The sequence below is a fragment of the Choloepus didactylus genome, chromosome 1 (genome assembly GCF_015220235.1).
Source record: "Choloepus didactylus isolate mChoDid1 chromosome 1, mChoDid1.pri, whole genome shotgun sequence".
NCBI classification, from domain to species: Eukaryota; Metazoa; Chordata; class Mammalia; order Pilosa; family Megalonychidae; genus Choloepus; species Choloepus didactylus.
Genome location: NC_051307.1, coordinates 102006759 through 102583474, shown reverse-complemented (window position 1 = coordinate 102583474; position 576716 = coordinate 102006759). Strand labels below are relative to the sequence as shown.

General features: G+C 37.4%; 1 protein-coding gene, 2 long non-coding RNA genes and 2 pseudogenes across 6 annotated transcripts; 1 reads left to right on the top strand and 4 right to left on the bottom strand.

The window, feature by feature from the left end:
- Nucleotides 1–84827: 84827 nt before the first annotated feature.
- Nucleotides 84828–159017, bottom strand: LOC119519361 (annotated as a pseudogene).
- Nucleotides 159018–257572: 98555 nt separating this feature from the next.
- TP63 (tumor protein p63) lies at nucleotides 257573–500092 on the top strand. Of its 3 annotated transcripts, XM_037838321.1 has the most exons (14): nucleotides 257573–257634; nucleotides 366521–366649; nucleotides 367432–367564; nucleotides 423355–423609; nucleotides 471440–471626; nucleotides 473103–473218; nucleotides 474898–475007; nucleotides 475677–475813; nucleotides 478619–478701; nucleotides 480366–480502; nucleotides 492847–493004; nucleotides 495136–495280; nucleotides 496599–496692; nucleotides 499698–500092. In XM_037838321.1, exons 1-14 carry the CDS (start codon nucleotides 257573–257575, stop codon nucleotides 499992–499994), a joined length of 2043 nt encoding a protein of 680 aa, XP_037694249.1. In that variant the 3' UTR covers nucleotides 499995–500092. The 3 variants fall into 3 exon arrangements, with proteins under 3 accessions (XP_037694249.1, XP_037694258.1, XP_037694266.1); XM_037838330.1 differs by lacking the exons at nucleotides 495136–495280; nucleotides 496599–496692 and having other exon boundaries at nucleotides 499698–499836; XM_037838338.1 differs by lacking the exons at nucleotides 492847–493004; nucleotides 495136–495280; nucleotides 496599–496692; nucleotides 499698–500092 and adding an exon at nucleotides 486528–486642.
- Nucleotides 321877–338662, bottom strand: LOC119535958. Its single transcript, XR_005217322.1, has 3 exons — nucleotides 338579–338662; nucleotides 331204–331267; nucleotides 321877–322015 (listed from the first exon to the last, which is right to left on the bottom strand). It is a non-coding gene; the product is annotated as an uncharacterized LOC119535958 (long non-coding RNA).
- Nucleotides 491141–507990, bottom strand: LOC119535955. Of its 2 annotated transcripts, XR_005217321.1 has the most exons (6): nucleotides 507656–507990; nucleotides 498457–498542; nucleotides 497917–498364; nucleotides 495937–496111; nucleotides 494182–494424; nucleotides 491141–492892 (listed from the first exon to the last, which is right to left on the bottom strand). It is a non-coding gene; the product is annotated as an uncharacterized LOC119535955 (long non-coding RNA). The 2 variants fall into 2 exon arrangements; XR_005217320.1 differs by having other exon boundaries at nucleotides 495937–498364.
- A 42373-nt stretch (nucleotides 507991–550363) lies between these two features.
- Nucleotides 550364–550693, bottom strand: LOC119540380 (annotated as a pseudogene).
- Nucleotides 550694–576716: the final 26023 nt, after the last annotated feature.

Sequence of the window (576716 nt, the reverse complement as noted above, 5' to 3'; positions counted from 1 at the left end):
GGGGGAGTTACAGGGTGGAGCTTTCTCTAAGTCCCTTCTGAGGTAGATGAAATTGGGGCTGGCTTCACTGGCAACATGAGTTTAAGATTTGAATTCAACTAGAGATCAGATTGGGACTAAGAAGATTCTGGCTACTGTAGCAAATTAATTATAAGTGGTTTAAAATAGTTTTAAATAAAACTATTTGCCTGTAAGAGCTTCCAGGCTTTATAAAGGCCTGAAATAATTCACAAGTTTGCATTTTCACAATGATAGTAGCAGCTGACATGATCAACTATGATTTTTCTCCTGAAGGCTTACTTTAACACTGTCTTCCTTTCACAGCATACGAGGTTCAGCTTTTCTTAATAAAAACCAATAATCAATTCTTAAAAATGACAATAAGTTCTACAGGTTTTAGGGTATTTGCCAGTTCCCATCTATCTTGCCTTTGCTTTTGTACCTTGATGGTACTTATAAATAACCATTGTCCCTGGGGAATCACTTATGCCAAGAAAATAGAAAAATAAATTAAATCTGTGTTCCTTTCTATGATAGTGGTTGATTTTGTAAAAATGGTTTCTATATGTATTGCTGGAAATAGTACGTAAGTCTTTAAGAATTATGGCTCTGAGATCCAAGGCCTGGATTTTGATTCCACTTCTTCTACTTCCTAGCTTTGAGAACATGGCAAACTTTTACGTTCTGTGCCCCTTAACTCCTTAACTATGAAGATAATAATAACTGTCTCATAGAATTATTTTAAGGTTTAGGTGAATTTTCCTTTATAAGACATGTAGTACCAGGCCTGGCACATGTTCAGCATCATAAAAGTTTTAGCTATTATTATCATTTGTTATTGTTATTATTAATTTATTTAGTTGCATCAATCATTGTTCTCACTCTGCCCTTCTTCTCCATTTGCACTGGACTAACTGTTCTTCACAACCAAACCAGATATGTTCCCATCTCTTTGCTTCTGCTGACATAATTCTTTCTGTAAGAAACAACCTTCCTTCATTGAATGTCTCTCATTCTTTAAAGTCTAAATGCTGTGGCATTTTATTTGTGAAGTCTTCTCTTACCAACCCTTACTGGAATTAACCACTCTTCTGTGCACCCATAACATTTTCTACATTGCACTGTCATTATTTTTGTTCGGAACATTAGTCCATGAGCTGCTTGAATGCACAGATTCTCACTGTTTTAGTTTCCTTGACTAATCAAGCAAATGCCATGAAATGGTTCAGCTTAAACAATGGGAATTTATTTGTTGATAGTTTTGATGCTGGGAAAATGTCCAAATCAAGGCATCATTAAGGCAATGTTTATGCCCCAAAGTCTGTGGTATTCTGAGGCTGGTTGTCGGCAATGCTAGGTCCTTAGTTTGTCACATGGCAAGGCACATGGTGGCATTTTCTGGTCCCTCCCTTCTCTTACGAGTTCCGTGGATTTCAACTTCTGGCTTTTCTGTCTGTGGCTTTCTCTCCTTCTGCCTGAATTTCATTCTCTTATAAAGGACTCCAGTAATAGGATTAAGACCCATCCTGAATTAGGTGGGACACACCTTAACTGAAGCAATCTCATCAAAAGGTCCTGCTTACAATGGGTCCACACCCACAGGAATGGATTAAATCTAAGAACTTGTTTTTCTGGGGTACATACAGCTTCAAACCATCATACTCATCCTTTCATCTCTGTCTACCTGGAGCCTACTAAATATGCAAAGAATGCTCATTGAATTAATTAGATGGTCATTGTGCATATTGATGCTGGAAAAAGTGAAATCATGAAAAATAATGAGATTTCCAACAAAAATATCTCTGATTTTTGCCCTTCAATTATCTAGAAATAAGAATTTAAATAAATTAATATCATATACAGGATTTTAAAGGAAGGTTTTGCTTGGATAAGGAAAGGGTTTTCCAAAAATATTAAATGTTACTTCTAGCAATAGGAATGAATTTTTACTGAGTATGAAAACAATACCATGATTTCCCCTACAACTATCACAACTAAATTTTTCTAAAATAGTGAAGTTCTATAGCCTAGCATCCTCATCATAATTCAAAAGTTTTTAGGTCCACCAACTTTTATTTATTTAGTCCAAAAGCCGTTAAATTATATCATATTTACAGACATAAACAATGGGTGCACAAACACACCATCAGCACCACCTCTGCCACCATCCTGTCAGTGTGGAATGAGTTTCTATGTTGTGGGAACACAGTTTAGGCACAAAAGAGAGTCCCAGCAAATGACTGCTTCATTGCTTGCACATCAAAAAGGGTTCAAAAAGACAGGGAAAATATCCCATCTTGACCAGCCCCCTGGAGAGGCCACCTGCTCAGGTGAGGGTAGGCAGATGGCAGCTCTGCAGGCCTCTTTTCATGTGGGAGATGAGGGACTCCTGCACTGAGTAAATGATGAACTTTTATACACTCCAGGGAGTGGAGAGGGCTCTGCTAATGAGTAATCTTTGTGCCCTGGCAAGCAACTGAGACTGGCAAAGGTTTCACATCTCCCCTGGCTCCCTGTGGTCTCTCACAAAATACCACACAAAATACCTGCACACAAACAAACAAGAGGGGAAAATGTAGGGGATATGTGAGGGCTGAGCAATGGCTGCTAAGCGTGTCCTGGATTTCCCAAAGAGCTGTTCCAATACAATCTCACAAAAATTCCCCCAGATAATTATTTCCATGGATTCTGGATTGCTGGGAAACATGAAACCCATTTTTATCACCCCTTGGAATTCATGAAATAAGAATAATTTTAATACAGGTAAGTCTGCAAACTAAAATATATTAGTAATTTAATAGATATTTGCTGCAAGACAAAATGTTCATTATTAATTATTTTTGTTTCAGTGGGATCAATAAAGGCAAAACAACAGCATAATAATAATTATAATGATAAATACAGCAATCTACCAAGAACAGATGGCAGTCATAAATTTGTAGTTGCTAAACAGCATTGCGTCTCTGTATATATAATTGACAAGGTGAATTGACAAGTTCGTAACCACTGTGGGAGATTTTTATTATGCGTGTATCAGAAACTGACCTGTCAGAGAAAATTAGCTCTGGATAGAGAAGATTTGAAGGCAAAATTAACTAGTTTGATGTAAACATTCTTTGCAACTAAACAAGGAATTGGTCACAAAGCACATTGCAGCAAGCTTCAAAGAATTAATGTCATATAGGGCATATTCTTGAGCCAAAGTGAAATTAAATTGGAAATCATCTACATAAGACAATGCTTAGCCCCATAACAAAGAATAATATATATTTGTAAATGATGAAACACATTCTGAAATATGCCATGAATTAATAAGCAGATCACATTCAACTTAAGAGACTACAAAAGAGCTCTGTAAAACTAAAGAAATTCGAGGAAGAAAATACAACTAGTAAGAGCACAAAATCCATGAAACAAGAAAGTAAACAACAAAATGGAAATCCAATTCTTTTAAAAAAACTTAATCAATAAAATAGACAAATATGTATACCAACTAATCAAGAAAAAAAGAGCAAAGGCAATGAGTAAAGATACCAATTATTCAAAAAATATTAAATACTTAATAAATAATATTAAATTGTCCATAAGTACTATTAGGAATAAAACTGAGATGACTGTTTTCAATAAAAACATTAATTACAAAATTCAATTCAAGAAAAATTTCACAATAAACATGAATTAAATGAATAGCAATTGTAAAAGTTGAATTGGTGATCAAATGTTCCCTCCAGAATTTACAGGGCCCAGCTATTTTTATGAGCAATTTCATCAAATCTTCAAGGCATATATTTTTCATATGTTAGGCCAAATATATTGGGAAACTAGCTATGCAACTAATTTTATGAGGTTATTACCTTGATACCAATAACAGTAAAATCTATATTGTGTTTTGCCATATGCCATATGCCACACACTGTTTTAACAGTAAGTAGTGAAATGGGAACCCTTTTACACTGCTGATAAGAGAATAAGATTGTACAATGAGTATGGAGCTTTCTAATAAAGCTGAAGATAATACATTCTTTTTCATCAGTTCCACCCTCAGAGAAGCTCTTGAATTTTTGCTCTGAGAGACACGTACTGGAATGCTCATTGCAACACTAGTCAGTGAAGATTGTAAACAATTTAATATGCATCAAAAGAACAGTCTAATATGCAAGAGATAATGCTTATTATAAATATATATAAATATGGATAAATCTAAAAAAATATAATGTGGTTGTATTAGTCAAGGTTCTCTGGGGAAACAGAATCAACAAGAGATATCTAAATATAAGATTTTATAAAAGTGTCTCATGCAATTGTGGGGACGCACGAGTTCAAATTCTATAAGGCAGGCAGCAAACTGGCAATTTCAATGAAGGTGTTCAATGAACTCCTTAGAAAATGCTTTGCTGACTAGTCAAAGAAGTGAAGGTCCTCTATCTGTCTTGCTTAAAAGTCTTCAATTGATTGGATTAAATCCATCTGTTTGAATTCTCTCATTGTGGAAGACATGCCCTTCGTTGATGCAATCAGTCACAGATGCAATCAACTGACTGACGATTTAATAAACCAGCCTTCTGATTTATTAACCAGCCACAAATGTCTTTGCAGTAACAGGCCAGTGCTTGCTTGACCAGACACCTGGTCACCATCACCTGGCCAAGTTGACACATGAACCTAACCGTCACAGTGGTATAAAATAAGCAAATTACAAAACAAAACAAAACAAAACAAAACATATGCTCTACTCTGCAAAAAATTAAGAAATATGAAAAATATTACTGCATCATTTGCAGATGCAGATTTGTGCAGTAAAAGTACAGCAGCATGCAGAGAATTGTCAAACACAAAGTCATAATAGAGGTTCTGTGGAGGTGGGAGTAGAATTACGAAGGAAATCATAAGCAACTTGAATTACCTCTACAATGTTTTATCACTATTATAGAAGGAAGCAGAAAAGATCTGAAGATTAATAAAAGGATTGCTACAACTTCCAGTTAGAGAAAGAAAAATTTTAAGGGAAAAAAATTCTAGTTCAAATCAAACTTATCTCCAGTAACACTCAATTCTGGATTACAACAGAGGAATGTCTTCAAAGTTTCTGAAGAAAGAAACTGTGACAAAAGAATGTTATACTTGCCAAGGTACCATTCATGTGTAAAGTCAGCAAAAGGCAGACATTCCCACACATGAAAGAATACAGGGTATACACCATATGTGAACCCTTTCGGAAAACATTTTTAACAAAATCAAGACCATTAAAAGGTGAATGGAAATAATGAACTCAGAAATGAAGAAAGCATGTGTGGTAGTTAATTTCATGTGTCATTTCTGAAACAGTAAAAAAAAAAAAATGAAGATTTTTGTGTTCCATGTGGATGCTCATCAGAGGGTGACCTCAGCAGAGGAGGACTTGACTTAATAATCAAGTAGATAGGATGATCCAATCTGTGGATACCAGTAGGCCTTTTCCCCTAGCCACCCCTGCCAATGCCCAATGGGCTCATGATCAAAGTGGTCTTGGTGGTGAGAATGGAGGTTATGCATAATCTCAGCAACTTAGACTTCATTCACCAAGGCCAACCTGGCTACAGCTATTGCTGAGTACCTGAACTGCAAACAGCAGAGTCCAACATTCAGTCCCTGATATGGCACCATTCTTCTAGGTGATCAACCTTCTATCCTGTGACAAGTTGATTACATTAGATCACTTCCATCATGGACAGGGCAGCATTTTGTTCTAACTGGAATAGATACTTAACTCTGGATATGGATTTGCCTTCCCTGCATGCAATGCTTCTGCCAAAACTACCATCTGTGGACTTAACAGAATGCTGGAATTAATTCATTTTTCCTCATATTTATATACTAGTTTAATTGGTTATTGAGTTATAAGATCAAAATAACATTTCCTCAGACTGTGAAGATATTGCTTGACCATATTCTAGTGTCTAGGGCTGCTGATTAATTCTTTTTTCTAGGTTTTCTGGTTCTTCTCTCTGGAAGCTTTTAAGATAGTTTTTCCTACTCTTGCTGTTGGGATGTCTAGGTGGGGGACTTCTTTCTTCAACCTCTTGATAATTGGTTGACTTTTCATTATAAAAAATTATGTCTTTTGTTTTGGGGATTTTACATTACCATTGGTGGTAGCAGCAGCAGTATTGCTATTAAGTTATTACCTCCCTTACATTCTCTTCCTTCTCTCTAAATCTCCTTAGAGATGATTATTAAGACTTTGGATCTATCCTCTTTGTCTTTTAACTTTTCTTATATACTTTTAATATCTTTGGGCTTTTGCCTTATATTTTGGAAGAATACCTTGGATTCGTTTTAAGCTCTAGCCATTCTATTATTCAACTTATTTTGTGGTGATTTTGGCAATCAAATTTTCATTTTCAGGATCTCTATTTGCTACTTTTTCATAACAGAGTTCTTGATTCACAGATACAGTAACTTTTATTACTCTAAAGTTACTAACTGTATTTTTCAACCTCAGTTTTGCACAAGAACTCTATCTCTTTGGCTGTCATTCTTAGGTTTATTGAAGTTGGTGACTTTCTCTCTTGGTTTTGGTTTTCTTCAAATATTTGATGATTCTAGCTTTCCTCTTTATCTTTGTATTTAAGAATGATTAGCCTGTTTGAGAATATGATTTCTTTGTTCCTCAGCCTGTCTTCAAAATTGTAAGAAATGTGCTGTGTGCCAGATAATGCCAATAGGTGGCATTGCAAATATAAGGGTTTCCTCTTCTTTTTTGATGTTCCTCTACCTTCACTTACCCAAGATCCTACACTCTGTCTCCATTCCAAGCATTCATATTTACTGTTCTTGTTTGGAGCAGAATCCTGTTTTCCTCTATCCTTTATTGCCTGAGGAAGGAGGAATGTAGGGAGGTCGCTTTACATATTACCCTGAAGTTTTTCCAGGACATGTCCTTGTTTAAAGGTCTATTCCCTTCAAACTTGGTACACACACCTGCAGAGCCATTTCTGCCTCTTGTAGTGGTGCTCCCTTTCCTGTGTGTGTGTTTGATTTTTGTCAGCAATCAAGTCCTGTTCAACAGAGGTGATCCCTCCTTGCTTTCCATCATTGTAACTTTTATATTGAATCAAATTTTATACATTTATAATCGATGTAAATATATATAATATATAATTACATATTTATAACTTTGCATTAGATACATACATACTTGCCCTATACACATGCAGTGGTTTATAAAGGTGGAGGAAGTGAGAAGGAGTTAAATACATGTACTTAGTTTATCATTTGATTGAAACCATAATTAAAAAAAAAAAGGTTACATTTAATAGAAAAAAGGATTGCTATACATGGCTGCTATTCCAGGAATTCAAAATGGCATATGTCAAGCTCATGTGTTAATGTGGGTTAAGGGTTTAAAATACATCTTATAGAATAAACTTTGCTAATTAATAATCTATTAATCAATAAAGTTCTGAAATGTACTCTTCCTATCTCTTTATCAATACTAGAATAATTGAAATTGGATTTACTTAAATTTTATTTGGTAGAAGTCCAATGCTTAATTTTGGAAAAGTAGAGTTATGGCATTTCATAAATATTTTGTGACCTGTATATTAATAAAAATATAAACTGATATCTTAACATAATAGTTACATTTTACCATTAAAAATATTAACTTATTACCTAAGATAAACCACACTGTTGACCATTTCCTGTTAACTTCACTCCTGGTTCTCTCTTTAATGGGAGTGTTTTCATTGGCATGAGGTATGGCTTTACCCCAGAGACCTGCAAGAATTCCCTGGAACTACTGACCTCAGATTTTCTATAAGGAGACCCCTTATTTTTAAATTACCTTTCATGAGTTTCTTATCATGTGCAGACAACAGCATTTTAACAAGAAAAAATAATTTTTTAAAAATTACTGATAAAACTACAATTTCCCTTTTTAGTTTAGGGAGCTATAAAGTTTTTTACGAAAGCTAAATTTCATTTGCAAATATTGTTTATTTTGTCTTTTACTGCTGCCCAATGATTATTAAAAATGAGCTCTGCAGAGCTATTCTGGTTTCCATGAATCTGAGATGACGTTCCAAAATGGAGTTAATTGTTGACCTTGACAGAACACAACCTAGCCTAGCTACTGCTCATAATAGCTGTGGGCATCTTATTTTGAATTTAACTATGACATACAACATCAACAAGATTTTTTTCAGGTTAATGGCAATAGGTTGCTAGCAAACACTTCATGTGAACCCAGAAGGATAAATCTGCTCTGTGAGCTTTTATTTATTACCCGTTCCTGCCCAGAGAAATATTGGCTTAGGCAAATGAAAATAAATCTACCTGCTTGGAGCCAGAAAAAAAAATTATTCTCTGACTGGTAGAAACCTATCAGTCACTAAAGCAGGTTAGGTATGGACTTGTTTAAATCAAACATAATTTAACAAATGTTTACACTGACCAAGTGCAAGGGAATAAAAAAAAATTAAAGAAGGATACAAAATATTTTACAGTTTTAAAGAAAATAGTTTTTCTATCCATCTCTCTTTTTAAAATCTTTTTCATCCATCTCTCTTTTTTTAATCTTTACTGTCTTGTGGAATATACACAATTTTTTACATTTTAACTTTTTCGATATAGTTTAGATGTTTATCCAAGCTAATTAAACAGAAAATTAGCTGGAAAGTTGTATTTAAACGGTGAATACTTATGAATGCATTTTGAAAACCAATTTCCAGTGGTAATATTTAGCAAAATCTTCCATTATATATACAGTACATAAGAGTCTATGATGTCACAGCTGACCTAGAAGCAAACTGACATTCAAATATACAAGTCTTATGCAGGACTGGGTTTGCCAAAATGTGCTTCTCCATGAGACTGAAGTAAATACAAGAAGGATTTACCTACTGGATTTAGAATGAGAAAATATAGGGTTATACTATTATTTATTATCTGTGAGATTTTGGGCAAGGGGTTTTACCTCTCTAGGTTTCAATTCCTCATCTCTGGAGAGAGAATGATAACGGTAACGACAATAATAACAATAGCATCAACAGTTTGTTCCAAGAAAGGATCTAACAAAATGAGTTTAATGTATGTGAGCGTGGTTTTTTTTTCCTTATGAAAAAATTTATGGAAATCCAGATTATATTTAGGACTTCTGGTGACATGATCCAAAATTAATAAAAAATTAGGTAAACATTATGATGTCACAGTTCCACATATAAGGCAGAGGGAATAATTTCTACCTTGGCTCAGAGGCCATGCATCCTGTCTAAGGAGGCCTAAATTTTAAAGTGTTCTGAATTGCTATGTGATGGGCCATGGATAATATTATCTATTTAAAGGAATAAAAGCAGATGACTCATTTAACATTCATTCTGAGAAGAGTTCTGTTTACAGTTTTGACTTTGGGGGCTTTTCTTTGGCTCTCTGGGATTACCCAAAAGAGAAATTTTCTGCAGTGGTCATTTATTTTTAGGTTTTCAACTTATTCCATGGGTCAAATATTTGGGGGGAAACCCCACAAGGCCATCTTCACATAATCTGATAAGCATTGTAATTGGAAGCTAAGCAATTTGGGGTCTGTTTACAGTTGCCACATTAGCTATGTGGCTTTAGGCAAATCACTTTAACCAAACTCAAGCTTCCAGAGTTCTGTGAATAACAGATGAGATAACAAATATGAAAGCGGTTTGTTGACTGTAAAGTTTAGTGGAACTATGAAGTGTCAGAAAGGCTGTGGGTGCAAGCAGGCTAAGGGTTCTGGTTCTGAATGTACATCTGGCCACTTTTTCAAACCTGAACAAATCAAATTCTTTCTGTGTGCCTTAGTTTACTCATCTGTAGATTGATTGGGTTGGACTACATTAGCTCTGAGATTTTTTCCAGTATTTATATTGAATTAATCCATAATTCATATTTAAAGATCTGGCTTTCAAAATTTTAAAAAAGTGTTTAAATATCTTTGGGAAATGCTGAAGCACTAGATACACACACACACACACACACACACACACACACACATGTTGTTATTGTTGGAGCAGGAAGATAAAATTGGTGAAAAATGGACAGGATCTGCCATATTTTCTTATGCTTTCTCCACCTTACCTCCCTTTTCTGTTCCTGAGAATCCAGGAATCTGGAGAAAGGACTTCATAATGCAGACAGCTGAGAAACACCTATATATTGAGTTTCTCTCTATTTCTTATTTTGGTAAGTTCCAGGTAAAGCTGAGACAAACCCTATGGAACATCTTTGCACTGGGCACTAAATTTAGACTGGACCAAGATCCTTAGCCAAAGAATTCGTGGCCTCCTTATAAAAAGAAATGTGGTGGTTAAGGTCATGTGTCAACTTGGCTAGGTTATGGTGTCCAGTTGTTTGGTCAAGCAAGCATGCTGATTGTTACTGTGAGGGTATTTTTTGTAGATTTGAATCATTAATTAGTTGATTGTACCTATGGCTGATTCCATCTACAATCAACAAAGAACATTGCCTTCAGCAATGTGAGAAGTTTCATACAATCATTTGAAGGCTTTAAGGGAGAAATGATGATTTCAACAGTCAGAAAGAAGAACCTCTATCTCTCCCTCAGCCAGCCAGCTTCTCCAGGGGGATTCATGGAAACCTTCATCAGGGTTCCCAACTTGTGACCTGCCCTACAGGATTTGAACTTTCCAGTACCCATGGTTGCATGAACCAGTTCCTATAATAAATATATCTGCTGGTTCTATTTCTCTGGAGAATCCTGACTAATACAAGGTGGATGTCATTTCAGACTTCTGACTACTAGAAAAGCAAAAATGTGAGGGACATCAGAGGTGTTTTTATTCCCTGATTTTTCGTAGTTTGTAGCAACAAAAACCCTCTATCAAACTTCCAAATTTTGGATTGCCCATTTCAGGAGGGAAGGGAAAGATCTATGGTATATCAGAGAGGAGAAAAATCAGTTCATACACCTCAGGAGGCATTGTGGAAGGGTTTTCTGGAGAAAATAAGGGATAGGATGACTGTTAACTGCAGGGCAGAGAAATGTCCCTGGGGAATTTGTTCTGGAAAAAGTGCTGTGCACCTCACAGTTCCTGAGTCCCCAGTGCCCTGTGGCCATATTCTTCCTTCTGTATTCTCACACCCAGTTCTCCGAGGCCCTGTCTACTAGTATCTCAAAGTTCGCATCTTCCCCTTCAGGAGAGTAAGGGTGAGATTTTCCAAGCATTCCAGATTGAAGCACGTTGTCCCACACATACGTGGCTACATTTGGCCTCGAGCACTCCATTTTGGTATGGTACTATAGGTGTATTATGGATTATGTTTTGTGGGATAAACTTGGGTCCTTAACCAGCATACATTCCATGGTTTCCATAAGAAAATTCCAAACTACTTCTCTGTTTCTAAATTGAGGAAGGCTTAGGGATAATTTTCATCAAATATGCCCTTCAGAGTCTGGGATAGAAGGCACCTGAAAGATGAAAATCTGGTCTAATCATGGTTTGGTGATTGGAATCTTCTCAGTCCTGAGAAAATGGCTTAATCTCCTTGAGCCTCAGTTTGCTCAAAGCAAAGTGGGGTGTAACATTTCTACATAGGGTTAATAGTGGCACGCCAAGCGTCTTCTAATAATTTTTTATCTCTGATTCTGTGCTTCAGACATATTGAATTACTTATTAGCTGGAAGAGCCATGCTTTCTCATACCTCTAATATTATATTCTCTCTGCATCCTTAAAGATTCAGTTGAAACATTATTTCCAGGAAAACATTCCTGAATATATACACATACACTTACAAACACACTCATACACAGTTTGGTCTGGAGCTTCCACAACACCTTGCATTCACCACTGTTACAGCATATATCACACTGTATGACATTTGGCACTTTACTTTCCATCTCTCACATTACTGTCAATTTTTTAGAACAGAGGTCGTTATTTGCCTTTGTATAACTGAACATTTGCATACCACCTAGAATGTCATAGATGTCTCTTGCATAAACGAACAAATGCATGAACAACTATAAAACTCCTTCACTGCAAAAGCAAAGACCTTTTCCCATTCTTTCTATGCTGACTGATGGCCCTCTGGTTCACTGCTCTGTTTATCTGGGCCAAGCATATCCTGAATTGGGTGAGTAATCAAAGCCGCTCCATGCCACAGAACTTATTAGCAGGAGCCTTGCAGGATGAGACAGTGCTCCTTCCCCCTTACCCACCCAGTCATGCTGACAAAACTTGGGAGATGTGGGGAAGTGCCCAGAGCCCACACCCTTCTTTCAGACTGTGCCTTGGCCCCTTAGGCACAAAGTGTTCTGAAGTCTGAGTCAGTCATCCCTGCCCATCCACATGCCTCGGTGCCGACCAAGACTCAGATAAGAAACCACCCAGGTGTTCAGCCTCAGAAAGCCAACTACAAGGTGGTCTTCGCCAACAGAGACTAAATTTATCAAGTGCAGAATAGAGGAAGAAGCAAGCCTTAGGCTGGGAACTCGTGATCCGGCATGGTTTTTGCCACCAATAAGCTGTGCAGCTTTTGGCAAGTCATTTCTCCCTGGGCTTAGTCTCATCATCTGTGTGATAAGTGGGTTGCACCAAATAATTTCTAAGGTCCTGTCCAATTCTCAAGACGCAGGAAGTGAAATCAAAGACAGGCTGAGAAATTCCCATTCCTGAAGGAGTCATGATAATTACCTGCCTGTAGCAACCAAGTACCCAGCAGGAGGGCCAGCAGGGACATTGCCAGCCCAATGCCAGCAATGGTTCAAAATGTACACAAGATATTATCTTGGACTTCACTTCATGGAGGCCAGAATTCTAAGAGAGCTTAGACTTAGTTTCATCAAGCCTTATTTATTAGCAGGTAATACTTTACTAATACCAAGTAAGGGCCATGGTCTGAGCTGTATCTACCACTTAAATTGACAAAACACTACCATGTCATCCCATCCACAGTGAGTGATTGCACCATTCTGTCTGTATAGTCCATCTGCCGAGTCTTCAGTGACCAGTGCATTTGTACTCTGTAGGTAGGCTAGGCTCAAACACCAATTGTTTTGGAATATATAAATAATGAAAACAGTAATAATAATATTTCTACCAAGCTGTACTCAGTATTTGATGCTTCCAAGCCTTGTGCAAAATGTTCTACATATATACTCATTTTGTTCTTATACCATGCTGTTAAGACTTTTTATCCTCATAATATAAAAGAGCAAACTGAAGGTTGCTGTTCATACAACTCAGACAAAATGTACAAACTGGCTGAGAGGGTTAGATGACAATTATAATCCCTTGCATTTGTATAGCAAATGCAAAGAACATTTTTCATGATTCCATTTGGTTTTCACCATGTTGTGGTTAGCTGAGTAATGACTGTTTCCACTTTAAGGAATGGAAATGTGAGATGAGGTGAGAAGTGATAAGAGTCAGATAGCTAGATCTTTAGTCCTGGGCCTTCCCACCAAACCAACAATCTGAGCTGAGCTTCTTCCGAGGTAAAGAGTGGCCTAGCTATAGGACTCTTCCTGAAAAAAAATGATCTGTGGTCAAACATGGTGTATAATGCTGAATGTCTGGAGCTTGCTTGAGATTGTGGGTTAAATGGCAGATAGTACATGGTATGAACAAAGGTGGAGATGGAAGGAGGACAAGTAAGGAAAGTCACTTTGCTAATAGCATCCTGGTAATATACAAATAATGCCCATAGAGTCTAGTCATATTTGTGCTTTTCTCATTTTCAGCAGCACAAAGCAAGATCCCAGAGTGCAGTAAGAGGAGAGATCATTCTGGGTGGAGATATTTCTGTTTGGCAGGGGCTTTTGTGCTCATTCAACTCGAAACTTTTAAAATAACTCATTATGCATGGAATAGCAGGTGTTCACATTACACATATTTGCTTGACCTCACCTTCATCTGTTCTGTGGCAATTTCCCCTCTTTTTCTCTTTTACCTAATGTCAGGTCATTAGTCAGACAAAGTGAATCATTTACAATGTTTAGAAAGGAATTAAATGTTGTATCTTTAAGACAAGGGAAGGCTCTGGTTAAAACTAAGATTACCCCCACACGGTTGGTAGTAGTCATTCTGTCATTTATGAATGCCAAAGTTGCAAAATTCATGGTTGCTCTTAAGTTGTCAAAGTTTAATTCACAAAACTGTGGACCAAATTCCCATGAAGAAACTAGGAATTTTATGCTCTTAACTTAGGCTTTGGCCTCTTTCAATTAAGTTTTAGAAGTCTACAATTTGAGGTGTGATCAAATCAAAGTCATCTTTTAGCAATGCTTATTTAGATCCCATCGCCTGGGCCAAAAGTCCCTGAATCAACCTTGACTTTCTCGTTTTCATCAGCCCCAGCACATTCAACCATTTCCTAATTTCCATTGATTCTGTTTCCTCAAATTCACTTCACTTTTCAATCCTACTTCTATAACCTTAGATTGGGCCCACATTATCTTTACTGTGAACTATTGCAAAGCCTCTTAGTTACCATCCTTACTCCAGCCTAGGCCAGATTACCGATGCACTACAAATCTGATAATATTACCCTAACATGTAAAACTTTCCATCATTCCATAATTTCAGGGTAAAATCCAAAATCTTGTACCTCCTAACCATGTTTTCAGCCTTATCACCTACCCATCTACCATACTTTTCTTTAGCTCTATAGAATTACTTGCAGGTCTCTGAACGTGCTATGCTCTTCTAAGCTATCTTGTCTCTGATTACAGCGGTCCCTTATCCAGAATGCTTCCCTTCTCTTTGTACCATGACTGAGTTAGCACCCTTCCTTAACAACTTTCTTCTCTTTGCATCCATCTCTGACTTCCTCCTTCCTCAGGCCTTGACAATCCAATTATCCCTTGGCAATTTGCACAATCTTCTCTTAATTTTGGTTTCACTGTAATTTCAATTATCGGCATATACAACTGTTCACTCACTAAACTGTGAATTCCTCAACATAAGAGCTGTGCTTTTAGAACTTTCTATCCCCATAGGATGACTAATATACTATTAGTATTTAATGAATAATTATGAATAATTTGTGCCAGCAGAAAAGTTATACTATTCTTTTCTTTCTTAATAAAATGATCCAGGAAAAACTGCTTATTGATTTCTCATTTTCTGGGTTAATCCCCGTATAGTAATAAAATTTGGTTCTTTAAAAATTTTTAATTCAGAGTCTCACATTGCTGGAATGAATGGAAGTCTGAGATTGCCCATGTCTATCATATTGACCATATTTGCTGGGAATAATCATTTGGGATTTAGCCTAGCCCTAGCATCATTTAAAATTTATTTTTTGCTCTTTTGATAATTTTTAAATGTACAATTCAATAGCATTGATTAGATTTACAGTATTGTGCTACCATAGCCACCATCTATTAAAAAGGCTTTTTCATCACCCAAAACAGAATCCCTATATCTAAGAAGCAATAATTCTCCATTCTACCTCTCCCAAGTCCCTGGCAACTTTAATTTATTTTTGTATCTTTGAATTTTCTTATTCTAAATATTTCATAGAAGTGAAATCTTACAGTATGTTTCGTTTTGTATCTGCCTTACTTTACTCAACGTAATGCTTTCAAGGTTCATTCATGTTGTAGCATGTATCCAAACTTCATCCATTATTATGACTAAAAAACATTGCATTGCATGATATATCACTTTATTTATTCATTCATCTGTTGATGAACAATTGGGCGGCTTCTACCTTTTGGCTGTTGTGACTAAGGTTGCTATGAACATTGATGTATGTGGAGCAAATTGCTATATAGTGCTATATGGTTTCAGGCACAACAGATGCTTTCAGCAAATGACCACTTTATTAGTTACAGAGCCCAAAGTGTCCATAAGAGAAGGGGAAGAGATCCCATAGTGGCCCATCTCCATGGGAAGCCACCTGCTCAGATCAGGGTGGGTGGGTGGCAGCTCTGCAGGCCCCACTTAGCAGTCAGAGAAAAGAGACCCTGTGCTGTTTGAGTATCAAGTATTTACATAACCCCAGGGGGAGGGGGTGCTGCCAGGGAGAGTTTTGCCTTGATAAGCAGCTGGGGCTGCTTGTTCCTGGCTCCTCTTCAAGATATGGGCAGGCCTGTTCTCTCCCAGGAATGTGGATAGAAACATATTGAAACATATATGCACAAATACAAGGAGGAAGGTTGCAAGGGCTGGGAGGTGGCTGCTGAGTGTGTCCCTGTCTGTGACTTTCCCAGCAGTGTACAGGTATCTGTTTGAGTCCCGGCTTTCAATTCTTTTGGGTTTATTCCTAGGGCCTAGGAATGGAATTTGCAGGTCATATGTTAAATCTATACTTAATTTTTCAAGGGACCACCAAACTGTTTTCCATAATGGCTGCACCATTTTATATTCTCACCAGTACCAATTTCTCTACATTCTCTCCAACACTGGTTATTTTCCTTTTTTTTTTTTTTTTTTTTTTTAATAATAGCTACATTAGTGGGTATAAAGTAGTATCTCTTTTGGTTTTTATTTGCATTTCTATACTGATTAATGATGTTGAGCATCTTTTAATGTGTTTATTGGCCATTTGTATATCTCCTTTGGAGAAACATCTATTCAAGTCCTTGTCCATTTTTTAACTTCATGTATATGATTTCCAATATTTTCTCCCATTCACTTTTCACTTTCTTGATAATGTCCTTTGATACACATTTTTTTTTTTTATTTTGTTGAAGTCCAGTTTATCTAGTTTTTCTGTTTTGCTCAGGCTTTTGTGCCAATCTAAGAATCCATTGCCACAGGCGAAGTCCTGAATATTTTTCTTTATAGTTTCTTCTAAGAATGCTTTGGTTTTGGCTCTTATATTTAGTCTATTGATCCATTTAGAGTTAACTTTTGTATATAATGTTAAGTAGGATTCCCCAGCATTTCTTTATATTATTCCTACTTTAAAATTACCATTCAGTCTTCATATCAAAATGTTGTTTGTTCATCATTTTGGAAGATTTTAGAAAGAAATAGTTTAGCTATACTATGAAAAACAAGGAATCACTTGTTCTGGTTTCCTAATACTGCCGTTATGCAAAATACCAGAAATGGATTGACTTTTATAAAAGGGGGTTTATGGCCTTATTTCCTAAGGCCATAAAAGTGTCCAAACTAAGGCATCAGCAAGATGATACCTTCACTGAAGAGCAGTCAATGGCACCTGGAACACCTCTGTCTGCTGGGAAGGCTTGTGGCTGGCATCTGTTTTCATTTGCTCCCGGGTTGCATTTCAAAATGGCTTTCTCCAAAAGGTCTCTGGACTTCATCTCTTAGCTTAACATCTCCAAATGTCCTTCTGTCTGCATCTTTAAGCGCCTCCAAGCATCAGCAAACATCTGGGTCTCCTGGCTTAGCATATCTCAGGGCATGTTCATATTTAAGCTCTCTGTGTGAGATCCTTTTAAAGGACTCCAGCAAACTAATCAAGACCTACCCTGACTGGGTGGGTCAAATCTCCATGGAAACATTCAATCAAGAGGTCACACCCTAATCAAAAGATTAATAACTCTGCCCCAACAAGATTGCATTAAAGAATATGGCTTTTTCCGGGGGACATAATATATCCAAACTGGCACATTCCAACCCCCTGGACCCTCAAAAGACATATTTTTTCCAAATACAAAATACATTCATCCCATCACAATATCACAAAACTTAAATCATTTCAGTAACAATAGGTGAGTACGAGATCTTATCAAAATCAGTTACAGGCGTGGTCTGTCTTAAGGCAAAATTATCCTCTGGCTGTGGACCTGTCAAACTCTGAGCAAGTTATCTGCTTCCAATATACAAAGGAGGGACAGCCATAGGATAAACGTTCCCATTGCTATAGGGAGAAACTGAAAGGAAAACAGGGTTCATGGGACCCAAACAATTCTGAAAAACAGCAGGGCATACTTCATTAGATTTCAAAGTCTGAGAACCATTTATCGTCTGATGTTTTAACCTTGAGGCTTGAGAGAGCAGGAGTCCAACACTTTCCAAGGGCCTTAGCAGCAGTTGTTTGCTCTCCAAATGCTAGGTTGAGTGCTCCAACACATCCACACATTGGGGAGACCACCCTCTTCTCAGCACCACTTTCCTCAAGCATTGGGGTGCCACCTGGAATCTGCTTCTCTGAGGCACAGGTTCTCCCCTCTTCAAACAGTGGGGTGGTGGCTAGGCTTTCTCCAATCCCTGGAGAAAGTGCTCCACCCTCTTCGAGGCCTGGAACAGCAGCACTCTTCCTGAGTATCAAGGCAGAAGGCCCACGTCTGCCTCCGGGGCAAACTCACCCTTTCGGAGTGCATGGATTGCTCTGCTATCCTTGCCCAAGATTTCTTGACTCCAGAACTCAATTTCCATGCGTCTGTCTTTGAAGAAATTTTTCCTTCAATTTTTTCCTTCTCCATCCCCTCCAGTCCACTGGTAGTGGTTCCATTTACACAGATCTTGTGAAAAATTTGTTGGCTTGGCATGAAGCCATAGGAGGGTCAAAACTGTCAGACAATAGGACTTTTTACACATCCTTTCTGGATAATTCCATCTCCAATCCTGGCATGTACTGAAATGGCTGGCTGGTTCCAGGTTTCATTAAATCCTCATGTAGGGCTTTAGCCTTTTGTGTTTCACTTTCTGGAAGTTCAGAATTTTCCAAACTATCAGTTTCTGGTTTCTTTGAACCCAAGAGTCCAATTCTAAGCTTGTCTCGTTCTTCTCACATTTGACTATAAGCTATAGGAGAAGCCAGGATGCATTTTCAACTTTTAGCTTGGAGATCTCTTCAGCTAAGTATCCCTGCTCATCAGTTTCAAATTCTGCCTTCTATCTGACACCAAGACTCAGTTTTGCTAAATTCTCTGCCACTTTAAAATAAGGATCGCCCTTCTTCAATGACACAGTCATCATTTCTATTTAAGTCCTCATCAGAGCTATCTTTAGAGTCTATATTTCTACCAATAGTCTCTTCAAAGCAGTCTAGGCTTTTTCTATCAAGGTCCTCACAATTCTTCCAGAATCTTCCCCTTATCCATTTAAAGAGCCATTCCAACATGGTTGGTATTTGCAAACTCAGCAGTACCCCACTCCTGGTACCAAAATCTGTTCCAGTTTGCTAATGCTGCTATTATGCAACTTACCAGAAATGGATTGGCTCTTATAAAGGAGGTTTATTTGGTTACAAATTTACAGTCCTAAGGCCATAGAAGTGTCCAAACTAAGGAATTAACAAGATGACACCTTCACTGTAGAACAGCAATGGCATCTGGAACACCTCTGTCTGCTGGGAAGGCATGCGGCTGGCATCTGTGTTCCTTTGCTCCTGGGTTGCATTTCAAAATGGCTTTCTCCAAAATGTCTCTGGGCTTCATCTTTTAGCTTAGCATCTCCAAACATCTTTCTGTCTGCATCTCCAAGTGTCTTCAAGCATCAGCAAGCATCTGGGTCTCCTGGCCTAGCATATCCTGGGGCATGTTCATCTTTCTGCTCTCTGTGTGAGAAACTTTTAAAGGACTCCAGTAAAACAATCAAGACCTACCCTGAATGGGTGGGTCAAATCTCCATGGAAACATTCAATCAAGAGGTCACACCCTAATCAAAAGATTAATAACTCTGCCCCCACAAGATTGCACTAAAGAATATGGCTTTTTTTCTGGGGGATATAATATATCCAAACCAGCACACTGCTCTATATTGAAACATTAGCTCTTATTTAGAGATATTGATAATTAGGGTAAGGTAAACATGTTTCAGCCTCTTCATATTGGATATGGAATTTAAATCCCATTTTTATGTATTTCGTTGTCATTTATGGATTGTGTCTGCAATCTGGAATCCCTTACTTTGTATTCTGGTTCTGACAGCTATAGATTTATGGCTTCACACAAGTTACTTAACTCACTATCCCCACCTATAAAGTAGGTTCCATACTTATATCTACTTCACAGGGTTATTGTGAGGACTAAGAGATAAGATTCATATCAAGTGCCTACAAATGTCTTGAATTCCTCTTCTTGGCCTTCCTTATATTGGGTTACTCTGTCATTGTGACAAAGATAATTTTCAGGTTATAGGATATACAAACACTAAAGAATACTGTGCCAGTTTGTATATATCATGTCCCCCAGAAAACACCATGTTCTTTAACGCAATCTTGTGGGGGCAGAGTTATTAATCTTTTGATTAGGGTGTGACCTCTTGATTGAATGTTTAGTATTGATTAGGTTGAAATATTTGGATTAGGCTCTTTCTATGGAGATGTGACCCACCCAACTGTGGGCAACACCTTTGATTAGATTATTTCCACGCCCATTCAGCATGGATCTTGATTAGCTTACTGGAGCTCACAAGCAGGAAGACCTCAAAGCAGCTGCAGCCAAGAGAGACACTTTGAAGAAAGCACAGGAGCTGAAAGTGGAGCTGGAACACAACCTGGATCGGCAGACACCAGCCACATGCCTTCCCAGCTAACAGGGGTTTTTTGGATGCCACTGGCCTTCCTTAGGTGAATGTATACTTGTGTCAATGCCTTCATTTGGACATTTTCATGGCCTTCAGACCGTAACTTTGTAACATACCAGATCTTTTATACTCCTGTATCAATTTTAGAATCTTGTCAGTTTCTTCAAAGATTCTGCTTGGATTTTAACTGTAATTACATTGAATCTAGAGATCAATTTGGGGAAAATGGACATCTTAATAAAATGAAGAGATGGATATCATAACAATGAAGAAATTGAAAGTTTGATGAGTCATGTAAAGTGTAAACTTTAAAACAAAGTAGAATATGCTGAGGCATGCAATGGAAGTACAAATCAAATGCTCTGGAAGATCCACATGTGTCAGGAGATAAGCAGGAACTTTAAAACAATGCAGGGCAAGGCTGTAAAGCATGTTCGGGGCCCATAGAAATTACCCCAAAAGGAGAAGACTGCCATCTGCTAGAACTTATTGGATTTTCGTAGTGATAATTCCCTATGCTTTTGTCTCTCTGTTGTCTTGGTTATTTTCTGGCACATTCTCCTTAACTCAAGTTCTCTCCTGCATAAGCTCCTTCTCCTGCTTATCTCACAGAATCTACCAATGACCTCTTCCGAGTGATTGGTCTTACCTCCTACCACCATTAACAACCTTCCTTCTCTGGATCACAGACTAAATGCGCAGACAAGATTTATTCATTTCTTATTTGACTCTGCTAATTTCTCTTTTTAATGGGAATGGCAGGGAAGGGGGAAAAGTAATCAATACTATGATGGTCTGTTAAGGCCTCATAAAGAAGATAAAATTTGGAGAAGGCTCCCTCAAATTAGCAGGTATATTTTCCCTCCACATAGAAATATATATTTTTAGTTTTTAGTCTTTATTCAACATGTTAATTATTAAAAATAAAGCAGTACAGAAAAGATCAAAGAAAATTTTAAAAAAATAAATCCTTACAACCAAGAAATAGCTATTGTTTCCATATTATTTACACATAATTTCAGTCATCTCTCTCTCTCTCTCCATATATATGTACAAGATGTGATTACAACAAATAGTTATGTATGTGGACAGAATGATAAAATTCATTTAAAATGACATTATAACAATTTTTATGAAAGTTTTAAAATATAATATTATTTGAATGTAATGGAAATTAAATCCAAAACATTTAAAATGACATTATAACAATTTTTATGAAAGTTTTAAAATATAATATTATTTGAATATAATGGAAGTTAAATCCAAAACAAGTAAAATTCAGTATTTTGCTGATACATTCTTCTTCACCACAAGAGACATTAGTATATATATTTACAAGTTAAAATTTTAAAAAATAACTGTGTGTTTCTTTTAGATATGTATGTGTTTTCCTGGTCAATTTTAATATGTTTAAGCTTCCTATTTTAGAAAGCACCAGTGCTGGATATTCTGTGTGCGCCTCCAAATCCGTTCTCCAACCTGCACTGTTACTGAGGAGGCTGACCTCTAGATTTCACTATGTGGGCTCCCATGCCTTCTGGCTTCCTAATTTGGCCATGGGAAGCATCATTCCAAGATCAGGGGGAAGGTATTCATCTCCCTGGCTACCTCTCTGTTGGTTATATGTGGGCAGTGGCTCCCACCTATGGCCACCGCTCCTTTCAGCCACAGCTCCTGTCAGTGGTCCTCTCCTATAGCTCTAGATCTTGGAAGATCTTGGTAATTAATTGCTTCTTCCCCTTGGTAGAATCTGTGTACTTCATCAATCCTTATTGTTTTATCTAAACATTGTCCACAGCTCTGTAAATTGTTTTTCATTAAACTCTCCTCAACAACAGTGTACCATCTGTTTTCTGCTCAGATTCCAACTGATACAGTACCTAATGACTCCCTTCTATGAAAATTACACATTCTCCCAACATCCGCTTGTAGTGCTATAGATCTTAAATTCATATTGGTCTGCTAGATACCTCTATAATTCTAAATAATAGACTGAAATTTCTATTTCTTCACTTATACATTGTAAATAGATAGTGACTTCCCAATAGGAATGATGAATAATTTAGTACTCCTACAGTTCCAAAGGGAAGAAATTTGTCAGCCAGAGAGAAGGAGCTGTGCATGCTTACAGTTATGAATAGAAAACTATAATGTAAAAACTTTATCCCCTCGTCCTTCAATCACTGTGTCCTCCATCCCAGTTGGAATTTTATTTCCTGATTATGTCTAAAAGTCTATTACATTTTTAAAATGTAGTATTTTGGGTATAACTTCTAACACATATCTTAGATATTTCTCCACAAACATAATGTGTATACAGTAATAAAATAATCAAGAAACACAACTATGACCCAACTTTCTGCAGGTAGTCTTACTGAGAGGTAAATAATTAACAATAGGTTCTTTCCATGTTGAAATATCTCTAATGGCCATATGTAGAGATATGCTGCCTATGAATCCACCAAACCATAGTCCATGCCCACTAGGCCTGAACTAAATAGTGGGTTGGACAGAACTTGAACTCCTTCCAATTCCTAGATTTTGCTCTTAAATGTGCTCAGGCAGCTGAGGTTCTATCTGTTGGAGGAGAATCCCAGACCTGCTTCCTCCATGGTCTTCCCCAACTCAACTAATAGCACTCCATCCTCCCAGACCCTCAGGCTAAATGTATTGAAGTTATTGCTGATCCCTCTCTCACTTCTACATCCTATCCATTAAGAAATTCTGTTGGATCTTTCTTCAAAATTTACTTAAATGAGAGGTGATAAATATATATACGGTTTCATTTTTTAGGCTGGGGAGACTCAAAAATGTTAACTAATAAGACCAAATTCACAGAGCAAAAATGTATTATGAAAGTTAAGAGAGGCAAACAGGAAAATAATCAGTCACACAAACTCCTCCCTGCCCTGCAAATTCTCTAATATGCTATGATATCAAAAACACTTGTTACAATAATGTTTGCCCTTCATGTTGATGAAGTACATTCTTGCTTATGAAAAATGCTCTTTTCCTAACTATGGGACTCAGGTCTTAAATCTCAAGAACTGAGATTACAGTGTTCAGACCTGTTTGTGAATTTCACTGTTGGCATCTTCACTTGTTCTTTTACTATATTTTTACCAGGATACTGATGGTGTGCATTTTGTGTTTTTTCTTCAAGTCTGTTTACACAGATTATTAATGGGTGAGGTTTCAATGAATAAAAATCTTTATAAAATATTCTCTAGTATCAACTTACATTAGTTATTGTTAAAGTGAACATGACTTGTTTGAAAAGTACATTTCAGCTCTATTTATGATAAAGGCAGTTCTCATTGGCCTTTATGTTGTCCTACATGTTTAACTAGTATTTCTGTGTCTTTGTGATTGGGATTAATTAAGTAAAATTCTGTTGTTATCCCTGAATCATCCTTGGGTTTGTTTGCATTTATCTTTTCCACTTGTTTAAGTAAAGGAAGCAATCAGAACATTAGTCCTTCTTTATTTTAGGAATGGGTTGATATTCTCTGTGGTAAAACAACCAGTTTTCTCTTTAATTGATGAGCTAGACAAACAGAAATGAGCAAAATCCAACAACTTAGAATTATGAGAATTCATTTAAGCAAACGATATCTTTAAAAATTTTAAAATAAAGTGTCAACAATCAGATAGTTTTAGAAGGCAACAAATACACTGAAAGTAAGAAAAGCTTATATTTTATTGAAATAAGGGATCCATTGACAGGAAGTTTGGGGCAATCAGATCTGTCTCATGCAGTCTATGTTTAGTCAGTGTGAAGTGGGACTAAAGAGTTATACACTAAGATTTATAAGAGTCTTATACATGAGTAAGGTATAAGGTAATTTTTTAGAGTTCATCCATTGGTTGGTATAAGATATAATATGAAGGCAGAGGAAAAGCCTGGATAACTTGTAGGTTTGGAGTTTTTATCTCCCAAATCTTAGGTTACAAATGAGACAGAGAGGGCAAAGCGATCCAATTTAGAGATCTGGATGTTGGGATTTTAAGTCTTGCTCTTCAGGTACTAGCTCCTTCACTTTGGGAAAGGCATTTCTCCTTTCTAGGGTTTAGTTTGATTAGGAGAAAAAAAGATGTTGGATATTTTATCCATCTTTCATATCCTACCCATTTGCAACTGGCAAATATTCTGAGCAGCTGAACTGTCCTATCTAAAAATGATAATCGTATTTGTAAACTTTTCAATGCTACTAACTTAAGACATATTTTTTGAAAGAAGTGAATAATAGAGGTTCAGAAGTATTTTGGTTTAGGCTTGCCTCTCTAGGGACATTCTAGCTTTCAAAATAGCATATTGTTGTTTATTTAAACATCTATTATCTTTCTTCTACAAATTCATTTGACAATTACAAGAAAACATATAATATAAAGTTACCAGCATCATATCAAGAATCTTTGCTACTAATTGGTGAATATCTACTATGTGTTAAGTATTATTCAGGTATTTCACATATAGTTTCATTATAAAAAGTTTATAATTTGTGTAATATTACATATAGAGATCACCCTTAGAGACCTTTAGCAGTTATCTGAGGTCCCCCAGCTAGTCAATGGCAGAACTTATTAACTTCAAATTAACTTTAAAAATCCCTTTCAAATAGGGATTTCAAATATTTCAAATTCAAACATGGGTTTGACTAGTACTAAAGTCTGTACTATATTCTCTAAATTAAATTGATAAGCCTATAGGTCTAGAATCCAATTTTCTGCAATATTTTACACTGTGAAATTGAGCAAGATACTTCCTTTGGATCTTGGTTATCCCCACTATAAATGGAAGAATTAAACCAGGTGATCTCTATTAGTCATTATAGTCTTAAAACTACAAGCTACTAATAAACACACAGCTTTGAGTCTGTATTCCTTTTTTCTCTCTTCAGTGCATTTTTATATATAATATTTTTGAGGTATAATTTAATGATACGGTATTTGATGATATAACATTTTTGAGGCATTAATGATATGATTTTTACTCCTGATGTTTTCTCTTTGACTCCTTCTCTACTCAGCCAGGTAGACATTCTTTGTATTGCTCAAAGAAAAGATGATAGCAGACAAATAGAAATAGAGGCAGTCCTTGATTTTTGAGTTTTGAAGTCTTCAATTTCAGGTGGCTGGATAGGATTCATGTACTTAATTGACAGATTTGGGCAAATACAGGAAGGAAGGAAAAGAGAAAAGCTCCCCATTCTGGAGACTTAAAAGGATCCCTTGGGCTGTGGAGAAAAAGACCAATGATGTGCTGAGGAGGTTGCTGGGTCCTGGGAAAAGTGCATTGACCTTGAGTGCCACAGAGGGGAGGAGAGTCAGCATCTGAAGAACCTCAGCCCTCACTTGAGCACACCCAAGAAAAGGATGTTGCTAGCTGGGGCTTAGAAGTCATTTGGGAGTGGAATCAGGGCCATAGTTACTCACTCAATCTTGAGTGTAGTGAGAAATGTACATAGCCAAGGTCAAAGGGTTTTATTACCTGCCTTTCTTGTTGGCATCATGACAGTAAGCAAATTGTCCCTCTGACTGTCCAACAGATGTGGCATTCATCCTGCCTGGCACTTTGCTCACTCCCCATCTGACTTGCCCCATGAGGCAACAACACTCATTTCAATGTCTCTGGATATTTATAAGCACTCTATGTGGAGAGTTATGCCAGGAAAACTAGAAGGATAGAACCAGTATGGGAGATAAAGTCCCTCTTGTCCTCCACCTAATGTCTATATTTGTATGTGGATCTTGACCTTCTCAATGCACCAGCTTAATGATAAAGCACACCTTGTAAAAAAAATAGGTTCTGCATTTTAAACTAGAACATACTAGAACATCCCCTTATAGAATAAAACAGAATATTTTAAGCATATTCTCTGATCAAGAAAAATTATTTTGGACAGTGACAAAACTCCCATGGCACTGTTGACTGGTCACCCTGGTAGAAACCCCCAAAGTTGAAGTTGTTTTTTATACTTTTATAGTACTAACTCACCTCCAACCCCACCCGGAATAATGTGTAGCAAAAAGGCAGGGTTCATTAACTCCTCTTCCCAAAAGAATATGGGACCAGATGGAAATAAGGTCATAAGTCTCATTAATCAACCATGGATTTAAAAAGAGACATCACCTAGGTAGCCAGTTCTCACTGCTTTTGCCAAGCACATTTATGAAACAATTTTTGTCCTGTGGTTTTCTCAGAAACTCTCTCATAATGCATTGTCCCAGATGGTATTTGTTAACAGCTTGATATCCCAGATGACTTAAATATATGTAATTCCAAATATAAAGTAAAACCAGCACCAGCAAGTATCAGAAAGCCCACTGTAATCATATATATCTCTTATTTAATAGGTGTGTCCCAATGTTGAGGGCTAGATTACATGAGTAATACATTGCATCCTGAAAGGAGCAAGCTGAGATATTTGCTGAGGGGAAAACCCTTTCTCTTCAGCGACACTGAGATCAGGATATTGGCATCTGAAGTTATTTGGATAACAGGCTCCTGGTACAATCTATTAACCACATAATGCATTTTCACTACAGATCACAATTCAAAGTGGCTAAGTTGAGGGTCAAAACTCTGGCAATAGCCCAAATTAATTTTATTTTCCAACCAATAAATAGTACCATTGCATTCTTGTTTCAGCAACCTATAAACAAGTGAAGTCTCTACCTTCATCCAAATTATTACCTACTGCTCCATTATTGAATCTAAATTCATCAAACCTTTATTAAATATCTGTGAGAGCTCTCTTGCTGTGTGAGAATTAGAAGAGGTGCTGTGGGATTTCAGGATGAATAAAACATGGTCTTTGTGTTTCAATTACTCTGAGCCAGTGAGGACAGACAGGACTCTGAGTCTTATCAAGCAAATTACCCAATTTGACCATTATTTTTATAAACGTGTTCTTTTCCTAACGATATTCACTATCTCCAAATAACTACATCTTGTATCAGAAGATAAATATTGTCAAATTTTATTAAAAAGTGTTTATGATGACCTACTATGTGTCCCAGACTATGTTAAATGCTGGAGATACAGGTGAAATTAAACACAGATTAAGCACTTAAGGAACTATAGTCTAGCAGCTAAGGAAATCACTAATGATGTGCCATAAACTAATTTTAATGCTCAAAGTGGAATTCTAAATAATTTTGTAAAATAGCCACATTATTGAAATAGTTGTATCCTTCTAAGAGGATCATCTTAAATGGAGAAAAAATAAATCTACATTTATTTGCATGTGTGATCGCTTGCCTATTTTGAAAAAAAAATATTAAAAAAAGACAATATGAACTGTTGTAAAGGATACTTTCTTTAGAATCTTGAGATCTGACTTCTAGTCTTGCCATTTCTGTGTGATTTGGGGAATTCGCCTACCTGCACTGGGCTTAGTTTTCTCGGCTGTAAAATGAAGGAGTTTGACAGATTAATCTGTAATGGAAGGGGAACTCCAATATTTTGCAACAATCTAGAAACCACAAACTTGAATTCTTCACCTGTCCATCTGCAAGGTCAGGGATGAAAAAAAATTGACAATGTTGGTCCAAAATGACAGATCCAGCTGTACTAAGAGCTCTATAAAATGAACTGATAAACGGAAATCAGAAAGCAGAGGTACTTCTCAATAAGTGAAAATCCCTTCTTCCCCAGAACTTAGTTCCTTGCTTTTATCTCAGATACATCAATTTTAAATCAAAAAGAAGTCTGATGAAATGAAGCACTTTTTGGTGGCTGTAAGTAGTTTTTAAGGTCCAGAGCACCCTAATCCCTTGACTTAAAGTTGTACTGAATAGAGAGGGTTAGGGTATTTGATGTGAAAGATGAGCTGTCCCGAGGTTAGATTCAAGAGGTGATATCACTGGCTTGACCCTTATATATGAAACCTAGAGCAAGTGCTATGCCAATACAGGAGAAATTTTCTCCTTATTTTCTTTGTGATAAAATAGTCACAAATATAAGAAAAACAAAAGTTTGCCTTATATTTTCCCTTGAACCACACTGGACTGCCAAAAAGAAAGGGATGGTGCAAGTACAAATGGTTCCATTTATACTAGCTTTCTTGGGCAAGCGATAGTCTAAAAGATGAATATCTTCTCTGTCCTATCTTAATTCTCCAAGCATTGATTTTTGAGCTGCTTTTGGAAAACCATTATTATTAATTTCTCTTAAGTATGTAGATTATGGTGATGACAAATTATATTTCTGCTATTTTTCTTTCCTTATAAGAAAATAGTTATGGTAATTTCCACCAGAACCAGTTTTGTGGACCATTATACATAGGATGAATATAGTAGGGATTATTATTTTTCATATTTTCACTGGAGATTATCCTATTCATGTTGATGTAAGAATTGGGGAGATGGTTGGTCTGATGCATCATATTAATGGGGCAGACTACTGACTACTGGTTTTCAGATATACCCAAAAAAATGCCACTTGAGCTTTAGTTTTCTTAAATGCAAAGTGGAATATATGATGAATTTTTCTCTTTCTGTACAGCAATGGTGACAAAGTGTCCCTTCAACTATCAAAGAGATAATATATTTTATCTCCATATTTCTAGTCAAATTTTCATTTTCATGTGCCACAGGAGATGTTGCACTACTTGAAGGCTTTAATCACTAGAGGGAGATGTAATCACAAGCTCCCTTTAGCAGTTTGGTGTCCAGAGGGCAGATAGAAAGGCAAACTAGTCAGGAAATGACATGGTCATATATCCTGCCAGAAATTTGGTGGTAAGAGAGCTCCAGTGGGTATCTTATGCTAAGCTCACTCTCTGGTATTCGGATGGCCAGTTACCAGAAAACAGCTCATCCATCCAAACCTGCAAGAACATCTCTACTGAGAAATTGGCAGTCTGGAAAGACCACAGTTTCCATCTGTGTCTAAGTAAACACCTGTTAGAGTTAGATATCATAGGCTGTTGAAAGATTGGGCTATTTGATAGTATCATGAAATATAAATATTTTAAAGAATATTTATGGAATCTATTAAATGCCTTTTTTTTAAGAATAAGGGAGTCTAGAATGTCAGAAGGAGTAGGAAATTTATAGATTGTCTAGTCCCCTTCTCCCAGCTTGCATATGACAGCTAGCTCTTTCCTGGACCAGAAACTAGGCCTTCTGACTCCTAGTTAACCTTCACTTCAACACATCCTCTACATTTCTTGAATGCCTACTATTTGCTTGGTCCAATCAGTTGTACAAAGATGAGAGAAATTTGCCACTAGCCTCAATCAGCTCATGGTTTCATGGAAGAGGAAAATACATAAATAAAAAGAACTGGGAAGATTATATAATTATCTACAGTAGAGAGGCACAAAAGGATTGTGCAAAACAAGAGAGCTCATTGGTGTCTTTGACTTGAGTCACATCTATCCTGAATATATGTTGTAAAGGAGAATTTTTATTCAAGTCTTGTCTCCAAATCTTGTGTCTCTTAATTCTCTAGACTCAACCACTTTTTCTGTGGATTTTTTCTTAATATTATTAAGTGTTGTTCAATGAAAACAATAGATAAAACTAAGTAATGTCATCTCAGGTAACAAAGGGACATATATGTATAGAAATGAAACTATAAGTAAATAGAAGAAAATGTTAATGGCGTTTAGTTGATAGAAATGTATTAATGTTGGTTTCTTAGTTTTGGCAAATATATGTAGTGATTTAAGATATTAACATTTGGGGAAAGTAAGGGGCAAAAGGGAACTCTCTTTACTATCTTTGCAACTTTTCTCTAAAACCAAAATTACTCCAAAATAAAAAGTTTTCTAAAACACACATGCACAAACACACACAAACATAGAATTCTCTTTGTTTGTTTCATTTCTGATCATTTTATAAGGATTGTCAAGACATCAACTGCTTTATCAAATAGATTATAAAGCACCTACTATGTGCCAGACATGTCTTTTAGGATATAAAGATGAATATAATATTTCAATTTAAGTATAGAGTCAGTCACATTAAAAAGAAAAGGAAAGAGATGAAAACTATTTATAATTTCTCATTTGCATTTCCTAAGCTGGTAGCCTCTTCTCAGAATAATGGAATAAGTTAAAGGACCTACCTTCTAGGTGAAGAACTAAAACTCATCTCCTATCTTTAAAATCTGAACTATTTAAGCAGTTTCTTCTCATAGCAGATGCACACAATAGATGAAAATCATACTATTTTTTTGTGTGAGGGTAATGATAGTCTGTGATTGTGTCTAGTAAAGTGCCTTATATATAGTAGGTCCTTGAAAGTGCTGAAAAAAATAAAAGAGGTGTTCATTTATTCCACAAATGTATTGCACATTTGCAACATTCTGGGCATACTTTTCACATTTGGAAAAAAAGAAAATGCCTCAATATCAAAGAGGAGAGGTGATCTATCCAAGGTAAATGCTGAAAGTAAATGGGTGACAAATGTGGCAGTGTAGAAAAAGCCTGGGATCTAGAGTCAGTAAACTTAGGTTTTGAAACTGGCTCTGCCACTTACTATTTGAGCCTCATGTCTATCTTGTATCGAATGGGATCTATGATATTTATTTCACAGATGTTTATATAAAACAATATATCCTGAGTCATTTTGTACATAAGAAATCTAATCAAAATAGGAATTTTGATATGCATAGATTCAAAATTAAGTGAATCCACATTTTTCCAATTTTATTCTCTTTGGAACACATTTTAATTTTTTTTAAGAAAAGTTGGAAGACAACTTTCAAATTTTTCCAACACTTTCTAAAACAGTGAATCTAAATATCCAATTTTATATTTAAAAAAAGTGTTGAAAAATAATGGCTTCCTTTCAAGGTAAAAGCTGCTCAAAGCTCAATGATAGCATTTCATTGCTATCAAACCTGGCATGCATTATTCCTCAGTTTCCTAGCTGCCACAGATTATATGTCACAGTGTATAATTTACATTGCTACATGGCCCCAAAGTATGGTGGTCTTTGACAGCTCCCCTCTCACAAGGAATTGGGAAGCAAAGTAATCAATGGCCCCTTCTAGTTCAGAAGGTTCAAAGATGAAATTCCCAACTACCTCTTTTAGGAAGTGAATATTCTTGGATAAGTCCTTTTTGGGTAACTCAGTTTCTTCCTTCCCTTGGACAAGTCATTTACCCTTTTTTAGGGCATTCTCTTTCCCCTGAGTATTGAGTAGAGGTCTGAAACCTGATAAAGTAAGACTGTAACCAAATCATTTGTTGAGAATCTACTATGTTCAAGGGCCCAAATATACATTTATACTGCTTTACAAGGCAGCTTAGCAAATATTATCTCAATGCATTCTCCAAAAACCTTGAATTTCCTGATTGATGGAGGTTGTTGGTATTGCACAGAAGAGGGCTTATAAAGCTTTATAAGTTAAGTTGGAAAATCAGGATTTGAACTCACTTCTCTTGAGGGAAGGTCCCAATATTCTTGGACTATATCACAGCTGATTCTCAAGCTGGTTACTATGATTGATGCAGAGATAATGGGACCCAGGTCCTATACTTGAGATGTTTACAGTCTCTAGGAGATAGGATCTTTACTTAAACTATGCTCACGTGAAGTAGAAATTGAAAACCAAAGTAGGATGTGTTTAATAAAAAATATAAAGAACATTCATAAGAGGAAAGTATAACATCAGTGAGATCAGGAGAGACTTTTTGCCTCTCTTTTATTTTACCACAGATATATACACATATATATGTATATATGTATGTATGTATGTATATATATATATATATATATCCCTAATCAATGCATTGTTTAGCTTCGACCTTCATATAAATGAAACCATATTACATGTGGTCTTCTGTGGCATGCTTTTTTTTTAAATTCAACATCATTAGATTTTTGAAATACATTAATATTGATCCATGCAGATGTCATTCATTCACATGTATGTTTCAATGGATTCTGATTGATTCTTTTCTATTACACACCAGGCAGCTATGAACATGCTTGAATGTGACTGCTAGTTGCATAAGTGTCATCTAGATGTGGAAATTCTGGGTCCTGAAATATGCAATGCACACCTTTAAATGTAACAATTAATCAAACTGGGTGGGCCAGTTTATTCCCCCACTGGCAGTATATGATAATTCCCCTTACTTCATGCCCTTGCAAGCAGAGGGCATTTGTGTGTCCTGCATTACACAACACCACAGTGGATGCACTCTAGTGCCTGTTGGTCAGGTGAATGAATGAGATCTGATGCTCAAGCAAAGCCAGAGAAAGATGTAGATTCCTTAAGCAGTTGTTATAGAACAAACATATTTTTTTTTCCCAACTGGAGAAGAAAAATGGCGTTCTTGATAAAGAATGTACCACTAGGCAAAATTACATTTTTCCTCCTGTGAAACATGAAAAATGCTGAGTCAATTTCCATCTTATGCTCTGACTCTTGCTAACATCATTCCTTCCTTTCCTCGAGGCTTGGACAACACTCCCTCTTTTTTATTATTTTATTATATGAGGAATGCATCTTCATGAGAGATGAATAAGAAACTATAGTCAAGAATAATTTTGAAAAGTTATCATCTGAAATTGTGCCATTAAGAAATAACCACTATTAGCACTGTATAGATGAAATATAATCTATCATGGTTACTAGAGTCATTTTGATGTTAATGACATCAAGTCTGGAGGAAGTGGCTTTTGGGAGTGTGCTTTATATGCACAGAATGTAAGTGGAATGACAGAACATTTTGGCTTTAAAGGTAATCAGACATTCACGGGAAGGGAATTTATGAACACTCAGTATATCAGAGCAAGGAGGGCACTTAGAGACCTTCTATATAAACCCCTCATTTTCCATAAGAGGAAACAGAGAGCCAGGACTAATCACTGTAACTCTGATGATTGCACTCCCCTGCTCTGAAACTTCAGACCTTTCCTAACTGCCCAAAGAGGTGAAAGGTGAAAGGCTTCAGTCTGGCACACAAGGGCTTTTAAGTCCAGTGCTCTTACCAGCACACAAGATTCAGAGTCAATTAAAGAATTTTAATACCCACTATGTAGTAAGGTCTGTTACAGATCTTTTTTGGTCAAAGCCTTATGAAACAGTGATTGCCACCACCACTTAAGACTTCATTTTATAAATGAAGAAACTGACGCTGAACATTCAGTGGTTTTTGTTGAAGTCTCAGAACAAATCAGTACATTGCCTATGTAAGCCAAGTACCCTGACCCCCAGAACACTACATTAAAATGATTCTATTCTGGTGAATACTAATCACACAACACATTCGACTTTTACTGAACCAAAGACAAATGTCTCCTAGATTTTCCACCTGGCATTATTCTAACCCATTATGCCTATCTCTCTCTCCTCTGTCATCACTCATGGGCGGCTTTGATTTCCTACCTTCAGGTTGACTCCAGCCTGGAATGTGGCTGTGACACACAGGGCAGAGAAGAGTGGAGACAGGGGTGGGTAGGCAGTGTGGGGTGAGGTTGCAAGAGTGAAGAATAGATGACTGGGTGCTGTTTTTGCCCTGATATTATTGTCTAGTTAAGCTCCAAGATGCTATCCCTCACTTGTTGCTATGTACGCTTTGCTTTGTAACTCAGAAGTGTTTATATGACAAGCTGTAAGCAGATGGACTGGAGAGAGGAGAGAAATTTGACCCAAGAAGATGTCACTTAAACAGCTGAGGCTAGTATTTCACCAGATGTCCAAGTATTTAACCCATTAAGAGCTTTATAAAGATCAGTAGCAATTCTTTTACTTGCTGAAATAATAGTTATTATGAATTAACTTTTTTTTCTAATTAATGGTAGTAAATATTTTCCTATTATAAGTATATTTTCTATTTGGACACGTTTGCATTTAACATCCTCTTTTTTTGCATTTAACATCCTCTTTGACACATTCATCGATCTAGACAGATAATCAGGACAAATATTTTTAATCGTACTTTACGGATGAGGAAACTGAGGCAACAATTTGTCCAAAATCATATGGAAAGACAGAGCAAGAGCTCAGACTGCTAAAGATGTTGGGAAGTTGGGAAGAACTTCAGCAATTATCTAGTCCAAGACTCTTACTAGACAGATGAGAAAAGTGAGGCCTAAAAGGGTAAGCCTTTTGCTGAGGCACCCTCAGTAAGTAGTGAGCTCATATTGGAATTGAACGCAGGTCCTCTTCTTGTACCTCCAGGATTTCCTCTACCAGATCTTTTGACTCCTGTCTATACAATGTCCCAACATGCCTGCTCCACTAGCTGGCAAAGGAGCAATCCAATGTGCTGGCTGAAGATGAAGGGCAAAAAAGGACTGCCATGTTCTACCCAGTCATCCCGTACAATTGTGTTGTGCTTCAAAAGCCCTTGCAACTCTTAATAAGTAAATAGGTTACCTGAAAAGATTGAAATCAAACATTTCTAGCCATTTTGAGAATTGCTTAACTTTCTGGGTAGAAAAAGTTAAAAAGTTCATCTCTTTGATTTAATCACTCTGCCAACATTGGAGGGAATGGAAAAAGAAAATTCTTATTTTAAGTTCTCCTTTAAGAGAGATTAGAGAAAAAAAATGAGAAGAATATGAGAGCATTAGTCTAACAACCAGGACACGTGTTTCAGCTATGTGTTCCTCTAACTGTTAACTGTGATTCTATGAGCATCAATTTCTTCTTATGTAAAACAAAAATTAACAGCAGTCTTATTTGCCTCCTGAGATTCTGGTAAGCATATGTGGTTAATCACTGGGACTGCTCTATGTAAATTTAAAATCAGTCAATGTTAATATAAAGCAGTATTTAAAATAACATTAATGGGCATCACTTCCTTGGCATGGTGAGACAGAAGGCAGAGCTTAATGTTTCAGAGAAAAGACTGGGAAGTCATATTGGCTGGGTTTGAATTCTGGTTTTATCGCTTACTACTTGTGTGAGTTTGGGCAACTACCTAATGTTGTTGGTAAAATGTGGGTAATAGCAGAACATCCCACACTGGTTTGTTATGAGTATTAAATGGGTTTATGTTTATATAGAGTTCTTAGAAAAATGTCTTTTGCATAGTAAGTGCTGTATAAGTGGTTGTTACATAAACAAATATTGGTTATTTGTAAACAATTACATGCCCAGGAAAATGCCATGTTTTCTTGAGGTTCTTGTCTTAGCTGTTTTCCTATCTCAATTTCTAGCCACAGGACTGTTCTTACATAACTCACAGCTCACCTTCAGGGACCTTACATAGATTTACACCCAAACTCTCTAGAAAACTACATTCATATGACTCTTCATTTGGTTTCCTGGGGGGATCAGGGTGACTGGCCTTCCCAAGTCCACGATGATCAAATAGCCTTGAGAAGATCTGCTGGATTATAGCACAGGTTCCACGTCATTCAGAGCACTGTCTAATGAGCTCAACATGTCTGTCAGGACTTTTCAGGAGCAGGACATGCCTTGGGTAGTCTGACTCTCCCTGAATTTGGGACCCATGCCCTTTCCCTTTGGACCAGGGCAAACAACCTCTTCTCAGGAATGAAACCCTATGTTGGCATTCTGAATGGATTTGGTGATGCTTATAGTTCTCTGAACTGGTCTCCTAGAACTGGTCTAAGAGTTTAAAATGCAATAACTCACTTTTAACTCAGTGAAGTAGAACTAGTATAAAACTCATCTTACAAATGAAGAAACTGAACACAAAGTGTCAGGTAACTTGCTCAAGATTATGCTGATGGTAACAGCAAAACTAAGCTTTGAACCTAGACAGTTTGGCTGGTCCTGGGAGTGGTTTCCATGAATTCTGCCCATAATCTTTTGGCTAGAATTTGGTCATATAGATCCATTTAAAAATAAAAATGGATGGGCAGTTACTCCCTAGTAACAACTCTACTCTATGGAAGGGAGGCATAAATCTTTGGTGCTCAGCTGGGTTTCTTTTCATAAATCCACATTTAGAGTAAATTTCCCAAAATGTTAAGAGCTACAAATGAATATTAATATACATAATGGACAAACTGATTTCCATAAGAGTGTAAGCACTAATGCATGAGAGTGCCTATTTCACTGCGAACTGGGTGATATTATTACAATTTTTAATTTGGTAGTTGACTGTTGTGTCTCATTGTTTTAATTTGTCTCTTTTAATTACTACTGATGGTTAACGTATTTCCATGTTTGTGAACTAAATTTATTTGTTTCCTCTTTCCTTATAAGTTTATTTTCTTCCCATTTGTTTTATGCCAACTTTATTTTTTTCTTATTGATATTTTCACAGGTCTCTATGGAGGACAGGTATGTGTTCCTGTCAAATTTTCAGAAACTGTGTTTCCTAGGTTATTTTATTCTTTCTTTATTGATTTTTTATTTTAACTATCTAAAAGTGGTCTATCCATCATGTATTTATAATCTCTCTCTCCAAATAAATTCAGGAAATTAAAACAACATATTTTATATTTTAATCTATTTGATCTTTTGATCTTTTTCTTTGAGTCTTCTTCTATCACTTCTAAGTTTGGAACATGCTCCCATGTCCATATATTTGATTACATTCTAGTCTTCAGAAAATTATTACAATTTGTTTGAGTCCACAAATAAGGAATGTACAGTGTGAGAATCTAAATTATTTTTATCCAAAGGCAACCAGTATTCACTACCTTCTGCATTAATTAATACCTTCCCTACCTTTGATTTTTAATGCCTCTCTTTTTTCACAAAATGTTTCTGTCTATAATGAGGTCTATATTTGGTCAGCCTCTCCTGTTTCACTGAAATATTTATTCTTGTGCTAATATCTCACTGCATTTATAATATGCCCTAATAACTAGTGGGATTTTTCCCTCTCTCATTAATCTAATTTGTCATAGTTTTAAAAAACTATTCTTGACTTTTTTATATTCTAAATAAAATTTAGGGAAAGTTTTCCAAACTAAGATATAGGTCTTCATTTTCCATAAGATATAAATAAATACATGAAATAAAATATTTGCAATAGAGCATAAATGAGTATTCAACTAAAAGTAAGAACTAGTAGAGGCTTACAAAAGAGGAAACGTGCAATCTGATGCTTTAAGAATTATCAAGAATTTTCCAGGCAGAACAAGACACAGTTGTAATGGGAGACTTCAATATTACATTGCAAGTCTATAATAGAGCAAGGTGTCAAAAATAATCACACAATGTAATTAATTAGGTAGCATTATTAGATATACATTCAACTGTGCATGATAGAAAAAATATGCTTTCTGAAGACTCCAGGGACCATTTATTATAACATAATAAATTTTTTAAGTAGACATTATATTATATTAAACAAATATTAAATTATAGGATGTAGAAATGTTAAAAACTCTCACCTAATTAAATATTGAGTAAAGAAGGCAGAAGCTTCATAGAAAAAAATTTATTCACCCTAGCAATATTTGTGATGTAGCCATTGATAGATAGACTTAACAGACACACCACATGCCCATGTGAACCTCTGTGTGTGCATGTGTGTATGAGTCTGAGAGAGAGGAAAAGAGAGAGAGAGAAAGAGAAACGGGGTTTTTCTTCTAAGTCCTCAGAATAAGGCTCTCTTTTCTCTTTCATTGAAGAATACTTTCATACATCTTGAGGTAAATTATTTTTGTATATGATTTAAAATGAAGGGAAATCTTCATACCTTCATATTTACTATGTGAGCAAATAATTATCGTTCTGAGTACATTTGATACAAGTATCAGTAATTGGTCAGTTAATTAAAAATATATGAATTAGAGAAGAATATAAAAAATGGTAATGCAAAACATTTCATTTTAATTTAATGTGTATAAATACACAATGAATTGATGATATTTTGATGTAGTAACAAGCCCTTTTCCAAATTTAATATCTTTAAAGAAGAGCAAAGAAATTATAAAATCCCTTTAAAGCCACTTGAATGCGTAAGTTAAAAGAGTTTTATGATTCTTCTCCTCCCTAATCTTTCAGTCTTCTCACCTGACAGGCAACTAACTTGACAGCACTGTATTTTGTTTTGTTTTAAAGGGACACTCTTTACAGAGTATTTTCAAAGTGTTCTATTTAGCTTTCAGAGAAAAACAAAACAAGCTCGTTTCTTCTCCTGTGCATTTCATAGGTTATCCAATATTTAATTTAACTATACTCTAAAGAAGAAAGTCATAAACAGGTTTGAGGAAAAATATATCCAATTCTTGAAAATCCAGTTGGAGGGAATTCCACTATGCAAGTGCCGTAAGACAGCAGTTCTCAACATGTGGTCTCCAGACAGCAGCATCAGCATCACCTGGTGTGCTGGCTTAGATATATTATGTCCCCCAAATGCCATTATCTTTGATGCAATCTTGTGGGGGCAGACATATTAGTGGGGATTAAGTTGGAACATTCAATTAGGTTGTTTCCATGGAAATGCATCCCACCCAACTGTGGGTGATAACTGGATAATTTCCATGGAGGTGTGCCCCGCCCACTCAGCATGGGCCTTGATTAGTTTATTGGAGCACTGTATAAGCTCAGACAGATGGAATGAAATTGCCACAGCCAAGAGGGACACTTTGAAGAATGCACAGAAGCTAAGAGAGTAGCTGCACATGAGAGACAGTTTGAAGATGGCCATTGAAAGCAGACTCTTGCTCTGGAGAGGCTAAGAGAGGACAAACACCCCAAGAGCAAGTGAGAGTGATATTTGGAAGAGGAGCTGTGGCCTAGAGAGGAATGTCTTGGGAGAAAGCCATTTTGAAACCAGAACTTGGAGTAGCTGCCAGTCACGTGCCTTCCCAGCTAACAGAGGTTTTCCAGATGCCATTGGCCTTTCTCCAGTGAAGGTACCCTTTGTGGACGGACACTTTATGGCCTTAAGACTATAACTTTGTAACCAAATAAACCCCATTTATAAAAGCCAGTCCATTTCTGGTGTTTTGCATTTCGGAAGCATTAGCAAACTAGAACACCTGGGAACCGGCTGGAAATGCAAATCACAGGGTCCAAATCAGAACTACAGAAGCAGAAGTTCTGAGTGTGAAACCCAGAGGTCTATATTTAGTTAGGTAAGATTTTTTATACTTCTATGTGTTTGTATTTTATATTTGCTTCTCATTATCTATACAGTTTCTTTTTAAAATTACTAAAGTCATCTTTGTGGCCTTGTATATGGTCAGTTAATAAACTCCCTATATCTGACGCATGCTAACATTGGAGAACCACTAGGCCTCTGAGTGAGAGATTTCAGAGTGTAGTGGCAGGAATATTTATGCTGACAGTCATTAGAGGAGGTTCTACTTTATCTTCGCATCTTCTCAGTCCCATTGGTACCTGGATGAGTTCCCTTCGTAGACAGACATTGGAGGGCAGGATGCTAAAACATGGTGTGATCGAATTCTGAACTCCAAAAACATTCACAAAATGTCAGTTCTGGTTCTTTTTATGAGATGCTTTTCTAGGCTTCCAAGGCAAGAGGAAAAGCCTCTTGCCAGAGGTCATTGTTTGCAGAAGGAAGAGGAAAGGTTTCAAAAGGAGGGGTTCTGTGGCTTCTGTCTGCTGATCACTGAGTTCTACCCCCCACATATGGATTTAAAGGGATCAGCCTCCATCCTTACTCTTCTCGGGTGGCATTAATAAAGCATGGCTAGTCTGAAGTGCTCACCTCTCCTGCTACTCTTTTTCCCCTGCTGCTGTTGCATTCTAATGCTAAGAAGAGATGGAGATCCTCTAACCTGCCTCCACCATCTCTTCATGAGGTCAGTATGAGGAGCAGCACAGTGAGGCCTGATGCCCATTTTATTCTGCACGTGTTCCTTGGTGTGTAGCTGAGCTAACCTGGGCTGAGATAGTGCTTGAGCACTTTGGTTGTACATTAGACTCACTTGAAGAGCTTTCAGAAATACTAATGCCCATTAAATCAGAATATCTGAGGGTGAGGCCTTGGCACAGGTCTTCATATAAATCTTTTCCAGATGAAACTGATGTATGGCTTGGGCTGAGAACCACTTGCTAAAGAAGGGACATAGTAAGAGAATTTCATCAGAGACCTTGTGTCTCTAGTTCACAGATAAGGAAATAGACCCAGGCCACAAGCAAGTATCCAGGTTATAATTCACACCCGTAGACTGTAAATTTCTTGTTTCTTGCAACTCACAGGAAAGTATCATGGATTGGCATTTCATAATCCTGTGAGTTAAGATAGGCACAAGATCAGTTGTGAAAAAGTATTACATGAGCACAGAGAAAGGAGCAATTAATGATATATATATTTATATCTAGAGAGAGAGAGAGAGAGAGAGCCCAAAGGGAAGCTGGCTCATTTGAAGGACATACTCAATGAAACAAAGTTTCTAATGCATCCTAGGCTTTAAATCTGAAATCCCAAAGGAAAAGAGAAAGTATTGTTCACGGTCTATTATTCCTATATGGTACTGGAAAATGGAGTAGCTTTTAACAGATGGCAGATAAGCAAATCCATGGTAGAGATCTCCACCCCCAAACCCAGAGGACTTTCTTAACAGAGCTGCTCTTGATTACGATAATTCTGTAGAACATAAACCCAGTGTTCCAGCTCAAGAGGATTTTCTCGTCGTTTTTCTTGTTTTTTTCCTTAATGGAAATTTGGTTTTTAAAACAACTCATTGTTGAAGTAATTATGTCCTCTGCCTCTGTAATCAGAGCCTGATTTTCCAAATATCTAAAATTGTCTCTTCCCCCAACTCCCAAAGCGAAAAAAACACTCACAAAAGTGAAGTATTTTCTCTCCCCTTCCCTCCCTCTCTCTCCCCACCTCTCTCAAGAACAGACAGTCCTGAACTTAGTGCATTACCCTGGAATTTTTCCAGAAGTCTATTATTCTTTTGAAGATATGGGTTTGTTGTCAAAAGAAGGGCTTTTCTTTTCCAAATGGGGTGAGGACAAGGTTTGCAATGATGGGTGTTCTCAGTTCAATTTGCTTAGTGCACATCCTCTCACCTTATTCTCTTGATTTAAACTCTTTGATGACTTCCTATTGCTTCCAGGCATCCTGGGCTTTATAAGGCTCCTGCTTTGTCTTCTTCTTACCTCTGTAGCCTTACCTTCTAGCAATTCCTTTCCCTCTAAAACTCCTTCGCACTTCCTGAAATCTGTACATCTCTTTGTCTTCACACTTGCTATTCCTTCTGCCAGAATGATTTTCACTTCCACATCTACGTTATTAACTGTTTTCCTTCCTTCAAAACATCCAGTTCAATCGTCAACTGTCTTTGGAATTCTTTCCTGCCTTTTCTAATTCTCTTTCAAACCTTACCTCCATTCCTGCCCACTAAAAATAATAATAATAATAATAATAAAAATCTCTTTGGCATAGGATCCTTTTTTCTGTGCTTTCATAATACATGGTAATATTGTTATTATTAATATTTTAATTTTGCCGCTACTCTGTCAATTAATGTACACTGTGAGAAATGATATCTTCTTTGTCTATCATTTCTTTCAAACAGCTCTTGTCTGACACTAAAGACGATCTCAAAACCTGCAGAGACTGAAGTTGTAGAGACATAAAGTAAAAATTCTCCAAGTGAGTAACCAGGAGTCAAGGTAAGCAAGACTACTCCTACCTCTATTCCTTGGTTTTCTGCAACTTTATTCTACCTTTTGGGGGACAGCACCACATAATGGTCATCCAGTCAGGTGTATGCTATTTCCTAGAGGATGACATTCCATTCTCACAGAGTATCATCTCTAAGCTGGTGCCTCAGCTGACCTTCAGAAGGTCATATCTTTACTCTATCATGCCAGCAGTGTTTGAGCCGAGAAGCAAGTCATAGGACCAGAGTTCCTGTGCTCATTACTGTACCTTATTTGCTACAAATATAGATCCTTGGTCCCAGGTGACATTATGTGGGACCCCATCAGTCCAGCAAGTGCTCTGAAAGCCCTTAGTAAGTGGTTCTGGTTAGCCTGCTGCAAGCAGGAAAGGCAAACACACACCTGGAACATGTGTCAATTCCATGTAAGATGAATTGCTGCCTCTTCTAAGATGGAAGGGGTACAATGTAATGAAGTCACCACCAAGTGGTGACTTGGTATCCTCAAAGGATAATGTTGTATTTGAGGTTTGCCCTTTTTCTCCCTTTTTGGAAGGTTGGGCCTTGGTGAGTGAGAGCCCTTACTTTTGGGTCCATCTATTGCTTTCCAGTCTCCTTTCATGGCTTTTATTTATTTGTTTGTTTATTTTTGTGTGAATCCATCGTGTCAATAGGTAGAATTGGGAAGGGGTGACGAATAACACTGGCTGACATCACCTAGCTAGGGGATTTTACCTAATTGGTTGTTTACAGATTCTTTTTTAGTTAGGTGCTGTCTGGTGGGCACTCACATGGAGTATAAAGAGCTTTAAATTTCTTGTCCTTTCCCATATATGCATCCACATGCTTCTTCTTCAGACCTCCTTGTCCTGATCTTCCAATATTTCTCTCTCCAGTGTTCTGGCCAGTCAGCCAAACCATTTTCTTGTTGATCACAAAACTGTACATATCCTTAACTCAGACCACTTTCTTTACACAGAAAGTTGATGATTATGTGTACTAACCATAAGATTTGTGTGTTAGAAAGATTTCTTTTTACAACTATCTTTCAGGGCCGTCCCTGAGTGGAGATTAAGTGCAGCTCTTTCCATTTTCAGCTTACACCCACATATCCATGAACTAAGCTCAGTCTTTTTCCCTTTTCTATCAAACTGTCATGAGTCTTCCATGAAACCATAGGTATAGCTAGAGGGAGAAACATTGGTGCAATAGCGGTGGATGACATGGTGTCTAAGCTACCTGCTCGTGCAGCTTACTCATGCCCTCTGGCCCTGCTTGTGCCTAATCACTTGTGTAACATCTCCATTTTGCAAGGGAGTGCTTCTGAGTTGAACCAGACAATATGATTTGGTGAGTCTTATAAACCCAGCTCATAATGGGCAGTTCTGTCTGCATGGTTACGTGATATCTCAGAATCAGGCATTCTATTGCTACTAGGGCCCTGAAGTGTGGAGGGATGAGTCCTGAGGAAAACAAATTTTCATATAGTTAGAAAAGAAAAGGACAATTAAATCACTAAAATAATAACATATACATCAAGAGTGTGGTGAATGAATTATTTCAAGGTCCTTATATTGTTCAGTAAGAGAGTAAGTTTATTAATTAAACATAGATTCTGATATGTTAATCATGTTTTAATTTTTTGAAAGCACTAAAGAAATAGAAAAAGAATGCATTACTTCCCAACAACTAAATAGAAAAAATAATTTTAATGATCATTCTAAAAGAAAGTCAAAAAAGAGCAATTATATAGAAGAGTGTGCAAAGAAGATATTAAATGTAACCAAAGTGTATTGTTTAAAACATTAAATGTAAATGGAGTAAATTATCCAATAAAAACAAACATTGTCATTTTAGTTTTTTTAATTAAATAATATTATATAAAGAGCAAACATATAATATAAAAATAAAGGTTGAAACTAAAACTATAGAAAAGATACAATATGAAATACCAACTGAAATACAAAGATATTAACAAAGGACAAATAAAGTATAAGGCAAAGATCATTAGGAGAGCCATTTTATAATGATAAATATTTTATCATGATGTTGTATTTAAATGCAGCTGATAACACAGCTTTAAAATATGTAAAGCAAAATCTCAACAGATCTGGCAAGGAGAAATTTTTTTAAAATCCACAATCACATTGGGAGATTTTAACATACGTCTTTCAGTAATTGGTAAAGCAAGCAGACCAAAAATCAGCAAGGTTAGAGTATATTTAAGCAATATTACTACAACATTTCATCTAACCACCACATGATATTCATTCTTTTTGAGTACATGCAGCCATTCATAAAAATTGACCTTAATTTGTATAGCCAGTTTTAACAATTTGCCAAGGATTAAAACCATAAAGAGCATGTTATCTGAATACAATGCAATCAAGTGCCATGAAGATAACAAGAAAATATCCATGTTTGGAAAGAATCGTGCATTTTTATATAACTCAAAGGAGAAATTATAATGGAAATTAGAAAATATTTTGAACCAAGCAAAATGAAAACTCAATACTACATATCAAAACATGTGGGACACAGCTAAAGCAGCATTAAAAAATTATAGGCTGAAATACATATATTAGAAGGGAATAATGACTAAAAATTAATGAACCAAATGTGTGTAAATAAGATGATGCCAGCTGATTCAATAGATAAAATAGGAAGGCTTGGTGACTTAATTCGTTTCATTTTTTTTATTTGAGAAGCTGTGGGTTTATAGAACAATCATTCATAAAATACAGGATCCCCAAATACCACCTCACCAGCAATATTTTGCATTGTTGTGGAACATTTGTTACAATTGATGCTATCACATTCTTATAATTGTACTATTAATTAAACTCCATGGTTTAAATTAGGGTTCAATGTTTGTGCACTATAAGATGACAGATTTTTTGAAAATTTTTATTCTGTTACTATATATACAATCTAATATTTCCTCTATTAATCAATTCAGATATATATTTCAGTGTTGTTCATTGCATTTACAGTGTTGTGCTACCACCAGCACCACCATCAATTACCAAAACATTCTCATCATTCCAAATAAGAACTCTGTACATTTTCAGCTTTAACTTCCCATTCTCTATCATCACCCCATCCCCTAGTAAACTATACCCTAGATTCTGACTCAGTGAATTTGCCTATTCTAATTGTTTTAAAGCAGTGAAATCATATGATATCTGTCATTTTGTGTCTGGCTTATTTAAATCAACATGATATTTTCAAGGTACATCCATGTTGTTGCATGTATCAGGAAGTCATTCCATTTCATGGCTAAATAATATTCTGTTATATGTATATACCATATTTTATTTATCCATTCATCCACTGATGACACTTGGGTTACTTCCATCTTTTGTCAATTGTGAATAATGCCATTATGAACACTGGTGCACAAAATATCTGAGTCCCAGCTTTCAGTTCTTTTGGGTATATACCTAGTTGTGGGACTGCTGGGTCATATGTAGTGCTATACTTAGCTTTCTGAGGAACTGCCAAATTGTATTCCACAGAAGCTGCACCATTTTACATTACCACCAGCAATAAATGAGTGTTCTTATTTCTCCGCATCCTCTCCAACACTTGTTATTTTCCATTTTTTAAAAATAGTAACCATTTTAATGGGTGTGAAATGGTATCTCACTGTGGTTTTGATTATCATTTCTCTGATGGCTAAAGATGTTGAGCTTCTCTTCATGTACTTTCTTACCATTTGTACATCTATGATGAAGAGAGATCTGGTCAAGTCTTTTGCCCATTTTTTAATTGGGTTCTTTGCCGTTTTGTTGTTAAGTTGAAGGATTTCTTTATATATTCTAACCCTTTATCAGAAACTTGGTTTCCAAATATTTTATCCTGTTGTGTAAGGTGTTGCTTCCCTTGCACAACAAAGTCCTTTGAGGAACAGAAGTTTTTAATTTTGATGAGGTCCCATTTATCTATTTTTTTTCTTTTGTTGCTTGTGCTTTGGGTGTAAAGTCTCAGAAACCATCGCTTAACAAAATGTCCTTAAGATGCTTTCCTACATTTTCTTCTAGGAGTTTGATACCTTTAGGTCTTTGATCCATTTTGAGTTGATTTTTATATATGGTGGGAGATAGGAGTCCTCCTCCTCTCTTTTGTAAATGGAGATACAGTTTTCCCATCACCTTTTGTTGAAGAGAGTACTATTTCCCAATTGAGTGGTCTTTGCCACCCTGTCAAAAATCAGTTGGCCATAAATGTGAAGGTTTATTTCTGAGCCCTCAATTCCATTCTGTTTGTCTATATGTCTGTCCTTGTGCCAGTACCATGCTGTTTTGATTACTGTGGCTTTGTTATAAGTTTTAAGATTGGGAAGCATGAGTCTCCCAACTTGATTCTGCTTTTTAAAGATTGTTTTCACTATTTGGGGCCCCTTAACCTTCCCTAAAAATTTGATGATTGACTTTTCCCTTTCTGCAAAGAGGGTTGGTGGAATTTTCATCAGGGTTGCATTGAATCTATGAATTGCTTTGGATAGTATTGACATCTTAACAATATTTAAGTCTTCCAATCCATGAAACTCAGAATACCTTCCATTTATTTAGGTCTTATTTATTATATTTTAACATTGTTTTGCAGTTTCCTGTGTATAAGTCCTTTATATCCTTAGTTAGATTTATTCCTACGTATTTGATTCTTTTGGCTGCTATTGTGAATGGATTTGTTTTTCTTGATTTCTTCTCCCAAGTGTTCATTGCTTGTGTGTAGTAACACTACTGATAATGGGTGTTGATCTTGTACTCCACCAATTTGAATGTACTTCTTTCATTTATTAGCTCTAGGAGCTTTGGTGTGGATTTTTCAGGATTTTCTGTATATAGGATCATATCATCTGCAAATAGGGAAAGTTTTACTTCTTCCTTTCCAATTTAGAAGTATTTTATTTCTTTATACTGCCTGATTTCTCTGGCAAGAACTTCCACTACAATGTTGAATACCAGTGGTGACACTGAGCATCCTTGTCTCATTTCTAAACTTAGAGGGAAAGCTTTCAGTCTTTCATCATTAAGAAGGATGTTCACTGTGGGTTTCTCCTCTATGCCCTTTATCTTGTTGAGGAAGTTTCCTTCTATTCCTAGTGTTCTAAGTGTTTTTATTGAGAAACACTTGTATTTTGTCAAATGCTTTTTCTGCATCAACTGGGATGATCATGTGTTTTTTTTCTTCATTTTGTTAATGTGGTGTATTACATTATTTTATTTTTTTATGTTGAACAAACCTTGCATGCCAAAGATAAAACCCACTTTTAATATCCTGTTGGATTCAGTTTGCTAATATTTTGTTGAGGATTTCATAAGAGGTATTGGCCTGTAGTTTTCTTTTCCTGTTGGATCTTTATCCAGCTTTAGTAGGAGTGTGATGTTGGGCTTATAGAATGAGTTAAGGAGCCCTCCCTCCTCTTCAATTTTTGGAAGAATTTAAGCAGCATTGGAGTTAATTCTTCTTGGACCATTTGGTAGAACTCCTCTGTGAAGCCATGTGATCCTGGGCTTTTATTTTTGGGAGGCTTTTGATTACCAATTCAATCTCTTTACTAGTTATTGGCTTGTTGAGATCTCCTGTTTCTTCTTGAGTCAATATATGTAGCTTTTATGTTTCTAAGAATTTTTCCATTTCATCTGTTTGTATGATTGTTTATAATATCCTCTTATAGTTCTTTTTATTTCAGCAGATTTGGTAGTAAAGTCTCCCTTTTCATTTCTGACTTTCATTATTTGTATTCTCTCTCTTTTCTTTGTCAGTCTAAGTAAAGGTTTGTCAATTTTATTGATCTTTTCAAAGAACCAACTATTGTTTTTTTTTAATTCTCTCTTTTGTTTTTTGTTTTATTTTGTTGCTGTTGTTTGTTTTCTATTTCATTTATCTCTACTGTAATCTTTTTTATTTCCTTCCTTCTGCTCATTTGGGGTTTGGTTTGCTCTTCTTTTACTAGTTCTTCCAGTTTTGAGGTTAGGTATCTTATTTGAAGTCTTTCCTAATTTTGAATGTAAGCATTTAGTGCTATAAATTTCCCTCTCAGTGTTTTCATAGCTGCATCCCATAAATTTTGTTATGTTGTATTTTTCTTTTCATCTGCCTCAAGATATTTTCCCTAAGCTGAGGTTTTCTGGCCCAGAAAATACAGCCCTTTATCTAACTGTCTTCTGCAGTCCTGAAGAAGTGCTGCATCTTTAAATCTCCACCACTTCTTCCCTTGTCCAGGGAGGGTTGAAACAATGACTGCCACTGCTCTTGTCCAGCTGGGAAGGAAATAATGGCAGCCCCCAGAGCCGGGTCCCAGTGATTTGATTTTGCTAATCAAAAGCTGTGAACAGTGATTGACTGCACCCACCACTGTTGTTTGGGAAGAGGATTTTTACATCCCTTTCTGTCACCATCAGCTATCCAGAGACTAGACCCTGTGGCAGTCTGCTGCAACAATGGGGGTTGAGTACTGGTAGCCACCATATGGAGGTGGCAATGTATAGTCCTTTATTGTATTTTGTCTGCCTCTTACTCCTGCTCTTCCCTGGATTCTTTATGGTGTTCTTCTGGCCTCTGGCGTTTCTAAATAATTGGTGCAGACAGTTTCTGGCTGTTTAATTCTCACTTATGTAAAAATGCAGTTTTGGTATTGTGGACCAGGTGGCTTTCATACAGCATTAATGTGCCTAAGCTCTTCTTCCATCTTGTTGGTTACTGTCTTCCAGTTTCTCAAAGTCTTCTTCATTCATTTAGCAGATAGAGAAAGAGAGGGAGGTGAAGGATCACATGTAAGTTTTTCATAAGTCATGCCTGGAAGTAGCAAGGTATATTTCCATCCATATTCCATTGGTAAGTATTTAGTCACATTAGTTTAACTGTAATTTCAAAAAGAAGCTTCCAAGTAGAGTCTAACATAAGACCAGTGTAATTCTGGCTTCTACAATTTCTATTCAAAATTGTGCTAGAGGCTCTAGCCAGTGCAATAAGGCAAGATAAAAATAAAAGTTAAAAGGATGGGAAAGGAAGAAACAAAACAGATTACATTATTGTGTATCTAACAAATCTAAAGATATATATTGATAAATAACTAAAAAGAGTAAGGAAATTTAGCAATGTTTCTAGATACAAAATCAACATACAAAAATCAATTGCTGTAATTTCTGCTAAAAAACAAACAGTTAGGAAATAAATACACCATTTATAATAATATAATGTACCCAGGAATAAAGCTATCAAAGGAAGTACAAGACCATTATGGAGGAAATTCTAAAATTGTATTGCAAGTCATGAAGGAAGACCTCAATGCATAAAGAGATAAATCATATTCTTGAATTAGAAAACTCAATATTGTAGAGATGCTAATTCTCTATAAATTGATCTGGAGTTTCAATAAAATACAAACAAAATACAGTTTGTTTGTGTAGGTATAACTTGATAAGCAGTTTTCAGAAGTTTCTATCCATCAAAGTATTACTTTCTCCACTCTTAAAGAAAAAAGAATAAAATGGGAGAATTGTTCTACCAGACAGTACTATTCATTATGGAGTTTTAGTAATTAACAAAGTATGACATTGGTGCCTGTTTAAACAGACAATGAAACTGATATTTTTTAAAGTCTCCACAAACTTCACAGAAGACTGATTACTTTGTAGCCATGGTAAAAAGTAGTCAGCTGAACCAGTTTTAAATGTATTCAATCAGTCCATAGTAACTTGTCTTAATGAACACATTTCTGCAAGCCCATCAGCAATGTCACCCTTTGCTTGTGAAAGACAGTCAGTTAGGGATGAATTCACCTCTCAGTGCCATCCTATAACAGCCTTATCTGAGGAACCACACATCTGCACATGCAAATTCACTGGAAGTCTACCAATCACTGGACTCCGTGCTTCCCAAAAACTCTAAATAAGATCGTCTGTCTGCTCTTCTCAGAGAGGCTGGTTTTAACCAGCATCACACTTTCTTACCCTAGGAAACAAAAAGATTCAACTTCATCTTTTTATTTCATATTGAGTGGTACTCTCATCAACCTTTGAATGGATTTGAATGGATATATGAGGAGCTTAGAAACAGACATCCACATAAAGGGAAACTTGATTTATGAAAGAGGTAGCATTGCAAGTAAGTGGGGAATGGGTGATGCTGCCAATTAGGGGAAAACATTAAAACACAACATGTAAAAAATGAATTCAAGGTGGATTAAAATACTAAATGTGAAAGTGAAAACTTTAAAGATTTTCTGAACTCAGAAAAGATTTCTTAATGCAGTCCCAAGTAGTAAACATAAAGGAAAAATTGATAAATTTCACTGCATTAAAATTTTGAACTTGTCATCTAGACACCTTAAAGAAAGTAAAAGAAAACCAAAGAGGATGAAAACAATATTTTGGCATTACAGACCCCAGAACTTGTATCCTAAAAATAAATTAGAAAAAGCAGAAAAAATCACAATAGAACATAGCTAAATGGCCTATAAACTTATGAAAAGATGTTCAATTTAATTAGCAACCAGAAGAATGAAAATTAAAAACAATGAGATTAGCTTCTCAATTCTTTAGAAAACTTAAAAAGTTCGACAATACTTAGTGTTGCAGAGAATGTGGTACAATGGGGAATCTCATATACATTTGGTGGGAACATAAATTGGTGTGCCACTGTTAAGTTTTGAAATGTGTCCCCAAAAAGAAATGTTCAGGTCCTAACCCCCAGTCATGTGTATGTGAATGTATTTGTAAATAGGGTATTTGAAGGTAGTATTAGTTAAGAGTAGGCCAGAGTGGCCAAGCGTGGGCCATAATATGACTGGTGTTTCTATAAGGAAAGGGAATTTGGACACAGATGAGAGAGACAGACACAGACAGGTGACCAGAAATGGAGGCAGAGATTGAGTTATGCTGGCACAAGCCAAGGAAGTCCTGGATTGTTGACTGCCCACCAGAAGCCAGGGGCAAGCCATTGAACTGATTGCCCCCTTCAAGAAAGCATGACCCTGCTAACACCTCAATTTCAGGCTTCCAGCTTCCAAAACTGAGAGATCATAAATTTCTGTTGTTTAAATCAACTAGTGTTTGATACTCTGTTACAGAAACCCAGGAAAACTAAGGCATCTGCTTTGTAAAAATGTTTGACATTATCTAGTAAAATCGGAAATATATATATCCTATGACTCAGAAATTCTACTCCTTGGTATCTAACCTAGAAAATCTCCTGGTGATAAGATCAGAATACCTTTACAAGAATGTGGATATCAGAATTTTTAGTAATTGTCCCAAATGGGAAACAAACCAAAGACCCACTCAACAGTAGAATGGATCAATAAATGGTGCTGTATTCATACACTGGAATACCTTGCAACAATGCAAATGGAAAAAAGGAAGTTTTACACAACGACATTATAAATATCACATAAACTTATCTTTGATAAGCAAAGAAGGTTGACACAAAATAACACATACAGTATGATTCAAATTATAGGAGGCTGAAAAGCTAAAGTGTATTGATTAGGCATGCATGCTTGGAGGTTAAATGTATATAGAAAAGCAAAGAAATAATTATAAAATTCTGAATAGTGGTTATCTTTTGGGGGATAGAGAGGGGTTGTGTTTGTGAAGAGACACACAGAGGGGCTTCGGAATGCTGTCATTATTTTTTTTCTTAACATGGATGGTGATTTGGGTTTTCATTTTATTATTAATTTTTAAATTGTACTTACATGTTATATATACTCTTTTCTATGTATATCATAATAAAAAATAAAATAAAATCAGTAATTGGTGACCTTAGAGCTGTTTCAGTACAGCATTGGAAACATAAATCTAATTGTAGTTGGTTGAAAAGGGAATATGCAGTAAGTCATTAGACATATTGACTATAGGTTATCATATCAGCAGGGTGCATTTGGACAAAAGTAAACAGAAAAACCTGAATAAAATTACCCTAAACAGCAAGGAAAAATGATAAGGAAATATGTTATTCCCCGTAGTAATAGTTGGGTGGCTGAAGTCTCCTTAAGTCAGGGTTCTGGTTCATTTTCTTTGTACAGACATACCTTGGATTTACTGTGGGTTCAGTTCCAGACTACTTCATTAAAGTGAATATTGCAGTAAAGTGAGTCACATGAATGTTTTCATTTCCCCATTGTGCCAGTTTGAATGTCTTATGTCCGCCAAAATGCCATTATCTTTGATGCAATCTTGTGTGGGCAGATGTATTAGTGTTAATTAGATTGTAATTCTTTCAGTGTTTCCATGGAGATGTGCTCCACACAACTGTGGGTGATAAATCTGATTGGAAAATTTCCAATATATAGCAACCAACTATATATGGTGTGGCCCTGCCCATTCAGTGTGGGCCTTGGTTAGTTTCTTAGAGCACTATATAAGCTCAAACAGAAAGAGTGAGCTCGCCACAGCCAAGAGGGACACTTTGAAGAATACACAGGAGCTGAGAGAGGAGCTGAGGCTTACAGAGACATTTTGCAGATGGCCTTTGAAAGTAGTGTTTTGCTCTTGAGAAGCTAAGGGAAAACAAATGACCTAAGAGCAACTCAGAGTGACATTTTGAAGAGGGGCTGCAGCCTAGAGAGGAACATCCTAGAAGAAAGCAATTTTGAGACCAAAACTCCAGAGCAGATACCAGCCATGTGCTTTCCCAGCTAACAGAAGTTTTTGGATGCTATCGGCCATCCTTCAGTGAAGGTACCCTGTGCTGATGGCCTTACCTTGGGCATTTGATGGCCTTAAAACTGTAACTTTGTAACCAAATAAACCCCCTTTATAAAAGCCAATCCATTTCTGGTGTTTTGCATCCCGGCAGCATTAGCAAACCAGAACACCCATGCATAAAGAAGTTATGTTTACACTATACTGTAGTCTAAGTGGGCAATAGCATTATGTCTAAAGACAATGTACATACCTCAATTAAAAATACTTTATTACAAAAAAAATGATAACCATCATCTAAGCCATCAAAGTGTCATAATCATTTGCAGTGGAGGATCTTGCCTTGATGTTGATGGCTCCTGACTGATCAGGCTGGTGGTTGCTGAAGATTGTGGTGAGTATAGCAATTTCTTAAAACAAGGCAACAGTGAAGTTTGTTGCCTCAATTGACTTTTCCTTTCGTGAAATAGTTTTCCTGCAGCATGTGACGCTGTTAGATAGCATTTTACCCACAGTGGCACTTCTTTCAAAATTGGAGTCAGTCCTCTCCAAACCCTGTTGCTGCTTTAAAAACTAATTTTATGCAATCATCTAAATCCTTTGTTGTCATTTCAACAATGATCGTAGCATCTTCACCAGGAGCAGATTCTATTTTAAGACACCACTTTCGTTGCTCATCTGTAAGAAGCAACACCTCATGTGTTCAAGATTTTTTCATGAAATTGCAGCAATTCAGCCACATCTTCAGGCACCCACTTCTAATTCTAGTTCTCTGGCTATTTCTACCACATCAGCAGTAACTTCCTTACTGAAGTCTTAAAACCCTCAAAGTTGTCAATGATTATTGGAATCAACTTCTTCAAAATTCCTGTTAATGTTGATATTTTGACATCCTCCCATGAGTCACAAATGTTCTTAATGACATCTAGAATGGTGAGTCCTTTCCAGAAGGTTTTCAATTTGCTTTGCCCAGATCCATTAGAGGAATCACTATCTATGGCAGCTATAGTGTTGCATAGTGTATTTCTTCAATAATGGGACTTGAAAGTCATAATTATCCCTTGACCCATGGGCTGCAGAATGGATGTTGTGTTAGCAGGCATGAAATTAGCATTAAACTCATTGTACATCTCCATCAGAGCCCTTGCGTAATGAGGCACATTGTCAATGAGCAGTAATATTTGAAATGAATCTCTTTTTCTGAGCAATAAGTCTCAACAGTGGGCTTAAAATGTTCAGTAAACTATGTTGTAAACATATGTGCTGTCAGCCAGGCTTTGTTATTCAATTAATACAACACACGTACAGTAGATTTAGCACAATTCTTGAGGGCCCTAGGGTTTTCTGAATGGCAAATGAGCATTGGCTTCAAAGTAAGCTCACCAATTGCATTAGTCTGTAACAGGAGAGTTAGCCTGACTTTTGAAGCTTTGAAACCAGGTATTGACTTCTCCTCTCTAGCTATGAAAGACCTAGATGGCATCTTCTTCAGCTTCATTGAAAATCCATTGTTTAGTGTAACCACTTTCATCAATGATCTTAGCTAGATTTTCTGGATAACCTGTTGCAGCTTCTACGTCAGCACTTGCTACTCCACCTTACACTTTAATATTATGGAGATGGTTTCTTTCCTTAAACTTCATGAACCAATCTCTGCTAGCTTCAAATATTTCTTCTGAAGTTTCCTCACTTCTCTCAGCTTTCATAGAACTGAAGAGAGTTAGGGCCTTGCTCTGAATTAGACTTTGGCTTAAGGGAATGTTGTGGCTGGTTTGATCTATCCAGCCCACTAAATCTTTCTCCATATATGCAATAATGCTGTTTCACTTCATTATCATTTGTGTGTTCACTGGAGTAGCACTTTTTATTTCCTTCAAGAACATTTCCATTACAATGACAACTTAGCTAATTGTTTGGCACAAGAAGCCTAGCTTTCAGCGTACCTTGGCTTTTGACATGCTCCTCAGTAAGTGTAATAATTTCTAATTTTTTATTTAAATTTCTAGTTTTCTATGACTGTTCCTTTCCTTTGAATGCTTAGAGGTCATTGCAGGATTATTAATTAGCCTACTTTCAATATTGTTGTGTCTCAGGGAATAGGGAAGCCTGAGGAGGGAGAGAGAGATGGGAGAATTACTCAGTGAAATGGCTGGTAGATACAGCAATCAGAATACACATGATATTTATCAATTAAGTTAGTATGGGTTGTTGCTCTCCAAGACAATTACAATAGTAACATCAAAGATCACTGATCACAGATCACCATAACAGATATAATAATAATGAAAATACTTGAAATATTGCTAGAATTATCAAAATATGACACAGAGACACTAAGTGAGCACATGCTATTGGAAAAAAAATGGCACTGATTGACTTGCTCAATGCAGGTTCGCCACAAACCTTCAATTTGTAAAAAACACAGTATCTGCAAAGTGCAATAAGGTGAATCACAATAAAATGAGGTATACCTGTAATTCTTAAGGTCCTGTAATTCTCCACATGTGTTTTAGCAAGATTACTGATATGTTTCCAAAGTATCAATTTGGATGTCACCACAACACTCTTTTTCAGAAGGAAAAGAGTCTTCTCTTCCTCTTTGATTTATAAAGATCTAGGAAAACTTCTCCCATAATTCCCCTGACTTTGACCAGTTTGGCATCAAACTGTACCAACATTGTACCAATATTTGGCAAGGGAGAATGGGAATGAAATTTTCTGAGATAGAAGGGACATTGGTCAATCAGCCATCATAACTACTGTCAAGAACTGGGGAGGGTCTGAGATTTCACTTGCAAGTGTATATGTTAGCCTGTTACAGTTTTATGGATGCTGGTAGAAGACACAAAATTATTGGGTAAGAGACAAAGGACTATTTCTTACTCACAGAATAGAAGCAGCCAGAGTATTAACATTTTTGTACCAGTCCCATGAGGTTCCATTCCCATATTCACACATAGTAGGTATATTACTGGAAAAGAACCCTAAGATTAGAAAACCTGGATATTTTATAATGGACTCTAAGCCTGCCTGACTTTTGCTCAGAGGGAGACATTATCTCTCTCTTCTAAAGATGTTCACTAAAAGAAATCCTTGATATGATAGTCTGGAACAAAGGGCTATCATTTCTTCTGCTTAGAGGAAGTGCAGAAATGCTAGAGACTAGAATTGTCTCCCCAAAACTAATGCAATTTTTCTTTCTTTAAATTGGCCATGAACGGCTAGTTGAATAGAATGAGTAAGGACACATTGGAAATGCCAGACTTGTTTAGAGAATGGTTTTCTCCCTAAAGAGTGTCAAGATATCAACCCACCCAGAGTAAAAGCTTGAAAGAATCACTGAAGGAAATCTGTAGTCATTAGAATTCAGAGGCCTGGCTATTTCTAAAACAAATAATTACAGATTTATAGTTTCTATTTTTTTGTTGTTTTTTATGCCTTATTGCCCTGAGAGTTGGATTACCTTGGGTGAGTATTCTTTTAAAGCAGAAAACAAAATCTAAAAAGGAATTGCCAGGGAGGGCAGGGCAAGATGGCTGATTGGTGAGTTGTATGTTTTAGTTACTCCTCCAGGAAAGTAGGTGGAAAGCCAGGAACTGCGTGGACTGGACACCACAGAGCAATTTGACTTTGGGCATACTTCATACAACACTCATGAACATGTCGAACTGCTGAGATCAGCAAAATCTGTAAGTTTTTGTGGCCAGGAGGCCTGCGCCCCTCCCTGCCAGGCTCAGTCCTGTGGGAGGAGGGGCCATCAGCGCTGGGAAGGAGAAGGGAGAACTGCAGTGGCAGCTCTTATCGGAAACTCATTCTACTGATCCAAACTCCAACCATAGATAGACTGAGACCAGACACCAGAGAATCTGAGAGCAGCCAACCCAGCAGAGAGGAGATAGGAATAGCAAAAAACAGCAAGAAAAACTCAAAAATAAAAGCGGAGGATTTTTGAAGTTCTGGTGAACATAGAAAGGGGAAGGGCAGAGCTCAGGCCCTGAAGCTCATATGCAAATCCCGAAGAAAAACTGATCTCTCTGCCCCCTGGATCTTTCCTTAATGGCCCTAATTGCTTTGTCTCTTAGCATTTCAATAACCCATTAGATCTGTGAGGAGGGCTTTTTTTTTTTTTTTTTTCATCTTTTTTTCCTCTGTTTCTAAAACAATTACTCTAAGAAGCCCAATACAGAAAGCCCCAAAGACTTGCAATTTGGGCAGGTCAAGACAAGAGCAGAACTAAGAGAGCTCTGGGACAAAAGGCAATAATCCAGTGGCTGCGAAAATTCACTAAACACCACAACTTCCCAAGAAAAGGGGGTGACCGCTCACAGCCATCATCCTGGTGGACAGGAAACACTCCTGCCCATCACCAGCCCCATAGCCCAGAGCTGACCCAGACAACCCAGTGTGACGGAAGTGCTTCAAATAACATGCACGCACCACAAAACTGGGTGTGGACATTAGACTTCCCTGCACCCTCAGCTGGTTGTCCCAGAGTTGGGAAGATGGAGCAGTGTGAATTAACAAAGCCCCATTCAGCCATCATTTCAGCAGACTGGGAGCCTTCTTACACAGCCCAGCAGCCCAGAACTGCCCTGGGGGGACGTCACTCACCTGTGACATAGACAGTCATCCCTCAACAGAGGACCAGGGGGTGCACGGCCTGGAAGAGGGACCCACTTGCAAGTCTCAGGCGCCATAAGCCAATACCAAGGACTTGTGGTTCAGTGGCAGAGACAGACTGTGGCAGGACTGACCTGAAGGATTAGACTATTACAGCAGCTTTAAAACTCCAGGAACACCAGGGAGATTTGATTGTTAGAGCCACTCCCCTTCCCTGACCACCCAGACGCACGCCCCATATACAGGGTGGGCAACACCAACTACACACGCAAGTTTGGTATACTAATTGAACCCCACAAGACTCACTCCCTCACTCACCACAAAGGCAAAGCAGGGGAGAACTGGCTTGTGGAGAACAGGTGGCTCGTTGATGCCACCTGCTGGTTAGTTAGAGAAAGTGTACACCATGAAGCTGTAGATCTGATGAATTAGAGATAAGGACTTCAATTGGTCTACAAATCCTAAAAGAACCCTATCAAGTTAAGCAAATGCCAAGAGGCCAAAAACAACAGAAAATTCTAAAGCATATGAAAAAACCAGACGGTACGGATAACCCAAGCCCAAACACCCAAATCAAAAGATCAGAAGAGACACAGTCCCTAGAGCAACTAATCAAAGAACTAAAGATGAACAATTAGACCATAGTATGGGATACAAAGGATATCAAGAAGACTCTAGAAGAGCATAAAGAAGACATTGCAAGACTAAATTAAAAAAAGATGATCTTATGGAAATTAAAGAAACTGTTGACCAAATTAAAAAGATTCTGGATACTCATAGTACAAGACTAGAGGAAGTTGAACAATGAATCAGTGACCTGGAAGATGACAGAATGGAAAATGAAAGCATAAAAGAAAGAATTGGGAAAAAAATAAAAAAAATCGAAATGGACCTCAGGGATATGATAGATAATATGAAACGTCCGAATATAAGACTCACTGGTGTTCCAGAAGGGGAAGAAAAGGGTAAAGGTCTAGGAAGAGTATTCAAAGAAATTGTTGGGGGAAACTTCCCAAATCTTCTAAACAACATAAATACACAAATCATAAATAATCAGCGAACTCCAAATAGAATAAATCCAAATAAACCCACTCCAAGACATATTCTGATCACACTGTCAAACATGGAACAGAAGGAGCAAGTTCTGAAAGCAGCAAGAGAAAAGCGATTCACCACATACAAAGGAAACAGCATAAGACTAAGTAGTGACTACTCAGCAGCCACCATGGAGGTGAGAAGGCAGTGGCACGATATATTTAAAATTCTGAGTGAGAAAAAATTCCAACCAAGAATTCTTTATCCAGCAAAGCTCTCCTTCAAATTTGAGGGAGAGCTTAAATTTTTCACAGACAAACAAATGCTGAGAGAATTTACTAACAAGAGACCTGCCCTACTGGAGATATTAAAGGGAGCCCTACAGACAGAGAAACAAAGAACACAGAGAGAGACTTGGAAAAAGGTTCAGTACTAAAGAGATTCTATATGGGTACATTAAAGGATATTAATAGAGAGAGGGAAAAATATATATAACAAACATAAACCAAAGGATAAGATGGCTGATTCAAGAAATGCCTTCATGGTTATGACGTTGAATGTAAACGGATTAAACTCCCCAATTAAAAGATATAGATTTGCAGAAAGGATTAAAAAAAATGAACCATCAATATGTTGTATACAAGAGACTCATCTTAGACACTGGATGGAAAGTGAAAGGATGGAAAACAATATTTCATGCAAACTACAGCCAAAAGAAAGCAGGTGTAGCAATATTAATCTCAGATAAAATAGACTTTAAATGCAGGGATGTTTTGAGAGACAAAGAAGGCCACTACATTCTAATAAAAGGGGCAATTCAACAAGAAGAAATAACAATCATAAATGTTTATGCACCCAATCAAGTTGCCACAAAATACATGAGAGAAACACGGGCAAAACTAAAGGAAGCAATTGATGTTTCCACAATAATTGCGGGAGACTTCAACACATCATTCTCTCCTATAGATAGATCAACCAGACAGAAGACTAATAAGGAAATTGAAAATCTAAACAATCTGATAAATGAATTAGATTTAACAGACATATATAGAACATTACATCCCAAATCACCAGGATACACATATTTCTCTAGTGCTCACAGAACTTTCTGCAGAATAGATCATATGCTGGGACATAAAACAAGGCTCAATAAATTTAAAAAGATTGAAATTATTCAAAGCACATTCTCTGACCATAATGGAATACAATTAGAAGTCAGTAACCATCAGAGACTTAGAAAATTCGCAAATACCTGGAGGTTAAACAACACACTACTAAACAATCAGTGGGTTAAAGAAGAAATAGCAAGAGAAATTGCTAAATGTATAGAGATGAATGAAATTGAGAACACAACATACCAAAACCTATGGGATACAGCAAAAGCCGTACTGAGGGGAAAATTTATAGCACTAAACACATATATTAAAAAGGAGGAAGGAGCCAAAATCAAAGAACTACTGGATCAACTGAAGAAGCTAGAAAATGAACAGCAAACCAATCCTAAACCAAGTACAAGAAAAGAAATAACAAGGATTAAAGCAGAAATAAATGACATAGAGAACAAAAAAACAATAGAGAGGATAAATGTCACCAAAAGTTGGTTCTTTGAGAAGTTCAACAAGATTGACAAGCCCCTAGCTAGACTGACAAAGTCAAAAAGAGAGAAGACCCATATAAACAAAATAATGAATGAAAAAGGTGACATAACTGCAGATCCTGAAGAAATTAAAAAAAAATATAAGAGGATACTATGAACAACTGTATGGCAACAAACTGGATAATGTAGAGGAAATGGACAATTTCCTGGAAACATATGAACAACCTAGACTGACCAGAGAAGAAATAGAAGACCTCAACCAACCCATCACAAGCAAAGAGATCCAATCAGTCATCAAAAATCTTCCCACAAATAAATGCCCAGGGCCAGATGGCTTCACAGGGGAATTCTACCAAACTTTCCAAAAAGAAGTGACACCAATCTTACTTAAACTCTTTCAAAACATTGAAGAAAATGGAACACTACCTAACTCATTTTATGAAGCTAACATTAATCTAATACCAAAATCAGTCAAAGATGCTACAAGGAAGGAAAACTACTAGCTAAGCTCCCTAATGAATACAGGTGCAAAAATCCTCAACAAAATACTTGCAAATCGAATCCAAAGACACATTAAAAAAATCATACACCATGACCAAGTGGGGTTCATTCCAGGCATGCAAGGATGGTTCAACATAAGAAAATCAAACAATGTATTACAACACATTAACAATTCAAAAGGGAAAAATCAAATTATCATGCCAATAGATGCTGAAAAAGCATTTGACAAAATCCAACATCCATTTTTTTTTTAATCTTCATTTTATTGAGATATATTCATATACCACGCAGTCATACAAAACAAATCGTACTTTCGATTGTTCACAGTACCATTACATAGTTGTACATTCATCGCCCAAATCAATCCCTGACACCTTCATTAGCACACACACAAGAATAACAAGAATAATAATTAGAGTGAAAAAGAGCAATTGAAGTAAAAAAGAACACTGGGTACCTTTGTCTGTTTGTTTCCTTCCCCTATTTTTCTACTCATCCATCCATAAACTAGACAAAGTGGAGTGTGGTCCTTATGGCTTTCCCAATCCCATTGTCACCCCTCATAAGCTACATTTTTATACAACTGTCTTCGAGAATCATGGGTTCTGGGTTGTAGTTTGATAGTTTCAGGTATCCACCACCAGCTACCCCAATTCTTTAGAACCTAAAAAGGGTTGTCTAAAGTGTGCGTAAGAGTGCCCACCAGAGTGACCTCTCGGCTCCTTTTGGATTCTCTCTGCCACTGAAGCTTATTTCATTTCGTTTCACATCCCCCTTTTGGTCAAGAAGATGTTCTCTGTCCCACGATGCCAGGTCTACATTCCTCCCCGGGAGTCATATTCCACGTTGCCAGGGAGATTCACTCCCCTGGGTGTCTGATCCCATGTAGGGGGGAGGGCAGTGATTTCACCTTTCAAGTTGGCTTAGCTAGAGAGACAGGGCCACATCTGAGCAACAAAGAGGCATTCAGGAGGAGGCTCTTAGGCACAACCATAGGGAGGCCTAGCCTCTCCTTTGCAGCAACCGTCTTCCCAAGGGTAAAACTTATGGTAGAGGGCTCAACCCATCAAACCACGAGTCCCCTATGTCTGTGGTCATGTTAGCAACCATGGAGGTGGGGTAGGCGAATACCCCTGCATTCTCCACAGGCTCCTCAAGGGGGCATTGCATCTTTTTTTTTTCCTTGTTTTTTTTTTTTTTTTTTTAACTTTCCCTTCTTTTTTAAATCAACTGTAGAAAAAAAAGTAAAAAAGAAAACAAACATACAATAAAAGAACATTTTAAAGAGACCATAACAAGGGAGTAAGAAAAAGACAACTAACCTAAGATAACTGCTTAACTTCCAACCTGTTCCTACTTTACCCCAAGAAAGTTACATAATATAGCAACATTTCTGTGAACTTGCTCCTACTATATCCATCAGAAATTAACAGACCATAGTCATTCCTGGGCATCCCCAGAACGTTAAATAGCTTATCTGTTCTTCTTGGATTATTGTTCCCCCTTCCTTAATTGCTCTCTACTGCTAGTTCCCCTACATTCTACATTATAAGCCATTTGTTTTATATTTTTCAAAGTTCACATTAGTGGTAGCATATAATATTTCTCTTTTTGTGCCTGGCTTATTTCGCTCAGCATTATGTCTTCAAGGTTCATCCATGTTGTCATATGTTTCATGAGATCGTTCCTTCTTACTGCCGCGTAGTATTCCATCGTGTGTATATACCACATTTTATTTATCCACTCATCTGTTGAAGGACATTTGGGTTGTTTCCATCTTTTGGCAATTGTGAATAATGCTGCTATGAACATTGGCGTGCAGATATCTGTTCGTGTCACTGCTTTCCGATCTTCCGGGTATATACCGAGAAGTGCAATCGCTGGGTCGAATGGTAACTCTATATCTAGTTTTCTAAGGAACTGCCAGACTGACTTCCAGAGTGGCTGAACCATTATACAGTCCCACCAACAATGAATAAGAGTTCCAATTTCTCCACATCCCCTCCAGCATTTGTAGTTTCCTGTTTGTTTAATGGCAGCCATTCTAACCGGTGTTAGATGGTATCTCATTGTGGTCTTAATTTGCATCTCTCTAATAGCTAGTGAAGCTGAACATTTTTTCATGTGTTTCTTGGCCATTTGTATTTCTTTTTCAGAGAACTGTCTTTTCATATCTTTTGCCCATTTTATAATTGGGCTGTCTGTACTATTGTCATTGAGTTGTAGGATTTCTTTATATATGCAAGATATCAGTCTTTTGTCAGATACATGGTTTCCAAAAATTTTTCCCATTGAGTTGGCTGCCTCTTTACCTTTTTGAGAAATTCCTTTGAGGTGCAGAAACTTCTAAGCTTGAGGAGTTCCCATTTATCTATTTTTTCTTTTGTTGCTTGTGCTTTGGGTGTAAAGTCTAGGAAGTGGCCGCCTAATACAAGGTCTTGAAGATGTTTTCCTACATTATCTTCTAGGAGTTTTATGGTACTTTCTTTTATATTGAGATCTTTGCTCCATTCTGAGTTAATTTTTGTGTAGGGGGTGAGGTAGGGGTCCTCTTTCATTCTTTTGGATATGGATATCCAACTCTCCCAGCCCCATTTGTTGAAAAGACCATTATGACTCAGTTCAGTGACTTTGGGGGCCTTATCAAAGATCAGTCGGCCATAGATCTGAGGGTCTATCTCCGAATTCTCAATTCGATTCCATTGATCTATATGTCTATCTTTGTGCCAGTACCATGCTGTTTTGGTAACTGTGGCTTTATAATAAGCTTCAAAGTCAGCGAGTGTAAGTCCTCCCACTTCGTTTTTCTTTTTTAGAGTGTCTTTAGCAATTCGAGGCATCTTCCCTTTCCAAATATATTTGATAACTAGCTTTTCCAAGTCTGCAAAGTAGGTTGTTGGAATTTTGATTGGGATTGCATTGAATCTGTAGATGAGTTTGGGTAGAATTGACATCTTAATGACATTTAGTCTTCCTATCCATGAACATGGAATATTTTTCCATCTTTTAAGGTCCCCTTCTATTTCTTTTAGTAGAGTTATGTAGTTTTCTTTGTATAGGTCTTTTACATCTTTGGTTAAGTTTATTCCTAGGTACTTGATTTTTTTAGTTGCTATTGAAAATGGTATCTTTTTCTTGAGTGTCTCTTCAGTTTGTTCATTTCTAGCATATAGAAACATTACTGACTTATGTGCATTAACCTTGTATCCCGCTACTTTGCTAAATTTGTTTATTAGCTCTAGTAGGTGTATCGTTGATTTCTCAGGGTTTTCTAGATATAAGATCATATCATCTGCAAACAATGACAGTTTTACTTCTTCTTTTCCAATTTGGATGCCTTTTATTCCTTTGTCTTGCCGAATTGCCCTGGCTAGCACTTCCAGCACAATGTTGAATAACAGTGGTGATAGCGGGCATCCTTGTCTTGTTCCTGATCTTAGAGGGAAGGCTTTCAGTCTCTCTCCATTGAGTACTATGCTGGCTGTGGGTTTTTCATATATGCTCTTTATCATGTTGAGGAAGTTTCCTTCAATTCCTACCTTTTGAAGTGTTTTTATCAAAAAGGGATGTTGGATTTTGTCAAATGCTTTTTCAGCATCTATTGAGATGATCAATTGATTTTTCCCTTTTGACTTGTTAATGTGTTGTAATACATTGATTGATTTTCTTATGTTGAACCATCATTGCATGCCTGGAATAAACCCCACTTGGTCATGGTGTATGATTTTTTTAATGTGTCTTTGGATTTGATTTGCAAGTATTTTGTTGAGGATTTTTGCATCTATATTCATTAGGGAGATTGGCCGGTAGTTTTCCTTTTTTGTAACATCTTTGCCTGGTTTTGGTATTAGATTGATGTTAGCTTCATAAAATGAGTTAGGTAGTGTTCCATTTTCTTCAATGTTTTGAAAGAGTTTGAGTAAGATTGGTGTCAGTTCTTTCTGGAAAGTTTGGTAGAATTCCCCTGTGAAGCCATCTGGCCCTGGGCATTTATTTGTGGGAAGATTTTTGATGACTGATTGGATTTCTTCACTTGTGATGGGTTGGTTGAGGTCTTCTATTTCTTCTCTGGTCAGTCTAGGTTGTTCATATGTTTCCAGGAAATTGTCCATTTCCTCTACATTATCCAGTTTGTTGCCATACAGTTGTTCATAGTATCCTCTTATAATTTTTTTAATTTCTTCAGGATCTGCAGTTATGTCACCTTTTTCATTCATTATTTTGTTTATATGGGCCTTCTGTCTTTTTGATTTTGTCAGTCTAGCTAGGGGCTTGTCAATCTTGTTGATCTTCTCAAAGAACCAACTTTTGGTGATATTTATCCTCTCTATTGTTTTTTTGTTCTCTATGTCATTTATTTCTGCTTTAATCCTTGTTATTTCTTTTCTTGTACTTGGTTTAGGATTGGTTTGCTGTTCATTTTCTAGCTTCTTCAGTTGATCCATTAGTTCTTTGATTTTGGCTCTTTCTTCCTTTTTAATGTATGCGTTTGGTGCTATAAATTTCCCCCTTAGCACTGCTTTTGCTGCATCACATAGGTTTTGGTATGTTGTGTTCTCATTTTCATTCGTCTCTATATATTTAGCAATTTCTCTTGCTATTTCTTCTTTAACCCACTGATTGTTTAGGAGTGTGTTGTTTAACCTCCAGGTATTTGTGAATTTTCTAAGTCTCTGATGGTTATTGACTTCTAATTGTGTTCCATTGTGGTCAGAGAATGTGCTTTGAATAATTTCAATCTTTTTAAATTTATTGAAGCTTCTTTTATGTCCCAGCATATGATCTATTCTGGAGAAAGTTCCATGAGCACTAGAAAAGTATGTGTATCCTGGTGATTTGGGATGTAATGTCCTGTATATGTCTGTTAAATCTAATTCATTTATCAGATTGTTTAGGTTTTCAATTTCCTTATTGGTCTTCCGTCTGGTTGATCTATCTATAGGAGAGAGTGATGTGTTGAAGTCTCCCACAATTATTGTGGAAACATCGATTGCTTCCTTTAGTTTTGCCAGTGTTTCTCTCATGTATTTTGTGGCACCTTGGTTGGGTGCATAGACATTTACGATTGTTATTTCTTCTTGCTGAATTGCCCCTTTTATTAGTACGTAGTGGCCTTCTTTGTCTCTCAAAACATCCCTGCATTTGAAGTCTATTTTATCTGAGATTAATATTGCTACACCTGCTTTCTTTTGGCTGTAGCTTGCATGAAATATTTTTTTCCATCCTTTCACTTTCAGTTTCTTTGTGTCCCTGTGTCTAAGATGAGTCTCTTGTATGTAACATATTGATGGTTCATTTTTTTTGATCCATTCTGCGAATCTATATCTTTTAATTGGGGAATTTAATCCATTTACATTCAACGTTATAACCGTGAAGGCATTTCTTGAATCAGCCATCTTATCCTTTGGTTTATGTTTGTCATATTTTTCCCCTCTGTCTATTAATATCCTTTATTGTACCCATACCGAATCTCTTTAGTGCTGAACCTTTCTCCAAGTCTCTCTGTCCTTTCTTTGTTTCTCTGTCTGTAGGGCTCCCTTGAGTATCTCCAGTAGGGCAGGTCTCTTGTTAGCAAATTCTCTCAGCATTTGTTTGTCTGTGAAAAATTTAAGCTGTCCCTCAAATTTGAAGGGGAGCTTTGCTGGATAAAGTATTCTTGGCTGGAAATTTTTCTCACTCAGAATTTTAAATATATCGTGCCACTGCCTTCTCGCCTCCATGGTGGCTGCTGAGTAGTCACTACTTAGTCTTATGCTGTTTCCTTTGTATGTGGTGAATTGCTTTTCTCTTGCTGCTTTCAGAACTTGCTCCTTCTCTTCTGTGTTTGACAGTGTGATCAGTATATGTCTCGGAGTGGGTTTATTGGATTTATTCCATTTGGAGTTCGCTGAGCATTTATGATTTGTGTATTTATGTTGTTTAGAAGATTTGGGAAGTTTTCCCCAACAATTTCTTTGAATACTCTTCCTAGACCTTTACCCTTTTCTTCCCCTTCTGGGACACCAATGAGTCTTATATTTGGACGTTTCATATTATCTATCATATCCCTGAGGTCCATTTCGATTTTTTCAATTTTTTTCCCCATTCTTTCTTTTATGCTTTCATTTTCCATTCTGTCATCTTCGAGGTCACTGATTCGTTGGTCAACTTCCTCTACTCTTGTACTATGAGTGTCCAGAATCTTTTTAATTTGGTCAACAGTTTCTTTAATTTCCATAAGATCATCCATTTTTTTATTTAGTCTTGCAATGTCTTCTTTATGCTCTTCTAGGGTCTTCTTGATTTCCTTTATCTCCCGTACTATGGTCTCATTGTTCATCTTTAGTTCTTTGAGTAGCTGCTCTAGGTGCTGTGTCTCTTCTGGTCTTTTGATTTGGGTGCTTGGGCTTGGGTTATCCATATCGTCTGGTTTTTTCATATGCTTTATAATTTTCTGTTGTTTTTGGCCTCGTGGCATTTGCTGAACTTGATAGGGTTCTTTTAGGATTTGTAGACCAATTGAAGTCCTTATCTCTAATTTATCAGATCTACAGCTTCGTGGAGTACACTTTCTCTAACTAAGTAGCAGGTGGCGTCCACGATCCACCTGTTCTCCACAAGCCAGTTCTCCCCTGCTTAGCCTTTTTGGTGAGTGGGGGAGTGAGTCTTGTGGGGTCCAATTGGTGTACCAAGCTTGCGTGTGTAGTTGGTGTTGTCTGCCCTGTATATGGGGCGTGTTTCTGGGCAGTCAGGGAGAGGGGGGTGGCTCTAACAATCAAATCTCCCTGGTGATCCTAGAGTTTTAAAGCTGCTGCAATAGTCTAATCCTTCAGTTCAGTCCTGCCACAGTTTGTCTCTGCCACTGACCCACAAGTCCTTGGTATTGGCGTATGGCTCCTGAGACTTGCAAGTGGGCCCCTCTTCCAGGCCGTGCACCCCGGGTCCTCTGTTGAGGGATGACCGTGCTATGTCACAGGTGAGTGCCGTGCCCCCAGGGCAGTTCTGGGCTTCTGGGCTGTGTAGGGAGGCTCCCAGTCTGCTGAAATGATGGCTGAATGGGGCTTTGTTAATTCACACTGCTCTACCTTCCCAACTCTGGGACAATCAGCTGAGGTTGCAGGGAAGGCTAATGTCCACGCCCAGTTTTGTGGTGTGTGCCTGTTATTTGAAGCACTTCTGTCACACTGGGTTGTCTGGGGCAGTTCTGGGCTATGGGGCTGGCGATGGGCAGGAGTGTTTCCTGTCCACCAGGATGATGGCTGTGAGCGGACACCCCCCTTTTCTTGGGAAGTTGTGGTGTTTAGTGAATTTTCTCAGCCACTGGATTATTGCGTTTTGTCTCAGAGCTCTCTTAGCTCTGCTCTTGACTTGACCTGCCCAAATAGCAAGTCTTTGGGGCTTTCTGTATTGAGGTTCTTAGAGTAATTGTTTTAGAAAAAGAAAAAAGGATTAAAAAAAAAAAAAAAAAAAAACGGGCCCTCCTCAGAGATCTAATCGGTTATTGAAATGCTAAGAGACAAAGCAACCAGGGCCATTAAGGAAAGGTCCACAGGGCAGAGAGATCAGCTTTTCTTCAGGATTTGCATATGCGCCTCAGGGCCCTTCCCCTTTCTATGTTCACCAGAACTCCAAAAATCCTCCGCTTTTATTTTGGAGTTTTTCATGTTGTTTTTTTTCTATGCCTGTCTCCTCTCTGCTGGGCTGGGTGCTCTGATTCTCTGGTGTCTGGTCTCAGTCTATCTATGGTTGGAGTTTGAATCAGTAGAATGAGTTTCCGATAAGGGCAGCCACTGCAGTTCTCCCTTCTCCTTCCCGGAGCTGACAGCCCCTCCTCCCCCAGGACTGAGCCTGGCAGGGAGGGGCGCGGGTCCCCTGGCCGCAAAAACTTACAGATTTCGCTGATCTCAGCAGTTCCACGTTTTCATGAGTGTTGTATGAAGTATGCCCAAAGTCAGATTGCTCTGTGGTGTACAGTCCCCGCAGTTCCTGGCTTTCTACCTACTTTCCTGGAGGAGTAACTAAAACATACAGCTCACCAGTCTGCCATCTTGCCAACATCCATTTTTGATAAAAGCACTTCAAAAGGTAGGAATTGAAGGAAACTTCCTCAACATGATAAAGAGCATATATGAAAAACCCACAGCCAGCATAGTACTCAATGGTGAGAGACTGAAAGCCTTCCCTCTAAGATCAGGAACAAGATAAGGATGCCCACTATCACCCCTGTTATTCAACATTTGTGCTGGAAGTGCCAGCCAGGGCAATCCGGGAAGACAAAGAAATAAAAGGCATCCAAATTGGAAAGGAAGAAGTAAAGCTGTCATTGTTTGCAGATGATATGATCTTATATCTGGAAAACCCTGAGAAATCGACGATACAGCTCCTAGAGCTAATAAACAAATTTAGCAAAGTAGCGGGATACAAGATTAATGCACATAAGTCAGTAATGTTTCTATATGCTAGAAATGAACAAACTGAAGAGACACTCAAGAAAAAGATACCATTTTCAATAGCAACTAAAAAAATCAAGTACCTAGGAATAAACTTAACCAAAGATGTAAAAGACCTATACAAAGGAAACTACATCACTCTACTAAAAGAAATAGAAGGGGACCTTAAAAGATGGAAAAATATTCCATGTTCATGGATAGGAAGGCTAAATGTCATTAAGATGTCAATTCTACCCAAACTCATCTACAGATTCAATGCAATCCCAATCAAAATTCCAACAACCTACTTTGCAGACTTGGAAAAGCTAGTTATCAAATTTATTTGGAAAGGGAAGATGCCTCGAATTGCTAAAGACACTCTAAAAAAGTAAAACAAAGTGGGAGGTCTTACACTCCCTGACTTTGAAGCTTATTATAAAGCCACAGTTGTCAAAACAGCATGGTAGTGGCACAAAGATAGACATATAGATCAATGGAATCGAATTGAGAATTCAGAGATAGACCCCCAGATCTGTGGCCAACTGATCTTTGATAAGGCCCCCAAAGTCACTGAACTGAGTCATAATGGTCTTTTCAACAAATGGGGCTGTGAGAGTTGGATATCCATATCCAAAAGAATGAAAGAGGATCCCTACCTCGTACCCTACACAAAAATTAACTCAAAATGGACCAAAGATCTCAATATAAAAGAAAGTACCATAAAACTCCTAGAAGATAATGTAGGAAAACATCTTCAAGACCTTGTGTTAGGCAGCCACCTCCTAGACTTTACACCCAAAGCACAAGCAACAAAAGGAAAAATAGATAAATGGGAACTCCTCAAGCTTAGAAGTTTCTGTACCTCAAAGGAATTTGTCAAAAAGGTAAAGAGGCAGGCAACTCAATGGGAAAAAATTTTTGGAAACCATGTATCTGACAAAAGACTGATATCTTGCATATATAAAGAAATCCTACAACTCAATGACAATAGTACAGACAGCCCAATTATAAAATGGGCAAAAGATATGAAAAGATAGTTCTCTGAAGAGGAAATACAAATGGCCAAGAAACACATGAAAAAATGTTCAGCTTCACTAGCTATTAGAGAGATGCAAATCAAGACCACAATGAGATACCACCTTACACCGATTAGAATGGCTGCCATTAAACAAACAGGAAACTACAAATGCTGGATGGGATGTGGAGAAATTGGAACTCTTATTCATTGTTGGTGGGACTGTATAATGGTTCAGCCACTCTGGAAGTCAGTCTGGCAGTACCTTAGAAAACTAGATATACAGTTACCCTTCAATCCAGCGATTGGACTTCTTGGTATATACCCAGAAGATCAGAAAGCAGTGACATGAACAGATATCTGCACTCCAATGTTCATAGCAACATTATTCACAATTGCTAAGGGATGGAAACAACCCAAATGTCCTTCAACAGATGAGTGGATAAATAAAATGTGGTGTATACACACGATGGAATACTACACGGCAGTAAGAAGGAACGATCTCATGAAACATATGACAACATGGATGAAACTTGAAGATATAATACTGAGCAAAATAAGCCAGGAACAAAAAGAGAAATATTATATGCTACCACTAATGTGTACTTTGAAAAATGTAAAACAAATGGTTTATAACATAGAATGTAAGGGAACTAGCAATAGAGAGCAATTAAGGAAGGGGGAACAATAATCCAAGAAGAACAGATAAGCTATTGTGGGTAAATTTAACATTCTGGGAATGCCCAGGAATGACTATGGTCTGTTAATTTCTGATGTGTATAGTAGGAACAAGTTCACAGAAATGTTGCTATATTAGGTAACTTTCTTGGGGTAGAGTAGGAACATGTTGGAAGTAAAGTAGTTATCGTAGGTTAGTTGTCTTTTTCTCACTCCCTTGCTATGGTCTCTTTGAAATGTTCTTTTATTGTATGTTTTTTTAAAAATTATTATTTTTTTTTTATTTTTCATACAGTTGATTTAAAAAAAAAAGTTAAAAAAAAAAAAAAAAAGCAAGGAAAAAAATATGTAGAGCCCCCTGGAGGAGCCTGTGGGGAATGCAGGGGTATTGGCCTACCCCACCTCGATGGTTGTTAACATGACCACAGACATAGGGGACTGGTGGTTTGATGGGTTGAGTCCTCTACCACAGGATTTAACCTTGGGAAGGCGGTTGCCGCAAAGGAGAGGCTAGGCCTCCCTATAATTGTGCCTAAGAGCCTCCTCCCGAATGCCTGTTTGTTGCTCAGATGTGGCCCTCTCTCTCTACCTGAGCCAACTTGAAAGGTGAAATCACTGCCCTCCCCACTACGTGGGATCAGACACCCAGGGAAGTGAATCTCCCTGGCAACGTGGAATATGACTCCCGGGGAGGAATGTAGACCCGGCATCGTGGGATGGAGAACATCTTGACCAAAAGGGGGATGTGAAAGGAAATGAAATAAGCTTCAGTGGCAGAGAGATTCCAAAAGGAGCCAAGAGGTCACTCTGGTGGGCACTCTTATGCACAGTTTAGACAACCCTTTTTAGGTTCTAATGAATTGGGGTAGCTGATGGTAGATACTAGAAGCTATCAAACTACAACCCAGAACCTATGAATCTCGAAGACAATTGTATAAAAATGTAGCTTATGAGGGGTGACAATGGGATTGGGAAAGCCATAAGGACCACACTCCCCTTTATCTAGTTTATGGATGGATGAGTAGAAAAATAGGGGAAGGAAACAAACAAACAAACAAACAGACAAAGGCATCCAGTGTTGTTTTTTACTTTAATTGCTCTATTTCACTTTAATTATTATTCTAGTTATTTTTGTGTGTGTGCTAATGAAGGTGTCAGGGATTGGTTTAGGTGATGAATGTACAACTATGTAATGGTACTGTGAACAATTGAATGTACGATTTGTTTTGTATGACTGCGTGGTATGTGAATATATCTCAATAAAATGAAGATTTGAAAAAAAAAAAAGGAATTGCCAAGTGAGTTAGTAGAGTGTATTTGTGTTCGTTGCAGAAATATATATATAAAAAAATGTAAAACAAAAATCTTTGAAACATTCACTGTCCTAAACAATCATTGTCCTAAACTTTCCAGAACCGAAGCAAAAACTGTATGAATAATTGCTACCCTAGTTCTTAGTGCTTGGCAAGGACACTACAGTATAATTCTTAACTTAGTATTTTACCCCAATGGGCCTTTATTTCTTCATTTGTAAAATAAGATGAATCTGTGTTATCTCCAAGGCCCCTATAGTTCTGAAGTGATATAACTATGTTATTTATCAAAACTCCCATTTCCAACACTTAGCACTCTTGTCAATTTTACTTCTACCTAACATGTGTGTACCTCTTTAAAGACTGCAACCCGTTTGAAAGTAGTATTATATTTGAATTTCCAAACCCTCCTGTGAGGTATACAGGACAAAGATCAACATTTTTTTTTTTTATTAATGAAACTGTTTCCAGAGAGATCAAGTGACATGCCTAGAGTTGTTTCTAAGATCAGACATTTTAGTACATTGCAGGGGCAGGTCTTGTTTTAGAGCTTGAGTCTGAATCCTGGGACTTGATATCATCCTATGTAATTGTTCTCAGTGAATCCTCAAATTTCCTTCCTGCACACCAGTAAAATAATCAAGGAAAGTCATCTCCTGGCAGTGGTGATGGTAGGAGCCCTTCCAGAACAGAGCACTGAATGAGAATCCAGTTGATTTCAAAAAGGCCTAATAACATTTCCAAGTGAATATAACATCAACTCCAAGCATATGACTTGGCATATGGTAGGTTCCAACAAATGATTGTTAAATAGGAAAATGCATAGATTATTTAATTCAACCTTCTCATTTTATAGACAAGGAAAATGAGACCCAGGAAGGTTACAAGCCTAAGTTCATGATAGCAAAGCCATATTTAGAATTTAGGTTTTGACTTTTAAAGTGCCCTTTCTATTGGTTCCAATAACCTTACATTTTCAAATTATACAAGAAGTGTCTCCCTAAACACTGTCTCATATTAGGGTGTGGTTAACTGTACATAGTTAATTGAAGATATGGAGAACAGTGGGCACCTTTAGTTTGGAATAATAGATTCACCTCATTCAAGATGAGCCACTGTGAGTGGGATGGAACATGTTTGTAAGACACAAAGTCAGAGACTGATTGTGCCTTGCTGTTTACTCTGAAAACAAGCTTGAATTTGAATTGTAGCCCCAATGTTGCTTGGCAAGTTGGATGCTTATATCAAAGAAATATAAAGCTCCTACTCATCAGAAAATATGTTGTAAGGTAGATGCATTAGACTGACGCAAAAATTATATTTCAGTACTGTTTTATCCTTTGATTTTTTAGCATCCTATGGAGTAGATAGGGCAATGAACAGTATTCTTTTAAAGGTGAGGCATCTGAAATTTGGAAAAATTAAGCAATAGTATGAAGGTCTTATAGATAGTGAGTAGTTGGCAATCTTTAGAATAAGATCCTGCATCTGATTCTACCACTAACCAGTTGTATGACCTTGGGCGAGTTAATTATCAATTCATACTATCTTCAGTTTCCTTTTTTTGTTGGTAATATAATGCCCAAATGTGAAGATTAAATGAGAAGTTGCCTGTAATATATGGGAGATACTGAATAAATGGTAGACATCATGACAAGTTTATGTCCTAATTACAGGGTAAGGTTGTATTATTATTAATAATGATGTTTGCAACAATCTTTTACATTCATCAGAAGAAAGGTATCACTTTTTCAGGTTTGTGACAGTATAATTTGAGATGGAATTCTCTCTATTACCTTCTGTTAGGGCAATTATTTTTCTTGGAAATAAATACATTGTGGAATTGGAAATCAGGAAGGGTAAAAAGCGAGGATTACTTATGGTCCAGATGATGAGGACACATATTTTCATAAGAACTTAAATCAGTTGCAAATTTAAGGCAAATCCAAAATAAAAGAAAAATGAAGTATGCAATAGTAACAACTGACTGCTTTTTTCATAGGGCAAATCCAAAACCTAGCTCTGTAATTAAATAGGGAAAAAGGACAATGGGATTTGTCAATATTTCATTCTAAATGCACAGATTGATCTTAGTGATCAATTTCTTCAACACAGAAAATACCAGCATGAACACCTCCTTTTCCTGCTTCCAAATTGTGAGGTAGAAGCTATTCATTTGGAAATGTCCTCCTTCTTCCACTTGCCATATACATTGTCTGTGATCAGATATAAATTTTTCTGAGATCATTTCCTCATTGTAAAATTGGGACTAGTACTTCAACATAAGAACATTGTTTTGAGAATTAAATGCAGCAACATGTGTAAAATGCTCAGTACAAGGTACAATATAGAATGATTTCTCCAAAATTGTTTCCTGAAAGTGATGTGGCAGCCTGTCCTTAAATTTTATAGCAATTTCCTGATTATTGGATATCATGGATCTTATTCAGTTTTTAATATAAATGTTGAAAACATATTTATAGTTATGTAGTTTCTATCAGGCATTAATAATAATGGATTTATAAAATAAAATGGCTCAATAAATTATATATTATAACAAATAGGCTATAGGAGATTAAAACTTATATGCAGATATGAAATGGTGAAGAAAATTAAAATGAATGTTTCAATACAAAATCTAATGAAAATACATAGAAAATAATACACAGCTGAATGAGCTAAACCAGGTCCTTGGCTCTTAGTAAATGCCATAGAAAGCAGAAAATTTATTCCCAGATGCTGGGATCTATGAAACCTATTTGTTAGAGTAATGAACTTCTAAAATAAGCAAGAGACAAATATCTAAGAAATTTACTATGAAAATTAACAGTGTAATTATTAAACTAAGTAATGAATCATGGATGATCAAAGAACTGAAGTTTATTTCATTTTTACAAAGCATTCTGTGGCAATAGCTATAGTATAGAGTAAATAAAATGGTTTGAAACCCTGTGAAATCTAGGTCAAGTAACAAACCCTGACTCAGCTTTTTCTTCTCTTTTGTTTTGTTTTATGGATAAGACAAAGATAGTAGAACCAACCCTACTAATATTTTTTGCACTTAAAATAACATGTGTGAATAAGTTTTGTAAACTGCAAAGTATACTACAAATATGGCAGTCTTTCTCTCATAGTAACTTGAGTGCACCTCTAGGAGTAATGAATCTTCATATTCCAGAATTGTCATGTTGTCTATTTCATAGTTAGATACTCACCAACCATTTGTAAAATAAGGAGTCCAATTAGAGTCCAAGCTCAGATTTTTAAGTAGTTACCTCAAGATTATACATATATTGCCTCTCCAATTCTATCCCTCATATCAACTCTACTTGAATTGCAAGGCAGAACACATTCTTCTAAGTTTGTTGGGAGCCTTTGGCAGGCCCCAGTAGGAGAATCACAGTGCAGACCCTTGGGATTTTGGAGCAAAGCCTTGCCATCCTCCACAGGTAAATACTTTCCTTTACAGAAAAAAAATTTGGCCTGTTACTGGGCCTTAGTAGAGATGGAATGCTTAACCATGGGTCACCAAGTAACTGTGAGGTCTAAATTGCCATCATGAACTGGGTGATGTTTGACCCATCAAGCCATAAAGTTGGGAGTGGACCGCAATACTCCATATCAAATGAAAGTGGTGTATGTGCAATTGGGCTTGAGCTGGTCCTAAAGGCACAACTAAGTTATATGAGGAAATGGCCCAAATGCCCATGACCTCCACTCCTGCCATATGACTTTCTTTTCCACATATCATGGATATGGCATCTTGGGGTGTTTCTTATGATCAATTGACTGAGGAAGAGAAAATTTGGGCCAGGTTTACTGACAGGTCTGCATGATCTACCAGAACCACTTGAAAGTGGACAGCTTTAACATTAGAACCCCTTTCTGAGATATTCCTGATGGAAAATGTGAAGAAAAATCTTCCCAGTGGGCTGAACTTTGAGTTTTGCACCTGGTTGTTCATTTTGCTTGGAAGAAGAAATGGCTGGAGGTGCATTTATATACTGATTCATGGGCTGCAGCCAAGGTTTGGATGGTCAGGGATTTAAAAGGAACAAGATTGTAAAATTGGTGACAGAGATGTCTTGGGAGGAGGTTTGTGGCTAGACCTTTCTGAATGGGCAAAAAGCAGGTACAAGATATTTGTGTCCCATGTGAGTGCTCACCAGAGGGTGACTTCAGCAGAGGAAGATTCTAAAAGAGTGATAGGATGACCCATTCTGTGGATACCCCCAGCCACACCTGTCAATGCCCAATGAACCAAGTGGCATTGTGGCAGGGATGGAGGTCATGCATGGGATCAGCAACATGGACTTCCACTCACCTAGGCTGACCTGGCTACAACCTGTCAGCAGCAGAGACCAACATTCAGTCTGTGATATGGCACCATTCCCTAAAGTGATCAGCCTGCTGCCTTGTGGGAGGTTGATTATTGAACCACTTCCATCGTATAAGAAGCAACATTTTGTTCTTATTGGAATAGACACTCTCTGGATGTGGATTTGCCTTTCTTTCTTTAACATAATACTTCTGATACAACAACTTCTGTGGACTTACAGAATGTCTTATCCACCAACATAATACTCCACATAACATGACTTCTGATCAAGAAACCCACTTCACAGCCAATGAAGTACAGGGATGAGCACATGCTCATGTAATTCACTGGGCTTACCATGTTCCCCATAGTCCTGAAGCAGCTGGATTAATAGAATGGTGGAATGGTCTTTTGAAGACTCAACTACAGCACCATGCAAGGCAATACTCTTGCAGGATTGTGACAATGTTCTCTAGGAGGCTATATATTGTCTAAATCAGTGTGAACTCTGTGGTGTTGTTTCTCCCATAGCCAGGATTAATAAGTCCAGGAATCATGGGGTGGAAATGAAAGTGACATGACTCACTGTTACCCTTAGAGATCCTCTAGAAAATTTTTTGCTTACTGTCCCTGTTCTCTTAAGCTCTGCTGGCCTACAGGTCTTAGTTACAGAAGGAGGAATGTTTCCACCAGGAGACACAATAATGATGCCATTGAACTGAAAGTTAAGACTGCCACTTGGCCACTTTGGGCTCCTTACACCTCTGAATCAACAGGAAAAGAAGGGGATTACTGTACAGGCTGGGCTGATTGATCTTGATCACCAAGGGGAAACAGGACTGCAACTACACAATGGAGGTAAAGAAGAATTTGCCTGGAATAGAGGAGACCACTTAGTGCACCTCTTAGTGCTATCATGCCCTGTGATTAAAGTCAATGGGAAAAAACTGCAACAATGCAATCCAGGCAGGACTATCAATGGCCCAGAAACTTCAGGAATAAAGTTTTGGGTCACCCCACCAGGCAAAGAACCATGAAAAGCTGAGGTGCTTCCTGAGGGAAAAAGGAATATGGAATAGGCAGTGGAATAAGGTAGTTATTTATATGAGCAATATCCATGTGGCTAGTTTTAGAAATGAGTAGTATAATGGTTATAGATATTCATCTTTGTTTTGTTATGAATGTATATATGCATAAAACAAATATCTTTGTTTTCTTTCATATCTTATCCCATTATCATATAACATAAGTTGTATTAAATTTATGTCCCAGTATTTAAGTTAAGGATATCAAGTTTAAGAGTGAATATCACCAAGGACTTCCATCCTCTTCTGGGTAAAGAGTTAGTGCATTTCTGGTTGTACACAGGACAGCTGAATTATGTTAGGTAAATGTATGACTGTTCTTGTCTTTATCTGGATATTAAATATGGTCTAAGGTGATGCATATGGATGCCAAGTTGACAGAGGTTGGACTGTGATAGTTAGGGGTCCATATGTCGACTTCAATAGTTATAGTATCCACCTGTTTGTTCAAACAAGCACTGATGTAACTGTTATTCTGAGGGTATTTCATGGGTTTAAATCATTAGACAGTTGATTACATCCATGGCTGGTTACATCTACAATCAATAAAGGAGATTGCCTTAAGCAATGAAAGAAGTCTTATTCAATCATTTGGAGGCCTTAAATGGATAACTGGTGATTTCAGCTGTCAAAAGAACTTTTATCTCTACTTCAGACAGCCAGCTTCTCCTGGGGAAGTCACTGAAACCTTTATTGGGGCACCCAGCCTGTGATCTGCCCTATGGAACTCAGACTTGTCAATTCCCATGGTCACATTAGCCAATTCCTATGATGATGTTTTTTTAATTTTTTTTTATTTTTTCCCTCTCTCTCCCTCTTTCTCTCCTGTTGGTTCTGTTTGCCTAGAAAATCCTGACTAATACATCTTCCCAAAACCTTTCTGACAAGCCCCATTAGAAGTGTTATCTTTATATTTCAAAACTTACTCCTCTTCACCATTTCATATACAAATCTGTTATTTGATTAACAACTGTAAATTTTGGGATCAGGTGTCAAATGTGTTTGCATTCTCCACAGTGTATCCCTTGCCCATAATTGTTCAATGAATTGATGTTTATGATATTAAAGTTCTGGTACTGCCCTCCCCCCTCTTTGAACCAACAGGGCACTAGTCACCAAACCTTCCTTTCCTGTGATGGAAAACCAATCCTCTCTAGATACGTCACCATTTGTTGCCTCCTCAACTAGCTTGCAACCTTCTTAGTAGAGAATTTCTTCTTTAATTCATGTTCCCTATGGGAATTAGCACTGTTTCTTGCTTGTTTAGTCCCAGTAAATATTTGAGGAAAGATTATATGACAGGACAAACATGACTAACATTAGGTTCTTTGCTCTAGCCCACCAAACAAAATCCTGTATTGTCCCTTCCCATTTTTTCTGCCTTTTATTAAGGAAAGATTCTTTCTTACAAAGAAGAAAACTAAGTTGATCTATATAATACTGGCCCTCAGAGAATGGTATTACAGTAGTTGCAAAGTTAATGAGAGTGGCTAAAATTCTGCAAGTGTTGCTTTGTGGATTGATTTCTTGGGTCCCTTTTAAAGTCCATCTAGTAAAAGAATGAAGAATGAAATTCCTTTAATTACTTTCACCTGTTGAATTGTGCGCACTAAAAGTAACATGCCGCATGTGCTGATCTAGAGAAGCTTTGGATGTTTTGGGACTGTGATTAAAGTGATGAGTGAATTAAAGGAAATATGGATCAATTAAAGCCTGAGAGAATCTTGGTGCAGCTTGTTTAAAAAGCAAGAATTTTGGCAATGGTAAACTGTGAGCTGGAATGAGCAGAGAGAACTGTCAGTTGGAATTTCAGTTCTTTATGTTTTATTCCTCATTCTCTCTTAGCTCCCCAAATCCCTACATTCTAATTCTGGATCTATTGGCAAAGTTGGGAGTTCTCAGTTGTATAATATCTCATAAAATAGAATGAGAACTCTTATTGTAATAAAATTAATATGAACAGGTATAACAAAAATTATTTTGTTCAAGATATATATCATAGTGCTATATATAGTAATAAATAAACAGACCCTAAATATCCAACAGCACGGAACTAAATACGTTTTGTTATAGTCATATAATGTAGTACTATGTGGCCAAATATTCATGCCATGAAAGAAAATTTGCTAATGTGTAAAAATGTTTTCAATAAATAGTTAAATAAAAAGTTATGAATAATTTATATCATATGATCCATTAAATACATGTATATATGTAGATAATAAAATTTATGATATTTCTACAATCAGTTTATTACTTTTGTGTCCAAAGGGAAATGCACAATCATTTTTTTAAAGTGAGAGGGGGGTGACATATTGTATACTTATTTCTGAAGCTCTGCTGTTGAGACTTAGCATTGAAGAAAAGTGTATATTTATTGAAATTAAAGTCATAGATCTTCAGACAGTTAATATCTGATTCATTAAAAAGAAAAGAAAAAACTCTTGCTGGGGGCAGAAGGAAAAGGAGAGGTGAAGAGAGTAAAGGAGGATACTGAAGACCGCTCAAATGCCCTGTTAAATGGAATCTGCCTGAGCATGCTCTGCTTAAGCTGCCAAACATCTTTTTCTCAAAGAAATATCAGGGAGCTGCTGTTATGGGTGATGAAATCAACCTGACCAGTTCTTTTTGTCTCCCTTCATCCTCCACCTCCAGAGCATTGTGCAAGAGAAAGCTTAAACCATCTTCCTGTCAGGTGGACAAAGAGGATAAGCACCAGGTGGCCATGCTCCTGATTCACATGCCCAGGGTGCAACTGCTGGGGTAGACAGCCACGAGTTGGCCTGGGGCACACATTGTCCCTGCATAGAGGGCTGGTTAGGCACAGTCTGCTCACATGATATCCAAAAATATGGATTTTTTGGGTTGAAGAGTCAGATGCTTTTACAGTTGAATGACATTTATGAATGCTTGATAAAACTAAGGAGCAAGTCAACTCTTTTACAAGAGGAATTTAACCTGGCAAGTTCAAGTCAGAGACCTTTTGGTGACTATAGTGAAAGCTGGGACTTGGAGAAGAGCTGTGGGATAGCAGAAGATTATATTCAATTCAGCTGATCATTGAGTATTTAATGAGACAAAACATCTGCTAAGTGCTATCAGAGATAAAGAGGTGTTAGGGCTACTCTGTCCTCCAGGACCTTGTAGTTCCTGCATGTGAGACAGACATGCCAACTCAATCTCATAAGACTTGATGATGGTAAATCGAGACCCTGGAGTGAGCTTTGTAATTGAATCTGTTATGCATTGCTTCAAGAGCTATACTATTCAAATGAAGACACCGTGGCTCTAGGAATTCTTGTGTGACCAAGTCAGTAAAAAGATGGCTAGAAGTATAATCATAGATTTGAGGATAACTTAGCTACTGGGGTAAATGGTCCCAATCGTGTTTCAGCAGCTGATTGAAATTTTGGTTTGGGGTAAGCTACTTCCTGTTTCCGAATTTCATTTTTTCTAAAGATTCACCCAACTCTGGCATTTTCTGTTTGTCATAAAAACAGCATATCTTTGAAACCCAGTGATGGGTAGCCATGTTGTAACTGTCATTCTTCCAGCTGAAATCATAGAATAAAGTACACATAAAAGACTATGACAGCCTTTTATTTCCTCTCTCTCTTTTTCTTACTCCTTTTCTTTCTGATTGCCCACCGCAACTTAACTCATTCTACACTGCACAGAGCCCTTTGCTGTGTCAAGTTCCCCAGTTTTGCACAATGAGATGCAACCTGAGGTACGAATTCAGTTCTGGAAGTATGCTTCCACAAGTCAACCAGGAACTCAGGAGTTGGCTTGACAAAGCTATTTGACTGTCATTTCCTGTCCAGTTTTGTTTCAATTTGACAGAGCACCACTTTTGTAGTTCCGCTTCTGGCCCAGGCCAATTCATTCTTATCAAACATGGAGCATATTGACAAGAAAAGTAAAAACCTTTCCTTCTTGTAACTGAGAGTCTAGCAGAAGGGAAATGACAAATAAATACACAACTGACCAAAATACAAGGCAGAGTAAGATAAATGTTGTTAAAAGGAGAAAGGCAAAGAGCTGCAGGGTTCAGAAGAGGAAGGATACACATCTTACCTAGGAAAGACATAATGGCAGGAGGCTATTTAAGCTGTACCTCGGAGAAGAGAATTATGTTTGATAAGAACAGTTTGGAGAAATGGGGCAGAGCGTGCTAAACAAGTTAATGTTACAAAGGAAAATGCATGTTTGGAGAATAATGCACAGTTCACTCAGTGGCAGGACAAATGGCTGGAACGGCAGAGTGTGGTAGATAATGGAAGGCATCAGGAACCACTGTTTAAAAAGTGGACTGTGTGGTAGGCAATAGAGAGGGGTGGCATGATTAGAAAGGACTGTGCGTGTGGTTTATTTTTTTAAAATTCAGTTTTATTGAGATATATTCACATACCATGCGGTCATACAAAGCATACATTCAATTGTTCACAGTACCATTATATAGTTGTGTGTTCATCACCAAAATCAATTTTTGAACATTTTCATCACCACACATACAAAAATAATAAGAATAAAAATTAAAGTGAAAAAGAACAATTAAAGTAAAAAAGAACACTGCGTGCCTTTTTTTTTTTTTTTTGCCCCCATTTTTCTTCTCATCCATCCATACACAGGACAAAGCGGAGTGTGATCCATATGGCTTTCCCAATGTGTGTGGTTTATTAGGACAGGAAAGATAGTTTATAATTTAAGGTTTTTGTCTGGGAAAGAAATGAAAAGATCAAAGTATTACAAAGGTAGATAGAATAAGGAGAGAATCTGCTGGACTTGGCTATTGATTAGCAATGGACAACCAAGAGAAGGAGTTAGAGATGAACTGGAAGTTCTAAGCCAAGTTAACTAGGAAAATGTTTGCACAGTTGAAAGTATCAGGGAGGTTAGGAGAAGGCACTGTTATGATGGAAGACAATAAATGCAGCATGGATTGCATCAAGTTTTAGGACATAAGGGACACATACTAGAGATGTCAGATTAGTTAGTTAGAAAGTTAGGTTACCAGCTGAAATCCCAGTTTGGGGTTAAAATACCTGATTTGGTAATCATCGCCATTAGGTGGTGATTGAAGACATCAGCATGCATGAGAGACAGACAGTGAAGACTGAGTGAAGAATAAAGAAAAGGGGAGATTCTTCTGTCTGAAGCCTGCCTTGAGTTCAAGTTGGTGGGTCTGACCAGTTCATATGGAAGCACAAATAGGTGGATTTCCCAGATCCATTCACACCAGCGACTAGTCCATTCCAAAGCTCCAACAGTTGGTTTGGATCTGAGTGTGATCACAGGGATTGAATCTAGACCAAAGTAAGTCTTAGAGGTCATGTCTGTTTCAGAGAGGGCCAGAGTAAAGCTTCACCTGGGCCCCTCTTCAAGACAGTCAAGTCCTAATCAAAGAATTATGTTGAAAGCACGGTTTCATACATATTTTTATAGCACAATGCATTTATTAATGCTTTGTAAACTATAAATGATTATACTATTATTGTTGTTGCAGATAGTGTAAAGAATAACCATAATGATAATGACAGATCACTCAAAATAAAAAAAGTTTTGGCAACAAATCTATTCAGCCCTCATGTTTAACATTTGAGGAGTCTGAGCCTCAAAGAGGAGAACAAATTTTCTGAGATCACACAGAGCCAGGCATAGAGCTCAGACTTCTGGGTATACGGTCAAGTCCTCTGTTCTTTTTTTAACCACAGTTAATTCCTCTCCCCACCCTTGCTTTTTTTTTCTTTTTTTTTTTTTTTCTTCCCAATCTATTTAGTATGAGACAATATTTAGTAGCAAAGTTCTCATTTCTTCCTTTACAGTTACAGCTCTAAGGTTGAGGTCACTTTGGAAAAGCTTCTAGCAAGTCAGGAAATGAGGGAGATTTTATGGAATAACAGAAAGTTAAATTCAATTCAGTTGTACCTGGTCAAGTATTTGATGCAAGAAATTTTCTGCTAGGTGCTTTGGGATACTAATAGGAGAGTCAGAGGGGCTCTGGCCTCTAGCATCTCACAATTACTTTCGTGGAGACACATGCAAGCTGCTGAGGCAAAGCTGAATGAGAGAACTACTCATAAAAAAACAAACTAAACATTTTTTTTTTGTTCACTTTCTGAGTGAATGTAAAACCAGGGGCTCTGATTGGCACCTGTCATGACATGCTGGGACAGAAGAGAAGAAATCTTTAAGGCCATTTTCCATAGTGCCAAGGCATTCTCCAGATAATTTTTTTTTGAAAAGTGGAATAAATGTCTTCCTCCATCTGTCTTTATACAGTCTCAGACCGCAACAGCCTCAACAGAAGATTGCTAGAGAGGCAGATGGAAGCATCCTATGACCCAGCACACCCAGGACAAGAAGCTACAGGGTTTGTTGGACCATTGCCAAGCTGCAAGATGAACCTGATAGGGTTCCTAAATAACAGCATGGCCTCAGCCTCAGGCCTGACTTCATGCTATTCCAGTCGTGTGACCTGTCTCCTCCACTGATCTAAGATAACACTTATCACAGTCTGCTGTGGAATTGAGTTACTTGTGTATGTGCGCCTGCTTCCGCCACTAGATTAGAGAGCAATGTCCATGCCTTACTTAACTCTACACCTGAGAGCACTTGGCACAGTCCCTGGCACTTAGTAGATGCCCAATAAATGTGTAGGGTTGGACAGAATTTTGGCAGGACTCCTGCTTTCTCGTTGGTAAAACCTATGGTTCTTCTTGCCCAATTTGAAAAGGATAAAACGCACACCATGTTGAAAGCCCTGGGTCTGATTTCAGAGATCAGGGTTCTAAGGGAAATGCAGAATTGCAGTTTACTCCCTGTGGAACTCTGGGCTGGTTCTTTCACTTTCCACACCTTCTGCCAGTGGTTATAGAGATTACTGTGTATTGTATTGCTCCTACAGTTCTTGCTTTTTATGGTCCTATTATTTTTGAAATGTAAATTCAAATGTAAAATCACTTTTGGTTAAATTTCTTTTTTTTAATCTCTGTTGATCCTTGACAGAACAAGGTGTAAAACAGTAAATCGTTGTTCTAATTTTAAACAGATTTATTTAAAAGGAGAAAACAAAACAAACAGTGGACTAAAGGAAAGAGCACTAGACTGTTATTCAGTGGGAATAATCATTAATTGACTGGTGGTTACCTTCCAAAAGTCCTTTATAAGTATTGAGATATTTATTCCTTATTACAACTCTGATGTGAACTTTACTAATTTCGATTGGTAGCTAAGGAGACAGCATGGGGAAGTTAAGAAATTGTTCAAAATCACAGAGCCAGTAAGTGGTAGGAGCAAAATTCCAATCCAGACCGATCAACTACACCACTTTCACCTTTCAATCTACTTCAGTCAAATCACTTAACCTCTATGGGTTTCAATTTGGCTATAAAATGGAATTAATAATACTTCACAGTATTCATGGAAAATTCAAATCATATATAAAGATGAAAAGAACAACTTTGGAAACCTGAAGAGCTAAATAAATCTGATAGATTATCACATTACTAAATATCAAGGCAGTGGCCCAGGTAACCAAATCCTGCTTTGAAATAAAAGTGCAATTAGAAAGCTGTTGACTTTAGAAATAAAAACCTGAGTCGTGGTTTTGTTCAGTGCCTTAGTGCCTTGCCATTTTATATCAAAATTATAAAATTTTATCCTTTTTTTTTGAAAGCCATGTTTTATATTTGTTCATTTCTTGCATTTGAAATATTCTTCAATGATATCTTTGGCCTGAGATTCTTAGCCATTGTCCTTAACAATGACACAACTGCAGCCAACCACTTCATGGAAGTTCCCCTCTCTGTAGATTTTACAGTGGCCTATCCATTCCCCTAGTTTCTTGGTGTCATCAACCTTGATTAGCTTGATTTGGTGCTCAGTGCAAACGGCCTCCACCAACTTGACACGCATACGTTCATCATCAAAGACGGGCTTGGCACTTGACTAATAGCCTTGCGGCTACCATGTGCTAGGCCGCCATGGATGAGGGCGGTCTTCAGCATCTGTTGTAGAGCAGTGTTAATGTCCATTACACCTCTAGCAACAATGCCTTCCTTGTCCAGGGCCGTGGGTTACCAGAGCAGAATCTTGAAAGCACCCGAGCCCCTGCCTCCCCACAACCCGGTGGCAGCAGGGAAAGAGCTGGTATCTCTCTTTAGTTCAAGTTTAACTGCCTGTGTAATTAGAGAAACTAGAATAAAAATAATAATAAGAAGAAGACTAAGAAAACCTAAAGATGATTCTTTATTTATTCCTTATTATTAATTTAACAAAAATTTGGAAATTTATGATTCTCACAAGCATAGAGTGAAGCCAGTACTCTGATACTGCTTATAGCAATGGGAAATTTTTTTAAAATTCTATTTAGTACTATCAATTGACAATGTTCATACGTACATACTTTTGACTCAGTAATTATTTCTTAGTAATTTACTGTTAGAGGGGTAATATTTTTGGGAATGTATGAATATGCTTGTCTCTTTTGCATTTTCATATACCTGAATTTCTCCTTAGTTGGTCTCAAACATCCATTTACATTTTGTAAGGATGGAGAGTTGGAGAGTAGGGAGGGTAATTAGGATTATTATAATAGGAATGGAAAGAGAAAAAAAAAACCACTCAGTTTCTGGCAACTAAAATAGGAATTTTAGGTCCATAGGAAGATGAATGACTTTAAATCAAGGCTTATTAAGAGAGAAAATTTTTTTTTCTCAATTCTCCCAATTCCTACCTTAACTTTCAGGCCTGAAAGACCTGTTCACAGTTTTTTATTTAGGGAAGATCCTGGTCATATAGGCAGAGAAAGAGGAGCTGTCCACTTCTATCTGTCCCTTTGATGCCAAGAAAAAGAGAGAGAAAACGGGAAAGTCAAACACCAGGCTTCTCTTCCCCATCTTTGGAACAAAATTTTGATATGGGCAAAAAGGAGGCATGGGGTTGCTTTAGAAGTATCTGACTAAGCATGGGGAGACCCCAAAACAATTGGGCTGGTGGCTTGCTTTCATATTCATAGCATTCTGGAACCTAAGGCACCAAAGAGCTCTACCTTCAGGAGCAAGGAAGATGAGATGGTCAAGGAAGGTAGCTGAGCCAGAGGCCACACAGACATGTTCATTACATTGTTGTTTATGATGACCATAAGGCACACACAGCATACAAGTTAATAACAAAGGAAAGTTTAGATAAATTGTTGTATTTCCTTCTGTCACAAAATATTGTGAAGAAACTGACATTGAATATAAAACATACTTTAGCATGGTAATGTGAGTTCTTTCTCTTTGGTCTGCTTGTCATCTATGGAGTTTTGAAACATTTGAATTTTTGAGAATTATTTTGTAAATTAACCTAAGTGCCCTGCAATGGCATTGAACTTTTTGTAAATGTGTCTTATACATTTTGCTTGCATTTTATTCAAAATCAGTTGGAAACCTTTAATCCAAGTATTCACTGAACAGAGCACCAAAAACTTTCAGCTTGGAAACATTTAGAGATCGTAATTATTAAAAATAAAGCTTAAAAATGAGGAGATTGAAATTTATCCTTACAAAAGCAAGAGAGGAACAAATCAAATTAAATGATAAAAATTCAAACTGAATATAGGGTTTGATTTTTTAAATTATTTAACTGTGCTTTGAAATATGTTAATTTGTGGAATGAGACTTTTAATGGAGCTCCTATTTACATTGGATACATTTATATTCTATTTTATAAATAAAAATAAAATAGAGATGGCTTTTTATTTTGTAATATCTAAGTTTGGTAAACTTGCAAAAGAATAAAGAAATGACAACTTATTTGATGAGTTTTGACTTTTAATATATTTGGGGAAGAAAGTTACTCTAAAAAGAGGCAAAAACACAGTACCTGTGAAAATATTTGGGTTGCATTTTCATATACCTGAAATTTTATATGAAAAAGACTAGAATTGACAATGTCCTTCATTTAGCAAATTTTGCTCTGAGCTTATCAAGCATTTCAGTGGCTTTGAAGAAAATATTTTCTCAATAAAAATATGCCTGTAGACAGAAAGCAGATTAATTATATGCTACAAGGGGATGGAGAAGGGGGAGTTTTGCTTGGTGGGTATGGAGTGTTTGTAAATAAAAACTTTTAAAGTATTTTTTAAAAAAACACTTCATGTTTTACCATAATAAATACAATTTGTGAATGAGGATGTGGGAGGGGGGAATGAGGATAAATGGAAATACGTAAATTACAGAAGAGAGGAGACTTACATGAACAGATGAGCTCAAAGCTCTGTAACTATGATTCAAAACGAAAAACAAAAAAAACAAAACCAGATGCTGGAGAAGTGAGACAACGCATTTTAGGGGAAGATTAACTAGATAACTCAGAAGTTAGTTGTTCCTAAGAAATTGCCTATAGAGAAAATTCCGTTGAAAGTGGCGACAATTTCAAATTTATGAATTGTAAAATGCAACTCTGAAGAAAGATTTCTCACAATTGTCTGGAAAAAATGAAAATAATATATAACGAAAACACATTCTTGATAAACACAAGTGGAGATAGATACAACTGAAAAAAATGAGTTGTTTGTGAACATATACAAAAATAATTATTCGGTTAGGTGGTTGAGTTCAGATAATTAATATAAAGATTATGTACACAAATACATGTTAAAATTTTTTAGTGGTGAGATTTATTTTTGAAAACAGTTTTTTAATTGTACTGTTTTTAGGTACATAGATATCATAAAATCAATTTATTGATCAATAAAGATTTCAAAAACTTTAAAATTAATTTCACCTTCCCATTTTATTCCCCAAATTGTCCTGGCTTGGAGAAAACTCAGTGTAATCACTCTAGGTATATTAAAAATATTTTTTCCAAATTGCAGTTTTATATCCAAACAAAGCTTAGAAACAAAACACAATTCGATTTTTTAAAGCATAAGGAAAAGACCATAAAGAAAAAGTTTTGAAGTGCTAAAATGGTTTTGTTGGGGGGTAGAGACTGTAAATTCCTTTTTCTTCCCCAGTTTCCCTTTTAAGCAATGAGCTCATGTAACTTTTACAAGGAACAACTATGCCAGAGAGAGGAAAAAAAAAGACAGTGTTTGGAATTTCCTGGAGAAAGATGCCGTATGTGCCATGGCCTCCTCTGTCAGTGGGGCTCTGAGGGTGGCAAAGGTAAAGGATGTGCGTGGGGCCTGCCAGCTTCCTCCAAGTCTCTTGAACACATGTGCCTCTTCCGTGTCTGTCAAAGCATTAGCTGGTCAAGACGTTCTTTCCTTTCCCTTCAGACCCAGCCAAGGCAGCAATGACAAATGAGGTCAGATTTGGGGGCCAAGGTGAGTGAAGCATTTTATATTTATATCCATAGACACACACTCCTGTGTATGTTCCGGTGACTTCAGGGGACTTTCCGCAGCCACGGGTGTCCTGTGTCTTGTATGAGGTAACTCTTCCTGCCCCAGGGAGCTCTCTAGACACAAGTCACTGGATAAAGGGTAGGTTCCAGGGCTTATGCATAGAGTGCAGAGCATATCTTTGTTAATTATACTTTTCCCTCTTTACAAATCTGTTCAATATGATTATGGTAATGTGTGTAGGATTTGGGAGTAGGGCTTTTAGTTTTGTTTTGTTTTGTTTTCCTTTCTCTGTCATTGCTAGCTCCAAGTTTGAGGATGCACTGAATATAATGACTTCATGACTTCCAGCTTGAACTTGGCTGGGACTTTTATGGATAATTCTGATTTATTTAACTTGGGAGGATAAATAGAGTAATGAAAAGGTATTCCTTACAAACATATAAAGTGCTCAAGACCTTGTGCTAATACCTTCCATAGGAGGAGGTGTTAGTCTGAAGCTGTTATGTACCCCAGAAAAGCTGTATTCTATTAATCCATTCCTGTGTGTGCAGACCTATTGTGGGTAGGACCTTTTGATTAAGTTATTTTGATTGCAATGTGACCCACCCAATTCAAGGTGAGTCTTGATTCCCTTACTGGAGTCCTTTATATGGGGATAAAGGGCATGCAAAAAAGGCCCAGAGAGCTTAGAGAAGAGTCCCAGAGAAGCTAAGAGAGGACCCACAGAAAACACAGAAGAAGTTACTGAAGCCAGAAGCTGAAAGCAGCAGAATCTTGGAGAGAAGGACCAGCATACCCTGACCATATGCGTTCCCATGTGATAGAGGAGTCCTGGATGCCAGAAGCCTGTCTTCAGAGTTGACGTATCATCATGCTGATGCCTTAATTGGGACATTTTCATGGTCTAAGAACTGTAATTTGTAAGCTAATAAATCTCCATTGTTAGAAGCCAGTCTATTTCTGGTATGTTACATTCTGGCCATTTTAGCAAACCAAATCAGGAGAGTAAATAGGGGTAGAATGCAGATTAAGGTTTCATTTCTGTTTTTATGAATTTAAATGATGGTGGAACAAATTGAACAAATAAACAATTAACCAAAATATAATACAGAACTTAAAAAGTGCCATAATGATGAATAAACAGAGTCTATAAGATAGAAAGACGTTATTTCTAAGTAGTAGGAAATATTTGTGGAAGAGAAAAGATATGAGTTGAACCTTAAAGAACAACTAGACTTTGAGGAAGCAATATAGCATAATTGTGTTCCAACCTACTCTACCTGAGTTGAAACCTCAGCTCCATCATTTACTTGCTATGTGACTCAGCAATTTTCTCATACTAGCCATTAATAAAATTGGAATAATATTAAGAGTACCCACCTCAGAAGGCTTTTGTAAAGATCAAATAAGTTATTATAGATAAAGCACTTAGAACAATGTCTAGCCCATAATCAATATTATGTAAGTATTGGCTATTACTTTGACACTTTATGGAGGAACAAAGCTTTCAGTCAAGAGGGGAGAGTTTCAGTGGACACAGGGTGAGATAGCTAATAGATATAGCAAGTGGTATGAAATAACAAGATTTAGTAATTCCAGGAGACATGCATAGAATATATATTATGTGCAAAGCACTGCCTTAGGCTCCCAAAATAAAACAGTGAAGAAAATAGGTTAGATCCCTACCTTCAAATAATGTACAGTCAGGAGGATGAAGTGTAAGCTAAATGAGTGTAAAGCTACACATTTTTTTATGTAAAATCCTAACTACACAATTATTTATCTTATACATGCCTGCACCAGATGGTTAAAGAAAGTCGAACAAAAAAAGAACAGGTAAGAGAACTTAGACATTCTCATCCCCTCTCATTAATATATTAGAGGACAGCATCTGCCTCTAGGACTTTTTTTTTTCTGCTTTACATCATCTAGCACAGAGAGCTGCAAGGAAATAAAAGTACAATATGGTTGTTGTGGAGGATACTGCTAGATTGCAAACCCAGCAGCCAATTCCATTTCTTTTTTGTTAACGTAATTTGTTTTTGTTTGCATTTGTGGTAGCAATGTGCTCAGGAAGGATGGCTCCCCCACTCTCTATAAACCCAGAGCTCAATTAGTTTAAGGCTAATGGCAATCATTTTAGTGAACTATATGAATTATTTGACTTTTTTTAAAGATTTTTTACTTTGTAGGTGTTATTACTGATAAATGAGATCTTAGCCTGAAGCTGTTGCCTATCATTATTTCCCACAAGGACATAGTTTCCTGAGAATGAAGCCAACACATAACTGAAAAATGGAGAAAGAAGAAGGTTGAATTATATTAGCCTGAGAATTGAACTATTCCTAATGTCTTACTTGGATTCCCCAGTTACATTAGTCTATTATTGTCTTACTTTGCCAGGTTGCTAAGACAAATCCCATATTATGGGTTGGCTTAAACAATGGGAATTTATTGGCTCATGTTTTTGAGGCCTGAAGTCCAAAACTGAGGCATTAGCAACATGATGCTTTCTCCCCAAAGTCTGTAACATTCCAGTGCTGGCTGTCAGCCATCCTTGGGGCTTCCTGGCTTATATACCTGCCTAGGGTCACACAGCAATTTGCCCTCCTTTCTCTTCGGGGTTCCATTGACTTCCTGCTTCCAGTTCCTCTCTGTGGCTTTCCCTGACTATATCTGCACTTCATCTGCTAATAAAGGACTCTGGTAATGTGGATTAAGACCCTCTCTCATTCAGTACCCCCCCCCCCCCTTAACTAAAATAACATCTTCCAGAGATCCTATTTATAACAGGTTCATACCCACAGGATTGCAGATTAAGAACATGTCTAAATTGGGGTACACAATTCAATCTACCACAATTATTTTCTCTTTTTGTCTCAAATCAGCATGAGTTGGGATTTTTTGTGTGTGCAACCTGATATAAAAAAACATGATGATTTCATTTTTGGGACTTTTGAGTTTTAGGTGACTGAATACAACCAGGTGGAGATGCTCGACAAGAAGATGCAAATTCAGGACAGAAAATTTGGGGGCCAAAATGACTGGGGGCTTGTCAGCGATGACCATGTATAGTAAACTAGCACTACCGATAAAGGTCTTTACCCTCCAAAGTCACAAACCTCTCTTTCTTTCTTTCTCTTTCTTTCTTTCTCTTTCTTTCTTTCTTTCTTTCTTTCTTTCTTTCTTTCTTTCTTTCTTTCTTTCTTTCTTTCTTTCTCTCTCTCTCTCTCTCTCTCTCTCTCTCTCTCTCTCTCTCTCTCTTTCTTTCTCTTTCTTTCTTTCTTTCTTTTCTTTCTTTCTTTCTCTTCCTTCCTTCCTTCCTTCCTTCCTTCCTTCCTTCCTTCCTTCCTTCCTTCCTTCCATCCTTCCTTCCTTCCTTCCAGTTGTAAATTATGTACTATCATGTCTGTGTCTTCATCACCTGGACCTTTTGCTCCAACCGAAATCTTACTTAAAACATATCTCTTGGCCACTGCTCATATTCTGAGGACAATGATATGTTGTTTGTTGCTTGATATCACCAAAGAAAGAGATAAAACTCTGGGTTCGGAGACTGTTCTCCTTCAATTCCCTTGCCAGTGCCAATATTTAGCAAACAGAAATTGGCTGTGCCCTACTTACCACGGACGTAGTGCCTTTGCACATCCATTTTAGGATGAGTGCTCTGTACCTGGGCATGCATATACCCAAAGATGCATTGGTGTTTGCAACCTACATCGTTTACTAAAACAGCTACATCATGTAAGTTCATTTTAAATTGTTCCCTAAATTACTTCAAGAGAAAACCAGAGAAAGAAAGCCTCTCTTCCAGAATCCTTTTTTTTTCCTAGAAGAATTTAAACAGAATAAACCCCTGAGCAAGAAACTTCAGAGTAGTTTAAACAGACCAACCTGCCTCTGCACTGGGTTTTCTGCACACCATCTCTTTTACATTCCATAGCTGCTGTGCTTAGCTCAGTCCCTCATTTCTGCTTAGTTCTACTCTTAGCTACTGATCTTTATATTGTTGTTTATGGTTTTCATAAAAATTATATCAATTAGTATTTTCAACAACCCTCTAGTACAGGTGATTTTCCCCCATTGTGTCACTGACAAAACTACAGATAAAAAGGATTAAGTTGTTTTATCTAAGTTATATAGCTAATTGGTTTCAGAGCTCAGTCTTCCCACTAAAGCACTTGATATGCTTATGGTTACATAGCATTTTTACTCTTTGACACTGCTGTTTGAATTCGGCTAAACTGGTCATTTAGGCTAACTGCTGTAATGACAACCTCAAAATCTCAATGGATTAACAGAATGGAAATTTGTTTCTCCATTGTATAAAAAAAAATTCAATGCCAAGTTTCTATGTAATCCTTTAAGAACTCTTCCTCCTTCCATCTTGTGGCTCCTCCTGGCTTTAGGTCCCTCAAATCGTCTACTTTCAGCTGAATAAGGGAAAACAAGAAACAAGGAATTATCCATTGATGGTTTATGGGCCAGCCTGGAGGTGGTACATATCACTTCTGCCCACTTTCCATCAGTCAAAACTCAGTCACGTGGCCATGTTAATTGCACAGGAAGCTGAAAAATATGGTCGAGCTGAGTGGCTAGCAAAAAAAAAGGACAGAAATTTTTCAAGCACCTATATTTTCAAGGGCCACTTTGATCCCTTTAATTTATCTACTTGAAGAAGAGACATTCTGACTAGCTTAAAAATATGATGCTTTTAAAAAAGTGGCAAAGTATATTTTGAAATAGATATGCTTAGCCTGCATATGAGTCTTAGTCCACTCCTGTGTCAGTTGGAATGTATTATGTCTCCCAAAATGCCCTTACGGTTGATGCAATCTTGTGTGGGCAGAGGTATTAGTGTTGATTAGATTGTAATTCTTTGACTGAATGTTTCCATGGAGATGCGGCCCACCCAACTGTAGGTGATGACTCTGATTAGATAATTTCCATGGAGGTGTGGCCCTGCCCATTTGGCATAGGCCTTGATTAGTTTAATAGAGCACTATATAGGCTCAGACAGAAGGAGTGAGCTTGCTACCACCAAGAGGAACACTTTGAAGAACACACAGGAGCTGAGAGAGGAGCTGCAGCTTACAGAGACATTTTAGAGACAGCCGTTGGAAGCTGACACTGACATTTTGGAGAATGCCATTTTGAAACCAGAACTCTGGAGCAGTCACCAGCCACTTCCCCTCCTAGCTAACAGAGGTTTTCCGGATGCCATTGGCCATCCTCCAGTGAAGGTACCCTATTGTTGATGACTTACCTTGGACACTTTATGGCCTTAAGACTATAACTTTGTAAAAAATAAACCCCCTTTGTAAAAGCTGATCCATTTCTGGTGTTTTGTGAAAAGGCAGCATTATCAAACCAGAACAACTCCAAAGTCTTACATTATGTCAGTTAGAATTAGATAACTTTATTGACCAACAACCACAAAGTAACACTGGCTTACACAAAGCAGAAATTTATTTCACTCCCTCTTTTGAATAAAAAAAAATTTGGGATTAAGCTTGGAATTAAGTTCAACATTTGTATGGTATTTCCACCATCATTAGGAATCCAGAGTCTATTTTAATGTCTTCCATACTCAAGGTCATTTCATGGCCCAAAATTGCCTCTAAAGAGTTCTAACCTTCCATCCATATTGCAGGCTAGAAAAAGGAAAGATAAAACAAAGGCTTTTCCTAGCTATCTGTTCTGCCCTTTTTATGAAAACTTTCCAGAAATCTCTCCAAACAATTTCAACTTATATCTCACTGACTAAAACTTACTCACATAGCCGATCTAGCTGTAATGGAAATTGGAACATTCAGTCTTTTGACAGAGCAAACTACTAGTCCCAGTGATATAGAATAAATATCAGAAATGGTATGGAGGTCAGCAGGAAAAGAAAGATCTGGACTACAGTAAAGTAAGGAGCTGTGCATATTATTCAATAATAAAAACTAGGACTTTAACTTTGATTAACTTTGCTTCCCAAGGCAGGTTGAATTCTAAATATGTTCTACCAAACAATTCAGACTACTACAGATAAATCCCTTTTCCTTCTATTTGTCCTTCTTTCCTTCCTTTCTTGAATATGTATTTGTTGAAAATACATTTTTACCACACATTGTGCTCTGCAGGAGTCAGTGGTGGGCAACACTTTCATGTTTTGTGCCTTCATGGAATTCAAAGCCCAATGCCACTTTTACACCTTTGCAAGACTAATCATCCTAAAGGGTGAAACTGAGTGACTCTCATGAATAAATGTAAGTGGCTCTCCATTATGGGAGAATAAAATTTAAAGAGGCAGTATGCACAATGGTTGAGAACAGACAGATCTGGATTTGGTTTAAAATGTCATCACTTACTAATTAAATAATCTTGGGAAAATTATTTAATTTCTTCGTACATCAATTTCTTCAGCCTTAAAATAAGGATAATAATATTTGATTAATGGATGTATTGTGAGAAGACCTATAAGTAGGACAAAATACCAACACTTTATCCCAGATATCACACTGCAGAGAAACTAGACCACACATGTACTTCTTCACTGGCATGGAAATTGTTTAGCATCAAATCAATCAAATTAGCAAGAATAGTAGTTAAAAATACAAGCTATAGTGTGTCATATTATGGATAACCATCCATGAGACACATCATAAATGAATTGATTTTTGTATGCAATTCTCACTTCTTCCTTGTGAGGATTGGTTGAAATAACATGTTTAAGATTATTACAGGGTGCTTGAGTGACAGACTTTAAGCTACCCCTCCCATGATTCCTGATCCTGGTGTTAATGGTCTTAACTATTCCCCTCTCCTTGAATGTGGGTAGGACCAGTGACTTGCTTCTAACCAACAGAATATAGCAAAGGTAAAGGGAGAAGTGACATGATTATATTACATTATATAAGACATCATCTGGTTAGCCTACTAACTCTAGAGACTCTCCTTGTTGGTTTCATAAAGTAAGCAGCTGTATTGAAGCTGTGGGCGACTCTGTGAGGCTCAATTTCATATTTCTTGACTATTCTTATGGTTGATTTATTTCTCTGAAATACTGCTCTATTTAAGAAAAGAGAGAGAGAAATATCACTTTCATTATTTAAGCTCCATTTCAGGCACTATCCACTTTATGGAATGAGTGTACTAGTCAGAACGAATTCATATTTCTTCTGTCTCTATAGCCTCTGCTTTCCATTGCTATCAAAAGTCTTATTACATTGTCATATCATGCCTTGAATTGCATTAACTATATTTGTTTATACTTAACTACTTTTAAAAATAAAATAACATTTTAATTCCAATCAGATAATCTTAGGCAAATTTAATAATTTAAGTGTTTTCTTGTGGTAACTCAGTCTCCACTTGAAGAAATAAAGTACATGCTCAGTTTTTCAGATTTACAGTCTGACACACTTAACCTGGTTTTTCTCAAAAATATCATCTGGATGGATGATGGGGGAAAAAAGTAGCTAAGTTATCTCATGGACACAAAAATGACAAAACTTCAAGTAGCATCTTCTGTTTTCTTGCTCATGTGGTCACTGCAGTCGCTGGTCTGTGCTGTGACTTGGGCTGGTGAAAACTGAAGTTTGACTGGTCCTCTTTTTTCCAATAGAGATACATGCTAGGGTCTGAAGATCAACTCTCAAGGCATTCACTTCCTCCTGGTACCTCTCTGTCTTTCCACTAGGTAAGCAGATTCTTCCCACAAAAGCTCTGATCAGCATCTTTTTTTTATTAGCAATTGTGGACAACATCTGTATGTCATTGCTTCTCTACTTATGTGCCATACTGAAGGTGGTGCTTAGCTGAAAGCTTGAATTCTTATAGAGGATTTAACCTCCGTCATGCTATTCCCATATATCAGAAATTCCTGTTTTTTGGTTACTCCTCCTAGAGGGATTTTTCTAAAATATTTACTAATTGTTACTAGATTGTGGGCTCTGATAGTGGAGGGCAAAAACAAGAACCTTGTTACCTGACTTCATACTTCTATGTCAATCTCCCTTCTTTTCAAGATCACTTTGAAGGATTTTCTCCTTCCTGTACTTCATAACTTTCTTCTAAATACTTACCAATGATCATTGCATAGGCAAAAAGTTAACTTCTCAATACTATGGAAAAAATCCTCTGAGCCTAGTCCTGCTTGTCATGGGATTTAAAAGACTTTTGTGAATTTGGACCTTTATTTAAAATAACTGAATCTATGACTACTGTCTTTCTTTGAAATTCTATTTTGAAGACTTTTGCTTCTAGCCCCAAAAAAGTGACTATTATCATATTTTCCCTTCCTCCATAAACAATTATAAAACTAGACAAAATACATGAAACAGCTATATCCAAACAGTAGACCTGAGGCAGCATATGAGTGTGAAACTGAGAGAAAGGAAACAAATGATGGTGAGGGTCATAATATGCACCAGATTTCTGCCTGGAGGCACCTTCAGCACCATGGTGCAGGGGAGGAAAACCCAAGCAGAGAATAGCCTGGCTGAGTTGAGGAAATGGAAATTGGAAACATGGGAAATTGAAGTGTCTAGAACTGGTAGGACAGATTAATAGAGAGTTTGAATCTATGTAGAAAAGCACTCTAAAAATATTTGTAAGGTTCCCCTTGAGTAAGAGTCTTATATTTGTAGAGTGAAACCCCATGAAGCTGGGAAAAGAAGTAAAACAATAATTCCCACAGTGCCGAGAGATGTTCAACTTCCAACCAGCCAGAGTAGAGCAGCATTGTGATCTACCTGGGTTGCACAGTAGTGCAAGGTTTATGTCATAAAGTTGAACTACCACTGGAGTAAAGGTTACTATAGAATCACCTAAAACATCTTTGAAAAAAGGTAAAAATCAAGTTGATTCACTAGTAATTTAACTGCATGTCAAAAACAATTTTAATACCCTTTAAAGAAAGATGATAAAATTCAAATATTGAGAAACATAATATTTGCAATGTTTGGAATTCTTGCAGAAATTACAAGACCTAAAATGAAGCATAAAATGTGAGCCGTTACCAAGGAATAGTTATTCTGTATAAAAAGACCAAAAATGATAGAGATGATGGAATTAGAATATGAGTATTCTAAAAGATCTGTTATAAATGTGCTCAAGGATTTAAAAATATATATATATGAGAATAATGAGGAGAGAATTGGGAGAACAAAAGAGCAAATGGGAATTATATAGCTGAAAAATACAATACTTGAAATAAAGAAATTCAGTTTTTGAACTGAACAGCTGATTAGATACTGCAGTAGAAAACATCAATGAAATTGAAGACATAACAATAGAAACTATCTAAGCTGAAGCACAAAGACAAATAGATTTTTTAAAAGTAAAGCCTCTGCAATCTGTGAAACACCATAAAGTAGAATAAAATACATGTAATTGGAGTTACAAGGGGTTGAGGGAAACGAAGAAAAATTATTTCAAGAAATTATGGCTGAGACCAAAGGAAAAAAATGAAAATGCAAACAAACAGCAACTACAAAATGGCTCAGACTTCCAGTCAACAATGCTGGCAATGCTCAAGGGCATTGTTTCTCCACAGAATCTTTTGAACAACTAGTGAAAAACTGGAAGTGCTATCTTCCTCAAAATCCTGGAAAATAGTTAAAGGGTTGAAATAATTGGGAAAATGCCATATCAAGAAAGCACTATTTTAAAAATGGTAGGATTATATTCTTGCAAATATTGGGGACTACCAATTAAATAGACCAAACCTTTGATCTTGGGGTTTGCCTTTATGAAGCTTGTTAACAGCAAATGAGAGGCTAAGCCTACTAATAGCCATGCCTAGGAGTAAACCGTAGAGAAACTCTTTTGTTTCTCAGATGTGACCTCTGTCTCTAACCCCACCCAGCAGGCTGACTTGCTGTCCTCCCCCTATGTGGGACATGACCCCAGGGGTTTAAATCTCCATGGCAATGTGGGACATGACTCCTTGGGAGGAGCCTGGACCTGGCATTGTGGGATTGAGAAAGCCTTCTTGACCAAAAAGGGAAAGAGAAATGAAACAAAGTCAAATTTTAGGGGCTGAGAGATTTCAAATGGAGTCAAGAGGTCATTCTGGAGGTTACTCTTATTCATTATATAGACATCCCTTTTTTAGTTTTTAGCATTTTAGAATAGCTAGAAGGAAATATGTGAAACTGTTGCACTGCAACCCAGTAGACTTGATTCTTGAAGACAACTGTGTAGCTACATAGCTTATATGGTATGACCATGTGATTGTAGAAAACCTTGTGGCTTACTCTCCCTTTATCCAGTGTATGGAAAGATGAGTAGAAAAATGGGGACAAAAGAAAATGAATAATAAGGATGGAAGAGGTTGTGGGTTGTTTGGGGTGTTCCTTTTTACTTTTATTTTTATTATTATTTTTATTTTCATCATTTTTTTGAAAGTAATGAAAATGTTCAAAAATTGTCTGTGGTGATGAATGCACATTATGTTGATACTCTGAACAATTGATTATACATGTTGGATGAATGTATGGTATGTGACTATATCTCAATAAAATTGCAAGGAAAAAATATGTAGGAGAAGCTCATGGCACCTTACTGGCTGCCCCATGCCTTCCCTGGTGCAGTGTTTAGCCAGCCTGTTATCCCTTTGTGGGTACCTTGCTCTATTCCAGAGGGAGCAGAGTAAACCCTATTCACATGCTTGGGTGCCTGCAGAGATTAGCAGAATGAATAAAAAACATGACCCAACTATATGCTGTTAACATGAGAGTCACCTTAAATTCACGGAAGAAGTATGTTGAAAGTGAAAGGATGGAAAATATACATGCCATGCAAATAATAACCAAAAGAAAGCTGGAGTATCTATACTAATATCAAATAAAATTGACTTTAAGTGAAAAATTGTTATAAGGGACAAAAAAGACCACTACATACTGGTATAGAGGACAATTCAACAAGAAGATATAGCAATTATATATGCATTTAATGGTAGAGACTCAAAATATAGGAAGCATATATAGACATATTTGAAGGGAGAAATAGTTCTACATTAATAGTAGGAGACTTCAATACACCACTTTCAATAATGGATAGAACATTTAGACAGAAGGTCAGTAAGGAAACAGAAGAGTTGAAAGATACTACAAACCAACTAGACCTAACAGGCATACACAGTACAATTCACCCAGCAGTAGGATACAAATTCTTAACTAGTGCATATGCTTCATTCTCCAGGATAGGCTATATGTTAGGTCACAAAGCAAGTCTCAATAAATTTTAAAATACTGAAACCATAAAAAGTAACCACAATGCATTCTCTGACCATGATAGAATGAAGCTAGAAATCATTAACAGAGGGAGAGCTGGAAATTTTACAAAATAAGTGGAAATTAAACAATACACTCTTAAATAGCCAAGGAGTCAAAGAAGAAATCAGAAGGGAAATGAGGAAATTTCTTGAGGTGAATGAAAATGAAAACATAACATACCAAAACTTATGAGATGCATCAAAGGCAGTGCTGATGGAGAAATTTATAGCTCTAAATGCTTACATTAAAAAATAAGAAAGTTCTTAAATCAGAGACCTAACTTTACAACTGGAAGATCTAGAAAAAGAAGAGCAAGTTAAAGTCAAAGCTCCTTTTTTGTTTCTAGTGTAATATAATTGTCATAAGGAAATACCTGAATCTGTTGAATGGTAATCCAAAAGACTTGGTTCTTGATGATAACTGCATAACTATATAGCTTTTATTGTGTGACTGTGTGATAGTGAAAACCTGGTGGCTGACACTTCCTTTAACCAGTATATGGCAGATAAGTAACAAAATAATGATAAAAATACATAAATAATACAGGAGGATAAGGGGTATGGGATGGTTTGGGTGTTCTTTTTTATTTCTATTTTTTAATTTTTTTTCTTATTTTGGAGTAATGAAAATGTTTGAAAATTGATTGTGGTGATGAACACACAACTATAAAATAATATTGTGAGGCATCGATTACATACCATACTTTGGATGAATTATATGGTGTCTGACTATATCTCAATAAAATTGCCTTAAAAAAACTAATCCCAAAGTGAGGAGAAGAATCAAATAAAGATTAGAATTGAGATAAATGAAATAAAAATTTTAGAAAAAAACAGAAAATCAATGAAACTAAAATTTGATTCTTTGGAAAAAAAATGATAAAGTTGACAAACTTTAATTAGATTGACAAAGAAAAAAGAGAGGACACAAATAATTACAACCAGAAGTGAAAGGGAGGACATAACTACCAACTGCACAGAAATACAAAACATTGTAAGAGGATATTATGAACAACTTAACACCAACAAGTTAAATAATGTAGATAAAATGGACAAATTCCTTGAAACACACCAACTACGTATACTCACTCAAAAGGAAACAGGTCTCAACACACCAATAACAAGTAAAGAGATTAAATCAATAATCAAAATCCTCCCCCAAAAAGAAAAAAAAAACAGAATCAGATGTTTTCACTGGTGAATTTTACCAAACATCCCAAAAGAATTAACACTAATCTTGCTCAGACTCTTTCAAAAATAGAAGAGGAGAGAACACTTCCTAATTCATTAAATGAGACCAACATTAACCCTAATACCAAAATCAGGTAGAGATACCACAAGAAAAGAAAATTACACACCAATATCCCTTATATATGGATGCAAAAATCCTCAACAAAATACTAGCTGCTAAAACAAATACCATATAATGGATTAACTTAAATAATAGGAATTATTGGCTCATGGTTTTGAGGCTGGGAGAAATCCAAAGTTGAGGTATCAGCAAGGCCATGTTTTTTCTCAAAACACTGTGGCATTCTTTGGCTGCTGGTAATCCTTAGTTCTTGTTTTTCCTGTCGTATGGCAATACACATAGCAGGGACTTCCCTTCTGACTTTCTCTCATGGTTTCCTCTCAGTGTCCTATTTTCTCTACTTTTATGGACTTCAACCATATTGGATTAAGGCCCACTGCCATAAAGTTTGGGCACTCCACCACTAATTACCTGTTTACAAATGGGTTCACACCCACATGACAAGAAGTTGGGACCTGAACGTGTTTTCTGTGGGGGAAAGGATTCAATCCACAACATTCCACTCTCTGTACCACAAAATGATATGTTCTTTGCCATGTAGAATACATTGATTACATCACAACATCCCAAAACCTTAAAGTCAATTCAGTAACAATGCTAAGTACAAAGTCTCATGAAAATTGGTTAAGGGTGTAGTCAATCCTAGGGCAAAATTCCTCTCCAATGGACCTGTGAAACCTAGAAAACAAGTTATGTGCTTCCAATATTCAATGATGAAACAAGCATAGCATAAATATTGCCATTTCAGAAAGTTTTCTTTCTGGAAAACAGGGATCACAGACCTCAAACAAGTCTGAAATCCAGCAGGGAAAATTCCATTAGATTTCAAGGTCTGAGAGTAATCCACGGATAGTGTTTTGTCCTGAGGCCTGATGGAATAGTAGCTGCATCCCTTCCAAGGGCTTGCACAGAGGCCATGCTCTCCCTGAAAACTTGGCTGAAAGTCCTACTTTCTCCCAGCATCAGGATGGCAGCCAGGCTCTCTGTGAATACTGGGGCCCAGGTCCCACTATCTCCAAACATTGGGGTGGCAGCACTCTCTGAAAAACAGGACAGAAAGCCCACCCCCTCCAAGTACTGGGGAAGATGCTCTTCCCCTTCCAAGTGCAGGGACAAACTCACCCTTTCTACACATGTAGGTGGGTCCTGTTTCTTGGCTCAAGGACATCTTTTCATTCCATACCTATGCTTCCATGGTTCTGCACTTGAAGTCATTCTTCTTTCAATTTGACCTTTTTCTGTTTCTTTTTAGTCCAGAATGACAGTGGTTCTGTTAATACAAATTTTGCAAAAACCTTGTTAGCTTTGCATGCAGTTCAAACAAGTCCAAATCATCAGGTAATAGAACTTTCCACAAATCCTTCCTGGAAAACTGAATTTCTAATCCTGATTTTCTCTGAAATGGCTGAGTTGATCCATTTTCAGATACATTCTCTTTAGCAAAGGATTATTCAGTTAAACCCAAATGTGTAGCCCAGTCCTCTGGGGTTTCACTTCCTGAAAGCTCAGCGAGGTCCCTAATAGAAACACTTCTGGTCTCAAAGAATGCTACCTGGATGGCTAAAAATTTTCAAAATCATTAATTTCTAGTTCCTTTCTGCATAGGTGTTTAATTCTAAGCATATCCCTTTACTTTTGTGTTTACTATAATCTGCGAGGAGAACCCAAGCTACACCTTCCACACTTAGCTTGGAAATCTCCTCATCTAAGTATCCAAGTTCATAGCTTTCAAATTCTGCATCCACCCAAAATCAGAACACAATTTAACCAATTCTCTGCCACTTTATAAGAAGGTTCACTTTTCTCCAGTTGTCAATAACACATTTATTGCTTCCTTCTAGGGCCTCATTGGAAGTAACATTAATGCCCGTGTTTCCACTGACAGACTCTTCAATGCAATCGAGGCTTTTCTATCAAGCATCTTACAATTCTACCGGACTCTATCCATTACCCAATTCTAAAGCCATTTCCACATCTTTAGGTATTTGTCATAGAAGTATGCCACTTTCTGGTACCAAAAACTGTTTCAGACCCTTAGCTGCTAAAACAAATATAGTTAGCTGCTAAAACAAATATAGTTAGCTTAAACAATGGGAATTTATTGGCTTAGGGTTTTGAAGTTAGGAGAATTCCAAAATCAAGATGTAAAGCAATGCTTTCTCCCAGAATACTGTGTCATTCTGGCACTGGCTGTCAGTGATCCTTGGTCCTTGGTTTTCCATCACATGACAGCACCTATAGTGGCATCTTCTCCTTTATCTTCCAGATTCTCTACAAGATTCAGGCTGTTCCCCATGACTTCCTCTCCATGGCCAATGTCCTTTGATTATGTGGACTTCAGCCACATTGGGCTGAGGTCCACTTTCAATCAGTTTGGGCACACCTTAACTAAAAACATCTTCAAAGGCCTTATTTTCAAATGTGTTCACAACCACAAGATCAAGGGTTGGGACCTGAACATGCCTTTTTGGGGGACATGGCTCAATCCCCAACAACCAAAGCCAACAGCACATAAAAAGACTTTATATCATATGGGAAGGATTTATCCCAAGGGTGAGTCAACATAAGAAAATCAAATAATGTAATACAACACATTAATAGAATGAAGGAAAAAACCATATGATCATCTCAATTGAATCAGAAATAGTCTTCAACAAATGGTGCTGGGAACACTGGATAGCCATACACAAAACAATGCAGGTAGAACCCTATCTTACACCATACACAAAAATCAACTCAAAGTAAATCAAAGATCTAAATAAAAGAACCAGAACTATAAAACTCCTAGAAGAAAACACAGGAAAGCATCTTTAGGAACTTGTGTTAGGCAACGGTTTCTTAGACTTTACACCCAAAGCATGAGCAGAAAAAGAAAAAAATAGATGAATGGGACTTCATCAAAATTAGAATTTTTATGCCCAAAGAACTTCATCATGAAAATAAAAAGACAATCTACAGAGTAGGAGAAAACATTTGGAAACCATATATCCAATAAGGGTTTAATACCCAGAATACATAAAGAAATCCTGCAACTCAACAACAAAAAGACAAGCAAACCAATTAAATGATGGACAAAACACATTTCTCCAAAGGATACATACAAGTGGTCAATAAGCACATGAAAAACCACTCAGCAGCATTAGTCATTAGGGAAAAGCAAATCAAAACCACAATGGGATACCATTTCACACTCATGAAAATGGCTACTATCAAAAAATCAGAAAAAAAGCAAGTATTGGAGAGGATGTGGAGAAATAGGAACCTTCATTAATTTTTAGTGGGGCTGTAAAATGGTGCAGCTGCTGTGGAAAATGGCTTGGCAATTTCTCAGAAAGTTAAGTAAAGAATTACCATATGACCCAGCAATCCCACTTCTACTTATATATCCAAAAGAATTAAAATCAGTGACTCAAACAAATATTTGTTCACTGATGTTCATAGCAACATTATTTGCAATTGCCCAAATGTCCATCAATGGGTGAATGGATAAACAAAATGTAGTATATTCATACAATGTGTTATTATTCGGTTGCAAAAAGGAATGAAGTTCTGATACATGCAACCACAAAAATGAACCTTGAAGAGATCACTTTGAGTGAAATAAGGCAGACACAAAAGGAAAAAATTGTACAGTTTCACTGATATGAAATAATTAGATTAAGCAAATTCACTGAGTCAGAAATTAGATCATAGGCTACTAGGGGCTGGGGTGCAAGCAGAAAATGGAGAGTTAATGCTTAATCGGTAAAGAGTTTCTGTTTGCAAATGTTTTGGTAATGCATGGTGGTGATGGTAGCACAACATTGTAAATGTAATTAACACCACTGAATTGTTTTTCTGAAAGTGGTTAAAATGGGAAATTCAAATTGTATATATATTACTAGAATAGAAGTAAACATAGGACTGTATAACAGAAACAGTGACTCCTAATGTAAACTATGGATTATAGTTAATAGTATAAAGTAGGAGGTTCCTAAGTTCACATAGCATTATATTATGACCAGGATAATCCATCCATATCTCACATTATCATCACTTATTGTACAAACCTCATCAGTCTCCATTTTAAACAGTTCTCATGACCCAAAACACCTCATAGCTCTTTTCAGCCCTTAATTACTTGTCCCTAGGATTTGTGTGGTACTAGTATGGCATTTCTATTAATTATGGTCCCTAGTATGTTATAGGTAGATTTTTCCCATATACAATTCTGTTGTCAACTCTCTGTGCCAGTGTTGTATCTTACAAGTATATCATGCTAACACCTATCTATATTTGTAATGCTGATCTGTGGGATATATGCCTTTAAACAACTCCTTTCAGTTCTATTCACCTTCAATACAGCTCTGATACTTATAATCACATTAACAAACAACCATCATTTCTATACATTCCCACATCTTTGAATTCACCATCATTAATGTATCAGAACATATTAGATTATCATTCCTCCTCACTAGCTTCTGTCTATCACTAGGTCCCCAATATCCTACATTATAAGACATTGATTTTACATTGTTCAGGGAATTCATAGAAGTGGTAACATACAATATCTCTTCTTTTGTGTCTGACTTATTTCACTCAGATTTATGTCTTCAAGGTTCATTCATGTGCCATATGTTTCAGGACCTTATTCCTTCTTACTGCATAGTATTCCATTGTATGTATATACCACATTTTGTTTATCTACTCATCTTTTGAAGGACACTTGGATTGTTTCCATTTCTTGGCAATTGTGAACAATGCTGCTATGAACATCTATGTACAAATGTCTGTTCATGTCACTGTTTTCAAATCTTCTGGGTATATACCAAGAAGTGGAATTACCAGATCATAGGGTATTCAATATCTAGTTTTCTGAGAAACTGCCAAACTGTCTTCCACAGTGGCTGTACCATTATACATTCCCACCAGCCATGAATAATAGCTCCAATTTCTCTGCATCCTCTCCAGAATTTATTGTTTCTTATTTGTTTGATGGCAGTCATTCTTACTGTTGTGAGATGGTGTCTCGTTGTGGTTTCGATCACGAGGCTTACACTTGTAAAAGGAGAAACTGAACCCTCCTATAGTTACGCCTAAAAGTCACATCCAGAGAACCTCTTTTGTTGCTCAAATGTGGATTTTCTCTCTATAAGCTAACTCTGGAAAAAAATTTCATCACCCTCTCCCTGACATGCTACAGGACCCCAGAAGAATGAGTCTCCCTGGTGATATGGGGCACAGATTTCAGGAATGAACCTGACCCTGGCATCAAGGGATTGAAAATGCTTCTTTGACCAAAAGGGGGAAAAGAAAGGCAACAAAATAAAGTTTCAGTGGCTAAAAGAATTCAAATAGAGTCAAGAGGTTGGAGGTTAGTGCTATGCAAGCTTCACCTAAATATGCCAAATGACCACAGTATGATAAGCCCAAGTCAACAGTAGTCCCCAAAACCCTAAAGAATACCTGGATCCCTATCAGAGACTCTACAAAAGTTTCACTTACTAACTTTATCCTTCAGAAACTTAAATCCTTCAGAGAACTCCTATGCAAGCTAAATCCCCTAACTCAGAGGCAATAGCCTCTTCAAGAACATTAACTAGATGTGTCATCTTTCTGCATAAAGTTGACAGCCCTTTTCACATGAACAAGTTAGGGTGGTCATTGCCTAGACCTCCTCAAAGTTTGCGGGTGACTGAGCTTGTACCTCAGCTTGCCAGGCCTGGGCCAGGGGACCTGATCACCCCCTGGGGAGGGTAGTAGGTACGGGCGTGAGTGCCCTCTGCAGCCCCCCCGAGCCTGAGGAGCGAGGTCAAGGCAGCTCCCTTTTCCTCACCCAAAATGCCACTGGCAGGGGAGGCTTGCCGGAGGAAACCGCCTTTCTCCCAACTGCCCTTTCCCCACTTCCTTATCTTACCCACTCACTCCCTGGTGCCAAGGCCACTCCTGCCACCGCCAGCGCGCATGCACCGTGGCCAGAACAACCCCCGCCCGCTGCAACGGCTCCTGCGTCCTCTCAGAACCAATCCTAGCCCCTCTCCCTTCAGTATTGCCATTTAAGGCTACTTCACCTCCTTTCCAGCCCTGCCCTTCCTACCAACCTATATAACCTGTGATCACCCCTGAATAAAGCCTCTTTGGCGCATACTCCTACTGGATGAAGAGTGTCTTGTCCTTATCGCCGCCCTCCACACCTTGCACGCCTCTCGCCGAGGACCCGGCCACGTCCTCCGCCTCGCCCTCGCCTCCGGGAAAGAGCCCCCGCCGCCGGTACCCTTTAAGCAGCCCCGAGAGCTGAGGGCTCGGCTACCGGCCGCCACTCCCCCTAGAAGCAGTAACCCCGACCGCAAAAGTTCAGAAAAGTGATTAAACTAGAGGAAGGTGTGTCAACCAACAAGATGGAATTCAACAAAGGATTATGAATACTAAATCTCCATATAATTTTGTTTTTCTTAGTTGTTAGGGTATTAGAATAGCTTGAAAGAAAGAATTGAAATGGTGGAACTGTAACCCATAGCATCGTTTGAAATTTGTTCTATAGCTATTGTTAAATTGTAATTTGAAAGTCATCACCTTTTTGTATATGTGTTATATTTCACAATAAAGAAACAACTGAAACTATGGTGCTGTAACTCATAACATTTTTGGAAATTTTCTGTATAACTACTTGTTAAATCATACTTTGAAAGATATTATCTTTTTGTATATATACTGTATTTCACAATAAAGAAATAACTGAAACTGTGGAACTGTAACCCATACATTCTTTGAAATTTGCTCTCTAACTTCTTCTTAAATTGCCCTTGGAAAGTTATCACTTCTATGTGTATGTGTTATATTCTACAATTAATAAATGATTATGATTACTGAATTTTTATATAGATATTTTTTCTTTCTATATTGTAGAATAGGCAGAAGTTAATACCTGATATTACTGAAATTAAACTAGTCTCACCCTTGTTTATACTTACCATTATAATGGTTATTAGACAGATTTTTGGACCAAAAGGCCATCTGATCTCCTGCTTCATGTGTAGCAATAAATTATTTCTTTCTTTGAAAAAAAATAGTATAATTATAAAATACTGTTTCAGTAATTGTAACAAAGTTACCACACAAATGCAAACTGTTAATTGTAAGGAAAACTGTGTGTGAGGGGGATATTTTGGAACTCTGTAATTTCTGAATGATTTTTCTGGAACCCCATAACCTCTCTAATAAAAGTAAAGAAAAAAGAAATAATGGCTGAACGTTTCCAAATTCAATGTAATCTTCAAACCTGCAGGTTCAATAATACCAATAAACCATGATGCGTTATAAACATAGAAAGTTACACCAATATACATCAAAATCAAATTGCTAAACACTAAAAATAAAGAGAAAAATTTTAAGCAGTCAGAAAAAGAAAAACATTACACACAAAATAACAAAGATAAAAATGAGAGCAGACTGATCTTCATAAATATTGGAGCTAAAAGAAAATGAAAGGACACTAATAAATTGCTGAGTGGAAGAAGGAAAACAAAGGGTCAACAAAGAATTGTATATCCACTGAACATATTGTTCAAAAATAAACATGAAATAAAGATTTCTTTTTACAGAAACAAAAGCGGAAAGAGTTCATTGCTAATGGACCTGCACTAAAAGAGGTTAATAGAAGTTCTTCAGGCCAAATAAAGATGTTATCAGTTGGGTACATATCTACACAAAGGATTAAAAGGCCCAGAAATGATAACTAAGATGGTATATAATTTTTTTCTAATTTTTAATTGGTTTAAAGAAAAGTGTTTATTTGAAGAAAAAATAATTGCAATGTATTGAAGAGTTTATAAAATATGTAGTTGTAAAATGTCTGAGAGCAATAGCAGAAAAATAAATCATGAAGGTTGAAATGGAAGCAATATTGTGAGGTTCTTCTAAATATATGTGTAGGCATATTATTGATTCAATATATACTGTATTAAATCAAACATACGTATTTCCTAGAGCAACTATTGCAATAAACAACAAAAAATAAGCATATGTGATAAATCAATAATGCAGATAAAAATGAATTCAATTAATCCAAAAGAAGGCAGACAATATTAACAAAAAAAAAAAGAGGAAAATTAGATCACAGGTACCAAGATAATGGACTTAAATTTAACTTTATCAATAACTATATTAACACAACTGGTTTAAACAGTCCAGTTAAAGGGAAGAGATTGTCTGACTGAATATAAAAGGGAGAAATAAATATATGCTGTCAATAAAATACACACTTTAAATATAAAAACACACACAGATTAAAAATAAATGGATGAGTCATAAATAATTATAGATGTGTGAGTTTGCACACATATATTTCCTAGCTCTATCCATTGAGAGCACCTAAAAGTAGTGACACCCAAATAGCAAAGAGCACAGCCAGCACAAACGTCTTGGCTTCTAAATAACTTTCTCAGATTTCTGTTTCAGATCCAACATGTAAAGCACTTCGAAGCCATCACTCTTGCCCTTAGAAGAAAAAGCTGGAAAAAGTGAAACTCAATAACTTTACTTGGACTCATTAGAGAGCTGAGAACATCAGGTCAAGCCTCCACTGTGATATCTTCCATAGCGGATGCATCCAGGAAAACAGGAAAACCACTTGGAGTCATAAATAGGTAGTAACATGTAAGTGGTAATTTTGATGAATTGTTGGAAGTTGAGTGTAGACCAGCATTAGAATGAGAAATCTCTGTGGGCTGCAATCTTAAGAGGAGCTCACAGAATTTCATGAAGTATACATCTAAGAAATCCACAAGGTCCTCACAGTGGAAGTCCAAGAAATATTCCCTCATGTCTTTGGTAATGGAAAGGGGAGAGTAATCACTGTGAAAAATACACTCAGAGCCTTTATAACAAAGGCCTACCTTCCAGGCGTAAAGACTTTTTCAGAGCTTTATTGCAACTATGGGTGGAGAATTCCTCTCATCCCAACCTCTCTAAGTCTTCTTGTTTCACATAATAGAGAAGGAGAGAGAGAGAGAGACATAGTCAACAGTGGTAAGGGTCCCAATGGAATATACAGGAAATGCTGCAGCCAAGGTTGGAAGTAGTGGTAGATGGAAAAAAGTTATACCACTGGAGAAATACTTAAAAAAGTTATAGCCTTTAGATAAAGGTCAACTAACAGACTAAATTTAATGACCTTTTACCATTTCAACAGGGCTCCAGAATAACAATAGTGTATTTTAGCTAAGAAAGTTGCAAGACAGACTTTTTTGGTGAAGAGTACTTAGGGTAACCCAAAGTCAAAAGGCAGACAATTACAAGAACACTAAAGGGATTTGAATCCTCTGGAACCTATAGCTACAGCAAACATTAAACACAGCCCACCTTCTAGCCAGATTAAAAAATCCCCATTCTAAAGGCCTATTTATCTCAATCCCTGTTACCCAATGAAACATGTTTAGTTTTCACTAAAAAATTACAAGACATTTCAAAAGGCAAAAGAAAATGTCTAAAGTGACGAAACAATCATCAACCAGAATCAGATATGACACAGATATTGGAATTTTCACACTGGGAATTTAAAATAACTATGATTGATATGTAGGGGCTCTAATTTAAAAAGTATACAACATGCAAGAACAGATGGCTAATGTAACTAGAGAGATTAAAACTCTGAGATAGAATCAAAAGGAAATTTCAGAAATCAAAAACATTGGAGCAGAAATGAAGAATGCTTCTGCTGGGCTTATGAGTAGAAGTAACATGTCTCAAGAAACCCTGAGCTTGAAGATAGGTCAAACTGAATTTCAAACTGAGAAAAAAGAATAATAATAAAAAAAGGACAGAACATCCAAGCATTGTGAGACAATATCGTAGATGGACCAAAAGTGTAATTGTAATACCAGAAGGAGAAGAAAGGGAGAACAGAGCAGAAAAAATATTTGATATAAAATTAACTGAGAACTTTCCAAAATTAATGACAGACACCAAACGACAGATCCAGGAATTTCAGGGAACACTAAGCAAGATAAACTCCAAATGAACAAACACACACATTTATACCCCTTAGCATATTATATTCAAATTGCAGAAAACAAAACATAAAGAAAATTTTAAAAGAAGCCAGAATCAGTGAACACTTTACCTGTAGAGGAACAAGGTAAGAGTTGCAGCAGACTTCTCATCAAAAACCATGCAAGCAAGAAGAAAGTGGAATGAAATATTTAAAGCATTGAAAGAAAAGAAACAAAACAAAACAGTAATCTAGAATTCTGTATCCAGAGAAATTATCCTTCAAATATGAAGAGGAAATATTTTCTCAGGCAAACAAAACCTAAGGGAATTCCTCATCAGCAGATCTTACCTGGAAGGACAGTTAAATAAAATTCTTCAGATCAAAGGAAAATGATACAGCTAAGAAATTTGGATCTACGTAATAAAAGGAACCAGAGCTCCTACAGAAATTCTTGATCCTAGATCTGAAGCAGGGATAATGCAAAATGATCCCTGGAGCATCTTCATCATGCCATAAAGTAAGGAGTGCTCAAAAACTAAAGGCTGTGGCCATATCAGAGGAACACAGGCCCCAACCTGAAAGAGCACACAATGGTCAAAGCTGGAATAATTTGAGAAGCAAAATAAGTAACACAGCATTGGATTATAATCAAATGTATAAAATAAAGATGCCCAGTCCATATGGATATGAATGAATGATCAAATAAATAAATAAATAAATAAATAAATAAATGGGGTAAGGAAAAATCTTCCTTACAGAAGAATACCAAGTAATATATACATATGTGTGTGTATGTGCGTTTGTGTGTGTGTACTCCTACTTCTAGGAGGTAGAACTTAATTCCTCTCCTTTCACATGTGGACTGAACTTAGGAATTTGCCTCCAAATAATAGACTGTAGAAGGCCGAGAAACCTGGCAGACACTCACTTAGCCAAGTGGTCAAGGTTAACATCATCAATGTTACCTACACTCTGATATAATGCTATGAGAAGCACACTTCACTCTGTGGTATTCTTCCCCCAAATCTATAACTCTATTATTCATAAAAAATAATAATAAACAGAAGACAAACCCAAACTGTGGGACATTCTAACAAATACCTGATCAGTATTCTTCAAAATTATCAATGTCATGAAAAACGAACATGATTGAGAAATTTACATAAGTGGAGAAGACTAAGGACATAATCGTAAAGGCAATATGATATCTTGGATTGGATCCTGGAACAGAAAAAAGGACAGTAGTGGAAAAACTGTGAAATCCTAATAAAGTTTGAAGTTCAGTTAATAGTACTCTAATGGTGTTGCTTTCTTAGTTTTGAAAAACGTATATGTTTATTTGAAATGTTAACATTAAGAAAAACTGGGTGAAGATTATACAGGAACCACTTCTACAATTTTTGTAAATTCAGTTTTATTGAGATATATTCACATACCATATACTCATCCACAGTGTACAATCAACTGTTCATAGTACCATCATTTTGTTGTGCATTCATCCCGCCAATCAATTTTTGAACATTTTCCTTACTCCAAAAAGAATAAAAATAAGAACACAAACAAAAGTAAAAAAGAACACCTAAAACATTCCATCCCCCATCCCACCCTATTTTTCATTTAGTTTTTGTCCTCATTTTTCTACTCATCTGTCCAGACACTGGATAAAGGGAGTGTGAGCCACAAGGTTTTCACAGTCACATGGTCACACCATGTGAGCTACATAGTTATGCAGTCGTCTTCAAGAATCAAGGCTACTGGGTTACAGTTCAACAGTTTCAGGTATTTCCTTCTACTATTCCAATACACCAAAAACTAAAAACGGATATCTATATAGCACATAAGAATGCCTCCAGAGTGACCTCTCAAATCCATTTGAAATCTAGCCACTGAAACTATTTTGTTTCATTTCACTTCCCTCTTTGGTCAAGAAGATTTTCTCAATCCCATGATGCTGGATCCAGGGAGATATACACTCCTAGGAGTCATTTCCCATGTAGGGGGGAGGGCAGTGAGTCCACCTGCTGAATGGGCTTACAGAGAGAGAGAGGGCCACATCTGAGCAACAAAGAGGCTTTCTGGGGGAGACTCTTAGGCACAATTATAAGTAGGTTTAGCCTCTCCTTTGCAGTAATCAGCTTCATAAGGGCAAGCCCCAAGATCAAGTGCTTGCCCTACTAAATTATTAGTCCTCAATGTTTGTGAGAATATCAGTAATAACCAAGGTGGGTAAGTCCAACATTTCCACATTTTTCCCTAGTTCCTAAGGGGTACCCTGCAAATATATTTTTATTCTCTGCCCAAATTACTTTAGGATGAATCAGGATTTCACACTAATCTGTAAAAACCTACGAGATCTCACTTCTTATTCAAAGTTTCATGTAATTATGTTGTTTGAATAAACAGACCATACAAGTTAAATTATTTAGGATGCTGCAGAAAATATAGATCATGCAGCAAATAAACATCTTTTCCCTTGGCCTCACACAGAAGTTGAAGTTTTAAAACACAGTCAATATCATCCATTACTCTTTGGCTTGATTTGCCTTGGTCCTAACCAGATCTGCTTCATTCATATCTCTCATTGAAGTATGAACTTTTTTTCAGCTTTTTAACAATTGCTGAATGAGGTAATACTGACATTCGTAGCTGCCAAGCTCAAGCTGAGTTTCAGTGGTCACACAGATAGCCAAAGTTCCAGAGACCAACCAGGTTATACACAGAGAGCTCAGCACTTCAGAATTTGGAGATGACGATTGCAACTCAGGAATAGATGTGACTGCTGTTAAGAGCATACACTCTAGGGACCAATATAATAAGCATTCCCTTGATAAGCTGTGCTCTAAGAATCAAATCTCAGAGTTTACACATTATAGTTAGTCCATATTAGTGAAGCATTGTAATATTTGTCTTTTCATTTCTGGCATACTTCACTCAAAATGCTGTCCTCAAGATCCATTCACCTAGGTGCATGTCTCACAGCTTCATTCCTTCTTGCAGCTGCTCAATATTCTTTTGAATGCATAGATCACAGTTCACCATTCTATTCACCAATCAATATACCCTTAGGCCACCTCCATCCATTGCAAATTGTGAATACTGCAGCCATAAACACAAGTGTACAAATATCCATTAGTGTCCCTGCTCTCAGATCTTCCAAGTACGTACCCCATAATGAGATTGCAGAACCTTACGGCACCTACATATTTAGCTTCTTGTGGAATCACCACACCGTCCTCCAGATAGGATACACCATTCTGTTTCCCCACGAACAGTTAATAGCTCCATCCCTCTCTCCAAGTTTTCTCCAGCATTTGTATCCTTCTGTTTATATTTTTCCCTGAATTTTATAGAGATATATTCACATGCCATACAATCATCCACAGTGAACAATCAGTTCTTCATAGTATCATCATGATGAATAGTTGTGTATTCATCATCACAATTAGTACTTAAACATATTCATTACTCCAAAAAATGTTTAAAGAGCATAATAAAAAAGATAAAAAATTAAAATACTTCACAATAAAATATAATAAAAAGGTCATTCAACAACACCACTATCAAGAATCCCATATCCCTCCCTTAAACCCTCCTCTCATAGACATTTCGCTTTGGTATATTGCATTTGTTATATTTAATGGAAGCATATTACAATGTTACTGTTAACCATAGACTCCAGTTTGCTTTGATTATGTTTTTTCCCCAATACCATCCCTTTTCAACACCTTGCAAGATTGACATTAATTTGTTCTCCCACATGCAAAAACATTTTTATATTTGTTTACTTAATCACCATCATTGATCACTCCAGATTTGCCCCTAGCCCTCCTCTTTCAGCTTTACTCACAGACATCTTTGTTCAGTGTATTTACAATGTTGTGATACCATCACACCGTATTATGCTATCCATTTCTGGATCTATACAAATGATCCTGTTGAACATTCTATACTCCTTCAGCATCAAATGCTTGGTCTCTACCCTCTTTCTATCTTTTGATAGCCTGTGTTCTCAGCTTTTAACTCTCCAAGTTTGCTCATTAATGTTAGTTCATATTAGTGAGACCATAGAGTATTTGATCTTTTGTTTCTGGCTAACTTCACTCAGCATAATGCCCTTCGGGTTCATCCACATTATTATATGTTCCATGACTTTGTTCTCTCTTATAGCTGCATGATATTCCATCATGTGTATATGCCACAGTTTGTTTATCCGCTAATCTGTTGATTGACATTTGGGCTGTTTTCATCTCTTGGCAATAATGAATAATGCTGGTATAAACATCAGTTCACAAATGTCCATTCATCTAAGTTTTCAGTTCCTCTGAGTATATACCTGGTAGTGGAATTGGGGGATCAAAAGGCATTTCTATACTTAGCTTCCTGAGGGCTCATCACACTGCCTTTCAGAGTGGCTGCACCATTCTACATTCCCACCAACAGTTAATAAGTGTGCTTCCCTCTCCACATCCTCTCCACTTGTAATTTTCTGTTTTTTTTTTTTTTTTTCTTTATAATGGTCAAACTAGTAGGGGTGAAATGATATATCTTATGGTTTTGATTTGCATTTCCCTAATAGCCAGTGAAGTTGAGCACCTTTTCTTATGTTTTTGATCCATTTGTATTTCCTCTTGAGAAAAGTGTCTGTCCATGTCTTTTGCCCATTTTTTAATTGGGTGTTTGCCTTTTGTTGTTGAACTGTAGGATCCCTTTATAAATTCTGGATACTACACCCTTATCTGATATATGGTTTCCAAATATTTTCTCCCATTGCATAGGCTGCATTTTTACTTTTCTTACAGAGTCCTTTGATGTACAAAAGTGTTTAATTTTGAGGAGATCCCATTTATGTATTTATTCTTTGATTGCTCATGCGTTGGGTGTAAGGTCTAGGAAACCACCACCTATCACAAGATCTTTAAGATATTTCCCTACATTTTCTTCTAAAAGTCTTTATGAGCTTAGCACTAATGTTTAAGTCTCTGATCCATCTCAAGTTAATTTTTTGTATAACATGTGAGAAAGGAGTCCTCTTTCATTCTTCTGGATATGGATATCCAGTTCTCCAAACACCATTTATTGAAGAGGATGCTCTGTCCCATTTGTATTGGCTTGACTGCCATATCAGAGATCAGTTGCCCATAGATGAGAGGGCCTATTTCAGAACACTCAATTTGATTCCATTGGTCAATATATCTATCTTTATGCCAGTACCATGTTGTTTTGACCACTGAAGCTTTGTAGTATGCTTTAGAGTCAGGTAGTGTGAGACTTCCCACTTCATTACTCTTTTTCAAGATATTTTTGGCTATTCAGGGGACCCTGCCCTTCCAAATAAATTTAGTTACTGGTTTGTCTACTTCTGCAAAATAAGTTGTTGGGATTTTAATTTGTATTGCATTGAATCTGTAAATCACTTTCGGCAGAATTGACATCTTAACAATATTTAGTCTTCCAATCCATGAACACAGTATGTTCTTCTATTTTTTTAGGTCCTGTTTGATTTCTTTTAGCAGTTTCTTGTAGTTTTCTCAGTCTAGGACTTTTGTGGCCTTGGTTAAGTTTATTCCTGAATACTCGATTTTTGGTTGCTACTGTAAATGGAAATTTTTTTCCAGATTTCCTCCTCCTGTTGCTCATTACTTCTGTATGGGAACACTACTGAGTTTTGAACATTGATCTTATAGCCTGCCACTTTGCTGTGTTCATTGATTAACTCTAGTAGCTTTGCTGTAGATTTTTCTGAATTTTCTACATATAGGATCATGTCCTGCAAACAGTGAAAGTTTTACTTCTTGCTCTCCAATTTGGATTCCTTTTATGTCATTTTCTTGCCTAATTACTCTAGCTAGAAGTTCCAGAACAATGTTGAATAACAGTGGTAACAGTGGGCATCCCTGTCTTGTTCCTGATCTTAGAGGGAAAGCTTTCAGACTTTACCCATTGAGTATGATGTTAGCTTATATTGCCTTTATCATATTGAGAAAGTTCCCTTTTATTCCTATCCTTTGAAGTGTTTTCATCAAGAAAGGATGTTGAATTTTGTCAAATGCCTTTTCTGCATCAGTAAAGACGACTATGTGGTTCTTCTGATTTGGTTTATTGATGTGGTGTATAACATTAATTGATTTTCTTTGTTGAACCAGCCTTGTATACATGGAATAAATTCCACCTAGACAAGGTGTATAATTCTTCTAATGTGAGCTGGATTTGATTTGCAAGTATTTGTTTTGAGGATTTTTGCATCTATATTCACTGAAGAGTTTGGTCTATAATTTTCTTTTTTTATAGTATCTTTGTCTGACTTTGGTATTAGGATGATGTTGGCTTCATAGAATGAGTTAGGTAGCTTTCCCACCTCTTTGATCTTTTTGAAGAGTTTGAGCAGGATTGATACTAATTCTTTCATAGATGCTTGGTAGAATTCACATGTGAAGCCATCTGGTTCTCAGCTTTTTTTTGGGGGGGGAGCTTTTTGATGACTGACTCAATCTCTTTACTTGTGATTGGTTTGTTGTGGTCATCTATTTCTTCTCAAGTCAATGTTGGTTGTTCATGCTTTTCTAAGAAGCTGTCCATTTCATCTAAGTTGTCTAGTTTATTAGCATATAGTTGCTCATAGTATCTTCTCATTATCTCCTTTATTTCTGCAGAGTCAGTAGTTATGCCCCCTTTCCCATTTCTAGTTGTATTTATTTGCATCTCTCTCTCTCTCTCTCTCTCTCTCTCTCTCTCTTTCTCTCTCTCTCTCTCTCTCTCTCTTTCTGTTAGCTTAGCTATGGGTGCCTCAATTTTATTGATTTTCTCAAAGAATCAACTTCTGGTTTTACTGATTCTATTGTTTTCCTGTTCTCAATTTCATTTATTTCTGCTCTGATCTTTGTTATTTCTTTACTTCTGTTTGCTTGGGGGTTAGGTTGCTGTTCTTTCTCTAGTTCCTTGAGGTGAACAGTTAATTCCACCATTTTTGCTCTCTCTTCTCTTTTAATATAGGCATTTAGGGCAATAAATTTCCCTCTCAGCACTGCCTTTGCTGCATTCCATGTTTTTTTTTTTTTTTAATTCATTTTATTGAGTTATATTCACATACCATGTAGTCATACAAACAAAGTGTACATTCAGGTGTTTACAGCACCATTATACAGTTGTGCATTCATCACCAAAATTAATTTTTGACATTTTCATTACCACACACATGAAAATAATAAGAATAAAAATTAAAGTGAAAAAGAGCAATTAAAGTAAAAAAGAACACTGGGTGCCTTTTTGTTTTTTTTTGTTTGTTTGTTTTTCCTTCCCCCATTTTTCTACTCATCCATCCATAAACTAGGCAAAGGGGAGTGTGGTCCATATGGCTTTCCCAATCACCTTGTCACCCCTCATAAGCTACATTTTTATACAATCATCTTCAAGATTCATGGGTTCTGGGTTGTAGTTTGATAGTTTCAGGTATTTACTGCTAGCTATTCCAATTCATTAGAACCTAAAAAGTATTGTCTATATTGTGCATCAGAGTGCCCACCAGAGTGACCTCTCGGCTCCTTTTGGAATCTCTCTGCCACTGAAGCTTATTTAATTTCCTTTCACTTCCCCCTTTTGGTCAAGAAGATGTTCTCCATCCCACGATGCTGGGTCTAGATTCCTCCCCAAGAGTCATGTTCCACATTTCCAGGGAGAGTCACTCCCCTGGGTGTCAGATCCCACGTAGTGGGGAGGGCAGTGATTTTACCTTTCAAGTTGGCTTAGCTAGAGAGAGAGGGCCACATCTGAGCAACAAAGAGGCATTCGGGAGGAGGCTCTTAGGCACAATTATAGGGAGGCCTAGTCTCTCCTTTGCAGCAACAGTCTTCCCAAGGGCAAGTTCTGTGATAGAGGGCTCAGCCCATCAAACCACCAGTCCCCTATGTCTGTGAGAACATCAGCAACCATCAAGGTGGGGAAGGACAATACCCTTGCATTCCCCACCAGCTCCTCAAGGGGGCTCTGCATATTTTTTTGTTGTTTTTTTTTAATTAACTTTTTTTTAATCAACTATATCAAAAAAAATTAAAAAGAAAAACATACAATAAAAAAAAAACATTTCAAACAAACCATACCAAGGGAGTAAGAAAAAGACAACTAACCTAAGATAACTACTTTACTTCCAACATGTTCCTACTCTACCCCAAGAAAATAACCTAATATAGCAACATTTCTGTGAACTTGTTCCTACCATACCCATCAGAAATTAACAGACCATAGTCATTCCTGGGCATTCCCAGAACATTAAATTTACCCACGGTAGCTTATCTGTTCTTATTGGGTTATCATTCCCCCTTCCTTAATTGCTCTCTATTGCTAGTTCCCCTACATTCTACATTATAAACCATTTGTTTTACATTTTTCAATGTTCACATTAGTGGTAGCATATAATATTTCTCTCTTTGTGCCTGGCTTATTTTGCTCAGCATTATGTCTTCAAGGTTCATCCATATTGTCATATGTTTCACAAAATCATTCCTTCTTACAGCCACATAGTATTCCATCATGTGTATATACCACATTTTATTTATCCACTCCAAATGAAGGACATTCGAGTTGTTCCCATCTCTTGGCAATTGTGAATAATGCTGCTATGAACACTGACGTGCAGGTATCTGTTTGTGTCACTGCTTTCAGATCTTCCGGGTATATACTGAGAAGTGCAATCACTGGATCGAAGGGTAACTCTATATCTGGTTTTCTAAGGAACTGCCACACTGTCTTCCAGAGTGGCTGAACCATTATACAGTCCCACCAACAATGAATAAGAGATCCAATTTCTCCACATCCTCTCCAGCATTTGTAGCTTCCTGTTTGTTTAATGGCAGCCATTCTAATTGGTGTGAGATGGTATCTTATTGTGGTCTTAATTTGCATCTCTCTAATAGCTAGTGAAGCTGAACATTTTTTCATGTGTTTCTTGTTCACTTGTATTTCCTCTTCAGAGAACTGTCTTTTCATATCTTTTGCCCATTTTATAATTGGGTTGTCTATACTATTGTCATTGAGTTGTAGGATTTCTTTATAAATGCAAGATATCAGTCTTTTGTCAGATATATGGTTTCCAAAATTTTTTCCCCATTGAGTTGGCTGCCTCTTCAGCTTTTTGACAAATTCCTTTGAGGTACAGAAAGTTCTAAGCTTGAGGAGTTCCCATTTATCTAGTTTTTCTTTTGTTGCTTGTGCTTTGGGTGTAAAGTCTAGGAAATGGCCACCTAATACAAGGTCTTGAAGATGTTTCTCTACATTATCTTCTAGGAGTTTTATGGTACTGTCTTTTATATTGAGATCTTTGATCCACTTTGAGTTAATTTTTGTGTAGGGTGTGAGGTAGGGGTCCTCTCATTTTTTTTGGATATGGATATCCAACTCTCCCAGCCCCATTTGTTGAAAAAACTGTTATGTCCCAGTTCAGTGACTTTGGGGGCCTTATAAAAGACCAGTTAGCCATAGATCTGAGGGTCTATCTCTGAATTCTCAATTTGATTCCATAGATCAATAAGTCTATCTTTGTGCCAGTGCCATGTTGTTTTGACAAGTGTGGCTTTATAATAAGCTTCAAAGTCAGGGAGTGTAAGTCCTCCCACTTCATTTTTCTTTTTTAGAGTGTCTTTAGCAATTCAAGACATCTTCCCTTTCCAAATAAATTTGATTACTAGCTTTTCCAAGTCTGCAAAGTTGGTTGTTGGAATTTTGATTGGGATTGCATTGAATCTGTACATGGGTTTGGGTATAATTGACATCTTAATGACATTTAGCCTTCCCATCCATGAACATGGAATATTTTTCCATTTTTTAAGGTCCCCTTCTACTTCTTTTAGTAGTTATGTAGTTTTCTTTGTATAGGTCTTTTACATCTTTGGTTAAGTTTATTCCTAGGTACTTATTTTGTTAGTTGCTATTGAAAATGGTATCTTTTTCTGAGTGTCTCTTCAATTTGCTCATTTCTAGCATATAGAAACATTACTGACTTATGTGCATTAATCTTGTATCCCGCTAATTGCTAAATTTATTAGCTCTAGTAGCTGTCTCATCACTTTCTCAGGGTTTCCTAGATATAAGATCATATCAGCTGCAAACAATGACAGTTCTACTTCTTCCTTTCCAATTTGGATGCCTTTTATTTCTTTGTCTTGCTGGATTGCCCTGGCTAGCACTTCTAGCACAATGTTGAATAACAGTGGTGACAGCAGGCATCCTTGTTTTGTTCCTGATCATAGAGGGAAGGCTTTCAGTCTCTCACCATTGAGTACTATGCTGGCTGTAGGTTTTTCATACATGTTCTTTATCATATTGAGGAAGTTTCCTTCAATTCCTACATTTTGAAGTGTTTTTATCAAAAATGGATGTTGGATTTTGTTGAATGCTTTTTTAGCATCTATTGAGATGATCAGTTGATTTTTCTCTTTTGATTTGTTAATGTGTTGTAATACATTGATTGATTTTCTTGTTTTTAACCATCCTTGCATGCCTGGAATAAACCCCACTTGGTCACAGTGTCTGATTTTTTTAAAGGTTTCTTTGGATTCAATTTGCAAGTACTTTGTTGAGAATTTTTGCATCTATATTCATTAGGGAGATGGGCCTGTAGTTTTTCTTTTTTGTAGCATCTTTGCCTGGTTTTGGTATTAGATTGATGTTAGCTTCATAAAATGAATTAGGTAGTGTTCCATTTTCTTCAATGTTTTGAAAGAGTTTAAATAAGATTGGTGTCAGTTCTTTTTGGAAAGTTTGGTGGAATTCCCCTGTGAAGCCATCTGGCCCTGGGCATTTATTTGTGGGAAGCTTTTTGATGACTGATTGGATCTCTTTGCTTATGATTGGATGGTTGAGGTCTTTTGTTTCTTCTCTGGTCAGTCTAGGTTGTTCATATGTTTCCAGGAAATTGTCCATTTCCTCTATATTATCCAGTTTGTTGGCATACAGCTGTTCACAGTATCCTCTTATAATTTTTTAAATTTCTTGGGGATCTGCAGTAATGTCACCTTTCTCATTCATTATTTTATTTATGTGGGTCTTCTCTCTTTTTTATTTGACAGTCTAGTAGGGGCTTGTCAATCATGGTGATTTTCTCAAAGAACCAAGTTTTGGTGTTATTTATCCTCTCTATTGTCTATTTTTTCTCTACGTCATTTATTTCTGCTTTAATCCTTGTTATTTCCTTTCTTCTAGTTGGTTTAGGATTGGTTTGTTGTTCATTTTCTAGCTTCTTCAGTGGATCCATTAGTTTTTTTGATTTTGGCTCTTTCTTCCTTTTTAATGTACGTGTTTAGTGCTATAAATTTCCCCCTCAGTACCACTTTTGCTGCATCCCATAGGTTTTGGTATGTTGTGTTCTCATTTTCATTTGTCTCTATATATTTAGCAATTTCTCTTGCTATTTCTTCTTTAACCCACTGATTGCTTAGGAGTGTGTTGTTTAACCTCCAGGTATTTGTGAATTTTCTAAGTCTCTGATGGTTATTGACTTCTAATTGTATTCCATTGTGGTCACAGAATGTGCTTTGAATAATTTCATTTTTTTTTTTTAATTTATTGAGGCTTGTTTTATGTCCCAGCATATGATCGATTCTGGAAAAGTTCCGTGATCCCTAGAGAAGAATGTGTATCCTGGTGATTTGGGATGTAATGTTCTATATATGTCTGTTAAATCTAATTCATTTATCAGATTGTTTAGGTTTTCAATTTCCTTATTGGTCTTCTGTCTGGTTGATCTATCTATAGGAGAGAGTGATGTGTTGAAGTCTCTCACAATTATTGTGGAAACATCAATTGCTTCCTTTAGTTTTGCCAGTGTTTGTCTCATGTATTTCGTGCCACCTTGATTGGGTGCATAAACATTTATGATTGATATTTCTTCTTGTTGAATTGCCCCTTTTATTAGTATGTAGTCACCTTCTTTGTCTCTCATGACATCCTTGCCTTTAAAGTCTATTTTGTCTGAGGTTAATATTGCTACTCCTATTTTCTTTTGGCTGTAGCTTGTATGAAATATTTTTTTCCATCCTTTCCCTTTCAATTTCTTTGTGTCCCTGTGTCTAAGATGAGTCTCTTGTATGCAACATATTGATGGTTCATTTTTTTCAATCCCTTCTGCCAATCTACATCTTTTGATTGGGGAGTTTAATCCATTTACATTCAACATTATTACTGTGAAGGCATTTCTCGAATCAGCCGTCTTAAACTTTTTTTTTCCATCTTTCTCTTAATGTCCTTTAACATACCCATACTGAATCTCTTTAGTACTGAACCTTTCTCCATATCTCTCTCTCCTTTCTTTGTTTCTCTGTCAATAGGGCTCCCTTTAGTATGTCAAATAGGGCAGGTTTCTTGTTAGTAAATTCTCTCAGCATTTGTTTGTGAAAAATTTAATTTTTCAAATTTGAAGGAGAGCTTTGCTGGATAAAGAATTCTTGGTTGGCAATTTTTCTCTCAGAATTTTAAATATGTCATGCCACTGCCTTCTCACCTCCATGGTGGCCACTGAGTAGTCACTAATTAGTCTTATGCTGTTTCCATTGTAAGTGGTGAATTGCTTTTCTCTTGCTGCTTTTGGAACTTGCTCCTTCTCTTCCATATTTGTCAGTGCAATCAGAATATGTCTCAGAGTGAGTTTATTCAGATTTATTCTATTTGGAGTTTGCTGGGAATTTACAATTTGTGTATTTACGGTGTTTAGAAGATTTGGGAAGTTTTCCCAACAATTTCTTTGAATACTCTTCCTAGACCTTTACCCTTTTCTTCCCCTTCTGGAACACCAATGAGTCTTATATTTGGATGTTTTATATTATCTTTCATATACCTGAGGTCCATTTTGATTTTTTAAATTTTTTTCCCCATTCTTTCTTTTGTTCTTTCATTTTCCGTTCTGTCATCCTCCAGGTCACTGATTCACTGTTCAGCTTCCTCTAGTCTTGTACTATGAGTATCCAGAATCTTTTTAATTTGGTCAACAGTTTCTTTTATTTCCATAAGATCGTCTATTTTTTTATTTACTCTTGCAATTTCTTCTTTATGCTCTTCTAGGGTCTTCTTCATGTTCTTTATATCCTGTGTCATGCTCTTGTTGTTCATCTTAAGTTCTTTGATTAATTCCTCCAAGAACTGTGTCTTCTCTGATCTTTTGATTTGGGTGCTTGGGCTTGGGTTATCCATATCATCTGTTTTTTTCATAGGCTTTAAAATTTTCTGTTGTTTTTAGCCTCCTGGCATTTGCTTAACTTGATAGGGTTCTTTTAGTATATGTAGACCATTTCAAACCCTTATCTCTAATTTGCCAGATCTACAGCTTTGTGGAGTACACTTTAACTAACCAGCAGGTGGTGTCCGTGAGCCACCTATTCTCCTCAAGCCAGTTCTCCTCCACTTTGTCTTTGTGGTGAGTGGGGGTGTGAGACCTGTGGGGTCCAACTGATGCACCAAGCTTGTGTGTGTAGTTGGTGTTGCCTGCCCTTTATATGGGGCATGTGTCTGAGTGGTTAAGGAGGGGGGTGGCTTTAATAATCAAATCTCCCAGGTGTTCCTGGAGATTTAAAGCTGTTGCAATAGTCTAATCCTTCAGTTCAGTCTTGCCACAGTTTGTCTCTGCCTCTGACCCACAAGTCCCTGTTATTGGCATATGGTCCCTGGGACTTGCAAGTGGGTCCCTCTTCCAAGCCATGCTCTCCTATGTCCTCTGCTGAGGGACAACTGTGCTAAGTCACAGGTGTGTGCCATCCCCCAAGGGTGGTTCTGGGCTGCAGGGCTGTGTGGGGGCATTCCCAGTCTGCTGAAAGGAGGGCTGAATGGGTTGTATTAATTTCCCCCTTTTCACACAGTTCTGCCTTCCCAACTCTGGGTCAATTAGCTGAGGGTGCAGGAAAGGCTAATGTCCATGCCCAATATTGTGGTTTGTGTGTGTGTTGTTGGAAACACTTCCTGTCACACTGGGTTGTTTGGGGCACCTCTGGACTATGGAGCTGGTGCCAGGCAGGAGTGTTCCCTGCCTACAGGGAAGATGGTTATAAGGGGATGTCTGCCTTTTCTTGGGAAGTTGTGGTGGTTAGTGAATTTTCTCAGCCACTGGACTTATTGCCTTGTGTCTCTGAGCTCTCTTAGCTCTGCTCTTATATGGGCCCAAATTGCAAGTCTTTGAGGCTTTCCGTAATGGGCTTTTTAGAGTAATTGTTTTAGAAAAAGAGAAAAAGATGAAGAAGAAGAAGGAGGAGGAGGAGGAGGAGGAGGAGGAGGAGAAAAAGAAGAAGAAGGGCCCTCCTTGCAGATCTATTGGGCTATTGAAATGCTAAGAGACAAGGAGATTAGCACCATTAAGGAAAAATCAAGAAAGCAGAGAAACCAGCTCTTCAGACAAAGAAACTTGCCTTCTGGATTTGCATATGTACCTGACTCTGCCTGAGCCCTGCCCTTCCCCATTCTATGTTCACCAGATCTCCAAAAAGTCTCTGCTTTTATTTTTTGGTTTTTCTTGCTGTTTTTGCTAGCCCTATCTCGTCTCTGCTGGTCTGACTGCTCCCAGATTCTCTGGTGTCTGGTCTTATATCTGTGTTTGGAGTTTGGATCAGCTGTCTGAGGTTTCAATAAAAGCTGCAACTGCAGTTCTCCCTCCTCATTCCCAGCACCTATGGCCCGTCCTCCCATGGGACTGAGCCTGGCAGGGAGGGGCATGGGTCCCCTGGTCATGAGAACTTAGAGATTTCGCTGATCTCAGCTGTTCCACGCATTCATAAGTGTTGTATGAAGTATGTCAAAAGTCAAATTGCTCTCCAGTGTCCAGTCCACACAGTTCCTGGCTTTCTACCTACTGCCCTGGAGGAGTAACTAAAACCTACACCTCACCACTCTGCCATCTTGCCCCATCTCTCCATAAATTTTTATATGTTGTGTTTTCATTGTCATTTGCCTTGAGGTATTTACTAATTTCTCTTGTAATTTCTTCCTTTACCCATTGGTTGTCTAAGAGTGTGTTGCTTAGCCTCCACATACTCGTGAATTTTCTGACCTTCTGCCTGCTATTGATTTCCAACTTCATTCCATTATGATCCAAGAAAGTGTTTTGTATAATATCAATATTTTTAAATTTGTTGAGACTTGCTTTTTGACTCAATATGTGATCTATCCTAGAGAATGTTACATGAGCACTTGAGAAAAATGTGTATCCTGCTGTTGTGGGGTGTAGTGTTCCATAAATGTCTGTCAAGTCTTGTTCATTTATCATACAATTAAACATCTCTATTTCCATATCAATGCTCTGTCTAGATGTTCTATACATTGATGAGAGTTGTGCATTGAAGTCTCCTACTATTATTGTAGAGGTATATACTTCTCCTTTCTGTGTTCTCAGTGTTTGCCTCATGTATTTTGGGGCTGTCTGTCTTGATGTATAAATATTTATGATTGTTATGTTTTCTGGATGAATTGATCCTTTTATTAATATATAGTGTCCTTCTTTGTCTCTTTTAATTGTTTTACTTTTGAAGTCTAATTTGTCTGATATTAATATAGTACTCTCACTTTTTTCTGGTTGTAGTTTGTGTGAGATATCATTTTGCAACCTTTTACTTTCAGCCCATTTTTGTCCTTGTGTCTAAAGTGAGTTTCTTATAGAGAGCATATAGATGGGTCTCATTTTTAAATAAATTCTGCCAGTCCATGTCTTTTTATTGGTGAGTTTAATCCATTAACATTTAGTGTTATTACTGTGAAGGCAGTATTTTCTTCTACCATTTTGTCTTTGGATTTTTTATGTCATATCTTATTTTTTCTCACTCTCTCTCCTTTTATCCTTTCTGGTAGTCTTCATTACTACACTCTTCTCCAAACCTCTCTCTCCAGTCTTTTCCTATCAGCCTGTAGCACTCTCTTTAGTATTTCTCATAGCGCTTGTCTCTTATTCACAAACTCTGTCGGTGTCTGTTTGTCTGAAAATGTTTTAATCTCTCCATCATTTTTGAAGGACAGTTTTTTGGGATACAGAATTCTTGGCTGGCAGTTTTTCTCTTTCAGTATCTTAAATATATCATACCACTACCTTTCTTGCCTACACAGAAATCTGTACACAGTCTTATCAAGCTTCCCTTGTATGTGATGGATTGCTTTTCTCTTGCTACTTTCAGGGTCCTCTCTTTGTCTTTGACATTAGACAATCTGATCAGTAGGTGTCTTGGAGTAGGTCTATTGGGAACTATTCTATTTGTGGTCTGCTGCATTTCTTGAATTGGTAATTTTATGTCTTTCGTAAGAGCTGGGAAATTTTTAGTGATTATTTCTTCTATTATAGTTTCTGTCCCTTTTCCCTTCTCTTTTTCTTCCAGGATGCCTATGACATGTATATTCATGTGCTTCATGTTGTCCTTCAGCTCACTAAGACCCTGCTCTTATTTTTCCATTCTCTTCCCTATCTTTTCCTTCATGTGTATTATTTCAAATGTCCTGTCTTTCAGTTCACTGATCATTTCTTCTGTCTCTTTAAATCTACTGTTGTATGTCTCCATTGTATTTTTCATCTCTTCTAATGTGCCTTTCACTCCTGTAAGTTCTGCCATTTGTTTTTTCAAGCTCACAAATTCTTTATCATCATCCAGTGTCTTCTTTATATCCTTCATCTCTTTTGCCACATTTTCCTTCAGTTTGTTGCTTTGATTTAGGAGATTTGTTTGAACATCTTTCATTAGTTGTTTCAATTCCTGTATCCCAGTTGAAGTGTTAGATTATTTGTTCATCTGGTCCATATTTTTGTTTTTTCTAGTATGGCTCATTATTTTCAGCTGTCTTGGCATCTGATTTTCTTTATTAGTTTATTCTGGAGCTTGTTTTCACGCTTTTGCCTAGGGTTTTCTTGTTGGCTGGCTTTGTTCTATGTATGTTCTTTGGAATTTTGTTCAACTTATTATAGATCTTTAACCTAGCTTCTGTTTAGTTGCTCAGAATTTTTCACCTTTTATTTTTCTGGTCCTTGCCCTGACTTTTTGTAACCTTTCTGTGAGAGGGACTCATCAGATATGGTTGACCCCAATCAGACTTTCCCAGTCCAGACAGGCCCAGGTCTCATAAAGAGGGTATGAAGTTTCCCCAAGAATGAGAACCCACAGGTTGTCAGACCTTCCTGTGAAAGCTCTAAACTCTGTGCTTTTTCTATCCTGTCCAGCAGGTGGTGCTTGTCAGCCTGTAGCTCCCCACCAGTGTAAAGAGGTGCCACAGATGCATTTAAATTCACCACAGACCTTGTCCCTGTCAAGAGCATGGCTGACTCAAGCTGGTTTCTGTTTTCCAGCCCCTGGGGTCTGAGTTTTTTGAAGGAGGGCTGCCACTTGAGCTGGTCCTGCTTCCCCCTTTTCCTTGGGGAAATTATGCCCTTAGGGAATTGTCTTCCCCACTACACTCATTGCTTTGTCTCTCAGACCTATCTTAGCTCTACGCTTGCTTGGGTCCAGCAGCCAACTAAAATATCTGAGGCTTTCTGTAAAGAGCTACTTTGAACTGTTATTTTAAAAAAAAAGAAAAAAGTAATCCATTTACAAGTCCTTTCCCCAGCCCCCGAGTTTTGTCAGTCTCAATATAGAGTATTTAAGGTATGCCATTTAAGCTATTATCCCTTTCACCTGAATAGTTACTCTCAGAGAGCTTTAATTCCTCCTTTTCCTGGGCATTGCTGAAGTAGGAGCTCTAATGGGGTATTGAAGGGTACCAAGATAAAGAGTTGGAGAACAGGAAAAGAAAAGAAAAAAAAAAACCTTTTGAGAGCGGGACCCCAGTTCCCCAGGTTTGCAAACAAAAGCCCCTTTTTTTCTTGGAGACCAGCCCTTTTCCAGTTTTCTGAAAAACTCCACCTCCAAAACTCTCTGGTTGTTGTTGTTTTGTTTTGTTTTGTATTATTTTTGTTTTTGTTTTTTGCTGTTGTTGTTAATCTCACCTCTCTGTGTTTGGAAATTTATTCAGCAGTCTGAATTTGTTACTTTGTTAATTAATTATGCAGTTGGGGCTGGGTTGAGTCCCCTTCCTTGTTCCCAGCATAGATTGCTTCTTTTTCCCTCAGGGAATCAGCTCCAAGACAGGCTGCCAGGCCTGTGGGGGAAGGGCACCAGCCCCCTGGCTGAGGAAACTAATAGGTCTTTGCTTCAATCTCAGCTGTTCCATCCATTCTAGACTGGTGTATGATGTGTGACTGCTCACAGAAGACCCTCAAACAGTTGTTCCACACAGTTCCTAGCTATTTACCAGTTGCCTAGAGGAGTAACTAAATTCCACACCTCACCACTCTGCCATCTTGCCTCGCCCTCTCCATTCTACAATTTTTGCAACTTTTCTCTATATCTAAAAATCATTCCAAAATTAAAAGTTCATTTTAAAAAATAGAGGATGGAATGAGATATGCCATGTAAGCATGAATCATAAGAAATTTGAAGTGGCTAAATTAATTTCATACAAATTAGAGCTCAGGAAAATCTCATTTTACCTGGGATAAAGTGGTACATTTCATAATGATAAAGTTTACTACCCCAAGAAGAAATAAAAATCTAACTGTGTATTTACCCAATAACAGAGCTGTAAAATACAAGAAGCAAAAACCACTAATACTAGTTATTATGTAAGTTCAATTTCCTTCATTTATAGTAAGTGATTTCAACATTCCTGTTTCAGTGATTGGTAAATAAGTATACAAGAGAATTGAGCAACAACTCTAAAAATCAACTTGACCTCATTGATATTATTAAGCTTTTTCCCCAAAATAAACAGAATATTTCATTTTTCAGTACACTTCTAATATTCACCAAGATGTGCTGGATCATAAACCCAGTCTCAATAAATATAATAGGATTGAAACCATACAAAGTATATCTCTGATGACAAAATAATTCAATTATAAAACAATCACAAAAAAGATATCTTGATTATCCCCCCAAAATGTTTAGAAATTAAATAACACACTCATAAATACACAAATGATCAAAAAGAAAAATCCAAGGAGATTTAGAAAATACTTTAAATGGAATGAAAATAAAAATACATAATACCAATTCAAATGTTTAAATAAGAAAGAAGATCTAAAGTCAATGTCTAAATTTCCATAAGAAGTTGGTAAAATAAAAATAATGAAACAAAAAATAAGTAGAAAAATAATAAAAAGTGGAAAGCAGTGACATAGAAGAAAATAACAGGAAAACAATGAAAACATGAGCTTATCTTCAAAAAGATCACTAAAATTGATCAACCTCTAGGAAAACTAATCAAGAAAAGAAAGAAAAGACAAAGCTTACAATTGTGTGAAATGGGGTATTACTAAGAACAAAACAAAAGAAAGGATAATAAGGGAATATCATGAACAATTTGAGGGCAATGCATTTAGCAATTCATATAAAATGAACAAGCTTCAGTTAAAAAGTCTGACAATACCAAGTGTTGATGGGGATATGAAATAACTAGAATTCTTTTATATTGCTACTGAGAATGCAAACTGATATTACCACTTGAAAAATACTATGGTAATACCTTATAAAGTTAAACACATAATTATCACATGACCCAATAATTCTACTCCTATGAATTTGCCAAAGAGATATGAAAACATATGTCCACACAAATACATGAATGAAAATATCCATAGTAGTATCCATAGTGGTATTATTCATAATAGCTGAAAACTGAAATATAATGGTGAATGGAAAAACAATTTATGGTATATCTATACTATGGAATACTACTCAGCAATTTGAGAAAAAAGACAAAATATTATTACATACAACAGCAGGGAGAATCTCAAAAATATTATGTTAAGTGAAAGAAGTCAAACAAAAAGATTCTGTACTATATGATTTCAATTATATGAAATTCTAGAAAAGGCAAATCTATAGGCACAGAAAGCAACCCGAGGCCAGGTTGGAGTGAGAGTGATTGACTTGGCACAAGGGCTTAGCACAATTGTCTTTACATAACTATCTGTTATGTTGAAAATATTCTGTATCTTGATGGTATCCTGCTGGGAATGTCACCTACAAGGATAGCAAAGAGGCAGTCAAGGTCATTACGGAACCTGGCCTAGGTTTGGCATGCATTTCTAATAGAGGTTCAGATATTTCAGATGATGGAGCCATTTGTGAAAGAATACTTTGGAGAAAATGACCACATTTCTTCACATATGAAAGTTAAAGATTTTCAGAGATGTTGTGATGTACCATACTGAACTCAATTGCCACCCTTCAGGATTAAAGTATACTTTCCCCTGGGTGCTGAGAGTATTAGCAGCTAACTGCTCTTAGCTACGTTCTTCTCCTAGGATTGCTTGCTAGTTAAAGAGAACTGACTTGCCCAAGGTCCCTCCATCTAGAAGCAGCCCCCATCAGAGGACTAGTCCAATGGAAGTATAAATGTCCCTCCAATTTTGAACACCTCTGAAGGGTCTACCCAGGTCTGTAACATCTACTGAAGCCTTTGGTATGACTACATTGCAATTCAATTCCTCCTTCTGCCCAATCTCATTTTCTTTGCTCCCATACAGGTCTTGTTCCCAAGAGCACTTACCAATTAGCTTTATGATGTAAATCTCCATTTCAGACTCTACTTCACAGAGAACGAGACCTATGAAAAAGTCCCACACATTTATTTTAAACTCTTCTTTAGTTGAAGGTCTCCTCCATCCTGCCAGTCACAATGCTAGCTTCATGTCTGGCCACAGTTCTCCTACATCTAGTACTTAATTTCTAGGAGCAGTTATGTTTCCTTAATTTTGGATGGTTCATATTCATCATTTATAAATTTTGGCCATGTTGGTGGGTATGTAACGGCATCCCATTAGGGTTTGAATGTACATTTCCCTGATGACTAATGCTGCTGAATGTGTTTTTATATGTTTATTGGCCTTTCAGATATTATCTTTTTGAAGTGTGTGTTCTAATATTTTGCTAATATTTCTATAGGGTTTTCTGTCTTTTTCTTCTTGATTTGCAGGAGTTTTTTTTTTTATGTCTTTTGGAAATAAATCCTTTTTCAAATATATGTACTTGTGATATTTTCTCATCCTTGTGAGTTGCATTTTCATTTTCCAGGTGGTGACTTTCATGAACAAATATTCTTAATTTGAATATAGTCAAACTTATCAAAATTTTGGAGGGAGCATACATAGCTATATCTTTGGAAAACTTTTTGGCAATATCTACTAAATCTAAACATATAAATAAACATAAACCTCTAGGAATATATACAATTAAAATATATCCATATGTCCATAAAAGACTTGTAGTAAGATGCTCGTAGAAGTACTATTTGAGAAAGGCAAAAACTGAAAGCTACCCACGTGCCCATCATCAGTAGGATTTATAAATAAATAATGGCATATTAATACATGGGAATATTATACATCATTGAGAAAGAATGATCTAAAATTACATGCAAAAAAATGAATGAAACTCACAAACAAGTTGGTGAGCAAAAAAAAAGTCAGATGCAGTGGGCCTATGTTTTATTCCTATTAAACATAGCATGAAAGCATCCAACATTCATCTTTGCTGTTAAATACCTGGATAGTAGTTATCCTTGGGGTAAGGGGATAGGGACTAAGAGGGAACACAAGAAAACTCCTGAGATTCTGGTGACATTCTGATTTTCAGCCTGGACGCTGAGTGTTCATTTTGTGAAAATCATTTAGTACAGATATGATATATATACTTCTTTGTATATGTATTTGTATGTACATTACATATAATAAATATAATAAAGAATATAAAGCTGTATAAAATTAAGTTCAAAACAGTGCTCCCAAACAAAAGATTTCATCACAGTGTCATAGCAACCTCATGAGACTGGTGATGCAAGAACCATTATCATCATTTTAAAGATAAGGAAAATGAGGCTTTGAAAATCCAGTTCAATTCAGTCGAACTACTATTTTGTTAGTATCCTAATGTATATTAGGAAGAGAGAACATGCTGTATACTAAGATATAAATAGTTCTTACAGTTCAAAAAAACAGGATTTATTTCCAGAGTACATTACTTAATAGGATCATAACTTTTAGAGATAGAAGGGGCCTGTAGACGTCACCACTGATCTCATTTTCTGGATGAAGACACTGAGGGGAAGATCATGGACTTTGTAGTGGCTGGGATTTGCGTTGGAGTTCTATTTCAACTTTTTCACTTGGCAAGTTATTTAATTGCTGTAATCTCAGCTCCCTCATCTGAAATGCAGTGATAAAAAATAACTACCTCGAAGCACACCTTTAAGGATGAATTTCAAAAATTTGGTAACATGCCCTAGCACACCATCCAGCAAATAGTATTTACTACATAAGTTAATTTCCCTTCACCTTAGGTGATTTGAGGTGAGTGACTCAAGGTCCAGCACCCTTTCTAGCATGCCTTTCTGCTCCCCTGAGTACGTACAAACAAGATTTAAAATGTGCTGGGTACACTGAGGGTGTGATGGACGTGCTGTACAAGCCCTGACCTCTTTCCAGGGAATCTGCCTGTGGAGCTTCTGTGTTTCATAACCTGTTGGGCATCAAGATCTTCTGACCCAGTAGGGAGGCAGACGCTCTCCCTGGTGTTGATAGCATGGCTAAGACAGCACAAGTGAGTAATCCTTTCTGGGAGGAAAGCAGATACAGCCACCTGGAAAGCACACATTCAGTGGGGGCTGAAAAGGGGATGAGCTTAGATGAGCAAGAACACCATCCTGGGAGTGTGATGCAAGGCCTCAGGAATGTATCTAAACCGAATCCGGTGACCGTCCTCATTCTCTGCAGCCCTCTGAGCTCTGGCAGTTGTCACTGTGAGTGATGGGTGACGCTCAGACCCTCACTGACACTGTCCTTCTCATCTTTCACCCACGGCTGTCCCTGATTCCCTCATGCACGCTGATGTCATAAAGATCTATGGAACTGCTTGTAGGACAATCTCATCCTCCAACATCCTTGTCCTAGGACTATAATCACCCACTTGTTAAGGTGATTGTTTAGGATCTTTCAACTCAGTAAAATACTGCCCACTTCTCTGCAGTAGTCTCTTCCTACACCTGCCGTTCTCCTTGTGCCTTTAAACAAGGGCCAGACCCTTCAGAGTTTATTCCTCACCAATGAGAAAGCTCCTTTATATTTTATAAAGCACCTTCATATCCAGTACTCATTTGTTCTGCATGACAGCCCTCTGAGGAAACAGGGAAGGGAATTATGTCCTTTTCACTACGAGGGAAAGGAGGTTCAGACTGGTCTCTTGAATTGCCTAAGATTGCATGGCAAAGTAAGTGGTTGTCAGAATTAGAACTGAGTCTACTGAAAACCAGCCCATTGCCTTTAACCACCTGGCTCTCTACTCCACAGATAAATTTCTATGTCTACTATTGTTTAATAATCTGTTAATAATTATTATTATTGCTTAATAATCTGTTCTTCCGTAACTTGTATCTGTGCCTTTCCTGCAGGAGGAACAAGGCGAGGTCTCAACTGTATTTGCCATATAATGTGAAATTAAAGAGGGTGTATGAACCAAATGAGGTCCCAATCTGAGGCAACTTTGGGAATCAGTTCATGTGTCTTCTCTTTGAAACTATCCTCAATCTAAGTTAGCACCCTTGCTCTCTTTATATTTCCATAGGATCCTGTGCACACATTTACACTATATTCAAATTATCTATTTATGCATCTGTCCATCTCCCTCAAAGATCCTGGAGTTTGGGGATCATGTCTTATTTATACTTATATTTCCTGGTGCCTAACACATGGCACACCCTCAAATGTTTGATTGCATGGTTGATTAAAGGGAGACTAATGTAATGAACAATATTGAGAGTCAAAAGATATCTAGCGGCAGTATACCTTGACCCTCATTTTACTGGGGAGAAATCTGAGGCCTAGAGAGTGAAGAGGACATATTCAAGGTCAGAAAGAGAAGATACAGGAATGGGGCAACTTCTCCAAAGGTCAGTCTATACTGCTCAATTCTGGGTTTCCATAACATAGCAAGTTCTCCTTCCTTCCAAATTGCACTGACCTGTAAAATCCAAACACAATAAAGCATGCCCTTGTCTACAATATTGCAGGAAGTCTGCTCCTACAGAAGTACCTCTGATCATTCCTTGGAAATGTTTGCATGTTCTAATTATTGAGACTATGGCTTCAGCTGGCTCTTTAGCTCACCTTCTGCAGCCTCATACCACATTGATAGGCTACATATCCTTTCTGCCAACTGATTCTCCTGACCATGGATACACCTCTTTTGCCATTTCCCAAGCATGGAACATGAGGTTCAAAAACTTTTACCAAAGACAAGAAAGTAGCACGAGAGAACTGAAAATCCAGAATGGGAAAACTAAATATTGGGTATCAAAAAATGACACTTCCTAGAGTCTACCTGCCAAGTTACCCCAGAAGGGGTCTACAGCTCCCTGTGCCCCTTTGTACCTCCTAACCCTAACCTCTACCTCCTGCTAGGGCCTACTTTTCAAATCACAATTGCTTCTATCAGATCTTTTTCCTGAGTACCAGAACTTTGCCCCCAACTCTTCAGTTCTGCTAGAAGAAATCTAAAAGAAACTTTTAGTATAGGAATGAAAAATCTTTTGAGGAGATATATATATCTCAATATCAGATTTTTTTCATTATTAAGCAGAATTCATCAGAAAAGGTCTTGGGCATTTACGTTTGTATCTCTTCATTAGCATTGGCTACCCAAAGGCCAAAGAGAAAGTGCATATGTATGTATAACCCAAAAGTTCCACAGGCTGAACTCTCTCAGGAGACAGGGAAGTATGCCTTACAAAAGGTCTTATTTTCTTATTTAACTACAGGAGGAAAATTAATGGTGCACTTAAAATACTGATTTTGCGCACTTTCCTCACTCAAAGGTTCAGATGTCCAGCCCCAGAGGATTTTTCCCAAACCTCTGGAGCTATCTGATGAGACGCAAATTGCTGATGGCAAATATTTGTGATCCACGTGTATTATTAACAATAATTAACATTTATTGAGTGGGTACTATATGCCAGGGACTGTGCTTAGCACTTTACCTGCATTCTTTTATTTAATCCTCCCCAAATCCTGTGAAAAGGAACATTGACACATGCTGGGTGCGGTTTAAGGTGTGGCTGATTCAATGCCCAAATCCTACTACTCATCCCTTCTCTTCTCTAGAGTTCCCAGCCAAAGAGCATACTCACCAAAGAATCAGCAGCCAAATGGGAAAGTGCTGATATTAATAAGGTCTGGGAAAGCCTACAGGGGAAAACTCGTATGAAATTGGATTGGAGAACACGGCTTAGGCCTGAGGTTTAGGAGAGTGAAGAAGGTTTGGTAGGAAGAACAGACATAGGGTCCACTCATCTACAGTCAGCTTGGATCGAGTCCAGAAGAAAGCACAAAATGTGATCAACTTCCTAAAAGGAGACCAGAAATAGAAAAGAGGGTCAAGGAATCTGACTTTAAGGTACCACTACCATGCACAATGTACTTCCCAAGTTCTAACCAATTAGATTAATGAGTCTTGTTCCTTAAAAAGGCTCCAATGACTCCTTGGTCGTTCCCAGAAATAATGGGGAGAACTTGGGGAAATACTGAGTCAATGAAACAGGTGTTATCAATTAGCAACTGTTATGAATCCGGGATTTGGAGCCAGAGAGCCTGACTTTGAATACCACTTTCTGACCAGGTTGGCCATCCAGGAGTATCACTCATTTGTGTTTAAACTTGGCTTGTGTTCATTACATGACACCTATCACTGCTATCTTTTGTCCTGCTCTGCATCTTTGGAGTTCTTGTTACCTGCGAAGCTGCTAAAATTTTATTTCCAGTTTCTGAAGACCTATTGGACTTCCCTGGGATCCATCTTTACCTCTGCTATAATCTATACACCATAGGCCTCAAGAGGCCTGAGCAATATCATATTAGAGTCCAGAGTCCTCTTGTACTGAATTCATGTTGGCATCTATGCATAGGTAGGGAGAATACCCTCCTTTACTATTTCTTTTGCATAGGCTACAAGGAAGTGTCACAGTGTCTCCAAGAGTTTTAGAGAAATTTATTCCTTCCGTTTCTGTTTGCAGACTCAGACACTGCCTGTGGGGCTGGACAGGGTGTCTGTTACAGAGACTATGTGCTACTCAGTCATCCCCTTCCATTTGTGTATGATATTTTGAAACAAATGCCCTTGTAAATTTAATTTTAGTGCCTACCCCAAAGTTTTCAAGATTGTATAAGACATTTCTGATTTGCAAGGACAGACCAGCTTTAATTCAATCTGGGAGCCTTAATAAACACTGAAAACTGATGCACCGATCTTAAGAAAGAGCTAACATGTCCCTTGTTATTAATACACGAGAAGGGAAAAATAAATGTGACGGAACCGTGCTGTCTCTGGCCAGACACTTACTGGCAGTTCTCCTACACATCTTGCAATGGGAGCATGTAAAAGATAGTTATGGGCAATAGCAATTTTCTTAGGTGTTTGGTGAAGCCTGTACTTCCTACATACCAGATTCCCCTATGGTACATTTCTCTCTTGTCTCTAATCTCCTACCTCTGTCCTACATTCTTATAATGGTGACCTGCTCAGATTCCTACCCCCCACATCCCTGGCCCTCCATCTAAGCACAAACAATCAATTCTTACCTCTGTGGTTCCCTGTACCTCTGAATTAGAGACCCCTTCTATCAGTTTGGTTTCAGAGAATGGACCCAACCCCCCTACACAGGCCTCAACCAGGGAAAGGAGTATTATACTCTTCTGTTGTTTGAACATTTCAATTTGTAACTTCTTGCTGATCTAAAAATGCCGAGAGCTCTGGGATATCAGAGCAACGTGATTTAAAATACGAAAGGTTTATTTAATCATTCTTTTCAACTCTCTCTTGCTAAGCACCTATTATGTGCAAGCTCTCAGCAGCTTGTGATAGTGAGCCTATGGAGCTGGATAAGACACAGTACTTCAAACGTACCAACAAGGAAATACGCAATATATTTACTGAATTATATTCAAAATCATTATTTGGATACTTAATATGTACCATTAACATGAATATCTATAATGAAGGCAGTATTATGTAAGGACCACATAATGGTATAAGAAAATTCTTTTTCTAGCTGAGGCAATCAAGAAGGATCTGGATTTAAAGAAGTGTTTTGATGCGTGATGGAAGCAAATGGTGTTATTTTGGAAGGAAAAATGGCAGGATTCAAATCCAGGATTGGGAAGGAGAAAATAGATGAAAAATAGGTGAAAAATGAAACTAGCAATAACAATGGTCTTCAAACTTGGACTGTGTGGATTCTTCTTCCTGCTCCATTGACACTAACTATCCTTGTGAACATACCTAGTCTGGCCTAATCCTTGGCCTCCCTTACCTCACTTCATCTCAGTGACTTTTTTTTTTAAGAGTTCATAAACATGCAATTGATTTAATGGAGAATGAATAAATATAATGGGTTTTTTGCAAAATTAAAAAGTTGCTATTTCAACTTGAAAAAAGTATTTTAGCCTATAATTAAAATGTATCACCAGATAAGACAGACCTCACTTATATGAAAGATATGTTTCATAATTCCAAGAATAGGTTCCAGAATTATAGACCCTTGCCCAGACTTTAAGTGTGTGTGTGTGTGTGGAGGGGTGGGTGGGTGTCTAAAGTCTCTGTCTTAGATTATTCCTGTGAGGAGCAAAGAAAACATATCAAGAGCCATGTTTCACAGAGGAGACAGCTGAAAGAGTGGCTGAGTCAAGGCATCACAGTAGGAGTCAACGTCACATGCCAATGTGAAACTCCTCCTTTCATATTCCTTCTCCACTACTTACTACCCTGTGGACCTGGGTAAATTAATCTCTCTATACCTCAGTATTTTTCAATAGTACCATGAAACACTGAAAATGCTGTGCTTCTAAAAGTCTCTGAGAGACAGGAAAGAAAGTACCAGTTTGAAAAACATTCACTAGCAACCACTTTTCATGGTCATCTTGACTTCAAATCTGTCGTTTTTTCCTTTTTTCTTCTTCCTATCATTGCAAGGCTACCTGCTGCATTTTTTAAATCTATTTTTGGACAGAACATGAAGAACCAGCAGGGTACAAAGAGACATTTGGAAACATTAAGTAGTCGATTGCTATGATGTGATATTTTAATAACTGCAGTTTCATGATCTTTCTCAACAACCCGACTTGAATCTTCCTCATTGAGATCAGGAAATTTCAATGAGGAAAAGCACTCATGCCTAAATCTATTTTATATTTACTTACAAGAAATTCATTTGTTCTTCAGGCATTGGTTCAGTAAACATAAAAACTTGCTTGGCTAGACAGTTCATTAGATGCTTTGCAAGATATGAAGATAAATAAGACGTGGTCTCTGCCTTTGGGGCATTTATAATTTATGAGCAAGAAATTCAAGACGAAGCACAGGAAAAAAAATATCGTTATTCAGAGAAAGGATTTCTTTGAATTGGGTCTGGGATGCTTCTTTGGAACCATAATAATTGAGCTGTATCTTGAAGAATGTAGTTTTATGGGGTGGGGGAGGGCATTCCTGCTCCAAGTGAGGTCAGCCTTGAAAGGCTTGACTCATTATCCTGTGCAGTTGAGGGTGCTTCAGATTCATGTGAAAACTTGTAACATGATACAACCTGTGTTTTAGGAATATTATTCTGGTCCTGAAGTCAAAGAGAGTTGAAAGACAAGAAGCAAGAAGGTTATGGTTGCAGTGCCTTCTCCACCAAGGCAGAGAAGGGAAAACAGAGAGAGGAGTGACACTGTAGAGGGGAATCGGGACGACTGTGAGTCTGTGTGTGCTTAACAATCACGACCGAAAGAAAGCTTTCCTTTTCATTAATGTCATTTCAGAGACATGAAATGCATTTGCTTGCATTAATTCGCCTTTATTTGCTTTCTAAAATAACTAGCAGGTTCTTCTTGGCATGTTTGATTGCTCAGACATTTTCTTCCCTCGATGGGTAAATAGGCACGTCTGACTAAATCTGGAAAGTCTCCTTGCGTGACTGCAGTAATGCTTTCCACAAAAGCTTTAGACTGAGCCATGTGCTTGTATCTTTGTAATTGTCATCGTTGTTGTAATAAACTAAAAATGTGGCACTCTCTCTGGAACACACCCAACCCTCCGCTTAGCTGCGAGTTCATGTGGGAAAACATCACCACCTATCCCCACAGAGAGACTGGAAGTTTATTTTGCTCCAAGATTGGAAGCAGATTAATGTTTCAGCAATTTAGGAAAAAAAAAAAAGGCTATTTTTAAAGACTGTATCAGTAGAAAGTTTTTTTGAGCCATTTACAGAAAAATGGCTGCAGTTCATTTTAGGAATAATCAGTTTTATCATGAGTAGGATAACATTTCTGAGTACAAATAAGTTATTTTTGAAGTTTGAGCTATGTTCTTTTGTAAGTTTTTCTCTGTGCTCCCAAGTGCTGCTAAGTATTTAGTGTGATTTATTTTTGCTGTATCTCTATGAGCTCTAAATTTAGAAATAAGCATAAAATGGCAATACACAATAATAATTTATTTACTTTTTGTAGGCATTCATCCCAGAAGACTATGTTACAGGCATTGTGGTCCTTGCCTGTCAAGAACCTGCATTTTCATAGGAATCCAAGGCATGTGACTGGGTATCCCTAATATTATTGGTGTCTATAAGTAAAGTGCTGGAGAGAGGAGAACAATTAATTCCATTAGTAGAATACAAAAAAAAAAATTTCCCAGAGGATGTGGCATTTTAGGTGGGTCTAAGGAATGAGGGGGGAGGTGTTCAAACAAGTAGAAATGTATATGACATTCCAGAAAGAAGAGAGTATGTGCAAATAAGCAAAAGTGTGGTGTTTGGGGAAGAAGGCAGCATGCCCAGGGAGAAGGAAGAGAGAGGCATAGACCTGTTTTGAGCCCTGATCAGCCTCTTACAGCTGAATAACCTCAGACAAGTAACCCACCTCTCTTTAAAACTGAGATAATAATATTATCTTGAAATGTTAGTCTGATAAAATGAGGTAATGCATGTAAAAGTACCTGGCCCCTTGAGAGTGCTCAATAAATATCATCTAATGATATTCTAGAGAGGCAGATGTTCCCTAGAGGCTGAGTAAAGAGTTTATGGTTGAGAGTGGAAAGAGAGATGAGATTTGAAAGATAGATTCGGGTCAAATCATGTGTTAGGAAAGTTATGTAGTTTAGATTTTATTCTGAACCAGTCAGGAGCCATCAGCATTTTAAGAAGGCCCTGAGTTGTGGTCAGATTTATGTTCTAGGGAGATCAACCTGGGACAGTGAGAAGGATAGATTGAGTAAGAGTGAAGGTAAGAATGTATGGGGAAACCTGTAGTGATGCAGGAAGAGAGGCTAAAGATTTGAACTCTGCACTGGCTGTGGGCTAGAATGAGGGGATGGGCACACAAATGCAACGTATATACAAAGATCAGATTGGTAGGCTTTGGGGATTATTAGGATGTGGGAGTGAAAAGTCCCAAATTATCTCTCAGTCAACTTGAGAAGACATTGCTCCCTGAAATGCAAGGCAATTTTGTGTTTTCTCCTGCAGTAGCACAAATGCATCTGCTTATTTGTCCAGCTGCTTGGAGTTGGAGATAGCTAAATCCGCATTGAGGGGAACACGGCTATTTTCTGCTGCTAAGTCATTCATAAGCACGTGGGACTGTAGGAGGAATTTAATTGTGCCATCTCCTAAACCTTTTCGTGTTTATTGACAGATCCTTGACTTCTCGGGATAGAAAGATTTGAATTGTACAGTAGATCCTACCCTCATTTTACAGATCAAGAAACTGAACCTCTGAAACGGGGGGTGACCTATCTAACAATTAGAGTGCGTGCAAAGCACCAGAGCTGGAACTCAAACAGAGGTTGTTGTTTTTGTTTGTTTGTTTGTTTTGTTTTGTTTTGTTTTTGGTTTACTTTATTTTTTTTTAATTCAGTTTTATTGAGATATATTCGTATACCATACAATCATCCATGGTGTACAATCAGCTGTTCACAGTACCATCACATAGTTGTGCATTCATCACCTCAATCTATTTTTGAACATTTTCCTTACACCAGAAAGAATCAGAATCAGAATAAAAAACAAAAATAAAAAAAGAACACCCAAACCACCACCACCACCACCACACCACCCTATTTTTCATTTAGGTTTTGTCCCCATTTTTCTGCTCATCCATCCATACACTAGATAAAGGGAATGCAAGCCACAGGATTTTCACAATCACACTGTCACCCCTTGTAAGCTACGTTGTTATACAATCATCTTCAAGAGTCAAGGCCACTGGGTTGGCGTTTGGTAGTTTCAGGTATTTACTTCTAGCTATTCCACTATATTGAAACCTAAAAAGTGTTATCTATATAGTGCATAAGAATGTCCACCAGAGTGACCTCTCAACTCCATTTGAAATCTCTCAGTCACTGAAGCTTTATTTTGTTTCATTTTGCATCCCCTTTTTGGCCAAGAAGATGTTCTCAATCCCACAATGCCAGGTCCAGATTCATCCCCGGAAGTCATATCCTGTGTTGCCAGGGAGATTTAAACCCCTGGGAGCCAGGTCCCTCATGGGGGGAGGGCAGCGAGATCACCCGCCAAGGAGGCTCAGTTAGAGAGAGAGGGCCACATCTGAGCAACAAAGAGGCACTCAGGGTCAAACCCAGGTTTTTACAGTCTCTTCTTTTTACCCCCGTTGATACAATAAATTGTGACAATTGCAAGAGGGCATCCCTAGTAGCCAAGTGGTTAGCATAAATTTTGTCCACCTCTGTCTACACAGAGATGAAGTGAATTGTTTAGCTTTCCTTTAAAAACTAAAATATCATTTGAAGGTCAGTCAAGAGGAGATAAAACATCCTGAAGTTTATATGCAAAACAATACTAAAAAATAGCTGATCTAGGGGGAAAAATGTACAAAACTATGGGGGTACAGTGGGGGAATAAACTCAGGAAAAATGATTGATGTTCAGGTTTCTTAATCTTGAATACAAGTTCATGAGGACTTGTTCACAAAATGATGAACCACAGGCCACCATTTAGAATTAGCCCAGGGATCATTTTCCGTGAATAGTATTAGTTCCCAAAATTTGAGATATCATAAGCAACAGAACTACGTTTAAAACAACTTTTAGATTAAAAGCCTCTGCCCTTTACAGTAACTCATCATGTATCTTCTTTTTTTTCTGCTTGGGAACAAAATGCTGTGCAGAACATAATACTAAATTATTAATACTTATCTTTTAAAGGGCCATTTAAAAATCATTTTGGATGTCAATCTTTGTACATATTTGCCTGCCATCTTAAACATTTATTTTGGAACCATTGCAGAACAACTGGATTGACATCATCATTAAGAATATAGAACCACAGAATTTTAGTCCTGAAAGTATCCTTACATATGATCTGTTCTTTGTGATCCCCCATGTAATGAAATATAGTGTGGTCATGAGGACTTCCAGCAGGAGGGAGAAAGTGAATCCAAACCTACTGGGGCCCCTAATCTAAAGATGGAACTATATGTCTTATCTTCAGGTGGCTGAGTGTTTTAAGAGAATAGAACATTTTAAAAATAGGACAAATGAAAAGGATGATAAACATTGCTGCCTGGATACGAGAAGAAAGAAATGGACTGGGGAAAGAGATCTTAATTCTAATCCCATTTCTGCCACTGCTCTTAGTTAAGTCTCTCTGCCTGTTTTTCATTTGGTAGTTTGTTTGTCTTTGTTTTTGTTGTTTGGCTTCACTTACCTGAAATGTAGCAAATGATAGCTACAATGTCCCTTTCAAGTCTGACCTATGATTATATGATTTTTCCATAGAGACTGTCTTACAGCAGAGGTTGGGTCAGGCTTAGTGGTGAGCAGTCCAATTTTACTCAGAAAATCAAATGTTCAAATTCACTCCCATTTCAACCCATTCTTTAGTTTTAAAAAGTGACATTTAGTGAGCACTTACTAAGTGCCAGAGAGTGTGCAAAGCACTTTAAATGCATTTGGTCATTAAATCTTTCAACTCTATTAAGTAGGTACTATTTGGTCTTAGCAACTTCTTCACATCATAGGATATTTTTGTCATGTGTCTAATAGGAAATTTAAGCAGCCTTGCTAGTGTTACTGTAAGCAGGATGTGAATCCAAGACAGCCATCTGAAAGCATTAGCAGAGCATCTCTCCTGACTATAGAAAGCTCATTGGCCATGCACGTCCATGTCCTGACCAATGAGGCACACTCCTGCCCAGAGTTACCAATATCACTAGGCTGGCAAGAAGTCTTAGGAAGTTTACATCATCTCTATATTTTTGAAGTTACTAAATGTGAAAAATATCATGACCTCAGTGTTCCCCTGCTGAGCCAGATTCATAGCATTACAACCACCTGCTCTTCCAAAGCTTTCCATTTAATGTAGGCTTAAAAATAAGGACTCTGAATTCTGTCTTGCTTTCTTTAGAGAAAAGGTATAAGTCTTGTTGGAGTGTTTAAGGAATTCCAGGGTGATGCAGTGGAAAGAACTTCTCTCAGCTCTGCCACATGACCTTGGACAAGTCAACCTCACTGGCTTTCTGTTTCTCCATCTATAAAGCAGAGTGGTTGAATCAAACTATTTGGTCAGATAAGAAGGAAATAAATTAGATTATGTGTCAGTTTAATGATCTTTAAATTCCACACAAAATCTTTTAAAATTAAAGTATTGTACATACTTGGTAAAACATGTATGGGCTAACAAAATGCTCAAAACAGATAGATTGAACCTTTTAGCTCTTTGCATCTTCCTCTCCTCTTCCTCCTTCCCTCGTTCCTTCTCTCTCCTCTTCTCCCCTTCCTCCATTCCTCCTTCCCTTCCTTCCTTTCTTCCCTTTCCTACGCCTTCTCCTTTCCCCCTCCCGTCCTTCCTTCCTTCCTTCCTTCTTTCCTTCTTTCCTTCCTTCCTTCTTTCCTTCCTTCCTTCTTTCCTTCCTTCCTTCCTTCTTTCCTTCCTTCCTTTCTTCTTTCCTTCCTTCCTTCCTTCCTTCCTTCCTTCCTTCCTTCCTTCCTTCCCTCCTTCCTTCCTTTACCAGGTTCTATTCTAGGTGGTAGAAATGCAGCCCTGAACAAAACAGACAAAATTTCTCTTCTCAGAGGGCACATTTCTAGTGGGAAAAAGAGAGTAACAAGTAACCTGATACATAAAGTAATCTAAAGTAGATAGGAGCTATAAAGGGAATTCAATGAGAAAATGGGTTAAATGGTGGCTGATTGTGAGTAAGGGCTTTTTTATTTTAGATAGTGTTTAGGATGGGTCTTTCTGAAAAGGAAACATTTTACTAAGATCTGGATGATGAAATGGAACCAGCATTGCCCAGAGAGGAGAGCACCATGGACAGAAGGTATGGCAAGTGCAAAAGGGTTGAGGAAAACAGGAGAATGCTCTCTTCACAGAACAAAAAGAAGGCCTAAGTGTCTGGAGCATGGGGAACATAGAGGAGAATGGAAGGAATAAGATCAGAGAGGTGAGTACAAGCCAGGCCATGCAGGCATGTTAAGGAGTTTGGGTTTAATGCCAAGTGTATTTGAAAGTTATTGAAGTGTTTTAAGTAGAGGTCTGATACGTTTCACATTTTTAAATTATTACTCAAACTGCAATGGATTGTAAGAGGCTGAGTAGAAGCAGAAAGACCAGGTAGAAAGCGAATACCAAGATTCAGAGAATGGGAGTAACCACAAGGCTTATTGGAGGAAGTGGAACTTGAACATTTATATGATTTGAGTGCCTCTAGTAACAGGTAGCTCATTATTTTTTAAGATAGCCTCTTCTACTTTTAGACAACTGTCTCTCACAAACTATATGCTACAATATATTACAATATGCAGTAGGTACTTGATACTGTTTCTTTCAGTTTTGTCCTGTAGTTCCATTCATTAGTCCTAGATTTAACTTCTGGGACCACACAAGATGAATCAAACACTTTAATTAAAAACTCCAACTCACTAGACTTGACTCTTGAAGACGACTGTATAACAATGTAGATTATAAGGGGTGACAGTGTGATTGTGAAAACCTTATGGTTCTCACTCCCTCTATCCAGGCATGGATGGATGAGTAGATAAATGGGGACAAAAACTAAATGAAAAATAGGGTGGGACGGGGAGGATGATTTGGGTTTTCTTTTTTCTTTTTACTTTTTATTCTTTTTCTGATTCTTTCATGTATAAGGAAAATGTTCAAAAATAGATTGGGGTGATGAATGCACAACTATATGATGGTACTATGAACAGCTGGTTATACAACATGGATGATTGTATGGTATGTGAACATATCTCAATAAAACTGAATTTAAAAAAAACTGAGTGCAGATAGAAAGGTGATTATAAAAAAATAAAACAAAACTCAAGTGCTGGAGAGGATGTGGAGAAGTAGCTACACTCATTCACTGTTGGTGAGAATGTAACATGGTGTAACCACTCTGGAAGGCCATTTGATGTTTCCTCAGGAAGTTAAGTAAAGACTTGCCATATGATCCAGCAATCCCATTACTGGAGGAACTGAAAGCAGGTACATGAATAGACATTTGCATACCAATGTTTATAGCAGCATTATTACAATTTCCAAGAGTCAGAAACAGCCCAAATGTCTGTCAATGGAGGAATGGATAAACAAACTGTGATCTGTCTATATATACAATGGAATATTATGCAGCGTAAGACAGAATAAAGTCATGAAGCATGTAATAACAGGGATGAACCTTGAGGACATTATGTTGAGCAAAATAAACCAGAAAAAAAGGACAAATACTGTATGTTCTCACTAATTTGACCCAAATATAGTGAGCAAACTCTGAGGGTTAAAGTTGAGAACACAGGTTATCAGGAGACAGAAAGAGAATAGAGTTTGGGCACTTGATGCTGAGGGAGTACAGAATGTTCAACAGGATTGGTTTTAAAGATCCAGAAATGGATAGCACCATACTATGTGATTGTGATGCACAATATTGTTAGTAAAATGAACAAAGCTGAATGTGAATGTGGTTGAAATAGGAAAGCTAGGGGCATGTATGACACTAGAAGGAAAGATAGAGGATAAAAACTAGGATTATATAACATAGAAAAAACTAGAGTGGGCAAGGATGGTACAAATATAAGGTAGTTTTTATTTGAGGGAGAACAATTGAAAGTAACCATTGCAAGATGTTAAAAATGGGATGGTTAGAACCTAAGATGGCGGCTAGGTGAGATAGGACAAAAAAAATCTCCTTGAAAAATACTAGGAAAAAACCAGAAGGAGACCCAGAGTACCAGTTTCAGTGATGCGCCAGTTGGATGAGGCCTCCTAGCACCACAGGGGCCGTATACTTGGTGTAACCAGGAGTCTGCGTTCCGAAACGAGTGAGTAAGCCAGCTGGAAGACCTGCAGCCATGCTGCGGTGTGGGGAAGCCAGGGGTTGGTGGCTGGAGACAAACTGGCTCTTTAAAAAAAAAGGGGGGAAAAACCCAGGAGTGGCTGCAGTTGCCGATGGTGGAAACTGCACAGTGAAACATGACAGGAGCGAGCTGAGCCGGCCTCTCAGTGTCGGCTGTAGCTCGAGGCAGACACACTCGGGACTAGGGGAGTGCAGGGGAGAGCTGGAGGGAGGGAGAAGCCCCGCGGCTTTTAGCTGGATCCCCGGAGGGCTGGATAAACTCCTGCCTGGGGCCGTGCCCACAGCCCAGAGCCCCGCCAGTTGTCCTGGAGCTGTGAAGGAGGAACTGTGCAAAGAGAGGGGGTTGTGGAGACACCCCGTTCAACCATTTTTGCATCAGGCTGAGAGTGCCCCAGCACAGCAGGGCAGCCTGGGGCTTCTCTTGAGGGATGATGCACACTTGTGACGTAGCACAGCCCTCCCTCAGCAGAGGTCCTGGAAGATCACAGCTGAGAAAGAGGGCCTGCTCGGAAAACCCAGGGACGCTGTACTAAGTCCGGTGGTTTGTGGGTCAGCGAGAGAGAGGGTCTGGGATGGATATGAAATGAAGGCTTAGACTCTCGTGATGGCCTTGAATCTCCAGGATTAAAACTGCCCTGCCTCCCTGGCCACCCGGACACATGCCCCACATTCAGGGCAGACGGCTCTAGCAACACACCCAAACTGAGTTCACCAACTGAACCCAAGTATCATTTCCCCACATACCACAGGGACAAGGTTGGGGAGAGCTGACTTGACGGGTATAGGTGACTCACAGATGCCACCTGCTGGTTAGCTAGAGAAAGTGTACGCCACCAACCTGTGCTTCTGAAAAATTAGATTGGCATTTTTTTTTTAACAACTCAAAAGAACCCTATCAAGCAAAGCAAATGCCAAGAGGCCAAAAAAAAACAGAAAATCTCAATGCATATGATAAAACCAGACGATATGGAGAACCCAAGTCCAAACACCCATATCAAAATATCAGAAGACACCCAGTTCTTGGCTCAATTAATCAAAGAACTACAATCAAGGTATGAAAATATGGCAAAGGATTTAAAGGACATCAAGAAGACCATGGCCCAGGATATAGGCAACATAAATAAGACCCTAGAAGAGCATAAAGAAGACATTGCAAGAGTAAATAAAAAAATAGAAGATCTTATGGAAGTAAAAGAAACTGTTGGCCAAATTAAAAAGATTCTGGATATTCACAATACAAGATTAGAGGAAGTTGAACAAAGACTCAAAGTCCTAGAAGTCCACAGAACAGAAAATGAAAAAACAAAAGAAAGAATGGAGACAAAAATCGAAAAAAATCACAATGGATCTCAGGGATATGATAGATAAAATAAAACATCCAAAGTTAAGACTCATTGGTGTCCCAGAAAGGGAAGAGAAGGGTAAAGGTCCAGAAAGAGTATTCAAAGAAATTGTTGGGGAAAACTTCCCCAACCTTCTACACAATATAAATACACAAAGCATAAATGCCCAGCGAACTCCAAATAGAATAAATCCAAATAAACCCATTCTGAGACATATTCTGATCAGACTGTCAAATACTGAAGAGAAGGAGCAAGTTCTGAAAGCAGCAAGAGAAAAGCAATTCACCACATACAAAGGAAACAACATAAGACTAAGTTGTGACTACTCAGCGGCCACCATGGAGGCAAGAAGGCAGTGCCATGACATATTTAAAATCCTGAGAGAGAAAAACTTCCAGCCAAGAATACTTTATCCAGCAAAACTCTCTTTCAAATTTGAGGGAGAGCTTAAATTTTTCACAGACAAACAAATGCTGAGAGAGTTTGCCAATAAAAGACCTGCCGTACTCCAGATACTAAAGAGAGCCCTACCGACAGAGAAACAAAGAAAGGAGAAAGAGATACAGATAATTTTAACAGACGTATATAGAACCTTACATCCCAAATCACCAGGACGCCCATTTTTCTCTAGGAATCACGGATCTTTCTCCAGAAGGGACCATAGGTTGGGACATAAAACAAGCCTCAATAAATTTAAAAAGAAAAAAAGAAAATTGAATATATTCAAAGCACATACTCCAACCACAATGGAATACAAATAGAAGTCAATAATTTTTGAATTGTAACTCCACTGTTTACTTCCTACATGATATAAAATATACAAACTCTAAGGACAAATCAGTGGTTTTGAACTCAATGTAAAATACATAATTTTTGACAAGAACTATATAAAGGTGGGGAATGGAGGAGTATAGGAACATAGTCTATGTGTCCTATAGAAGTTAAGCTGGTATCAAAGAGAAATGGGGGAAGTGGCAATGGGGAGTTAAGAAATGAGTGTAAGGTTGCTGTTTGAGGTGAAGGGAAATTTCTAGCAATGGAGGGTGGGAAGGTGATAGCATTACAACATTCTAAATGTGATTAATCCCACTAATGGAATGCTAGGGAGGGGGTGGAATGGGAAGATTTAGGCTGTATATATGTTTCCACAGTTGAGGAAAAAAAAAACCGAAACAGTCTAAATAGACAACAACTGAATGCCAAGGATGACCCTGGATAGAATCGGATGATGGAGGACAGGAGGCTCAAAGGGACATAGTTGAGACATAAGGAAAAGGAAATATAGAATGTAAGCTTTGTATCATTGTTGAATCTCTTGTACTTCTTAGCTGCACTTAATGGGATTGCATAAAAGAATGTTCTTGTTCATGGGAAGTGTATATGAGAATTATAGTGTTTGTTCAAGATGGTGTGCAGCTAGCTCTCATATGTTCAGAAGACAGAGCAATAGATGATGGATGATAGATAGGGAGAGAGAGAGGGAGGAAGGGAGGGAAAGAAATAGCAGTGGGACAACAGTTAAAGTTTGTGGATCGGGGGGATCGGGGGGTATCAGGGAATGCTGGAGTTCTGTGTATGGGGTTTGTATGGTTTTTGCAACTGTTCCTATAACTTTGAATTTATTCCAAAATAAAATGTTAAGAAAAAATGGGATGGTATATGGAAAAAATACATTCATTTAAAGCAAACTAGGGTCTACAGTTAGCAGAACATTGTGGTGTTCTTTCAGTAATTGAAACAAAGACAATTTACCAAAGCTAAGTTTCAGTAAGAGGAGGATGTAAGGGAGGGGTGTGGGATTCTTTTGTTGTTGTTTCTCCTTTTTATTTTTTTAATTATTTTTTCCTATTCTTTCTTTGCAGAAGAAATGGAAATGTTCTCATAGAGATTGTGGTGCTGAATGAATAACTAGGTGATTATACCAGGAACCATTGCTTGTACACTTAAGATGGATTGCATGGTGTGGGAATAAAACTGTTTAAAAAATGAACAGCGGGATACAAGTTCTGGAGAAGAGATGAAGAGAGAGATATCCCAATTCACTATTGATGGGGAAGTGAAATGGTGCAGCCCCGCTAGAGGGTAGTGTGATGGTCCACAGGAGGCTAAGAATGGAGTTGCCATAGGGTCCTGCAACCCCACTGTTTGGTATATATTTGGAAGAACTGAAAGCAGGGACATGAACAGGCATTTGAACATCAGTGTTTAAGGTGGCATTATTCACAATTTGCAATAGATGGAAGTGGTCTAAGGGTACATCAACTGATGAACAAAAGGGTGAATTGTGGTATGTATATACCACACACACACACAAACACACACACAGACACTGGAATATTGAGCAACAGCAGAAAAGAATGAAGTCATGAGGTATGCAAATATGTGAATGAACTTTGAGGACATTATGTTGAGTGAAATAAGCCAAAGACAACAGGACAAATAATATAAGTCCTCACTAAGACAAACTAACTATAATAAGCAAACTCTGAGAAATGAATTCAAGTGCACAGGTTATCCAGGGATAGAAAGTGGGCAGAGAATGAACAATCAGTGATTAAGGAGTACAGAATGTTCAAATAATGCTCATTGTAAATTTTCCTAGATTTTAAGCTCTTACAGCAGTCACATCTATTCCTGAGTTTTAGCTTATTTCTAAATTCTCAGATGCTGTGCTCTTTGTGTATAACCTTGTTGTCCCCCAGAACATTGGGTATCTATGTGACACCTGAGATTCAGAGTTAGAATTCTGCAGCTCAGAACATCAGCATTACTCTATACAGCAACTTTTTAAGAAGCTGAATAAGAGATCAGACTCTAATTAGAAATATGAATGAAACAGACCTGGTTATGACTAAGGTAAATTAGAATACAGGATAAAGGATTATATTGTCTGTATTTTAAAACCTCAACTTCTGTGTGAGACCAAAGGAAGAGATGTTTATTTGGTCCAAAATTTAAATTTACTGTAGCACACTATCTAATTTAACTTGTCTAGCCAGTTTATTTAAACAATCCAAATACATGGAACCTAAAGTAGGGAATGAGATCCCATTATTCTGTAGAGGTTAATGTAATACCTGGATACATTCCAGAGTATTTTGGGCAGAAAATAAAAAAGTATTTGCAAAGTCTACTTGAGGGACTGGGGTAAAATGAGGAACTATTAAACTTCCCCACCTGGGGAATTCCTGATATTCTCTCAGGCACTAAAGATTCACAGTTTATTAAGCCAAGCCCTCGATCTTGAGGCTTGACTTTATGAAACTTACTTTTGTAATGGTGAAGCTAAGCCTACTATAACTACGCCTAAGAACCACTCCCAGAGAACCTCTTTTGTTGCTCAGATGTGGCCTCTCTCTTTAAGCCAACTCTGCAAATAAACTCACTACACTCTCCCCTATGTTAGGACATGTTTCACAGAACTGTAAGTCTCCCTGGCAATGTGGGACATGACTCCCAGGGTGAGCCTGGCCCTCACATCATGGGATTGAAAATGCCTTCTGGACTAAAGCGGATAAAGAAATGGAGCAAAATAAAGTTTCAGTGGCCAAGTGATTTTAAATAGATTCAAGAGGTCATTCCGGAGGTTACTCTTACTCAAGTTTTAGCCAGACATGGCAAAGTACCACAGTGTGCCAAACCCCAACCAACCATATTCCTGAAAACCTTAGGGTGTGCACTGGCTCTATCTAAGTCTCTATATAAGTTTTTCTTAGTAAGATTATTTTTTCAGAAACTTAAAACCTCCAGATTGATCCTATGCCAGATAAACCCTGAAACCCAGAGGTACCAGTCTCTTGAAGACCCTCAATCAGTTTCATGCCTCTACCCCAGAAGTTCAACACCCCTTTAAAGCATGAAGAAGTTAAAATGGTCATTGCCCAGATAATCCCTGAAGATTGAGAGAAAAATCAAATGAGAGAGAGAAAGTATAACTGAGAAATTTGGATTTAACAAAGGACTGCCAATACTGGCTCATTATATAGATATTTATTTTTAGTGCCTAGTGTTTTAGAACCCCAGAAGTTCAACACCCCTTTAAAGCATGAAGAAGTTAAAATGGTCATTGCCCAGATAATCCCTGAAGATTGAGAGAAAAATCAAATGAGAGAGAGAAAGTATAACTGAGAAATTTGGATTTAACAAAGGACTGCCAATACTGGCTCATTATATAGATATTTATTTTTAGTGCCTAGTGTTTTAGAATAGTCAGACAGAAATATCTGAAGCTGTTGAATTATAATCCAGTACCCTTGATCTTTGATAATGATTGTGTAACTACATAGCAAAAAGAAAGAAAGAAAAAAAAACAAAACAACAAAAACAAGTCAGTTGCCTGTGTTCATATGGATCTACTTTTGGGTGTTTTTTTCTGTTCCACTGGTCTATATATCTGCCTCTGACAATACTACACTGTCTTAGTTAACCTACCTCTATTGTAAGTCTTAAAACTCATTAGAGTGCAATACTAGTGATCAATAAGAGGGAGGGGTAGGGGGTATGGGATGTTTGGGATCTTCTTTTTTCTTTTTTTTTCTTTTTCTGGAGTAATGCAAATGTTATAAAAATGATCATGGTGATGAATACACAAATATGTGATGATACTGTGAACCATTGATTGTATACTTTGGATGGGTGGTATGATGTGTGAATATATCTCAATAAAATTACATTTAAAAAACTGAGTGTAGGAGACATAACATTTCAATTTCCTTTAATCAGTTGAATTGTGCACAGTTTCATATCCACTTAGTGACAGAGAAAGTCATTACTCTTCCCTGCAGTCTAATTACTGTAGGTGTACAACTCTTGTTACACATATGCTAGAATTGTGCTATGATTATTGTGTTACTCCTCTGTACCTATCTATACATATATGGGGTGAAGGGGCTGGGTCTTGGGTGACTTCATCTGGATCAACCCTTTGTCAATCACCAAAGTCCTGCTAGTTGCCTTAGCAAGAGAAAAGATCAAGCTAGACCAATTATATTGGCCTTAAATAGTCTACATCCCAGAGTGACCAGGAGACAAGTCCCCACAAGGTTCCTGCCATATGGAGACAGACCAGGGTCCAGAAAGCAAGGGAGCCAAGCAAGAAGCCTAAAAAATTGTCCCTGGATGAGCAATGCGATCCAGCTATCTTGGGAGACTGTGTTTGCAAAGGCTCTGATCTACAATTCTTCAGAGCCCATTAATTAATAGAATCATCAGATACTTGTACTATGTAAACTGGACTTTTTCTGCTTCTTGTTTGTTCTCTTCCTATTCAATTTTAGTGTTAGTGGTAGTATTTAGCAATACTATCTCATCTCTTCAAGGGAACCAAGGGATGGATTATTGAACAACATTTGCCTCAATATTAAAGGGGAAGCAACTCATCCGTGGGATGTGACATTGTTGGGGAAGTGATCAGCAGGAACCCTTAAGGACATGGTTGGACTAAAGGGAACAGAATCAGTGATTTTTTTTTCTCCCTTCTTTTCCAGGTCATGGTTCTGTCTTGATTTTTAAATAAGTGAGGGCATTTCCCTTGCATCCTCACCATGCTGGTACCTCTTCATAACAGATGCTGTAGTTCAGTTACTTTCAAATTGTGGACCCCAGACCAGCTGCATCAGCAATATCTGGGAATTTGTTAGAAATGCACATTCTCAGATCCCAGCCCAACCTTCTGAATCTGAAACTCTTGGGGTAGGGCCCAGCAATTGCAGTTTTAACAAGTCCTCCAGATGATTCTGGTGCACACTAAAGCTCAAAAATCCCCATTCAAATTAATCCAAAAATGAGTGACTTAGAAGAGTCCCACATTCACCTGGGGTAAGGTAGGTTTAGAAATCAGTTCTCTTGGGCCCCAGGTCATGAGTTTTTCCATCATATCCTTGTAAATAACCATAATACTAAAAGTAACTTGTAACATTATCCTTCTTTTAGTTTTGTAGGTTTAGAAAACTTAAAAGAAATAGTAGCGATTTCACATCTAGAGACTTAAAAGAATAAACAGAGATGTGCAGAGTATACAGATATTCCTTGAAGTACCATTTATGACAGAAGTGGAAAATGTAGGAACAACTTAAAGGCTCAACTCAGTGAGGAAAATGGATAAATAATTTTATGCTACATCCAGACATTCAAATACTATATAGTCATTAAAAATCACATTTTCAAATAATGTAAAATGATATATAAAAATATACATACTACAAATGCAAAAGCAGAAAATTGTGTAATTGTAATAATCCTGATGTTGTTTTAAACAAATATGAATATTTCATTAATAGAATGCATGTGTATAGAAAAACTGGAAGGGGACTTATCGACATTTAAAGATATTTATCACTAAGTAAGAGTTTAATGGTGACTTTTCTGTTTGCTTTTCTTTATTGCTCAATATTTCAACTAATTGATATTTTAAAACCTCACCATGACAAAAAAAAAATCTAGTGAATGGCTATTATATCACACACACTCGTGCCAGTTTCTTTTTTCAATATAAGCACTAAACTGTTGGATAAGCTCAGGCACCCCAACCCCTCTGTGACCTTGTGTCCTCCATCCATGTGTAAAGTGATTTATAAGTGTAAAGAAATCTGATAGTACCAAGAAGCATTATTAAATATGATTATCAACTACAAATTTCCTCATTTCCAGTCATATGTCTCAGCAATATTAAGTCCCATAAGTGATGGAAGTTGTAACTCTATGTTTCACCAAATAAATCCCACGTTGCTGTGCTTTTTCATATTTATGTTTCATTTATAGAACATTGACAGACAACTGTTATAGAGATTATCAAGGGTTTTCCTTTCATGAAACCCTAATCAAGTCTTTTACTCAATCTGACTTAGCCTAAGTTAAGACGAAAGATTGTTTCCCTAACTTTTAAGAAATACTATCTAAAAACTGTCATACAACATCAAATAATAATAATAACAGTAATAATAAGTATTGTCATCAAGAGAAATGCTAATGTTTCCAGGTAAACTGCATCTATGTACTTATAATACCTATTATAGGGAGAGAGAGAGAAGGAGGTTAAAAAAAAATTAAAAAAAAAAAAAAACACTGGGCTACTGGGAATAACATTATCCATTCATTACTTCCAACAATATTTATTGAGTGCCTGCTATTGTACCAAGAATTTGTCTGACACTATGAAAGCACATCATGAAATCTACAGTCTAATAGTGCTGATCATACACATTAGAACTCAAATGGAAGGAAAAAAGATACTAGACCATAAGAGAGCTATAGATCAATAATTCTTGGCATTCAGAAGAGAAATTTACATTTTCAATGAGACATGAAATTTTGCTTAGAATTCTGAGTTAGGGAGATGATGAAGAGGAGGTCTTTCCAAAAGAAGGACAAGTTAAGGATTTGGAGGTGGGAAATGATACCACACCAAATCATTTTCTTTTGCTAGAGAATATATCCTAAATCATTTTCTTGTGCTAGAGAATATATCCTCCCTTAGTTTTATTTCAAGGTTTACCAGCCTACAGCAGCATATAGTAAAGCCCAGTAAATGGTACCTCTTATTACTACTAGACTTGGAATAGATCTATTTGGGGAGGAAGAGGAATGCAGCTTTGCTTCCTTGACAACTGCTTCTGCCCATCCACACATCCTCAAAAACCCTCAATCAATAAACCAATTAAACAAAAACCCAACTGCAGGAATCTTGAAAAATAATATATATATATTTTTTGAAATAAATTCAAAGTTATATGAATAGTTGCAAAAACAATACTAGCCCCATACACAGAATTCCATCATACCCTGACCCCCCTCCCCTGATAGCTCAATCCACCAACTTCAACATGCTGTCACATCACTATTTCTTTCTCTCCCTCCCTCCCTATCTATCATCCATCATATATTTCTCTGTCTTCTGAACATATGAGGGTTAGCTGCACACATCCTTGAATATAAACTATAATTCATGTATGTACTTCCCATGAACAAGACATTCTTTTATGCAATTCCATTAAGCAAAGCTAAGAAGTATAAGAGATTCAACAATGCTACAATGTTTACATTCTATATTTCCTTTTTCTTATGTCTCAACTGTGTCCCTTCGAGCCGCCTGTCCTCCACCCTCCAATCCCATCCAAGTTCATCCTTAGCTCAATTGTTGTCTAGTTAGACTGCCTTTTTTTTTTTTTCAATTGTGGAAACATATATACAGCCTAAATCTTCCCATTCCACCCCCTCCCTAGCCTTCCATTAGTGGGATTAATCACATTTAGAATGATGTTATGCTCTTTCCCACTTTCCCACCATCCATTACTAGAAATTTCCCTTCACCTCAAACAGCAACCCTACACTCCTTTCTTAACTCCCCATTGCCCCTTCCCCCATTTCTCTTAACCCAAACTCTACTTTACATCTCTATGGTTATATTCTCTGATAATTCCTTTGTGTTTACTGTGGGGCTTAAAATTAACCTCTTAAATCCCTATCAGTCTTGTTTTTCTTTGATACCACCTTCACTTCAATAGGACACATAAACTATGTTCCTATACTTCTTCATTCCCCCACCTTTATATAGTTGTCTAAAATTACATATTTTACATTGAGTTCAAAACCACTGATTTGTCCTTAGAGTTTGTGTATTTTATATCATGTAGGAAGTAAATAGTGGAGTTATAGTTCAAAAATTATTGACTTCTGTTTGTATTCCATTGTGTTTGGAGCATGTTCTTTGAGTATATTCAATTTTTTTTTTTTTTTTTTTTTTTTTTTTAATTTCTTGAGGCTTGTTTTATGTCCCAGCTTATGGTCCCTTCTGGAGAAAGATCTGTGATCACTAGAGAAAAATGAGTGTCCTGGTGATTTGGGATGTAAGGTACTATATATGTCTGTTAAAACTCTCTATATCTCTTTCTCCTTTCTTTGTCTCTCGGTTGGTAGGGCTTCCTTTAGAATCTGAAGTAGGGCAGGTCTTTTATTGGCAAAGTCTCTCAGCATTTGTTTGTCTGTGAAAAATTTAAGCTCTCCCTCAAATTTGAAGGAGAGTTTTGCTGGATAAAGTATTCTTGGCTGGAAGTTTTTCTCTCTCAGAATTTTAAACATGTCATGCCACTGCTTTCTCGCCTCCATAGTGGCCACTGAGTAGTCACTACTTAGTCTTATATTGTTTCCTTTGTATGTGGTGAATTGCTTTTCTCTTGCTGCTTTCAGAACTTGCTCCTTCTCTTCAGTATTTGACAGTCTGATCAGAATATGTCTTGGAGTGGGTTCATTTGGATTTATTCTATTTGGAGTTCACTGGGCATTTATGCTTTGTGTGTTTATATTGTGTAGAAGGTTGGGGAAGTTCTCCCCAACAATTTCTTTGAATACTCTTTCTAGACCTTTACCCTTCTCTTCCCCTTCTGGGACACCAATGAGTCTTAAGTTTGGACATTTTATTTTATCTATCATATCCCTGAGATCCATTGCGATTTTTTCAACTTTTTTCTCCATTCTTTCTTTTGTTCTTTCATTTTCTGTTCTGAGGATTTCTAGGACACTGAGATGTTCAGCTTCCTCTAGTCTTGTATTGTGAATATCCAGAGTCTTTTTAATTTGGCCAACAGTTTCTTTTATTTCCATAAGATCTTCTATTTTTTTATTTACTCTTGCAATGTCTTCTTTATGCTCTTCTAGGGTCTTCTTTATGGCACTTATATCCTGGGCCATGGTCCTCTTGATGTCCTTTAAATCCTTTGCCATGTTTTCATTCTTTGACTGTAGTTCTTTAATTAATTTTGCAAGGTATAACATTTCCTTCGAAATCTTGATTTGTGTGTTTGGACTTGGGTTCTCCATATCGTCTGGTTTTATCATACGCATTAAGATTTTCTGTTGTTTTTCGCCTCTTGGCATTTGTTTTGCTTGATAGGGTTCTTTCAAGTTGTATCAAAAAAAAAAAGGATATCGATCTAATTTTTCAGAGGCACAGTTTGGTGACATACACTTTCTCTAACTAACCAGCAGACGGCATCTGTGAGTCACCTATATCCCTCAAGTCAGTTCTGAACCTTTTTTCCATGGAGTGTGGGGAAACGATTCCTGTGTGTTCAGTTGGAGAACTCAGCCTGGGTGTGCCGCTGGAGCCGTCTGCCCTGGATGTGGGGCACGTGCACGGGTGGCAAGGGAGGAAGGGCAGTTCTCTTTCGGTGTCCCACAAACCATCGGACTCGGTGCAGCGCCTCCGGGCTCTCCGAGCGGATCCCCCCTCCCAGCCATGATCCCTCAGCCAAGAGAAAATGTCGTGCTACGTCATCAGTGTGCGCCATCCCCCAAGGGAAGTCCCGGGCCGCCAGGCCGTGCTGCGGGGCTCTCAGCTTGTTTCAGAATGCAGAATGTGTGAGGCTGTCTTTACTGCAATGCCTTGTGGGCTGAGAACAGCTGAGGTTTTCTCCACAGAGAGACAGTGAGAGACAGAAAATCTCCCAGGTTCACCCGTCAGCCAGATATAGCACCTGATCCTCTGGGCTCCCTATCCTGCAATTCTGCCAAGGTCAGTTGTCACCAAAAGCCTCTGTCTGCTTGTTGAGGATTCGCTGTCTGTATTGAGCAGTTAATATTAAAACCTCACTTGGAGCTGGGCTGAGAAAGTGCACAGCGCGGCTTCTGTGAGGGAGGGGCTCCCGGCTCTAGGTTCTCGGCTCTCAATGCGGGTCCGCAGTTTTACTTACAGATTTTATGCTGTGATCTCGGGCATTCCTCCCAGTTCATGTCGGTGGAAGTTGAGTGTACAGTCACGTTTGTCTCCCCGCTGTTATTCCAGGTTATTTACCGGTTTTTTGTTCATTTATGAATTGTTCTGGGGGAGACTAAGTCTTCCACTTCTTTCTATGCTGACATCATCCCAGAATCCCCCAAAATAATATATTTTTAGAATAAGTTCTCTTGGAGGGGCTATAAATGCATTTCCATAGCCCATCATACAGTGGAATTGTCAGAAATTGTCTGACTCTTGCCCTTTCCTCCATTTCTCCCTTCTTTTTGTGATGTGGCTCCCTTTCCCCACAAGGGTGAGCGGGGAGTGTAGTCTGCCTTCTCCTCCAGTGAAGGAATTTCTCCCCAGGAAGCATTCCCATGGCACTCTAGTGAATCAAAATATCTGTCTTTGGTAGGAAAGAAGAAGGAGTGGTAGAAGAAGGAAATGGGGAAGAGACATTTCCAGAGCTCCTTAGATGTTCAAGGCAGTCCCCATGGGCTTCATATTGTGTAAGTCATTAAATAATCCTCCCATCTGGAGCTGAGACCAGAACACTCATCATTATGATTCCAGATGCTCTTTTTTTTTTTTTTTTTTTTTTTTTGGCACGACATCAATCTGCCTAGAAGATCCAGAGAGGGCAGTGTTAAAGAAACTGAATGAGGAATGAGAGTTTGGGTATGGAGAACTTAACAGGAAAATGCCATAAAGGAAGCAAAAGAATTTAAAGAATGATTTTTTTTTTTTCAGTCGTGGATGTCACTGATGGGTGATAATCTGTGGACTTGCAAAGAACAGCGATATAGGAGGAATGATTCCATAGGAGGCCAGCACAGGAGCAGAGGCCTCTAGTGTCCAGGTTTCCTCAGGAGCTTTGAGGCAAAGGAGAGATTGGTTTGACAGGCCAGCAGGGATTAGGAAAGGTTTGTTGCCCTTGTTTTGAGATAGAGAAGATTGGTTTCCTTTGTGAGTAGAGGGGAGAATTCAGTCCCTCTGAAGCAGTGATTCTCAACTTGGCTGTAGGTTAGAATCATCTGGGGAGATTTAAAAACCACCAATGCCAATTTCTACCCCCGAGTGGCAGTTTTTTAACTAAAGCTTCCCAGGTGATAGTAAGGTACAGTCAGGGTTGAAAGCTCTGCTCTGAGGGTGTTGAATAATCAAAGGAAAGTAGAAATGAAATAAAAGAGCCAAACATTAATGAACAGAATCAAGAATTTTCTTATATTTGCCAGAAATTTCATATATGCCAAGTACACCTATATAAACTGAAAATACTTTTTATACTTATTTCAGTAGTATTCCTGATGTTAAAAACTGTTTAAGAGAATGTGACAAAATAACAGATGCCTCTGGATAATCATACAAAGGCAAGGTTTTTTTTCTATTCCTTTATAATTTTTGGATCTTTTAAAAATAAATTTAGAACATGCTAATTTTATAATCAGAAGGAAAAAAGACAAAGCAAAAATCTGCATATTGAAATATTTTTATCTACATGATATAGAAATATATGAATAATTATATTATAATTTGAGAGATATTCATAGAAAAATCATCATAATATAATAAAATTCAAACAAAAATGAAAATCCATTCACATGATCACCAAATAATAGTGACCACTGAGTACTTGTATGCACTCTTTTCACTAACTACAACTCCTCAAGGTAGTTACTTTCATTAACCTCATCTTACACTGGAGGAAACAAAGACACAGGTTAATTAACTTGCCCAAGATTAAGAAGATAGAAAACAAAAGAGTAAGATTTGATCTCAGTCTTGCTTCAGGACATAATACTATGTTATACTACCTGGTGCTAATGTGCCCACTTTATATTTTGTAAGCTTTCAAAGAACATGTATATCATGGGGTCAATTCTCGTTTCATGAGGAATTCTTGCCAACTTATTTAAAATGCTAAGCAGGCAACTAAGTTATGCTTGTTTTCAGGTACACAGCAAGGCTCTGTACCTGAAAGAATTATTTGAAGAACCTCAACATTGTAAGATTCTACAACAGTTAATGAATCTTAAGCCAATCATGAATTGGATATTCAGTGTAGAAAGTTAAGGGTTATTTTCCACTTAAATAATAACAATCCCAGGAGGTAGTGGTTATCAGTCCTCATTAGCCCTCACTTTAGTTTAATAGCCATTAGTGACAGCAGAGATAAATTTTATAGGTGCTAATTGTCCCTGCAGGAAGTGTTTGAAGCTCTCCCAGGAGCCTAGAACTCTTTCTTTGAAGTTTTCTTTTAGCAAAAGTGCCAGGGCAAGGACCTGGGAAAAATGCACGTTAGAGAATTAAAGGCAGGTCCCAAATCTTTGCACTAAATGATTAGTAGTGAAACTGTGGTTTAGTGACTGTGACCAAAGCAAATCTGACCTGTACTTGACAGTAAAGAATTCCTCAAACTGCTCTAAATTTTTTATGAGGAAGTACTGAAGATTTTGTATGCATTACCACTGTTCTCAAAACATTAGAAAGGGAGGAGAAAACAACCTACACATTTATATTGCTATACAGCTTTCATAACTCATTTGATCCACAAAATTCTCCAGAGTAATCTGAACCTCAGAGAAGTAAACTAACTTGCCCAAGGTCATCCCACCAATGAGTAGAGAAACTGGAACTCATTTAACCATCTGGTACAGGATTCCTCTCACAACACCATAGCTGCCTCCTTGCACATTTATTCTGTCGTCAAGTTGGAAAAGTCAAATATAGTAGGGAAAAGATATGTAAGTCTTGACTTGGATGATAGGAGGAGAAAGTAAAGAGTTTTTGTTTGTTTGTTTGTTTGTTTTTGTTTTTGTTTTTTTTAAAAAAGCACTGCTCCTAAGAATTTGAGGGCCATGTCGACAAATACCTAATCAAAAGACAGGCACCATGAGAAGAGAATAAAAGCATATGCAACAGTCTGCAATTTGAACCAAGAATTATTCTACACTTGTTTCCCATCCATGTGCTTCCTTTCTCCTTGATAGCTGTTTCTGTATGGTGTCCACCTTATTTAGAAGGTATTGAATTTGGGAGATGGCAAAAAAAAAAAAAGCGTTTGTAGGGAGGTTAGTATGCTAAGCAAGTTACAAATAAGTAACTTAGACACAAGGAATCTGACGGGGACTCAGGGTACAGGGTGACCTAGTATCAAGGACAGGGCAGAAACCAAGTTACGGACATGAGGGCACAATGTCAGAATTAGACTGGTAATGAGAGCTCCTTGAGGTAGTACTCTTGGGTATTGAACTAGATCTGTCCTTTTGGGTATTGAACTAGATCCGAGTCAACCACATGGCTAGAGTCAGGAGTGATCCCAAAGCTCTGAGCAGGATTGAGTCTATACATTGCAGTGGAGGTAAGTATTGCAGAAGCTAGTGACAGAAGGGTCAAACATATGAATGAAATGCCATCCAGGCAGCCTTCACATTGTATGTTCCACCTGCAAATGTCCTCGTATTTTATACAAAAAAGTAACATTTCATAAAATGGCAAAATGGGATTCTTTTCTAAAGCTTTTCTTGTGTTTGTTTCTTTTATGGGTTATATAGTTTTCAGATTTAATCTTACATTCCAATTTAGCCTTCTTAAAACAAAAGAAGTGAGACTGCCTGAGGTAAACGCATGGAGACAAATGGTGTCTATTAAGCCTGTTCTAGCTGGGGAGGATAACTAGTTGTCCCTTGTTTCTAGAGACAGCAGAGCAAACATGCATGGGCTTAAACACTGGTGTCAGGAATACAGCATAGGAATTATACATAACTTAGTAACTTTTAACTATCAAGGTTGAAAGACAGATCTCTAAGGAAAATAAAACACTGTTGCTACAGACAAAGGAGTTCACTTTTTATTGGTGGGATGGCCATTCATGCTAAAAGAGAAAATCAAGAGGGTGGGAAATAGGAAAAGAGGTAGTTAGTTTAACAGTGGTTAACCTGCTCAAGTTCCCACACTGGTACTGCAGTGTTATGATAAGAGAAATTGCTTTGGTATACTGTTCCAGTAGAATGATCACTGGTAAAGATTCTCCCAGAGAAAAATTAAGTGGGCTGGGTAGAGCTAAGTCCCTGGAGTGGTGCAGAAGTGACTTTTTCAAGAGAAAGAAGGAAAATGGTCTAGTTTCATTGTAACTGTGCTTTACAAGAAGGAGAATGGAGTAGATGACTTCTTACAGTCACATCCGCTTGCCTGGTTTTATATGCGGAATCCCTCCTCTTTTATCCTTCAGAACATTGGAAAGCTTTCAAAAGGCAAGTAATCTTAGCACATTCTGTGTCTTTTGAGAACTGTGGATGAAAGAGGCACATAAATTTTGGTTATTATTACTTACGTGCAGTAATTTTAGTTGGATTTCCCTGACACACCTTCTCCTTTGTAATATTTTTCAGGAGTATGTGTATGTGTGAATGCGTGTGTGTGTCTAAGTGGCTTTGACCCTAGGGCTCTCTTTGATTTATAGGCAGCTCTATAAATTATGCTGGGGTGGTTTCAGAGCCTGTTTGTTCTGGCATCCCAATAAAGTCTTGCTTCCCATGGCAACTCCAGCCTACGAAGCAGAGCCTGAGGGGTAACAGAGTTTTCTTTGCCAGAATGAGGCAATAGCACTTTTTAGATACTATTTTTCTCAGTGGTGTATTCCTTCTCAAGCAACCTCACTCATGGAAGGCTGAAAAAGCTTAAGGATCTGAATATTACAACAGGAGGCATAAATCTCCCTTTTCCTCTAACAGTTGAGTGATCTTTTAAGAATTCATTTAATTTTCAGGTTTTTTCAGTTTGCCATCTGCACAATGGCAAAATTAAGGAGCATTGCCCTAACACATAAGGTTAACATGTGCAGGTTCCCTTCAAAACATCCTACCTACTCATATTCAAGAACTCAATGTTTAACTCTAAATTCAGATCTCAACTGTTACAGATGCTTTCTGTGCTGTGCTTCGGAATCCCCTGGAGAACTTTTGAAAATTACCAATGCCCAGACCTCATTGCCAGAGATTCTGATTAATGGTGGTGGAGGGCAGATCCTGGGTATCAATGTTTTCAAAAATCCCAGAGGGCTTTTAATGTGCAGTCAATGTTGATTGCCACTGATCTGGCGCAATCCCTTTGAGCTTCTGAGAGGAGAATAACTTCGTTAAGGTCATTAAGAAAAAGGTTGTCTTTCCACTACACATGTTGAGTTGTGGTTGATTAAAATGTCTATGCAAAATTAATTGTGTTCTCTTTTCTGAACAATTTTCAGGCTATTCACATAGTAAATCATGGAATTTAGGGAATTTGGGGCCTTAAATATAGGGTGCTGACTTACATTGCTCTTTGCACCAAACCAGAATCTGCCAGTTTGCCACAGGAGCTTGTCTATAGCTGGGGGAGGAGGAAAAATAGTGTGGAGGTTGCCTATACTGCCACACCCTTCAGCCTTAAGTGGCTCTCCTGATGACATGCATCTTCTATACTGGAAAAGTGAGCTACCTATTCACCTTTACTCAAATATTCAGGAAGAATATTCCTGGGTATTTTAATCAGTTTATAGTTAATTTGGCCTGGTGATGAAAATTCTGTTGTGTGCTCTATATTTCTGCCCTGACTTTTTGGTGGTTCAGGTAGGTATATATATCACAAAGAGTGAGGCTATGGTAACTTTCTTAGCAAATCGGTTTATGATGATTATGACTTCATGCCAAGAGCTCTCAGCTTATAGTATGTGTTTGTTTATGAAGCTGAGAGACCAGGACATATTTTACTTTTTGTTGTTGCTTTTGTGTGATATTCACTAAGAAATAGTATCAAAATTAGTAATGATTTCTTCTTCTTTTTAAATGTATTTTAATGATTTTGTCTTAAAATATTTCTTTCAATACTTTAAAACCATAACTTAGTGTCTAGAAGGAAGTTCATATATGTTTTCATTTGCATTTCCCTTGATTAAAATTCAATAAATTATTTAGTTAACCTTATTGTTATTGTAATATGAATGCATCTTGTTTAAGTTAATAAGAGTTTATAAAGTTGATTTATATATATATAAATTATATATATATGCCAGGTATCCTAAGAATGTGGCTTTCTAGGAATATATCTGTGTTCCTATGAAGCATACCAGCTATGGCTTTTTAGGAGCTCTTTGCTTCTAAAAGAAACTGATTCAGATACAGGAAGGGTGAGGTAGAAGTCTAAAAATGAAAGAATTTACATTAATATTTGGTTTTTGTTCCCTCTATCCATGCTACCTGTTTTAGTTTCCTAAGCAGCTCAAAGAAGATACCATGAAATGGACTGACTTTAAACAATGGGGTTTATTAACCTACAGTTTAAGGCCATGAGAATGTCCAAATCAAGGCACCATTAAGGTGATTCTATCTTCCCAAAGACTGGAAGACTGGCTGCTGGCAATCCTCAGCTCTTCTGCCACATGGCAAGACACCTTGTGGCATCTGCTGGTCTCTCCCTTCTCTCCTGGGTTTTGTTGATTTCAGCTTCTTACTTCCATGGCACGCTCTCTCTCTCTCTCTCTCTCTCTCTCTCTCTCTCTCTCTCTCTCTCTCCATTCCATTTATAAAGGACTTCAGAAAAAAGATTAAGATCCATCCTGAATGAGGTGGATAACACCTAAACTGAAGTAGCCTCATCAATAGGCCCTACTTACAGTGGGTTTACACCTACAGGAATGGATCAGATGTAAAAACATGTTTTTCTGGGGTGCATACAACTTCAGATCACCACACTGCCCCTTCGCTCTCAACAAACATACATCTTCAGCAACAAAAGAGGGAGCTACCTGGAGCTTCTGCTCTCATAACCATTGTCTCCTCCTTTAGCCAAATATTTTACCTTTTATGTCCAAATAACCTTGATATTTCCATTGATAAAGATGTGAATATTTAGAAACTTATGCCAGATCCCTGTCTCACTGAATGGTAGAGGTAGAAAATGTAGTATAACATTTCCCCTCTTTCCCTACCCTACCACCTGCTCCCATTTCATAGATGAAGTGGGGGAGGCTCAGTGAAGTGAAGTCACTTGCCACTGTCATGCTGTAAAAATAAATTGTAAAGCTGGGGCAAAAAATCAGTACTCATAAATTCCCAGTTCAGAATTTCTATTCATTTCCCCCTATAAAATGGAATAAACTATAATCACATAAATTAATTAAATGTTAAGGAATAGAGCCAATATGCTCTTACAGATTGTCTTATGTGCTTAGCACATGCATACTAACCTTACATGCATAAATGCACTTGTTTAACTCTTGATTATCCACACCAATAGAGCACAATAATTTACCTCAGTAATCATCAGTCATCAAGAATATAACAAAAGGAGCTATTAGAACTTGAGGGCAGGGCAAATCAAATATCAGCACGCCAACTCTTCTGTTAACAGGGACACAGACATAGAGAGACAAGTGAAATCGTAAGACCACTCATATGGTAAGGAAAGTTTATACAGTACCATGAACAATTAATCATGCTTTATAATAGGCCTAATATTTTTAGAATTCCATTATAGATATGGTTAATATCATGAACACCAAGTATGATGAATCAGAATAAAAAAGAAACTAACACAATTTGAGTAAGTATGATGAGCTTTCTTATTGACTTCAGATAAATTTCTTCCACTCTCCACCTGTCAACTTTATCAAATGTCAAATGGGGGCATTACAGCAGAGACCCTTTAAGGCTCTGTCTTGTTCCAAAGGACTTTCTTTTCTGTGAAACTAGCAGCTTTGAAGACCAATCAGTTGACTGTGATTTGTTGAATAGAGGGAGAGGGTACTCCAAATTAAGCTATGCTCTACCTCAGAGGAGTTTTTTTGCCAGATTGCAAAGGGTTATGAGTGAAGACAATCAAAAAACAGAGATTTAATTCCTGTGGAAGTGTGGTGGCTTTTGTTCCCCTTTTCTTCTCTAGATAGGGGATATGTAAATCTCAAAATTACAGGACAGGGAAATAAAGAACAAAAGAAGTTACTGATGTTAAAAAAAAAATGTCCACATTCATTTTATGATGAAAATTTTGTTTCCCTAAAAGGAAAGGATCTGTATGAATAGCCTTCTTTGGAGAAAAAGGGCTACAGTTTTGTGCAAAGTCTCCAAGGGATAAATAACTGGATACTATGTTCTCACAAGCTCAGCTTATCAGTACAATGAGGAAATACTTCCAAATCTTCATTCTAGGCATGAGTTGGACCCACAGCTCTTGAGAAAAGAAGGTAGGTGTAGCCTAGTCTGGGATGACTGGTTCTTGGTGGAGTTTTAAATGGCTCTAGGAGAGAAAGTGCAGATGGTGGCAGCCCCACCCATAGTGCCTGATCTAGCCTCAGAGCTCACACTTCCTGAGGTATACTCCATAAGGAAAGGCCTTCCAGGTTGCCTGCTTACCAGCTTTGGGGGTCAAAATATCCCTAACATGTCACTGGCTCTTTTCTGCACAGATGGAAATGTACTTGTAAGATTGAATCCATTTCAAATAACCCTGCATCAGGTGTTCATCCATTAGTGCCAGTTATCCTATCAATACAAGTTATCGCATTTTTTTGGTATCTGGAATATTGAATATAGGAAAAATAGGTGCTTTTTCCTCCCAGGGTATGGAAGAGTTTTCGAGTCAGGAAGCCAAATTCGTCTTCCTAATGTAGACAGGAGGGTGAGTGTAGGTGTTTGCTTTATGTTAGGATGACAAGCGGTGCATACCTTTCTTAGGCGAGGTTCGAGTATACTGGGGTGTGTCCCAGAGGAAGTCAGTGTTCAGAGCTTTATTTTTTGTGTGTGAGCCATTCAGCTTAATTATACCCATGCTGCTAACTTGCTTTTTATTATTTTTATCCACTTTAATATCCCCTTCCCTTGGCTAAGCATAGAGAAAATATTCATTTATAATTTGAACCACCCCAAATTTATGATGCCCTCTTCGTTTGCAAAGCTGGAGACTCCACTGTGAACATGCTTTAATAATACTCAGGGAAGGTAAGCTCTAATCCAGCTTCTAGCTTGGGGCAGAGGAGTTCAGAAGTGCCCCAAATTTAAAGGCACTTCACTGACATGTGGGAGGAAAAAGATAAAATAGGGCAGACAGGGAGATCTGGGGACCAGGAGCCAGATCAGAGGAATGAGACTGACAGTACATATGTCTCTGTTCAGTTTTAAATTGGTAAGTAGAATAACAGATTATACATTGACATCCCGAGAACAGCAGCTGTCAAAACTGTCAGTCAGAGGAAGATTGATTCCTTTCAATTACTTGTTGAACCAAGAAGTTAAGACACAGAAAAACCTATGAAGCCATCCAACTCACTTCAAGTCCCTCTGCTTCAGCAAATGTATTTGTTAAAATCAGTGTCTGAGGGCAAAGTAAAAGCTTATTATTATTTTGTGTTGACATAATGGAAAGCATGAAGAGGAACAACATCTGTTCATTCATTCCATGATTGAATCCATTTATTCAACAATCTACCCTCCCACCCTCACCCTAGCACTTACTCTGTGCCAGCCCAGGTGCTACACAGATGTGCTAAGTGCTGAGGTGTTAAGTGTTGACAATTCAAAGTGGTAAGACTCAGTCCCTGTTCTCAAGGTGTTCACAGTCTTCCATGGGAGTCAGATAAGAGAACCAACAATGCATCTCCAGTGTGATGGGTGCACTCTAAAGGTGTGTACCAGATAATGAAGTGAAACAAGAGAGAACAAAGTGATCACATCTCCTTACATTATTCAGAGAAGCCACCCATCTCCAAAGGTAAAGCTGCTGAACTGGACCTGGGAGGAAGACATGGAAAATGTATCCTGTTCCTTTCTCAGGCTGGGTCAGAGCCCTCTCATTACCGTTAGCCAATAGACACAAAATAAATAACATATTGCTTTCTCATGATCTCAGAGTTGGAAAGATCTTGAAGAAGCAGTTCCAGGTTCATTGTAATCATCTGAGAAAGTTTTAAAAATACACATTCCAAAGTTCCCATCTTTCAGGTTCTGTTTCAGAAGATCCAGAGTGGATTCCAGTAATCTGTACTTTATATATTTCAGAGAGTGACTCTTATGTGTGACCACACTCAGAAATCATTATGAGGAAGTTATTCTCACAGTGTGGTTCCCGGGTCAGTAGCATATCATCGCCTGGGAACGTGTTAGAAGCGCAGATTCTTCGTCTCCACCCAGGCCTATTGAATCAGATATTCTGGGTTTAGAGGAGTCCAGTGGTCTGTGTTTTAACAAGTCGCCCAGGTGATTCTGAAGATGGTTAGAGATTGAGAACCACTGCCCTGAGGCAACCATCCTGTCCAGATGGCACACCAACAGGTCAACTTAAGAGCATATTGTTTGAACAGGTGTGAGCAGTTTTTGGCAAACCAACCAGGGATCAAGCAGCCCAGGATAAGCAACATTTGAAGCAGTCACCAGCTCAAGCCCCTATGGGTACAGGGAGGGAATGATGTTATGGGGTTGGTGTTTGGAAGAGGGGCCATGTTACAGCAACTGTCACTGTTAGACCTTCATAGACGTAGGGAGACAATGCTAGGACTGGGCTAAATACACAAGATGTTCTCTTCTCCACCCTCCAACCATTTACCTGTGTATTCCATGTTGCACACCCCACCAGAAGCTGAAGGACAAGGGTTTCCAGATGATAACATCAGAAGAGATCAACATCCAAGGCACAGAATAGAGCAGAGAACTACAGAAAACTGATTAGGCATTGGAGCAGCAGACATAACCCAATCTCCCTGATTCTTCTCTCCTTCAACTCAACGTCCAACAATTCTTTTCAATGTTTTGAGTAACTTCTACTGTGTCTCTCTCCTGAATCTGCTCTGCCTATATACACTTTGGTGACAGAAAATTCACTGTGGCTAGAGGAAGAGCCAAAAATCTTCCTGCCTGCTTTTACCCATTGTTCATGTTCTTCAAGACAAAAGTCCTCCTACTTCACAGCTATTTAAAGATACCTATGTTATTTCTCAATATCATTTATTCTTTGGATTAAACATCTCTACTTTCTTTTACTGTTCCTGCCCTGATGAGGTTTACAGTATATTCAATATGGTTACTTGGCCCTGTTCACAGTCCAATTTGCCATGTTCCTCTCAAAATTGAACACTATTCATCTTTATATCTCCTACAGAAATTGGATTTAATAAGCAATTGCTCTTCATCTACTATGTGTTAGGCTATGCACTTAAAAGAGAATGTTTCAAAGGTCCTGCCTTCCGGGATCTCACTATAAGACCTAAATGCATGAAATGTTTATATCTGGCTTCTGAGAAACTATGAAAACTTTGGTTTGCATTATTTCATGCATACTTCTAACATTGGAGGGAAGTGAAAACAGTAACTAATATTATGCCCATATTTTACCTGGGGACTTCAGGGCACATTGGGTTCTGTCTTGTCAAGGTAATTAAGTAAATGAGAGAACAGAACTTGGTTCCATGTCTGCTGATTTTCCATTTTGACCTGAGTTGCAGAAAGATAGGATAACTGCCTTTTGTTTCAAGGAAGAGAAAAATTACACTGTATTGCCTCTGATCTTTATTCCTATAGTTTCTGTAAGCTCAATTTCTCTGTTGCCAAAATGGAGAATATTAATAATCGTCTTCACAGAGCATGTAAAGGAACTAATATGTGTTTGGAAGAAACCAAAATATCTTTTAAATTATTTGAAAGGTACATTTCATCATGTCAACAGCATGATAGATGCAATCAAAATCTTAATCCCGCAAGGTCTTTAGTTTAGTGGTCCTCAGCTTTTGCCATGCATTAGAATCCCCTGTAGGTCTTCTTAAAATACAATTTTGAGGCCCCACCCTCAGCATTTCTGATTCAGTAATCTAGGCAAGTGCCTGAGAACTTGAATTTCTAACAAGTTTCCAGGGAATGCTGGTACTGCTGCCTTCAGGACCACGCTTTGAGAACTGCTGCTTTAGTCCATCACCTTTAATTTAAAGATGAGGTCACTGAAGTTCAGAATGTAAAGGAAACTCGCCTTTACACAGCCATGACTGGTAGCCAAGCATTTCTTTTCTCATTTCAGGGCTTCCTTAATTAGAAAGTGGTTTCACTCTTCCAAATGGCTACTTTATCCAGGTATTGATAGCAGTTTTATGTCACTGGCAGTACTTAGGCACTCTCTCCCCCATAAACTTACCCCAAACAAATATATAACTTGACAGTGTTTTTACTATAATATACGGATTTAAGACAATTCCTTGGTCTTCCCTTTTAACCAAATCACAGTCACCCAGCCCCCTTTATAGAGAAAACCTGGAGCAAATAAGATTTTTCTCTATTAATTTTCTTTCAGCTTTAATAAAGGACCATTGTGGCTTACTTAGTTCACTCCTGCCCAATGACAGATGTCTTAAAATTGATTGGAAACTTTGAGAATTCATTTATCTCTCCATGTTTCTATTCTCTCCATCTGTAAAACGGGGTCAGCTGTATTGTACTTCGTGTGCAAATCTGTGTGCTGAGAGGTTTAGCGGGTAAGTGACTGTAAAACATGTTGCAGATGGATGTGTTACGTAGGAACGCTTAATATCAAAGCGAGATGTCATTTTCTTTCACTCTGCATCTGTAGTTTGTAAAACAAATGCTTCTAAATTCACAGTATTTTTCTCACATGTACTATTTTTTCCAGAGTGATATTTTTCCAAAGACTCATGCTGACTTAAGCTTCTGGAACCTTGTGGGTGGATCTGCTAAATTAAAGACTTGTATTTTAATTTTCTGCATAACACTGGTGGGCTGAATGCATCACAGTGACTGTGGAAAGTAGGGAAGATTTCTAGTCCTGAAGAGAATAAGTAGAACTCTGCGGGTCAGGGAGCTTTGAACTCAATCAAATTTAAAGCCATTTCTTTACCAAAATAGATAAACAGGAGCATAAATGGTACTCTGAAAAAAACACCAAATGTGGTCAAATATAAAGCTAGGTAGCTTGATTATAGATAGACAGACAAACTGATGGACAGTATACAAATATGAGTACATAAATATCCAGTCCATAGTACCTTTGTGAGAGAAAAGATTTCTGTTGTTTAAGCCATCCAACTTGTGGTAATTTTTGCAACAGCCTCAGCATACTAAAATAATAGATATCAGCCCATTTCCTCAAGGTGGGCTCAGTCATTTGTTTAAACCCAGCCTTGGGTATGGCTTAATCTATCTCTGTGTTATATGTTGTTTATTCTAGATATTTCACTGCCTGCCTGAACATACACTCACATAGAAATATATAATGCTATACAAATGTGGAATTACATTAAAACAACCAAAAATAATAGGAGACACTGGGCTCTGGTGGTTGAGAAATTGCTGATGATTTGGTCATATTTATATTTACTTATGTCTGACTATTGTCCCTCACCTCCAATTTTAGGGAATGGGTGATAAAGGCCCAAATAAATGCAATGATCTAGTGGGAAGAGCAGACCTACCCTGAATCGATAAATTCTCTTAGCCTCAAATTCCTCACCTATAAACTGAAGGTGGTAATGCCCAACTCAAGTGTTATCAAGAGAGTTCAAAGACCAAAGCACATGTAAGGCAGCTGGCAAAACCACACACTCAATTATATTATTCCTTCCAAACAAATTCTGGTAAGGGCTCAGAAAGAAGTGAGGAGAACTGTAGATAAAGCTTCTACCGTCTTAGAGAATACGCATATCATCATGACCAGAATGTTGTTAGAAATATGGACATTAAAGATTATTCAGTTGAGGGCTCAGAAAGAAGTAAAGAGAATTGGGGATGAGTTTGATCAGAAACATTTCATTTAGATTTAAGATTCTTCTTATTCAAACCCAGTGAGATGTAGGGGAGGCTAGATAGAAAACAAGTGATTCATAACATACAGATGAACCAAAATAGTCAAGATAGCTGAAAGGAAACCACAAAGAAACAAAGGCTTTATTTTCTGCAAAGAGGATAGTGGTGATGTGGTCTCTTTTGTGCTCTTGGTTTTCTTCTTAGGAAGACCCGAGAGACAAGAAAGAAAATCAAAAGTCTTTTATCAATGGACCTAGTATTCACAACTGTCAAATCTGCTTGAAGTATGGAGATTTTCTGAGGACAGTGAGACATAAGTATAAGAACTCCTCTTCAACAGTTTAGGATGTTTAATCTATTCTTCTTTTATCTCTCCATATAAATTCCCTTACATTTTCCCTTCCAAAGTTAGAAATAAGTACTTTTTTTGCACTATTTTCTTTCCTTCCCTCCTACCCCCTCCTTCCCTCCCTCCCTCCCTCCCTTCCTTTCTTCCTTCCTTCCTACCTACCTATAGTTATTTACAGTCCACTAATATCACATATTATGCATTAGATTCTATAGTACTTATTCTTTATTGCAATTAACTATTTCTACTTTGTCAGACCTAGCCTAGAGCATAACATCCATGTCTTATTCATTATGGAATCGTCCCCCCATTTACTATCCCTACCCAATCCAGCAATTTCCTGTGTGTTCTAGATGTTAGCTGAATCAAGTTTTCCTTCTTGATTTCTTTTCTTTCCTTTTCCTTTCTGCTCAGGCAGGGAGCCCCTATTGTATTTGTCCAAAGTAGATTTGACCACATTTACCACAGTGGGCACCTATCCATCACAGTTTCCTTCCTTCCCTCTGCTAACTAGAGGCCCCAGATGTCCCATTTCAGCTGTGTAAACTAAGAATCAGATCACACAGCCGCCAGGATATTTGTGGTTAAACCACCCGACCACCTTGGGATTGTGTTCACTCTGTATTATGGTTTGAGGGAGTGTGCGTGTGGGTTGGAGATGGATTTGACTTAGGCTGCATTTTTTTAAAGAGTTGTAACAGGATAGCCTGCTTCAGGCTCACTTTTGTAAAATGATGCCAGCAGTTCTGAGAATTGATTTTGTTTGCTTTCCACCAATGTTTGATATAAAACTGCTGCTCAAGCAAGGTGAGGGGGCTTGGAAACATTCTACTTGAAGATGAGACAGGTTCCTTCCTGGAATTCAGGTTGAATATAATCTTAAGAGTCCTTGAAATATTTAATAGAGTGGAGAGGGGTTAACTGACATCTTTTAGATTCCATGTTTTCCCTATGGAATGAAAATTTTCTGTTAGAAGCAACCCTGGTGGAAAGAGTATAGTGTCCATGTAAAAGGTTTATTTGGAATTCAGCTGCAGTCAATAGCTTCTGATTCTCAATAGTGCCTTTAGTTTCTTGGGCTTAAACCTGTTCACTCAGTCTTATTATGAAATTGCATTCCCCATCCCTTGCTATCTTTGACATTTCCTTCTTTAAATTGAAGTTAAAGATATGTTTGTGCTACCCTTTAAATGTGAGGCTGCTGATCTGCCATTGGTGGTACCTCCTGGCAGTATAAATAGATGCACATTTTACCATCTATAAGCTTTTATTTTGCAAGATGAATGACTGAATTTAGGCATGAAATCAGCCTTTTTGAAAAATTAAGTTTATGGCAGACTCTAGACATTTGAAAGCTGGAAAGGGCTTTGAAGTTCCTGGTGTGCAACCCCCTTGCAAGTAGAGGAAATGCCATCCCAAATAAGTTACCCTACCAAGACAATGCAATTATTGTTCAATAACAAAGCCAAGAACCATGGATTGAACCCAAGTCTTTTTCAAAAGTGTTGAGGTTAGGAGAGTTAAGGAAAGACTGAGGAACTGTTTTAGGCTGCAAGAAACTAAAGAAACATGATGACTAAATGCAACATAGACCTAGATCAGGTGTTTTTGCAATAAAGAACATTATTGGAACAATTGGTGAAAGTCATAGGATGGGTCTGAGGATTAGATTGTATTAATGTTCATCTCTTGATTTTGATAACTGTATTATCAAAATAAAAGAATGACTTGTTTAGAATTATGCACTAAGGTATTCAATGTTGGTGTTCCATTTTGTGATCATCTTATTCTATGATGATTCTGGGGGAAAAAATGCACCATCATCCAACTTTTCTGTGAGTTTGATATTATCTCAATAAAGAAAAGAAAAAAAAAATTGATGAGTTTCTCAGAACCATCTCTTTGAGCAATAAAGAAAAATGACAACAGGCATCTGGGGTTACTCAACACCGTATCCTGGCCCTTTGGTATTCCCTTACTTGCAATTTTCCATCAACAGCAGCTAGATATTCAAAGATCTTTCCTCAAAATAATCTTGGACTGCGACCTTTCTCCTTTGCTACTTTTTGGTGTCCTTCATACACAATGGGAAAATAGCATATTAAAATATGCCTTTATACATTACATTGGTGTAAAAAGCTATTAAATTACAGTGTGACAACGCTTTTGGATGTTATGTCCTTTATTCCTTTATGTATCTTTTCATATCTTCCCTACTCTTTGTTTTTTATATTATTTCTTTGGCATAAAGAAGGTCAATTCTCCTATAAAAAAGTGACTCTAGATTTTTCTTTCTGGTTCCACATGTTATTTAGCTTTTTCCTCAATCCTTCATGTTCCCTGTGAAGGCATGAGCTGTGTAATATTCATCTGTTACAGGTGTAAGGCTTATTCAGTAACTCGAGCTTGGTTTAGTAATCCAGTGACCAGGCATTAGATAAACCAGTATGTTCTATCCTGGTTCCAGCACAGGACAGCTGGTTACCACAATATATTTTGGGGAAGGGGGTAGGAATATTTCTTGAGAATTCTTTAAATCCCTTAAGTCACTTAAAATCAATGCCTCAGTGGGAAGATGTTTTTTCAATCTCTTGAGTACCCACTGTGGTAGTTTGAAGCTGTATGTACCCCAGAAAAACATGTTCTTAAACTTAATCCATTCCTATGGGAGTGAACTTATTGTTATTAAGACCTTTTGATGAAGCTGCTTCACTTAAGGTATGGCCCAGCCCAATCAGGATAGATCCTAATCCTATTGCTATGGTTCCTGTAAGTGGAATGAAATTCAGAGAGAGTGAGAGAATGCCACAGGGATCAGCCAGAAGCTGAAATTCAGTGGAACCTAGAAGAGAATGGAGAGGTCAGGAGAGGCTTTCATGTGCCTTGCCGTATGACAGAGGAGACAAGGACCGAGGATCACTGGCAGCCAGCCTCAGAATGCCAGTCTTTGGTGAGAGAGTGTCACCTTGATGATGCCTAGATTTGACCATTTTCTGCATTCAAAACCATGAACTAATAAATTCCCATTGTTTAACCTGACCCATTTCATGGCATTTGCTTGAGCAGCCTAGGAAATTAAAACACCCACTTAAAAACAGAGGAACTAGAAGGTAAAATTAAAATCAAGCAAAGAAACCAACAAAAAACTCATGAGTAGCATTTAAAATTAAAATTGGTGATAAGGAAACCCTGTAAACTCCCAAATGGATGAAGAATGAGCAGGGTATCAATCTCTGTGTGAAAACAGACGGAATCTACAGGATATCTGCCAGGCCTGAAAACAGAACCAAAATAGACAATAGGTATTTACTATAAATCATAGCAGTCCAAATGGAGAACAGCACTGACTGGAGGGAGTTTGCTTGTCCAGTATCAAGAGTGGAAGGGGACTGTGGAATATTAGAAAGGATTGGAGAAGTCTATTCCCTATTAATTTGCAAAATTGATCAACCTGGATTCCTTTCCAGGACAGAGCCTTACATACAGGAGAAACTGCAATAAAATTTAGAAAGATGGGGACAGTAGACACAAAGAAAAGAGGCAGATCAATGTGGGGAAGGAATCAAAGCCAGGAAATCACAGAAAGCAAGCCACAATGTTTTTGATCACTACAAGGAAACAACAGAAGAGAGGGTTCTGTGAATTTAGAAAAGCTACCTGAAGTAAGCGTCCCGAAGTTCAGAAAAATTAATTTCACATAAAAATAGACAAAAGAAAAGTGTTGAGGTCAAATTCTATACTACTATTATTAAAAAAAAGATAAGCAGCAGAATAATATCTCTATAAACAATTTTAATATGTTGAAATGACAAGCCCACAGATAAGCTCAAAACTACAACCCTCTGTTTCAAGAAAAGCTAAAAGACATTGACAAAAATGATGCAAGTCATGAGAAAACAATGAAAGGAAGAATTAGGAAAACTCATGAATGTGGCAAGAATTAGAAATTCTAAGAATAAAAAATTCATTTCACAAGTGAAAAATGGGAGAAAAAGGAGAAATTGATTTTAAATAATAAAGAAACTAAGAGATGAGATTTTATTAAAAGGGATAAATATTGAAGATTCACAAAGAAAATCCAGAATACAGATACTAGGATATCCTGAAAAACAAAACAAAACAAAAAAACAAAACAAAACAAAAAAACAGATTAGAACAAATATGAAAACTAAAAGCTAAACTTCAAGAAAACTTTCTTGAAATAAAAAAAAAGATTTGAAATTATATTTTGAAAGAGCACATCGTGTCTCTGAGAATATCAAACCAAAATGATCAACACCAAGACAAATTCTAAGAAATTATTTGATTTTAAAAAAAGAGAAATAAAATTCTTTGTTCTACTAGGCAAAAATAGGGAGTGATTTGTAAGGAAAACAAGATTCAATCAACATCAGATCAATGCTTTTTGCTAAAAGAAAATGGAGCAGTATGTTTAAGATACTAAAGAAAATGTGAGATGGGGATTTTGTATATAACAAGACTTACTTTCAAGTAGAAAATGAAAACAAAAAGTTATCAATATTAAAGAACTCCGGAAATATCTATCCCATGAACCCATTCTGAGGAATTAATAGAGAACAAGCTTCAGACAATCAAAATGATTAAAGGGACATCAACATAAGGTCTAGTGTTGACTATTAAATATGTAGTTACTTGAAAAACTAAGTCTAAACAAGAGTTAAAAGGGAGACAATATAGTACGTAATGGCCTTAGTTCAGACCTAGTAGATATAGCACAACCATTAAAAATGGGAAGAGAATGAGAACAGCATAGTAGAAATATATTTACTTGTTCTCTGTTTTTATATTGATGGTGGTGGTATATGATATTGTTATTCTGAGACTACGTGTGTAAAATGGGATAAAGAAAATGAATAACTGTGAGATAATCTAATTCTGTCATCCCCTCTGTCCTTGAGAAACAGGATTCTCTTTTGGAAGAAAGACATTACAGATATAACACAGAAAAGGGTAAGTAAAAACCTCTATAGTCCTTAATTTGAACCAGGAAGGTCAGTATGAACTCATAATGTATTTTGTTTTGAATACATATTATTTCCTAGTTCTTTCCATTGAAGAGGACTAGAAGCAATGCCCAAAGTAACTTTGAATATTGCTAGTACATAGATTTGTCATTTCCTGCTAAAGAAACCAGGGATTTTGGGAATAATGGATTATTCCAGGTCTGGGGCAGAAAATGTAGATGAGCCTAGAACATTTTGTCATGATTAAGAAACCATGTCATGCCAGAGTCAGGGTTAGAAGTTGTAATAATTCCAGTCTTCTAAGAATCTTCAATACACTCTATTTAGCCACTATATTGAGATTATGAACTTCCTCCATAGGACTTGTTCAGGTTGTATGCAAGTAGTTGTTTAGTGGTTCATTCAATCCCTAACCTCGCTGGTTCATAGTTATGACTGATTTTTTGACTAGGACACCTGTTTCTTGTCCTAGTAATAAACCCAAATCCATTGCCAGCTTTCTTAATATTGGCAGCAGTAACTTTCACCCCCTATCTACTTGGGATAGATTCAAACAGGTGTCTTAGAGGCAAAAATCCCCTTATCATATTACAAAATGCTTTGCCATGTGGTAATGTCCATTAATAAAATCCTTCTTGAATTGGTGCTTAGGAGATGCCAAGGGAAGATATCTTTCAATATGATTTGAAAAGTCACTTGCGTTTCTTTTTGCTTCATGCATAGTCAGCTAATTTATCAAACTTGATATAGCACCTACAGTGAGCCAGGCACTATGCTAGGCTCTGAAGAGAGAGGAAAAAACAAGAAATATTTGGGTCCTACCCTGATAACTTGACAATCTCTTCATCCCTGACCATAGGAATCTCTTGAGGTGAGAAGAACTTGTCTAGGCTGAAGATATGCAATACAGGACAAGATCTGACCTGAGTCTGATGGCAATTATAGCCCCCAAATTGGAACGGCAAACCAGCCATCATCTCACTGAGAGGGGTAGAAAGATTTTTTTTCCTAAAAGATTATGACATCTCCCTCCTCCCAAAAAAGTTATGGAGTAAACAACATGGTATTGGGCCAGTTGCTTTTTGAACACATTTTTAAAATACTTTCACTGTGTTTAAAGGTACAGAAGAAAAAAATAAATGTTTGTCACAATGCATGGATGTCAAATCCTTAAAAATTGAGTCATGTTTTAATAGGATGTTGAACAGCTGCCAGCTCAACCCACAGCCTTTATTCCTGCTAGAGACCTAATCTGTGGTCGTTGAAACTCCTCCTTAATCTATCCCAAACACAGAGACCTCACTGAGGAAGCCCTAACAGTTTTTAACACTCCACTTAGATCTAATGTTTCACATATTTTAATTTTTTCTATTAAATTAAAGGTGATTTTTTGTATATATGTTATATTTCACAATACAGAAATAACTGAAACTGTGGAGCTATAACCCATAATATTATTTGAAATTTGCTCTCTAACTACTTGTTAAAGTGCATTTGGAAAGTTATCACTCTTATATGTGTGTGTGTGTGTGTGTGTGTGTGTATCCTATATGCTACAATAAAAAAATATGATTTAAAAAAAATTAAAGGTGAGGACAAGGAGTATGCATATGTCCATGGAGTTCAAAGATAATAAATGACCAATAAATAATGTCTTAAATAATGTTCAAAGCACTAAGGAAACCTTTAAAAAATAATCTTACTTTGGATCTTTCAATAGTACAAATTTCTCATATATTAACTAAATATTTTATTTCATGCTATCTTTGCCTAAAACAAGGAGCAAGAATTGCTCTGTGCAAATTGTAAACACAAGACTTGTCATCCACTTATCCTGCCCCTAGGTTTTGTTCAACCATGTAAAAGATGTAGAATTATCATTCACAGGTAAGCCTCCTTCCTGTTTCCCTTTGTTTCCTTTCGTGATAAAGTAAGCACTTTGTTTTCTCTCTCTCGGCAGACAGCTTTTGTTTTCGTTTTTGTTTAATCTGAGGGCTACATCTTTTCTTATGTTTACCTGGCTCCAGATCTTTTGACAAAGAAAGCTTGTCTCTATTCTTTAGGAATTAATGACTGAGTGTCTCATTTTTTGTTGTTTCAAGAGATTACTGATTATTTTAACATCTTGTCAACAAACCAGCCTTTATTTCAATATAGAGTATATTACTCTGTATAAAAGAAAAAAAAAAGAACTTCTTTGTTGAATAAGAAGTATAACTGTATCAGTGAGAGTTTATGAGTTTATAAAATTTTAAAGCCAGGTAAGACAGTGTTATGCTGCTCCATAACTGTGCTGAATTTAAGAAAACATGGCAGCTTGCAGAAAATGAATGATGACTTAAATATAGTGGACTTCTAGTGTTTGTCTGACCAACCCTCCTCTCCACTACTTCTGAAAATGCTACTAGGTATGGTATGGTTTCTTTTAAGAAATACAATTATGTTTCCTTTTTTCCCCTCTACAGTACAAATATTATGGCTTGAGCTTTGGCTTGACTAAATATTGTTTTTGTAGGTTTTTCAGATCTCTCTCTCTTCCCTGTTCTCTCTGTCTCTCTCTTACCCCCCTCTTTCCTTTCAGTCCTTCCTTTCTTCCTTTATTTCTAACTAAAACCTTAGAGATGCATTTAGAGTTCTTTCTCCATCCTCTTTATCTCCTTCCCAGATATTAGTATGTCATGTATATATTTTACACTTTTACAACATACATATGTGCATATGTGCATAAATAATAGAGAAGTATTATTTTGTGTCTTTAAAAATTATGCAATTAGTATCATGTTTGGTGTGTCCTTTTGCAGCTTGCTCCTTCACCCAACATTATGATTGTTTGAACTTTCATAGTGGGTGACCTCAAGTCAAATTCTCAAGTTTGGCGAGGAAGGTGCAATCCCTGAGCTGAAACAGTAATGAAATCCTAGCTTTCCTTCCCTCAACTGGAAGTGGAAATGACAAGTCAGAATCAGATGTTTCAATCTACGATCAGGGGAATAGGGTCAGTCCTTTATGGGGGCAAAAACATGGAGACATGGGATTTGCCAGCAGCCACATTTCTGACAAGACGAAAGGCAACATGATCTGAGTAAATGGGGCAACAATCAGAAAGAATCAGAGAGGAGAGATGGTGAGAATCCTGTAAGAGCTCAAGTCCAGTTCTGATTATCCCTGGGGTTGCCTACCCTTCCAACAGTTTGATTATGTAAGCATTCAATGCTTCTTTTCACCCTCCTTTGTTTGGGTTGGGTTTCTGTCACTAGCAACAAAGTATCTTAACTAACACATTGAACAATATATGTATATATGCATTTTTTTTCTTTTATTAGAAAAAGAGAAAACTAGCATTTGTTGAGGGCCTACCCTGTGTCCTTCTACAAATCATAAGCATAATCTCATTTAATCTTTACAGCAGTGCTATGAGGTAAATATTACTCACAATTAAGGAATTTATAGCTAAGAAAGTGAGACACAGAGAATGTAAGTACCTTGCTTAAGCCAAATAGGTAATAAGTATTAGAGCCAGGATTCAAATCTTGTTTTTTCTGACTTTGAAACTGATGCTGTTTTGTTGTTCCCCACTATGTTATGCTACTCTGTAGGTGTGCTTGTTTTGAAATAATATGTCCCCCCAAAAGCCATGTTCTTTAATTCAATCTTGTGGGGGCAGATTGATCAATCTGTTGACTAGGGTGGAACCTCTGAATTATTTCCATGGAAGTGTGGGTCCAACCCATTCAGGGTGGGTCTTGATTAGTTCATTGAAGTATTTGAGAAGCTAAGGGTTGACACAGACCCAGACACTGACTCTGAAACTTGGAGATGCTTGGAGATGTGGACAGAAGGACATTTGGAGATGCTAAGCTAAGAGATGAAGCCCAGAGTTTGTCCCGGAGAAGCTAAGCGAGGACTCTCAGATGGTTAAAGAGAAATCCACTGGAATCAAAAGCTGAAAGCAAGGTCCAGGAACAAGGATCTGCAGACACCAGTCACGTGCCTTCCCAGCTGACAGAGGTGTTCCAGACGCCATTGGCCATTCTTCAGTGAAAGTATCCTCTTGTTTGATGACTTAGTTTGGGCACTTTTATGGCCTTAGGACTGTAAATTTGTAACTTAATAAATCCCCTTTATAAAAACCAATCCATTTTTGGTATATTGCGTAACGGCAGCTCTAGCAAACTGGAACAGTAGGTAAGCCAGTATCACATGATAATCACTGAGCAAAGCCATGTAATGTAGGGGAAACCTGTCACTTGATCAGGGAGTTAGGGATCCCAACTCTCTCTCTCTCTCTCTCTCACTGGCTGTCTGACACTGGACAAGCCAAAACTCTTTTTTTGGTTATCTTTCTTCATTTCTAGAACTTGATCTTATGTAAAGAAGATATTATATATTCACCATATATGAATATAAATGTATTTTTTTCCCAAAAATGGCATGGATTTCTAGAAAGCCTTGCACAATCCCTGGTTCAATCCAAGGCCAAGTATCTGCAAAACGATGAGGCAGGATTAACAGTTATATTTGCCTGTAGCCGAGAACAAAGATAAGCTAAATGGCCTATTTCCAGATCCAGCCCCCAAAATTGAATTCACAATTGACAGAAGGAACAATGCCTAATAAATAAAAATCTACCTAACCTATTAGCCAACCAGTCAGCAGTGGGTTTTCAAGCCTCATTGTTTTCCACTGTTGTCAAAACTTCTTTTGGTGTTAATAGAATACTATAATAATCCTTTATTTCAACACATATGAAAAATAATATGGTAGGGCTCCATTTTGACATTATATGGTACTATTTGTTTCATATGTTAAGGGTTAAAATAGACTTATCTTCTATTATAGATTCTGAGGCATAATCAGTTCAGGGTTGGTCCCAGTCAAACAACATAAGAAATATGTCACCCAGTATTTTTAACTATGAAGAAGAAAAAAAAATTAAAAAACATGTACTAACTGGAAAAAAAATGTTTTTCACAGAATTGCTGTTTATCTGAGTACTTTGTAGGTGTAGTCAGGTTTTTCACACATCCCACTTTCACCTAGAAATTAAGAGTGAATATTAATATTTCTTCTTTTTTTTTTTGCTATAAATACTGTGTTTTGAGATTTTGGATTGGTTGAGTTTTTATACTTTCTTTTTTAATCCATACGACTATTTTGATTGTGTCAGGTTTTCTTCTACTGACATGACTATGTTAACACGTATAAGCCTATATGAAGAACAGAAGCATAAAGGTGGTTAAATTCATTCAAACAACTGGCTAGTTTCTTCTTATGAAAACTGATGTTTTGGTTGAGCTTCAAAATTTAATTTTTCTCTGTTTTTGTAACAAAAAGCCAAGAGTAAGTTCTTCAATGACTTTCACTTTCCTATGGGAAAAGAAAGCTTTAGGTCACAGTTGTTACTGCCCACTTCTTTAAGCTTAAAAAATTAACAGAACCTCACAGCCTAGGAAGCATCACTTTCATCCTCTAAAGCCACACAGAAAAATCAACCCTTATTATTTTTAATTTATAAGACATTTTCTTCCAAACCTATGTAAATTTTCAAAGGTTTTCCTTGATTTTTATTCTCTCCCAGATTCCTTCTCCTTGGTTAGAGAACCTCACCAATTCTTTCTATAAAATATTTCACTCCATAATCTCTCTATCAATGACTTTTACTTTGTTTTGACCTTCCATTATGACTGTCAAAAACCAAATCCAGAAGGAATGATATGGGAATGGATATCACTGAGTGGGACCTGAGATGTCAGAAAAAATTAAAACCTGGATTTTCTATTGTGCTTATTCTTTGGACCTGAGAATGAAATTTCCAAGACTGTTCTTTGGATACAAATTTCCTGGAAAATAGATAGAGATTTATTCACCTGAAATATTTATTTTGCTATGAAAAAGGTTGCATTTCTGGAAGATGAAATTATTGGGTCACTGTTGCATTTCTGTAAGTAATCTAGCCCTCGTTTTCTCTTCTCAGATTGTTCTTTGTCTCCCTGGGCATCTTCTTCTATTTCTTCTTTCTATTTCTCAAAGTGTTCTCAAGGACTGTCTGCAGTTTTTTTTTTTGGCTTTTTTTTTTTTTTTTTTTTTCAGTCAGCACACAAGTCCATCCTTCCGCATGGTTTCTATATATTGTTTACTCCAGTGACTCTTTTTGGCACTGATTTTTCCTGAATTCCAGGCCTTTGTATGCAAATGCCCACTATATCTCCCTGATTGAGACCTCAAACTTAGCACATCTGAAAACTGAATTATCTCCCTCTTGAAGTAAATTGGGACGACTGCTTAGCCCATGATATTTATTTCTGCCTAAATAACCGAAGTTGACAGGCTCAACCTGGGCCAATCAAATTCTCTTTTTCAGGGAATTGGAAGAAACTAGAAAATGTAAATCATCAGTACTTGTTCACTTTGATGACAGCTCCAAGATAAAAGTTCTCCAAATTCCTGTCATCAGGTGGAGTCCCTGAGGGTCCTAGTTCCTGCCAGAGTCTATCTATTTTTGTTTCTTATTAATACATCATTGATTACTTTTCTCCTCTTCATGTGTTCCTTATGTTTAGTAACTGCACCATAATTTACCCAGTTACCCAAGCCACACATGGCAATCCCAAGACTCATCTTTCTGTTTGCATTCACTCAACTACTCAGGACAGAAATAAGACATTTTAGGCAGAGATTATATTCTTAAATCTGAAATCTTCCATTATCAAAATATATCGTTTAAAGTCCTACTGGACTGAAGACTAGCATAACATCTCTCAATAAATCCAGTGCATCCATTGTCTTATCCAGAGCTGGAACAGATTTTTCAACCTTTAATTGAGCAACAGATGAAGTAGTTCATTTGCATTTAGACACCAAATGTCTGCAAACTTTACACATGAGTCCCACAATAAGCCCAGGGAGATAATCATAGAAACCCAGGTACTGAGGCTGACCAAGGAAATAGCAGGTGCATGTCTGTTATTGCATAAAAATATGCTAACCTAACTTGGGAAGTCACAGAGGGAGAGAAAGAGAAAGAATTAGAAAGGAGGAGCCTCTAAATCTTTGGGTTTCCAGTAATAGAAGTGACTTCTGTTATTCATCCTCAGCCAGGGACCACACCTGATAGTTCATATGCCAAGCAGATGACTCAGGGTGGGAACAGCCATACTAGAAGTCTTAGGGTAGGGGCTGACCACATCAGATAAACCAACTCTGTGATTAGGGGGCTGGGGCTTTGAGTCAGGTCTTATCATCCCAAACTTCTACAAAGGGAAGGGGGACTAGCGATTGAGTTCAACCATGTGGGCATTTATTCTGTCAATCAAACCTATGTAATGAAACTGTAATAAAACATCTTGAACACTGAAGTTCCAGAGAGCTTCCATGATTGATAACACACTTCCATGTGCCAAGAGTTTTGATTCCACAGGGAAAGGACCTGGAAGCTTTGTGTGTGAGACCCTCCCAGATCTCATACCATATGATTTAATACCTGCTTTTGAAAGACTATATGCAGTACTATGGGGTAGAGGGAAAAACAAATTTAATCCATGATTTCAAGCACTTATAACTTAGGAAATAATACATATGCATAAATAATTATAATTGAAAGGCAAATGAGAAGAGTTCTGGAAGAAAAGTGCAAACAAATGCTAGCTAGTGAGGAAAGAAGGAAGCTAGTGAGGAAGGAAAGAAGGAATAGGAAAGAAAAAATGAATTCATGCATTCAAGAATATAGAAATGATTGCCTATTATGTCCTGGGCAATATTTGGCAGTATAGAGAAAGACTGTATATATTAGATTATGTATAATCTATACACTATATATAATCTTTCAATATACTGCCAGATATTTTGGTAACCATATGGTTTTAGTCTAATTAGAATGGCCAATCCCTATGTGTCTCATCTTCCCTGGTCAAAATAAGATTTTCATGGTTCCTGGTCTTACTCAGTCCTTCTGGAAGTAGAACTCAGCTTTTCCCCAGAAGAGAAAAATGGCCCTATTCTGCTTCTTGGCCCAGGAATGAGAAGAAGGTTAGAGATAACCCAGGCTTTGCTGCACATCTGTCCTTACATCCAGCAAGATGAAGATTGGCCCTGAAAGGGGGAACAAGCATTTACCACTTGGAATTCTTCTTGCCAACCACTGCCAGTGGATGATCCCATGTTTTATGCCATTACAACCTCCAGATGATTCCCAGGATGGTGGGAGATTAGGGCTGCTAGACAGAGGGATCGACTGAAGGAATCACATGGGGTAACAATCCAGGGGGCTAGAGCTGTGGAGCTTTACGCACACATAGTAGATGTTAGTGGGTGACACCTACCCCTGGTTGGTCCACCAGTCCCCTGGGGAATGGTCACGGGACACTTTGAGTCAGTCTGGAAACTCCTATCTGTCAGGAAAGGGTGGAAGTAGGCCAGAAGATATGCATGAGGCACTCAGATCAATGGGAAAGGGGTGAGGTTATAACTCAGGGAAAAAGGCAGACAGACTGGGTGGCTTTAGAAGGAAAAAATAAATTATTAAAAATAGGCTGAAAGAAGTGTCTCCCATGGGAAGTGGTTGCACTACCACCCTGACAGGACTAGTTCCCTTTTTTCCCTACACATTTGACCCAGCAGCAATCTAGAAGGAAGATACCTTTGTCCAGGTGATCTGGGCCACCATGGAAGCAAGGAATCTGACAGTGGTTGGAAAGAAGTGTCCTGGTTTAATCCACTTGCCATGAGTGATCTAGTGTGTCCCCTCTGGGAATAGCTTCTAAATGCCCTTTCAGGCTCTGGCTTGTAGTTGACATCTTTTACTTTGGTAAATGGCAGATTGGGCATCTATTAATAGAAGAGGTGCTCCATAATCCTGGGCCAAAATTCAAAACTTCCATGTTCAGTGTTAAATCCACACAGGAGTGGAAGCACCCATGGGAAATTCAGCTATTTCACAGATATTGTCATGGGTAAGTTCATTGTCCTCACTGGGTGCAGCCTCTTTGGGTACAGAAAGCAACTTGGTGCACCCTTTATTGGCTAAGTCATTCCAGTGATGTTTATTATGATACAGACCCTTGCCATGTGCATCAACATGGGTAGCATAGATGGTGAATTTCCATTCCACCAATTGTTTCCAAAGGACCCTTCCCCACACTGAGGAAACTTTGGTTCTCCAATTGTATTCTCTCCATGAACCTGACCAGACTCTTAAGCCACTAGCAACAGCCCATGGGTCATTAAAGGAGTACATGGAAGTGCTTGGATCTGAGTGTTCCAGGACTAAGAGTAGCACTCTCAGTTTAGTCCACTGGGCATTTTTTTAGTGCTAGCCATTATATACTATTGCCTGAGGTTAGTGAAACAGCAGCTCCTGCCCAATGTATTTCAGATAGCTTCTATTTGGCTGATCCTTCAGTGACGAAGTGCTAAGCATTTGGTGGAGTATCCTTTAGTTGGGGTCCTCAGGATGCCAGCGCAGGGAGGGAAGGGCCCTTATCTGGTATTGCAACGGGATCATCATTGAGGGTGACCTCCACCATCTGCTCATGCAAGTATGTCTCTCCTTGGGAGCCCAGATGGGCAGGATCCCAAATATACCAGTTCTATTCAATGATGCTGTGTTGTTGAGCACTACTTGGTTGAATGTTCTGATTACCCAGGACCCAGGACATGATTCTGGCCTCAGGAGGACCCAAGAGCTCTCAGTAATCCCATCTGTTTCCACCAAGGCCCTACAGCAAACCAGAATCTTCCTCAGGAAGGAGGAAGCAGCACTGACTGCATCTGGAAACCTTTTGGCCCCCAAAACCCAGGTGTCTGTGAATTCCCATTGTTGTTTCCCTCTACCAGAGGGAGCAGTTGGCATTGTTCTTGGTGACAGAAACCTGTAACTGAAATGGAGAGCCAGGATCTAAAGGTTCTAGAGGCAGGACAGCTGAAACCACCACCTTTACTTTCTGTAAGTTCTGTTCTTCATCTGTTCCCCAGTGGAAAGTGCCTACTTTCTGTGTCATCTGATATAGGGATGCCAGGAGGATACCAAGATGAGCAATATCCTGGCACCAATATGCAAATAGCCCAATCAACTGCTGGGCCTTGTTTTTGGAGGTGGGTGATTTTAGGGACAGTAATTTGTTCTATGATGGATCATGGTCCAGCACTGGGCTCCAGCTCACATGCTACCCAAGAAAGTGACCTGCTGGACTGGACCTTGTATCTTGTCAGAATTTATGGACCAATTGGATTGTTGAAGTCCAGTTAGCAATCTGTGAAATCCATTTGTTCCTTGCTCTGGCCCATGAATATGATGTCATCAGTACAATGGAAAACTTGGAGTCCCTTGGGCAAGGGTAGCTTACTCAAGTCCTGATCCAACCACTGGTGGCAGATGGTGAGGCGGTTTAAATACCCATACATCAGTACAGTGAGTGTATGCTTTAGTGTTTGCTACTGGAAAGCAAGTTTATCGTGGTTCTGCTCCCAGGGTGAAATCATGAAAAGGCATTTGCCAAGTCAACAACTGCATACCAAACACTCATAGAGGTCCTAACGGCTTCTGTGAAAGTCACAATGCCTGGAATACTGTGGGTGCCAAAGAGGCACTTCTGCATTCAAACATCAGTAATCTATAGTCAGCCATCACACCCCAATTGCCTTTTCACTGGCCACACCAGGCTATTATAGGCAGAGGTAGCAGTGTGGAAGACATCTACATATAGAAGGTTCTTTATGAGATCAGTAATATCCTTTTCCCCACCAGGAAGGTAATATCACCACTGCTGGAAAATGTAGCAAGGATATGGGAGCATTGTGCATGCACAGTCTCTCACTTGCCCATCTGTGACAACCAGAATTTGTTGGGATAGGGGAGCACATCCTCACATTCATGACTATGATGTACAGGGATACAGGATATAAATCCCTAGCCATGTATTTCCCAGAAGGGAATACAGCTACAGAGACAATAATAGGGTTATAGGAGCTGCCCCACAGGGTAGCAGTAACCTGTCCCCATACTAGTGCAGGTTACCCAAAACCACCCCATGCTATTCACCATCCCCTCCCCTCTGCATATCCTAGAATAATGGTAGCCTTGGGTGCCTGTATACAAAACTGCCATAAAGATTTATTTATTGGCCCCAAATTGCACACATAGTGGGTCTTAAGGGCTTCAGTTCTCAGGTGGGCAGGGCCCTTGGCCTTACCCCTGAATTCTTCATTGAGTCAAGTATGGGCAGAATGGGCACTTCCATGGGCTAGACCCCTCAATTGAGGCCAAAAGGAGAGGTAGGGGATCTGTGAACTCCACCTCCTTTTCTACTGTCTGAATATGGGGATTATGGGAAGTAAGCTGGGCTGGGCAGATGGTTCTTGTCCATCTATGACTCTCCTTCTAGTTTATATTTTTCCCAGTCTTCCAATAGAGATCGTGTGTATGGTGTCCTTGGGAGCCCGTTGCTCTAATAATCATAAGTATATTGTTCAGTGAGTGGAGATCCAAGAGGAATGGGTGGCTGTCAACCAACCTATGGGTCCTAGAACCCATTGGGTTAGTAGGCATGTGCCTACAGCCTGCTGGACTGGCTCCCCTTACTAGTCACCATGGTGGCCACTCCCTTATCATGGGAGCCCCTCCCCCAAATGGAGAGGGATGATAAACCTGCTCAATTGCATCTCCCAGGAGAAGTCCTGGGGTGAGGAACAAAATCAGCTTATTGTCCTACTCAGGGGGGCCCTTTCTAATAAAATCCTCAATGTCCCTTCATAACATGGTAATCTGGTGAGGGGCAAAATCTCTCAGGTGGGGGTAGACTATCCATGAGCCAACACCAAGCTGTCACAGCGTGACCACAGCTTCCTCCTCATTATGCCAAGGCTTAGCTAGAGTTCAGAGGAGATCACTTAAAGTGGAATATGCTAACTCACTTTTGGGTCTAGTCAACAAAAGTTGTGGCCATGCTGTGCCTGGCCTTGGCACAACTGCAGAGGTAGTCACCACTCCCTTTCCACCCTCCCCACCCTCTGCTTCCTCCTCTCTGGGCTCTAATTGACTGAGTCTGTTGTAGGTCAGGGTTGAACACAAAGCAACCAAGAATTTTCTACTCACCTTGTTGTTCAGGGCAGTTGTCACACCCTGATTGTAAAGTTGAGACAGCCACAAGAGGAAATCTCCTGGCTTCTGCCCATATCTATCTTTCATATCCCGTATCTCCTTTTCCATAAAACCTCACACATTTGTTTTCACCTCTGGCTCCCCAACTGTGCCAGTTTGAATGTATTGTGTCCCCCAAACACCATTATCTTTGATGTAATCTTGTGTAGACAGATGTAATCAGTGTTGATTAGATTGTAATTATTTGAGTGTTTCTTTGGAATGTGCCCCACTCAGCTGTGGGTGATAACTCTAATTGGATAATTTCCATGGAGTGTCGGCCTGCCCATTGGGTGGGCCCTGATCAGTGGAGCCATATAAATGAGCTGAGGGGCAGAGGGAACTCAGTGCAACTGAGAGGAACACTTTGAAGAGGAGCTACAGCCAAGAGGGACACTTTGAAGAAAGCACAGGAGCTGCAGATGAGACACAATTTGAAGGTGGCCATTGAAAGCAGACTCTTGCTCTGGAGAAGCTGAGAGAGGACAAATATCCCAAGTGCAACTAACAGTGATATTTTTGAGGAACTGCAGCCTAGAGAGGAACGTCCTGGGAGAAAGCCATTTTGAAACCAGAACTTTGAAACAGATGCCAGCCACGTGCCTTCCCAGCTAACAGAGGTTTTCCGGATACCATGGCCACCTTCCAGTGAAGGTACCCAATTGCTGATGTGTTACCTTGGACACTTTATGGCCTTAAGACTGTAACTGTGTAACCAAATAAACCCCCTTGTATAAAAGCCAATCCATCTCTGGCGTTTTGCATTCCGGCAGCATTGGCAAACTACGACACCATCTTCAGCTCTAGTAGTCTCCTGAATAATGACTGGAGTCATAGTTACCTGAAGATCAGTCTGGTTAGCTTGAGTGCACTGAGTGACCCTGATTCCAGAATGACAGCACGTATAAGAAGCTATGAGCCAGGGAACTATGCCAGGCAGTGGAAGTCCCAACATCATTGATCTCAGCATGGAACCAGCTCACCAACTCCCTGGCACTCATGGGGGGACGGATTTTCCAAGTACCATTTATTGCCCCCTCTCCCCCGGGATGTGGAAAGAGTACCCCCTAGATCCTCCAGCTGTGGGAAGGTGCCTCTACGTAAGCTGGTAAGGCAGGATGACCCCTTAATTTAGCCCACAAAGCCATGAATCTTATGTTGCTCAAAACATTCCTGTTCAAAAGGAATGCAAAAGCAATAAAAGAACCAGCAAAAAATCAAACCACTCTATAGTTCCCTGTGCACCCTGTTTGCTGTACCAAAATCTGTGAAGCAAGTTGCTACACAGCACATCATGGGAACACAGGCTCAGGACACAATGGAAACTTTCAGCAAGTGACTGCTTTATAACTTACAAAGCACAAAGTGTCCAAAAGAGCAGAGGAACAAAATCCACTGTGGCTGGTCTCCTGTGGAGGTCAAAACTGCTTGGGTCAGGATGGATAAATGATAGCTCCATACACTCCATTTCATGTCAGAGAAGAGAGACAATCTATACTGTTTGAGTGTGGCATTTATCCTGCCTGGGAGAAGGGGCCCTGCCACTGACAATTCTTGCCTTGATTAGCATCTGGGATTTCTTGTTCCTCATTTCCAGGTTTAAGGTCTGGTCAGACCTTTTCATTAGACTTAACATCTCCCCCAGGTTGTGGAAGGGAATCAATGCACAACAGAAGGGGAGGCAGTGGTGTGGGAGGAGGCAGGGGTGCGGTAGGTGTGGGCTGGGCCATGGCCACTGAGCATGTGCCCATGACTTACCCAGAAATTCAGTGCAAAAACCAAGTGACAGAACAATTCATACAATAGGATACAGTCTATAAAAATTTTAAACACATAAAACACCACTAAAATGACTATGGATGCTTCTATGTAGTAAGATAGAAGGTGCAGACTAAAATGATACATATCAATTTCAGTACAGTGATTTTCTCTGAAAGTGGAAGGAGAGAAAAACTGGTTTTAAGTGGATTCATAATACTTCATTTTTAAATAAAAATAAGACAGTTATCTGAAACAAATATGGCAAAACCTTGACAGTTATGAATTCTGGGTAATAGGTACATGGGTATGTCTTATATTACGCTCTGTACTTTTCTGTGTGCTTAAAATAGAAATTAAGATAAGCCACTAATTTATTCTCCTGAAAAAGGAAGGAAGGGCATAAAAGACATTCATGGCAGAAAATTGGACTGTTAATGTAGGGTAGAGCAAGATCAACAACTTCAAAATTTGGAGATGTATGGAAGACTTTGGTAATTGAGAAGAATGATGGGTCTCTTGGTCTTTATTGAGAGATATTGGAACCCTAGCTGATAGGAAAAGTTAGAGATAATTAACTAAGGGAGAGATCAACAGACATCTCCCATATTCTTCTCTTAAGAGTCTTTTTTGGAAGGAGAAATGAACTCAAGACTTTCAGGAACAAATTCCCAAGGAGGATGTACATTCTATGCAGATGATTAAAAATAGGACAACACTAACTATATTATCCTCCTTTAGATTTTAAACTTAAATTTTTATTACATATAAAAGAATATCAATATTAAAAAAATATACCAATAGAGCACCATAAAAGTCTCCCAAATATTTGTATATATAAAAAAATGACCAAAACTTCATGTACGACAGAGCTGGCTTTGCTGATCCATGATGAAATTAGTCTCTATTCAATAATGATAAAGGAAAAACAATTTAACTATGAAAGAAACAAATTAATTTTATTCTCTACTGCACATACTATACATAAATCTTTTACATAAGTCTTTATATATATAAATACATGCATATATATCAACATAGAAAAAACTTATGTGTGTATGTGTGTGTATATATATATATATATATATAAACACAAAACTTGTAGAAGATAATGATGAAAAATATTGATATATTTCATGGCATTAAAGTTCGTATTTTCTGGGTTTTTGCTTCTGGTCAAAATGGAGTAACAGAGTCTGGATTTACCATCTGACCTGACCTAAAATGATAAACAATAGACAAAATATATAAAGCAGTGGCGCTCGAGACACTGGACATTAGGCAAAGAAGGACAGTGTTCCCTGAGAGATGAGAAACACATACAGTGAGCCCTATGCTCGCCCCAGCTTACTGCCTTGAGAGAATTTTCAAGCTAGAGTGCAGGAAAAGGAGTTCAAGTAGAATTCAGATGTCTCCCTTGGTGTGTAGATATGGAGCTCAGAATCTAGGCAAGCAAAGAAGGCTAGTGTTCACAGGACAGAGTGTAAAAAGGAGAGGGCTGCATGGAGAGAGACTTTGGAACTCTGCAGAATAATCTTGTATTCTTAGTGTATTGATTAGCACATGCATGTAAGAAAGCTTCTTGAAGTCAGGAGGAAGAAAAATCTGAAAGTATTAGAAGAAAAAGTAATTGGAGCTCAAAAAGTCAGCAGCAGGAATGCTCCCAACAGCCAGAGTAAACGAGTTTCATAAATCAGGGAGGTATCAGAGTACTAAAAAGTGTCTTGCCTCAGTAGTGGAGAAAATTAGCCCTAGATCCTACTTGACAAATATTAAAAGTAAGATCCAAGAGGATGGAACTATTTCCCAGCAAATTAACTGTGTACCAGAACAAACTTCATGAATACTTATAAGAATGCAAATGTATCTATACCCAAGAAGGCAAAATTCACAATATGTTACCAGGCAAGCAAAGAAGCAGGAAAATGCAACCAATAATGAGAAGAAAAAAAATCATTCCATTGAAATCTATTTAGAATGCCACAGATAATAGTATTATCAGGCAAAATACTAAAGCAATTATTGTGATGATATTCCATATATTTTAGAAGCTACAGAAAAAGTGGAATATCTTAACCAGAGATGCTAGCTGATATACAAATGATCCACTGAGATGAAAATGCATCCTTAATGAAAACTGAACTAGATGGGACTAAGAGTTGATTAGAAATTAGACAAACCTATTAAAGTAGAAAAATATATAATTGTATCTAAATTATGAAATGTTTAGGGATAAATCTGAGAAAAGATGTGCGAGATCTGTACACTGGAAATTACTTCACAATGTTGAGAGAAATTAAAGAAATCTAAGTATATGGAGAAATATTTTATGTTAATAGATGGGAAATGCAATATTGTTAAAATGTCAATTCTCCCCAAATTGATCTATAGATCCCAATAAAAATCCCAGCAGGATTTCTTGTAGAAATTGAAAAACTGATTCTAAAATTTAGGTGGAAATGCATAGGTTCTCTAATATCCAAAACAACTTTGCAAAAGACGAACAAAGTTGTAGGACTAACCCTACCTGACTTAAAACTTATTATAATGTTATAGTAATAAAAATAGTGTTTAGTGGCATAAAGATGGGCAAATAGTTCAACAGAACAGAATAGAGATGCCAGAAATAGATCCATACTTACATAGGCAACTGATTCTCAACAAAAATGCAAAAGCAATTTAGTGGTGAAAGGATAGATTTTTCAAGAAAGGGTGCTGGAATGATTGACTATCCATATGCAAAATATGAACATGGATCTATATCTTATACCATATATAAAAATTAACTCAAGATGGACAATGGACTTAAATATAAACCTTAATCTGCAAAACTTTTGGAAGAAAGCATAGGAGAAAATCTTTGTGACATTGGGTTAGGCAATGATTTCACAGTTATGACATCAAAAGCACAATCGATAAAAGAAACAATTGATAACTTGAATGTAATAAGAATTAGGAAGTTCTACTCTCTGAAAAACACTGGTAAGAGGATAAAAAGACAAGATACGGACCGGGAAAAAATATTTTTGAATCCCATGTTTGATAATAAATTATCTAGAATATATACATTTAAAAATAAAATTTATCTAAGCAAATAACACACACCAAATATGGTAAAAATATTTGAAGAAGATATTGGATAGAAAATAAGCATGGAGAAAGATGCTCAACCTCATTAGATTAAGGAAAATGCAGGTCAAACCTAAAAAGCTACATCACCACACACCTATAAGAATGGTTAAAATTTAAGAAACAACGATCATACTAAGGGTTGGCGAGGATGTAGAGCGACTGGAACTCTCCTGCACAGCTAATGGGAATGTAAAATTGTAAAGTCTCTTTTGAAAATAGATTAGCCATTTCATAAATGTTAAATATATATCTATAATGTAAACCAACCATTTTATACTAGATATTTATTCATCTAAGGGAAATATAAACATTAAGCATATGTTCATACCAACACTTATACACCAATCTTCAAATCAGCTTTATTTGCAATAGCCAAAAAGTGAAACAATCTACACGCTCATCAATGGGTGAATTGGAAAAAAAAAAAAAAAAGTTTAAACCATAAAATGGAATACTACTCACCAAAAAAAAGCTGCTGAGACATGTGAAAACATGGATGAATCTCAAAATAATTATGCTGAGGGAAAGAAGCCAGACCCAGAAGAGTACATATGCTATGACTCCATTTACATAAAAGTCTGGAAAATGCAAAGTAATAAATATTATCAGAAAGCAGATAGTGGTTTCCTGGAGATGGGATGTGGCCTGGGGAAGAGGATGAGGGAGAGATTAAAAATGGGCATGAAGAAACTTCTGAAGGTGATGAATTTTTCATTGTATTAATCATCTGATACTTTCATGAGTGCATACATATGGCAAAACCTATCAAATTGTACACTTTAAACATGTGCAGTTTATATGTCAAATATTCTTCAATAAGACTGTTTTAAAATTAATAGCTCCTATCCATGAAAATACCTATTTCTTTCCTACAGACAAATTATTAAGGGAAGACCCCTGAGCTTCATATGCTGTCAAATATCAGGGAAATCAAGCTCTTAACAGAGTATTCTGGGAATTTCCTGTAATGTTTACATGGTCTATAAATCTGATCTTCACCCTCTCATGAGGTCTTGCTGAAGACTACTGCTTCTTCTGCATGTCACTTATTGATGTCTCAAAACCAGTAATTTCTGGGAATTGTTGCTCACACTTTACTTCTTAACTCCAAGCTTGGCTCTAAGTTCAACTTCTGTAACTAACAATAAGGCTTTTCTGAAGGTTTCTCTAGACAACTGATAAATCGTGAAACGAAGAAATTGAAATCAAACATTGATTACTACCAGTGGAGTACTGGAGCTGACTTCTACTGGTCCTTGAGAGTAAACGGTTAAATTTCAGCAGTATTGCAAGCTAGTAGTTAAACACAATTATTATTAAAAATTATATTATATAAATTACAATTACATTTATTTCCTATTTTACTATATTTTAGTATCAGCTTTGTTCCTGAAATTTGCATCTCTTTCCTACTTCACCTTCAACAACATGTTGGTAGCTTGAAATCAGCCATAGTGGGAGAATTTATACCACAGAAATCTGCAAAAGCAAATCAGCTTGTTAAAGCTTGACTTACTGTTTTATTGATGGTTAAGGAAGTTAGGGAGAAAATGTTAATAATGCACATTAAATTAAAACTGTATCATATCAGCAATTGTTAACACTATGAATAGCACAAAACATTGAGGATATGTTCCACTATATGAAAATGTTTATCTGATTCAGCAAATAAGTTGCTTAAGTCCTTGACAAACTGAAGTTCTGTGGTGTGATTTCGTTGTTCCACTTTTGTCTTGCTTGTTAATATAAATAAAAATATCAGCCTACATTCGTATTGAAATTATATTAACTCATAACTGCAGTCATGGATTGGCTAAGGACACAAGACTTTAGGAAACATCCGTGAAAGTACTCTATGAAAATCAACTGGCTATATGAAGTTTTCAATAAAGAACATTGTATATTTTATTATTATTTGTAAATTGCATGTAACAAAAATATTATATCATTAAAATTTATAATAAACATATACATATAAATACACACACATTTTTCCCTAGAAGCCAGCAGTGAAACATTTAATGATCACTGTGCTAGTTTCACAATTCAAAAATGCAGGCCCGTTTCAGGGGGTTTCCTCCTGGGCACCTTGATCTTGGCCCCTTCCTGTCACTTGTAGGTATCAGTTCACTTTTCTCCAAGGGTGTTTCCTGTCCATGAACCATGAACCATGGACAGGGGTATCTTATTTACATTTCCATAACTAATCAGCCCACTGGAGCAATTTTCTCAAAACAGGCAATACTTAATTTTAAAATGACAGTTTTCCTAGCTTGTTTTTCAGCTCCAACTGTTACCTGGTACTCAAACACCCAAGGCAAAACCACATGAGCAAGACTGATAGCTTTACCACATTAAAAAGTAATGCTTGATAGTACAAGAAACACCAACAAAAAGCTAATGAAAAACTAGGAAAATACACACAATATATATTTCAAGGGGTTAAAAGTTTTAATGTAAATAGCTTCTACCCACTTATAAGAACAAAAATGATACCTCAGTGAAAAAAAGACAAAGGCCCTGAACAGAAAGTTCACCAAGAAATTCAAATGGCCAATAAAATAAAATAATAATCTCCCCAGTAATGAAAACAATTAAAATTAAAATAGGATATATTACTTTTTAAATTTGAAGATCTTTAAATGATAATCTTGGTGTAGATGATATGGGGAAATACAGAGGTTCTCAAATACTCTTGATGGGAATAAATTGGCACACACTTCCCAGTGGGCACTTTGCCAGTGACCTCCATGTCCCTTGATCTCACAGTTTGACTTCTAGTAATTCATCTTAACATAGCTCCCAAGGACAAGTGAAAAATGTAGCTAAGAGGATGTTTGGCATAGCTTTGTTACAATAATGGGATAATTTAAAAAATTTGTGTGTCTAATAAGAATGAATTGGTTAAATAAATAATTTACATATAGTACATAATATTAAGCAACCTTACAATTATATAATTAAACAGTATAAATTGTCATGGAATGAATTTAATAATATATAATTGTGATATGAAAAATACATCTCACTTTTGACAAACATACATATATATGTATATGTGTACATACATATATAATTGATTAGATATGAAGGATATATTTCAAAATGTTAACTAAGGTTTTATTTCAGATGGTTCCTTCTTCTTCTCCTCGTCCTCCTCCTTTATCTTTCCCCCTCCTCCTCCTCCTCTTTCTTCTTCAATTGTATAATTTTTTTTTTTTGCATTAAGCAAGCATTACTTGTATAGTCGACAAAAAACCCATCCCTACAGTATTTCAGCATTTCGAGTTTCATAATCAGGTGATTCAAGGTCTGGTTAGTACTCAGATTCTTTGGAGTTGCAGCTGTTTTGCTTAGCGATGCATTTGGAAGCAATTGCAGCTCAGTAGGGTAAGTATGACCTAAGGGGACACTCCTGGAGAGAAGAGAATTCCTTGTGTTGGCATTTTTTTCTGACTACAAACGCTGTGCAGGCTTGAGCAGTCTGCAGCTAGCTGCTCTCTTCTGCAGTTTGGTGTGAAGAGTAAAGACAGAGTGACTCATTTTACTGAATCATTTTACTGGTGATGTGACTCTTGGTTTGGTTACCCACAGGCATTTCAGCTGTGACTGTGTACCCTGGGGGAAGTTTTATTTTAACATGTTAAGAGAGGCTTTTCCAGCCCAAGCGAAAGGTTGTGAATGACAGTGAGGGAGACCACATCCTCCCATTTATACCAGTTTGCAAGACGGGACTGAGGCAGCCTGACATCTTGGGCTTGTACCCTTCTTTGGCAAGCTCAAAAAAGTCTCTGGGCAAAAAGCCTCAGGCTTCAGACTTCAAAGGACAATGTCTCATGAAAAGGCCAAACATAAAAATTACTTCTGGAGACCAGACTGTGGACTTGGCTACCTAAGACATGGGGAAGGCTTCTCTTGCCTTCTTATATTTACCTATAAATGGTAGGATCTGTGTTCTATACTGTGAGCAGTTTTTCCATGATTTGTTCATGGGAATATATTGACAAAGGCATCAAGCAACCAACTTACATTTCAATTTGACAACCTACGCTAAACATCAAAGATATACCAGAAACTGTGCCAGATGCTGAGAAAAGAAAAATTAATTAGACAAAACCCTGGCCTCAGGTAACATAGAGTCCACAGGGTGCTTCTGTGAACAAATATGGGGTGTCCATAAACCTGGAAACATGGGCATATATGCATAATGTCAAGGACATCTTTGATCTATAAAACCAACAATGTTATGTTGTCTATGTTTCCAGACTTTATAGACACCATCTTTAATATCATATAATTAAGAACAGCACTGTGGTAACTATCTAGATTCTAGAACCTAGATTCCAGGGAATAATTAATTCTGCTCATTTTAAATGAGCCAGGGAATGAGACACAGAAAAGTGAACATTAAATAGAGCCTTGGAGAATGAGTAGATGTTCATAAGGTAAAAAAAAGTTTAGGAAGGATGTTCCAAGTAACGGGAACAGCACTCAAAGGGGTCCTATTTGGGGATCGAGGTATCAAGAACTTTCACAGAAGTGGAGATGTGGAGTATTGTTCATTGGGTCTTTGGAGACTGGGATATTGAAAACTGATTGGAAAGTTAGAGGCACCAGTTCCCTTCCATTCCTGACCCTTTTCCTGGCAGACAGAGGTTTGACAATCATTAGATTGTTAGGAAACTCAACCAACAGATGCTCAGGGAGTAGGTTGGGTAAATAATAGTTTGGATGACAGGGGATGGCAGCTTGTATTCAAAAAGCATTTGGGCTGAACAGAGATGTGCCTGCTTGATAATCTACAGTGGCTTTCAATGCTACCAAATAAATCATAAAATTCTCAGACTATAGAGTTTAATCTAATGCTTGTTATAGTCCTGTGCAGGTTTAGGGTCCATTGGAGGATTCCTATCACTGAAATTTTTGAGCCTGAGCTCTGGAGGCTTTGTGCAACCAAAGTCCACAAGGAGCATGGAGATTGAACAGGATCGAAGCTCAACTTCAGGGACCAGGGGAAGAAACTCAGGGGGAGTCTCTGGGACTCATCTGGCATCACATGGAAACTTGTTAGAAATGCAGATTGCTCACTTACCCAAGATCAAATGAATCCAAAACTGCATTTTAACAGAATCCCAAGATGATTCGTGTGCTCCTTGTCTGCAGACTGCACTCAGTAAGGGTCTAAACTATTAGATCTCTAAAATTGACTTTACCTTGGATTACATGTAGAGTTTTTTAAAAGGCTGCTCTCTGGGACCCACCTGCAGATACTCTGATTTAATTAGTGTGAACTGAACATCAAAATCCAGAGGAAAAAATGTCATCAAGAAACAGGTTTATCAGTGTCAGAACATAATGGAAGTATAAGTGGGATGGATGGATGGATGGGTAAAAAAAGATTAGATCACTGTGAGATGTCTACAGTTTTGATAAGTTACTTTTGGAGGTTGCTCCCTCTTGAAAAGTTTGGGTCAAGGTATAGGGACAATCTAAATTGAAGAGTTTAGATTAAACACTCTCATTGAGGGGGCTTTTGGTATTTTTTGAACAGAAAAATTTTTCATTGGGCATTATTAACCTACACGTTGGAAATGTTTAGAATTCCTAGCTCCAGCCACTAAATGCTATTAGCAGGTCCCAGGAATTGTGGCAGCCAAAATGCCTTCTCTCACATTTTTAAATTGCGCTTCAAAGCTGAGAACTGCTAGCCCAAATTCACTAAGTTCCCTGCCAGGATCATGTGAAGTACTGATAAAATATACAGAGCATTGCCATTGTGTACACTTTATATCAGGGATTCAGTTCAAGCAGGTCAAATCACACCTCTTGAAGCTGTGAAAATGTCCATGGAAGGAGGCATGAAGTAGAGTGGAAAGGACAATGAACTTGTCATCAGAAGACTTCAATTAGAGGCCACTCTCTAGCAATATGATGCCAGGTTACCACTTCTTTTACCTCAGCCTATTTTCCACTCTATAAAATAATAATAAAAATACCTGCTTCCATTGTCTCACAGGACCCTTGGGAGATGTTAATTTTTTTAAACATTATTTATAGAATAAAAATATTTACAAATAAGATCAAGCAAAGCAATGGGAAAAAAAAATATCCCTAAATAACTTAATTCCTTCCAATATAGATGTTGAATTTAGAAACACTTTAGATAACGTAAAATTTTGTTTAAATGAAATTCAGTGTATTCTAAATAATTCCTTTTCTCTCTATGATATGAGAAGCCTGGAAGGTGAGAGTCAAACCCTGAGTGCACCACAATATAGTGGGTTTTAAAAGTACTTCTGCAGAACTGTCTGCAGCAGCCCCCAAGAGCTCCCACTGGTTGTAAATGTGTATCAAGTTATTCAAATAAAAATAAACTGCAGCTGCAATTTTAAAAGTTGTTTTTGACTCTAGCCCCTATATTCTAAAGCCTCTTACAATTTCCCCACACTCATTTGAAAGAAGTTGGTCAATGGGAAATTCCCATAAGTCCCCCCACACAGCTTTCTTTTTCAGTCTTGCTTAGCTCTATTCTGTGCTCTCACTCTTTTTAGTTGCTATGTCTTCCTGTGTGTCTCTTTCTTGTTCTCATACATATTGATAAATGATTACGTATGTTTCTGTTCCAGCTATCATCCATTTCCCCTTCCATATCCATTTTCCACCTGGTCTTTGAACCTGGAGATTGACTCACAGACCACATCAATATTCCCTCCTCCTTATAGCTGGGTTCAGCTGGTGAGTAGTCCCAGTAGAAGGTCAGAAGGGGAAAGGAGAGTGAAATCAGGCTTTCCTTTGAAATCTCATGTTGGTTGTGACCCGTCACAAAAAGTCCCCTGCTCTTTTCAAGGCAGCTGCCCTGCAGGGCTCTCTTTTTTCCCAGTTAACTTCTCCCATACCATGACTCTTTGAGCCTTGGGATGGGACAATGATTGCCACTGCTACCAGCTAGTCTCAGCTTTAGCACTATCCCTTGTGTTGTCCCTCTACTCCACCTACTTCTTTGTAATTATTCTTTTTGTAGATAAACTCACCTTGAATTATCTTAATTTGAGTGGGCCATTTGTGTCCAGCTGGGACATTGACTGGAGTAGTGACACAACAAAAACAACCTTAGTCTTTGAGAATGGGATTTTCCCAATAAAGCTTCAGCCTTGTCCACTTATAATGAAATGAATGTTTTGAACTGTGTGATCTGGAAAGTACCTTCCCCAGTCACTAACTATAGTAGTTTTCAGTAGGATAAAGAAAGAGGGATTATGGTACTGAGGTGTAGTTTTGCTATGATTATCATTAGCTAGAATTTGCATACCTGTGTTCTCTACTGTCATTTCATCAACTGGGACTCGTGGCATCTGTGCAGGTGGAAAAGGAGGTTTCTGATGTTTGAATTACTTTGACACTTATTAATGCATGTGGTTCCTGGTGGGCGGTGGTTTAGATTGTTGTTTGTATATTTGGAAATGGTATGCACATTAAATTTAGAAATGTCTGATTGTTGGCCTATGTTGTCCAAATTTGAATGGTTTCTAAAATGAAACACAGCTTTCTGTTTTTTTCGACAACATTCATCATCGTCCATCAATCAATCAGCAAGCTGTCTTGGAACACTTTCTGTCACTCATGCTGATGCCAGCTTCTCAGTTACCATTGTTTTGACTCTTGGGTGGCAAAGAAAAGCATCCTAAGAAAAAGAAATGACAAGGCATGCTTGGCCATGGCAGCCATTCATTTGGAGCCAGCAGTGATGCTGTCAGCTTCCTTCAAAGCAATGTTGCTATTTTATCATGTTACGATTCCTAAGTAAACCTCCCATGAAGGAACCTAAACCAGAAAACTTGTAGTTTACAGTTGTTGGCTATGTAGGTTCTATTGAGCTGACAGGATGACCTGCCAAGGCTCATTCACAACTGAGAACCACTTTAATTTCAATCATTTCTAGTAAATCCAAACCAAGTACTATATTGTTCATTTTTTCTATCAAAGTATTCATATTGCTTTCTAAATAAAAATTAAATAAAACAATAAAGGATTATAAAGATTAGCAATATTTTACAGTACATGACAGCTTACCATTGTTTTATTCTCCATTAACTTATTTCACTCTCACCGTTATCATATGAACTTTGGTTGTAGTGACATTTAGTTAAACAGTGGCACCAAGATGCAAAGACAAGTTTTCCAAATACAACACCTGAGCTGCAGTCCATTGTGCTGCAGGCATATTTCTATCCTCGGGGGAGTGTTACGTATTTAGAGTATAAGCTTTTTACTATTCTTTCCAGCATTCTAGGACAGGAAGAACACACAGAGCTGCCTGCATTAGATAGAAGACAGATTATGGCCAGAGTCACCTCAAGATAGCATCTTCAAGTCTAATTAAAACTTCAAATTCAATTCAGTTATCTTCTATACACATCCTTCATATGGTACTATCCCACAGCCTAACAATAAGTAAGGCCCTCAGATTCTAACTGCACAGTGTCATCTGCATTCAGTCCCTTTTTCCCATGCTTGCAACATCTTCCATCACTTAAGTCCTCATCATCTCTCTCCTAGATTTTGCAATAATCTCAGTCCTAAATGCTGCCCGTGTCTTTTCTTCACTCTGCCATTGGTTTTCATCTTCCTGTGGGCATAACAGATGCATCCCAAATATTGATGTTTCAATGTTTGTTTGAAGGAATCTCTGCTGGAGAGACTAAAGAATATCAGAAAGACAGCAAAGAAAATTACAGAGTTCTGGACATATCTAAGGAAGCTCTTCAAATAAATTTCACATCTTGATGGTTTGGGTTAATGCAATGTGCCCACCCTATACTCAATTTTTTCAAGTACAGAAGTTTTGTTATTTTGGGGAGTGGGACATAATTTAAAATTCCTATTGTCAAAACCTAACTACTGGTATGATAATCTTACCATGAATCCTCAACAGCTCATCCCTGTGACACACTGCTGCTTCAAGGGAAGGTAAGAATGTCTATCTCATGAGATTTTAGAAATAATCCCCAAAGGATGGGATGGGAAGCTCTTCCCTAGGGATGATGGAAAGCAGTAAGGGAATTGACTCTGCTCTGTCTCAAGAGGCTGCTCTTCAGCCGCCTGTTTGCTTCACGTGTTCTTTCCCAGGTTTAGCTGTTCTTCATTAGCTGACACTCAAGACCTTTACCTTGAAAATCCAAGCATCTACTGTTCTTGAATAAGGAAGAGAACTTTGCAGTATTCAATCCTGTCATCTGCAAAAGGAGCCCTGCCTCTGGTGTAATGCAACAGAAAATTATTGGAATGAGGCACTGGTCCCTGATTTAAAACCAGGCTCTATTACTTACTCGGTGTGTGGCACTGGGCAATTCATTTCTTCTCCTGGAACTTCTTCCTTTGCTTGTTCAATAAGGGCAATATGTCTGCTTTGCCTCTGTCTCCACCCACAGGCTTTTGGTGAGGATAAATTGAGGTAATATATATTAAAATGACATAAATTGAAAAGTGATGTACAAATATTTGGTGTGACCCCTATAATGAAAAAAGAGAAAGAAAAAACTGGTGATTATTTCAAAATAATATATAGTCCAACATCAATGAGTAGCAGAAAGTGAAAACTGACAACTCCCTTAGAGCAGCAGGATTCAAACTGGGGTTCCAGTAGACAAAGCAATATAAAGGGCACCAGGGACTGAAGAGTTTTAAAGAAATCAGTTTGTACAGGCTTAAGATCCACATGCTGTCTTTCTTGCTAAGAAAAGGCCAGGAGTTGAGAACTTCAGGCAGTTTCTCATTTCCCTCTGTCCCTTTCACTGATATCTTTCAACAACAACTCTAAGAACAAAAAAGCATTCTCTCCCCACCCTACACCTCTTTCCTTTGGTGCATTATCCTGAGGTATAAAAACCTCAGAGATCCAAACAAAGGAACAATTTAAAATATCAATGTCTAGACGTTTACTTCAGTCAATTGCTTTGATTGGTTTTATTAATTTTTGTGATGACAATCAAGAAATAATGTTTTAGCACCTGGGTCTTATGGTCATAGGACATGAAAAAAATAAGTTTAAATTTACATACATGTAAATTAACACCACTGAATTATATATATATTGAATATGGATAAAAGGGAAATTTTAGGTTGTATACATATATTACTACAATAAAAAATAAAAAACAAAATAAAACAAAATACAGGAGAGTACAGCACAGTGAACTCTAATGTAAACTATTGTTGACAGTGCAATTATGATAATATTCTTTCATCAATTGTAATAAAGATACCACACTAATGCAAAATGTTAATGGGAGGTATATGGGATATTTTCTGTATGATTTTCATGTTACCTAAAATTTCTCTAATTAAAAAATGAAAGAATGAAACTCTGTACTTCAAAAGAACATATAGGTATGTATTTTGTTGAGAGAAACAGGACTGGGTGATTATATAAGAGACTTTCAAGGCTAAAAATATATTATAGGAAGATAAAATTCTACTGAGGTGGTAAAATTAATCAAAAGGAGAAAACAGAGTTATATAAAATTTCCAAATATTAAGGAAGAGCTTGCTTGTGACTTTTTAAAAAGATTATGTCAAGTTACTATGGTATTTATATTCCATTGGAATTATTTAAAAATTTTACTTAAAATGTCATAGTTTTATTTTAAATGTTAATATTTACAGTACACTGAATTTAATACTACATTTGTGACTATCAACCTATGATGAAAAATTTATTTTAAATGTCAATTTAGAAAGGTGAAGGAAAATTTTCAAAATTTTCAAAATTATATTGAGACATATTAACAAAAATCTTTGAGGACTTATGCTTTAGAGCAGTAGTCTCAAAAGTATGTACATTAGCATCACCAGGGAACTCATTAGAAATACAAATTATGGGGTCTCATCCCAGACTTACTGAATCGGAAACTCTGGAGATGGGTCCCAAGAATCTGCATTTTAATAAGCCCTCCAGGGGATTTTTATGCATGCTAAATTTTGAGAACTCTTTTTAAAGTCTTAGAGAACTCTTTGGATATTTTCCGTTGCTTTCTCTATTCAATTTCTGCTTCCCATTAGGAAATAACAAAATTAATGAGCAATGAGCACTTCAGAAACCTGTGCAATTGATAAAGTATCTTGCTGGTGAAATTGGATTTAAGATCAGTCAGAGCTGTGGACTGAAGAGTGAAGATGAAGTGAGAAAGAGGCTAGACTCTAGTCTAAAGAGCAAGTGGTTCAGCAATCCTTTGATTCTCATTTTATTGTTGAAAGGTGGTTGAAAAGGCCTAGTGTTTACACATTTAGTTCCTTGGATAACTTTACTGCCTGAAATAATTTTCCCACTGTCCATTTGAATCATGACTGGGCTTTAACTACTACCTCAAACATTTGATAAGAGACCAGACCAGACTCCCTGGCATATGTTAATATAGATGTCAGCTGATAGGAGAAGTAAGAAGCTATTCTGAAGGGAGAGAAAGCTGATTGGGCCAAGAAAAAGTGAGGAGAAGCCCACGTCTCCTGATAGTCAACATTTCATGGCTTCATCAGTTTTTCTTGGGCCATTCTTGGGGGACGAATTTCCGTGGATTTACTACACTGCTTTTACTGATCCTACCAACTTCCAGAGCTCTTGCAACAACTCCAGTGATTAGATTTAAAAAAAAGAAAAGAAAAGAAAAACTAGTCTCTGCTGAGCAGATTTGCATTGCCTTTGTCATCATCAAACATAATTATCACCATCATCATCAATTCCATCTTTCACAGTTAATGATCTGTTACTATATAATAGGCACTGTACTAAAGTGCCATATATATCAACTCAGTTAATTTTCAAAGTAATCCTATGAATTATTTACTTTTATTATCCCCATTTTATGGGATAAGGAATCGGAGACAGAGTAGTTAAATATCTGGCCCAAGTTCACACAATAAAATGTTGAAGGTAGAATATACACCCAGGCAGGCTTATTTGTGTGTTCACCTCATATGTGCTAGAAAATACATTAACATATATGCATTATATAATTTCAACTTCAGAGATTTCTAGAATTTGTGTTTTAACTTCATGCCCATTTTACAGGTAAGGAAAGCAAGTGAAGTCAGAATTGCACCATTTGTATTCGGTAGAGGTAGGACTTAAACTTACTGGGTGTGTCCAATACCTAGACCTCTATGATTTCTCCATATGTTTACAGATTCACATATTCTATGTCTGTCCTTAGCCAGAAGACTATAAAAAGATCAATACAGGGCCACAAATGGTGCCAACTGCTCTCTATGTACATGTACTCTATGTTGAATTTGGCCATGGTCAAATTTGTACCGTTTGGGATTTTTCAGACTCTGACTCTTCTCATATTTCACCAAGAGGCTCTTCTGACAAAGGCCTGATTTGTATAAGCCAGATTATGTTACAGTTTCTGAAGATTTGACTTCATTCTTTCTAGAGGAAAACAAAAGAAAACAAATGAAGAACTACAGTCTGTCCAATCTCAGCTGCCAAGATTCCTTCCTTTCTCTTCCTGCAGTCTAGATACAAGTCATACAGAACTTTTAGCCTTCCCTGACATGACATGCGTCCACACCGCTAGATCTCTGTACATGCACGCCTCAAATACTCTCTACCCTCTTCTCCACAGTGAAAATCTTGATTATCCTTCAAGACCCAGTTCAAGTTTTACCTACCTGTAAAGCTCCCTTTCTCTGTGGCAGTTCCACAGCATATCATATCCACCCCTGTTATGGCACTTAATCAAGTACATCTTGACCCCTTATCTTAGGTTCCAATTCTAGACTGGGAGTTTCTCAAAAAAAAGGATCATATGACATTTATTCAGGAAAATATGAAATAAACCTTTCTGTCAAAAGGTGCAGAGACATTTGAGGTCGGTTTATTAAGCCTCCTGTGATGACATAATTCAAGAGCTTTCTGAAAAAGATTAATATTTATCTGATGGATTAAGTACTTGTCTCTATATCATAACTCCTCTATAGTCCAATCATTCAGCACAATGACCAAACTTTATATTGTAGTAAGGAGGAAGTACTTGCATATCCGAGAATATTCCAAGGGTCCAACTAAAGCAAATTACAGCAAAAGTTTCTAGTGTTAATTTTAAGTGAATTAGTATTAACTTGTATACTATGTTCCCTACTTTGTGCTAGACACTGTACTTTAATTTAATCCTCACAGCAGCTCTGCGAGGTAGATATTATTATCCCAGTAGTCAGATGATATCACTCTTGTTCAAAACCTACCTATGGCTCCTGTTCTAACTCAGAGGGGAAGAAAAACTCCTTGCAGTGGCTTATAAGACATGGCACAATCCCATTCCTTAAACTATCACTTCTCTGACTTCTGGTCCTACTTCACATTTTCTTGCCTGACTGGGTTCAGCCACTCTTGCTCTTCTTCCAAGTTGCCTGGCAGCATTAGCCTCCAGGTCCTTGCACATACTGTTCTTTACGCCTGGAGCACTCTTCCCATAGATATCTACATGGCTTACCCTCTCATCTCTTCAGTCCTGGCTCAAATTAAGCCCATACCAACCATACTATTTAAAACTGCCCCCTACCACTACCCCAGAAACTCCCATATATTTTCACTGCTTTATTTTTTCCATAGCACTTATTACCTTCTAAGGGAGTATAAAATTTACTTACGCATTTACTGGATTGTATTTTTGACTGTTAGTTAATTGCTCTGCTCTTTCCCTGCCTTTCCATGTTTCTCCAAATGGCAGAAGGCTGGAAGCTTACATATTACAAGTGACATTTTCCAAATTTCCTTACCATTTAGCTTCTGGATAGTTTCTGTCATTGAGAGGCCCTGTAAGGAGATGGGGAGACAGAAGGAAAAGAGAAGCCATTTTATTCTGTGTCTAACCATAACTTGATCAGCAATAGCAGTTGTGGCAGTGATTATGGGCTCCTGTGCACCTGCCTGGCCAGGGTGATTCCAAGAGAAGCAACAGAAGCAGGAGTAGGGTCTCTAGAAGCCTTGGTGGCATAAGGCTCTTGGAATTTTTTAGAGGCAACAATGATAGGAGACTTTGGGCACTGAGGCATCTACAATGTCAGTTAGGGAAGAGGCTCTTAGCTTCCTGCAAAGCTGCAGTGGTAGAGATTCCAAAGGAGCAGTAGCAACAGTGGGAATTCCCACAGCCCAGTGATACCCCAAATGTAGGTTGCACATTTGCTCTGAGTTAGCAACATTTTCCTTTTGGCTCGTCCAGTCCTTTGGATGATAGTTTCTGACCTCTGGATAAATTCCCTCTTCCTCTTTTTATCTTTTGGCCATTTCAACATTTTATAGCCCAATCTTTTATAATCAATGTTCTCTGTTAGAAATATCTACAGTGGCTTCTATATTCCTTAATGGACTCTTGCTGATATAGTACATTAGAGACTTCCTGAGCATGAATCTAGAAACACATACAAGTTGCCACAGGTGCTACCACTGCCTGAGCCACTCCCACAGACAGGGTCAAAAGGGCCTTTTTCTCTTTTTTGCTTTCCAATATTCTACCAATGCCCCTTCCCATTCACAGAACCTAGCAAGATATCAGCCAATAATGCATGAATGAATTCCATGAGTGAAGTGATTTTGACTGTTTTGTTCACTATTACGTTTTCAGCACTAGAGTAGAGTCTGGTGACAAACACTCACTCAGTACTCAGCAAATCTTTAACAAGTTATCACCATTTTTATATGAGGAAATTAATTCATTGAGACATTAAACAATTATCTGAGTGTTCCAGTTTGCTAATGCTGTCTTTATGCAAAATATCAGCAATGGATTGACTTTTATAAAGGGAGTTTATTTGTTACAAAGTTACAGACTTAAGGCCATAAAGTGTCCAAGCTAAGGCATCAACAGTAGGGTACCATCTCTGAAGGATGGCCATTGGTGTCCGAAAAACCTCCGTTAGCTTGGAAGGCACGTGGCTGCTGTGGGCTTGCTCCTAGGTTGCATTTCAAAATGCCGTTCTCCAAAATGTTGCTCTTGGGGTGTTTTGGCTTCCCTTAGCTGCAGCTCCTCTTCAAATTGTCACTCACAGCTGCACTGAGTTCCTTTTGTTTGTCAGCTCATTTACATGGCTCCAGTGATTTAATTCAGACCTACCCTGAATGGTGGGGTAACACCTCCATGGAAATTATCCAATCAAAGTCTTGCCCACAGATGATTGTGTCACATCTCCATGAAAACACTCAATCAATAGGTTCCAACCTAATCAACAATAATATGTCTGCCCCTACAAGATTGTGTCAAAGGAAATGGCGTTTGGGGTGACAAAATACAGCCAAACTGGCACACTGAGTAACACACCAAGAGGACAGAATTCAAACTCAGGTTTAGCTGATGTCAAATTGCACAACTTTTCATTTGTATAGGAGGACCAAAATGTAACAACTCTACTGCTGTTAAGGAAGAGGAGAGGAATAGTGAATTGGAAATAGCCATTGATTGAGAGTTAAGAGTCCTAGGTTATATACTGAGGGCTGATTTTCCTTAATCATGGGACCTTAAGTGTTTGTTTTAAACTTTCTTGGTCTTAGTCATTGAGTCAACAAATATTAACTAATCAACATCTTTGTGTCATATTAGATAGCTATCATAGCATATAGAATAAGTCATATTTCCAATTATTAACCTAGCCCTGTTGATTTAAAATATATCCCAAATCTCTCCATGACTCCATATTCTCTACCATGACCCAGTCCATGCCACCATCGTTTCTGCCTTGGATAACTGCAATCGCCTCCTAACTCATCACCCTGCTTTTAATCTTGCCTCTTTAGTAGACTGTCCACAAAGTAGCTAGAGTAAGAGATGATTTTTAATGTAAATTAGATCATAGTATTCTCATGCTAAAAACCCTTATTTGAAATTACATCTTTAACATGATTTTCAAATCTCACATGCTCTGGACCCAGTCTAACTCACTAACTTCATTTTATACTACTTTCTTCCTCACCTTGGCACACCGAACTTGGTTACTAGAAGGTGACCAATTCCCTTTTCTTCTCAGGAGCTTCCCTTATGCTGTTATCTCTTCTGCTTCCTGTTCACCTACCCACAGCCTTTGCCTAGGATTCCTCTACTCATCCTTTATATTGTAGCTTAAATAAAATTTCCTCCCTGTCCCACAATCTGAATCATAGCCCATTTTGTTTTTTACAACACTTTTCCTTCCCTTTATAGAATTTCTTAGGCTTATAATTATATTTAAAAATTATTTTGAATGCCTATCTTCCCCCATCAAATGAAAGATCAATAAGGGGAGTATGTTTTATGCAACACTAAATCTTAAATGTACAGTCCAGTTGCTAGATGAATATCTGTTGAGTGAATGAGTTATTGAGAATCAATCAAAGGATTTTAATAGAGAAGCTATTTGATCTGAAGAATATTTTTATAGAAGGTCACTCTGTGGTTTCCCAAGGTCAAATGAGGACTAGATGCTATATAAAGTTCCTACAATTCTCACATTCAATGATTTTGCTTTCCTCAGTCTGCAGCAGAATTCTTAAAATTCATCTAGCATCTTGCTTTTTTTGCCATTGCCTAATACTAGTTTTAGAGCTCTCTTCTTATATAGGAGCAAAACATAGGTGGATTTTCTTAGTAACTCAGGGCAAGCAGGTAAAGTGTGTCACCAAATACAGGATTATGGATGCATTAATAATGTCTTGCTGATTTCTAAGCTGCACTTTTTGCTTTTCCTTTTGGGATTCTTTTGAGTCATAATGATAGGTAAGCTTAGAGAGACATGCAAAACTCTTCAACAATGCCCTTGAATGTGGGCCCACACATGCTTGATTTAGATGACTGGAACTCTTTACATTTTTGTTTAATCTCATTAGCATTGGTATATGCAGAATCCATGATTTGTGGAGGTCTGGATATAAATTTAACTCCCTGTAATAGCTGACATTTTCAGAGAATATTAAAGTTGGAAGAAAATTAGCAGCCATCCAGCCAAAGTCTATGAAGTGTTCAAGCATTTGTTGAGTTAGCAAACATTGTAGTTTACCATGCAATAGACACAGTGCTAGGTGTTGTGAACACAAGGATGGGCTACAGAAGGGAAAACTATAAAACAAATTAACCTTTCCAGAGAGACATGTGGTTGATTAAAAGACATGTGGTTGTTAAGAACAGAATTCGTGAGCCTCAACTTCCGGTCCCTTTCCACTATAACCTGGGTTTGCAAACTATGGACCATGAACAAACTCCAGTCAGCCTCCTATTTTTTGTAAATCAAATGTCTTTGAAATATACCCATGCCCATTTGTGATATATTACCTAAAGCTGTTTTTATGCTACCATGGCAGAGTTGAGTAGATACAACAGAGACCATATGGCCTGCAAAGCTGAAAATATTCACTATCTGATCCTTTATAGAAAAAGTTTGCTGACTTCTGCACTCTAGCACAAACTCTGTTTGTGGGCTGCTTCTAGAAATGACTTTCAGGCAATAAATCTGGACGTAGGTAGAAATATCACCTTTCTTTTTCAGATAGAAATTTCTATAAGGTATTTCCTTTACTTGTCTGCCAGCAATGAAACAAACTTCTGGAGTTGAACAGGGTGTAGGAATTGGTTGAAAAAGTATGGGGGATTTAGAAGATCCCCTACACAAATACAGGAATAGTTACTGCTTGAGTAGTTGTTTGCAGTCATAGTGTGCTTAAGTGACTTGGTATCTGTTTCTGAATTCAATTCAATTTGAATCAATTTAACAACCAGAAACAACTTTTGTCTCTGATTTCAGACTGTATGAAGCATAATTGATCTAGGCCTCAGCAGTTGCCTCTGACATCACAGCATTTACATTAGGGCATGCCCAGTCCTGGAAGGCAAGGACTCTTCTGACAAGATACTTTTGCTCAACGATTACTAGCAGCCTTGTTGCACTTTCCTTATATCTGCACATTTTCACCCAAAATTCCTTCTTTCTTTTCCTCCCTCCTTCACTTTGAGCTAGAGTCATGTTGGGATATCTCTTCAAACAGAAAAATTGCTGCATCTCACACACTCTACCACAAAGAAAGAAGCATAGCACCTGGTAGGCCTCTTTGGGTTCTAGAGACAAATGTTACACAGCTATTCAGCAGACTCTCTGGTGTAGGAGGTATCAGTGGTGGGAAAAGATACAGTATGGAGCATATGGCAAGCTCTAGTTAGAGTGTTACTGCACAAGTCCCTGGGATTCTGGAGCAAGGCTATTCTATCAGCAGTAAAGAATTATATATCCTTGGAAAAATTAGTCTTGGCATGCCACTGGGCTTTGGTAGAGATAGAATATTTGACCAATGGGAAACCAAGTGACAATGAGTTTGAAGTTCCCATTATAAGGTGGTTTCTGAGAGACCCTTCAAGTCATAAAGTTCGTTGGGTCCAGCAGTAGTCTATTGTAAGATGGTACATCAAGGATGGCCAGAGGACATAATAAATTGCATGCGTGTGTATTCTAGCCCTATATCACCCACCACAGTTGTACCAGTGACCCTCCTTTGGGTTGCACCTATGACCATATGGGGGATCTGAAAGAGGACGAAAAGAAACATGCTCAGATTAGAGATAATTGCTTGGTATGTGGGTGCAAGACCAAATGGATGGTGCTGCCTTGCAACCACATTCAGGGATGGTCCTGAAAGACAATTGAGAAAGAAAATTTTCCCAAAGCGTGGCTCTGTGGACATTTTTTGTGGAAGCAGATGGTACCCAAAGAGTGAATTATGTACAGATTCTTGGGTAGTGGCCAATGGCCCAACTGTCTGGTCAGGGGCTTCATAGGTAAAGAACAAGAATATTGGAGAAAAGAAGATCTGGGGTTCTGGTATATGAATGGACATCTGGAGTAGGCACAACGTGTAAATATTTTTGTATCATATGTTAATGCCTGCCAAAAAACAGTCATCACAGAAGAAGCACTAAACAACTAAGTGGACAAAATAACTTGGCCAATTGAAGTTAGCCAGCCTTTGTCATTGACCACTCCAGGACTGGCACAATGGGCACATGAACAGAGTGGCTGTGGTGGCAGAGATGAAGTACATGCATAGGCTCAACAGTATGGACTCCCATTTACCAAGATGGTTTATCTACTGTTGTGCCTCTGAATGGCCAACATGTCAGCAAGAGAACAATAGTGACCCCTTAATAAGGCACTATTCTTTCAGGAAACCAACTGGCTACTTGTGGCAAGTTGACTACATTGGGCCCCTTCCATGCTAGAAGGCCCAGCAGTTTGTCCTAAAAGGATAGATAACTATTCCAAGAATGTGTTTGCTTTTTCTGTCTACAGAACATCAACTAGCTCCACCACCCCTGAATCCCGTGAGAAGTCACTTGCCTTCAGCTTGGTTAGGTGTCCCACTGCTTCCTTTTGCATATTACAACTATGTATAGAGTATGTTGTAATTATTCACATGAATAATTATTTACAGTTAATAATATTAAGCATTATGATATGATAGGCACTGCACTAAGTGCTTTATATGTCTTACCTGATTTAATCCTTAAAATAAGTCTTTAAGACAGTCCCTGATAGTATCCCTATTTCAGGGCTGAGAAAAGTAAGATAATAGGAGACTAAAAACTTACTCAAGTTCATCTAGCTAGAATGTACTGTAGCAATAATTTCAATCCAGTAGTCTGACTCCATACTTAATTATTGTGGCATGTGCTTAACAATTGTGGCAATTATCTCTATTGTAATTAGAAATTTATATTAATTTATACATTATTCTCCCATAATAGGCTATAAACTAATTGTTACCAGCTAGTACAGTGTCTGGCCCATGGTAGGTACTCCCAGCAGGTATACTGCATTTATAAAAAGAGAGGAAAACAGGGTCTGGATTGAGATGTAGCAGTTGATTTCTGGACATCTTGGAAAGAGGAATTTGTTAAGGGGCCATGACTTGAAAATTTTAGCTTCTAATTTTGCTGAAGAAACAAACAGTATATTGCAAGGTATTATAGTTACCCCTTTTCCAAGTTCTTTATAACTTGATGTTACCTTTATCTATTGTTGCATAACAAATTGTTCCAAAGTTAAGTGGTTAAGACAACAACCTTTTCATTGTATCTCATGATTTTGCAAGTCAGGTATTCTGGCCAACCTCTGCTGAGTAATTCTTCTGTTCCACATGGCATTGATTGAGTTATTTGACATTATTTCACTGGCAGATAGGCTCTTTCAGAGTCTCTTAGAGAGCTTCCTTCAATGTCTGGTGCCTTGACAGTGATAGCCAGAAGGCTGGGGTTAGCTGACGCTGTCAACAAGTGCATCTATCCATGGCTTTTCCAGCATAGCTACCGTAGGATATTGATCGTCTTGCATGAGAGCTCAGTGCTGCCAGAGAAAATGTTCTAGGAGGCCCAGTTGCAAGACTTATGACCTAGCCTTGTAAGTCCTGGAATGTCACTTCTGCTACATTCTTTTGGCCAGGAAAGTCACTAAGGGCACACAGCCCAGGTTCAAAGGGAGGGGAATTAGTCTCCACCCTCTCAATGCAAAAGTAGCAAACGTTTTATGGCCATTTTTATTCTACCACATTTGGTTTTATCTAGGGAAAAAGCTTGTTTTTATTCCTTATTGGCTGTTTCTTTCAAGTCTCACCATTAGGCAATCATTGACTCTTTGTATGGAGAGACTAAAAAAAAAAAAAAAATCTTCCTTATATAGCCCTAAAGTTCTGTGCTTCCTGAGAGGCTTATCTTTGGAAGGGAGTCTACAATTTCCCATATTTTCAATTTGACAATTAATGAGCTCCTACTATGTGCAGCATATTGTCTAGAGTCAGGCAGAGAGGGGCTATGATTACAGATCTCTGGACTCTCAAGGCATCCACCTTGTATGTTAGGCAAACCACTTAAACTCCTTGAGTTTCAATTTTCTTGTCTGTAATAAAGGAACAATAATATCTGCCCAAACTTCAAAAGTTCTTATGAGGCTCAAAAGTATAATGTATGAGAAGGCCACATTTAATATAAACTACTTTTTAAAAATCAGCCTTTATTAATACAATTATTATGTCATTCTAAGTGGATATAATATAGTTACACAAAAACTAAAATGTAATGTATGGGATATGGTGACTGCCTTAAACTAGCATAAACAAAAATCATGTTATTTCAAGGGAAAGATTGCATTTGGTTGCAAAAGCAGAGAAAGCTTTATTACTATCATTTAATGATTTCACTGTCTTAACTAGGCTGAATTCTAATGGGTGATATCACACTAAAGTCCAAGGAAGTCAAAAAGTCTCTTCAGTTCAACCAGAGCTAGAGATTTCTAGAAGAATGTTCCGCTAGGCAAACATGATTTGGCTTTTGGAAATACATCTGGAAAACTCAGCACTGTTATTAGATTTCTTTCTGCGTCTTTAATGCAAATAATAGGACCTGCAAAATAATCTGATGAAGAAAGCTAAGGTATGCAAGATTTCATCAGAGCAGGCTGCACCCATGGCCTCTGGGAATTTTCATCTTGTGGTTCGGAGCCCTCGATGCCCATCTTCAAATCAGGGGAACCAGTTCCTCAGTTATCAACCCAGCTCCACATGGCAAAGGAGCATGTTTCCTGTATTAACTACACCTTGTTGCAGTGAATTTACTCAGATGTGGTATTTTAATTGGCATTAAACAGGATTATTATTTAATTAAAGCCAAGGCCAATTAATTTTCTGAGTCATTGTTAGTGCAGAAGATGCTATATTCCAGTCAAAACCAATTTAAATTAGTAATATCAAATACTCAATTTAATGCCTTCAGGAGGTCTATTTTGTTTCTTTTATTTTATCTGAATTGATACTTTTACTGGGAATAATTTAAGATGGAATATTTAGGTTCATTAAATGTCAGAGTGTAGAGGTTCTTTAGAAAACTATCCCAGTGTGTTAATTTTATAAATGGGAAAACCGAAATACAGCGTGGGAAAAGCAGTTACCCAAGATCACATATGCAGCTAGGGCTGGGCCAGTAGTAGGATCAATGGCTCCTGACTCCCATTCTGATGCTCATTCCAGTAGAATTAGAAACTGTGAGAGAGGGCCTACAGCATACTAGCACTAGAAGCTGCCTCATAGATTATTCTTCCAATACCCCATTCTATTGTAGGGGAAATTGAGACTCAGGGAAAGAAATGACTTTCCAGTATCACACAGTTTAGCCCGAATTAGAGCTCCAGTTTACATTCTAGTAATCTGTTACCATAGTATGGTCTATAAGGTAAGTACTAGAAAGCAGATGTGGCTGTTCTGTTGAAAAGTTTGGTTGTGCCCTGAAGTAGCATTTCTGTGATACCTGGCCTTTCATAAAAAAAAAAAAAGAAACTTTAGAAGGAAATCTTCCTCTACTAGGGGGAAAAAAGTAATCTTGTGGTGAACTGCCAATCTTCCCTAGCCCTAGTGCTCTATACCAAAAAGGCCTCACTCTGCAAAAGACCAATTCTTACATCAAGTCTTCCCAGAGCTGATGGTCATCTTTCCCTTTCTGAGTGTCTCCTTGGCACTTAGGTCCAGTCTGCTTCTAACCACACAATTATGAACCTACTTGTAAAGTTACTGCATGTACTTCTCCATAATTAATTTTGATATCTCTCAAAAAGAGGTTCTTAGATGTCTTTTACTTCTACGATACCTTCTCAAGTACTGCGTATGCTGATGGTGCTCAAAACAAACTTAGTACAAGCTCTCTAATATGACTTTTGAGGGACCTGGCATAAAATAGATTAGCAAGGACTAGAGGTCTAGGATGCAACAATGACTTATTCATGGAAGAGTCAAACAATCTCTATAATCAGTTGAAACAGAATTTGCATCCAGGCTTTTCCACTCACTGACTTCCTCACCTTCTGAGCCTCAATTTCTCTTGTGAAAATCAACATGATCAAACCTATTTCCCCATGTGGTTGTAAGGATGAAATGAGGTAAATGTGTAAACTCCTTGCATGATAACTGGCACACAGTAGGTACCCAAGTACTATATCCTAGTTTCTACATTGCATCAGAGCACACAGGCAAAAATGTCTCCAAACCTTCTTCATTAGAGAGCAATGACCCTTCTCCTCAACATTCCCTGTGATTTTTTCCTTCTTTGTAAGTTTGGTGGAGATGATGGACAGCAGTAAGAATCATGGCTGATGCTTCTGCTCTGCCATGCTCTTTGAAATGCCCTCATTACTGGGCAGTATTTTGAACTTTTTGAGTGGAGAAGGTGGCTATTGCAAAACCTGTGCAACTGCCTCAACACATCCATTTTTCTGACTAAGGCAAGTCAAGGAAGAAACTAATGGTGACCTGTTGTTCAAAGTTTCTAGGCATATTTTCTGTCTTCTATGGAAAGAGGAAGGTCAGTGTGCTCCTTTCAGGGTCAGAGTGGAGCCAGCAGTCTGTTCTTCTGTAATGAATTAAGATAAAGTGAAGAAACCAGCCTTCTTCTGAAATGGTTGCTTTCATGCAATGCACTCATAGTAGTGAGTTGTCAATTATGTATAATCCCAAGCCATGCCCTGGGGAACAAAGAGCCAGTGCCAGGTTCTCCCTTCAGGAGCATGTGCATGATTCTTCTGGACTTTAGGGAGAGATGTGGGCAGCTGGGTGTGTGGTGAAGGGAGGGAGGTAAAATCTGTCAGCAGCTGTTGCATAAAGTTTTATGGATTTTCCTATACTCAGACCTCCCAAATTTAAGGTTGCTGAATTGCCAGGGTTTATTTCAATGATCTGCCTGAATCTGCAGGTCTCAGCCAAGGGCTTACGTGCCATGATATCTGCTGTGCCTGGTGAAACAGCCCTTAATGAACTTCAGGGACAGCCCTGTGAGGAAGCACAACTCTTCCTCAAAAGGCCTGAGGGCAATAGCAACAGCCAGGAGATGGGGGATCCTGAGTGAGCTGTAGGGTGATCTGGAGACAAGAAAGGGCAAGGCTAGAGAAAATAAAGAACTCCCCCTGAGAAAAGTTTAACACCTCAGAAAAGGCTTTGAGAATGAGGGAGGAACGTGGTTATTCCCACAGGATAAGGCTATAACTCTTGATGTTCCAGAGCAGCTCTACCAGGAAGGATTCTCACAGATGAGTCAAGGCAGAGAAGCTGTTTCCTGTAAGGCCAGATGAGGCTGTTTCCTGAAGCAATCCTAGGTGCTCTCTGCCCTCTCTGATTCTTGAGTGAGATATTAGCTCCTTTTCTTGAGCACTTAATGATGGAAATGTTTTGGTAATGGATGGTGGTGAGGGTAGCTCAACATTGTGAATATAATTAACAGCACTGAAATATATATCTGAATATGATGAAAAGGGGACATTGTAGATTGTATATATGGTAACAGAATAAAAATGTTAAAAAAAATCCATGGAACTACTCTACACTAAGTTAAAACATGGACTACAGTTAATAGTACAACTATAAAAATGTGCAAGCTTCAATTATAACAATATTCCACACCAATGCAAGGTGTTAATAATAAGGTGGTATATGGAAATCTTGTACTTTATGCCTGCTTTTTCTGTAAACCCAAAACTTCTCTAATAAAGAAAAAAAAAAAATGCAGCAAGACAGAGTGGGAGAGTCGTGAGTTATGGAATAAGAAAGGCATAATTTTGAGTCTCGATTCCTCTCCAAGCAGTGAGGTACTTTGGGTGAGTCACTTAATCCTCAGGCCTGTTTTCTCAGCTATAAATACAAAAGAATAATGTCTACCACAGGGTGTTTTGTGAGGATCAAATTAGATCAGATATGTAAATATACATTCTATAAAGCGTTACTAAGCTTACTTAGCCTATTTCTTTTTATTTACTGTGTGTTGATAAATATTGAATGTCAATTGAGTTGAGGAAGGCAGGCAGTAGCAATACTCAAGTACAAAGAGCAAAAAGTTCGTCCCCTAGAAATGTTTAAATTTCCTTTACTTAGAGGCAAATAAAAGGATGGATGGGATTGATTACTTATGAGGCTTTTCCTTTGTGCCAGATGTTTTCATGCATTTTCTTGTTGACTCTTTTCAAAAGTCCTTTTGAGTAGGCATTCTCCTTCCCATTTTACAAATGAGTTTGCAGTTCAAAAAAGTTAAGGTAGTTATCCAGGGTCCCCAAAATTAGCAAGTGGTGACCTGTGACTCCTAAACCCAAGCTCTTCACACTATGCATTGCTGTCTGTAGCCATTCTCGGATCCTTTGAGCTGAAATCTAAGAGATTTCAAAGAAGTTATGAAGTAGGGGACTGGTTTAGGAAGTCTTTCTGGAGGAAATGTGAGCTGGATTTTGAAGTGCATATAGGATTCAGGCCAGTGCAAAGAAGTTGGAGGATATTCCAGACCTGGGAATAAAAATAAAGAAGGGCTCAGAAATACTAAGAAGCAGTGTATGTTCAGGGGATTGTATCTGAACGTGTGCTAAATCTCTCAATTCCTGAAGTAACTTTTCCTGACGGTTTTTGAAGCCCTGAATCCTTTTCTTCATTCTATGAAATAGATGCTGGAACATACTTAGAACAACAAATCCCAGCCTCCCAGAGATCAGTGGGGCGATGGCCCACAGCCCATGCTCCTTGGACAACCCTAGGAACTGTGAGAGGCCCTCTCATGGGCTGTCTTGAGACATCTTGGGGAAAAGAGAGTTGAGAAGGGAAGTCCCAAACCCCAATTCAATTCAAGCATGTTTTTTTAAGCTCAACTTTTAATTAAAATGGTATTATTTTAATGTGTTTAATTAAAATTTAATTAATTTCACTAAATAACATCTTATTAAATACAATTTTTGATTATTTATACATTTCCAGTAATATATTAAGTTTGAAAACTGCTGCTGTAAGTACAAATTTCTGCCTTTTGTAGCAGAAAAATGAGCACAGACAGGGAAAGTAATTTGCTTAAGGTCACAAAACGTTTTAGTGGAAAGCACTAACTAGAACTCAGACCTGTAGTTCTAAGACTCTTTCTCCTACTTAGATGAGTCTTATTTTAAGACTCCAGCAAATACAAATCTCAAGGTACCATATTGAACCTCAGGTCACTTTTTATGTTTTATGGACATACCAAGCTGGAATGTTCATCAGATACCAGGTGGTGACTTTCCTATCAGAGAGAATATTTGAACAAAAGCTGCAATATCCCCAGCAATGGACTTGCCTCAATTTTTCTACTATCTGAAATGTTCTGTTATATTGTGAGATATTTCCCACTGTTGTTAAAGTACTCCCTTTTGTTAAGTAAAATTTTGCCTTCATGTGACTTGTTCCCCCTGGTATTCATTCTAATTCCTCTTCCCAGAAGACCTCATGTTTTTCCATGACATCTTACCAAGCTGACTATCCTTAAAAGCCTTCAAACCTCTTTCTTATTGTATGCTTTTGTCATATCAGCATCCTAACCCTATTCATCCTCAAGTTCTCCAAGATGTTGGATTTTCTTGAAAACCACGGCAGCTAGAAATCTACCCTTGGTTATAGTCCGACCACAACACAGTATATTTCCTCTATTTGGGAACACGCTTCCATGAATGTAGCCTATATATGCAGTATTTCCTTAGTAATCACATCACTATGGTAAAAATGGCTCCACATATTTCAGATGTGCTTCTAAAAATCAAATCATCCTCATTTTGTGCTTTTGGATTACTATTTATGATCCAAATGTGAGTAACATATTTGTCCCTTTTAAGATTTGTAGTGTTAGGTATGGCTCATTTTTCTACCTGAGAAAGGCTTCTCAGAGCCCTGCAAAGAGAACCTTCTATAAATTAGCTATTCTCTCTGAGCTTTATCTTTAATAATTTTAGTAGTTTACTCCCCCTTCTTTTTAGTCATCAGTAACCTTGCAGCAAAGTCTTTCATTTTAGATCACTAGCAACAAATGGTGTCAGAAGGGATGGGAGTAAAAAGGGGAATGTAAAATTGAGATTTCTTCCTGCTAAAATAGAGTTCTTGACAAATGCTTTTTTGTTCTTACTGTTTTTGATGAATCATACCAATTCATCAATTCATTTAAGATATGAGGACTTGAAAGTTTCACTTCTTTCCTAATTTCACTCCATCTACACTAATAATAATAATATTGTGACCACCTGGAAATCACATCACATCCTCATAATTATCATCTCCTCTCTAAATCTGTTCTGTGATTCAAGTTCCTTCTTTTGGGGAGGAATTCAAGGAACTTTGCTTCAGGGCTGTGCTACCTGTCTTCAAATATTTTAAGAGCTATCAGGGTGAAAAGGATTAAAATGTGCCCCCAAGGTATAAAATTAAAACTTTTATTGGATAGAAATTTCAGTGAACATATTTCACTTAAACATAGAGAGAAGAACTCTATTAATAGAGGCAATGCTGTTTGTAAATGGAGCTGGCTGGCTGCCTTGGGAGGAGGTGAGTTTCCTATCACTGAGAATATTCAAACAAAAGCTAGATTTCACTTGGCAAGGATGCTGAAGATTCTGCACTAGAGGAAATATTTCACAGAATTTCTTAAAAGGTTCTCATCAATCTGAGTATCCAGGACAGCTCTTTAAGGGCAGAATATCTGAAAGAAGAAGAGAGAATAATAATATCTTTTAGCATCAATGAAGATGTATTTCTCCAGCATTTAAGCTCTGCACCTTCGTGGTAGAAAAATTCTAGGCCCAGGGACAGCCACTAGTATATTCTTTCCAAATAGTTATAGGCAAAATGCCCAGTGTTGCCTTACCAGCAGTGCACCAAACTATGTACTTTGAATTCCTCCTTCCACCTTCCCAACCACCTTGGGCAGGTGGATGGGGCAGGAGAACCAGAGTGAGAGGAATTGGATTTGACAATTAGCAACACTTCAGGTTTGTTCAGTTGTTTGTTCATTTGGTTTTTAGTAGTAGCCTACTATTACAAATTTCCTTTTTATTCAGTATGTGTTCAAAGTGAGTGAACAAGAGAACTCTGCTCATCACAAAGACTTAGGGACACAGGATGATGGAGATCACTGCTCAAAACACACTTTCATGATAGCAGAGGCAAGGAAAAGTAAGCATGGGGAATCATATCCTGGCTCTCGAAACTTCTGCCCGTGTTCTGGAAATATAGTGATAGTGTCTGCCACTTAGATTGGTAGTTCTCTGTCATTGTTTCTAAAGGATTACAAAGTATCCCAGACAGAATTTCTTTTATATTTCAAGAGAAATACTATCAAAGAAATCTGTTTTCTTTTGTGACCCAGAGCCATAAAACAGCATCAGCCAGAATTCATATTTTCAATTCTCTCAAATCTCAAAGTTGGAAGAAAGACAGTAATTTCTCTCCATAGGTTTTCTATGGATTTTTAATCCTAGAAAGTACTATCTGCAATGAAACTTAGAGGTCATTAACCCTCTCATTTGGTAAAAGTGGTGAGTCAGCAAGGGAGTCTTCAGGATTTAGATCATACAGCGCTTTCTCAGGTGCTCTTTCCAGAACACTTGTAATCCTTAACTGGCACTTTTGGCAGGTGTGGTTTTAGTATATTCACCACTTACTGCATAAATGTGAGAAGTATCTGAAATCAGTCAAGCAACACACAAATATGAAAATCTATTCATTGTTTTTATTTTGATAGGCTGAGGATAAGTAGCTAAAGAACAGAAGGACATCAGGCACTTTAATGGGAGAAGAGGTTGCCATTAAATGAGGAAAGGACATTAAAAAAAAATGCTAGGGGAAAAAGGACAAGCTAAACAATACCGCAAGATTACTGGGATCAGTCCTGTTCATTGTGTGCACCCACAATGGCTGTGCACAATATTTTGCTATGTGCACACATGCACCTTATTCGGAACATCAGTCTCTGAGCTGAATGTCACAGAGTAACATGCTTTGCATGTTTATGAGTTACCGTCAATGTTGCCAACTCAGTTATAAAGAAGCTTTGTTTCCGAAGGCTTTGTTAATTGAGGTATCACTGTAATGTTACAGATGTCTTTAAAAGATGCTGATGAAACTGGAAAATAGAGTACTGAGATGCTGGGTTCATCACCCGCCAAACTGTTCAAATCCCATGGCTGGGGTTATTTGACTCCGTCTGTGAAGCGAGCATTGTCCTAAATTCTGTGGCCAAAATCCATTTGCTTTTTCATTTATCTATCTATCTATCTATCTATCCATCCATCCATCCATCCATCCATCCATTCAACAAACACAACCATATTTGAGTTAAAAACTCAGCTGTATCCTCTAACAGGTAGGATTGTCTCCAAGGGCATGTAACCAATTTAAGCAGGCCTCTTCTATATAATCTTACTGTTAGCAACATATTGATGCCAGTCTACCTACATACTGGTTTCTGAGTTTATCAAACTAGTGTTCAGAAATACGCCATACAATGGGTGAAATTTCATCAATGCCTCTTTTAGAGAATATTGTTAAAATAGTAATGCATAAGTAAAACATGGATTTTTATCCATCATTTGCATTTTATTGATATTTCTAAAGAAATAAGAAGGAAACTATAGCAAAAGAAAATGATAGCAGTAGCATATGTTATCCTTTAGGTTTTGGTGAATGTTTGGCCATTGTCATCTGATATCAATGCCAAATGCATATATTTTTAGACGGTTACCATGAAATGATATCGCCTTGGCTTTTAAAGTAAATTGCAAAAAAGGCTTCAGTATTTGAGGTAAAACTTTAATGAAAAGTCTCAAATAAAATATTTTCATTTGAAATTTTATATTGTGTAAAAAGTTATCTTTTCAGTGTACTGGGCATATACAATCCCTCCTTTCTGATAATAAGATTTCCATTTTGGATCATGTTTCTTTCATTACCTAGGCTGCCTGAAGTCTCAGATCCAAGTATGAGACTCATTCACAAAACTATAACTACTCTTAAGGTTTATATGTTTGCTTACTTCACTTTTACTTGATACTGAAATTTGTATTTCTATTTAGTAAACCAGTTTCACAAATGGCCTTTTCTAGGCTGCCTCAAAATCTAATCAATTAAAATAAAAAATAAATTACATTTTATATGGATTATAAAATAGTTATATACATTGTTCTGGTTTGCTAATGCTGCCCTTTTGTAAAACACCAGAAATGGATTGGCTTTTACAAAGGAGGTCTATCTGGTTACAAAGTTACAGTCTGAAGGCCATAAAGTGTCCAAGGTAAGGCATCAACAATTGGGTACCTTCACTGGAGGATGGCCATTAGTGTCCAGAAAACCTCTGTTAGCTCAGAAGGCACATGGCTGGTGTCTGCTTGCTCCAGAACTCTGGTTTCAAAATGGTTTTCTCCCAGGACACTCATCTCTAGGCTGCAGTTCCTCAAAAATGTCACTTTTAGTTGCTTTTGGGGCATTTTTCCTCTCTTAACTTTCCAGAGCAAAAGTCTGGTTTCAACGGCTATCTTCAAACTGTCTGTCATCTGTAGCTCCTCTCCCAGCTCCTGTGCATTCTTCAAAGTGTCCTTCTTGGCTGTAGCAAGCTCGCTCCTTCTGTCTGAGCTTACATCGTGCTCTAGTAAACTAATCAAGGCCTATGCTGAATGGGCAGGGCCACACCTTCTGGAAGTCATCCAGAGTTATCACCTACAGTTGGGTGGTCGCCTCTCCATGGAAAAACTCAAAGAATTACAATCTAATCAACACCAATAAGTCTGCCCACACAAGATTGCCTCAAAGATAATGGCATTTTGGGGGACACAATACATTCAAACTGGCACATACATCTTAAATTTTTCTAATCAAATTTGGATTTCAGTCACAACAGAATAGTTTGTATCTGATGAATCTTCTTGTTGAAGACATAACTGTTAAAATATGTACATAAAAAAAGTATTTGAAGGCCTTTAATAGCAAAAAATTTGGGCTATTAATTTGAGGGCTATCAACCCTGAAAGTAAAAAAAGCATAACTGTTGCTGACTTGATTATAAAGGTGCTTGGCATTTTCCCTGGAATATTTTTCCACATTGCACTGTAGGTTAGTTGGGGGTGAGGGGTGAAAACCTCAAGCTGAAAGCAGCAGTCTTACTAGGTAGAGGAGTCAGAGGTTTCCGCTTCAGGCTGCCAAAGTAGGTAGGACTTGAGGTGCAAAATCTCAGAGAGGTGGAAACCACGTAAGCGAACTCCAAAATCTGTATAAATGTTTCCTTGGAAATATTGTGTAACTTCAAAGCTGGACATGTGCAGGGGTAGAAATCCAGATAAAGAAATTCAGTAAAAAACAGTAGCTTCAAGTCTGAAGACATGAGCAGAGATTTAAATAAACCTGAAGTGTTGGGCACATAGAGGTTGGACTTTAAGTACCACCAAAGGTGGAGAGGCCTTGATAAATGCCTGGAGCTTTCACTTGAGGCCCCAGAATGGCCATTCCCTAGGAGAAAGGACCATGACGAAGAGTAAGGGCAACCTTCAGAGTATGGGCAAAGCTTAAATAGACATGACCTAACACAGCCCCTAACTAATCCTTGACAGCAACAAGGTGATTTGTTCTACCTGCCTGTTAGAAGAAATCCTAACCCTCTTTGGAAGAAAATATTATTATTCATATCTTCTAAAATATTTCATCCAAATTATTTCCATCAAATATATAATTATAAAACATGGTAAAAACAGAATCAAATGGCCAAAACATTTGAAAGAAGCAGATAATTGAAACAGACCTATAGGTTATTCAGATAATGTAGTTATCAGACAGGGACTTAAAGATAACCAAGATTAATATTTAATAAAATAGAGGAATAGGCAAACAACTGCACCAGAGGCTTAAGGTTTTTTACCACATTGGAAACAAAACAACAGAAGAATTAATGAACTAAATGGCAGGTCAGTAGAAAATGTCCAAATTGAAGCAATTAAAGGAAAAAGATGAAAAACAAAGAAAAGAGTCTGAGGCCTATAAAACCCAGTTAAAATATATATATATATAACATTCTTATAATTGGAATACAGATGGAGAGAAGAGAATGAAAAATAATTGATATTTGAAGAAATTCTGACTAAACATCTTCCAAAAGTGGTGAAAGATATGAAACCATGTATGCAAGAAGCTTTATGAACCTCAAGCAGAATAGAGTCAAAGAAAAGGATCAAAGCAACAAAAAGGGAATCATGGAGGCTCATAGTACACAATATTCTTTCAACACTATGAAGACTTATACAGCTCCTCTGAGATCAGAATGTGAGCCTAGCTGATAAACAGCTCCAGAAAAACTAATAAACCACCATGTCCAGCTGAATCTTGTCTAGTGTGAACCAGAAGGCTGGACCTAGAGTGCCAGAGCCTGTGGAGGGTGTTGGTATGAACTGGCCTATGGTCTGAGGTCTGAGGTTTGAGTCAAAGGGAACCTGAAAGACCACATTTAGGGATAAGGCATCCACCTGAACAACCTAAGCAGTGGCAGAAATCAGAATCTCAGACCTTCTTGCATCTGTGGGATGGAATTTGGAGGCCCCGGACAGTCAGCTTTTGGAGGTCATCAGGTAGAAGGCAGATCTGAGAGAAATTTTCCAAGGTTTTGAAAAATAATTGATAAGACTTTGTACAAGCTATCATCGCCCCAACCACGGTAAAGAAGAAACTTCAGAGTGCGTACAGGTCTGGCTAATGCCCACCCAAGCAGACCTTGGGGTTCCTTGAACGTTCAGACTTTCTTTCAACTGTCCAGTCTTCAATTTTGGAGCTTGTTTCAACTTTACATTAACCTCCACAGATTACAATCTCCCTCCATCCACCTTTACTTCAATATTGCATAAGATTATCTTTTTGTTCTTTTTCTGTTTTCCCAGTCCTTGTTCTTAAAACATGTCTACATGTTTCTTTAACTTTTGACCAGTGTCCTGCTGTTACCAGCCACTGCACTGACTCACCCTCACACTTGTATCCAACTGGGCCTAGAAAGTTTATTGTTGGCCTCAGATTCCAGGCTCTATGAACTCTCTGGACCCATCAACTTCCATAGTTCACCAGGGCATTGGACTTCTAACCACAGCCCAATTTCTCAGCGGTCCTCTCTGTTCTTTCCCATCACCATCCTCATTTTGAACCTTGGTAGTCTGAGAAAATAATGAATTAATACTCTTTCTTCCAAGAATGGGAGAAAACCCAAAGTAAATAATGATAGGAGTCCAAAAGAGTAATAGCAGTAGCAGCAGCAGCAGCAGCAGCAAGAGCAGTAGTGACAGCAATGTTCAAGGTGACCTGGAGGTTTCTTCCTTAGGATCTGTTTTCAGGGTTGCAGATGACGTTTACCAAAGACGAACTATTAATAAGTTCTGTGGTACTCATTCACATTGCATATTTCTTTCAGGACAATTTCCTGTCTCCAAGAACACAGAACAAGTTCCCCATGTTAGGCTTTGTCATTGCTTGGGTAATATACAGGATTTAAAAATTTTTTGTTTTCAACCCAACTTCACACTTCATTTGATATTTGCTCTTCTTCGTGTTTCTAATTTATTTACTTTCCTCAACAATTATTCAAACATTTTCACATCATTCATCTCCCTAAGCTTGGGTTGGGGGGTGTCCTTTCTGTTGTTGTTTGTACTGCTGCTATTGTAGTTATAGGGATGAATTTTCCAATTTCATGAAGAAATGTTTAAGACACCATTATAAAATCACATTAATTGAGGATTAGCTCACTGAAGAGGTGAGAACACTTCGTTTGGAGTAGAAGATCTTGTTTGAGAATTAAATCTGTCATTTACTTTTGTATTGAAGGAAGTAACTGACATAGTACCCCAGCCCCAGAAGGGTTTGATACTACTTGAAGTGAATAAGTACAATTAACCTATTCAGCTCTGTTGGGAAATGGGGTGGAATAATGGGAAAGGGGTTGTACCAGTTTGTATATATTATGTCCCCCAGAAAAAGCCATGTTCTTTCATGCAATCTTGTGGGGACAGACATAGTAGTGGGGATTAAGTTGGAATGTTAGGATTAGGTTGTTCCCATGGAAATGTTCCCCACCCAACTGTGGGTGAAAACTCTGGATAGTTTCCATGGAGGTGAGGCCCCACCCATTCAGCATGGGCCTTGATTAGTTTACTGGAGCACTATATAAGCTCAGGCAGAAGGAGCAAGCTTGCTACAGCCAAGAGAGACAGTTTGAAGAACACACAGAAGCTGAGAGAGTAGCTGCAGATGAGAGACAGTTTGAAGATGGCCTTTGAAACCAGACTTTTGCTCCAGAGAAGTTAAGAGAGGAAAAACTCCCCAACAGCAACTAAGAGTGACATTTTTGAGGAACTGCAGCCTAGAGAGTAACATCCTGGGAGAAAACCATTTTGAAACCAGAACTTTGGAGCAGACGCCAGCCACATGCCTTCCCAGCTAACAGAGGGTTTCTGGACACCATTGGCCAACCTCCAGTGAAGGTACCTGATTGTTGATGCCTTACCTTGGACACTTTATGGTCTTAAGACTGTAACTTTGTAAACAAACCCCCTTTATAAAAGCCAATCCATTTCTGGTGTTTTGTGAAAAGGCAGCATTAGCAAACTAAAACAGGGATCATGGGTTCTAATCCCAATTCTATCTATAATTTGCCATGCAACTTTGATAATACATGCAACTTTTCTGGGTTTAGTTTTTTATCTTGTAAAATGAGAAGGTTGACTGGATAAAGGTCAACTTTAGTCAACATTTATCACATGTTAGATGCTATTCTAAGCACTTTACATGTATAATTCTTTAATCATTACAATAATCCTAAGAGGAAGGCAGTTCTATTATTGTACCTATTTAGCATAAGAGAAAGCCAAGGCACAGAAGGTTTAAGTCATTTGACCAAGATCTGACAGCTAGTAAGTAGCAGAGGTGAAAGTCTTTAGGCGATCTTGCTCCTAAATCCTCCTCTTAATTACTACCTTATACTGCTCCTTACTGCTTTAGGTGCTTTCTAAAGTCCATATTCTACTTAATGCTAGACCTGGGGTTACTCTATTAACTGAATCAACTTGCCTTTTAGGAACTTGCTATAGGTAGATCCAACAAGAGCTGCAAAAAGACATCTGCAAAATATGCAATTACATATAATACTTAATCTCCCTATCAGGTTTGACTAAATACTTTTCAGGTCAACACAAATAAATTTTTGAGATCAGCACATAAATAAATTCAAATGTCCATTAGGAAGCATACATACCATCTGATGCAGCTGTCTTTGCTATATAGAGAAACTAATTGAATCTCTAATCAGCATAACATGTGCTGAATTTTAGTATTGTGCTTCTAATACCTTGTGATTTGATTTTGGTAAAATGCTTACACTTCATTTTCTGCCTAGCATCTCAAGGCTTATTTTTAGACCCATAGAAGTTTTAAACACTTCTTCATTTTAGATTTGATGGGATATTTTTAATGATTTCGCATTTTTTTGGAAGCCCAAGATTTTGTAGGGTAGAGGGGAAGTTAGAATTTCCAAATTGTTTCCCTTTTAGCACCCTTGGAAAGGATACATGTAGTCATTTACTCTTCTTCAGATATGCCCAAACTGAGGTTCAACAAATGTATTCCCTCCTACGCCAGTGTCTGTTTGGAATGAACTTGGATGCCAAAACCCACGTGTCCTCCTGAATCCTCCTACTTTTGGACTGTTGTGCATTAGCTTGAGCCTCCCTGGATACCTGAGCTCCTAATTTCCAGATCACTTTATATTTATATTTTTAATAGAGACATTGTAGTTTTACAGAAAACTCATGCAGAAAATACAAATTTCCTATATACTGTCCTATTATTAACACTTTGCACTAGTGTATTAGCTATGTTACAATTTAAGAAAGAATATTATTATAATTGTACTATTAAATATAGAACATAGTTTACATTAGGATTCCCTGTTTGTATTGTACAGTCCTACAGGATTTTTAAAAATTTTATTTTAGTAGCATACATAAAACTTAAAATTTCCCCTTTTTAGTCACATTCAATTATTTGATTCAGTGCTGTTAATTATATTCACAATGCTGTGCTACCATCACCACCATCTATTACTAAACTTTTCCATCACCCTAAACAGAAACTGTGTACCAATTAAGCATTAGTTTTCCATTTCCTACTTATAACCCAGCCCCTGGGGTGTATTCTAGTGTCTGACTCTATGAATCTGCTTATTTCAACTATATATCAGTGAGATCATATAATATTTGTCCTTTTGTGCCTGTCTTATTTCACCAAACATGATGTCTTCTAGGTTCATCCATGTTGTCACATGTGTCAGAGCATCATTCCTTTTTATGGCTGATAATATTCCATTGTGTCTATATGCCCACATTTTGTTTATCCGTTCATCTGTTGATGGTTACTTGAGTTGCTTCCTTTTATTAGCAATTGTGAATAATGTCACTGTGAACATTGGTGTGAAATATCTTTTTGAGTCCCTGCTTTCAATTCTTCTGGATATATACCTAGAAGTGGAATTGCCAGGTCCTATGGTAATTCTATGTTTAACTTTCTGAGGAACTTCCAAACTGTTTTCTATAGCAGGTGCACCATTTTACATTTCCATCTACAATAAACAAGTGTTCCTATTTCTCCACATCCTCTCCAACAATTATTTTCTATTTTGTTTTAATAGTAGCCATTTTAGTCAATGTGAAATGGTATCTCACCATGGTATTGATTTGCATTTCCCTAGTGGCTAATGATATTTAGCATCTTTTCATGTGCTTATTGGCCATTTGTATATCTTCTTTGGAGAAATGTCCATTCAAGTCTTTTGTCCATTTTTTTAGTTGACCTGTTGTCTTTTTGTTGCTGAATTGTAAGACTTCTTTATATATTCTGGATATTAAACCCTTATTGGGTTACTTAGCTTGTCTTTTTACTTTCATGATGAAGTCCTTTGATAAACAAAGGTTATATTTTGATGAAGTCTATTTATCTAATTTTTTCCCCAGATCACTTTTGAAACCCTGAAAACTTCTAAAACCAAAGAGTACATGTGAAAATTCTGAATTTTCCAATTTGAGAGAGAGCCCTCATTCTTTTCTTCATTTGTGAGTGGTGTTGCTCTCACATTATTCAAGTTCAGAGATGAAGAGTACATTGTGCTACTAACTATGTTATTTTTCTGAAATGTAAAGATCTATTTTCCATATATGGTAGCATTCTGGTAACGATTAACAACTAGCTGGAGAAGCCCTATTTGTGGTACTTGTTGATTTCATACATGCACACAATGGCTAATTTCAAGCTACCAACATGAATTCGCAGAACATGCAGTTGGAAAGAGAAGCCCACAATTTGATCTTGTAAGGCAACATGAACTGACTCCAAGACATCTCTGCTATACCAATAAGAATATAAACACCACTTTCAAATGATGCTTTATGGTAGGGACTGTGGAGAGTGGGAATCAATATCTATAGACTTGACTTCAAACCTGAATCTGCTGTTGATCAACTCTGTCATTCTAAAGAAAAACCTTTAAACTCTCTGAATCTGTCCTCCTTGCTCAAAATGAGGACAACAACACCTTTCTTATGGGGTTCTCAGAAGCATTTAAAGAGTTGCTTTAAGTGATAGCACTGGAAATAAAATAAAATAAAAGGGCCCACCTTCAAAATGTTTTCTGGGGAGGATGGAGGTAGAAAAAATTATGTAAGTATATAACAGGAAGTTAAATATGACCGTGGCATAGGAAGGACTGACCAAAGTACCTGTAATAACATAGAAGAGAAGCATTAATAAATGGAACAAGCTCAGACACTCCAGACCTTCTGGGGAGATCAGTGCATCACAAATGCTTTCTTGGTCTGTTCAGATGTTCCATTGAAGGGAGAGTCCATAGGCTAAGACAGAAGTGCAGAGCAAGCCTGCCATGAAATCCCTCAGATCTTTTTTATGGGTGGGAGTTGTGAAACGCTTTTTGCATCTATAATTAGGGAATGAAGTGGAGCAGATGGCTACAGCGCAGTTATAATTAAAGTATAATGCACAGTAAAATCACCTTGTGCAGCCAGTGATGTATCCGCGCCAGAAAATATTCTCTTTGACTGAACTTTTAAGCCTCTTCTTTCTTTCTTTGGGCTGCAGGGAATGGCTGTTGCATCATGACACTGATTTCACACACTCTCTTTTTATACTAGAAGTTCCGTTCACAAATTCTGGATTGCCAGGTATTAAATTATATAGCTCGTAGAGTCTGCAATTTAATAATGAACACTCTATTGTTAAAATAGAGGTACATGCTTCACTTTAATAGTACTGAGCTAGTATGCTGCAAATAGATATCCTCCTGGGTTAAGAATTCATTTGTAAGCCTTTCAGCTACATGAGTAAATAAGTTCATATATGCAGAAGAATAGTCTCTTTTACCCAGGCCTCATTTGCTAGGACTGTAAGAAAGTTGACAAGCAGTTGTATGGTGGGACAGGCATATGTACTGATTCAATAAAATGCCTAAAAGTAGATTTCTCTTTTTCTCCATGAGAGCAATGGTACAGCACTGTGTAGTGAAACCAGTGCTAACTTTCCAAACCAGCCATCAAAGCCGATGGCTGTGGTTCTAGTCCCAACTTGGCTTCTAACTCTCTGTGTGATTCTGGTCCTTCCACTGTCCCTCTCCATGTCTCTCTTTTATCACCAATAAGGTCAAGAAGTTGGACTACATGATAAATATGGGCCTTTCAAGGTATGTTTTCTTTTCTTTTATTTCCTGAGTTTATTCTAAGACTGATTTCCTCTGTAATAAACATGCCATTTCTAAATCTACTTATTTCTGAGAAAAGCATGAAAAGGTGCTAAAGTTTCTTCCTTTGAGGGTTTAGCTTGTCTTGTTTTGTTTGTCAAGGGAGGTTCAAACTGGTATCTTTTTTTCCTTTACAAGGAATATTGGACACTCTATGCATACTGCAGGTAGTTACTTTGGCGGTTTTTATTTTACTCTGTTTGTCATTGCCTTAAGGGACACAAGAATCACAGTCATAGAGTTTCAGCATTTTTTTTTCCTGCCCTCTGACTGATTTAGGCATTTCATTTATACATTTTTCCTGTAGTATTATTAAACTGGAATTATTCGGCCATAAAGAAATGTACGTATCACTTAAAAACCCAAGATTTCAGCCCCTCATTTTAGAAAGATGTTTTCCTTTTCATTCACCCATCAGCATCACAAAACAAAAAGAAACCCAAATCAAAACAGCAAACAGAAATCCGACTCCTTTCTGAGATCAGCCCCAAAAGCTTATTTTCCAACCCAGCCCTTATTGATAATTTATCTTGAATTAAATGGTCAGCTACTGACCTAATGTGTTAATAGAGCACTTGAAACAAGCAAATCTATTTTATTTAAGAAAAAAATTATAAAAAAGACAAGATAATTTTATCTATCAAAAGGAAGTATTGGGCAAAGAGCATGGTCTTTGAAAGCAGACAGTCCTGGGTCTGAATGTTAGATCTGCCACCTCCTTGTGGTGTGACCTTGACAAGTAATTTTATACCCCTGAGTTTCATCTTCTTCATCTGGAAAACCAACCAACCAACCGATAAATAAACAAACAATAAATAAAACGTAGATTGCAACATGGATGGAAGGATTAGAGCTAATAAATATAACATATTTGGCAAAGAGCACTCACTACATTCTATCTACTACTTATTTTTATCTAACAATTTGATAAATTTTTAAAAATTTGCTTTGGGTCTCTTCCTTCGTCCTCCAACCCCCAAATCCTTACCCAACTAGCCAAACTGAGAGCCTCCTCAGTAAAAAGTAAAAATTAAAATGAGGGCTGGAAAATTTTCAAACTCTGATGGATAAAGAGGAAATCTAGGTCTCTGCAAATTTTCTTTCTTGGATATATAGCTGAAAATAGTTTCTAGGGAGGTGAAAACAAGGTGTTCACTGAAAACATGGTAGAGCAAGACTGGAGTTGCCATGGATCCAAGATTTATCTATGAGTTGGCAAAATTTAATTGCTTGAGAGAGAGCAAAGAAAGTAGATTGAGTTTTGGAAATGAGCCATTTAAGTCAACTTTATCTTATTATATTACTTCCTAGGCAAAAACAATGTGAAACAAAACTGAGAAAACTATCTCTAAAGTTAGTAAATCAATTTCACATTAATTTTCTTACTTGATCCTCTAAAATTTGAGGGGTATAGGTCAGAAGTTAACTTTACATGCTTTATTTACCTGAGAATCAACGAGAATAAGTCATTTTCCTAAGCCCCATAAGAATTAAGCAGGACTTCCCTTGAACACCATCTCCTAACATCCTCTTCCACTTTCAAATGACTTATGCTGATGATCAGGCTCTGACGTTGTCTTCTTTGACTCCTGTCTTCTACTCAGGATCTCACAACATTCTGATAGCTCTAGCACGTCTAGCAGTATCACTTTTTTCTTACTGAAACCACATACAAAGTGGAGAGAGAAAAACGTGACCTCATGGGGCTCAGTTTCCCACAAATAAAATTTTTTTAAGAATGAAGATAAAAAATAAACAAAATAAAAAGATAAAACTTTTAAAACGATGCCTGCCTTGCCTACAGATAATATTAAAGCCAAGAAGGAAACTCAGGCTCCTAATCCACAGGCCACTGCTCATATCGAGACAATATGTGGCTTCATTTAAATGTGACAATAAGTTCCACAAAGTTAATAAACATTTTATCCTTTTGTCTAGGATCTCCATATAGGTCACTGATATTTGAAGAAAATACAAAAATATCTCAGTTGTCATTGAAAATGCAAAAGCCAGAATCATACCATGGAGTCATGTTGTGACTGAGTTAATTGTGCCTTCCTCTGTGCCCTCATAGTAATATATATTTGCCTCAGCTGTGAAATATACACATTGCACTGTGTCAAAATTTAAAATTTACATAATTATATCAATTTTGCATAATTGCTTAACTGTGGGCTCCTTAAAGAAATAGTGTCCAGTCTTCTAAAATCCAGTATAGAACTTAGTACCTGATACCTGATTAATAAATTTGTTAAATGAAAGGAAGAATCTTTAGAGAACCTCAAGTTTTCCACTTCTGGTAATAAGAAACTGGATCACATCCTATCAAAAACAACTATCTTGGAAAAAATATTTATTCTTAGATACATAAACGAGCTAGAGAGGAAGTAAAGAATCCTCTAGACCAATCAGTAAGTAAAGGTAGGAAACCACAGATGTGATGCAGCACTGGAGACAATTTTCACCTTGAGGATATTTATTGACCTGGAAGAACTTGAACTTTGGTGTTCACAGTTACAAAGGCCAGAAGGGACAGGAGACAAAAGATCTATCCAGTGTAAGGAGCTCATCAGAATATCCTTCTGCTTTAAAACTGGAGTACCAAAGACTACACATTGTAAAATATTGAATCAAAAGTAAACATGCCTATTCCTCCCCCAGGAGACATTAAGAGAAATCAAATGTCATAAAACTAAACACAGAGTAGAAGAAGAAAGCAGCGTTACTCATAATTTGGAATCTCAAGCTGATTCTTAAGCAAGTTTTCAGCCTCTATTCATACTACTTTGTTGGTCCAAACACCTCAAGATAAAAATATAATTGCATACTGCCTGGCAATTCCCAAGGGCACCTGGCAGAAGCAAATGTAAATCCTCCCCAGAGAAGCTCACCTTTGGTTCAGATGGCAAAAAATTTCCACCAGTCAAACTCTGATTAAAATGAACGGTTCACAGTCAAAAATAACAAAAGGCTAAAGGAAACAAGGCACTGTGAGTAAAACCAGTAAAAACTACACAGCAAAACAAGGCCTACAGAGAATTCGGATGCTGGAATTATTAGCTACAATCTACAAAATAGCTGTTTTTTTGGTGTGTGTTTGTGACAGGTAAATTCCTAAGATGGCCACAATGGTCCTCACTTCCTAATATTCACACTCTTTTATCATCCCTCCCCTTGAGTGTGGACTGTACCTAGTGACTTGCTCTAGTGAATAGAACACGTTAAAAGTGGTGGAATGTCACTTCCATGATTAGATTGGAAAAAAACTATGATTTCTCTTTGTTAGCACTCTGGTCTTCATGCCTTCTACCTTCTTGCTATGAGGAAGCAAGCTGTCATGTTAGGCCCATGTGGCAAGGAACTGAGCACAGCCTGCCTTCAATCACCAGTGAATGTGAGGCCCTTAACCCAGTAGCCTGCAAGGAATTGAATCTGGGGAAAAAACACGTGAGTCAAGCCTTGAGATGACTAAAGTCTCAGCTGACATCTTGAGTGTAAACTTGTGAGAATCCCTAAAGCATAGGATCCAGGTATGTTGTGCCTGGATTCCTGACCCACAGAAATTGGGAAATAAGTGTGTGTCATTTGAAGACATTAATTCTGGGGCAATTTGAAAAGTACAAAGTAAAGCTTTCTAGAATTTTTTTTAAATACAGTGAACAAAATAACGCTTTAAAAAATCTCAGTAGATGGCTTAAGAGCTGATTGACACAACAAATAAGAAAATTAATAAATTATGGTAAAAACTTAAAGGAATGATTCAGAATTGAGCATAGAGAGAAAGAGATGGAAAAAGTGAGAAAAAGAAGTTAGAAGAAAGGGAGAGTGGTGTATAGTCAATATTTTAAATGATATTGGCTGATAAGTTTCCAGAACTGATGATAGATATCGAATGATAGTTTAAAGAAACTCAATTAATCCCAAATAAGATAAGTAAGAAGAAATCAATCCCCATCTGGATATATTGTAATGCAACTTTAGAAGGACAGTGAGCATCTATTAAGCCTCACTCTCATCTCCAATAACAATTGGTGCAGTTTATAGGAGAAAAATGAAGATTATCTCAAGCCTAGTTTATAATAGGGGCAGTCAGAAGTGGAGAAGGATAAAGAAAAAAGGAATATGAACACCAGTATCCATGAAGTAAGATTATGAGATAAAATATTTCCATCACATTCTAAAATGCTGGCATATGCATGTAATATATCTTTGGTCTTCCCTATTCTTTGAAAAATATTTTACATATTGTACCCACTATGGAGAGATTGTCTCAGAATATTGGAATCTTTACCAACTAGTGCATTTTCCAAGCCATTTTCTGCACCATGACAACTGTTAGCTTAAATTCCCCAAACCCGTTTTCAAAAGTTACAAGGTTAACACCAGCGCTAGTAATTTACGTTACTATCATGTACCCTCTGATATGCTGCAAATAGAAGGGCACATCACTTTTCTTGATATGTTTCTTGTAAACCCATTACACCAGCTTATTCAAGGGAAAGCAACAGTCCAATCAAAATTAAGAGACATTTTGCCTGATACCTGAAGAATACTCACCAAAAGTTATCAAGGACATGAAATCAAAAAAAAAAAAAGATTGAGACTGAAGAACTGACACAAACTGGAGCAGACCAAATATAATTTTATATCCTGAATTCGAGTCTGGAACAGAAAAATGACATTATTGGAAAAACCAATGAAATCTAAAATCTGTGGCTTAATGTTAGTGTTAATTTTCTAGTTTTGACAAATGTACCAGGGTTATTTAAGATGTTAGGGAGCATGGGTGAAAGGTTTATGGGAACTCTCTGTACTATTTTTGCAACTTTTCTGCAAATCAAAAATCATTTCAAAATAAAAGTTTATACAAGAATATTAATCTTGAAAACCCCTGAGAAAATTTTAGTGAGAAACATTTGTAAAGATAACATCAGACTGAATGAGGAGGGTTTGCAAAGAATTATAGCAGTGGGAAGAGTGTAGTCTAAGAGCTTCATTAACCCTCATCCTACGAGTTGATCTGTCATCAGAGTTATAGAAATGAACTTTCTAGTGATTCATTCTTCAGCTCATGGACTCGAATTCCTGGACGTTTAGTAAACCAGGGTTACTGGAGGCCACAAGGTCTTTCATAGTCAGAAATACAAGGAGATAAGCAACAACCAGGGTGTTAGACAATGATAGATCAGAATCTTACAGACGATGTGAAAAAAAAGTCATATATTTTACATTCTTTGGCTGTTTATTGACCTTGCTCGTTTTGTACCTCATTTCCAAACAAATTTAAGGCAGAATGTGGTTTAAATACATCGTCAGCTCTTTATTTAACTGCCCTTGAAGTTGTTCATCCTCTGATTTTTTTTCAACTTGAAGCTAGTGCTCTAATCAACAATGTCATAGTTTGTTACCAAACATTAAGCTAGGGATATGATTAAGAATATTTTAGCATTTTTTTCCAAAGAAACCCACATGCACAGCACTTTAATACTAAAATTAAAAGAGTACATTTTTTAAAACTTCACTTTAACTCCTTATTTCTCAGTAACATGCTCAAGTCTCTCCCTTCCCCCAAAAGTTGGGGACATCAATTATGGATTTAATGAATGGGTACAACCGGTTTCAATCTTTTAAATCTCAGGATTCAAGGGAAAAAATATTGTAGTTGCATATAAAGAAAAATTTTTTCTTTCTTTCTCTTACTATCCAGTTGAAATACAATCAGCCTGATTGTATCATTTCATTCTTATATTTTCTAAATTTATAGCCATTCAGTGCACGTTTTTTGATGGAAAATACAAACTAGAAATGAGAAATCACTTCTAATATACATTTTAATCATCTCTTTAAAACTCCTTTTAGGCTTCTTTCCATACATGGATTACAAGTGAATATCATATACAGAGGAGCAAATTGTGAGCCAAGTTTACCTAAGTGAGTGCTCCTCCATTTTTCTCTTGGAAAACAGCAATACTTGATCTGTTGATGACATCGATAGAAAGTGAGTAAGAGTTGGATTTTAATGCTTTCAATGGAGTGGCTATGGTTTTGATACCAGTTGACTGTTTTGTAGAAGAGTAATCTGATGGACTACTTCCAGAGTTAACAAATGTTCTTGAAGACTCTGTTCTTTTGGGAAGAGTAGCACCCAGGAAACCTCACTAGCTTAAAACGGGTAGGTGAGAACTTATTTCTTTCCTCTTTTATTGCATTCAGTCCTGGTAAGAAGTCCTATGTATTCAGGTATATGTACACACATAGATTTAATTCCCTACATTGCTTTGGCTCTACTTTTTTTTTTTTTTTTTTTTAATACTTCAGTCTGGTATTAGGAGTAAAGGCTCATGTGGAGTACATTTAATCTGAAATTGACTATAGGAGTTGACTTGCATAAGATAAGATGTTAGTAGTGGATGTTTAAGTGCAAGGGGTAAGGTCTTCATATTAAACCAGTACTGATCCTATTGAACTATATGTATGCCATACCACTTATACTGGGAACTGATTTGATCAGAATGTCAGACACTGGTATGTTAGCTGTAAGAGGACAGCTGTGTCAGCCACCTACACAGCTACTTCCCACTCCAGGATAGACAGTATAGCCCATTCACAAGGTAGGGTGAGGTCCTGTCTTGATTTGCATTGTTATTAGTCCACATGGTTACTGCAGCAGCTTCCTAACTAATCTTCCTGTTCCACTCTTGCCCCACCTCCAGCCTGTTCTCCACAGAAAGGCCAGAGAAATATTTTATAAAACTTTAACTGGATCATGTCCCATCCCCATATAAAATATTTCAAAAAATTTCCATTATTCTTAGAATGAAACCCAAACTCCTTTCCTGGCCAGGTATGATCTGGTCCCTGCCTGTCAGTCTTCTCTTGTGTCTTCTCAGATTCACTCTCTCTGGTCCAGACGCATTGTCATCTTTCAATTTCTTCAACACTCTAAGCTGTTCCCCATGTCAAGTCCATACAAATGCCCTTCCCTCTGCCAACCATGCTATTCCTCTCACTTTTCACATGACTCACTCTTTCTCACCCTCCAGTTCTCAGATTAAATATTACCTCTTCAGAAAGACCTTTTGTCCTAACAACATAACCTAAAGTAGCTTTCTCACCACAGCCTCCACCTCCACCATTATTCATGTCAGCCATTTTTTTCTTCCTTTAAAGGCCCTTGCCACATTTACATAATTTTATTTGTTTACATGTTTAGTCTCCTTTCCTGAGTTGTAATGGGAGTTAAGATGTGTTACAACATCTTCATTCTGCATGCCCACTCCCATATGTCCATATTCTAGCCCTCCTTGTCTCCAATCTTCCAGTCCTTATCTGTCAGGTTCTTGACAAGATGGCCAGGCCATTGACTCCTGCTCAGTTGTCTATACATTTTATTACCTTGGGCCAATTTTCCTTCCACACAAAGTGGGTGATCAGGTCTACTATTCACATCTCCACTCTTTGGGGGAGATTTTACCTCTCCAGTATCTTTTAGTATCATCTTTGAATGTGGCTATAAGGCAGTCTCTGTTCATTTACGGCATGCATCTACTTACTGAGCTGACCCATTCATAAACCACATTTGGCCTGAGAAAGAGAAAAGCAGTCCCTGAGAGCTAGGAAATGGCATGGCACTATCAGCTAAGCTTTGGTGTTGCTAGAAGCTGGCCTGACACTTATAGCAAGGCCTTGCTATCCTCTGATTGACTACAAACACAATTTCACAGAACACCATCATCAGACAAGGCTTCTATGTGACTTTGATGGATGAAGTAAAAAATAAGACCACTCTGTAATCACTAAAGAATACAGTAAAGGAAATGAACATTTCTCACACCCAAAATGACCAAACATTCCCCTATCCCAGCTAATATGAATGACTGTTGCTTTTTTACCTGATGATAGGATTTGGCTTCACGTCATTCCTCCCAAGTAATAGATAAGATTTATTGGGATACCCAATCATGGAATAGCCCCCCTTCCTAACAGCATCAAATATATAACAGAGTTCCACTTCCTTGAACCCTCCCCAAAATAAGCTAATGCAAACCTAAATCCTATAAGTCCTTTCTAAAACCCTCTCACTGAGGTGCCCCAGGGATCCCCATGGTGTAGGTCTATCCCTGTTATAACAAATAACTAACTCAACTTGCTCAGCTACATGTGTGTTTCTGATCACTTTTGGATCAAGGGCATTGACAGGCCTATTCCACATACTTCAGCCAGTCTTAGTTGCAAGTTGGTGGAGGACAGTTAGTACAACTGCAGTAGGCATCAGTTGGTGGGGGTAGGAGTCGGGGTGGTATCTGGGCTATCTGCTCATGCAGCTGACCCGTCTCTGGCCCTGCTTGGGTCCAACACTGGCTGTACCATTTTCATATTTCAATGGATTGATGTTGTGTTGACTTTATTACTTAGCAGATCCAAAACAACTCAGCTCATGATGTGCAGTTCTCCACACATGGCCACTTGGTGTCCCATGTTCCAGTGTTCCGTTTCTTCCAGGACCCAGTGGCACAACAGGAGCTGTTTACTAAAGGCATATAATTCTCTGCTTAGATGGCATGGATGTACTCCCACTGGATTGTAATCTCCACACCTTATCTTTTCCCACCATGTATACTTCTAATATCGTGAGGTCTGCCAGATCACCTGGGCCTAAGTGGGAGGGCCACTTATGCAACAGTCTAGATATAACTCATCCTGCTCTGGTCTGACCCAAGGCTGAACTCTTCCCTGTCACCAAGTATATGGATCAGAGCACTATTTCTAAGCATATACCATGTTGCCCCTAGAACCCAAAGAGAAATACTGGGTACTTTTCTTCCTTACTTGTGGTAGAGGATATGAGATGCAGAAATTTTTCTTTTACTTTGGAGGGCATATGCTGGCAAATCCTTGACCACTGGATCCTAAAAACCTACAATGAAATGTCAGGACTCTGAATTTTCAGAGGGCTTCTCCCCATCCTCTGTAGAGCATTTATCTTATGCCTCTAGCATACAAACAATCTCTTGTTTGTCCTGCCTATTAACAATGATGCTATCAATATAATGCATCAGTGTGATACTCTGTGGGTTGACCAGGCAGTCCAGATCTCTTCAGTGTATAATGCGATAGAAGATAGGAAACTTAACATAGCTTGAAACAAAACCATAAATTAATATTGTGTGTTCTACATCAACATGAACTTTTCTGATCCCTTTTTCTACTCAGAATGGATAAGAAACTGATGCTGCATATCATGTACTTGAGGCCTTCTTAATCTGCTCTAGGCATGACCCCACCTCCAAAAGAGCATCTGCAAAATTAGGGCTATTGCTTGATTGAGCTTGCAAAAGTCTTCACTCAGTCAGCCTCCAGGATCCATCTGAGTTCTGTTAGGGCCAGGTTGGCAAATTTGGTCAATATATGATAGGGATCCTCCTTCCCCCACATCAATAATTTCCACCATTGCTCCTGGAATATTATATTGCTTTTTATCTACTACCTTGTTTAAGTGAGGAAGGGACATTTTGAGTTATTTTCAGTTCTTCTTTCCCATTCTGATAGCACTTATTGCACAGGTCAAGACCACAGTGTGGGGGCTACTCCAACACCAAATACATCAATTCCGAGTAAACACTTGAGGACTAGAAAAGTGATCACTGGGTGAGTCTACAGACACAGGGGAACCACGGTGAGCTGCATTTTAACCAGAACTCTATTTATTACTTGGCCCTGTAAGTTCCCACTCCAACAAGAACCATCAGTTGCACTTAGCATCAATGTCAACTCAGACCGTGTGTCAATTATTCTCAAAATGTCTGAGTCTTACCTCTTTCCCTAGTGTACAGGCAGGAGCTGTAGTCTGGACTAGCTACATAATTTGTGAGGTCCAGTTTAAATGAAAATCTCATATCCCTTGTTCAAAATTCTTAAGAATTTCAAGATAGTGACAGCATACATTAAATCAAGTGAAGAGCCTTAATACAAGGCTCCATGTATGCCTATGAAGCTGATCCTGGCTGTAGGTCCATTTAGGGAACCCTGAAGGAATCATCACAGTATATTCTTGTCATGGTGCTTCAGGTTCCTTCTTCTTAGGGACCTGGCTGCTTTTTCAGGCAATGGGTTCTGGGTCTGAAAAAATGACTCAGGTGAAGAAATTAATCTAAGGATTTTGATTTTGTTTTCAATGTGACTGCCCTCAGCCTCCTTCTTCCTCATTCTTGCATTTTTCTGGTTAAAGATGTTAAGCAGCACCCTTGTTGGCTGCCAATTTATTCTGCTCCCTAGGGATGCCATGTTCAAATTACCATCTTCACAACTCTCTGTGGGACAAGTGCCCATGGCTGCACCTCTGAGTTTGCTAATAAGTCGACCTCCTACCTTCTGTTAAGACCACCACTGGGTCTCTGTTGCCTGGGGGCAGAGGGACATCATCACCACGGACATTAAAGGACTAAGCTCTGTGGCCACTTCTCCTGCCATCAGCCCTGGGCTGCAGAGAAGAGCAGCACTGAGTTTCTCAGTGATTCTGCTGCCCCTCCCACCAACACAGTCCTGATGACCATGGTGAATATGTGGCCTCTGGACCCTTTCTCAAACATACTCCCCTGCTGGATCATCTGGCCTCATATTATGTGACTTTTCTGGGGTACCCACTACCCTTGGCCTTTTTTTTCCTTCTCTGCCATCTGCCAGGGAAACTCAGGCAATTCTGTTTCACTCAGCATTGGCCATCGCTCTCTCCAGGCTTCTAAGAGCCACTCTAGCTGCAAGTTTGCCCCGTTTCTTGGAGTCCTTGCCAGGGTGTTAAATCCTGCTTAGTAAGACCATGCCCCCAAGTCAATGAACTGTTTTTTAAATATTCTCACATTCTAGCCCTTCAATCAAGTACTTTCAAAATCTAATTCCAGGGTCATTCCCCCTGGCTTGTGCTGGCTAATTCTTGTAACTCCTTTAATATATAATTTATTTCCTCTTTATCATATCCAGCACATCACAGCTAGTTAATGCTGGGACTTAACCATATTTAGGAGCCTTAAAGCCAAGAGAGGAGGTGGAGATACTGCTGAGCAGGGATACCAGTCATTTATGGGGATGAGGCCTCTATAGTATCTTCTAGTATGAGGGAATTTCCAGCTCTTGCTAGTAAATGGGGATCCATCTCTACAAGCTCTGAAAGTTTAGGGCAGTTTGCATAGTCAACTCATCACGTACATTCACTTAGTGTCCCTTTCCCATGTTTCAGGGTCTCTGGTTGTTCCAACCAGACTTGACTGAACTTTCAAATATCTCTGGATCTCTGTGCCTCTACCTACCAATTCCTCAGCCTGCTGCTCAGCTTTGTTTGTTCTTACAAAGAGGCCCTTATCTCTTTATAAACTGCCAAAGAGGACATCTGGCCCTCATACTTAGCTTTTAACTATTTGTTAAGGGCCCTCAATATCATTCTCCAGTGTGTCAGTATGATCTAGTAACAACCATACAACTCCGTTTTTCTTGTAGTCACTGTCCCGTGTATCTTCCAAATGCCTGAATTTTTGCATTTTTAAAGGTCTTCCCCTCTAATGGGATGTTTTACCAGGTCCCCATTGGTGAAATCTACAGAATTCGGGCCCCACCTTGAGCCAGGATCTATCCATACTCCATATAACTCAGGATGACATCCTATATGCTAGACAGGTAGAGGGTGAGCCAGTCCCAAACCCTAACTTTTCTCAGACCACTCTCAATATCACTTGCATTACTTTGTGTCCTCAAGAAGCAGATTCCAATGTGGGATTAGATGTGTCCTCAAGGAGCAGATTCCAATGTGGAAATAATTTACTGAGGAGATACCCATGAAAGATAAAGAGGGAGGGAGCAGAAGAAACAGGGTGGGGTGCTTCAGATGACAATACAAGTCCAACAAGGAGCATAGGAAAGGAAGGAAGATTCAGTAGGGAAAGTCTCAAACTGAAAAGCTGTTTTAAGAAGGGTTTGGCCAGGCCTAGGAGATGTTCTTGAGTCAAAATGGCCTATTGGAATTATCCTGTGTCTCACAGGACTGGCCTGATTTAGTAGCCCGCCATGTTCGGTCATTGGCTGGGGCAGCCTGGAGTAAGTGTGGCCTCTGTTGGAACCCAGTGTGGAGCCAAGGAGCAGCAGCTGTAGCTGTCAGTCAGTTATGCTCCCTGCAACAGGAGAACTGAGCTGTGTATTATCATGGTTCCAACACTCCACATCACAAGTGTCTTATAAGGGTCATTTCTCTGCTTGAGCCCGTGGTTGTCTGCGGGGAGAATCAGGAAGAGACACCGCCCACTGGCCTGGTGACCCTAGGTCACACAATACCACCCTCAACCAACCAACCCACAAAAATATTGAATTCCCATTCAAGCTCTTATGCAACACTTCTGGGCATATTTCAAATTAGGGTGAGCATAGGATTTCCCATTCCCTGGTATAAATTCTTCCCGCAGCTCCACAAGACAGTTAGGGAATGAAGACACATGTTTTTAGATCCCATTCACACTGACATTGTTTCACCCTTTCATTATGCACATCTTCCATGGATGATCTCTTACGATTAAACAGCTCTTTGTGGGTTACAACCACCTAAGACACACTCTTTTTCATATAAATTTATTCCATAACTAAAAATTTTCCAGGAAAGTATTTTTAATGCTGTTTCTTTTGAGCTATTTATGAGTATAAATATGGTGCATATTCTCATATAACATTTGAAAAATATAGGAAAGTATAAGGAAAAAAGTACTTTCTTTACTCCATAGCCCCAACACACAGAAATAATTACTATTGAGTTCAAGGATTTCCTTTTTTCTATTTTGCCTCTGTGACAGCGTATCCATACAAATTTCCTCACATTATGGAAATAGACTGTATAGATTGTTTTATTTCTCCCATTAGAGGATTTATTTTTATTTATTTTTGTAATAATTTCATAATTTTGTCTTATTTAAAAGATCCTAGCAGTAAAAGAAACAAATTAGAGGAGAAACCTGGCTAATGAATATTCTCTCTCTCTCGTGAACACACACACACACACACACCCTTATATATATATATATATATATATATATATGAAATATATCAATACATTTTTATATAAATACCATTATCATATCTATCATCTATCTACTTATATATTCTCTTCATAAATCTTTCTACATGTATGTGTATACAGAATCTCCTGATCTTCAAAAGAAGGATGATTTTTAGTTTAGAAGTATTTTTTTTTGCAATTATTATCATAATATTATTTATTCTACTCAGAAATAGAAGAGATACTAAATAGGAATCCAGATGATTTAAATACGTTAGTGGCTGATTGACAAAATAGCGTCAGATAGTGTCACCTACTCAAAGACAGTTCTGTTATTGGACAGAAGTTATTCTCTCAAGGTAACACTTTAAATTTAATCCTTGGACCACTTGGCACATAGATATTACTGTAAACAGACCCACTTAGGTGACATCTCATGAGGATTCCCCTGTAAGGATGCCCTGAGAATCTCTTCCATCCCACAGAAGCATTTTATCCATGCATCCACCCCCACATGCTTAAACAGTGTGTACAACCCAGATTTCAAAATAAGCAGAGTTAACATTCTTGACTCCTGGCCCAAATGTGGGTGCTAGTCTTGAGCACATGCCTTCCCTTAGGGGCTGGCATCGATGAGGCTGATGTCATTATGGGCTACCAGGATCAGGGCAAACACACTGAGGGACATGTAGTAGAGACCAGTCATGGGACTCCAAGACATACAAACGTGCACTGTGTATTCTGAAATCTTTCGGGGCAAACGTGTGGTAATCATTTAGGAGAAACTTAGGTTTACTTGAGTTCAGATCCTGGCTCTACCACTATATTTGAATGACTAATGCAGAGTCACAGACTCTCTCTTCCTCAAAGGTAGTGGATATGAAATATTTAGTAATATTTAAGATTTGAAGATGTAATAAGGTAGAGAAGGAGAAGAGGAATTGTGTTTTATTAATCTTTATTTTCCCACAGCTCAGCACAATACCAGGCATAGCATAGACATTTAGTTAATGTTTTTTTATCATGGGGGTAAACTCAGATTTAGGAGTAAGAAGACCTGAGTTCCAGTACTGTGACTGATGGTTGCGTGATTGTGTGATTGTCATCTCTCTAACTGAGTCTTAGTTTCCTCCTACGTAAAATGGAAATGATGACACCACTTTTCTTAGCCATCTACTTCACATGACAGTTGGGAGACTCCAGTGAAATAATGTCTCAAAAGGGTTCTGTAAGATCGAAACCACTATACAAAGACTTGTTATTTTTAAGTCATTCTGTTTGCTGGTTTTTTTTTTCTAAGTAAATGATTTCTAAATTCCTTTTTAACTTTGAGTACAAGCTAATTTTCAAAAGAAGGCATTTATTAATGGCTCTAGCTCCTTTTGTAGGGAGGGGGATGTGCTCCACAGACAAATACTCTATCTCAGAAAGTCAGATACCAGAATATCACCCAGTGGTTTAAGAAATCATCAGTGCCGTAGGCTTTCGAATCTACAGATCTGCAGATGGGGTCTTGTTTTCTTGCCTCACACCAAACACCTTTCCTTGTCAAAAAGTGATGACTTTTATGAGTTTCTGATGAGCAGTGCTCAAATGACAAGGCACAAATTTGCAAATGCAAGTCTGAGGGAGAGGCTCAGCCACAGCTGTCCCTTTTAGGCTCAGACCAACCACAGGAGAGTAAATAAGAATGTTGCATTCTATTCTTTCCCACCTACACACATGCTTCGTGAATACTAGTCAACATATTCTTATCTCATCGGTATTAATCAGGTACCAGATACCCCAAACCCATCAGGCAAATTGATCACGAGTACTCAGGGGTACAGTTATGCCAAGGTCCCTTTTTTTTTCATGAATCTTAAGATACAAAAAGGAAAAGAAAATCATTCTCAGCTCTGTTGAGGATGATTTGAGTGTAGGGACTGAATCTTATTGATTTACTTATCACCTACAACCCCCAGAACACTCACAGGCACACAGAGAATGCCCCCAAGTAATATGCATATTCACTCTATTAATAAATCATCAAATCAATGATGACCATGAGAAAATTATACTGGGAACCTACTAGAAATTCAGTCATAATCGCAATACCATCCATTGTCATTTATTTGCAAAAAGCCATCAGAATAAATGCATTAGATTCAGAGAATAGAAGTTAAAGACCACTTAATTTGGAAAACTCAGTATATGCTATATTTTCCCCTTATTCTTTCAACAGATAGTTATTTTGTACCTACTATGTGCTATGTACAAAAAGACTTTAAGCAATTATTGTGGTTAAAAATAATAATAATAGTAAGTATGTGTGGTCCTTGCACAGACTGCTTAGAAGTTTACAGACAATTTAATGACTCTTTAACAAAAGTATAGAACTTCATGTGATGTTTGTGAACAAATATTGTCACTGGTTTCCTCTAATTTTTCTTAACCTTGATGATTATGCTGATTATTGATTTCCTCATTTACCTATGTACATATTTTTTAATCTTCTAACTATTCTATAAGTTGCCTCAAATCATTTTGGAACAAAGTGGTGTTATGTAGATAGATAAACATAAGGATCATATGTAAATGGAGCCCTCAAGAAGTTTACAGTCCTGGAATCGTAGACTATTGGCATTGGGCTGCTCTTTAATATAATTTATACAAACTTTTATTCTACAGCCTTAATCAAATGTTTTACTATGTTAGCAATATACACACATGCACATATACACACACAGATATGCACAAGTGCCTCCTACGTTCTTTCAAAAATGTTTCTTTAAATGCATACAGAGAAACTGCTACAGAAATAGAAAAGGAGAAATTATCTCCTGCTGGATAAATAAGAGAAAAGCTTCATGGAGGAATTGGCATTTATGTTGGGTCTTCAAAGTTATATATTAACTACATAGAAAATCAAAAGAATGATACCTTGTGGCAGAGGTATTAACAGCCCACCGAATATTCCTGTTTTCCCTGACATTTTGCAGCTTTGCATTTAGTTAGGCCATGTGACTTGTTTTGACCAGTGGACTCTTAACGGCAGCCGAAGGTTTTAATAGGTGGTGTTCAAACCTCAAGGACTTTCTTTCCCTCCTTGGGCTACAGGTGATAGCCCAGAGAGTTTAGGCTTCATCAGATAACATCTCTGAGAAACTATGTAAAGCACACCCTCGTATGTGTTGGAAATCTAGTATGAAAAGAAATAAACCTTCATTGTGGTAAGATTTGTGATTTGGGGATCAATTTATTACCTCATAATAATCTATCCTCTCTTAGCTAATACATATTTTTTTAAAAGCTTGGTCTCAAATTGTGCAGAAATTCAAAAAACTCTGTTAAGTTGTTCAAGTTGTATAAATTCATTACTTTATTAACTTTTACAATGACCAACTTTTTAAGATTCACTCTTCCACCACGGATTCTCTGGGGGCTAAAACAATGGCCTCTAAGATCTACTCAGATTGGGTTTTTGTGGACTCTCTGGCTGTCCATCTTTTTGATAGAAAAGAAGGAAAATAGCAGGAAAATGGATGGAGTGAAGTTTTACTCACTATAGTTTCAGGAAGGGAACAAAGGTACAAAGTGCTATACAAATTCTCCATCTTTCTTTTTGGGAGCCACTTTCCTCTTTCCTGAAGCACTGTCATTTTGCAGAACCATTATAAGTTTTCCTGAAGGTTGAAAAGACACGTGGGCACACAGTATCTGGACTTAAGGGGTCTCCATTATATATAACAGAAAAATAGAGCTGAGAGGGGGATTGGGGGACTCCAGAAGCACAATGCATTCATTTTCTGATTGAAGCACATACTAAGGTCAAAAGAAAAGAAATTAATTTTTAATGATTTAATCAAATAACTAGTAAGTGCCAGACACAGGTCCTGAAGACAAAATAGTAAACAAAGACCCTGGCCTAAGGGTGCTTATACTCTATTTGGCTGGGGAAAAAAAAGACAATAAAAAATTGCTGCACAGAGAGTTAATTATAGTTATGTCTTCTCCAAAGTCACATGTAAGACTGTGGCAGTACCAAGAAAAAAGCCAGGAATTGGCTAGCAAATGAGGATAGAGGAAAGATATTTGCAAAGGATTCAGATGGACCTTGTGGACAAGTCTAAGGAATGATATACAGACATGCTGAGGCCCTGGAGATGGCTGCACATGTAGAGGAAAGATTCTCTTTGGTGGGACAGAGAATCTCTGCCAGAAAAAAGCATAGCAGATTCAGGTTTTGTGAGGCCAAAATTTCTAGGGAGACTCTTAAAAAAATACAATATTGTGAATACAAACATAGGTATAAAAGTGAATGTTAATTTAGTAAGGAAACAAAAATCACAACAGACTGAGCACTTTGAGATGCCAATAAACTTTTTTTTTTCATTTTTACATTTTTGTTAATTCTGAAGAAAAGCACCTACAAAATTAATCTGAATTTAAGGGATGTAAAAAGTAATGAAAATATGTAAGTTCATTAAGTTCACGGTAAATCTGCTTTTGAGAGGAGGCCTGGGCAAAACCTATTATGAATTTTAAAAAACAAGCAATCCCTGATAGGATACATTAAGAGAGACATGGCATTATCTCTGTGATGTTCCTCCTAAGTGTTCATAACTGAATCTAACTATGAGGAAACATCAGACAAACCAAAACTCAGGGACATTCTAGAAAATAATTGGCCTGTACTCTTCAAAAATTCCAGCATTATAAAGCATAAGAAAGACCAAGGAATTGTTCGTAATTAAAAGAGACTAAAAAAAACATGATCACTGCATACAGTGTATGATCCATGATTTTTCTTGCTATAAATGACATTACTGGGACAATTAGCAAAATCTGAATAAGGTCAGTAGAATAGATATTAATATTTTATCAATGTTAACTTTCTGATTTTGATTACTGAGGTATGATTATATAAATGATTTCCTCATTTTTTAGGAAATACACACTGAAATATAGAGTCAAGGGGCATCTTTTCTGCAGCTCTTAAATAGTTCAGGAAAAAATAATCTGGGCAGTGCCAAATAAGGACTTCCTGTGTTTCCTTATTTATCTCTCATTCACGTGGGCTTTGAGCAAAGGAGGGTGGGGGTGAGGAGCAGCCCCCACACAGCTGCTCAGGGATGTCTGGAAAAGAAGCCCACCCACGTTGCTTTTGGACACTGGGTGTGACTTGGAGAGTATCAGGTTTGTCTGTTGGGGAAACTGCCAACCTCCTCCCTCTGTGGGCCGCTGTGTTTCCTTGCATGCCCTCTGAACAGAGAAGTGTCCTTTTTCCTCAGGGTGCCGCCTCCGCGCCCCGCCCCCCCCAAACATATTCTTTCTTCTTAGTAGACTCTAGACATCAGCTTAAATTACAGGATTTTTCATATTTGATGAATCCCAGTGACCTTCAAGGAGAAGGAGTTCAAATCCATTCACAAGAAGCATGTAGGCTAAGCTTGCAATTCATTTTTCTTCATTAATATAAAAAGCATTTGACCATAATCCATTGCGCTTAAGTTCTAGGCCCAGCGTTATTCCTCCTAGATGTCAAACCTTCAGAGAATCATACATCCATAGAGTGCAAAATTGGAAGGGTTAGAAGACTCCCCAAACAAAAAGATCCTTATTTTCCACATCTATAAAATAGATATTTGGGGGTTGAATTGGCATACATGTACAGAGAAGTATTTTAAAACTAAAAATCATTCACCTCTTGAGTTTTCAATTTGGGTGACACCAATGAATTTACTCCTCCCCCTCCTATGATAGAGGCCCATTCCTGGTCCCCACAATGTAAAAGGAAGGGCAGGTCAGGAGGACCTGGGGAGGACAGGGCTTGAGGTTATTACTTTGACATGGAGATTCAGATTCTCATCAGCAGCCAGAGCTCTAAGGAATATGCACAAGCTATCCACTGTGAGCTCCTATGGGGGCCTCTGTTATTTTCAATTGCTCTGTCCCCATTTCCCTTTCCTTAGTTAATGGAACCTCTATTTTCTTTTGGGGAACACTCTTCCCTCTGTCTTGGTGGCGCTATCAATCGAGACGTTCAGGTTTCTCCAGACCAAACATGGTATCTTCCTTCTGGAAATGTGACTCTTAACCTGAGTGAGTCAAGTTCAAAAAACCTGTCGGGGCTGATTTATGCCTATGACCCTGTGAAGTGACTTGGCTCCTGGTACCTAGATCCCTGCAACTATCCTCATTCCAGCTCTTTCCAAAACCTGGTTGTATGAATTTCTATCCCAGTTTGTGAATCACCCTACATATTGTCATACTTTTGGTTTTAGTTAACCAGATTTAGTTTCTATTGCTTCTGACAAAAGTATCCTAATTGATACATCCTTCCTCTTGAAGATCAAGAATCTAAGACTTGAAGAGAGCAGGCTACTCTACTTAAGTCTTGCAGTTGGGTCCTGAGCCTAGACTAAACCCAGCTCAGTCGATTTCTTTACACTATAGGTTTTGCTTCCTTTAGTGGGGCAGCAGTCTTGGAAGGGATTCAATAAGACCAAGAACAAGTTCTGGGCTGTATTAATATTATTGAGCTCCTACAAAGTCTATTGGATTTCTGTTTCTGGCCATAATTGAGTAACTGAGACCAGAGTTTGTTCTTACTACCCAGAAAAAAAAAAAAAAATGGAAGCAATCCATAAGTTCAACAACCATAAAAAAGAACAAGTTACTGATACATGTAACAACATAGATGTATTTCAAAAACAATATGTTGAATAAAAGACTCAAAAGAGCAGGTACTGTGTCCCTCTGTGTGTTATTCTAATACTGTGCAGTCTGACACAGTAGCCACTAGCCACATGTGGCCATTTAAATTGATGAAATTAAAACCAATTGATTAAATTAAAAACAAAATATCTCCTCCCTTATTTGGCTAATGGCCACAGTATTGGACAATGCACATATAGAACATTTCCATCATCACAGGAAGATACTTTGGATAATTCTGCACTAGAAAATGCACAACTAATCTATAATGATAAAAAACAGAGTGGTGATTGCTTAGGACCAGAACTGAGCAAGGATTGACTGCAAAAATGTAAGAGGAACCTTTTGCAGTGATGGGAATGTTCCATATCTTGGTTGTAAAATCACCTTAAACTCAATTTAGAATTGATGAATTTCATTGTATGTAAATTATGCCTCAGTAAAGCTGATTCTAAAAAAAATCACGTGTTTTATAGAAAGCATTTTTTAGTCTATTGCAAAACTTACTCATTAATAGATGATATTCTTGGACAGTGCCTGAGCATAGTATTTGCCTGGTCCTGGAGATACAGACATGAATCAGATACCAAATCTGCCCTCAAGTTGTTCAATGTCCAGTACAGGTGATGAGTCATTTGCAGAAGTAGGTAGAATACACACAGAAAGTGGTAGGTATGCTTATGCAATTGTAGGTACAGTGATTCAGGATATTGGAGGTAGGGGCGGTCCTTCTATCTGAAGGAATAAGGGGGGTCTCCTCATCTTTGAAAGACTTATGGGATATGGATATGTGCAGATGGGGTTTAAAAACACTCTGGGTAGAGGGAAAATCTGATTCAAAGCAGGAGAGCTCCCAGAAGAATATGTAGCCTGGTGACTACAGTGCATATAGAACATTTGTGAAATAATGTACATTGATATAAGTGAGAAGGGTTTATATTATCAATATCTGAATTTGTCAGAGTACACATTCTCAGCTGCTAGGAGGTGGGAAGGAGAAAATGTTCCATTCTCTTACATTTTGTCCAGAGCTCCAGGTCCTAATTACTGGTGCTTCCCATAGCCCTTTACTTCCTTCTTTCTTTCATAGAAATCAAAAGTCTTCACAAGCAGCATCATAGAAACAGGTAGGTCATGATCAGTAAGACACTTATCTACTCATTGTCTTCTGTGTTCCTTATTCTATTATATTCTCTGCCTAAAAGAGGTCATTGAAAAGCATCTAACTTGCACTACAAAGAAATAATTTATGCACTTGTATAGTAAGTTGAGTCCCTGGGGGAAGAAGGATATAATGTAAATGTAAGTGGCAATTATCATAATTATAGTGTAATTGTCACCTATTTTCCTAGAATGTTGTATGGTTATGTGCTGTTGAAGGTGTGCTTTTGCCTTTGGTCAAGGTAGCTTTCTGCATTTATTTCCATAATGCAATAGGAACCAATGTTTTCATAATTATTTGTATGAAATGTGTTGCCATTTAATATCTGCCCCTCTTAGCTAAGTGAATATAAGATTCTTTAAATAGTAATTATTGATGTCAGAGCATAGATGGTAAATGATCTTCTTTTTTTATTTTATAAATTAGACAATAAAGGTTTTAAAATTGAAAACAAGCTAGCAATGTCTGCTAACTGATAATTAATGGGAGTCCATAGCTTCTGTTGGTAATTTAAAAATATTTAGAACAGTCATTGCATATTTCCTTGAAATACTGAATTAGACATATCAGCCCTGGGAAGAGCACTTGGCCTTGCTACACAGTGTAGTCCAAGGACCAGGAGCACTGTCATCACCTGGGGCCTATTAGAAATGCAGATACTCAGGCGCCATCCCAGACCTACTGAACCAGAATCTGCATTAACAAGATTTCCAGGTGACTCACGGGTACATTAAAATTGGAGAAACACTGTACTAGAGATCATCAATTATCAATGGGCAAAGTGAGGCACTGGACGATAGAATAACTTGCCCACAGTTAAAGGGAATTGAATACTTTCAATTTAGGAATTTTGTATATTCAGGTCAAATGTATTTGCCAATAGTGGGAAATAAAGCCAAACACTTTCACTCCAATTAACTAATTTATAATTAATTAGTAAAATGATCTTCTCTTCAAGTTTCAAATCTTGTAGAACAAGCTGTTTGGTTTGGCTGGGACTCAGGCCGGCAAGTTTGTGAATTTCACAATTCACAGATGTTAGACACTCTCAGGCTAAGTAAGGGAAGAGAATGTCAAGTTTTAAATAGCTTTTCATTTCCATCCTGGCTGAAGCATCAAATAAAATATTTTTGTGGAACATATTTTGAACCAGAATTTCTTGTAAGGAAATGTCAGATTTCTCTGAAAAGGACTTTGGATTGCTTCACAACTTTGACATCTGCTGAAGTCACCAGTTTACAGGTGTCTTATGGGTAGGGGGTAAATGGAGGATCCGAACATGCCGTAGCAGTGACACTCAGGCACACAAACTGCACTTTTTTTTTCTGTTGGATTCTATTTTAATTTAGTTTCTGAATCATATTTCATTCAATTTCCAAATCCACAAAACCAGGATAGGTTTACAGTCTGTACTCAGAAAGGAAAGAGAATATTCTGTATGTGGACTTTTCCTGATAATATATTAATTTTTGTATTTATGGACAATTTTGTGGCTTTACTCTAAGTACTAATAGTGAAGCAAAAAGCAAAAATAATAAGACATAAATGGGAGACTGATGCAGACCAATAGAGATAGAAATCAATTAGAATGTTTTCTTTAATAGGCAATTTGAAGCTTCAAAATATTCTAAAGTAATAAAATCTTTTCCATTTTAATATCACTTTGAGAAAGTTATATATATTATGTGTTTGAGGTAGGCTAAACAACTGAATAAGGGTAATTTTCTCTAATTTGGGGCAGATTTTTTTTTTTTTTTTTTTTTTTTTTTTTTGCTCTTGGTTGAAGAGGAAGAGTGAGTTCTAGGTTAAATATAATCAAGGAATTTCCCTGTCTTTGCTATTTGAGATTGTGACCACAACAGGCGGTTGGCTGAAAGGAAGAATGAAGGGGGGTGGAGATGAGAAAAAAAAAGAAAAGAAAAACCAAAACAACACACAAAAAACTTCCCTAAGCAGCTCTGCAAAACATTTTAGCCCCAGAAGCAATCAGTCACAGAAGTCCTCAAATCAAGATAGTATCCAGATAGAGGGAAACGTTAATTAGCTGGAGCAGTGTGGACACTCATCAGCTCAGTTCTATTACAAAAGTCCGGGCTGCTGAAATTAAACTCTGATGCCATTCATGCCGACCTCCAATCACCAGAGAGATCAGAAGTTCAGAGATGCCACCAACTTCCCGACAAGTGTGGCTACTATATGTCAAGGACTCTAAAGACTCAGTCGAGGTGGAAGAATAACTTCACAGAGGATGCCCAGCTGGTAAGAATGTCTGTTTCTGATGTTTTAGTCACTTGATGAATCTCATTGGCTAAATCAAGAAATGCTCCGCCTCTTTGTAAATGTGTCTAAACTTCTATGTCTGATAGCATTTGACCCGATTGCTTTCCTCCTCCTGGCTTTATATCTATATGCACACAGGTATATGTGTATATATTATATAATTGTTCTCAATTTGTTGATATCAAAGAGAGTTAAAGGACATGAATTTTGAAACTTCACGGTGGGCCACCCCACAGTACTGCCCCGACCCTTACATCCAGCGGTGAGTTTAAAAGTGATGTAACTTCTGTCAAAATTTAATCGGAGTGCCTTGTGTATTATGAGTGTTTCTGTGCTTGTATAAAGAGCAACCCCTCCTTGTTTAGTGGGCACAGTGATATTATTTTGAGCGTTCTGTGGACGGAGTTAAAATAGTCTGTGGGCATAGTTTCTAATATTCTTTTTTAGTTAAATTTCTGGATCTACAAAGTGACAGTCGGAAAACAATCTTCCCCTTTAAAAGAGGTATTACACCATTTTGAGATGTTTAAAATCTATTAGACTTGCTCTGCACCCACCCACCCAAGAAGAAGAAATTTCATTGGGCAGTGGTATAGTAAGTTATGGCTGCTCTTCAGGTCAAAATAAACAAGGAATAATTTTGATTTTTACATTTACAAAAATAAATAGCCATTGTTATATCAGATTGTGGCTTGTCATTTTGGCTCTAAGGAATATATTTTTCTTGATTTGTTTCATAACAAACATTATCTTTTCACAAATCTGACTCTTAAAAGTGTGATTATACGGAATTTTATTTGTGTTTATAGGAGGAGCATTGCCTAGCGCTGAGAGAATATTAGCGAGGGTATACGGATGTGTGTGTGTTTCAAATTAGAGTTTGCTATTTTTAAACTGGTAAATGAAATCTGAACAGTGTTTTTCCAGTCATAAAGTTATGGGAGATATTTAAGTCGTATGTAGCAGTGTGATGTTGTTAATTTAACAGCATGAGATTTGACGTTGGAATTTCGTACTTTATTTTATAAGACTAATGAGAGAGGTCCTCCAAGTGTTGAAAACAGTGGGGTTGCAAAGGGGTTAACTTGTCATTCAGCACTGGTGCCTCTTAGAGCTTCAAACCAGAAGTGGAGTCTGCTGTCTCTGGGCAGGGCTTAGTTATTATATCATTGCCTAGGAAATTATGAAAGATGTGATCTTTTTTCATTAATACAATTTGCCATCCTGTTGAACATTGACGCAGACTGTGTAGATGCTGCTCCTCTTCCTTGAGGTTTCTGGTGGCCTATGTGAAATAGCCAAAGAGGAAAAGTAAGGCAGAAAGGTAAATGGAATGGTGAAAGAGAAAGGAGAGGGAGAAAATGGAAAGAGAGAGAGGAAGCTGTCTTGTGATCTCCCAGGTGAATGCTGTTTTGATTCCTGCCTTGCTCTCTGCCACAAATAGCAATTTTAGCAAAAAAAAAGAATGGTTCTGGAATTTCTTTCTTTTGATAAATTGAAAATTACATTTATTTGGAATTGGAAATTGGGTCAATTCAAAGCAAAACTCCAAACATTTTCTAGTTCTCTAACATTTTGTCAGCTTAAAATTTACTATTCCACTAAAAATCTTGAAATCTTTCTAAGAACATGATTCTGATGAACAGTTAACCCTATAATGCTTCCCTTAAGGGCATCTTTCTTAAAGTAGGTACTTGGATCTACCTCAAGTTTAGAAGAAACTTTCTTCTATAGATCAGACAATGTACATATCAATCCTGCACATCTCTACCCAGACACGTGTCTAGTGATTGATGAGAGAAGCCTGCAGATAAATAAATTGCTTTTCATTTGGCACAGCAACCTGTTAATTCATGGAACAAATATCATGGCAGTTTTGATAGATTATAAAATTCCAGGACAATAATAGTATTACAAAATAATTTTTTAAGATTTCTAGAATTCCCCAAGCTTAATAATGGTGAGTTTCATTTTGGGGGAAGGTAGGTAAAGATTGGAGAAATGTGAGATTGCGGTGTGGGATGGTCAGGGAACATTTATTTTCCTAATAAATTGTTTTAGGCAAGAATATGTACTTCCCACTTATGAGAAAATCTTAACAGGTAAATAAAGAGAAAGACGTTTGTTACCCAGCGTCTGATTTGTTCTAGGGCCTGGAAATACAAGTGAATAAGATATTGCTATAATGTTCACGTGTTTAACTCTATAGTACTTATGTATCTAATAACAGATTTGGTCCCCTCAAATATTTTATCCATTTTATTGCATATTTTAAGGACTGAATTATTACTGTTGTCCTGCAAATACTACTGAGTGAATGAATGAATAAGTGAAATATCACCATAAGAAATTTATATGATATCATAAAACAAATTATATATTTTCAAAGCAAGAATCAAAAAATATTCTCTTTGATATCTAATAAAGTGAATGGGTTTGAGTTGGTTTGTAAAGCAGACAACTCTTGTAGTTCTCAGTTTACAAAACCTATTTTAAGAAAGACCAAATTTAATCATTCCATAATCATAGTTATCTACAGTTAGATTTGTCTTTTCCTGACCTTGTCTTTAGAAATAAATCATGAAAGAGAATATTTTAAAAAGGAAAGAGCACCGTCTGTTTTCTTTTCTTTATTCCTGAACATACCAACATCTTATGCATTTAGTTGTACTCTGATGTTGGTGCTAGTAATTTACTTAACCCTTGCAAAACTTTTCCGAAAATCTAAAGGGTAGTTGAAATTATAGAGCTTAAATTTCCCTTTTAATGATATTGGCCATTATAAACAATAAGAAGTGGTAGTCAAAATCATAAGCTTTGTCATTTGATTGCTAACCTAATTTTAACTTACATGGAAGCGTAGATGAAATCATGCAAGATCAATAAAGGAGAGTAATTGGGTAATGTACCATTTCCTTACAAAGGAAAACTGTATACAATGAGTTTTGTTTGTTGTTTATTTTTTTACTAAGTGAATATTCAAAATGAATCTAAAATTTAGCATTTTGGAAGGTAAATCTTTGTTAATTTTTTGGATTACAATTTGAATTTGGGCCTTATTCTATCCGTGTTTTTTTGTTTTGTTTTGTTTTGTTTTGTTTTTCTAAAATTACAATCTAGCTTTTAAACTGGATTTTTTAACCAAGTATTATAATAGATGAAATTCTATAAACAAGTCTTTTCAAAAAATAAACCAGTTAAAATAATAGAAATGAATCAAGATTAAATTTGAAATACAGTGGTAGCTGAAGGCTAAACATAAGAGCAAACATCATTTCAATCTGATCTACTTGTAGCATGATTTTTTATTATTTCTCCCACACCCACAACTCAAAAGATGCATCAAACTGTTAAAATATTGTATGGATGAATGAGATGTGTTTTCTGTGTGAATTATTCTTGTGAATTTTATGGTTTGCTAGCTTAAAGGTCAACTTTATTAACTGTGCTTTCTAAATATATCCCAAAAGAAAGTTAGTGTAGTGACAATGAATTTATGGTGGAAGATCATTTCATTTGTCAGACAAAAATCACATAAAGGCAGATGTGGTCCTGTGTTGGGTGTCCTTGTCTTGGCCCTCAACATCTACCTTCCATCTTCCTCCTCCCTGCTCTGTGTCTTAGGAAGTTAACTTTGAAAGATCGCATTAACAAGTTCGTTTTCCCTCTGGTTTCCTGTTGGTTCAACCAGTGGAAATCTCCAGCAGGTGATAGAAAGGCAAGAGGAGAGTGAAGTTGGGATATGTGTTTCCCTGGCTGCTTCCCTGCTAGTTTTTCTATTAAAGTCTACAAACCCAGTTGGGGGACTTGTCATAGTTCCACGTCTTTTGAGTTCTAGTAACTGCTTTCTTTCCCCCCTTCCCTCCAAGCTTAGGGATGGTAGCCATTCCCAGCCACAGCTAATTCCAGAGAACCACACCATTCCCTTAACCCTTAGTAACTAGTCCCATTTATGAACTCTCTTCAATTACCCTTTATTTATGTGCCTTTTTTTTCCTGCCAGGATCGTGGCAACTATGAATATAAAATATATGCCCACAGTATCATATTAATGTGCATATGAAAACTTCCAAAATAATTGATATATTATTATGTAGCATAATTTCTGATTTGGGGTAACAGAGCCATCAACCCATTTCAGTCATCAATCAAGGCTTTAATAAAGCTAGCCCATTAACTTTTGCTATCTTCATAATCACTGTTTCTCTATCTGACTGAAAGGAATGAGTTGACATAATTTATAGTCTGTGTATTTTGCTAACATCCAGTACTTGAAATGAAGCAAGGCAGAGGGCAGGAAGAATTGGGTTTTCTTTTAATGAAAGAATAGGAAGATATAATTTATCCATAGGGACTAATTTACCCACCAATTACAACAAAGAAAAAAAGTGCTTCAAACTTACAGTTTTCACAGGATTAAGTTTTAAAATCGTTTTACAACCAACTGTAGTTAATCAAGGGTATGGTTCTGTCATACTCCTGTCTGCTGCTCCTGAACTGTGAATGCATTTACACGGCAGAGAGGCTGTGAAGCACCTTGGTGGAGCAGGCATAGGACTCCTCAGCCGATCTGGATTGCAGTCCTAACCCTGCCATTCGCTGATTACAAGGACTTTGTGAAATCACATAAACCATCTAAAATAGTTTCCTTATCAGTTACATATGGGTAACAACCTCTTATCTATTCAAAATTAAGGGTGTGCAAATTAAATAGGGACCAAACCAAACTCTGAAATGCACCTCCTTAGTATATTAGTATATTTCTCCATTCAACTATTGTGCATGTAGCATCCCAGCAGACTAGTATCTCCTTTCTAGCAACATCCGTGTCCCATGTAGGCATGCACTAAGTTCCATTTTGCTCTATGTTTTCTTTAAATTAAGAATAAAGGATGGTTGTGGGTCTTGACATGATCTCAGCTTACCTCTTTCGAGTTTCTTACTTTAGAATTGAAGAACCTGAAATCCAGAGGGCTTAAGTGATTTTCCCAAGATCACACAGCAAAATAGGACAACAGGGGCTAGAATTCAAATCTCTTGACTTTCAGTTCAGTGCTCTGTCTACCACAGAACTTAGCATGTTATTAGGCCTGAATAGTATTTTACGAATAACAAAGTATTTCCCAACATATTGAATATCTGATTCACCTTGAGGTAAGCAAGTGTGGTCGACAGAGTAGTGGCCTCCAAATATATCACATCCTAATCTACAGAACCTGTGAATATACTATGCTGCATAGCAAAGGAGAATTAAAGTTACAAATGGAATTAAGGTTGCTAATCACATGACCTTAAGACAGACAGATGACTTGCATTATCCATGAGAGGGCTAATGTAATCACAAGGGTCCTTAAAAGTGGAAGTGGGAGGCCGAAGAGTCAGAATCAGAAGAATGCCATGTGACAAAGATTATTGCTGGCTTTGAAGATGGAACAGGCCCGACGAGTCAATGCAGCAGCTTTTAAAAGCTGGAAAAGGCAAGGAAACAGATTTTCCCCCAAAACCACTAGAAGAGACACAGCCTTGCCGACATTTTGACTTTAGTCCAGTCAGACATGTATCAGGCCTCTGACTTATAGACAGTAAGATAATAAATTTGTGTTGTTTCAAGCCATTGCATTTGTGATAACTTGTTACATCAACAATAAGAAACTAATCCATCAGGTAAAGGATTTTTATCCTTAATTTGTAATATGGAACTAAAACTATTTTTGTTGTGTTGTGTTTTGTTTTTAACTAAAGTACCCCATGAGTTTATTTTTTTATGCTGAATGGGGAAGGTACAAGATATGAGGGTGATGCAATCCTAGACCTCAGAGAATCTAAAATAGAACTACATTCCTAGAAATAATATGATAAGGTGCAAGGAAGGGTAGAAGGACACTGGGAAAGTTGTCTGGGGACAGCAAATATAAGTATCCACCCTCAAGGTATTAAATTGGAACAGTGGACTCTGTTAGTAGCATCTGTTAGAGTTAGTAGTATCTGTTAAAGTTCCTCAAAACTCTTTAGATGAAGGTATATTTGACTCTTAGATGGTGTCTTAGTTCCCTGACTGCTAAGCCAAATACAATGGGTTGGCTTAACAATGGGAACTTACTGACTCTCAGTTTTGAGGCTAGGAGAAGTCCATAATTGAGACATCAGCTAGGTGAAGCTTTATCCCCAAAGTCTTTGGCAATTTGGGGTTGGCTGCAAGTGATTCTTGGATCCTTGGCTTTTCTGCCACATGGCAATGCATATGGCTTTGGCCTCTCTTTTCTATTCCAGGTTCCATTGAACTCCAGCTTCTATTCCTCCCTGGTGGCTTTTATCTGTGCCCTTCTCTATGGCCCCCAGGAAAAAGATTAAGACCCAGCTTCATTCAGCTGGGCCAAACCTTAACAAGAACTTAACAAAAAATAACATCTTCAAAAGGTCCTATTTATAAGGTGCTTAGAACCACAGGAATGGATTATGATTAAGGATGCTTACGACCACCACCACCACTACCCCACCCCCCATCCCAAGGTACAGAATTCAACCTACCACAGATGGTAACTCTAAAACTAGGAATCCCAAATTCAGATTCAGGAAACACAAGAATGCACATGCTCACTTCTGATGTTGTCAAGGATTCAGAGACATGTGACAATGATGCCTTGAGATTGTGATTTCCTAAGTCTAGGTGGGGCCTAGGAATTGCATCATAAACAAAAACACACAAATCCTCAGACCACACTTGGAGAAATAGCTCTGGACCTTCTGGTGCTATAAGGTTCCCAGTTAATTTTAGGTTTGAGGTTACATTGATCACTCCCTCTCAGAATTTGGGGGTGGGGAGGAACACACAATCAGCATTTTTATCGGGCACTCCATATGATGCATTTGCACACTAAATTTTGAGAGCCACTTACTACAGTAAGGTAAACTTGGACCTATTGTTGCAATAGAAGCTCATAGAAAGGTACTAGGTGATAATCAACATCAGAAAGACACACACCTCTCCAAAGAGAGACTTCATGTTCTCACTTTACTTAAAGGCCAAACAGATTATAAGATGGTAAAGTGGCAGTTTTCAATTTTGTTTCAAGTCAAGAGAGCCAAGTTTCTGATTAGCTGTTACACAACTCAAATTTGCCTGACAGGATTTCTATCTTCTTTAAAGAACTCACGAAGTAATAGTCCTCAAGCAACAAGTGATAGATGGATAAAATACTGTAATTATGATCAAAGTCCAAAGTCTTAGGTGTATATAATTATGCACTTCCCATCCTCTGGAAGTCACTTTGTTCCATTTAAAATAGGATGAAAAATGGACATGGGTGAAGTGTACTTATTGATTAGTCAAGGTTTTGAAAATGACAGTTATTAACATTTCTGTTTTGCATTAAGCCATAATATTTCGTGGGTAATTTAGATGGAGAGAATTAATTCTCACGCTACTGTTATTAACATCCTATCAAACTTTGTTTGCTTCCTTCTCCACTTATATCTGTCTCTCTTTTTATTATGTGTTAGACTCTTTGAAGTTCAGAATGAAACCTTGAAGCTTAGAAGTAGAATGTAAGGGCTCAAATCCCTTGCCTCTTTCAAATTTCCAGAACCTTTTTCTTTTGTTTCAAATGAACAAACTTAATCTGTCAAGTCGAACAGCAAATACTATTCTCAAATTCCATTAACTCAGGCAGCTCTCTCATAATTGAGGGCAAAATCAGCATCATAACAATATTGAGACTCATAAATTATTTTGAGTCAGGAAATACAAAATTAGAAACCAGTGTGATAATTTAATCAGCCGCATGGTTTCCAGAGTAGATTTTTAATGTAAGATTCTTTACAGATGGTGGTATAAATTGAACTAGATAATAAAATACACGCAAATTCATGATAGAGGTAACACTGCAGTAGAAAAGTCTTGCTTTTAAAGTGTTTATTATTCATTAGAGGTGTTCATTGCATTTAACTTATCCCACCCCACATCCTATCCTGATATTTCATCAAGGTTGTCAATTTTTAGTTTCCTTAAAAATACCAAACTTTAAATATTTTATTTGAAACTCATCATTAGCTTTTCTTTCTTCTTGATTTTTTTCTGGCTCAATGAAACTTCCGTTTTTGTGCTTGAATTAAATAGCATCATTTACTACTTAAGTGCATAGGTAATAACAGTACATTCATCATTTGCATGAGGAATCACATTTTCTTCCCACTTTTCCCTGATACTGCAACCTCTTCCAAATGAAAAGGTGCTATAAGATGTATGTTTCCATTTTATTCTTTTTCTTTTTAATACTTTTGTTACCTCGGGCAATAAATAAAAACTTTCTGCCTGACAGGATCTTTTGAACTTAATTACGAGAAATCAAAAGACTTCCCAGAGTCAAAATGAACCTTTTCAGCATTTCAGTGGATACCATCTATTATGACAAATCTTTCCACCTGTATAAGCTATTTTTCAGTATCCTCTAGAGTCTGATGTGGCTTTCATTGAGATGTTTTCACTAAAACTTAAAATATTAGTGAATGATTTATCTTCAAGTTAGTACTGATGTGAACAAGGGCCATCCTCGATGCCACATTCTCACTGACACACTTTCTGCAGAGTCTCATGTTGGTTCATGTCTTCTGACTATGCAAAGGCCTCCAGTATTTCCCTGCCTATGAATGCACTCCCAGCCTTTCTATTTGGCATTCGGGGCCCCAGTTCACCTTCCTACATAAAATTTATATGAAACCTCACTCTAAGTCTTGAATCCAAGCAGTAAAGTTAAAAACTCATTTTTCCTCTCTGCCGTTCTCCCACCTTTCCTTTCTTTTCTTCTTTCTTTATCTCTTTCATGTAAACCTGGCATTTCTTTGCTTCCTGGGAATACAGAAAATATCTGGGGGAAAAAAAAAACAAAACAAAAATATCACAGAGTACATTCTTACCAATTGAAACTGTGCTTTGTAAAAGTGAAATTGGGGCACTTTGTAAGCTAAAGTAAGAAATTGTGTAAAAGCAATGGATCAAAAATGAGATCACATAAATAAACCTGACAATACATGCCTTTGCATTTTATTGGAAATGTTTTTTAGTACCTACCTTATCTGAGATATTGTGTATATTTTAAAGAGGATATGTAAGTTAGCTAATGATTTAAGTAATCTGATGAATACTATTTGGTTATGGGGACCAAGGATAAATTGATAAAGAGAGATGATAATGCCTTAAACAGTTCAACCTCATAGTAAATTATAAAACTATTAAATAATGTCTAGCAAATATTTATTAAATGCTATATGCTGGACATATGATAAGAAATTTAAGCATCCAAAGTTTTTTATGCACTTGTTTTTACTGTAACAGATATGGTTCTAAAATCTTCTGAATTAAGTGAGAGGTAAAGGAAGATCTTCTTTGAAGCTCACACAGAAACACATATGTCAAAGTACTTTAGGTATTCTCAGATTAAACATATTCTGAGAAACGTCCATGTGACTTGATATTAATGATGCCTCAAATATTATTTATTAGAAGAAATGGGATGTTGTCAACAAAAATGGAAGCCATCAAAAAATAACCTCATGAAACATTTGTTTTCCATGTCTTCTTCAAGGTCCATAATTTTTTATCCATAAAAGTTATAATCACAAAGTAATTTCAAATTTTTAATTTATTTTTGTTGCTTGAAATTATATAGAACTTCCCATTTGTTATGTATTTTTATATTTACCAGTGTAAAATAAATGTATTTCCCTTATTGACCATTTAGGTCAGGTATAATTTTTATTATAATATTTGTATTATACACACACACACACACAACACACCTTTCTTTGGAGTTACTTCCATAGGATAGTTCTATGGGACAAATACTTAAGGAAAGTAAACTGATATTTGTTCAATCCATATAAGGTAACATGTAATTTACCTGCATTTCCTCATATAAGCATTTTCCTTTTAATGTAAGTGATTTGCCCTGTTTAAAAATGTGGGAAATGACTCTCAGGGAGATAACTAACTTAATAAAGGCATCCTGACTAGTAAGTACATTCTTACCAATCGAAACTTTGCTTTGTTAAAGTGAAAGTGGGGCACTTTGTAAGCTAAGGTAAATTGTGTAAAAGCAAATGGATCAAAAATAAATGGAAGGACCTCTTTTGCACTTTCATTCTCTCCTGGGCCAAATTTGAACCCAGCCCTATCTAATCCAGCAAATGCTCCTCCCCCACACCATGCCACCACCTAAGAAGGGGAAGAAATAAGTAGGGTAGTGAGTAAAAGTGGATATATTTTTCAAATTTCAGGAAAATATTACTATTCAAAATGGTCTTCCAATGAATTTTGCTAAACTGTTCCAGATTGCGTATTATTTTTAAATGTTGGTAACTTAATAAATGTACAATGACATGTGATTTTAATTAGCACTACTTCATTAACTAGGGAAACCACAGAAACCAAGATTTTTGAAAGATCTCAATTTTTGATCCTTTATTTCTAGAATATGAGAGTGAGACATGAATAGCTAAATATATAATACTTACTGAAGTCTTAATTATGTGCCAGAACTGTTCTAAGCACTTTACACATTTAATTTAAGCTGCTTTACAAGGTAGCTACTAGTATTATTTACTGCCAACCAAGAGACTGTAGTGTAATGTTTAAGAGACTGTATTCCGGAACCAGCCTGCCTGGGTTCAAATTCTAGCTCTGCCAATTGTTAGATCTTATAGCTTAATCTCTAAGTCTGTGTTCTCATGAATAAGTAAGTATGATGACAGTAGTACCTAACTATTGGGTTTCTTTGAGGATTAAATGAGTCAATTATATAAATGGCTTAAAACAGAATCTGGCATAGAGTAAGCCCTATAAAAGTATTAGCACTTATTATCCATATTTTACAGATGAAGAAAGTAAGATAGAGAAGCAACCCAAACTTCCCAGGGTCAAACAGCTAGACACTGATAGAGATGGGTAGGATACTGATTTCTACTACATTATTTTTTATGGTCAGTGCCATAAATCTCAGCAAATTCTATGCAAGAATTATTTCTAAGCATAAACAGAACTCATGGCAAAGTTCCTAAAGCATATAATTTAACATTCTAAATATGTTCTGAGTATAAAGAGAACAAGTGTTTCCTAGTTTCACCCTCACAAAATTTTTTTTTTATTAAATTCAGTTTTATTGAAATACATTCACACACCATACAATCATCCATGGTATACAATCCACTGTCCACAGTATGATAACATAATCATGCGTTCATCACCACAATCTATCTCTGAACATTTTCCTTACATCAGAAAGAACCAGAACAAGAATAAAAAATAAAAGTGAAAAAAAACACCCAAATCATCCCCTCATCCCAACCCATTTGTCCTTTAGTTTTTATCCCCATTTTTCTACTCATCCATACACTAGATAAAGGGGGTGTGATCCACAAGGTCTTCACAATCACACTGTCACCCCTTGTAATCTACATTATTATATAATTGTCTTCAGGAGTCCAGACTGCTGGGTTGGAGTTTGGTAGTTTCAAGTATTTACTTCTAGCTATTCCAATATATTAAAACCTAAGAGGTGTTATCTATATAGTGCATAAGAATGTCCACCAGAGTGACCTCTTGACTCCATTTGAAATCTCTCAGCCACTGAAACTATTTCGTCTCATTTTGCATCCTCCTTTTGGTCAAGAAGATACTCTCAGTCCCACGATGCCGGGTCCACTTTCATCCCTGGGAGTCATATTCTGCATTGCCAGGGAGATTCACAACCCTGGGAGTCGTCACCCTCACCAAATTTGGAGAACTAGCCCTGGAAAGCCAAATTAGAGGACAATCTATTCTACCTCTTGAAATAAATGCGTTTCCATCACAATAATGAGGACCTTACAGGGAGGGATTCAATTTTAGAAGCTTGGAATCGCCCAGTTTGTAAACTTGAGGCCACTTAATTCAACACTTCTCCATTAATTGAAAATTTTTTCTCATTACTTTTGTTCCCCTATTGCTGTCAATAACTCACAAATCCCTCATTCCCTAATTTCTGTTACTGAAATTTGCTGACCTAGGTTGACTGTCTTCCACATATGGACAACCCTATTCAGATCAATCCTATTTATTCCCGTTTCCACTCTACCAATGTGGTATTTTGATCCGCCACCTTCTTTGAACAAGCATCTCTTCATCTTTAACCTATTACTCCTCTGCTAGCTTGCCTTACTGAAGGTACTTCTTTCTCTGAAAACACCCATACTGTTCTTCAACAGAGGCAGTGACTTCCACATAACTCCTTTTGGTCCAGGGGGTCAAGAGGAGAAACTAACAAATTTCTCTGATAGTGCTGCTGTTTTCAGGTCATTGTTTACCTGCTGTCACTCCACAATCTCAAGTCTTGTGAAATCTATGCCATAAAAGTGATTTATTGAATTTCCTGACAGTGCACTGACCTTTAGAAGACTCTCCTCTGTGACTTGGTTCCATTTTCCTCTTGATCCTAGCCTCTGCCAACTCCTTGGGCACTCTAGTATCCCTCTGATGACCTTTCCACTGTGTAGTCTCACAGTTCCTTGGCTTCTTCGGCTCCAGAGACCACCATTTCCACTCAATTCTAATTACCAACCCATGCAAACATGTCCTGGGCTTCATCATTACCTGAGATTATTCCAGGTCCCAAATAGAACCATCTTATACTTCCCTTTCTGGTCACGATCCCAGGTCCCTTCACTACTCTTATTCTCTGAGCTTCACTGAAACTATTCTTTCTGCATATCCTCACAGTCTTCTGATTCCTTCTTTCATCTCTGATTCCTTCTTTTGTCTCTGTCTTAACTTCTATTTATTTCATAATTGCATTTTTTCACATAATTACTTATAAGTTCCTATTCACCTATTAAACCCTTACTCATCAAAGTGCAGTCCATGGATCCTTACAGAATCGGGGTGTGCACCCCTGTCCTACTAAATGAAATTCCATATTTTAACAAGAACTCCGGTAGATTCATGAACACATTACATTTGAGAAACATTGTTCTAGCCTAGTGTTTCTGAAAGTGTGATCCTGCGATCACAGCAATAGCAGTACCTGGGAATTTGTTAGATATGCACATTCTTAGGCCCAGCTCAGCCCTATTACATCAGAAAACCTAGGGTTGTGGCCCAGTAATCTGTGTTTTAGCATGCCCTTCAGGAGATTCTGATGCACATTGGAGTTGATAACCAAGCTATACAGCTTGCAAGGGGAGTGACCATCTTATTTATTTTGCTATTCCTGGTGGGTATATACTAGGAACTTTACAAATTCTTTATAAAGAAGTGAATAGATGTATGAATGGATGAAGTTATTGTTCACCTTCAAAACTAATGTGATCATTTCCTTCTCTGATATCCACAGAACTTTAATACTTCTTCTAGAGTATGTATATTTACTTTCTTAAATAACTAAGCTCTTAGTGGTTTCTGTATATATCCCATGTATCGAGTCCTGTACATTGTAGGTTTCCAATAAATGTCTTTAAATCAGTTGAAACACTTTTGGTTCATGTTTCTCTACTTTTGTTTCCCCCATCAACCACCTTTCCTTCCCATGACACATTGCTTCAGACCAAGTGTGTCTGAATAGAAGGACTAAATAGCAGATATAAGCAGATGAGAATATGACTTTTGGGCTTTGTCTCCTCAAAACAATAAAAAAAAATCTTAGGGAGCAAAATTGAAAATGAAAGTGAGAAAGGCAAATGAATCTGGTTTGAAAGTAGAGGTGATTGCTGGCCACACCGCCATAATTTATTTCCTGACAAATGGCATTGGCCACCATGTCAGATCATGTGAGAATGTGTGCACTGCAAGCACTGCTGGAAATCAAAGGCATCTTGGGTCTGAAATAGGCTTCTCCAGTCACAAGGGAGTGCTGTGGTTTTCACTGCCCAAAGAATTCTGTTCCATTTCAACCAATGAGAAACCTGGGCTGAAACTGTCGGGCTGGGTAACTAATGCTACTGTTGGCAGCTATATCTCATGGATCCTTTTCATTGAACAGGGACAGACTATAAATAATAGCATTTGTCTGGCACTTAGTCACTTCCAAGAACTCCAGCAACTCTGACAAATAGACACCAATGTTCTTTGCCAGCTTGCAGGTGGATATGTATTTAATATACAAAGGGGAGGATCTCTGTAACCAGGCAGCGGCACAAATGCTAATGTGGTCCATCAGTTTGAGTTTGTAAGCTAACAATGACTATGCTGTCATTAAAATTTTCTTAATTAGTCATACAATAAAAAAGTAGGTTTCACCAGGTTAGCAACATTTTCTGAGAATATGAAAATCTGTGCTATGCAATGACTGATTCAAATGTCTAAGTTCTGTCATGACCAGGTCACTGAAGTCATTAATTATGATCCATAATATAATTTCAACAACCTCCCCCTGCAAGGGCCCAACTCAGCAAGTCCTCTTGTGATACCTACTCTGATCACACTTTATGATCCAGAGTTTGACCGCAGGATCAATCAATAGTGTTTTCCTAGAAGGCCGTTGTGAACTTCACACAGCTTGTTCTTAGGAGGGTGGGGGTAGTTGTCTCTCAGGAAGCCATTTACTTCATTTTGCAGGGTACAGCTGACCTGCCATTGTGCACAAAACCCTCTTAGGAAGGTTCAAGTCAAATGAAGAGGGGACATTTTCTTAAAAACAAACAAACAAAAACATTTGCCCTGACCACCACCACCCTGCTGTAGTAGTTTCCAAGAACAAAAACGTTGGTGATAAAAACCATGAGTTTCAAAACAAGTGGGCTAAAGAAGATGAGTTAATTAGTTTTAAAGTTATTGCTATTTATATATTTCATTCGCAATGGAAATATCGCTTTTTAAGGAAATTGCTATTAACAAGTACTATAAATGCACTATAAAGTGCATTTCATTATTAAGTTTATAGATTTCAACATAGAAAGGCTAAGCAAACTAATTTCAAAGGTTGTTGTTTGCAATAATATTTGATCAGAGATGTAGCATTACAATAAGCTACTCCAATGGGAACTTATTTTAGTTAGTAAAATTTTAAGCAAAAGGAGGAGGACAAGAAGGAACAGGAGGAGGATTAGAAGGAGGAGAAAGAAGAGGGGGAGAAGGAGAAAAGTCATTCAGCTACAGCTTTTGCTCAAATATCATGTCCCATATTATTTGCAATCTGATCTGCCTTCCCTTCACAATTCCCAATCTCTAGTTCTGACCTATATACTATTTTGCCCATGTAGTGCCCATCAACTTCCAAAATACTATTCAGTTTACTTGTTTATTATGTTTATTGTTTCTTGTCTATCTCCCCACATTGGAAAGGAAGCTCCATGGGGGTAGAATATTTGTCTGTTTTGCATCCTGCTTTATCCCAAACACCTAGAGCAGAACCTGGCACTAGTGGGTACCCAACAAATAACTGACTAAATGAATTACGGAGGAATGATTAATAAAGAATCCTTTGTCATACTTCCTTGTTACAGTTGCTTTTCTCGGTCAATAAAATACAATTTCTTTGAATTGAGTGAAGAAAAATGTTTGCTCTTTCATCAGGAAAATGAGAAACTGAGCCAATGGGTCAGTCACAGAGCTAGTCAGTGGGAGAATCAGGACTTGGCATTTCACATTCAGAATTTGGTGGTGTTCTTGCCACCTATTCTGTTTGTGAGTCTAGATATCTCATTTCCCCCAATCCCTCATAGTTGTTTAGGGTTTATCATTTAAAACATTTTCACATATAGTACCTCATTGAGCCAAAGAGCTAGGATTACTTCCACTTTATAGACAAAGAAACCGAAGATCAGAGGCTTAGTGATTTGCTCAATGTCATGCTAATGCCTAATTAATGGCAAAGGCAGAGTTAGATTCCTGTGATCTAATCAAATAGACTTTTTTTTTATTTCATATCTTTCTCTCTTGCTACTGTTTACTTAAAAAAAAATGTACCATCTATGAGCCAAGCCCTATTCTAGACACTGGTGAACAAAACCAAATCCCTTCTCTCATGTGACCTATACCTTAGTCCACATAAGCACATGATATATTGGGTGATGATGAGTCTGTGCATAAAAGTAGAGCAGGATAAGGGGTACAGAGAGGGAGTGACAGGGTTGGAAGGAGAGCTTTATTAAAAGGAGCTCTCATCTAATAAAACTTCTTGTATGACATGACCTTTGAGCAAAGATCTGAAGGAAATAAGGAAGAAATTAGAAGAACTAGAATCAGAGGGACAGGAACACAAGGAGCAAGAACAAGGAGATAAAAGATGAGATCATATTATTAAGGAGGAGGGCCACAGAGGTTGGGTGTTAGGAATTATTGGTTATTCTTTGATAAGCAATTTTATTCTGTTTTATATTTGAAAGAATCACTTTGGCTGGTGCTTTTTGGGGAATAGACTGTGGAGGTTAAGTCTAGCAGCTGTTGTTCTAAATAAAAATGATGGTGGTTTGCACAAGGGTCATAAAGAGTGGTCGTGTCAAGGGCACATTTCAAAAATTGACTCAATAGAATTGTAGAGATGGACCTTACTTTGAGACTGGGAATCAGCTGGTATCCCTGGCAGGCTCCCACAGTATGGCATTACCTGAGTGAATATATGTCAATCCAAAGCTGGTTCTCAACCCCCAAAGATCAGAAGCCTGAGTATGTTTCAACACAAGATCAATTTCTTGGTTGAACAAACACTCAGAGATTGATATATGAAAATAAGAAAACCAATTTATTACCTCCAACAATGATAAATATGACTATCTTGACTAGGTTTCTGTTGGCTGATCAGCATAGGCTCTTCCTGTAGGCAAATTGTAGGGGAAGCCAGATTTGATTCAGAATGTTACTAGGCTGAAAAAATAAGAGTCAGTTGGATAATTTGATAGCCTAATCCATCCCTCTCCCAATGACTACCTCTATAAACATACAACTATTGAAGGATCAGAAAGATACTGTTGCTCCTGGGCCAGATCATACATGTGCCAGGGCAGAGCTGGACACCTGACAGTCAGAGTATACCTGACCTCAGCCCTGACCAATGACCTACACTTTCCTGCTTCCCCTGCTCTCCCAATTAGCATATTCTCCCTTTTGCTATTATTAATGTATTTGATTAGGTTTCACTCTTATTTTGGTCTGAGATCATTCTTTCTGTTTTTGGTGACTTTGCCAATCAGATTCACTATGTTTGTTTTACTCAAAAGTGGCAATCAATCAACCAATCAATCTTATCTTTTCAGTTTTTAAGTTGTCCCCATTATGTCACTATCATGAACTATTTTATATAATCCTCCTAAAGCTCTGCTTAATAGAGTTATATGCTAAATTTAAACTCGTAGACTCAAACCAGCACCATGTCTCTTCAAATCATGGTATCTGCTGGTTGTGTTTTAATACAGTACTTAAAATAAATTGTCCAGATGTCTCAATTGAATCTACAAAAAACTAGATCTTTTTGAATATATGGAAGGTAATTACAAAAGTAGTAGTTGTTAAGCAAAAAAATTCCCTGTGTTCAACTTTCTTAAAGCTTTTGCCCCTAAAACATGTTTAATTTTTAAGATGCTTGTCTAGCTTGGGATTAAATCTAAATGGGTTCTTCGTCTTTGTTATATTAGCACTAAATGACTGTGTTGGGGAGAAACATCTCAAGTCTTTCATGCAATCCTTTGTGCTTGGGGGAGAAATTGGTTGAATTTCAGCCCACCCTACACCAGGGCTGAAGAGATTAAAGAAGAAAAATGTGATTAGATAGTCTCTTTATGTATGTTCTTGTTATTGATGGTAAATACTATATACCTAACCTCACATTTATTTGTGAGACAGCATTGTACCTTTCAGCTAAATCTGAGGAAGTCTATGACTCATTTGCAAGCAAAATGTCTAAAAGTCCAAAATTGATTTATATATACAAATATATATATTTATATATATTTATAAATATATAAATGAATATATATTTGTAAGTATATAAAATACATTTTTACCCAAGTAAAAAAAAATGTTAATACCAAGTTTTTAATTTTTTTTTACTTTTTTTAAAAAAAATGTTGCATTCATTCCAAAGAATCAAAATGATAGGCAGGAGTTCTGAAAAAAATTAATGCACAAAAGAAAAATATATGGAAGGAAGTTATATTTTCTTCTATATGCTATTGGGCAAGAAAGTCAGTTTAATCTTAGAATTGATTCATGCTTCTTTTGATAACTGACTTTTTCAGTAGAATATAAGTATATCCCATGCTACTATTTAGGGAATTTACTAAGGGGTAGGAAGTACACATGTTTTTGGTGTATGCATTTTTATTTTTGTATAAATTAATTTTAAGAAACATTAAGAAACTCCAGAGACTGGGGTTCTCAGACATGCCAAATCAAAATGGAATTTTACAAAAATATCTAAATATCTAAAAAAAAAAAAACTAAATAAATGAGCAATGGAAAAAATTAGGCTGAAATATCTAGATATTCCAAAGCTCTTTCGCATTTGCGTTTCTGACCTAGTTGTTTATAAATCTCTTGGGTACTGAGATACCCCACACTCAGATTTCAACATGAAATTTCCTGGCCCAATTCTTTCATGAGATATGCTCCTATTTTCTGTTGCCACATGCCCTCAATGCAATTTCTTGTTCAGCTTGGTGAGCTGGAAGAGATCAAAATTTGGTTAGTTGGAGAGAAGCGAATATTTAGTTTTTGCATTCCACTTAGAAAACCTGAGAGGGAATACCATAGGACGGTTTTTGGAATACACCACCCAGAATTACTTCTGTCTGTGAGCTCTTATAGGACTCCAGTGATTTAATTAAGACCCACACTAAATGGGCAGGGTAAAACCCCCATGGAAATAATCTATTCAAAGGTATTATCTACAGCTGGGTGAGTCACATCTCTATGGAAACACTCAATCAAGAGGTCACACCTTAATCAGAAAGACTAATAAATCTGCCCCCACAAGATTGCATTAAAAAGTATGGCTTTTAGGGGGACATAATATATCCAAAGCGGCACATATACCTAGAATTTTCTCCATAAAAAGGTCTATTATTCAGAGGAAAGGAATTTTCCAAAGCCTTTTTCCAGTTGGGAGAAGGGAATTCTTCCCACTTAAGCCCCTCCAACTTTACTGTCCCATCTTTGAAAAAAAAAAAAAAGTCCACGTGGTTCAAGGCTTTGAGTAACTATTCTGGGAATGTTTTAGTCAGGGAAAGGAGTAGAGGTCGGCAGTAAATAGCTATACCATTAGAGAGATACTTATGAAGGTCACGGCCCCAAAACACTGGTCTGCTCAAAGCATGGGATTTAACTGGAAGATTGCAGAACATTACCCCTCCCCCACATCTTACTACTACACAACTGAGTTCCTGTATAGTAACATTGGATTACAGCTAAAATGTTGCAAGATACCAACTCTCTCTGAGTGAAGCCCCAATCAAAGAGGAGACAAAAATAAGGGCACTATAGGAATTTGAAATCTCTGGCACTTATAACTCCAGCACACATTAAACACAACCCAACTTCTTTTCAGATTAGCATTACTCCTCACACTAGAGGCCTATTTATTTCAGTTCCTGTTACCAGATATGGTATGTCCCACTTTTAACACAAATTCAAAACCATGCAAAAAGGCAGAAAAAATCAGTCTGAAGACACATAACAATCATAACCATACTGTGATGTGACACAAAAGTTGGAATTATCTGAAAGGGATCTAAAGTAACTATGATTATATGTTAAGGGCTATAATAGAAAAAGTAAGCAACACGCAAGAACAGATGTATAATGGAAGAAGAGAGATAGAACATTTAAGAAAGAATCAAAAGGAGATTTTAAAAATAAAAAGAACTCTGTAGCATAAATGAAGTATACCTTTTATGGGCTCATCAATAAACTAAACATGGGACAATGAAAGTATCAGTAAACTTGAACATATGTCAATAGAAAGTTCCCAATTTTAAAGGCAAAGATAGAAAATAGTAAGAATTTAAAAAATGGAATAGAACATGAGGAACTGTGGGACAATATCAAAAGGTGTAACATATGTATAACTGGAATATCAGAAGGAAAAGAAAGAACTAAGCAGAAGTAATCTTTAAAGCAATAATGGCTAAGAGCTTTCCAAAATTAATGATAGACCCTGAACAATAGATCTAGAAATCTCAGAGAAAACCAAGAAAGATAAATTTAAAAAACCCACAAACACACCAAAGACACACACACACACACACACACACGTGTGCATGCACATGCACACATATGCACACACCTAGGCATACTATATTTAAACTGCCAGAAACCAAATTCAATGAGAAAATTTTGGAAGAAGTCAAATAAAAACCTGATGTATGGAGGAATAAATGGACTTCTTGTCAGAAAAATAAATAAGTAAAAATTAAAAAAAAAAAGCATACAAGCAAGAAGAGAATAGAGTAAAATTTTTAAAATATTGAAAGACAAAAACCCATTTTGGTGATTTGAAGCTGTTATGTACCCCAGAAAAGACCATGTTCTTTTAATCCATTCCTGTGGGTGCAGACCTATTGTAGATGGGGCCCTTTGCTTAGGTAACTTCAGTTGAGAATAACCCACCTCATTCAAGGTGGTCTTAACCCTATTACTGGAGTTCTTTATAAGAGGATAAAAGACAGTAGCAGGAAGAGAGATGAAATTAAAAGAAGCTCATAGAGAAAAGCCTTGGAGAAGCTAAAAGAGGACCCACAGAAGCTCAGAGAGGAAGCCACTGGAACCAGAAGCTGAAAGCAACAAAACCCAGAAGCAAAGGACCAGCAGACACCAGCTATGTGCCTCCCCATGTGACAGTGGTGTCCTGGATACTCAGAAGCCTGCCTTCAGAGTCCAGGTATCATCCTGTTGATGCCTTGAGTTGGACATTTTCACAGCCTAAGAACTGTAAATTATAAGTTAATAAATCCCCATTGTAAAAGCCAATGCATTTCTGGTATATTGCATTCTGGCAGCTTTACCAAACCAAAACACCCACCAACCTAGAATCTATATCCAGTTAAATTATCTTTCAAAAGAGAAGGAGAAATAAAGAGCCTCTCAGACAACCAAAAACTAAAAGAATTCATTGCTATCAAACTTGTTCTGCAGTAAATGTTAATAGAAGTTCTCCAGGCAGAAGGGCAACAATATATATCACATGCTTGATAAAAGTTTATTTCCTGTGTAACAAAAGGAAGAGCATCAGGGAAGTAATAAGTGAAGGTGAGGTAGGTTGAACTGTGTACCTCTGGGGACAAAAGTCAAACTTGTTCTTAATCTTAATCTATCCTTTTGAGTATGAACCCATTGTAAATCGGACATTTGGAAGACGTTATTTTTAGTTAAGACATGGCCAACTAAATCTAGATGAGTCTTAATCCTATTACTTGGTCCTCATAGAGAAGGCCACAGGGGAGGGAAAAGCCACAAAGACAGAAAAGGCTGGAAGTTAATGGAACCCAGGAGAGAAAGGAAACGACATCACCATGTGATGGGGAAAGCCAAGGACTCAAGAATTTCTGGCCAGCCAAAACAATATTGACTCCAGGAGGAAGCAAACCTTCTAGCTTCTGAAGTTGTGAGCCAATAAATTTGTGTGTGTGTGTGTTTTTTTAAAGCCAAGCTGTTTCATGGTGTTCTTATTTATTTATTTTTAATCACAGTCAGGAAACTAATAAAATAAAATAAAATCTTCCCTTTCTTTCTTTCTCTCTCTCTCTTTCTTTTTCTTTCTTTCTTTCTTTCTCTTTCCCCTCCCCACCCCCCTCCTTCCTTCTTCCCTTCCTTTCTTAATTAGAGAAGTTGTGGGTGACACATGTACATGCATGTATAATGTGCATAAAACGCACACATAAATACAGGGTTCCCATATACCTTCCTATTACTAACACCTTGCATTGATGTTACTTTTTTTATTCTTAATGGATCTAAAAAATTAACTGCCTAAAACAAAAGAGTAACAATGTATTGGGTAATTATAGCATATAGTTGAGGGAAATGAATGATAGCGATGTCACCAGGGATGAGAGAGAAAAATTGGGAGGACTCTGTTATAAGGTACCTGCACTACACAGGAAACAGTATAATGTTATTTGAAGGTAGCTTTATATTAGTTAAAAGTGTATGCTGCAAACTTTGGGGAAAACACAAAGAATTTTCGAAAGGGTTATAATTCATTTGATAAGAAAGGAGATAAATTGGAATCATATTAAATGTATGATTAAATTCAGAGAACCAAGAAAAAGTGAGAAGGAAAGAAATGAAGAATAAATACAACTAATAGAAAACAGTTACACATATGGTAGCTATCAATAAACTATGTCAATCATCCCTTTAATTGTGAATTTTTTAAATACACCAATTAAAAGAAAGCTTATCACAGTAAAATTTAAAAAAACAGCCAACTATATTTTGGCTACCAGAAACCCACTTTAAATATAAAGACTAAGATGGATTAAAAGTAAAGTATGGAGAAAGATATACTGAGACTAATTTAAAAAAAAATGTTGGAGCAGCCATATTTATTTCAGACAAAGCAGACTTCAGACCAAGAAAAATTATCAGGGATAAAGAGGGTTTGATTCTTAGTGATAAAGGAGTCAATTATCCAAGAAGTAATAGCAATACTAAACACATATGTGCCTAACAATAGAGAGTCAAAATGCGTGAAGCAAAAAGTAATGTAGCTCCACGGAGTCTTAGACAAATCCATAATTATAGTTGGAGTCTTTAACATTCCTCTGTCAGTAATTGCTAGATCAAGCAGGCAGAAAATCAGTAAGCATATAGGTGACCTAAACAGCACTATCAGTCATTCTTTTATCTAATTCACATTTATATGTTAACTCTGTCCAACAATAGCAGAATGAATATGTTTGTCAGAATTCTGTGATACATTCACAAAGACAGACAATATTCAGAGCCATACAACAGACCTCCAAACATTTAAAGGAATAGAGATCATACAAAGTTTGTTCTCAGATGACAATGGAATTAAACTAGAAATCAATAACAGAAAAAGAGCCATAAAAACCTCCAAAAATTTAGATATTAAACAACCCATGGCCAAAGTACAAGTCTCAAGGGAAGTTAAAAACAAATTTTGAATTAAATGAAAACAAAAATACAGCTTATCAAAATGTATGATATGCATCAAAAGTAGTGTTAGAGGGATATTTATAGCATTCAATCACATAATAGAAAAGAAGAAAAATCCAAAAGTAATAACTCAAACTTCACCCTTAGGAAACTAGAGAATGGGCAAATCAAGCCAAAATTAAAGAGAAGAAAATAATTTGAAAAATCAGAGCAGAAATCAAAATATTGAAAATAGGAATCAATACAGAAAATAAATAAAACCTAAAGCTTGTTCTTTAAAAAGATCAGTAAAACCTATAAATCTCTAGCTAGGCTAAGCTTGAAAGAGAGAAGACACAAATTACCATGTTAGATATGAAAGAGACAGACAGCATCACTATGGATTCCATGGGCATTAAAAGGATAGTAAAGAAATACTATGAACAATTCTATGCCCATAAATTTGGTAACTCAGATGACATGAATCAGTTTCTTGAAAGACATAGCTTATGAAAACTCAGATAAGGAGAAATAGATAATCTGAATAGATTACCTGGACCAATAATTAATATAATTAATAACTTCCAAAAAAGAAACCAGCAGGCCCTGATGTTTTCACTGGTGAATTTTCCCAAACATTTAAAGAAGAACTAATACCAATTCTCCACAATCTCTTCCAGAAAACAGAATAAGAAGGAGTACTTCCTAACTCATTCTATAAGACCAGCATTGTTCTTATATGGAAACTAGATGAAAAATATTACAAGAAAAGAAAATTACACCAATATCTCTCATGAACATAAACATAAAAATCATCAACAAAATATTAGCAAATCAAGTCAAGCAATGTATAAAAACAATTTTACAGCATGACAAAGTGAGATTTATTCTAGTTATGCAAAGTTGGTTCAACATTTGAAGATCAATCAATATAATGCACTAAAGACGAAAAATCGTATGAGCATATCAATTGACGCAGAAAAAGAATCTGACAAAATCCAACACAAATTCTTTACTAAAAGCTCCCAACAAATTAAGAATAGATGGACACTTTATGAAATTGATAACATTTTAAAATCCCTACAACTAAGATCACATGTAATGGTGAGAAATTGGACAATTCCTCCATTATGATCAGGAACAAGGAAAGTATGTCCTGTCTCACCACCCCTATTCAACAATGTACTGGAAGACATACTTAGTGAAATAAGAAAGAAGAAGAAATAAAAGATACATATGTTGGAAAGAAAGAAGTGAAACTTCATTATTCACAGATGACATAATTGTCTATGTATAAGCTCTAAAACTGCAAAAATATCCTGGTACTAATAATAAGGTATGACAGAATTACAGGAGTCAAGATTCATGTAAAAAGTTGATTCCTTTCCTGTATTAGTGATAAACAATTGAAATGTGAAATTTTTTAAAAGGACATTATTTTGCCCCCAAGAAATATGTATAAATACAATAAAATATATACAGGATCTGTTTGTGGAAAATTATGAAGCACTGATGAAAGGAAAATCCAAGGAAATGGAGAGATATTCCATGTTCATGGATTGGAAGACTCAATATTGTTGCGATGTCAGTTCTTCCCAATATGTTTATAGATTCAAGGTAGTTTCATTCAAAATTCCAGCAAGCTATTTTTTTAGATATCTGAAAACTGATTCTAAAATTTATATGGAAAGGTGAAAGACCTAAAATAGCCAACATAGTACTGAAGAAGAACAAAGTAGAAGGACCAACATTACTTGATTTCAAGACTTACCGTAAAACTTTAATAATAAAGATAGCAAGGTACTGGGAAAAAAAACACATAGATCAATGGAACAAAACAGAGATCACAGATATAGACCCACACAGCTATAGCAACTGACCTTTGACAAAGGAGCAAAGGCAATTCAATAGAGAAAGCAGTCTTAAAAATAATGGTACTGGGATAATTGGATGTTCATATGCAAAAAAATAAAAAATAAAAATAAAAATTAATCTAGTACAGACCATATACTTTACAGAAAAATTAACTCAAAATGGATCATAGACTTAAATATAAATTGCAAAACTTAAAAAATTCTGGTAGAAAATATAGAAGAAAATCTACATGCCATTGAGGTTGCTGATGAATTTTTAGATAAAACACTGAAAGCACAATCTTAATGGCAAAACATGGATAACTCGGACTTATTGAAATTTAACACTTCTGTGAAAGACACAGAATGAAAAGACAAGGCACAGACTAAGAGAAAACATTTACAAAACACGTATCTGAAAAAGGACTTGTATTCAAAATATACAAGGAATGCCTTAATATCAACAATAAGAAAATGAACAATCCAATTTTAAAAAGGGGAAAAATCTGAATAAACACCTCAACAAAGAAGATATACAGATGGAAAATAAGCATATGAAAAGATGCTCAACATCATTGTCATTAGGGAAACAAAGATTTAAAAAGTAATGAACTATCACTTCACACTTATTAGACTGGTTGAAATTCAAAAAAATGACAGAACAATTGCTGGTGAGGGATGCAGAGCAACAGGAACTTTCATTCATTGCTGGTAGGAATGCAAAATGGTTTAGCCAGTTTGGAAGACAGTTTCTTACAATGACTTTTATACTGTAACCATACAACCCACAATCCCACTCCTAACTATTTACCCAATAGATTTGAAAACATGGCCACACCAAAGCCTGCATATGTGTGTGCACATGGGTACTTGAATGTTTTTACCATCTTTACTCAAAATGGCCCCAAACTGGAAGCAACTAAGATGTTCTTTAATCGGTGAGTGGATAAACAAATGGGTACATCCATACAATGAAATTCAGCAATAAAGACAATGAGTTTTCAAGCCATGCAAAGACTTGAATGAATCTTAAGTGCATATTGCTAAGTGAAAGAAGCCAGTATGAAAAGGCTATAGGCTGTACAATTCCATTTATATAACATTATGGTAAAGGCAAAACTATAGATATGATAAAAAGATTAGGGATTGCCGGGGGATGGGGAGACGATTGAGTAGCTGAAGCACCGACGATTCTTTAGGGTCATAACACTATTCTGTATTTTACACTAAGGATAGTGGATATATGAAACTATACATTTGTCAAAATCCATAGAACTTTACAACACAAAGAATAAACCTTAACGTATGTACATTAAAAAAATCGTTTCGGAGGTGGGTGGATCGAAGGATGGAATGCAGAATGTGGCAAAACATCTCACTGTATAAGAAATGAGTGATACAATCTTACTGAAGGGCTTGGAGGGCTAAGCTGCTGACCTAAGCAACTTTGATTTACTCTAGTTGATAAATATTTTGCCAACAGATACAGTTTAACAATTCTGAAGTCAATATGCATGTTAACTGGAATTGAACAATGGATGCATGGATGGTGAATGCTGGGAGTCAGGTCTCTTACTATTCAGTGAGAAAGGTTACTTGGAAGCAAGGGGATAAGGCTAGAATGATCTATGTAGTAATGGATTAGAGCTAGAGGCAGTGGTATGAGTTCTTGTTTAGTTTCATACAGACATTGCATATAGAAATGTTATAGATAAGTGTATGCATATGGGTTAGCATACACTCATAAAATTCCTTGTGGTATCACCTGAGAGGCTCTCGAAACGACAGCTCAGTAGCACCAAGCACACTTGCTGATTTTTAAGGCTGAGACTAGAAACAACATCCCAGTGGCAATGAGAATGCTTAATGCCCAGAACTTTGTTTCTAGTACCAGTTTCTAATATCAGGGCTCCTTAGAAAACAGTAGATTCTAAAACTGGGGCAAGAAATATAAAAAATGAACTTGGAAAAAAGAAAAGATGAACCTGGAGCATCTTGTAGTGCTATAAAATAAGAAAGTGCTAACACAAAAACCAAAAACTCAGTTAATGTCAAAGGAATAAAGGAGCCAACCAAAAGATGTCCCAATGGCCAAAGCTGGAACAATTTGTAAAACAAAAATTAATAAAGTAGTGTTGGATTATAATCCAAGTGTAAAATAAATATCCATGAGTCCATACTGATACAAATACATGATTGAATGAATAAATAAATGCAAGGGAATAGACAAATCTGTACAGCAGATTTCCATATAATTGATATATATACATTTTCCTCAAGGAGATAGAGCCTAAATTCCTGTTCCTTAAATGTGGGTTGTGCATAGTGATTTCCTTTCAAAAGGTATAGTATGGAAAGGGGGGGGGGGGCGGATGTATAACTTTATAGTGGAGAAACCTGACAAATACTACCTAAACAAGGTGATCAAGATTAACATCAACAGTGTAAATCAATTTGATGGTATATGACTTTGATATTATGTGATGAGAATGGCACTTTACTTCTGTGGTCTTCCTTCTCAAACCCATAATCACAATCTAATTATAAGAAAAATATCAGTCAATCTTAATTGAGGTACATTATACAAAATACCTGACCAGTAGTCCCCAAATTGTCAAAGTTGTTATAAAAAGGAAAGTCTGAGAAATTGTTCCAACCAAGAAGAGCCTAAGGAGACATGATGACTAAATGTAATGTGGTATTCTGGGTGGAATCTGTAAACAGAAAAAGAGTATAGGGTAAAAATGAAGGAAATCTCAATAAAGCATGGACTTTAGTTAATAATAATGTGTCAATATTGGCTCATTAATTGTGACAAATACCATAGTAAAGTAAAATATTAATAATAGGGGAAATTTGGTATGGATTATATGGGAATTCTTTGCACTGTGTGTGTAATTTTTCTATAAATCTAAAACTATTCAAAAAGAAAATATTTTTTTAAAAAATTTTTAATTGCAACAAAGATACCTCCCTAAATAAGAAAATTATGTGTAAAGAGTACATTGGATCTCTGTTTTCTGCATGTTTTTCCTGTAAACCTACAACTTTTCCAATTAAAAAATATTTTTAAAACAACATTGTGAGTAGAGCTCTAGAGTTTATACTAATATTATGTCAAATTATGGTTTTACAGGTAAATAATATTTTAGCTCCCTTTTTAAAACACATGGCATAGAATTTTAATTGATTCTGTCATTGAAAGAAAAAGAGATGAATTATTTTGAAGTAAATATCATAACATTTTATTTATCACCACATCTTTGAACTTGCCTCTTTTTTTTTTGTTGTTCTTTCCTTTTCTTCAGTTTCTTAATTATTTGTGAATATTGGATGTAGTTTTAAACATAGTCAGAATCCTCATTCAACCCATTTTCTCTGTAAACTTGGTTAAGACATTTCTCTCTGGGTCTTATTTTTCCTGTGTAAAATTAGTAAATTGGATTATATTATGTGATCTTGAACCTTATCTATGGTTTCAGGGACTCACTAAGCCCCCTGAAATTGTTTGTAAAATTTTGTGCTTTGTAAAATGGACATTTTTCTGCGGTGAAGGATTAGAACTTTGAGCAGATTCTTAAAAGGATCTGTTAGCCAGAAAATTCTTAAGCTCCCCTAGCCCTGCTGAGTTCTGTATTTAGGCATTCATTCTGTGGAGACCTGGAAGATAGTACTCCTGACTAACATTTATAAATGTTGGTAAGTATTAAAATGGATTTTTAAGTTTTTTACAATAGTACTTATAACTAAAAGTATAGCATAGAGTCTGGAAGGAAATGTAGAATCCATGCCTTAAGCCCATGGTGGTTTGGAATTGTATGTACTCCAGAAAATCCTGTAGGTGTAAACCTGTTGTAAATAGGATCTTTTGATGAGGTTACTTCAGTTAAGGCATTGGCCCCTTAAGTGGGTCTTAATCCTCTTACTGTAGTGTTTTATAAACGGGATGAATATCGGGGGCGGGGGGAGAGAAGCAAGAAACAAAACCTAGAAGATAAGGAAGAGACCAGCAGACGCCACCATGTGCCTTGCCACATGGCAAAGGAGTCAAGGATCGCAGGGCAGCAGTCTTTGGGAAGAAAGCTTCACCTTGACGATGCCTTCATTTGGACATTTTTCCCTGCCTAAAAACTGTAAGCTAAAAAATTCCCATTATTAAGCCAACCTACTGAAGTATCTGCTTTCAGCAGCCTAGGAAACTGAAACAAAGCCCCATTTCATCAGTTGAGGAAATTGAGACCCAGAGAAACAGCTTTACAGTGACACCAGAGGATATCAACTTAAAGCTTCTGCACAATCTTTCACAGACCACAAGACCAGTTGAATAAGATCTAAAAGATCGTCAGTGCCAATTTTAGGCAACATAAACTAAAATACCAAATCTACTTCATAAGTTGAATGTCTAATTTCATTCTGCCATTTTTGATTTTTTATTCACTTATGCATTTAGCAAATAAGTCCTAATATCTATCAAGCATTGTGTTAGCTGCCTTATTGAATACCTACTAAGTGCTTTAGCTCATTTAATTCTCAAACCATTTTAAAGACTGAATTACATAGAGACTCAGAGAGTTTACCTTACTTGTCTAAGGTTATACAGCTAGTAAGCTACAGAGTTGGCCTTCAAACTCAGATCTGACTGCTTTCCAAACTATATTCTTTCACCTTTCCACCCACGATAGACCCTAGTTATAGAACTTAGAGATTTGGGGGAAAATGGACATGTAAAACAAAATAATGGACATGTAAGCGACAGCAACAGGAAAATACTTTGCAAAGTTATTCAGCATAAATTCAATAAATAATATATTGAGAGTTGAGCTCTTTAGTCACACCCTTTCTGTAAGCTAGAAATATGAAGGGCAGAGGAACTAGGCTCAAAATCACATAGAAAGATTTTTTTTTTTTTAATCAAAATAACAAACCTAAAAAGCAAGAGGAGACCTTCATGATTTTCTGGTCCTGCCTCCCTATCTTCTAAGTGTGGGAAACGATGCTCTGTGAAGCAGCGTGCCTTGACCAGTATCAAACAGGAACCAGAGCCTAGTGTGAGGAATGTTGAATCAGAATCCATGACTTCTGACCCTATCATTTATTCAAGGTGCCAGTTTTTCCTTTTTTGTTTCTTCTCCTTAGTGCAATTTCAGTGAAATTGGACAATAGGACTTTATTATTCATTATTTATGCTTTTTCTATATTTTGGTATAAACTTGAGCCCATGCTCAATTTTCTGTCTTGGCTAACAAACAAACCAAAGTTTCATTTATTCTTATAATGAATGAAATGGTAATATTTTGTTTTGTGTAACATTTAATAAAATAATTACCTTTTTATTTGTGCACATGGTATGAGGCTATAATTATAAAAAAGACAACAAGGAGATGGCCATTGGGGATACAGTGGGTGCTGGAGCTGGCGTCCCTACTCATGGGATTTGATTATAAAATTTTCAGGAATTTTGCAAGCCAGTTGTTAAACATAGCTGTTATTAAAAAAAACAAACAATATAAATTGATAAATAAGTAAATAATACTAAAAACAAAGATAATAAACATTCAAAACTCATCACTGCTGAATTATGTTACTACATTTTGTTATTATTTATGCTCCTTTGGTTATTTAATGCTTACTGTGTCTGTGTGGTGGAAATACTCTATGAGTGTGCTTCTGCTTGTCTCTTCTCTATTCCACACCATGACATCATTTTCAAGGCTTAAAATGGGCCATGGTGAGAGTGTTTACAGCACTGAAACTGGCATATGCTACAATTTAGGGCTTGTTTGTGTGTTTCCAGAGAGGCAGGTGTTAAACATTTATCAGAAAACCACAGGGAGTAGAGGACTATCACAGTATTGATCAACCACTGCTGGCAACAAAGTCAACCCTTGTTTGATATTATAAACTGGGTTCATACATGATCACCTGGTATTATACAGGACCAGGTTTGAGTTTGGTGTGTTCTGTGTAAAAATTCTGAACAGTATGAATCTAAGCAGTTTGGGATGATATGGTTGTGATACTTGCAGCTATTGCAACTCACTTGCAACTATTAGGGGGCATATGTGAGGACACAGGCCCAACATGTTGAGCATGGCAGAGAGGAAAAAGAGAAGAATCTGACTTCTTGATGATGTCATTGAACCGCTGAATAATTAAATCTTGTTATGTGAAAAATATATTATTTTAAAGCCGCTTTTAATTGAGTTATCTATTTGCAACTCAGTTGCCGTTTTTATAGATAAAAGTCAGAAATTTTAGTATATGAAACTATTATATGAATCTAGGTCCTTAATGTCAAATGCAACCAGAAAGAAACTTAAAAAGTGTGAACACTCCACATACATACCCATATAAATATGAGTACTCATGACTATGATGGCTATCTAACCTCTAACTTAAAATAAATACAGTTTTTCTTAACAAAGGAAGTGACATCAGAATCCAGTTACTCAGACATTCAATAGACCATTCTTATTATTGGAGGTGGTTTATAGCCATAATATATTTTTCAAATTTATCAGTAGCAAGCATACATCTACTTATGGTCTGTTGACTAGCATTCAGTTAAACATATTCTTCCAATTCCTTGAAAACTTAAGTAGTTATAGGAACAACAGCAAGGCATATTATTGTATACTATTAAAAATGTGACTATAAAATTCCATTTTGGTTAGAAGAAGGAATTCAGCAACTTTCCTGTAATTCCAAAACTGCTAGAGTTTCTCACAAAAGTGACACCAACTAGTACAAAAAGAACAATTACAGGGAGTCATTCCTTCTATACTATGAAAAGAGAATAGTCAAGTACATTTCAATGGTAAGAACAATGTTGCATATTCCAGAAAAAAGAAAAACAGTACAATTGGAAGTGTTCAAAATCAAGTTACAGTCTGGATTCCAATATTCTAGGTGGGGAATTTCTGGATTCCAGAAAGGTGGGGGAAGAGAATTGAAAAGAGAGATGAACACTAATACATGATTTGGAATGGATGAACAGGGCAAAATAGTAATTGATAATACAATATTGATTAATTTGTTGGTTGATTTACCTTGTGATATGTCAGGGATGTGAAGGGCATCTGAAGGAATTCTTTGTAGCTCCTTAGAAGAACTGCATGATATATCCTACTAAATTCAAGTTTAATCCACATGGGCGGTTCTCAAGCAAGAAAATACAAATAAAATCCTATCACCAGCTCAATGTTTATTAAAAGGTAAAATGTTTTCTTGTGTAAATGTGTTTGATTCAGTCACATGTATTTGCAAATAAAGGAAGAAAGAAAGAAAATGGGTTTGGTATTTTAAATTGACACAAGTGGGAACTTATGCTTGTGACTGGATTTAAACACTCTAATACCAGACAGAGTATACGAAAAAACTGTTTTCTGGCATTGGACAATAAACTACAAGCCTGTAATCCCTGAGAGAAAGAAAACTCATGTTATGTGTGCCATGATTATACTGGCACTCTGCCTGGGAACAATTTCCTACTGTAATAGAGGGAGTTGGAGTCTAAAGCAGTGTACAGCAGTCCCTCTCCCACTGAACTTAAAGGGTCCAAAGTTAAAGACTGCTAAAGCAAATGGAATCTGCGGGATAGGTCGTCTCAGTGGAAGGAGCAGTACTGAGTGGGGAGTCCAGAAGTAGTGTGAGGGCTCTCCTCAGGTCTCTGGCTGAGGGCTGAGTTGCCCAAGTCCGGGAAAGTGCTATGAGAGGCTTCTTGGAAAGCAGCTGCTACCAAGTTGAGAACAGAGCTGAGACTAAAGGTTGCACAGTTCTGGGTGACTTTGATGCCACAGCACAGCCAGAATGGACAAATCTTGTTAATATTGTGAGCATTCTGTTGAAACATCAGAAAGGAAATGCCTTAAGAGTATGGGTCATTCCTTAGAGCAAGAGTCAACAAATATTTTCTCTAAAGAGCCAGAGACTAAATAATTTAGGTCCAATGGGCCATATGGTCTGTGTTGTGACTGCTCAACTATTAAAAATGTTTAATAGTTGAGCATGGCTGGGTTTCAATAAAACTTTAATTTAAAAAACAGGTGTTGGGCCAGGTTTTTTGACCCACAGGCTGTAGTTCCTTGATCCCTGTCCTAGAGTAAGGCCTGCTTTATAACCACATATTAAAGCCTAAATCCAAGCTTTGGTAATATCCACAGAAGAAACAGAGTTTAGAGATTGAGTCCCACAAAGTTAGAGGGGCTTGAGAAACACTTTAGTCATTATGTATTATGTCCTAACAAAGCATAAAACTGAGCTAACACAAGTTAAAGCTAAATAGCCAGTAACTGAACTGCTTACTTGAACAAAATACCACACTCCTTGGAGAAAAATAACAAAATCCAATATATCTAAATCATATTATTCAAAGTATCCAGTATAAAATATAAAATTGCTGGAAAAGAAAGAGAAAAGCAGTCAATATAAACAGACTCTGAGATATCCTTAACATTGATTTAGCAAACAAAAACTTTAAAGAAGCTATTATTGAATATATTCAAGGACTAAAAGGAAAATATGATGGATAGATGAGCAATCTCAGAAGAAAAATGAAAACTATAAAAGGCAACCAAATAGAAAATCTATTGAAATGTGTAATAACTGAAATTTTTAAAAAAATCCACTGGATGAATTTTACAGCAAACAGGAGTTGGGAGAGGAAAGTATCTGTGGACTTGAAGCAAATAAACAGAAATTATCCAATATGAGGAGAGAAGAGGTTTGAAGAAAAATTAGCAGCACCTCAAGGACATATGGGACAATGTCAAGGAATCTATCAAATGTGTACTTAGAAGTTTTAGAAGGGAAAAAAAGAGTGAAAATGGTACAGAAAAAATATTTAAATAAATAATGTCTGAAATTTTCCAAAATTTCATGAAAAACATTTACTTACAAATCCTCAAGAAACTCACAAAACACTAAGGAGAGAAAATACAAAGAAAACCACACCTAGGCATATCATAAATACATTCTAAAAGCCAGGTTTTATTCACTCTACTGAGGCCAGATTGTATATAACACATTTTAGAAATATTTTTATCAAAGGTCAATTATTAAGTTAGAATATTTAATTGTTATACTATATAAAAAATTGCTACTTGCCTGAGTCATTGTTTTAAAGTGTATAATAATATAGGGTTGGGACCCAAAAGAAATTTAGAGATGTAATTTACAATCTAATCACCTATTCTGATAAAGCTGAGATTGGCAGTGCTATTTATCTCAGGTCACATAACTAATTATTCAGAAGTAGGAAATTCTCTGTTCCTACATTCTCCAGATTCCTAGCCCACAGATTTTTCCAATACTCTACTTGGTCTGCATCTGCATCACCTGATTGATGCCTGAATCAATCTTGACTTGTTAACCAGTTAGATGAAAGAAGGTCATACCTGTGTCCTCCCTACCCCCAGCTGGGCTATGTGGCCTGCCTCAAAGAAAATGAAACCAACTGCAGCAAGGCAATGTAATGTCAATTAAATCTGTCATCAGATCTTCCAAGTGTCACCCCTTTTAAGAGGCTGAAGACAAAGATTTAGTCCTTATGCAAAGAGCTCTTGTGGTTTGGTAATTAGTTCTTCTGAAGAACAGATGAGGCGTGTCCTCCCACACCTTCCTTTTTCCAACAGGGCTGCAAACCTCACTGTGGCCATCAAAACACTCATCAAGAAATCTGCACACCTGAAAAACCATTAGCATAAATTTTAACTTTATAACCAGGTAGGTTACAAAATAAACACTTCAAAATAACAGCTTTCCCGTATACCAACAAAATGTGGCAGAAATTTTATTGGGAAAATGTCTTATTTAGAATGAAAACAAAATCGTAAAGAATACTTGGGGATAACTTAAGAAAAGTGTCAGCTGTCTGTGAGGAAAACCACAAAACTTCACTGAGAAACGTAAGAGGAAACCTGAATAAATGCAGAAATAACATTGTCTTGATGTCAATGTTTGATAATATACAGATGCCAATTCCCCGCCCCTCCCCCCAAATAAAGATACAAATGCAATGCTATTCCAACCACTATTCTGATGAATTTTTGTTTTATTGTTAGAATTTAAAAAAACTGATCTGGAAAAATAAATAGCCAAGAAAAAATTTGAAAAAGAAAGTCAGATTTTCACCAGGTTTTAATACCAGGTATTAAAACATATTACAGTATTATAATAATGAAACTGTGTAGTAAATAAGAGTACAAGAATAGACAAATTAATCAAACAGAAAAGAAATCCAAGGAGCAGATCCTGCTGTTTCTGAGAATTTAATTTAGGTAAAGTTGGCATTATAAATGTGTATTAAGGAGAAATTAGTAATGCTCATACCAGTGGGAATTAGAAAGATTAAATAATTAATGCAAAAAATAAAATAATAAAAACTAGATCATATGGTTGTATGTTTATCAGAATTTGAAGAAGTCCTCTCTAAATGCAAAAGCAAAGACAAACCATAAAGGAAAAGACCAATTGATTTCTTTGTGTTGTTTGTATACTGGTAAAATACTACCATATACAAATTGAAAAGGTGAACTAGGGAAAGTATTTCAATATATTGCAGATGGAACATACATGTTATTAATATGCATATTCATATATCAATGCAAAGTGAAATATTTCAAAAAACATTAACAAAGGACTTGCATAGGCTGTTCCCCAAAGAAGAGCTACAAATGAAAAATACTCAACTTTTGCCAAAAATTAGAGAGGCAAATAAACCAATGATATGCCATTTTCTGATGAAAACATTGGCACCTTTATTTTTTTTTATTTTAATTTAATACTCAGTGATGTAGAGATTTCTCTGAAATGAGCATCTTCCTACATTGCTTGCTTTAAATTACTACATCATCCTGGAGGAAAGTAGGACAATATGATGCTGAATACTTAGGAATGTTTACCATTTGACCTAGCAGTTTCATATCTGGGAATTGATTCCAAGAGAAACATCAGATATAGCCTGTACACAATGTTGTTCATTGCAGTATTATTTAAAATAGCAGCAAAAACAGACCCCAAATATGAGTAACAAAATACCCTCTAAGGCTTTAAGGTAATTCATTTTGCCTAGAGAGCCTTTCACCTTTTTTGTCTACTCTGAAAAGCCCAGGTCAAAAGTCACACAGGCATCATCCTTGCCTCCGTGACCTTATGTTCTTCTTTGCTGCCAGTGTTCCCCTGAGATACTGCACTAAGACCATAAATTCACTTCCTATACTAGACTGGAGCTCTCAGAGGCAATGAATCTTTAGATCGCTAGAGCCTAAGTTAATGAATGGCACATAGAAGGTGTTTTATGGTTGAATAAATGATAATAATGAACACAACATATACCAGGAACCATACTAGGCACTATCTATATGTTATTTCATTTAATCTTTACAAAAATCTTATGCATTGGAGCTTTTATCATTTCAACTTACACATGAGAAAACTTATGCTCAGTTAATGCATCAGGTCCTCTTGCTATTAAATGGTAAAGTTAAGATAAAAGCCTCAGTTTATCTTATTCTATGACTCAGACTCTTAATGATTTTAAAGACATTACTTAAAATTATAATAATATATAATTTATATTAGATAACCATTGCCAGGCATTATATTAAGTGCTTTATATGTATCTAATCCATTTAAGCTTAACAACAACTCCATTATTATTCCCATTTTACAGATGGGAAAATAGGTGCAGAACAATTATTTAAGTTGCCCAAGGCTTCAAGCGATAAAGTTGCAGAGTTAGAATGAAGCCATATCCAGCCGCATCCATTACCCTTTGCTGCCTTGAGAAGCCCTTTCTACTAATGTGATACTGTGGTAGCTGTTAATAAAACATGCTCAATTCACTTGTTTCCTTTTAGAGAAAAATATTTCTTTGAAAATTCAGTTGCTGCAACACAAGACATGAGAGCAGACACAGTAGGCAGTAGCAGAAATGCCATTTCTAAAACACAAAGAGCTGTATTTCTTCCTCAGCATTCAGTGAATCTGCTCCATCCCCTATCATATTTAGTATATTGAATATCCCACTGTATAGTTGGACAATGTAAGTTCCATTCACAGCCAAGTTGATGACTTCATCCTGTTCCTTTGTTGGGAAATCAGTCTCCTCTTTATACTTGAACATGAAGTCATCTCGGTAACCTGCCACCCGGCCCCCTGCTCACTACTTCTGAATTTATAGAATCTCTGTCTTGCATGACCTGGAATAACAACAACTCAGCACCTGCTCTCAAAATGTTAAAGGGCCCAATGTTCTCATCAGAAGGAAATCTGCAGAATTCAGACATGTAACCTAGGATGAAAAATAGGTTCAGTAGGGTTTTATAGTCAAAGTTTTAGGGACTAACATTTTTATTACATCCTGAACATCCACAGCTCCAGCAACTTGAGGAAAGCAGTTGGTGAAATATCATCATGGGTGTGAGTGGGTGAAAGTGAACCCATAGCATGGTGCAGACTTTCTGTAGATTTATGACAACACCTTGAGAGTACAGGGCCGTATTGCCCAGAAGAAAAGCTTTCCTTTGACTTTCCAATCTTCCGCTTAGTCATTCAACATTTATTTGGTACTTGCTCTGTACCAGACACTTCGCTAAGTGCCAGAAAATCAAAAGTGATGGCTGGCAGACGGCCATGAGGGTAATATGAAGAGTGACCAATAGTACCCTAGGAAATTAGGAAGGAAAAGTGGGAAAGGGAATTTCAGAAAGGAGGACAGCATGAAATAGATGTAACAGTAAGAATACAGCTGTGTTTGGGAGAATTATAGGTAGTTTAACGGGTCTGAAGCTGAAGCCAAAAGTGGGAGTAGATTAGGGCAGAAGGGAAATGTGATGTCTCGTGGGCCAGGTTAAGGGGTATGCATCTTTGGGGTGTTACACAATTATTTGCTCTTAGGAAATGGAAGTATAAAGAAATATAGATGTAAAGGTAAAAATGGAAAAGTGTTGGTTAATATTATGCCAACTCTGAGGAGAGGTACGGGAGTGCAGGGAAAGGGGAGACTTTCATATATTACTATATGATCTTCTGTAGTGTTTGAATTATTTATGATGAGAATGTATGTATTATATAGGTCATGAAAACAATCAACCAAATAAATACAGAGTGGAATAGTAGGAAAAAATGGAAGATAATAAGGAAGACTACAAAGGATGACAAGCCCCTGGTAAACTAGAAATGAGGTGAGCCAAACAGAATATGGAGAAAATTATGTCTTTACCAAAAAGAAAAAAAGAGAGGGACATTATTTTCAAAAGCAATCAAAAATAGGAACAAGAGAGAACCTTACCTTGCTGCGGAAGTCACCTCATAAAATGAAGAGCTTGCATGGGAGTGGTGGGAGGTGCAGGGTAGGGCTTAGATGAATTAAAGTATGTAAGGAACAAGAGCCAAATGGACTGGAGGTGATGCTTTTTGTTTCTCCTTCAGTTTTCCTTCCTTGTTTGCTCCCTGCCTATTGTTTCTTCCTCTGTCTCATTTTGCTTTGAAAACCTCCAGCTGTTTCCCTCTTTGCTTTGAGTATCACTCTGTTTGCATGCCTCCTGCCTTCTTTCTTTCCAACCTTTTTTATCCCATAAGGCCCAATCGAAGTTAAGCTTTCCAGAGCCCACCTGCTAGTGAGGTCTTCTTTCTCTGAATTTCCATAGCACTTATTTTGACCCTCACTCACGGTACATGATTTCCTGTGAACTCCATAAAAGCATACATGCCTTATACAACAACCAATTGGTTCATAGTAAATCCTTCCCAAATGTGTGTTCAATTGAAAAAATGGAGGAAAACGCAGGAAGGAGGAAAAGGGAGCAGAAAGCTCTTTCTGTTGGGTTGTCTACAGAATTAGATATTTGATAATTATATTTATTTAATGCACTTATATCTTCTCAGTGGTCCTACCATTAAAGGACTAAGAGAGTGAATCAGATGTCATATATTTTTCCTTCAAAAAACAATAAGAAGATTGAAAAATCGTATTAGTATGTATATATTTATAATATATTTTCAGCCAGGCTTTAAAAAATTCCAACTCTTTGGTCTTTAACACTAGTACTGAGATATTCACCAATATTGGCTTAAAAGTTACTAAGTGAGATGATGGTGCAAATTTGACTTTTTAGGAAAATACAAACAAAAAGCATTAAAACCACAGTTAATAAAGGGTAAATTAAATGCCTTCTATGTAGACTGAAATCCAAAAAGAAACTATAACTAAGGAAAATGAATTTGGATGATGAAAAAATGTTGGTAAAGGATGGTGGTGACGGTAGTACAAAATTGTGAATGTAATTAACAGCACTGAAATATATATTCAAGGGAGTTGGACTAGATAATCTCTAGTCTATTAGCTTTTATATCATAAAAGTCTAGTGTATCATTTTAATATATTATTTTTTAGCATAATATATAAAATGGTAATTTTCCAAATTAAAATTGACTAACATCTCACAGCATGTAAAATAACTTCTGATGCACATGTGTCCCACTTCTTATATCCAGGACTTGTAAATACGTAAGCAGAGGCTTTGTATTAATAAGCTGAATAATCTGTGGGGCTAAAAATAATAATTTGCCCTTGACCATGAAATGATTAGGGAATATATAAGAAAAACTGTAAGCTTAGGTTAAAGCCTTTAGTGAGTTTAAATGATATCAGGGTTGTGAAGAAATATACAGAATAGATGCATAATAATGTAGTGCTCCGAGGGGAGGAAAATTGATTAAATAAGTTACATGGAAGAACAGTTGCCATTTTCCAAGTTAGATTAAATAAAGTTTTTCTATTTATGTTATTTTGATTTGTAAAATCCACAACAACCTTGAGACAATATGAACTAAAACACACATGCCCGCACACACACAGACACACACATATATATACATATTTTTTAGTTCATATATATGTATATTTGTGGCTAGGAGCAATAATTCATGGCGAAGGAGGTGGAGCAGTGACAAGAGCACAGCTCTAGGATTTGGAAACCCCATGTTCTAGCCCTGACTTTGAACCAATAGCTCTGCAGTTTGAATATGGCATTTCACATTTCTGAGTCCTAGTTTCTACACCTGTGAAATGAGGAGTTTGGCTAGAGGATATGTAAGTTACTTAATTTGTTGTAGAAGGAAAAGGAGAGAGGGTGCAAAGCTGTGAGTAGTTGTTCTGGAAGAGGAAAGGAAGGCAGAGAGAAATATGAGCTCTGAGGTGTCCAGGTCCAGTGCTCCATCTGGGGCACTGATTGCAGACTTTTCCCCGTGAACTTTTGCCTATTTCTTTTATGAGAGAAAAAAAAAAAAAACAAAAACAAACAGATATTCGCATCTTCTATTCCCCAGCCCTGAAGCTAAGAATGAAAGAGAGTGAGTAAGGAGAAGTTATGTGAACAAGGGGAGTTGAGAACCATACTCTCTCAGAGGCAGGGTGCCAGTGCCATCCAAGGAGACATGGCAGGACAGAACACCCAGTTTTTTAGAACCACAGATTCTAACATCATGTCCTCAAAAGAATGAATGGCAGTTGGACTGTGGCTTCCTCAGAAACAGATTCACAAGATGCCAGAGCTAGACAAGATCCACTCCATTGCAAAAAATAAATTCAAAGATATTCAAGAACTAAAAAAAAAATAAAAAAATAAAAAAAAATTTACAGAAGTTTACTAATTTGTCAATGAAAAAAATTGCTGAAAAGTTTACTGAGGGGCAAGAATCAGCAATTTCAAGTTCTGTAAAGAGGAGGTTCATGGTGGTTGGGGGTAATTAAGGGCTAAACATTAGCACTCTGTTTAAGAGGGAATTAGTCCACAAGACCATAGGCAAAAATAAATCCTATTGTTTATTAGTCAGGGAAGAGCCTTCCATTAGGTCCAATAAGGGTCTGGGATACCGGGTTCACTGAAAATCCAGCTTCACTTTTGTAGACTCAGTAGTAGTGAAACAGAACACTCAGTTTTATTTCCTGGGAAACTGTTCACATGTCTACAAGGTTTCCTTTTACATGAGCCAACCCTTTCATTTTAGAGATGGATAGACAACAGATGGAAAAGCACTTGCCTGGTTTACATGATCACATCTATGTTAGAAATCAGTTTGAATTCCCCCGATGAAAGCCTGATGACCACCTACCCATCGATCCCTCAGTTGAAACCCTTGCTTCCTTTGTAAATTGGGAAAGTAGCTTGTGCTCTTCTTGTGTAACTTCAAAGGACTATGGAATTAGACGTGAAAATGAATGGGCTTCTAAAACAAATAGATTTCTAATTATCTGAATTGATCAAAGAATAGCAAGACAATCACATGGTAGGGCATTATAAAGAAATATCTTGCTTCAAATCAGTGGTTGGACTATATGCCCCTTAAGATGACTTCTAATTCTAAAACTCTGTGGTGAAGGAACTGTGAGCATTGTGTTCTAATAATCCAATAGTGTCCTCCTCTATCATGAGGCTCTTGCGTTTTAGAAGCAAGATATTTCTTTATAGTGCCCTACCATGTGATTGTCTTGCTGTCTTAGTCACACTACTTTGGAATGTAGCAAGTGTCCAATAAATGCTTTGTTAAATAAATTAATGAATAAGCACTGTCCAGAAAAATCAGTTGGAGATTTTTTTGAGAGGATATCTGTCAATACTAGAATGTGTTATGGTTCTTTATTTCCTTTTCATTTAAAAAAAATCCTCAATTCAGTGTCATTTGAAAGGTTGTAAGTTGCTTCATCAATTAGAACTCTGCAATTTGACTAGAGGTAAATTGAAGCAAAAAGTCTAAAAATGCCTGGTTCCTTAAAAAGAATTGGGCAAGAGGGGATTGGAATCAAGAGAAAATATTTTGGTTCTGAGCAAAATATGCTAAAATTAAAATCTTCAATCTGTAAGATGCCTTCAGTATAATCTTTTCTAATCCTTCCATTTTAGAGTTGAGAAACTTAGGACCTGGAAGAGGGACATACTTTAACTCAAGTCTCCAGATCCACATTGCAAAAATTTAGAAATGTTATCAGTAAATGTGAGAACAGGGTATGATCTTTGCTAAGAAAAGAAAGATTTATTCTGGTTTTTCCGTGCTTAGGGAAAGGCATCTTGAGGGTAAACATAGGTTTGGTTGCTTAAGGGAATGTAATTTACGTATTCTTCTGACGCTGAGAGTACCAGCTATAAGGCTTCTGGTCCAGGTAACAGCTGTTTCATCTCCTCTGCCTCTTTAGCTACTTCCTGACTCTTTCTTTCCCCAAACATAATTGAGTCCTAATCACTATTACCTTTTACAAGTGAAGATGCTATTGTGGATAGGTTCAATCCCCCAGGGGTTTATGGCCATAAAGCTTGGGGAGAGAGTTGATGGAAAAGCTGATATCCTCTGCCACAGCATCCTTCTTCAGCTCCTCACCTGTCAACTCTATGGGCCAACAAGGAGCAAGTATGATATCTTGGCTATGTAAAGTGATGGCTTGAGAGGTACAGGTGGGGGTTTCTGTTTAGAGTGGCTGAATCTAGCTCTAATACTTATTAGGCAGATAAAACTATTTCTTGCACCAGTTTATTCTTTCCTGAATCCAGAATTTAAAAACATTAGAGTTGAAAGGTACTTTAGAAGTCATTTTGTATTAATTCTTTAATTTGCAATTGCAGAGACTAAGCCCAAAAGAGAGGAAGTAAACCTCTTTAAATCATACCATCAGGCAATGGCAGAATGGAGATTTCTTACTCCTGGAATACATTCCACTGTGCTCTGCTGCTTTCATTACCAATATAGAATCACCGGTCAGTGAATGTCCAAATCTACCTTATCATATATACATGGAGAAACTGAGATCTTGAGGGTCAGTAAACATGTTTGAAGTCACACATCTACTAAGAGTCAGAGCTTGTTCTAAAACAAAAATTCTGAACCTAAAAATTATGGGGCCATGGCTGCATTTCTGGGGTATCTAAAAATATCTGATTTAGTGTGCAAGTATGTGTGTATGTGACTATGTGTCACAACTGTGTACATGTGTATTGTTTTGAGAGCATTGATAACTTTCATTAGATTTTCAAAAGGGTCATGACCCAAAAATAAAGAAGTAATGTTGATCTGCATCCTAGATTACCTCCACATCATGGCAGTTATGATAATCTTTTTAAAGCCTTTGGGTCAGTCAGAGGAGGAATTCCTGTCTTCATTTGTAAGAGAACTCTTGGAGTAGTTCATCTCCTTGTTAAAGTAATTTTTATCCCGAATGTTCTACTTGAGAGAGTACCAGCCACTTTATGGGACAGGAAATTGAAGATGGGAAGGATGGATATTGAAAAAACAGGTGAGTCAGGTTTCATTTCTAAACTTTTATATACAGTATATTTACATTTTTATCAGGGAAAGACCTCGAATTTTTGAGATTCACACATTCTACTCTCATCCCCAATATAATGTATATTCTTGCCCCTGTTCCTCCACCTTGCAACTCCCCCTGTGCAGTGAATGACCCAACCCAAACAGTTCAATCTCTGGACTTGGAATCAGATCAATGTGGGTTCAAATCCAAGCTCTGCTATTTGCTAGATTTGTGGCTTTGGGACAGTTGGTCTTTCATTTCAGATTGCTGGTCTCCTTTTCAATAGAAGAAATATAATACCTTCTACTATGTGGGTTAAATTAACTACATATGAAGAACCCAGCAAAGATCATATAGAATGTATAAAGTATATGCTCACTTAATCCATGCCTCTCATTAGCTTAATGGAGATTACGTTCTTCAGGCAACATAATTCTGGCCCTGACATAAACTTGTCGTGTGTTATTGGACCAGTCACCTTTCTCCACCCCCCATCACAGGACCTCTGTCTGAAAATTGAGGCAGTTAGAACAAATAATATCTAATTTATTCCTGGCTCTCTAAATCTGTGGTGTCTCCAGCTGTCAGTGAGGTCTGATCTGGATCTATTGAAATCATCATTATTCCATGATTTCCCAACCAGAACTTCTTACAGACACATTTCTTTGAACTGATCTGGTGACACCCAAGGAACTGTATTCCTCAAGATAGAAGCCCAAACCTGGCTGGTATAAGGGAGAATGAAGATTGATGACTTAGACATGTTACTGGAATACTTAACTAAGTTGTAAACACTGGCTTTTGTGCTGACCAACTCAATTGTGGATATTTTTCATTTTTGTATTATCCTTTCATTAGTGCAGTTTCTGGTGATCACAGAATTATTTTTAGAAGAATATTTAATTCCTTTTTAATTCCTAATATTTTCAACTACAGATAGAACAAATTTCCATGTTTAAAATTTGTCCTGATGATGTTTGTTCAACTGAACTCTTGAACTCAGTGTACTATATAACAGTTACCTAGAGTTGTAAATCATGAATTCTCAATTTCTGCTTCATCATGACAAATAGGATACAAAGCAATTTAATTTATTAACAGTATCATTAGTTAGTAATATAACCTTCTCCTTTATTGCCAGACACATGGGAAGGTAACCAGCTGTGTGGCAACTCAGTTTCTCAACAACAGCACTATTAACAAATTGGACCAGTTAATTCAATGCTGTGGTAGGCTGTCCTGTGCCTTGCAGGAAGTTTATCAGTATCCGTGGCCTCTACCCACCAGATGCCACTACCATCTCCCACCACCCCCACCCTGGCCAGTTGTAACACCAAAAATAACTCTAGACATTGCCAAATGTTCCCTGAGGAAGGGGGGGAAATTGCCCCTGGTTGAGAACTATTGCTTTAAATTATTCCTTTCCTTGCTTAAGCTTCAGGTTTCCCATCTACAAAAGGAAAGCATCTTTCCCACACCAGGTGTCTTAAGAGTCAACATTGCTGTCTTCTATCTGGCTAATGTACTGCACCAGATCTTTTGTCTTTAAGACCATGCCCTTTTGTTCTGCTGTTATTGCTCTTCAAGTTCCTATTGCTATTTACCGTACTAAAAGGTCAGTTCTTTAAACTGAGTGACTCATAGAAACATAGAAAATCAGAGGTAGATCCACTCAACATCATCTTATTCAAGGACTCGTGTTCAAGTTATAAAAAATGAGAACAAGGATAGAAAGTGAGCTGCTCAGGGTTGACCATGTCAATTCCTTTCCATCAGAATTCAATTGTTGTTTATTGTTTTGGACTATCATCTTCAGAAATCCTATAGTCTTACATTTAGAGCATTATTTCTGGCACTGTTTATTATTTCACTAATGAACACCAGCTAACACTTGAAAGTAATGTGACTGATTATTTAACAAACAGAATTGAATTCATCTCTACATATCAGTATTGTCTGTTTAAAGTTTTCCCCTCAGGGACTTGACATTCACTTCAACAAATACAGCAAATACTTTTGAAGCATACCTTTGGATTGTGCTTTTTAGAACATATGCCTCTTTGTTTTTCTTCTGTTTTTTCTTTAATTATTATTTTCCCCTCTCTCCTTCCCTTCCTCTCTTTCTTTCTTTCCTTCTTCTGTATTTTCCCAGCCTGTCTTTCTGCCTTTTCTTCTTATTTTTCTTTCCTTCCTTCCTCTTTTTAAATATAGGTCCCACCTCATTCCAAAAGAATATGACCTACCTTACAATACAATTAGGTAAAAATAGACTAAGGCCATGGTGAAAAAAATAGTACCTTTCCTCATTCCATAAACCAAAATGAATTTTACATAATTTTAAGAAGAAATGTAAGAAAAGCACAAAAAGATGATTCATAAATGCATTTGCTTTTTGAATCTGGACAGGAAAAGAGGCTTTATAAGCTATTAAAAAATACAGCAGAAAGTGGATTACTCCCACAGAATAGTTGAAATAATAATAATAATATCTAGAGCTGCCAGACTCAAAAATACTGAGATGTTGGGACCAGTGACCTGCCATGATCCATGCAAGTATGCATGACAGACATGCCTATTTGACTCAGGTTCAGAGCTCATCTTCTCACTTTCTTGCTGGTAGATCTAGATTGACTAGATCATTTGGGGCCTGTCGTTAGCAAGTGTACTAAATAAAGTCAATATGGTCTTAAGATCAGTACAAAAGAGGGATGATTTGTAGACTGAAGAGTTTCAAGAAAATATGCAGAAAATAACACATCTAAGAAAAACACTACCCTTCAAGGGATTGTGAGAATATGGCAGAGTAGGGAGCTCCAGGACTCAGTCCTTTCACCAGAACAGCTATTAAACAGGCAGGAACTGTCTGAAACAAATATATTGAATCTCCAGAGGCCAGAAATACACTGTAGAACATCCAGGGAAGAGCAAGAGGAAAAGGATGATAAATTATGGTAAGGAACAATAAATTGCTCTCGCCACACTCCTAGCAGGACACCATGAGGTCCAGTTCCCGGCTAGCTCCCTGGTGGCAAAAGAGGGGAATAAAAATCCTCTTCCCCAAGACTAGGAGTAGGCATAGCCAATCACTGATCACGGCTTTTGATTATTGACTTTGGATGGCCAGGGGCCAGGCTCTGCAGGTGGCCATTTTTCAACCCACCGGGGACAAAGGTGGCAGCTGAAGAGAAAATGATGCTGCTTCCTCAGGGTTGTAGGAGGCAGTTAGTTGAATAGTTGCATTTGCCAGGCAGGCCAAGAAAGCATAGCTTTGGAAAGCCATAAAAGAAGATCTTGGTGTCCATCCTGATTCCCTTCGCAGGGCACCTTGGACCTAGTGTGTGCCCCCACATGGGTCTCTGGTGCTGCTTTGACTGGGAAAGACCAACTTGAGAAAAACCTTTTGTGCTTTCCCCTAAGCCTAGAATTTACCCTCCAGGCAAAAGCAGCTTGAGAAGGAAAGGAGTGAAAGAGACTCTAGAGGTAAACAATCTGGGGAAAAGTTGGTTTCAGAAATGTGGGAGAAGGAGGTCTGTCTCCTGGAATACAGAGAGACAACAAAACTCCTGTAAACAGGGGACTCTTGAACAACTAACAAGCCAAAACCCAGGACAAGTCACAGGACCAGAAAGACAGGGAAGACCCTGCACACTGCATTCATCTTGGTCAGACATTCCTGATAGGAGGGCTGAAGCTCAAGAAAACTTCTGTCTCATCACCAGCTCATTACAAAACCCAGAAACAGACATCTGAGGAAATAAATACCAGAGTTAACATTTTAAAATATTAAAATGTACAGCGTGCAATAAAAGAGCACAAGGCAAACAAAGAAACAGGAACCTATGGCCCATCCAAAGGAGGAGATTAAAAATCCATAAAACAGCAATGAAGAAGACTAGAAGGTAGACATATTGAACAAAGCCTTTAAAAAATTAAAAGTGCTCAAGGAGATGAAGGAAAATATACAGAAATAACTAAAGGATATCAAGAAAATGAATGAGCAATATAAGAATATTACTAAAGAGACAGAAATTTTAAAAAGGAACCAAGGGGAACTACTGGAGTTGAAGACCAAATAACTGAAATGAAAAATGTACAGATTGGAGCCGGCAGAAGGAAGAATCACTGACATCATAGACAAGACTCTTGAAATTACTCCGGCTGAGGTGGAAAAAGGAAAATGAATTATATAAAGCAAAAATAGCCTAAGACATCTCTGGGACATCATCAAGCATACCAATATACACCTTATGGGAGTCCCAGAAGGAGAAGAGGGAGAAAGGGGAAGAAGAACTATTCAAAAAAATAATGACAGAGAATGTTCCAAACCTAGCAATATGCATGAGTATGCACATCCAAGAAACCCAGAAAACACCAAAAGGGATAAATATGAAGAAAAATACATTTCAACATATATTGATCATGCTATAGAATACAAAGGACAAGGAGAGAGTTCTCAAAACCACAAGAGAAAAGCAATGTGTTATGTACAAAGGAAACCCAGTTAGTTTGAGTTCCAATTTCTCAGCAGAAACCATGGAGACAAGAAGGCAGTAGGTTGAAAGAAAGCAACTATCAACCAAGGATTTTGTATTGATGAGACTTTATTTCAAAAATGAGGGAGAGATTAAGACATTCCCAGAAAAACAAAAGCTGAGGGAGTTCATCATCACTAGATCTGTCCTTCAAGCAATGTTAAAGGGAGTTCTTCAGATGGAAAGAAAAGGACACTACGCAGTGCTTCAAAGCAGTATAAAGAAAAAAAAGACCTGTGGTAAACCTCACCATTTGGGTAATTATAATTGACAGTATTATTATTTGGTATGTAACTCCACTTCTTACTTCCTACAGGTGCTAAAATGCAAATGCATAAAAAGGAATGATAAATTTATGGCTTTGAACATATAATGTAAAAAGATGTAAGTGGTAAAAAATACAAAAAAAAGGTGGGGGACAGAGGATTTAGGAAAAGTATATATAGATGCCATTGAAGTTATGCTGGTATCAAATCAAATATGATTGTACAAATATAGGACATTCAATTTTAACCCCATGGCTATTAACCACAAGGAAAATAGATGAAAAATATATCCACATAGAAAAGAGAAGGCACTAAATATGATACAACACAAATAATCAAATAAATATAAAAGCAAACATTAAGGAAACAATTGAGGGACAAAATAAAAATGGTATAAGGCATACAAAGTCTGAGTAGCAAAATGGCAGGAGAAATTCCTGCATTATCAGTAGTGACTTTGAATATCCACACATTAAACTCACCAGTCATACAGGTAGAGATTGGAAGAATGAATAAAAAGCATGACCTAACTATACGCTGTCTGCAAGAAACTCACTGTAGATTCAAAGATACAAATTGGTTGAAAGTGAAAGGACAGAAAAAAATAAACCATGCTAATAGTAACCAAAAGAGAGCTGGAGTAGCTATACTAATGTCAGACAAAATAAAACTTTAAGTCAGGAATGGTTATGATAGACAAAGATGGTCATTATATGCTGGAAAAGGGGAAAATTCAACAGTTAACAATTATAAATATATATGCACCTAACACTAGAGTTCCAAGATATATGAAACAAATATTGACAGATTTGAAGGGAGAGATTGATGGTTCTACATTAATAGTAGAGGACTTTAATATGCCAATTTCAATAATGAATAGAACATATATTCAGAAGATCATTGAGGAAATAAAAGAAATGAATGATACTCTAAACCAACTAGAACTAAGAGCCCTTCACCCAACAGTAAAGGCAGAATACACACTCATCTTGAGTGCACATAGTTTATTCTCCAGGATAATTCATATGTTAGGTCACAAAACAAGTCTCAATAAATTGAAAAATATTGAAATCATACAATGTATCTTCACCGGCCACAATGTAATAAAGCTAGAAATCAATAACAGAGGGAGAGATGGGAAATTAACAAACATGTGGAAATTAACCAACATACTCTTAAACAACCAATGGATAAAAGAGGAAATCAAAAGTAGAATTAGGAAATATCTTGAGGCAGATGAAAATGAAAATTCAGCATACCAAAACCTGTGGGATACAGTAGAGGCAAAACTGAGAGGGAAATTCACAGCTCCAAATGCTTACATTAAAAATGAAGAAAGATTTCAAATCAGAGGCATGACCATAAAACTGGAAGAACAAGAAAAAGAAGAGCAAACTGAATGGATAGCAAGCAGAAGGAAGGAAATAACAAAGAATAGAGCAGAGGAAAAAGAAAACAAAATAAAACAAAAACAAAATTAATAATAAAGGGAATCACAAAACCAAAAGTTGTTTCTTTAAAAAGATCATTAAAATTGATAAACATTTAGCCACACTGACAAAGGAAAAAGGGAGTGTATACAAATAACTAAAATCAGATATGAAACAGGGGACATAACTACTGATCTTGCAGAAATAAAATTTTCTGTACGAGAATAGCCTGAACAACTGTATGTCAATAACTTATATAACCTAGATGAAATGAACATATTCTTAGTAGCACACAAACTGCCTGCATTACTCAAGAAGAAATAGAATATTTCAACAAACCAACTAGGAAAGAGATTGAATCAGTAATCAAAAACATCCCAACAAAGAAAGACCCAGAAGCAGTGGCTTTACAGATGAGTTCTACAAAATATTCCAAGTACAATTAATTCCTATTGTACTCAAACTCTCTCAGAAAGTTGAAGAGGAGGGAACACTCCCTAACTCATTCTAGCAGGCTGACATCACCCCAATACCAAAGCCAGATAAAGATACCACAGAAAAAGGAAACTACAGACCAGTATCTTTTATGTGTATAGATACAGAAGTCCTCAACAAAATACCAGCAAACCAAATCCAATAGCATATTAAAAGAATCATACAACATTATTAAGTGGGATTTATCCCTGGTATGCAAGGTTGGTTCAATAAAAGAAATTCAATTAATGTAATACTCCACAATAACAAAATGAAGGGAAAAAAAACACACACACACGACCATCTCAATTGATGCAGAAAAGGCATTTGACAAAATCCACCACCATTTCTTTATAAAACACTTAGATCACTAGGAATAGAAGGAAACTTCCTAAACATGATAAAGGGCATATAAGAAAAGCCCACAGCTAACATCTACCTAATGTTGAAAGACTGAAAGCTTTCCTTCCAAGATCAGGAACAAGGAAAGGATGCCCCCTGCGTCACTGCTATTAACATTGTACTGGAAGTTTTTGCAAGAGCAATTAGGCAATAAAAAGAAACAGAAGTCATTCATATTAGAAAGAAAGAAGTAAAACTTCCCTATTTGCAGATGACATGATCCTGCATACTGAAAATCCTGAAAAATCCACAACAAAGCTCCTAGAGAGCTAATAAATGAATTCAGCAACGTTGCAGGGCACACAAGATCAACACCTCAAAATCAGTAGTGTTTCTATACACAAGCAATGAACAATGAAAAAGACATCAAGAAAAAATCCATTAACAATAGCAACTAAAAGAACAAAGTATCTATGGAAATCTAACCAAGTATGTAAAGGATTTGTACATGAAAACTACAAAACATTCTAAAAGAAATCAAAGAACACCTAAATAAATGTAATGACATTTAGTGTTCATGGACTAGAAGACTTAAATATTGTTACATTGTCAATCCTACACAAAGCCATTTATATATTCAATGCTATCACACACAAAATTCCAACTACCTAATTTGCAAAAAATGGAAAAGCCAGTCATCAAATTTATATGGAAAGTAATGGGCCCCAAATTGCTAAAGCCTTCCTGGAAAAGAAGAATGAAGTTGGAGGACTCACACTTCTCTATCTTAAAGCTTATTACAAAGCCACAGTAATCAAAATAGCATGCTATTGATCAAGAACAGACATACATCAATGGAATTGAATTGAGAGCTCAGAAATACACCCTCACATTTATGACCAACTGATTTTGACAAGGGAGCAAAGTTGGGAAAGAATAGGCTCTTCAGCGAATGATGTTGGGGAAACGGTTTCCGTTTGCAAAAAAGAAGGAGGAGGAGGAGGAAGATCTTTACCTCACACCTTATACAAAAATCAAGTCAAAATGGATCAAAGAACTAAATATAAGAGTCAGAATTATCAAATGCCTAGAAGAAAAGGCAAGGAGGCATCCTCAGGACCTTGCACTAGGCAATGGTTTCTTAGACTTTACACCCAAAGCGCAAGCAACAACAACAAAAAAGATAAATAAGATATCATCAAAATTAAAAACTTTTGAGCCACAATGGACTTTATCCATGAAAGTGAAACAACCATCTACATGATAGGAGAAATCATTTGGAAACCACATATCCAATAAAGGTTTAATATACATAATATATAAAGAAATCCTTCAACTAAATAACAAAAAGACAAACGACCCAATTGAACTATAGACAAAAGAATTGATTAGACATCTCTGCAAAGAAGATACACAAATGGCCAGAAAGCACATGAAAAGATATTCAGCATCATTAGACATCAGGGAAATGCAAATCAAAACCACAGTGAGATACCATTTCACACCCCTTAGAAGGGCTGCCATTAAAAAAATGGAAAATAGCAAATGTTGGAAAGGATGTGGAGAACCAGGAACACTCGTTCATTGCTGGTGGCAATATAAAATGATGCATCCGATGTAGAAGACAGTTTGGCAGTTCCTCAGAAAGCTAAGTATGGAACTACATATGACTTGGCAATCCCATTACTAGGTACATACCCAAAATAATTGAAAGCAGGAACTCAAACAGATACTTGCACACTGATATCCAGGGTGACATTATTAACAATTGCCAAAGGTTGAAAACAACCTAAGTGTCCACCAACTGATGAATGGATAAATAAAATGTGGTATATGTGTACAATGGAATATTATTCCGCCATAGAAAGGAATGAAGTCCTGATACATGTGACAACATGGATGAACCTTGAAGAGATCATGTTGAGTGAAATAAACCAGACAGACAGTGACTTATATTGTATTGGCTCACTGATTTGAAACTTAGAATAAACAAATTCAGAGAGTCAGAATCTAGAATATACATAACCAGGGGATGTGGTAGAAGAAGGGAATGGGAAGTTAAGGCTTAAAATGTGTAAGGTTCCTATTTGTCATAATGGACATATTTTGGTAATGGATGGTAGTGATGGTAGTACACCATTGTAAACATAATTAACAGCTCTGACATATCTGAATGTAATGTAAAAGGGAAATATTGGATTGTATATATGGTAACAAGAATTAAAAAAAAACAACTTAGAACTATAGTGCACAAGCAGTGAAACCAAAGTTAAACCATGGACAATAGTTAATAGTACAATTATAAAACTGTGCTTTTATCAATTGTAGCAAATATTTCATAGCAATGCAAGATGTAAATAATAGGGTGGTATATGGGAATCCTGTATTTTATACATGCTGTTCTGTAAAATCACAACTTCTCTAATAAAGAAAATAAATTTTTAAAAAGAGCACATCTGAACATTCCTCCAAAACTAATACTTGTTTTCAGGGGAATAACTATCATGTCACTAATACCTAGTCCATAAAATCCTTTGCCTCAAGCATCCACTTAAATAATTATCGGTCAAGGCTTCAGTTTCCACATCTGTGAAGTAATGGGAATAGATGAAATGAATTGTCCTGTGATTCTAGAATATATCTCATTGCTATTTAAGAAAAGGCTGTCAACGGAAACAAATATAATGCTGTATGATGTATTTGCATTTTAGAATTCAAACTTACTCTTCAAATTATTTGAAATAATTCATTCAAGTTTCATTACTCTCCTTTACATTCATATTCCTCAGAATGATTTTGAATTTGAGGAATGGTCACTGAAGAAAATACTTTCTTAAAGTACACTTTAATTGAAATCAAGGGAGAAAAGAAGCAGGTATGACAGTTATGAATTGCATGAATTAAGTTTAGCAAAATACCTGAAGTGTGAACCTTGATTTGGAGAAGAATAATAGCTAAATCCAAGAGGTTTTGCAACACAGAATTCTTTGTATACAAAAAAAAAAAAAAAAAAAAAAAGCACTGTTGAATGAAATTTGGATGGGAACAATTATTTCAAAGCTGTACTATTTAAGGAATAATATAAATGTGATAGAAATTTAGTCTTTGCTTTTTACCTTTTTGACTAGAGGAGGCCATTAAAATTTGGAAACAGTATAATATATTGGTATAGAGCAAAGATTCTGGAGCTTGGTTGAAATTTTGACTCACTGATCATTAGGTGTGTAATTTTGGAGAGAGTATTTAACCTCTCTATGCCTGAGATCCTTATCTATAAAATACAGATAGTGGTGATGAAGATGATACACTTACCTCAAAAGGTCATTGGTTGTGTTTGCTGAGTGAATTATGAATATCATTTTGAACAACACCCAAGAAACACAACTAAGTGTTAGCTCTTATTATGTGGCCATATTGTGTTTTATATGCAAGATGTGTATACAAAATAATGTACACACTATAAGATGTTTAGGAAAGGTACATCTCAGAAGTGTCTGGGATTGTAGAACACATGTATGCCATTTCTTGCTAAAAATTGGAGGAACAGAAGTTTGACTAAGAAATTAAATAAACAATCCAATAGCAAATCCCTCAATCTTCTGGATATATATATACATATATATATATATATATATATATTTGCAATTTCTAAAATGGATTTATTATTTTGGAACAATTTTTGATTTAAAGAAAAATTGTGAGATAAGAGAGGAAGTTATCATATATATCACTGATAGTTGCCCCTATTATTAATATATTAATAGTATGGTGCATTTGTTACAATTAAAGAATCAGTACTGATACATTATTGTTAACTAAAGCCCATAATATATTCATATTTCCTTAGTTTTACCTAATGTCTTTTTTTCCATTCTAGAACCCCATTCAGGATTCCACATTACAATTAATCATCAGATGTCCTTAGGCTCCACTTGGCTGTTATACTTTCTCAGACGTTCCTTGTTTTTTATGACTTAGACAGTTTTGAGGAGTTTACATAAAAATCAGGCATAAAATACAGAGTCCCTATACCATCAATTGTAGCTAATACACAACTGGGCTTGTCTTTTCATTCTCTTAACAGTATCTTTGACAGAATAGAAGTTTTAATTTCAGTAAAGTCCAACTTATTTTTTTCTTTGAATAGATCATGATTTTGGTGTTGTAAGTAAAACTCATCACTAAGCCAAAGGTCATGTTGATTTTCTCCTGTGTTTGCCTCTAGAAGTTTTATAGTTTTATTTGTATTATTTGTACTATTGTATTTTATATATAGGTTTCTGATCCATTTTGTGTTAACTTTCATTAGAGGTATCAAGACTATGTCTAAGTACATTTTTTTTTTTTTTTTTTTGCCTATGGATGTTCAGCTGTTTCAGCATCATTTATTGAAAAGACTGTCTTTTCTCCATTAATTTGACTTTGTTCTTTTGTGAAAGATCAGTCACCTATATTTGTGTGGGTCTATTTCTGAGCCCTTTATTCTTAGGCTCTTTATTCATCTGTGTGCCTGATCTTTCACTAATACCATGCTGTTTTGAGTACTCTCACTTCTTAGTAAGTCCTGAAATCAGGAAATGTGTTTTCCTACTTTGTTCTTTAAGTATTTTGTTGGCTGTCCTAATTCTTCGGTCTTCCCTTATAAACTTTGGAATCTGTTTCTCAACATCTACAAAATAGCTTGCTGGGATTTGGATTGGGATTGCATTGACTGTATAGATAAATTTGGCAAGAATTGAAATCTTAACAAGATTGAGTCTTCTAGCCCATGAACATGGAATATATATTTGTTTAGATCTTAATTTCTTTCATTATATTATGTAATATTTGGTATATAGATCCTGTATTTGTTTCATTAGCTGTATAACTAAATATTTCATGTTTTGTTGCTATTGTGATTTTCTTTTTAGATTCAAATTCCTATTGTTCATTCCTGGTACTGAGGAAAGCAGTTGACTTGTATACATTAACCTTATATTACACAAACTTGCTATACTCTTTATTAGTTACAAGAGGCTTTTTTTGATAGACTCTTTAGATTTTCTACATAGACAATCATGCCATCTGTGAATAAAGGCAGTATTATTTCTTTCTTCAGAATCTATAAACCTTTAATTTCTTTTTCTTGTCTTATTGCACTAGCTAAGATTTCTAGAATGATATTGATAGGAGTGGTGAGAAAGCATATCCTTGTTTTGCTTCTGATCTTAAGATCTTAGGAAGCATTCCATTTCTTATGATTACATATGATGTTAGCTGTAGGTTTTTGGAGATGTTCTTTACCAAGTTGAAGAAGTTTGCCTCTATTCCTAGTGAGCTGAAAGTTTTAAATCATAAATGTATATTGGAGTTTGTCAAATGCATTTTCTGTATCTACTGATATGATCATATTATTTTTCTTCTTTAGTCTGTTTATGTGGTTAAACATTTTAAAATTTTAAATTGAAATGTCTCCTGACCATCCATAATCAGTTGTGCCCTCCTTTATTCCTTTTATCGTATCTTTCTCACTTTGTTCCACTTCAGTTTGACGTGGCAGCCAGTACTTCATTCATGTAAGACAAGGGCTAGGTGTTATACCTCACAGAGGGGAAGCAGAGAAAGTGGCTAAGGGTAATTTTCTGAAGCCAGAGTGACTGTGTTTACAGTCCAGCTTTAACTTTTCATTAGCTACAAATCTATGTATATATTACTACTTCTCCTTCCTATTTGTAAAATAGGCTAATAATAGGACTTATCTTCTAGAGTAATTATGAACATTAAATATGCTAATAAACTTAAAGTTCTTAGAATAGTATCTGCATGTAGTAAATTACGATAAATATTTGTTAATATATCTATCACATTGCTTAGCACATTATTTTTCACATTGTAGATAAAGGTCTTTTTTTTTTAAGGAAATGAGACTTAAATTACTGCCAAATGAATTTTGTAAACAATATTTGATATTTTTTTTTGGGGGGGGTGATGTTGATAAGACTAGTATTTTGGAAATGACCAGGTAAAACAGAAAGAATAATATATTTAGTATTGTAGAACAGAAATTCTATTGGAATAAAATGGAATATCAGAGATCAATGCAAGTATATTCAATTAAACAGTTACTGAATGTCTGCCAAGTGCTGACCATAGTTGAGTCCTAGGAAGATGGTTCCTGCTTTCCCAGAGATTAAAATCTAGTGGGAAATAAATTCCAGTTATCCTATTTGTTTTTTTAATTCATAAATTCTTTCCTTCATGCAGCATACTGCACACTTCCTCTGTGATGTTCCACCTCATTTTTGATACATTTTTTTATTGTGAACTTTAACATGTATATATAACAGCATTAACTTTCAAAGTACAATTCAACAAGTAGTTAGAGAACAAATTTCAAAGAATGTCATGGGCCACAGTTCCACCACTTCTGCTATTTCCATTATTGCAAAATATAACTCCACCTCATTTTAACACCCACAACAAGCCTTTGAGGTTACTTTTAATACCCTTGTTTTACTGATGAAGAACTTAGGCAGAGAGAGGTTGAAATTTGCCTCAGGTCACAAAGCTAATAAAATGATTTAAGCTTTCTCACTTCTCCTGACTCTTAAGTCACTGCTCTTTATGTACAAGTCTCCTCAAGCTTCTGCATGCTAGCTTGATGTCTGTAAAATATTAACTTTTCAAATGTGAAATTTGAACAATAGAAAACCCAAATTCAAAATTTGGACATATCCTTCCTATTTTAGAATGGCGTAGGAGAGGAACCTGGAAAGTGCATTCAAATGATTAAAAACATTGAATTTGAAGTAAAATACCATCAAGTAATCATCCGGTTGTCCATTGTATTCACAACAATGATGTCCTAGAATAGCTAAATATTTGAACAGTAGATATAGCTGTACTTCATCAACATAGTATTGATATCTTTGAGTAAAAAATGGTGTCATTATATATGTGGAAAAAATATCCTGGAGTTTGCTGAACTATTAATCCAGATATCTTGCCATAGCTTTATGTACAACAGTATTGGTTTTCTTGAAAGTCATCTTTATTATTACAAAGAATTTTAATTTCTTCACTTCATCTGTAAGGAAAAGGTGAAAAGAAACTACTCTTCATATTTTAAATTCAACTTTAAGTAGTTAGTTAACTCGAATTATGATTCCTTACACAAATGTTTACCAACTTGGATTTTAGCTACTAATGAAACGTATTTTAAATCATCCCAGCTTTGAGCGGATAAATCCCCTTGTACCTTTTAGAAGTCTTAGTAGCTTAATCTGCACAGACTTTTGAAGTGTCTGGAGTAAGCCTTAATAAAAGGTGGATCAACAGGCTGTGCAATAACTTGAGGTTAAAATGCCTGCCCAGAGGCTCCTAAAGGTGATACTTTTGATTTTCCTAATTGAGGTTGTTAAACAGCAGCTGTAGGAGTAGCAGTGTGATGAGCAGTACAACTAGCATGATGGTTTTCTGATGTGTCTCCATCTTAAATAATATGGTCCTAATGAAAAAATAGTAACTTCATTCATAGATTCAGTTTCAAGAAACATTTATTTAACACCTTAGTCTGGGTCAGGCACAGTTTTGGTGCCCTCATGTAAACTCATTTGGTTCTTACTATGAACCTGATGGTTAAGTAATATTATTATCCCAAAATTACAGATGATAAAATGGAAATCTCATGCAATGAAGGCCAATAAATTACATGGCAACTTTCTAGTTTCAAATGCAGGAACTTCAATATGAGTTAGGCAGATGGATAAATGCTGTGGAAAGAATGTGGCATCATCATTCAGGATCAGAGATTCATGAGAATTAGTGACTCTGCAGCTATGACACAGTAACTTACTTTATGCCCCATCGTGTGGCTAGGGTAAACTTTCCATTTTCTTCTTAATATTGGTGCCCTCTAATGAAAAGAGGTGATACACAGAAGGCTGGAAACAGAAATATCTAGTATCACTGACTTCTTCATTTCTTGATGGTGAGTTTTTTTGCACTCTCTATATATTCCAGGGATAATTTTAGTAATGATTATGGCAATGGTAGTAATCAAACGTCCCATTCTGAGAACATAATTCTTGTGTCATATTAATATCTTCCAATTCTTTTTGCCAGTTAATGTATGACAGAAATAATGTTAATACACCATGGTTAGGGAAATTATTAGGGTCCATTCAAACCAAAAAAAATCTGTGATTTATGATTGCTTAAAGAATAATTAGGATTATTTTCCAAGTTTTCTTAAAAAGAGAGATAGACTTTGAAACTTTAGATTTTGGAACTATGTTTATCTGTAATGATAAAATGAAACACTGGGCTATTATCTATTCATGACTTATAATAAAGGAGACAGAATAACTCTAGTTAGTCTAGTTTAAAATTATTCACTCCCTCTAGGCTCAACTTACAAGCTACGTAGAATAAGTTATTAAACCTCTCTAGGACTCAGTTTCCTCAAATATAAAAAGGAGAAAATAAATTATTCCTGTCTCATATGATTAGTGTGAAGATTAAATGAGCAAAAATATATAAAAGCATTTAGAATGTAACACAGAGTGTCTCAGGAAATGTTATTTATTGTTATTATTATTATTATTATTATTGTATCACACTTCAAGAAAGCTTCTGTATTACACAGAGACCACTGCAGCTATTGCTGCTCAACAGTTATATATGTCAAAAGGAAATTAAGAAAATGCCAATCTCTATGAGGATGTGAATGCCATGAAAATTCCTCTCTTGCTACTTCTCAGGATCATAATAAAGGAAGGGGTGAGTCTTTTAGGGAAAGAGATGAGATAGAAATTTAAGTGAGGCAGAACCTACATGAATAACTGATCAGAAGAATGTCCAATTGAACATTGGAAACTACATTTTGGGAAGCTAGCTATAAGTATTATGAGAACTGAATTGGGGTAACGTGAGCATATACATAATTTTAAGCAGAGCTGGAAATGTGGGTGAGATACAAAACAAAATTTTTGGATAATATCAACTCCTATGGATGATGCGAAAATAAATGTTCAGAAAGTACAGTGGAAAGAGACATAGACTTGAACTTGGAGGTATGGAGCCCAATCCCTTTCTGTCATTTATTCATCACCTCCATACTCACTTTCCTCTTGCAAAGCAGAGGTGATAATGCCTGCACATAGTTGTGTTCAGTAAGGGTGGTTTAATATGTTCTTTTAATGTGAAGGACCTCTCCTTTGATTTGTATCTAACTTTTTCTCATTCCTCCCCCTCTATTTCCAACTCCATCTTCTCAAAAGCAGATCAAAACCATACTCTGATTTACCTTCAATTAGTTAAATATTTGGGTAACTTGTTTGTAAGTTGAAATTCCTGAGGGCAAGTGAATTATTTTATGGGAACTTAGACATCCCTAACAGTGAATTGTTACTAAAGAACACTCCTCAAAAGTCCTGCTGAGGTTCTGGAGCTGCATCAGTAGGTTGGTTACTAAGCTTCCAAAGAACTTGTTGTTTTAGTAGCTTCCATGGGAGAATTAAAGGTTTTAACTGAATGTGAAACATCAGACAGCAACTGTAGGGATGATTTATTGACAATGAATCTCAACTTTCCAAAGATTCACTTGAAACCAACTTCCTTCTAAGCCAAATGATACAGATTTGAAACCTTCCAGGGGCCTTTCTGGGATTGTAGGCATTAGGGAGCTTTTTCTTTGCTGTCACAGATTATCTTTCCATTGTCTCTTGACCTGTAGAAGGGGAGGTTTGATTGGTAAGTTGTCTCTTCCCCAGGGCCTGAAATTCTTTAGTCATTCAGAAGATAAGTAGGACTCTGACAGTGCATTCCACAAAGCTTTCTCTCCTGCTCAGATCTTAAGGCAACCAGCCTGGGCCTTGCCAAGGGTGTGATGAGCAGGGCAGATGCCACAGAGAAAGAGTTAAGGATAAAGCTAAGGTTGAGCAATGCTGGGGTTTGCCATGGTTGAGTTTTTAGCAAGGCGAAGAATCTCTATTGAGTAGAGCCGAAAGCACAGATCTAGCTTTGAATCTTAGCACTGTCATTTGAATTGTGATTTTAAGAAACTTAATAAACCTCTCTCATGCTTATTTCTTTTTCTGTAAAGTGGTTTTAATTATTTCTATTTTGAAGCATTAATGACATTATTAGAAATAATATATTTATAAAGAATAGGAGAAACAGGTGTTGGGCACTAATTCAAGCATGGTGCCAGGCATTGTGCCATAGACTTCACATGTATTATCACATTTAATCCTCATGATATATATGAAGTAGATGCTGTTGTCATTTCCATTTTGCAGATGAGTAAACCTAGGATTGGTGAGATTAAGTTACTTGCTCTAGGCCAGTTAGTGAATGGTACAGCCAGAACTGCAAACAAGTTGTGGAAACTGGAGCTGACTTCAAGTCTGCCATGTGATCATCAGCCCCTCTCACTCCTGCTATTTTCTTGGGGCCTGACCCAGAGCTCTGGCTAAAGGAAAAGGAAAAGAAAAGACAGGTGGCAATCAGTCTGTGAGTAGGGTTTACACAGCATGAAGTTTAAAGAAGCAGCAGTTGGAGCTGAGAGGTGTTTAGGTTTTCAAATAAAAATAGTTTTCAAAATCCATTTCCTTAAGACCTTGTATACAGAAAAGACAAGATGTGTACCAACACCTCATTTTGGTCACACAACATTCGATGTTCCATAGGGGAATGTAGAGTTTTGCTATTTGTATTCCTATCTCTGCAAAGAAAAATATGGCTCAGAAAGTGGGCATGACTTATCCAGAGTCACACAGTGAGTTTCTGAGATAGCTGAAGTCAAAACGCAAGTCATCAGTATGTCACTCCATTAAAAGCTGTGCTATCTCATCCTGGTTGATGACAGAAAAACCACAGTCTATAAAATAGCCTCAAGACTTTGAATAAAAGTACACTGTCAGGGATTAAAGAAGATGACAGCATGGAGAGGAGTGGAAGCTGGTTAGTCCCCCTGGAACAACTAATAAACAACCAGGAGCAACTAGTAAATAATCTGGAATAACTGCTGGGGGACAAACATGACTGTACACATCTTACACCAACCTGGATTGGGAGGAATGCCCAAAATCACAACATAAAATCTGTAAATAAAAACTGTGGACCCATGCCAAGACCCCCCCCCCCCGCCCATGGCAGCCTGAACTGCAAAGCCTCGCTGTGCTAGAGAGCAGCACTCTCCAAGCAAGTGAATATAGCTCAGCCCAGCTCCAACTGTGGTTTTGATTAACAAATGTTGATTGCTCAATACAAGCTATGAATCCCCAACAGACAGAGGCTTTTGGTGACTGACTTTGGAGAGCCAGAAGACCTCTCTGGGAAGGAGGGGGAGTGCAGAGGACTGAGTGCTATGTCTGGCTGATGGGTGAAACTTAGGGTGGCCACAGGCTGGGCTTTCTGTCCCCTTTTCAGCTCAGTGGAGAAAGCCTCAGCCATTTTCAGTTCCCAGGTCTCTGGAGATAGCAGAGTCAGAGAGACTATACAAATGCAAATGATAACTCCCCAGAGAGTGTATCTTCCCTAAGAGGAAAAAGGTGGTGCCCAGCTCTACTACCCACCTTCCATTCAGAACCAGACCCCAGAGCCTGGGGAAAAACAGCCATGGGCCACACCTCCTTACACCAGTCTGGAGCTATAGGCTTACAGGTGCCACCTGCTGGGCAGAAAAGCACAGTGGCTTGAGGACTCAAAGGGTGAATCAATCTTCTAAGAGACACCCTCAGGGAGACCTGATACTGAATATTGCCCCCTTCTGAGATCTGAGCCCATTCTGGTCTGGGAAAACCTGATTGGGGTAACCAAGGAAACCAGATGCCTAGACAACAGAAAACTACAACCTGCACTAAGAAAAACAAAGTTATGGCCCAGTCAAAGAAACAAACTTACACTTCAACTGAGATACAGGAATTGAAACAACTAGTGCTAAATCAATTAAAAAGTTTAGGGAAGATATGGCAAAAGAGATGAAGCATATAATGAAAACACTGGGCATACATAATGTAAAAATTAAATGTTCAAAAAAACAACTGGCAGAATCTATGGAAATGAACACAACACAAGAGATGAAAGACACAATGGAGACATATAACAATAGATCTCAAGAGACAAAAGAAAACACTCAGGAACTGGAAAACAAGACACCTGAAAGCCTACGCACAAAAGAATAGATAGAGAAAAGAATGGAAATATATGAGCAATGTCTCTTGGAATTGAATGACGACATGAAATGCAGGAATGTATGTGTCATGGGTGTCCCAGAAGGAGAAGGAAGGGAAAAGTGGCAGAAGCAATAATACAGGAAATAATCAATGAAAATATCCCATCTCTTATGAAAGACATAAAATTACAGATTCAAGAAGTGCAGTGTACCCCAAACAGAATAGATCTGAATAGGCCTACACCAAGACACTTAATAATCAGATTATCAAATGTCAAAGATAGAGAATCCTGAAAGCAGCAAGAGAAATGCAATCCATCACATACAAAAGAAGCTTGATAAGACTATGTGTGATTTCTCAATAGAAACCGTGGCGACAAGAAGGAAGTGGGGTGATATATTTAAGATACTGAAGAAGAAAAACCACCAACCAAGAATCCTATATCTGGCAAAACTCTCCTTCAAATATGAGCGAGAGCTTAAAATATTCTCTGACAAAGAGACAATGACAGAACTGGTGAACAAGATATCTGCTCTACAGGAAACACTAAAGGAAGCACTGCAGACAGAAAAGAAAAGACAGGAGTAAGAAGTTTGGAACATACTTTTGGGAGAAAGTGGCACAGCAATGTAAGTACACTGAACAAACATGACTCTGAGTATGGTTGAAAGAGGAAGGTTAGGAGCATATGGGACACCAGAAGGAAAGAGGAAAGATAAAGACTGGGACTGTATAATTCAGTGAAACCTAGGGTTCTCAACAATTGTGATAAAAGGTACAAATATGTTTTTACATGAGGGAGAACAAATGAATGTCAACATTGCAAGGTGTTAAGAATAGGGTGGGACTGGGGAAAAATATAATCAGTGCCAACTAGAGACTATAATTAACAGAAACATTGTTTTATCCTTCCTTTAATGTAACAAAGGAAATATATCAAAGCTAAATGCATATAGGGGGGCTAGGGGAGGGGTATGGGACACTTGGCATTGGTAATGTTGTCTGACTCTTTATTCTACTATGGTTTAGTGCTGCTTTCCTTTTGTTGCTTCCTAGCTGTCATGTTTTTTTTCTATTTCTCTTTTTTTTTTCTTTTGTCTCTCTACCTTCTTTGACTTTTCCTTCTGCTTCATGAAAGAAATGGAGATGTCCTTATATAGATAGTGATGATGGTGGTGAATACATAAATATGTGACTATACAGGGAACCAATGATTGTTTACTTAGGATGGAATGTATGGTGTGTGAACAAAACTGTTTTTAAAAAAATGGGTTGATGAAGAAACCTTGAGGGCATTATATTGAATGAAATAAGACAGACACATAAGGAGAAATATTGCAGGGTCTCACTTATATGAACTAGTTATAATATGTAAACTCAGAGACATGAAATAGAAGTTACCAGGATATAGAATGGGGCTAAAGATTGGGGAGCGGTTGCTTATTATGAGCACAATGTTCAACTAGTGTGAACTTAAACGTTTGGAAGTGGACAGAGGTGATGGCAGTACATTGTGAGAATGACTAACAGCACTGAATGGTGTGTGAATATGGTGGAAAGGGGAAGCTCAGAATCACATATGTCCCCAGAAGGAAAGTTGGAGGTTAAAAGATGGGAAGGTATAAAACAATGAATCTTGTGATGGACAATGCCCTTGATTAACTGTACAAATATTAGAAATCTCTCTCATGAACTAGAGCAAATGTATGACAATATAACTAGAAATTAATAATAGAGGGGCATATAGGAAAAATATATACCTATTGTGAACTATATACTATAGTTAGTATTTTAACATTCTTTCATCAACAGTAACAAATGTACTATACCAATGCTATGAATCAATAATGGAGGAGGAGGTGTTTAGGGCTATGGAAAGATGTGAGTTTCCTTTTTTTGTCTTTATTTCTTTTCTGGAGTAATAAAAATGTTCTAAAAATTGAAAAAAAATTAATTGTGATGATGGATACACAGCTGTATTATGGTACCATGGACAATTGATTGTACACTTTGGATCTCTGGATAATTGTATGCTTTGTGAACAATCTCAAATTAAACAAAAGTAAAAACAAAAAATGTACACTGTCAGGCTGGAGTACTGCATGAAGATGGTAGAGTAGGGAGCTCCAGGACTCATGCCTTCCACCAGAACAACTATTAAGCAGGCAGGAACCATCTGAAACAACTATTTTGAAACTCCAGAGATCAGAAGAACACTGCTGCAGCATCTAGGGAAGAGGAGAGAGAAAGAGGCTGATAAATTACAGTAAAGAACAGTAAATTGCTTTCTCCATGTGGAGGCTCCTTGAGCCCATCCCCTTCTCTCGCAGCAAGCCACAGTGGGGTCCACTCCCTGACTATCTCGCTGGTGACAGAAAGGGGCATAAGAATCCTAATTCTCAAGACCCAGGTTGCGCTGATCATTGATCACTGCTTATGATTAGTGAGTTCAGATTGCTGTGGGCTTGGTTTTGTGAGTGGCCTTGCTCAATCTACCCCAGACAAAGACAGCCAAAACTGTTGTTTCAACCAACCCTGGCAAAGACAAAGGCAGATAAGACATAAAGACTCTGCTTCCTTAGAGCTGCAGGGGACAGTTTGTTGAAGGGCTGCATTAGCTAGACAAAAAAAGCCCAGCTAGGGGAGCTGGGGAAGAAGGTCTTGGTGCCCTTCCTGCAGAGGGCACTTTGGATATGGTTTTTGCCCCCTTCATGGGTCTGTGACTCCATTTTGGCTGGGAAAGATTATTTTGGGAAAATCCTTTCCTGCATGCCCTTTTTCCCAGAATTCTCCCTCTAGGCAAAAGAAGCTTGAGACAATGAAAGTGGTGTCAGAAACAATAGATGCAGACAGCCTGGGGCAAAGACCTGCTGGCATCACTGCATGTTTACAAAATCAAGAAACAGGCATCTGAGGGAATAAATACAATAGCTAACATTTTAAAATATTAAAATATACAGTGTGCAATAAATCAAATAAATACGAAAGTATAATCTCCAACTATAATGGAATGAAGCTAGAAATCAATAACAGAGGGAGAAATGGAAAATTCACAAAAATGTGGAAATTAAACAACATACTGTTAGACAACCAGTGGATTAAAGAGTAAATCATAAGCAAAATTAGGACATATCTTTAGGTGAATGAAAATGAAAATACACCATACCAAAACTTATGGAAGTTTGTAAAGGTAGTGTAGAAGGACATTGGTAGCCCTAAATTCTTACATTAAAAAAAGAAAGACTCCAAGTCAGAGATTAACATCAAAACTGGAAGAACTAGAAAAAGAAGAACTAACTAAACCCAAAGCAAGCAGAAGGAAGGAAAGAACAAAGATTAGAACAGAGATAATGAAATAGAAAACAAACAAACAAAAAACAATAGAGAGAATCAACAAAATCAGAGTTGGTTCCTTGAAAAGATAAATAATATCAAGAAATCTTTATCTAGACTGACAAAAAAAAAAAAAAGAGAAGATACAAATAATGAAAATCATGAACGAAAATGGGGACATTACTGACCCCATGAAAATTAAAAGGATATTGTAAACAACTGTACACCAATAAATTAGATACTCTATATGAAATGGGTAAATTCTCAGAAACACACAAACTACCCACATTGACTCAAGAAATAGAAGATTTCAACAAACCAATTACTAGTTAAGAGATTGAGTCAGTAATAAAATTCCTCTTGAATACAAGTGTTGGCCAGCATGTGGAGCCACCAGAACTCTCATACACTGTTGGTAGGTGTGTAAAATGTTGGAAAACAGTTGAAAAGTTTGGCAGTTTCTTCATAAGTTAAAGATACACTTACTATAGGACCCAGCCATTGCATTCCTAGGTGTTAACCTAAAAGGAATGAAAGCATATATTTCCACAAATTCTTGTACACAAGTGTTCACAGCAACTTTATGTGATAGCTGTATATTGGAAACAACTGAAATACTCATCAATGTATGAAAGAATAGATAAATAAGGATATCTCCTACTCAGCAATAAAGGAAGGAACTGTTGATATCCACAACAACATGGATGCATCTCAAAATAATTATGCTGCATAAAAAAAAGCCCAAGAAAGAGTATGGGTCAACAAGGCAATGTAAACATCCCTTGAAAAGCCTTCCCAGAGATTTAGCAAATAAAAAGACAGATTCCATTTGCTTTGAACTCTGGATGATGCTAAAACTAGAGAACAACTCCACAAACACTGAATCAAACATACAGAAACATCTTAAGTAGGAGAAGTCCATCTTGGACAGCTGGTCAGTTTTCATTTCCCTTCCCCTTCACCAGGTCCCATGCAGTTCGGGAGCCACACAGAGGCAGCACAACCTGGGTCTATCTCACAGTGGACAGAAACTGTAGACAGGATCACAGCAGTGAGTTAGAATTCCGCAAATATCCAGGCACAAGAACCTAAGTGTGCAGAGACCTCCAGGGCAGAACAAGAGTTGCTGAGGAGTGCTGCATAAGTCTCAACGGAGAAAAAAGCTAGACCATCATAGAAAGACTGGTAGGAACTGTTGTGACCAATCCATTTTCATTTGGCTGGATCATCTAAAGGCAAAATGGACTTTTTTGAAGTGACTCATCTTTCTGGATTGACCCTGTCTGGCTCCCTGGGGTAGGATATCCTAATGAGGAAGAAACCAGAGGCAGGAAAGCCACACAGAGGAAAAAAAGGGGAATGGTGCTGTTTAAACTGAACTGCTGTGAGATAAAATGAGTCCCAGAGCTGAAAAGTATAAGGAAAACAGGGCATTGGGTGAGGGAGAGAATTTAAAAAAATCACAAGATCTAGGGAGAAAAGTCTGCACAAAATTAAATGGGATTCCCAGAGAAGGAATAAAGAAAAGGAAGCTCCCCCTTTAGTGGAAACAATTAAACAAGAAGTACAGTCTTAAAAATTGCACTGCCTATCCAGGGCAAGAATCAGATGAAGAAGAACTGAGAAAATCTGAATGGTTAAACAGGGGCTATTTTAAAGGTCCAGAATAAGTTAGACTAAATGTCAAAGAAGAGCCTTAACACAAAGCCAATCAACAATAAAACCCTATACAAAGGGAGAAATGGACCTTCAGAGTTAACAAATTGGATGGCTAGAAATCAGCAAAAGTCACAAGCCATACTAAGAAACAGGAAGGCATGGTTCAGTCAAGGGAACAAATTAAAACTTCAGAGGAGACTCAGAAGTTAGAACAACTAATCAAAGATGTTCAAACAAATCTCCTAAATCAATTCAAGGAGATGAAGGAAAATATACATAAAGAGACAAAGGATATTAAGAAAACTATGTGTGGGCATAAAGAAGAATTTGAAAGTAAAAAAAAAAAGAAACAGATTATGGGGATGAAAGGCAGAATAGTAGAGATCAAAAGTACACTAGAGGCATATAACAGGAAATTTCAACAGGCGAAAGAAAGAATCAGCAAGCTAGAAGATGGACAATCAAAATCATACAGTCAGAAGAACAGAGAGAAGAGTAAAAATATGTAGGCAGTGTCTCATGGATTTTGAGTGACAGAATGAAGTGCATAAACATATGCATCACGGGTGTCCCAGAGGAAAAGAGAATTGAAAAGGAGAAGAAAGAATATTTCAAGAAATAATAACCAAAACTCCTCAACTCTTATGAAAGACATAAATATACATGTCCAAGAAGCTCAATGTACTCCAAACAGAAAAAATCCTAATAGACCTATTCTGAGACACATAATAATCAGAATGGCAAGTGCCAAAGATGAGAGAATTTTGAAAGCAACAAGAGAAAAACAATGCATCACATAACAGGGATCTTCAATAAGACTAAGTCCTGACTTCTCATCAGAAACCATGGAGGCAAGAAGGTGGTGGTATGATATATTTAAGCTACTGAAACAGAATATACTTTCAGACCCAAATTCTTTGGCTGGAAAAACTGTCCTTCAAAATTCAGGGAGAGTTGAAAGTATTTACAGATAAACAGAAACTAAGAGAGTTTGTCATTAGGGACCTTGCCTACAGGAAGTATTAGAGGGGGATTTTCAGTTTGAGAGGAAAAAACAGGAGAGAGAGACTTGGAGTAGTGTGAAGAAATGAACATCATCAGTAAGAGTAATAGTACTGTATCCTCAATTTACCACTCTACTGTTTAATTCATATAAGAATCAGAATATAATTGAACAAGAAAAAGGCACATTTCCCACATTTCCTGTAACAGATGTGCAAAATATAAAGTGATAAAGTGGGACAAAAAACAACATAAAGAGGGGAAACAGAGGGCTATGGGAGCAGAGAACGTGTATGCTATTGAAGCTAAGTTGGTACTATTTCAAATTGTAGATTCTGTAGTATAAACCCCAGAGTAAACACAAAGAAAGTATTTCAAAAATATACAGAAACAAAAATGAGAAAGGGATCAGTCAGATATGTCACAAAAGATCAACTATACAAAAAAGGAGGTTGCAATAAAGGAAAAAAAGAGAAAAAAATCACATAGAAAAGCCAAAGGACAAAACGACTGAAGTAAGTACTGCCTTTACAGTAATAACACTGAATGTGAATGAATTAAACTCCCCAATCAAAAGACACAGTTTGGCACAATGGATAAAAGACATTATCTAATTACATACTGTTTATAAGAGAATCACCTCAGACCTCAAAACACAATCAGATTGAATGTGAGAGAATGGAAGAATATACTTCATGCAAATAGTAACCAAAAATAAGCTGGGATAGCTACACTAATTTGGGGACAAAATAGACTTTAGGTCAAAAGCTGTTATAAGACACCAAAAAGGACACTATATATTAATAAAAGGGGCAATCGACCAAGAAGAAATAACAATCGATAATTTATGTACATTACCACAGTGCCCCAAAATACTGAAGGGAGAAATAGACACCACCACAATAATAGAGACTTCGGTACACCACTCTCATCAATAGATAGAACATTGAGATGGAATATCAATAAAGAAACAGAGAACCTGAATAATATGATAAATGAACTAGACCTAACAGACATATACAGAACATTGCAGCCCCAAATACCTGGATATACAATCTTCTCGAGTGCACACAGAACATTTTCTGACTATAACGGAATGGAGCTGGAAATCAATAACAGGCAGAGAACTGGAAAACCCACAAATATATAGAAATTAAATAACACTCTCTTAAACAATTGGTGGGTCAAAGAAGAAACTGCAAAGGAAATCAGTAAAATCTTGAGACAAATGAAAACAAGAACACAACATATCAAAACTTAAGAGTTGGAGCAAAAGCAGTGCTGGCAGGGAAATTTATAGCCCCTATGCACTTACATTAAAAAAGAAGATAGAACTAAAATCAAAGAATTAACTGCACACCTGGGGGAAGTAGACAAAGAACAATAAACTAACCCCAAACCAAGCAGAACGAAAGAAATAACAAAGATTCAAACAGAAATAAATGAAATACAGAAAATAAATGGAGAGAATTCACAAAACTGAAAGTTAGTTCTTTGAAAAGATCAATAAAATTGACAAATCCTTATCTAGACTGACAATGGAAAAAGGAGAGAAAGGCAAATCAGAAATGAGAGGGGAAACATTATTACTGATGCCACAGAAATAAAAAGGATCATAAGTGGATACTATGAACAACTGTATGCCAACAAATTAGATAACCCAGATGAAATGGACAAATTCCTAGAAACACATGAACAACCTATACTGATTCTACAACAAATAGAAGACCTCAACAGACCAATTACAAGCAAAGAGATTGATTCAGTCACCAAAACCTCCCAATAAAGAAAGGCCCAGGACCAGATGGCCTCACAGTTGAATTCCACCAATCATTCTGAGAAGAATTAATACAAATCCTGCTCAAACTCTTCCAAAAAAATGAACAGGAGAGAACACTACCTAGCCCTCTCTATGAAGGCAACATCACCCTAATACTAAAGCCAGATAAATATACTACAAGAAAAAAAAATTACAGACTAATTTCTCTTAAGAATGTAGATGCAAAAATTCTCAGCAAAATACTTGCAAATCAAATCCAACAGCACATCAAGAGAATTATACAGAATGATCAGGTGGGTTTTATTCCCAGGTATGCAAGAGTGGTTCAACATAAGAAAATCAATTAATGTAATACATCACATCAATGAAATAAAGGGAAAAGTTCATGTGATCATCCCAACTGACTTGGAACTTTAGCACCCTTTCTTAATAAAAACTCTTCAGAACTGTGACTAGAAGGAAACTTCATCAACATGATAAAGGATATATAAGAAAAGCCCACAGCCAACATCCTACTTAATGGTGAAAGACTAAAAGCCTTCCCTCCAAGATCAGGAAGAAGACAAGGATGTCCATTGTCCCCACTGTTATTCAACTTTGTACTGGAAATTCTTGCCAGAGCAATTAGTCAAGAAAAAGAAGTAAAAGACATCCACATTGGAAAGAAAGAAGTAAAACTTTCCCAATTTGCAGATGACACGATCCAGTCATGCAAAACCCACTACAAAGCTCCTAGAGCTAATAAATGAATTCAGCAAAGTGGCAGGATGCAAGATCAACATCCCAAAATTAGTACTGTTTTTATACACAAGCAATGAATAATCAGAACACAAGGAAAAAATTCCAATCACAAAAGCAACTTTAAAAAAATCAAATATCTAGGAATAAATTTAAACAGGTATGTAAAAATGTTGTACACAGAAAATTACAAACATTGCTAAAAGAAAGCATAGGAAACCTACTTTAATGGAAGTATATTTCATGCTCATGGATTGGAAGACAAACTATCATTAAGATGTCAACCCATAGAAATTTGTACAGTCAACACAATCCCAATGAAAATTCCAACAACTTTATTTGCAGGCATGGAAAAGCCAATCATCATATTTATGTGGAATGGCAAGGGGCTCCAAATAGCTAAACCATCTTGAAGGGGAGAATGAAGTTGGAGGACTCACACTTCTTGATCTTAAAACTGATTACAAACAACAGTAATCAAAGCAGCATGATACTGGCAAAAGAACAGACATATAGACCAATGGAATCTGATTGAAAGCTCAGAAATCAGCCCTCACATTTATGGCCAATTGATTTTTGACAAGGAGGCAAAGACCACTAAATTGGGAAAGAATAGTCCCTTCAACAAGTAGTGTTGGGAAAACTGGATCTCCATTTGCAAAAAAAAAAGGACTCCTGCCACACATATTATACAAAAGCAACTCAAAATGGATCAAAGACCTAAACATAAGAGCCAGAATGATCAAACCTCTAGAAGAAAACATAGGGAAGCATCTTCAGGATCTTGTATTAGGCAATGATTTCTTAGATTTACACACAAAGCACAAGCAACACACAGACACAAAAATAGATAAAAGGCACCTCATCAAAATTTAAAAACTTTTGATCCTCAGAGGACTGTATCATGAAGGAACAATGACAACCTACACGATGGGAGAAAATGTTTGGAAACCACATATCCAGTAAAGATCTAATATATAGAATATATAAAGAAATCCTTCAACTAAATAACAAACAACCAGTTGAAATATTGGCAAAAACTTGATTAGACATCTCTTCAAAGAAGAGCCAGAAAGCTCACAAAAAGATGTTCAGCATAATTAGCTATCAGGGAAATGTAAATCAAAGCCACAGTGAGATACCATTTCACACCCATTACAATGGCTGCTATTAAAAAAATTAATAATAACAAGGTTTGTATATTATGTGGAAAAACAGGGACACTTGTTCATTGCTGGTGGGAATGTAAAATGGTGCAGCCACTGTAGAAGACAGTTTGGTGGTTCCTCAGAAAGCTAATTATAGAATTACCATATGATGAAGCAATTCCACTACTAGATGTATACCCAAAGACTTGAAAGCAGGACTCAAACACATCTTTGCCACCGGTGTTCATATCAGCATTATTTACAATTGCCAAAAGATTGAAGCAACTCAAGTGTCCTTCAACCAATGAATGGATAGGTACGGTGTGATATATACAAACATTGGAATATTATTCATCCATAAAAAAGAATGAAGTCCTTATACATGTGACAACATGGGTGAACCTCAAAGATATCATATTGAGTGAAATAAGCCATAAAGAAATTGACTTATATTGTATGAGCTCACTGATTTGAAATTATTAGAATAAACAGACTCAGAGAGTTAGAATCTAGAATATAGGTTACCGGGGAATGGGGTGGGGATAGGAAATGGTAAGTTATGGCTTAAATACATACAAGGTTCCTATTTGGAATGATGGATGTTTTTGGTAACAGATGGTGGTGATGGTGGCACACCACTGTGAATGTAAATAAAAGCACTGAAATATATATCTGGATGTGATGAAAAGGGGATTGCATATATGGATTATATATGTGGTCACAGAATAAAATTTTTTAGAAATTAAATTAAAATTTTTAAAAATCCATGGAACTACACTACACAAGCTGTGACTCCTAAGTTAAACCATGGACTATAGTTAATAGTACAATTATGAAAATGTGCTTCCATCAATTGTAACAGATGTCCTACACTCTAAAAATAAGGTGGGTATATGAGAATCCTATATTTTATGCATTATTGTTCTGTAACATCACAGCTTCTCTAATAAAGTAAAAAAAAAACAAAAAAGTATACCATCTGGAAATGAGCCATAGCAATCACTTACACTTTAGTATGAATTAAAGGTGCTTGGTTGTTGCCTGTCCCAGAGAACATTTCTGTGGGTTGGCATTTGGAAAACTGAGCCACACACATCCTCTTCATTTACTAACCAGATTTCCAGGCTAATACTGTGCAACATGCTGTAAATACAGCTACTTGTGTTGGCAAAAAAGTAATGCGGTCAGTTTCAGGAGTGTGTGGGGGGTGGGGGGTGGAGGAGTGTCTGGCCTACCCTGACTTAAAGGTTAAGTGGTGTACTCATGTCTGCTCATGCTATCTTCATTCCAGGAATGCTATTTTTTTTTTATTCTCTACTTGGAAATATCAAATCATCTTTTCAAACCCCAATTCTCATCGCTTGCTTTGAGGAGCGTCCCACAGCCTCTAAAGTAGTTTATCCAGCTTTCTAGACAGTGTAACACTTGGATAATATGTACTCTTTGTTTAGATCTCAGCTTAAATGTCACTGTGTGAGGGACATGCACCTTGATATCAGGCTCAGGCCTCTCTCATATATGCTCCACTGTATTCTCTATTCTTTTCTTCATGCACTTGTCAGATTTCATGAGAACAATTACTATGTGTGATTAATGTATGTCTCCTTCACTAGGCTGGAAGTTCAATGAGGGACCTGTCTCTTTTATCCTAGAACTCCATTTCCTCAGAGCTAGCACAGTGCTCAACGCAGAATAGACACTCAATAAATACCTCTTGATTGAGTGAGTGGCATGTATTATTTTGACTTGTACATACCTTTCCTCACCTCTGGCGCTCTCACTGAATTTTGTTTCCCCAGAGTCAAGCACAGTGTTGACACCTAGAAAACCCAGAAGAAAAAAAAAAAGAAAAAAGAGTACAAATGAATAAAATAGATAAAAATTCCTTCCCCATGAAATTTTTGTAAATTTCCATAAATGAAGCCAGCTAGCAAACTTCCTAGGGATGACTTGTCATGTCTCTTCTTTTTGATAGAGATGAAAAGTATAAAATCCTGTAAATCCAGTGTTCCAAATGGGTAAAATGCCATGGCTTTTTAATTTACATTTATCCAGATGTATGACTTCCCTCAAGTATAATCCACCTCCGTAAAATGTTTCAGTATAACGTATCATCATTAAAATCTTTATTAAAGATGGATAGCCCAGGGTTTTGAATACCCAAGATATCTGGGAAGCCATTTAGTGTACACAGAAAGCTTGGACTTTGATATCATAACGGGTATGGTCTCAGCTTTGCCACTTACTGAGTGTGTCTGTTGGGCATGTTGCTTAACTACTGTGAGCCTCAATGTCTTCATATATAAAATGGGGATAATAATCTACTGTGGAGGATTGGTGTAAGGATTAAAGGAAATATTGAATGGTTTAGCATGTGGTAAATGGTCAGTAAGTTTGAACTAGAAATAAACAAGATTATCTAGTTATTTTGGTTTCATAAAAAAAAGTTTTCACAGTAACAGAATGTTTATTCTTTCAAAAGAATAAAAATTAAGATAACCGTGAGCCTTTTTGGACTTTGTGGTAGAGGAAAAGAGGGGGCCATGAAACCAAACAACTGTAAGTCACCTGTCTTGATAGGTGTTAAGGTTATTTGTTCTAGTTGGTGTGCAATATTTATCCCTTCACATAATAAATATTATGCCAAATACTGAATCATTCCCTTGAGTAATTCCATGCTATGAAATTCTGCTTTGTAACAGGAATATCAGGACCACAACAGTGGCATAATGACATCGTCATTGCTAGGTAGTTGGATTAATGAATTTCTGTTTATTTCTGTTGAAGCAGAGGAGTTAAAAAAAAAAAAAAAAAGCCTATACCCTGTGAATTAAAAAAAGAAAAACAAACATACACACACAAAAAAACACAGGTATTTGCCCTTATCTCTAATGCTAGAACTGTGCACTTTTGAGCAAGAAATTGCCCTTCTGTGAATGTTGGTTTCCTTGATGAAAGGAGAGGGTTGGTGGGTTCAGATTTTCTGTTTTCTATCCCCCATACTTCTGAACTTTTGCTTCTAATGAAATTTTACTAGGAGTAGTAGACAAGTTAAACTAATACAAACCAGTCTGCTCCTTGTGATGGGGGTTGGGAAAAGAAACACAGATGAAAAATCATTGAAAAAGATGATTTCTAAGTTCCTTTTGCCCTCTAACATTCTACAGTCTGTTAATTCAGTCCTGGCAACACATTAGAATTGCCTAGGGAGTTTTTGAAAAATACTGATGTTCTGATCCAACCCATAGAGATTCTGATTTAACAAGCCTGGGGTGGAGCCTGGGCACTAGTAATTTTTTAAAGCCCCCTAACTGATTCTAATATGCACCTGGGGAGTTAAACAAATATATTAATCCTCAGAAAAAATCCGTTCTCCACAACTCCCCCAAATGAATTTAAATATCCAGTACTTGAGTCCCTCATATATTTTAGTGAAATGATTGAAACTATTTAAACATTAGTGTAATTTTAAAAGACATTCCCATAGGATTAATGACTATCTTGATTTCATATAAATGTCTGCCTTATATAATTATTATTTTTTATTTCAGTGTTTTATTTTTAATTTCTAGTTGGTTATTACTTTGCTTGAAGTGCACCTTAGTACAGAGTAGCCTTTCTCACCTGGTGGGACATGCCTCCCAACACTAAAGTAAAGCAGAACCTCCAGTGGGCTGGAGAACATGTGGAGTCTGTAAAGCCATGTGTTCCAGTTTGCTAAAGCTGCTGTGATGCAAAATACCAGAAATGGATTGGCTTTTATAAAGGGGATTTATTAGGTTACAGATTTACAGTTCTAAGGCCATAAAAGTGTCCAAACTAATGCATCAACAAGAGGATACCTTCACTAAAGAAAGGCCATTAGTGTCTAGAACACCTCTGTCAGCTGGGAAGGCATGTGGCTGGTGTCTGTTGGTTCTTTGCTCCTGGGTTCTGGTTTCAAAATGACTTTTTCCAAAATGTCTCTGGGCTTCTGTCTCTCTTAGCTTCTTTCTCTCAGCCTCTGTGCATCCTTGCTTGTTCTCCCAGGGTGTTTCTCACTAAGCATCTGGGGGTCCTCTCTTAGATTCTCTGGAGCAAACTCTGGGCTTCATTTCTTAGTTTAGCATCTCCAAATGTCCTTCTGTCTGTATCTCCAAGCATCTGGGTCTGTGTCGCCCCTGAGCTCTCTTAAGGACCCAAATAAACTAATCAAGACCCATCTTGAATGGGTGAGGTCACACCCCCGTGGAAATTATTCATTCCATATTGCCCAGTCAGACACCTGTGCAACAACCATGGATTTCTCCTACCTTGCTCTGAAATATTAAACAGGCTTTTCTGGGTTAGAGAAAATCTCCATAACACTTTGAAATATTTCACAGTATCCCTATAGTTTTGCACCCCCTAAAACAACAAAGGATACACATTATGGCAAACATTATTTTGACAAGAACATAGAGAAATCAGCTTGCCACTGTGACCTTAGACCTTAATTCTGTTTTTTTTGCCCTGGAGACTTTCCTATCTTCTGCCTGTGGGCCTTCAATGTCTTGTGACATTCAGTCATACAGCTGATGCTTGGGTACTTCTCCAGCCATCATTTACAAATCAGACCCAGAATTACCTAGATTTTACATATCAACCAGGCAAAAGATGAAACTCTAAGACCAAGGAAGTACAGTTTATCATTGGCTTTGTTTAAGCGATAAGAGAAGGTGACGAGAGAGGGTTTGTAACACTGTCTAATTAAGGAATAGTTCTGACCCTGGACCCCTGCTGCTAAAATAGGGAACCCAAATGGATGCCCCAATAGATGCCCCAAATCCAAGAGGAAATGTCCTCAACATCTTACACAATTTCTTCTACCCACATAAAGAATCCCAAACTGTATATAACAGGTTTCACTTTTTGTGCTATGACTTCTAGAAAGTGGTCTCTTGCCAGCTCACTTCCATAAAATTTTAGCAGTACACATACAGATTAAGCGTTTCCACTTTGCTGATAATTGTTGAGTTGTCAACCTTGGTTGCATTTTTTTTTTTTTTAATCATCATTTTATTGAGATATATTCACATACCACGCAGTCATACAAAACAAATTGTACTTTCGATTGTTTACAGTACCGTTACATAGTTGTACATTCATCACCTAAATCAATCCCTGACACCTTCATTAGCACACACACAAAAATAACAAGAATAATAATTAGAGTGAAAAAGAGCAATTGAAGTAAAAAAGAACACTAGGTACCTTTGTCTGTTTGTTTGCTTCCCCTACTTTTCTACACATCCATCCATAAACTAGACAAAGTGGAGTTTGGTCCTTATGGCATTCCCAATCCCACTGTCACCCCTCATAAGCTACATTTTTATACAACTGTCTTCGAGATTCATGGGTTCTGGGTTGTAGTTTAATAGTTTCAGGTATCCACCACCAGCTACCCCAATTCTTTAGAACCTAAAAAAGGTTGTCTAAAGTGTGCGTAAGAGTGCCCACCAGAGTGATCTCTCGGCTCGTTTTGGAATCTCTCTGCCACTGAAGCTTATTTCATTTCCTTTCACATCCCCCTTTTGGTCAAGAAGATGTTCTCCATCCCACGATGCCGGGTCTACATTCCTCCCCGGGAGTCATATTCCACGTTGCCAGCGAGATTCACTTCCCTGGGTGTCTGATCCCACGTAGGGGGGAGGGCAGTGATTTCACCTTTCAAGTTGGCTTAGCCAGAGAGAGAGGGCCACATCTGAGCAACAAAGAGGCATTCAGGAGGAGACTCTTAGGCACAAATACAGGGAGGCCTAGCCTCTCCTTTGCAGCAACCGTCTTCCCAAGGGTAAAACTTATGGTAGAGGGCTCAACCCATCAAACCACCAGTCCCCTATGTCTGTGGTCATGTTAGCAACCATGGAGGTGGGGTAGGCGAATACCCCTGCATTCTCCACAGGCTCCTCAAGGGGGCACTACATCTTTTTTTTTTTTTTCCTTGTTTGTCTTTTTTCTTTCTTTTTTTTTTTTTTAACTTTCCCTTCTTTTTTCAAATCAACTGTATGAAAAAAAAAGTTAAAAAGAAAACAAACATACAATAAAAGAACATTTCAAAGAGACCATAGCAAGGGAGTAAGAAAAAGACAATTACCTTGGTTGCATTTTAGAACCACACTGAGATTTTTTTATTTTTTTCAATTGCATGGTTTTATGATAGTATTAGGTAAAAACAGAATTTTTATTAAGCACGTACTGTTTTATCACTTCAGCAAATAAAACATTGCTGTTTTTCCTGTTTCATTCCAGTACCTAACTATATATGTGCATAATTTTTGCATAGCTATAATCACAGCATAGATAAAATTTTATTACTTAAATGTATTATATATTCATTTTTTCTGAATTTGCCACATAGTGATCATTTTAATGAGTGCATACAACATTTCTGTATGTAGATTTACTGGTATTTAATAAAACTAGTTGTCTGCCTTGAATTTTAGGTTAGTTACATATGTGTTTTGCTATTATTAACAATTCTGTAGTCATCATTTATATATGTTAGGCAATTTCCTTGTTTTGAAAATTTTCCTTTGGGGATAATCCCAGACATAAATTTGCTGTGTCAGAGGGAAAGGATGTATTTATGACTACAGCATAATCAAATTTTTGCTCCTTTACATATTTCATAGTAAAATCTTATTAAGCAGAATGCCAAAATTTAAAATTAAGATACTATCCTGGAAATGATTACTTTTAAAAATTTATAATATTATATTACAAATGTCAATAATATTTTAAATATTATAAATAACATTATCATTATAGATCATTAATAATAATGATAATATTTAAAATGATAACATTACAAATTAAAAATCATTAGAGGAAATTTCAAATCTAATTTCAGAATTAGCTTTTAATTTACTATACTTACATAGATAGAAACAGCTAATTAAAAATAGATAGCATCTATTTTTAGAGTAGCTTTCCAGCATTTTTAATACTAGTCATAATAAAAACATAATGTTTATATATTAAGTGTATGTACACGCATATATAAGCATACACAGAATATATATGTGTAAATTGAATCCCAAAAGTTCATGTAATAATATTTAACCATGTTACATGTAATGGGATCTGATACAATCTATTTTGTTCCATTCCATTTTATTACATTCTAATGACATATATTTTTCTTCCTTTCTTTTTTTTTAAGTTGGCTCTTACCCACTAAACTGACTTCATGACCCTGATCAGCAGATTGAAAAATATTCTTTTAAAGCAGCATTGACAGTACCTAAAACTTCAAAATGATTTACTAACAGTGAATTCAAATAATTATGGGCACCATCTTTTAACTTCAAATTTGGAACCAGTTTCAGCAAATAATTTCTGTACCAGTGGTAGTATCTATGAGAAATATATTCACTTAAGGAAAACAACTTGTTCTTGAACAGAAGTCTAAAGTACATCACATTCTCTCTTTCTGTTTCCTCTTTCATTCATAACAGAGTCTGATTTTTGGTTCTGTCATTTGTACATTTTAAACCAAAATCTAAACTCAGACTAATAGCGCATAGCAGACTTCATTTTCATCAGTTAATTTCTCCTCTGGCTGGGCAAATTTAATCTCTGGGGAAAACCTGAATGGCATATCCTTACTGAGATATGTTATATCAAAGTGGCCAGCAGTGCATGTTTGCTGATCACATATGACTGGGTTATAAAGGGAAGCACATGCAAGTACATTTAGAGGACATTTACCATGGACTTAAATCATAAGACAACCTGGCGTCATCCATCCATTCTTTCATCATCCGCTATTTTACCAGATAATATAATGAATATTGCCTAAATCTTTGTAAAATAGTATAATATACAAAGGAATGAGAACTTTTACTTTTTGAAATACTTAAAATATTATTATTGCTCATGGTTTTCTTTAAAACACAAATTGCTCCATGGATCAGGGAAACTGAGAGGACAATAGAGTTACGGACATTTATATTTTATTCAAGAAACTTTACAGACTGCCAATTTATCTTTTCACAAATTCTACCCAAAGCCATCATCTCATGTATCTAAAATGTAGCTTATATCTCATTATTGTTTCCATGGAGTTTTCATCCCTGTTCTTTCTTTCTTCTTTCATCATACTTTTAATCCATTATTTCATAGTATGTTATTTTTCTTGTAAATCACTTTAATTTCTTTGTAAGATGAGATATAAATTGTCTCACATGATTAAGTCAGTAAGTACTGCGGCTTTATTGAAAACAAGGAGGACACAATATTAAATAAACTACTTTCCGTTTTGTGTAGGAATTTTAATTTGCTTTTATAACACTTTATTGTTATGTTTTCCTAGTTTTTAACCTAATAGCCTTTTTTTAATCAAAAGAGATGAATTCAAGAATTAGTTGTAGTTTTGCTTCCCAGAACTTTGGCAAATATCAAGATTATATTTCTGTCTGAACTCTTTCTTTATTTCTTCATTTTATTTATTTTGTTTCCATTTTTCCATATGGCATCAAAATCTAAAATTGAGCTTTGGTGTTAAAACTTTACTTTGTTTTTATTTAAGGGAGCTTTATAGAAGTAGTTCTTATGGGAAAATGTATGTAAAAAGACCACTGAATTTTTTTCTTTCTTTAAGAATTACAGTTGCTTTTTAAACTTATGATGTTTTTAATAAATATTTCTGTGGATCATTGGTCTTGTTCTCTGATTTGCAGCTCCAGAGAGGACACTTTAGAAGGCATATGTATGAAGAAACATAATATGGGGAAAGCTATGGTGAGGGATTACATAACTCAGGGATTATTGTTCTCCTTTGAAGACGTGGGCTATACAAATTAACCTTTGTTCTCATTTTCTTTATACATAAGATGGGCAACTATTACCTTGCTTATACCTTATAGGAATAGTTTGGAGATGAATATATGTGTCAGTAAGTGTTTTGACTTCTTTGGAATAAAGACACCATGCTAGTATCATTTACTTAAATAGCAAGTATAATGTGTTGTTTGGCAACCCAGATATCAGATATTTTTAAAAATTTGTTCTTTTCAAAAGCAATATATTTTTTCATGGGACTGAAGTCATGGAAATCTGTATATAGGTTTGGGGGAAGTAGAGGGAAAAAAGGAAGAGAGAAAACATACCTTAATTGAGTGTCCCTATCTGTCAGGTCTTGTAAATAAATATACTCTCTCCGGCTTCCTAACAGTCCCATGAGGCAGATATTATTATCTCTGTGTTGAAGAGGAAGAACATGCAGCTCAGAGAGTCTAAATAACTTGCCAAAATCACCCGACCAAAAGTTTATTGAGCTTGCAAAACTCAAGCTTTACAGGACACCACAAGGATTTCTCAACTTTCACATTGCTGCTTTGGAAACTTCTGTTTGCGGCTAAAATGGGAAAGGGCAGGGCTAATTTAATTAAAAGAAACAATTTATAATATTATCCAAAGATATTTCTTTTTTAGCTTCACTCAATGTTTCCATTACAGTTTTAGCTGAAGATTTGCATCATTTCTTATTTTATCTAGCTCACTGGTTACCCAACTCTGGTTGCTGGACTAACAAAAATACAGTTGCTAAAGATGAGGTGAAGGGCAAGACTTGTGCTGCAATTTCTCTGCTCAGTTATTTATGTGACTAAAATGTTCATTTCAGAGAGCAAGTGAAGGCAGAGCTGGAGGAGGGCAACGGAAGGAGGAATGGCCTGACTGAGTTAGGGAAATTCCAGATGACAGGATTGCCAGATTTCCTGCTGGTCCTTCATTGCCAAACTCCTCCTCCTGCTCTTCTTTCACAGCTGTGTGCTTCATTAAATAGTGATGTCTACAAATCTCAGCAGTGTTAAAATGCAGAGCAGGGGGAATTCCTGTACACTGGATGCTGCCAAGTTCCTCGAGTTTTAACAGCACACTCCCCAAACTGCCTCCCTCCTCTCTAAAACTATAAATAAATTCAATACCAAGAGCGTTTTCATCAATTAGAGTGCCTCTCTGTTCCCTTGGAGAGTTTGGAATATTATTTAGATCCAATGGTAAAGGTGCCTTTGTCTAAGGCAATGTGGTTGTGGGTCATGTGTTGTCAGAGGTAAACCTTCTGACCTTGATGTTGCCTCCAGTCTTCTAGTTGAGTTGGGACCATAGCTCATTTAAAGCATATGTTTTTGCATCTACAGTTTGACTGTAGTGCTTTTCAGCAACATTTCTTGTGGGATTTAGGGCTAAGAAACCAGTTGCTACTACCCAGAGAACGGATAAAAGTGTTGTGGCTTTAAGCCAGCAATATATTTTGAGGGTTTATGTGTGCAAGGCATTGTGCTGGGTAAGGTAGAGGATGATAGCAAAAGTAAGACAAAGCTAACATATTCTGATAAAGCTAGGGCAAAGTTAGCGCTGAGGTGTGCTGTACTAGTTTTTAAATAGGTAGAATGGGAACACAGTGAAAAAATGTAAATTACACCCAGAGAGGTTAGAGAAATTGCAAAGAAGAAGTAGCATCAGCTCCAGGTCTTGAAGAATAGGGGATTTCAATAAATAATGACGGAGGGTCTCAAGGAGGAGAAAACAAACAATGCAAAGCTACTGAGAATGCTAAGTGGATTGCCAAAAATGGTGTGTTGCTTCATGCTAAAATGGTAGCATTATAATTGGCAGCCCACAGGCTGAATACAGCCTGCAGATTACTTTGTTTGGCTGGCAATTAAAAAGATAACCTGATTGCTTGTATGTGGGCATGCAGTTTTCAGTTAGCCCATTGGTCATCCACTTGTCATCTTATACCAACTGGATTCTTGCATTGATGTAATGTGCCTTGCACTTATAGGCATCTGAACTTGTGACCCCCGGGTTTTAGTAAACAATGTGAGGAGGTAGAGAGGTGGGTTGATGGAGATCCTGTAATAGGAGGCTGTTAGAGTTGTTGATGAAGGATCAAATTGGATAAGATCTGGAGGCCCCAGAACTTGAGTCTGCCTTCTTCTGGAGAGGTTCAGCACCCAGTCTATAAAAGGAAACTCACAGCAATTCAATTTGATGTGCATTTATTGGGCACAAACCTTGCACAAAGCACTACAGTAGGCACAGTCATGGACATTGAAATCAGTAATAGATAGTCCCTGTCTCCAATTACAGGAAGACAACTAATGATTGTACAAAGTAGAATTAAGTAAGAACTAGCAATGTGTCATGCAATAGAGAGGGATATGAATTCATTTTGTCTGGAGAGGGATTAGAAACATTTTTGAAGAATTATATTTGAGCTGAGACATGAATATTAGCTAGATTGTTGATAAGTAGACAAATGCGGAAGGATAGTTTATATTGAAGGAAAGAATGAGCAAAGAGAGAAGCCATAAAGTGAAAGGACTATTTCAGAAATGAAGACTAAAATATGAATTATCCATATGGTGAGGAGAGGTGAGAGCTAAATCCTCAAGCAACTTCAAAGCTGTGCCGTTAAGTTTGGACTTCAAACTTCAGATGGAGCCACTGAAGGTATCTGAGTTGTGAAGTGATGTGGTTAGACCTGTGTATATACTCTGGGGATCTGGGATCCTCTTCTTATAACTCCAAAAAAGAGCTGAGTTTGGCTGGGAATTCTAAGAGCTAGACTCAGACCACTATAGCATAAGGACATCAATCAGGATTGGAATTCTTGACTATTTGGCTTAAGGATCAGATAGTTATTGAGATGCAGAAACTTAGTTCTCAATATGTGTTTGATGCCTATTGGATCTTCACCCCCTTCTTTGGGCCCTGTGCCAGTTTGGATGTATTATGTCCCCCAAAATGCCATTGTCTTTAATGCAATGTCGTGGAGGCAGACGTATTAGTGTTGATTAGGTTGGAATCTTTGGATTAGTTTTTTCCATGGAGATGTGATCCACCCAACTGTGGGTAATACCTTTGATTAGATTATTTCCATGGAGGTGTGGCCTCACTCATTCAGCCTGGGTCTTGATTAGTTTACTGGAGCCCTGTAAGAGCTCAGACAGAAGCTCAGTGCTGCAGCTTAGGGAGACATTGTGGAGACTGCCTTTGAAAGCAGACTTTTGCTGATGATATAGAGATACTAGCCCAGAGTTTGCCCCAAGAAGATGACACAGAGAAATTTTGGAGAATGCCATTTTTGAAACACAACCTGGGAACGAACAGATGCCAGCCACGTGTCTTCCAAGCTAACAGAGGTATTCCAGATGCCAATGACCTCTCTTTATAAAAGCCAATCCATTTCTGGTATTTTGCATAACGGTAGCAATAGCAAACCGGAACAGGCCCTCATAGCATTCTATTTATTCTTTGTTTTTCTGGTGCTTAACATACTGCCTAGCATATCACAGGTATTCAGAAAATGTTTGCTGAATGAATGGACAAACTACTAACTTGCTTTAACAGTAGGGAAGAGCCTGATTGTCAGTGTTTGAGTAAACAGTCTGCACACAAGCATCTCATTTTGAGCAGGAGAGAAAACTAGTTTACACTTTCCCATTGATCCTTGAGTTCTTTGAAAAATAAGCCTATTTCTTCATTTGAAACAAGTTCGTCCTACCCCAAACTTTAGAGAGCAGCCTTAAATGTACTCTGCTCCCAAAAGAGTGATCCAGTTGCAACTCCAAAAAAGTCATTCTTCATATCTTCCTAATCTCTTTGCTCTTTGGATTTTGGGAGGATCAGAGATTGAAGGGTGACATAAAATAACAAAACATATTTCAAAAAAAAATTATCTTATAAATATTACAGTTGAATGATTAAATTATGAGTTCATATCTGGAACCAACTGTCTGAGCCAATTGTTACATATCTAATATTGTATTACGGCTATCTTTCCCAGAAAATTTATATTCCTTTTCATAAATGTAGTAGGTACTTTCATAACATTTATAATTGCACATTATATTAAAAAACAGTCCAGTAATAATATAATATAGCATGTAGTTACCAAATAAATAGCTAAGCCTTTAAGAGACATTATAAATCTCAAATTAGGAAATACACAGTCAAGTGAAAAGCTTGATGTCTTTTTCTCCACCATGGATACAGTAGTTAAAATATTGTGTTCATTCTCTCAAAAGTATGTTTTCAGTAGTTCCTGTGTATCCTTACCTCTTCTAAAACCCAAAAGCAATTTGGGTAAATTGGGTTTCCCGCTCTCAAGTATATATGGTATATCCGTGGTTACTCAGTGGTATATTATTGTTACCTATAGATGAATTAAAGATACTGTGCCAGTTTGAATGTGTAATGTCCCCCAAAGGCCATTATCTTTGATGTAATCTTGTGTGGACAGACCTATCAGTGTTAATTGGATTGAAATTCTTTGAGTGTTTCCATGGAGATGCACCCCACCCATCTGTGGGTGATGACTCTGATTGGATAATTTCTATGGAGGTGTTGGCCCGCCCATTGGGTGGGTCTGAATTAAATTACTGGTGCACTATATAAGATCAGACAGAAGGAACGAGCTTGCTACAGCCAAGAGGGACACTTTGAAGAACACACTGGAACTGAGAGAGGAGCTTCAGCCTACAGAGACATTTTGGAGACAGCCTTTGAAAGCCAACTTTTGCTCCAGAGAAGCTAAGAGAGGACAAACACCCCAAAAGCAACTGAGAGTGACATTTTGGAGAGAAGCTGAAGCCTAGAGAGGAACATCCGGGGAGAAAGCCATTTTGAAACCAGAACTCTGGAGCATACGCCAGCCACGTGCCTTCCCAGCTAACAGAGGTTTTCCGGACACCATTGGCCATCCTCCAGTGAAGATACCCGATTGCTGATGTGTTACCTTGGACACTTTATAGCCTTAAGACTGTAACTGTGTAACCAAATAAACCCCCTTTATAAAAGCCAATCCATTTCTGGTGTTTTTCATTCCAGCAGCTTTAGCAAACTAGAACAGATACCCTGTGGATGGAAATGTGTGTGTGTAATGTATGACAACAAAGAACTCTCATAAGGTGGGATATGAAAAAGTTTCTATTAAACTGCTAAGAATTCTCTGATGTTCTGGGCTCACCTATCCTCTACCATGACATTTTGAAAGGTGGTCTTATTCCCAGAGTTCCCTCCTAGCTCTGGTGCTCTGCTGTCCTGAAAGCTTCCAGAGTCATACACAAAGAGATTAGGTCTCAGCCACGGTCCCAGGAGTCACCCATTGGCATAATGCAGGGTCATTTCCTAAGCCACAGAGTATACCAGAAAATAATGCAGAGAGATCAACATTAAAAGGATTAGGATGGAAAAAAACTATCTTCCCCTGGCAGGGGTTTGTAAGGTGTATTTTGCAGTCAAGTACTTGGAAATCCTGAGATGATTCCTTTTTATACATTTTATTAGCTTTTGAGTGACTTGGTTTTGTCTTAGAAACCTCTCTTTCAGGATTTTATTTCTCACTTGTGTGCACTACAAACTTTGACAGCTTTTCCTTGCTTGGAAATCATTCTTGAATCTGTTCAAAGTTCTCTCAAAAGTGAGAGGCCTCTGATTTCTTAGGGGAAATAAATTCCAAAGTGAGAAAAACTCTAAAGAGAAAAGGGGGTGAATAAACTCCAAAGAGATAATTATAATGTACTTCTGAGAGTTAATGGACTCATTTTACACAGACACACACGTGTACAGACTACTTATACACACACACACGTACATATAGTAATAGAATAGGCATGTAAAAAAAAGTGTTATCTAATCCCCCCCAAAACAAATCCAAGATTTCAATAATCCTCCCCATCCAAAAGGAAGGGTACTGTGGTAGAGACAATGATGTGTGTTCACCAAACTGTTCCATTTTCCTCTGGGGTGTAGTTGACTGTATTTTCTAGCTTCCTTTAAAGTGAGACTTGACCATGTGACTTAGTTGTAATCAATGCAACACAGGCAGAAATGATGCATGCTACTTCCAGTTACAGATACAGCCCTATAATTACCACAAGATCCTTAGTTCTTTGCTGTCACAATCTCTTTCTTTCTCTTTCTCTCACTCTCTCTGTGTTGCTATGTTCATTGGCAGGCTGGATAGAGGACCCGGAAGGTCTTTGAGGCTCAGAGGATAGCAGGGCCACTAGACGGAAGGATTCTAGATCTCTCAGTCACCACTTGTAGGAAAGCTGCACAGAAGAGCTGCCTGAAGGGAAATATCCTCACAGGCCTTTGTGTGAGCAAGAACTAAAGTTTGTGGCATTTACTTTGAGATTATAGCATTTGTTTCTCATCATAGCTCGTTGTTACTCTAATTAAAACAAGAATCACTGACCCTATGTTCTGGTCAGCTAGAAGATGAAGTTCTCAGGAATGATACATTTGGTCTTTCTATGAATGTGCTACTTTTGTTCTTCTAAGGAGTATGTCTTGGTGAATACTAGGTTCTCCTATACACATGATGTACATACTGCCATTGATAGTAAATGGCTTCTATATGGATTCTGAGACTATCCTTGTGATGGTTTCGGATACAGCTACCATGGTATGCAAATATAGTGCCAAAAATAAGAGCGGCTAGCCTATGAAGAATTGGGTACTGTACATGAATCACGGTGAGTCTTGTGGAATAGTAAAGATATATCACTGTATAAATTTTTTCCCATTGATTTGGTTTGTTTTTCTTTTGTTAAAAAATATCAAGATACCATAACATTGTCTGAGAAAGAACTCTGAATATGGAGGCTCCCAGAGACTGAACCAACATCCGCATTGAAATTCTTATGACTCATTATTCTCAGAGGGATGGGATTAACTTTAGACCTCAGTTTAGGATAATGATAGCCATTACCTACCATTTATTGAGTAGCTTCCAGGTACTGTACTAAGTATTTTACATATCTATGTCATTTATCCTTGTAGTAATATAATGTGTGAGGTAGTTTTTAATGTTTCTTTTTAATTAGAGAAGTTGTAAATTTACAGAAAAATCATAAAGAGAACATGAGTTCCCATATACTCCCCCTCCCCATTATTAATACCTTGCATTAGTGTGGCAAACATTTATTAAGATTGATGAAAGAATATTATAATTGTACTATTAACTATGTAGTTTCATGATTTACATTAGGGTTTACTGTATTGTACAGTCCTGTGTTGTTTTTTTCTTAATTTTTTATTCTATTATCATATGTACAACCTAAAATTTCCCCTTTTGGGGTGATGAAAAAGTTTGGTAGTGGAATGTGTTGATGGTAGCACAATATTGTGAATGTAACTAACAGCTGTGAATTATATATTTAATGTGGTTTTTTAAAAAGGGGGTGTGTTTTAGATATTTTTATTCCTTTTCCCCAAATGAAGAAACTGAGCACAGAAAGTTTAAGTAAGTCAAAGTCAAACATCTTCAGTGTGGCAAAACCAGAATTCCAAAATGTGTGTCCTTATTGAAGGCCTACTCTCTCCTTATTGACTTGCAGATTTTTTAAATGTACTAGATGCTCCCCTTTTTGGTGTAATGCCCCTTTTATAAAATATATTTCTATTCACTCTTTTCCTGAGTGAGTGTAGCCTCCAAGGGATAGCCTGTTTGTTCAAGACCATTTTTTTTTTTTTTTTGGTAATCAGTTTATGTAGAAAATAGTTTCTTAGATTCTCTGTCACTGTTCTTTGGATAAGTTGTGGAAGCAATGTGACGATTTAAACATTTTACTGTATCCTTCATTTAGTTTGAATTTCACTTTCAAAAGATTCTAGCAATATACCTCCACAATCACTTCCCTTTTAAGGCAGTAGATTTGCCAATATTCTTCTCACCCAGTGCCAAAATTGAATGGTGTCATTAGATAAAGGGAACTTTTCAGTGTTCACATTGCTAAGCACAGGGGAATTGTAAGCAATTTATTACTCTGACCAGAGTGAAGAATTTCAAGATAACCTGAATTTTATAGTCAACTTTTTTAAATGATCAAAAGTGGAATAACAGTTAGTTCATTAACATTCTCTACCCACATTCTTTACCCCACTGGCATTAAAAAATTTTCTGAAAAGTTTCTTTGGTCTACTTACATATAATAGGACTTGTCCCCTCCAAACAAATTATCAGACGCTCCAAGTATTTTCAGGCTTAATTAACACTATCAGAACAGACCCTGAAACATCAATATGCACACGTACTGATTAAACAAAACGTGCACACACACACACATGCACACACACACGTGTTCTCTGCCCTGAAGTAGTTCCCATGTTTCAGCATCTCTAAAATTAAATATTAATTGCCACTGTTCAGTAAACTTCCCCACACACAAACACACAAACACACAAACTCCTCCAGACCAATCACAGATGATCTTATCATAATAAATAATGTACTAAATACTATCCCTCATACTGGATTAAAGCATTACATGTAGAACCCTCTCTCAAGTTGAGATGAATGTCAGAACTTTAAAAATAAAGTTCTTTTTAAATTAAAATATGGGGAACATATTGCCAGATAGTTTACTGCTCTAGAAGGTTCCAGATCAATGGGAATAGAGAAAGGCCATCCTGAATTTGAATTTTTCTAAGTTCAATACACTAATAATATGACCTTCCAAGCTTGTAGTTAACGGAGAAAATCTGAAATCAGGGTTAAATGAGGTTAGTTTCATTAATTGAAGATAACCATGCTTGTCTGTCCCCTAAACTGTTCATTTCTTCTGAAAATTCTGGGAATTATGACTGAGGGTATCTGTTCTGCATGAGATAAGCTCCTTCATTTAAAGCTGCTTTCTTTTCTGTTGTTTTTCTTTTCGCCTGAAATTGAATCCAATCTCCAAAAGTCAGTCTTTACCCTGAGCTAAGCAATGGAAGATGTAGAATTAGTATTAAAGGAGAACATATCACGTGCAAGAGATGGAACTAAGGAATTTGTCAGTGTTGGAAAAGGAAAAAGCTTGCTGTGTAATCTGTTGTTTCCTTTAGACCTGTTGTTTCCTTGATGGTAAAGTAGAAAGTTATTAAAGACAGATAACCACATAAGGAGATGTTCTGATGACAGAAGATACATATTGGGAAAATAGAAAGAGCTGGCCTTTAACCGAATAAACTACAAGGATCTGTTGGCAAGCATGTACTACTAATACGGGCTTTAAAAACAATGATCACCGAGTATCTCGAGGGAATTTTCAGGGACAACTTTGCAGTGACCACAGAGCCATGATTGAAGAGGATGCAAGCTCCTAGACTAGTAGTGAACTGGGATTTATTTTGGAATAAATTCTGGAAAGGGAAAAGTGAAACCTAAGAATGCAGCATAAACATTAGGCTGGCTAAAGATGAGGACTCTTGGAATATCATTTAGTGATTTAATGGTTGCAAAGAATATAATCACATGGTTAAAGAAACATAACATTTTTAAGTTAGCCAAATAATGTAGTGATTCTGTTCTATGTGGGGGCAAAAAACTAAGAATAAGGAAATAAATGTGGCCAAAGAAAAGGTGGAAATTACCTTTGATATTTCCTTTGAACCATTTACTTAAAAGAAAAGAAACTGCTACAGATATCCTTGGAGAATGACATATTTGACAAGCAAAGGAGTATAGAGAAGATTTAGATGCATGAATATCTCCTGTTTAGGTGCTGTATGTGAGGAACTAAGTCAGATATCTCCCTGAGGATAGTGTCCCATAGACATGACTGAATGAGATAGGACAAATTTCTCATTGTCCAAATCAAAGAGAATGGCAAGAATAGCGGCAAGAAAATCGCCGTAGATGAAAGAGGGAGAAACCAGTACTTAGGAAATGATGGGAGTTCTCTGAGTTGGTTTGGTGAAAGTGATAGGACATGCTCTTAGGGAAATCATTTTGCTTTACACATACTCATAAGTTATAAGTCAGTTGATTAACCTAATCTATGGCCATTTTTTGGAAAATCTCAGTTTGTTCTGAGTTATAAGCATCCTATTTGGTTCTTGCACCATTTATGATGTTCAGTTTGTTCTCCCTTGATTGTGTCCATATTTCAAACCGTCATGCAAACTTTTTGCATCTAATTTATCAGAAATCTTATTATAACTCCAAAATATTTTTATAAACATTCTACCTCCCAACTGACATACTTACCCAGTCCCTCCTTTATAAATTAAAGTATTCATGATTATACAGTTAAAATTTTACTTTTTAGACCAAGAGTTGACAAACTTTTCCTGTAAAAAGACAGATATGTAACTATTTTCAGCTTTTCAGCCCATATGGTCTCTGTCGCAACTACTCAACTTCTCAACTACTCAACTCTGCCATTGCAGCGTGAAAGCAGCCATAGACAATTCCTAAGTAAACGAACATGGCAATATTCCAAAAGCACTCTATTTACAGTAGAGTAGTTTTTGTGGGTAGTAGTTTGCAGACCCCTGTTTTATAAGAGAGTCTTCCATTTTTCTGGAGCCAAATTTCCTTTGAGAATCTTTTTCTTTGGAATTAGGCCTCTCTTTTCCTATGAACTACTTCTGGCATCTTTTTATCCAGAAATGTAGAGCAATTGTTCATAACTATGGCTATAATAGGAATTATCTATAAAACTTATATACACAATAACACACATGTACTCTTTCTTTCTAACACACACATGCACACAAACACACACAAACACACTGCTCAGGTCCTATCCCAGACCTAGAGAATCAACATTGCCAGAGATAGGGCCTTGGCATTTGACTTCCTTTTATTTGCGTCACAAATGATTCTGGCCAAATTTGAGAACCATTTATTTGAGTTATTTCAAGAGAGTGTAATGGAATCTGGCGTCAGAAAACCTGAATTTTCATCCCAGCTTCATCTTACTTAATTCTTGTGGAAATTTGGGCAAGATATTTAGTCTCATTAAACCTCAAATTCCTTGCTTGTAAAATGAATAACTTCATAAGGTTGTTGCAAAAATGGAATGAGATAACCCATGTAAAACCCTGAGTGTTACAGACACAGGAACCACTCAATAAATATTTTTAATATTGTCATGATTTTTAGACCTTTGAACTTATGATCAGCCTGGGGTTGCCCTTAGTGACATCACATTTAAACAGCACAGAATAAACAAATACAACTTAAAAGGATTTTCATTAGTTTATTCCATTCTTGCAAAATTCTCATTTTTTATTCATTTCCGGAAGGACACAAAACAAGACTCAATTCATAAACTTGGTTAACACTTTTCTTTCTTCTTTCTCTCCAGTTTTCACACACATTACAGTCCATTAATGTCTCCTCCACCAAACACGCCCCAAATTCTCCCTTAGCAACTTTAGCCCTCAAAGTGTTCATTTTTTTCCTGCCACCCCCATTTCAGAGCCCAATATCTTGTAAAATGGTTAAAATAACTTTAAGTTTGTTAAGTTTGTCTTGTTCTTCCCTCATCTCCTTCCTCTATTCCCACATTTGAAAGTCAAAGAACCCAGGTAGGGAGGAGAGTAGAAGTCAAGGCCTGTGAATACTCCTGATTTTAATTTTTTATCCTGTCAATTATTGTTTTAGTTATCATCATTATTATTATTGGTTTCAGTATATTTCAATTACTTGTATATGTTAGTCAGGATTCTCCAGAAAAACAGAACCAACAGGTGTGCGTATGTGTGTGAATATTACAAGATTTATTATAAGAATTGGCTCATGTTACCATGGGGATTGGTGAGTCCAAGATCCATAAGGCAGACCACAAGTTAAAAATTCCAATGAAGCTAATGTTGAATTCCCCAGCAGAAGTTAGCTGGATGAAAGGCTAGAAATCCTCCTTTCTGACCACTTAAATCCTCAGTTCTGGCTTTAAGACCACCAGTGATTAGACGAGGAGACTTTCCTCATTGCTGAGGGCAATCTCCTTTGTTAATGCAAAGCCCATCTATAAAATACCCTCACAGTAATGATCAGGCCAGATTTTACTTGACCAAACAACTGAACACCATAACCTAGACAAGTTGACACATGCACTTAACCATCACACTGCGGGGAAAAGACACTTATACACCATACATAGAATATTGTCACTAGAAGTGGCCTTCAAGGCCATCCTCTCTCCAACATGTTTAGATAAGACTTCCTTTAATGGAATCTGGCAGGGAAGGAAAGTGAGAGGCCATGGCTCATGGCTATCACTTCTCTTCTGCATTCATAAGACAGTACCTCCTAACAGATTCAACCATCTCACATGAGAACAAAGCAAACAAACACAAAAGATTTCCAGCAACCACACTATAAGGACACTGTCAGCACATCCTAAGCAACAGCTAGAGCCCAGGGCCTGTACATAAACAAATAAGTCTCTTAGGAGTCATGTTTGCAAATGCAGCCTGACTAGAGGAGGGAGGTAGTCCAGAAGATGAGGAGATGATTGCTATCAGATGGGGCTATTAGAAGGTACTGACTGGAAAGATCTTTGTGGAGACTCATAGGGCTGAACTGAAGTTTGGGCAGCAATAGCTCTTGGTGTGGTAAGGTAGTTTGAAGATGTCCTTGCAGTCATGGTATTGGCTTGCAGTGGGGGGGCCTTCTCACTTCACAGAGGAGGAACATGTATTCCAAGAGGGGGCAGGGACTTGTCCAACATACCAGCTAGGGAAGGAGACAGGTTTCCCCAGATGAATTGCCTGATGTCAGCTGAATGTAAATGAATGGGGCAGGTTGTGTAAAAGTTGAGAACAATAGGTTGTGGGCTTTGAAATAATAGAATAATAAAATAGTAAGGAAGTTTAGTGAATATCTAGTAATATAATAGTTTTCTTTTACACATAGGAGGAAATGATGCCTACGTAGGTAAAGGGATTCCCCCAAATTTACCTAGCCAATTAGTGCAGAGAGAAAATAAAGAATTTGGATCTTACCGCCAAGTGCTTTTCTTCTCCACATTGCCCTTTGTGATTACAAATATTAATTTTATGCAGGAGGCAATGAGAAGGCTTGGGTTATTCTACTAAGGTGAGGGACACAAGGGTATAGTAATTCGTCTTGCTTTAGAGGTTCAGCTAGAACTTTGTTTCCTAAAGGAACATCTCCAAACCTCCTGAGATGTGTTTGCTTGCCTGCTTGAAATTCACATACACAGTCTTCTCTCTCTGGGAGTAAGTAGTAATCTGCCTCCCAGGTGCTTTTGATTTGCTTCCTCTCCTGACTTGAGAATCACCAGGGCTAGCCGGCCATGGTTCTTAACCACACCACACATTAGAATCTCCTGTGGAACTTTTAAACTTTTAAATACTATTCTCATTCAAATCTCACCCTTCAAGATTCTGATTTATTTGGTCTGAAGTAGTGCATCTGTAATTTGAGCATCCCAGATACTGTGTAGCCAGATTTGAGAAATATGGAACTAAAGGAAACCTGAAGTTTAAACCTGGAATGGGACAATAGTGTGAAAGTGAGAGGTAAGAAGGACCTAAGGAGAGATGTTACTCAGGATGAATCGGTCAAAAGAGTTCCATTGCCCACGGGAGAGTAACAAAGAGGAGCAAGCTAGAGCGCTTCCCTGGGGGTGTAATGAGGTTAAAACAGGCACAGGTGGAAGCACCGTGGAAACCTGAGTGAGCAAAGACAGCAGAACTTAGAAGGATAGCTATGAAGACAGAGCTACTATCTCTAGACTGAACTACATTTGGTTTCCTCAGCAAGAAGGAATGACGAAGGACAAATGACTCAGAAGGAAGTTTTGTGAATTGCCAGGTAAAGAACGTATAATAATGGAGTAGCCCTAGAGGAGGGAGTGTGCCTTACTTTGAGGAATTCTTGGGCCTTAGTCCACCAGATAACAAGGTCAAAAGTCCCTTGTAAATTGAATGATAGAATCTTTGGATTAGAGAGCCTTGAGATCATCAAAGTCAACCCCCTCACTTCACAGAGGGGGAACTTGAATCCAGGACGGGGAAGGGACTTGCCCAATATCCCAGCTAGGGAAGGAGACAGGCCTGTAAAGCAGGGCTCTGACCTTTGCTCAGGGCTCTGACCTCCACCCAGGGCTCTGAGATAGCAAAATGTGATATTTAAGAACCTGGGCTCTGTGGCCAGCCTGCTGGGTTTGAGTCTTTGCTCCACTCACTAACTAGGTGCTTGATTTTGGTGAAGTCATTAAAGCTCTCTGATCCTCAATTCCCTCACCTATAAAATGAGGATTATAATAGTATAACCTTTTCATTGGTTGTTGGGAGCATTAAATGAGTTAATATCAGTGAAGCCTTTAGAATAATGGCCGGCATACACTATGCATTAGATAATTCTAATTATAATTATTAAACCATACTGTTTTATTCAAGTGACTAAAAAAAAAAAAAAAACCTTACTGAACAAGACTGTTTTACCTTGCCTATTGAGGATGGATATTTGGAGAAAATGCAGATATTTCTATCTGTTAAAAAAAAAAAAAAATCTCCAAAGGGATTTCCAAAGGGATTAGGTAAAAAGTTTAGTGTTTTCAAGTGAATTTCTTTAAAGCTCAAATTTCTGGGCCTCACACCAGATCATTTGAAGCAGAGTATCTTGAAGGCAGAGATAGGGAATGGGCATTTCGAAATGTGTTCCAAGTGATTCTGTTAAACTTTAAAGGTATGACACCTACTGCCCCTTGCTGGGGAAGTTGAGTGACCAAATGTAACAAACTGTCCCAGACATCTCCCGCTGTGAGATGAGACAGGAATTATTATCTTCTTTGCTGTTTCAAATGTGGAAATTGAGGCTTGGAGAGCCTCACTCTTTATCCATAGCATTAGGGAGTGCCTTTGTGTCAGGCACTGGGGAAGCAGCAGGGAGACAGAACAATCTCTACTCCCATTGAGCTTACATTCAGGTGGGGGGACCAACAACAGGTTTATAAAACAATTTCAGATAAATGATCTAAAGAAAAAGTAGGACAACCATATAGAGGATGAAACGGGATGGGAGGGTCTCTCCTTTCTCCCTTTAGTTTCTCTCACAATGATTTGTACGAATGTATCAATTAATGAATAAATCCTTGCTGATCTATCAATTAAATATCAGGCTTTACTATTACGTACCATTCTTTAGTATATCGCATATCCCATCCTGAAAAAAATAACAAAATGCAGTTTATTATTATAAAAACCATCTTTCCTCCCTTTAGTCAATCTTGTATATTTAATTTACTTAGAATGAAATTTTCCAGAACAATTTATTGAAGGACATGGTATGAATCGTTGTTTCATTAAATGGTAAGGAATTAGATAAACATGGTAGTAAAATAGACCCTATAAAATCCATTTGTAAAAGCAGTAAAATGTTTTCAAAGGAAAATAGAAGACAACAGAGGAAAGAAAGCCCTTGTGAGGACCAGGTATCTAAATTTAATATATAAACATGAATTCAATCTAATAAAAATTAAATTACTCACGAATAGCAAGATAATTGTATCATGTTTAAAAACTTCTAGTTTTATATCATCAAAATCTTAACAGTATAATATGTGATGATTAAATGAAGAGCATTTAAAAATTTTGATTTAAGCTATTTCATTATCAAGACTTGGAGCAAATGGAGCCAAGTCAGGTTAAAACAGATGGTACCCTCACTTTGAAGGGAACCGCATAGGAGAATGTAGCAAGATCTGGGAGGAAGACATTCTGCTCCAATGAGTTTGTTAGTGAGTTCTCAAATTCTTGCCTTGCTTGCTTTTTACTATTGATGCTTCAGCCCAACATATATGCAGTCAAGGAAAAGTTATTTTTCTATCATGTCTACAGAACATTTAGAACAAAACACACACGTTAGTCAAATTTATAAGAAAACAAACTTACCCCCAAAATCTCTTGTTACTTGGTGTAAAACTCAGTCAGTAATATTTTCTTGATGGGCTGTTCAACTAATCACGCAGTAGTAGCAATCAGAAAAATGAAACTCAGAAGCTGGATTTGCCACTTACTGATTGAATCTATGAGCTTAATAATCCTTTTAATCAGTTATTCAATTGTAGAATGTTAACGATAATACTGTTCTACTAGGTTGAACCAAATGAAATCCCACTTTCAACCCACAAAACAGTAATTTTATATGGTTCAATATAATACATAGTTCAAAATTATGACTGTCAAATAAGAGATATGTGAAGGTAATTTTATAGTAAAGTATTATGAGTGTAGCAATAAAATATTTACATAGTAGTTAAATATTGACTGTTCCCTGTGTGAAAATTGTCATGCTGTATGAATTAGGTCACCATCTCATTTTTAATATTAAAATATCAATGTTAAAATATTAATTAGAATGATAAAAAAAGGTATACCAACAATTGCAATACAAATAAGGCACTAAATGTGGTTAAAAAAAAAAAAAAATCTTTGTCAAGGTCTTAGGATAATTTATCATCTTTAAGTGTTTGAGTGTAATAAATGATCAGCCAAGAAGTCTGTTAGCCCCCAGGTTTAAGAAGATCATGCTTTGGTTCCTTTGCTATTTTTTTCATTGGTCCGGGTTTACTTCTTGTTTCCAGGTCCATCTCTGATTTTTATATAAATCTACTTGGATGACCTACTTGAGTTGTTTGTCACTCCCTGGGTTATCTATGTTGAACAAATTTGTGACTTTTCCCCTTTTCTTGTATTCCTAATATAATTGTCCAAAAGAAAGTTTCTTTGACCTCACGTAGTCTTAACTCAAATTGCAAAATGTCTTAAAATCTTAGAAGGTCTTTCATATAGATCAGAGGTTGGCAGATTTTTTTTCGGAAAAGAATCAGATAACAAACATTTTAGACTTTGTGGACTACACGGTCACTGTTGCAACTCCTCAACTATACTGTTGTAGTGCAAAAACAGCAATGGACAATGCATAAATGAGTGAATGTGGCTATATTACCAAAAAACTTTAAAGCAAAAAAAAAGCAAGCATTGGACCAGATTTGGCCAATGGATGGTAGTTTGCTGACATCTGATGTAGATGAAAGATTGTACTTCAGATTCTTAGCTTGGCTTTCAGCTGTTGGACTTGGGTTGGGAGTGTGGAGGCAGTTTGTAAAATCTTTTAAAATCAAACATAATCATTTAGCTGTATGTAAGTACATATATTTCTCTTCTTTTTTTTTCTTTTGTTTATCATGGAGACTGTCATAGATGTATGTCATCAGATTTGCAAAATGTGGGTATGACTGAAAAAAGATTGAAGACTACTAGATTAGATTATTTTGTGAATGAATTGGACCTTTTTCTAGAGGTTTGAGGGAAGTGAACCTTTCCTCAATATCTAAACAGTTCATTCAACATTCTGAGTTGTCTAACAAAGAATAGGCAGCCTTGTGGGTTCTACTTCGACGTCAGCTTAAGTTGCAGGATCCCCCTTACTATTGAGTCAAGTGGTTAGAATAGGTGGACGTTAAGGTGCTTCCAACTGTGGGACCTTACTATTTTGTTTCTCCAAAAAGACCTTTTGTTTCCCCCCTCTTTCTTAAGTTTCTTTTTGCCTAAATTCAACCTAACATAAGGGTTTCTATTTCTCCCACAGTCCTTCTAGATTCTTTGTTTATATATGAGTCATGGATGCTACATGCACTTCTTATCAGTGCATGTATATTAGTGCAAAACCCTAACATATCCAAAACCTAACAGTGTTGGAATTACACCTACTCAGATGCCTCCTAAATTCTTATATGGGGGCAGCTTATAGATAATTATCCTGTGTGTTACTGTGCATGTGTCTACATTTGTATACTATAATGTTCAAATGCCATTATAGATAAGATGGAGGTGCTTGAATCTCCTTTCTCATTATCTTCTCCAAGATACCATATTCTAGGCTGAAATGGATGAGAGTATTAACTTATGAATTTAGTGTAGGAGAGTGACATTTGATGATAACATTTTTAATGTTCATGGGCTCAGATTGATAGCTCAGGGTTTTAAAAAATGTCCATTGTACACTTTCTTATGTAGGGCATTGCAGTGGGAATCCAGGATGGCTGGATTCTAGTGCTAGAGCCCTGTGGTCTTCCTGTGAGGACTATGCATAAAATCACTGTGAGTCCACATTTATAGAAAGACAATAGAGTGGAGGTGAGACATAAAGTCCCTTCCAACTTTCTTGTAAATAAAAATTTGTGCTGTGAGGGACCAGTAAAATAACAATCTGGTTTCTGATTCTTAGTTCCTCACTTGCTAGTTGGGGTGACAGACCTACATAGGCAAAGTGGAAACTCCATTTCAGCATTGGTAAATCACCGTAGAATTAACTTAGGATGAAAATACTTAAAGAATGACAAATTGAGGAAGTGAACCCAAAACAAAGTAAAACTTCAGGTGAGACAGTGTTATAGCCTTTCTAGGTGAGCTGAGTTTTGTGTAGAGATTAGCAAAGGAAAAGAATATGATTTGGAGAAAGGTGGTGGAGGGTAAGAGGTCATCATTTAAAAAGGCTGGAGAGTTTTGGGACTTGGCTGGCATAGGAGCTCTCTGAAGGATTTATGATTCTGAAGACTAAACTTAGTGAGAGAAACTTTATTGAGTCTCAGAAGGGAATCTAGGTATTCTTAAATGTTAAATTTCACAATTTAGCAATAACTGAAACTGGCAAACTGTAACCCTAATCTTTGAAATTTGCTCTTTGAGTACTTGTTAAATTGCAGTTGGAAAGTTATTACTTTTATGTATATACGTTATGTTATACAATAAAAATATGATTTAAAAAAAAAGGCTGGAAAGTGAAAACAAACAACTTGTAGATAGATATAGCCAGTTGAATAATGGATAAGAGAGTCTGCCCCCCCCCCCAAAAAAAATACGGGGATAGGGGAAAATTCTGATTACATTTAGCTCAGGGCACACAGATGAGTGATTATAAATTCTGAGTCAAGGAAGGAGTAACCTAATGAAAAGACTCTTTGGGGGAAGGCTGATCATATATAGATACATAGGTTACGAGAGAATGCTGACAAACCAAATGGGAGGTTATGAGGAGATGTGGCAGGGAGGAAGTTCAGTGGAATGGGGAATGTGAGAGAAGGGAGTATAGTTGGAGAAAGTGTTTCCTTTTAAGAAATAATTGGTTAGAGTAGAGTTGACAGTGGGCCAAAAATACGAGACTTTGGGGATTTGGTATTTGAAAAAGGTAAAGGTCACTCATTCTCTTGGAATTAATGGCTGCTGAGTCAATGTAAGCTTTGCAGAACTTTGATGAGACAGTCTTGGAATTGGGTTGCACAATATAGGGTCATGGCAGAGCAGGCTGTGAGCAATCAGCTCTTGAGACGGGTGATACAGGAAAGAGAAGACTTCTGCAGATGAAAGTCAATTAAGTGGGCAGGAATGACTAAGGGGAATGATAGAATAGAGGAGAAATGGATGTTGAAAGATACAAAAAAGAGACTTTCTTAAGACTTTAAGTTAAGAGTTCAGGAGTATGATGTAAAATAGGATTCTTTGGCTATGACATTTTATTGTTCAATTATGGCAAAATGAAAATGTTAAGGCATAAGATATACTCTAAATGAATTTTAAACTTTTAAGTTTGGTTTACCAGGAGTGGCTGGCATGTCTGTTTGACTTTGGGGTGAAGAGAGAGACAAAGAGTAGATTGACCATTTTCAAACATGAAGTTAAAAAGAAAGGATTTCAATCTAATAAAGAAAATATATTAATGGAACTGATTTAGAGTGTGTGAGTAACTTTCTGGAGGTGAACTTATTTCAAGCATGTGAATGAATTAACTCCTATAGGACTCTTGGATACTGTTGGGTGTAATATAGAGGCAATTTACTAAAAAAATCAAGCTTCTCTTTGGCATCCTTATAACTAAGCATGGCAATTAATAATGATAATGGTTATTATAGTAGCAGATTAAACTGAAAGTATGGAAAAGTTTCCTGAACTAAAAATAAATAAATAAATAACAGGACTTGTTTGATTTGGAATCCTCCTGAGGCCAACCAGAAAACTTTTTCTGAGGAAGATCAAGAGTTAGTATCAAAAATTGGAGCAATAATTGGTGGATGGATGGATCAAAGATGGAAAAACAATGCTTGGCACCATTGAGGGCCCGGGATACTCCCAGAGCCTTCGAGTGCTCAAATCACCTTTGTGAGTAGCTGCTTTCTCTTACACAGCTTGAAGGTCAAATTATTCTGATGACATTGAGAATCTGCAGAAAGGCTAGAGCTTCTCTAAGTATCATTCAACCATCAGTAATAACTTCCCCAATTCATTTCCTGCTCATCTTGTTGGGAAAAGATGGCTATTGTGAAAAGACAGAATTAGTAAGATCTTTTATCTGTTTCAGAAAAAAAAAAAGATCTTCCTAATTATGAAAACTTCACATTGTCCAACTTTTATGATGAATGAGAATTAGAAGTCATATATGTAATTTAATGACATGTTTGTGCCACTTGTTGCAGGAGAAAGTATGAACTCTGCAGTCAGAAATCCTTAAATTTAAATGTCAGCCTTATCATTTGCTAGTTGAGTGACTGTAAACAATTTCCTTTTCCTCTCCATGAGCCTGAGCATTTTCACATATAAACTGGAAAAGCAGGCCCTGTGAATTGAAATCCTGCCATAATCAATGGCAGTTTTCCTTTCCTGTCAATCACTAGATAATTAGAACAAAAACCAAATGAATGACTCATACTTTCCTGCCCTTAGGAAAGTCACAATCCAGTGACCAGGAGTTGAAGCATAAAACCTTATGACAAACAGCAAAAGTGAGACAAACATTGGGGTTGTTCTATTTCCAGCACTGAACTGTGAAAAACCTTCAAGAAAGGAACATGTTTAGTCTTCACTGAATCCCTCATATAGCCTTTCACGTAATGGATGCTCAATAAATATATTGTTGAATCATCTGCACACAAACATTCAATTAAACTATATTTTTAAAGAGAGGAGCAGCAATGAATGTTTAGAATGAGGACTTTGAGGGTTTTTTTTTTTTATTTAATCTGAGCAATTTCATGACATTAATTTTTTACATGACTTTCAGGAGCATAGAAAATAGTAAAATGGAGTAAATGAATTAGCAAGTTATGAGTTTTGAATATTTATAACCTTTGTTTTTAAATATAATTTATGTATTTTAAGTTTATTCTTATATGATAATAAATTTTAATAATGGCTATGTTTAACAATGGATTGCAAAATTCCAGAAAGTTTAACAGTTGACTTTTGCTAGCCAGCACAAGTCATCTCCAGCACAGTAAAGGATCCAAGCCTCAGTTTCCCTATAAAATGAAGGAATAAGACCGGAGAGACTCTAAGGGCACAGCCAACTTTGACATTCGATGAGGACCTCAAAGGATTAGACTCATGTGTAGCCCCATGTTTCCGAATGTGCTGTGAGCGGCAGTAGGATCACGGTTGGTGAGAAGGTATCTCCAGGTCTGCCACATTCTTTCTCTATCAGAGCAACTGAGAACCTGTTAGGCGGTGGGGGTGGGGGATGGGCTTTGAGTTAGGGAATCTAGCAGTAGCCAATGAGCTTCTGGTCTGCATCACTGCTAAATGCTGTTTTGTTTTCCAGTGAAATTTTATTGTGCTATAGTCACATACCAGATAATCATCCAAAGTGTACAGTCAGTGGTTCACAGTATCATCATATAGTTGTACACTCATCACCACAATTTTTGAACATTTTCATTACTCCAAAAATATAAATAAATAAATAAATAAATAAATAAATACAAAATGAAAATAAAAATTAAAAAAGAACAACCAAAACATCCCATGCCCCTCATCCCATCCAATTACTTATTTATTTATTATCTTTTTATTCTTACTCATCTGTCCATACACTGGATAAAGGGAGTGTCAGTCACAAGGTTTTCACAAGTACAGTCACACCTTAAAAGCTGTATAGTTATACAGTCATCTTCAAGAATCAAGGCTCTACTGGATTAGGGGCTAAATGCTATTTTAATTTGTTAAGTGGGTTAGGCAGTGTTTGAACAGAATCAAGTATGTTCCAGTTTTATTGCATTAAATTTGGATTTTCTAAAGCAGAGTAGGGAGGCTTTAAATATCTAGAAAATGTTAATTGTGGGAACCGCTAAAAGATGTCAAGGTTTAGGAAATTCATGATGAGAATTAGCGTCTGATGCACAAATTTTTCCTTACTGAACTGTGAATAAAGTCCCAAGTTTGAGTACAGCAAAGCTGGGGTAAACCTGTTCTGTTTTGGATTTCAGCCTCCTCATCTGTTAAATGGCAAAAGCTGAGCTAGATGGTCTCTGGGGTCTGTTGATTCTAAAATCTGTCTATAAAGCTAAGACTATATTAAATTCTGAAATTTTAAGGATGTAAAGTTTTCTGAAAAGGCTGGGGGAAAAAACAAACAAACAAAAAACTAAAGATGCAGCAGAATCCAGTGATGACTTGTGGGATGAGAACAGAAAAAGCAGGAGGGAATGCAGATTGTTGGCCGAAAACCCCTGGGTGTTTTCAAGTCACTTCTACAAAGAGTAGGATTCTTTTTTTTTTTTTTTTTTTTTTTTTTGCTTAGTTATTTAAAAAAGTAAAAGACAGTTAATCCTGGAGAAACATGCTAAAAAGAAAAAAAAAATGACTTCAGGTTTCCTGTTTTTGGATGTGAGTGGTTTGACAAAATCACTGTAACAGAGTCTTCCATGAATGAATTAATACTGAGATTCACCCAAAGGCATAGACTTGGAAGGTTTCTGCCCTATGGCACCAGCTGATCTCTTTTCTTCCCTTCCCTCTATAATATTTATTCAGAGAATAGGAATCAACAGTGGGCTTCCAAAGGAGAGAACTTGAAAATCCTCTAACTTAAACCATTAATCTTTTTCTTTCTCCTTCCTTCCTTCCTTCCTTCTTTCTTTCTTTCTTTCTTTCTTTCTTTCTTTCTTTCCTTCCTTCCTTCCTTCCTTCCTTCTTTTCATCCTTCCTTCCTTCCTTCTTTCTTTCTTTCTTTCTTTCTTTCTTTCTTTCTTTCATTTCTTGTTTGTTGTTTTTAAGAAGCAGATGTCTTTTTCAAATGAAATCTTGCTCAGAACCCTAATACATACATACATAAATATATATGGCAAAAGTCAAGCTGCCTGGTAGTATAAAGGAAGAATGTATGGATTACAATGACGATGGCTGTTTCTTTACCTTTGGTGAACACATTGAGGCACCAGGTACCCTAGAGTTCCATGGAACACAACTTGAAAAAATACTGGTCTATTCCAAATTCCACTCCATGTTTTGTAATAAATCCCCCTTGAAACTTGCGGCCCTGGGAGAGAAGTTGCCTGATTTAATGTAGCAAGTCTGAGACAAAGGAACCTAGAAGACAATGAGAGATGATGTGTATATATATGTATAGGCCAGAGGACACAGGTAGGGAGAAGAATAGTTTGAACTGGAAAGAAATAAAGGGTAATACAGGATTAATGGAATTACTATACTTCTGTGTCACTTTAACAACTCTGACACACCTTTCACCAAGTTCATTTCAGCAAGTATTTCCTAGATACAAATTATGTAGCACTTGATCTGATAGGACCACATGAATTGACTACCAGGCACTGTATAGAAAATGTGTAGCACATTATTTCAAGTGTGCCTCTCAACTACCCTGTAAAGGAAGCAGAGTTGAATAGACTGAGGTTCAAAGAGAGAAAGTAACTTAGCTGTGGTTTCACAGCATGTCAGTAGTAGAGCCCACGTATGTCTCCCTCCAAAGCCTATATTCCTTCTACTCTAGCTGCAAGGATCTATAAAACTACAGGAAATACAGAGATGAGGGATATGGTCATTGCCCTCAAATAACTTAAGACCATTTATAGTAGGTTAATTGTTACACAAGCAAATGGGATAAACTGGCATTGACAAGATGCAACAAAATCCAAGAAAGTTCAAAGGAGAAAAAGTACATTTCAAGTAAGGTACCAGGAAATACTGTGTAGCAAAGAGAGTGTTAAAGATTGTGTAGGAGTTTGAAAGGCAGCAGACCAAAATGAGTATCCCTGTGGATGTTACATGAGAAGAAGCTGAAGCTCAAAGAACTTTGGAGGTTTGTCCAAGGTTTCAGTGTGTTAGTGGTGACATCAGAAATACAAGGAAGGTCTTATAGGAGTCAGAGACTGTTGGGGGAAAAAACTGTGGAACAAAGGAATGGCAGAGTAAGTGCAGAGAGAACCCAGAACTGCCAAGTAGAAACAGGTAAAAGAAGTAGAAATGGATGGTATCTGTGGATCCAATGGTACATTTCTCTCTTCTGCTTTAGAGAAAATGATAAAGCAGTGCTTTCTTCAGTATGACCCTCTTTCTTTTTGAATGAATCCCATACATTTTGGTACTTAAGACCAATGGCACATTAACTATCAATCTCTTTAGAGACTATACCTAAATTCTTGCCAACTTAAAAATTTATAGTTTTTTTTGTACTAAATCTCATATATTGAATATCATTACTGCTAAGAATCAACTTTGCGTTCCTTTGTTTACCTTCTAGTGCTCACCTGGCTGTCAGGCTACCAATCATAACGTTTAAGTCTTTGAATGTTAGGGATTTACCTATGGGTCTGTGCACCCGTGTATATCAAATGAGAGTTTATTAGCATTTTTAGGTTTGAATTATTCATATATTTGTTTGCCTTCATTTCTGTTGATTAAGATTTGCTTTTATTTTTATTTTCCCCTCTTCCTTCTCCTTCAATTTTACCAGTACAAGATTTTTAATGTAAATAAATCAAAACCAAAATTTCACCCGTGGGAGTATTCTTCATAACTTTCAATTCTGTATTGAATCCATCAAATTTCACTTATCTACTCACTAGTTGGCAGCGTGTAAAATAAGTCTGCCCCAAACCCAAAAAGGAAATAAAAGAAATTAACTTATGTTTTAATTTAACAATGTTAATATTTCCTATGCTTTCCTAATTATAAATAAATTTTCTAGACATGGCAATGAGGTACATTGTAAACTCTGATATCCCATTCTTACACCAGTCTGCACCAGTTTAACTTTTTCACTTTATTCTCTACATCTGCTTTTGGCCTCATCTAGACCCCTAGTTCTTTTGTCTCTATATCCCCTTACTTCTACTAACCCTTCTTCCTACGTACTCCTGTCTGGATCCCAAACTAGTCTTCAGAGTTCCCTTGATTCTCTTGCACCCAATCCCTCTCCCCAACCAATCCCATGAAACAATACCAATAATGCTTTTATTATTTTCTCCCTCACCTCCTTCCCACAATAAAAACTAGAGAGAATCACAGAACTGTGCAGATTGGGGCCATGACAAATCCATGTTCCCTAACCTCACCCACATTTCCAAACCCTCACCTCTCTCCTCCATATAGCTATCCAATACCTGCCCCCTTTATTTCAGCAGATGATTTTGTATCCTGCTTTGTCAAGAAAATTGAGGACATCAGACATGTCCTCCGCTTATCTTCTATGAACATATTTATATCCACACTTAATTTCATCTCTTTTATTTCATCTTTGAAGGGGGAGGTGAGGAGTTCCAGTTCAAGACCTTCCTTTCTACCTATGCCCTTGACCCCTTCCTGCCAACTTCTTTCTAAACCTTCCCCCATGTACTTCTCTTTCTTTCTAATATTTTAAATTTCTCTCTCTCCACTGGCTCCTTCCTTTATGCTTTGCTACTTTCTCTGTAATTCAGGTTCTTGTCATCTAAAGGTATCAAAAATATTTTCCCATTTTTATATCTGAAACCACTGTAACCGACTCTGTGCCTTCATTAATCTACTGAAAATGCTAGTGTTAAGGATTCTGACGACCTCCTCATGTCAAATATACTAGATATTTTTCAGTTCTGTTTCTGCATCCCTCTGCCATATTTAATACTGTTGATTCTTCTTCAAGATGTGTTTTTCTTGGCTTCTAAGATGCCTTAAACCCCACAGTGTCTGTTATTCTTAGTTTCTCCAAATAGGTCCACTCTTCTCCTTATCACACATACTCTACTTAGGTCACATAACCACCCTCATGGATTCATCTGCTCCTGTGATATGAATCCAGGTTCTAAGCTAATGACCCATTTATCTACCCGAGATTTAAGGCTTATGCAACTGTCCGATTCAATTTTTATGTGCTCAGTCGGTACCTCAAACTCAACATGACAAGATGGAACTCATCATCTCTCCTTCCTCTCTAAGCCAGCCTGTATTTTCTGATAAACTTAGTGAGTGGAATCAATAACCTAGTTAAGTGAGCTGAAACCGGGAAGTTATTCTCCACTCCTCCTTTTCCCTCTCATAGTAACATAAACAATATCTGATTTATATAATTGAATTTGCTCCCGTCTTCTCCATCCTCACCACTATCCTATTGTCCTACCTGGACAGGTGCAACTATCTCCTAAATAAACCCTTTTGCCCATAAACTGACATGCTTTAAATCTGTCTTCTACACAACTTCCTGATTTATCAATATAAAACATTTTCTGATCCTGTAACTCCCAAGGATTTTAAGCATTTTTAATACTGTAGTGGTAGGTACAGTAATCTACACATATGGTAAAATTGTATAGAACTAACTATACATATATGCACACAAATAAGCACAATAAAACTTAGGAAACTGAGTAAGATGGGAGATTGTGTCAATGTCAATATGCTGGTTGTGGCATTGTACTATAGTTTTGCAAGATGTTTCCACGGAGGAAACAGGGTAAAGGGTACATAAGATCACTCTATTATTTTTAACTGTATATGAATCTACAATTATTTAAAAATAAAAAAGTTTAATTTTAAAATATCTTACAAGATATACCCTTCAATACTCATCACAAATATTTAAAAACTCAATCTTTTTTGCTTTAAAGCATAGCATACAAGATTTTACTTCCCTCTCCAGCTTTATCTCCTGACATTCTCTGCTCTGTATTTTTACACTCTAGTAACTTAGTGTCACTTGTAGTTTTCTCATGTACACCAAGCTATTTTCTGTTTAGGGCCTTGGTTGTACTGCTGCCTTGGCAGAGAACAGTCACTTTGTACCAGTAGACCTCATCTGACCTGGCTAATTTCTCCTTATTTAAGCCTCCTTCATTGACACCTCAGATATTTCTTCTTTGTGTTTTATAGTGCTATGCACACTATTACAACATTTATTATAGGTTTGTTTTCCTGTTTACCTTCTGCACTAAGTGATCCTAGAGGAAGAGACAGCCTTATTCATTTTTTACAAATTTCCAGTGCCCATTATTCTTCCTAGCAAATAGAGGATGCTCTGTATACATGTGCCTGGGTAAATGTATGTGCTTCTATTATGTAATTAGACCAGAACACTCATTTACAAATTTATGGTCAGAATATGACTGACCATTCCACTGCATTATTTATATTATAATACCATTTGTTATGATTAAGAGCTTAGCTAATCTGATCCTGGTACAAAATTGGTCTACTGATTATCACCATGAATCACATGCTAAGATCTGCACAGTTAATATTCAGATTTGGAGGAAGCACCACCTATGAAAGCTGATGTTTCCCTTCACATATACAGGAATCAAGGTTAAAAAGTTTAAGGCAGACATGAAAACACAGTAGCACAATGAAGCAGACAGAAATAGCTTTCATTTGCAAAGTATTCAGATGTTTGCTTGTGCCTTAGTCTAACAGAAATCTACACTCCAATTAAAACCACCCCCACACACATCAAGGTAAGTAACTAGTAATTAAAAGAAAAAAAAATCTAGGTACAGAGGTTTGAATGTATTGTCCCTGGATGTGATGCTTACATAGTAGTTATGAGAGGGGTGATTAATCAGAGGAAGAAATTTAACTTTTCTAAGCTCTCTTCTGTTTTCTGATTCTTCTTAACCTGCTGAAGATATAATGGGCAGATAATCAGTTAAGACACTTATAAAATGGGTTGAATGGGTCAGACTTGCTGTCAGGCTTAATGAGACAATGTTTATTTTCTTTGTGAATTCTGCCAAACACAGGTGCTAGATAGTGGCAGTGTAGAGTGTAAAAACAATATTATTGGTTAGCAAAGAAAAGCTTTGATAGCAGATGTGATTGCCTTACTTCGGAAGTTTGTCTGATTTTATGATGAATTGGAATCCGTGATACTCCCTGGAGAAACACCAATTTAGTAATTTATAAAAATCTGCTGTAAATAACTGCATGATTTTAAAGATTCAGTTGAGTTTTTTCTTGCTAGAGTACACTTTAATTGAATATTCAGTGCCATAATACAGAAACTGTAATGCTAGTTTCATTTTTGTCCTTTCAAGGTTTGTAGAAACCCCAGCTCACTTTTCTTGGAAAGAAAGTTATTACCGATCCAGCATGTCCCAGAGCACACAGACAAGTGAATTCCTCAGTCCAGAAGTTTTCCAGCATATCTGGGATTTTTTGGAACAGTAAGTATCAAAAAAGGAAGAATTTTGTACTCAAATTGTTATAAATAGGTAAATATAGATGATCAAAATATCACTTACCAGGGCATGTTTCTAGAATCAGTAAAAATCAGTTAATGTCTTTGAGGAAATTTATTCCCTCTGTTAGTGTCTCTGTGTTCCCAATTCAGTGGAGATTTATTCAGTTTCCAATACCACAAGATCATCATTTTCCAAGGTGATATCATTTAGGTGGGGCCAAGAGAATTCTCCTGCCCAACCCAAAATAGCTTCCCCTGTGACTCTCTGATACTCAAAATCCATTTCTTTGATTTAAAGACTCTTTTTCACTGTTACAGTGCAAATATATCCAGAGACAGGTAAAACAGAAAGTTTTGTTGGACAATTATACCTTGATATGATAAGGATTATTTCCTCCATTCCTAATAGCAGGATTAGATAAGTGAGTAAATTTTGGAGAAGGTGAAGAGAATAGCAAAGCACAGGGGACCTAAGGCATAGGGTATAAAATATTATTTCCCTGATACATCCATTATATTCTGCATACCACTCAGCAATTCATTGCGGAGGAAAGGATTCGTGATTCCCATTTCACAAATAGGGCTTAGGTTTGAACCACCTGAAATTAAACGTCTGGTAAGTAGTTGAACCCTGGGGATGAGCACAAGGTTTCTGACCCATAGCAACATGCCTTGTCAACTTTGAAGCACAGAAAACCTGTTTACAAATAGCTATCTGTGTTGTAGTTGTTTTCCATGCTTCACATTTTTTCCCCTTTATATTAGACCTATATGTTCAGTTCAACCCATTGATTTGAACTTTGTGGATCAACCATCAGAAAATGGTGCGACGAACAAGATTGAGATTAGCATGGACTGTATCCGCATGCAGGACTCGGACCTGAGTGATCCCATGTGGGTGAGTGGCATGGGCCATGCTATTCATATCTCTGCTAAACTTCTCTTTATACTTGTATAGAAAAAGGCAACTTGCTCTGAAAGGGCAGGGCCCTTGGAAAGAGAGATAATGTGGTCAACAGAGAGATTAGGAAGAGCTTATGAATTTTAGGTCTGCCTCAATTCTCCATAATGTATATGTTTCCATTGGTGCAGGGAAGGGGTGTGGAATGATTCCTTATCTGAATTGTGCCTTACGCCAGCCCTGTATGAGAGAGGATGGTACCTGCCCATAGGTTTTCCAGCTGGTTGGAGACAGAGATAGAACCACAGTCCACATCTGCATTATATCCCAAGCACTTTTCAATATGGCAAACTACTTCTTTCTTGGAGCTACTCTTCTTTAGGAAGAGGAAGTAAATTCTGTGTGCACACACAAAGATTTAAGTACCTGGTAGTAAAGTAACAGAAAAGAGGTATGCAGAATAGGTTTTTCTTGGCTTTACCTCTGAATCACTTGTGGCCCTAGGCCTCTGTTTCTCATCTATAAAATAGTGAGAATTTTTGAGTCACATAACTTCCAGGCAAGTTGCGATGGTTAATTTCATGTGTCAACTTGCCTAGGTTATAGTGTCCAGTTGTTTGGTCAAGCAAGCACTGGCCTGATTGTTACTATGCGGGTATTTTGTGGGTTTAAACCATTAGTCAGTTGATTGCATCTGTGGCTGATTACATCTGCTATCAGCAAAAGAAATTGCCTTCAGCAATGAGTAAAGTCTCTTCCAATCAGTTGATGATATAAAAGGGAGATGTGTTTATTTCAGTGGTCAGAAATTTCTCTCTCTACTTCATCCAGAACTTCATCAGAGTTCCCAACTGGTGGCCTTCACGACAGAATTCATACTTGCCAATCCTCATGGATGCATGAGCCAATTCCAATAATAAACCCATGATATTTATACACACACATACACACTCTATTTGTTCTGTTTTCTTTGGAGAACCTTGACTAACACAGATTTTGGTACCAAGAGTAGGCTTTGTCCCCTATGAATGCTCACAAAAGGGTGATTTCAGCAGAGGAGGATTTTAATAAACAAGTGGATAGACTGACCCATTCTGTGGATACCAGTCAGACTTATGAACCAAGTAGCCATGGTGGTAGGGATGGAGGTTATGCATCAGTAACCTGACCATAGCAACTGCTGAGTGCCCAGTCTGCCAGCTGCAGAAACCAAAGCCCAGTCCCTGATTTGGCAACCATTCCTGAAGATGATCAACCTGGTACCTGGTGGAAAGTTGATTACATTGGACTACTTCCATCATGAGAGGGTAAACATTTTATTCTTACTGGAATAGATACATACTCAAGATATGGATTTGCCTTTTCTGCATGCAATGCTTCTGCCAAAACTACCATCCAGGAACTTACAGAATTCCTTATTCAACATCATGTTATTCCAAACTGCATTGCTTCTGATCAGGAACCCATTTCAAAGCAAATGAAGTGTTGGAATGGGCACATGCTCATTGGAATTCACCAGTCTTACCATGTTTCTCATTACTCTGAAACAGCTGAATTGACAGAACAGTGGAATTGCTTTCTGAAGACTTAATTATGGCATCAACCGTATGGCAATACCTTACAGGGCTGGGGCAACATTCTGTGGAAGGCTATATATGCTCTAAATCAGCAGCCACTCTTTTGTGCTGTTTTTCCCATAGCCAGGATTTACAGGTCCAGGAATCAAGGGGTAGAAATGGGAATGGCACTACTCACTATTACCCCTAGTGATCCACTAGAAAAAAAAAATTGTTTCATGTTTCTGCAAACTTAAGCTCTGCTGATGTGCAGCTCTTAGCTCTAAAAGGAGGAATGCTTCCACTGGGAGACACAACAATGATTCCATTAAGCTGGAAGTTAAGATTGTCACTTGGCCACTTTCGGCTTCTTATGCCTCTGTATCAACAAGCAAAGAAGCGAATTACTGTACTGGCTGGGATGATTGATCCTGATTTTCAAGGGGAAATAGGACTGCTACTATACAATGGAGGTAAAGAAGAGTTTGCTTGGAATACAGGAGAGCCCTTAGGATGTTTTTTAATACCAACATGCCCTGTGATTGAAGTCGATGGAAAACTGCAACAGCCCAAACCAGGCAGGACTACAACAGCCAAGATCCTTCAGGAATGAAGGTTTGGGTCACCCCACCAGGCAAAGACCCAAGACCAGCTGAGATACTTGCTGAGGGTAAAGGGAATATGGAATGGGTACTGAAAGAAGGTAGTTATAAATATGAGCTACACTCACATGACCAGTTACAGAAACAAGGACTATAGTGGTTATGAGTATTTTTTTCTTGTTTTAGTATATGTTTGTATATATGTATAAGGCAAATATTTTTGTTTTCTTCCCTATCTCATCTCCTTATCATATAACATAAGTTGTTATGACTTTATGTTGTAGTATTTAAGTTACAGAATATCAATTATGAGAGTGAATATTACCCAAGGACCTTCATCTTCTTCTCAAGAAAGAGTTAGTGCATTTCCAGTTTATGCAGTACAGTTGAACTACTATTTTTATTTAGAGATCAAGTATGGTTTAAGGAGATGTATATGGGCACCAAGATGATAAGGGAAGACTGTGATGTTTGAGTTCATGTGTCACCTTGGCTACATTATGGTGTCCAGTCATTTGGTCAAGCAAGCCACTGGCCTGATTGCTACTGTGAGAATATTTCATGGATTTAAACCATTAGTCAGGTGATTACATCTATGGCTGATATCTACAATCAGCAAAGAAGTTTGCCTTCAGCAATGAGAGAAGTCTCATCCAGTCAATTGAAGGCCTTAAAGGGAGAGCTGATGATTTCAGTAGTCAGAAAGAAGAATTTCTATCTCTACTTCAGCCAGCTAGCTTCTCCTGGGGAATTCATTGAAAACTTTATTGGAGTTCCCAGCCTGCCCTATGGAATTCAGACTTGCCAATCTGTACGATCGCGTGAGCCAATACTATGATAAATCTCATAATAATTACAAATATATTTATGTGTGTGTGTGTGTGTGTCTGTGTATGTGTGTTTGTGTCTCCATTCTTTTGATTCTATTTCTCTGGAGAACCCTGACTAATACATAAGCTAGGGAATTTAGTGGGTTGATGATGAAATGCTTTTCTGAGATTTTAGGTGAAATACCCTGTATTGGTGCAGTCTATAATGGTAGTGTTTCGTTTTGCTTAATAATTTGTTCACCTGCAATGTTCTGCTACATTTTCCATAAAAATATCTTCTAGAAAAATAGAAGAAAAGAAAAAAAGAACTGGACAGAGGGATGGTGTGAAATGAATGAAGGAGTGGAGAAAGGCAAGAAAATGCATACGAGTAACTGCTTTTACAACAGTTGTCTGTCCAACTAAGAATGTACTGCCTGATGATTTTTAGATGATTACTTTTAAGAAATTATGTTTAATATAATTATCCATTTGTGTTTAACGTTTTTTCTGAGCATCAGCATAGAAATTGCTTGATATTGATTCTTTGAAATAGCTTTTTAATAATGTTCACAGGAGAACTGAGCTGAATGGAATGGGGTGTATTCACTTTGAGAATGATGCAAATTTTCCTGTTTGGAGTTTGAGTTACAAATTTTAAAAACTACATTTTTTATTAGGCATCAATAACTCATGCTGACTAACCCATCTGATATTTTAGTTTTTCAATAACTTTGTGAAGTAAACGTTATTGTCCCCTTTTTATAAATTATCTAGTCAAGCAAAAGGTTTTAATAAGGTAAAATAGCTCTTCTAGGATCACATGTGCAGTCAGCAGTATGTGGGTATTCTACCCACATCACTGAAGTCAATCTTTTTTTTTCTGATTCTTCCTCCAAAGTATTTGTATTTGGAAAGAAATTGAGTTCTGTTTCTCCTTGATTACCCACCTGTCTGTGAACTTTAGGATTTCCTTTGTGGGGACCCCCTTCCCCCCAACTTCCCCATGTGGTTGTCATACAGTAGAGAGTCACCACAATTTCCCTCCTTTGGAGAAGGCATAGGATACCATTGGTTAAATAGGAATGATAAAGCTGTGTTCAACCATCACTTATTAGCACCTTTGAGCTTGAATTTGTGTACCAGATTAAACTGCAGATAATAATAAAAAAAAAAAAAAATCAGGAAATAAGACCTAGAATAGAAAATAATTTGAGAGAAGTGAGGGATTGAGGTGATTCAGAAAAAATAGAAAACAAAATGAAATGGTCTTTATCAGTGGGGGAAACAGAATAGGGCACTTTGGGACAACTGTATGGAAAGGAATATAAAAGAATGAGGATGAACTTGACTGAATAAACAAACTTGCTTATTTGTGGCTGCCCTATTTTTATCTCCAAAGAACTGAGACATTCCTAATAAATTCTAGTTCTATATGATTCCTGGATCTTCCCCTGTCTTAGGACTATTCTAGCTTCCTCTTGTATATCCACATAGCTAACATAGCTACACAGATGGACCCAGATAAGAACTAGAGCCCCCTGCAACATGAGTGGCAAAATGCTGGACTCCTTCAGGGTGTTGATAACTAGTGTGTTCTACTTTGGAAAACAAGAACCAAACTTCTCTTAGTTTCCTAGTCCTTCTAAACTGACTGTTTCTGTATTTAGTGTGAGACTCCTTTTTTTTCATTACTTTGGTATTATGTTTGCACTTTTCTGTGTATAGGTGGTTAGCTAAATGGTTTCAAAACCCTGCACATAAATTACTTTCCTCTTGCATTTAATATTTTTTAAACGTTGGGATCTCAGCCAAACATTCTCTTACCTTACAGGAAATATGAATCTGTGAACAAGGCAAGACATGTCAAATTATTAAGGAAGGAAATCTTGAAATTGAGAAATTCATCTCATTTTTATTGACTTTGCTACAACTTCACCTTAATAACTAGTTGTGAAATGGAATTACAATGCTTTGCTCTGATTCTTTACAAAGGAAATTTGAATTGCAGAGAAAATGTGTGTCTTGTTCACTAGAATTATTTTAGTTTCACTGAAGAATGAACTGTGTTGGGTTAGTAATGAATGTGAAAGGGTTTTCTCAAATAGATTTCATATTTTAAACTATGTTTCCAACCTGTTATTATCTTGTTGGTGCTTGATTCTGTTGTCTAATATGTTACTTTGTATCTCAGATTTGCGTTATTTATAAACTGTCTAAGCATGCCTGCCATATCTTCAAGAGGTAGATAATGAAGTTAACACTTAAATGTTCCTCTGGAATGATTGATGGTAACAATATAATCCTTATTTTTGCATTTGTTTATTCTTTGTACTCTGAGAGAAACTCTTTTAAGCTGAATTGAATTTTTCACTAGGGAGTTTAGTGGTAACTACCTAAATCCATCCTTTAAAAAAAATTCTATTGCAGCATCCCTGTTGCATACCAAGTGTCTTCAGCTCTACATATTGAAAAAGTAGTATCTCTGTTGTGTTTTTGTATTTGGAAAGATTTGCACATGGCACCTAATATAATGCCCTACATCTTATATGATTTAGGATTCATATAAGATTTAAAACCAAACATATTATGTCTAACAAAGAACATTTATTTAGCACCTACTCTGCTATATCCTTAGTGACACAGATGAATAAATCATGGTATCTTCCCTTGAGAAGACCATGGTATAGCAGAAAAGGTGTGTATAAAATTCCCTATAATAAGTGCTGTATGCATTCTATTTTTAAAAGGCACATAAAAAGGAATTACATCTGAGAAAGACTAGTAATATATTACAGAGAAGCTGGTTTTTATTTATGTCTTGAAATATGAGTCAAGTTGATCAAATCATGAAGAGGAAAGAGTAATGCAAGTTTAGGTAGCTGTTATGAAACTAATTTTTTACAAAATAATGTAAATTTCAGAAGTTCAAAAGATAAGCCTGAAAATTTTTACTAAATAGAAATTTATCTAGAAAAAATAGACTACAAAATTTTAAAATTATAGCATATGACAAAGGTTTAATAGCCCTAATATTAAATTACCTGTAAGTCATTAAGAAGAATATGAACAATACTAACATTGACAAAAAGTGCTGATAAAACACAAATGACAAAAATAAAATTTTTAACAGGTATAAAATGCTCAATCTCTTTTAATAAAAAATTGTGAATTAAAACTGTGATTATCACCTATCTGATAGTAAATATTTGAATGATTGATAGTAATTAAGGCTGGTGAGGTTGCTGACAGACAGGCAATCTTATCACTATTGGTAGGAATGTAAATTGGTACAGTATATTTGGAGAGCAATTTGTCTATTCTAATTTATTTTAAAAACATTTACCCTTTGGGCCATCAGTTCCACTGCTAGGAATTTCTGCCACAAATTAAAAAATAAACAAGTACTCACACATGCACATACACATTCATCCATATATATGTATGCACAAAGAAGTGCAGGCTTCATTGCAGCACTGTTTATAATAACTGAAATAATAGGATCACAGGTATGACTCTGATAGATAGGAAAGAAACTACAGTTTGAAGCAAATCAGTGTTAACCCCACCATTAATAGATAGTATTGGTAATTACGATGTATAGCCATTTTCATTTTGGCAACCTGTTGTTACGATCTGCAGAGTGATTTCTGTATTTTTGCTCTGCATGAGGTGCCTTTTATATTCTAGGAAGGATAGTGCAGAATTGATATTATTTCTTGTTAAATGTTTGTTAGAATCAACCAGGGAAACTATTTGGTCCTGGAGATTTTTTTCAGAATTTCTTTAATTATTATTTCAGTTTCTTTAATAGTTATAGGACTATTCCGATTATTCCGTCTTAGGTGAGTTTTGGTAGGTTGTCATTTTTGAGGAATTGGTCCATTTCAATAAAGTTGTTGAATTTATATGCAGAGAATTGTTTGGAATATTCCATTATAATCCATGTAAGGTTTGGGGGATTTGTAATGATAGTCCCTCTTTCAGTTCTGATATTGTTAATTTGTGTCTTCTCTTTTTTTCTCAGTCTGTCTTGTTAGAGGCTTATCAGTTTTATTGATCTTTCAGAGAATGAGCTTTTGGTTCATTGTTTTTCTTTATGTTTTTTTTTTTCTGTTTTCAATTTCATTACTTCTAATCTTTTTTTTTTTTTTAATTTCCTTTCTTCAGCTTCTTTGATTTTATTTTGCTCTCCTTTTTCAAGTTACTTAAATTGGAAGCTTAGATTACTGAATTGAGACCTTTCTTCTTTTCTATTGTTAGCATTTACTGCTATAAATTTCCCACTAAACACTGCTTTAGTTGCAACCCATAAGTTTTGATATGTTGTGTTTTTATTTTCATTCAGTTCAAAATATTTTCTGATTTCACTTGACACTTCTTTGACTCCTAGATTATCTAGAAGTGCATTGTTCAATTTCTAAGTGTTTGGATATTTTGTTATAGTTCCATTATTGTTTTATGGTTTAACTCTACATAGTCGGATAACATACTTTGTATGATTTCATATTTTCTAATTTGTTAATGTTTGTTTTATGACCCAGTGAATGGTTTAACTTGGTGAATTTTCCATAGGTATTTGAAAAGTCTGTTTATTCTGCTTTTGTTGGATAGAATGTTCAGTAAGTTTCAATTAGATCCAGTTAGTTGATGGTATTGTGCAGTTCTTCTATATCCCTGCTGATTTTCTCTCTAGTAATTCTATCAATTATTGAGAGAGGAGTACCAAAGACTTTTGCTTTAATTATAAATGCATCTTTTTCTTTTTCAGATCTGTCCATTTTTGCATCATATATTTTGAAGCTCTGTTGCTGTGCATCATATATATGATTTTTGTATCTTCTTGGTTAATTCCTTATCATTATATTTCTCTTTATCCTTGGTAATGTGCTTTTCTCTGAAAAATACTTTGTTTTTATTAATATTAATATTAGTGTAGCCAGTCTAACATTCATATGATTGTGTGCATGACAAATTGTTTACCTATCCTTTTACTTTTAAACTGCATTGAAACTATAGTTGAAGTGAGTTTTTGTAAACAGCATATGTACATTTGGGTCATTTTGTTTTTTTTATCCATTCTGACACCCTCTGTCTATTCATTGCTGTGGTTATGTCATTTGCATTTGGTGTAATTAATAGCATCATTAGTTTTAAGTCTACCATATTTGTTTTCTGTGTATTCCCTCTTTTATTCTTCTGTTTCCCCTTTTCTGTCCTCTTTTGGATTATTTAATTATATTTTAATGTATCTATTTTGCTTATGACTCCATCTCTTTGTATAATTCATTACTGGGAGATCTTGGGATTACAGTACTCATGCTTCCCACAGTCTACCTGGAATCAATATTTTACCACTTCAAATGGAATGTAGAAACCTTGCCACTATATAGGCTCTTTATCCTTCCTCCCTTTATGTTGTAGGTATCTTACATATTACATTTATGCGCATTAAGATTTCATCAGACAATATTACAATTTTTACTTTCAACTGCCAAACACGTTTTAGAGAACTCAGGAGAAGAATAATCGTCTAGAGTATTGAATCAGCCCTTCCTTTTTTCCAAAGCTATAGTTCTGACTTGACATTATCACAAAGAATAGGGAACTCTATGCACATTTTATTTTGTCAATATAATTTTTTTAAAGCAAAATAAATGCCTGTATTTTCTAAGCTGGACCCTAAACCAAACCAAAGCTCTAACTTGCTGTGTTAGTAATTGATCAGAAGTTTATAAAATTCTTTAATTTTTCCTTTCCACTTCTCTTTCTCTTTTCCTTTCTCTGCATGCACACAGGTTCACTCCCACATAACCCAGTTTGAATGACAACTATAGATATTTTCTGACATTATGAAATTGGACCATAACAGTTTCTGACATTTCAATTGTTTGAAGTCTAGATTTGATAAATTTCATTCTTAAAAGATGTATTAAATACATACCCTGTGAACAAGGTATTCAGGCTGCAAAGGGCTGGTTAACAGTATTACAGCATGAGTCACTTGAACACTCTAAAGCTCCCTCCCTCTGGCTCAAGAGGACAGAAAATGTGTGATCCATATATATTTCATACAAACAGCCACCACTCCTTTCTGTGTATCTTGGTCTCTCAGGCTCCTAAGATCGTAAAACGTCACCTAACTGTAAGTCTGACACCAATATCAAGATTTCACATCAAGGAAGGCATTTCCAACTTACTTGCTTCCTTTTCCTACACTGGTCTCCTTCGAACCCAACATCTGCTCACCATGACAAGCACCCTCCTTTTGTTCTTCCTGTGTATTCCCTTGTTCCTTTCCAAGTTGCCTAGTTCTCTCCTTTTTTTACTCCCGTGTTTTCTGGTCACCCAGCAAACCCCTAGAGTCCATTTGGACAGTAGATTTGCCCAAAGTATTTTCCTTTAGTTTGAAGACTACATTACATTTAATATAGGGCTTTATGATTCATTACTTCCTTTAGAATTCCTGAATGGGATTTGTAGTCAGATATGCTGTCATTGGAATTCTGTATTAACTCTGTTTGCTGTGTGATCTGTATAATCTTTAAGAGCCCCTGTTTCCTCACTTGTATGGATGAACATAACATCTGCCATCAACCTCAGAGAACTGTGATAGTTCTTTCATTATCTGTTTTGTTTTCATTCAGAGTTACTGGCATATAAAAATTCAGTCAATAAATGGTAGGTATTGCTATTTTTTATAAATGGTCTATGATGTTTATTAAAAAAACCCTTGTAGATAGGTGAACATGTTTTACTTTTTATAATTAAAATATGTATAATTTTCTCTGATTATAAAAGTAATACATATAAATTAAAGAGAAATAAAAAGCCTCAAAAGCATACTGACAACATTATGAACATTGTAGCCTTTTTTTCTTGTATTTTCTATAGAAGAAATAGGTTTTATAAAACATCTGTGGTCATGCCATATATAAATTTTCTAATCTTCTTTTTCTTTGCATTCTGTGGGGAGCGTTTTCTTTCTTTCATTTACAAGTTTCAAAGCAACTTTCAAATATCATCACATGGATGTGCCATAATTTATTTAACTGTCCTTCTACTCATAGATTTTTTTAAAAAAGAACATTTACATGTGGAATATTTTGTCATGCTAGATGCTTAGAAGTGTATTTATTGGGTAAAATTGTATGTCTATCGATGTTATTGATATTTACTATCAATTTTCTTCACACCGGTTATTATTTTTAATCAATGTACATTCCCACCACCTGTATAAAAGTGTCTATAAACTTTAAATTTGAGTTAAAGAGTCTCTTTAAAAACAAAATGCAAACACTTGTAGGTGCCTGAAGCAGTTTCTAGCTATTTGTACATCAAAGTAAAATAGTCCCTCTTTGATTGCAATCTGTGGAAGGGTGGTAGTTGTGACTGGAAAGTAGGAGGACCTAGTAGAGATGGGAGCACATAGGAGTAAAGTGGGCAGACCTTGTTGGGATGGGAATGAGGAAAGAAGTGGTGAAAGTTTGGGGATGGGGGTAGACAAAGGTTCATTTCTAAACTTTCAACTAGAATTAGTTCTGCACATAGGAATGGACAGAAAATTTTCTCTTTTTTGTTCCAGGGTTTTTAACCCTTCTTTAGTACCCCTAGTATTTATCCCCTGGGCCAGTACCATTAAAACCATGGTCCAATCAAGATGTGTGTCAAATAGACAATTGAGTACTAGTACTACGAGTACAAAATTAAACAACAAAAACATATCACATGAAGCAAACAACTTCCTATTTTTTGGAAAGTAGATTAGTGATTACCTATGTTGTTTATTGTTATTTACCTGTACTCCATATTGTTCCAAAAAAATGTTTTTGGGTGGTTCAGTATCCACTCAGTTTAGACTGAATTCAGGTGTCCTCATAAGAGTAAACTGTTTTTCTCTTCTCTTTGTAAAGAATAGCCAATAGGAAGCCACCACTTTTCATCAGTGCCAAGTTAGGGACTTTACCTAAAACACAAGTATGCATTTCAAGCCTTGAACAAACAGGCTGCTTAATAAAATAAGGGAAAGGGTTTTCTTTTTTCTCTTCTCTAGAAATTCACAAACATCACTTGACAGGTGACAGCTCCTCCCTGACAAAGGGGGCTGTTTGCTTTTTGCTTTGGTGTTTGGGTAAACTGCAGCACACACTGGCAGAGAATTTATTGCCTAGGGGAAGGTGTTTGCAGTCACTGTGTTTAATCTGAAAAGAAATCCTTTTCACTCTATCCCTTCCCTCTTTTTTTTTTTTTTTTTTTTTGAGGAAGGAGAGTTAGAAATGATAGCCCCAGGGAAATAGTTCCCCTAACACCTGTCTTTGGTGTAATCTCAGCAGTGTTACTTAAGACACTGCTCTCAGTGTGTATGTGCTCAGAATGACAAAGTTGAAGAGGGCAGATAAACAGAAAGGGATTTTAGTACAAACACAGGAGCTGCTTCTGACCTTGAATCCTCTTAAACACCAATCAGGTTGGCATCTTAGCATGCTGACTTACAAAGAATTTGATTTGTTTGAAGTAATATTCATGCTATTTGTCCCTGTCCTTTTCTTCAGCAACTAGTTTATTTATTATAGTTTCAATCTATAATTCTTGGAAAATTTGAGAATCTTAGATTTAGAGACTCGAGAGATTATCTACGTCTACTCCAACCTTCCTTTTATAAATTGGAGAACTAAGATCCAAAGAAATTAATGGTAACTTCTCCAACATTTCTAATCGAGTTTGTGGGAGAGCCAGGCTTAAATCAAAGTTTCTTAATTTCTAGATCTGCTCCTTCATCTACTATTAGAGGTTGCGTAACATGGTAAAGAGGTAGATGATTGTCTGGATTTGAATCCAGCTCTATCCACCTCACTATTTGGATGGCCTTGGCTAATATGTTTCTGAGCCTCTGTTTCCCCGTTTGTAAAATTGGGATGCTGGTGTTGGTGACGTACCTTAGAAGAGCTGTTTTAAGTATTGAGATAATGCATGTAAAATAGTTGATGTAATGCCTAGCCTGTGGTCAGTTCTCAGTGGTGATCACTGTTATTACTCCAGAATGTGGTAAATTTGGAAACAGTAACTTATTAATCCTAAGCAGAGCAATTACTGCTGCATGAAAAAAATTAAATTTGCATAGACATTTTTGTATTTCAAAAGAAGTAGAAATATTTGAAGATATGCTTAGCACGCTGCTAAAATCTGACTTGGCCATCTTTTCCCATTTGAAATTAGACAGAGTTGAGTTTTTCTTCAAGCTAAAATTAAAGTTCTGAAGCAGACAAACTCTTTAAAATGCCCATACACTTGTGTCAGTTCAGGACTCATAGAACTCACAGGAAAACCTTTTTACTTTAATTGCTAAATATTATTTTATTTTATATATTTAGGCATCATTCAGTCAGTTTGGCATAATAAAGTATTTCCTGCTTCAGTCTAATGATTAAGGGCATGAAGTTTGGAATAGCATATATCAATACATCTATGTTCGAATTTTGGTATGATAATGAAGTCTGAGCTGTAAGACTTCTAGATAGTTTACTTAAGTGGTTCAAGAAGGATGGTCCCAGGACTAGCAGCATCAATATTAGGAACTTTTAGGAATACAAATTCTTGGGCCCCACTAGTCCTACTGAATCAGAAAGGGGAGGAGGTAGATTCAGGGAAAGGCTACAGTCATTCAACAAGCACCCCAGGTGGTTCTGATGCAATGTACATTAGCATTTGAGAACCACTAGTATAACCCAGTTGTGTGTGTGTGTATAAAATGAACTAGATGGTAAGTGATGGCAGCCAGGAAAATGTATATTGCTTAAATAGTGAGGGATAAATAGACAAGACAGTAAATGGGTGCACATCATTGGGCAAACTAGTGTTCAGTCATTGGTAGTGACTGCTGGGCTGCATAATTTCAGGAACACTATTCACATCATACTCTTTAAGAATCGTACCTCTTGGCATTGAGCAACTCAGTGGCCCTGCATCTAGCTCACATTTGCTGCATGCTATACTTAAAACAATCTGGGAAACTAATGAGTAAACAATGAGCAAATTCTGCTCCCAAACATCTCCCATCTTATTACTGGAAGGGAGTCACATACAACAACTCTGAAGAAAATAGAAAGTGCTAAGCATCACAGGATACTATTGATACACTTCCACAGGAATTCTGATGATATTTTCTATTTGAAATCACAGGAAATAATTTTCATATATTGAAAGAGAAGGGAGAAAGTTTGTTCTAGGACAGAGAATCAGTTAGTTAATTGGGGAACAGGCTGCCAGGTTAAACGTGTGTAGCATTCAATCTAGGAGGACAGGAAACTGATGCTTAGAAAAACTGGAGAATGCTTACCTCACCTAGAGGAATTAAAATTTAAAACAATAAAAAGTTCCCCAATTCCACAGAACATATATGTGGGCTGTCAGTTTGAGATTCCTGATTTAAGTATAGACATGAATTTGAGGAATTATGTAATGGAGGTTGGGCCAGTTTGGTGGCCGGGCTCCAAGAGGCAAGAGCAGTATGGGAATAGAAAAAATGGTTGAGTTGGTGTCAGTTCAAGGAAAAAACTAGTACATTCTACCCTGGTGGCCTTGGCAACCTGATTGATCGTAGGATAAAGAGTAAGTATCTAGAAGATGGGTGGCTAGCACATGTGCGTGATCTCAAACTCTGCAATGCCATGTGGTTATTGTCAAGAGAAGTGGGTGTGTTAGGCTTATGATTAAGTCTCTTTGGTGGTCTGATCTCAGATAAAGCCCTGTTCATTGCCTACTTTTCTTCCCCTACATTTATTCAGAATGCAGTGCTAGTTCTTGCAGTAGACACAAGAAGAAAATGAGAGCCCTTGTAGGATGCAATCTAGTGAGGTATACCAGTGTTTATCCAACTAACTAGAAAACAGGAACCATGCTGTTAAGTGCTGGGTTAGAGGTATAAACCGAGGCTGATAAAACCAATAGTTGGTTTAAATATTTCTGATTGGAAGGATTGTGGAAAGCTTTTCAGAACATCTGTATGTATAAAGGTAAATATATATTTGCCACACTTTTATTATATGCAGTATAAGCCTCTTACTGGGAGTTATTTTGAAGATTCCCTCTTGGCTCTCTACTTTGTTTCTAGACATAGGCTGGCTGAGGGATTGCCCATCAGAAGTATATTATCTGCTATGGTGTGAGCTAAAATATGGTCTCTTTTGTCTATTAAAGCTATTCTTTCTGTTAAGAAAAGACTTATAATTCACTTACATGAATTAGAACAACAGTTCTTATTTCATTGTGTTTACTCATCCTCCTTCCAAGAAGCTGAGAGCTCTTAAAGGACGTTATTCAAGTAATTTCTCACCACACCCTTTTAAAGAGGTAGAAAAAGAGCAGAAATTTTAACATCTCCATTTTGTAGCTCAGTGGCACAAGATAATGAATCAGAAACTAAGGTGGAAAAACCCATATGAATTGATTTGGGATTGAGTATGCTTTGTTCCAATGGCTGTTGCTACCTGCTTTCTTTTACATTAGAATTAGATGGCCTTTTAAAATGTGGCTTTTAAAAATAGCCCTCTCTTTTAGATGTCTGGGTGGAATATCAGATTTTTTTTTTAGTAAACTGAGCTTTATTGGTGCATTATGTATTCTGTAGTGTTGTCTGTCCTAGGTAAAGCAATCAGAGCAAACTATCTGCTGTAGAATTCAACAGATGCAGCCCACTTCCCATTTAAACAAGATAATCTGCCTTCAGATATTTTTATTTGCTTTTTAGCCATAAGCCTGTTATGAAAAAAAAAAAATGTCAACTCAGCTGCTTGAATTAGATTTAATAAAAAGAAGATAAGGAGAAACAAAATCTATTTTGTGAATAATTGATTCTAGGCAACAATTCCAATACTTAGTCTCTTTTCTTGAGATTCAAGAATTAACATACCACATGTAAAACTTCTTTGTAGATCCTATTTCAAAAGAAATGAACAAGGGTTTTCACCTTGGGCCTTATAAATTTACTATCCCCTACATTTTGAAAAGCATTCAAATTTTTAGCAATATTAAAGTTTATTAAAACAACACTTGCTTCAGAGTCAGGGATCTTGGCTTCTAGTCCTCACCCTGCCACCAAATTGGCTTTCTCTTGATGGACAAATGACTTCCCCTCTCTGGGTCCTCATTTCCTTATTGGTAAAAGCATGAAGTTGGATTAGGTGATTACTAAATTTTCTCATACTCTGCAAGGGATACATCGCCAGTCCATTGCTCCTGAATTCCATCTTGCTAGACTCCTCCATCTTTCACTGTGGTTATCATGAGTGCGTAGCACTTGCAAGCACGCTTTCAATAACCATTCGGTGAAAACACATATAAACCAATTTGCCCTGTTTGAAACATTGTACAACAAATCCTGTTCTAAATAATAGCTGTGTGGCACGGAATCTAAAGAGTTTGCATGTCTTTCTTTTCTCTTCTTCCTATTCTCTAGAGAAAGAGGAGCTTTTGTGCTCCTTCTCCTAAATTCTCTTCTTTGGTTTAGGAAAAATGCATTCACAAACCATTCACAAAAGCTCCTCTTCCTCCTTCCTAATCAGTTCTTTTTTGTGGAGGCGGGGTGGGGGTAGGGGATTGCACTAATAAAGATTAGTCATAAATAAGAATACTGTCTGGAGTTGGTGAAAGGAGAAGTAACTAACTCTTTCTGTTACTCTCCCACTCCCTCCTCTAATGGGCAGCCTCTATCTTCCTCACAAGCCTGGAGGCAGTGTTCCTTCCAAACAACTACTTGCCTAACCAGTTCATTGGAATGTCTTTCTACATACTGTCTCCTCAGTCAATTTCTTCTGAAAATTAACCTCTCTAAAAGAACCATAAATCACGTTGAGGAGGGCGGGTAGGATTAATGTTGCACATAAATTCTCTTCTTTGGTTTAGGAAAAATGCATTCACAAACCAAACTACCCCACTTTGAAAAAAAACAACAAAAACAAAAGCAATTAGGACAAAGGTTGTCTTGCTTCCTTTTAGAGAGACTTTATTCTTGGTTGCATTTGTTCTTTGGTGTGACAGGAATTGATCTCTCTTGATGTAATCTTTCCTCCTTATCATACACCTCTTTCTAACCCTCACTCTGCAGCCTAAAAGTGATTTTATGAAAATATTAAGAATATGTTGTCTTTCCTGGCTTTTGTAAAATTAGCAAATAATAAAATGTGAAGCAAAAGAGATAAATCACAGATTGACACAAATCTAAAAATTCTTAATTTATGCTGTGGTATTTAATAATTATGGATTACATGCTTTAAACATTTTTCGTCAATATATAAAGATGTCATAGGCAACAACTGAGGCGTCAGTAGGTTCCCTACCCCCATGTTCTTTTCTAACACAGTTGCTCATCCAGTTCTACCAAAAAATCTTGAATGCTAATGATTCACGTAGCATTATATTATTTTATTCTGATTGTGTATAGTTTGTAGCTAAATGGGGATAGTTTGTTGTTTGAACTCAGTGAAAGAAAAAAAGAGAAGTGTGTGTGTCTCTCTCTCAACTCGTGCAGTGGAAATGGGATGCTCTTCACAGTGCTATAAAAGTTGAATTTCGTTCTTTCTCTGATTAAAGCATGAATAGTGAAGGTTAAAATAGGCATTTTCTTGGCTGTTTGAATTTTTTTTTAAGGCATTCTCAAAACCTTTTGAGGTTTGGAATTGGTTTCAATTTCTCTTTCCTCTTCCGTAACAATATGATGGAAACTGCCATACTCACCAACCAGGACGTTAGGATAAAGAGTACCTTTATGGGAAACAATGGTTCTCAATTTTTTTTTGTATATAGTCTGAGCCACCAAATTGTCAGATAGGCAATAGAAACAAATCATTATTCTATGAGTAAATGACAAGAGAAAAGAAAGTTCAGATTCAGGCATCTCTATAAATAGAGTGTTATATAAGGAAGAGTATGCTGCCTTAGAAGTTTAGGGACCTAGATTCTGGTCAGGCTTTCTATTCCATTTAGCTGTGCAATCTACACATATCACTACCCCTCTCTTGTTTCAGTATCTTCAATGGCAAAATCATCTAGAAAACTGATATTCATTTTTTTCCTAGAATAATCCTTAAAAGAGAAATCACATGAGGTGTGCCAACACATAAAACAAATTAAGTAGTATTTTATTAATAGAAATTTATTTTAAAGGCTAAACACTTTGGGCTCTATATTCAAATATCCTGGGTATATAAATAGCCCTCTCTAAATTTTAGTGTTTTTTTTCCCTGTAAAACAGTGTTTATATCATTATTGTGAAAACTAAAGAGATAGTATAATATAAAGAGTTTATCAAATTAACATAGTAAACTCAATACATGTTGCCTTTCTTTAATATTTACTATATTATTAGGTCAGTCATGTAACATAGTGGGGCTGTTTTAAGTGAATACAATTGAGGGGAGGTTTTGTTTAGAAATTGAAGTGTTTTACTAGCCTACAAATCCATTTCCTTTTGTATTTTGGTTGCTTTGTTACTTTTATTATTCTCTAATTCTTTTTTAAAAATCTTGATTCATAAATATAAGTAGTTGCAAATTATTTTTTTAAAATGTTCTTTGTAATTTATGGATAATTTTAATCAAACTGTCCCAAAATCCTGGTGGAAACATTGTTTCAAAGTTAAAAAAAAAAAAAAAACCCTATTATCAAACACTTGCTTTCATTCCTTATCATAAACAATTAAGTCCTGCCCCAAAATCCAAAGTTCATAATAAGCACTTGAAACTATTTATGCTATATTATCACCCACTGTACACAAGGGTTGATTTGTCCAGTCGACTTTTCCAATTGACTGTTAGGCAAGAACATGCGCTGAAAACTTACTTGGCAGTGGTATGTCAATACCATAGTAATGAGAGTTGATGCACAGCTTCATGGCTCTGTAATGGTAAAAGCACAGGCCCAAATTAAACAAATAAACAACAGCACAGAGGAACAACTCATTAGTCAGTGACTTTTACAAGCAGTACAGGTATGTGCATGGAGATGGTCACTGAAACTTCATTCCAAGGTCAGTGCAAAAGCAATTTAATCTGGCTGCTGCAGCCCTGTTCAAAGCCCAGGTCCACTTCTTATTAGTTGTGTAATATCATGCAAGTTGTTTAAACTCCCTTTGCTTCATTTTCTACATCTTAAAGTGTGTATTATAATGGTAACTCCCTCATAGGCTGATGTAGTATTAAACCAGAGCATGCATATATGAAGTGCAAAGAATTATACTTAGCTTTAAGAACTGCTCAGTAAATGTGTCTTCTGTTCTCAGATTCTATTTGCGCAAATCTATATGTTTTAAATGTTTAATATTAAAGGCCCTCTGTATGTTCTACCATCCTCCAAAACTTGAGCTTTCTGAATGATCAAGTTGAATGACAGAGTAATAGTTTATTCTGGGTAAAAGTAAAGGAAAATTTTATTTCATTAAATGCTATCCCTAGTCAATCCCTTTGAGAATATTGGACAGTAAAACAATTTAATGAGTGTTACTTCTGTGTATATTTTTGTGTTTGACAAGCCAGCTCTACCGTCTACTTGGATCAGAGATTATATAGCCAATTAGATATAGGAGCCATATTGAGTCTTTCCTTGGTATTGTACTACTAGGTAAGTACTCATTTGAAACATACTAATGTGGTTAGGGTTAATATAATTGATAAAATTAATGTGGTCTCAGGGAAAATATTATTAGAATAAAAATACACTATAGATTGTATACATAGCCTACAAAGGGGGTCTCAATAAAGAAATAAAACTTTTTAAATGACCGTACCCATGTAGACATTTGCAGACATCCTGTCCTTCACGGTGGCCACCTTTGGCAAGTCTGACCATCTTCTGACCATTGCTGGATTTTTTTCTCAGCACTCAACTTCAGTGACAACTTATTACAAATATAAGAAAATGCATCCTTATTTTAGTGCCACATCTTCTATTTTTCTTGTACCAGAATAGCCTTAATTAATTCAGTCATTTATTTTATATACTAAATATGGTTGTGCTGAATGAATTTTTAGTTATTTCAGAAAAAGGGTGAAATTTGTCACCATTAATTATATTCCAAGGGTGATTCACCATGATTCATAAATTTCATCAGGTTGTTCACCAGCCTTGAAGCCCTTTGAAAGCAGGAATCATGTCTTGCTCTTCTACAAAACACATTACAAAGCCTGGCACTTATAATTGCTCAGCAAATATTTGTTGAATTGTTTGGCTGTGTAATGGGCTCATCTCTTTAAATAGTCAGCCCCTTAAGGAGAGTGGTGCAATCTGAGTCTTCTAAATGCCCCACAGAATCTAATGAAGGCCACATTAAAGGAGACTTTAATATTCCTTGTTATTTTAAGATCACCTTCTACCCTGCCATCATCTTCATGGGAGTGCTGAAAACTAGGTATAAGACTACCAACATTTTCTTTCCATCCTTCTTGGGTATTTTTGCGATTCCCATATTGTATCCATTGCTTTTTTTGTTCATCTGGAATGTGTTTAAAATGCTTCCTTGACATCTACTAAGCAATTTGCAATGGAATTAAGCAATAAAATTTAGGTATTTGGGGAACTATCAAAAACTATTATGCCTAGAAGGCCTGTTCTTTTTTCCCTTTGAAGAACTTTTATCTCTGAGTCTATGCAAATTTGAAGAGGCTAATCCCAGTCATCGCTACAGATTGTTAGGCAGGAAAAATATGTAATGTTGCAAGTTTTCTCTTGAAATTATTCAGTCACTTCCAATTTATAAATCATGTAATATGTCAGAGATTTCATTTGAATGAATCAAAGCTAATTGCAGTGAGGACTTGGATGATACCTATTTATGAAAAACAAGCAAATCAATAAAAAAAATCTTATGTTTGAGTAACCTTTGCCTTTTAAAAAAGTTCTTTCACATCCATTCATCCCATTGATGTTCATGACTACATGCAATATCTATCTAATGCCAATCTCAGTGCATTATCCCCTCGGATTTTTGATGTAATTAAATATTATTAAAAGCCACTTTCTTTTATAATTGTACAGGTTCATATGTATGACTAAATAAAATGCACCCATCATATTTTATACTAATATAACCAAGTGAAAATTACAGCTCTCATTCTAGAACTTCAAATTGAAAGAGCAGAATCTCAAAGATGCATTCTCTTTAACATTGTTTTCATGTTATTCTACCTGCGGGTGACATTTGGAATAAAGCAGAGAAAAAACTGACCTTGAAAGGTATTTTTAGCTTTGATCACCTGATTGTTCTTGAAGAGACCCTCAGTTTCTTTCAATACTCATGATTTCCTTCTTTCAATAATGTTAAAAAAAATCCATTTTTAGGCTCCTCAGTTGAAGATTTGGATATATTCAAAAGTATCAGTCCAATTCAGGACTGAATAAAGGCTTATTTGGTTGATTGCTTGGTTATCTGTTAGAGGCAGATCACAGGTCTCATTCAACTATATAAAAAAATGCCTGGGCAGTGTCTGTTAATGTTAATAAATACATCCATTTGCATCAACATTCAGCACATTCATTGACTCATTTCTTCTTAAAATATTATTAAAACATTCCTATGTACAAGGTCCTATTTAATATTTGTATATGCAACCTAATTATCCTCAGTAGGATTTGATAGCTTATCAGAAAACTTGTTTGTTGAGCATGGTAAAGTGATAAATTGTGCTTTTGTTTGCATGGCTAATTGCAAGTGTTTGGAAATACTCTTTTGATGTACTAAGAGCAGTTAATGAAGACAGTTAAATAAATAACCCATTATGAAGGGTCTAGGGCATCATACAGATATATTCTGCTAATTTGCTGCTTGTCCTGGACCCAATAGTTTTATATATATATCCCAAGGGTACACCTGTTTTGAATTTAAGAAAAAGCAGCTTGGTCTGGTTTCCCTTTCTACACTACCTGACTTACAATGTCAGTACTGGAACTGATTTTAGAGATTATCTAGTCACTAATGCTTTTATATTGATAAACTGACACCCAGAGAAGTGAAGTGAAAACCCTAGATTACACAGCCAGCTGGTGAAGGAGCCAGCCTAGAATCAATGTTTCCTGAGAGCTTCTGCAATATTTTGATGCTACCTTTTTAAAAATTCTTAAGTGTCTACATAATATCTCTTGAAACTAACTCTATATTTCACCAATCAATATTTACCAACTTGAGGTGACCAAAGTTTTTTGGTAATGTCATAGGATTGCTTTCACACTGTCCTTTTGCCCATTGTAGTTCATATTTATTTGAAGAAAATATCAAAAATTTTCCTCTATTGTGTTTGGTGCTGACTCTAATGCCAAGTTCAGTGCCTAGACTGTATGGTATTTGGGAAGGTAGATTGAATTTCTACCCCATTTTTAAGACTTGTGCTCTAATAGCATGCCACCCCCAAACCCCCAGATAATCTTGTCCTACAGTCTTGGTGGTGTAATGAATTCGTCTTGCACGAGTCTGCTGCTTCTGGAGGGCAAAGCAAGGGATCAAATCCTCCCTTTGTAGTGAGACAAGCTGCCGGACAAGTGATTGATATTGCAGACAGAAGTAGAACTTCAAGGAAGGAATAAGCAGATAAGTGGGGTAATAAGTCAATACTACTACTAGTTTGCACTTAGTGTCTTATCTGAGCATCTGAAGGGAGCTGTGTCCTCAAACATCAAGGTCCTTTAGTGTAAAGAGAAAATGAAGTCTCTGTTTTTACTCCACGCCCCTTCTCCACAATCGATAAATCAGTGTGAAAGTTTCCAAAGGAAAACCAGTATGGAGTTTTTTTTTTTTTTTTTTTTTTTAATTCTCTGGGAAGCTTAAGTCACCAGGATATGAAGCAATCACTGTAAAAGTTATCTTGATCTTGATGCAATGTTTTGCATGAACTTTCCCCTATACTGTTTTGATCTGAAAAAAAAAGAATCTTCTACTGTAACAAGTAAGGCAATTAGTGTATTTTTTTAAAATTCCTTCTGATTGTGTTAGACTCACTTCCTTTGAGTAATTCTCATTCATGCATTTATTTTACTCCTCAGAAAATTCCCTTGTAAATTTTATTTTAGGTCAAAGCCCTTAGACCCTAAATCTTTCAGATAGCTTTAGGCCATTATGGCTCCAAGGAACCATTGTGAAGTGAAGCTGTGTTTAATAAGGTTGGTGGACCCTGTTAGAAATTTCTTTGAGTATGCCTTCATTAATTTTGTACACATCTTGTTAATTCAGACAAGGAGAGTAACTTGCCAAGCCAAAATTGTTTCCTATAGCAGTCAATGACTCAAAACTGAGAAGCTGACTCCTAGCAGACTTAGGGAACAATACAAGGCTGCCACATATATTTTCTCTGGTAACTTTGTTTCTTATTTACCAGAGACTAAAATAGTTTTCTAGACATTAAACCACCAAAAATAAGTACTAAGTGATATTAAAAATATTGTTTAATCATCTTCTAAATCTATGGGTTTTTCTAGTTTGACTATGTTGTGCATATATTGTTTGTGTGTTTGTATGTTTGTTTTTAGGCACAGAAATCTCAGGGCTATGAGAAACCCAGAGGTCATCAGATTTAACCATCCAAACAGTCTGACCTTTAATTCCATAATTACAATATGCAAGTAAGTGGCATATAACTCCCTTAGTAGGTTAAAGAATATAGATTCATCCAATCTATTTTCTTTGAAGGTCATAAAAAAACATCTAGAAATGGAAAAAAAATCACTTAATTCATGGCTAGATGCTTCATGTTTTATAGTTTCTGTAAGAAAAATGTGCTTTCTTCTAACAAACAGCATTTCTCTTAAAACAAAAATTCCGTTTTTGACAGAAATTTTAAAAAATACCTTGATATATTTAATAATGGCTCCAAAGCCATGTTTCATTGAGGCCAGATTATTTTGTGAGCTCATGGATCCCAAGTAAAAATAATTAAAGATAAAATGTGGAAAAATAAATGTGTATATGCGTTGGTTGTTTTGGGTGCAAATTGTCTCTACAACAAGGAAATCAAGTTATAAACTATAGATAAGGAAGTCATTTGCTGTGATAAGGTTTTTACAACTCCAAACTCATTTCCTCCCAAGTTAGTCTTATTTCCTAATTTTTTAAACCCCAAACCCTGAGGATGGGGCTCCTCTTGCTAGATTAGAGGTTCCACCTTTTCACTGCAAGACGAAAGCTATCTTCTACACAACTACCTACATCCTAATATGTCACTTTTTTCCTTGCCTTCTGCTATGGGTTGAACTGTGTCCTCCAAAAAGTCATGTTCAAGTCTTAACCTCCATTCTAATGAAGGTAATCTTATTTGGAAATAGGGTCTTTTAGGATGTGATTAGTTAAAATGAGGCCAAAATGGATTAAAGTGGACCCTAATCCAGTATCAGTGGTGTTCTTATAAGAAGAGATTAGTTGGACACTGATGGAGGGGAGAATACCCTCTGATGACTGAGACAGACACTGAAGCCCAAGGATTGCTGGTAAAGCCCCCAAAACTAGAAAGAGACAAGGAAGGATTCTTCCCTACAGATTTTAGACTTCCAGCCTCCAGAACTGTGGGACAAGAAATTTCTGTTTTTTAAGCCACTTGTTTGTGGTACATTGTTTCAGCAGCTCTAGAAAGCTAAGACCCTTTGTGCTCATCATGTTTTTTCTTTCTAAAGACTCTCTGTGTTTGGTATGTTCTTTGCTTCCAGTCTTTTCTAAGGTGTCTTCCAGTATTCTTGGGCATCCATTATATTTCTTTGAGTGTTGGAAGCATCTTGTCATTTTTTACTGATCTCTACCCTTCCTTCTCTCATTTAATTGATATGGTTCTTATACCTTTTAGAGGCCCACAGTTAAAGCTGAAAAACTTTTCACCAGAGAGAAGTACTGGCATTGACTAATACTTGAAAGTGTTTATAAGGTAATCTGTCCTAGTGATCAAAATGTTAAAGATTTTAAAGCAGAGCCTAAGGCAGCTGACTTGATACATGAGATGCAATTCTGGTTCCCTTGGAATACAAACCCTGGCCATATATGTAAACACACATATGTCTTATAGCTAAATATAATGGATAATTTAATTCTTTCAAATATGGGACTGAACACTAAGAATGAAGAGATAAAGAGAGCCCTTTCTCACTCGTAAAATAGCTGCAAAACCTTTGGACACTCATTTTCCTTCTGTGAGTTTCATATTGTCCATCTTTAAAATGAAAAAGTTTGGTTATACAATTTCTATAGTCTTTTAATGATGTAATATTCTTAAATTCTATTTTCTTTTTACCAGTGCTTAGAATTATTGCTCATGTTATTATCATTATAAGTCAGGAATTATCTCACATCCCTTATCTTTGGAACACGACATTCCCTTCTGGAGACAGTGACAGAGCCCTTCCTCCCATCTCTGTGTAGAAAAGAAAGTGGGGCTATTGGTATGTGTGTCTGTAACACAGGATATAATGGAAAAAAGATTTCTAAGCAGGCGCTTGATTGATTGCTGGCTGCTGTGAGTTATAGTCCTAGAGAAGAGTAATGATGAAGAAATGGGTCCTTGTGTTTGAATTCCTAAAATTATACTGTGAACATAGGCCAGTGCTTACTGGGTTAGAGTCCTCCCAGGCTGCAGATTTGTTAGGAGGATGGGTTTTGCCTCACAGATCTAAGTGTAAATGTTAGCCCAGATGGGCTGAGTGTATTTGACTCTCTAATTAACCCTGCAGGTCAGTCTTTAAAGAAACAAGGGGTAGCATCCAGCAGATTAAAAAAGCATCCCATGCAGTTGTTTGCTAAGGGTCAGAGGGCAAACACTGTTGTGACAGTTGGGTGGACCTGGCACACTTCTCTGGAGAGGATGAAAAGGAGAAGAGGAGTTGATGTTGATCTTTGGCCATATTAACAGCAGAGGACAGTCCTCAAAATTCTAGAATATTTTTGGTATCCTTTGAATTAACATGAATCTCCATTTTAATCCAAAGTTTGGTAAAACATAGTCATAGGAAATAAGTGGTGATCTAGCCCATATACTCATCTTCAGGGAAGTTCATAATTAAATCATAAGACTTCTAGAGGCTTAAGCTTACTTTGAGTATGAGAAAAATCAAGTCCACCAAAATATTATTCCAATGTACATTTTCTACTCCATGTTCTATTTCCCATGTTCCTCCAGGATCATCTAACTCTACTTCATTTTCTAAATACATAATTTCATGTCTCTGTCCTTTGGTCCACGATGTTGCTTTGATTTAGGAGTGTTGTCTTTTCAAAAGCATTCTCAACCTTAAAGACCCAATTCTTGTTTCCTCATTGGGAATTAATCATTCTTCTGTTTCCACAGAACTGTCACTTATAATTTAGAACTTATTTTTATCATTATTTCATTCTGACTTTGTAAAAATATTAGTTATTTTAGACAGGCTCTTCCACTTGATCAGGAACTTGAGGACAGATACTGAATCTTATTCCTCTCTAGATCTTATATCAGGACCCTGCACAATAAAGTACATAGTTAATGTTTGAAATGGAATTTATATGTGTGCATATGTGTGTAAGAGAATAAATAAAATAACCTCTAATCAGATGGTCTCTAATACCCCCTCCTCTAGTTAACTTTCTCTGAATGGGTGCCATGACTAAGAATTTACTGTGGTTGCTAAATAAAAATTATAAGGATATGGACCCTTTAAGGAATCAGTTGGGAGACCCGAAGCTAAAACTGTCTTTTAAAGAGATGTTCACACTGAAGCATCATTGGTCTGGTTTGGTCATTTTCTTACTCATAGATTCAGGTACACCACATATACTGTCATGAACTCAGCCATTCTACCTGTGACTTAAACACCTCACCCTATGTGGAATCTGTCCGAATTACAAAACCCAGTGAATGAAAAGGATTAAATAGAGAAAAGAGTGTGAGTAATTGATCAACATAAGAGTAGTATGGGCATCCCGTTTATCTAGCAACTAAGTTATAAATAAATCCTTATTTTATTTTTCATTTTGTTGTAGTATGTGTGTGCATACCATTCATCATTAAGGTAGACTTTGCCACGTGCTTCTTTCTGTGATTTGAACACACTGCCTATATTTGTTTCCATTTGAAGAAAAGTTTCTTCTTTGTTATTATGTGGCTATAAGGTTTAGTTTCCCTTTAATTATAAGCAATGTATACGTTAATTCTAAAGTAAAATTAAGTCTTTGCCAGAAATTAGCTACATTTTAAAGTTGCTATACTCCTCTTGAGTCTTTTCTTTTTTTCTGTCTTCTCTTTGTGATAACTACCATGGAGTTGCTCAGTTAATAATCAATGCAGATAATGTTTTCTTACAAAATCAAACCAGCGGCCTCTGTCGGCCTGAAGATCTGGCTTAACCACCAGGGTCACAGACACACCTACTTGGTTGCACCACTGGTTAATCAAGTTGTCAGTCAGGTTTGGGAAGCTGAAGTCAAGTCAATTTATTGGGTCCCTAACAGTAGGAAGCTCAGGAGACTAACACTTAGGAAAAGAAGCTGCTAAAGGGGAAAGAATATCTGTGGGAGGCATTTGTGGGCACTTCCCCTTGCAGAGCACACAGGAAAAGAAGTTGATTTGTTAGGAGACTAAATTCTTCCCTCTTGTTTGTGCATGTGTGTGAGAACATAATCTCTTCTGTAAAAGGGCAATTTGTGTGGTATAGGGAGTGTGCAGTTTGAAGCCAGCAGACCCAGGTTGCAAGCTACCTGGGTACTCTATGTGTGTACTTGAACATAACATTTGAGTCCTCTGCAACCTGATTTTCTCATCTAAGAATAAGGTCATGCCTGTTTTGCAGACTTATCCAGTGAATCAAATCAGAGCAATCTCCTGGCAAACAATATGAAAGCCTACTATGCATACTTTCCAAGCTGCTGGAAATATTGCTGAATTGGGCATTGTCCTTGCCCTCACGCTCATATTTGAGTATAGGAATCATAAAAACATAATAAAAAATAATGTGATCAAATCTAGAACTAGGTGAGGACATAGAGGAGAGAACAACTGACTGCCTAAAGGAGATAAGAAATATTCTACAGATTTAGCACAAGGCTGGGTACACAGCAAACACTAAAAAAAAAATTGAATAAAATAGAGGTAAGTTAGACAGGTGTCAAGGAATATATTTGAGCTTGCCTGTCAGAGGGAACACGAGAACCAGAACGTACAAAGTTGCAAAATTTCAAAATTTGATATGTATGCTTTGTAAGCTGCAATGAACGATACACATGCAAACACTGTTATTACACAGCCCCAAACTATTATATTCTTCCTTGCCAAAAATTAATAGCATTTTTTTTCCAGTAGAAGTACTCGATTAAGAATATTCTAGATAGAAATATAGAATATTTTAAAACTAGAAGTCATCTTGGGGTCTTGCCACAGCATTTTCAGGTACTTTTAAAGTTGGATTTGCTTTTCCCTTTTGGGAAACAGTCCTGAGATTCACCTCCTAATCTTATTCACTAGGCCCTGCTTTCTAATTCTACATAGGCTTCACTTTATCCCCTACACTTGGGATCCATGGGACAAAAATGATACCCAGGAACTACTTATCTTGATTTGTTATATTTTTGGACCAAGTCCTCCTATATCCCACACTTACAGTGAATAGAAATGGTTTCCACAGTCAAGTGCTTTTTTACCCAGGGTCTGTTGTCACAGAGGGAAGATTGCACCAACCTGGCAACATTTGAACTTGGCAAAGCAGCCAGTGTGTGCTGCTTCCTCAGTTCTGGAAAACACCAGGGTTTGTCATACCTGAATTACCTCAGCCCCTCTTGTGGAGGTGGTAGGGACGTCCATCATCTTGAGTCCAGCTAGGGCTTTGGTCTTTCTTTTTCCTGATAATTTTGACTTTCTTATTTCTTCGATGTGTTTTTCCTTGTTTCATGTGGCATTTTTGTGGTAAAGGGCTGTTTTCTGGTCAAGTATTTGCATGGCAAGGGAATTGTATCCTCTATAAGCATACAGAGAATCTGAGAATGTCAGGCTCAGAAAGGACTTTAAAAATCCCACAGGGCTTTGTCAACTCTTCCTTGTACCTTCAGGGGGGCTGAGAAACAGAGAGGGTAATTTCAAGGTCGCACAGCAAGTCAGGGAATTAGGAAAGTGGAACTTTAAAAAAATTAGGAGTCCATTTACATACATCAGATTTTTTGTACAGAATTTAAGGGACATCAAGCCAGGAGAGTGTAGCAGAGTATAAACAGGAACAGAGCTCCTGGAATGACTTAATTCAGCTCTACAATCCCTGAAGAAAAAGATGTTGTGCATAGTGGGTGAGAGATTCACAGACAGGAATCTCAGACATTCGAGAAATCACATACCTGTGACTTCTCCATCCTGTTTCCTAGAGCTGAACTGCAGCTACCAGTGGGCCACATAGCCTATAATTAAAGGTGAATATGGCAGAAGTTGAATCCAGAGAAAAAAGTATCTCTCTGAGAGTCTGAATTAAAGAGGTTTAAAATGTGATTTTTCCCTAGAGTGAATGTACCTCCTCTTTACTTTGCCTAGAGTTTTCTTCCTTCCTTCCTTCTTTCCTTTCTCCTTTCTCTCTCTCTCTTTCTCTCTCTTCCTCTCTCTCTCTCTCTCTCTATCTATCTATCTATCTATCTATCTATCTATCTATCTATCTATCTATCTCTATCTCTCTCTCTTTGTCTGGAAAGAGCAGAAAGGATTTCTGTAAGAAGAAAACTGAGTTGCCTCAAAATAACAGCCTCCAGGAAGAATGAGGCATGAGGCACATCCCTGCCCAACCTATTATTCCTACTGAGGAAAGGAAAAACGGGCACTAAAAGTGAAAACTAAAATCTCCAGTACTGAATGCTCGCTAGAAATCAACTGTTGTATAAAGTCAGCCACCTCTCAACCTTTTCGGAAGGAAATACTATAAGAAAAAGAGGTCTAATTTAAAGCTGAGAGGGAAGTTGTCTATCTTAATCAATAGTGGAAATTCTGTTCATGAAGAAATAGATGAACATGAACTCCAAGGAGACTGGAATCAGTAAAATAGGGTGCCAGATATATAACAAAACTAAGTCTATTTCCACATTGCAACTAAGTCCACTTATACTGGAAATCTGAAGCAGGTGCGGGAGAAGTATCCTACTTCAGGGAATATATCTGATTTACTGGCAGAACCAGAACTTAACTCAAGTTCCCTGACCCTTGGGCCAGTATCCTTTCATGAAGGATCCTTAAAAGCAAGACGGGGTGTCTTGACTATGGCTTTAAGTCAGAAAATTATTAAAATCTGGAACCATCTTGGAATATATTCCAGTATGGAACCAGAAGGAAAGGTAATGTGATATGCAATTAGATTGAATGAATGTTTGTTCATTAACTCTTTGTTCAACAAAAGGAACTAACCCCAAATCACACAGTTGAGACCTGGACCCCAGGTATCTGCTGTTGGGCTCTAGTCCTTTTTCTACTATTCCATTCTGGCAATTGACTGCATCGCCTCTGATGACTTACTGTGAAAACAGACATTTGGAAACTGTGGCAGTAAGTTGAAAGGGTAAGAACAAAAACACTGTTTAATCAGACTATCTAGTGAAAAACTAGACTATCTGATGTTTTAAAAAATTAACAATTTGGGGAATTATTTAGTAGCCATGTTCAGAACTACAGGCATGAATAAATGATAGGTAACTGAAATCTATTCAGAACTTATAAACAACTGCTATAAGGCCAGTTATGGAAATTGTGTTATAACATGGGATGACATTTAGATTTTACACTTGAAGAAACTAAGGTTCAAAGAAGCTAAGTAAACATACTGGTATTTAAACTCAAATTGGTTTGCTTTAAAGACCTGCTTTTTCCGAAATAGACCAATCAATTGTACTTGAGCTATGTGTCCTCATTTAAATGAATGATGTATAAGAGTGATAGGAAGAAGTTGATTTTGTTAGTAATTATTTATTCTGAAATTTTTAAAAATTAAATAATACTAGATGCTAGTGAAGTTGTGGTGAGGTGAGCACTGTTGTACATTATTAGCCTAAACCTAGACTGCTATAATATCTGGAAATCAATGTAGTGATATCTATTAGCCTTCAAAGTATTTTTGTCTTTTGACTGAATAATTCAGCTTCTGAGAATATATTTTAATTAACAGTGTAGTGCTTTGTGCTTTAAGGTACTAAAGTTATCAAAAATTGAAAGCAGATTGAATGTACAACGAATGGGAAATGGCTATGTTGATTCAACAAATTTATGTAGCAATTTATAACCATGGTGTTTTTAAAAATGCATTTAATGACCTAGGAATGCACTCATATAACCAGGTTAACTGTTAAAAGCATGCATATGCATGTATATATACATTCATACATACACATATATACATATTTTAAAATATATATTTGATATATTATATATATGTAAATTAGTAAAACACACACACACTCATACTTATGTGTATTATGTATCTCTGGAAGAGAATACACCAAAATGTTAACAGTGGTTATCTGTAGGTCTAGGGCATTCTTTTCCATATACCTTCTATATTTTCTATGCTTTCAGCAGCGTATTTGTAGAATAAACAAACAAAAATGAAATGAAGCAAAAACTAAAGGGAGTCATTTTATGCAATGCTATAATCAGAGTTTTTATTTCAATGTAGATATTATTATGAAGCAAAAAAATGAAAATATTTGACAAAAATCAAAGGGTTAACATTGTTATCAATAAAGAAAACACTATCATCCAATGTGCCTGAAGAGTCGTGTGGGGAAGGAGGCAAAGGACATTAGTTAAGTCATTTAAGAAGAAATTCAAAGGACTGAACACATTGAAACACGTTTACTCTCACTAGCAATCAAGGGAATTCATATTAAAATAAGAAAAAATTTTTTTATCTGTAAAGTTGGAAAAGATAATACTCATTGCTGTGGAAGGTATCCTCGTGTGAATGTGATCTGAAGCAGTCCTTTTGGAAAATAGTTCGGCACTGTACCTATCAAGTGTGTTAAGTCCACAACTTTTGAACTGATACTTTTAGTTAGAGGAATATCGAACATGGGAAAATACTCATAATGCTGTGGAAACTGAAAAGTATTGTACTATGATGCTCATTTTGTTTAGAGCATACATACATAAACACCCAGGAAGACATCCATGGAAAATGTTAACTATAGTTCTCTAAGAGTGGTGCGCTTATGAATGACTTTTATTTTTTTATTGTGGTTTTTCAGTTTTCCCTCTGAAGATATTATTGTTTTTGTAGTCTAAAATTGTTTAAATGCAGAATGAAAGTGTGAGGAGAGATGTATTTATCTCTGTAAATCTGAAACTCTACTTATTGGGCTGTTTTGGAGCCTTCAAAAGGAAGGCACTATCTAAATCCAGAAAAGGGGTAAGAATATTTTTATTATAATCTTAGAGTGGTATATATGGCAAATGAGCTGTTGGTTTGCCATGGACATGAAACTGTAGGAGGGATATATACAGGGTAAAATGAGAGTCATAAAGGCCATCTCTAGCCCTAAAATACAGTGTTTGAATGCATTGTTCTAATCTCAATTCCACCATTTAATATCTGCATCGGTGCCTCAGTTTCCTCATCTATAAAATAGGGATATAATAGGACATCATATGTTTCTTACAAGAGTTAAATGTTTGTTATTTGTAGTGTTTTGGACAGTGCCTGACCCATAGAAATGCACAGAGGGAGAGAGAAAGAGAATCTAAACCCTACCCACCATTTTGCCTATTATTGAGCATTTTCACAAAGAAATTACAGCTTGAGTAGGAATATAAAATTTAGAGCAGGACCCATTTCCCCTTCAGCCTAGCTAATGACCCCAAAATGGATATAATTTCATATCTTGCCTTGGCATTTAGTCTTAGATTAAAAAGGAAATTGATTTGGTGAATTAATTTAGTGAACTTCTACAAATGCTAATTCTTCTCACCTATCTGACGCAGGTAGGGGAAGGAAACCTCTTAACTTGGGAAAGATCAGAGCTTTGGGAGTTACTCGGTGTATTCTGCTGGTCATCCTTTAATTTAATGGTAACTGACATTTGAAAGATCTAATTTATTTGGTCCTGCAGCACCTCGGAAAGTCCCAACATTTCTTAGCTTTTCACACATGCTCTACAAAACCCCAAACTTTTTTGAATGTTTTTCATTTTGACACGTTTCCCCTTTGACAAATAGTTACTGAGGTTTGAGATTCTGAGCTTGGATTTAATTAAATACTGTGCATTGATTCCTATAGGAAATGCATCTCCGTAAAAATAAATGTTTGTCTCGTAATAAAAAATTTGGGAAAAAAATCTAGGGTTCATCTTTCCAGTTCTCTCTTATGGCGCTAAACTGTTTGATTGAACTTACATTCATTGAGATTTAAGACCCTAAATGTAATTTGATGAACAAAAATGTACTCTGACCTCAAAAACCTCATTGTTCATAGTGAGGAAGAAAGACAAGTACACAAATTTTTGCGTTGCAACGCAGCATTTTATATCTGTTTCTATATATATTCACATGAAATAAGAGAAGGATTAATTTCATCTAAAATGTTGAAGAAGTCTTCATGAAGGGGTCTCTTAAAGAATTCTTGAAAATGTTTAGAATTTGTCAGGAGAGAATCTGATATCCCAGACTGAGGGATCAGATCGAGCAGAGGATAGGAAATGTCACCTGGGGCCAGCAAGTATAAAACAGAGCAGAATGTAGGGAAGATGAGGCCAAAATGGTAGTTTGTGGCCAGTTTTTGAAAATCTTTAATCCCTGTCTAGATAGATGGTTTTGTCCATTGGCTTTGGGGCACCTGGAGGAGCGACATGATCAGAGATGTTCTGTAGGAAAGATGAAGTGATGGTGAGGGGTGAAAGTGGAGACATTTCTGGATATCCTCTTTTCTACCTCACTTAGGTAGATTTTTAGTTAAACATAGAATTGGTAACATTTAAAACCAGGGAACACACTCTTTCTTAGAATTTCAATTGTTCCTATAAAAATGTCACCAATTTTTATTTCCTTTAATAAATAACTGCTTAATCCTAGCAACATTTACTCATACCCTTGGCCTCTTCTAACTTGCCTTCTCTCTCAAGTCAATAGAATTTGTTATTCTGAAGGAACTCACTGCAACAGTCATCTCCATTCCATGGCTTCATGAAAACTAAGCATTTCCCTACCCTCACCCACTGAGTAAGACATAGGTCCAGGAGCACAAATTTACTTCCATTTCTTACTTTCTAGAATTTTATCCCTACCCAACCACACATAGGATAGTTTCAGAACTTCAAACAAATACTTTCTGTGTTCTAAGGATTTTTATATTTACTTAGCTTTCTCTCACAGGAATAGAAAATGGAGCCATTGGCATTTAGTATTTGGTGAAGGTGGCATTCCAAACCATTTATTTAATAAATGATGAATATCAGTTAGCTAATTTGGGGGAGTAGGAAGAATGGATCTTCATTTTTTTCTCATACCTATATAATTTCCAGAGAGTTAGAAGATTGGCATGAGATGATACTATGATTGAAAAATTTTTATAACACAATTGAAAAATCTTATAAAATTTTATAAATTTTTAAACATTTTATAAAATTTTATAACATTTATAAATGTGAGTAATCTTTTAAATCCTTTCTCTGTATGCTGAACATAGACCCAGACACCTACCTTTGTAAAGGTTTTTAGAAATCATTTAGTTTTGGCTCTTGGTAAAACTTTTCAAACCATGTCTGGAAAACAACAAGACATAAGGGAAAAGATGATACAGTTAATTATAGAAAAATTAGAATTCCTCTACAGCAAAAGATAAAACCATAGTCAAGTTTGAAAGACCAAATACTTTCACGTGTGCATCCCCCACTCCCACACAAACAGAAAAAATATTTGCAGCATTTGTGATGAGTTCATATCTTTAGTACACAGAGAGCTCTTGCATGAATAACTGTTAAGAAGGATATTCAACAAAATATGAACAGTGTTATTTCTGGGAAGCATATGTGTTGATCCCAAGTCCTAGAAATCTTCTACTCCCAAAGCTGTGCTTTTCCCACAGTGGCATTTTCATCCCAGGAGGCAGTGCTGACCCCTAATTCTGAGGCCCTGGTGTTAAAGTCGTCTGAGTGAATGGCTGAGAAAGGAAAGTTATGAGCTCCAAATAGAGTTGTTCTGACTCCTCAGGATTTGAGAAATTCATTTAAGATCTTTGGGTTTGTTTATTTATGTGCAAAATGGGGATAATAATACCCACATCACTAGGTTTCCAGGAAAATTAGTGCACATTGCTAAGCCTATAAGATCCAGGGATAGGATTGTTGTATGGTGAGCACAGGGAATTGTTGCTCCTTTGTAACATCCTGCTTGAATAAATGTATGCATGATATCTACATCTAGTATTCACACTAATTCTGAAATCAAACATTATAAAGTATACTTCAATTAGCTCTTTTATGGAGATGTATGTGGCTAAATTAAAATTTAAATGGACTATTAGCTACTTTTTGTTAAAATGTGAGAATATTTTAATGCAAAAAACAGAATTTTTCTCAATATTTTTTACCTTTTTCGGTATGCCATTTAAATATCTTAATATCTGTGTGACTCCACTGCCTCAATTGTATAATTCAGGGTGAAGCAAATTAAGGTACAAATATAGAAGTAAAATAAGAGAAATATGAGTAATCCTTTAAATCCTTTCCCTGTATGCTGGACATAGACCTAGACACTTACCTTAGTAAGGGTCTTTGGAAATCATGTAGTTCTGGCTCTCGTTTCACAAATGGAGAAACTGAACCCAGAGTGGTTAAGTAACTTGCCCCAAGGACACAGATCCAGCTAATGACAGAGTTGGGAATAGAACTGGTATCTCCTAACTTTCCCCTCAACTACCTGAAGTTCTCAAGTGGTCATTGTGGGTATATTATCTTAGATTTTGTCCAGAGTCTTGGGAGATATGTTAGATAGAGCCCATAGTTTCAGATTTGATCATGCTGAAGGCTGAGGTGGTACACACATAGAGTTTGACTTGTTAGTCCATCGAATCCTGCTGGAAATCTTTTGACTTTGTGAAAGATAGTTTATTTACATTTTAATAGAATAATGTCAATAATTCCTTCAGACTATGAGCCCTAAATTTAGGGGTTCAATTGGTTATACAATCCATGAGTGTTAAAAAGACTCCAAGAATGAATTTCTGGGCAGTAGTGCTAATGGCCTTTTCTCTAGAACATTGGTTTCCAAGTCTTAACTTATTTGCAGCTGCCTAACAGGCTGAATAAAATACAGATGCTGCCATTGCAGCCCTGGAGAGTCTGATTCATTAGATCTAGGGCCATATCCTGAAATCTCTTTTTAAAAAGTTCCTTAGATGATTCTCTCAGTGTAGTACATGTTTTTGTACCACTGGAATAGAGCACAGCTTTTAGGAAAGGAACCTCCTGTTCTCCTCTATTGACTCTTAAATTCTCTGTGGGTGTAGGATTTTAATACATTTAAATGCATATAAGTAAGTATACTGCATTTTGTAAGTAATATTTTTGCCTTGTAGCCAATATCTACTTTATTAATTTCAGGTAATAACAACTATCATTCTTTCTAACATTTCAGTGAAGAAATGAACATTGTAGCTGAAGTCAATTTATAGTGTTCAGCGTGTCACCATATCCTTGGATACTTTATGTCAAATGATGTCATTGATGATATTTTGTAAAAACGAGGCATTCTTACCAGTGATTCAGGGCTTTGAAAATAAGTATCAATCCAATGATCACATCATCCTTTATGTGCATGCATTTTATGGATACAAACATAGAAATACAAAGGAGGCAAACCCAAGGTTATTAGCATATGTTCAAACTTTATTTCCAATAATTATATGCGAATCCAATTCTACTCCTCTTAACTTATATTTTAGAAGAAAAAATCTAAAACTTCACTTATAATTATCTTGGTCAATTGTAATTGTCATTAAGGACAGAGAGAATTGGCTTCAAGAGTTGGGTGTGTAGGGTGTTAAGATATAAATCTAACTGAATTAAATAGAATGCTTAGCAATAATGAGAGTGTTTTAGTGAATCACATACTAAACTTCAGGGTGCATTTCAATCTTCACTAAATCATGATAACCAAAGTCAGATTCTACATGAATATTCTTATGTATTTATGTAAATATATTTTCAGGCAAAAATTGATTTCTCATTCTTTAAGACTTATTCAATTAGTTATTTGTATAGAAGTATCATGTAAAATAATCATGTTTTATTACCTGTATACAGAAAAAGATATTATCTTTGAGCATTAATAGAAACTGGATACAATACCTAGAGAAAAAAAATAAATAGATAAGCTAGTGTATGTGTCCATGTTTCAAGAAATAATGTTAGAAAGGAGCAGTGTTTGTGTGTGTGTTTTTAAACAAAGGCTTTTTTTTTTCAAATGGGCACATTTCCCAGGATTTCTATTTCCTGCACATGATATAAATGTTTGTTTGTTTTTACAAGTTAACGGGACTAGTGGTTTAAAATGTTACTGAAACATGCTCTGAAAAATCAGGTGGCTTGTTTTGGCATTACTTTGTATGAAACCACTAGCATGTCTCAGGGAAGAATAATTTGAAAACTTTTCAGCCATCAGGCAATGGATTTTAATTTTTATAGCAAGTAAATATAACAGTGAATTTGAGTTTTCCCTCCCCCGACTTTGTGTAATCGTTCTTGAAATCCTACAACTAGATTAAAAAAAAAAAACAAAAAACAAAAACTTCCAAAAACTTACCCTGAAGTTTTACTTCTCAGTTGCAACGTGTAAAATAGCTTTCTGAAATGCCTTCTGTAAGTCCCAGTGGATATGGTTTGCTTGGGGAGATTTTTGTTTTGTTTTAGGAGAGAGTGCACTTTCTTATGAAAGAGGCAAGGGAAAGTTTTACGTCTCTGTCTCTCTCCTGTTTTTTTTTTTTTTTTTTTCCCTTTCTTTTAAAGATTGGTGATAAGGAATTCTAACTACTTAATGAGATGGGAGAGGCCTCACTCCATTGGAGTGGAGGAGTCCAGGTGGAAGTTGATGGATTGGACAGGTAAAGAGAAGAGACCCGCCCCCTCATGCCTATAGTTGGGTATATATTAGGGAACCTTAAATTATGTACAGAGAGAGAAGGAGAGAGAGGGACTTGAGTTCTGTTATCTTCTTAGTAGATTCATATTTTAAGGGTCTCAAGGGGGTGGGGGGGGTTGACAAAATCCTGGAGCCAGAAGAGAGGACAGCGGCATTGATCAATCTTACAGCTAACATGTTGTACCTGGAAAACAATGCCCAGACTCAATTTAGTGAGGTAAGGATTTTAGATTTTAGCCCTCCATTTAGAGATGCTTTTACATTTTAATTTTTTTTTAAAGAAAAGTTTACATACTTGTGGTTCTTGGTCACCCAGTGTAATGTTTTTGCAAATTGTGTGTAGGAATCTCCTTTTCTTGGTTAATATTTTCAGTGGTGACTGTAAGATTTTTTAAAAGTAAGGAATGAAATATAGAAAAGGGAGAAGAAAAATTTCTAGATGATGATATATATTTGAAGAAACCCAGTACTCAGGAGTTTATAAAATCACTTTTCATAAGAACAGAGACATTGAAATGACTCCTCTTTTGGGTGTTCACATACCAGTAAGAAAAATGAGTTGACTGTGTCTTAACTCCTTAGCTCAGTTCTATCTCCAGACTTCATCCTAAAAGCAAATGAAGCTTTTTTCCAAATAATCAGGTGAGGTTTTTAAAAAGCCATCTTTGTTTTGAATTAAATCAATCCTGAGACCCACCTAAATCCTGAGGGGAGTTCAATATAGTCCCTAATATCAGGTGATTGACTGGTAATGGCAAAGTTATTTTGGAGCAATGCATTAGCAAATATTTATACATGCATAAATGTAAATGTTTATTATGGCAAATAGGATTTTATTCAAGGAATTGACGATATGCCTCTCTGATCTCACCAAAGGTTTAATGTCTTAGGGATTTAAGTCATTGGGCAAAGGGGTAAGAAAAAGGCTCCTTGAAGACTGTATGGCTTTAAGGAAGTTTCCTAAGGTTGAGGGAGGTCTAACAACAATATTAGTTTACATTCCTCAGAATAGGGCAGCTGTGTTGACACTAATCAGATTGGGGAGGGGGTTGCGGGGTGGAGAGAGAGAGAGAGTTCAGTGTTTCTGATGAAAATGCTTGCAGGCGAATGCCTGGAAAAGTAAACTAGAGCACTCGAACTGAGCTCCTTAAAATCAAAACAAAATGCATGGTCCGGCAGGGGGTTCTGGTGCAGGATCCAAAAGGAAGAGTCATGCAAAGTGCAGCAAAGCAGGACCGGCACTATCATGTTGACCACACTATTGTCTAGACACCTGAACTGTGTAAATATAACAGGGGAAATATCTAGTTATCTAAAGAAGGAAAAGGAAGTGCCTATTTTCCCTTAAAATATTCAAGCCGGTTTGCTTGCCCTCAGTCGAGAAACTTGAGTTTCTTGTTTTGCTTTAATATTGAAATCTCAAAACGTTACCAAACCATTTAAAAATGGAGCTGATTTTGAAGGCTATTTTGTTGTATCTATTTGACTCAATTTTGTCCAGCTTTTAATCATTAAGAAAATAATCTGTCCGTCATATCATCTCTGAAATTGTCTGTCTTGGTTCACAAGCTGTTTCACACACCCAGTATTTATAAGCAAACTCGAGTAGACTTTGTTTTTTAAGGCTGTGATTTGTGTGTGTATAAGTATAAAAGGGTAGAAGTGTAAGTTGGTTCAAAGATATCTACAAGAAAATATATAAAGTTGATGTAAAGTGGAAAGTAATGATTATTTTTAAGTTAAGTATAAATTTCATGAAAGAAAGAAAAAAAACTCCATAAATGCTGTGCTTAGAAGATATCTGCTGTAATTATTGCCTTTTATGGAGACAAGAGAGTCATGTTGTATGTTAGAATATGGCATCTTTATGATCAAAGAATATATACCTTTACATGGGTTTGAGTTTTGCAAAACTTGATGTATATGCGTGGTTGGGCGCTCAAATAGGACTACTTGTCTGTTTTCTATCAGAATGCTGCTAAAGTACATAGATGATATCTTTGACAAAATATGGCTGTACTTCCCTACTTTCCTACACTTTTTTGCCCATTGCTGCCATCGTTTTCACATTCCATACTCTTCTGCCATGGTGTGTATTACGTGATATCTGCATGGCCTTGGATTTCCATTTTCTTACTTAAGAACAGCTTTGCTTCCTAGATTGTGTTATGTTTTAATATCTCAGTCACCTGTAAAAATGCAACTCTACGTACGAGTATAAGAAGTGAAAGGGACCACGTGGCCCTGAGAATCCTGAAAGTTATGACATTTTGGAACTCACCTTAAGGTAACATTTATACAGAGCACTGAAATAATGGTTTACCACAATAACACAAGATTTGATAGAAATTGGACTGATTACAAATAAAAAGACAATGGACTACTAGTGAGAGTGAAAATTATTTTAAAACTAATTAAGTAATTTATTTAGTTTTCTAATTTCTTTGGATTGGTAACTCAGAAAATGTGCAAGAACACCATTGTTTGTAACCTTCTCCACCACTTTCCAGGCCTTTTCCCCCAAGCAGAGCTGAATTTTGGGAAGCTTTTAATGAACAGGAAAGGGTCTGGAAGGGAGGAGCGCATGGGCAGGATGTAACAAGCACGGTTTAAGGTTTCACCCTTGGGTTACAATGGTGAGGCCTTAAGCAAGCACTGTTCCCCAGTGCCAGGCTTGCAATGACACAGCCTTTAGTCTCAGACATGGAGAGGGAGAAGCTGAAAAGAAAGGAAATTCTTCACAGATTAATTTTTAGTTGAACTATCTTGCCAAAAACTGGTTTGAATTTTTGAGCAAAAAAAAAAAAAAAAAAAAGAAAAGAAAAGAAAAGAGAGCCTCAAACTCCTCCTCAAAAAGAGATCTTTACTAAAATTTTCTTAGTGTTTTGAATCAAGAGGGAAAGGTACTCTGCTGAACGAGTTATTATGGTCTAGAATTAATGGAGACTTTGGGGCTCATACCTCATTTTACAAATTAGGGCTAATGATTTTTCTTTCTGCATGTTTATATGTGTGTGTGTATATATCCCATTTACCCAACTTTTTCTGTTTCCTTGATACTCAGGAGAGACGGAATAACTCTAAAAAGGGCTACCATGATTCACAGTAAATGCCCACAAAGTTTCCATAAGGAATCATTGTACAAAGCTAGTGAAATGTAAGAAGATTGCTGAGGCAGCAATATAAGCTTTGAGTCATGTTCATTTAACTGACCTTGGGGCCTGCATGGTCAAGGGAAATACTTTCCCCATCCCAAATACTATTTCTACTGATTGATCCTTTTTTAAAAAAAATGGGAATGATATTTCTCTTGATAGTTGATAAATGTACTATTTTACACTTTCTGGTGTCATGCTTCTGACTTGTTTGGCATCAAAGGTAAAAGTACAGTGAGTGAGAAGCAGAAGCAGCAAGTTACATTCAGGTGTCAGCCAGGCTGTGTTCCTCACTCCATGCTGTGGCCTTAGATGGCACTACTTGTTTTACAATTGGGTGCTCTCAAGCCCAGAGAGGACTGGGAAAAGGAGATTTTAGATCACAGATCATAGATCATTCCTTCCTTCATTATTATTGGAAAAATGATGTAGTGATAATAATGTATCCTTTCACCCAGATAAGGAAAAGCAATTTTGTTTTGTTTTTCAGCAGAGCAGTGATCCTCAGCAACACTGTGCAGTAGGAAATACGAATGAATTTCTGGGTTATCTATAGCAGCCGGAAAACATTAGTGTTCTTTCATCAAACCACATATATTTTCTGAATATAAAATGGCTAAAATTTTCATAGATGATGAGGATATACAGAACTTAGAGTCTACATTCTGCCTTATATCTGAGGTCATGAGATTTTTTTTTATTTATAAAGAAGGAATATGGGCCAAAGGGTTGAGAGATATGTTATCACAAATGCACTCTAGCTTTCTTTGATGTGGTATATGATTGCGTTGGGTGGGACTTCAGCTGGTGGGATTGAGGGGACTAGGTAAAAATTCTCCCTTCTTGCTAACATTATGGAATTAAACTTTCCCCCCTTGTTGAATAATTTCTCCAACTCCAAGTTTTCATTGTCAATAAATGAGGAAGAGTGAGCACAGATACCAAAAAGACAACTCAGTGAAAACTACTTGATTTTTCCCAGAAAATTTGTGCCATTTTGAAGATGAAAAAGTTTCTTTTGAAAAATATAATAAGAAAAAGACCAGATGAGTGATATAGCATTATTGTCAAGTGCCAATTTAGTGGACTGGGGAGCCTGTGAAGGGGTTCTGGTAGGATAGTAGATTTTGAGTCTGGAACAGAATGGATTGAAGTGACAAGGTGAAGTAGTTGATCCAAAAGTTGAGTTATAAACCTTAATCCTACTTTTCTCTTGAAAATACAATTTGGAGGCCGAAGAAAGCTGTGAAATGTGACTTGTCAATGTTGTTGCTCTAAACATTTTATAATCACTTATGCCATTGAGTTAAATTGTACTTTGTCAATATTCATGAATAGCAGTGGTGAAGAGGAGAAATGAAAGAAGAAGGACTGACTCATTTTTAGTAAATGTTTACTAAATATCAGTTGTATATAGCATGGTACATGGATGCATAGGCTATAATGTGAGTAAGAAAGAGTTCTTGCACCCAAGAAGTTTACAGTTCATAGGGGGAATAAAGCATGTATACATATAATTCAGGGCAGGCCTGGTATATATGAAAAGTGTAAGCACAATAACAAGGGGTAAACGAGAAAGTGATCCAGAAGTACAAGAATCAAGGAAGTCTACATGTTTATGTAGGATATAGCTGCACTTGCAAGAACAAGTAGACTTTTCTAAATCCTAGAAATACAAGAGGGAAGGAGAATTTCACATGAAGCATCAGCAAAGGCATAGAGATGGGACAGTTGCTGGTGTACTCAGAAATGTCAAATAGTTTATAAGAAATTACAAATATGAGAGAATTAGGGTATAAAGTTAGAAAAATGAAATAGAGTTGCTCATGGAGGGTCACAGCATTGAGTAAGAAGTGTATTTAAAATAGGGACAATGGCAAGCCATAAAAGGGTTTTGAAAAGAGTGATGGTGGATTTGGAGTTATGCTAGGAAGCACTTGGAGAAGACGATTGGCTTTCCTCAAAACTGTAAGCATGAAAATGCATTTGTCTGCATCCTATATTGGCTGCCTGTTTTGCAGGAATATCCATCACTTCTCTGGGATGATTTGGAGGGGGTAGGGTTAGATTGTTTCTGAAGTCTCATACGACTCAGGTATTCTCAGCCTGTAGCTCTCATTAATGGCTGTGGCTATAGATAAGTTGGTGGCTACTAGTCTTGGTCTGTTTGGATGGTCCTTATTTATGCCTGCTATTTCTAGCATAATTATTAATAGCTCCCCCTTTTACTTTCCAAAAGTGTCTCAATTTAAAATATAAATTATATGATCACTCTATAGGTAAAGAATCAACTCTTTATTTCATTCTCTTCCCCTATCCCCCACCCCACATGAAAAAGCAATATAAATTTGGGTATACACTAGATACAGTAGTTCTGATGCCCAGACTGCAAACTAGATGGACTATTTCCCTCACTAAAAGAAGTGTTTCCATAAAGCCCAACACTCACTGAGAGCTAATTCAGAATAGCCACTGTACTAGGCACTGTGAGGAAATCAGGAATGAACGTTGTAGACATTGGCCTCTGGGAATTCAGAGTCCTAGGAAGTACACAGGGTGTTCACAAAGGACTGTAGTATAAAATAGAATGTTATCAGTGACACCTAAGGGAAAGAATTGTTGTAAGGGACACTGTCTCAAAGACAGTGAAATGGAGCTCAAAATCTTCATGGGGAAGGTAATATTTCCCATGGTTTTAGGACCAGAATTCTGCAAGGAAGAAGAGCGGGTGGTCCTTCTGGGTAAAGGGGAGAAAAACCAAGAAAAAAAAAATCAAGGAAGAATTGCACAGGATCAGACGAAGGGGGACAGCATACTGATTTGAAAAAGAGAATATATTGATTTAAACCTTGATCTCTACTTAACACTTACTTCAAAATGGAAAGCTTTTGTAGAAACAACAAAAGATGGCTTTGGGGAGCCTTTTAACTCATAAAGAGCTAGAACCCCTGTGCATTTAGAAAGCTTGGGTGGTGTTCAAAATGTGATACTCAAAATTTTGACCACATGCTCTGAGGGTGATAAGTGGCAAATGCAGGGAAGGAGAATAATTAGCTCAGATGACTGCATGGGCACCCTGTTTCCATTCTCTAAGACTTCTGCAGATATGGTTGTGCTATCTTACCCAGTATAGAGCCTTGATAATTACATTTTAAAATATTCAAAGTGAGGAACAAAAGTCAGACTGATTCTCTCACTGATTAGGAATTAATTTTGTCAAATAGTCATCTTAGAATCAGGACAAGAAAACTTTTTCCTCTGATCACTGCTCTAAATAAGAAGATTAATCCTGAAGCTAAATGTGTGAGAGAATACAGCAAGTATGACGTGTTCAAGATGAGACTCCCAATGAGGAAATAATACAGCAGAAGGAAACAGGAATGTCCCCTTTCTGAAAGCAAACAATCCCCATCCTCAAAACAAACAAAAAAGAACAAGAAAATTGAGGTCTTGGTATCATACACACAAATCTTTGCCATAATATATGTAAATTTCATTTGGGGGCAAGGATACACATTTGCATTAAGATTTGAAGAGAAATGTTGGGGAAGACCTATCTTTACCCGAATGAATATCCCCTCCTTCCACAACCTGTTTCCTCACTTCTGTTTCACCAAGAAAGAAGATGCAGGCAATTCAAGAGATTGTAGTGGGGCAGGCAGGGTGGGCTGTTGGGGAGGAAGCTCAGTGATTTGATGTAAAGGCTAAGGGAGAGGGTAGGAGGGAACACTCAGAATTGAATGGACATACAAGCTTGTATCTCATTGTCTTCTCTTCCTTACCAATCCAACCCTCCACTTGCAGGAAGTGGATTTTTGAGACATCCAGTATTAGCATATAATTGCCCTGCTTTTAACTTGGTGCAGATATCAGGAGAAACAGTGAAGTTCCACAGAGTACCACATTGCTATACAACCTCCTTTGAAGAAGTCATTAGTTAAATCAAGTGTCTGTAAAGTCCTTTCAGAAATAGTAGTTCATACTTCCCAAAATTTATTTACTTATTTGGTCTGATCGCCTAGTACATCTACACTGTTGGGAAAGCATTCATTTCCTTTCCACACGCACACACAAAATCTTGGAAATTATATATTTTAAATTTTGCTTAACATTTGATAACGACTCACTGTTTACATGTTTTTTTTTTTTTTTCTTAAAAGCAATTGTTTAAGTTTTGTTTCCAAGGACAAAGTGAAATTGGACTTCTTGTAAATTCTAGCTCAGATTGTTTCACCCGATAATGTTCACCTGTCAATTTAAAATTCAGTAACTGGTGTTAAGATAAAGGACATGTTGGTTCTAGGTGCGGGAATAACTGACAAGAACAAAACATTTATGTAATGTTAGTGGATGTGTGTAGAGTTTAAATTGATATCTCATGCAGAATTTGTAATCTGACTTGCATTTTGTCTGTGCTTCTTGAATGGCCAAAAAAAAAAAAAAAAAAATTTCCTTATAAAAAGCTGAAGGAGGGAATTTTGAGTCAAGCTGTGGTGTGTTGCCAAAGGCGGAAATTTATGAAAGACTCTCATCAGCTATTCTGGAAACACTACAAAAGAAAGAGTTCTACTTTCTTATTGGTGCTAAAGCCATTAATAGGTGCAGTTTAGTATAATACCCCTATGAGAATTACCACCCCCAAAGTGAGCTTGCCTTGGAAAGAGCTCTGTAGAGGCATTTTCTTTTTTCCTTTTAGCTTGCACCAAAAATACCCAAAGGGTTCCTTTTCCAATCCAGGCAGTGATCTTTCTCAAGTTTATTCTTTCCTCAGATCACAGAGACAATGGGGAATATGCCCTTTTACTCAAATCAGTCTGGATTAGTGTCACTCTATTGATGGAATCAGAATTAAAGCAAAACCATTACCCTCTCTAAGGGCAGCAATCAGATGTTTTGGGAATGGCTTGATTACTTTTAAATAGACCATGTGAGACTTTGTCACCAGACCCATGTTAAGGACTCTAGGAAGTCTAATAGAGAGAAATGATAACACTGGGTGAGTTAGAAAGTTCCCTGTAGGATTTAGGCTGGGAAATTATTTCAACAGACAATCTCAAAGTGCTTGGAGGACTGAAAATCAGAAAAGTGAATTGTCTCTCTTTCTCCCTTCTCCTTTCTACTCTCTCCCTCTACCCTCTGCTCCCTTCTCCCATCCCCTACCCCATCACCTCCCCAGGCAAATTTATCCCCAGGGAAAATCCTTTCCATTCTTTAAAGCACCACCGGACAACTTTTTTCTTGAATGATTCCCACATCTCTCCATTCAGAATAACTTCTCCTACCTCTGAATTCTTTTTATTTCTCTGTCCCTCCCTCCTTGCAGGGTACCTTCTCCTGTTTTTAGAGTGAAGGCTCATAGAAGGAAGATGTGCTGTATTTATCTCTGCATCCTCTACAGGGCCACTGAATCAAGTCCTCTAAATGTAAATGTTGCTTGAAGGGGTATCTTCAGAAAGATATAGGGTGTGCATATTTACTGAAAAGCTGGATGGTTTCAGAAAGGCTGTTTGTAAACAAAATGTGCAGAAAGCAAAACTCTCATGCTCATAAGCCTTGTCCGCCTGTATTTCCTGCAGATAGCAGAATTATATATGCTTTTCCTTGATATATTGCAAATTTCTTTCTTTTTTTTTTGTGGTAATAAGCCTAGGTAATTATTTCCATTATACTTCAAGTGGTGAGCAAGTTTTTTTAAAGATAAGGCAGTTTCATGAGTTTGGAATGAATTGTACTCTAACAGGTAAATAGTGTAAAGTGCATGCACATAATTGATTATCCAGGAGGACTGAGAATGTGTTTGAATTTTTAAAAACTTAGTGGATTAGATTTTTAACTTGCTTTGCAGTCTTTTTTCTTTTTTTTTTTTTTTTTTTTTAAGTGTTTACTTGCTTCAACATTGTTCACTTGATTCAGTTTGTCCCCTGCGTGCCTCTCGATCATCACTAGATATGTGGGTGGTTTGTTCTGGGTGAATAAGCTTCATGATTTGCAAACACTTTCCCATTTATTTTCTATAGTGTTATTACTAAAGGATGTCTGAGGCATCTTTAAATCATTTTGCTCTCAAATATGGTGTACCCAGCTTTTTTTCTGCTCAAATAAGACACTAATGAGCTGTTGTAATTATTAAACTGATTGATGGATTGTTGCTCTTATAATGGGGTAAATAGAATGAAATGAATAGATGAGTGCCTTTTCAAAGTAAGCCATGTCTCTCACATTGCTGGAAATTTCAGCTTTGTTTTGCAATTAAAAGTGACAGTTTAAAGGAGTACTCCAACATTAAATAAGTATCCATGTTGAATTATAACACATAGTAAATCACTAGAAAACTTTGTCTCAAATGTATTGAAAATGTAGCTAAGAACTTGACAGGGAAAAGCAAACTGGAAATTGTTCCTCATTTGGAGATATGTATATATATATACACACACATATACATAGAGACGCAAGAGTAAGACTGAGTAGTATATCCCTGTTTTATTCTTCAGTTTTCCATTTGCAATAAAGGTTGAGCTTCAACCTCTGAGTGTTTGTTAAGAGTTCTGGAAAATGAAGTCAGGAATTCATACCATTTGCAAGAAATGGGTGCTCTGATAAACTGCAATCTCAGTTCCTCAAAATATATGTCTGTAAGCCATTAATTCTGACATTATTCTAAACTGAATTTTGGCTAACTGGGCAGAAAAATCATGAAAATTAGTGAGGTAGGGACCAATTTGGTGGCTTATCTACCAGAAACTACATCTTATTCTGAACTTTGAATGATTCTTGGTGGTTTCTTTCAAAAGCAACCTTTGTTTTAGACACTGCTCCATCAGTAGGACATGAATAATTATGTGAACGTGAGGACTTAGATTCTTTTTGCTGGCCTACATGCATTAGAAACAACATCTAGACAGACCATCAGGTAAAAAAAAAACACTGCCTTGGCACAAAAGTGGGTATGTGTTGGCTTTAAGGAAGTAGAAGCTCATTAATAAACTTCCCAGCTAGGTGTGAACTACCAAGTATTACTCATTGCCTTGTGAATGACAGATTAACTATTCTGCTACTCGTTCCCATAAAAGTTGATGCTGAAAGCACAATTCCCACTTACCAAAACAAAGCAAAACACAAAGTAAAGGTCATAGAGATTATTTGGAGATGCACTCTAACATTCACCTGGCGGTAATATGTGAAGAGATGAAAACAATTTGGAAATAGACTTGCTTCTGGATGAAAATCAGTACTTAGTATTATTAGAATAAAATAGATACTTTCCAAAAATTATTTTTATTTAGAAGCACTTTGCATTTATTCTTTTAATAAATACTTGCTGGGCATCTACTATGTCTCAGACATAGTACTGGGAAATCAGCTATAAATGAACCAGATGTAATCTCTCATAAATTTATAATCCAGCAGAGAAGACCAACATTAAAAAATATTTATGCAGATAATTAATTTCAATTATGATTACATGATAAACAGGGAAAGTTGGAGTGCTTTGGGCCGACAAAGAAAGCTTTCCTCAGAGGTGACATTTAAGCTAAAAGCTGTGTACAATGAGTTGGGAAATAGCCAGGGAATATGGTGTGGTGTGAATTTTCCAGGTAGGATGACCTGCTTGTGCAAAGGATTTGAGAACTGAAAAAGTTCACCTTTGAAAAAGTGAAGGAAGGTCCATGTGATTGTTCTCCAGTGAGTGAAGAGGTGAGTTCCAAACAATGCCTCCTAGGCCATTTTAAAGATTTGGGGCCTTCACTCAAAGAGACAAGGAAGTCGGTCAGGGAATTCAAGTTTGTGAGTGACAAAATCTGATTTGCATGAGATGCAGGTGGTAGCTCCAAGGAGAAGGGTCTCTAAATCTTCTTTGCAGTCATACCCATTTTATTAATGATTAAACTTTTATATCCTGTCTTTGATGAGTAGAAAACATTTTCGTTATATATAGAAGGCGAATCCTTGAGTGTGACTTTCAGATAAAATTTTCTGTCAGAAATTCTTGTGGCTCCTATTTATGTGTGAGCCAGAATGAAGGCTACAGGACAAATTAAGGATTAAGAAAGCGGGTTCTAGAGCCAGATTTACTGGTTTCACATTTGGACTCTGTCTCTTACAACTTGGGCAAGTTACTTAATTTTGCAGAGCTTCAGGTTCATAATCTATAACATATGCCATCTAACTCATGAGGATTAACTGAGTAAACACATGTAAGGCCCTTGGACACTATATGGCACATAATAAGGACTCGTAATGACTGTTGATATTAGTAGTTGTAGAAATAATTAGTATTATTTTTGTATAAAATATTGAATATGAATGCTAAATATATTTCAGATTATATTTTATGTTTGACAGTCGTTTCTGTTTTTCTGAAATCAATACATCTTCAGTTTCATGTCATGGTGAGCAAAGTTATCTCCTGTGATAAAATGTTAATCACATTTAATTATTCCATGGTTTTAAGTCACAATTTCTGATATGGACCAGACAGATATACTATCAAAATTATTTTTAAGTATTTTAAACCTATTGTAAAAATCTATGCCACATTACTGCTGAGCTTCTAATATCATCAAAAAATGTTTTCCATTTAGATGGCCTAGCCTTCACTGAAGATTTTTATTATTAACTGCATACTTTCTTCACTTCACATTACCATTAGTCTGCTAAATAGAGCTATTAACACATAATTGTTATAGATTGAAAATGTCTTCAAACTTATTTTTCTTCCAACTTTAAAAATAATAAATAACTCTTGGTTCACTTTGAACAGTTTCAAACTCTGACATTTTCTCTAATATTTGCATCAAGAATTATTGAATATTAAAATGATACCTTTCTGCTTTCTGCTAAGCCTAATGCTTCCTTAGCATGTAATGCCAGTTTTGTTCAGAATTGAGATGCTTCACAATTTTTATATTGTTCACATTTCATAATTACTAGAAGGAAGAACTCACTAAAATCCTAGCATTTAAAGTTTATTTTTCCATAGGTGAGCTCTACACATTTTAATTTAGCTATATTTGGATCTAGTTTTAACTTCAATACATTACAAACGTCCTGGCTTTTCAAATGCTATGTCTAATAATTGTTGACATTGTTGCGCGCCTGATTAGCCAGCTTTGTATTTATTAGTCACACCTGCTGTTGTCTGGCGCTGGATGTGGCTTTTTAGGCATCTTTCTCCTACGTTAGGGAATCTGGTCCCTCAAAGGACTCTTGGCACTTTGTGTCAGAACATAAAACATTCTAGTAATCTCTCTGCCTACTGTCTTTCTAGTTATGTGTCTTCTTAAAGACATTTTGTTCATTATGCAGAGTGGCTATATTTTATTGCCAAACATTCACTTTTTAGGACCATTTTAAAAGACAAAAGAGGTGAAATATTTCTCACCTAACAAAAACTATTTTTAAGAAAAATGTGATGCTAAATAAATTCTTAAGTAGGAAAGACAGTCCTTTAACTTGGCAGTATAATTCGAATATCTTCTTGACCTCAAATGAAGCACTTTAAGTCAATTGTGTTAATTCTAGCATAAACAAACCATTCTTTGAGGTAAGGCAGGTGGTAAAAGACTAAAAAATGACAAGTATTTTTCCCTTAGGCGGTCCTTGTTGAAAAGTTTCTACCCTGCAGATTTTTAGGGATGAAAATGTAGTACTCTATGTTAGAGTATAATCTAATGAATGCTTTGAAAAGCTAGGGTCATGAAGAAAACTGTTTTCTTTTCCCAGGAGGGGCTTTAGAATGTTCACAAAAGTTCCTCCATGAAGCCTTAGGTGAAGGGTTATATCAGCTGAGGAAACTAAATATGCTGCCTGAAACATTTTAGATTTCCAAGTTTAACCTAGCAAATCTCTATAAAGAAAAAACAGATATCTCATTTTTTAAGTGGTTTCATGGCATTAATTTAAAATAGCTTCACAGATGAGGATGACAATACCTAACAGAAAGGTAGAACTGGAGCACCCTTTGTACTTGATTAGCAGATTCAACCTCTACATTTAATACATTTTACTTATAGGAAACTAAGTTCTAAGTTGTTCACATATCTTGTCCAGAGATATATGACACGTTTGTGGCTGCCTTGGGGTTTAGACCCCATGTCACCAAGTCTAAGTTCAGGGTCCATTCAGAAATGTAAGGAGTGATAAAAATGTTCAGTCTCCTACCCTCATCTAACAATTGGTTGAGGATTATAAATATATTTTCTTTCAAATGAAATTTGGGCAAATTGTTTCCTCTGACAAGAGTTCCTTTGAACTGAGATAAGTTATGATTATATATCCCAATGGTAACCTCTCTTACCACTGGTTTGGCCCTTATTCCCATTTTTATAAAGTTCTTGCTATGTATTGTTGACTATTATTGCAATATGGCCATAAATTAGCTATTAGAGATAGTAATATTTGGGAAAGAGTACAAAATTTCTCTTTACAAAAAAATTGGAGGAAATAGACTGTACTTAAGTCAATATGTATTCAACCCTGTTTTCATTGCAATGGTCAAAAGGCTTGACTGGAATCCCTTTTTGATGTTGAATTCTTTTATAGGAAAGTAATTATATCTTCAACTTTAATAAATATAAATCCAGTTATTCAATATTGAGCGTTGTTCACAGCAGTATATACCAATATTTATTGCTGGGCTAATGTGAAGAAAATTCAGGCCAATAATATATTAATAGCCTAAAATAATTTCAAGAATGTCACTCAGGAAGGAAAAATAAAATGAAACTGCAGGGATAGTGTTCATAGGCCACTTTTAAAGTAGTAATCAGTAAGGAAAAATCTAGTCCACTCTATTGCTGTTACTATAAGCATCCAAACCGAAGTAGAGAAATAAATCAATCTATAGATGGCTATGAGAATGCTGAAAGGACTTACAGGAGCAGAAAACAAAAAAACAAAATATTTTTTCCTATACTTGGGAATTGGTACTGTTCATTTGTTCTTTCCTAATGGTGAAAGCAAATAGTTCAAGATTCAGCCTCTGGGTATCCCTACTCATATTATGTCAATTCTGTGTTTCAGAATACCCCAAGGGTGTTCTGTGATTGCCTGGACTATGTTAAGCCTCTGTGACCAAAGCGCACATCATCTTTACTATGGTCGGATCAGCCAGTCTATGATGAACCTGAATAAATTCCAGCCATAGACGCTGGTAATTTTCCAGTGTCTAGGTAGTAAGTCTTCTATATCAAAGTTATTCTATAAGAAATGAAGCATCTGTTCGAATTCATAGGAAATCAATTGTTTTACTTTATCAGGTTCATGGTAGATATCAAACAAACTGTGTTTATGTTTGTTTGTTTTTTTATGTATTGTGGAAAGAATGTGATATATAGCTTTTTTCACTCATTCATTACTTCTGCAAACATTTGAGTACCAATCAGCAGGGTATGTTAAGATTCTTCTGAGATCAAGATACCTTGTGATTAGAGAGGGAGACTTAACTTCCTACTTCATTTTAAATATTCTAGGAACTTTTGATACATAAGAAAACACATGGAACATTTGAGGTCACATAGAGCTTTTTTGGATCAAAAGTTCTTCTGAGGCAGTTTTTCTGGTGAATACCAAAGTGTCATGTTCTAATTTCTGAGAATCTTTCCTGTCATTGTAAACAAAGTATTGCATTAGCATCTCAGCATAACACTTAAAATTTTCCCATCTGCGTTTATGGAATTGCTAACCTGTAAAGACAGTGCATAGGCACTGCTACTCTTACCCCACCAGCTTCACTTTTGTGGGAAATAGGAGTTAGCTATTATTTACATGGACCTGGGCATGAGGCTGCCTTCACGGGTGGGTGTGCAATCTGTGCAGTTGCACAGAGCTCCGTGTTCAGAAGGGCCCCATGCTGGGTTTAATGCTCTGTTGTCATCGTTTGAAATTCTTAACAATTTATGAACAAAGGGCGAGAATTTTCATTTTTGCACAGGGCCCTGTAATTTATGTAGCTGATTCTGCCTGGGTAATATATGTTCTTGGCTGTGTTGGTCTGCACCTCAGCCTCCAATTTTACTGTGTCAACACATACGATCTCTCTTCAAATCAAAGAAATAAGACAGCTAAGAACTTTGTTTTTTACTAATTATTTTAAAAATTAACTTCCAAAGTATTGTTTCCTATGGCAAATTTATGACATTAATTTTTAATAAAGTTTTTATGAAAAGTATTCAAGTAGATATCCAAGCATACATCTCTTACCATGGTCAGTTTGTTGTCTGTATTCATTTTAGGTGAACTAATTCAAAATTAGTAGTGTTTGGTTTTTTGCCTTTATTTTTTTTTTAGGGATAATTAAGTATATATATATTTCTTCACTTATGTTTCTTTAAAGCATAATTTTGGAAGAATTTTAGTAGAAATAAGTTTTCCCATTTTTATCTTGGATAGCAAGCTTGCCCAATCCTGAGAACTCTAGTTTTACGGTGTATAAATGGAGGCATTAGCATTGGGAGCAAATTCCGGTTTTAAGTAGAATATTTAACTTGGAACTACATGGAATTAAAACTTATAACATTTAAAACTACACCCATCAAGCATCCACAGTGATATTAATGACTTTTGTCATAGAGTTTCTGTTTCTTTGGTGTCACTCATTTTGCTCCATCTTACAGCTAATCTAGGGGTCTCCTTTGTGACTAAAAGGTAAATGGAGTTTCTGTTTCTTTTAAGCCCTTGGAGAAGCAATGAGTGCTTTCTCAATGACTTTTAAAGCTGGGTTCCAAAACTTTTCTCTTTACATATATTGAAAAAAGAAATTTTAAGGGTCCATGTTTCTTTGTTCTCCCATCCAAGCCCACGATAAGCTGAAATTCCATTCTGTGTAGCTAGAAGGAAGAGGAAGGGGGTGGCCCAACAGGCATTACTGCCTGCGAGAAGGTGCTCAGAGAGTTTCTGTGCCTTTTCATCAGGGAGGGCTGCCTCCCTAATTGTACTGCTGTAGGGAAGCACGTGCCTCTGGGAGCATTATCTGATTCCTACAGGACGTTCATGAGTGCTTTGTATACTGACCCTTAACTTGAACACAAATAATATCTTTTCAATCCCCTTCCCAGGCTGTTGCCCCAGGCTTGGATACCTAAGAGCTTTAGTTCAGCCGGCGGTGCGGACACATTTGTACAGGCCTCAGGTTTTATTTTTTCCCTCCTCTTGTTGTCTCACCTGAAGTTTTGCAGCACCTGTCAGGAGAGGAAGCTGGAAATGGAGGATAGGAGAGGAATAGGATTTGTAGAAGTCAGTGGGGAGAGAAGGCGAGTCAAACAACTGTTCTTGTCAGCATGGGGATAAGTGTAATGAGATTAATAGTTATTTGAAGAGCAAATGGGGACATGAAATTCGGCAGTGGAATGCGAATGTATGAATGTAATGGAATGGGCAGGCGGCTGGTAATGTTAGACAAATTGTTACTGGACTGAATGGAATGGCAGAGTCCGTTTTTCTGCTCATGTGAAATAATACAATTTAAACATTTATTAAATTTAAATTTTTCTTGAGCCCCTCTTTTTTCGTTCTCTGTAGTTTTACTTAGTCTGGGATTCTCAGAGTTATATTTCTATTGAAGAGCTAAGGCTACTCATTTTCTTTATAAAATATGTACCAATAGGGCTGCCTTCCTCTTCTTGTGTTTGATTTTTTTTTCCCCCTTAGTTAACTTGAAGAAATAAGATTTCCATGTGCCTAAAAGTTTTCACAGAAAGAAACCTGAACCAAAGCATGGTCACCCCTTCTGGAAATATGTATAATTTGACTTGGGTTTTGGAATGACTAGACTGATTCTTCTGATCAGGTTAACAATTGTGATGGAGTAGATAGAGGCCTGGACTTGGGACTGAAAAATTTGGTTTCAAAATCCCCACTCTTATGTTTAGTTGGTGCAAGATCTATGTTTCCTAAACAGTTTAACTCACACAGTTCATTCAAATACCAAAATTACGTAGAACTTTTGATAGGAGGTGAGACCTGGTAGGTTTGCATAGGTTAGTGTGAAACAGCGACGCATCCCAGAGTGATTTGGACAGAGAATGGAAATATATATCCAGGGCCTCTCTGAGGAGCTGGGGGAAAATGCAGAGGTGTTGGGCTTCCTCACCTGGATTGTTGCTGATGTTCTCACAAACATTGATTGGCTGTTTGATGTGCCGAGCCCTCTATCACCGGACTTGCCCTTGAAGCTCATCACTGCAAGGGAGAGGCTAAACCTGATTATAATTGTGCCTGACCATCTCCCCCTGAGTACCTCTTTGTTGCTCGGATGTGACCCTCTCTCTCTAGGTGGGCCAGCTGTCAAGCTGCAGCACGGTAGCCTTGACTCTAAGATGATTGTGTAGCAATGTGGCTTGTAAGAGGCAACAGTGTGATTGTGAGAGCCTTGTGGATTGCACTCCCTTTGCTCAATGTATGGATGGATGAGTAGAAAAAGGGGACAAAAAACTAAATGAAAAATAGGGTGGGAGGGGTGGTGTTTTGGGTGCTCTTCTTTACTTTTATTTTTTATTCCTATTTTCACTTTTTCTGGTACAAGGAAAATGTTCAAAAAATAGATTGGGGTGATGAATGCACAACTATATGATGGTACTGTGAACAACTGATTGTGTACACTTTGGATGATTGTATGGTATGTGAATATATATCAATAAAATTGAATTAAAAAAAAAAAAACAAAAAAAAATCCCCACTCTTTCCTTATTAGCCAGTGCTTGGACAAATCCCTTGCTCTAGATTAAATAAGATAAATCATTCGTTAGTTCCGTAAACATTTTATTGAGCACATACCCTGTGCTCAGGTCCATTCACACAAGACTCAAAAAGCGTCTGGCAGAAGGAGCTCTGTGAGCCAATGTGATTCTGAATTAAGTATAGAATTTTATTCATATCTACATGTTCTTCCTCTTACTCATACAAATTACTCCAGAAAAGAATAAGCTGCCACAAAGAAAATGAAGGAATAGATAAAAAATTTAGACCATATTTGGATGATATACTAACATGTTACTTTTTTCTCTCTCTCTCACCCTGCTACCCCTGCTCTCCAGTCTTTATGAAACTAGTCCCTTGGGGGACTGGCACCTGGGACAGGATTTAGAATTACTGCGCTAAAAGAGAATTTGGAGGCCATCTCTTTGTGCTCCATATACCACAATTTGATGCTTAAATCTTCTCTAGAACATGTCTACCCAGTGATCTTTCTCATTCTAAATACAATGGCAGGAAAAGGGAAAAAGGGAAAAAAAATAGAATTCCTGAGCAGCTACTGAAGACTGGACACTTTTTGTCTGGTATAAGATATATATCCTACTTTAAAATGTTTTTAAGGAGACCATAGTCTCCAAGCCTTCATGAAACAGCAGTGTGATCTGTGAAGGTAGGTCATTATCACGCGCACACACACACACACACACACACACACACACGCACGACTCAGTCTTCTCTTGGGGTTTCTACTTGTGTATCACATATTGGCTATTTTACCTCTGTTCTGAAGTATTACAGACCTAAATTCAGTTTCTGCAAAACGTGTACCAAATGATTCCCTTTTCTGGAGCAATTATCTGTGGCTTAAATGGCTAACGTCAAGTTTCTGGGTGTCCTGCAGCCACAGTACACAAACCTGGGGCTCCTGAACAGCATGGACCAGCAGATTCAGAACGGCTCCTCGTCCACCAGCCCCTACAACACAGACCACGCGCAGAACAGCGTCACTGCGCCCTCACCCTACGCGCAACCCAGCTCTACCTTCGACGCCCTGTCGCCGTCGCCCGCCATCCCCTCCAACACCGACTACCCGGGTCCACACAGCTTCGACGTGTCCTTCCAGCAGTCAAGCACCGCTAAGTCGGCTACCTGGACGGTAAGGGCACCGGGCGTGCAAATATGCCTTTAATTACTACCCCCAAGTACAAGGATTGCCTCCTACCACCCCCAAGTCCTCCTCGAAGCCTAGAGACTCTGAATTTAAGGGTGAACATTTTCTTTCCACCGCACAAGCACAATTTGTCTTAGAATTTTTAACACTGATACATAGGTAAATAGATAGATTAGATAGACAGAATAGATTAGATAGATAGATAGATAGATAGATAGATAGATAGATGGATAGTTTCACTGAGAACCAGGGACCAGAACTAGTCCAAAGAGACTCTGGTTTAAAGTGTTGGGGGGAAATTTTTTTCCATGTATATAACTTCTAAGAAAGCATGAAAATGTATTCAGAAACTCAAAAAGATATGAGAATGTTTGCTCTATTTCAAAGTATTTTGCAAGGCTTTATGGCATGAAATCTCTAAGACTGGATATAACAGTTTGTTCAGGAAAGGCCGAGACCAAAGTGGCGTGCACTCGTCAAACAATTTAAAGTTTGTATGGATTATAGAAGTGTTTCCACATATCCTCATCTTGTTGAAAAGTAGCTTTAGAATTTGATTTAACAGTTTCCCCCCTTAGACAAATAAGTCTTTGGAAAGCATTTTGGTGTTTGTGTTGTATATAGTATTTTATCTAGTTCATTAGAGGCTTTAATCTAGTTGTACACAGTTTTAAAAATAATCTTCATTCGTATCACTTATTATATTCCTATATAATTTCACATCTTTTCCATCATTTTGACCTCACTCTTCTGTGAAATAGGTAGGAGAGGTTTTATCATTCCTGTGTTATTAGTGAGGAAAGTTCAAGAACAGGGAGATTAAGAGACATTCCTAAAGTTATAGTGGCTTCTTTATAGTTGGCCCTATTTCTGACTTCTGCCCTCCCCAACAGGTTGTGTCCTTTCTTTCTTTTTCCACCTTTTCACACCAAGATGTTCCAAAATTGCTTAAATATTTGTTTTATTTTAATGCTTTCTTTTCATTGTTTGTAAAGCAGTTCTCTTATTGCTAATATTTCAATCATAAAGTATAGTTATTAGTTAAAACTTAATCTTGCCCCCATGTGTTATTTATCAATTGTGTCATAATTGTTAGTCTCTTTTATATTTATAATTCTAGAGATGGATACTACAGGTGAGTAAACTTAGAATCCATAGACCTTACATAAATATTGGTTGATTAAGCCAAGTAATATTTAGCTGAAGAACCCATTGGAATAACTGCTTTCTAAACAGATGACAAATATGTCTCAAAACAGTGGTCACCAATTTGATGTTTACAGTCACAGATCTTCAAGGCTAACCATTTCTTGGTTGGCAAATGTTGTCAGGGCTCCACTATATTATGAGCAGGCATGACTGAGGGGATGTTGGGTATATTCCAGCACTGAATGACTCATCATTTCCCTTTAAATGGTTTTAAGAACCATGGAGAGGGGGTTGATGTAAGTATAACATCAAATTACCCTTCCTCCTTCCTCCCTCCCCTACCACACCCCTCATGTAGAAATCTTAAGGTCTCTTTCTGTCAAACACAGCACAATCCTAAATATTGCCCACTCAAAGCCTCATCTCTCGAGAAGTAAATTATCTCACAAATAAATGTTGTGATCACTATGTAAATGGTAGGCTAAAAAAAGGTAAATGTTTGGTTTGGAGTACACTGGTAAAATGTCCTTACATTTTTTATTACATTTTACAGCAGCAATATCAGTACACTGGAAAAAAGGGATGGGGGATGTGCTAATGGGAAAAGAGAATTTTGGGGACCAGAAAAGGTGGATTCCAGTCTTTCTCATCCAAGTGACTTTAGTCGGGTTATTCCCTCTGTCTAGAATTCAGTCTCTGCCTCTGTACAATAAGGATGATGGAACCTACCTTGTTTTCCCCAGGTGAGATGAGAGTATTAATGAGTCAGCATAGAAAGGTTTCAGAAGGACTTGGGTTCCATTCACATTTTTTTTCTGCCTTTAAGTCAGTGGCATTGGCTAAGCTGTTCTGCCTTTCTTTGTTTCTCTTCAGTTGTCTATCGTCTACCTTGTAGAATTTGCAGAGAAGGTGGTTGAATTAGATGTCCATTCTATCTTACTAACCTATTGTGTGGTATTTATATTTTTATTGAAGTTCTTTCTTATTAACAACCAGGCATTTTTTAGGCCCAGTTGCATTTCTTCTAAATCTGGGACACTTGAATCCTTGTCCGAGTAGCTGCTGAGATCACCTAAAAAGATGTAAGTTCTTAGCTACTGACCCCTGCATCTTGTACACAGCAGAATTTAACACTTTGAGCCAAATTGTGTATCCTCATATTTATACATAGACTTCACATTTTAAAGTATTTTCTCCTACATTTTTAAAATTGAGCTTCATAGCCAAGGTGGTTATCCCATTTTATAAACGAGGAAATTTCAAGAAGTAAATAACCAGCCAAGGAAGATGAACTCAGGCTGCCCTCACTCTCAGTTCATTTTCCAACACCCTGTCTAGACCATCTCACCTGTTGACTGGTGGAAGGCATGACATGCAATAGCAGTGCCTGTGTAGTAAGGAGCTGGGCTCTTACATCTGAAGTCCATCTGATGGAGAACTTCTTTTATGTCAAGAGTACATAGCACCTATCTTTTAGGCATCTGTGCATTTTAAAACAGATTTTCAAACTAAAACACTATATTTTAAAACTTCCCACAGACTGGAAACAGCAGAAGCAGCTGTCATTAGGGAGAGGCCACTCATTGCGTATTCTTGTGGTAATTCTTTAAAATTCTTTAATAAACATCTTTTAGTACCATTTTATCACTTGTCATCCTTTCGTGTTGAGTTCTCCCTTTTAATTTCTGGTTTTACTCAGAATTGCTGTCAAAAGATTATTTATTTATTTAAAGCATATATGCATTTTCCTTTGCTTTTTTCTATGTTTCAAATTATGAATATGATTGTGTTCTCAGTTCCATAAAAATGTATTTATTTTAAACTTCTTCAGTGAAATAAAGTGAAGTGTGATAACATTTTTCCATATTCTATATTTCACATGTGTACATACATACACACACACTGAACTATTTAGGATTAAGTTTGATTTTCTTCATAGTTCCACAATCAACACTACTTGTAGAGGCCTAGCATTTAAAATAATGAAGTGCTGGTCAATATTATAGCTGGAAATCATCAGCCATGGGATGGCGGAAAGAATGGTAGTTTGGAGATAGCAAGAAACTTAGGTGTAGATTTCAACCCTGAAATTTATTGGTAGTATGGGTTACCTTCCAAATGAATTTAATCTGTGTGAACCTCACTTTCTTCACCCGCAAATGGGAATGTTCATTCTTTCTTTATGGTGAGGATTACGTGATGTGTAAAAGCACCTATCAGTGCCTGGCTAGTCATTTATCGTTTGAGTTTGAATCCTGTTGTTTTGTGAGTTTAATTTATTATAGTTTTGTTGAGGGTTCAGTTGTACAAAAGGTATATTCTCTCAGATGACTGATTAATTAATTAATGATTTGGGACTATTGACATGCATACTGCAGCCCCAAGGGACTGTGACACTATCAACTACCCAAATATATGACTAGATGTCATGAGATGGTAAGAGGCTCTCCTGAATGCAGACTTCTGCTGGTTGGCTGTGCTGCTTTCCTAAGCTTGCCCTAGTATATGCAGTTTCTACTTGGCCCACACAAGGAAGGGATCTTTCCAGATTTAAGGACCTCTTGACCTGGGGTATTTATTTCTCATTTTTAAATCTGCCACATCAGTTATGGGGATGCCTTTCCAGATTCTCCATGACAAACAAGGGATAACAGGGAACCTCACTAATTCAAAAGTAGGCATAGTAATTTTTAGTGGTGGGGTACTAGAAACAACCTAAACACTCACCAGTGGGGAACTAGTTAAATAAATGTTGGTATATCCATATAGCAAAATACTATATGACCAATAAAAAGAATCACATACACTGACACTTCAAATGCTTTTGGAGTTGTTGAGAATAAATAAGCTTTCTATGGCACCTGCTTGAGAACTGAGAGTACCTGTAACCAACACCACTTCTGGGGGTAGTGTTTTCTTTGTGTTGGACTCTAGTGATGAAACATCTTTGTGAATATAGGTCAGTCTGCCTTCATCATTGGCTTCACCCACCAGTACTTTGCCACTATAAATTACTATGTTAGTCTGAGAGCTTTTTCGCAACCCATAACATACAATATTCTCACTGTGCCAACACTCAATGCCCTTTGAGAATCCTCAGGTTAGGTTTTTCATTGTGTGCTCAGACTGAGCTAATAGCCTTGCCCTTGCAACGTATGATCACTTTTGCTATTGCGTTTCTCTCCCTATAAGGTCATGTAGGGCAGGCACCCTGACCTAGTATCCGTTACAATGCCCCATTTGCGGTAGACCCTTAACAAAGACTAAACAACATTTTTTTTTGTCTGTGGACAGTTATAGTTCCAAGCATTTCTGACCCCAACTGGTAACTGTCCATGAATTTGATCCCTTCTGTCTCCACTCATGATTTATGGAGGGTGCTCTTCCTTTGCCTTTCCCAATCATGCCAGTTTCATGTTGGGTTTAGGGCTTTGAAGAATTTGACTTGAGTAAGTGCAGAGATTAGGAAAGTGGCATTTGAAAGGGGAACAGCCAGTTCCCCAGTTTCATTGATCCCAGCGTATCAGTCTGTTGCAAGCTCTCTCCCCTTGGCTCTGTGGGCGGGCTGCCTGAGATGCTGCCTGTGGCCCACCCTCCCTGTCATCGGGTTACCTGTAATACAAGACTGCCAGAATAAGGCTGCCAGCTCTGCAGAAATCTAATGCAAGCCAGCCCATTGCATGGAGCTCTGGAATCTCAAGACTCTTGAGAATAGCCCATCAAAAGGACAGGATGTACAGACCAACTTTTCAAGGCTGAATATGATTTATCAGCTTCCTTTCATGAAGGACACTCCCCGCCCCCCCCCCCAGGGTGAACTTAACTGGGGCTTGATCTACTCGTATAATTGAGCAGCTTTTATGTTTCGTTAATGTGAGACAGGAGAGATGTCAGTAGACTTGGCTCCTATCAGTGGTAAATCTGGTAACCATAACAAGGTTGTTTTCACTTCCTGCCATAACTGTTCTGTGAACTACCCAAGGAACATACAGGGGGACATTTTGTGCCCCTCCCATGAAGAAGAACATAATAAAATTGATAACATTAGCTTGTTATCCAGGCTAATTCTTATTTCACAGAGCTTTGACTAAAAATGTGATTTAAAAAAATAAAAAAGAAAAACACTTGAAGATTCTTGGTGATTGTTCAGGTTACTTGCTTAACTATAGGTACTGGGTTTGAAAATAATTTTCCAATTTAAGGCATGCTGAAGAGGTGTTGTCCGCAGTCCAGGGCAGAATAACTTAATTAGCATGTTTGTCCTGATTTGTTTAGATCAACTCTAGGTGAATGTATTTGGGATAAACCAGTTTCACCTAATCTCATATTTATCAACCACCCACAGTATTCTGTGTGATTTTTTGAATGCACTGTAGATTTTCCATTTCAAAGGCAAACCTTGATATTGATTCATTGCATCTGATGTTAACAGAACTGACTAGTGATTCAAAAGAAATAAAGCTTTAAAGCTTGCATTTATTTTTTGCTATAAAAACACATAATAGCAAAAAGCTCCTTTTTCTTTTGTTCTTTCTTCTTCTTTTCCTTCCCCTCCCCCTCCCCCTTTCTTCCCTTCCTTCCTCCACCTCCTCCTGTCCTTCCTCCTCCTCCTCTTTCTTCTTCGCTTATCGTTAGCATTGATCAATTCGGTTCTGTAGGTATTTCCAGCCACTCAGTGTCTGTTTCTCTATCACAGCTTAGCTTTCCTGGTTAATTAAAAGAATTTTGGATAATATGGAGAGGATCATTTGAATCAATCATAATGGGAATTTCCATCAAGAACAGGAGTCAGATCATAAAGCCCCTTTCATTTAACACTTCACTTTGGCTAGTACCAGGTTACTGCAGAGATGGCAAACAGGCCAGGGAGTTAGCATAAATGAGTGAAGTGATGAGCATGGGGACTGCAAGATAAGTGTATAAGCCTTGTCTACAGGGGCACCCGCTTTGCAACTCCAGCCTGTTGTCATGTGGGAAAGTAGGGTGAGTATTAAAAGATTAATTTTTTAAGAGCAGCTGGTAATGTGGATTTGCATGTAATATCTCCATGTCTACAAATAATGTTACTAATTCAAAAAAGTTGTAAAGCAGTACAGTCCAAACAAAACAGTAGGCAGGTGAATGCAGTCCTGTGCGATATATTAACAGTAACAAGGGAAGGTTACTTAAAGTTTAAATGAAATAACTGTAAGTTAGATCAGCATCTAAGAGAAAGAATATATTTCATTTAGAAATAATAGTTCTCTATCCCTCTCAAAAGTCATGTAGATTAATCTTTTGCTAAAGGTAAGCAATGCATTTTTAAAGTAGATTTTTCTCCTTTGTTTTCTTGCAGTAAATGACCTTTTCACATTTTTATTCCTTTAAAATTTTGCTTTATAAAAAATTAATGGTATTCAGTGTTGCCACTTGACATAAAGGAAGGGTTTATTAGTTTTTGTTTTTGTTTATATTGTTAGAGAATTTATGGAACTCTGTAAATAAATTTCTAAAATTGGCCAAAGCTATGATCAGAAAAGGGCAGGGAGATTTAAAGGACTCCAAATCAATTTTCTCAACTCATTAACTGACAGATTATTTTTAATTGGCATGTAGAGAGTGTGTTGGAACAAAAATCCCCTGAAAATTGAGCTATAAACAGAATAATGGCATAAGAATTTTTAATTATTCAAGAAATACATAGTATATCATTAAGCTTGACCGAGATCACTTAGAATGAATGTTAACTTATAATCAGCCCTGAATAATAAGTGGGATTGTTGCTCTTTGAACCTTCTTCTTCTTCTGTTTCTATCCCCCCAAATTAGCCATTTCCAAAGTGTAGTAGTTCCCACCCAACTTTGGTAGAGAAGGGCAGATGTATTTTTCTCATGAAAAGTGTTTAACCATCAACTGTCATGAGTAAAACTAATTGCATATAAAATAAAACCTCATGGTTTTATATCAGCAGATCTGATCTGTTCAGGTCACTGTGACCAAAAGGAGACTTGAAATGCCATAGGTTTTCTGCCCAGACTCTTCCAATTGTTCAAGATAAATAAAACTGTATTGTAAAACAGAAAGGAAAAGCCTAGACCCCTTGAAGCCCTGCAGATGTTTTGCAGACCTGGAATGGTTTTTAGAGCAGAGGGTTCCTGTGTTTAGACACACAGAGGTCTAAAGACAGTGATCTTAGTGGCAGTATCTCCCTGGTTTTTGTAATGATCAAAACCTCATCAACCCTATCATAGCTCCTCCAGCAGAAATTTAAAAACCAATTTGATAGTAGCCAGAGACCCTGGATCTATTTTATTGTGAGGTAAATTAGGGAGTGATCCTAACTTTCCAAACAGAGTGAATACTCTCATTTAACTTTGCATCTAATAATGAAGATTCCTGGTTTCTAATTGGAAAAAAAAAAAACAAAAAAAACAAAAAAACTTGCCACCTTTTAATGTATTAGAAAGGTCTAAGGAATGGGGTGTTCAATTTCTAATTCTCTTAGGAAGAGTTAATGCTGTGTTTTCAAGTTCATTGACAAAACAGGAGCTTCTTTATGGGTTACTCATTAAGTTTTTATTCTTGTTTTCTTTTTGTGCTCTTTAATATCATCTGCTCTAAGTCTTGTGAAAAATATAATGAATAAGATGAAGACACCATTTCAAAAGACTTTTTCTTTCAGTGGTTTCCAAGCTGTATTAAATAGGAAGAATAATGATAACTTAACATTTGAATTTGAGAAATGATCTGACAGGCTTTCAAAGACTGTGGTTCTTAAAGTAGGACTCAGATGGACAACTTCTGGGTACTGACAAGCTGTGTGATCTGTGGCAGGTTGCTCTCAATCTGCCCATCTGTTAAGTGGGTATGATATTATTCACCTTGCAGGATTGCTGTGAGGCTTAATTAAAGTTTATGAAGTGTTTGGGGAGCCCGAGAGATGAAGCTCTAGAAATGCAATATGTTATTATCTTATCCTGAATTTTTGTTGTTACATTTACCTGCGTGAATACCACATCATATTCTTGCTTAAAATTTGGGCAGGCAGTTTCTGAGGTTTTCCATTTACTGGAAGCATGGAATGAAACAATATATAAATATAAATCCCTGGACATAATTATGGAATGTAAATATATATATGTAATTTTTCTAATGTTAGATAGCGTCTTCTTAAAATATGTTTAATTGGATCCTATAACTATTAATCAGTTACTTTTTTTAAGAGCTTCATTGTTTTATTGGTATCATTTTAGCAGAACCAGTAAAAGTACTTTTTAATTTTGATAATTTTACTGTCATGAGAATTAAAATTTACTGTCTTTTCCTTAAAAACGCAAAAAATACATATTTATATAATATAAATATGCCAATATAGTTGAATAACAAGAAATAGGTTAATTATAGTTTGGGCTAGGAAGATATTCTCTCCCTCTCCCTTCCCCCCTGAGCTTATTTTTCCCTTCTACCCTGTGTGTTAATTTGAGCTATCCATATATTAAATGAATACAGAGCCCTGGAGTTAATGTAAATTGTCTCTTTTTTTTTTTTATTTTTTTTTACTACTTTGTAATCTTGGAAAAGCATATAACATTTTCCCATAAGAAGAATGTTATAATTATGGATTATATTTCTGAACAAGGAATTGCTATCACATAAGTCATAGACATGATTAACTGTATGTCATAAAAGCAAAGCTATTACTCCTGTCAACCACTGTAATCATTTAAATATTAAAATGACTCTCATAGTCATATAAAATTTGCTTAAATATCTTATATGTTTTGACATATATGTACTGCTAAGTTTACTTTAAAAATTTTAATACTGCTGTTTTTATAAATTATGCTTATCTAAAACCAATAGGCTGCTGTAATAAACATTTTAATTAGTATTTTGACATACCTGAATTTTGATGTGTTTGATAGGAAATAATTTGAGAAGCCTACATTTCTTAAAATTTTCTTTAGGGAAATCAGAAGGGATACTTAGAAAATGTATCCCTTTTCCTAGGGATGATATTCAAAAATAATTCTGTAGTATACACCATTCTTTATTGTATGAAATTGAATCAAATTTTTAAATATTATTAAGGATTATGCTTATAAGGAAAAAAATTAAAAATTGGACCTTGCTGAGTTAGATACTCTACTTTTTATGTGTTTAAGCACCTCCACCTACCTCACCCCTCACAGGGCAGAACAGTTTTGAGAGGATAGGATAAAAAGTCCTCCAAGGCAGCTGGGTATGAGAAGAGCTTTGAATACTGATGGGGAGAATTTTGTTCCTTTGCCTTTTGGAGACCCAGGGTTGTTGCTTGACTTTAAACATTCTCTATTCAAATTAACCACCTACACGCATTCTTCCAACTTTTCTGTACAAACCATGGATTTAGTGAGTAAGGCTTTTGGAAAATGATGCATAGTAGGTAATTAGATGAAGTTAATTGATCAACAGATAAAATAGAAAGTATTTTCATAATAGTGATTTAGAATAAGCTTTTCTGTAATTCCACTTTCACAATGGATGCTTAAAAATATGTATCTTTGTGATTATTTAAAAATCTCTTCTTGAGTTAACCCACATAGGAAGGTAACTTCTTTCCCTTTTTCTTATCCTCATTCCTAGAATGTGTTTTGTAAAAAGCAGTGAAGTTAAACAAGTAAATATAAATTCACACTACCTTAAGATGCCTAAGTCTAGCTTTATTCCCTTTGAGTCATTAAGAAAATAAGTATTTTTAGTATTTTCTTATTAAGTCCTTTATAACTAAAATTGTCAACTTCCAAGAGTTATCACAAGATAACTTATATAGGCTTCTATTGTTCTTTCATAATACTCACTGGTAGTGGATTATGTTTTTCTGTTATCTATCTTCAGAAGTTGCAGCCTACACTCCATATATAGATGTAACAAAAGCATATTTTTAAGTATTTATAATTTATGTCTGAGAACTGTCATTTATTTGACAAACTAGCTCATCTGTGCATCTATTTGGTGTAAAAGCCATATGGCAAGTGACGTATATGGGGACTCAAAGTCTAGGGAAAGGGAGGTAAATTCAGTCAGTGGCAGAACCAGAAGGAACTGTGGACTTCTCCCTGTCTAGTTTTCTACTCAAGAAGTAAATAAATAGCCATCTGTATAACTTTATACAATGTATTCATATTTCAGAATTGAAATTTTGCCAGCATGCCATGGTTTTCAGTCATAATGCTTTTTCTTACACGACATGGTAGTCATAGGTATGAATTGGCATAAGCATTGTACTGGCAACAGTTAAGTTTTATAGAATCTTCTCTCCCCCACCCCCCATCCCCCATGCCTAAGTATAATTATCATCTTAGGCTGTTAGGGGTCAGGAGTGTGTGTGGGAAAAGATAATCAGGAGGAACAGGAGAGAGGGAATGTGAAATTGTGTGTTAGAAGATAGTGAGTAGATCCTTCTGCAAAAGTATAATGTGCTTACTTTAAAATTGTTAATTGACTGTTTCCTAAGACACTTTTGTAGCTCTGACATGGTATTTTCCTGAGCTGGACTTCTAATTTGAAGCAGAGAGCAAAATCAATTCAAATAGAATATTCAAATTCAACCTAACATATCACTTTTTTGATTACTGCATTCTGTAGTCAATTGGATGCTTTTGCTTCAAAATATCAGAGTATAGTTTATTTCCTTTAGATGTCTTTTTAGAAATGTTGACTGAGTTGTTTAAGGAAAGGAAAGGAAATGGAAATCAAAGGGTGCGGTCTTAGATTCCTTTGCCTGGCAAGCTGTGTTCCTTTTTGAAGACTGCCCATTTTCTTCAACAGTATTTTCAGTGATCTTATTCAATGAACGTAGTAAACATGTAATTCTACCAGCTTTCCTAAAATGCTTTGAAATTTGCAGGAAAGAACTTCTCAGTAAATACCAGCCTGTATTTTAGTGAAATAAAGATGTGCTGTACAATTTCAAGGCCCTTTCTCCATGTGTAGTAGTGGCGGTTTTATTTCAGTAGGTGAGGGGCATAATTCAAGATATTTGTGTCTTTAGTTAGTGCCATAATGCAATTGAAGCAAAATATTCTTGTCAACCTGTTTTTTTTTTTTTAATTATATATTCCTTCTACCTGGTGGAAGAGTTCTGTAATAACTTTTATATCTTTTGAATCTAAACTTTAATTTCCACTAATTCAAAACACAACCTAACTTTACAGAGCTTCGATTTGATTTTGATGTGCCTCCTGTTTACTTTTGAGGGTTCTACTGACTGTGTTGATCCCAGTGAGTATCCATGTATATAAAGAAATGACTATAGCTACTTTGTCATCTTTTGTCACCGGTCTCAGTAGAGGGTCAGCTGTGCTTAACACGGGAAGGATGCTTCAGGACACAGTAAATTAGAATGGGAAGAATTAGAATGGACATGTTTTCTCTGGGATCTGCCCACACGGCTATAAGAACAGTGAGAGGTTAAATCCTTCTAAGGCTTCCTTACAAGCATTCCTAATCTAACAGATTTTATTTTTATAAATAGTTTGAAATTTTGTTTTGAAGTTGTCACTTGGGCATATGGTTGTGGGGCATAGTTTAGCTCCTAATTTATTGCTTTCTTAATTTGTCTGACATTGGAATTTAGACTCGAGAAAGAGAAAATGCAGTATGTTGAAACATTTAAGCAGAATAGGGAATGATCTCCTTTCCATAAGTTCCTGATTTCAAATGAAAATGTTTTTTCAACTGCTAAATTGCAAGATGTAATATCAAGCATAGAATCCTATAAAAATATAGGGGATGATTACAGGTTTTTTTTCTTTTTGTTTGTTTGGTTTTTGTTGTTGTTGTTGTTGTTTAGTTATTTTGCAAGACCGAAAGTTGCAAATATTGTGACCTATCTTAGTGCTTAGCTATCTAGCACATTCTTGCCTCTTCTTGAAAGCAGTGACCGTGGCTCTTTTACTAAAAGACAAACAAAAATGCCTAAGGAGGCAAGGGTAGTGAAGGGAAAATAATTCCGGATTTGTAGTTAGATAGACCTGGGTTGAATTCCACTTCTGTCTATGTGACCGTAGGCATACTCCTTTAGATAGCAGCGTTATTGTAGGATTAGAGATAATGAATGTAAAGTGACTAGCACAGTGCCTGGCAAAAGGTTATTTTTATTAGAGTGGTTCATAGATTTAGGATTAGAATTCAGACTAAACCTTCCTGGCTCACAGATTCCCTGAGAATGATAGTAGGGAATCCTTGCGCTAGTTGCTCTAGCTTTTGTTGCCTAGCTTCCCACTAAGTGGTGAAAGTGATATATTAGAACAGTACTTCAAAAAAATTTTACTCCAGTTAGAAGCAGAGGAAAATGATCAACCACCTTTGGGCATCCTGAGGGTATAATATGAAGTGGCCCAAAGAAAGCATATAATTTCTGGATTTTTTGTGTTTTTTTCCCTGCAAAATTTTGTGATTTAATGTAAATATATGTTTAAATATAAGTATTTCTCCCCCCTTGTTAAAACAAAAAGTCTTTAAAATTGAAGTTCCTGGAAGATGAGCAATAGTTATCTTGTGGCTTTGAGTTACTCCCATGTATACTTCTGATGTACAAGTACCCCAGTTTAAGAAGCACAACTTTGAGATAAATTAAAGTACCCTGAGAGAGAACACTGGGAATATTCCTTTTTACAGCCTTAACCCCGAAGAACTAGAACCCATGTTATGAAATGTTGATACTGTTAATCAGTTGTGCAGTACATCTTCTTTATTGCCAGCTTGCCTGAAAATGGCCATATTTTAGACTTGTTTGGATGGTTAAAGAGAGCAGAATTACCATAAAAGAAAGGAGGTCACAGGGAAGCAGATTCCAGCTCAAAGTAAAAAATGGTCAGGGTTCTCTGGGGCTGGAAGGCACTACCCCCAGTGGTAGTACACTCAAGCCACTAGAGATGTAAGAATAGAAGTGAGACTCTCGACTCAAGTTTTAGTTAAGAGAATGAATCAAGTGACCTCTGAATTTAAATTACCAGGAATCTAGAACAGAAATCATTTCTGGCTGGAAATTGAGGCAGACAGCCATTGACCTACTCTGTACCATGCTGTTGGCTAAATGGGGAAGAGCGTGGACCTTCCAGACAAGCAGTCTGGAAGCCTAAGTAAAAACAAAGAGGCAAGCCTGCTGTACTAATCCCGTTCAGTGACTCCACCCTTCTGCCTGAAGTCGAGGTCCTGAATTGGAAACTGCATACGATAAGGCTCAAAAGGATGGATGGGGCCAGCCTGTGTAGGTTAAGGCTTTTGAACTCGATTATCCCAAAGGCTGTGTGTTGTTGACACTGAGTGCTTTTTGGGCACAGAGATTATTATTTTCAGATCTATATATGAAGCAGATTATTCTGATAGTGTGTAGAGGTTGATTGGAGGCAAGTTTTTGGGATAAGGGAGAGCAGTTTGGAAATTGCCACAATAATGCAGACTTAAGATGGTGGGGCTGAACACTCACTCAATGACAGGGTGCACTTGATATGGAAAGGACCAAGGTGAGATGGCAAGAGTCAGTTACTGTATTCACTGCCTCCAGGAGCTAGAGCAAAAGTCAGGGAAGAGGAGGAGAGCCAGAGAAGGAGCCTGATTTATTAGTAATGATCTGTTAGTAAAGGTTCATTTGCCTTTAGGTGAGACCTTGGGCAAATTGCTTGACCTCCCTGGTGCCTCCGTTTTCTCATCTTTCAAATGAGGATAATGATGCCTACCCTCCAGGGTTGTTGTGAGGATCAAATGAGATAATGAGGTGAAAGTGGTTTGTAAACTAGAAAGACTATCCTTATGCAAACTGCTGCTGTTGCCAGAAGATTGAGGTAGTAGGGAAGACTTGAAGTTTCCTGTCTTGGAAAATTAACATTTGCATCCCTTCACCTGGAGTCCATGCAGAGGGTACTGACTGAATGAGATGATTCTTATCCAGCCTATTTCAAAACTTCCTACCATGTTTCCTCTCACACTGGATAATAAAAACAAAAAGCCTACTAACTTCTAAGCCTCTGCCTTTCCTCTCTCCCTGAGAGAAACTAAAGTATTCCATGTAATAGAGTTTGCACCTTTCTCCTGGACTTAACTGAAATAGCTGGCTGTGGGAGAAAAGGCCCCTCTTTAAGAGTCTTCTAGCTGGGATATGTCAACTGGCTGTTTTGCTGCTATCTGCTTTCCTATGAAGACAGTTATTTTCTCATTAGGGTGGCTGCTGCCACACTATAGCATTGCCCATTTCTCACAGTACTTTATCACAGACACATTTACATCTGTGCCCAGGTCGTCAGCCATACCTTCCGGGAACTGATTTCCCCTTGAAGCACCAGTGAGAGGAGAAGCCCTTTCAGAATTCTCACGACTGAATCATTGCCATGAGCTAATGTCTCCAGCTTTGTGAGTCAGTGCTGGCCCAGGCGTTGGTTTTGTAGGTAGGAAAAATGAAGATGCAGATTAGACTCCCCTGTTATAATTAGCTTTTGCAGTGGGAAAACCAACCAAGCAATCATCTGATAGTGGCCTTTTGGAAACTGGATGTTCAGTTCTTCTCCTCTGTAAGGATGTAGATTGAGCATATAAATTCCTTTAAGGATTAACATTAACAAACAAACAAACAAACAAAAATAAAGCAAAAAAGCTCTGCAATTTGTGTGTCTATGTGTACGTTTTGTTTTGCTTCGGGCAAAGTAGGTGAAATGATGTGTTTGGGAGATGAATGTTCTTGTAATCAGCAAGATATAGCTTGCAGGAGAACATCCGTAACCAACCCATTCTGCATGAGTTAGGGCCAAGACTTGTTTGTGCTTTAGTGCCTGTTCAAACACGTCTAGTACCAAAAAGATTTGTAAAGTTTTGGAGGATTCCCATTCAAATGTTATTTCTTCATTTAACAGATATATGTATCAATAGCCTGGTGGTTAAATTATATACCCTAATGGAGTTTGGGCAGTGCCAAGATTGAGCTAAGGGGTACAAAAATAGTTTTAATATGACGTGGATGTAAAAATATTAGGAATTTTAGAAATAGTTTGTGAATCCACCCATTAATCCAGTAATTGGCAAAAAGAAAATTTGCCTTCCAAGTTTTTAAATGTTCATGGCAGAGATTTTGTGCATAGAATAACAAAGGAAGGACCTGGATATTTCCTCCCAAATACTCAGGGTTATTGATCAAAACTGTATCAAAAAGAAAGTAACAGAATGGGAGGGAGAAGCTGGTGAGCGGGATTAAGCTTAAATAATGTCAATATTACTTAATAACATGTTTTATTCTCTTTACCCACCTTCCTTTTTGATATCACATATACACTTTTCTCCCCCTCCTTTTCTCTGCCCTCCCTCTCCTTCTCTCTTTCTCTTACATATACACACGCATGTATATACGTATATAAAGTAGGAAATAGCTTGTGGGGGAGAGAGTGGGAAGCTGCCTTGAATTTTTTTAATAGACATTAACATTGACAATGTACCTTCCTAAATTTATGTGCTTTAGAAAAATAGTGTTATTTTAAGGCAGTGATCTGCTTCTCGGCACATCTTTTGGGAAGAAGGTCGGGGATATGTGCTGTAATTTATAACAAATATTCAAGGTTCACAAGAAAAACTGTTCTTACCTACTGCTCCTGCAGCCCCTCCTCTCTTCACCACCCCCTCAACTCCTTACTTCCTTTATCATTCTACGGAGAAATGTGTGAGCTACATGGAGAAAAGGGCACAGGAAGTAAGAAAAGGATACAGAATGATGGAAAAAAAAATGTTGAGGAAACTTCCAAAACTTAAGGTTTAGTGATTCATTTTAGTAAAATGAATCTTTTGAATGTCCATAAGAGAAGTTAGTGTAATTAAAGTTTTCTGTCCATAAATTCGTATCTTTTCATGCTGTCCAACCCAATAAGTATTGTTTGTAGCAAGGACACATATTGACCTCAAACTTAGAGAATTTTGTTACATAAATGAATCTGAGTTGACTATATTTGACCTGCTTCTTGGAAAAGGCATTAAATAAATGATTAAATACAGAAATTTAATTTCCCTTTGTTCATTCATACTTTCAAAAGTGTGGGTACCAAAATGTTAACAATGGGTCTCTCTAGAAAGTGAGACTGGACATGTTTTTTTTTCATTTTATTTTTAACTTTGCTTGGCATTCCAGGACATATTCAATTTTTATTTGAGGTGATATTAATACAATACATTCTGACAAAACTATGCAGAATCAGGCTCTAGTGAAAACCCACATAAAAAGATGAAGAGGATTCTTTATCAGGAAATTTCAAGAAATACCAGCTCTCTAGGGAACTCAGTAATTGCATGAAAAAGACAGTATGAGAAAAGCTTTGCTTGAAATACTTCAAATTTCACCTTCTCAAAGCTTCAGAATTACTTGCCACCTGAATTGGTGTGACCAAATGTCCACTGATCGTGGCTCTCGTAGGATTTCCCCGACTGGTGCCTTGTGTGTGGTGTATCATAGCAAGTGCATACATCTCCAGATGCCTTTGTTAAAGTTACATCAAAGGCCTGATCATGAGCACACTGTTGGTAACGTTCTCTGAACAGCACTTTTAGTTTGAAAATGCATTTCTTAAACAATGGAAGGTGTACCTTGGAGAAACACAGACACAACTCTATAATTTACCAGCTGGGGTGACTAAGCAAGTGATCTGGCTCTTCTGAGACTCAGTTTCCTCTTCTGTTGGGTGGGAATAACTTCCCTTGCAGGTTGCTGAGCATTCAATGCTAGTCCAGTATCTGCTACCAAGCAGGCCCTTGATAAATTGTGCTGGTGATTATTAGGGCTAGATGCTATAGGGTAGTCATATTAGTAGATAGGTAAGTTAACCCTTTTTCAAAGAGCTCACAACCAGTTGGGGAAAACTGATAAACCTAGTTATAATTCAGTGTGGCAGGTGCTGTATTCTGTCTGGAATGTCCCCCTACCCAGCCACCTCCCTTGTCTGCCATGCAAACTCCTGCTCATCCTTTTAGATTCATTTGAAGCACTGACTATAGATGAAGCCTTCCCTACCCATGTCCTCCCACCATACTCAGGAATTCCTCTTACATTTGTTGCACTTTGGACATACATTTAGTATCATAATGTATGACATGCCTGTTTTCCCATTTCTCTGTGAACTCAGAGATGGTATCTTTGTCTTTTTGTCTCTTTAGCTTACTGTTATCCATTGGCACATGTAATAAGCCTCAAAAAATATTTGCCAGGTAATATTCCTTGTCTGAATGAAGTGTGCTTGTAGCACTTTAGAAAACAGACTGATTTGCCTTGTTTCACAGATGACTTAACTTTTAAAGTTGGGTCTCCAAAGAAGGGAAAAAGGAGAAAGGACATTCTAGGTACAAGGGATTAGGGTCAGTGAAGGCATGGGGTCATGGACATTTTGTTTATGTCTAAGAGCAAGAAACAGTTTGATATACCTAGACCTCAGAATATTTGAGGAGAAGGGAGAGTAGCAGCAAATGGGGCTGGGAAGAAGTCAGCAGAGCAAGATTGAGGAAAATCTGAATACCATCCCAAAGAGTTTGACTCTGATCCCACAGGCATTGAGAAGACAAGGAAGGATTTGGAGTAGGGGGAGGAGAGTCATCGTATTTCTATTGGCAGAAGATAACTGGCAGCAGTGCAGAATTGGAAAGACAGAGTGGGGATGCTGGTTAGGAGACCATTGCAATGATTCAGGTAAAAGATAATGGCAAGGGAAATGGAAGTGGCTGTGGAATTGAGGGTGGATTTGTAATAGGTATTTCATAGATAGAAACCTACTTCATATAATTGGGGCTCCTTGGACTGCTAATATTGTAGAACACAGTTATTTTTGAGCTATTGTTTTCAGGACTGTACTAGAAAACAAGTCAGGTGACATATTCTTCAAGCATTTGAGGACTTTTTTGGTGTCATGCTTTACTTTTTTTTTTCACTTAGGAGTAGTCTTGGCTGTTTATCCTGCTGCTTTGTGTAGGAGAAGCCCTACATGTCAGAAGTTGTCCAGATAAAGGAATATTTTTTATTTCCTCTGGCTCTGCTTTGCATGGGAAATGTTTGAGAGGTCATTTTATTTATTGAAGAAGAAAGAGCTCTGGCCTCAGGGCCAGTGGCTTGATGGCTCTGGCCAGGATGTTCTGCTTATTTGGGCTTCAGTTTTCTTACCTATGAAAGAAAGGTAATGGACAAAATCTATCTCTCATCCTAATTGTAGGAATGAACACTTTTGTCCTTTTGCTGGGTGGAAATAATGATCCTAACAGTGGCTCAATGAAAATGGAAGCATCTTTCGTTCTTTTTTTCTTTTGTACATAATGAAAAAAAAAAAAACGCTGTTAAATAGCAAAGGCATTTGCAGAAAATCGGCGACGAGAAATAGGTAGCTATGCTTTTACCAATGGTTGGTTCTCAAATAATGTTTGTGAATTGAATTTTAAAATCTTCTTATTCTTTTTACTGGGTATTAGCGATCTTGAATTTATCACAAAATATATTTACCATTAATAAACTATACTTTCTTTTACTGCTACCCAAAAGAGGGATTCAAAATTCTTGACACATGTCATGTTACTAAATCTAGCTACAGAAACTGGACCAAGAGGGAAGGCTTTGTAGATCACTTGCCTTGAGTTCCAAGCATGTGAAAGGAAGATTCAAGAAATCAAGTGTTTTTTCCTGCTTTAGTGACTGGAGCAGGCTGTTTCTGAGAAATGTGGTACAGAAATGGCTCATGAGACCAAATATAAAATGATTAAGAACTTTAAGCATTTATTCTGAAGGCTAGATCCATGCAAACAAGTCATAATCCAATTATCAGTACTTAGAGAATCGACTTCCCTTTGCTCTACCTGATTATTTAACCCAGACTTTAGGTGGGGGTGAGGTGGAGAGGTGGAAGAGCTCCAGAGGAGTGCATGTGTTATTTTAAAGTTATTAAATAGACAGTGTTTAGAACAGCTTTGTTAAAAAATAGTACATTTCACGTGTAACTAAGTTCAACTGTCAAACATTTTTATTTTGCTCTGACAGTTTTCTTCAAATATTTGCCCTTTTAATCCTTTAATTAGCAAATCGAAACTTAAATTTTTTCAACCAGGATAAACAATTTTCTGGAGTAAATTTGCACTCATCTCACAGGCAGATCTCATCTGCTATGCAATAATCTTTCTTTATACAATTTGGAAGTTATTAATACTGATTAAATATTAGCTGCACCATAAACCTTTATTTTCTTGGATTCTACTTCTAAGGGGAAATCTCTTGAGAGAGGTAAGTAGCCATTTAATAGGATTAGGAAAGGATGAGGGAGGAGGGACTTTGGTGAAAAAAGTATTAAACTATTGTTTACAGAAAGAGTTTAAGCCTATTTAGAGTTAAGATTTTAGATCTACAGGAATCTTATTGGTGAATAAAACTAGACATTTACAAATTGTAGCAAAAGCTACCATTACAGCAGTTTTGTCTCAATTCCTGATGCAAATGATTGATAAACTTCTGGGTTTGAAAAACAGCAAAACAGAAACTATCTACCTTTCCATCTGATTTACTGTAACTACCATTGTTATATGGCAAGGGTTGGGTACAAAGTTCATTCTACAAAATAAAATATATATGTATATTCTTAAACAATTGGAAATTGGATTTTGTTTGAGGGAAAAATTTCCATTTTAGCAACAGTTGTTAAAATTCCATCTTAGCAACAAGAGTCAAAAATCATTAGTATCTTTCCTTTCACAATGAGTTTGTATCACAGCCCTTGATGATATACTTATTAAGTTCAAATATATTTTTCATTTACTTGTTTTATACAAGAGCGATAGCATGCAGTTTTCTTGCTGTAGTTTTATTATGCCTTGGGTGAACAATGGGTTGGTAAGTTATCCACGTGGGTGAACAATCGATTGGTAAGTTATCTATCTAGAAATACACAGTCTTTTGATAGGAAAAACCAGAGAAGATTTTTAATTATAAGAAAAAAAGTAAACAAATTAATATGCATCACAAGAAAAATATAAATTTCTCTGGGACATATGAAAGAGGAAAAGAGCACACAGAAAGTCAGTAAATATTGGTTGAATAGAACAATGAATGTGTAAAAATTAAATAAACATCACTTATAAGATCTGGAGCTATTTAAACACAAAACAATTGTGTAGAAGTAAGGTTTGAAAACACTGTGTATAAACTGTCCCACTACAGTTCTAAGGAAATGGAAAATACACCAAAATCCCTCTACCCTCTTTTGCTGGATGCAGTGGACCAGAAGTGCTAACTTAAAGGAGCAGCCTGTTCTGTTGCCGTGTGTGGTTTCCCTCCTAGAGCCAGCACTGCCAACTGCCTGTGAGATGAAAAGCAATAAGGAGTTCTCAGTTAGATGAGAGCAGGTTTGTACTATCTGTGAAAACAACAACAAAATCCTTATAATTTTGATGTAGAGGTTAGCTATTTAAATTTGATGCATGTGATTCACTGGTTCCCTGAGATGTTCCTGTGCCTTTTAAATATTTCCACTTGAATTTATTATTTTTAATTGATTGTTTTTTAATTAATTAATTATTTTTATTACATTTATTATTTATCTTCCATTCAATTGGTTGATTTAAATAAAAATCCAGTGTAGAGGATAGTTTGAATAGGTCAAAAGTTCTCCAGTTCACTTTGAGGGTATTTAATTTTTTTTTTTAAGTTATGGTTTAATTTATACATTCGTAATGTGGAGGGCATTATCAGTTCCTTGATATCATTTGAGTTTTACGACGACACCCTGAGCTTGGTGTTGAAATCATCATCTTCATTTGAGGATACCGCAGCTTACAGAATTTAGGGACAAGCCTGAGTTTCCAGGCTGCTAAGTAGTGGAGTGAGGACTCTGATTTTCTGGTCAGGTGCTCATTTTACCATAGCAGTGTGAATCTGCTAGGAATCTGTTCCCTTCCCTCTTCCTAATCTTATTTTTCTATTACATGAACACTGTAATTAAAGCAGCGGGCGTTTGGCCGATAAGTAGTAGGTTTTGATTTACAACATATAGGGCTGGCTTTTAAGTTTTTTTTCTACCATGGAAATTGAATTGCCAGGAAGTTATCATGCTCCCATTGGAGGGAAATGGATCTTCAAGTGATGTGAGCATTTGAATTTCTTCTCTTCATTGGATTTTACTAGGTGACTGGCTAATGAAAAACAAGAAAGTTAGCTGAGATTTCTCTACATAGGGCTTGATGGGCTATACTGTTTTTTGTTTTGTTTTGTTTTGTTTTGTTTTTTACTGAAACCCAGAGAGGTAGATTGACAGCTTTTAGAGCAGAAGACCTTAATCGAAGGAGACTGCCCTGGGCCATCCTTCCTCAGTATATGTCAACTCAGATGTGCTAACACTAGAGACAGCGCACCAGCTAAAACCAAAAGTTACAGAAATGATATAGCAATGAAGGGTAAAATAAAAAGGTGTTTGTTCCTTCCTTCATTTTCTATGATAACATAATGTTTGATTTAAATTTTGATCCCTGACATTATAGATATTTATGCTTATTCTCCTATGTTTGGTATAATGGTGTCTGGAGTTGACACTAATGACCGACTCCATAATTTAGATGACAGAACTGAAATTGGTAGTTACCATTTATTGAGCATCTGTTTCAAGCCAGAAACTCTGGAAGACACTTTTTATTTTGGTAACTGATTTGTTCAACAGTTCTGCAAGGTTGTTGATAATAGCCCCATGTCGTAGTTGCAAAATTGCTTAACGTCTTTAGGCCTAAAATCACCTAGGAAATAAGTAGCAGAAGGGCCCAGGAATAAGTGGGCTCTTAAAAGCTGGGCCCTTCAACTAGTATCCTGATTTTCACTATTTTGTGTCTGTTACTGTTTTATAGCTCTCATTTTGTTCTGCCCAAATTTAAGCTCTTCTAATGAGATAAAGAGACGGAAGAGAAAGATAGAACTGGATATTCCCTATTTCCCTACTGGTGAACAGTAAATAGAATCAGATTTGCTAATATTATCTTCCCTCATGCCAGGTTCCTTTGTTTTACTCTCTTCTCCCTGAGGTTGGGAAATGATAGGAGCTTCTACTCAGTTTAAGTCCTGTATCACTCATTATTTCCTTTCCTTTCCTTTTTCCCATTCCAACTAAAACAAAATGTATTAGGAAGGGGGTGGGCTGAGGGAGGGAAGCAGTAGTGGTGGGATAGTTATGGCATCAAGAAAAAAAAAGAACAGGCTGAATGTGTGGGAGCAGATAACTCCAGATCAGTATATAATATGGTCATCTCTAGTGTCAAAACAAAACAAAACCTTGTGCCTTTGACTTGAAAATTGCCTTCCCAATTTGTGAACATATTTAGGATTATGTAAGTGCAGTGTCTTAGTAACAAGCCCAATACCTCTTTCCTAAAGAATACAAAGTGCTTTGCAAACAGTAGGACTTTGTGATCTAGGGATGATTTTTTTTTTAATGCTCTATTTTATGGACTAGGAAACCAGTTCAAGGAGATTTTCTGATCTGTCCATGTAGACAAAATAGATCTAGGACTAGACTCTCATAATTCCAGCTTCCTGTCCTTTTTGGAAATAGACCACACTAAAAGACTAATCTCATGTCAAGGTAGCAATTTTCTTTGATTACCTATTTTGTTTTGTTTTCTTTCTTAAGGAAGGAAAACACAAATTGCACAGTAGATATATTTGCATAAAGGTAAGACTTGAAAACATTAGATTTACGAAGACGTAATCCACCTGTTTCCATAAAGAAAATAGAAAAGTCAGATCTCTATCTCCCTAGATTTCAAAAGTAAAGCAGTTTCAACAATTAGAAAAAGATTATTTGTTTGCACTCTGCTATTTGTCTTCATGTGAAGAACTCATTAAATCATAGTGGAAATTAATGTATTTTGAAAGATGCCCAGGAAAGACATAATTAGTATAAAGCAGCCTTGTTCGAAATGCGCATATGTATTAATTGCAAGTAAAAATAAAATAAAAAACGCATGGGTTCTGTGTGTTTGCATGTATGTATGTGTGTTGCAGGTAAAACAGATTTTGAAGGTTAAGAGACATGACGATACTTGTCAGGTATGAAGGAGACAAGACCAGAGGCGCCGGGAAGCTTGACTACTGTGGAGGGCTCAGTTTAGACTTGCCTTTGCCCCATGGCCTGCAGCGCTTATGAAGAAATTGGGGACGCTTTTACTCGTTCCAAAGCCTTACCTGATCAGACCTGCCCAGGTTTGAGTTTGGGAAAAAAAGTGTTTGAAGTAAACAGGAAAATTACTCACCTTAATGATGTGTTTTACTGGCACTGACAGTGCTTTGATAGTCTGACAGATTTTTTTTTTTTTTTAGTTTTGTGGAGGAGAAAAGACGTAGGGGGAAATTATGAATATTTTATTTGGAAAATGTAGATTCCTATGCTTAACACTTGCTAGTAGAGGGAAAAATTCATTTTGTGTCATTCAGATTCATAGTTTTGCCCATTCCTTCTAATAAAGTCTAAATCAGGAACTTTTTACTGTGAATTCACAAAAATACAAGAGAAGACTATTAAGTCTGCACAGTTTTTGTGCATGTGCCTTCCCAGTCATGCTGCTGCTGTTCTCACAGACCAGATTCTTCATAGGACTGGAGTTGTGGGTTCCAGCCCTTGTAGCTTATTGTCTTCTGTAATGATGATTAAGACTATAATCCAACTGGTTTGATGAGAGAGTTTGGTTGGTCTGTGCACCAAATACAGCAAGCATACTTTTTTTTTCCCCCATTGGGAACACAATTCTTAAATCTTTGCACATCAATACATATTTGAGATGGGTCACTTTTGGGAAAAAAATCAGGTGTATTTTGCTATTTTGTTCAAATGTAATAATTTGATGTTGATTTCTTAAGGTTTTCCCCTTCCTTCCTTCCTTCCTTCCTTCCTTCCTTCCTTCCTTCCATCCTTCCTTCCTTCCATCCACCCTTCCTACCTACCTACTTACCTTCTTTCCTTCATTCCTGCAGCTGTTAAAGAATATACATGCTCCATCTTTGAAAACTGGTTCACACATTTCTCAATGTTTTAGTCTTGGTTGGGAGAGGGATGGGTGGTTTGGTTCCCTAAAAGGAGTCCTGTGAGACTGAAGTCCTAGGTTCTTAATCTGTGATTGTCCCTAATTCATTGTGACCTTGGTCAAGGCTTGTACCTGGCTTGGTATTTCACGCTTGTAAAATACAGGCTTTGATAATTAACATCCTCCAGCTTCATATTTTCAGATTCTGTGTAGCTTCTTAAGCTAGATATGGGGTGACTTGTAAAGTCAAAAACAATACTGACCTATGGTTAACTTTGATAAAAGTTAAACTCCTAATGCTAACAGACTAAAAGGAAGGAATATGATACATGAGAGGTTATGAAGGCATTGGAAACAAGAGATCTCTACCAGTGCCCTTCCCTTAGTTCTCTGATTGGGAATACCTTGAGCATATTTTTTGTGTGTGTTTGAGTCCTAATTGGAAATGAATCTTGTAGCTAGTAAGAGAAAATGAGTGGAAATATTGACTATGGTGTATATGTAACAGCCTGTTGCTGTCTCAGATATACTGAGCATCATGAAAGCATTGAAATACATTCTTCCCGTATGCTCAGTCCCTGTCTTGCCAGCACCAGAGCCGCTCTGTATCTAAACCTTTTTAAAAGATGTTCCAGAGACGCAGGCTAGGATTTGACTCATGAGTCAGATGTTACTTTCAGGTGAGGTGGGCTACCCTTGAAGCAAGTGCTCAGTAAGGCCATCCCTTGGCTGAATAGTCAATGGTTTACTTCTGTGGGAACTTACTGTTTCAAGAAATTTTGTTCTTGAATCCATCCACATTCAACATTTAGCAAAATGTCAATTTTGAAGGTATAGTTTTTTTTTTTAACCTGGTTATTCCAAGAAGATAAGAGTAGGTTTTCTTATTTCAGATATGAAACTGAATGTACCCAAAGTGTTGGAGATATCAAAGAATCATCAGTATTCATTAATGACAATTTTCACCCAAAGTAAACGGAATTGTTTAGCTAATACTTTCTAGCACTGGGACTGGTAGGCAGAATTTCTGCTTTTGCTAACATTGGCAACGATGTCTCTTCCAGGTTTGGATAAACCAAAAAACCCTTGCCTTGTGATCTGTAGAAATGATGACATTGATTATACAAAGCTTGCCACTATTAATCCTCTCATCATCTAGAAACTTAGAGTGAATGGCATTCTGCTGACTAATTTTTGGCAATATCTCTCATTTCTAGTCTCACTACTACTTTTCCATGGCAAACTCATAATTTGCTCGACTGATGCATTGAGCCCCATAATTGCTCCTAGACGTTTTTATCCCCACAACACTTCGTCTTCGTTATCTGGCAGGGGAATCTTTCTAAGACGCAGCTTAGATCTAGGACCACTGATGATCCACTGTTGCTGTCTACACAGTGTCCTGTGAAGCACTTCATGCTCTTTTCATTGTGTTCCTTTTTGACCCCATCTCCCACTAAAAGCAAAATAATCTTTCTGTTTGTAAAAACGTCTCATATTTTTCAACACACATATATTTACTCATTTATTTACTATCACATTTAATCCTTATAACAAGCCATCAAGTTGGCTGTATTACCTGCAACTTCCCAAATTAAGAATTATGTAACTTTTCTTGAGATCACACACAAATTTTGTGAGTGGGGAGTGAGTCCCCCGACTCTGAGAGGGCGGTGTTCTTCATAATATACTGCATTTCCAAATATGTACCCCTCCCCATAGGCATATGTGATGTATCACAATCATCAGGTGATTTTTGCCTTGTTTTCCCACCCCTCTGCCTTCAAGTTTCTACTATTCCCTCTACCCCCAGTTTTCCTCTCTCTTCCCTCATTCCTGCCTGTCAAAATCCCCTCTATTCCAAAACAATATTGGCAAAATGTTACTAACTGTTGAAGATGGGTGATGAGTATGAGAAGTTCATTGGCTTTAAAAATGTTCAGAATTAAAAGTTAAGAAAATTTCCCTATATCCTTCTCAGCTAGGGTTGCCAGATTTAACAAATAAAAAATCAGGACATCCAGCTAGATCTGAATTTCAAATAAACAAATGAATAATTTTAATATACACATGTCCCATATACTATTGGGGCTATACTTACACTAAAAATTTTGTTGTTTATTTGGAATTAAAATTAATTGGGCATGTTGTATTTTAGCTGGAAACCCTTTTCCTACTCAAGTAACAACTGTTTCAGCAGTAGTGAAGTTTTCATCCCTTTCTCCATACTGGGTCCATCATTGGTAACGTGACAAAGAAGTCTGGACATGATTTTAAATACCAGCTGAGCTCTCTTATCTTGCACAGCCTATTGGGCCTCCCCACTTCCTTCTCTCTCTCTCTTCCTCCCTTCCTTCCTTTATTCTACATATCTCACCTTTTTCTTCCTCTCCTTTTCTTCCTGGTAGTGTTTCAGATTTGTTGACAAAGGCAGTTGCTCTTAATATGTTTGTGTTATTATTTTTTTTATTATTTCTGAAACATGTTAATATAGATATACTCTTTAACTCCATAGAATTACTAAGACATTTATTTTGCATTCCCTTCCCCAGTGGGGCTAATTATAATATTGGGTTTTAAAGAGTACAGAAAAAGCAAGCAAGATGAGCAGGTTTCCATCTTAAACAAATAAACTATAAACAAATAGGAAGTAACACTATGATAAGCTTTTAAGAGGTGTTACAAGCAGAGAAAAAAGTTAGTTTAAATTCAAACCCCCCAGCAAACCCAGACACACGCACACATATGTATATATGTAACCCTCAGAGCCCTTAGTTGTCAACCACGGAAATAGACATCTCAAAATTATTTCAGTTCTTACAGATCTTTTTAAAAAAGGATGAGGAGATCAAAAGTTTAAGGCTGGGCTTAAAGATATTGAAGAGCAAATATGATCAAATTTATTGTTATACCTTTCCTTTCCTTAACAATACCCCTACAATCTCAGTATTTCACCAGGCTGACTTCCTTTACTTACGTAGATAAGGAAACTCAGCAAATTGCCTGTAAGACAGTATAGCCTTACTAGAAATTCATTTCATCATTGTTAACTTGGAATCTTGGGGACAGGTGCAGTTGAAGGGGCCTTAAAGTCATTTTTCCTTAGTGTTTGCAAGTTTACTTTTACAGCACTTTAAAAAGCACCTGGTATCTTAAGTTAAAAAACAAAAATACAATAAGCTGAAGCAGATCAACAGAGATGGCCTCTGTTTATGTTTTGAAATCCATTTGCTACTCATTTCCCTTATTTTTAAATCCTATTATATTTACACCTGGGCATCCATTTCTCTGAGTGAAAGGAATGCAGGATATAAAATATCAGAGTAACAATGATTCTCAACAATTATTGTTGGTACTCTTTCATGAAGAGATTTAAAACTCTTTGCTAATCTGACTTAGTTCCTGTGAGAAGAATAGTGCAGTGGGATTACAGTTTTAATATTGTATGTAGAAACACAAAGTGGAACCTATACTATCCCCCACCACTGAAAAAGAAATGAAAACATGGTACATGAATCTCAGAAATAGAATTGAGAATCCAGTTGAAATAGAATTGAGAATCCAGTAATACTGATTTGAGTTACAGTGGTAGACATATTATTCTAATTTTTTTTTCTTTCTGTTTACCTTTTCTTTGTTTCCTGAATTACCCAGCGATATATTTCTCATGATATTAGCTAGTAATTGAGTCTGATTGATCTATTGAAGAATATTTTGAAATTACTTTTTTCACTAATATAATTTTGCTGGTTGCTGGTCTAGCAATAAAACTGCACCATGGAAATAACTACTGAAACTAAATATGTGTTACAAGAATGATAGCTGCTGTTTATCAAGCATTTACCTTGGACCAAATCCTGTATTGTGAACATGGCATGTGTGAGTTTAGGGCAGATAGTAGTAATATCCCTATTTTAGAGATGAGTAATCTGAGGCTCTGGTAAGCTAAGTAGCTTGGCTTACGTCACACAGCCTGCAGTGAGACAGAGTGGGGTTTGGAGCTGCATCTGTCTAACTTTTGAGACTGTTCTTCCTTAGGACCCTGAACTATCGCCTGTGCAGGTTAGGAGCAAGAGCTACGAAGGCAGGCAGATCTGGAATTGAACCTGACCCTTGTTGCTTAGTAGCTGTGAAAACTTGGACAGCTTATTTAAACTTTCTGAGCTTCAGTTCACTAATCTGGATAATAAGAGTAATGATATCTACCTCACGGGTTGCTGCAAAGATTAAATAAGATATTGAAAACTTAGCAAAGTGCCTAGGCTGTAATACACATGCAGTACCTATTGGCTTTTTTTGTTGTTTACGTGTCAAACATGAGTCTTATTTTCTATAGAAGACTTACCGCTCAGTCCCTAGTATTAAGAATATTTGAGCATGCCCTAGAATTAGAAAATGCTGTGGTTCATTGATAAGTGCGGATCTTAACTTTTTTTTTAATGCAGTAATTCGCAAAACTGTAGCTGTCTATCCATAATTAAGCCTACTGATTGAAACCTGAGATTGGAGGCTGTAAAATGTTTTAGGAATGAATTGTTTATATTTTCTTCTCTGACTTCAGGCAACGAGCGTTCAACTCTTGATGTTCTACAGTAGAGCTTAACTGTGCCTATAGGGGGGAAAGGGGAAGGGCAAGCATGCCCAGTAAGGGCTTAGAGGATGTTTGTGTTTACAATCCTACATCTGTGTGAGGTAAGAGAAAAATTTTCAAGACCCCGCAATTATTTTCTCAGACTTTGAAGCCAGAATACATTGGTGTTCATGTTCCTGTTATATTTGTGTCTTAATTTTGTATTCTTCTATATATTAGTGATATTTGTATAAATCAACCTTTCCTAAGTAGTAAGTTTCTGGAGGACAGGGACTCAGTCCCCACTCCTTTGCATTCTAGTGTGTAGCACAGACTTGAACCCAGCAAAGGCTCCAAAGCTGCTGGGAGAAATATACAGTGTGCCTACATGCACAGAAGGGGCCCTGGACTTAAAGTTAAAACCTAGGCTACTCTTGTACCCTCATTTTGATGTGAGCAAACTAGTTTTCCTATTTGAGCTTCTGATTCTTCATTGGCAAAAAGGAAATGGAGATAATTTTCTTCTAGAGTTTGATGAGGAGTAAATGGATAAGGTTTATGAAAATGCTTTATAAGCTGTTACAGACTATCCAGATGGGTGAGAGATGGTGTCATTTATGGAAATAAATAGGTGCTATTACCCTCCATATGGTCCAGATATACCCTCTTGTCTTTTGTCATCAGATTGGCCTGTATGGTCTTCCAGTATCCCACAGACAGAAATTACCATGATTAGAAGAGAGGACTCATTTCTGGGGTTGATGGACAAACGAAAATCCAAAACAAGCAACAGATCTATGAGGAAAGAGAACTGATACTGTTTTGGATCATCTTCCAAAGGATTCCTGGGCCATTCCACAGGGGTAAGGCTCTAAGGGCCTCCAGCAATGAATAGTTTCTAAAAGTGTTTCTGTTCACTGGAAAGATGTGGCCTTCAGCAGGGACTAGATGTTTAAGAACTCCTCATCATGAATCACTTTAAAAGAGATGAGAAGAGTATGGGTGGAAATATAGACAATATTCTTCAACTTCAACATCCAGCAGTTAAAGACAGCTGCCAACAAGCAACTCCTCCTGGATTGCTGTGGTGTGAGGCTCTGTCTGGGACCAGGGGGTAAGACAGTCCTTGTGGGCAGTGACCTCAGCTCTGCATAGGATTGTTGACTTCATGACCTGAGGCTGCCCTCTTGATACAACAAGGGGAGGCCTAAGGAAGGAGCAGGGGCATCAGCTTTGGGCCCTGAGGGAAGAGAAGTGATAGGAGCATCAGCCCAGGCTTTTGTAGACTGTCAGGAGCAATGAGTCACTCCCAGGGAGAGGGAAGACATTTTCTTTCCCATAAGGGCAGGTGAAGGCTAAAATCCAGAACAGTGCCCCTCGAGTGTGGTGGGTCAGTCAGACATACTGCTATGCAGCGGAAGGAAAGCTGGATGGTCGGCATTAATTGATATGCTCCTATGGACCACCAACCCTGCACCCAAGATAAACATCATCTTGAAGAGAAGAGATAGAGGAATGTTGTATAGGGAAAACATGGGTCCTAATTCTGACCCTCTTGCTAACTTTTGGTGACCTTTTCTCTGTGTATGTTTTCCTATTTTTACATTGGGGAATGAAGTACTTATGTCCCATGGAAATTGGCTGGAAGAGTTCTCTGTTCACAAGGGTTCCTGCAAGAAGAATTGGTATTCCATGCCCAATTATGTCTTCCTGTATTGCTAGGAATGTCCAGGTTTGTTTGATTGAGGGACAGGGAGCCCACTACTTCAGGTAGTCAGGAAAATAGTTTTCAGGTGATTAACCAGCTCTGGGAAAAAGAGAGGTTATCTGAAGTTCAGTTCTCAGTTCTAGCATTTTTTGGAATATCACTTTACTTTTGAGCCCCATTTCTATACCTATCAAACAGGAGAATCCTCGCATCCCTGCTTTCTTCTCATGATTGTTATAACTTCATGAAACATGTGAAGGTAAGCGAACATTTTTTGAGCACCTGCTGCAAGCCAGTCCTCTGAGAAATGCCTTCCAATGGCTGCTTTGTGGAGGTAACTGTGAATGGAACTAGTAGTCAGGTGGGGATGGCAGGACACTGGTAGGAGACACTAAATGAAAGGTCATTTCACCCTCCGGGAGAGATAAAGTTGCAAAATTACCAATCAGTTCTGCCAGTTCTTTTGAAACTTGCTCTCCAAATTCATGCTCTCAAGCAACTAGAACCAGGCTGGTGGGCTCCACCCCCACACCGCCCCAAGACTGACTCTGGAAGGGGCCAACATGCCGTTCTCCAGCAGAGAGGCCACAGCCGCCCCGGGCCCAGAGCTGGCTGCAGAGCTGAGAGAGGCACCCTCCCCCCTTGCAAGGTATTGCTTCCTTGTGGTGCAGTCTAAGCTACCTCCCCCGCCCCGTCAAGCACACCCAGGCCCCGTGGACTCCTGGCTGGTCTTCACGGGAAGCGGGTAGCAGACAGCCCACCTGGTTGATGTCAACATCTGTGGGCGCGCGGCCCCAGGAAGAATGTGCCGCTCCCAGCCAGCTCAGGTAATTAATCCCCACAACTGACAGGTGGCAACAGGCGGCCCTTTGGCTGGGGCCATCAGGAAAAGTGCTTGAAGGAAGGATTTTTTTTTTTTAAAACTATCAGAGCATAATTCGTACATGTCTGGCAGCTAGACGACTGTGGCAGGAAGGAAGGCGGGGAGAAGTGATTGCCTTGCCAGACAACTTGGGGCCAATTTTGGGATCTCCTCCTGACTGATCATCACTATAGATCCAGTAGGTATATGGTGACCTGGGAACTGTTTGCAAGCTCACTTTGCAGAGTTCCCCTTCCTTTGAAGAAGATGCAGTTCTAAGGTGGAATGCCTTAATTATGAATTTAGAGGTTGGGGCCCAGAGGGGGGAAATGATGTCCCTAAAGATGACACAGGAAGTCAGTGGGCAGGTGGAGCACTGGAACCCTGTCCTTTTGAGTTCCAGTCCACAGTGCTTTGGGCACTATCTGAAGCTCCATTAAACAGTGAAGTTTGGAAATAGGATGATAAAACTGCAGTCCTGCTCAAAGGAAGGATAATTAGTTGGCTCTCGGATGATATTGTGAGTTTCAAACTGTCTAAAGCTCGTTTCTCGAGGGAACACCCCCACTCCACCCCAAATCAATATATGCTCATTCACACACACACCTTTTTATTTTTGGTATTTTGGGGCACCATCCATCGTCACATTAATTTTTTTAAAAAAATTATTTCCCTAGATATGAACTGTATAATGTTTCTCAAGTGAGTTTACTTTTGGAAGGAAAAATCTAGAATACAGTATAAAATTAGCCTATACAGTCGGATGTTATAGAGTTATTCAATATATTTGAAGCAAACCAAACTGAAGCTATGGCTAGCTATTACTAACTAGGACTGTTTGCCTTTAAATGAATTGGATGTTAAAACCTCATGATCAAAAATTATATTTTAATCATTACATTTTTTTATTTTCAAATAACTCATTTTTCTTCCCTTTTAATTGTTCCTCATAGCAAGTCAGCTGCCAAAATTTTATTTTTTTCTCTCTGAATGATTTTCTTTCCTACCATTTCCAATTATTGACTTGAAAACCCTCTTACCCCTATAAAAGTACAGTTTTAATTTGTCAATTCCCAAGAATACAGTTTGGAAAGGACAAAATTAAGTTACCCTGAATGCTTTAGGAGAGCTCTGTCTAAGGGAGGCTTTGTACTTAATAATGGCTAAACTTGGATTAATGCAATTGTGACAACTTTTGGGTTTGGATATTTTTCTTCCTCTTCTCAAATATGTTAGTGCTTTTGAAGCAGTACAGATCGTGTTTTGCTTTTTGCATTCTTTGAACTCTCTGAAAATAGGAAGCATAAAGAAGAAGTGTACCTAGCATTTCTTGTTGGTATTTGTCTTTTACTTTACCTTGAGTCTCATTTTCTTTTTTAATAAATCCAAATCCACTCAGAATCCCAGAAATAAAGTGAGATTAATACATTTGTTGATGTATTTATGTTTTACTCTCTTTTTAAGACCCAGCCATCCTCTCAGTAAGTTTGCCTTAAGTTTTAATGGGCCACAGCTGCATCTGGTTTTATACGCTAAGGCTAATCTTTCTGAGGGCTAATGGCCAATGGGTTGTAATGCACAATCAATTACATTAGATTGAAATTTAAGGACATTTTCTTGTAGCATGGTAGGCTGCCAGATGTGGATTGATCTGGAAGCTGGCACTGGGGCATCAGGATGGCCTTGACATGCCCCTGTACTGCGGCTTCCCTAGACGAGAGATTGAGTAGTGAAGTGGGTTATATAATTATTGATTTATTTGGTCCATGGGAGTTTATTTCATCCATATTCTTGGAGATTTTGGAATCCAGAAAACCATGTAATTAGGATTTGCATACAGTATGGCATCCCTTCTGGGAGAGGTTAAAAGGAGAAAGTATTTTGTCATGAATTTTTTTCTTTTTCCTTTTTAATAAGGTGGGGGGGAGGGTCTTTGTTGCACCTTTAGGAAAGGTAGCTGTTGAAAAATTATGCAGGTGTGTGCTGATATTAGCTGGCATCCCTATGCATTGTGATACTGAATTACTAGTCTGGCAGCCAAGAGCGTGTAATATAGTCTGTCTACTGAGGCAGGTGGTGACCGTAGGGTTGTAGTCACTGGAATGCTTTTTTTTTTTTTTTCCTTGTCTTTGCAACATATTATTAGTAAAGGACCTGATTTTACTCTTGTTTTCCAAAATCCTCTGGAGTTATTTTATTTGAACACGATATTTGGCTTTGAGCAGTTCCCCCCTCAATAGGCCAAACCTCCCCTCCTTTCCAAAACAAAACAAAACCTAGGCAAAGCTTGCTTTTCCATTTTGTCAGGGAAATTGTATAGCAAGAAAGAGTTGAGTTCATTTGTTAGTTTTGAGGTGCCTCTGTTCCATGCTGCTGTAGAAATGCTTTATTCTTGTGGATGTTCAAAACTGTCATGTCTGTGGTTTAGAAACTTGTTTGAGACCCAACAAAAAATTTGGTCCTTCAGTATTGTTCATGGGCAAGTGTTTCCTAGGAATGAACAAACAATTGTGCATACATATCCATAAGTACATACATTAATTCCCACTCCTTTTATTTATTTCTGATCAGCAGTCACAAATACTATTAACACTTTTGTTTCCACATTCTTTTTAAAGATTTACCTTGCCGATGTGAAACCTGGTAAGTGAGTTCTCTAATAGATTTGTAGCAGATTCAAAATGAAAGAAACTCTACTATAGATGATCTAACAAAGCGCTCTCACTTTTCTCCCTTTGGATGATTATCTCAAGGTACAAAATTCACTGAAGTTCCTCAGTGAATGTGAAATGTTAAGAGAGGTCAATCACTTCCATCTTTAGAAGCAAATTCTTTCCCATGCGTTTTATTTCTTTTTCTTTACTATCACAGTATTTCTTTTTCTAATTTCATATTAAGGTTTGTGGAATTGAAAGAGACACAACTGCATCCACTGTCTTACCTAAGTGTGTAAAAAGATTACAACCTACTCCTGGCTTATCAAACCCAGGATTTAATGTAGTAAAACTGCTATTTAAAAATAACTGGTGATCATTTCATTTTATTCTTACATTTGAGCTCCCATTATGAGAATATGGTTATAGTTCAGCAAAGAACATCTCAATGCCAAGGCAGATTTATATACTGAACTAAAAAGGATATGGTACTATAGGAAATTGGTGATCATATTTTATATTTTAGATGTCTTTCAAACTTTATACTTGTGTTTCTAATTATATTGTGTGTTTATATAAATTCACTCTGGTACTGAATACACCAGTTCCATTTGGCTCCATAGCATGAGCAGTAAGACAGCACTGCACAAGGAGAAGAACATTGGTCTAAATGTCAAGATGGTATTTGTTGCTGAGTGCTTTTGAACAAATCTTATTTCCTCCCTAGGGCTTGGATTCCTCTTCTGTCTAAGCTTGCATCTTCCTGATCTGACTTTCCAAGAAAATCTTACCAATGCATACTTAAACCAAAAATGATTCAAAATAGGATGATTTAATAATAGAAACAGAACTGAGTCCTTGGTTTAAAATGTCAGTTTGTTTTTCTGTGGAAACTCAGTAACTGGAGTATGATGTAGTAGTAGAAACATTAGCTTTCTAGAAGGAAGGAAATCTGAGTTTACTCCCACACTGCTTAATTTCATTGTACAACCTTTAGCAATCTTTTTTTTTCCCCCTTTCAAGAATACCCTCCTGACCCTCCAGACTAAGTAGAGCCCCATGACTTGCCCTTTCTTCCTCTGCTTTTCCTTCAGAGCTTGAATCACAATTTTAGGAAATAATTTAATGTAGGTGTTTCCTTTAGAAAAACTACCGTAGGTTATATAAGGATGCTGGTTCTTTAGTTCCCAGCACACTGCCTGGCATAAATCAGGTGCTCAGTAATTATCAATTGAATTGATGAACAAACTTCACCTCTTTAAACCTCAGTTTTATAACTGAAAATTAGGGGGAAAAACATGCTGTCATGTTCCATCTGATTCTAACAATTTGTTTCTGTATGTCTATCTTCTAAAATCATAGGTCTTTAAAAATTTTACAGGTTGGTGCCACCCTTGCTAGATTTATCAGTTAAAATTTTTAATTAGGAAATATTTCAAAGATACAAAAATAGAAAAAAAACCCAATAAGTTAGGACACTTTAATAACCTACCATAATGTTAACAGTATACCATATTGCTTAAAATCTGTTTTTTAAATAAAATATTACAGATAAAGAAAAAGTTCCCCTCTCCCTTTCCAATGATTAATATAAATGAACTATAGCTATGTATAAGAACATTAAAAAATCTTGGAAACATGGGAAGTGAAAATAGGTTGCTAGGGATAAATATACAGCAGTGTAATTTAGGTAAATTTTAAGGACACGCAAAATTGCATTTTATATGTTTATGGATATATGCCTCTAGTAAAAAAAAAATGCATGGAAGAGGATAAAGCAGATTCATTTATTTTTTAACGAATGAACCCTTTACTTTGTATGGTTTAGAATTTAGTGATTACTAGTAGATAAACTGTATGATTCATTGTCAACAGTTAATATTCAAACTTCAGCAGACTTTTATTATTTGAGAACAAGTATTTCCTGACCAGAATGAATTGCTGTTTTTCACACAGTCATTTAAGCTATATTAAACACTCTATGTGGAACATGTTAGAAATACGGGGCTTCAGTAATAATCACAGTAAATGATTTTTACATTGACCTTTGCAATTCAGTCTAGATTTGCACATCCATTTTTTTCCTCAACCCTAAGAGACGTATATTATAATTGTTTCTATTTTATGTTTGCAAGAGGTTAAGTAGCTAACTAGAGACACAAAGAAGAAGGGGCAGAACTTAAATCCAGGCTTTCTGACCCCTACTCCAGTAAAATAGTGCCCACAATTGTTGGCCTTGGACAAGGGTCTGTTTCCCATTGTTCTTGGCTTTGAGAACTGAGTGCCTTTCTCCTTCGCAACGAAATTTACCTATTAGTCCCAGGGTAACATGATGTTATTTTATCTGTCTAGAATTAAAACTAATTGTCCTTCTTTTTCTCTTTTTGTTTCAAGTGTCCATTGACTAAGCCAGCTATCTGAATATTGAGAGCTTTAACTCACACATTCTTCTTTGATTTTAGAAAAGGGATAGCAAATAAGGTGTTATTTTTGCAAGCATATTTTGTTGCAATGAATAACGTTTTTGGGTCTGTATTGGTGCCTCACCCATATATTTCATGATGCAAATCAGAAGGCTGGATTTTAGGAAGCCCAAAAATTTTCTCCCATCTCTCCACTCGTTCATTCATCTCTACTGTCCTTGTTTAAGCTTTCCTCATTTCTTGCTGGATAGCTCCTGATGAGTCTCCCTTCTTCCTACTTTGCACCAGTCTTACTGTCACAGCTTTGTCTTTCCCCCTGCTTTAAAATCTTTAGTGACTCTTCTCTGCCTCCTGGTAGAGTCCACCTGTTTCATGTGACATCCAAGGTGCCTCAGAATCTGGTAACTGCCTTTCTTCCTTAGCTTCATTGTTTTCAGCTCTGTCCCACCTCCTTCTTTCTCCCAGCCCATCTATATTTCACCCACAGTTCACATCTCTTTGCTCTTATTCATGATATTCTCAATTGTGAAAAAGCAAAGCACTTCTCTTCTCCCTCTCCCATCCTTGGATGCACAGTCCATATGGTGAATTTAGTTTGTCCTTTAGGGCCTAGTTTAATCAGTGCTACCTTATGAATTTTTTCTTCACTAATTTCATGCAATACATTTACTTTCTCTTTCTCTTCCTTCCAGCTACTCCATCAACAAATCTAGTTAAAATATATCCAGAAACCCCAAATTTCCTTGCTTCCACTGCTGGTCCAAGTCATTCTCACCTTTCGTTTGGATTTTTTTGCAGTAGACTCTTTACAGATCTTTCTACTTCCATCCTTGCCCCTTAAAGTCTATTTTACACATAATAGCCAGAATGATGCCATTAAAATGTAAATAAAATCATGTCACCTACTCAAACATCTCCAGTGGTTTCCTGTCTCACATCAAAGAAAGCTGAATTCCTGGCCTGCTCCCTAAGACCACACATGATCTGGGTCCCCATAATTTCTTCAATCTCTGAGCTTATCTCTTAGTTCTGCAGCCTTTGTTCTCTGCTTTCCAGCTACACAGGCTCCATGACAGGTATAGTCAACCCAGGATCTTAGTACTTACTGTCCTCGTGTCTAGAACACTATTGCCCAAGGTTTTTTGTGTTTTTTTTTTTTAAATAAGTATTCATTTTATTATCAAAAATAACACAAAAACAACAACAATACCAAACAACACAATGCTTACTAAAAAGACTGAAGTAGAGAATGAGAAGATAAAAAGAAAGTAATAGAAAGAGACAAAGGATTGTAACTTTCAGCAGTTGATGTAAAATTGAAATTTAGAAAATAATATATGGTTTTGAGAATGTTCAGTGTGTCTAGCTTCTTGCTGTTTAAGTTGTGAAATTTTTCCAGATGTCTTCTTTATTTGCTTCCAATAAAAACAAATACAGTGATGGACATATTAGATCTTTACCACAAGTCTTTATTTCTTTATGCCACTTTGAACTACTGTCTAGTGTCCTTTTCTTTCTCTCTGAAGAATTCCCTTTAACATTGCTTGTGGCACAGGTCTAATGGTGAGGAGCTCCCTTAGCTTTTGTTTATCTGGGAAAGTCTTAATCTCTCCCTAATTTTTGAAAGGATCTAAAATTCTTGACTGGCAGTTGTTTTCTTTCATTCTTAAGTATTTCAGCCCACTGCCTTCTTGTTGCCATGGTTTCTGATGAGCAATTGGCACTCAATCTAATTGGGAGTTCCCTATAGATAACACATTGCTTCTCTCTTGCAACTTTAGAACTCTCTCTTTGTTCTTTGTGTTCAGTAGTGTGATCATTACATTGGGGTGTATTTTTCTTCACATTTATCTGCTTGGTGTTCTCTGGGCTTCCAACATTCATGTCTTTTGCTAAGTTTTGGGAGTTCTCTGTCATTATTCCTTTGAGTATTGCTTCCACCTCTTTCTCTTTCATCTCCTTCTGGGAGATGGTGTGCTTGATGGTGTCCCAGAGGTGTCTTAGGCTATTTTCACTGTTTAAAATTATTTTTATCTTTCTGCTCCCCAACCTGACTCATTTCAAGTGTCTTGTCTTCAAGTTCACTGTTTCTTTCTTCTTCCAACTCCAGTCTGCTCTTGAAACCCTTCACAGCATTTTTCACTTTGGTTATTGTAGCCTTCAACTCCAGTAGTTCTGTTTGGTTCCTTTTTAAAATTTATATCTATTTACTAAGACTCTCTTATTGCTCATTCATTGTTCTCCTGATATCCTTTAGTTCTTTCTCTGTATTTCCCTTCATCTCCTGGAGCATTTTTAAGATCATTTTTTTAGTCTTTTTTTGGTATGTCTACATTCTGGCCTTCTTCCTTGGTGTTTTCTCAATTTTTAGTTTCTTCCTTTGGATGGGCCATCATTTCCTATTTCTTTGTTTGTCTTATACCCTTTTGTTACACACTGTACATTTTAATATTTTAAAATGTTAACTCTGATATTTATTCCCTGAGATATATTTCTTGATTTTGTAACCAGCTGGTGATAAGAGAGATTTTCTTCCTATCGGGAAGGTCTGCCCAAGGCAAATGCAGTGTGCAGGGTGCTCCTTGTCCTTCGAGTCCTGTTTCTTGTCCTGGGCTTTTGTTTGTTAGTTGTTTTGAAGTTCCCTGTTTACAGGAGTTTGGTTGTTCCCTCTGTTTCCCAGGAGACAGACCTACCTCTCTTGGCCTTTTCCCCAGATTGTCTACCTTTCTGGTTTCTTTCCTCCTTTCCGTGTCTTAAGCTGTTTTTGCCTCGAGGGAAACTTCTGGGAGGAGGGGCATACAGTAGAGGATTTTCCCATGTCAGTATTTCCCAGATGAAGCAGGGCCAGGGACCCACAAAGGGGACACAGACTGGCTTCAAATCAACCTAGGAAGGGAATCAGGATGGGCACCAAGACATCCTTTCATGAACCCCAAAGCTGAGCTTTCTTGGCCTGCCTAGAAAATGCAGACCTTCAAGTAATTTCCCTCCAGAGCCCTGAGAAAGCACAGTGTCTTTAAGTCTCCTCCTCCATGACTTTTGTCCCGGACATATTGAAATGATGGCTGCCCTCAAAGCTGGGCCTCCAGCAATCCAAAGTTGCTGTTCAAAAGTAGCATGCTCATCTCTGGTCTTGGGGAAGGGGATTTTTATGTTCCTTTCTGTTACCAGCAAGCTAGCCAGGGGCTGCACCCCACGATGGTTTGCTGCAAGCATGGGGGATGGGTGCTGGCAGCCACAGTGTGGAGAGAGCAATTTATATTTCTTTACCATGATTTATCAGCCTCTTCCTTCTGCTCCTCCCTGGATGATGTACTGTGTTCTTCTGAACTCCAGAGTTTCAAAATAGTTGTTTCAGACAGTTCACACCTGTGTAATTGTTCTGGTGGAAAGACTGAGTCCTGGGGCTCCCTACTCCACCATCTTCCCACAGTCCTCCTTTCCCAAGGTTTTTGCCTGTCACCCCATACATCCTTCAGATCTTTCCTCAAATATAACCTTATCAAAGAATCGTTTCCTGACAACACTGAATAAAATAATACCCTTCTTGCACTATACTCCCCAACTCTTGGCTCCTTTAAATTTATCTTGATTTGCTTTTCTTTATAGCACTTATCACCATCTGACATATTACTGATTTGTTTATTTTATTTATTTATTCTAATTTTCCTCCCTAGAATGTTAGCACCTTCACAGCATGGACTTTGCTTATGTTCACTGCTTAATTTCCAAACCTAAAACAATGCCTTGACTATAGTGCATAATTTAAAAATATTTAATTAATTAATAGTTAATTGTTCTATCATCTGTAGTTCAATAGCACGTTTTGCATAACTCTGCTATACCCAGTGTATTTGGGTTGTTTGTGCTTTCCCACAACTTGACCGTCTTGAGGGTTGGGACTGAGTGACTTTATTTCAATTCATTTTATATGTGAAGTATCATGCTAGGCAATGAGGATACACAACATCCCAGATTTCAGAGGTTTTTAATCCTACTTTTCTCTCTTCCCAATACAGAAGAGAGTACCCAGAATCATTTGGTAAATGTTTGTTGAATAATTATTCAATGACGTGGAAATGGCAAGAAAAAATAGATCTTATTCCTAGTTTACAACTGATTAACACCTTCTAATGTATTTACTTTCCTCTAAAATATTATGAATCCCAGAAAAATGTCTAACTAAATTGGGCACTCAATATATTGACAGAATCTTGTAGCAATTTTACTAATTAAAAGCCTAATGGAATTGAATTGAAAAATGTCAGTGATATAGAGGATGCAAGTACTAGTTCTGGCTAGATCCTGCTGCACTCATGGAAAACTACAAGAAAACAAAGGGGCCTACATTAAAAATAAAACAAACAAACAAACAAAAAAAACCTACAAAACTAACCATCAGAAAAATTCAGAGTTTTTCGTTTTGAAGAATCAAAGGAAACATACTTTAAGAACTAGAAGACATGTTTAGAATACTGCTTTAGTACAAAGCAACAAACATAAACTTTATAAAGTTAGGGAAGAAAATAATAAGGCTAAAACAGCAGACTGAGATGGAAAAATGTATAGTTAAGTAAAAAGGGGGATAAATGAGATAAGGGCATTTAAAACTCAGTAAAATAATTAAAATTATTATTTGGAATAGAATTGAACAGAATTAACGCTAGAAAACCATACACATGCTATAAAGGACTAACTTGGAAAACTTTCCCCGAGTGCAAACAAAAAGAAAAGACACTAACAATTAGTGTTAAGTATATAAAATGTATGGTGAATAGAGAATGCGGATTCAAAGACATGTATTCTTGGAAATTAGTAAGAGCTGAAGGAACAAAAATATAATTAAAAAAGAAAAAAGAAAAACTTTATTGTGTTGAGTTCAAGTATTTAGGTTGAACGGCTCACCAATTTCCAATTAATTTCCAAAACAAATCATATTTAGAATCAATTCACCGCCTCCCCCTCCTTTTTTAACAAAGAAAAGGAAACAAAATCCTTCAAGGAAATAAGGACAAATTAGCAGCTTACTTAATATGGAGAAAGAAAATTTAGAATGGTCTTGGACTTCTCTGCAACATTAAAATGTATATTGACTCAACATTAAAATGTATATTAACAGTTCTGTCTAAAACTGAAATTAGTTAAGATTTATGTACTGCAATGTGCTATGCAGTGTTATTTTTAATATTGAAAAACTGGAATGATGTTTATACTGTATAATAAAGGTAAGATTAAATAAATTACAGTATATCTCTTCTCAATAATATTATTGCAGCCACTTAAAATCATATTTTAAACTAGAAAATGCTCATGTTATTTTAAATAAAAAAAGGATACCAAACTAATTACGCTGTGGCCCAGTTTGCATAAATGTGTGTCTGTGTGTTTGTGTATGCTTGTCTAAAATGTTAATGGTATGTATCTGGGTAGGGGAGATCTGTCATATATTTCCTTTATTCCATAATTCCTGTGCACATGTTGGTAGTTATAATTATGAAAAACCAAACAGCTTTATAGAAAACACTGTTGCAAATGGAACCCAGCAATAGGAAAAAAAAAAAAAAAAAGAAGAATACAGTGTGATATAGTGGGGCTTATCCGAGGAATACAAGATTAGTTTAACAATCAATAATCAGTCAATTTAATCCATTGTTTCAACAGACCAAAAAAAGAAAAAAAATCCAACCATTCTATAGATATCTTAGACAAATCCATGATTTAAAATTAGCATACTAGGAATAGAAGGAAACTCTTTCAATCTGATAAACCATCTATGAAAAACCTATAGTTAACATTGTATTAAACTATGAAAGATTGAATGTTTGCCCTTGAGTATAGAACAAAGCATGTGTGTCTCCTCTCCCCTCTTCTATTCAACATAGTACTGGTGGTCCTAGTTAGGCAAGAAAAATTTTAAATACATGCAGATTGGAAAGAAATAAGAAAAAATGCCCTTATTCTTAGTTGGCATGATCATCTCTTATAAAATCATAAGCAATGTCACAGGATACATGGTCAATATATAAAAATCAATTATATCTTATATACCAGAAACAAACACTTAGAAATTGAAATTTTAAAAGTACCATTTATAGTGATTTTTAAAAAATGAAATACCGAGGAATCATCTTAACAAAATAGGTGCAAGATTTACACACTGAAAATGACAAAATATTCCTAAGAGAAATTAAAGATGTCCTGTTTCAATGGAGATATGTACCATGCTTATGATTGGAAAACATGATATTGATATGAAATCAATTCTCCCCAATAGTACCTATATATTTAATACAATCTCATTCAAAATCCTATCTGGCTTTTTTTTGGTAGGAATTGGTAAACTGCTTATAAATTCTATGTTGAATTTCAAAGAACCTAAAATATCCAAAGCAGTTTTGAAATAGAAAAACAATATTGTAGAACTGAAACTACCTGATTTCAAGATATACTGTAAAGTTAGAATAATATGGACAGACATATAGATCAGTAGAACAGCAGAGAGCATCCAGAAATAGACATGGACATGTATGATCAATCAATTTCAAAAAAGATGCCAAGGAAATTCAATGAGGAAAAAGATAAAGACAATCTGGTGCTAGAATTATTGGACAGTCATTTTAAAAAAGGAATTTTGACCCTTATTTTATACCATATGCAAATATTGGCTCAAAATCATTACAGGCCTAAATGTAAGAGCAAAGACTATAAATCTTTTGGAAGAAAAACATAGAAAATCATCCTAATGTTTGTTCAAGCCAAGATTTCTTAAGACATCCAAAAGCCTGAACCTTAAAGGGAAAATACTGATAAATTAGACTTCCTCAAATTTTTTTTGGAAAGCACACTTAAGGGGAAAAAAAGACAAGCTACAAACTGGGAGAAAATATTTAAAAACTTAGATTTGATAAAGGACTTATATCTGAAATATATAAAGAACTCATAACTCAAGAAAACAAATAAATCAATTAAAAAATTAAAATTTAAAAAGGCACAAAAGATTTGAACAGACACTTCAAAAAACAAGATTTACAAATAAAAAATTAAGTACATGAAAAGATGCTCAGCATCATTAATCATCTCAGCAATGCAAATTTGAGCCACAATGAGCTATTACTACACACATATTAGACTGGCATAAATTAAAAAAAAAAACAAAAAACTGACAATACCAAGTGCTAGCAAGGATGTGAAGCTCTCATACCTTTCTGATGGCAATGTAAAATGGCACGAACTCTTTGTAAAAGCAGTTTGGCAATTTGTTATAAAGCTAAGCATATGTACCATGTGACCCAGCAATTATATTTCTAGTATTTTATTTACCCAAGATAAATGAAAAATATGCCTTTGCAAAGATTTGTAAATGAATGTTCATAATCATTTTATTCATTTTAGAGAAAATCAGGAAACATTTGGTGTATTGATAAATAATAGAATTCTACTCAAAAATAAAATGGAGGGTGGGCAAATGCAAAAACATGGATGAATTTGAAAAACATTAAGCTAGTTAAAAGCAGCCAGGCACAAAAGACTATATACTGTATTATTCCATTTATATGAAATTTCAGAAAGGCTTAAGTGTTATGAGAAAGTAGGTACATGGTTGCCTGGGGCCAGGGTTTGGGGAGGGGGTTAACTATAAAAAGGCAAAAAAAGGAATTTTAGGGGGATGTGAATATTCTGTATCTTGATTGTGGTAGCAGTTACTCAACTGTGTACATTTGTCAAAACTCATAGACTTGTACACTTAAAATTGGTGTATTTTACAGTAAATTATGCCTCAATAAAACAGAACAAAACAAAACAATTTACATACATGCAAATAAGTTAGAACTTGGAATTAAAGAATTTTAAGTCAATGTTGGGGAGCCAAATTTATGGGTGAATTTTAGATATCCCAATGATAAAGAGAGAGGGATTAAAATAGGCCAAATTTGTAGACTATGCTGACGTGAGTTACCAGAGAATTTAAAAATATTGTCATACATCAGGTTCCCATTTTTGTGATCTTGCAGAAGCCTGGAAAATTGGAGATGATGACAGTGGCTATTTATTTGGTAAGGGTTAAGGGAAGCAGGGGAAATCTAAGAAATTATTAGTACACTATAGGCCAGGGGGACTGAATTTAGTACCGGGAAAATATTAAGAACCAGTTTGGAAAAAAATTAAGCGAATAAAGTAGTAGAGACTTGACTTTGCAAAGAACCTATCCTGCCAGACTATTTAAGCCCCTAGTAATTGAATGGCAAACCTGGGAGTTTAACCAGAAGCAATAAATATAATGTATTTTGGCCCTGTTCAAGTATTTTGATTTAGTCGAATATGGATTCCTCATCACTAAAATGGGAAAATATGGTCTACTTACCTAGCTAGGGAGTAATATCTAAATTGTCCTACCATGAGGTGGAGAAGAGAGGAAAAAAAGCGTCAGTGTTGCAGACAAGGAATAGCATGTTTGAATTTGGGGCAATAAAAGTATGTTGTTCAAGGTATTGAGGTTTGTATGGGTAGAACGCGGGAGGGGAGACAGGAGGGATGACAGGGATGGGCCAGAACACAAAGGACTTTATAAAGTCCGTAATAAGACATGTAAAGAGTAAGACCTTACAATGGAATTCCCCAGAGCTATAATAGAAGTTAGTAGACAGCTGATACCAGAGTCCTGGTCTGCTCCCTCCTAGCCCAGGGCTTTTTCAGTTCTATCACTTGCTACTCTCCCTGCAATTAAAACTGCAAATGGCATCCTGAGAAATCAGTAAAGAGAAAGTGTTTATGTTAAATTAGACTACTTTTGAGCTCCATTTTATTGTTAGAGAAGATTGTATACATTTTAAATAGGTAGAATATAACCACAATGTTGGAAATTAAAAAAAAAAGGTAAATAGAGCAAAACATTGCACTTCTGAGCCAAGAGAATAGAGGGATGGGAGACTGTTATTACAGGACTAGGACAGGCTCTTACATACTAAAATGGTTTCTAACCAGCTCTTCCATGTGACCTCGGGCAAGTCCTCTCTATGCCTTAATTTTTCTTATCTCTAAAATAGGGATAAAGATATAGGTTCATAATCCCTTATCTGCAGCTCTGAAATTCAGAGAGCTCTGAAAAACAAAAGTTTTATTTTAAAATTTTGTAAGTTTGTGGCAAACCCATTTGCCCGTTTGGTGGGGAAATCCGGTCTGAACTATAAGGCTAGTCACTTTCTAGTTAGTGTGAATATTCATAAATTCTACAGGAATGTTCATGTTTGATTATGGGGTACTGCACTGAATCTTTCTGAAGGTGTTTATGCCATATGCCATATGAACTTCACTCCTTTGTAAAATTTAAACAATTCTGAATTCTGAAACATCTGGCCCCAGGGATTTCAGATAAGAGATTGTATACCTGTAATACCTTCCTCATAGGGTTCTATGAGGATTAAATTCCTTACAACAGAACTGAGTAGATAATGAAGCCATTATTTATTATTTATCATTATTTAAGATGGGAAATTAGATTCCCCACTTTTACCCCTGACAATGAGTGAGGATTAACGCCTGATGGTGCCTAACCTTAATTTTAAGACTTTTCTGTCTTAGTCTGTCGAGTCTGATTTATAGTATCTCAATTACTGAAATGGAATGTTTCTCTTAAGAAACTGTCCTAGTCTGAACACTTATCCTTCTTTTTTGCAATCTTCACATACTTGGAAGGATGCCTTATTTGCTTATGCCTTCAGGTGCTAGCTGACAGACTTATTTTTCAATCTTCTTTCCTAAGGTTTATCTTATGAAACTCGTGGTTGCTTTTGTGTTATACATATCCTAACTAAAACGCAAATGGATATGCTTTTTTTTTCCCTTGGAGTTCTCAATACTGAATTCTTAATCTGTCCTAAGACAATGTCTTTATTTATAAAGTCATTAGTTAAAAATACAAGAGCAAAAATATCCAACTAGATTTCATTCATGGTTTCCCAACTAGAATTTTTATTTTTGTGCCTGATTTTTGGCGTATTTCCTATTTCTTCAAGCTATGTAAAACCCTTTCGCTGTGTTAATCCTTGGCCCATGGGCAGGGAGAACTGATTATGCCATACACTTCTAGCATTGGGAAATTAACTGAAAATTCCATTGAACTGAAATACTTGGGAGAGAAGGAAAGGCTATTTAAATACAGAATATATTTCAAAAGAAGGAAATACAGCAATTGGTTTTTAAATGTGCTTTTTGGTAGGATATTTGCCTTTAATCAGAGTTGGGTTGGAACACAGCAATAGTGAATCCCTGTGCCATTCTGGCTCCTGCTACCCAGAGTCTTTCCCCTGGGAGGATGTTGTGCCGATTTAGGATTGCAAACTTTGTGTATGTGCATTTACCCTTTGTTTGGATGAGCATTACTAGGTGTCCCAGTCTTGGCCAGCAGTTCCAGTACCTGAGCGGTTTCACTGCAGCATCAGAGCAAGTAGGAATGCAGTGATGGGACATTGACCCAGAGAACAAGGGTGATAAGGTTTAATGTAGGGTAAGGGTTAGAATGGCAACTTTCTCTTCTGGTTCAGTGGTGGGAAGGGGAAGCAACACATGATCTTTCTCTTTCGCTCTGAATCTCATGTTTTCTCTACCTTATTTTTCAAATTCTTCAACCAACCAACCACCACTGAATTTCTTCTCCCTGAGGAAGGAAGTGTGTTGAGAAAGTTTCACTCATTTGTGAGGAATCTGCATCTTGATCCCTTTGCTGCCACAGTTTGCTGTGTTACATTAGGACAGTCCTTGTCTTCTGAGAGTGTAGGACCCAAATAGGGTCAAAAGCCCCTCCCTGCTCTCACATCCTCTTACACTATGATGCTAGAAGATACACTTAGTTTGGAGAAGATTGCTTTGTAATTTTCTGACTGGTTAACCTGAAGTGAAATCTCTTCACTCTCTGCCTGGTATTCCATGTTAAAACAAAACAAAACAAAACAAAACACTAATTCCTATGTGTTTCTCTGGACAATAGTAGTAGTAAAGACAAGGTTAATTGCAATCTGCAAAGCAAAAAGCTTTTTGGTTTGTTGTATATTTTCATCCAATACATGAGAACATTATTTTCTATTTAGTTCCTGTAATCTATGAAGCTGCCCATGGTTTTAACTGTTTAAACTTTTCTGAGCCTCAGTTTCTTCACCATAAAAAGAAGAAAACATGAAATAATGGAATAAATGTGTTTTGATAAACATGAAACCTTTTGAAAACATGTGACTATTTAAAATAGCAGAAATGTACTCATTTGATTAATGAATGTAACTTCACTTAATAAGTTGCTAGATGTCTATATACAGTAGCCTATAGTAAGCATACAACTTATAGCTATAAAAAGTAGACATTTTCCTTACTCTGATTTGGAATATAATACTATCTCCATTTGATTCTTCCCTTCTCTCCACCACTGGCCCCATCTCTAAGCAGTATTCCACTGAACTGAAGAAACTGTACTGCCAAATTGCAAAGACATGTCCCATCCAGATCAAGGTGATGACCCCACCTCCTCAGGGCGCTGTCATCCGTGCCATGCCTGTCTACAAGAAAGCTGAGCATGTCACCGAGGTGGTGAAACGGTGCCCCAACCATGAGCTGAGCCGTGAATTCAACGAGGGTAAGGAGAATTGGAATCTGTAGCTGCTCAATTAAGCTCCTTAAGGGTAGAGTTCCTATGGGAATTTTGTTTGGGACCAAACACCTGATTCAGCCCTCTGTAATCTAACAGGAACTCAGTCTATCGTTTTGGTTGACAGAGTGGCTGAAAATAATGATAAATGATTTTATGGATCTTAGTGGTTGGACTATTTGATTTAACTTTGGTTAATTACTAGATGCCTTGGATTTGTCTCCGTACTGCTTTCTCCCGCTGCCCCCTTTTTTTCTGAGAGGGCATAAGGAAAAAAAACATGGCAAGTGTACTACTCAGTCCAGGCCAGGGTATTTTTCAGCTTTAGTGCCTTTCCCAGAGTGGTTTTCAAGGCTAGAGTAATAGAAAACAGGAAGGGTAAGAAGAGTATAAAAGGTAACAAATGATGAAAAAAATAGAAGAAAAGGGTGAAAGGAAGAAAAAGAAATGATCCTCCCACCTTAACGTAACTATTTTTTAGTCCATATCTTTATGGCTGCGTTGTCCATACATTTGGGTCTTGTTTTTCACCCAACATTATGCCATAAAGATCATTCCATGTAGCTAGGATTATTATAATTTTGTATAACTGCCCTGTTTTCCATCAGGGTAGCATAACTGTGTTTATTTTTTTTAATGCTTTCTCATTGCTTGACATAATAGTTGTTCTTAGTTTGTACCATAATGGATGGTGCTACAGAGAACATTGTGGTACACTTAGCGCTTTACTTTTATTGAATAGTTTCCTTAGAGTGGGACTACAGGGCCAAAGGTATATAACACCTTTATGGCTCCCAATTCTTAGTGCCAATTCTTTTTCATGGGGCTCTGGTAAGTATCACAATTTAGTGAAAGTTGACCCAGGCTGTTTTAAAATTTGTTTCCCTTTTGTTGTCCTCCAACGTAAGAGTTCTATCAGCATGACAAAACCAGAAAGCTTCTCATCCTTATGACCAAAGCAAGGTCTAAAGATGGAGACTTTATGAAGAGGTAAAGAATAGGCAAAGTGAAAGTCATTTCCTTGTCATCTGCTGCCTCTTATTTAGTAGTTTTGCAGATTTTGGGGCAGCGTCTTCCTGGTCAAACTGATTATTGTTGTTGTTGTTTATCTTGCTCCTTTTCCTTCCATTTTCCAGGGAAGCTGGCAACATTCCATCCATGGATCAGAGATCTAGTCTTAGAGTTCTGTAAACCTTGAACCGTTCAACTGAAACAACAGAAACATAGGACTGTTTCCTCAAATATAGATGATCATTCCAGCCCTTTCTCTTATTATGAAGGTGGTGATGCCTTTATATATTAGATATCTGGCAACAGAATCTCTTCCTTTTTTCAAGGATGTATATATCCTTTACTACACAAATAGTTTCTCAAGACCACCAACATTCTGTCTAAGCACTTTTGTTTTGCTTTCTTTGTTATGAGGTTGAGGAACTAACTATTTTGTGTTTCTTTGTTCTGCAGGACAGATTGCCCCTCCTAGTCATTTGATTCGGGTAGAAGGGAATAGCCATGCCCAATATGTAGAAGACCCCATCACAGGAAGACAGAGTGTGCTGGTGCCTTATGAGCCACCCCAGGTAAAAAGATAAGGACTGAGCAGACTTGAGAGAGCATATGTTTTGGTTATAGGGAGCATTTCTAGCAGCTATCACTTTTCTTAGTCTTTGTCATCAAATACGTAACTTTTTGTATTTCTTTCTTCCCTCTTTTCCACATGCCTCTGCTCTATAACCTTCAAAACTCCCAGATTTGTACAGAATTAACTTGGAAACATGGCTCTGTGCCCTTTTTCCCACCTAAAAGGTAGATAACAATTGAACTGACAATCGGGTTTATAGATAGCATTATTTTATCCAGAGAAATTAAGTGGCACTTGAACTGGTAGTGAAGTATTCTTACACTAGACTGCAAATGGGATCTCATAGCTGAAGTTTAAATTAACAGATGGCAGGTTTGTAAAGCAGAGCAGCGTGGTAGAAAGAAAACTGGAGTAGCAGGGCCGAAGTAGCTTGCTGGCTTTCTGTGTGGATCTTTGGCATGTGATTCTCCATCTGTGGGCTTCAGTTGCCTCACCTATAAATGAGCACTTTGTGTTAGATGATCTCCTTATAAAGGTCTTTTGAGCCCCAGGGTGCTATTTATGGAAGTGTACATTCAAATCTGTGTTATACTGTTTAATTAACATAAGGAAAATATCCTTGGAGCATTGCTGCTATTTTTGGTAATTTTTTCAGTTCCCTCTTTCAGTGATATTCACGTATGTGGTATAGCCTGTTTGAACTGGGTGATATGGATCAGCTTGCAGGTGAACAGAGTGAATGATACTTTATTTATTAAAACCTGTCTCACCTAATGTAGTATTGCAAACTTGAGCTTTAAGCTTCCCGTAAGGCAAGGCAAAGAGGGACCTCTAACGAGTTTCATAGCTTCCGTTGTCTAGAAGGAAGCATATCACTTTATCAAAAGTGGAGTTATTTACAAGTGGTTTATAATGTAGAATGTAGGGGAACTAGCGATAGAGAGCAATTAAGGAAGGGGGAATGATAACCCAATAAGAACAGATAAGCTATCATGGGTCAATTTAATGTTCTGGGAATGCCCAGGAATAGCTATGGTCTGTTATTTTCTGATGGGTATGGTAGGAACAAGTTCACAGAAATGTTGCTGTATTAGGTTATTTTCTTGGGGTAGAGTAGGAACATGTTGAAAGTAAAGTAGTTATCTTAGGTTAGTTGTCTTTTTCTTACTCCCTTGTTAGACACATGTACTTGTACACATAGGGGTTCAGCAATATGAGTGGGCTGGTCAACTCAAGCTTTATGTTCCCGACAAGGGGGTACTGGGGTAATTTTCTGGTGGGAGTAGCATGTTACTAAAGCAGGCCTTTTGATATATTAAAAATTTTTAAAGCAAAACAAGTTTAGATTTTAATCATATTTGTAGGGTTTCTGAGTCTTTCTGTTTTACAGAATTGCTTGTTGGCTTCAGTTGTCTTCCCATCTCTGCTCTTTGAGGAGATGGGAAAGGCCTGGAGTCATACAATTGTTATTTTATATTCTGGTGTCTTTCCATGAGTGCAAGATACTCCTTTAACATTTGTGAAGAGTTGTGTTCTTTTCCTTTTAAAATTAAAAAAAAAAAGCAAATCCTACCTTTAAAAAGAAAAGTAGAGTTATTTAAAGAGAGGTTAGAATTGAAACGAAAAGAAACATCAGTTCAAATCATTGCTAATGCAGACTCTTTTCCCTGTGTTCAGGTTGGCACTGAATTCACAACAGTCTTGTACAATTTCATGTGTAACAGCAGTTGTGTTGGAGGGATGAACCGCCGGCCAATTTTAATCATTGTTACTCTGGAAACCAGAGAGTAAGTGCCATACACAGAATTGTCATTCTACTGAAAGCATGGGCAGAGGGCAAAGTGAAGTTGTTCCTGCTTTATCATTAACTTTGCATGTGCAGCAGATAGCTACCCTTAATTTTGTCCTTTGTGCTTTAAATCCTTGATGCAAACACTTACATAAAAGATCTAAGAAAGTGGAGACAGGGAGGGGTGGATAAAGAGGAAAGGAAAAAAAAAAGAGATGGGAAGGTATACAAGTCTCTTCATACCTGAATTCTTAACATTTAACTGGAATTGTTCCTGATTAGAAACTGTTTGTTTTCATGTGGCTCCTCAAGGCATTTAACAGTTTCTTTGAGTAAGTCTGGGCTGCCTGAGGGGATTTTATCCTGAGACATCCACTGGCTTAACTCAAGTTCCCTTCAAAATATGTAGCTAAATACAGCTGTTCAGTTAATGGCTTGGAGGTTCTTTGCAGAACAAATGGAATGTTATTTACTAATATCGCTTGTGGCTTTTAAGCACTTTTGTGTTTTGCCAAGTGCTTTGGGTCCATCCTCATAGCAGCCATGGCTGAGCTGGTGGTGGTGGAGACAATGGTGATGACCAGCCAAAGAATGGAAATGGGAAAATTCCAGGGGTCTTTCAAATCTTTGAATTTAACCCATTCTTCCCCTCTTCTCTAATTCCTAGTGGGCAGGTCTTGGGCCGACGCTGCTTTGAGGCCCGGATCTGTGCTTGTCCAGGAAGAGACAGGAAGGCAGATGAAGACAGCATCAGAAAGCAGCAAGTCTCGGACAGCACAAAAAACGGCGATGGTACGAAGCGCCGTAAGTAGCTGTAGTGGTCAAATAGTGCAGGCTTGAGACTTCTTAAGATATACTGGGGCAGGGATAGGGTGGGGGAAACGGTGAAGGGAGAGTGATATTGGGAGAGCAGCAAGTCAGGCAAAGCCTGACTTGAGAGCCCAGAGCCAGGAGGGGAGAAAAGCTATAGCCTTGACGGAGGGACTGAAATGAACTGCAGGTGTGCACTACAGCTTTACAAAAGCAAATTATCATCGTGAAGATTTCTTCATCCAGCGGTCCTCAAAATGTGACTCCCAGACCAGTAATGTCAGCGTCATCTGGAAATTTGGTAAAAATGCAAATTCTTAGGTCTCAGACGTGTTGAATCAGAAACTCTGGGTGTGAGGCCAGAAACCCTCCAGGTGATTCTCAGTATAGCTCAAGTTTGAGAACCGCTATCAGTCTATTGGTGTCAATTTTTCTTTCTGTTATTGAGTATGAGGGCTGAAAATAGCATCTCCATACCCTATGAGTTTATGGGAACAGTGATATTTAAAGACACATTTCATAAAGCGCAGACTGGGGAGTGAGCAGATCTGGGTTTTCATCGAGACTTGCCTTTGTATGTATGGCCCTCATTGGGCCTCAGTTACCTCACCTATAGTGGGACTAATGGTTTAGGTCTGTCATTTTCAGACTTTTTTTTTTTTAAGCAGTGAGTGTTTTGTAAAAAATGAAATATTTTGTAAAAATATTTCAAGGAACCTACAGTGCAAAATAGATTAAAGCCAAGCTGCTCCCGTTGAAGGGGGTGGGAGTTGGTGGTGGGGGTGGCATATTCTGTAGCTCCGTGCTCTGCCTTCTGTCAGCCCTTGTCCATGAGGTACACCTCCACAGAGTTCTAGAACTCTAGGTAACAGAGTTTGAAAACCACTAATTCACACGTTTCCAACTTATAATGAAATTTGGCTCAAGAAGTTGCTTTGCATAAGCCTGACATCTCTACAAATGTTTTAAAGTATACACACTATGATCCAGGTCATGCAAAAAGAGTTTAATCTTATCATTGATTAGTATCCAGAAGAAATAGAAATGTTCTCCTGTATTTTATAGGAAAACAGAATTAGAGTAACCCTCTGACATCAACTTCTAACTGTTCATCATGATTCTCTTTTCCTCTTAAACTCTCTTCCTGATTAATATTCAAAAAATCATATATATATATGATTGCATTTATTATTATTACATTTGCATACATAAATGCACATACATATACACATACACACATATAAATGTACATATACACATATTTATACTCATATACATACATACATACTTACATATCCATCCACCATCCTAATTTTAATTTTTCATGATGTTTTATTATTTTATGTACCATTAAGAAAAATAAAACAGCTTTCGATTTAATCGTGACAAGCCATTATGCATCCTGCATCCTGTAGTGGTTTTAACATATGTCCACAAATTCTTTAGTATTCCTCCCTTCAAAAGGTACACCTTATAATTCACCTTCTTGGAGCATGGGCTGGACCTAGTAATGTGCTTTTTTTAAAAAAACTTTAATTGTGGCAAAATATACACAACATAAATATAGTTTTAACCATTTTAACTGGGAAATTCTTTGATATTAAGTATATTGACAATATTGTGTACATTTTACCACAATCTGTTTCCAGGGTATTTTCATCATCCCCAACCAAAACTCATACTCATGTAGCAAAAACTCCCCATTCTCCAACCCCCTACCCCTGGTAACCATTATTCTGTTTCCTGCCTCTATGAATTCACTTATTCTAAGTATTTCCTACCAGATAAATCATACCAGATTTTTCCTTTTGTGTATGGCTTATTTCATTCAACATGGTGTCCTCAAAGTTCATCCATGTTGTAGCATGTGCCAGCACTCCACTTCTTTTTATGGCTAAGTATTCCATTGTATAGATTTACCCCATTTTGCTTGTCTGTTCATCTGTTGATAGACATTTGGGTTTTTTCCACCTTTTGGCTATCATGAATAATGCTGCAGTGAACACTATTGTACAGGCATCTGTCTGAGTCCCTGCTTTCAATTCTTTGGGATCTGAAAGTTAAACATACAATTACTATATGACCCAGCAATTCTACTCCTAGGTATATACCTTAATTTTACTCTTGAGTTTGCCTAGTTGCATATTTCCTGTACTCTCTCCTGAGCACCCGTATTACCACAAATTAGCAGCTCTGACTTCCAGTAAGACCCATTTACCTGGTATTTGGTAGAAGGATCATCTCTATATCCTGGATCCTGGGTGTAGTTTCTAAATATGGAAACCTTAGGGGTTTATCAACTTCATTCATTAATTTTACAAAAGTGACAGTTAATGTCCCGGGAAGTGAGACTCTGTCAGAAATTGTGCTATTTGTACTAGAGCCGGAGGGGTAAGAACACGAGGCTGAATGCATTGGCAAGAAAATGTCTACAGCTGCATTTACCTCCTTGGAAGATAAATGATCAAAAAATTAAAACACAAAACCAATTTATCTTCCTTTCCTTAACAGCTGTTCACAGACACATTCCAGCAAGACATGGGATTATCTGAAGTACCATTTAAGTCAAAGGCTGTTTCCTAGCATCTGAATTTCTTGCTTTCACTTCTTCTTCCTCACCTTCACCCCACTTCATTTTTGCCAGATTTACACTTCATATAAAAGCAGTCATCACCAATTAGATGATTAGAACTAGGAACTCTGATCTCATAGGTTTTGCTAGTGCTACTATCTGTTTCATAAATGTATTTTTGCTATAGAAATGTCCCCAGGAAAAAACTTGCATTTTTCCTCTGCCAGCTTTTCGTCAGAACACACATGGCATCCAGATGACATCCATCAAGAAACGAAGATCCCCAGATGATGAACTTTTATATTTACCAGTGAGTCTCCCTTGAGTATTCATAATAGTTTCATTTTCACCTTCTTTGAATGTGTTTTTACTATATTGTCATCTTCTGATCATTGGTGGCACTGGGAAAGGGGGAGGGAAATGGCCAGTGAGATAAAGCAGAGAGAATATATATTTTGGAAAATATCCCTTTCTTCTATAGCTTTTTATTTTTTTATAGTTGCTTGGGCTCCTCTACTTACCTACCTACCCAATCAAAGCTATTCTCCTAATAGAATTTTTTTGCCCAGATATTTAAAAATAATTTGTACTTCATCATCTGAGGATAAGCTTATCCTAGACAGGATGGCCATACCAATTTAGGACTAATATTTTGTCAAAAAGAGTCACAAAGTAGATATACAGCAAATATAGTGACTATGAGTTCTTTTAGAGACTGCTATAAAGAAAGTGAAGCAAGACAGAATCCTCAACATTGTGTGAATGGCCAGAAAGCTCGGCCCAATTTTATGTAAGAAAATTCTTCCTACTGCAAGTAATATTAGCCTTCTAAGGTTACTGAAGTATGCTTTACTAGACTATAGCCACAAATCTTTGAATTCTTATTACCTTAAGTCTCTACCATCTATAGTGTTAGCAAAGATGAGTGACCAGTATAGTCCTTAATGCCATCTAAACTGACATGAGATTCAGGCAAGCAAGGCCAAGAGATTTGACTGGGAGCTGCTACCCTGGATTGCAGCTAAAGTAACTCAGCGGGTTTGGGTGTGCCATTCCTTCTTTCCCGTCTTCTTTGGTTCCTGATCCTCAGTGGAATAGACTGCAGGTAGACCAACCAGACAGTGAGTTAGCCAAGTTTCTCAGTGTCCTGTTTATCAGACTACATTTGGAAACTTGTGAACTGTAATTAAATGCTACCCTGATATACTAAATATTCCCAAAAAAACTTAACATGTTTTCAGCTGAGGGCAAAGGACCCACTTGAAAGTTATCATTGTAACAAGAGTTCATTTTGTATTAACGAAGGAGGTACCCTATAATGTTGTGTACCTTAAATTTAGTAAAGAATTTGACAAACTGAAGAATCTAAAGAAAATACTCAATTTAGCATGATTTAGTTGGTATTTATTAAGTTCACAAATATGCTAGATTCTAAGCATTTAGAGATCAGTAGGACACAGTTCTTACCTTCAAAGATCCTGTGTTGTATTGAGGAGACAAACAGTTATAATGAAATAAAGGTTTCGTTAGAGCTAGGCCTGGGGTTGTGGGCGCACCTAGAAGGGACAGTAGACTTGGCCTAAAAGAGAAAGGTCAGGAAAAGCCTCTCAGACAAGGTGATTCTGGAGCTGAGTTTTGAAGGATGAGAAGGAGTTAACCCAACAAATTACAGAGAAAATGTTTCCATTTCTGAATTCTGACAAATTCTGCCTCTCATGCAGGGACTAGGGAGGAAGAGACAAGTGAGGCACCCGGGTGCAAAATTTAAAAAGACACTCACCCTCAGGTTCCTGCAAGTACGTTAAGTGCCTCACTTGTCTCTAGCCCTGAGTCTGCTCATGCTCTTTAAAGCTTTGTAAAGACTCTTTTAAAGAGAGAAGCACATTCTACCCTCTCTGGAAACTTCTGTCCTTCCAGAGAAAGATACTTTCTACAGTTCTTCATTTTTCCTTCTGTTTCCTCCTGCTTCTTTAGGTGAGGGGCCGTGAGACTTACGAAATGCTGTTGAAGATCAAAGAGTCCCTGGAACTCATGCAGTACCTTCCTCAGCACACTATTGAAACATACAGGCAGCAGCAGCAGCAGCAGCACCAACACTTACTTCAGAAACAGTGAGTGTGTCGATGTGTCATTTTGGGGAGGCATGAGCAAGGGTGACTGTCCATTTGAGTAAGCCATGGGTTGGTCAGTGGGTGGTGTACAGGGTGAGGTTATGAGACAGCAGATCCTACTAAGTTCAGAAGAGCTGGTGCACAGCTCTTTTTTTTCAGTTTCTACCTTCTGTATTTTTTATCATAAATGTCCCCCTGAGAATTTCTGGCTATGTTCGGAAATTGAATCCGAAACATTTCAGTAAAATGCAAAGACACCCACACTCATAGGTTAGCTCTTTTCTTCTCTGTTCCTTTGATCCATAGTCATTCATCAGCCAAAGGATTTTGAGCACACACTCTGTTTTAGTAATATTGTATTTATTTTAAAACATGTAATCTGTGGATTGTCTTGCACATCTCCTGGGCTGCACATATCCACTTTGGGGGAAACTTCTGTTGACTAGGGATAGCAAGTAGGTTTTATAATGAGTGCTGCTTTGAGAGGGATTCTGAGATCTAGTACACATTCATTGGGAAAATGTCTGAATGCAGAAGGTCAAGTAGTATCACCTTGTCATGCTTTAACATCCCTACCCTAGACTCTCTTCCAGTAATACATTTTAATATAAATTGGTCCAAATTTTGCAACCATATTAGAATATACATGACAGCCAATATATATGTATCTGTGTGTGTGTGCATATATATATATATATAAAGTTTTACCTTGATTTTGATCTTCGATGATAATTGTTTTATGGATAATTAGAATAGGATAGGTCTTACGAAAGAAAGGGAAGTTGGCAAATCAGGACTCTGTTTATACTTACCTTTCTGTGGTTAAGAATAATCACTTGTTAGCTTCATTAAGATACTGTGCCTGTACTGAAAATATTGCCAGAGTTTCTGTAATGAAATGTAAGCTGTATACAATTTAGGCCAGTTTGAGTAATTCAAACATTTGACTTTACTCTTCAGGCAAAAAGAAATGAAGCCAAACTCTCTTGCCTAAAGCCAAGATTGTCTTTTATAATAGAAATGTAAATGAACAATAATTGATGGTTCTTTTCTGATATGTTACTAGCTATGACAGAGATATAGCTCTGGAAAGAATGATAAAGAGAGCTCATTATTCTTTTCAAAATAAATATTAATGCAGGTGAGGAGGCTGAAAGGCATCTCTCATAGTCTGGAACCATCCTCTGGGCATCTGTTGGCTGGCTACAGGGTGTAGGGTGGGCAGCAGAGAAAAAGAAAAGAAGCATGCTCTCTCTTCAAAGGACTCTCAGTGAATTTAAGACCCTTTTGCCCAGCAGGGATCTCACCATTTACTTTTAGCATGAAAATTTTGCAAATCATAATTATACAGTTTTATATGTAAGGCTGAACAGAAAGTTTAATCAGTTTCCTTGGGGTCAGTGAGTATCCCAAGTGGAGAATTAGAAGTCAGGGTTGCAGACAGAATTGCCTGTCTTACTAATCCTTTCAGATACAAGGTAGAAATATGATTATTGACTATATAATCCAGTATTGAATAATATTTTGAATAATATTTAGTATTGACTATTAAAATTCAAAGTTTCTCTATTGAAGTGAAAGAGCAATCTAGTTCTTATAAAACTATACAACAGGGATCAAAGAAACAGGGATGTGCAACATCATTTGCAGAAGAAGAAAGAGAAACCCAGAGGCGATAAGTGCCTTTCCTAATATGTGCTTGGCAGTATGGTATTAAGAAACACTGCCATATTGCCTCCAGTCCACTCTGAAAAGTCTGGCTCAGCCAAAATGACCTCAGGAGAATGACTCAGTAACATATCATGCCGACAGAGTTGCTCTGCAATAATTACTGTTTCCTGTCTTTTTTCACAGTGTACAGTAAAAATTCTGTCAGACCAATCTGATACTTATTAAATGGTGTGGTTTAAAAGGTCTGACTCTCGAGCACAGGGCTAGGCAAACTTTATTCTGTAGCTTTACAGAAAAGTAAATGACAAATATTTGGGACTTTCCAGTTTTAAGCTTGCAACTGCTCAATTTTCTATTGTACTCCAAAAGTAGCCATAGATAATACACAGCAAAAGAGAGTGGCTGTTACACTAAGATTTTATTTCTGGACACTGAAATTTGCATCTTATTTAATTTTCACATCATGAAATATCATCCTCCTTTTGACTTTTTCCATGTAAAAGTATGAAAACCATTCTTCGGCCATGGGCTTGATATGAGCCACCTGCTATAGTTTGCCAATTCCTGTTCAAGATATAAGCGTAGCTTTTCTTGCATTACTTCTTAAGGCTCAGAATTGGATTGATAGTAGTGTTTGGAAACTAATATGCATATGCTAAGGTGGAAAGGCATTAAAACATTTTAGGAAATCCTATAGTGATTTTTGAGAGACATTTCAGTATCCAACAAAACTACAACAGCCTTAAACAGAGAACTCTTTTTTCTGAGGAAGTTAGGCATGCCCATCCAGACACAAAATATGGTGAATGTTATAATCCATCTATTGTCAGATAAGGTAGAGATAGTTGATTTGATTCATGTAACAAATCTTTATTGAAAATCTCTTATGTGAAGGCATTAGGGATAATGATGAGGAGATGGGATTCCTGTCTTCTCAGAGTTTACAGTGTACAAATTACCAAGTTTACAGTTCTGGTGAATTCCTGACTAGAGCCTTAAGCCTTGTACACTGTAAAATTTGTACACTAATTTTACAGTGTACAAATTACCGAGTTTACAGTTCTGGTGAATTCCTAACTAGAGCCTTAAGGCTCTAGTTAGCACAATTTAAAACAGAGGGACTACCTTAGTGTCTCATCGTTTAGGAGACTTTGCAAGCCAGGAGGATGAATATCAACCTGGGGCAGGTGCTATTTCTATTATTTACTGGGCATACATGAAAACCAATACTCCCATATGATGATATATCTAGTGCTTATTGTCTGATTGGCTAGCATTTCTCTATGGGGAAAATTTTTATAAGATGATCTTATTTCATCAAAGAAGAAAATGCATCTTAAAATCATGTTATTTTTAAAAGCTCAAAAGGTTTTAGGGACCTTTTTTTCCCACTTTTTTGCATGTTTGTGAGTTGGTATCTCACAGTAATGTGTAACCTCAGCGGTGATAATTTGTGCATGGAAATCTAACAGAGTGCAAAATGAAATCTTTGCAAAATAAAGACATTTGGTCTAATTATCCCTTTGTACCATTATATATACATGGGTCTCTGATGATTGATATACATCTATATCAATTCTCCAGTTTCTGTATTCTTCAGCTGAATTTTTTTTCTGTGCCTTTATTTTTATGCAAATTTCCAAGAAAGCACATTAATGACTAGACAAAGGAAAATGGAAATCTAATTCTCTGGCAATCATTTGAAAAGAATAAATCAGCTTGGAAAATGCCTATAATAGCCTGTGATTTCCTTTCCAAAAACACAATGCCAATTTTATAGGAAAGGAAACAATTTTGTATTTTTCTTTATACTAGAGGAAAATTAGTGGGAAGGGAATACACTTTCTACAAAGGGGAGGTAACTTCGATTAGTTTCCCACCGTGTTTTTACTCTGCTTGCTTTCCATTTGTGCATGGTTTTTCCCTTCTTAAAAATTCCTTCATGGTTACCTTCATGATCATAGGCTTTATGGAAGATAGATTTTACATTGAGTTGCTGTGAATCAAATTGCTGTGGATACAAGTAGACTTTGTACCATTTATGGAGAAATTTTATTGTAGTGTAGTTGATTTGGCCACATTGGTATAAATATACGGGATCAAATGAGAGGAAAAATTTGACCCAATCTTTATGCTAGAGTTGTAATTCCTTGCTTTCATATTTTCAAGGGGTATTAACACTTAAAATAGTTTTGCAGAAGCCACTTGAGACCTACTCTTTTGATTGCTGTACTTCAGGCCAGTACTATTAATTTTTTCATCTTTATCTGGAATGTATCATTCTTGGCTTACATCTTCACCTCAGGCCAACATCACTGTGTTAAAATTTCACCTAGCCTAACTCCTTCTTTCCTCTGAAAAAAATATTTTTGAGTTTCTACATGAATTTCATTTTAATTTTAGTACACATCTGTGCCATCCTGAGATGCCTTTAGTGTTTGCTTTTCTTGGTGATCAATTGTGGCTCATAAGTCAAATTATAATGGAATATTGGAGAAGGATGGGTCAAGACCGTAAGTTCTAACCCTTTCTTTTTATAGTTGGGAAACAGAGGTGCAATGAACTACACCTGTGATTTCATGGTAATATAGCTAGGAGAGTCAGCGTTAAAGCAGAATTTTTGCAATGTTTTGTTTTGCTTCATTAATTAAGAAAGTTGAAACAATAAAACGAAAACAAGCATCTATTCCTATTATCCCGTCTCAGTATCAGTCGGTTGGCATTTATCCTTGCTGTTTCAATCAAAGCCCCATCACTTTAAGCTCACTTGTCTATGAATATCTTCAAGCATGTTAATATATTTTCCTCAGATGCAGTGTATCTGAAGGAAAAGCAAGCAATATTTTCAGGATTATCAATGTAGAAGTCAGCATAAGCCATAAATCTCCAAATTTATAAAAGTGATTAACACCCTTCTATAAATTTCTACATTTCCAGAATATTTTTTTGAAATTGCCAGTTTTGTAGGTCAGGTGAATATAGTCAATTTCACAAGGTTCCACCTTGCAAGTCATGGAATTGCATGAGATTTCACAATTAAATTTTGAACTTCACAGCTACTTTATGAAGTAATCAGGGGAGAGATGTATTTGCTCTGAGTTAGTGATGAATTAAAAATCAGGAAGATTTAATAAGCTCTAGATTAAATCACTTTTCTAAATTCTCACAGCTAATTGCGGAATTGATCTCAATTCTTGATCTCAAAGTTTGAACCCCTGTGGTCCATATACTCTTATCATAAATAGAACATCAGTTTCATTTCTGCATCACATAATTATCTCATGCAATCTTTGCTCCAAGAGAATTCCCCCACCTCAAATAATAATACCCAGACTATGGTATTTGGTATAAAGCCTTAGTTCTTATTTTTCAATGAATTGCATTCCTATTAATTTGTACTCTGGCATTCTGGCATTTTCTATTAAGATGATACTGGTTCTCTGGTTCTTCCTGGTGAAATGGTTTTACTCAATCCCAGCAGTAACCAAAAAAAAAAAAAAAAATCTGTTCTTTTGCAAGGTATGGTCAAATGTGATCCAAAAAGCCTGTCTGGGAAAGAATTCCCAAACAGTTCATGGGGTTGCACAACCTTTAGCAAAATAAAAGGGTTTGTTTCTGGCATCTAGTTGGCATAATTGATTTCTTAATTATGCAGAAGTTGCTTTCATGAGTTTGATAGATGCATTTATAGGCCAAGTTTATGACTGAAAGGATTAAGATATGTATCCATCTCAATCTGGGCACATACAAAATGCTCATTAATAGTTCTTTACAAATGCATGATGACACAGCCCCCAAACAGATAAGATCATATTTCTTCACACTTCATATTTAGGCTAGACAAGAACAGTAATAAGGTATAATAATTGGGCAGATGACATTTTAGAGAAGATTACAGTTTATTCTTGTCACTGCATTCCCTTTTTCAATTAATTTAGTCAAGTAAAAGATATGCTAAGCACTTTGACCTATGTTGTCACAGTAGTTCACAGGAGAAGTGTGTATCAGAATCACCTGTGGAACTTGTTAAAAGTATATGCACCTGGGCCCAGCCTGGTCTTAGAAAGGATCTGGGGAAATGCATGATTTGGAAGTTCTGTAGGTGATTCTCATATTTTTGGTAAAGTACTACTGCCTTATTTCTTCTTCATAACAACCTTGAGAAGTAGAAGTCTCTGAGTAATTTTGGAGGAAAGTAAAAATGAAGAAGCAAAAAAAAAGTGGGTTTTCAGGCATTCTGTTCTCTCTATACTATGATCATGAAGGTAAGAGGAGTATGTTTCTGTATTCAATTGATTTGAATATATGAAGTCCTAAGTCTTCATCTTTTCTTTTCTCTGGTTCCTCTCTGCAGTCTCCTTTCAGCCTGCTTCAGGAATGAGCTTGTGGAGCCCCGGAGAGAAACTCCAAAACAATCTGAAGTCTTCTTTAGACATTCCAACCCCCCAAACCGATCAGTGTACCCATAGAACCCCATCTCTGCTCATTTTGAGCGTTTGTGTTTGTTTTGTTTCCATGTGTTGTGTGTTTTGTGTGTGTGTGTGTTGTGTGTATATCCAGCCCTCATAAGCAGGACTTGAAGAAACTGGCTCAGAGACCCAGCTGCTCAAAGGCACACAGCCACTAGTGAGAAAATCTTTTAAAGGGACTCAAAACTTTACAAGAAAGGACGTTTTTCTGCAGATTTTGTATCCCGGACATTTTTCTGCAGATTCTGTATCCTTGGATCTAGCATTGGATATGATCAGGAACCACTGTGTTTGTGAGCTTTTTTGTTGTTTCTTGGGAGGGAAAGGTCAGGTGTGGAGAGGGACACTGACATGTTTATTGGAACCCTTTTATGTTACCCTCTGTTGTGTTTCTAGAACTCATAAATAAGTTTTTGAGCAGGTCTCAAACTTAAGATGTCTTTTTAAGAAAAGGAGAAAAAAGTTCTTATTGTTTGTGCATCAGGCCTGTCAGGCCTGTTTAATGCTAGTCGTGCAGCAATATTGATTAGGAACAAACTAAGGCGTCAAGGGTACTGCTGGGCAGAAAGAGGGGATAATTACCAAAAATGGCCAATTTGGAGGCTGTTCTTTTCTTCTTCTGAGAACTTGCATTATTAGTATCCGTCCGTCAGATGTAGGTAGACTGTTCATTGATGCTGTGTCGGACCCTATCTCTACTACTGTATGTCAGCATCTGATACAATACACAGTCTTCCTGGCACATGGAAACCCTGGAGACCCACCCCCAAAACTGTTGTGTAGACTCCAAGGCAGGGAAATATGTTTCATGGTTTTAATAGGGAGGGAAAAATCACCCTAGCAATATTGCCCCAGGCAGTTCTATACTATTATTCAATGCCCCAAGTGAAGTTTAAACTCCCCTCCCAGATTGGAGCCCCTATCCCTTAATCCTACTGTAACACAATCCTACCATATTACTGATACTACTTAAATTCTTTTTTCTGGGAGGTTAAGATTTTAGTTAATTGATGTCCAAGCGGAGATAATGGTAAAGTCAATCTTCCTGGCCTAGAAATTAAAGATAGAAAGAGTAGAGAGCTTCCTCTCTTGATTCAAAGAGTTTAGAGAATCTGTTCCTTTTGATTTTAAAAACATGTCTTAAAATAACAGTGTAAAGACCTAAGAAATCCCCTTTCTTCCCCCTTCTCACCACACAGATCACAGCCCTTTACTCTGTGTCCCCAGGGCAATTTCTTGTTATTGAGGCTGTTATTTTATGAATGTGTGATTTTAATTTTCAATAAAATTTTGCATCTTGGTTTATCTTGCAGTTTTTTTTTTTCTTTTCTGTCTCTCTTGCTTGTTTTGGTTTTCCTTACATACTAGAATATTCTGATTTAAAGTCCTTGAAGTACCATGTGTAGGTCTAAAGAATAAGAATAACAGTCACAATATTCACTTTGGTTCTGTCTATACTTCTTTTGTCAGTATTTGGTAGCTTTTATTTAAGATATCATGTATCAAGAACATCAATCCTAAGAATAAATTACAATGCCTACACTATATTTTAGGCCTACGTGTATTTAATCATAGGGAGCCAGACATGAAAATATCATTTGTTGATATCTTTGAATGAGCCTGAAGTTGTACCATAAATTCACAAATATACTAATAGGAATTTAAAACAAATTCAAATGTTCTGAATAATTTGGCTTTCATGATATAGACTTTAGCAAATATTCAGTCAGAAAATATAGTGGAACTTGTTGTCCAGTACATTTTTTTATTACAGCAAATTATGTGTTTTGAGTAATTGCTTTTACAAGCATAATAAGTTGTACTAAATAAAAATAATTTAGTGGCTTATGCAAATACTTTTTAAGAAGTCGTGTTTGAGATACAAATAAGCTAGTAAAATTAGATGCTCTTGTTATATTTGCGAAATACTTTCAATTAATTTAATAACTTTGATTCACAAATCCCTTGAAGGGTTAGTGAGTATGTTTAGCTTGTCAACATTTGATTTTTTTTTTTTCAGTTTTTTTCTTTCACCCTGTGTTTATGTGTTTTTGATAGGATTACAGTTACTTTATATAAATGTATATTTTAACCTGAGGAAAATATTTGAAAGTTACAGTGGGCCTGCCTAAAGAATAACTGTGGCCCTTTTTCTTAGAAGCAAGATTACCCTGTTAGAGAGAAAAGATCACAGGCAGGACTGGGCAAAATTTAAAGGAGGTACAACTCCTTTCTGATGCTCCATGTCTTCCATTTTTACTGACCTTCCTTATACCAGGAATGTTCTACTCTACCCTCAACATCCCTTTCCTGTCTCAAATTCTGTACTCCTGAAATGGTTTGGTGAAATTCCTTTACCTTGAGGTATCACCAAATTCTACCAGAGAGTTGCTTTTTAATTGGCAGTGGAAGAATTTCTTTGGTAGAATTCTAGTCATCTCCTGGAAAATGGAGAAGATGATTTTGAAATGGAGAAGATGATTTTGAATGTCTTCCCAAGTATTTTGACATCTACCCCAGAGAGAGCCATTAGACCTGGAAAGAGGAGATATAATCTCTAATGTTGGATGGTCTAATGAGCACTTTCAGCTATGATATTCTGAATTTTATTCTTAGAAATATATATAGAAGCTTAAGTTGTTAAAGTTAAGAACTGGGATTTGACTTCACCAAGAATTCTCCTCAAACTACAAATACATGAAATATACCTGCCTTTCTACATCTGTTACACTAGATTCCTAGTAAATCTCTAGAAAAGCATTCAACATCCTGGGCCTTATATTTTTTTTCCCTGAGGAAAGCTGTATTCTCACTTTTTTTCTTTTTTGATGAGGTGGAGGAAAGAGTATAAGAAAGCCAGAAAGATAGAGACCCTATTGCCCTTGATCACTTTTTTCTATCTCTTCAGCTTCCCAAGAAATATTGGGGAGTGCTCACTCAAGGACTAGGACACTGTATTTGCAAAAGGAAAACAAACATGGTTCTTCTTCAAGGCCTTTAAATTGACCACACACTTATTCAGCCTCCCTCCTCTTTCCACAGTGTGCAGAAGTAATCACAATGCTCCTTTTATTTCAGGCATTGCAAACTTAATAATAAAAAGACTACCCTGATGTTCTTCTCTGTGACTTTAAAAACTCACTTCTACATTAAGGGGAGATACATTCAGAATTACAGACATTTTCAGACTCTGTCATACGCATGCATCCCTTCACCATAATTTCTGGATTTGCTCAATTAAGAATTTCTGCCACCTCTGACCACTTCCTCCTATTCTTAAACATGTACCTACTATCTCCTTGACCAGGAACTAAAGTGTTAAACATTAGGGGCTGGAGGGGAAGAGTGAAGTAAGGGATGTTTATTGACTGCTTATCACCAGGCAATGTTTAGCACTCTTACATGATCTCATTTAATCTTCATAGCAAATCTTCCAGAGTGAGTAAAATGTCTGTTCTACAAGTTAAGAAAATGAAACTCAGGACACTGCATACCATCCAAAGTCACTTAATTAGTTTGTATCAGATACAGAAGTTGAACACAGAGGTTGACTCCAAAATCCATCTTCCTTCTTTGTTCATCTGTGCTTTCTGACTTACCTTCTTCAGAAAAGGCTTATAATAGAAAGCTTATAATAAAAATCATAAATGAGATAATCAAATACATTCAATTAAAGATCACAAAGAGAAAGGGAGAAAGAAGTTGTAAAAGAATTTGGAAGAAGATATTTGCTATAACTGAGGGTCCAGTGAAAATGCAGAGCTTTGTGATGTATTCTTAATTTCCTAATGGTGGACATTAATCATTCAAGCAGTGCTTTCTGATAGCTCGTGCTATTCATTCATCTGGTTTAGGATCTGGTTTAGGAAAACAGGAGATATAGGTCAGCGGTTTCTTTAAGCTATGAAGTACCAACTTGCCTCTGGAGTTTGAAGTACTTGGCATCATAGATGCTTAGATCGTGGGCAGAGCTAGTTAGAAGAAGCAGCAGCTGGCAAAGCATCTTTGCTACCTTTCCCTGTGCTTTCCTACTTTCATAAAGATTTAAGGATGTTCTTTGTATATCAAAATGTGCTAAGTCTTGTGCAAAACACCCACACCAGGGCATGGAGTAGATTTGGAAGTGCTTGGGTGATAGCTGGACCAGTTCCCTTTACCATATCCCTCATTCCTTGTTCTAACTCAGTCACACACTTTTGTCTTACTGCTTCACCCATTTCCTGATTCTGTAACCTATGACACACCATTGTTGTATCTCCAGGAAGGTGCCACAGAGTGAAACAAAGAACTGTTGGACTGGGGGCCAGGAGACCTGGTTCTACTCCTGCAAAGGTTCCATTTAGCATTGTGTGATTTGGGGGCACATTTTTTCTCAGAGTTTTGTATTTACCCATCTGTATAATAGGAATAAGAATCCTTGCCCTGCCACGTCCTGCCCCACAGGGACATTATGAGAATCAATCAGAAAATGAATAAAGAAGAGCTTGGTAATATGAAGTGTTTTGCTGTTGGGAAGGTTTATTACATAAACACTTGTCTATGCATGTGAATCTATAATTTTGAGTAACTGAGAAAAGGGCTAAAAAGAAAAATCAGTGTCCCCCTACCTTAAAGGCAGGGATTTTAAAATAGAGCTAAATTGTTAATTCCATGTTAATCGTCTGCTCACTTATGCAAATGAATGTACAGCACATTGTTCCCTTTCCTTTAGCTGTAGCTCTTCACCTCTATGGCCTGGAGCCTTCCTTGTTTCTGTATAATTATGGAGAATGCAGAATGGCAGCTTCAACGACCAATACCTATTACTGTTGCACTCAAGATGAATCACATTTCAAATAATGACCAGAAGTGCTGCTTTTGTTGTTGTTTAACATGGAACTCTTATTAGGCCATATTTGCTTGAGAACCAAGTTAAATTACAGAGTCTCCAAAATTAGGGAAAAATAAAACTATTAAAAAAAAAAGTTTTTATCTCTCCTCTACAGTTTTTATCTCTTCCTACAGCAGGACGGAGGCAAATAGGAACAAAACAATACATTTTGTTTGAGGACTGTAAGAGAGGAGCATAACCCACCAGAGGTCAGAAATATGTTTAAAGCCAAGACTTCATTCTGTGATCATGATAATTACTCACTGTAAATGTTACACTCTTTATATAACTTCCTTGTCTTTTTTTTTTTAACTTCAGTTCTCATCATAGCCCTACAAAATAGGTTGTATCCACTAATCTCTGGGCTTCTCAAAGTTGGGACCATGTCTGATTAGTTTTCCCAGCTCTGTTATCTAACTAATGAACTAAATGTTTATGTGTATAGCTTATACAGTTTTCTTGGGTAAATACTGAGGCAGGGATGTTAATATCCCTAGTTTTTTGTGTGTTTTGTTGTTGTTTTGTTTTTTTTTAAGTCAGAGAGAACAGTTGAGTAGAGAATATCATCTGCAATATAACTCATATTATGATGAACCAATTCTGGTACATCTCCAAATTAAAGTTTATGCTGAATGGAAAACTGTTCATTTTTTCCTTTGTCTCCCAGAAGACTTATGGAAAGTCATCAGACAGTTGTTTGAGCTTCAGGGTTCTCTTGCATAAAGGGGCTGTTGACATTCCAACAGGTTTTCTCATGACCCATGAACATCTCAGCTGAGAAAACATGTCTCCAAGATAGGGCCTCTGCATGACAGCAAGGTGTACTGCCAAATGTCCTGTTCGACTGGCTTTGCAGTTATTTTCTGCATATCCCAAATGGTCTGGGAAGTTCCAAATGGAATGCCTCAGCTGCAATTTGACCTTGGCACTTCCATGTCATTCACGAGCTATTGGGCCTTTGCTCGGTTCTTCTCCTTTATTGTACTTCAAATTTGTTTAGGTTGACGGACAAGAGGAGGGAGGGTTATGGAGCAAATAACAGAGGGAAAAGGAGGCTATATTTATTTTACTCCTCACAAAGGAGATACTTGAGGAAGTACTCATGTTTATACTTTGCCCATTCAGAAAACATATGACTTGGTGATAGCCTTTCAACCCCTCCCTAGTTAGAAAATTTTCTCTGGTGGAAACAAAAATAACTTATCAATCTTGTAGGAATACCTTTGCAAATGTACAGTTCTAGACAATGCTTTAAACTGAGACTTGTTTTAAAAGACCAATCCTTGCTCTTCACTGTTCCATGCTCACCATCACTCCGGTGTTTGTGTTTCTAGGACCTCGATGCAGTCTCAGTCTTCATATGGTAACAGCTCCCCACCTCTGAACAAAATGAACAGCATGAACAAGCTGCCATCCGTGAGCCAGCTTATCAACCCTCAGCAGCGTAACGCCCTCACTCCTACCACAATTCCTGATGGCATGGGAGCCAACAGTAAGAGCATTTCCCTTTAGCTACAACTGAAGGGTCAACATGGACAGCATAGGAGAAGACTCTGGGATGGGGATGGGCATGCTCTTCAGCTAATTGAGAGATACAGTGGGACAGATGAGACGGAAGCTGAGTGGCTTGGGTTTCTCAGAGTAAACTCTCACTTTTGAGAGGTATGGTTCATTCCAAAGCACACTGGTGGAGATTGAGAAAGCTGTTCCTTTAGCTAAGGATAGGCATCTCTGTGAAAAGAACAGTCCACTGTCTGTCAAGCTCGCTGGGGCCCTACCTCCTGCAAACATTTGAGATAGTTGAAAGGAAATGTAGCTAACCTGTGGGAAGTACCATGGGATAGTAGACTTAAAATCGAGAGAATTGGATTTTAGTCCATACTCTTTTGCAAAATTAGCTGCATAACTGTGGACAAGTCTCTGCTCTAATGCTCAGTTTTTCATCCATAAAATTATCACTTTACACATTTAATACTATATAATTGTGTTATTACAATCTTGGCCTCTCAGTTTGTCTACACCATACCATAAAGAGTCAGTAGGGAATTGATCTATAGAGAAAAAGGCCTCCCCTTTCCTTATTCCCTCAAAAATTACTCCTACCAACTAAGCATAAAACTAGATGTGAAAGCAGCAGTGTGAGAATTGGGCCTCCAAGTGGATGATTTTTGGCCTCTAGCTTTGTAATAAATCTAATTATTGTGACCAATAGAACTAAAATCTAGCAAAGTGGATGCCTTAACTTGAAAAGAAAAGATGATGGTAAAAATGCAAAAGGATGTAAAATATCCTCAAGTATGTAGAAGACTGAGCAGTTCATAGATAACATTCTGAAATCTAAAAACCCGTGGCTCAATCCTGTCCTTTGAAATCCCTCATGATTTTGATTAAGCATTTTAACTGAAATTTCAGTGTTACCTTGAAGAGACTGAGTTTTCTTAAAGAAGTATTCAGGGTCTAGGATTGTGGCCCTCCTGTAGTCTGGTGATGTTCATATTTTATTGAGATAAGGAAGTTTGTGGTACGGTTACCTGGTATGGCAACAGAGAACTTACAGCTGCCAAACTGTTCTCTCCTAGTGATAAATGTATCCTGAGGCATAAAACCTGACCCCTTAGCAGGTCTGCTATTTTTACACTGAAAGGGATAGAAAGAATTTATTTTTTTACCTTATTTTCATTCCTGTGATCTCTTGGAGTCCTCGGTTTGTTTCGTGGGATGACAAAATAGTGGTAGTGTTGATGACCCTCCACATTTGTATACCTTACAGTTTACCTACTTTTTCTTATTTATATTTCACAACTATCCTTTTAAATAGTCAGGAAGTCAGAGGGGAAAACAGATTGAGACACGATAAGTCTATGCTTTTTGGTCGGCAAAGTAGTCCAGAGGGCTTTTCCATTTTTTTTTACCTAAAAAACAAAATTTAATTGATAAGTATTGTTGGAATTAAGTTTTTCATCTCTATAGGTGAATGTTTGCAGTTTATGGTTTAGTGAAATGTCAGTAAGTTTTGGTGTTTTTTCCTGCATACAATCTAGAAATGGACCAAAGAAAGACTTATAATCTGTAATTACCCTCTTCCTTATTAGGCTTGTGCTTCCCTACAAATATTGCAATAAATACTCCTACTCCCAAATAAATCTCCCAAAAGTCACTTTCTCACTCACAGATATGTTCATTTGTTCACTTAAGTTTACTGCGACCTCACTCCATGCCCGGCACTGTGCCAGGGTCTCCAGGGTCCAGACATGTATAAGATAAAGTCTCTATTCTTGAGGAGATTAGTCTAGTGAAGGAGACAGAAATATAATCCATGAAGGCAAATGGAAGAAAGAATAGATTAGCATTAGGACAGAAAATTGGAAGAAGATAAAGGGGTGGAAAGAGATTGTCCTAAGAGAAAGTACAAATACCAAGAAGTATATAATTAGTTTGGAGTTTGGTAACTATTCTGTTTTACTAGACATAGTATGCATGAAGGGGTATAGTGAGAGACAGGACCAAAAAGGAAGACTGGTAGTTTAGGCTCTTGGTAACGTTAAACCAGGCAAGATGGACCAGTAGGATGGTGGGATGTGATGATGGCAGTAACCCTCTCTGTTCCTCCTGCTTCTGTTCAGTTCCTATGATGGGCACCCACATGCCAATGGCTGGAGACATGAATGGACTCAGCCCCACCCAAGCCCTCCCTCCCCCACTCTCCATGCCATCCACCTCCCACTGCACCCCCCCACCTCCGTACCCCACAGATTGCAGCATTGTCAGGTGAGTCCACAGAATGTGCCCCTGAGGGCCTGTCCTCAGTGTCTCTGGGTGGTGGAGGGTGAACATTGTCAAAGTGAATACAACAGTTTGGAAGAAAGGAAGCAACCCCATGGTTGAAGTATGGGCCACTATTATTTCTGATCTACAAAGTGGTCAGCATCGTTCTATCAAGGAAAACTACTATAATCAGCATGGGAAAAAGTGAAAATGTGTGTCTATGGGCATATTGTTTTTCATGCCTGTTTCTCCCATCTTCACTTACTCCTTGCCTCCTACCTCACATTTTTACTCCTGTCAGTTGTAGCCCTCAAATTGGTGCTCAGGGCTGGGTTTCCAAAAATGGCAGTAAACTTGCTATCTTGCTCCCTTTCCTGCTTTCTAGGCCTCATAGCTCTCATCATGGAACCATTATTTTGGAATTGGGTGTCCATAAAAAAAGGGTTGGCAAAATGATAGGGATTTTCAAGAACCTGATGGCCTCTTCTGCTTTGCCATATGGGAAATGGTTACACTCCAGGGAAGGGAAGTTCAGATACCAAAAGAAAGAAATGTATGAAGCCTGAATGGTCTGCTTCCCACAAAGGCAAGAGGAGGCTCTCAATCCCACACCTAGTGCACATCTTCCTCTTCTGCTACATGTGCAGAATGGGTCTTACATTTGGCTGTGGGGATGATTTGTGTTAGTCCTCATGCAGTTGATACAATAGGACTAGCAGATGTCAGTCGCTGAGATGGGCAAAGTTCATGGCTTATCCCACCCAGGTTCTGGCTCTGTGACAATGGTGGCATCATCATTGTGAGACCAGCACCAAAGCAGAGGTGATCTGTATTCTAAGGAGAATATAAATCAAAAAGCATTAAACATTTCATAGAATAATGGCCTACAGTTTTTTTTTTTATAACTACATGAACCTCATGCAGAAACCCAAAGTACAAAACGATTGAAAACAGCTCTTTCAAAATGAAGAGCCAGGTGGTGACAGGGCTGGGAACCTGACCCAGTTGAGTCCTTCCCTGCCCCCTTGCAACAGTTTCTAAGGTACTTACTCAGATCCTGAGAAATTTCACAGATCACCATTTCAAAGTCCCTGCTTTACAGGAATCCTTATAGTTGATTTTAATGTCTGAAGACCTAAAGTTCCAGTCACCAATCATCCCCAAACCTGAAATCCAAGGCCCACATATATTTCATCTGCCCCTCATCTCTTCTGTAGGGCATCCAAGGGCAAAATGTTGGGTTTTCTTTTATCTCGCCAATGCAGTTGGGGTGAACTTTCTTTTTCTGTTTCCTCCTTCCTCTTCCCTCCTCCCTCTGCAGTTTCTTAGCGAGGTTGGGCTGTTCATCATGTCTGGACTATTTCACGACCCAGGGGCTGACCACCATCTATCAGATTGAGCATTACTCCATGGATGTAAGTAACTGTTAGAATTTTCTCTTGAGTTTTATTTCTTCATTTCCCTCTGGTGACATCCACCTAGTGGTTCAATCTCCCCTAGTTTTAATAAAATTTGTTTTGTGGTACCCCCAATATTCAATTTTGATGGAACCCATCATCATCTTAGAAAGATTCCCAGACATCTGCCTGCAAATATTAGAAACTTAGCAATCAGTCTTCCTCAGGGTGCTTTCTCAGTCAGCAATTGTTCCTTGCACACTTACTATGTGCATAATGGGAAAAAGGAGATATAAATCCCACCCTGCAGGGAATTTATAATGGGAATTTATGAAGAAAATTTGTAATTTCTAAAGAACTCAGATAACTTTTTGGATGCCCTCATTAATCTGTATAAGACCCTGGGGAGGATAGCATGAAGCAGGTGGTGGTGCTCTCACTTATAACATGAAGAGTTGACAATATTTACCACGATAAGTTGATGACAGGACCAGGAATATAATGCTGGAGTATAAGCTTCTAGTCTATTTCTCCATTAACTAGCCTTTTCTGCCTCTCCTTAAAGTAGAACCTTAAGGGGCATTTTCCTCTCCATTAGAACTACATGTTCCTTCATTCATTTTCAATTCTATCAGAATAAGACCCAGCCATCCTTGATCATTGAAAAGATTGCTGGCCATGGGTTCAAGTCCCAACCATGCTTTTTAGTAGTTATAAGAATTTGGAGTTGTCACTTTACCTCTCTAGGTCTCAGGTAATCTAATTGGGGTTTTATATTCTTCGATTTGTCTTTTCAAACAAACTGGATGGGACTTTTTCTTGCTTTGTATTTCCCTTGAACTGCTGCTCACATGGGACTTGTCTTGATCTGATTTACAGCAATTAAATTTTTCTCCTGGTCTGCTCTTCATATTGCTCTCTTTGGGGTTTACTATCCTCTTTTCCAGCTTCCATAGGGAGCTTTGGACTATGGAAGAAGCTGTCTCAGTCTTTACTGCTGCTTCTGCAGTTGGGCCTTCTTTATATCCCTCCTTGAGCACCGATGCTAGAGATGCCCCTTCAGCATGAGAATGCCCCAACCCTGTGGTGACAAGAATATGCTGTGCTGCCCCTATGTCCACCCCTCTCTACCCCACAAATCAATCCTGGTTCATGCTCCCTGATGGAATAAATTATAAGTGAAAGCTATAGAGAAAGCTTTAAGACTAAGTTCCCAGAGGATTCTGATAACTTTGCAATCACCTTGGTTCACTGAAGAGAAGAGAGTTGCCCTGTGGTTGATAGAGCATGGCTACGTCCTATAGTGGAGTCCTGTATGCTAGAGTAGGGAATCTGTCCCTTCCCTGTATTTTTAAAGTTATGCTTTCCACTTGCTCACTTGTCCTAACTGAGGAACATGTCAGATTGATCCATTGGCTGTTAGGATCTGCAGATGTTCTTCACAAGTCCATCTCTGATGTTATTTGCTAGATTTTGTGCAGATCTCTGGTCCACAGCTTTCTATTTGTCAGTCATCAATTAAAATCTGTTTGGAGAATCATGAAGATTAATGGAGTCTCATTTGCAAAGAGTGTTGGACTTCTTAGAGGGTCAGAAGTATAAAGCACTCTACTCAGTTATCTATTTGTGGATTATCTTCTTTAGAATGTATTCTGGTGCTGGAATAGGAAATTGGAGTACTTCTGATGACCTGAGAATTCAAATCATGGAAAAAAATGATACCATACTGCAAATTTCTGAATTGGGAAATTCTGGGAAGCTATCCAATTTCCTCATCCTCACCTCAGCTTCTTCCTGCTCATTACTGGAAATAGACACTTCTTTCTCAGCTTGTTTCTCTGCACCGGCCTGTTATGTGGCATTGCTTCCTAGGAAAGGAATATCATTAAACATGATGGTTTTCTTAAGTATCACCTATAAAAATGCAAAGATAGATTAATAATATAACAATAAAAATCGCCAAGATTTTATATAGTGTTTTATGCTTTACAAAATACATTCATATCCACATTTACATATAAACCCACAATATGTGTTGACCAGAAAAGGAATTCTATTCTGATTTTACCAATAAAGAAACTGAGGCCAATAGAGAATGGGTGAATTGTTGATGGTCTATAGGCAGCCAGTGATAGACTAGGAACCTCTGTCAAGGTCTTCAGATTCCAAGCACAGTGTGGCAGTGTGCTTTCCACCACACCACACTGCCTCCATAAAAAAATGTGAGCTAAAACTGAAACAAGCCAATGAAGAACTAATGTAGATAAATGTAAGCAGTGCCAACACAGTTGTTAAGAGTGACTCTATTTGAAATGCCTTCCACCCCATCAGTAGAAAATGGATACAATTGTTCTGCATTTTGATACCCTGATTTATTCAAATTCCCTAGACATTTTGGCAAATAGAGCAGTCTTAGAAATTAAGATCAGTCGCTGTTCTGGGTCCCCATATCATTCACTTAGTTGTATGACTTTATACTTGTCAACCTCTCTGAACATCAGTTTTTCTGAGTGTAATGCCTGCTTTATCTACCACTATTCTGAGGATTAAATGAGATCAGAGACATAAAACAATTAATTCAGTACCTGGCATGTAGAAAGTGCTTAATACTTGCTAGTATCTTTTCTTATCCTCTCATCAGTGGTGCTGATGTTCCATTAATATCTTTCTGCATGTGACTAGAGCTAGGTGTATTTAAGATTCTGAGGGTACCTTTACCTTACATTGGGATTTTTGCCCTCTTATCTAACTACTATCCCCACTTCACCAATGAAGAAACCAAGGTCAGTAGAGAATAATTGAAGTATTATCCACAAGCGGAGACCCCACCTCAAGGATGTGCCTTGGTGCATATTTGCATATAGTGGTGAAGGCTATCAGAGAGAGAATTTTATTTTCCAATTTAAGAATCAACCATTCAGGTCAATTAAACCAGATCACTGGGGAATGACAAAACGATGTGGCCTAAATGTCAGTTTGTGTCTTTGCCCTAATTCTCCCCAACTCCCTTCCCTATTGCACAGGATTTGGCAAGTCTAAAAATCCCTGAGCAGTTCCGACATGCTATCTGGAAGGGCATCCTGGACCACCGGCAGCTCCACGACTTCTCCTCCCCTCCCCACCTCCTGCGGACCCCAAGCGGTGCCTCTACAGTCAGCGTGGGCTCCAGCGAAACCCGGGGCGAGCGTGTTATTGATGCTGTACGCTTCACTCTCCGCCAGACCATCTCCTTCCCACCCCGTGACGAGTGGAATGACTTCAACTTTGACATGGATGCTCGTCGGAACAAGCAGCAGCGCATCAAAGAGGAGGGGGAGTGAGCCCGATTGTCAGCCACCCCATCCTCTTCCCACCTGCCTGCCCCCCTGCAAGGCACTTCCTTTTGATATTCAAATCATGCTCCCAAACTCCTCTCCTTCCTCCTTTCAGTGTGATCTCTTAAGGGAAGGAGAAGTAAGAGGCTACCCTCTTACTATAACATCTGACCTATCATCTGGTTCTGTTTTCTGGCTTTAAGCCTTGAAGTCTATTACTTGTAGGACTAAAGTTGCCATACTGAGTGATGTGGGCAAAAAAAAAAATATATATATATATATAGGAAAGAAAACAGGGAGTATCTCCTTAAGCTGCAGAAATCTCTCATTGACTTTTACAAAGCATTTTCACCCTTATAGTCTAAGACTATATATATAAATATATAAATATATAGTATCTATTTTTGGGTGGGGGCATTGAATATTGTTTAAATTGTAATTTAAAGGAAAGGAAATTACAATGCACTTACATATTCTTTTTTTAATTTACTCTTTTTTTTCGGATGACTTATCTATACCCTTCTCACAAGGGAGACCATGTGTGATGTTGGGTATATAAACCTTGATGTTACGTATGAATGACATGAAAATGATGTACAGGTCCTTTCAGTTTTTTTTTTTTTTTTTTTTTAATGCTAAACACATGCATTAAGATTTACCATTGCTTATTTTGTACGATTCCCTATGTTGGTGCATTTTATGTTACTGATATGCCCACTAGTGATGGTGGTTCACTTTGGGGTTATTTAGTCCCATTACAAGAAAAATTGCATATTTGCACTATCACCCACGCTAGAGGCAAAGTCACATCCTACCTTGTTTTTGGTTGGGAACAGGCTATGTGGGTCATAGCCAAAATTCATAAAAAGTCTATGGCAACCTATTCAAAGACATCTGGTATCTTATGTGTCATATCAGTAACAACCTCAAATTTAATTAAATATCTTCTCCCTTGGTATTTATGGGGAAAACATTTGTTGCCATTACAGAAGGCTTAAAACTAAATTTCACTACTAGATTGACTAATTCAATTACACATTGGCTACTTTTGTTAAAGTTAAGGTTGATTTGTTTGGGATAAATGTCATCTACCTAGTTCTTACAGTGAAGTTATAATGTCTATTAAGAATATTCAGGATAAACAGGAATCATTCTAAAATCTTGAGTCTCTACTAAATAGTGAGATATCTTAGCAAGCCATGAATTGAAATTCTTAAAAAAATCTTTTGTAACCCTGATAATTTATTTGGAACATGTTTCTTTTAAGGACCCTCCTATTCTATAAACCACTGTATATAGAGCTTTGTTTGCCTTTATCTCTTTTGGGTTTAAAATGGGGGGGGGGTGATTTGGGAAATATGAAAGTGAAATTTGTTTCCCCATGGCATCAGTTGCATCACTGTATCGTTTTTCTTTTATATCAATAAGAGTTTCACTTTGTTGGAAAGTAACTGTGAGAATCCAATTACCCATACGTCTCCCTTCTGGACTGTGCAGACATAAAAGATGTACATACAGAGATCAAGGGATAAGACTTTAATGGGAGTATTGCTTGAACCACATAATCAAAGACATGTCCTCAATTTGGGGAAAAATTGTAAATGACAATATTCCCCTAGACCTTTCAGAAACATACTTTGTAGCAGAGATTTTTATTTCAAACTATAAAAACTATTTTGTATATATTCCAATGAGTTATAAAATCCTTCCTGCATTCTGGTAAAGGGCTATCATTGCATATAAGCTGCCCTTCTATTTTAAAGTGCAAAAAGGCTAATGTGGCTCTAAAATGTAATGTATGAGATTTCTCTGGAAAGTGTATATATGTTTTGCATGTGAAATTGCATACCTTGTATTTTTATTATTTTTTTTCTTCTTGGGATAGTGGGTTTTCCAGAACCACAGTTGAGACCTTTTTTTTATTGTTTTTATATTTTCATGGAAGCACCATTTAGTAAGAATAGAATGTCAAATAAGATATTCTCATAACTGTAAGATGGGGTGGGGAGGGAAAGTTGTTTTTTATTATTATTTTTTTTTTAATTTTGTATGTTTAAGAGAATGAGTCCTTGATTTCAAAGTTTTATTGTGCTTAACTGGTAATAAGCACTAGTTATTTGTGGAACAATCATGCCGCTTTGAAAACCCTTTCAAGGGGAAGAATGGTAGCTGTGCCTAAGCTCTGGTGGGAGGACAAATGGCTTCCGCTATTGTCCTGAGTGTTTGCATAAACCCTGTAGGACTTCTGAGATAATTCAGCACAATTCAAGTGACATTAGGAGCACTAGGAACTGGAAATTCCTGTACTCTGTGTATCTCATGGGTTTGGCATTAGCCACTAGGCATGACTGGCCTCACATCCTGGTGACAACTTAAGCTCTTTGAGTGTAGGGATGGATGTCTAGGATCAAGGGTGAAGGGATATATGACAGAGAACTGGGAGCAAACTTAATGGAGTTCTTGTGGTCTCAGCTTGATGCAATCAGTTGAAGAAGGAAAAGGTTTTATTTTGGAGATAGTTATAAACAGAAATGGAGAGCAGAACTTTCTTCATTAAATCCGTTGGCTTTTTATTTTCTTGATGTTCCTCTGAAATACAGGATGTGGGATGTTGAATGTTAAAGGGTTATTTTTTTTATTTTTATAATTGTACAAAAAATTAAGCAAATGTTAAACATTTTATATGCTTTCTTAATGTTTTTGAAAAGTCCTTTCTTATAGATGTTATGCATTTTTTTTAAAGCTTTGGTTGCTTGTCTTTTGGTATGTTGTGTTATGGTCTTTTGGTGAGCCAGAGGCAAATCTAACAAGCCATTTATGTTTGCCAGGACATGCAATAAAATAAATAAATAAATAAATAAATAAATAAAATGCATTGAGAAATGGTGTTTGTGTTGTGTGTGTGTGTGTGTGTGTGTGTGTGTGTGTGTCCTTTGATCTTATTTCTATTATTCAGGAAGAGGAAGAGACACTGAGAGAAACATTGAAGTTCCGATATTGAACTCAGAACAAAGATCCTTCTGTTCTGTTTTTAGCCAACCCAACAAGTAGAAAATACCTGCAAGGTATCCTCATTTGGTACATGAGACACAGGTCGAACAATTTTTTTGCTTGAGGCCAGAAAGTGTTTCCTTTGGGGCAGGGTCTAGACTGTAGATATTCCTAATGTCTAATTCAGTGAGCTCCCCGTTAAGCTCAATGGTGACCCCTCAGCACTGTTGGAGTGGAATGCAGACTACCCTGGGTTTATGTAGGAACAACATTGCAAATGGTGGGCTCCGACTGGGCCCTGCTCCCTTAAACTCAGTGTTACGTTTCGCTTTTGCAATTATGTATGTTGATTCAGACAATAAAATATCTTTTTCTACTACCTTTATGAAATAAAATGTTTAATGATTCTCTGAAGAAATGAGAAAGTACATTCTTCTATTGGGTGGCATTGAAAAGATATCATACCTTAGATTTATAAAGATTTTGCAGTCTACTATATATATCTTATATAACATTTAAAGTTATCAACTTCATTTCCTATTTATAGATGATACTCATACATTCATATAGAAAAGGTAGGTGCAGCTTAAGTTAAGGGTACCAAAAGATTACAATTCTTATTTCTCAAAAGCTAGGTGACAAATCCCCAAAAATGAAGTGGCTGATGCAATAAGGAAAACTAAAATATTATGAAAATGATTAATCTTTGATATACCATTCCAGATCTTTGGGACAAATTTTAGTGTTTTCTTTCTTTTTTTATCAGTTCTAACCATTTGTATGGATAACTATTTCATGAATTTTATTCTTTCTTAGAGGTCTTCTGAAGCACAGAGAAAACACACTTTTTTAAAAATAGAATAAAATTCATTCTCCTGCAATTATCATAGTTTCTTTTGAAACCCTTTATAAATCTAAAATACATTATGGAAAGTTAGTGATCTTATTTTTCCTATTTTACCATCCTAGAAATTATTTTATTATTACTTATCAATTAATTCTAATTAACAACAAAAAAAGACTAAAATATTTTTTAAAGGAAGAATAGTGAAATTCTCCAGAACTGTAGTGTCCAATATGGTAGCCACTAGCTCCCTAAAGCTACTGAGTACTTGAAGGGTGACTAGTTGAAATTAAGATGCGCTTATAAATGCAAAATACACACCAAATTTCACAGACTCATAAAGTATAAAAATAAAGAATGCAAAATAGCTCTCTGATAAATTTTTATATTGATTTCATGTTGATATGTAAACATTTGGGAGTAAATAAAATTTATTATTAAAATTAATTTTACCCATTTCTTATTTTTATGTACCTACTAAAAAATTTTAAAATTATATAAGTGCTTTTTGTTATATTTCTATTGGACAGCACTGGACTATAAAAGTGGTACAATAAGAAGCCTAGAAGTTTGGTGAAATGTATTCACTATTGTAAAGTTCTCACCGTTTTCTTACGGTGCTGCCCAAAAGTATTGCATCATCTTTCAAGACAATATCAAAGAACATAGGAGACACTATCTTTCTAGTCAGTTTTTAGCTTTTCTTGATAACTCAGAAATTTTCATTTTCTCCCCATAATGGCAAAGTGATTGAAATTAACAGAGGAAGATGTTTCACAATTGTTAAATCAGAAGATTAATATAAAGAGACAGTAGCACACTAGGCTCTAATGATGATGGTGAAATTGAACCTGTAAGTTAAATCTCAAACTTAATCTTCATATATTTTCTCAAACACAAGGCTCAATGACTGAGAAATATAGTTCTAAGGATAAAAAGGATGTGTGGTTCTCTCATCTAGTTACTAATTCAACAAGAAGAATTTCACCATATTTTGCAAGAAGAACCTGACCATCTTGTTCTTCAAAAATTACATGTGACAGTACTATTTAATCTCTTAGGATGCTTGTGCACCAAAATGTACCTAATATAGTTCACAAGAAGACAAATGCTGATGGTAAGTATGTATCAAAAGTAACTGGAAGGAAATAGATGATTTAGGGATTTAAAAACTCATTGGATTGATCATTTTAATTGATGAATATCAGTCTAAAAATATCTTGCAATTTTTGAGCAAAGATGGCCATCCTCTCTTTAAGAAATTACGAGTTATCAAAATTTCCAAAAACATCTTCAAGTACTGCATTTTGATAATGCAGGTGCAGATGCAAGATCAAGCTAGAATCTATCAGAGATGTTCTTGAAATCAGTATGTATAAGATATATATGTCTCAGATTGCATGATAATTGAGCAATTAATTGCTTTCAGAGGATATTTCCCACTTTGTGTGTATGTATCTCTGAATTCAGGAAAACAAATAATTTTAGGTTCACTATGCTTAAATTCTTATTAAAATGTCCAATAAAGTTGTTTTTCACTATCCCTTTATTAATTCTGAAACTCATTAATAAAATTATTCAAAATATAAAAAATAAAAAGTTAATTAAACCCAGATTGTAAATGGTGATGAGTATTTTTATCCTGGTATATTGAGAGTTATTAGAATAACTTATCTAATATTAATAATTACAAAACACTGAAGACATAATATCGATTAAACATGCTAGGGTTACTTAAGATTTGCATAGGTTCTTCTTTGGGGTTCAGTATCTGAATTATCTAAGAAAGTAATCCAGGGATCCCGTTTTGTATACAAGGCACTTCTCATAGCAAAACAAAAATATGGATTAAAGGACCTGAACATCAGTGGTGGGTACATATTGGAGCCTTCCTAGACCAAGGAAAATACCTATACACTTGAGACAGAGTATCCAGAGTCTGGCAGGAAGCAGTGTTCATTCTCCCCTCACCCACTATCTCTCATTTATAACCTACACTTTCCATTACCAGGTAAACTAGAATATAGGACACTTCCAGCTGTGAGTATAGATTTCCCAGCATCCTCTTTGTCCATGGAGTCTTGGTGTCCATTATCATTTTTCTGAACTTGAATAATAGTATATGTATCTTTTCCTGGTGCTTCAGACTCATTCCAAAAAAAAAAATCTATAGAAAGTTGTATAATTTTTCATGGGAATATGAAGGGGTAGAATGGAAAGAACATTGGACTGAGATAACCAGATGACAGACATTTCAGCATTTGTAAAATGAGGGGTTTGAAACCAAACCTGTCAGTATTTCAGTAACATCTCTTTTTTGGGGGGTGGGGGAGAGCTGAAGAACGGCATAAAATAACCCTGCCACTATAGGTATGAGGTTACAGTTTTAAGACAAATTACATTCAAAGATGTAATCTCTGTTAAATAGAGAACTAAGAATGTCTAGAAACTTGTCCCTTCTGTAAGCCAACTTTCATAGAGCACAAAACATATTTCTTTCAGAGAGGAGAAGTTTATCACTTTAAAAGTGGTGGTTTTAGAGTCAATGTAGGGTGTGCCCCTGAAATATATAAGATTTGTAACTCCCCACACTAATCCTGAATCTGTCTATGTGCCAACTCAGTGGCAAGTTCTGGCAGGTGAAATTTTCCTTTTGCATTTCTGATCACAATCCTATACCTAGGACCTTGCAAGAATAGAATTTCATAATTTGAGTAAAAGCTAGATACAGAGGGAAAAGAGTTGGGAAGAAAGTCCTAGCAGAGAGAGCTTGGCATAGGGAGCAACAGATAAAAAATTAAAAAATTGATGAGCGCTTTCACTCATCTGACATTTATCTATAATCTTGGGTTACTACAAATTTATCTGGAAAAAAGTATGGTATTTTGAATAACTGTTTAATATTCCTAAACTCTAGGTATAATCTTCTATAAGCCATGCTACTGTTGATCGTTCTGTCCTTCCATTTCTTAAAGTTTGCATCATCTACACCCAATATTCCTCCAACTTACCAATGCCTTCCTAATACTGCTCTGCCCTGTTAATGGATAAAAGAGAAAGCACTGGAAAGCACTCACAAGACCTAGGGTACAGCAAAGCCAGAATTTCAAATGGGAGTGAACGAAGAAAGAAAAGAAAGATCAACCCATTGTCAGATTCCAGGCTGTGAAATGAATAGAGAAAATTCTGCTGTGTCATTCCACAGGGCTTCCTGCCAAATACATTTTGGAAATGTTCACAAAGTTTGTTCTCAAGAATTCTGGAATTATACTTGCATCAAGGCACCAACACATTTGATATGGAGAATAAATGCTGAACTTTATAAAATCCCTGAGAGTGGTCATGAAAGAATGTTCTAGGAAACAGTACTTTTTTTTTTTTTTTTTTTCTGTGAATCACACCCAGTCAGAAGCCCTAGGAAACAGTTGCCTACCACCTGGTGTTCAAAATGGCGCTCAGGCTACTGGGAGTTTACTTTTTTTTTTTAAACTGCTTTTGGGATAGGGCATCCATCCTTGTCCCTTTCCTTTTGCTTTCTCAAGGACCCTAAGGTTTTGTCAACATAAGTGATTTACTCATAAGCAGCACAAATTCTAGCAAAATGATATGGTACTTATCTTTGAAAAACTCCCTTTTCCTGCCTGTTTACCTTTCTTTTCTGCCTGAGACATCCACACTGCATTCTATTCTCTACTCAAGCTGAATGTTAATTGCCTCTATGGTAGATAGAGCACCAGAATTATTTGCATTTTGCTAGGCATTTCAAACCGTTCCTTGGAAATTGTTCCTACCATCTCATTCTTACTGACCTCCTCCCTCAGGCCCACAATACCTTCAGATTCCTATGCAGGATCAGAAGTCCCACCAAAAGCTCAGCAGAAGGCATTGCTGGCTAGTGTTCAATCAGCATTTGGCAATCAACAGGAGTTCAGTCTTCCCAGAAACTGGCTTTCTTCTTCTCTGGTATAATATCCTATTCATGAGTACCTAACTTGGCTGTCTCACTTCTCCACCTTTCATCACCTTAGCCTCATTACTTCTTGTCCTGGGGTACAATACCACAGTTCTTTGCTCATCGTACAGCCTCTGTAACTCTTTGACCTCTCTTAGTGAGGGTGGCAGGAGCACTGAGTATCTGCCTCTCTCCCAAGATCATAATACATTCTTTCCTCCCCTGAGGAAAAGAGCTCCCTGTGTCTTGGCCAAAAGACCATTTGCTTATAAACTCCACTCCAATTATTTCCATGGTACTCTTGTGTAATGCCACGCTCTCCTCTTCACATTGGATGTGTTGGTTGCATCCATGGTGAGGAAACCAGAGGTGCTAAACTTTGTTGAGGTGTGAGAATCTGACAGGGCAAGTGGAGCTTATCAAAGGTTTGCACAGGGGTGGCATGTGAGCTTTGGCGCTATGAGAGTTTCCTTTGTTTCCTGTTCCAAGCATTACTCAGTTTCCCAGCACACTCTGATCTATGCAGAGCTGGTGGGAAATTCAGAGTTCAGACAGAGACACTGTTCTATGATCAGAGATGTGCTGATTAAGAAGAAACTTTAGGGGTTGTCTAGTTCAACCTCCTCATTTTATGGAGTAGGAAACTGACGCCCAGACAGGAAAAGAGCTTGTCCAGGATCTCACAGCAATTCATTTAACCAACAGCAAGTAAGAACCACATGGTCCATCTCTTTCTTTCCTATTTTCAGTGTAACACAGCTCAGCCTCTAATTAAAGAGATCTGTCTTCCAGACCATAGCAAGGCCCTCTTAATTATTATTGCTGCTGCTGTTGTTACTGTTATTATTACTCTCTCTAACTCAGTGCAACTTGGCAATGAATACTTTTGAGTGCTGCTTACAAGTGGATCTTTCTGTGTGTGCTAACGTTTAGCTACAAACACATTTCGCCCAAAGCACTGTGTGGAATTAACACAAAGGTGCAGAAACCATTTGCAAATTTTATACTTCTGGTGCTATTCAAATCACCTCTGCCACTTGGCTTGATCATTTTTTGAAGGCAAAAAATATTTTCATTGTGGGTGCCTGGATTAAGGATGAATAAGACCTCTGTCTCCCCTTAGAAAAAAAAAAAAGAAAAAAATATATATATGCATTTCTCAGCTACTTCCAGTTCTATCCTTTTAGAAAACCCAGGTGCCCCTTGGTAAAGAAAGACATCATCCTTACCTTAGGTTTGGCACCCCTTAGAGGGATGCAGCAAGTATCCTTCCCAGCTGAGCAATCTTCTGAAGCCAAGGAAAGCCTGGGCCTAATGATTTTGTACCACATCTTGCACAGTAAAAGGCTTTTTAAAGGAGTCTGTCTGGATGAATTGTGATGGGTTCTTCAACCTCATGCTACCTCCTCAATTGTGAAAACCTTCACTTGCTTCCAAGTCTACAGACACCAGTGCAGACCTGCTGGGCAACATAATCATGGCTTGGAGACATTATGTACATAGCAGGGCAACTACGTATCACAAACTTGAGACAGTCACCTAGGGACACCCCAGACCACCTTGAGCCATCTCTGACTGACAAACCCACACTTGGAGACTTTGCTTTCTGAATATGCGGCATAGACAGTGCACACTCTGGCTTTCAAAGACATACCCACTTCCTCCCCTGAACCTCATCCTTAAGGCCCTACCTAGACTCTGGGCTGGATTGGTTCCCAATTGGACAGGAAGACTTGGTCCCTGAAGAACCAATGTGTGGTCTATAGCAGTCCTTATATTTTCTTTAACAGATGAGAAAGGTAGAAAAAGCCACAGGTACAGAAGAAAGATGTAATGTGCTCAGCACAAGATTCCTTAAAGCTAAGGACTAAGTGATGGGAAGAGTCTTAGGGAACTGGGTTTTACCTATCAATTTTCTAATCACTAGAAGGTTGGTTTAAATCAATCAAATGTAGTTTCAGGTCCTCACCAGTCATGTAGTCTAGACCAAGAGTTACAAATTCCTATAGGGGCTAAAAATTCAGCCTAAATGCCCTAAATGGGCTGGGTGCAAGATCTTACAGGTTAAGTTGATCTTTTTAGGATTAACCATAACATTAGACAAGTTGTACAGCATTTAATACCCAGTAAAACCAAACAAATTGGTCAAATACAAAATAGCCTTATATAGCCAGCAACAAACCTCTTTGTATCTGTCAGCGTTTTGTGCTGAATAGTAAATATAGGAAATATGTGTTGAATGAGAGGGTGAGTCAGAGCTTAGGATCTACAATCAGACCCCAGACATTCCTATCTTGACTTCACTACACACCAACTAGGTGATTTCGGAAGAAGTGCTTAACTTCTCTTTTGTCTATTTTGTCTCATGTGTAAAATGGGGTAATTGTGACACCTTGTAACTTTGTTGTGAGAACTACGTGAATTAATACTTGCAAAGCATTTAAAACCTCCAGCCTAACACATAATTAATGGTCTCTAAGTGCCTGTTTTATTTTGGTTTTGAATGAACAAGACTACTATATCTCTGTCAAATGTGAATCCTAGAAAGCTACCAGGTTAAATAAAGCTCCTAGTCTGAGCTCCAAAGTTTGGAAAAAGGGGGTTTCTGTGAAAAGGACCCTTCAATCAATCATATTGCTGAAATCAGCCTTCCCCTTGTATGTTTCTTGCCTGACATGTTATCCCACTCTTTTGAAAAGAGACATTGGACATCTTTTTTCTCCATTTCATTTTAAGAGACATCAGGAATACAAAGATAGGATAATGAGGAGATAATGGGGATAAAAAAAGAAAGAGATGGTTACAAGCTGGAGTTCAGAGCCTGGTTTCTAATCCTCCCTCTGTGAAGAACTCAATATGTTTCCTTGGACAAGATATGTGAGCCTCAGTTTCCCCATCTCTAAGATGAATGCAAATAGATTAAAAGAACTCTAAGTTCTCTTTTAGCTCCAGTATTCTATAATTTGATAATGCTACATGAAGTTGCATACCATTTGGAGAATACAATAGGGTCTTGGCTATACTCTAACATTACCTAGTTAAAATGAAGAGGGCCTAGGAATTAATAACATTCAGGGAAATACTGTAGGAGATACTAATGTAAATTGGGATAAAAGCAAAGTCATGTTGAACAGCTATAGGTGTTTTCCATGACAGTGTCCCTTTATCACCAAGCCTTCCCAGTTGGGCACCCTCTTCTGATCTCTAAAGAAATCAAGAAATAGAAGAGAAAATGTCAACACTAGGGGAAAGAAGTGGGAATGTTCTACATTATTCATACAAAAAAAATTCTATCAAGAATAACAAAGCAAAAGAAGATCTGGTGAAAAAAAAAACTTTTGATTTAGATTGACTGCATAAATATACTAAATCATGATATTCTTCATATATGTTGATTCATAGTTCTCTAAGAAATTTAATATAAATTGTCTCTTTTGACTCCCACAACCACTCTGTGAAGGACAAACATTATCAGCTACATTTTGCAGTTGAGAAAGCTGAGCCTTTGAGAAGTTACATGTATGCACAAACACACAAAGCTTGTCAGTTGTAGAATCAGGGAATACACTAAGTTTTTCAATTCTAGAGCTCTTTTCCATGGTACCACAATCTCAAATAAACAAAAAAGTTTTTTGGTAGGTCTTTGTCCTTGGTATGAACACAAACACAGCTAGGAAGTCGAAGCCTGAGGTCTTATGCTGGGTGGTGACAAAGTGAGTATACCAGAATCTGTCTGCCCCAGATTACATCCAATGTACCCAGGCCTCTCAGGCCCATTGTTGGATGGAAAACACTTCAGTAGCTGGCCATTGCCAATAGACTCAAGTTCATCCCAGCCTGTCACTGGTTTACCCTTTAAATCGAATATCAAATGCTGTTCCAGTTTGCTAATGTTGCTCTTATGCCAAATACCAGAAATGGATTGGCTCTTACAAGGGGGGTTTATTTGGCTACAAAGTTACAGTCTTAAGGCCATAAAAGTGTGCAGACTACAGCATCAACAATAAGGTACCTCCACTGAAGGATGGCCAATGGCATCTGGAAAACCTCTGTTAGCTGGGAAGACATGTGGCTGGCATCTTCTTGCTCCCAGGTTGCATTTCAAAATGGCATTCTCCAAAATGCATCTGGGCCTGTGTGGCTCTTTTTAAGGTACTCCAGTAACCAATCAAGATCCATGCTTAATGGGTGGGGCCACACCTCCATGGAAATAATCCATTCAAAGGTGTTACTCACAGTTGGGTGGGTCACATCCCCATGGAAACAATCTAATCCAAAGGTTCTAACCTAATCAACACTAATGCACCTGCCCCCACCAGATTGCATTAAATAACATGGAGTTTTGGGGGACATAACACATCCAAACCAGCACAGATGCTGTTACCAATCTTGACTATGAAACATTCCCTACTAAAACATAATCTTCAAAAGGCAGAATTTTTGTATTGTTCACTGATGAATCCCCATACAGCAGGCACTCGATGACTATCTGTAGAACTTTTTCTTAATCCTTGAATTTTCTTCCTCTAGGCATTTGCTATGCTATTCTCTCCAAAAGAATGCCATGACCCCACATTCATTCATCTCAATCTACCTTTTTCAGTGCTTCCCATCCTTCAAGAACTGACCAAATATCACCTTGGCAACAAAGCTTCCTTGATTATCCACAAATAGAATGACTGTTGAACTTAGTTTATTCATGCTTCCTTGACACAGTATGGATTGACCTCTGCCACTTAACTGGCTCTTTTGTGTTTTTTTTGTTTTGTTCCTTAAATCTAAAAAAGTATTTTAATTACAGTGAGGCATAACATGGACAACCCCTCTCCTATACTCCATGAAAAAAAAAATGGAAAAAAGAGAAAAGAAAATAGAAAAAAATCTATATCTTTCACCTACTGCCAGTTAATCACCCTGGAATGGAGTTTTCCAGGAGCTGGGGGTGGGGAGGGAATGTGGAGATTTTGTTTAATAGGTACAGAGTTTCTGTTTGGGGTCATGAAAAAGTCTTAAAGTGATGGATGATGGTGATGGATGTTCGTGATGGTAGCACAACACTGTGAATGAAACAGCACTGAAATGTACAATTAAAATGTTAAAATAGGAAATTTCATGTTTTGTGTGTATGTGTGTGTGTGTGTGTGTGTGTGTGTGTCTGTGTATACACATATGTAAAACCACAATAAAATTTTTAAAAATTCCTTTTGAAAAACTCGGCTGCTCCTTGACACAAGAAGGATCATTCTTGTCTCAGACACCTAATCAATTATCTTCTAGGAAAGATACCCCTTCCAATTGGTCAATTTGTGCATTCTGAGTGGTTTATGCTCATTCTGTATGGGTTGTTTAATATTTTCCCTATAACCTCTGCCTTTTTGGGAAAGCCTTAGCTTTGCCATTTTTTGCTGTTGTTATCTCTTGAATGTTTCTGCTGCACAGTGGCCAATTAATCTTCAATTTTCTATCCCAATCTATAAATGCACTGCTTAAAAACATATTAGGTATCAGCCTAGACTGACAAGAGAAGAAATAGAAAACCTCAACAAACCAATCACAAGTAAAGAGATCCATTCTTCCTACAAATAAAAGTCAAGGGCCAGATGGCTTCACAGGGAAATTTTACCAAACTTTCCAAAAAGAATGGACACTATTCCTGCTCAAACTCTTTCAAAAGTTTGAAGAAAAGGGAGCACTGCCTAACTCATTTTTTGAAGCTAACATCTCTCTAATACCAAAACCAGATAAAGATACTACAAGAATGGAAAACTACAGGACAATCTCCCTAATGAATAAAGATGCAAAAATTCTCAACAAAATGCTTGCAAATTAAATCCAAAGACACACTAAAAGGATCATACACACCGTGACCAAGTGGGGTTCATTCCAGGCATGCAAGGGTGGTTCAACGTAAGAAAATCAATCAACAAAATACAACACATTAACAAATCAAAAGGGAAAAATCAAATGATCATCTTGACAGATGCTGAAAAAGCATTTGACAAATTTCAGCATCCTTTTTTGATAAAATCACTTCGAAAGGTAGGAATTGAAGGAAACTTCCTCAATTGATACGATAAAGGGCATGTATGAAAAACCCACAGCCAGCATAGTACTCAATGGTGAGAGACTGAAAGCCTTCCCCCTAACATCAGGAATGAGACATGAATGCCTGCTGTCACCACTGTTATTCAATATTGTGCTAGAAGTTCTAACCAGAGCAAGCCAGCAAGGCAAAGAAATAAAAGGCATCCAGATTGAAAAGGAAGAAGTAAACTGTCAATACTTGCATATGATAAAATTGTATATTTGGAAAATCCTCAGAAATCAATGATGAAGCTATTTGAGCTAACAAACAAATTCAGCAAAGTAGTGGGATACATTATTAATGTGCAAAAATCAGTAATGTCTCTATACACTAGAAATGACCTAACCAAAGAAGCACTTAGGAAAAATATTCCATTCACAATAGCAACTAAAAAAATCAAGTACCTAGGAATAAATAACCAAATAAATAACCAAATAAATAACCAAAGACGTAAAAGACCTTTACACAGAAAAATACAAGACTTTACCAAAAGAAATCAAAAAGGACATAAATAGGTGGAAAGATAGTCCATGTTCATGGATAGGAAGGCTAAACATTGTTAAGATGTCAATTCTACCTAAACTGATGTACAGATTCAATGCAATTCCATTAAAAATTCCAACAACCTATTTTGCAGACTTGGAAAAGCTAGTTTTCAATTTATTTGGAAGGGAAAGGGGACTTGCATTGCTAAAAACACTCTAAAAATGAAGAAGTGAGAGGATTTACACTTCCTGACTTTAAAATCTACTATAAAGCCTCAGTAGTCAAAACAGCATGATACTGGCACAAAGAACCCCCAGATATATGGTCAACTGATTTTTGATAAGGTCCCCACATCCACTGAACTTAGACAGAACAATCTCTTCAACAAATGTGGCTGGGAGAACTGGATATCCAATCCAAAATAATAAAAGAAGACCCCTATCTCACATCCTATAAAAAATAACTTAATATGGATCAAAAACATCAATATAAGAGATAGTACCATAAACCTCCTAGAAGATATCTCACACCAATAAGAATGGCTTCCATGAGATGATTATCTGGTGCAGGATCTATACTTTCTGTAGCACACTAGATAACTTAACTTGTGCTATCAGTTTGTTTGAACACCATAGGTGCAGGGAGTGGTGAATGGGAAGTGGGATTTGGTGAGTTTGTACAGGCTGGAATGAAATTCCGATACATCCCAGAGTGATATGGGCAGAGAGTATAAGTTTATTTGTGGGGCCCCCCAAGGAACTGGGAAGAAATGTGGAAATGTTGGACTTCCCCACCTGGGCTATTGCTGATTTTGACACAAACATTGAGGACTGCCAATTAAGTGGGCTGAGCCCTCAATCTAGGGCTTTCCCCTGTGAGGCTAGTTGATGCAAGGGAGGGGTTTAGCCCACTTATAATTGTGCCTACAAGTCCCCCCCCCACCCAGAGAGCCTCTTCATTGCTCAGATGTGGCTCCCTCTCTCTAAACCCGCTCAGCAGGTGAACTCACTACCCTTCCCCCTACATGGGACATGACACCCAAGGGTATAAATCCCCCTGGAAACATGGGAAATGACTTCTGGAGATGAGCCTGGACCCAGCACTGTAGGATTGAGGAAGTCTTCTAGACCAAAAGGGAAAAGAGAGATGAAACAAAGTAAGATTCCAGTGGCTGAGAGATTTCAAATGGAGTCAAGAGGTCACTCTGGAGGGCATTCTTATGCACTATAGAGATATAACCTTTTAGTCTTTAGTGTGTTAGAATGGCTAGAGGGAAATACCTGAAGCTGTCAAACTGCAACCCAGTGACCTTGATTCTTGAAAACAATTGTATAACTATGTAGATTGCATAGTGTGCCTGTGTGACTATGAAAACCTTGTGTCTCACACTCCCTTTATCCAGTATATGGACAGATAAGTGGGAAAATGGGGACAAAAATTAGATGAAGAATAGTGTGGGATGCAGGGGATGGAAAAATTTAGGTGTTCTTTTTTTGCTTTTATTTTTATTCTGGAGTAAGGCAAGTTTAAAAATTGATTCTGGTGATGAACACACAACTGTATCATGGTGCTGTGAGTAATTGATTGTACACTGTGGATGAATGTAGGGTGTGTGAACATATCTCAATTAAACTGCATTAATAAAAATAAATAAACAATGGAGGGAAGAGGGGAATGGGATGTTTTGGATATTCTTTTTTATTTTTATTTTAATTTTTTTTTGGAGTAATGAAAATGTTGTAAGTTTTGTTGAGGTGATGAAAGTACAACTATATGATGATACTGTGAACAACTGATTGTACACTTTGAATGATCATATGTTATGTGATTATATCTCAATAAAATAGCATTAAAAAAAAGAATGGCTGCCTTTTAACAAATAGGAAAATACAAATGCTGGAGAGGATGTGGAGAAATAGGAACTTCTATTAATTGCTAATGGGAATGTATAATGGTATAGCTGCTGTGGAATAGTTTGGTGGTTCCTCAGAAACTAGATGTTGAGTTACCCTACAATCCAGCAATTTCATTTCCTGGTACACAGAAGATCTGAAAGCAGTGACATGAACAGACACTTGTACAATGATGTTCATAACAACATTGCTCACAATTGCCAAAAGATGGAAACAATCCAAGGGTCCTTCAACAGATGAGCGGATAAACAAAAATTGGTATATACATTTGATGGAATACTATGCAGCAGTAAGAAGGAATGAGGTCATGAAAATATGACAGCATGGATGAACATTGAAGACATAATGCTGAGTGAAATAAGTCAGACACAAAAGGAGAGATATTCTATGTTACCACTACTATGAACTCCCTGATCAATGTAAAATCAGTGTCTTATAACGTAGAATATAGGGGATCTAGAGATAGACAGAAGCTAGTGAAGGGGGAATGATAACCTAATATGTATAGACATGGATGTAGGGAGAACTATGAAGAGGGAGAACTTAAAGTTATGAGAATGGACAGGGGTGATGATTGCTCATTAATGGGATTATAAATATCAGTGCTGCATTGAACACAAGCATGATTGAAAATGGTTGTTTAAAGGCATGTATTCCACAAATTAGCACTATAGATATGAATATGTGTTTGCATGATATACTTCTGAGGTATGACACTGGTACAAATAGTTAACAACAGAGTGGTACATGAGAAAAACTACCCATTGCATATCATAGACTATATTTAATAGGAATACCTTTCCAGTACTACACTAATAGTAGGGATGAATAGTTAGGGGCTGATAAGAGCTTTTGGATAATGGTAATTGTTTTGTGTAATGGTAATTGTTTAAAATTGAGAGCAATGACGATTGTACAACTAAGTGAAGTTAATGAGAGACACTGATTGTTTACCTTGGACAGAATATATGCTATGTGAAATTAGGAACCCCCTACTTAATAAGTCAAGCCCTGGATCTTGAAGCTTGCTCTTGTGAAATTTATGGCTATAAAAGAGAGGCTAAAATTAATTTTGGTGATGAATGCACAACTATATAGTGGTACTGTAAATGATTGAATGTACACTTCGTTTTGTATGACTGCATGGTATATGAATATATCTCAATAAAAATAAATTATAAAAAAAGGGAAGATAATTGTATCTATAATTATGCCTAAGAGGCACCTCCAGAGAACCTCTTTTGTTGCTCAGATGTGGCCTTTCTCTCTCTAAGCCCAACTCTGCAAATAAATTCATTAAGGTCCCCCACTCGTGAAACATGACTCCCAGGAATGTTCCTGGCCCTGGCATCAAGGGATTGAAAATTACTTCTTGACCAAAAGGAGGAAAAGAAAGGTAACAAAATACAGTTACAGTGGCTAACAGATTTCAAAAAGAGTAGAGAGGCTGTCCTGGAGGTTACTCTTATACAAGTTCCAGGTACATATCCCCAAATCTATAGTATGCAAAGTCCGAACCAACAGTAGTCCGAAAATATCTAGGTCCCTATCTGAGATTCTATAAAAGTTTCATTCATCAAGTTTTTTTTCAGAAACTTAAAAGCTCCAGAGTGTTCCTACGCCAGATAAGTCCCAAAACCCAGAGGCAACAGCCTCTTCAAGAACATCAACCAAATGAAACCCCCTTCCCCATAATGTCAATGCCCCTTTTCAATATGTACAAGTTAGGGTGGTCACTGCCTAGACATCCCTGAAGATCAAGAAAGTGATTAAATGAGAGGTAGGGGTAGCAACATACAAGACAGGATTTAACAAAGGATTATGAATACTGAATCTTTATATTAATACTTTTTTTAGATGCTGAGGCATTAGAATAGCTAGAAGGAAATAACTGAAATGGTGGAACTTTAACCCATAACATTCTTTGAAATCTGCTCTATAGCTACTCATTAAACTGTGCTTTGAAAGTTATCACAATTCTGTATAAATGTTATATTTTACAGTAAGGAAATAACTTAAACCCTGGAACTGTAACCAATAATATCCCTTGAAATTACTTTGAAGGTTATCACCTTTCTATATATGATCTATTTCACAACAAGGAAATAACTAAAATTGTGGAGCTGTAACCCATAACATTCTTTGAAATTTGCTATTTGTTAAACTATACTTTAAAAGTTATCACTAGTCTGTATACATGATATATTTTAAAATAAAAAATGAAAAAAATTAGGTGCTTAATAAAGGTGTCAAGGATTTTTTAAGTTATATTATAAACACTGTACAAACAGGAAAAGCAGGTATGTTTTTATTTCTCTGGAGGAAGGAAGTACAAAGGTAGAGAGATACTAGAAAGTATATTCAAAATTTATCATCTCATACATATATCTTTTTATTTTCTTCTTGAAAGTTTCCTTCTCAATCACACTGACATGTATAATCAGCTGTGGTTCAGCTCTTGTCTATTACAGAAGGAAAAGAGCTATGGCAATGGGTGATCCCCAATTCCTAGCTGGGAAATAAAGGCTTGGGGATTAGAGCTCTGACCTGTGACCATCTTCAACTAGATCTCCATCTGGAGTCCAAAGCTCCCCTAACACCTACTCAGCTTCTCCCTGATTGGCTACTGGCATGCCATTGATGTGCTTCCTAATGAAGAAGAAGGATTTGAGTCAAATAGAAGAGTCTAAGCTCTATGATGTGCCAGTTAGTTTCCTCTACTATACATAGAATTTGTACTTTGAAAAATAGAGGAAATCCATGTACCTACCCCCACATACTATGAGTGATAATATTTTTTTCATATTTACTACAAATCCCTATGTGCTTTTTTTAAGTAAACCAAACATTCTGTATAAATTTCTTATCCCTTTTATTCCCTATCTACAGGCCTATACATCTTCTCTGTCACTTCCCCACATCACCTCAAGCTAGAAGAAGCCTGTATCATAAGTTTAGAGTATTTTGTCCAATTCATTTTAATGTTGGTTTCCATAATGCAGATAAACCTTTTCATAGAGATGAAACAGTAATCATAAACATCATAATAACCACGGTCACCAGCAATCGAGTTCTGTTCTTTGCATATAGTTTCTCTTATACAACCTTTAAACTAATTGCTGATATTGTCATATACAGATGAAAAAGCAAAGACTTGAATATTTATTTGAAACAACTTTCCCAAGACCACACAGAGAGTAAGTTGAAGAACCGGGATTGAAATCCTGCTTTTGTGACTCTAAAGCCTTTGTCCTCCCCTCTGCATCTTGCTGCCTCATAGGCTGAATAATACATGTCACCAACTCTACCAAGCTTTCAAGTCCATATTTTTCAGGAATCTTCAGGAGCAAGCAGATATGAGTAAGACCTGGCCTTTGCCCCTTAGGTGCTCATGGTCTTAGGTTTGGAGAGAAGGTAGTGGAGGATACAGATGCATAAACAGATATCACTAAGGCCTTTCAAAGTGAGATGGTGCTATGAGTAATTTGGGAGAGTCTAGAGAAATAAAAGATGTTTTTTTATTTGAGAGATCTGGAACAATGTTAGACACAAAGAAGCATTTGGATTATCTTGTGGGATGAACAAAGCAAGAAGGCCTTGATGTCATGACAACATTGGAAGACAATCAATAGATGACTTCAGCAAGCTAGGGATATAAATGAGAACCTACAACTTCTCATTTGTGGATGACTAAAGGCCAGGAAAGAGAGACCACTGCACTGATTTGGGAGGTTTTGCCTCTGAAAGGATTATAGAGTTTTAGAAAAATGTCTGTTTCCAGGTACTCTACATCTCAGCTGAACTTTTAAAAATTACTAGTGGGGCTAGTCATCGTACCTCAGAACACTCAATTTCTCAGTTACCCCTGGGGTAACTTGCAGCTTCTACAGCTTTCCAACAAGTGGGGGAGGAGCAGAAAATCTCTAATCCCTTATGGGGAGTTGTGCAGTCCCCTGTACGGAGGCTAGCTGATACAGGAACCTTTTGATGCTCACAGAAACACTGGATATTCCTCAGGGAATCACAAAATTACAGAATGCTGGCAATGTAAGCACATAGAGACCACCTCATTCTACAAATGAGGGCACTGGTGCCCAGGCAATTTGAGTCAGCCTCTTAAGTTCACACAGCTAGTCAGTGACGGAGCTGGGTCTCCTCATCCCCAGGTCTCCTCACTCCCAGTACAATACCCTTTCCATTTTTCCATGTGATTAACATTCTTAAATATTTCTCTGACTTTCTTGGGCAAAGCATGCTTCAGTTAAGCTAGAGGCAAGCAAAAACACATTAGCAAGATCCTGAGAGTGAAAAGCACTAATTAAGTTATTAAATGAGGCCTGCAAGCTGCCTTCACTCCCCAGGTCTTCAGTAGTGAAGAGGCAAAGCTATTCTTCCCCATTCTTTCCAGTGTTTGGGAATTGCACCCGGGCCTCAGGGAAGAGGGTTTGCCCCAGTCATCTCATGCAGTTAGCTTGTGCCACTGCACCTATATACTGCTATTCTTCGAGATTTCTAATACATAGACAGAGATGATACAAGGTGACTTCTCTGGACCCAGTTGGAGAGACAGTTCCCATCAGATTTAGAATATTTCAAAAGCCTTAAGTATTCATGCTGCTCCAATACAGCTAAAGGCCTGTCTTGAAAGGAGACCCAATGTGCTTTTTTCTGCAGTAAAGTTAATCCCACTGAAAGCTTCTTCAATTAAAGCAAGTTCTTGTGGCCAAGAAATAGACAAGTGAATTAAGCCTTAGTGATTCAGCTCCTCCTTCCTCCCTGCCTTTGTGTACTAGCCAGGAATGTGGGGAGGAAATGAGTTAGGCCAAATCTATGCTTGAGCTCCTTGAAGTAAAAGAACCAGGATCTATACACGCCCAAGGTGATTTTCCTACAAAACGCCATTTCTTTACAGTAAGCCATCCCTAGCACTTGAGTCCAATGAGTAAGAATCTTGCATTTACAAGTCTGAGAAGAATGTGAATGGAGAAAAAGGGATGGATGCCTATCAAAAGGTAATTGAGGTGTGGCCATAGTATTCTCACTAGCACTAAAAGGAAATTGGTGATTCACTATCTTAAGTTAGATTCTCTACCATCAGATACAGAAATAAAAATCCTTAATGGGCAAGTGATTTATTAACAAAGTGCTCCAATGTAAGACAGTAGGAGCGTGAAGGAAGCAAGATAGGGAAGGGAAGAAGCCAACCAAGCAAGGTCATGGAGACAGTAGCTTCAGTCTGATCTTGAAGTACGTTGACCTAAAGATGTCCCAGTCTGAGGCCAGGGAGCTTAAGTTTTCATAATCTTGTACTATCAGTCCTGGCAAAGGGCCCTCCAGGGTTATGTAAACTCCCAGGCATGTCTGGTTTTCAGTGTGCTCTAGTCCAGAGCTCCAGCAGCTCAGTGACAGTCCTCCAAAAAGAGCCACAATTCCTGGCTGTTGAAAGTGAAACATACCCAAGCCCAAGAATGCATTAAATTTATTTTTAAATTATTCTGAAAAAAAGTGTTCTGACAGTATCTAGTCCTTAGCATCAATAGCATCCTATCTGCTATATGCCACCAAAGTTTCTTTTGACTAAGTGATCTGTGTTCAAGTGTTACCTACCATCATTCAGCAACTTGCAGACACTGCTAGATGCTTTCAGGTATGCTGTCTAGTACAGCATGGTGGTTACCACATATACTATATGGTGTAGCAAGTCCACTAAAGGTTGACAGTCTTAAGTTTAAAACATGGTTCATCCATTTACTAACTGAGTGAGTTTTCTTAAGTTACTTCACCTCTCTGTGACCTGGTTTCCTCAGGGAGCAGGACAGTCAGAGTGAGAAATAAATGAAATAACCAAGCACAACCTTTAATCCATGGTAAATTCTCAATAAATATTGGTTAATTTTGATGATAACAATAATAATAACAGGATTCAAGGAACTAGGCAGTGTGCTAGTTTGGATATATTGTATCCCACCAAAAGCCATATTCTTTGATGTAATCTTGTGTGGGCAGATGTATTGGTGTTGATTAGATTGTAATTCTTTGAATGTTTCCATGGAGATGTGACAATCAACTGTGAGTGAACCGTTTGATTGGATAATTTCCATGGAGGTGTTACCCTGCCCTGAATGGGTGGGTGTTAATTGGATCACTGGAGTACTTTAAAAAGAGCCACACAGGCCCAGACCCAGAGCAGCTGTGAGTGACATTTTGGAGAGCAACTGAGATAGACATTTTGAAGATGGCGGTTGAAAGCAGACTTCTGTCCGGAGAAGTTAAGAGAGAACAAATGCCCCAAGAGCAACATTTTAAAGAACCCACAAGAACTCAGAGAGGAGCTAGAACAAAACCTGGGATCAGCAGATGCCAGCCACGTGCCTTCCCAGCTTAGAGAGGTTTTCCTGGACACCACTGGCCTTCCTTCAATGAAGGTACCCCATTGTTGATGCCTTACCTTGGACACTTTATGGCCTTAAGACTGTAACTGTGTAACCAAATAAACCCCCTTTATAAAAGTCAATCCATTTCTGGTATTTTGCATAACTGTGGTGTTAGCAAACCGGAACGGGCAGAAAAAGGCATTATTCAGAATTTGCAGATAAAGCAACTGAGTCTTAGAGTTATTATTTGAACAAAAGAGAGTTAAATACTGCTAAAGCATGAGTTATAAAAGCATGTTCCTCAGACCCCTGAATATTCTCAAAACTCAGAATTCTACAAGGTCAAAACTACTTTCATAATAATACCAAGGCATTATTTGCCATTTTAATTATGTTAAAATTTGCACTGAAGGGGCAAAGACAATGATGAGTAAAACATCTCTCATTTCAATACAAATCTTTACCACCACACAGTCGCAGGGTGGAAAAAGCCAGAATGCTCTTGAAGAAGTTAAAAGAAAACAAAAAGTAAATCTCATTATTAATGTTCTGTATGAGAAATACTAGTATACATAAAACATTTCAGCTGTATATGGTTTGAATAGTGAGAAGAACGAGCTGCTTTTATCATGGATCATCATTTAACTTAAAGAACAAGCTATGGTTCTTCAGACTTAGGACTTGGCTAATATTTTCTGGAAAACAGGTAAAGTGATCCTGACAACATTTGTTGCCAATGATAAAATTTGAGTTTTCAAGCAAAAATTAGAATTTTGGATAACTTGTATCTGATACTCTGATCTTCACAGCTTCCCAGTACTTAATGATCTTTCTAATGAAATCGGTGGTGATAAGATAAAATGTGACTTTTTGATAGTGTAAACACCACTTGAGTGATCTGCTAAATTCAGTGAACCAATATTCTCTAAGTTACCAATGTATCATGTTATAAAATATGCATGGATAGAAAATGCATGGGTAGAAAAGCAAAATAGATCAACAAATTTTAATATAACTGTATAAAAAGTTCAATGATATGGTTTCAGATTTCACATGGCAAATAAAATTTAAGTAATTACCCTTGTAGAATTTTGATGTAGAGTCAAAAAAGAATACTCACAATTAACTGAAAAAAGCTATTAAAATACTACTGCATTTTTAAAGAATATATCTTTATGATGCCAGAGTTTTTCCATATAATTCAACCAAAATAGTACAGTATATTACAACAGATTGAAGGTAGAAACCAATATGAGAGGTCAGGTCGGCATCTGGGTATCAGGCCTGCTGGGGGCAACTCAGGTCCACTTCCAGCTGGATCTTTCTTGCTCCCGGAGGATGCGGATAGCTTCGGGCATTAGGGGCACTGGTGGCCAGACGTGAGCCTTTGAAGTTTGGGATGCCTTCCACTTTTGCCAGGCGAAGAGTTACTCCTCCAGGAAAGTAGGTAGAAAGCCAGGAACTGCGTGGACTGGACACCACAGAGCAATCTGACTTTGGGCATACTTCATACAACACTCATGAAAACGTGGAACTGCTGAGATCAGCGAAATCTGTAAGTTTTTGCGGCCAGGGGACCCGCGCCCCTCCCTGCCAGGCTCAGTCCCGTGGGAGGAGGGGCTGTCAGCTCTGGGAAGGAGAAGGGAGAACTGCAGTGGCTGCTCTTATCAGAAACTCATTCTACTGATCCAGACTCCAACCATAGATAGACTGAGACCAGACACCAGAGAATCTGAGAGCAGCCAGCCCAGCAGAGAGGAGACAGGCATAGGAAAAAAAAAACAACACGAAAAACTCCAAAATAAAAGCAGAGGATTTTTGGAGTTCTGGTGAACACAGAAAGGGGAAGGGCGGAGCTCAGGCCCTAAGGCGCATATGCAAATCCCGAAGAAAAGCCGATCTCTCTGCCCTGTGGACCTTTCCTTAATGGCCCTGGTTGCTTTGTCTCTTAGCATTTCAATAACCCATTAGATCTCTGAGGAGGGCCCTTTTTTTTTTTTTTTTTTTTTTTTTTTAATCCTTTTTTCTTTTTCTAAAACAATTACTCTAAGAAGCCCAATACAGAATGCTTCAGAGACTTTCAATTTGGGCACGTCAAGTCAAGAGCAGAACTAAGAGAGCTCTGAGACAAAAGGCAATAATTCAGTGGCTGAGAAAATTCACTAAACACCACAACTTCCCAAGAAAAGGGGGGTGTCCGCTCACAGCCACCATCCTGGTGGACAGGAAACACTCCTGCCCATCGCCAGCCCCATAGCCCAGAGCTGCCCCAGACAACCCAGTGTGACGGAAGTGCTTCAAATAACAGGCACACACCACAAAACTGGGCGTGGACATTAGCCTTCCCTGCAACCTCAGCTGATTGTCCCAGAGTTGAGAAGGTAGAGCAGTGTGAATTAACAAAGCCCCATTCAGCCATCATTTCAGCAGACTGGGAGCCTCCCTACACAGCCCAGCAGCCCAGAACTGTGCTGGGGGGACGGCACTCACCTGTGACATAGCACAGTCATCCCTCAACAGAGGACCCGGGGTGCACAACCTGGAAGAGGGGCCCACTTGCAAGTCTCAGGAGCCATACGCCAATACCAAGGACTTGTGGGTCAGTGGCAGAGACAAACTGTGGCAGGACTGAACTGAAGGATTAGACTATTGCAGCAGCTTTAAAACTCTAGGATCACCAGGGAGATTTGATTGTTAGCGCCACCCCCCTCCCCGACTGCCCAGAAACACGCCCCACATACAGGGCAGGCAACACCAACTATACACGCAAGCTTGGTACACCAATTGGGCCCCACAAGACTCACTCCCCCACTCAAAAAAAAGGCTAAGCATGGGAGAACTGGATTGTGGAGAACAGGTGGCTCGTGGACGCCACCTGCTGGTTAGTTAGAGAAAGTGTACTCCACAAAGCTGTAGATCTGATAAATTAGAGATAAGGACTTCAATAGGTCTACAAACCCTAAAAGAACCCTATCAAGTTCAGCAAATGCCACGAGGCCAAAAACAACAGAAAATTATAAAGCATATGAAAAAACCAGACGATATGGATAACCCAAGCCCAAGCACCCAAATCAAAAGACCAGAAGAGACACAGCACCTAGAGCAGCTACTCAAAGAACTAAAGATGAACAATGAGACCATAGTACGGGATATGAAGGAAATCAAGAAGACTCTAGAAGAGCATAAAGAAGACATTGCAAGACTAAATAAAAAAAATGGATGATCTTATGGAAATTAAAGAAACTGTTGACCAAATTAAAAAGATTCTGGACACTCATAGTACAAGACTAGAGGAAGTTGAACAACGAATCAGTGACCTGGAAGATGACAGAATGGAAAATGAAAGCATAAAAGAAAGAATGGGGAAAAAAAATTGAAAAAAATCGAAATGGACCTCAGGAATATGATAGATAATATGAAACGTCCAAATATAAGACTCATTGGTGTCCCAGAAGGGGAAGAAAAGGGTAAAGGTCTAGGAAGAGTATTCAAAGAAATTGTTGGGGAAAACTTCCCAAATCTTCTAAACAACATAAATACACAAATCATAAATGCTCAGCGAACTCCAAATAGAATAAATCCAAATAAACCCACTCCGAGACATATACTGATCACACTGTCAAACACAGAAGAGAAGGAGCAAGTTCTAAAAGCAGCAAGAGAAAAGCAATTCACCACATACAAAGGAAACAGCATAAGACTAAGTAGTGACTACTCAGCAGCCACCATGGAGGCAAGAAGGCAGTGGCATGATATATTTAAAATTCTGAGTGAGAAAAATTTCCAGCCAAGAATACTTTATCCAGCAAAGCTCTCCTTCAAATTTGAGGGAGAGCTTAAATTTTTCACAGACAAACAAATGCTGAGAGAATTTGCTAACAAGAGACCTGCCCTACTAGAGATACTAAAGGGAGCCCTACAGACAGAGAAACAAAGACAGGACAGAGAGACTTGGAGAAAGGTTCAGTACTAAAGAGGTTCGGTATGGGTACAATAAAGGATATTAATAGAGAGAGGGAAAAATATGGCAAACATAAACCAAAGGATAAGATGGCCGATTCAAGAAATGCCTTCACGGTTATAACGTTGAATGTAAATGGATTAAACTCCCCAATTAAAAGATATAGATTCGCAGAATGGATCAAAAAAAATGAACCATCAATATGCTGCATACAAGAGACTCATCTTAGACACAGGGACACTAAGAAACTGAAAGTGAAAGGATGGAAAAAAATATTTCATGCAAGCTACAGCCAAAAGAAAGCAGGTGTAGCAATATTAATCTCAGATAAAATAGACTTCAAATGCAGGGATGTTTTGAGAGACAAAGAAGGCCACTACATACTAATAAAAGGGGCAATTCAGCAAGAAGAAATAACAATCGTAAATGTCTATGCACCCAATCAAGGTGCTACAAAATACATGAGAGAAACACTGGCAAAACTAAAGGAAGCAATCGATGTTTCCACAATAATTGTGGGAGACTTCAACACATCACTCTCTCCTATAGATAGATCAACCAGAGAGAAGACCAATAAGGAAATTGAAAACCTAAACAATCTGATAAATGAATTAGATTTAACAGACATATACAGGACATTACATCCCAAATCACCAGGATACATATACTTTTCTAGTGCTCACGGAACTTTCTCCAGAATAGATCATATGCTGGGACATAAAACAAGCCTCAATAAATTTAAAAAGATTGAAATTATTCAAAGCACATTCTCTGACCACAATGGAATACAATTAGAAGTCAATAACCATCAGAGACTTAGAAAATTCACAAATACCTGGAGGTTAAACAACACACTCCTAAACAATCAGTGGGTTAAAGAAGAAATAGCAAGAGAAATTGCTAAATATATAGAGACAAATGAAAATGAGAACACAACATACCAAAACCTATGGGATGCAGCAAAAGCAGTGCTAAGGGGGAAATTTATAGCACTAAACGCATATATTAAAAAGGAAGAAAGAGCCAAAATCAAAGAACTAATGGATCAACTGAAGAAGCTAGAAAATAAACAGCAAACCAATCCTAAACCAAGTAGAAGAAAAGAAATAACAAGGATTAAAGCAGAAATAAATGACATAGAGAACAAAAAAACAATAGACAGGATAAATATCACCAAAAGTTGGTTCTTTGAGAAGATCAACAAGATTGACAAGCCCCTAGCTAGACTGACAAAATCCAAAAGAGAGAAGACCCATATAAACAAAATAATGAATGAAAAAGGTGACATAACTGCAGATCCTGAAGAAATTAAAAAAATTATAAGAGGATATTATGAACAACTGTATGGCAACAAACTGGATAATGTAGAAGAAATGGACAATTTCCTGGAAACATATGAACAACCTTGACTGACCAGAGAAGAAATAGAAGACCTCAACCAACCCATCACAAGCAAAGAGATCCAATCAGTCATCAAAAATCTTCCCACAAATAAATGCCCAGGGCCAGATGGCTTCACAGGGGAATTCTACCAAACTTTCCAGAAAGAACTGACACCAATCTTACTCAAACTCTTTCAAAACATTGAAGAAAATGGAACACTACCTAACTCATTTTATGAAGCTAACATCAATCTAATACCAAAACCAGGCAAAGATGCTACAAAAAAGGAAAACTACCGGCCAATCTCCCTAATGAATATAGATGCAAAAATCCTCAACAAAATACTTGCAAATCGAATGCAAAGACACATTAAAAAAATCATACACCATGACCAAGTGGGGTTCATTCCAGGCATGCAAGGATGGTTCAACATAAGAAAATCAATCAATGTATTACAACACATTAACAAGTCAAAAGGGAAAAATCAATTGATCATCTCAATAGATGCTGAAAAAGCATTTGACAAAATCCAACATCCGTTTTTGATAAAAACACTTCAAAAGGTAGGAATTGAAGGAAACTTCCTCAACATGATAAAGAGCATATATGAAAAACCCACAGCCAGCATAGTACTCAATGGTGAGAGACTGAAAGCCTTCCCTCTAAGATCAGGAACAAGACAAGGATGCCCGCTGTCACCACTGTTATTCAACATTGTGCTGGAAGTGCTAGCCAGGGCAATCCGGCAAGACAAAGAAATAAAAGGCATCCAAATTGGAAAAGAAGAAGTAAAACTGTCATTGTTTGCAGACGATATGATCTTATATCTAGAAAACCCTGAGAAATCGACGATACAGCTACTAGAGCTAATAAACAAATTTAGCAAAGTAGCGGGATACAAGATTAATGCACATAAGTCAGTAATGTTTCTATATGCTAGAAATGAACAAACTGAAGAGACACTCAAGAAAAAGATACCATTTTCAAAAGCAACTAAAAAAAATCAAGTACCTAGGAATAAACTTAACCAAAGATGTAAAAGACCTATACAAAGAAAACTACATAACTCTACTAAAAGAAATAGAAGGGGACCTTAAAAGATGGAAAAATATTCCATGTTCATGGATAGGAAGACTAAATGTCATTAAGATGTCAATTCTACCCAAACTCATCTACAGATTCAATGCAATCCCAATCAAAATTCCAACAACCTACTTTGCAGACTTGGAAAAGCTAGTTATCAAATTTATTTGGAAAGGGAAGATGCCTCAAATTGCTAAAGACACTCTAAAAAAGAAAAACGAAGTGGGAGGACTTACACTCCCTGACTTTGAAGCTTATTATAAAGCCACAGTTGCCAAAACAGCATGGTACTGGCACAAAGATAGACATATACATCAATGGAATCGAATTGAGAATTCAGAGATAGACCCTCAGATCTATGGCCGACTGATCTTTGATAACGCTCCCAAAGTCACTGAACTGAGTCATAATGGTCTTTTCAACAAATGGGCTGGGAGAGTTGGATATCCATATCCAAAAGAATGAAAGAGGACCCCTACCCCACCCCCTACACAAAAATTAACTCAAAATGGACCAAAGATCTCAATATAAAAGAAAATACCATAAAACTCCTAGAAGATAATGCAGGAAAACATCTTCAAGACCTTGTATTAGGCGGCCACTTCCTAGACTTTACACCCAAAGCACAAGCAACAAAAGAGAAAATAGATAAATGGGAACTCCTGAAGCTTAGAAGTTTCTGCACCTCAAAGGAATTTCTCAAAAAGGTAAAGAGGCAGCCAACTCAATGGGAAAAAATTTTTGGAAACCATGTATCTGACAAAAGACTGATATCTTGCATATACAAAGAAATCCTACAACTCAATGACAATAGTACAGACAGCCCAATTATAAAATGGGCAAAAGATATGAAAAGACAGTTCTCTGAAGAGGAAATACAAATGGCCAAGAAACACATGAAAAAATGTTCAGCTTCACTAGCTATTAGAGAGATGCAAATTAAAACCACAATGAGATACCATCTAACACCGGTTAGAATGGCTGCCATTAAACAAACAGGAAACTACAAATGCTGGAGGGGATGTGGAGAAATTGGAACTCTTATTCATTGTTGGTGGGACTGTATAATGGTTCAGCCACTCTGGAAGTCAGTCTGGCAGTTCCTTAGAAAACTAGATATAGAGTTACCATTCGATCCAGCGATTGCACTTCTCGGTATATACCCGGAAGATCGGAAAGCAGTGACACGAACAGATATCTGCACGCCAGTGTTCATAGCAGCATTTTTCACAATTGCCAAGAGATGGAAACAACCCAAATGTCCTTCAACAGATGAGTGGATAAATAAAATGTGGTATATACACACAATGGAATACTACGCGGCAGTAAGAAGGAACGATCTCGTGAAACATATGACAACATGGATGAACCTTGAAGACATAATGCTGAGTGAAATAAGCCAGGCACAAAAAGAGAAATATTATATGCTACCACTAATGTGAACTTTGAAAAATGTAAAACAAATGTTTTACAATGTAGAATGTAGGGGAACTAGCAGTAGAGAGCAATTAAGGAAGGGGGAACAATATTCCAAGAAGAACAGATAAGCTATTTAACGTTCTGGGGATGCCCAGAAATGACTATGGTCTGTTAATTTCTGATGGATAAGTAGGAACAAGTTCACAGAAATGTTGCTATATTATGTAACTTTCTTGGGGTAAAGTAGGAACATGTTGGAAGTTAAGCAGTTATCTTAGGTTAGTTGTCTTTTTCTTACTCCCTTGTTATGGTCTCTTTGAAATGTTCTTTTATTGTATGTTTGTTTTCTTTTTAACTTTTTTTTTTCATACAGTTGATTTAAAAAAGAAGGGAAAGTTAAAAAAAAAAAAAAGAAAGAAAGAAAAACAAGGAAAAAAAAATGATGTAGTGCCCCCTTGAGGAGCCTGTGGAGAATGCAGGGGTATTCTCCTACCCCACCTCCATGGTTGCTAACATGACCACAGACATAGGGGACTGGTGGTTTGATGGGTTGAGCCCTCTACCATAAGTTTTACCCTTGGGAAGACGGTTGCTGCAAAGGAGAGGCTAGGCCTCCCTATATTTGTGCCTAAGAGTCTCCTCCTGAATGCCTCTTTGTTGCTCAGATGTGGCCCTCTCTCTCTGGCTAAGCCAACTTGAAAGGTGAAATCACTGCCTTCCCCCCTACGTGGGATCAGACACCCAGGGGAGTGAATCTCCCTGGCAACGTGGAATATGACTCCCGGGGAGGAATGTAGACCTGGCATCGTGGGACGGAGAACATCTTCTTGACCAAAAGGGGGATGTGAAAGGAAATGAAATAAGCTTCAGTGGCAGAGAGATTCCAAAACGAGCCGAGAGGTCACTCTGGTGGGCACTCTTACGCACACTTTAGACAACCCTTTTTAGGTTCTAAAGAATTGGGGTAGCTGGTGGTGGATACCTGAAACTATCAAACTACAACCCAGAACCCATGAATCTTGAAGACAGTTGTATAAAAATGTAGCTTATGAGGGGTGTCAATGGGATTGGGAAAGCCATAAGGACCACACTCCACTTTGTCTAGTTTATGGATGGATGAGTAAAAAATAGGGGAAGGAAACAAACAGACAAAGGTACCCAGTGTTCTTTTTTACTTCAATTGCTCTTTTTCACTCTAATTATTATTCTTGTTATTTTTGTGTGTGTGCTAATGAAGGTGTCAGGGATTGATTTAGGTGATGAATGTACAACTATGTAATGGTACTGTAAACAATTGAAAGTACGATTTGTTTTGTATGACTGCGTGGTATGTGAATATATCTCAATAAAAAAAAATTTCAATAAAAAAAAAAAAAAAAAAAAAGAAACCAATATGAAAAATATGGCCGAATTCCATTAAGCCAAACAATGCCACTCTTTAGATATTTTGTTTTGGAAAATATAGTTATTTTTATTTTTTAAAAAACATGTTTTTAAACATGCTACAGATTTATTATCATTTTGAAATTAATAAATAAATATTTTTAAATTTTCCAGTTTTATTGCCTAGTGGAGAAAACACTGCTAGGTGTAACCCACATGAAAAATGCTCTTTGGATTCCTTGATAATTTTTAAGAATGAAAATAGGTCCAGATCAAAAAGTTTGAGAGCTACTAGAGTACAGTATTTTAACTCAATCTTAGGACTCTAAGTTCATGGTTCTTTCCATGATACCATAGTTATGTTCTAGGAAGATTCTAAAACAGTATTGGTTGAAGCCATATTCAACAGTAAAGCAGTATCAAATTATGTGCCTTTGAATTCTAGGAATCATTGATTTTGTCAGCTGATAGATGCTCAGTAATGAAAGGAAGAGCCTATGGTTTTGCATGGCCCAAATCAGAGGGCTTTCATTCTAGTCCCTTCTCTGCCACTCTGGGAAAGCCATTTTCATTTCTTATAACTCATTTTCTCAGCTCTGACTTAGGAGGACTAGATTACATGACCTCTCGGCAGCCTTCCAGTTCTACCAAGTTCTTCATGTATTTATACAATAATGATAATTGCTAGGTGCCAGACACTTTTCTGGGGGCAGGACTTACAGAGGTGTTACATAAACATCTTGCCATCCCAAAAGTTACCTACTAGTAAATGAGATAAATAATAAGCACATGAATAAGTGACCAATGTAATGTCAGTTGCTGATAAGTGTGATAAAGAGAACTGAAACAAGGTGGAAAGAAGAAGGGTGTTGAGGTAGGAGATGGAAGCTACTATCAGCTATGATGGTGAAGGAAACTCACGGGAAGCACAACTGAAGGGAGACCTGAATAAGGGGAAGGGGTGAGCTATGTCAAGATCTGAGGAGTGGCGTTCTAAGAAGAAGTGATAATAAGAGCAAAGGCCCTGGATCGGAGAATACTTGGCACATTGAAGAAATAGGAAGAAATCCAGTGTGGCTTCACTGAATTAAAACAGGCAAAGGGTCATAGAAGAGAATGTCAGAAACACTGGTGAGGAACAGACTGTACCATGTAAAGCTCAATAACCCATGGTAATGGTTGCGAATTTTACTTAATCTGACTGCAGTAGGAGATCACTGGAGAATTTTGGACAGACAGTGAAAAATCTGGGCAGTATTTTTAAAAGACACAGAGCATAGAAGCATGTATGCAAAACACTTTCCAGGAACAATCATGGGTCTTATATAATCCCCAAGTTCAATGAGCAAGCTAAATGTGATAGTAAACGTGGGTTACTCATTCATTTATGTTGTTTTTCAGATAATAATAATGATCTCTAACATTTGCAAAGCAAATCCATGTAAGTAATCTCTAATAAGGCTACAGATAACACCATCAGTTTTCTGTCTTTTTACAGTATCTTATTTTCCATTGAAATAACTCCTTTATGACGATCTTATGATAATAAACCTGTCTGATTTGCTAGAAGCAAAATTATGCACTGTTGGGAATAAATGTTTTTGACATATCCTATTTCACAGAAATTCCTTCCACTCACACACCTCTGATGGTTCCTCACGGACATTCCAGATTGACGTTCAGTTCCTTAGCTGTGTGTTCCAAGCCTCCATTCCAGGACCACGCAGACCTCTCCAAATGTGCCTTACATGACTATGTCCTAACATAAGGGAACCATCTGTCCTGCTACAGCTATTCATTCTGTCCCACAAACACACCATGCATATCTTTATGTAACACTTTTCTAAGTGTTATGCTTCTTACAAATCCAAGTTCAAGGTCCACTTCTGTTGTGAGGCTTTCCCCGACTACCAACCTTTACTGATTGTTCCCTTATTTGTTATACTTAGCGTATACTCCCTTGGATTATCACTGACCCTTTAAAGAACATATATTTACAGGTCAACTGTAAGCTTCTTGAAGGTAGGGTCTATATTTTACTAGTCTTTTTATACTAGGCACTCTGCATACAGCATTTAACTGTTCCATAGCCTTTCAAACTCACCATTCTTCAATCATGTTTAGTTCACACCTCTTTCTACCCCCAGCAAACCTACCCCTTCTCTTGTTTCCTTTTGCAGCATCTATTGATCTCATTCCACAACTTAAATGTGCAAGTAATTAAACTTTGTTTATTTTGTGTAAATTTTGACTTAATTTCTATTTCAAGCTCCCATTTTGCCATTGTGTGAGAAACAGTCTCAGTCAATGTAGGCTGCTTCTTTTGCCTGACATTCTGTCCAAGTTCAGCTGGGGGTCCTTGGGTCCATTTAGTCCTCCATCCACTCATATATCTGCTAAGGATTCCATTGTCACATCTGGTTCTCTGTCATCAATCCATGAAAAATCATATCTGAGAGATTGTTTTCTTCCCATGCCCATGGTCACCCCAGGCCTTCAGGCCTCCCTGTGCCAAACTCAGAGGCATGGTAACCACTCTGTTGCTGTTTAGGGCTCCACCTGCCTAGATTCACACACAGCCATGTCAATAGTGAAAACTTGCCACCTTTCTAGGGCTCTGCTTTGGAGCAGGGAGCAGTTGGTGCCTGGCAATGCCTATATTCTCATCTCTTCCACCCCATGGCTTTTCCTCTCTGGACGAGGAAAATGTCCACAGTCTGGAGGAAGCCAGCTCTCCCCTTGTTCCAAATATTTTGTCTCTGACCAAATTTTCTAAGTTACCCTGGGAGATTTATCACCAAAATCCAGGAAAATGCTATCAAATCATTTTCTAATTCTTACCTTGAAACTTTTCCATCCTAAGCCAACAAAGCCAGGAACAATTATTATTTTGATTAAGTAAACATGGACAAGAAGATAAACTACCAGGAAAAAAAAAAAGGATCACAAGTTTAAAATGTTAGCCTATCACAATTATTTTAATAAGTAGCATCACCTTCTACTTCTCATCTACCTAATCCAGCAATTTGGGAGTCAATTTAGACTTCTTCCTCTTAGCCATTTCTGTTGGTCTTTTTGTGTGTAGAAACAATACAAAGGCAACTCCTTCACCTAAAATTAGGTCCAAGAGTAATGCTAAGCCTTAGAAAGTTTTTGCTAGAAAAGAGTAGAATGAATGAACTAATGTAAAAATCCAACATAGGTGGGGATAAGCCATAAGGGAAGATGAGATAACGTGTGCTATGATTTCAAAGGAAGAAGAAATCAATCCCTACTTATCATCTATTTGTCTTCCTAAAGGCTAATATTCTAAATATTCTGTAGACATTCTAAATATTCTGTAGACATTGCTTGTGGGGATGATAACCATAGAGCTGTCTATTTACAAATTAACTTGTAAGTTTCTTTTTCTTCTTAAAGTGGGTCTCTGTCTTCTTTATACAAGCAAGCACATTATCTTTCCAAAAGTCCTCTGCATGTAGTCATGCAGGTTGAGCACTGTACCAGACATGACACACAAAGTTTTGATCTTTTCCTGCAGATACCATATACTTGTATTTTTACTACAAAAATTTGTGGAGAGGTGGAAAAAGCTGCTTTCATCTAACAAAATTAGTATATAATGACAATTTTCCACAGAATGAAGTAAAGGTCTTGAGAAAAGGACACCATTTTATATTTATATATATTGCCATATGGACTGGGGGCCATTCTTAGTCCTAACTATCAAAGAGCCCTCTAATTTGGCCCTCAGAGTTGTTCTCTTAAAGAACCACCTGAATTCTTGATTTTGTCCTTACCAGCAGACTTTAAAAGTATACCAGGGGTCATCATCAGGTTAGAAATTTTTTTTTAAAAAGCACTACACCAAATACCCCTAGGTCTCTTCCCTCTTTCTATAATCATATATTAATTTATGCAAAATTTGGTATTGAATACTGATCTGAAAGATGCCAAGGTAAGATTGTAGAAGTACTTTACTTCTTAGCCCTCAGAAAGTTCAAAATATAATTGAAGAAATGACGCAAAAGCAGTATGGTGAGAGCAATAACCAAAGTAGGTACAAAGTGCTGAAGAAGCTTCAAGGAAGAAATGATTAATTCTGCCTGAGGGGGAGGGAGTAGGCTTCAGTGAGGAAATGACATTTGACGTGGATCTTGTGAAATCAGTAGGGACTCTCCAGGCAAAGAAGGGAAGAAATGCTTCCCAGAAAGAGAAATAACACACATATATTTCAAGATAGTGAAGGATTCCATTATAAAATATTAACTGTGGCTGGAATTTGGGGTGCATTGGGTGTGGAGCAGAATGTTGAAAGGCAAATCTGGTAAGGTTGGTTGGACTCGGGTATGATTATGGAAGGCCCTTCCTGGCAGGCCTTAGAATTAGGATTTTATATGAACATGGAGCATAATGCAACACTGTAAAGAAAAAACTTCAGAAGCTATTGGAGAGGAGTGAGGCATTCTAAGAGCTGAGTTTTAGAAACATCTCCCTAAAAACCCTGTGGAAATAGATTGGAGGAAAGCAAAAGGGACCAGTAAAGGAGCTATTCTATGTAGATGAACAACAAACTTAATTTCAGGAACTTCTTAGGAACCTCTGGACTTGTAGGATATCAACAGTGGAAAAACTCTAGTTGTCAAGAGAACAAACCTCTAATCCTAATACTCCTGTTCAGCTCACTCACGGTATGCTACCCACTCCTGAAGTTAACAATGGGTGGAGGTATTTACTTATAACCTTTGTATTTTTAGATCATATGCAATTGTGCTTCCTTTTCAGAGCATTTATCTTGATTTGGAATTATTCTTCTGTAAAATCAATTGTTAGATAAATGTCTGCTGATCGTCACTAAGCTCTAAGTTCTGAAAGTTCAAGAGTTGTGTCTTCATTTTACTGTATCTCTGGAGGCAAGTGGAGAGCCTGGCACATAGTAGATGTTCAATAAATGTTTGTTGAAGGAATGTTGACCAAAAGATTGAGAAATAGTTATTGTGATGGCATGCTATATGGAATGTGATTATCTTTTTCCTTGTTTTTCACAATGGTTAACAAAATATTCAATTGGTGATTTAATTACTGTTTAATACCTACTGTTTTTCTTGTTGTTTATATACAAATTTTCTCTCCAACACTAGCTCTGTACATTAAGTCCCAGGTATGAAGTTGTCTTGAAATGGGAAACATATTTGACCAGCTTATCTTATTCTCTAGGTTCTAAATTTCCAAAATAAAATAACAACTGCCAAATATGGCTTTGATTATTAGTATTTCCTTTTCTTTTTTTTCTATTTTCTTTCATTATTTTCTTCTATAACTAAAGAGGTCTTTTTTAACCTGAAGGGAACAATTTTTCAATCATGGCTTTAAATTTGATGAGCTTCCATTAAGAAATACCATGCATGTCCGACTTCTAACAGGCACACACATAAATAGACAGTCAAAGCACTTCCTTAAAGGCAGAAAGATTAAGGCAGAAGATTATACAACAAAACCACCCACACTCAGTTTTGCAAGTCTAACAATCAAACTGATTCATCGCCCTAGAGCAGGACTGCGTTCCATTCCAACTCGTGGCTTCAGCTTCACCATTAAAGACACAAGAAAGCAAAATATTAGTATTGGTGACCAAAAAGACAGGTGTGTTTCTCTTTCCTTGGTTACTCTCAGCCCTGGAGGCAGAAATTGTTTTTTTTTTTGTTTTTTGTTTTTTGTTTTTGTTTTTTGCTTAGTAAATGTATCTCTTGGGAGGTAATTAAAGAACCAACGCAAATCTTAAGATCGCCAGAAGGACAAAACAGTCATCTTTCCAACACCAGAATCACTGGCATGAAAATCTCAGAAACTGATTTGTACATCAATCTTACCCACCTCTGGCTATCCCCACAACAATATCCCCCACACTATTCATCCCATTCTTCAGTCAGACTCTTATATCAAAATGTCCTACTTTTCTCCTCCTTGTACCTCTATACATGGAGTTACCCTATATTATCTCTCGCCTGGTAACTTATTCATTCTTCAAATGCCCACTCAAATGCCACATCCTCATGTTCTCCCTCATTCTTCTAGGCAAATAGTATCATTCCTTTGTTTGCATTCCAGCAGCACTTGGTTTATGCACACGTTATATAGTCTTTCTTCTCTCTTTTATTCCAGTCATTTGTTTGTGTTTTTCTCCCCTTATGAGTTTGTATGCTCCTTTAAGATATCTCAGCTCAAAATAATTGCCCCAAATAATGTAGGCAAGTGATAATAAATGATGAATGATAAATTCTCAAAAGTATTTGAGAATATTTGTAATGATAGAAATATGTACAAGAAGACAATTAAATTTCAAAGAAGAGAAACATTTGTTGCAGGAATAAGAAATAAACATGCAAAGCAAAGTTAATATAGTTATTGTATTTGAGAATTAAACTTAGTGTAGAATTTCCTGGCAGCCAATGGAAAAATGAGAAATAATGGATTACACACTCTTATGGCTTGGTTAACAGTCTGAGGAAACAAAATAGACTAGTCCTCATGAAGGTTGAAGCTTAGCCTCAAATTGTTGCAATCTTTCATGGGACTGAGATGTGATCTACTTCTAATCTACTCGTAAGCCAAAGGAAAAGAAAATACCCTCCAGAAGAAAAATACATATGCAGCAATGTCTACTTTTTTATGCATAATGTCAAGTGCATAATCCAAAATTTTAAGTTATGCTAGGAGATAGGATAAATTGACCAAAACAAAAAGAATAAAAAAGAAACCTTCTGCTAGAAACAGCCCAGCAGGTAAAGCACATACAGGAAAAGATAAAAGCATTTTCTAAAACTGAAAAAGATATTTAGCCACTGATTAAAAAATCTCTATGTACCTCAGTCAGGATAAAAAAAAAAAACTACTCTTAAGCACATCAGAGCAAAATTACTAAAAAGCAAAAGCAAAAAGGAAATCTTAAAAACATTCAGATAAATAGATACATTTCTTTCAAAGAAGTAACAAGAAGACTGATAAGCTAGCTATGCAAAGGAAGTCATAAAAGCCAGAAAACAGTAGCATAATTTTATTAAAATCTTGAAAAATAAAATTCTCCATCTAAAATTATATGCCAGGAATAAAGGAAGGAAGGAAGGAAGGAAGGAGGGAAGGAAGGAAGAGAGGAAGGAAGGAAGGAAGGGACAGAGGGAGGGAGGGAGGACAGGATGGAGGGAAGGAGGCAAGAAGGACAAACCAGTATCTCTTGTTAACATAAATGCAAAAAACCTAAAAAAAATTTTAGCAAAACAAATCCAACAATACCAAGTAGGGCCTATCACAGTATTGCAGGTTTGGCTTAACAGAATATACAATCTTTTCAAGTACACATAGCACATTTACCAAGGTAGACCGCATTTTGAACCATAAAAAAGTCTCAGTTAATATAAAAGGATTAAACATATTTCAAGTTTGTGTTCTTATCACGAAAGAATTAAATCAGAAAACAATAACAGAAATAAATCTGAAAAATCCCCAAATATTTGGAAACTAAACAGCACACCATAATTCAAAGAAGAAATCACAAGAGGAATTAGAAAGCATTTTGATAAATGAAAATGAAAACACAACATAAAATTTTTGGAATGCCCCCAAGAATACTGGCAGATTCAGTGACTCACTAGAGAGACACACAGGTCTCAACATATTGTTATACTTTTGCCTAATTTATTAGAGTACAAAGATATAAAGCAAAATCAGCAAAGTGAAAAGGTGCATGAGGCAAAGACTGGGGGAAACCAGATGAAAGCTTCCAAAATTCTTCTATCAGTGGAGTCACCCAGAAAGCACTTATTTCCCCAGCAACAAGTTATGACAACACCTTTAAAATTTTGCATAGTGGGGAGCTTATTAGAGACTCAGGGCTAAGGCTTTTTACTGGGGACTGGTCATGTAGACATCTTCTGCCAAGCACATACCAAAATTCCAGACTCCCAAGAGGAAAGCAGGCATTCAGCATAAACCATATTGTAAACTGTTTAGGCAAAGTGAACTACTCTTATCAGTTAATAAGGGTGGGAGCCTTCCAAAAATCTAAGTTCCCAGACATTAGACAAGGGCCAACCTTGCAAGTAGGACTTTTTAAGGATCACAATCACAGGCCAGCTATGTTAACTCTTTTCTGCACATATTAGGAATTACACTGAAAAATCATTTGACAAATATCCAACATCCTTTTATTATAAAAACTCTAATCCAATTAGAAATGGAAGGTAACTTCTTCAACTTGATGAAGGACATCCAATGGAAGTAGAAGCTTTGAAGGAGAAAACGACAACATTGCATATATGTATATATTATATATTATACACATATAATACATATATAACATATATGAAGATTTAAATGAAACAAGAAAGCCATTTTTGCTTTGTTTCCTGCTTAGCAATTGACAACAATTAACTGTTATTGCAGGAAAGGTCAAAGGAACATTTTATTCACTTCATTGGCATAACAGTTTGTATAATCTTTCAGGAGATCCAGTTGAGTTAATGTTGAAGGAGCTTTAAAATCATCATACCCTTTGACTGAGAGTTCTCACTTCCTAGAATCTACTTGAGAATTTGATCAAAGATATAGGTAAATATTTGTGTCTAAGAAAAGATATAGGTAAATATTTGTGTGTAAGAAAAGTTCAATGAATAATTTGTTTTTAATTCATAAAGCCATTTATTGAACTTGAACTTTAAAACTCTGATAATTAAGATTCCTTAAATTTCCTTAAAGAGCACACAATTTATCTCCAAAAATATTCAGTAAATAAATTTTTCCCTTCTCCTCCTATAAAGAGAAAAGAAAGGTATGCAACTACTCTGTTACCTCTCTTTAAACTGGCAAAGAAAGGAGTCCCTTATTGGTAGCAGGATTGATCTGGGAGACTCTCAGCTCATGGGCAGAACAGAAAAACCATAGCTATGATCCTCAAGGAATTCCAAGGCAGAAAATCTTCTGTGAAACCATCCAAACTTCGGGTAGTCTGACTGTAGTTTATAACCATATGATGCAGTACAGCATTGATGTGGTAAGTGCTAGACAGAAGCTGGGGCTACCAGTTAGACACTCTCTGTTAAGATAATGCTTTTGGACATCACTCCATGCACCCTTTCTAGATCATACGCCCCAGCTCAACTTGGTGATTTATATTTTTAACCAATGCTTTTCTTTCCACCATCATAGATTATTTACAGATATGCACAGTCCATTAACTAAAAATAAGTTATAATTCCTAGCAAAAATGGGCAGCTCTGCTTGACAACTCTGTGTAATGGTTCTCTCGTTTTAGTGGGCATAGAATTACTTGGGAAAGCTTTAAAATGTAGATTCTCAATCTCCATCTCTAATTGACCCCATTAGATTCTCTTGGGTTTGGGCTTAGAAGTTTAACAAGATCTCCAGGTGATTTTAATGTGTGTCCATTAAAACAATTCTCTACAGCCCTGAAGATTTCTTTTTTTGATGTGAATGACTGGCAAAACACTGAAAAGCCTTCAGAGTCCAAATCTGCCTCTACAAAGCTGTTGCTATGAATTTTCATATCCTCATGTCCTTTTAAATATTAAAACCTCTGCCTAGCTGTTGTCTATCATTTACCCCAAGGAGTACATTGGCTATTAAATGGAAGAAGATATCAAGTTAGAATCAAGACATTGGCTTCTAACTGCATGACCTTGATACCTTCAATAACAAGGAGAGAATAATCCCTAACTGGACAAGCACACACAGTGGCTATGACAATGAAATTAAGTATTAGAAACAAAAAAATTTTGAAAAACAAATCCCAAATCAAAAGTTTATTTATTAGATTTGTAGTTCTCAAACTCTACTTCATGTTAGAAAAATCTGGGGTTCCTTTGATGCCCAAGCATTAGTGGTTTTTAAACTCATCAGGTGATTCCAGTGTGCACCCGAATTTGAGAACCAGTGGATAAAACCAATCCTTACAGTTTTACCTCCATGACTGGTTCAATCCCACTAAAAATTGCAAAGCTCCAAAAAACCTCTGCTGTAACATTGCTTCCTTGGATTTTCTGGAATCAACTCTCCATAAATCAGCAATGTTTTATGACAGGCTTGAGTAGAATTGCCAAACAGCCGTTTTCCTACTGTCCTTCAACATGGCTTTTTCTTGGTTCCAAATGTGCTTGGATTAAGGAAATTGGCAACCAAGTCAGGGGAGTCTCAGGAAAATAGCTGTCATACTGTACTTTGCCGTAAGGAAAAGGATCAACCCTTCATTTCTGGGAATTCTTAGTCAGAGACCACATGTCATGAGCCGTACCAACCGCTTAGCTCCATTTCGCTTCAGGTGAGACTGAATCACTTTTCCACAATGATGACAGTGGTGGAACATGCTGGAGAGAGAGATATGTTACCAACCTGGGGATAAGGATAGCTTAACTCACTTAATTTATTCAATGTATATGCCTCTAGGTACAATTAGTTCAGAAAACCATTAAATTATTCAGGCACCAGTCTAGATAAGGACATTTACCTCATAAAGGATTCATTTTGGTTTAAAGGAGGCAATTTTTTTTTTTCTGATAGAGATCAGCACCTAATCCCCAACAATATCTTGAAAGTAAGGAGAAGTACTATGTGACTGAGGGAGCACGTCCAATCAAAATGCACCTGGTAGGAGACTTTGTCACCCTCAGCCCTCTGATACTTTCAAAGATATTTGGACCAGCCGCACAACTCCAAGCCTCTTCATATTTACCTGTGCCAGACCATTAGTCTCACCAATTCACTCCCTCAACTCTTCCGGCAGGATATGTGTCACCGTGGAAACACACGGTACTGGAGAAACCCACCACCATCACTACTAATTCTCGCTAGGACATCACAAAACAACAGCTTTCTTTTCAGTATCTTTTCTTTTCAATATCTTCTTAACATTTAATTCCATACCAGGAATATGAGGACTTGCATTTGAATATAATCTTGATCATTTACCAGCTATCTGACTGTGAGTAGTTTATATGTTCTTTCTGAGTCTCATTTTCCTTATCTGTATAATGGAGCTAATAATTCGATGCTATTATTTCAACAGGATGTCTGGAATTTTCAATGGTATGTTAAAGTGAAGAAGGCACTTTCTAAACTGTAAACTTGTTACAGATCAGATGATGATTATCATTAACCAGGAACCAAGAAGACGAAGGGGTTTGTCTCTTCAGAATATTGTCCTGTTATCCTGTCTCCTAACGAGATCCCAGTGTGTCAGGATGTAAATCATAATGTCTCCTTGTATTTGGTGACTCTACAGTCACCTTTTGTGCAAGGTGACTAATGTAATATAGTAGCAAGAACATTGGATAAGGTCAGAAGATCTGTGGTTAATTCTCATCTTTTTTGTCAGTAATTTAAGTTCACTGAATTCCAGTTTCTCACCTGTGAAAATGGAGATTAAAAGATCTATCTCAAGGACTTATTTAGGGTTTACATGGGATAATGTATTTGAAGTGCTTCATAAATCATTTTTAAAAATACACAAACATCAGTTTATGATGCAGGGTAAAGGTCCTTACACACAGCAATGCTGTAAGGATTTTTGGACAAGTCTCTGGGATAATCAGGGTTTAGTCTTATCTCCATCTATCTGGATATGGGGAATTATAACACTGAAGATGTAGGGTCCAGATTTGGGTCCACATTAAAGTCAGAATCACTGACCTTTAAGTCAGTACAAGCCACCTTCACAGATATCACCCCACACCTTTCACTGCCCCAAGTGTCTGATTTTCTGCTTCCTCCCTGGCTTTCGAGACACTCTTCCCCATTCTCTTTCTTCCCAGCTAATCTCTTTTTCTCTGACAGTAATTCTTTTTGCTCCCTAAAAGTAATTGTTAACACAAAGTTTTGTTCTTCACCCTTTTTCTTCTTCTTCCACACTGTTTTTATTAGAGAAGCTCATCTAATCTCATAGTCTCAACTCTCAACATGCATTTATTAGGAGTATGTTAGCCAGTCATTGTGCTTTTTGCAGTGGACTCCTAAATCTGTATCTTTAGTACTTAAATTTCTCTTCCTTTCCAGTACTACAGTGTCAACTCCTTGCTAGACATCTCTTGATATTCCCATCAGCATTAAAAATATAATAAAAATATAAAAAAATCTTCATTGTCCATAAACCTCAAACCTTTTCTCCTACCCCAGCATCTTTCACCTATTGTTCACTTCTGTTACTGTTCCCACACTCATCGTCCAGGCTGTAAATGCGTCTTCAATTAAAGTGTAGCCAAATCCTGACAATGTTTCCTCCATGGTGTTTCTAAGATACATTCCTTTCTCTGCATTCCCCATAAAGCAACTGAGTTCATGCCTTCACCACCTTTCACCCATATAATTGCAGAGGCACATCATCAAGTCTCCCCACTTCCACAATCTTTCAACTCTATTCATCCTACTCAGATGCTGCCAAAATTCCTTAAGTTCATTTCTGATCAGTTTGCTTCCTTCAGATCCATATTGAGTTCTCATCTTGCCCATCTCCAGGCTTCAAGTAACTAGTGTCTCCTGTCCTAAATTTTTTCTCCTCCCTGCCTCTGAAATATAAATATTGCCTATTATATCTTGAATAAGACTCAATTTAATTGCTGCCTTTCAAGATTGCCTTCCAGATTCTTCTTATCTGGAAATAATCCCAATCTCTCTGAGCTTTCATGGGTCAACCCATTTTTTCATACCTACTACCTCCTACTCAGGCTTTCATGACTATATTTTGAGCCCACTAGAAGAAGGATCATTCCTGATGCATCTCTGATTACCTTAAGCATTTGTCGTACACAAATGTTTTTTGAATGACACTTAGTTGAATAGAAACTGCTATGTAGAATCATCTTACCTGTAAAGACCATGTCCTCTCTGAACAACGTCTCATGTGACAAGACTCTCAGCACACAGAGATATTTTCCATCTATTTTATTCTTCCTATTTCCTTTATCTACCTCTACCTTCTACCCAGAAGCCACATCCTATTACCCACCTTTGTTTCATGGGTTTCACAGTATAAGGTAATGATATCGACCATAATATCCACATCAGACAATTATTCCAGTCAGACCATAATATCCACATCAATTATTCCTTGCCCAAGAAGAATAACATATATACTTGTTTTGGGGGAGAGGGGTGGGTGTGATCTAAACATGAAGATTTCCAAGAAGAAAAAATTTTAATGCAATATTATTTAGATATATTCACATACCATACAATCATCCAAAGTGTACAATCAGTTATTTACAGTATGGTATAGTTGTGCATTCATCACCATAATCAAGTTTTGAACATTTTCATTACTCCAAAAAAATTAAAATAAAAATAAAAGTAAAAAAGACCATGCAAAACATCCCATTCCCCCATCCTGTATAATTCATTTACTTTTTATCCCCATTTTTCTATTCAGCTGTCCATACACTGGATAAAGGGAGTGTGAGCCACAAGGTTTTCACAATCACACAGTCACACTGTATAAGCCATATAGTTATACAATCATCTTCAAGAATCAAGGCTACTGGGTTGCAGCACAACAGTTTCAGGTATTTCCTACAAGAAGGAAATTTTAATTTATGATTTTTAACTTTTCATTTCCTCTTACATTTCTCATTTCATTTTCCGTAGTAAAATTACTTCCCCTCACCTTTTGTTAATCACCTTTTGATTAATGGATTTAAAAGCTTCATTGTAAATATATCATGGAATAGTTCCAAGTAACCTGCAATTCATTGCATATTTATTTATCCACTAGACTGTGATCAACTTGGGAACAGTAACTGTCATTTTTTTTTTTTTTTGTATTATCTCAGAATGTAACAAACTGCATGGCATAGATCAATAAATCAATAAATATTCATTCAGTTGATCAACTGAGGGATTGATCAAGTGGTAGTTAATTAAATAAGTATATATATAGCCTCCACTCTGCTCCCAGAACTGGCTAAATACTGAGAACACAAAGGTAAATAAACCTGGGCTCTGTCCTTATGGATGTCACCAGATATTAGATGAGACACAGAAACTTAGAATACTATACAATATAATTACTTTAAATTTGGAGCACCAGTACATGTAAAAATGGGCCAAACAGAAGAATCCTGTCTTTGAAAGTTCATTCTCTATAACTAAAAACAAAATTTTCAGTAGATATTCAGTATATTCAAATAGCACAAATTATAAATGAAATATTTATGTACTATTCAAACAAAGGGGAAAGAAAATACAGTTTATGATGATATGATGTGAGACTTTTCTTTTTTCTTTACTCTTCTAGTCACTCAATTAATTCTTTTGTACAATTGTTTTCTTTTCTTTTCTTTTCTTTTAATTAAAGAAGTTGTGGGTTTACAGAACAATCATGCATAAAATACAGGATTTCTATATACCGTCCCACCGCCAACACATTGTATTAGTGTGGAACATTTGTTACAACTGATGATAGCACTTTGTTATGATTGTTCTATTTTGTTAAAGGTAGTTACAATTGATGAAAGATTATTTAAATATTACTATTAATTATTGCCCATAGTTTATATTAGGTGTATTTTTTCCTATTTACCATCCTATATTAGTGCCACACATTTGTTATAATTCATGAAAGAACATTTTTATAGTTGTGCTATTAACCCCTGTCCATTGTTTGTAATAGGGCTCCCTGTGTTATACAGTCCTATGTTTTGTCTTTTAATTTTTATTCTAGTAGTAAAAATGATCTAAAGTTTCCCTTTTAACCACATTCACCTATATAATTCCGTACTATCAATTACCTTCACAATAATTTGCTACTGTCACCACCATCCATTTCAAAACCATTACCACCGATCTAAATAGAAATTCTATAAATATTAAGCATCAACTCCTCATTGTCTAAACCCAATCTATCCTCTGCTAACCTATATTCTATTACTTACGCTGAGTTTGCTTATGATAATTAGTTCATCCTGCTGAGATCAAACAATATTTGTTCATTTGTTCCTGGCTTATTTTACAAAGCATAATGTCCTCAAGGTTCATCCGTGTTGTTGCATGCATCAGGACTTCATTTCCTTTTATGGCTGAAAAATATTTCTTTGTATGTACATATGACATTTTGTTTACCCATTCATCAGCTGATGGACACTTAGGTTGCTTCCATAATTTGGCAATTGTGAAGAATGCTTCTGTGAATTTCAGTAATTCTATACTTAGCTTCCTGAGGAACTGCCAAACTGTCTTTGGCTGCACCACTTTACAATCCCACCAAAAATGAATGTGTGTGTTCCTTTTTCTCCCCATTCTCTCCAACACTTGTAATTTTTTGTTTTTGTTTTTGTTTTTAATTGTAGCCTTTCTAGTGTGTGTAAAATGATGTCTCATTGTGATTTGATTTGAATTTCCCTAGTAACTAATGATGTTGAGCAACTTTTCATGTGCTTTTTAGCTGCTTGTATATACTGTTTGGGGAAATGTCTATTCAAGTATTTAGCTCCTTTTTTCATTGGATTGTAGGATTTATTTATATATTCTGGATAGTAAACCCTTATCAGATATGAGGTTTCCAAATGTTTATTCCCATTGAGTACACTGTCTTTTCACTTTCATGACAAAGTCCTTCAAAGTTAAATAAAACATAAGTTTTAATTTTGAGGAGGTCCCATTTATCTTTTCTTCTTTTGTCATTTCTGCTTTGGGTATAAGTCTAAGAAACCATTGCCTTACAAAAGATCCTGAAGATGCTACCCTACATTTTCTTCTAGGAGTTTTATAATCCTGGTTCTTATATGTAGGCTTTTGATCCATTTGAGTTAACTTTTGTATATGGTGTGAGAAAGAGAATCCCTTTCATTTTTTTGCATATGGATATCCAATTCTGCCAGTACCATTTTTTAAAAAGACTTCTTTCCCAATTGAGTGGACTTAGCAATCTTGTCAAAAATCAATTGGTCATATATGTGAAGGTCTATTTCTGAACTCTCGATTTGATTCTGTTTGTCAATATTTCTATCCTTATGCTAGTACCATGATGTTTTAAATACTGTAGCTTTGTAATATGTTATAAAGTCAGGAACTGTGAGTCCTCCAACTGTGTTCTTCTTTTTCAAGGGGCCCCTTTCCTTTCCAAATAAATTTGATAACTGTCTTTTCCATTTCTGCAAAGTAGGCAATTAGAATTTTGATTGGGATTGCATTGAATCTATAAATCATTTTGGGTAGAATTGACATCTTAACACTATTTAGTCTTCCAATCCATGAACACCGAATGTTCTTCCATTTGTTTAGATATTCTTTGATTTATTTTACTAGTGTTTTGTGTTCTCTGTGTACAAGTCCCTTATATGGTCGGTTAAATTTGTTCCTAGATATTTGCTTTTTTTAGTTATAAATGTAAATGATTTTGTTTTCCTTATCCTTCCTCACATTGCTCATTACTAGTGTATAGAAACAATACTGATTTTTGCATGTTCATCTTGTACCCTGCCATTTTGCTGAATTCACTTGTTAACTCTAGTAGCTTTGCTGTTGATTTTTCAGGACTTTTATAAATAGGATCATGCCATCTGTAAGTGGTGAAAGTTTTACTTTTTCTTTCCAATTTGGATACCTTTTATTTCTGTTTCTTGCCTAACTTCTCTGGCTAGAACTTCCAGTAAAATTTTGAATAACAGTGGTGAAAGTGAGCATTCTTGACTTGTTCCAGATCTTAGAGGGAAAGTTTTCAGTCTTTCACCATTGAGTACAATGTTAGCTGTGGGTTTTTCCTATGCATCTTTCTTCATTTTGAGGAGGTTTACATCTATTTCTATTTTTCTAAGTGTTGTTATCAAGAAAGAATGTTTTATTTTGTCAAATGCCTTTTCTGTATCAGTGGAGATGATCATGTGTTTTTTTTCCCTCCAATTCATTAATGTGATATATTACATTAATTAATTTTCTTACGTTGAACCAACTTTGCATAACTGGGATAAAACACAATTGATCATGGTGCATAATTTTTTTTTTTTAAATCTTCATTTTATTGAGATATATTCACATACCACACAGTCATACAAAACAAATCGTACATTTGATTGTTCACAGTACCATTACATAGTTGTACATTCATCACCTAAATCAATCCCTGACACCTTCATTAGCACATACACAAAAATAACAAGAATAATAATTAAAGTGAAAAAGAGCATTGAAGTAAAAAAGAACACTGGGTACCATTGTCTGTCTGCTTGTTTGTTTGTTTCCTTCCCCTATTTTTCTACTCATCCATCCATAAACTAGACAAAGGGGAGTGTGGTCCTTATGGCTTTCCCAATCCCATTGTCACCCCTCATAAGCTACATTTTTATACAATTGTCTTCGAGATTCATGGGTTCTGAGTTGTAGTTTGATAGTTTCAGGTATCTACCACCAGCTACCCCAATTCTTTTATAATTCTTTTAATGTGCTGTTGGATTTGATTTGCAACTATTTTGTTAAAGATTTTTGCATCTATATTCTTAAGAGAAACTGGTGTGCAATTTTCTTTTCTTGTAGTATTTTTATCTGGCTTTGTAGTTTCATGATGTTGACTTCTTAGAATGAGTTAGGTAGGGATCCCCCCCTGTTCAATTTTTTGGCATTTGAGCAGGATTGGTATTGATTCTTCTTAGAATGATTGGTAGAATCTCTCATTTTTGAAGGACAGTTTTGCCAGATAGAGAATTTTTGGCTGGCAGTTTTTTTCTTTCAGTACCTTAAGTACATCATACCACTGCCTTCTCACCTCTATGGTTTCTGATGAAAAATCAGCCTTTAGTCTTATTGAGGAGCCCTTGTTTAGATGAATCAGTTTTCTCTTGCTTTCCTCAGAATTCTCTCTTTATCCTTGGCATTTGACATTCTGATTAGTATGTGTCTCAGAGGAGGTCTATAATGATTTATTCTGTTTAGAGTAGGTTGCACTTAGATATGTATAGTTATGTCTTTCATAAGAGTTAGGAAATTTGGGCCATTATTTCCTCAAATATTCTTCCTTACCCTTTTTCCCTCTCTTCTCCTTCTGGGATACCCATGACACATATGTTTGTGCTTTTCATGCTGTCACTCAAATCCCTGAGGCACTCCTCATTTTTTTCTATTCTTTTCTCTATCTGTTCTGTTGACTATATGATTTTGATTGTCCATCTTCTAGCTCACAGATTCTTTCTTATGCCTGTTCAAATCCGCTGTTGCATGCCTATAGTGTATTTTTATTTTGAGTTTTAAAATGAGATTATTAAAGAATATTCTTACAAAGGCAACAACTTTTGATTTGTCATTTTAAAAAGTCATGTTTCTTCATGCTGTATAATACAGGTATTTAAGAGGCTACAGAGTTATAAGTGTCTTTCTACTGGAATTCTCTGATAGTAGAGCACAGTATAGTCATTTTTGCATTGCTAGAATAAATAAAAAAGTCTCTTCTATGCTTCTCTTCAAAAAGCAATGAATGATAACAGAAGATGGCATTAAAAAGCCATTTTTTTCTATTCATTCTGTAGTATTAGAGCCAGTATTTTTTTCATCACAGGCTACAATTTTCACTTTATCCACTTTAATAGGCTCTGTCACCTCTCTGAATTCAACATCATTCAATACAAAAGTCCAACTTTATCGCAGAATCTGTACGTATTTAGAGAGCCCCTGAAACTGACTCTGTTTCTGACTCTCTGAGCCAATGCTGAAATTATAGCCTTATCAAACTGAAGTAGAACTTGAAGGGCAAGTTGAGGGGTGATCTGTTGAGACTGTATGATCTCATCTAGGCTTTCCTGAAAGACTGTTTCCCAAAGTAGTATTTCTGTATAACTGATATGCCATGGCTTTGGAGGAAGAAATTGTTTTTCTTATTCAGGCTTGCATTGATGTCCTGTGGCAAACCCTCTTTCCATCGCGTTGCAGACAGAAACTGGTCGGAAGGTGTCTACTTCCCAGACCACCTCTTCAGCAGCTGCAGAGACCGCAGAGCAAGGCTGAGAACCTATAGTGTATTTTTAATCTGCACTATTGTGCCTTTCATCCTCATAATTTCTGTTATGTTTCTTTTTATACTTTCAAATTCTTCTTTATGTTCACACATTGTCTTCTTAATATCCTTTAACTCTTTATGCATATTTTCTTTCGTCTCCTTGAATTGTTTTAGGTGATTTGTTTGAACTTCTTTGATTAGTTGTTCCAAATTCTAATCCAAATTCCTCTGAATTTTTAATTTGTTCACTTGACTGAGCCATATCTTCCTCTTTCTTAGTATGGCTTGTAATTTTTTACAGATGTCTAGACTTCTGTTTATCTTGTTGAGTTATCACTGAAGTTCAGTTTCTTCCTCTTGTCTAGAGTTTTAGTTTTGATTGGCTCTGTGTTAAGTCTCTTCTTTGATACTTGGTCCAACTTATACTGGAAATTTTGAATATCCTGAGTTTAATTGATCACATTTTCTCAGCTGTCTTCATCTGATTCTTGCCCTGGATATGCAGTACAAATTTTTAAGATGTCAATTTTGTGTGATTTTTTCACCTACAGGAGAAATCTTCCTTTCTTCTCTTCCTCCTCTGGGAATCCTGATCTGCTCTGTTTGTTTTGTGCAGAATTTTCTCCCCAGCTCCTATGATTTGTTTAAATTTTCTCTCTCTGTGCCCCATTTTCCTTATAATTTTCAGTTCTGAGACCCTCATGTCTTACAGAAGTTTAGTTTAAATCCCCCTCCTTTTTTTCCCCTCTGTAAGGCTTTTCCACCTCCATTTTCTTCCCTGTTAGGGTACCCTGTTAGGGATGGGATAAGTCCAGAAGGATCAGTCACTCCAGAAAAGATCACTTTGCATTTATGGAGTCAAGCTGACAGTAACTGGATTGAGTGAGCATACCACTTGCCTGTCACCATTCTGCTATAGTTTCTCTCCCATGCTCCCACCCCTTAGGGGCACTTTCGTATGCAGCACTCCTCAGTGACTTGTGCTCTGCCCTGAGTCTCTGCGAACTTGGGTCCCTGTGCCTGAATATGCTTGGGGTTCTAACTCGCTGTGCTTTACCCTGTAGCTCCTGTTTCTGGTGGGAGGGACCAGGGCCGGCTACCACTGGAGAATTCCTAGGCTGCAGACCTACTGACAGAGAGGAAGGAGGAAAGAGGACTGGCCAGTCCTGGAAGGAGGTGTCCTACCTGATATTTTCAGCATTTGTGGAGTCCTTCTCCAGTCTCTATCACCCTCTAGATTTCTGTGTAAGTGGAATTTTCCAATTTAATTTTATTGTTGCTTCCACAATTACCCCTTTCATGGCTAACACTTACTTGAACTCCATAGTAAACAATGTAATGGATACCTTGAGTATGAGTAAAGCACTGGTGTAAAGTGTTTGCTGTAACGAAGGTGAGAAAGATGTGTATTATTTGCTTTCCTATTCAAGGGTAACACAGAACTTTGTCACAAAAATATGAAGAATAAGAACAGAAAGAAAGTAATTATTTAAGAATTAAAAGGGTGGGGTTTGTTGCCTATATTCATTCCTTCATTATGTCATTTATTCAACAGTTGTTTACCAAGTTCTTACTATGTGCTGGGCCCTATGCTAAATATATCAGCGCTATATCCCATGGACTCTGAGCCTTCAAGTTACAAACCATCAATAGGAAAAGATATGCACATAGAAAATTCTAGCACAGTGCCTAGCATAGAGTAAGTGCTCAATAAATATTTATGGCACTTTTGATTAATTAATTCAATAATCATTTATAAAGCATCTAACACTTGCCAGACACTGCTCTACATGCAGAATTGAATCAATCATTTAGGAGTATGATTTCAAGGTCCCTAGCATGGCAAAACAGTGTTGGACATAGAATTGAATCAATCATTTAGGAGTATGATTTCAAGTTCCCTAGCATGGCAAAACAGTGTTTTAATAAGGTGACTCAACCTCTCTACTCATGCATGCCTCCAGGAAAAGGGAGGGCCTTCTGGTCCTGCAATTGTCGAGCTCCTTTTCTTCTCAGTAGTTGTTCCTGCACCTTTTCCCCTTCTGGCCTTTGAGTAAAACAATAAGAGTGAAGTAGAGGGAATGAGAAGATACTGTGGCTTCCTCAGGACAGTTATTCTTAAGAGACAGAGAGAAAGAAATTGTGAACATCAGTGGAATGGATGCAGTCCAGACAAGGTAGTGACAGACACATAACTGTCTTCCCAAGATGTTAAACAGGAAAGTTTACACTGTCTTAACACACCCAAGGCCAGAGGAGATTGGGAAATAAGAAAATAAAATGAAAGACAAAACATGAAAAATAACATTTAAAAACACACACAGATGGCTTTTGGGCAGTTCCCAGCCATCCTGGTGTAAAGCATATCAAATAATTGAGTTTGTAGTTAGAGTGGAAGAATCACAGAGTCAGCTTGGGCTCGGTCTCTGACTGCTTCCACGATAGAGCAGCCAGAAGCCTCAGAGTGACAAGATGTGGGCTTTAATTGAGGAGGCCTTACTTTTTCCCAGCTCCTGCATTTCCTGCTTTCTCTCTCTTTTGGTTTGCTGGACTACTTTGTGGATTCTATGCATAGAGGTTAAACTTTCATGATAATTTTAGGGAACAGTGGTCCAGAGCTATTGAATGGTTAGGAAACAAAATCAACTTTGAAAAGTTGGATTCTTTGCCTTCTGTTCCTATTTACTTACTTATAAACATGCTGTCCTCCTAATGGGCAATGACTTTTACTGTCTGGCAAACTCCCACTCATCCTTCAAGACCCAACCCAGATTTAACTCCCATGTGATCTCCTCACTGATCCTCTCAGTCTAAGCTACTCTTGAATTTGTAATTCCATGGCTTTTTGTATAGACTTCATTTATAATCATTTTTACAGTGCATCGACTCTTTTTTTTGTTTGTTTACATTTTATTTTGAAATAAATTCAAAGTTATAGGAACAGTTGCAAAAACAATACAAACCCCATACACAGAACTCCAGCATTCCCTGACCCCCTCCCCCCAATACCCCGATCCACTAACTTTAACTTGCTGTCACATTGCTATTTCTTTCCCTCCCTCCCTCCCTATCTATCATCCATCCTCTATTGCTCTGTCTTCTGAACATATGAGAGCTAGCTGCACACATCCTTAAACAAACACTATAATTCACATATACAATTCCCACGAACAAGAACATTCTTTTATGCAATCCCATTAAGCGGAGCTAAGAAGTACAAAAGATTCAACAATGATACAAAGCTTACATTCTATATTTCCTTTTCCTTATGTCTCAACTGTGGCATTGACTCTTTTAAGGTCTGTTTTTCCTACTAGACCTGAGGATCAGGACTATTTGATTCATCTTTGATTTCCCCATAGCAAGTAACACAGCCCTTTACACATTAGGGGCAGATAATGTATATAGGGGCAGATGATATACAGTAATAAAATCGACAAATGAATAAATGGATTGGTCAGCCTCTTCCCTTATCTTCTTGATACCATGGGTGTAACTAGTACTTTCTTAAGCACTGTGGGGATCTGCCACTCCCATGCCCTATCCTCATGGCTGGCCCCGTGGGAATCTGTCTGCCCTTTACCATGTAGGTCATATATTTTCTTGGCTGGAGAGTGATCAGGACTGGGTGTTGGGAGTCAACTCCACCACTGAGTCACAGTGCCTCTGGGCACTGTGGTTCTACTCCGTGTGAAAGGTCTCTCTGCAGCATTCCTGCATGGTGAGTTTCCTAATTACCTTTCCCTTATAAGGCACCAGAGGGGAAGGTTGGTCAGCACTGGGACCCACTGGTGGGGAAATAGAGGCCAAGACACTTTGCCTAAGGCTATTGGGTGGGCTGGAGGCTTACAGTTAACATCTGGTAAGGTTTTAACGACTCAATGCTCTATTCTCCACCCTAGTTTTCCTCACCCATCAACTTTATTCTTTCTGTCAGGCCTGGACCTCCATAGCAGGAAACAGAGGGAAGCGATTCTTATTACCAGCCACATTTTGCATTGGGCCAGGAAAGCACAGGCTGAAGTGACTTTGTCTTTGATTTTGACAGGCTAGAAGAAGACAGGGCATTTTTCTTAATACCCTTTGAAACTTGGAGTCTTTGAGACTACTCCCCAGGCAAAGGGTTCAGCAAGATCTGAGAGTTTACAGAGTGGTGGAGAGATTGAATAATAATTGAAAAGCAGGATAGCTCATTTGTGTTGTTATGCCTTATGCCTTTTCAACTATTTAAAGCCTTTTTATATACCACTGCTGAAAGCCTTATGATACATACTTTTTAATATTTCTCTTTAGAATACAATTAACAAATTGTTCAGAGTTAAAATGGAAATGATAGAAGTAAAAACAACAAAAAAAATATGTTTATTCATCATCCCACCGTCTAGAAATAACCACTCTTGACAGTTAGGTATTTCTTTTTAATATTTTAACATAGTTCCTCATACCATGAGAAAGGGATAATTATGATCTCCATTTAATGGATGAGAAACTGAGATTCCAAAGACAACTGGAAGAGTAGTTCAGGAATTGAGATATTCTGTTCACTTGCTCCATGATCTTGGCTAAATCTTAATATTTCTCCTGGTTCTTAATGTCCCTACCCAAAGAACATTCAAAAATTCTGAGCCAATGTAAATACAAGTTGAAAGTTGATCTTTCAATTCCAAGCATTAGTGTGATGACTAGTTCATGTACAGTTAATGGGCAAAGGCACCAGCTAAATTAACCTTTAACAGACGTGCTGCTAAGATTCCTATGAATTAAGGTCTTTCTTATGAATTAATTTTTTATCTGACCCATACTCTTTTTCATTCTGCCCATCTTTTCCAGTTGCCAAGGTCTATGAAGGGAAAAGAATAAGGTAGCTCAAAAGACAGTGAGACTAGGAGATCTGCTGTCATTTTGATTCAGGAAACAGTCAATGAGTGACTCATAGCATAGCATCAACCAGCTCTGTATTTGTAGTTAGCTGTAGTTTAAAAGGTATTTTTCTGCATTCAAATCATCTCATGTCTTATGAATTAAACACATATATCCCATGGGCCTCATACCTTCTCCTTTCGTGTCCAGACATCATTAAAAAGGGACTCTGCCTGAAATAGGGAAAATTGGAGGAGACAGGAAACTGCCCTTCTGGGGCAGAGAAAATAGCACTTACCTTCAGTTCATACATCTCCAAACTGGGAGAGCTAGTGTAGTAAGAGAAGACTGTGACATCTGGGTTAGTTTTTTTGTTCACCTTTTGTTTGTTTGTTTGCATTGCTGGCCTGTGGCCTCTTGAGATTTTCTTATCATCTCTTTATTTTGTCTAGAATTTACCAAATACTTAGAAAGGAACTTTGATTGGGACTAGGGTAGGGTTTTGAAAAGGGAAGCAAGAGCAGGAAATATTGGCTCAGTCCTGGGCTAAGGGAGAGAGATGATCTTTCTATATACTTCTTGGTTGTATAATCCCAGTTTAAAGTGGAAAGGAAGAGGCTCTCAGGATATAAGTTCCATTCAGGAATAAAGACTGGAAATTGGTTAGAGCATCCCTTGTACTGTATCATTTTGTGACAGTAAAGGGGAAAGAACACCTCAGGTATTTAATTTACAAAAATGCCCAAACATTGTTATTTAAACTAAACTCTGTGGAGTAATTATGATGATGGGGAGTAATAATAACCATTATTGAGTATGTTCTATATACCAGGCACATGACATCCATTATTCTGTCTATGACCCTGTGAGCTAGATATTATTTGTTCCATTGTACAGATGAGAAGATAATGTTCATAAAGAAGGTAAATGACTCTTCCAGGAACACCCAACTAGTTAATAACTGGGCCAGAAATTGGGGTTTCCATAGCCTGTGCTCTTTCTTTCATACTGGCTGTCCCAAGTTTTCTGTTAAAGCCTTGGGCTTGGTCCATTACTGCTGCTGCAATGCTCAGCAGAGAATGAAGGCTGCAGAGACTGAATTCTCTGGAACCTTCTGCACCTCAAGTGTCTGGGCCACTGATCTGATAAGTCTTCACAAGCAGATCTAAGCTCATTGGGTTTGGGAGCTAGATGGTAGCAAAGGCTGCATGCCTGAAGGAAACAATCAGCCCCCATTGTGTGCAAATTATTTCTTAAGGGGTCTACTAAAAGAAGAAAGTCAGAATGCTGGGGTCTCAGGATGATGGGGAGAAGGGACTGATTTGGAGTGCAGGGTAGAAGCAGGAGGGTTGTAGCTATTTCCTGGGTCTGTCAGGCAGGCCACAGTTCACTTCTCTTAGCCCCAAACAAGTACTTTTTATTTTTATTTTTTAAAGATATTATCTTTAGACAAAAGTGGCACCAACATCCTGCCACTCTGATTGAAAGCAAGATGAAGATAAAATGATTTCTCTATTCCTCATGGCCTGCTAAGCCGGTGCCTCCCAGGGAAATGGCCCACTCCCAGCAGCGGCCCAGCTCCCTGCCTTTGAAGCTGTCTCTAAACCTGTTTGCTTTCAGAGCCCCAATAGGATCTGTGCTTGCTGCCGCAGGCTGACCCAGCCAGGCTGCTCATGCTGAGACCATGGCCGGCTTCCCAGGGGAACAACCAGGACAGTTAATTACATCAACCCAATTAGCAGCAGCACCCACCTTGTGCAAGCATGGCTCACCTGCACTCTTACCCATGTCTGGAAAGGGGGCCCCGGGCCTCAGTGGGGGAGCTGGTAAATTAGGAGGCTAAATGTTTAGCAGTGACCTCTTTTCAGTACCCTCCTGTCTTGGAGATAAGTGAGGGAACTGGAAAAAGGCCAATCTCTTACAGCATATTATGGTAAACAACCTGAAGATCATAATGGTTTTCAGATTATTCCATTGGGTAGGAACAGAGTCTTCCCTCAGCACTTAGTGAATGATCAGAGGTGGAGCTTTATCAGATTTTACATTCATTAATGAGGCTGTGTTTGCCCTGCCTTTGCACAGACTAAAGACAGAAGGCAGGAGGTAGGCAAGAGAATGTGGCAACTGTTTTTCTTGGCTCCTCACTTACCTTTCCACCTTCACAGGGAAACAGAAGTGCTAAGTTCAAAGGCAAAATCTAATCCCCTATTAGTTGCTTGCTTTGGTCAATTTGCTTAAACTCTCTGAGCTTTGGTTTCTTCTTTTGTTAAAATTACACAAAATTGTAAGGAAGGAGAACAAATTAGTGACTCCCGAGGAATGGTGGAAATGACTACAAATTTGGGAGGTGATGGAACTGTTCTGTATCATGTGATCACAAGTCTATATGTTTGTCAAAACTCACAGAATTGTACACCAAAAAGAGTGAATTTCAATGTATCTAAGTTAAAGAAAACATTCTAGAAGTTTGACTATAATACATTTTCAAAGGTCAGCTATAAGGATAAAAATTATAAAATATTTGAAAGTATCTAGCATAGTGAGTGGTCCATAATATGTCCTAAATACATATCAGCTTTTTTTCCTGTATTTTTGAGCTTGTTTTCCTCATACATAAAATGGGAATAAGAGTATTACTTGCTATAAGTATAAAAAGTATTATTTTCTTTACAAGCATGATGTAAGGATCACAAGAGATTATGAGTGTAAACACTTATACGCACTCAAGACATAGTAATTCATTCGTTCATTAATTCATTTACACTTTTTAATGCCTTTGTGGGGTTGGGCCCTGTGTTAGGGTGCCAGGAAAGCATGACAGTCAGTCCCTCCTCTCATGTAGTTCATAGTCTAACGAGGGAGACAGATGAAACACCAGTGTAATGAATACTACATGTATGAAAATTCCAAGGGCTGTAGAAGCATTTCTAAGAGGTATCAGAAGCAGACTTGGAGGAGCAGAGAAGACTCACTGAAAGGAATACTATCTAAAATGAGAACTAGAAGGTGAATAGGAGATAGGCCAAAGGAGAAGCAAGGTCTCCTAAATACGGAGACCTGGAAGTGGAAGCAGACCAAGGCTTAGTCACGAACAGCACATCTTTCAGTCTGGCTGGGGTTGTGGATGATATATTCTGAAGGTTCAAACCTCAGATGGGGACTGAACCACGTGACCACTAGGGAGCCTTCCATGAGGATTCTTGGCAGCCTCTTTGTACCCACTTGTGATAATTTGCATCTGGATATGACTAGAAATTTCTCAGGATCATAGATCCCTAGCATTTTAGAGTGGGGAGCAACTTAGAACTCACCCAGCAGGCCATATTGAATGGGTTCCACAGAGCTCTAGGAAGGCAACGAAGGAAGATTAAGAGGGACAAGTGGATAGGGCTCCAAACTACTGACTTCTGCTGCAACTCAAGCAGCCCCTGATTTTTCCTCTTTTACACAGTGGTATTCTGCATAAGATTTGTTTGAAGAAATGTTTCTGTGTCTGGGGAAAATAATTCTAGTTTCACCCTTCTATAACAAAGAAATCAAGAAGCAGGAAAATGAATCTACAAGAACACATCTACACGAATCTGCTATGTAGTTGCAGAAAGAAATAGGGTTGGAGCCCAGGTTCCAGCTGGTCATCTCTCTTCCTTTCACTTTCAAGATGAAACACCTCTGGGCTTAGAGTCAGAGACTTGGGCATAAATTCTGACTTGGAAACCTGCTCTAAGGAGGGCCTTAAGTAAGTTTATTCAACCTCTCTGAGACTCAGTTTTCTCATCTGTAAAATGGAAGCAAAGATTCTAGCTTCACAAGGTTTTGAGCAGCTCAAAGCATACAATACAGTATCTGGCAAGAACTAGGAGTTTGATATATTTTTGTTGAATACAAATCCAATCCATGGCCACTTTCTTGAGGTAGAATCCAAGTTCCCAGAGCTGCCTTATAAAGACCAGCAAACATAAACACACATACACATACCCATACACACACACACATCAGAAGCTGCCAAGAGGACATTTCAATGACAACAATTACACTTGCAACACTTGCCATTGCTGTTGCTAAATAAGGTGACAACAGCAAAATCCTAGTCAACCACAATGGCATAGGGAGATCACCCTGATAATCACCGCAACACAACAGCTTTGTTACTGCAGAGTAACTCACTGACCTTACTGGGCTCAAGTTTGAATCCACACAGTAGCTGTACAGGCCAAGTTGAATAACCGGTCTGGTCCCTCACATTCAGGGTGTGACAGCTAAGGTGCTTGAAGTGAGACTTTGAGATTTACTAAATCCAGTCCCTTCTACCCTCTCTCCATGTACCCCCTCTAAGATGGTGGCCGACTTGTTTTTCCCATGTGAGACAGCATGGTAGGAGGCAGAAAGTTGTGTGCATGGAGAATTGCTTTCTTTTCCTGAAGGTATGATGCTTTTTCCAAATGGAACAGCCTGGAACTTACATCACTTTTCTGTTAAATCCTCTGTTCTCATATGACTAATTTGGGGATCCACCCACTCTGGAGCCATTAGACGGTGTAAAGAAAGATTTCCAGGTAGTGTTCTAATCACAAAATGTATCAGTACAGGGCTTTGTTATCAGATAGAGATTGGCCCTCCCTTGATATCATTTTCTAGGCTGCTAGGGCAATTTATTCTTCATCTGAGGGTCAATCCTCACCCTGCCATTTTGTATTTCCTCATGTATGGAATTCTCAGGTCTCTTGTTCGTATTTTTTTTTTCTCAATTTGGACTTGCATAATATTTTTCTTTTCTTTGATAATGTTTTCTTACATCTGAACCCTGTTTAATGAAAAATCTGGATCCTGGTTCTTATCTATCATTGACTCATGTACTTTGAGAAGATCAGGACTAGTAGCATCCCTAAAGGATATTTAGTGTAATCCTTTCATTTTATTGTTGGAGAAAATAAGAACTAGAGTAAGGAAGTAATTTTCTCCAAATCAACCAAATCCTGAATGGCTAAAACTTCTGACTCTTGGTTAAACACCCTTTCCACAACATTTGATCACTTCTTCATTTAATCATGTATGCGTGCATTCATTTACTCATTCAATAAATATTTCTGTGCTGGATACTATTTTCAACTCTGGCACTATAGCTATGAGTACGAGAGATAACACTTCTACCTAGGAATTATATCCTGGATGGAAGGAGACATTCAAAAAGCAAAATAAATTAAGTAAAACATAAGTAGTATGTTAGGTGGTGATAAGTGCTGTGAAAACATAAAGCTGAGGTGGGGGGCGGGCAGTGAGTATGGCAGCTGCAGAGTTCAATCGTAAATGGAGCTGTCAGGGAAAGCATCCTGAAGAGGTGAGCTTTCATCCTGACTTGATAGAGATGAAGGCTGAGCCATGTGAACACCCAGGGGGGAAGAATGATTCAGGCAGAAACATCAGTAAATGTAAAATCCCTGAGGCAGGAGCATGTATGGTGCGTTCTAGAAACAGCAAGGAGACCAGGGAGGCTGGAGCAGATGAAGAAAGACGGTAGAAAATAGGAGATAAGAGTAGATAGGTAACCGGGCCAGATCTTTTGGGCCATTGTCATGATGTAGGGAGTGAGATGAAAAACTGTTGAAAGAATTTGAGAAGAGTGACATGATCTTCCATACATTTTAAAAGGATTACTCTGCCTTTGGTGTTTAGAATACACTGAAAGGGGATGAGAGAGCAAGCAAGGAGACAAGTTTGGAGGCTACTGCAAAAATTCAGCAGGAAGATTGTGGTGGCTTAGACCAGAGATTTGGGATGGAAGTGACAGAAGTGCAGCTACTGTGGATAGAAGGGAAGAAGGACATTAACTTAGTAAAATTATGAGTGTGGAAGAAGGATCATGAAAGGGGAATGAAGACTGGGGCCAGACTACTCAGCAGAGATCTAAATTGGTCTAGGAAACTCTAGGGGATCGGGGAAGACTTCCTACAGGAAGAAATAGCCAAGCCTAAAGCTATGCACGTAATGTAGAGGTGAACAACTATCCAGGCTTGCCTGGGGCTCTCCTGGTTTTAACAACCGTTAAGTCCAGAGAAACTGGGATGGTTAGCCATCCTACCGGTGAGCAAGACTTTCCTATGAAGTTGGTGTGGTGGTGGGAGAATGAGAGCTTTCTATGCAGAGAGAATAGAATATAAACATCTGAGAGGCAAGAGAAGCACTGCTGGCAGGTAGAGGGTAAAGGGGAGGTAAGTAGCAAGAAGTAGGGTTGAGGAGGTAGACAGACTCAACTGTGTAAGCCATAAGAATACTAGAATTTATTTTGATATCAATGGAAGGTTTTAAGCATGGAATGGCAGTTATATTCCTCACTTCAGTTTCTTTGCTTATAAAAGAGCTATCAAAAAAAAGTTTGTAAGTTTCAGGTGAAGAGAATAGTGAAGAGCAAGAAATCAACCAAGTAGAAAATATATTTGCATCTCAATATTCCAGCTGAGAATTCAGTTGCTACTTGAAAGTCCTTATGTTCAGTAAGGTCCCTTTCCCATGAAACCAGTTTATTTTTTTCCTCATTTCCCTATTTGCATCAATGATGTTATTTTCCTAGACTCAAAATCTCACTCATAATTGCCTCTATTTTTATCATTTATTTTCCTTTCCTTGGTGATTTTGTCAGTCACCAAGTTCTTATTTCTTTTTCCTTTAAGATGTCTGTCCATAGTCTTTAACTCTCAAGTGTGGCCCAGGCTGATGCAGGTTGTCCTCACTTTGTGCCTTGACCCCTTGACTGGAGTCAGAGTGGGGATGCGTGGGGGTGGGCAGTGGAATTGGACCACCCTGGTGAAGGCCATAAGGGGGTACATTACTTGTAGAGAATTTAAAACCAATATAAAACTGATGAAAAGCCAGTCTGCTTTTTTATTATTAGGTACTAGCAATTATAGATAATAACCATGATAACATCTCCTCCCTCCCAGGCTGACCGTACCCCTGCCCTGACATCCCCCCACCCCCAGCCTGCGGTCGCAGTTGATTCGTCTGGGGGGGGGGGTGGCGGCCGGTTGCTAAATCCTAGGCTCTCAGGATTGCTCCGAGGGTACCGGCGGCGGGGGCTCTTTCCCGGAGGTGAGGGCGAGGCGGGGGACTTGGCCAGGTCCCCGGCGGGAGGCGTGCAAAGTATGGAGGGCGGCGAGAAAGGAACAGGCGGGACACGGTTCTTTTAGGGTGAAGAAACCAAGAGAGAGAGAGCTTTATTAGGGGAGAGTACAAGCTTATATTGGGCGTTTAGAGGGCGGGATAGCTGTAGAGGTTAAAGGCGTGGATTGGTTCTGAGAGGGCGCGGAGGTTGATTGAAAAGGGGCGAGAGTTGCTCCCGTAACGGTGTCTGGCAACAATGTATGCGCACTGGTGGTGATGGGAGTTGCGCTGGCAACGGGGAGTGTCCGGGCAAGATAAGGGGGTGGGGAAAAGGCGGTTCCCTCCGGCAAGCCTCCCCTAACAGTGGTGTATTTTGGGTGAGGAAATGGGGCCTGCCTCCGGCCTCACTTTCCCAGGCCCGGGGGGCTGTGGAGGGCGCGGTCACCCGTACCCACTACCCTCCCCAGGGGTGGATCCGGTCCCCCAGCCCAGGCCCGCCAAGTTGAAGCACGTAATCAGTGTCCCGCATTTCCCCCTTCTTTTCTAATTAAAGGAAGAAGCTTACCGGAGAGGTCCGCTAAGGGATGAGGGAAGGGGGAGGTCGGGGAGGGGAAAAGGGGTTGACGGTGGCTCAGCGAGGCTGGAGCTCGGCGTTGGTGTGGCGCCCGGGCGCTCGACAGGGGCCTTGCTGCTTGCGGGATGGACGAGGGTGGGGGGGTTTAAAGTTGGAGGTTCAGAGAAGCTGGAGCTCGAGGTTGGTGCGATGTTCAGGCGATCGAGAAGGGCCTCGCGGTCGGCGGGTTGACCGGTGGCGGTGAGGTCGCGGAGGGTTGGTTGTCATCTCGGAGTAGGGAGCGTCAGAGGTGGCGAGTCGCTGGTACTGGACTTGCACGAACGAGGAAAAAATAGCATCCGTTTGTTTCCTTACAAGCTGGACAATTCTGCGGATAATGCAGGGTCCTAAGGTGAGAGCTAGAATAATCATTAGTAGGGGGCCGAGGAGAGGGAGGAGGTATGGGAGGAGGGGGGTAAAGATGTGGGACCAATAGCTGGTGGCTTCACGGTCTTTTTTGCGTTGTTCTAGTCCCTCTCGGACCTTTTTTAGGCTGTCCTCGGCGAGACCTGTGGAATTGGCATGTACACAGCACTCTTCTCCTAGGGCGGCGCAGAGGCCTCCTTCTTTGAGGAGGAGAAGGTCGAGACCTCGGCGGTTTTGGAGCACTACCTCAGAGAGGGAATTGACAGAATTTTTAAGATGGGAAATAGCGTCTTGTAGGTGACGAATGTCCTCGTCAACAGCCGCCCGGAGGTGAGTTAGGGCGGAGTCTTGACTGGCTAATGCAGCGATTCCGGTGCCAGCGCCTGCAAGACCTAGGAGGGAGGCAATCGTGAGGACGGTGATGGGCTCTCGCTTTTGCAGTGGGGCAGAAGCTGCAGTTGTTTCCAGGCGGAGGAAGAAGTCTTTCTCGCTGTGGTATAGGACCCTAGGGATAAGGACAATTAGGAGGCAAGTTTCATTAGTTGTATTGAGGGTTTGCACGTTAAGGCAGGGGGTAAGTCCTGTAGAGGAGCAGAGCCATTGGGAGGAGTTATGAGGGATGAGAAATTTTGCAGAGCTGCTGGGAGATGAGTAGTTGGCACAAGCTGTGAGGTTGGGAGAGTTACTTGAGCGAGGGCGGATGCACTTTCCTGTAAAGGAGACTGAATGAAAGGTTAGGGGGACGGCAGAGGTATTCCAATTGCATTTTGAGGGGCTGTCCTCTGTGTTTTCTGAAAAGGAGAGGTTGGAGGCAACTGGCTCATACAGGGGGGAGGAAGTGGAGAGGCAAAGCCAACAAGAGGAGGTAAGATTGGGGTTGGAGGAATTCACTGAGGTGAAGGCCGCTTGGATAAGGCCAAGGAGGGGAGAGGAGTGATGGGCGGGGGGCGGACGAGGTTGGGGTGGTGGTGTTGGCAACGCGCCGTTTGCAGCTGAGGTGCGGCTGGTTGGAGCTGAGGTGCGGCTGGAGAGCTGTGGAAAAAGGGGGTTAATGACTTGGTTGGGACCTATGGCAGAGGGGTTTTTTTATGAATAACAAACACTGGCGAATTATAGGGACTAGTAGAAGGCTCTATGTGGCCAGCGTCCAATTGTTCTTGGACAAGGGCTTGGAGTGTTACTAATTTATGCGTGGGAAGGGGCCACTGCTCCACCCATATAGGTTCCTCAGTATCCCACTGCAGAGGAACGGGCGCTGGAGGTGTTAAACGAGCAGTGGCGCACATTATTGGGGGGGCTGCGTGGTAAGCACTGCCCCAGAGGCGGCGAGGATGTCACGGCCCCATAAAATTTGGTCTATGGTGTGTAGAAATAACGGGCGGAAGGTGCCTGAGTGGCCCTCTTCATCCTCCCACTTAATGGGCCCTATGGCCTGAAGAGAGGTGGAGGTACCAGTGGCTCCCACTACTGAGGGACCATCGAGAACCATGCACATGGTGGCATACTGAGCGGGCATGCAAGAGACCTCTGCCCCTGAATCGAGCGTGCCCGTGTACCATTGCCCCTCTATTCTTAACTTACGAATAGGCTTTTCTGGGGTGATAGGGACTGTCCAGAGAAGCGTTTTACTGCCGGTGAAGTGATTAGTTTTATTAGAACCGGCCGGCACGCTGCCTCTTAGGGGCGGGGCTGAGGCTTGCCCCGCTTGGAGTTTAAAGCTTGCTCAGTGCCCTGGCGCTGACTGCCGTCAGGGCACCAGGGATAGCAGAGGTTTTTTAAGCTATCCTTGCTAAGATCTCTGGGGCTGCTCTTGCAATCGCGCGCCCAGTGATAGCCACGCTGGCAGCGTGGGCAAGGAGTGGGAGGGGGGCGCCCATTACGCTGCATGAAAGGCGGGCGGTTGACTTCTGCATTGGGGCACTCCTGGGCAAAATGACCGCTCTGCCCGCACTTAAAACAACCGGTGGTGGCGGCTAAGGCGGCAGTGACAGCGCCAGAGACAGCCTGGGCTAGGGACGCGGCAGCTGGGTCAAAGGCGCTGCAGGCGAGTATCCAATCGCATAGGCTTTTCTCCCGCAAGGGAAGAATAGCCTGCTGGCAAGGGGGACTGGCTCCCTCGAGAATGAGTTCTCGAGCGAGAGCCAGTTGGGCCTGGGGATCATTAACCTTTCGAGCGCAGGTTTCCTCAACCCTAGAGACAAAGGTGGCAAAAGGCTCATTTGGCTCCTGGAGGAGCTTGGTGAATTTAGTAGGCCGACAGGCGGAACAGTTGGCAAAAGCTCGCAAGGCGATTCCCCGAAGGATAGGCCAAAAGGCGGCAGGTGCATTAATATAGGCGGATGCATTTATAAACGCTCCCGTGCCCAAGTAGGCTTCGGGGTGATGATAGACTCCAGTGGCTGCGTCTTGCTCGCTTTGCTTAGCTGCTTCCGCCTGGAAGTGAGCACGCCAATCTACAAACTGGCCGGGGTTAAAAATGGAACGGGCAAGCGAGGCCCAGTCTTGGGGGAGGCAAAAGTTCATGGCGATATCCTGTAGTAATTGGGAAGCGTATGGGCTACCTAACCCGTCTTCCTTGACGGCCCTGCGAAGCTGCTTGATAGTATCAGAGTCAATGGGATACCAGTCATACGGTTTCTGTGGTGTGGGGGTAAGGTTAAGAGGAAAGCAGCGAAAAGCACGAGAGAAAGGAGGACGCGCTTGCAGAGGGCTTGGTGCGGGAGTGGGGGTAGGGGGAGCGTTGCCCCAAGGGTTGCCTTGAGGTGTAGAAGGCAGCCAGGGGTTGTTAGTTGGCAGGGTGGGAGGAGCGGCGGCAGCTGCCGGTAGCGGCTCCGAGGGGGAGCTCGCCGGAGGGGGAGGCGGAAGTGGGAGGCCCCAAGCGTCGCAAGACGGCGGCGCGGTGGGAGTGGCTAAGGCATAAGATGGTGGACTAGCTCCGCCCTGTGAAAGGGTGGGGCCCAAGGCATAAGATGGCGGACTAACTCCGCCCTGTGAAAGGGCGGGGTAAAGCGCATGCGGTTTCCGGCCCAGCTTAGGGCTGACGTCATCGCCGGAGCACTTCCTCCCCTCGATGGAAGAAGAAGGAGGAAGTTCGCCATCTTGGCGAGGCTTAGTATTGCTTTGTTTTTGGGGGGCGACTTCGAGCGCGTTGTTAATTTGCTCGACTAAGGATTCTGTGTTCGAATCGTGGTCTACATTAGTATCGCTGTCTGAATCTGTAGACTGGGTTGATAGGGCCTCCTTGGATTTAATGGGGCCTCGATCAGGGGGAAGGGAGCCTTGAAGGCAGGAGCGGACGGTTATTAAGGTGGGGAGCAAGCCGGGAGGGAAGCGCTTGCTCTCATGTTCCATGGCGTTGGTGACCCGATCAATAAGGCGATCATAAGTAACAGGGTCCCAAAGATGGCAAGTGGTGAGCCATGGGTTAAAGGGCAGCAGGAGGTCCCAGTATACCTGCAGCTGCCGGACAGACACTTTACAGCGATGTGTGTCTAGGAGACCCGCCAGAGCGCGAACTTGGGGTGCTTGGCGTGCAGATAGATGATTACCCATAGCGGAGGGAGAAAAGAAAAAAGGGGGGTTGATTATAGAGTAAAGAAAATGAGGTAAATCGTGGCCGCGAGGCTGAAGGAGACGGTGAGAATAGAAGGCAGGACCCTCTAGTAGCGAGAGCAGTTTGGGGGGGGGCGGTTGCAAAGAGGCACACCGCGCTAAACAAAGAAACAAAGACACAGAGGACCACAGCAAAGTAATGGAGGGGAAGAGGGAAAGCTACTGGAGGAAGAGTGTTAGGAGGAATGGGGGGCATATAGGAAGAGAAGACGAAAGGTAGTCGGGGGCAAGAGTTAGGTTAATGCGGGAAAGGAAGAGCGGCCCGGGCGCGGAGCGGCGTGGGAGAGGCGGCCCCAGACGTGGAGCGGCGAGGGAGGGGCGGCTCCGCGGGGCGGCGAGGGAGAGGCGGCCCTTACTTTGCAGGCGAGGAGAAGGGGAGCTGGAGAGGCGTCCGGGCGAGCGGGTGGTTTCACTGGACCGCTGCGTGGAGAGGACTTTTAATTCCAGGGGCCCCACGTTGGGCGCCAGTTGTGGTCGCAGTTGATTCGTCTGGGGGGGGGGGTGGCGGCCGGTTGCTAAATCCTAGGCTCTCAGGATTGCTCCGAGGGTACCGGCGGCGGGGGCTCTTTCCCGGAGGCGAGGGCGAGGCGGGGGACTTGGCCAGGTCCCCGGCGGGAGGCGTGCAAAGTATGGAGGGCGGCGAGAAAGGAACAGGCGGGACACGGTTCTTTTAGGGTGAAGAAACCAAGAGAGAGAGAGCTTTATTAGGGGAGAGTACAAGCTTATATCGGGCGTTTAGAGGGCGGGATAGCTGTAGAGGTTAAAGGCTTGGATTGGTTCTGAGAGGGCGCGGAGGTTGATTGAAAAGGGGCGAGAGTTGCTCCCGTAACGGTGTCTGGCAACAATGTATGCGCACCGGTGGTGATGGGAGTTGCGCTGGCAACGGGGAGTGTCCGGGCAAGATAAGGGGGTGGGGAAAAGGCGGTTCCCTCCGGCAAGCCTCCCCTAACAGTGGTGTATTTTGGGTGAGGAAATGGGGCCTGCCTCCGGCCTCACTTTCCCAGGCCCGGGGGGCTGTGGAGGGCGCTGTCACCCGTACCCACTACCCTCCCCAGGGGTGGATCCGGTCCCCCAGCCCAGGCCCGCCAAGTTGAAGCACGTAATCAGTGTCCCGCACCAGCCTCCACTACTGTCACACTTCCTTCATGACCTCCAGGACACATGTCCTTTCTTCCTCCAGCCCTTCATGGTCTGACTTTGCTAATATACCAGCTCTGGCATATAACCACCTTCTCCAGCTTCCCCAGACCTTTGTAAACTCCTTGAGGTTTACAGGATCAAGCTCTGATACCTCAAGTCTAGCTTTTAGTCAAGCCCTCAGGAGCCTGAGCCATCCTACCAGCTGAAACAGACTCTATTACTCTTCACGACAAACTCTCTTTTCTGTGAGAGTCTGTGTCACAAAGTGCGGGGGTTTCTGCTGCTTTAGCAAGGAGAAAAAGTGGTTTAAGGATCCCTGCACCACGCGTGACTGCTTATGTGACCTTAAGCAAGTCACTTTTCCTCTAAGTGTTTCAGTTTTCTCATTAGTCAAATTGCTGAAGTCACAAGATTGCAATAAGGGCCAGGTGAGATCATGGTTATGAAAGCATCCACCTATGTGAGTGATGATGATGATTATAAGCCATGGAGGTAATACTTGTCCTCGTAGTGGTTGTCACGGTTATAGTGTTCATGTTCATGGGAATGCATGACTCTGCTTTAACTGTGGTTGTCCGTTTTACCCTTTACTCCTTTCATCTTCACCACTCCGTATCCTACTCATCATTTAAGGAGCAGCTCTAGAACAACTCCCTCAGGAATTCCTCCTGCACTGCTTAAACCTGCTCTTCTAGAGCCTCCAGAACACACGTCCCTCTACATTAGGCAGGTACCGCACATTTGATCTCTGTCACGCATAGTCTTCCCACCTGGACTGTAAGTGCCGCAATCTGTTTCTTCAACATCCGTCTAATGCTGAACACAATAAATGCTAAATCGAGACTTACAAAAGTGAATGAATGAATGAATGTGTAGATGCGTCTCTTTTTTTACCCCTCAAAGCAAAATATGCTAATAGTGCCCTCTGCTGTTTAGCAATGATTCTATGCTTCCCACAAAGTGGAAAAAAATCAAGTGAAAGGCAAAAAGAAAGGTGAAAATTGCTGTGCCTTTCTAAGACAGCACCAGGAAAAGCAGCTGAAATGTCACGGTGCAGATGGGGCTAGAAAATCACAAGGGCCAGATGAGGTGGACACAGGAAAGCCAGGCACCTCCTTCCTAGGCTGGTGACTGACAAATTGCTTGGAGTTTAAATACTCTCAATTTTTTATAACAAATTGCTCTTTTCCTGTGCCCCTGCCCAGCAATAAGTGTGCTATTTATGGCCAGAGGCTATTTTTAAAAGTAATTGTACAAAAACTAACTTTGAACATTCCAAGACACTTCATAGGCTCACTCATTAAAACAAAAAAGTAATGAGAACTGGAAAAGCATTGCAAGAGAAATGGTAGTCCTATTCACTTTCCTTCTTCTTAGGTGTTCTGATAAAATAAAAATAATAATTGCTTTATAATGATTGCCTACTACATGCTTGGCACCTTCCTTACATTATTGCAATTAAATCTCATGATAACTCATGAGATAGTTATTACTAGCTCTTTCTTTACAAATGAGGACATTGAAAAGGAGATGGTAGGCAGTGTGCCCATTATCAGAAACCTAGCAAAAGGCAGCAAGGGGTTCCAAGTCTGTGTGACATAGAGCCTTGACTTTTCCCTGCTATTCTACACCAACTCCTGTGACAGGGTCTGGACTATGAGTCAGGCAATCGGGGTTGAGTCCATATTCTACCACTAACTTTTATAACAAAGTTCACTTTCTTCTCCGAGCCTCAGTTTCCCCAACTCTAAAATAAGGGTTGTAGGTCCACGTGTTCCCCCTTACAACTTGTAGTCTGTAATTTGCAGTGGCCTTTTTTTGCTGATCTATAAATATGAAGCCCTGTTGTGGCTATGAGTCTCCCTTGGAGTACCTGTCATGGGCTAACTCTTCTCAATCTAACCAGTTCTGGAAAGTTAAATGTTGATCTCAGATAAACAATGACCAATAGCCCTCTGTGCTGGGTTTGGATAACCATGCAAACATCTTCAATTTAAATTGCAAATCCTTTTGCATGTGAATGATGTTTTTTTCCATAGAGTTCAAAGCATGATGGTATATTCTACACTGATTCTGAAGGCCACATGGTTTTAAGTTTTCAGGATGCCAACTTGTCATATTTGACATATTTTGCAGCCAGGTCTTTAGCTGGTAAGAGCCTTGGTAGGCAGTGTGTCCCACCCAGGTCCACAGGCTCCCCTCGACAGAGCAGAGTGCCCAGGGACAGCATCTCCGTGTGGTGCTGAGCCTTTGAAGTGGCTCACTGGTGCTTCAAAGAAAAGTTCATGGTACAGAGAGCAACATCTGATGTACTTTTATTGCCCTTAGAGACAAAAAAAAAACATTACTCAGAAGCCAAATGTCTGGAAGAAACATCTGTACCCTCTGCTCAGCCCTGCGGCCTGGAAGTTCAGAGAAGGCTCTGAGTTCTCCCCATGAGGAAACCAGGGCATGTTTGAACAGAGCTTTAACCATAACTGGCAGATTCAGAGTAGTGGTGACAACCGTCTTGCTGAAAACAGTTGTCTCCTTCTGGATTTCATGGGGATGTGGAGGAGCTCAGAACAATTCCTCCTGCCTCCTAGCTACTTAAAGGATTAAACATGGTTAGAACTGCAAAGTGTCCTTAGAGAGTACAGATGCTACTTTTTACGTGGGAAAACTAGCATCACAGTGACTTTGCCCTAAGTGAAATTATTCATCTAAGCTGGTTTCTTTTTCCCTCTATGTGAATGATGATCCAGTTTGCTGAGAGCTTGTGAAAAGCTTAGCGACCATTACGATAAATGATGAAGGAAAAGACTGGAACATTCCCCAGGAGTCTTCACTGTCAAGAAAGGTCCGGCAGTGCCGACTGTGACTCTTCTTCACCTGATACTAAGTAGCCTAACAGAGAATAAATTGCAAATTAAGATTACTCAGAACCCATTTGTGCTAAAAGAATGTTTTTACACCTTTATTTTGGATATTGAGGGGGAAAAAAACCTAAGCAGTCTTTATTTGATTACCAATATTAACTTCAGTGAAGTATAACTCCAGTTCGTACTATCTTATGAGAAATACATGTCCTGAAACTATGAACTTCAAATATAATAAAAATACCTGTGTGTTTAGTAAATGTTGCTAAACACTAGAGGATTATGAGAGGCCAGAACATCACTCTGGTGATCTGAAGCCTTGAAATGTGCTTCTAAGCTTCAGGGATTCTATACTTTATTCTAAATCTCGGCACTCTGACGGGCAGAGTTTGACAAACCAAAACAGGTACAGAGAACAAAAAGAGTATTTGATACTTATTTCATGATATGCTGTTGGGTCTTTTGATTTTAAATGAGGTTTATTTGCCCCATTCACTCCAGTTAGAGGTGGTTTATTTCCAAGGGTTTTCAAGGTTTCTGAAACCCTATTCCCTGTTTGACATTGAAAGGCTGGAATTAACATTCTTACTAAAGCATTTACCTGGTTTTCTGGTTTCACTGAAGGTTGACTGCTTTACACCTTGCTTTAGGCTTTCTGGACAACATACCTGTGGAATGGCCTATCGTCATTATCCCCATCTCTCAGATAAAAGTGTTAAGAATTTGAGTGAGGAGAATGACTCCAGGGCATGTAGGTAAAAAGTTTGTTGGACTCGGGGCAGAGGGAAATGCTGCTGAATAGAGTTCATTGACTTTAGTCTGAAAGGTGGAGTTCACTTCAGCTTTCCCTGACACTAGCTGCTTTTTTGCTTTTCAGTAAGAAATATGGTCCTTGAGGGGTTCGCCCCACCCATTTAAATAATACCTCCCTCGCAAGGGAATAAAATAGAACTTCCATTTTAATTGGTATTTATTTGGATTTTCACAGCCTTCATTAAAGTGCTTTCCCAGGGCACCCTGTAGTAAAGATTCCATGCCACACCACCCTCAGCATATCAACTTTAAAATGAACTCTCCCAAGTTTTCTGAAGGCTAGGTATTTTAGAACCCAAAATTCATCCAGTTCAAATTCAATACTTTTTCAGTTGAGGGCACTGTGGCTCATTTCATGTGCCTCATTTCTTTTTGTTGGTAGCAGCATAGGCAATCAATACCCAGCTTAATTGTCACAGTTTCTGTAAAAGCTTTCCCTATCCTCAACATCTCCCTTTTCTGAACTCACACGGCCTTTTGTACAAGCCTTTACTAACCTTTATGCCATAGCACTTACCTCATTTTAGATTTATCATTTGTTTACTTCTATTTTTTTCTGCTTTATTTTGAGCCCTTCAAAGGAAGGGATGGAATCTTATTCATCTTTGAATACTTCCCTAAGCCCATTACTGAGCAGCCACCCAAAAAATCTCTGTGGAATGAATTCATGAATGATGAGAGCTGTACTACACCTTCCCCATAACCATTCATTTTCTCCATTAACAAAGTGAAGATTGTACTGATAATTAAGATAATTGTGAAGTTACATGTGCTTTCCAAGTGCTTCAAGAGCATAAAACGGCTTTATAAATGCCAACCATGATTACAGGCCATTGAAACAATGGGAAATATGATGTACAAAAGGTAAGACATAGCAGATAATGCTTCTTACCCAGTCCCCATTTTCTGACACACATACACACACAAACACTACCACCACCAGATGGTAACTCAGAGGTAAGCATTTAAAATTGGGGGGAGAGAGGATTAGGGTCTTGATTGGATTTCCTGGGCCTCTGCCATCACACCGCCATCATTAGGGAAGGCACTGACAAGAGGGGCCCAGGGCAAGAGTCCCCAGATAGAGGGTGACACCCAATTAACTGTTGAAATAGAGACTTGGATGAAGAAAGTTCTTGATCTTATCCATTAGGTCGGTTGGCTCTTCAGGAGATGAGAGAGTGTGAGAGAGGCTGTTAAGGTAGGAAGACTGTCCAACCCTACCCTCAACCTTCTCAGTGGCTGGCTTACCAAGCAAAGGGAGGGTAAGGTGTGTCTTGTTCACCTTTTGTTTTGCCTTCCCCCAGGCATATCATATAAAGTGGCCAGAAAAGGTGTACTGTATGTTGAATAAATGGAGCATTTAGATTTTCCTCCCTGGTAATGTGTGAGGAAAAGAGAGGACAGAAACATCTTGTTGGCTATTTTCATTGTGGCCCATTAATGAGATTTTTGAAGGCAGAGGTGATTTGCTGGCACAACTTTTCACATGGCTGAAAGCAAGGACAGTGATCAGATTGTTCCAGACTTGACGTCATATGACCTCAGAGGTCACCAGCGGGCACAAAGGACGTGGTGATTTACCTGGAGGAGGAGGTGAGGGAGAAGGTCTGACAGAGTGAGTCTGCAGCTTTTTCCTAGCAGTGAATTGAAGAGTGGTTGATGTTCCTTGTCTTGATTTGTCTGAAGAAATCAACCATGTCCAAAACAAAATGGGCCATTATGGCTCACGCTGGAAACATCTAATTATCTGGAGGTAGAGGATTTGTGAGTGGGTGGGCTGCTGGGACTATGTGAGGAGGTCACTTCCCATCACAGGCTCCTTGGCAGGAGGTAGAGAGCGATCATAACCAGGTGCTCAATCTAAGTTGCGGTTTGGAGATTTTGCCAGATGGCTCCTGTTTGCTTGAAGAGCTCTGGATGTAGGAACAGTTGAACCTTTTCCCACTTTGCAGCCATACCATTGTCAGTCACTTCAGAATTTTAATGCTTTGGCATAAATAAGTGGTGAGGTGGCCCCATCACCTCCTCTCTTGACGTCAGTGAGGGAGTTGTTCCCTGTGGCTCTCTTGTGTGAAATAATTCAACATTTGTACTTCAATTAAAATTCATAGGTATATATTATGGCACTGACTCATTCCATGGCTTTGCCTCAGCTGAATAAGTGCCAGAAAATGTTATATACGCCTTAATGAGAAGAGTGCACTAAACTAAGATCTCCTTGTCAAACATCTGCATTCAGGGCTCTTGTTTTCTTTAAGAAAGCACCTCACATATCCAGGAATACCACCACAGCCTGTGTCACTCTTTTCTAAATAAGAAATGTAACTTCAAGATTCTTTTTGCCTTTGAAGGAGAGAAAAATCACACCTGAAGAACTCTTTCCATTTTGTGAGCTCCGTGAAAACAGTTCCTGACACGTGGTATGTGCTCAAAAATGGGACTGAATCAGATTGAATTATGGAGCCAATATTCACTATATCTCAGAGGAGAAAGGGGGAAATATGCCTGTACCCATCACTCGGAAGGAAAATAAGAGAAAATAATGTTCTTGATTTTATAAAAATCCAACTTTTTTCTTCACATTCATTATTTTACATTTAATAGGTATAGAAGCATGGCGGAGGGAGCAAGAACCCTCATGGCTATTCCCCACACTGTGGTTCAAAAGATTGTGCTTCAAGTTCAGACATGGACACTCTGAACTGGGTGACCCCAGGTGATCTCTTCACCTTACTGCTCTCCATTTCCTTGTCTGCAAAAGGGCATCACAATCCTTGCCCATGGGCCTCCTGGGGTTCCTAGTGTGCAAACATGCTCTGTAAACTGCAATAGGGGACAGACTCTTGTTCTTGTTACTGCCCACTCCAGTAAGGACAGCAAAGCCTCTGGGCACTGAGGGGATTTCAATGAATGAATCTGAGAAATCTCGCTCTCATCATGTCATGTTATTTGCTTTACTTCTCTTTTTCCCAGTCCCCAACATCACTGACAGTCAAGGGGTTGTGAAAACATGAGGAAAAGTCTCTGGATTTATTTCAGAGTCATGGATTGTTAGAGCTATGGGATTCTTTGGTGCAACTTTCCTACATCTCACTCTCCACAGTCTCCTTTTACAAATGAGGAAGCTGAAGGCTAGGTTTCCCAGTCCAGCACAAAGTTATGGCAAGAAGGGAATGACACACAATCTAAGGAGAGCTAATAGCAGAGAGTACGATCATACCTTAGAAAAATGCTAGAAAGAAATGAGGTTCCAGTGCTGGATCTTTCTGTGTGACCTGTGGCAAGTTACTTCACATTCTCGGCATCAGTTTCCCCATCTGTAATGTGGAGCTGAAATTGAGGCCAATAGGGGTTGGGAGGTGTACAGATGTGGAAAGGTATGGAGAACTGTGTTCTCCAGATATGAAAGATTATGGTCATATTTTATATCCATTAAATGCCTGAACATTCTTTCTTCTCCCTGTTCTATAGCTCCCTTATAAATAAAATGGAGTCAAGTAAACCTCCAAAGCTTTTACATGCCACTCATACACACAAAAATTTTTTAATCAAGAGGAGTCTTTTGAAGACAGGATATGGCCCATAGGGATATTTAGAAAGACATGCATGTATATGTGAGTTTTTCTGTTTTATCTGTTACTGACATGCACTAGCCCCTAAAAGGAATGTGTAGGGTTTCAAGGTATTGAGCAGGCAGGTAAAGCTGCAAGCTGGTGGTCTTGGATAAGCCAGGTAGCCACACTGAGCTTCTGTTTCCTCACCTGTACAATGGCAATAATACTTACCTCAAAAGGGTGTTACAGGCATTCAATATAATAATATGGGAGAAAATAAAAGCTTTGTGAACCGTAGGCTTTTTGCACAAGAGTAGGATAGTCATCAAGAAAATATGGCAGTCCCCCAAGTGATATAGATGAAGAGACTAGAGGTGAATTCATAAAAATTGGGCTTTAGCCTGGGCTGCCTCAAGCTCATTCAGCACCTTCGTGTGAATCAGAAAAAGGTACCCCTTCTGGACAGACACAGTCCTGTGGGTGCACAGACTGGTAAGCCAGTAGCACCCTTGGCCAAATAAAAAAGGCACTTCTTTCTCTGGCAGATGAAGCCATGTGCCATGATTCCAGCCCCCCCACATATATCGTGACTGGGAACTCTTGCACAACCAAATGTAACAACCCTGACCTTAGCCTTGACTATGCTCAAATTCTGTAACCATGGGGTACTCATTTCCCAACCTGAACCTCCGTTTCTTCTCATACAAAAAGGTGCAATTTAATTGTGATTCCTATGGCTTCCTTCAGCTCTGAAAACTGCCAAAATTCTAATGGGCTTTTTTAATCCTTCTATACAACGAACTATATAGCATATGGACTGCAATTTCTGAGCTGTACTTTTAAGTCATCTGGTGACACTCCCTAAATATGTGAGTGAAATTTCGCATTGTTTGATGTGGAGCAGATTAAAAAATAAATGCTTAGATATATACATGATGCCACAGATGTAAATCAACATGCT

Coding starts and splice junctions, on each gene's coding strand:
- TP63 (XM_037838321.1), top strand. CDS start 257,573: ATGAATTTTGAAACTTCACGGTGGGCCACCCCACAGTACTGCCCCGAC. Junction 475,814..478,618: donor CGGCGATGGTACGAAGCGCC/GTAAGTAGCTGT, acceptor TTCCTCTGCCAG/CTTTTCGTCAGAACACACAT. Junction 496,693..499,697: donor TTGAGCATTACTCCATGGAT/GTAAGTAACTGT, acceptor CCTATTGCACAG/GATTTGGCAAGTCTAAAAAT.